Source organism: Manis javanica, chromosome 7 (assembly GCF_040802235.1).
Source record: "Manis javanica isolate MJ-LG chromosome 7, MJ_LKY, whole genome shotgun sequence".
Taxonomy (NCBI): Eukaryota; Metazoa; Chordata; class Mammalia; order Pholidota; family Manidae; genus Manis; species Manis javanica.
This window is the reverse complement of record NC_133162.1, coordinates 104871335-105302369: the sequence shown is the minus strand read 5'-3', so window position 1 is coordinate 105302369 and position 431035 is coordinate 104871335. Positions and strand designations below refer to the sequence as shown.

Sequence of the window (431035 nt, the reverse complement as noted above, 5' to 3'; positions counted from 1 at the left end):
ACTCTTCAAAAATTGTTTTGAAATATAATCACTTAGAACCCTAATATAGATTCACATTAGTTTTCACATCTCAATTTCATGATGTCTAAGAAATAATAGAAAATGAATTAACACAAACAAATGTCAAAGTTGCTTTTTAACTGACATTATTATTTCTATCTGGCCAAGGTTACTAGGCCACTAAATCCAATGACAGAGTTTTTTTTTTTAAGTTCCATCAAAACCAAAACATTTCAATGTAATTTTTTTCATTTTTAACTTTTACTCTGATTACATGGTAGACACAAGATGGCAGCACTCACTAAGCAGCCAAATTCTGTATTTTTGTAAAGCAACTTTGAGTTAATCATGAATCCTTTCAATTTTCAATTCTAAAAAAGCAAGGCTGCAATACATTTAAGTAATGAATAAGGCAATAACTGCAAGAGGTAATGAGGAAGAGGCACAATGTGAAGAGGTGAATACTCAGAATTCTAAGAGGATCAGAGGATCCTCTAATAAACCAGGCCCTAAGGAACCTCAGAGACCACTTAGTCCAATCTTAAAATTTACCATTCAAGTTATTAGTGCCCAGAGGTCAAATGACTCGTCCAACGTCACACAACCAATTTGTGTGACTAATACTTACTAATACACCACACCACTTGACAACAATTAAATACATAAATGACTATGAACCAAAATAAACCAATTATTGCCTGGGAAGGAGGCAATGGTATAATAAACAAATTAAGAGCACCAGAATTAGACCTGAGTTTAAGTCCCAGTTCTGTCAGTTATGACTTTGGTAAATTACTTAATCACTCTGAGCTACAATTTTCTGACCTACAAAGTGGGAGTAAGAATATTTAGCTCATAAATTTGTTGGACTTAATGGTTTAAATGTAAAGCACCCACCACAGCCCTCTCACATTTTTCCATGGTGAGAATCATTCTAGGCCAGCAGCAGTTGACTGAGGCTGTTGGCTGTCTTGGCTGCATCCCACAAGGTAAGTAGACTGACAAGAGGCCCACCACGTGGTCAAATGGTGGCTCTGCATACTTCAATTTTTCTTATGCATATACCCTACAAAGGTAAATAGAGGAGAATGAACACCAGAGTTCCTGTAGATGTATGTGTAGGGAAGTGAGTGCTTGCCTGGCAGCACAGTCTCAAGGGGGTCTCAATTTGAGACATGTGATTAAACATGAAATGCACACAAACTTCGCATTCTTCTCCAAGATATTAATTCATTTGTTTTAAATAGAAGTGTTTTTCCTCTTCAAATCTATCTATCTTCAGGTTAAAGAGATAATCCAGCTTTTTGGTCCTCACTAAAACAAAAACCCTTTTATCTTGGCACAAAGGCTACACTTCTGGAGTTACCTAAAGATGTGTGGACATGTGATCGTCACATATAGGAAGCCACAAGATAGACAAGGTACATCGTGTCACTGCCTCAACATGTAGGAGTCAATTAAGCCTACACCCTAATGTAATCAATAGTTACACAGTACATTAAGTGATTAAGGAACTTATATGAATTTGGTAAGTTCCTACAATAGAAAGACTACTTAGAAAAAGAAATGAACAAAATGTTGTCATTTATTAAGTTTATATATCTGAGTACCTACTGTTACAGATGCTTAAAAACTGAGTTTCTCAGAATCTTTTTCAACCTAAAAGAAATGGACATATGTGCTCAAAACTCATATTCAATTTTGCAAAAACATGCTTCCAATCACTAACATTATTTATCAGGAAAGTCAGAGATTTGATTACATACAATTTTTGTGCTACCAGACTGCCAACAAAAGAAAAATGCCACCCACATGTGTGTATATATAATAAAATAGTCATAAAACAGTTGGCACCCATCTGGCACCAACAGCAAAAGAGAATTAAAGGTAAAATTAAAGATCATGCCCTAAAAACAGTAAAACTATAAAAGTACTAGTTAATATAGGAGATATTTTTATAATTATGGGGTAGAACAGTCCTTTGCAAGCATGACATAACAATCCAGAAGCTATCAAGAGGAAAATGTTAACAAAACTTAAAATGTTTTAGTATTTCTGTACAACAAAACATAACAAAGATTAAAAGGCAAATAGTATAATAAAAGTATTTCCAACATGAAGGGGTCAAACTCTTTAAAGAGCCTCTTATAAATCAAGGGAAAATTGAGAAATGGAGGATAGGCAATACACAAAATAAATACAAATAATCATCAGTAAAAACTACTACTACTAACATATAGCTTAACATGTATCAGGTACTGTTTTTCGTAATTAATTAATTTAAAGCTCACAACAATTCTAAAAAGTAGGTCCTACTATTATTCCTGTTTTCCAGATCAGGAAATTAAGGCATGGAGAAATTAAATGATTTGTCCAAGTCACGGAGCCATCAAGTGTGGTAACCAGGTTATGAACCAGGCCTAAGAGGTGCTCGACTCCAGGCCTTACCCGTAATGTTTTATCATCATTCATTTGTACGGAGAAGAAGGACAATTTAGGTGTACAGAACACCTTTACTTCAAGAGTACTTATAACATGTGGTAACTCCTTAACATTGTGTTCAATACAGAAAGTAAACTTCTCCTTTACATGTAGAAAGGAGCCACGTGCTCTTCTTTGTACACAGGAAGATAGCACTATTAACTTAGTAAGGCTGTTACTGAATTATCAGTATTAATGGTCAGTAGGGCTAATTGTTACTGAATTATCAAAACTTGCAGGTAAGCAACTAGTTTCTCTTAATCTCTCTCCTCTTGTGAGCCTAAGTAACAAACTACGTAAACCTGGCTGGTAATAAGGATTCAGTTTGTGGCTATGAACAAAGAATTAGGACTAACGTTTGGAAAGGCACACTATTATATGTCGTCTATGACTGAGAATTTTCTCAAGTAAAAATTGCAGAAGGAACTTTCATCAACAAAAATGCTATTCTGATACTGCTAATTCAAAGGATCATTTTATTATGCCTAGGGCTTAATTTTTGGCTCTCTGGCACAAAATAAGTAAAAAGTTAGGTGAATAAAAAAAGAGAAAAACCCTGTAATTTCACACAATGAAAATCAGTTTACTCCAGGTTAACAAAATATCAAAAATCCATTTAATTTTTTTGTGGGAAAGTAATCTGGCTCCTACAGGTAAAAACAAACTACTCTTCACGTGAATATAAAGAGGAAAACAGAGTTACATTATTTAAGCTATCTGAATACAATTTGGCAAAGCACAATGCACTGTTCTTTCCTTATGACTACCTGTTTATCCAGTCATTTAATCAGATGGATATTATGCTGTAGTTCTTCCATTAGAGTAAAAAATCTAATCAGGCAGGCACATTTATAAGATAAACCAATGCAGAAAAACACAGTTTCTCCTAAGGTTATAAATTGACATAAACCATTGGTGAGCATTTCATAATATATATAATCATTGAATCATTATGTTATACATCTGAAACCAATATAATATTGCATCTCACCCATACTTCAATTAAAAAAAAATAGCAAAGAATGGGAAAAAAAAGTCTATCAACGGGGAAACGACTAAAAAAAAAACAACTCTGGTATACTCATTTTGCACAATATGGTTAAAAGTTAAAATGAATGAACTAAAGCTGGACCAACATAAGTCACCAAAAGAATGTTAGAATATTTAGTGAAAAAGCAGAATGATCTCTACAATACAATGCAACTTATGTAAAGATTTTTTTAAAAACCACACAAGCATGGATGGGAAGGGTACACACCTATTTCAGGTTAGTAATTCTCTATAGAGAAAGATAAGAAAAGGGTTTCAGATGAGACAGAAAAGGGGCATCAATCATGTCTTTACCAGTTTACTTCTTGAAAAAAAAATCTGTAACAAATACAACAAAAGGTTAGATTTTGCTAATTCCAAATAGTAAGTATTGAACGTTATAATGTTGCTTTTTTGGCATTGACATTTTCCATTAAAAATGCTCTAAAAACAAACAGGAGACTAGCATCAAAGGGTGGATATTTTTTAAGTTAAGTTTAACCTTTATCTCATGAGGGCAGATAAGCTGAATGACAGAGGAGCATATTTTAAGAGATGCCATGGAGAATTATTTTAGTTACAATATACACAGACTCTGTCCGAGGAGGTGAAATGTTATGGAGAATTGTAATGGAAAGTGACTACAAATTAGACAAAGATTAAGAGGTGAAGGTTGAAGAGATTTTAGTCATGTGTTCTAATCTTGATTGGATACTATGTGCTAAGTACTTTTCTAAGTACAGAGAATATAGCAGTACCCAGTACCCAAGGTGCTTTGCTTACATTCTACCCCAGAGACAATACAAACATGGTAATCACTGGTTGTGATATGTGTTTTAAAACCAATATTAACAGCAAACTTTCAAATACCTACTTATTATTCACAAACTACTATTCCCAAGGCTTTAACTGTACAGATTCATTTAATCCTCAAAACAATCATCAGGTAAGTGATCTTATTATCCCCATTTTACAATGAAAAAACAAAACAAAACCGAGGCACAGAAAGATTAAGCAGCTTGCCCAAGGTTGCAAGAGTAGTAAGAAGCAGAGTTAGGATTTCAATTCAGATAGTCTGACTCCAGAGCCCTTACTATTAGCCACTATCTGTATATACTGCCTCTAGAAATGAAAAGATTAATGTAACAGAAATTAACTAATTGGGAGGAGCAAACTAGACTTCCCTAGCGGTGGTGAGGGAAACGGGGTCAGGGCTATGGCAGTTGGAAAAGCTACAACAGGATACAATGAAGGTACAGGTAGGTGGTGCTTGCTACCTACTAGCAGAGGAAACATACGAGAGGGAAAAAGGGGATTAGTACAGAACAATGAACTCGATTTTGCACACAGGAAGCTTAAAGTCCCTTCAGGACATTCAGGTTGAGAAACCAAACAGGGAGCTGGCTGACCTGAGGCTACAGAGAGAAGGCAGGGCTGATGCTATTTATGTGGGTATAATCCCTGTATAGATAGAAGCTTTATATTATCAACATAGATGAAGTTTCCCAGGAGCCATTGAGTAAGAAAATAAGTGTGTTTGGGTAAAAAGAAAAGAAATGCTGCCATTTGCAACAACATGGATGGATGGATCTAGTGGGTATTATGCTCAGTGAAATAAGCCAGGTAGAGAAAGACAGACACCACTTATTTGTGGAATATAAAAACAAAGCAAAACAGAATGAACAAAACAGCAGTATACTCAGACACTGAGAAGTGACTAATGGTTGCCATGTGGGAGGGGTTGGGGTAGGTAGGGAGGGAGGGTGAGGGGGATAAAGGGGCACAAAAATTCTCAATCATAATATAGGTTGGTCATGGGGATAGTTGTACAGCATGGAGAATATAGCCAATGATTCTGTAACATCTTTCTATGTTGACAGAAAGTAACCACACTAGGGGAGGTAAGAATTTAATAACACGATAACGAATTGTTAAATCACTGTGTCCTATATCTGAAACCAATATAAGACTGTATATCAACAATACTTCAACTAGTGGTATCTTACTATACTGATGGACAGTGACTGCAATAGGGTATGGGGGGGACTCAATAATATGGGTGAATGTAGTAACCACATTGTTTTTCATGTGAAACTTTCATAAGAGTGTGTATCAATGATACCTTAATAAAAAACAAAACACAAAAAACAATACTTCAATTAAAAGGAAAAAAAAAAGAAGTGGGCTTGGACATTTAAATCCCTAAGGAACATCAAACCCTTTAGAGATGAGGAGGGAGATGGAGGGCCAAAAAACAGCTAGTGGATTGGGCAATAAGGTTAGCAGGAGATGCAAAGTTAGGGACAGTCTGTCAGGATGGAAAATGTATAGGCCAAAGACAAGAAACAAGGAGAGAATGGAGGGAGAGAGGCTAGAGGTTTATGAGGAAAAATGGATGAGAGAGGGGTAAAATCGGAAGTGACAAGAAATGAGGAAAAGCAGTCAGAAGCACCAATTGAGGAATGAGCCTCAAAAGTATTCACTGTGCTTGGTAACTGAGGGAATTCACATCTTAAAACTCTTTTTCTATTTACCTAGAACGTTATTTGCTAGAAGTGAGGAAGCTGGGATGGTTCTGTGGGGTTTGGGGAGAACAGTGGGGAGAATACTGGAGTGAGCTTCTAAGGGGAGGCTCAGTAGGTTTGCATCAATATTCCAGTCTGTTCTGGCATAGTCCTTCTGAAGAGAGGTCTGCAGACTACAAAACTGAAGGTTTCTGCAATTCTTTAACAGAGGTCAGTGCAATGGGAGGAATTTAAATGAGACAGCTCAGGTGCTACTTGGCTATGGAACAGGTTAAATTAAAGCATCCTTTCACAGCCATTTCGAAATCTGACTTCACATCATTGTGTGGTGAGGTGCTTAAGAAGCCTAATAATACCGAATCAAAATGTAGTTAAGGTGGAAATTAGGAATGCTTGAGTACTAAATGAACTCTACATATATCTTCATGTAGCAGGGGTCCTAGTCTGAGTCAAGGCAGAAACTAAAGGAAGTGTTTTCATCAGACAACCAAAGAAGTGGCAGGTTCCTAGTACCCAAATGACCAAGCCCAGCACAGAAGATTCCAGTGAATAGGTATGAAGAAGACTAATGATGCTGGGATCTCTAAGACATAGCACCTTCGGCAGGGATGTGAGCAAATACATGGCAAGCACTTAGCAAAAGCAGCAGCAGGCCAGAGAAGGACAAAATTGGAGGAGCATGAAAAGGCTGTTCATGAGCTCACAGGAGATACCTTGGAGAATCTTGGAACAACCTGGTGAGATTCTCAAGGTGTACTGGCAGATAAAGGTTAAGAAGCACTGCAATAAAGTTAGGGCCATTAACGTAATTCTCTACCAGAAAGCTTTATTAATTACCTCCTAATATAGTGTTAGTGTAAAATGTGTTTTGCCTTAATTCTAAACCTACCACAGACCAGGATTATTCGGGGAGCTCTGTACTAATGTACTAAATGCAGAATGAAATAAATAAATCAGGCTGTAATACAATCTTTAGGCACATATAATAAAATATTTTAAAGACTATATGGAGAAAAAAACACTGGTCTTAACCATCTGATCATACTTTGGGAAATAAAGAGCATCCAAAGTTTTAGATTCCTAGAAACTGAGCACAGAGAATAAGGATGTGAGAGGAGAACTTAAGATAACGAGCATGTAAGAAGAGAGAATATAGATTTTTGTTCCATATTGAGTTTGAACTGATTATAATTCATTTTTTAAATAAATAGTGTATTATCTTCTTACAGATGCTTTTAAGCTATGAACTTACTAGAGGGAGAAGTATCTATGTATTCAGTCTTGACCTCAGAATTAACTCTTAAACATAATGAGAACCAGAAAAGTAAATTATTTCCCTAATACAGCACACCAAAGACATTATCAGTAGTTAGAGAATAGGATATTGTGCAATGAAGAATTTTACTTTGTCCCTTTTTCCAGGGAGGTTGCTTTTAAATCCTTGGAGTTTCTGGAGTGATGGGAGTGTCTTTGCCATTGATGGTAGGCCCCTACATAGTTTATGCTAATGATGACTCAGGATGGGGACTCACCACACCAGGAAGATTAACCATGATTAGAAAGTTGGGCTTTGAGCCATTTGATATCAGCCTGACTTCCTGATATGAAAGGTAATGGGGGTGGGAGATGGAGTTTAACTGTATAGCCAATGATCCAATCATACTTATGTAATGAAACTCCACTAAATTCTAACCACTGAAGTTTGGGTGAACTTTATTGGACAGCAGTATTATGCATATTGGCATGGTCACTGCACTGGGAAAGTAATGTATCCTACCTTCATGGGGAGAGCAAAAGGAAAGCTCTACATTTGAGACCCTCCCTGACCCTGACCTATGTGTTGCTTCTTTCAGCTGGTCCTGATTTACATCCTTTATTATAAAATTGTAGTTGTAAGTGCAGCACTTTCCTTAGTTCTAGTGAAATACCCAACTGAGGGTTGTGGAAAAAAAAAAAAATTGTAGCCAGCTGGTCGTAAAGGAGGTGGGCTGGTGTCTGAAGTGAGGGCAGACTTGTGGAGGACACTGACCTTAACCTGTGAAGTTTTGTCTAACTCTGGGTTACTTAAGTGTCAGAAGTTGTATTAACCTTTTGCATAATCTAGTCTCATTCATTACATCTTTATGGTAGGTTCCTAATATAATAGCTGCAGTTTACAGTTCATGAATAAAAGTGAACATCATGATGAACATCATCCCAGAGTCTTTATTCAGTCATTCCTAATGTCATAAACAAGAAGAAGGCATATGCTTTACACAGACTGTAGCAAGTGCTAGGCTATCCTGTAAGAAACCTTCAGTTTTTACAGTATCTTAGCTAGACTCAGATGTGGTATTCCCATTATTCCTTCAAAGTTCTATTTCATTTGATATTTTTTCTCTGTACTACTAATATAACTAAATGAATTTATCTTCTTGTACTTTTTAACTCATAACTAGCATTTCATTCTTATCACAGGATCACAATGAAAATTCTTTGAGGGCTTTAAAAACATTAAGCTCTGTTATCAAAAAGTTTTAGCAATACTTATACTGGGTGGGATCCTGGCACATTTAGCCAAACCACCCCATGGTTCTTTGATGGCTTAATGTATTTCATCAACATGTGAAACTTCATATTCTCTAGCATTTGAATCAGTAGATCTAACAGGACCCATTTCCTTCTTATGATAAAAATCTGTTTCCTTTGTAGGATTCTAATTTAGGTTACAATTTGCAGACATTCTGTTTTAAAACTACTAATGTACCACCCTTCTCTTGAACTGCCAACTACATTTTTTCTAACAAAGGATCACAACCCTCTTTCAAGAAAGCACCTAGGGATTATGTTCAGGGAAAAAGGCTCAAAAATGTTTTATTTCTTCTTTCAATCAAAGAGCATTTCATCATCAGTAAAAATAGCTTAAAAAAAGCTTGAGGTAGAACAAGTATAGTTCACTTGCCATCTTCTACCAGCATACTATATAAAAGAATGTGGGCAACAAAGTGCAAACACTTTTACACCATGAAGATGTTGCTACTAAATGTAAGTGAACACCACTGAGAACCTCATGGTCTCTGGAAATCCACACTATACACTGTGCCTGTAGAGTGAGCAGATAGATGTAACATCTCCTTAAAGTATCTAAAGTTTTGTCCAATTTAACTAGTTCAATTTCCTGTGGCTTTGCACAATATGAATAAACACAGAGTTCAATACATTTCAGATTTGATTTTTTAACAGTGTTCAAAATTTCCTAGCTATGTCCACATCAAATTGTTTTAGTAGTTATTAATAAATTTCTTGTGCTTTTTTTACAATTGTCTCAGAGCTCAATGGGGGCATACAGTCTTCAATTTTGGTTATCATTCATCTCCTACCTGTAAAAAGAAGTTGTGGTTTCACTAGCACTTTGAAAGTACTGAGAAAATAAAATATTCTGCTCTCTCTCTGGTGATTCTATATTATAGACTGACATCAGATGTGCCTGGTAATTAGTCACTGCATAAGTTTAAACTACTTGAAAAAGAATGCATGTGATTTTTGTGGAAGTGCCTGCTATTCAAAGAGGAAATCATATACTTTTCTAAGAATTTGAAAATAAAGGAAAAGATAGAAAATGTCAAATCAACATAGCAGATTGAATAATGATTTTGATACTATAAGGAAATAATTCTTAATTATTTTTAGATCATGAAAGGATACCCCTTGAGAGTATGATTAAATCCATGATTCTCTCTGCAGAAACACAGCACTCATGTATGTGTGTATACTCAATGACATTTTTTATACGTAGTTTTAGGCATTTCTTGGTTCTGCAGAAGTCTAGACATGAATCCTAGTCAGCAACTCCTGTTATATGCTTTAAATACATGTTATAAATATTTTAAAAACTCATGTTATTAGACATATACTACATATATGCATGTTATCTATAAAATATAAAACAAGGGTTATTAACTAGGATTCATGTATAGGCTCTGGAAAACCAAGAATTCTATATATGCATGTATTTATATATAAATGTATATATATTTATACACACACCTTTTTTCAATACAAACTTGCTCTGGTCAAGTGAGAACGTATGGCTGGGCTGAGAGATTAACTGGGCTTTAGGCTTTTCTCTAGTTATTAAAGTACATCTGTGGAACTCCAGGGCTGAAAGGAACTTTGTTTGAAAAAACAAGTCATTGTACTAACTCTATTAAAGATGCCATATAGTAATCAGAATGGATGTTGGACTGCTATGGAGGTGTCACAAGAGGGTCTACCAAGACAATGATTTTTTTGGTCCTACTTCACCTCCACCTCATGCCCCACATGACCAGTAATCTGATTATACAGCAGAGAACTACACCAAACAGTAGAGGCAGCAAAAGAATGTAGGAATGAGAAGTGACAATTTCAAAGAGAGAGTTATAAATGAAAATGACATACAACTCAGCTCTGAAAATATTTTCATCTCACACAATTTTCTTTGCTTCTTAAACATGTATAACTAGTTAACTGTAATCTAATTTTCTTCTGATAACTGTTAGCCATTACAAGACCAGGTGCTATTAAGATATACAACCCCTTTATCAAATTGTTGTCTTAATCTGTTTTACAAAGCAAAAAAAAACAGCCAATGAGCCAGTTGTGAGGTCTGTAGTTATATAAACATGTAAATGCTAAATGTTTTGTTTTTATGACTATTGTAAATACTGAGATACAAGATACAAAATCTTCATTTATAAAATCTAAAAAATCTTTAAAAAAAACCATATGGGATCTCTCTGTACTATTTTTGCTACTTCCTGTGAATCTGTAATTATTTCAAAATTAAAAATTAAAAAAAACCCCAACATACACCCAGTGTACCACATTTGGAAAATACTGTATGGTATAAAAAAAAGCCACAATTTAAGATGATGACTTGAAATGTTAAAAAATGCAAGTTAACCCATAACATGGAACCTAATTATAAAGTGGAATAATGTCATAAATATCTTGAAAAGTAAAAATTTAAAAACTGTTTTCTAAAAAAACCTGAAAAATTCAAAGAACAATCATGAGAGAAAAAAGAATTCCCTTTAACACTTTGAAACATGTACTCTTGGAAGACAAAACATTTTAAATGACAATTTTGGTATATGAAATTTCAATCCTCTTTTAAGGCCTGAAGCATAGGTTTCTAGAAATTAAAAAAATGGAACAAAGGGTAAAATCTGTTTATTTAAAATGTATCTAATTATTTACCTAATAGTTCCTTCTACAAAGAACAAGATTTAACATAAACTGAAATGCAATCAGTAACTGCTATTAATTAACCAAAAAATTTAAAGTCAAGTGCAGACCTGGTTCCAGTGAAAACTGAAAGCCTGTATTACAATGAAAATTTGGAGAGTGTATGTGTGTGAGTGAAGCCTGGACAGGAAAGAGACCTGTGGGGAGGGTAGCAAAGGGAGCAAAATGCAAGAGAGGGAAGATGAAGGCAGAAAGAGAAATAACAGTCAGGGAGACTGCTAGGGACAACTAGGGACAGAGATGAAGGGCGAGAGAGAGGCTTGGAGGAGTAAAAGGAGGGTGAGAAAGGAAGAAGGAAGGGGTAGAGGTGGTGCCAGACAGAGAGAAGAGGCCCATCAAGAACCAGACACAAAGGAAAGATGGACAGAGCCTAACAGAAAGTGGGAGAAAGAGGAAAGACAGTGAGGTACAGAGAGAGCCAGACAGGGAGAGACACAGAGAGGGAGATACTAGCGAGAGGGAGAGAGTCAAGTGAGCAGGAAAAAGAAAGAGAGAGAGAGAGAAAGAGAGAGAGAGAGAGAGAGAGAGAGAGAGAGAGAGAGAGAGATAGAGAGAGAGAGAGAGATCCTGAGATACCCAGTAGAGATGGACAGAAGGGGAGGGAGACTGAGACAGAGGGATAAAAGCAATTGTAGGCAAGAATTAAGAGTATATGCTGTCTAATTTTTTTCTTCTGTAGTTCTCTACATAAGACTTAAAACCTGAAGCTTAAAGAAGAAATGATGATGAAATTCTCCTGGAACTAGGTTGAAATACTATATCTGATAAAAGGCCCTATTTAATAATGACTATTAACATTCTCATGATCCTAATTACTTACAGTTGGGAATGAGAAACAAAAGAGGAGTAATGATGACATTAAGCATTGATAAAATGCCATTTAGTGATTTTCCTCCTACCTTCTTTAAAAACGAAAGGACTTATCTCTCAAGATCAAAATTGTTTTATATGGTGGGGTGGTGGTGGTGTGTTCGAATATTAGCTATTCCAACTACTGCTAAAATTTTGGCTAATTCCAGATAAAAAGCAAGCAAAACTCTCAAAGGCCTTTCAAACAAGTCAGTTTCACACTAATGGACATATTTTACTTATTCAGTGTCACCTATATGGGAAAGATTTCAGTTTTGAAGAATTATAAAAATGTCATGAAGTGTTCAGACAGTGCAATTAGAATCAGATAGTTTTCAAAAATTACAGTTTGATTAGCATTTGTTCTCTTTTGCAATGTGGTATTTGGTTATGCTAGTGATAGCAATGACAGATGGAGGTTTGCTCTATTATAAGCACTTTGAATATAAATTATTCTACTCTTCCCCAAAAAGGGTATAAAAATTTACCAGTTTTGAAAGTTAAGGTTCTTAGTTTCTTAATTTCCAAAAAAAGTCTTATCCATACTGTATTTGTTTCACAATGAAATTTTTTAGATCAAAATAGCCACAAAACTTGTCTATTTTAAGAGGAACCTGAAAGAAAAATCATTTTTCCAACTTATAATTTGTTGTTATACACAATGCCAATGAACACACAGGTAAACGATTTGATCAATAAGGTAACAGGAGTATCAAAAATTTTGGAGGCAGGGGAAAGAAACTTGTACTATAGTTGAGAAGTAAATGACTCCTACTCTTCATTCTATCCACCTACACAAATATATCTTTGCAAATAAACAAAAACCATTTAAAAACATGGTCTCATTTTTGACATGGTAAGGATTTTAGCACACGTGCCTCTAGCAAAAATTATAGTACTAAGTGAACATGAATAACTCTTCATATATTTGATTATCTTTTGTACACATTTAGCAAATGAATGAAGTCACATACCTTCATTGTATTGGTATTTGCTTCATCATACAGAGTGAATGAAGATGTACTTTCCACAGGATCTGTAAACTGATGCTCTGCATTGCTCTTCTACGGAGCTCACTGCACACACACAGCCAGCAGCTGATTAGTCAGGCATTGGGAGAGTGCTGCTAGAGCAGCCTACAGCACTTGCCGAGGACTCAGAGACAATAGAAAGTCAACAGCTGTATGTAGTGATGTCAGTAACACTCTAGCCAGTCACCACCCAGAATATCTGAAATGCATCATAAGCTATATTGAGCTCTTCATTAGCAATTCAGAAGCAATGATGCAAAAGCCCATGAAACTGTGAATGTGCAAAGACTGTCAGGATTTCTGAGATTTCTCGCTATTAAAAATTTTGTTGCACACTGATGCCTGACCTCACACTTACGAACATAGCTGAGATAATTATATTTCTCTCTAATTCCCTAATGAACAAAACGTATGGAACCTAGGCATGGTTAATATATCGGATTTTTAATAACTCTTTGACACTTTTAATATCACTAACAAAAAGCCTAAAAAAAAAACAAACCCAAAGATAATCTGTCCAAAAAGCTGACATCCCCTGATAAGTTTTCCTTCTTCAAACTAACTTTGTCACAAATAAAATGCGTTAAGAGCATAATTCCTTATTTCTTAATTTGCTTTTCCTAAAATTAAAATGAGCTTGCTTATTCTGGCAAGAGCATTTCTTCTTCATACCAACAGATGGAGATAGCAATAGAACTGTGATCAGAGGACAATTCTGCCTCGTGTCAGATGCTTGTTGTCTATATTAGCTCATATGGTGGACTTAGAAGAAAAGGAATTAACTACACCAAATTTTAAAAACTCAGTGCTCAGTAACTATGAGAAGACAAACAAAATAAAATGAAGAAAATAGAAAACTAATTGTGTCTATTAGGCAAAATGTTGAATAAGCAGACAAGTGTGCTTTAAAAATTCTAACCATTGTTTCTACAATAGCTGGGTAAAGCACATACCTCTCTCCTGTTCCCCATTTTGTGAAACAGATCATACTTTTGGTATGCATACAGGAATTCTGTTAAGGATCCTATCAGATAATTACCTGTACTATTGCTTTTCTCTGCCACTAGAAAGTCTCACAGAGTATATATAACCCAACAATACAGCCTAACAGATCAAGAGAGCTCTGTACACCAGGTTAAGCAAAAAGCAAAGTAAAAGACACTGACTTTTTAACTTGGAAATAGGTTATTGCTTTTTCAAAAATAGGCTATATTTAGTCCTATAAAAAATTTAAGTTAATGACAGAAATAAATCCACAAAACTACCTATCTCAACAACAAAAGTGATAAGGCAGCTAACATCAGTGATTCTTGTCTGAGAGGTTTCATGTTAATTTATTTAATTTTCCCCGAATACCTATTTCCCCAGTGTAGAATCCTTTACTGTGCCCTGTACTTTTTGGTGCCCAGATAAGTGTAAGAGGTGAAAATCAAGTACCAGCCGGACTACCCTCAAAACAAATATCCAAGTCCCTGAATTTCCCATAAATGGCTACTGCTTCTATCAAAGAGTACAAATGATGTTTTCTCGGATAAAATATTTTGTTACTATGAGAAATAAAAACTCAAGGCAGTATTCCTTAAAAACTATGATAAAAGCTCTTATTTTGAAGCAGATGGGCAAACTAAAACACAGCATAATGAAGGAACCTACTTTCACTGTAGCAAAAATGAAAATGAGTATGTCTACTAGTCTGAAAGGTCAAGGTAAATCCACTTGTATATGTAGATGATACTATTTCAAGTGATTCTGTTTCTCTTTGAGCTTTGGAAACTGTCAGGCTTTATTGAAGGGCCCCCACCAGTAAGATGGCAACCTTCCGGCTTCTCTTCGGGGTCCTCGGTTCCCGCCGGCGCCACCTGAAGCCCAATCACCTCTCGCTCCCCTCCCAATCCCAGCACCTAGCCAAAAGCCACCAGCCCCGTAGAAGTGACACCTCAATCAATTCATACTCCTTCCTATATAACCCAGCACCTTTCCCTAATAAAGCGGAACTCTCCGGTGAATTGCTGCAATGTGTCGCTCCTTTCCTTTCATTGGTGCCAAAACCGGGGAGACGGGACGGGGGTACCAGCAGCAGCTTGCCCTCGTCCTCTTTTTCCAGCGCTGGCTCATCACACTCACCACTCCTCTCTGGCCTTTAGGTAAGTTTTCCCCCTGGAGTGGGCCGCTCTTCCCTGAGCTATCGCAGTGGCATTGACCGTGATCGTCCGGCAAGGCCCTGATGCTCGGGGATGAGGAGGGAACTCACCCTGCCTCAGGCCTTCACGGCTGCGGCGGACCCTCAGGCCCCTCCTCCGACAGCCATAAATCCCCGCCTCAGGCCTTCATGGCTGCGGCAGACCCTCAGGCCCCTCCTCTGACAGCCATAAATCCCCGCCTCAGGCCTTCACGGCTGTGGCAGACCCTCAGGCCCCCACCTCCAACAGCCATAAAAGAGGTGACTCCTTTGCGGATGAGAACGCTCCCTTTCCCCGCTCCCTCCTCCTTCTGTTCCGTCCGCCGAAATCTGTTCTGTCTGCCGAAAACGCCTAGCGATAGGTACCTCGTGACTCCGGCACTCTGCCTTCTTAGGGAAGTCTGGGTGACAACCCACACTTCCTAAGAAATTCCGACTCGTATACAAGTTTCCACAGACCACCAAGGATCATCGGGGACGCCCTTTGTCTCCTTGCAGTCTGCTTCCAGTCTGAGGATCTCTGTTCGTCTTACCCTGTTTGTCTCCTTCTCTGTCCTTTAGCCATGGGAGCCTCCTCATCCCTCCTTGAAAGTTCACCTCTTGAATGCTTGCTTAAGCATCTGGCTACCCTCTTCCTGATGCCTGATATAAAACCAAAACTTCTCCGTAAATATTGCTCCCAAGATTGGCCGACATACCCCCTGGACAATAACAACCAATGGCCCGCAGGGGGAACTCTTGATCCTAACATCACTCGCGATCTTTTTAACTACTGCCAGCGCCTGAAAAAATGGAAGGAGATTCCCTATATCAAAGCTTTCCGCCTCCTCCTCCCCACGCCCCCTCCCAAGTTCTCCTAGCCTGCAAGCCACTGCCCCCGCAGAAGCCTCCCCTTCACTCCCTTCCCCATCTTCTCCTACAACAGCCCTTCTCCCTTCCTTCCCCACCATCTCCTCCCCCATCTCACCTCCTCTGACTTCGTCCCCTGCAGATTAAGCCTGAGCCTTTCAGCCCCCCCTTTAACTAGGTCCCAAGAGCCTCCTCCATCTTTGCCCTTATCACCTGTTTCTCCCGTTAGGGACCGCCTTTGTCTTCTCACATGTTTGTACAGAGAATGGGAAAGCACCTTCCCCCATTTCTGAACGCAGCATGGGAAAGCACAAGCTAAAGAACAACCGGTGCAGTCCTTAGAAGTTATCTGTCCACAAAAACATGTGCAGTCCTTAGAAGTTATCTGTCCACAAAAACATATCTTGCCAAGACTCCTCACTCTGAAAATAGGGAGACCTTGAAGATGTGTAGAAACACCGCCCCTGCTTCTAGCTATGCCCTTCCCCCACTTGCCATGTGGCAGGAATGGAGAACAAAGAACATTCTGTTTACGCATTCCATAAGCAATTAACTGGAGCCCTGCCGTAGCTCAGTTAGTAGAGCATGGGACTCTTAACCTCAGAGTCATGAGTTCAAGCCCAACTAGAGCGCAACAGGCAAGCAGCTGGGCTGCTAGTTGGCGACACGTGGGTCCGATTCTATCTTTCTTTATTTTCTTTGCCCCCCTTCCGCACTTGAGGACCTGCTCAACTAGGCGCGACTAGACCGCGTCACTCTCCCACAGACTCAGCCAGAACCCTTCAGTCCTCCTCAGACTCAGTCCCAAGAGCCTCCCAAAATTATCGCCCCATCTGGGAGGTAGCAGGATCCGAAGGCATCGTGCGTGTTCATGTCCCTTTCTCCTTAGGAGATTTAGCCCAACTAGAGAAACGCCTAGGTTCCTTTTCCACTGATCCCACGACATACATCAGGGAGTTTCAATGGACCCTCCAGTCTTACAGCCTCACACATCATGACATTTTCATGCTCCTGGCCAATACTCTCCTCCCTGAAGAGGGAAGACGAGTTTGGGACTTCGCCCAAACGCACGCTACCGAAACCCACAGGACTGACCCCACCTATCACCCTGGCCCCACTGCTGTCCCCGAACAAGACCCACACTGAGATTATAACACCGCCATGGGTCTCTGCTCTCGAGATATTTTTGCCTCCTGCTTAATAGCAGGTCTGAAAAAGGCAGCTTGATAAGTAGTCAATTTTCAAAAGCTCCAAGACATAATTCAAAAGAGAGACAAAATCCCCTCCGAGTTCTTAGACAGACTCACTCAAGCCCTATTACAGTATAGCAGCCTAGACCCAGAAACACCTGAAAGAAAACATGTCCTTATGACATACTTCCTAGCTCAAAGCTACCCTGACATTAAAGCTAAACTCAAAAAGTTAGAAAAGGGCCCCACTACCCCACAGACTGAGATCCTAACAGTGGCCTTTAAAGTCTTCCATAACCGAGAAGAGGAGAAAGACCGCCGTAAACAAAAGGCTGATCAGGCCAATTTCCAGATGTTGGCCCAGCTGATAAAACCACAACCTGGGCGCCCCTCTACAAACAAGCCCCCCCAAGAGCTTGTTTCAAGTACAGAAAAGAGGGACATTGGTCAAGGGCGTGCCCCTCCCCCAGATCTCCTACCACCCCATGCCCCAGATGCCACACAAAGGGCCACTGGGGGTCTCATTGCCCAACCACCCGAAGGGGACGCTGGACGAACAACCCCCATCCTAAGCCTGCTGTAGTGGGGCTGGCAGAAGAAGATTGATGGGGCCCGGGGGCTTCTCGCCCGACCATTTCCATCAACAGGAGCCCAGGGTTACTTTAACAGTAGACAGTCACCCCATCTCCTTCCTCCTAGACACAGGAGCCACCTTCTCAGTCTTGCGAGAATACCAGGGCCCTACCATGCCTGCCATTACTCCTATAGTCAGGGTAAGAGGTAAACAGATTTTCCCATTTAACCCCCCCGCCTTTTTATGCACAATCCAAGACAATCCCATACGTTTCTCCAACTCCTTCCTGGTTATGCCCCAGTGTCTCATCCCTTTACTAAGATGGGACATCCTTTCCTCCTCCACGTTTCCATAACTATATCCACTCCCACAGCCCCCAGTACTCCCTTTCTGATGGCCCTCATAGCCGACGACCCCCCTCTACCCAATGAAAGCTCCAGTTCCACCCTCATACCCCCTGTAAATCCCAAAGTTTGGGACATTACAAACTCCTCCGTGGCTCTATATACTCCTGCCTCTATCAAATTATGTGACCCCTCTAAGTATATCTGTCAGGCCCAATACCCCCTAACCACTTCAGCCCTCATAGGCCTCCAACCCATCATTCAAGATCTCTTAAACATAAATTACCTCAGACCCACTCACTCACCATTTAATACCCCCATATTAGCTGTTAAAAAAACCAACGGATCTTTCCGCCTTGTCCAAGCCTCATCAACATAGCCGTTGTCCCTATCCATCCCTTAGTTCCAAATCCGTACAGCCTTTTATTGCAAATCCCTGCCTCAGCATCCCACTTCTCAGTCCTAGATCTCAAGGACCCATTTTTCTCTCCCTCTAGACCCCTGCTCCCAAGACTTTTTCATCTTCACCTGGACGGACCCATACACAAGGCATTCTGAACAACTCACTTGGACAGTTTTGCCACAAAGCTTCCGAGATAGTCCCCATATTTTTAGACAGGTCCTAGCTCAGGACCTCAAACAGTTTCATCATGATCACTCCAAGTCCACCTTATTACAATACATAGACAATCTTCTACTCTGCAGTCCCTCGTGAGAACAGTCTCAACTTGACACTGCCTCCCTACTTAACCTTCTAGCTTCCAGAAGTTACCGAGTATCCCCCGTCAAAGCTCAAATCTTTTCCCCTTCTGTCACTTACCTCAGATTCCTTCTATCTCAACAAAGAAAGTCCATTACCTTAGATAGAAAATAGCTCCTCTCTGACCTGCCCATTCCCAAAACCAAGACAGAAATCCTTTCCTTTCTAGGCCTGGCTAGATATTTTAGAGCGTAGATCCCTAACTTCTCCCTGCTGGCAAGACCCCTATATGACCTCAGCAAGAGCCCCCCCTAAAAAACCATTATCCTCCTCACCCGGACACTCCTTCATTAAGCTCTGTCAAGCTCTTGTGGAAGCCCCAGCTCTCCATCTTCCTGATTTGTCGAAGCCCTTCTCATTATACATTCATGAGAGGTCCAGTCAAGCTCTAGGAGTCCTAGGCCAATATTATGGCCCATCCTTTGCCCCAGTAGCTTATCTCTCCAAGCAATTAGACCCCACAGTTCGGGGATGGGCCCCCTGCCTACGGGCATTAGCCGCTGGACAGCTCTTGCAGAAGGCAGCTCATACATAAATTGACATTCAGGGCGCCCCTTACCATTCTGTCCCCACATCACCTAAAAGATCTCTTAACCTACAAAAGTTTACAGACTCTCCCTTCCTCCAGACTCCTGACCTTACTGTCCTCTTTCCTCCAAAATCCCGTTCACCCCCTTTGCCATCCATACCCGAATCATGACTTTTTCCTCCTTTACTGCGCTCTTGCTTTTTTTCCCCTCATTCCTATTGTCTCCCCCACCACCCCAGCCTCCTTTGTATGGCGATTCAAAGTCAGACAGACTTACACACAGCATCAAACAAAAGTTACTGCCCTCATTGCCACACCAGACTGCCCTCTGAAAAGCTGCTCTGAGCCTTTATACCTCCACTTTCCTCCCTCCACTGAAGTGTTCACTAGCAGCTACCCTTATTCTCCCTACCTCTGCTTCCTCTATGACCAAAAACAAGCCTATTGCAGGCGATGGCCAGACACCTACAGGAGATGTCCCTACTGGTCTTGTGCCATTCACTACATGGGTAACTTCCAGTACCCACAGTATTACTCCTCCAACCGTTTCATGAAATATCCCAATGGCTCATTCTCCTTATCAATCCCAGATCCCTGGGACTCTCGATGGGCCGCTGGAGTCACAGCCTCAGTTTACTACGGGGAGTCCTTGACCCCCCACAGTACCGTTCATATCTCTCGAAAGTATGTTCCCTCTCATTCCCAGATCTCTCAAGTTGCATCAGATATCAGACATTCCGAAAAAGTCATTATCCAAACTCTTGACGGCGCCTCTTCATCTTCTTATCCCCGCCCCTCTTCTCATTTCTCCTACTCTTCCTTACAGCTCATTCAGGACACCACCATGTTTCTCAACCACACCCTTAACACTGCCAATTGTTTCTTCTGTGCATCACTACAGCGCCCACTGCTGGCCGCCGTGCCCCTTAATATTTCCAACTACTTCTTCCATACAGAAAGACAACCCCTCTGCCCCCTGGCAGACATACCCCTATGGGAACCAGGAATACACAGATAATCTCACCATCCACCACTGTGTAAGCCCAACTCCATCCCCCTCCAGCACACTTCACTGCCTCTCTATCTACACCCGTACCTCCGGCTCTAAGACTTTTACGCAACCGGGACACTTCTTTTAGTGTAATGGCAGTCTTTTCAACTCAGTGCCTCTCAACTCCGATACACCCTGCATTCTCGTCACCCTAATCCCACAGTTTACACTTTACAGCATGGCAGAATTTCTTGAGCTCCAACCTCCCTTGCCCTCGTGCACAAAAAGAGCTGCTTTCCTTCCCATCATGGTCAGTAGCTCTTTAATCACCTCAGCCATTGGGGCAGGATTTTCAGGAGAAGCCTTGGGTCACTCTCTATAGGCAGTTAGAGATCTCAACGCCAAACTTGAGGGAGCCCTGACATCCACTGCCGATTCCCTAGCCTCTCTCCAAAGACAGGTCACTTCGCTAGCTAAAGTCACCCTTCAAAACCGGCGGGCCTTAGATCTGCTTACAGCTGAGAAGGGCGGCACCTGCGTCTTCCCCCAAGAAGAGTGCTGCTATTACATCAACGAATCTGGCATTGTAGAAACTGACATTACCAAACTCACTGACCTTGCCTCCAGTCTCCACTCTGCTTCCAATTCCAACCCATTCTCGTCAATACTAACAAACCCCCTCCTCACCTGGCTCTGGCCTATCGCAGGCCCCATAATAATCATTCTTCTCGCCTGTCTCTTCTTACCCTGTATAATAAAGTTCATCAAATCCCAAGTCGGAAAAATCTCTAATCAAGCTTTCAACCAGTTTTTACTCAGGAACTACCAGCTTCTGGCCACAGAAGATCCACCCTCACGTGACCTCCTCGCCACACACTGAGATGGACCCCTCTCTCCGCTGGAAACTGTTCCTGGAAACAATGGCTGCAGACGCCTGGCTCCTGACACCCATATCCTCTTGGCACCATTAGAATCAACAGGTCCTCGACCTATAGTTACAGGGAACCTTCATTGATTTCCAAACCTGAAGAAGTCCACATCTACTCATCCTTACTGTGGGGTGTCCTATCAACCCTTTCCTCCCAATCCTCAAGCCCTCACTCCCTTCTCTGCCCCTATTCAGCAGGAAGCAGCCAGAGAGAAAGCAACGTCCACAACCCCATAGAGGAGAAAGGGGGGAATGAAGGGCCCCCACCAGTAAGATGGCAAACTTCCGGCTTCTCTTCGGGGTCCTCGGTTCCCGCCGGCGCCACCTGAAGCCCAATCACCTCTCGCTCCCCTCCCAATCCCAGCACCTAGCCAACAGCCAACAGCCCGGTAGAAGTGACACCTCAATCAATTCATACCCCTTCCTATATAACCCAGCACCTTTCCCTAATAAAGCGGAACTCTCCGGTGAATTGCTGCTATGTGTCGCTCCTTTCCTTTCATTTATAAATTCAAGTAATTTTGCAGTGAAATTCATAATTTAAAATGTTTTAAGATGCAGTTTTTTGTTTTTTACTACAAAAAGAGAGGCCATCCTCTAATTCTGAAGGGAAAGGACTTGGCTGTTATAGTGAATTCCACTGATAATTTAGGGACAACCTACAACTAGCTAATGAGACACAGAAGCTTCCTTATTCTTTTTGGATACTACACCATTAATTACATGTCTGTACCTTCTAAGTGTTCAATACAAATAATGCAACAGATTTAGAAAGAATTCTTATGTCTTATAATTGTGCTTAGAATGAGCTATCAAGGTCAGAAAATAAAGGAGACAATCAAAGAGTAAATCTTCAATTAAAGAAATATGATTTAATGAGATTTAATTTTTTTGCTTGCATTTCAAGTTTTGTACTGTATTTCTTAGAACACTCAGCAGTGTACTCTGCAAAAACAGAAGCACACTGACTATGAACACAGTGCTTAACTAGTTACATGGCAAAAGCATAATTGCCGACTGAATTATAGAGACTGGGTCAACTATGGGGCTAATATCAGAAATTCAGTTGTCTAAATCTAATTACTGACATTGCTAATTAAACTTTCTTAATTTTTGGTGCCTTAGCTCATATATCATTTTTAATGCTAAAAAAGGTAAAAATAATATTTGAACCTAATTCTCACAATCTCCTCAATCTCCTTCCTAAGACATTCTTGATAAAAAATAGCAAATGATTACTAAAACCAGGAGCCATATTATGGGAAGTAATTTATTTTTAGAAATTTGACATTTTCTCAGAAGTAGAATATCAGTATTTTGTAACCACTAAGTAAAAACATTTTGGCAAAGATCATGGCAAAGATGACAAAAACCTACTGGATGAAAGACTGTTACTGAACAAGATATTCTTTGATTACTGGTAACTTATAATTTCACAGAGAAAAAGGTATGTTTATAACAAGCAGACTCTAACTTAACTAAGTGACCTAATTTAACACATCATTAGTAATAAGACAAACATTATATGCCTCCTGATCTAATGAAACGGGACAAAAAAAATTACCTATGCAATATTCCACTAAAAATATTTAATCTGATTCTAACAATCAAATTTAGACTGTGGACCATTCTACAAGACAGCTAGCTTGATCCCTTCAAATATCAATATATATATTATGAAAGAAAGAAACAGGCAAAATTCTAAAAGATTATAGAGACAGGACAACAAATACAAAGTGTTATGCTTGATTTGGTTCTGGATTTTTCAAAAAGTTATGAAGGATATTTACAAACAACTGGGGGAGTACGGTCAAAATATTAGATGATAATATTTTATCAATGTTAAATTTTGGGGGTAGATAAAAACACATGAGAAAAAGACACACACACACAGACACACAAATGTGGGAAAATGTTAAGAACTGGTAAAGCCAGATGTATTTGCATGTTCATTATACTTTCAACTTTTCTGTACAACTTTTTCCAGCAGTCCTCTTTTTCTTTTTGAGTTAAAGTCTTAGATTTACTGTAGCATTTTTTTATTTGTCAGGAATTTAAAACACCTTTTAAACTGTGATAGTACTTTTAACAAGACTATTTTTTTTAACAGTGTTATAAAAGGTATGTGTGTGGGTAACTATATGACAATACCTGTCAGCATATATACTATATTCTCCTTTTCAAAATTTTGTAATGAGGTAAACTCTGAAGTAAAAATACCTTATATGAAGTGTAAAACAATAGGATGCAGCAGGACATTATTCTGTTAAAGGAGAGTTCTTTCCACTACTCCATGCCAAACAATGTGGGTTTCTGCACCACCATCCAACATGCTCATGCTGACTAAACCAGTCTCCCCAAGTGATATTCTGTACCAGAGACACATGGCAACAGCCCAGTGGACACAAGATGATCTTGGCATTTGAACCTCCACAGAAAATTACAGAAATTAAGCATTAGGACAGTTATGGAGAACCTGAAATGTTCTGTAGGCAGGAAATGGAATTGGAGTTGTGATTATAAGGATTCATGAGTTCCCTGCAGTGAACATAATGGCAAACAGGACAAACCTTGTCCTCAAGGGTGTTACAACCCACTTTCTAAATAACTCTGGATTCCATCCCCACTGCCAATATCCTAACATAGGCAACCATGATATCCTGCTGCATTTTCTTAAGAGGCTTCTTACTGGTCTCTTGCCTTTCACAAATGGTCTGATCCCCTTCCATTTTATTTGTTAAACCAGAGATGGTCTAGTGAAAGATACAAACATAATAATAATAGTGTGGTAAGTGCTAGGGTAGAGGAATTAAAGAATGCTAGGGAAGCATCGGAGGGGGCACTGAAGGCTAGTCTTGGAGGGTCAAGAAATGCTTTGTGGAAGAAGTAATATTAAGCTATCATTTGAAGAAATATGCCAGGTGAACAAGAGAAAAGAAGGACTTGGAGGAGAAGGAACAATACGAACAAGAGTCAAAGGCATAGGATGAGTGGATTTAGTGAACTGAGCATAGCTTAGCAAGGCAAGAACTCCAAGGAAGGGTTTAAAAATTAAAAATGAGGCTGAAAATATAAGTAGGAGCAAAATAGGCAAGATCTTATGAGTAGCTGATGAACTGAACTTTTCCTAAAATTAATTAGGAAGACAATGAAGACAATCAGGCTAGTGACACAAGCAGATTTTTCACTACAGGCCGACAGCTGATGCCAAATTAATGGAGAGCCCTCTAAGGGACAGTACATAGAGATAACAAGCAAGGAGTTGAAGACTGACTCCTGGGGAATGAAATACATTCTATTTCGATGAACTTTTAGTACTACTGCAACAAAAATATCTATAATAAATTAATCAATACACTTATCTTGTAAATCTATTCAGCCTGGTTCTAATAGCAAAGGTTACTGTGCTATCAAAATCCATCTGGTTTCTGAGTTCAGGTAATGAGAGTTCAGGTAGCAAGAGATACCTATATCTCAAGCCCTTACCTGTTTAAAAAGCTTTTTTTTTTGGAAATAATTTTAGAGATGGAGAAGTTATTAAAAAAAATAGCAGAGAGGAGTTATACTTCATTCAACTTCCCCTCATAACATGTTACATAATTAAACTACTGACATCAGAAAGTTAATATGATAGAAGAATAGTATTAACTAATCTGCAAACCTTATTTAAACTCCTTAAGCAAATGAACTCTACAGTCTCCCATCAATATCTTTTTTCCTGATCCAGGATTCAAATCAGGATATCACACTGCATTTTAGTCATCATGTCTGCTTACTCTCCTTCAATCTGTGACAGCTCCTCACACTGTCTTTCAGGACCTTTATAGTTTTGAAGACTACTGGTCAGTTATTTCGTGGAATGACTGTCAATTTAAGTTTGTCACATGTTTTCTCGTGAAGATTGAGTTTATGTAGTTTTGGCAAGAAGTCCATAAAAGGGAAACTGTACCTTTCTCCGTGTATCCTATCAGAGTATACATGATGTTGGTATGTCTTACAGCTGGTGATTTTTACTTTACTTGGTTTAAGGTGGTGTCTGCCATGTTTTGCCTATACAGTCACTACTTTCCCCTTTATAAAGTCTTGTGGGGAGGCATTTTGTGACTTTAAAAATACCTTATCATCAAAGCTTTGCTACTTTTTGTATCCATTGATGGTTCTTGCATGCAATTAACTATTACAGTTTTGTTTGCTTAATGGTGATTTTAATTTCCTTCATTTCTTTTATATTAACTGCAATTTCATTGTAAGAAAGTGTTATCCCATCTTTCCATTTATTTATTTATATGCAATTTCATTGTAAGAAAGTGTTATCCCATCTTTCCATTTATTTATTTATATGTATGAATGTCTTAACATGTATTTTATTCTGTATGTTATAATCTAATATTCTTGTTTTTAAAATTACTTTCTGGTAGCACGTAATATTCCAGGCTCATCTTGTATCTTTCCTGCCTCAGGCTCAACCATTTCTACAAGGATCCATGGTTCCTTTTTCTGTAGAATGGTATTTAGAGAAGATCTGAGAACTCATGTGCTTACTCTATTTAGGGTCTCACTGCAGTTTGTCCCTCTCAGACAGAACTAAGACACACACATCTATACATATTTACTTTTTGTACTTCTGCATATGGATATATATTAAAAATCATGGGTTCATATGGATACTTCCAACTCCAGTAAAGAAAACAGGGTTCATTCTCACCTATTCCTATATCTATAACTGCTTTATCCAACAGTGAGAAATCATACCTTCATTATCAACAATATATTTACTTATTTGTTCAATCTCACAATACATAACAGTTTCAGAATTCCTACCCAATACCTCTGTGAGAAATACATTTACCACAGAGTACAATATTCGTGATTTTTTGCCTTTTAGCATTAGAGTACACAATAAAAAAATACTGCTTTCCAAAGTTACTTTGTTCCTTTCTTCCTTACTCAAGTCAGTATGGTGGTTATTCATTTGTAGTATAATTAGGTTCATTTGCTAGTGTTTGTACTTGATTTTGTAATCAAGTCCTTTCCCTACCAGAAACATACACATTCAGGTTGATTTGTATTTATTTCTGGAAGGCATGTGAAAAATTACCAGAGTGCTAAGAGTCACAGTTACACAAAAAAGCGTAGTCAGTGAGGTACTGCTCACCTCTCATCCTTATTATCTCATTTCCATTATCTTCCAACTTGCTTCCCCATTCCCACCCATTCCCTGGGGGAAATCAATTCCATTGGTTTCTTATTTATCATATCTGTATTTTTTTTGCACAAACAGGCAGAGATAAATATGTATACATCTCCATTCTTACATGAAGAGAAGCGTACTATAGATACTCTGTACTTTACTGTTTTCACTAATTGGACTCTATGAAAGAATGAGGAAGCTCAGAGATCTTCCTCATTCTTTCTTAAAGCTGCACAGTACAGTGTTGTGTGGCTGTACCAAAATTTACTCAACATTGTCATGTCTGGGCATTCCATAATTTGCAGGTACAAGCACTACTGAAATGAATACATTTGTGCATATGGAAGGGTGTGTTTAGAGAAGATTCCTAGAAATGGGATTGCTGTGTCAAAAGTAGCATATGTAGATTTATTGGATATTGCTGTTTGCCCTCCAGAAGATGGGCATTTCCACCAGCAGCCTATAAAAAGGGTGACAATTCACCCATCTACAGTATCTAATGCAATCATTTGGGGTATGTTCAGAGTTGTACAACCGCTCATCACAACCAACTTTAGAACACCTCACCACCCCAAGAGAAACTGTACCTTTTAGCAGGCACTCCTCTTTCCCCTAAACCTCTGTACACCAAGCAAACACTAGTATGCTTTATGTTGCTATACTTTAACTGTTATGGACATTTCATATAAATAGAATAACACAAGTGGTCTTTTGTGACTTTTTTCACTTAGCATAATGTTTTCTAAGTTTCATCCATGTTGTGGTATGCATCAGTATATTTTATTGTCAGGTAATATTTTATTGTATAGATATACCACATTTTGTTTATCCATTTATCAGTTGATAATATGAGCTATTTCCACTTTTTGGCTACTAGGAATAATGCTATGAACATCTGTGTACACATTTTTGAGTTTACTCTTGTGAAACATAAGGATCTAATTGGATCTCTTACCAAATGGTTATATAGATGTCCTAGCACTGCTTATTAACATGTTCATACCTACACTTCAGTGATTTGAAATATGACCTTTATTGTTTCTACTTGTACCTTGGTTTGTTTCTGGACTTTCTACTTCACTGCTTTCCTTGTTTACTCATGTGTCAGTAGAACACTTTTGACTGTGTAAGTTTTACAGTACATGTTTTAACACCTGGTGTGTGTGGGGTCCCCCCTGGCAGTTTTTCTTTTTTCAGTCTCTCTGTGACTATTCTTCCATTTTTGTTTTTTCAAATAATTTAGTTTAAATGTGTCTAAGTACATTAAAAAAAATGTTTTCTGGTACTTTCAGTGGGATTGCGTTAGTTTTAGAAATTAAGAACCAACATCTTTTAGAATGTTGAGTCATCCTGTTCAAATTTACCTTGGACTTTCAAAAATGTTAAAAAATTATCCTCATATAGGTTTGTATAATTCTTTTTATTCCTAAGTATTTAATCTTCTGTGTTACTATTGCAAATGGGGTTTTCACTACCATTTATCTGCCAACTGGTAATTGTGTGTATGTATGAGGCTACTGGTTTTTCTAATTTTATATCCTGCTACCTTACTCAATACTTTTCTATTATTTGAGTTAGTTCTATCAGTGATCTTCTAGAGTCTTCTAGCTAAATTACCATACCATCAGCAAAAAGAGTTTGACTTTACCCATTCTCATGCCTCTGATTTCGAATCCAACTGTACTGGTTAATACTCTATTACAATGTTGAATACTAGTGGAGATAGTGGACACTTAACCTTGTTTCTATATATTGTGGAAATAGCTCCAGTATTTCCCATTATATAAGCTTTGTGACGTTAAGACTAAGGTACAGATTTTTAAAATTATTTTTAAAAAGTATCCTGAAATTTCTGTTTTCTTGAGTATGTATGTGTATGTGTTTTTTATTTTTATCATAAGTTTTTAGAAGGCTCTTTCAGTACTTACAGATAAATGATTTTTATTCCCAAATCTATTAATAGGGAATATGATATAATGAATATCCTAATACTGAAACATCTCTGCATTCCTGGAATAAATCTTACATGGTCACAGCATATTACTTAATAATAACAATTACATTATTTAGAATTTTTGTATCAATATTCATAAGGGGTATTGGTTTACAGTTTTTCTTTCATTTTGTACTGTTCTTATTAGGTTTAAGTATCAATACTATATTTGCATCATAAAAGCAATTAGGAAGCTTTCTATCATTTAGAATGCTCTAGAACAATTTATAGAGCACTGGACCAGACATCTGGTCTTTGACAGTTTGACATAATTCCTCTGTGAAACCATCTGGTTTTTAGCTGATGCTTTTTAGTGGGGTAATTTCCTTAATAACATTCTTTATTTCTTCTGTGGAAATTGGTCTGTTTTCTAACTCAATTTTGGTAATCTATATTTCCTTAGGAAATTATTCACCCAGGTTTTCAAATAAATAGCTGTGAGGTCTATTAAACAGTCTCTTGTGATTCCTAAAATTAAAAAAAAATTTTTCAGTGGTTATTTTCACCCTTGTTTCCTTATTTTGCATATCTGTGCTTTACTCCTCTGCATGATCAAGTTAGCTAGCAATGTGTTGGGAGAATTTAAAAAACTCGTAATATAGGTTAATTAGGCCTGTTTTTCTACTCTCTACCTCATTAATTTCTTTTATCTTTATTATTCCCTTCCTTGTGCTCTCTTTAGATTTACTTTGTTGGGTTTCTAGATTTTGTTTTGAGCTGGAAATTTAATCCATTAACTTCCATTTTTATAGATTTTTTAAATTTTTTACAGTAAACCCATTTTAAAATGACTTTACTGCTATGAACTTTCACTAATTACTGTTATGAACACTAATTTATTGGGACGTTTTTTACACATTCCTATTTTAACAGTGCCCTCTCCTGTCAACATTGCAAAGTCCAGATATTTCAGCTGTCTGTTTTATTCTAGGGGAAGATGTTGGTTATAATTCCTGGAGCTTTGTGATTCATTTTGTCTTGCTAGATTCTCAATTTCCTCCCTGTGCTTTTAGTCTCCCTTCATCACCCAACTGCCAAAGGATGTTTCTCCCTTATGTGCCTTTTTGTCTTCCCTAGAAGTGATGCATTTTGAAGGCTGCCTCTTCAAATTGTATGTCACTTTAAGTCCCTTCCCTATGGTTCTTATTCCGATTTGGATCCTTTTTTCTTCTTTTACAACTTTCTAGGTGGAGTCTTTTTGGCTAAGTATTTATTTAGATCAAGCTTAGCTTCCCCCTTTGTTTTGCCCCCTCCTTATTTTGCCTTTGCTTGCCACAAAGTCTTGTGGCAGGCAGGAGTGGAATGAGAGTGTGAGATCACATGCTGGATTTGGTTTTTCTTTTTACTTATAGTTATTTTGAAGTTTTAAATTCTCTCAAAGTTTGCTATGTGTTCAGATTTTTTTCCTTATTCTATATTTTTTTGAGGGAAAACTGGGAGGCAGTACCTGGATAGCCACCACTAGCTGAAAGTCCTTTCTGATATTTATTTTTAGAAACAGTTCTCAAATTCACGTCTCATATAATTTGCTTATTTAAAGTGCACAATTCAATACTTTTTAGTATTTTCAGAGTTGGGTAACCATCACCACAATCAATTTTAGAACATTTTCATCAATCTGTAAAGAAACCTTGAACCCTTCAGCTATCATCCCCTAATCCCTATATGCCCACACTGAGCCCCAGATTATCACTGATCTGCTGTCTCTATAAATTCCTCTATTCTGGAAATTTCACATAAATTGTTTCATTTATTAGTTGATGGACATTCAGTAATTTCCCATCTTTTGGCTGAATATGTTACTATGAATATTTCTATTGGCTATATACCTGGAGTCACTGTCAGTCAAATAGCAACTCTGTATTTTATCAAGTGGCTGAATATTTTACATTTCCACCAGCAGTGTAGGAGCATTCCAAATTCTCTACATCCTTGCTAACGTTATCTGTCTTTTTCAGTACAATCATCCTAGTGGTAGTATCTCACTGTGGTTCTGATCTGCATTTTCCTTCACGGCTAACAATGTTGAGAATCTGTTTGTGTGCTTATAGGCCATATGTATATCTTCTTTGGAGAAATGTCTATTCAGATCACTTGCCCATTTTAAATTAGGTCATGTATCTTCACTATTGAGTTGTAAGCCTTCGTTCTGTATTCACGTAAGTCCCTTATCATATAAATAATTGCAAGTATTTTTTTCCCTTTTTATTCATTATCTTTCATTTTAATGGTGTCCTTTGATACATAAAACCTTTTAATTTGACAAAGTCCAATATTTTTATATCTGACATATTCAAAAAAAATTTCCAACAAACATTTTATACTCTTCATTAACTAAAATACATAGGGACTCTAGGAATCCTGGTAAGATGGACATGTGTTGAAGAACAATGTATAGTCATCTGTGGACTCAAAAGAAATGAGCCAAAAAATGCTAACTGACTTTTCTGAGGAGTAGCAAGGCAATTTTGCATAAAGTTGTTACCTAAATGAATCTTCCTGAAGAAAATGTGGCCACAAAGGACACAGATACAATACTGCTCAAAATGAGATGACAAAGCCAAATGAAAGACCAAAGGACCTAGAAAAATGAAATTTACATCTGATGTCATATAAGATCAGCAAGGCTTCTGACAATACTGGTGAGAAGCTTTATTACACATATTTCTACAACAGTGTCTGAGAATTACTTGATTTCTTTCTTATCATGCTCATTTCTACAACTTAGGAAGAATCAAACAGCTGTAATGGGAAACTGATTCTTATTCATGCACTAGGTGTGGGACGCATAATGTAATCAATACATTTCTTTGGCAAAAAAGTTTTCTGTCCATTTGTAAATACAAACCAGTTTTCTCAGTGTTGATCATACACTTCTTAGCTGATAATTAATCATACAAAATAGATTTCTGAGAGGCTGAAGGCAGCCAATTATGATGAAGTCATCTACTGACTAACCACAAATAAAAGATGATATTTTTGCCAAGTTTATGGGCCAGGGCAGTATTTGCTTATGCATTCTTAAATATGGAGACATCGTTACATGTGCAAAATAAATTTTAAAAAATGCTTTACAATCAAACATGACATCAACACCCAGATCACTTAACTTGTATAGCAAATAACAAAGTCAGAATTAATCCAGAATCAATTGGTGGAGCTTAAGCTTAAGTGGCAGAGAATAAGGAGGATTTCGTTGCTTAAATCTTAAAATGGTTCATCTCAAATACCCCACTAAATAAACATGCTGTTGATAGTCAGTAGTTAGATTCAATTTTCTCAGCTGACTGACAGATTCTTCTAATTCCTGAACAAAAGCAACAAAAAGTACCATGAGCTAAACATTCCTTATGCAGTAAGTAGTTTAAGTTACCTAATTTTAGAGTAGAGAAAACTGAGACACAGAGTTAGGTAGGTAGATAAAGTTGAAGGGTCCCCACCAGTAAGATGGCAAACTTCCGGCTTCTCTTCGGGGTCCTCAGTTCCCGCCGGCGCCACCTGAAGCCCAATTACCTCTCGCCCCCCTCCCAATCTCAGCACCTAGCCAACAGCCACCAGCCCCGTAGAAGTGACACCTCAATCAATTCATGCCCCCTCCTATATAACCCAGCACCTTTCCTTAATAAAGCGGACCTCTCCGGTGAATTGCTGCTATGTGTCGCTCCTTTCCTTTCATTGGTGCCGAAACCCGGGAGACGGGACACCCCAACTGGGCCCCGTATTCCCCCGACACCAGCAGTAGCTTGCCCTCGTCCTCTTTTTCCGGCGCTGGCTCATCACACTCACCACTCCTCTCTGGCCCTTAGGTAAGTTTTCCCCCCGGAGTAGGCCACTCTTCCCCGAGCTATCGCAGTGCCATTGACCGTAGATCGTCCGGCAAGGCCCTGACGCTCGGGGATGAGGAGGGAACGCTCCCCGCCTCAGGCCTTCACGGCTGCAGCGGACCCTCAGGCCCCTCCTCCAAAAGCCATAAATCCCCGCCTCAAGCCATTATGGCTGCAGCGGACGCTCAGGCCCCTCCTCCGACAGTCAAACGCATTCACCATCCCTTCCATCAGTGCTGAAAGTTTTTAAGCAAAATTTCTCCGGGGTGGGCCACTCTTCCCCGAGCTATCGCAGTGCCATTGACTGTGATCGTCCTGCAAGGCCCTGACGCTCCGGGATGAGGAGGGAACTCTCCCCGCCTCAAGCCTTCACGGCTGCGGCGGACCCTCAGGCCCCTCCCCAAACAGCCATAAATCCCCACCTCAAGCCTTTACGGCTGCGGCAGATGCTTAGGCCCCTTCTCCGACAGTCATAAATCCCCGCCTCAGGCCTTCACGGCTGCGGTTGACTCTCAGGCACCCCCCTTCAACAGCTATATATATATAAACGAGGTGACTCCTTTGTAGATGAGAACGCTCCCTTTCCCCCCTCCTCCTTCTGCTCCGTCCGCCGAAAACGCCTAGCGCTAGGTACCTCGTGACTCCGGCACTCTGCCTTCTTAGGGAAGTCTGGGTGACGACCCACACTTCCCAAGAAATTCCGACTTGTATACGAGTTTCCGCAGACCACCAAGGATCATCGGAAACGCCCTTTCTCTCCTTGTGGTCTGCTTCCAGTCCAAAGATCTCTGTTTGTCTTCCCCTGTTTGTCTCCTTCTCTGTCCTTTAGCCATGGGAGCCTCCTCATCCCTCCCTGAAAGTTCACCTCTTGAATGCCTGCTTAAGCATCTGGCTACCCTCTCCCTGATGCCTGATATAAAACCAAAACTTCTCCATAAATATTCCTCCCAAGATTGGCCGACATACCCCCTAGACAATAAAAACCAATGGCCTGCAGGGGGAACTCTTGATCCTAACATCACTCGTGATCTTTTTAACTACTGCCAGCGCCTGAAAAAATGGAAGGAGATTCCCTATATCAAAGCTTTCGCCTCCTCCTCTCCCCGCCCCTCCCAAGTTCTCCTAGCCTGCAAGCCGCCGCCCCCGCAGAAGCCTCCCGTTCACTCCCTTCCCCTTCTTCTCCTACAACAGCCCTTCTCCCTTCCTCCCCAACCATCTCCTCCCCCATCTCACCAACTCCACCTTCATTCCCTGCAGATTAAGCCTGAGCCTTTCAGCCCCCCTTTAACTAAGTCCCAGGGGCCTCCTCCGTCTTTGCCCTCATCACCTGTTTCTCCCCTGTTAGGGACCGCCTTTGTCTTCTCACATGTTTGTAGAGAGAATGGGAAAGCACCTCCCCCCATGTCTGAACGCAGCATAGGAAAGCACAAGCTAGAGAACAACCGGTGCAGTCCTTAGAAGTTATCTGTCCACAAAAACATATCTTGCCAAGACTCCTCATTCTGAAAATAGGGAGACCTTCAAGATGTGTAGAAACACTGCCCCTGCTTCTAGCTATGCCCTTCCCCCACTTGCCGATGTGGCAGGAATAGAAAACAACGCATTCCATAAGCAATTAACTGGAGCCCTGCTGTAGCTCAGTAGAGCATGGGACTCTTAACCTCAGAGTCATGAGTTCAAGCCCAACTAAAGCAGCAGAGGCAAGCAGCTGGGCTGCTAGCTGGCGACATGTGGGTCCGATTCTATCTTTCATTATTTTCTTTGCCCCCCTTCTGCACTTCAGGACCTGCTCGACTAGGCACAGCTAGACTGCGTCACTCCCCCACAGACTGAGCCAGAACCCTTCAGTCCCCCTCAGACTCAGTCCCGAGAGCCTCCCAAAATTATCGCCCCCCTCCGGGAAGTAGCAGGATCCAAAGGCATCGTGCGCGTTCACGTCCCTTTCTCCTTAAGAGATTTAGCCTAACTAGAGAAATGCCTAAGTTCCTTTTCCAATGATCCCATGACATACATCAGGGAGTTTCAATAGACCCTCCAGTCTTACAGCCTCACACATCATGACATTTTCATGCTCCTGGCCAATACTCTCCTACCTGTAGAGCGTAGACGAGTTTGGGACTTCGCCCAAACGCACGCTACTGAAACCCACAGGACTGACCCCACCTATCCCCCTGGCCCCACTGCTGTCCCCGAACAAAACCCACACTGAAATTATAACACCGCCATGAGTCTCCGCTCTAGAGATATTTTTGCCTCCTGCTTAATAGCAGGTCTGAAAAAGGGCAGCTTGTAAAGTAGTCAATTTTCAAAAGCTCCAAGATATTCAAAAGAGAGATGAAATCCCCTCCGAGTTCTTAGACAGACTCACTCAAGCCCTATTACAGTATACCAGCCTGGACCCAGAAACACATGAAGGAAGACATGTCCTTATAACATACTTCCTAGCTCAAGGCTACCCCGACATTAAAGCTAAACTCAAAAAGTTAGAACAGGGCCCCGCTACCCCACAGACTGACATCCTAACAGTGGCCTTTAAAGTCTTCCATAAGTGGGAAGAGGAGAAAGAACGCCGTAAACAAAAGGCTGATCAGGCCAATTTCCAAATGTTGGCCCAGCTTATAAAACCACAACCTGGGCGCCCCTCTACAAACAAGATCCCCCAGGAGCTTGTTTCAAGTGTAGAAAAGAGGGACATTGGTCAAGGGCGTGCCCCTCCCCCAGATCTCCTACCACCCCATGCCCCAAAAGCCACAAAAGGGCCACAGAGGGTCTGATTGCCCAACCACCCAAAGGGGAGGCCGGACGAACAACCCCCATCCTAAGCCCGCTGTAGTGGGGCTGGCAGAAGAAGATTGATGGGGCCCGGGGGCTTCTCGCCAGACCATTTCCATCAACAGGAGCCCAGGGTTACTTTAACAGTAGACGGTCACCCCATCTCCTTCCTCCTAGACACAGGAGCCACCTTCTCAGTCTTGCGAGAATACCGGGGCCTTACCATACCTGCCATTACTCCTATAGTCAGGGTAAGAGGTAAACAGATTTTCCCATTAAACCCCCCCCTCCGCCTTTATGCACAATCCAAGACAATCCCATACCTTTCTCCCACTCCTTCCTGGTTATGCCCCAGTGTCCCATCCCTTTACTAAGATGGGACATCCTTTCCCTCCTCCACGTTTCCATAACTATATCCACTCCCACAGCCCCCAGTACTCCCTTTCTGATGGCCCTCATAGCCAACAACCCCCCTCTACCAAACGAAAGCTCCGGTTCTGCCCTCATACACCCTGTAAATCCCCAAGTTTAGGACATTACAAGCCCCTCCGTGGCCCTATGTCCCCCTGCCTCTATTAAATTACGTGACCCCTCTCAGTATATCTGTCAGGCCCAATACCCCCTAACCACTTCAGCCCTCATAAGCCTCCAACCCATCATTCAAGATCTCTTAAACAAAAATTACCTCAGACCCACTCACTCCCCATTTAATACCCCCATATTAGCTGTTAAAAAAACCAACAGATCTTTCCGTCTTGTCCAAGACCTTTGCCTCATCAACATAGCCATCAACATAGCCGTTGTCCCTATCCATCCCTTAGTTCCAAATCCATACAGTCTTTTATTGCAGATCCCTGCCTCAGCATCCCACTTCTCAGTCCTAGATCTCAAGGACCCATTTTTCTCTCCCTCTAAAACCCTGCACCTGGACGGACCCATACAAAAGACATTCTGAACAACTCACTTGGACAGTTTTGCCACAAAGCTTCTGAGATAGTCCCCATATTTTTAGACAGGTCCTAGCTCAGGACCTCAAACAGTTTCATCATGATCACTCCAAGTCCACCTTATTATAATACATGGACAATCTTCTACTCTGCAGTCTCTCGTGAGAACAGTCTCAACTTGACACTGCCTCCCTACTTAACCTTCTAGCTTCCAGAAGTTACCGAGTATCCCCCATCAAAGATCAAATCTCTTCCCCTCCTGTCACTCACCTCAGATTCCTTCTATCTCAACAAAGAAAGTCCATTATCTTAGACAGAAAATGGCTCCTCTCTAACCTGCCCATTCCCAAAACCAAGACAGAAATCCTTTCCTTTCTAGGCCTGGCTAGATATTTTAGAGCGTAGATCCCTAACTTCTCCCTGCTGGCAAGACCCCTATATGACCTCAGCAAGAGCCCCCCCTAAAAAACCATTATCCTCCTCACCCGGACACTCCTTCATTAAGCTCTGTCAAGCTCTTGTGGAAGCCCCAGCTCTCCATCTTCCTGATTTGTCGAAGCCCTTCTCATTATACATTCATGAGAGGTCCAGTCAAGCTCTAGGAGTCCTAGGCCAATATTATGGCCCATCCTTTGCCCCAGTAGCTTATCTCTCCAAGCAATTAGACCCCACAGTTCGGGGATGGGCCCCCTGCCTACGGGCATTAGCCGCTGGACAGCTCTTGCAGAAGGCAGCTCATACATAAATTGACATTCAGGGCGCCCCTTACCATTCTGTCCCCACATCACCTAAAAGATCTCTTAACCTACAAAAGTTTACAGACTCTCCCTTCCTCCAGACTCCTGACCTTACTGTCCTCTTTCCTCCAAAATCCCGTTCACCCCCTTTGCCATCCATACCCGAATCATGACTTTTTCCTCCTTTACTGCGCTCTTGCTTTTTTTCCCCTCATTCCTATTGTCTCCCCCACCACCCCAGCCTCCTTTGTATGGCGATTCAAAGTCAGACAGACTTACACACAGCATCAAACAAAAGTTACTGCCCTCATTGCCACACCAGACTGCCCTCTGAAAAGCTGCTCTGAGCCTTTATACCTCCACTTTCCTCCCTCCACTGAAGTGTTCACTAGCAGCTACCCTTATTCTCCCTACCTCTGCTTCCTCTATGACCAAAAACAAGCCTATTGCAGGCGATGGCCAGACACCTACAGGGGATGTCCCTACTGGTCTTGCACCATTCACTACATGGGTAACTTCCAGTACCCACAGTATTACTCCTCCAACCGTTTCATGAAATATCCCAACGGCTCATTCTCCTTATCAATCCCAGATCCCTGGGACTCTCGATGAGCTGCCAGAGTCACAGCCTCAGTTTACTATGGGGGGGTCCTCGACCCCCACAGTACCCTTCATATCTCTCAAAAGTATGTTCCCTCTCATTCCCAGACCTCTCAAATTGCATTAGATATCAGACATTCCGAAAAAGTCATTATCCAAACTCTTGACGGCGCCTCTTCATCTTCTTATCCCCGCCCATCTTCCCATTTCTCCTAGTCTTCATTACAGCTCATTCCGGACACCACCATCTTTCTCAACCACACCCTTAACATAGCCAATAGTTTCTTGTGCGCATCACTACAGCGCCCACTGCTGGCCGCCGTGCCCCTTAATATTTCCAACTACTCCTTCCATGCAGAAGGACAACCCCTCTGCCCCCTGGCAGACATACCCCTATGGGAACCAGAATACACAGATAATCTCACCATTCACCACTGTGTAGGCCCAACTCCACCCCACTCCAGTGCACTTCACTGCCTCTCTATCTACACCCCTACCTCCAGCTCTAAGACTTTTATGCAACCAGGACACTTCTTTTGGTGTAATGGCAGCCTTTTCAACTCAGTGCCTCTCAACTCCGATACACCCTGCATTCTCGTCACCCTAATCCCACAGTTAACACTTTACAGCATGGCAGAATTCCTTGAGCTCCAACCTCCCTTGCCCTTGCGCACAAAAAGAGCTGCTTTCCTTCCCATCATGGTCAGTAGCTCTTTGATCACCTCAGCCATTGGGGCAGGGTTTTCGGGAGAAGCCTTGGGTCACTCTCTATAGGCAGTTAGAGATCTCAACACCAAACTTGAGGGAGCCCTGACATCCACTGCCGATTCCCTAGCCTCTCTCCAAAGACAGGTCACTTCGCTAGCTAAAGTCACCCTTCAAAACCGGCGGGCCTTAGATCTGCTTACAGCCGAGAAGGGCGGCACCTGCGTCTTCCTCCAAGAAGAGTGCTGCTATTACATCAACGAATCTGGCATTGTAGAAACTGACATTACCAAACTCACTGACCTTGCCTCCAGTCTCCACTCTGCTTCCAATTCCAACCCATTCTCGTCAATACTAACAAACCCCCTCCTCACCTGGCTCTGGCCTATCGCAGGCCCCATAATAATCATTCTTCTCGCCTGTCTCTTCTTACCCTGTATAATAAAGTTCATCAAATCCCAAGTCGGAAAAATCTCTAATCAAGCTTTCAACCAGCTTTTACTCAGGAACTACCAGCTTCTGGTCACAGAAGATCCCTCAGCCTCATGTGACCTCCTCACCACACGCTGAGATGGACCCCTCTCTCCACTGGAAACTGTTCCTGGAAACAATAGCCACAGACGCCTGTCTCCTGACACCCATATCCTCTTGGCCAACCTATGGTTACAGGGAACCTTCATTGATTTCCAAACCTGAAGAAGTCCACATCTACTTGTCCTTACTGCGGGGAGTCCTATCAACCCTTTCCTCCCAATCCTCAAGCCCTCACTCCCTTCTCTGCCCCTGTTCAGCAGGAAGCAGCCAGAGAGAAAGCAACGTCCACAAACCCAGAGGAGAAAGGGGGGAATGAAGGGTCCCCACCAGTAAGATGGCAAACTTCCGGCTTCTCTTCGGGGTCCTCAGTTCCCGCCGGCACCACCTGAAGCCCAATCACCTCTCGCCCCCCTCCCAATCCCAGCACCTAGCCAACAGCCAACAGCCCCGTAGAAGTGACACCTCAATCAATTCATGCCCCCTCCTATATAACCCAGCACCATTCCCTAATAAAGCGGAACTCTCCGGTGAATTGCTGCTATGTGTCGCTCCTTTCCTTTCAAAAGTAACCTGCTCTAGGCCACACAACTAGTGAGTGGTAAAGGAAAGATTTGAAGTGAGTAGTCTGACCTTTTGACATTAAGAAGAAATTCTTTCACACTTGAAAAAGTTGAAAACCTGACCTTGAAGTCAAGTACTAGAGCCAACAGTACCACTCCCAACAAGGGAAAAACCATCTTATCCAGTTCTATAGATTTGACTGTTTTCTTCCCTAGAACAGGTATATTCCTACCAGACTATCCAACCAACCAACTCACTTTAATTTGAACCCCTTCTCACTAAACAGCCTGCTAATTATCATTTAGCTAGCCCATACAGATTGACCTGGAAAGAATGTACTGGCAATGATGATAGAGCAGAACTCAACTCTCTCAGTAAATTAATAATCTGACACCCTTATTTATTTACTCTCTTTAAATTTCAAGAGTATAAACAACCTGGGCATTCACCTTTTACTTTACGTGTGTCTACTAAAACAAAACTTCTGAGTATTTAAAGCTCAGCTCCAAACACTAGAGTTGTGTAAATTCATCAACATCAATGATTATCTTGAGAGACCTCTCAGCAGAAACACTCTTATCCCTAACTCATCATCTAACAGAGGGAACATGTAAAGTAATATCAAGAGTCTTACACATATACTAGAACAGTATTCCAAAGCAACTGCCAAGTTTACAAAGAAAGAAAAAATGTAGTGTTGCATTTAATTAAATAGCATGTCTAGCTCAGGGAGAGTAATTGTTTCTTTGAACAGAGAATTTTTCTTTCTTTAAGATAAAATACAAGGCAAGGGTAATATTTGAATCATACATTGTTTAAGAAAGTTTGCAATCTTACTATATGTCCATCTGCATTTAAGTTTCAAACACACCTTTTTATTGCACAAGGCAGTAATTTATTCTTGTTGAAACTGCAAAGAATCTTCAGTTAGTTCTGTGCAGTAATTTTGAGTAATGAAAATTTAATGATTATTAAAGGATTTTACAAATAAGGAAGAAAAAGATGAGGCAAGCACCTAGTTATGTATATAATTATCAAGTTACTATATTGTATGTCTGAAATCAATATAATATTGTATATCAACTTTATTCCAATAGAAAAGGATGAACATACCTGTGAAAAAACAACCAAATAAATAAATAGGTATTTCACAGAAAATAAAGGTTTCTAAAGAGGAGCAAATTTAAAACAGCATTTTTTTTCCACTGGTAAGGAAAAGATGAGAACTCTGCCAGAGCATGGAGGATCCAGGAAAATGGGCATTCTTGTATACTATTGGTGAGAGTGAAAACTGATCAAATATCTTTGGAGGTCAGTTTTACCTGTACGTATCAAAAGCCTTATACTGAACACAGCCTTGAATCTAGGAAAACCACTTACAGGGATTTTACCGTGAAGAAAAAAGTATAACTTACAGCACTCTTTGAAGGACTTACCCTGAAGAAAAAAGTCTAACATCATAGCACTCTTTAAAAGACTAAAAAACTACTATAGGACTGGCTGATTGAATGGAAATACACCCAATAAATGTACTCAGAAAAACATTTGCTGGCAGCCAAGATGATGATGACATTTTAGGTGAAAGAAAAAGCAAACAGACCACAAAATAGTAGGTACAATATGATCTGGGTTTTTTTGCAAAAAAAAAAAGAAATAACTAACTTAGTGATAACTATTTGGCCAGGGAATGTGGAAAACACATATTTTAAGTCTGGAATGATATATGCCAAATGTTAACACTAGTTTTCTCTGGGTGGTAATAAATTATTATTGGCTGGTTTCCATATTTTTGTTTATATTTCATTTGTCTTCTATGGATGTATAGTATAATAGAAATATCAACAAAAATCTGTGTGCTAGGACTGATACTTGTAGGAAATGTGACTCTTCCAGATCTTACTCTGCTCTCTTATTTTCCTAAGCACAATACCTTGCATGTAGCAAGGAAGCAACTACTCATAACTAACTTACTGCCTAGATGAACATACAAAATACAGGGTAAAAACTCAAAATGGATCAAAGACCTGAATGTAAGTCATGGAACCATAAAACTCTTAGAAAAAAATATTGGCAAAAATCTCTTGGACATAAACATGAGCAACTTCTTCATGAACATATCTCCCTGGGCAAGGGAAACAAAAGCAAAAATGAACAAGTCGGATTATATCAAACTAAAAAGCTTCTGTACAGCAAAGAACACCATCAGTAGAACAAAAAGACATCCTACAGTATGGGAGAATATATTCATAAATGACATATCCGATAAGGGGTTGACATCCAAATTATATAAAGAGCTTACGCATCTCAACAAACAAAAAGCAAATAATCCAATTAAAAAATGGGCAGAGGATTTGAATACACTTCTCCAAAGAAGAAATTCAGACGGCCAACAGGCACATGAAAAGATGCTCCACATCACTAATCATGAGAAAAATGCAAATTAAAACCACAATGAGATATGACCTCACACCAGTTAGGATGGACAACACCCAAAAGACAAACAACAACAAATGTTGGCGTGGATGTGGAGAAAGAGGAACCCTCCTACACTGCTGGTGGGAATGTAAACTAGTTCAACCATGTGGAAAGCAGTACAGAGGTTCCTCAAAAAACTCAAAATAGAAATACCGTTTGACCTGGGAATTCCTCTCCTAGGAATTTACCCTAAGAATGCAGCAGCCCAATTTGAAAAAGACATATGCACCCCTATGTTTATCACAGCACTATTTACAACAGCCAAGAAATGGAAGCAACCTAAGCGTCCATCAGTAGATGAATGGATAGAGAAGATGTGGTAAATATACACAATGGAATATTATTCAGCCATAAGAAGAAAACAGATCCTACCATTTGCAACAACATGGATGGAGCTAGAGAGTATTATGCTCAGTGAAATAAGACAGGCGGAGAAAGACAAGTACCAAATGATTTCACTCCTCGGAGCATAAGAACAAAGCAAAAACTGAAGGAACAAAACAGCAGCAGACTCACAGAACCCAAGAATGGACTAACAGTTACCAAAGGGAAAGGGACTGGGGAGGATGGGTGGGAAGGGAGGGATAAGAGAGAAAAAGGGGTATTACGATTAGCAGACATAATGTATGGGGGGGACACGGGAAAGGCAGTATATACAGAGAAGACAAGTAATGATTCTATAGCATCTTACTACGCTGATGGACAGTGACTGTAATGGGGAATGTGGGGTTGACCTGATAAAAGGGGGAGTCTAGTAAATATGTCACTCAAGTAATTGTACATTAACGATACCAAAAAAAAAGCAACAATACACCCTGTTAACCATCATCCTTCTACCTCTCCCATTCCTGAGCAACTACTAATTTACCGTGTATCTTTATAGTTTGCCTATTCTCAATATTTCATATTCATAGAAACACAATATGTGTTCTTTTGTGACTGTCTCCTTTTACTTAGAGTATTTGCAAGGTTCATTCATTTTGTAACATGAATCAGCACTTCACTCTTTTTTGTTTTCATATAATACTCCACTGTATGGATATACCACATTTTGTTAGTCCACTAATCATTTGACAGACATTTTGGTTACTATATCTTAACTATTGTGAATAAGGTTGCTATAAACAGACATATACAAGTTTTATGTGGACTTACATTTTCTTTTCTTTTGGTTATATACCTAAGATTGGAATTCTGGGATCATATGGTAACTCATGTTTAATCATTTAAATGTTTCACCATTTGAGGATCTGGCAGTTTTTCCAAAGCAGGTATGCCATTTTATATTACTATGGGTAAAATATGATGATTCCAATTTCTCTACATCCTCTACAACACTTGTTATTATCTGACTTTTTGCCTACAGACATCATAGAGGGTTTGAAGTAGTATCTGTCTCTGGTTTTGATTTGCAATTCCTTGATGGCTGATGATGCCTGTTTGCTTTTTAGCTGATTTTTTTTCTAAATGCAACAGCAGAATTATGTCATCAGCACAAAGAAAGCTGCTTGCTGATTTGCTAGTATAGGATGGAGATGGACCACTTCATGTGTATTAATTTGCTAGGGCTCCTGTAGCAAAATACTAAGACTGAGTGGCTTAAGCAACAGAAATTTACTGTCTCACAGTTCTGGAGGCTAAAAGTCTAAAATCAAGATGTTGGCAGGTTTGGTTACTTATGAGGGGTCTGTTCCAGGCTTCTCTCCTTGGCTTGTAGATGGAAGTCTTCATGTTTATGTTGTATTTTCCCAATATTAAGTATCTGTTTACAAATTTATCCTTTTTATAAGGATACCAGTTGCATTGAATTAGAGGCTCACACAACTCCAGAATGACATCATCTTAACTAATTTAATCTGCCATGATCCTACTTTCAGTAAGGTCACGTTTTGAGGTGACTTCAACATAAGTTTTGGCAGGGGGAACAACAGAATTCAGTCCATACAGTATTTCTTAAGTTTCTGATTTTAAAAAAGTGATGATGGAGGAAAGGACCTAGCTCTGTCTTAGATTTCCCTTCAAATTAGATCTTGCTCTGTCAGAATTCCTTTTCCATGGAATATAATTCCAAATGTTACTGTTATAAAACTTTGTCAGCAATAACAAACCTGAAATCTTTACAGTGATCATACAGCTTGACTCATAAACTATTCCTGTCCATGCAATCAAAATAATATAAGTGGAAATATTAGTCACACACACACATAAAAAAAAACTCATTTCAGAAGTTTTTGGCAATTCACTGGCTTTCAACTTTTTCATATACTGCCTTACTTTTCATTTTACCTTAGTGAATGTCACTTTACCCCCAAATAGCCCCTTATATAGCACTGTTGTAGATAGTTTTGGAAATGAGAAATGAAAATAAATAGGGTTTTAAAGAAATACTGAACTTACCCCAGATGTAGACTAAATACCCATTCTCTCATGAGTATCTGAATTTTAGTATCAGCGTTTCTTAGATGTTTGATAAATTTAATTTTAATGACTGAGCTGTAAACTTAGAATATTCAAGTTATAAGAAATTTATAACATTTCTTAAAAACTTCATCTAAGAATTCTAATTTAGACCAAAAAAAGTGTCATTATTGTATAGTCTTAAGTTGCTTTACCAAAAATTAACTGAAAACTAAAGTTAATCTCCTGAAAATCAAATTTAATGAGTACTTGTGCATTTCTAACTTAGTCCTCTGAGAAGAGTTTCAAGCTATGCAGTATCTAATTATATTGTGATGAATAACTTCAATTGTTGCTAGGGAAAAAGATATCAACACTCTTCATTATATTATTACTTGATGAAGTATCTAGTATTTAGCCTTCTAGTTACATGTACAGCACATTATAATACATTTTAAGTGTCATTAAATAATAATGGAGTCTTATTTTTCAAAAAATATTGCTTAGAACTGAAGGTCAACAAAGCTATGATGAAAACAAAAACACCTACAAGTTAACAGCAAAAAAATTCAAACAACTCATTAAAAAATGGGCAAGGAACTTCAACAGAAATTTCTCCAAAGATATACAAATGGCCACACAAGCTCATGAAAATATGCTCACCATCATTAGAGAAATGCAAATAAAAACAAGGAAATACCACCTCACACTTATTAGGATACTTGCTGTTGAAAGAGCAAAAAAATAGTAAGTGTTGGTGTGAATGCAGAGAAACTAGAAAATTTGTGCATTGTTGGTGGGAATATAAATGGTGCAGGCACCATGGTGAATAGTATGGAGATACCACAAAAACTTAAAAGATTATTATGATATAATAATTGCAATTCTGAGTGTATACCTAATACAAGTGAAATAACTCAGAGATAACTGAACACCCATGCTCATGGCAGCATTATTAAAAAAAAGCCAAAAGCTGGAAACAACCCAAATACCCATCAACAGACAAACAGAATATGATATATACCAACAATGGAATATTACTTAGCCTTTAAAAAGTATGGAATTCTGTTATATGCTACAACAGGATAAACCTCTAGGACATTATGCTTAGTGAAAAAAGCCAGTCACAGAAAGTTAAATACTGTATCTATCAATAGTCAAATTAATAGATATAGAAAGAATCCTGGTTGCTAGGAGCTGGGGAAAAGGGGAATATGGAGTTGTTTAATGGGTACCCAGTTTCAGTTTTGCAAGATGAAGAGAGTTCTGGAGATTGGTTGCACAACAATGTGAATGTACTTACTAGTACTGAACTGTACACTTAAAAATGGTTAAGATGGTAAATGGCATGTCATATGTATTTTACAAAAAAAACAAAACCAAAAACCTTCCAACTGCCCACAGTATTACGGTATTTTTTTACCCTACATTTAAGGTTGTGGACAAACTGATAAAAATAAACAAGGGCACATATTAATGCTGTATTAGTATCACATTCTAATAATGTATTGGTATATAGATAATTACAAAATGGAACTACATATATACACATAATTTCATATATACAGTTGATATATTTCATATATGAAATAAGGAATTACTGGATTTAAACTTACTGAATGGTTGTGATTCATAAAATAGATATGGGAATCCTTACAACAGCAGAAATCTCCAGCCTTTTTTAGATAGATATACTCCCTTCAGAAATCTCAAATGGTAAGAAAGAGAAGGCATAATTTTAAAGAGGCTATCTCCTCTTACCTCTCTGAGGGAAAGCGATCTTTCTCTTGACTGAACAAATGACAAGGATAAGAACAAATAATGCAAGCAGCAGGAAATGGGACCACAAACACGGGTTAGTAAGCTTCTTCTGGGCAAGTAAGAATTATACTCATTACTGTGACTCCTAGAAATCCTATTACAGTCTCAGGCACATAGTTAGGGGTCCACACATTCTAAAGAAAGTTAGAAATAGCTTTGAAGAAGAGGGATATCCTTCAGGGGAGACTGACAGAAGAAAAATGGGCATGGGTGCTGAGACAGACTTTTAAAGCACTCATGCCTAAATCAGTGACCCCCATATTATATTAGCCTCAGTATCTTCAGTAAGATAGGAAGAAATTCATTTATGAAAATAAGGGTAGGAGGTGGCAAGGGGGCTTAAAGAGAGGGAGGAAAGACAACTGTTAAATGGAAGTCATGGAAATACAGTCATGGAAAAAAGTTAATTATTCCAAGTCAAAGCAGACACTGACTTAAAAAAAAAAAAAGGTTAAATCTGTTTAGTTCTCTTCTATTACCACTGCCCACATATCAAAAAAAGCATAGAAAGGAGACCATGTGGGTGATCTAGAAATGAAGGCCAGAACACTTGCCTCAGTGAACTAAGAGAGCAATGAGTTTATTATGAAACAAAATGGGTGAGCAGATGGCTAGCCATCTATCTAAAAAGGTTCTTAGGTGATATTAGTATATCTAAACAGAACAAAAGCATACTATAAAATATTCTTTTCATAGTATTCTTTATCATTAGTAATTACATTAGTAATTATATTACCAGTTCCTACTATGACAGAATTCAAGAGGACAATGTTAATTTTTGTAGTTTTGAAAACAAATTCTAACTAGGCAGAAACACAAGTCCCTCAGAGTCCTAAAGACATGCCTCCGTCCAGAGGGGAAAAAAATGAGAGTATCAGGAAGGGTAAGGACAGTTCAGTGTCCATAGCCAAACTGACCTAATCCTAAGTGTTGTGACTGGGATATGACATTGACTAGACTACAGACATAAGCCTAATAGGATGTGAGTCATCAGTTCATTTAATAAAGGCTATCAGCCAAGCATCAGGTTGTAGTAATTTCTTATTGGGGTCACAATTAAACCAAGAGAATTTTATTGAGGTTAAAATTTTGACAGCATTTTAACTTGAAGTAGAGTATGTCTGAATTTATGAAAACAAAGTTTCTTTTTCTTAATCTTTTATTAAATAGAGTATTCTAGGGCTATTGAGTTTGAGCTCTACTATTCTGTCAAATCAATACAAGGTATTTTATTATAGCAAATCTACAAGCATTTATTAAATACAGTGGTATACAAGGAATTATTATCAAGCTGACAAAGTCCTTGACCTTAAGTGGTTTGTAAATGGAGTAGTGCCTTTTTGGGTGTATAGGGAAGGAGGCAGAAGTGGAGATAGGGGGTTATACACATGATGAACTACACACAATACAAGGTACAGAGTAATAAAAGTTATGATGAACATATACATAGTACCACAGGAGAACATATGGGCAAGAGCACGTGTAGGGTATGCTTCAAAAACAAATTGGCATTTAAGAACAAGTCATGGAAACATGTGACATACATATTGGGGGAGGGAAGGATTGGTAAATGTTTATTTCAGTTAGAAGAAATATTATAAGCAAAGACTTGAAATCGAGAAAATCTTGAGGGTTTTAGGTAATTCACAGTTGTTTGATTTAAGTAGAGTTAACCCTATGGGTTAAGAAAGGGTGAGGTAGAATTAAGTCCAGGATGGTGTTCCCACTGCACCCTGTATATATCTCACCATATTTTTTTAAAAAAACCAAACTTATCAAGTGGATTTGTAATGACTTTAAGATTGCCTTTCCTATTATGTTGAATTCCTCTAGGGAAAGAGTTTAAACCATTGATTTTTGTATTCTCAAAGCCACGGCTTGGCATGTGGCAGGTATTGGCTAAGTATTTTTTTCAAGGAATGGCTGAATGAGCAAATGAATGAATGGTGTAGTAGAATCAGATTACAGAACCTTAAATGTTTATTATTTTCTTTTGTAGGAAATTAAATGAAAATAATTTATACAATGTCACATTTAAGGGGCAGTTCATTCCTAGGAAATAAAAAAGTAAAATCATAGCAGAAAATGGGAGAGAAAATTAATCTAAAAGCCTAAAAATGTTAAAAGGACACATAATCCAACACTGGCTGAAATGACTTATCATTCTGAAGGAAACTGTATTATTAGATTCTCACAAACCTTTCAAAGTAGATTATTTCCATCACTTAGTGTTATGAATTTGGCTTTAAGGTAAGTAGTTGAACTGCTTGTATTTTTCATATTTTAAACATGGTTTTTATTTATATATCTGAGTTAAGAAATTAATAAACAATGAGATGAGAAGAAAAAAACACTCTTGGGACCTTCTCATTTCCCCCTCAACTTAACATTTATAATCTCTAGGGATCTTTAGAAACATTAAAAAAAAAGGGTAATATTCTTAAGCTGAATTTGCTTTGCTTCTTTAAATATTTTAAGTAAATAACAATATAGTAATGACAACAAGAAAGTAATGACAATATAACCTTGGAACATCATATATAAGGAAGGCCCAATACTTTGAACCTTTCAAGATGCCATATGCTGCCCAGGAATCATATTACTTGAAAATTCCCAATATTTTATCAATTAAGTCATACTCTAATTCTATTAATAGTAATGATAATCTTTCTCCCCTTCTCTCTTCCAGATCTGATTGTATTACTTTACTGTAAATTAAGAAATTTGATATTACTAACAAAAACTAGAGGTGACAGGTTGACTATAAAAGACAATTTTAAAATCAGTTTCCTATAACTACAACTGAAGTATGAAAGGAAAAAGGTTCACAGCATAAGGAGGCAGAGGTGGTGTCATAAATGCTTCAAGAAAAATAAGCCCTAGTAATAATAAAGCAGCAAAATCTGTTATCAACACTACCTTGTTCAAAAAAACACTCAGAAGTTCCCTTAGACTCAAAGGACACAATTCACACCTTCAGTTTGGCATTTAAGATCTACAATTTTGCCCAAACTTAACTTTCCCTTGTTACGTCCACTTATGCTTCCTGGACTTTAGCCAAGCTAGACCACTCACATTTCACCACCTGTACTCACTGCTGCTCCTGTCTTTATCTAGAATGCTCTTCCACCCATTTTCTGCCTGGTGAATCACATCTATTTTCTAAGCTCTAGTTCAATCTCCAGCATACTATTTCTTCTCCTTGTTGTCTTCATCTGTTTCATGATCTACTTTCTTTCTCACAACTTTCCCTAGCCTCTCCAGTCCCACCACTACTTATTCTTTGAACTTTTCAAGCATTCATTAACTCTAAGCCCTTTATTTGGAATGTAATTATTTGCTCTCATTCTCTCAGTTAAATATATACAAATGAAAAGTCACTAGTTTCAGAGAGAATTCTGGAGAGACAAGTGTTTCATAAATATGAACAAATCTTAATAATAATCCACTGTAAATAATCTTACTGTGAATAATTCACAACAGTTTATTCAAGTTAAATTAGCAGGCCATTTCATTTTTCTACCCTGTTACTGTATACTTAGAAGACAAATTATAATGGTAGACTTGCCATACCATCAATTAAAAAATCAGCATCTCTTCAAAATACACACTTTGAATTGAAGTTTACTGTACTTCAATTATACCTCAATGAAGTCTAAAAAAAGTTCTCCCCTCTATCCAGAGTTTTTGGATGGAATATTATGGTGTGGGTAATTATATTTAAGACAGTGTTGCTTGGTATTGTAGCCTATAGAGGAGGTGGGTGGAGTTTCTGGCTATGGAGATATCATTCAATAATACTAATCTGGGATATGGATAAATTCCTACCTTTCCAGCCATTTCTTATGTGCCACTGGTGCTAAAAGAAATAAATCAAACGAAGTGGGAAAGCCCAGTACAAGACCCTCCACAAATAAAAAGTACATAATCTTTACACTGAGTCAAATGTGTTAGTTCTGATCTTAAAATGAAGTTTTACAATTAGCAAAAAAAATCTATTTAAAACTGGATGGGCATCTCTGTTATCTGTATAAAATTATAGGTATTTTACCTGTGCTTGACTTAAAAATGACTCAGATAGTATCAAAACTCACTGATCCCTAATTAATAAAAACCAAAGGCACCACATTCTATCTTTTAACATAGCCTCTGAATGCAGTTCTTCCCCCACACTCCTCCCAACTAATCCTTGCTCCTAGTTCTCAGGTATGAAAAACATCTTTACAAACCTCTCCTCTACTCTCACTAGATTCAAAAGAAAATATTACTGAGAAGCTCAGCTTTGCCCATTGCCTTTTACTAGAGACCTGTCCTGAGACTACCCTACTTTCAGAAAATTTTCACTTTTCTTTTCCCATACTTTCCTGCCCCTATGAGCTTGCCCAACACACGTGTTAATACTCCTCTTCTATCATCACTTAAGGAGATGGATGGTGCTGGCCTGTCAGTTGAGATTATTTCTCTCCAATTTTAACTTGGAACTCACTGTCCCAATAAAAAAAAATGATAATGGATTTTAGGTCATTAGAGCAACACCAGCATTCTGCTAAAGCAATAATATAACACATGTGCTTGATCTTGAAATGGCTAAAAACGTATTTCCAGACCATTTTCTTGGAGATTCTGATTTAGTAGGTAGCACGTGTGTATTCAAATAAACACTCTGAGTTAATTGTCAGTAGGATGGCCACACAGTACATTGTCCAAATCATAGCATACTTCAGAAAGAAAGAGGGTGCTTTTACAATTATGCCAGGCCAAGAGGCACAAACTGGGACTGTCCTAGGAAAACTGGTGCCCACCCTATTTATCAGGTAAGTTTGGAAAACACTGATGAATCAGCATCTCTCAAATTCTCCAGCATGACTTAGAGTGAAGACTTTAATGTGTCCATATACATAATGGTATTTCATATGGAATATAGAACCCAAAAACTGAATAATCACAGAGTACATGGGAGTGACACAAACAACATCTAGGTATCAAAGTCTGTATAAAATCAACATAGGGAAAAGCAGCTTGAAGCACAATAAGCTACCACTACACACTTATGAAGATGGCTATAATAAAAAGACAGACAATAATAGGCACTGGAGAGTATGTGGAGAGACTGAAACCCATTTATATCACTCCTGGGAATGCAAAATGGTGCAGCTACATTGGAAAGCAGTTTTCCAGTTTCTCAAATGGTTATAGAGTTACCATATGACCCACTCCTAGGCATATACCTAAAAGAAATGAAAACATACATCCACAGAAACACTTGTACAAGAATGTTTATAGCAGTGTTATTCATAATCACCAAGAAGTGGGCACAACTCAAATGTCCCTTAACAGAGGAATTGAAAAAAAATGTGGCACATTCACACAGTGGCATATTATTCAGCCACAGACGAGAATAAGTACTGATTTTGCTATAACATGGATAAACCTTAAAAACTTAATGCTGAAGTACAAGGCAGTTACAAAGATTAACATATATTATGATTTCATGTATATGAATTGTCCAGAAAAGGCAAATCTACATAGATGGAGAGTAGATTAATGGGGGGCTACAGAATGAGAGAAGAACATGCAGAATGACTGTTAATAGATTTGGGTTTCTTTCTGAAGAGGTGATAATGTTGTAAAATTAGATTATGGTGATGGTTGCAAAACTTCGTGAATATACTAAAATACAATGATCTGTAAACTTTACATGAGCAAACTTGATGTTATGTGAAGTACATCTCAATAAAGCTGTTTAAAAATATCTGCTGAAAGACATATTAAAGATGGTAGAAAAGGAAGTTAAGGCAGAAACCTCTTCCTAAAAACACATAAAGGAGGAAAATACAGCAAAAGCAACTAGACATGAACATGACCTGAAAACTGCAGAACAGACCACCTACTACACCTGGGGAAGAAGAGAAGATCACATAGAAAAGGGCCAGAAAGCATAGCAGAGACATCTAATACAATGGAAGAAATACAGCAACCCAGACAAAATGAGTAGGGAGAGGAACATAATCCAAACAAAACTATAAGACCCCAGAAAGAGGACTAAATCAAACAGAAATTACCCATCTTCTTGATAAAGATTTCAAAATAAAAGTCATAAACATGCTCACAGATTTACAGAAAAGTATTCAAGATATCAGGGACTTCAACAAAGGGAAAAAAAATCTGAAAGAAGAGCACTGAAAGCTGAAGAATACAGTATCTGAAATGAAACATACAATGGAGGAATTTAAAACTAAATAAGAACATGCGGAGGAGATGGTAAATGAAATGGAAATTAGAGAACAGGAAAACAGGCTGAGGAACAGAGAGAAAAAAGGATCTCTAGGAATGAAAGAACATTAAGAGAGCTATATGGCCAATCCAAACAAAACAATATTTGCAAAATAAGGATACCAGAAGGAGAAGAGAAAGACAAAGGAACAGAAAGTCTCTTTGATGAAATAACTGTTGAAAACATCCCCAATCTGAGGAAGAAAATAGACACTCAGGTCATGGAAGCATAGAAATCCCCTAACAAAAGGAACACCAGCAAGACAACACCAAAAATATAATAATTAAAATGGCAAAGATAAGGGTAAGGAGAGAGTGTTGGAAATCCCATCAAGCTATAAGCAGACTTCTCAGCAGAAAACTACAGGCCAGAAGGAGTGACATGATACATTTAATGTACTGAAACAGAAGGACCTCCAACCAAAAATCCTTTTCCTGGCAAGATTTATCATTCATGTATTAAACAATTTTCAGATAAACAGAAGTTGAAGTAATTCACCATCACAAAGTCAGAATTACAGAATATGTTAAAGGGACTACTGGAGATTGAAATGACCCTAAAACTAAACAGCTTTCACGAATGAAAATAAACCCACATTAACGTAGTAGACCAATTAACTACCAAGCAAGTATGAAATTAAAACAAAACAAAAATCAACTATTCACAGTATCAGTCAAGGGATACACAAAAAGTGCAGATTATAACATCTAATTTAAAAAAGTATAGGAGTAAGAAGGGGAAAAAAGTACATTTAGATTGCGTTTGCTATAGAGTAATCAGCAATTTTAGACTATTATATAGTAAGGAAACTGTCCTTAAACTTTTGATAACCACAAAACTAAAGGCTACAATAAATACACACAAAATAAATGAATGAATGAATAAATAAATAAATGGAGAACTACAATTATAACACTATAGAAAACCATCAAATACAAGAGAAGAATGTAACAAAGGGAGAAAGGAAGAGAGGAAGGAGCTATAAAAAAACAACCAGAAAACAATGAAATGGCAATAAGTATATATCTATCAATAATCACCTTAAATGTAAATGAATTGAATGCCAATCAAAAGACACAGAGTAGCAGAATGGATAAAGAAACAAGACCCATTTATATGCTGCATACAAGACTTATTTCAGACCCAAAGGCATACACAGACTAAAAGTGAAGGGATGAAGAGATATTCCATGCAAATAATAGGGAGAAAAAAGTAGGAGAAGCAGTTCTTACACCAGACAAAATTGATTTCAAGACAAAGACAGTAGCAAGAGACAAAGGACATTACATTACGATAAAGAGATCAGTCCAATAAGAGGATATAATCATCATAAATATCCATTCACCTAACATAGAAGCACCTGAATATGCAAAACAAATACTAACAGAATTAAAGGGGGAAACAGATTGCAACACATTCATTTTACGAGACTTTAACACCTCACTCACACCAATAGATCAACCAGTCAGAATATAAACAAGGAAACAGGAACTGAGCAATCCATTAGATCAAATGGACAGAACACTCCAGCCCAAAGCCAGAGGATACACATTTTCTTCAAGTGTACAAGGATTGTTCTCCAGAACAGATCACATACTAGGCCACAAGAAGAGCCTCAATAAATTCAGAAAGATTGAATTGTATTAAGCAGCTTCTCAGACCACAATGCGACGAAACTAGAAATTACACAAAGAAAAGAAAAAGACCTACAAACACATGGAGGCTAAACAACATGCTTCTAAATAATCAATGGATCAACGAACAAACTAAAATAGAAATCAAGTAATGCATGGAGACAAATGAAAACAAAAACAACAGTTCAAAAATCTGTGGGAGGTGGCGAAGGCAGTTTTAAGAGCAAAGTACATAGCAATACAGGCTTACCACAAGAAACACAACAATCCCAAATTAAGTCCAAAATTACAAAGAAACTGTAAAAAGAAGCACAAATGAAGCCCAAAGTTACTAGGAAGGACAATAAAGATCAGAGCAGAAATAAATAAAATAGAGAAGAATGAAACAACAAAGAAAAACCAATGAACCCAGGAGGTGGTTCTTTGAGAAAATAGATAAACCTCTACCCAGACTTAAAAGAGAATGTACACATAAACAGAATCAGAAACAAAGAAGTAGTAATCACGATGGATACCACAGAAATACAAAGAATTATTAGAGAATACTATGAAAAATTATGTGCCAATAAACTGGACAACCAAGATAAAATGGACAACAACTTTCTAGAACAATATAACACTTGAATACTGACAGAGGAATGAACAGAAAATCTGAACAGACCAATTAACAGTAATGAAATCAAAGTGGTAATCAAAAAATTCCCCAAAAACAAAAGGCCATGTCCAAATGGCTTCACAGCCAAATTCTACCAAACATTTAAAGAAGAGCTAATAACCATCCTTAAGGTATTCCAATAAGCAGAAGATGACAGATTACTTCCAAACTCATCCTCTGAGGCCAGCATCACTCTAATAACAAAACCAGACCAAGACACCACAAAAAATTATCCCTGATCAAACAAAGATGCAAATATCCTCAACAAAATATTAGCAAACCAAATCCAAAAATACATCAAAAAGATCATCCATCATGACAAAGGATTTATTCCAGGGATGCAATGATGGTACAATATTTGTAAATTCATCAACATCACATACAACATTAACACAAAGGATAAGAATTACATTATCATCATAGAGAGAGGGAGGAGCCAAGATGGCGGCATGAGTAGAGCAGCAGCAATCTCCTCCCAAAAACATATGTATTTTTGAAAATACAACAAATACAACTATTCCGAAAAGAGAGACCAGAAGATACAGGACAACAGCCAGACTACAGCTACACCTGCGCCACATGAAGACGGTAAGACACAAGCCACGGCCTGGCGGGACACAAGTGCCCCTCACCCCAGCTCCCAGCGGGAGGAGAGGAGTCAGAGGAGGGAGGGAGAGGGAGTCCAGGACTGCTAATTACCCAGCCCCAGCCATCCGCACATTAGCGCAGACACAGTGCATGGGGTGCTGGATACTAGGGAAATGGGACACTAAAATCTGTGAACAGATTCCCACAGCTGGTGTCCCGGGAACAAAGAAAACAGAGTGCTTTTTGAAAGCCTTAAAGGGACAGGGACCCCAGAGCTGGACGGAGGCGTACCAGGGAATACCAGGGACCCTAACCACCTGGGCGGCAGAGCAGCTCCGAGTCCCCTCACGGCAATAAACAGCCTCCCGCCTGTCCCCACTCTGGTGTGGTCCCGCCATAGCAGAGCAGCAGCTCGAGAGTGGCCACGCCCACAGCAACTGCGCGGAGTTTCCTTCACAGCGGCCGAGCAAGAATCAGAAACCCATCTGCGTGCAACTGCCCAACACAAGCCGCTAGAGGTCACTGTTCTCGCCACAAACTAGCAAGAAGAGAGACAGGCCAACTACCCACGACTAACTCTATAGTCATGAAAAGGCAGAAGAATTTGATACAGACCAGATTAACCCAGACAGTCTCCCCTGAAAAGGAATCTGGGGAAACAGACCTAACCAATGTCTCTGAAAAATAATTAAGGTGATAACCATGCTGATGGACTTGCAGAGAAATATGCAAGAGTTAAGGAGGGAGAAAACAGAAATAAAACAATCTCTGGAAGGATTTAAAAGCAGAATGGATGAGATGCAAGAGAACACTGATGGATTAGAAACCAGAGACCAGCAACGCATAGAAGCTGACGCAGAGAGAGATAAAAGGATCTCCAGGAATGAAACAATATTAAGAGAACTGTGTGACCAATCCAAAAGTAACAATATCCGCATTATAGGGGTATGAGAAGAAGAAGAAGAGAGAGAAAAATGGTTGGAAAGTGTATTTGAAGAAATAATTGCTGAAAACTTCCCCAAACTGGGGGAGGAGTCGCTCAGACCACAGAAGTACACAGAACTACCAAAAGAAGGGACCCAAAGAGGACAACACCAAGACACATAATAATTAAAATGGCAAAGCTCAAGAACAAGCACAGAATTGTAAAGGTAGATAGACAGAGGAAAAAGCTCACCTACAGAGGAAAACCCATCAGGCTATCATCAGACTTCTCAACAGAAACCTTACAGGCCAGAAGAGAATAGCATGATACATTTAACGCAATGAAACAGAAGGGCCTTGAACCAAGAATAGTATATCCAGAATGACCATTGAAAAATGAAGGAGGGATTAAACAATTCTCAGACAATCAAAAATTGAGGGAATTTGCCTCCCACAAACCACCTCTACAGGGTATTTTAGAGGGTTTCAGAGGGACGGCTCTAGATGGGAGTACTCCTAACGTTAAATAGATGTCACCAGAGAAAATAAAATCACAGCAAAGAAAGCAGACCAACCAAATACTAACTAAAGGCAAAAAATAAAATCAACTACCCACAAAAGCAGTCAAAGGAAACACAAAAGAGCACAGAATAAAACACCCAACATATAAAGAATGCAGGAGGAGGAATAAGAAGGGAGAGAAATAAAGAATATTCAGACAGTGTTTATAATAGCTCAGTAAGTGAGTTAAGTTAAGACAGAAAGATACTAAAGAAGCTAACCTTGAATCTTTGGTAACCATGAACCTAAAGCCTGCAATGGCAATAAGTACATATCTTTCAATAATCACCCTAAATTGAATGCTCCAATCAAGACACGGAGTACTAGAATGGATAAAAAAGCAAGACCCATCTATATGTTGCTTACAAGAGACTCACCTCAAACCCAAAGACATACACAGACTAAAGGTCAAGGGATGGAAAAAGATATTTCATGCAAACAACATAAGAGAAAAAAGCAGGTGTTGCAGTACTAGTATCGGACAAAATAGGCCTCAAAACAAAGACAGTAACAGAGATAAAGAAGGACATTACATAATGATAAAGGGGTCAGTCCAACAAGAGGATATAACCATTATAAATATATCTTCACCCAACACAGTAGCACCAGCATATGTGAAACAAATACTAACAGAACTAAAGGAGGAAATAGAATGCAATGCACTCATTTTAGGAGACTTCAACACACCACTCACTCCAAAGGATAGATCCACAAAACAGAAAACAAGTAAGGACACAGAGGCACTGAACAACACATCAGAACAGATGGACCTAATAGACATCTATAGAACTCTACATCCAAAAGCAACAGGATACACATTCTTCTCAAGTGCACATGGAACATTCTCCAGAATAGACCACATACTAGGCCACAAAAAGAGCCTCAGTAAATTCAAAAAGACTGAAGTTCTACCAACCAACTTTTCAGACCACAAACATATAAAACTAGAAATAAATTGTACAAAGAAAACAAAAAGGCCCACAAACACATGGAGACTTAACAACACGCTTCTAAATAATCAAAGGATGAACAACCAAATTAAAATAGAGATCAAGCAACATATGGAAACAAATGAGAACAACAAAACAAAGCCCCAACTTCTGTGGGACGCTGTGAAAGCAGTTCTAAGAGGAAAGTATACAGCAATCCAGAAGTTTTTAAAGAAGGAAAACAATCCTAAACGAATAGCCTAATGCTACAATTATCGAAATTGGAAACAAATTTCCAATTTGAAGAAATTGGAAGAACAAATGAGGTCTAAAGTCAGCAGAAGGAGGGACATAATAAAGATCAGAGAAGAAATAAACAAAATTGAGAAGAATACAACAATAGAAAAAAAAAATCGATGAAACCAAGAGCTGGTTCTTTGAGAAAATAGACAAAAAAGATAAGCCTCTAGCCAGACTTAATTAAGAGAAAAAGAGAATCAACGCACGTCAACAGAATCAGAAATGACAAAGGAAAAATCACGACAGACCGCACAGAAATAGAATTATTAGAGAATACTATGAAAACCTATATGCTAACAAGCTGGAACACCTAGAAGAAATGGACAATTTCCAAGAAAAATACAACCTTCCAAGACTGACCAAGGAAGAAACAGAAAATCTAAACAAACCAATTACCAGCAAGGAAATTGAAGTAGTAATCAAAAAACTACTAAAGAACAAACCCCCCGGGCCAGATGGATCTACCTTGGAATTTTATCAGACATACAGAGAAGACATAATACCGATTCTCTTTAAAGTTTTCCAAAAAATACAAGAGGAGGGAATACTCCCAAACTCATTCTATGAAGCCAACATCACCCTAATACCAAAACCAGGCAAAGACCCCACCAAAAAAGAAAATTACAGACCAATATCCCTGATGAATGCAGATGCAAAAATACTCAACAAAATATTTGTAAACCGAATTCAAAAATACATCAAAAGGATCATAAACCATGAACAAGTGGGATTCATCCCAGGGATGCAAGGACGGATGGTACAACATTTGAAAATCCATCAACACCATCCACCACATAAATAAAAAGGACAAAAACCTCATGATCATCTTCATAGATGCTGAAAAAGCATTCGACAGAATTCAACATCCATTCATGATAAAAACTCTCAACAAAATGGGCATAGAGGGCAAGTACCTCAACATAATAAAGGCCATATATGATAAACCCACAGCCAACATCATACTGAACAGCGAGAAACTGAAAGCTTTTCCTCTGAGATCGGGAACAAGACAGGGATGCCCACTATCCCCACTGTTATTCAACATAGTACTGGAGGCCCTAGCCATGGCAAATAGACAAAACAAAAAAATAAAAGGAATCCAGATTGGTAAAGAAGAGGTCAACCTGTCACTATTTGCAGATGACATGATATTGTACATAAAAAACCTTAAAAACTCCACTCCAAAACCTCCTAGAACGCATATTGGAATTCAGCAAAGTTGCAGGATACAAAATTAACACACAGAAATCTGTGGCTTTCCTATACACTAACAATGAACTAATAGAAAGAGAAATCAGGAAAACAATCCCATTCACAATTTCATCAAAAAGAATAAAATACCTAGGAATAAACCTATCTAAGGAAGTGAAAGACCTATACCCTGAAAACTCTAATACACTCTTAAAGAGAAATTAAAGAGGACACTAGCAAATGGAAACTCATCCCATGCTCTTGGCTTGGAAGAATTAATATCGTCAAAAATGGCAATTTACAGAGTTGATGCAATCCCTATCAAATTATCAACAGCATTCCTCAACAAACTGGAATAAATAGTTCAAAAATTCGTATGGAAACACCAAAGACCCCACATAGCCAAAGCCATCCTGAGAAGGAAGAATAAAGTGGGCGGGAATCTCGCTCCCCAATTTCAAGCTCTACTACAAAGCCACAGTAATCAAGATAATTTGGTACTCGCACAAGAACAGAGCCACAGACCAATGGAACAGAATAGACTCTAGACATTAACCCAAACATATATGGCCAATTAATATACGATAAAGGAGCCATGGACATACAATGGGGAAATGACAGTCTCTTCAACAGATGGTGCTGGCAAAACTGGACAGCTACATGTAAGAGAATGAAAGTGGATCCCTGTCTAACCCCATACACAAAAGTAAATTCGAAATGAATGAAAGACCTGAATGCAAGTCATGAAACCATAAAACTCCTAGGAAAAAACATAGGCAAAAATCTCTTGGACATAAACATGAGTGACTTCTTCATGAACATACCCCGGGCAAGGGAAAAAAAATCAAAAATGAACAAGCTGGACTATATCACGCTAAAAAGCTTCTGTACAGCAAAGGACACCATCAATAGAACAAAAAGGTACCTTACAGTGTGTGAGAATATATTCATAAATGACAGATCCAATAAAGGGTTGACATTCAAAATGCATAAAGAGCTCATGCACCTCAACAAACAAAAAGGAAATAATTCAATTAAAAAATGGAAAGAGGAGCTGAACAGGCACTTCTCCAAAGAAGAAATTCAGATGGCCAACAGACATATGAAAAGATGCTCCACATTGCTGGTCATCAGAGAAATGCAAATTAAAACCACTATGAAATATCACCTCACACCAGTAAGGATGGACAACACCCAAAAGACAAACAACAAATGTTGGCGCGGATGTGGAGAAAGAGGAACCCTCCTACACTGCTGGGGGGAATGTAAATTAGTTCAATCATTGTGGAAAGCAGTATGGAGGTTCCTCAAAGAGCTCAAAATAGAAATACCGTTTGACCCAGGAATTCCACTTCTAGGAATTTACCCTAATAATACAGCAGCCCAGTTTGAAAAAGACAGATGTACCCCTATGTTTATCGCAGCACTATTTACAATAGCCAAGAAATGGAAGCAACCTAAGTGTCCATCAGTAGATGAATGGATAAAGAAGAGGTGGTACATATACACAATGGAATATTACTCAGCCATAAGAAGAAAACAAATCCTACCATTTGCAACAACATGGAAGGAGCTAGAGGGTATTATGCTCAGTGAAATAAGCCAGGGGGAGAAAGACAAATACCAAATGATTTCACTCATCTGTGGAGTATAAGAGCAAAGAAAAACCGAAGGAACAAAACAGCAGCAGAGTCACAGAACCCAAGAATGGACTAACAGTTACCAAAGGGAAAGGGACTGGGAGGGTGGGTGGGTAGGGAAGGATAAGGGTAGGGAAAAAGAAAGGAGGCATTACGATTAGTATGTATAATGTGGGGGGATATGGGGAGGTCTCTACAACACAGAGAAGACAAGTAGTTATTCTACAGCATCTCACTATGGTGATGGACAGTGACTGTAATGGTGATTGTTGAGGGGACTTGGTGAAGGGGGGAGCCTAGTAATCATAATGTTCTGCATGTAAGTGTCGATTAATGATTAAAAAATTACATTATCATCTCAATAGATGCTGAAAAAGCACTTGACAAATTTCAAAATCATTCATGATAAAAACTATCAACATATGGGTACATAAGGTAAGTAACTCAACAAAATAATGGCCATATATGACAAACCCACAGACAACATCATACTAAACAGAAAGCTGAAAGCTTTTCCTCTGAGATCAGGAACAAGAAAAGGATCTCCCGTCTCACAACTTTTATTCAACATAGTACTGTAGGTACTTGCCACAGCCATCAGTAATAAAGGCATACAAAAGAAATAAAAGGCACCCTATTAGTAAGGAAGAAATTAAACTGTCACTGTTTGCAGATGACATGATATTATACATAGAAAACCCTAAGGAATCCATAAAAAAATAATCTGAACTAGTCACTGAATTCAGCAAAGTTGCAGGATTAACTACAAAGTTGCAAAATTAATACACTGAAATCTGTTGCATTCCTCCATACAAAAAATGAATTAGTAGAAAGAGAAATCAGGAAAGCTCCATTTACAACTGCACCAAAAATAAATAAAATACATAGGAATTAACCTAACCAAGAAGGTGAAAGACGTACATACTTTGAACTACAAAGAGAAATTAAAGAAGACACCAATAAATGGAAATCTATCCTGTGCTCATGGATAGCAAGAATATTGTGAAAATGGCCATCTTGTCCAAAGCAGTTTACAGATTCAAAACAATCCCTATCAAAATATTGACAGCATTCTTCAGTGAACTAGAAGAAATAGTCATAAAATTCATATGGAACCACAAAAGACCCCGAATAGCCAAAGCAATCCTGAGAAAGAAGGATAAAGCTGGGGGGATTATGCTCCCTGACTTCACACTCTACAAAGCGACAGTATTCACAATAATTTGGTACTGGCACAAAAATAGACCAATAGATCAATGGAACAGAATAGAGACCCCAGATATAAACCCATGTATGTATGTTCAATTAATGTATGTTAAAGGAGCCATGGATATACAATGGGGAAATGACAGCCTCTTCAACAGCTGGTGTTGGCAAAACTGGATAACTACATGTAAGAGAATAAAGCTGGATTATTGTCTAACTCCATACACAAAAGTAAACTTGAAATAGATCAAAGACCTGAATGTAAGTCATGAAACCATAAAACAGAAGAAAACACAGGCAAAAATCTCTTGTATATAAGCATGAGTAGCTTTTTTCCTGGATATATCGCCTCAGACAAGGGAAGCAAAATAAAAAAATAAACAAGTGGAACTACATCAAACTGAAAAGCAGCAAAGGACACCATCAGCAGAACAAAAAAGCATCCTATAGTATGGGAGAATATATTCGTAAAGAGTCATCTGATAAGGGATTAACATCTAAAATATATAAAGAACTCATACATCTCAATACCCAAAAAACAAATAACCTGATCAAAAAATGGGGCAGAGGACCTGAACAGACACTTCTCCAAAGAAGAAATACAAATGGCCAAGAAGCACATGAAAAGATCTGCACATTGCTAATCATCAGGGAAATGCAAATTAAAACCACAATGAGATATCACATCACACCAGTTAGAATGGCTATTACCCAAAAGATAAGAAACAACAAATGCTGGTGATGGTGTGGATAAATAGGAACCCTCCTACACTATTGGAGAGACTGCAAATTGGTACAGTTGCTGTGGGAAGCAGTATGGAGGTTCCTCAAAAAACTAAAAATAGAAATACCATTTGACCCAGTAATTCCACTCCTAGTTTACCTGAAGAAACAAAATCCATGATTCATAAGATACATACACCCCTATGTTTATCGCAACACTATTCGGAATAGCCAAGATACGGAAGCAACCTAAGTGTACATCAATAGATGAAGAATAAAGAAGAGGTGGTACATATACACAATGGAATATTATTCAACCATAAAAAGAAAAGAAATCCTGCCATTTGTAACAATATGGATGGAGCTGGAGGATATTATGCTCAGTGAAATAAGCCAGGTGGAGAAAGAAAAATATCAAAAGCTTTCACTTGTTTGTGGAATATAATAACAAAGCAAAACAGAAGGAAGAAAACAGCAGTAAACTCATAGACATTGAGAAGTGACTAGTGGTTACCAAGGGGAAGGGGCTGGGTAATAAAAGGTCACAATAATTTGATCACGGGGACTGCTGAACCACTGATATACGTTTAAAACCAACACAAGATTGTATATTAATGATACTTTAATATTTAAAAAATCTGAAAAAAGTCAACATTGGCCAATAAATTTCAACATGATTTATGTCAAGGGCATCTGAGTGACTCATATTCAAATACTTGCACATGAAAGCCAAGGAGTACCTCATTACCTTTGGAATTACAATACACTTGAAGAGCCATATTCCAATACTCCTAAATCCCCAACTTCTGCATCTGCTGCATATGTCAAATCCTGTCTTCTGCTTTCATGGTGTTTATTTGTAAACATTAATGCTAACCTAGATCTACTGAATATTTATGCAAACCACTGCTGTGTTGCCTTTGCCATAACAAACTTACTGTGATCCTAAAAAAGCCAAGTCTTAACTTTACAAAAAAATGGAACCAAGTATGATGTTTCATTTCAGTGTGAAATGTACTTTTCTCCAGTTTGACTAACCTTTAGTTGAGAAAGACTACTTAATATATAAAGTAAAACAATCTAAAAATATCAAAAAGATCATCCACCATGACCAAGTGGGATTCATCCCAGGGATGCAAGGATGGTACAATATTAGAAAATCCATCAACATCACCCACTACATCAACAAAAAGGACAAAAACTACATGATCATCTCCAGAGATGCTGAAAAAGCATTTGACAAAATTCAACATCCATTCATGATAAAAACTCTCAAGGAAATGGGTAGTGAGAGCAAGTTACCTCAACATAACAAAGGTCATATATAACAAATCCACAGCCAACATCATACATAACAGTGAGATGCAGAAAGCCTTTCCTTTAAGATCGGGAACAAAACAAGGATGTCCACTTCCTCCATTTTTATTCAACATAGTTCTGGAGGTCCTCACCATGGCAATCAGACAACACAAAAAAATAAAAGGCATCCAGATTGGTAAGGAAGATGTCAAACTATCAGGATTTGCAGATGACATGATATTGTATATAAAAAACCCTAAAGAATCCACTCCAAAACTACAAGATCAAATATCTGAATTCAGCAAAGTTGCAGGATACAAAATTAATACGCAGAAATCTGTGGCATTCCTATACACTAACGATGAGCTAGCAGAAAGAGAAATCAGGAAAACAATTCCACTCACAATTGCATCAAAAAGAATAAAATACCTAGGAATAAACCTAACTAAGGAAGTGAAAGACCTATACCCTGAAAAACTACAAGACACTCAAGAGACAAATTAAAGAAGATACCAGTAAATAGAAACACATCCTGTGCTCATGGATAGGAAGAATTAATATTGTCAAAATGGCCATCCTGCCTAAAGCAATCTACAGATTCAATGCAATTCCTATGAAAGTATCAACAGCATTCTTAAATGAACTAGAGAAAATCATTCTAAAATTCATATGGAACCACAAAAGACCCTAAATAGCCAAAGCAATCCTGAGAAGGAAGAATAAAAGCTGGGGGGATTATGCCCCCCAATTTCAAGCTCTACCACAAAGCCACAGTAATCAAGACAATTTGGTACTGGCATAAGAACAGAACAACAGACCAATGGAACAGACTAGAGAGCTCAGATATAAAACCAACCATATATGGTCAATTAATATATGATAAAGGAGCCATGGACAAACAATGGGGAAATGACAGCCTCTTCAACAACTGGTGTTGGCAAAACTGGACAGCTACATGCAAGAGAATGAAATTGGATTGTTGTTTAACCCTATACACAAAAGTAAACTCAAAATGGATCAAAGACCTGAATGTAAGTCACGAAAGCATAAAACTCTTAGAAGACAACATAGGCAAAAATCTCCTGAATATAAACATGAGCAACTTCTTCATGAACGCATCTCTTCGAGCAAGGGAAACGAGAGCAAAAATGAACACATGGGACTACATCAAACTAAAAAGCTTCTGTACGGCAAAGGACACCATCAACAGAAAAAGACATCCTACGGTCTGCAAGAATATATTTGTAAATGACATATCTGACAAGGGGTTAACATCCAAAATATATAAAGAACTTACATGCCTCAACACCCAAAAAGCAAATAACCCAATTAAAAAATGGGCGGAGGATAGATATGAAGAGATGGACAATAATCCAAAGAAGAAATTCAGATGGCCAACAGGGACATGAAAAGATCCTCCACATCACTAATTATCAGGGAAATGCAAATAAAAAAACCACAGTGAGATATCACTTCACACCAGTTAGGATGGCCAGCATTGAAAAGACTAAGAACAACAAATGCTGGTGAGGATGTGGAGAAAGGGGTACCCTCCTACACTGCTGGTGGGAATGTATAAGCTGATTCAACCATTGTAGAAAGCCATTTGGAGGTTCCTCAAAAAACAAACAGAAATACCATTTGACCTGGGAATTCCACTCCTAGGAATTTACCCAAAGAATACAAGTTCTTAGATTCAAAAAGACTTACGCATTCGTATGTTTATCGCAGTACTATTTACAATAGCCAAGATATGGAAGCGACCTAAGTGTCCATCAGCAGATGAATGGATAAAGAAGATGTTGCACATATACACAGTGGAAAACTATTCAGTCATAAGAAAGAAACATATCCTATCATTTGCAGAAACATGGATGGAGATGGAGGATATTATGCTCAGTGAAATAAGCCAGGCAGAGAAAGACAAGGCCAAATAATTTCCCTCATTTGTGGAGTGTACAACGAAGCAAAACTGAATGAACAAAGCAGCAGCAGTCTCACAGACTCCAAAAGGGACTAGTGATTACCAAAGGGGAGGGGTGTGGGAGGAAGGGTGGGTGGGGAGGGAGAAGGGGATTGAGGGGTATTATGTTTAGTACATGTGGTTGTGGGGGTCATGGGGATGACAGTGTAGCACAGAGAAGGCAAGTAGTGAATCTGTGGCATCTTACTACACTGATGGACAGTGACTGCAATGGGGTATGGGTGGAGACTTGATAATTTGGGTAAATGTAGTAACCACACTGTTTTTTCATGTGAAACCTTCATAAGAGTGTATGTCAATAATACCTTTATAAAAAATAAAATAAATTAAAAAATAATAATAAATAATCAAAATAACCTGAACAAACTATTCATGGAATGGATGTTAAGCAATGATAACAACAAACTAGCTATTAAAATGTTCTACTTCACAAAGCTTACTTCATTTAAAAAAATATATCCTGTTCTACAAAGCACTACTTTTATTTTTTTATGTTTCAACCTCCTTAAAAGCCACTTAACTAATACACAACCTAAATAAACACAGTGCTTTGCCATTTATAAAAACAGGTAGCACCAGGGACCATGTTGTCATTCTCAAGTCACTCATATATGTAAATTCTGGGACTACAAGTGGTTAAGTTGCCTATAGTGTGAAGAATTTAAAATTTGGATTAGATCAAGTCATCACATTAATGGATAGGTAGGTTTGCTTTTATACTTACAGTATATAATTCCTTACCAGTAAGTCTCAAAATTCTGAAAGAGCTCTTGCATAGTAGACACAAAAGAAACTAGTGAATAAACTGAAATAATTTTTCAAATATTCCATGGACAACTCATGGTAAATTTTCTACTTCATAATCAGTATACTCTGAGTAGCTCAGGTTGACTTACAATATAGTCATAAATACTAACATTTAAGTCAAGAGGCAAGGTCTTCTAAGTACATAATTAGTTTTAAGAAAGTGGCAATTCTAAGAGTAACATTATTAATTCTATAAGAACAAAGTATGCAGTCTGACTGTAATAAGTCTGACCAGCTACCTGTGTTGAAATATTCCCCAATAAACTTGCCTCCATTAAGTTCCAGGGCTTAAAAAAAGCACATTAACTGATGTGATTAATTCATTTATTGGTAGTACAGTATAAAGGTGGATTTGGAGTTTGGAGACCCATGTTAAAGTCCTGGCTGGGGTGTTAACTGGTTATATTAAGCAACCAGTTGATTATTTAGGTAAATAACTTATTATCTTTGAAACACATAATGCCAAGTAAAGAATTGTGAGAGAAATGAGGGTAAGATGAAAAGTCAAATTTTATGATAAGATATGTAAAAGCAATTCAATTAATGGTTACCTGACAACTAATTTTCACTTGGTTCTCTACTGTGCATTTAAAAGTAAGGCATAATCCCATGTAATCTTTGAACATCACATATTTAATAAAAAGATAACCTATTGAGACTCTTGCTTCTCCTTTTTCATAGCATCATTCCTGCCCTATCTTTAGGCAAAACTGACCAAAGACAGGGGAAAGAAGAGGAAGAAGAGAGGAGAAGAAAAAAAAAGGAAATGGAATCTACAGTTATTAATAATATGGAAACTTTGCCTCAATGGATCCCCAATAAGTCTTGAGATTCTTGAAGGCAGAGGTATGTCTTTAAAGACAGAAGCAATCTAATTAGTAACCATTTCTGTGATTTACTGTAATTTTCACAAACAAAAACATCATTTATCCCTTATCACAGTACCAGCATTTTTGTTAAGCATTTTCACAAATGCACATAAACCAAGAGAAAAAGTAATGAGAAAAGATGATTAAGTCCTTTCTAAAATTAAAGTATAGGTGTTAGATGCCAATTACACATTAGCTGTACTTAACATTTAAGTCAATCCTCTTAAACTGTCACCTATTTTATCACTGGGTTTCCATTTCAGTAGTAAGGTAAATGGAACCAAAAAGTTGTATGGGAGAGGTATGCAGTTTTCAGAAAAGCCAGAATGCAATTTTCATATGCCACAAATACAGCCTGAATACTAGACAAAAAAAAAAAACTTTAGTTTTTCTGACTTAAATTTCAAGACCATCATTCATTAAAAAGAAAATCAACACTCACAAAAAGCTGTGGAGTGTGTACACCAGACACTGTACCAGGATAAAATCTTTGGTGTAATCTAATACAGCAGTCAGAAAACTTAATTCTTAATTTATCATAAGAATTTAAATTTTTTAATTTAAAACTTTAGAGCTGGAAAAGATCCTCCAGATCATAAATATATGACTTTAAACTTGTGTCTTTTAAACTGCCATTACAAAACTGTAACAGAAGTGATAATCTTTCTTTTTTAAAAAAGCAAAATATGTTGGTAACTGAAGAAGTTATGACCCTCTGGCTCAAGGGTAATTCATATAAAAGTTAATCCCAAATTCTTTATAAACTTCCACCTCTAAAATTCAATGACTATATAGGTTGAAATGCTAACTTTCTAGGAAAGACACACTCTTAATAACACCTAATTTAATATAAACACCTAATGACCTAAAGTCAGTCAATGGATTCAGAAAAACAGGGTAATTCTAGAGTTTCAATAAGAATGTTCAAAACTTTTTTTAAAAAAGGGGCAGGGGGCTGATTTTATATCTCCTTCCTAGATGCTCTTCATATTACTAATAGCAAGAAAAAATAAAAAGTGTGATAGTATTCTCAGTTAAGTAATGCCTTAATTTTGTATTAACAAAAATTCAAGAAGTAGGAAAAGAATGGACTAAGAAATGAGCAAACTGGGTTTTGTGCAGTATATTGCATGTTAGCAGGTATTTCTAATTTAAAGATTTAAAACTTATTCTCAAGTATTCTTGTGAGTCACATACCTTTATCTATAATGACTAAAAACCAGAAACAGCACACAGATGGCCATCAACAAAACAGAAAAATGAACTGTACATTTATACAATAAAATACTGTTCTGTAATAAAAAAGAACGATTCATACATACAACAACATGATAAATCTGAAAAACATGTTTGGAGAAGATGTCTTATATAAGAGAGTACATCCTGTATGATTCCATTTATGTAAGTCCTAGGAAAAGACAATAAAATATATAGTGGAAAAGAACTGTAACATTCGGCTGTTGTTTCTTGGGGTGATAGAAATGTTCTATATAGATAGACATACAGGGAGGTATACAATTTGTCAAAACTCACTGAATGGTTTATTTGTGATTTTCTATATGCACAGCTACTTATAAAAAATCAAATATTGAACTCTCGGTAATTATATGCATGCCAAAGTGTTCAGAGTGAAATATACTGATCCTTGCAATTTATTCTGAAATGTAATTTATCTTTAAAAAAAAAGAGGGATTGACAGACATAGAGCAAAGCAAATAGAGCAAAATGTTAATGATTATAAATTAAGTAATCATCAAATTTTGTGTATTCTTGGAAAAATTTCAGTAGCAGATCTCTCAAAAGCAACCCAGCTGCTAGAAGACACTGGCAATATGCCTACATACAAGTAGAAAACAATTTTGAACTTAGCATTCTATATTATCAATCAGGCAATATATTATCATGATGGCAAAATAAAAGACTTCTCGCATATAAGGTCTCAACAGGCTTACTTCATAAGCAAACTTTCTCAGGAATATACCTCAGGTGATTTATCTATTAAAAAGAGTGTAAAAATCAAGAAAAGGAAGGATCCACAGGATTCAGCAACCAGTTGACTCAGCCTAACAGGGCAGTGAAGAAAAGTCCCAGAATGAAAGCAGAACACATGTATCCAAGAGAAAATCTCTGAAAGAGGCCTCCATGAAACAGAGACTGAGTAACTTTGAGGATATGTTAATGGTACAGTATTGTTTGTCAATCAGAAGAAAAGGCAAGTAGAAACTCCAAGAAAAGTGAAAAAAAAATTACAAGAAATTCATGCATCTAACATGTAACAGAACAATGTGACATGATTTTAATAAACTGATGGAAGCATAAAAAATTTAGTGCTAGAACATTCTAAGCTCTCAATTATCAGACTTAAGAATCCTGATAATAAAGCAATAAATAAAGGATCCACTATACTGATTTTTATGTGTATGCATTCTTTTAGTTTTAAAAAAGCTTTAAAAAAATACAAACTTTCCAAGAATGCAGCAGTCCAGTTTGAAAAAGACATATGCACCCCTATGTTTATCGCAGCACTATTCACAATAGCCAAGAAATGGAAGCAACCTAAGTGTCCATCAGTAGATGAATGGATAAAGATGTGGTACATATACACAATGGAATTATTCAGCCATGAGTAAACAAATCCTACCACTTGCAACAATATGGATGGAGCTAGAGGATATTATGCTCAGTGAAATAAGACAGGCGGAGAAAGACAAGTATCAAATGATTTCGCTCATCTGTGGAGTATAAGAACAAAGAGAAAACTGAAGGAGCAAAACAGCAGCAGAATCACAGAACCCAAGCATGGACTAACAGTTACGAAAGGGAAAGGGGCTGGGGAGGAGGGGTGAGGAGGGAGGGATAAGGGGGGAGAAAAAAAGAAAGGGGGGATTATGATTAGCATGTATAATGTGTGTAGGGGCACAGGGGGGTGCTGTACAACACAGAGAAGACAAGTAGTGATTCTATAATATCTTACTACGCTGATGGACAGTGACTGTAAGGGGGTATGTGGGGGGAACTTGGTGATGGGGGGAGTCTAGTAAACATGATGTTTCTCATGTAATTGTAGATTAATGATACCAAAAAAAAAAATACAAACTTGCCAAAAGTTAATTTTATAAATGTAGAAAGTTTTATATTGGCTAAATTTTCTATTCCAGTCAAAAAGCAAAACAAAATACAAAAAAATTTTACAAACTGTTGAGCATGCTGAGTAATAAACAAGATGTTTTTTATTTCAAAAGACAGAGAAGTCGTCAAAGTTACCCAAGTAAAGACACTTAAATCTGAACATCAGTTTTCTCAAATCAACTTGATTGTTGTCAAAATGATTTAAAAATCAGTTTTGAAACTCTCTCTCAGAACATTTGTTTCCTGTGGTTGTACCACCTTAAGACAAAACCTAAAATCACAAAGATACCACTGCAGTCTAGCTGCCTGTTCTGCGATAAAGTCTAACATGCTTTGAAGACTACATTTAATTTCTCAGCCAGCAACAAAATGAATACACCCTCAAATCTCAGGAGTGCACTGAACAGGGAATACAAAGGGGAGATAAGTACTTTTATTCAGGACATCTATAGGGTTACTCCTTCACCCTACCCTTTTTTAGGATAACTGGGCCATGTAGGAGGGCCTTGGGTCTGGGCAGGTAAAGTCTCCCATCCCTACCCACACCTTAGTTTTCTACTGTCTGGAGCTACAAGGGGAGGGGGAGAAGAGACAAGTGACACTGAAACTGATGCACCTTTAGGATAACATTTCAATTTTGTTTGTAACCAGTTAGTTCTCCTTCCCTATATTAAAACAAAACAAACTGTTAATCTGAAAGACTCTGAAACAAAGTATTATAATGTAGAGACAAGAGGTCCCTCAAGAATGCACTTCTCACTAGAATAATTCAAGCAAAGGTTAAATGATTGCCTAATTTGTGTCATGTCGGAATCCCACAAGACCTTGCTCAAAAGGCAGGAAGAGGCCCTGGAAGAAGAAAGGAAAGGAAAAAGCTGCCCACCACAGATAATTGCCACCACTTACCCATCAGAACCACTAAGACTGGACCAAATGATTTCTCACATTCCAACACAAAGATTTATCTGCATAAATGTACGTATTTTAAAGTACTACTGCATCTTTTGGTTTAGCACTGAAAAGACAAGAAACCCTTTATAGATGGAGATTAAAATTTGGGTGTAGACTTTGCAAATGTCCCTTGAAGTCCAGTACATTTGGGATTTACAGGCTCTCCAGTGGAAACAACCCGTTTAGCTAATCAATATGCACAGCTGACTGTCGCAGAGCCACACCAACGTACTCTTAATGTACAGTTCATTCTTGACAACACAGGTTTGCAATGCACGAGTTTACTCATATGCAGATTTTTTTCAATACTTGGAGATTTGTGACCATTAAAAAAAATATTTTATTTTTTCTAAGACTTTAAGAATAAAGCACATAATACATATACAAAATGTGTTAACTAACTGTTTACAATATTGGCAAGGCTTCTGGTCAACGGTAGACTATTAGTAGTTATGTTTTTGGGGAGTCAGAAATTATAGGTGGATTTTTGATTGCATGGAAGGGGGTTGGCACCCCAATCCGCTGTTGTTCAAAAGTCAACTGTACTTGTTTCTTTAAATCCTGTCGTTGGGAAAACACTGAATATCAGTAAACAAGGGTAATTCCATTTCCACCCAAGTGTGTCCCCATTTCAAGGCCTTTGTACTTTTGTTTCTTTCCACCCAGAATGTTCTTCCCTCACAGAACTCGTGGTTTGTTCCCTCACTTCATTCAGGCATTTGCTCATATTTCAGGAGGTCTTTCCTGACCCTCTAGTAAAACAAACCCTACACCTCCATTCTGTCCCTTTTTAACCTCTCATCCTGCTTTTATTCATTGCAGTTATTTCCATCAGACTTTGTATCTTATATATATTTGAATTCTTTGTCTCACTCACTAGAAAATGAGGGCAAAAGTTTTTTTATAACCAATACAGGGTACAAATAAGTTTTCAATAAATGTTTGCTGAATGAATGCTCAATGTTCATACACTTCAATCACATCACTTTAGATTTGAAGATAAACTCAAAGTTAGTACTATAATGATGTAGAGTTTTAGTGGTGAGTTTTATATTTTGTAGTTTCCTAATTTTTAACAGTTAATAGCAGAATTGGAGTAAGGTGACATCATTTTTACTCCTTCCTTTTTTTGATCCTTCTTTTTACTTATTATCATGATTTGTTAAAAGGACTGATAATAGAAAACTTATGAATAAAGTTCAGCTCTTAAGTAAATACCACTACAATGAACCAAATTTACATACAGTTTACCATGCTGTGATATATAGGCTGTTAATGGAAAAAAATGAGGTAATCAAATATAATAGGTTGACAAGTACAAATGAAAGAAGGCAAGCAAACATTTTTTGGTGGTTTCTTTATACCCCAAACTTAACAGGTGTGATGTCCTCCTTACAAAAACCCTAACAGGTAGTGTCATTACTCTCATTTATAGAAACACATTAAGATACTAAGCAACTTTCTCAAAATCACATCAGCTGTTAAGAGGCAGATTTGTGATTTTCAACCAAGTTTTTGAATTTTCAAATGTACACTTTTTTTGGACAAGTCAATCTGTAAGTGTACTTTTCCTCTACATATCTGTGTGCTGCCAAACTGTCTTACAGTTCCATCAAAACCGCATGTCATATCGGAGCAAATGCAAAAGTAGATATGAGAACTTAGCAATACACTGATTAGCCAGACAATTAAGATTTGCAAAAATGTAAACAATGCCATTCTTCTTGCTTAAGGTTATTTGTCCTGAAATATGGGATGTTGACATACAGTAAATTTATTCTTTTTAAATACCTCAATTAAAAAACTCTTAATATCGTTAAAATGGCAATATTCATCAAATTGCCAATTTAACCTGATACAATCTCTATCAAAATCCAAGCTGGCTTCTCTGTAGAAACTGGCAAGCTAAACTTAAACTACATAGAGAAATAAAAGGGACCAAGAATAACCAAAACAATCTTGAAAGAGGAGAGCAAAGTTGGAGGACTCATATGTTCCAATTTTAAAACTTGTTACTAAGTTACATAACCAATGTGGTACTACTGGCATAATGATGGACATATTAATCAATGCAACACAATTTACAGTTGAGAAATAACCTATGTTTATGGTCAGCAAAGATCCCAAGACAACTTAATGGGCAAAGAACAGTCTTTTCAACAAATGGTGCTGGGACAAAAACTGGATATCCACATATAAAAGAATGTATTAGGATCTCTACCTCACACTACATACAAAAATCAACTCAAGATGGATTAACATCACCCATATCACAGAAAGCCTATCTTCCCCAAATTCGTGGTTTATACCTTTACTTCTGACTTACACACATTTCTCCTTGTTTGCTTTAAACAATGTATTACTTTTGTACTAAAAGGTATAGTCATACAGTAACCATAGTGTAACTTAACAAGCCCTTAAATCACCTTTTTCCCTTAGTTGTCATTTGCTGGTTTTATATGTCTTATGTCTTTACAAGAGGATACAATCTTTTATTTCACTTTACATCTCATAAGTTTAAAATGTAAATATCTGGTTAAATAATGAATGCACACTCTTGACAAAACCCTTTCGTAACAACTGGAAAATGAACGATATAGATCGCTGATATCAGATCCTTTCTAGATTGTATGAAGAAGGGCTGGAAAGCAGATGAGCAGCAAGTCTAATAAAAGGAGAATGAGAAAAGACAGAGCATTTAGGGAAAAGAAGGCATATAAAATGAAAATGCAAACTGCATCTTGGGTATGTTTGATATAGGAGTATTTCTATTTCTAGTGTGCTCAGGTGCATGTGAACGTGGCTTAGTAAAAATAACGAATAAATAATACAAAATGTATGAAGGTATTTTGCAGAGGATATTTGTTTTATAACTGGTATTTTTTTCAACACTAGACAGGAACATATATGCAAGTAAGTAGCTGTTTTTGGTACTTGACCTTCCAATTTTTAAATAATTATGGATTCACAGCAAGTTACAAGAAATAGTACAAGCTACCATGTACTCTTCTACATCTGTTTTTCTCCAATGAAAATATGAGTATAGTTCAATATCAAACCAAGGATTGACATTAATATAACCCCCAACTTTCTCCAGATTTCACCAGTTTTACATGCCCTTATTTGTGTTTCTATGCAATTTTATCACATGTATAGATGTATGTAATGACAACCCCTATCAAGATCATCTATCCAGAGCTGTTCCATTACCACAAAGATACCTTGTACTACTTCTTTAGAGCCACAACCATTCTGCTTCGCCCATCCCACTTTATGCCTGGCAACCACTAATGTGTTCTCTATTTCTATAATTTTGACATTTTGAGAATGCTACATAAGTGGAACCACATGGTTGTCCCATTTTAAGATATTTTTCACTTGGCATAATGCCTTTGAGATCCATCCAAGGTGCTGCATATTTCAATGGTTCATTCCTTTTTATTGTGGCATAGTATTCCATGGTATGGATATAGCAGTTTGTTTAACCATTCACTGATTGGAGGGCATTTGGGTTGTTTCCAGTAAGAATATACTTATTTATAAACGGTTCTGCAATAAGCATGCTTCTTTCCCAAGAGCACTTGTAAAATGAGGGCCTTGTGCTCATTTAAGCCATTTTGCATACATGTTCAGATTTTTTTCCCCCACAACACTAAAAATTTTTTTTTACTTAAATCCCATGGTTTCTCTCCTCAGTGTGGGCCAAGGTAGCAAGATAAATACGTAGTTAAACCTCTAGTTCAAATGGTGATATTTTATACAAGTTATGGAATTTCTTTTAATGCAGAAAACAGGTAGGTTAGGGAGCTTATTGCACAGATAGCCCACAAAAGTAATTTGTATTTGTCATCAAACTAAAGTTGGGAGAAGTCAAATTATGGTACTTTAAACTCTTAGACAAGGCAATCTCAAATTACTTCCTTCAGGAAGAAAGGTGGAGAACAAAAACAAATGTTTATTTTCCACACTTAATTTCTTTTGGAGTGGAAGTAGTTTTAGAGAGTGTAGATGAAAATATTAGTCAAGCAGGCTATGAGAACAATCATTTAAACATGCTATGTGGTCTAGTATTTATGAAATAAGGCTCAAAAAACCTTACAACTTGCTCAAAGAAGTGAGCTTACAGGTAGAAATTTAGAAACAGTTACAATCTACAATTCAGAAGGTAAAGACAGAACAAAGACCGTAAAGTGTGGGCTTTCAAAACTCACAGGTAAAAATTTAAGTTAACAGGCATATGTGGAGGCTAGGTATGAAGCATTAAAGGATAAAATCTGGGAATAAAAAACCAAATTGCTGTAAAATAAGGTAGAGAACTTGCTTTGAGCTAGGATGAAATAACCCATCCCTTATTTCAACCATCAGCCAATGACTATCTTAATTAAATTCTGGAAAAGTTACACATGTTGATGTCTTATCAGGTATAAGCAAAATTGTTTGATTTGCAATTTAATTGATTGATATGTAACATGTCCTTATTTTGGAAGCAAAACTAATAAAATTTTGTTTGATTACATGATTTGATTCTTTGCACATGCCTGAATCATTAAAAAAAACATTACTGAATTCACAGGGATTAAGTGGAAGGTTATTTTCTTTTTTTAGAAAAAAATTACTAAGTGTTAATAGTGAAATTTTCTAATTCAAATATCAACAATATATTACAAATTCTTCTTTATTACTGCAACATTTTAAGAATGGAAAAAAAAACTTAACTCTAAGTGCTCCTTTATTTCTGAGGATTAAAACATAACTAATATAAATGGGTATAATTAGATATTCTAAAGTGCTAGTACAATCTTTTATTACTCGGCAAGGGATGGAAATGCATGTTTTCTGTATAGTATTTAAAAAAGCTTATTTCAGTTTCATAAAATGTTTTGCTGCTGCCATGGAAGGCCCTTGAAGGAGCAGCCAGCTGTACTAATTTCAACATCTTGGGAGACCCACCATAATGTGTATCTCAGCTCACCATTCAGCATAAGATGCAGTGGCCTTGTACCCTGGCCAGGCATTACTGTCAGAAGAACTTCATTAATAGAACTGTTTTCACGCTAACTTTAAATGTGTCTTACTGAACACTGATATGTGTAAAGACTCAGTACATTTTCAACAGTGTCTGGGATGAGGAACAGTGTGTCTGGCATGTTGTTTCACACAAAAGAAACAATCAAGTATTGATAAATAATGAGAATTAAAAACAGCAATAAAACCAAAGTAGCCTATGGCCATAATAAATTCAAATGACTTGCTTAATCTTAACTGTGTATTAGAGTCCAACTGTTGCTTGCCAGTAGCCTGAGAGCCCACAAAAGTAATTTGTATTTGTCATCAATGAATATAGAAAGCAACTATATACACTAGATCTTGAAACACATTAGCTAAATAAAATTTCAGATATTACAATAACTTACCAGTACAATAATTTACCACATATTTAATTCCACATAATCCACTTGAAACATATACCAGAGGCTCTTGAATTTTAATGCAAAAACAAGAAAAAAAATTCCATAAAATAAACAACTCTTCTCTATTTGATGACCAATTTCTCACATTCCTTTCACTTTGAAAATGGCCAGCTGCAAACTGCACTTAAGTTACTTTATAAATAAAAACCGTCAAAATCAGAACATGATCTGAGGCTGCAACACCCTGTTCATGTAACTTGCTCTCTTAATATGTATGAAAATAACAGTATTTAATCATCTATACTGTGTGTTAGGCCCAATGCTAGGGGCTTTACATCACCTCTAATCTTCACAACTCCATGAGTTAAGCGTTATCATCCCCATTTTATAAATGAGGAAACAGAAATGAGGCTCATAGAGGGGTCCCACAGCTAATAAGAGAATGTACACGTTTCCTGTATTTTTATCAGCCCTTTCAGAGGACATGACACCTGAAAACATCAATTATAAATTCATCAATTAACAAGTTTTAAAAAGTGCTATGCTGAGCGATGTATGTGCTACGAGTATTTTGTAGGGAACTGAGGGGACTTACCTTCCAGGGTTATGTGTCTCATTTTTAAAATTTTAAGGCATATCCAAATTTCTTCCAGGTCCTGAACCTATGGATCTATGCCAATTCTGTATTAGTTATGGAACTAGGTGTATTAGTTACAGAACACGGAAGATTACTATGGCAGTATAGACTTCTCAGACCCTGAAGAAATGGTCTAACATCTAGTCAAAACTGAGATATTTCTTCCCAACCCAAATTATTCTGGTAACAAGTAAACCTCAAAAGTAGGCCTAGTATTTCATTTCTAATTATGGACATGTCTACAACAAATTACAGAATCCATTACTTAAGACATATACACCCAGGCAAAAAAGGAGTGAAAAGATGAGCACTTAAATCGATATATGAGGACGAAGCATTTGCACTCAAATTTTGCCTAAGATTTCAAATGTTGTTAAATTGAAGTGTGTCTAATTAATCTAGTCACTAATACTGGTATCCTACTATATTAAATATTACATAGATCTTATTGATTCAAATATTATAAACAGGTTTCCAGTTTGATTTTAACCTTTCATTACTCAAAAGTTCTTGCAATCAATGACATTTAAGCTTCAAGTAAATGGTTTCTTCAGTTACAGAAAGGCAAACTATAACCTTGGAGATATATATATATATACATATATGTATTCGTTTCCCCTGGAAAATCATATTAGAAAAATCATCTTCTATTTACTAAGGGTTACTATTTGAGAAAGCACCTCCTCACTTTTTTACTAAGTTGACTTGCTGTCCCTGGACAATTATACACAGGGCATGATAGCCCGAACAATTTAAGTTTCTACATAAAAGAAACTCAAAGAACAGAGGCACTCTCCTCTGCACCTCTTAACAAAAAACGAGAACGACAAAACCTTGAAACACACCAGGATTTTGGAGGGCAGTCTAATGCTCAACCATAATGTGTGTAAATCTGACCCTGGGGTCCGTGGCACTGACAGTCATTCAACTTTCTTTTTAGTAATTCCATTGTGCTTTTATTGGTACCACAGGCAAGATGCACCTACATTTCACCAACTGATCGGAATGCCTTATTTCCTTTCTAAATTTCTAAAAATTTCTCCCGGGGCAGGGCCGGGGCTGCGGTCGTGGTGTGGGCTGGGGGGTCCGGGGCACTGGCGCCAGCAAACCGAGAGCGCAGAACCCGCACGGCACCCACTCCCGGCGGGCCTTCTGTGGCCGGTTCCCGAGTCCCTGGGGCTGCGAGGGCAGCAGCAAGCAGCCATGGGAGGGACTCGGGAACCTTTCCTCTGCCTCCTACGCTAGGCCTCGAGGGGTTTGCTTTTTCACATGGCCCCCGGGTGGGGGCGGTGGGCACAAGGTAGTGGATGCAGCTGCAGCCGCAGCGGCGGGCCAGGCGAGCCGGCCTCCCTTAGAACCCGACCTCCCGGCGGGCTGGACGCTGCAGCAGGTCGGCGGGCCTGGCTGGAGCCCCGACGGCTCGGCTGAGGCGGCCACCTTCTCACATCTCTCTCTCTCTCTCTCTCTCTCTCTCTCTCTCTCTCTCTCTCTCTCTCTTTGCCTGCCTCCTTCTCCGTTAGCGCTACCGGTTGGCGGACGGGGGAGGGGAGCGAGGCGCGTTATTCCCGGGAGCTGGAGGGGGGAGGGGAGGGCATCTCTTACCCGTGTTACTGAGGAGGAGGAGGCGGCTGGAGCGCGGCGCGGCGGGGCGACGGCGGGGCTGGGTGGGTGCAAGTGAGAGTCTTACGAAAGGGAATTAACCCCATCACCAGCCCGGACACCGGCTCCAGCGGCAGCCGCGGCTGGCAAAATCCCGCCCCTTCCCACCACTAACCCCCGCCTCTTCATCGCATTGAGGGGTAATCGACAAATCATAGGTTGTACATTCTCGGAGTGACACGAGGACCACCCAATCACGCTGGAACAAACGGCCTTCTCTCCACCCCTTTATCTCCTGGGCCGCGGGAGAGCCTTGCCAAGTCTCTCTCCACCCTCAAGGGTAAAAGAACCAATCAGTGGTAAGTAACCGCCCTTGAAGGACGCAAAGGGCAACCAATGGTAAAACTAAGAGGACAGCCATTTTGCCCACTTATAAAAGAGCCACCTTTTCCCACGAGTTAGAGGCTTGAGGTGGGGGAGTTCTGGGAGTTTTTACTGACCTGGAGATAATGGAAATACAACCATATTCCTACAAGGAATATTTACAATGCTTTATAGAAGTAAGGAAAATTTTCATCCTCCATGTGGGAGTAAGTGAGGAACGCTGCCTAAGGGCTGGGCTCCTCTTAGCGGTAACGGGTTCTAAGCCGAACACCTGGTTTCTTCAGCCTCTGTGAGGGAAGGCGGGGCGAGTGCCCTTTCGTCCTGGAGCCGACTACAGTCCCCAGTGTACTTTGCTTCTGCCCATATTCTTTCTCCCTTCTACTTCCCGCGATACCTGACGGGAATTGTAGTTCTCAGGCCTCTGCTGCCTCGTTGGTCAATGAGAAGGAACAAACTTTTGAATAATTTGGCGTTTGGGGTGGGGATCTAGTAGCAAGGCTGTAGTGATTGAATCCTTTTCGCCACCCTACCAGGAAAGAGAGGAATAGAAGAACAGGTACTCGAAAAGTTTTCTCAGAATACCGGAGAGGTTTTAGGTTCCCAGTATTTGCACTCTCTTACTTTCAGTTTGTGCCTTTGAAGTCACTTCCGCTTTGGGCGGACACATGCCAAACGTATGGCGGGAGTGGAGACCAGCGAATACACCAGGTGTGGCCGTCTCAGGGTGGCGCGGCGGGCCAGTGGGAAGTTGAACGGAATTGAATTGCATTTTAGGAAAGAGTGGGTGAAGTGGGATGGGGTTAGTTCCCAAGTCCATGATGCCATTCCACTCCTAGTCTTAAATTCTAGAGTCCCATTTTTCTGATCTGACTTGCTCACCATTAGATTCCACCCATACATTTGTGGAAGGTGCCTCTAAATGCCTTTAGCCGCTATCCGTGAGTAAAGCATGGCTTCTTAACACTTTGACTAAAAAGAACGGGCTCGGAAGTTCTGATCTAACTCCTCCCACTTTCACAGACTTCTAAAAGCTGGTTCGAAGGAGAAAAGCTACAAAAGGGCTCCGGATTGATAATAGTGGTTTCATTACCATTCTTTTTTTTTTTTTTTTTTTTGAGTATGCTTGACTCACTTGTCACACAAGTGGTGACAGGGTGCTAGCCGTAATATACTGCTGAATGAAGATATTACTATAAAGATTTCGGAGCCCATAGTCTAGTAAGCTTAGCACATTAGGGTCTGGCTTATGCCCCCTTTGGGATGCAAAGTTGAGTGTATTTTGGCAGTTGGACTTTCCCTTTGAGATGCCTCGAGATACAGAAGGGGTTAACAGAAAAGGCCTTATTTCCCCAGGCCTGATGGCTTTCGTTCTTAAACGCTTTCCCTCATCATTTTGACTAAAACTTTCTTAGATAAATTCTAATTCAGTTTTCCCTAGGATTTCACTGAGATTTACTCCTATTAATCATCTTGCAAGTATTTATTGAACACTTACTGTACTAGGCACTATACCAGAATTTGGGGGTAGAAGAATGCCAAAAAAGACAGGCTTTTTGTCCAGGGGTAGTGAGGAACTCAAAGAAAATTATCGGTAGTGTTACTCTTTCTATTAATCTCTCTAAATTAAGTAAAGCCTTAATGAGTCATGTTTTGTGCTGTTTATTCTGTTAACCTTTTCCCGTTCTACCTGTGAATTAAAATAATCATATTTCCTTTTTTCTTTTTACTGAAGCACTAGTAAGTCTGTGTCTAATATTCATGAGTGGCGTTTATGTATCAACTGGGTGATAATTTTAAGATGTAATCCTTCCAGATATAGGAATGTAACCACACCTTTCAGCCAGTGTTGTGGGGTCCACCAGACAAAGCATTATCTCTTTCTTTTTCATGCAGTTGCGATTTTCTGTGTATTTTAGTGGTATGGTCTCCTGTTGATTTTTAGGTTTTGTTTTTTGTTGTTGTTGTGAGCTCTTCCTTGGTAAATCAAGTTAATAAATAGTAAAAGATGGCCATTATTTTAATGTTTCCTTTGAGCCAGGAATGATGTTAAGTACTTTAAGTACATTTTTGCTGCAACAATGTCCAAGTATTGTTATGTTATGTTTGCAGTTGAAGAAATTGGGGTTCAGTGAAATTCAGTAAGACTGTAAAGCCTTGTCTAGTAGATTTGGAGCTGAGATTCATATTCAGGTCTGTCTCATTCCTGAGCTCTTAACCTATTCTGCCTCTCAAATATTTATTAATTCCCCAATATGTTCTAAACACATAGAATTGTAAAATTCCAGCTGAGCATTCTGGCACAAAATGCAGCTTCCTTTTTGAGCTATCCTTTGCTGTGCACATAATACTTAAACTCGTAGTTAAAAACATGTAAATATAAAAAAGAAAGTAAAGGTTATTTGTAATCCTATTACTCGGAGATACCACAATTAAATTTGTGAGTAGCCTTACAAGTATCTCTCTTTTACAGGTTCAGACATATGTGTGAATGATATCATACTACTTTGCTCTTTTGTAAACTTTTTTAGAACTCAATAATGTACAGTGAATATGACTGAATATATAGCAGTATTATCAATTTTAATGGCTCTCTGGTATTTCATTGTTTGTCTCTAACATAACCAATTCCTAGCTGATGGATATCTACATTATTTTTAATTAACTTTTCTTTTTGACTGTGATAAAAAACATAAAATTTATGATTTTAACCATTTAAAAATGTACAGTCCTATACAGTAAGTATATGTACTGTGTCATGTAACAGACGTTTAGAACTTTTCATATTGCAAAACTGAAATTGTACTCAAAGAACAACTTTACATTTTTCCCCTCCCACAATCCCTAGCAACCACCATTCTACTTTCTGTTGTGAGAATTCAACTACTTAGGTACCTCATAAAGTGGAATTGTGCAGTATTGTCCTTCAGTGACTGGCTTATTTAGTATCATGTCCTCAAAGATTCATCCATGTTATAGCATATGACAGGATTTTCTTCTTTTTTAAGGCTGAATAACATTCCACTGTATGTATATGACACATTTATTTATCCCTTCATCTGTGATTGGACATTTAGATTGCTTCTACCTCTTAACCGTTGTGAATTATGCTGCATTGAACAAGAGTACGCAAATATCTCTTCAAGATCCTGTTTTCAGTTCTTTTGTATATATAATATATATCCAGAATTGGAATCACTGGATCAATTATTAACTTTTAAAAGCAGTTCTGATGTGAACATCATCTTCATATGCTTGCCTGATTATCCCTTAAATATTACTTTTTGGAGGTAAGCTTTTTAGCCAGAAGTACAAATTCCTCCTTAGAAATGTGCCCATTTTGTTTCCTGTTAACAGTGTTTGAGAAGACCCACTCCCATCTTTTGTTATCCACTCTGATTGTAAAAGGTGGCCTCATTAATTTAATTTGTATCTAATTCAATTCTGTTGATGTTGAGCATCATTTATATGGAGATTGTCCTTTTTGGTTTAATCTCTTTTTGAGTAGTCTGTTATCTATCATAGTCTCGTAATAAATAAATTACTTACTGGGTTTTTAACTTTTAGTCACATATTTAGCACGTCTTTACTCCCATTTTGAAATCTGTCTTTTAAACCTTTTAATGGTGTTTTTCTGTTGCACAGTTATTTTAGTGTTGAAATCTCTTTCATAGTTTCTAGTTTATTTGTGATGCTTTGAAAAGCTTTTGTAATGCTTAGAAATTAGTTAATAAAAACAGTATGTACATGTAATTTTTATTTGTTTTTACATTTAATTTATAATTTATACATAATTATGTTAGCCTCTGTTTTATTTGTTCTGTCTTTTCTTCAACTGGTACCATATACATGATCATAATTTTTGTAATGTTATAATATTTTGATGTCTAGTAGGTAAGTCTTTTCTTTTTTTAGACATTTTCTTATCATTCTCACACTTTCTTGTATTTTATTAGATGGATTTTGGTTTCATTTTGTCAAAATAATCTGTGGTATTTTATATTTTAAGAAAATAAAAGTTTGACAATTACGTAGATACTGAGTATTACTTAAAGAAAGGCAATTACTTAATTTCTTATTAGCCATACAAAATATTTTGAAGGCACAGTCAAGCCTTAATGGGGCATTCTGTGCTTTGTTAAGACATGTTTTTATTACAGAGTTGGATCTAAATGTTTGTAGTTTAAGAGTACATCTGATTGCTCAAATTATATAATCACTTTTTATATTGAGGCTTGCATTTTATAGTTGGCTTTCAGTAGAACCTGATGACTTCTGATTGCTTATCTCTAATTTATAACTATTCCACTATACCTCACAGCCTTCTCTTAAGTACTTCAAATTCAACACATCCCCTAATCAATTCTTCTATTTATTTTCTTTGTTCTCTTTCTCATTCGTTTATTTGGTCAAGAAATATTTTATTGAGCATCCACTAAAAGAGGTACAAGACAGTTTATGGTCCTTGACTTTATGAAGGCATTCTAATAGGAGGGAGAGATAAAATTCAAGTACACAGGTAAAAATATTGCCAATTGTAATAATTAAATTCTTTAAGGAAATCAACTAATATTAAGGAAAATGTGAGCGAGTCCAGTTGGGCTCTATTGCAGTATTCTAGTAAGGGCTTGGGATAGATGATGACAGTGGAATTGGAAAGAAACTGATGTGTTTGAGATATATTTGGGAAATAATAACAAGTGGATTTAATTTGGTTTCAGTAACTTGCATGGTTAGATGATTACTGAGAGATTGGGCAGGGAGTACATAAGTTTGATGGAAAAATAGACTTTAGTTTTGGACATTTATTTATGTATTATTTATCGAAGTGTCATTGATAAATAATCTTATATTGGTTTCAAGTGTACAACATGGTAGTTCAACAGTTACCCATGTTATTAAATCCTCACCCCCACTAGTGTGGTAACTATCTGTCAACATAGGAATTATATATGATATTCTTAAATATACTTCTTTCATAGCACTTACCACATTATGTTGCAGTTGTTTGTTTGTAACTCTTATTTCTGCCCTAGATTGTACTGGGAAGTGAGGCTTCAGTGGCACAAATTCACCTTTTTATACCATGTACCTTCTGCAATGAGTGATTTTAAGAAACAATGTGGCCTAATGGCAAAAAATTGGACTTATAAATTAGGCTAACCTGCATTCCTGGCTTAATATCACCAGTTGCTAACTTGTAATAAATTCCTAAGATCTCTGAACCTCAATTTTCTTGTCCTTAATGTGAGGATAATAATACTTCGTGAGTTGTTTTGAGAATTAGAGGAGTTTTTAAAAGTTTCCTAGTGCAGTGTGCCTCACAGAAAGAAGTCACTTCATAAGTGGGAGTTATTTTATAATTATTCTGAAAGCAATTGACTTTAGAATGAAAGATTCTACGGTCCTTACTTTTAAAGTAATTAGATATGGCAGTTTTTAAAGCCCCATAAGTGATTTTTCAAATATGTAATTGTATAATTTACCGAAAATGATCTTTTATCATTTTAGGGTATTCAGTTTTACTGACAAATGTGATTACAGTTTATAAAATTTAGGTAATAGATTTATAATAGCTACATCAGATATAAACGTGTAAGTAGAATGTACACTGTTATGTAAGCAATGAGTATGTTAAAATATGAAATAGGGTATATATTCCCAAGTCCTGATCAAATCTGAAGAGTTTCTATGATTGAATATGTGACTTTGTGTATAATCACTTTGAAAATATTTGAGTAGACAAGTTGACATCTGAAAAGAAAGGAGCGACACATAGCAGCAATTCACCGGAGAGTTCCGCTTTATTAGGGAAAGGTGCTGGGTTATATAGGAGGGGGCATGAATTGATTGAGCTGTCACTTCTACGGGGCTGGTGGCTTTTGGCTAGGTGCTGGGATTGGGAGGGGGGCGAGAGGTGATTGGGCTTCAGGTGGCGCCGGCGGGAACTGAGGACCCCGAAGAGAAGCCGGAAGTTTGCCATCTTACTGGTGGGGACCCTTCATTCCCCCCTTTCTCCTCTATGGGTTTGTGGACGTTGCTTTCTCTCTGGCTGCTTCCTGCTGAACAGGGGCAGAGAAGGGAGTGAGGGCTTGAGGATTGGGAGGAAAGGGTTGATAGGACTCCCCGCAGTAAGGACGAGTAGATGTGGACTTCTTCAGGTTTGGAAATCAATGAAGGTTCCCTGTACCCATAGGTTGGCTAAGAGGATATGGGTGTCAGGAGCCAGGCGTCTGCGGCTCCTGTTTCCAGGAACAGTTTCCAGTGGAGAGAGGGGTCCATCTCAGCGTGTGGTGAGGAGGTCACGTGAGGGTGAGGGATCTTCTATGGCCAGAAGCTGGTAGTTCCTGAGTAAAAGCTGGTTGAAAGCTTGATTAGAGATTTTTCCGACTTGGGATTTGATGAACTTTATTATACAGGGTAAGAAGAGACAGGCGAGAAGAATGATTATTATGGGGCCTGCAATGGGCCAGAGCCAGGTGAGGAGGGGGTTTGTTAGTATTGACGAGAATGGGTTGGAATTGGAAGCAGAGTGGAGACTGGAGGCAAGGTCGGTGAGTTTGGTAATGTCAGTTTCTACAATGCCAGATTCGTTGATGTAATAGCAGCACTCTTCACAGAGGAAGACGCAGGTGCCGCCCTTCTCGGCTATAAGCAGATCTAGGGCCCGCCGGTTTTGAAGGGTGACTTTAGCTAGCGAAGTGACCTGTCTTTGGAGAGAGGCTAGAGAATCGGCAGTGGATGTCAGGGCTCCCTCAAGTTTGGCGTTGAGATTTCTAACTGCCTATAGAGAGTGACCCAAGGCTTCTCCCGAAAACCCTGCCCCAATGGCTGAGGTGATCAAAGAGCTACTGACTATGATGGGAAGGAACACAGCTCTTTTTGTGCGCGAGGGCAAGGGAGGTTGGAGCTCAAGGAATTCTGCCATGCTGTAAAGTGTTAACTGTGGGATTAGGGTGACGAGAATGCAGGGTGTATCGGAGTTGAGAGGCAGTGAGTTGAAAAGACTGCTATTACACTAAAAGAAGTGTCCCGGTTGCGTCAAAGTCTTAGAGCCGGAGGTAGGGGTGTAGATAGAGAGGCAGTGAAGTGCGCTGGAGGGGGGTGGAGTTGGGATTACACAGTGGTGGATGGTGAGATTATCTGCGTATTCTGGTTCCCATAGGGGTATGTCTGCCAGGGGGCAGAGGAGTTGTCTTTCTGCATGGAAGGAGTAGTTGGAAATATTAAGGGGCACGGCGGCCAGCAGTGGGCGCTGTAGTGATGCGCACAAGAAACAATTGGCTGTGTTAAGGGTGTGGTTGAGAATGATGGTGGTGTCCTGAATGAGCTGTAATGAAGAGTAGGAGAAATGGGAAGAGGGGTGGGGATAAGAAGATGAAGAGGCGCCATCAAGAGTTTGGATAATGACTTTTTCGGAATGTCTGCTATCTGATGCAACTTGAGAGATCTGGGAATGAGAGGGAACATACTTTCGAGAGATATGAAGGGTACTGTGGAGGGTCGAGGACCCCCCGTAGTAAACTGAGGCTGTGACTCTGGCAGCCCATCGAGAGTCCCAGGGATCTGGGATTGATAAGGAGAATGAGCCGTTGGGATATTTCATGAAATGGTTAGAGGAGTAATACTGTGGGTACTGGAAGTTACCCATGTAGTGAATGGTGCAAGACCAGTAGGGACATCCCCTGTAGGTGTCTGGACATCGCCTGCAATAGGCTTGTTTTTGGTCATAGAGGAAGCAGAGGTAGGGAGAATAAGGGTAGCTGCTAGTGAACACTTCAGTGGAGGGAGGAAAGTGGAGGTATAAAGGCTCAGAGCAGCTTTTCAGAGGGCAGTCTGGTGTGGCAATGAGGGCAGTAACTTGTTTGATGCTGTGTGTAAGTCTGTCTGACTTTGAATCGCCATACAAAGGAGGCTGGGGTGGTGGGGAAGACAATAGGAATGAGGAAAAAAAGCGAGAGAGCAGTAAAGGAGGAAAAAGTCATGATTCGGGTATGGATGGCAAAGGGGGTGAACGGGATTTTGGAGGAAAGAGGACAGTAAGGTGAGGAGTCTGGAGGGAGGGAGAGTCTGTAAACTTTTGTAGGTTCAGAGATCTTTTAGGTGATGTGGGGACAGAATGGTAAGGGACGCTCTGAATGTCAGTTTATGAGCTTCTTTCTGCAAGAGCTGTCTAGCGGCTAATGCTCGTAGGCAGGGGGCCCATCCCTGAACTGTGGGGTCTAATTGCTTGGAGATATAAGCTACTGGGGCAAAGCATATTGGCCTAGGACTCCTAGAGCTTGACTGGACCTCTCATGAATGTATAATGAGAAGGGCTTCGACAAATCAGGAAGATGGAGAGCTGGGGCTTCTACAAGGGCTTGACGGAGCTTAATGTAGGAGTGTCGGGGTGAGGAGGATAATGGTTTTTTAGGGGGGCTCTTGCTGAGGTTGTATAGGGGTCTTGCCAACAGGGTGCAGGGAGAAGTTAGGGATCTACGTTCTAAAATATCTAGCTAGGCTTAGAAAGGGCCTAGAAAGGAAAGGATTTTTGTCTTGGTTTTGGGAATGGGCAGGTCAGAGAGGAGCCATTTTCTGTCTAAGATAATGGACTTTCTTTCTTGAGATAGAAGGAATCTAAGGTAAGTGATAGGAGAGGAAGAGATTTGAGCTTTGACGGGGGATACTCGGTAACTTCTGGAAGCTAGAAGGTTAAGTAGGGAGGCAGTGTCAAGTTGAGACTGTTCCCACGAGAGACTGCAGAGTAGAAGATTGTCTATGTATTATAAGGTGGACTTGGAGTGATCATGATGAAACTGTTTGAGGTCCTGAGCTAGGACCTGTCTAAAAATATGGGGACTATCTCGGAAGCTTTGTGGCAAAACTGACCAAGTCAGTTGTTTAGAATGTCTTCTGTATGGGTCCATCCAGGTGAACATGAAAAAATCTTGGGAGCAGGGGTCTAGAGGGATAGAAAAATGGGTCTTTGAGATCTAGGACTGAGAAGTGGGATGCTGAGGCTGTATGGATTTGGAACTAAGGGATGGATAGGGACAATGGCTATGTTGATGAGGCGAAGGTCTTGGACAAGGCGGCAAGATCCGTTGGTTTTTTTAACAGCTAATATGGGGGTATTAAATGGGGAGTGAGTGGGTCTGCTTGAATGATGGGTTGGAGGCCTATGAGGGCTGAAATGGTTAGGGGGTATTGGGCCTGACAGATATACTGAGAGGGGTCACATAATTTGATAGAGGCAGGGGGACATAGGGCCACGGAGGGGCTTGTAATGTCCCAAACTTTGGGATTTACAGGGTGTATGAGGGCGGAACCGGAGCTTTCATTGGGTAGAGGGGGGTCGTCGGCTAGGAGGGCCATCAGAAAGGGAGTACTGGGGGCTGTGGGAGTGGATATAGTTATGGAAACGTGGAGGAGGGAAAGGATGTCTCGTCCTAGTAAAGGGATGGGACACTGGGGCATAACCAGGAAGGAGTGGGAGAAAGGTATGGGATTGTCTTGGATTGTGCATAAAAGGGTGGGTGGGGGGTTTAATGGGAAAATCTGTTTACCTCCTACTCTGACTATAGGAGTAATGGCTGGCGTGGTAGGGCCCCGGTACTCTCACAAGACTGAGAAGGTGGCTCCTGTATCTAGGAGGAAGGAGATGGGGTGACCGTCTACTGTTAAAGTAACCCTGGGCTCCTGTTTGGTGATGGAAATGTTCGGGCGAGAAGCCCCCGGGCCCCATCAATCTTCTTCTGCCAGCCCCACTACGGCGGGCTTAGGATGGGGGTTGTTCGTCCAGCGTCCCCTTCGGGTGGTTGGGCAATGAGACCCCCAGTGGCCCTTTGTGTGGCATCTGGGGCATGGGGTGGTAGGAGATCTGGGGGAGGGGCACGCCCTTGACCAATGTCCCTCTTTTCTGCACTTGAAACAAGCTCTTGGGGGGGCTTGTTTGTAGAGGGGCGCCCAGGTTGTGGTTTTATCAGCTGGGCCAACATCTGGAAATTGGCCTTATAAGCCTTTTGTTTACGGCATTCTTTCTCCTCCTCCCGCTTATGGAAGACTTTAAAGGCCACTGTTAGGATCTCAGTCTGTGGGGTAGCGGGGCCCTGTTCTAACTTTTTGAGTTTAGCTTTAATGTTGGGGTAGCCTTGAGCTAGGAAGTATGTCATAAGGACATGTCTTCCTTCAGGTGTTTCTGGGTCCAGGCTGCTATACTGTAATAGGGCTTGAGTGAGTCTGTCTAAGAACTCGGAGGGGATTTCATCTCTCTTTTGAATTATGTCTTGGAGCTTTTGAAAATTGACTACTTTACAAGCTGCCCTTTTTAAGACCTGCTATTAAGCAGGAGGCAAAAATATCTCGAGAGCGGAGACTCATGGCGGTGTTATAATTTCAGTGTGGGTCTTGTTCGGGGACAGCAGTGGGGCCAGGGGGCTAGGTGGGGTCAGTCCTGTCGGTTTCAGTAGCCTGCATTTGGGCAAAGTCCCAAACTCGTCTACGCTCTTCAGGGAGGAGAGTATTGGCCAGGAGCATGAAAATGTCATGATGTGTGAGGGTGTAAGACTGGAGGGTCTATTGAAACTCCCTGATGTATGTCATGGGATCAGTGGAAAAGGAACTTAGGCGTTTCTTTAGTTAGGCTAAATCTCTTAAGGAGAAAGGGACGTGAACACGCACGATGCGTTTGGATTCTGCTACCTCACGGAGGGGGACGATAATTTTGGGAGGCTCTCGGGACTGAGTCTGAGGGGCACTGAAGGGTTCTGGCTCAGTCTGTGGGGGAGTGACGCGGTCTAGCCGTGTCTAGTCGAGCAGGTCCTGAAGTGCAGAAGGGGGGCAAAGAAAATAAAGAAAGATAAAATCGGACCCACATGTCGCCAGCTAGCAGCCCAGCTCCTTGCCTCTGCTACTTTAGTTGGGCTTGAACTCGTGACTCTGAGGTTAAGAGTCCCATGCTCTACTGAGCTACAGCAGGGCTCCAGTTAATTGCTTATGGAGTGCGTTGTTTTCTATTCCTGCCACATCGGCAAGTGGGGGAAGGGCATAGCTAGAAGCAGGGGCGGTGTTTCTACACATCTTCAAGGTCTCCCTATTTTCTGAGTGAGGAGTCTTGGCAAGATATGTTTTTGTGGACAGATAACTTCTAGGGACTGCACCGATTGTTCTCTAGCTTGTGCTTTCCCATGCTGCGTTCAGACATGGGGGGAGGTGCTTTCCCATTCTCTCTACAAACATGTGAGAAGACAAAGGCGGTCCCTAACAGGGGAGAAACAGGTGATGAGGGCAAAGACGGAGGAGGCTCCTGGGACCTAGTTAAAGGGGGGCTGAAAGGCTCAGGCTTAATCTGCAGGGAATGAAGGTGGAGGAGGTGAGATGGGGGAGGAGATGGTTGGGGAGGAAGGGAGAAAGGCTGTTGTAGGAGAAGAAGGGGAAGGGAGTGAAAGGGAGGCTTCTGCGGGGGCGGCGGCTTGCAGGCTAGGAGAACTTGGGAGGGGGCGGGGAGAGGAGGAGGCGGAAAGCTTCGATATAGGGAATCTCCTTCCATTTTTTCAGGCGCTGGCAGTAGTTAAAAAGATCGCGAGTGATGTTAGGATCAAGATTTCCCCCTGCAGGCCATTGGTTTTTATTGTCTAGGGGGTATGTCGGCCAATCTTGGGAGGAATATTTACGGAGAAGTTTTGGTTTTATATCAGGCATCAGGGAGAGGGTAGCCAGATGCTTAAGCAGGCATTCAAGAGGTGAACTTTCAAGGAGGGATGAGGAGGCTCCCATGGTAAAGGACAGAGAAGGAGACAAACAGGGGAAAACGAACGGAGATTCTCGGACTGGAAGCAGACCACAAGGAGACAAAGGGCGTCCCCGATGATCCTTGGTGGTCTGTGGAAACTCGTATACAAGTTGGAATTTCTTGGGAAGTGTGGGTCGTCACCCAGACTTCCCTAAGAGGGCAGAGTGACGGAGTCATGAGGTACCTAGCGCTATGCGTTTTCGGCGGACGGAGCAGAAGGAGGAGGGGGGTAAAAGGGAGCGTTCTCATCCACAAAGGAGTCACCTCGTTTATGGCTGTTGGAGGGGGGTGCCTGAGAGTCGGCCGCAGCGTGAAGGCCTGAGGCGGGGATTTATGGCTGTTTGGGGAGGGGCCTGAGGGTCCGCCGCAGCCGTGAAGGCCTGAGGCAGGGAGCGTTCCCTCCTCATCCCCAAGCGTCAGGGCCTTGCCGGATGATCACGGTGAATGGCACTGCGATAGCTCAGGGAAGAGTGGCCCACTCTGGGGGAAAACTTACCTAAAGGCCAGAGAGGAGTGGTGAGTATGATGAGCCAGCGCCGGAAAAAGAGGACGAGGGCAAGCTGCTGCTGGTGTCGGAGGAAGACGGGTCCCAGTTGTGGTGTCCCGTCTCCCGGGTTTCGGCACCAATGAAAGGAAAGGAGCGACACATAGCAGCAATTCACCGGAGAGTTCCGCTTTATTAGGGAAAGGTGCTGGGTTATATAGGAGGGGGCATGAATTGATTGAGCTGTCACTTCTACGAGGCTGGTGGCTGTTGGCTAGGTGCTGGGATTGGGAGGGGGGCGAGAGGTGATTGTGCTTCAGGTGGCGCCGGCGGGAACTGAGGACCCCGAAGAGAAGCCGGAAGTTTGCCATCTTACTGGTGGGGACCCTTCAACATCTTTATTGACTACCTTTTCAAACTTATAATCATAACCTTTTTGTGTGTGTGTGAGTCTGGTTTCTGGAATCCATGTACTTTTTAAAGCAGAAGTGTCCAATAGACCATGTTCAACACTTGTAGAAACTGGCAATTTATTCAAGCCAAATTTAGAGTCAGTTTGCCCTATCTACCTGCCTCCTCTTTTCCCTGGGATGGGAGGAAATATGGACTGAGTAATCAAATCTTTTATCATAGGTTGTCCAAGGTTTTATAAGGTATTTCATTTTCACAACATATACTTGTTGGTTTGTGTAGCCAGATTGCTATTGTAATTAGGACCATTTCCACTGACAATTATTTTTGAGTAGGATGAGTTTATAAAATTTAGCTATTTGGATTAACTCAGTTTGTTTTTAAAATTAACAGAAAATTTTCTTCCGATGTATTCGGAATAATTTTCCATATGTATGCCTTTTTAGAACTTTCCGGGGTATCCTAACACCCTAATATCTTAATTTGGAACTCTGTTCTGTATTTAATCTTAATCACTCTGCAAACTGTGCCCCTAATTTCCTTGCTATAACTTGAACTTGGGTTATTGTCTTTCTCTCTACCTAGAGTGACTTTTACATTTGAATGTACAGCTCAGCTAACACAGCATGTTAGTTTCTTAGTTCCTGGATTGCCATGTCTCCTGTTAACTTTATTTCCACACTAATTCAGCTATGCACTCCTATGATCTCACTTCATACTTTATCATCTCTAGAACTATTCTACGTCTAGTGTCATCATGGTCCTGCAGTCCTTTGACCCCTTAATATAACAAGTGATACTGAGTGTTTAGTGTCAGGTACTGCTCTAGATGCGTAGAATACACCAGGAAATAAAACTGAGAAAAATCTCTGCCCTTATGGAGTTTATACCCCAGTGGGGTGAAACAGACAGTAAACAAACACCATAATAAGCAAGGAAACTAATAGTGTTTTACAAGGTGATAAATGCTGTTAAGGAAGAAAAAAGTAGGGCAGGGAAAAGATAATAGGGAGTTGTAGTTTTTTTGCTTTTTTGCTCTTTAAAATTCTAACTTTTATTCTAAAATAATTTCAGTTACAAAAAGTGACAAGAATAGTACAAAGAACTCCCATATGACCCAGAATTATCTGGGAGAAAACTGATGCAGGCCGATTCATCAGCTAGTGAAGAGTCCAAAACAGGAATTCGTAAGGACATCAGTGTGACAGAGAGGGAAAAAACGAGGTGGAGAAGTAATAGGAGGGGGAGGCAGGTTATAGGACTCACAAACCATTAATAGAACTTTTATCAGAGTTAAATCAGGAGCCACTGAGGAGTTTTGAGAAGTGATATATATATCACTGAGGAGTTTGAGAAGTGATCATATATATATATATATGATCAGATTTCCTTTTTCAAGGTATCTCACTGACTGCTGTATTGAGAGGAAAATGTAGGGAACAAAGTGGAAGCTGGGATATCAGATTCTTGTAATAATTCAGACTGGTGGTGATGGTGACTCAGATAATGTGAGTAGATATGGAGGTGGTAGGAAATGGTGGAATTCTGGACATCTTTTGAATGTAGAGCCAACAGGAGTTACTTATGGATTGGATGTGCAGTATCTAATGAAAGAAAGAGAGCAGATGAAGAATTGGTATGAGCAACTGGGAGGATGAGAAGACCATGGATGGAATTAGGGAGATCTAGAGTTCGGTTGTGGTACTGTTAAGTTAGATGCCCAAGAGGTCTGGTTAGACATACAAATCTGAAGTTCAGGAGAAATCTGATCTCCATGTATAATTGTAAGAATTGTTAACCAAAAAATGGAATTGTCAATTATTTTCTGGCAAAAATGGATTTATTTGGGAACAGCAGAGAATTGCAATTTGGGGTAAGCATGCTGTGTGTGGCAAAACTACAAGCATGTCCAGAGAACAAAGGAGAGCAATGTTCTATTAGAAAAGGGCTGAGATGGAAGGGCAGTTCTAAGCAAAAAGTCCTTTGGAATAAACTGGGAGTTTCCACATATTGTGGCTTCTCATTGACTGAGTTCTGGCAGTCTCTCATTGGCTGGGTTGTTGCTAGGGTACCAGAAACTCTTCCTTCTTCTTACTAGGTGGTAAAGTAGCCAAGATAGTGTAAGTTGTAAGGTGTCTGTCTCTTCCTTCTGGTGGGGTATGCAGTTGACTAGGAGTGGTGGGCATGATAGCTTATTCCTTCACCCCACCATCCTCATCCTCCCCCACCCTGCTGCTGACCTCTTGACTCTGTGTCACTGAGGTTTCCCTTTATTAATTCTCACACACTGGTACAGACTACTTAAAGTCATGAGGCTAATGAGATCTTAAAGGATACAGCAAAGGATACTAAGAACTGAGCTGTGGTACACTCCAACCTTAAGAGGACAGGAAAATGAGGAAGAACCAGCCAAAGTTTAGACTTGAAAAGGAATGATCAGTGATATAGGATGAAAACCATGAGTATGTGTTGTTCTAGAATCTAAGTGAAAAAAGTGATTTAATAAGGAGGGAATGATTTACTAATAGGTGCAGTAAGATGAAGACAGAAAACCTTCCTGCTCTCTTCTTTTACTTCCAGTTTAGGGCCTTTATATATACTTCTCAGGTTATTGTCTATTTAGGTTTCAGCTTTGATGTCTCTGTCTCTGGGAAGCCTTCCAAACCCCCAAATCTGATAAAAGAGTCCCTCTTATATGCACCCTCAATACTTTTCCCTATAGTAGTTCTTCAAAATTTCATCTGTATATTTTTATATATCTAGAGCCTAGTACAATGTTTGTGCCATATAAACACCCAAATATATTTTTGTTGAATACATGAAAGAATGAAATTCATTAGATGATTATTTTCTAACTGTAATTCCTTACATGAGAAGTACTTTGACTGTTTAAAATAGGTATTTTCATTAGGATTTAGCTCTGAAGCAAAGGTGGAGTATTCCTGTATTCAGAAGTGAACAGACCCAGATATATAATCATAGTGTTTTATCTTTTTCAACCTTATTATCCCAGACTTTCAGATTCATTGATATGTGTTAAGCCAGAGTGCTTTTTTCCTTTTTTTAAATTAAACTTTATATTTTGAGATCATTGTAAATTCACATTCTGTTGTGAGATACAATGCAGAGATCCTACATTCCTTTTACCCAGTTTACACCAAACATGTAAAAGTAGTACAATATCTCAACCAATATCCAATATCTTGGATATTGATACAACCAAGATAGAGAACATTTCCCCACAGGGATCCTTCATGTTGCATTTTTATAGCCACAATCCCTTCTATTCCATAACCCCTAGTGACTGTTAATCTGTTATCCGTTTTCAAGAATGTTATTTAAGTAGAATCAAACAATATGCAGTTTTTTTGAGATTGGTTTTTTTCACGCATCGTGTTTCTCTGAAGATTTATTCAGATTGTTGTATCTATCGACTGTGCCATTTTATTGCTGAGTAGTGTTCCATGATATGAATGTAACAGTTTGTTTAACCATTTATCCTTTGGAGGATATCTGGATTGTTTCCATTTGGGGCTATTATGAATAAAACTACTGTAAACGTTCATGTATAGGTTTTTCTGTAGACCTAAGTTTTGATTTCCTTAGGATAAATGGCTAGCAGTACAATTGATGGACCATGTGGTAGTTGCATGTTATTTAATAATTGTCAAAACATTTTCCAAGTGACTGTATGTATACTCCACCTTCCTAGAAGCATACATCAACCCAGGGTTTGTTTCTTTGTTTGTTTTTTGCTTGTGTTTTAAATATTTGGATGAAACTTTACTTCTTTTTAGGCTTTGTCATTATACAAACTTGCACTTGAATCCTGGCTTTTCACTTACTGTGTTATAGTTTCCTCATTAGTGAACAAGAATACAGTACTTGTTTAATAGTTTGTAGGAGGATTCAGTGAGATAGCATATGTTCAAGTTCTTGGCATGTATTAAACACTGTTATATGATAGGCATTCCAAAAATGTTCATTCTTCCCCCACCTTCAGAACTAATAACTATACCTGTTTTTGCTGGTGTTCGTGTTCAGTGGCATGTGTAATTATAATTGGTTCTGCTCTATTAACACGGTTACTACCTCTTTGTTTTAGATCTTTAATTTTTCTCAAAAATCTTTTATGCTGTTCTCTATGTAGGCCTTGCACATCTTTTTTATTAAATTTATTTCTGTTATTTGAATTTTTTTGATGCTCTTGAGAATGGTAACAACTTAAAAATTTTTTATTTTCTGATTTTTGCCTATATAAAGGAACATGATTGTGTACATTGGATCAAGTATCCATCCAACTTAATAAACCTGATGATAAATCTGCTAGTTATTTGTAGATTATTTTTATTCTATGTACATGATCCTGTTATGTCATCTGTTAATTAAAATTTTAGTTTTTTCTTTGCTTCTTTCCCTTTCCCTTACTCAACTAATCTAATTCCACTATTACAAAAAATTGGACGTGGTAGGCATTTTTGTGTCATTTTTGATCTTGCAGGGTAAGCTTGCAACATTTTACCCTTAAGTATTATGTTCGCTAAAGGTTTTTGATAAAAACCTTTCATCTGATGAAGGAAGTTCTCTCCTGTATTTCCTATATCAGAGATCGTTCACTCTGAGGGATTTTGAATTTTATCAACTGCTTTTTCCTCCTACTTTTGAGATGACCTTATAAATTTTATTCTTTACTTTGTTATTGTTGAGAATTACATTGATTTTTTTCACAATACATTTTTTGATACATTGAGATTTAATTCATATGCCATAATCATTTAGAAAGAAGATTAAGCCTGAGTTTCCTGATGTTAATGTAATGTTGGCTGCAACTGACCTTTTGTAGTAGGTAGCTTATATGGCTGACCTATGTGAGTCATTTTTTATAACTTTCTAACTGTTAGGGTTTAGAAAGATAGTGTAAATGGGTAAGGGCTTTTAAAAAATTACTTTGTTTTGAGTATTAACAAAAACATTCATGTTCTGTTCATTAGATTGTACGGCTACGTATTTTTAAGTTCTTTATGTATCCAAATACCTATTTGAATCATCAGTGAGCCAGTCATACCATAATTTTAGCTCAGCTGTAAATTTTTCTAAACATTAGCATACTATTTTAGACTACTTTTATCTTTGTATTTAAATACTTATATTTTCTTTTACTCATGACACTATTTAAGTTTTTATTAAGATGACTTTAGTTTCATTGTTTATTTTTATACAGTGCCTAATTCAATCTTCATAAAATAAATCATCTAAGTTGCAAATGTGACCTCAACTTAGGAGTTTTTTTTCTTGTAGTGTTTGTTAAAATTTTTACAATGTAAAAAAAAAAGGTAATAAGCAGTAAAATGTTTTTGTATATTTTTCTTAGCCTCTTGCTAAAACATGGTACCCCTTATACCATAGTCCCTGCAAGGTGCTTCTGAACCCCTATTACTTCTGGAAAATAGACATGGCTCTTTCTGCTGCGGCTACCCTTGACACAGTGTGTTTCACTTAATCCCTGCTTCTTTGAGTTTTGACTTTCTAGATAAAAGTCCAGAATGGGTATATTTGATTAGCAAATGCAGTAGCGGTAAGGCAGGCTGGGAAAAGCAGGTATCTAATATTTCCAGCCTTTCTTTAGAAGATGATATCTGCCTCCCATCTGAATTGTAATGAAGGACATTCCTAGATATAGCAGGGGTCTCAGATGTTGGGTGGCCTCAAAGAATAATATAGTTCACTATCCTATGTTGACTCCCAAATACATGTATCCAGCCTCATTCTCTCTTCAGAGTACCAGATTCATGTATTTCCAAGGCTATTTGACATTTCCACTTCATATCTTATACCCATCTCAAACTTTATATATTCCTGAGTTATTGTTTTTTTCTCTCCAACCCACTTCTTCCTTAGTCTTTACTGTCTCAGTAAATTGTATCAGTTCCATTGCTTTAAATGCACATCTTGTCTTCACATTTCCCTCATTCTCCACATGTACTCCACCAGCAAGTCTTATTTGCTTTATCCCTACTACATTTCCTGAGTCTCTCCAGTTCCATTGCCAAAGGTGATTCTTGCCTCACCTACTGCAGCCTGATAACAGGTTTTTTTCATAGACATTTACCTATTTTGAACCATTCTCTGTTAACTCAGAGTTTTATTGATGTTGAAAAGGGGCAAGGGATGCCTGCTCATTGGTGTTTATGAGAACCTTATCAGACAGATCTGAGTCAGAAATCATCTCTAAGTCCAGTTGCCTGCTGAAACAGTGGAGGCTTTGTGAACTAGCAAAGTCCTATAGGACTTTAGTGATATTTATCTCCTGCCTTCCTATTGATAGCTTGGTCCTACACTGGTAGCTTTTGAAATATAGGTCAGATTGTGTCACTTCCTTACTTAAAATTCTCAAGTAAGTGCTGTTTAATACAACTTTCAGTGAAGATGGTAATGTTATATATCTGCCTGTTCAATATATTAGCTATTAGCCATATGTGACCATTGAGCACTTGAAATGTGGTTCATGCAACTGAGAAACTGAATTTTTAATTTTAATTAAATTTAAATAGCTAAATCTGGCTAATAATGTATTGGACAGCCCAGCTCCACTGGCTTCTATTCATTCTTAAAAATGAATCCAAACATAGTTCTGGAGGTACTAGCCAAAGCAATCAGACAACACAAAGAAATAAAAGGCATCCAGATTGGCAAGGAAGAAGTCAAACTGTACCTGTTTGCAGATGACATGATATTGTACATAAAAAACCCTAAAGAATCCACTCCAAAACTACTAGATCTAATATCTGAATTCAGCAAACTTGCGAGGTACAAAATTAATACCCAGAAACGTGTTGCATTGCCACACACTAATGATGAACTAGCAGAAAGAGACATCAGGAAAACAAATCCATTCACAATTGCATAAAAAAGAATAAAATACCTAGGAATAAACCTAACCAAGGAAGTGAAAGACCTATACCTTGAAAACTACAAGACACTCTGAGAAATTAAAAGTGTACACTGGTAAATGGAAATTCATCCCATCCTCTTGGCTAGGAAGAATTAATATTGTCAAAATGGCCATCCTGCCTAAAGCAATCTACAGATTCAATGCAATTCCTATCAAAATACCTACAGCATTCTTTAATGAACTAGAGCAAATTGTTCTAAAATTCGTATGGAACCACAAAAGACCCTGTACAGCCAAACCAATCCTGAGAAGGAAGAATAAAGCAAGGGGAATTATGCTCCCTGACTTCAAGCTTTGCTACAAAGCCACAGTAATCAAGACAATTTGGTACTAGCACAAGAACAGACCCATAGACCAGTGGAACAGAATAGAGAGCCTAGATATAAACTCAAGCATATATGGTCAATTAATATACAATAAAGGAGGCATGGACATACAGTGGGGAAATGACAACCTCTTCAACAGCTGGTGCTGGCAAAACTGGACAGCTGCATGTAAGAGAATGACACTGGATTATTGTCTAACCCCGTATACAAAAGTAAACTCAAAATGGATCAAAGACCCGAATGTAAGTCATGAAACCAACCATAAAACTCTTAGAAAAAAATACAGGCAAAAATCTCTTGGACATAAACATGAGCAACTTCTCCATGAACATATCTCCCTGGGCAAGGAAACAAAAGCAAAAATGAACAAGTGGGACTACATCAAACTAAAAAGCTTCTGTACAGCAAAGGACACCATCAATAGAACAAAAAGACATCCTACAGTATGGGAGAATATATTCATAAATGACATATCCGATAAGGGGTTGACATCCTAATTATATGAAGAGCTCACCCACCTGAACAAACAAAAAGCAAATAAGCCAATTAAAAATGGGCATAGGAACTGAACAGACACTTTTCCAAAGAAGAAATTCAGATGGCCAACAGGCACATGAAATGATGCTCCACATCGCTATTCATCAGAGAAAAGCAAATTAAAGCCATAATGAGATATCACCTCACACCAGTTAGGATGGCCAACATCCAAAAGACAAACAATAACAAATGTTGGAGATGATTTGGAGAAAGGAGAACCCTCCTACACTGCTAGTGGGAATGTAGTTCAACCATTGTGGAAAGCAGTATGGAGGTTCCTCAAAAAACTCAAAATAGAAATACCATTTGACCCGGGAATTCCAGTCCTAGGAATTTACCCTAAGAATGCAGGAGCCCAATTTGAAAAGATACATGCACCTTTATGTTTATCACAGCACTATTTACAATAGCCAAGAAATGGAAGCAACCTAAGTGTCCATCAATAGATGAATGGATAAAGAAGATGTGGTACATATGCACAATGGAATATTATTCAGCCATAAGAAGAAAACAAATCCTACCATTTGCGACAACATGGATGGAGCTAGAGGGTATTATGCTCAGTGCATTAAGCTAGTCAGAGAAAGACAAGTATCAAATGATTTCACTCATCTGTGGAGTATAAGAACAAAACAAAAACTGAAGGAACAAAACAGCAGCAGACTCACAGAACCCAAGAATGGACTAACAGTTACCAAAGGGAAAGGGGCTGGGTAGCATGGGTGGGAAGGGAGGGATAAGGGGGAAAAAGGGGCATTGCAATTAGCACACATAGTATATTGGGGGGGGGGCACATGGGAAAGGTAGTATATACAAAGAAGACAAGTAATGATTCTATAGCATCTTAGTACAGTGATGGACAGTGACTGTAATGGGGCATGTGGGGGGGACTTGATAATAGCGGGAGTCTAGTAACCATAATGTTGTTCAAGTAATTGTATATTAACGATTCTAAAATTTAAAAAAAATCCAAAGTCCCCATCAAGGCCATCTATGATTTGACCCTTGCTTATTTCAATAGATTGATCTCATAAAATTCTTATCCTTGATTCAGCCACATTAGCCTCCATTCTGTTTCTAGAAAACACCAAGCCCTTTCTCAACTCAGGGCTTTTGCACTGATGCTGTCTGCCTGGAGTGTTCTTCTCTCCATGTTTAACCTGGCTGACCCTTTCATATTCTTTGGCTAGAAAACAAGTATTACCTAAAGACAGGCCTCCCTGGGCAGACTACTTAAAGTGGCCATTACCCTCTTGAGTTCCTTCATGATATTTTTACTGCAGTTGACCTTGAGCAACCAGAGGTTAGGGATGCCAACCTCCTCTGTGTAGTGGAAAACCCATGTATAACTTTTGACTCCCCCAAAAGTTAAGTACCATTGACCAGAAGCCTTATCAATAACATAGTCTATTAACACATATTTTGTATGTTATGTGTTTTGTATACTATATGCTTAATCTATAGAAAATATGTTTTTTCAAGGTATTGCAAATTTTCAAATGATTTTCCATTGTATTTACTGAAAAATGTTTGTGTATAAGGGGGCCCACACAATTCAAACCCATGTTGTTCAGGGGTCAACCATATACTGTAATTAATCATCTTGTTTATTTATTTGTTTATTTTTAGTTTCCTCAAGAATGTAAGTCCTGTGAGGTGTAGTCCTTGCTTCTCCAATTTGTGGCATGAAATGCCTATTTGTTATTAATAAATGTTGAATTCTTGAGATTCTTTGACATTGGACACAGTTTAATTACCTTTTGTGGGGAGAGAGGTTAACATTTTATAAGTCTGCAAGTAATTGAGAAAAGAGCAAATTTATTTTAAAGATGGAATGAGATATATAAACAGATGAGTAAGTGATCTAGATGCAAAGTTTTACTAGAGTAGCCTTAAGTTTAGTGATTTAATAGGACTTTCTCTTTAAGAGTGCTAAGAATCTACAGATAAATGAAACTGTCATATGGTAGAAAATTAAAATTAAATCTGTGGAAAAGTAGTGGTGAGAAAGGTGCTAATCACATAGTTTATAGTGTGAATTCAACTGATTTAGAAGAACTTATTTTAATATTTAAAATCAATCTCATTTAATGTTGAGTTAATGTAATTATTATAAATTTATTTAGTGTCTTTGTATTATATAATTTTAAGAGTACAGTTGTATACTCTTAGAAAATATGATATGATATGAAAATATACATCTATAAAGGATTAATTATAAGAGGACCCATCTTTCCTTAGCAAATTCATCCCTTATTTTAAAAATAATTCTTTATTGGTTTATAACTTTTCAGTAATACATTTATTGCTTACAACAGGAGTTTGGCTATATTATGGCTCAGTTAGAAATACAAATGAAATAGAGGATGCTGAGTTTCTAATGGTGCATTAAGTAATTGCTTTTAGACTCAGTGCTCTGAATTTTCCTAATAGCTTTTTCTGGGAACATGATTTAACCATTTTAAATCTATGTAGATAGTATATCAAGGCCACAGATAAGTACTTTAATATTATTTATGTTTAATTCTCTAATATACTTAGTAATATTTATTTCCCCCATCCCTCCCCTTTTGTGATTTCTTTGTTTTTAGGATCATCATGCCTAGAGTTAATAATATCAAAAAATCTCTTATGTCTGAGACTTCTTGTTTGACAAGCAAATCTTATACACAGCTGGATTTTTTGCCTGACAAGCTAAGAGCAAAGCTGCTCCCTTTCCAGAAAGATGGCATCACTTTTGCCCTCAGAAGAAATGGCAGGTGAAGTATTTTATTCAAGACATGATCAAAATGTTAAATGATTTAAGCTGTTAAATCCTTGGCAAGTATAAAAATTAAAGCTGTGTGCAAATCATTCTTTTTTTGTATACATAGTCTTCCCATTTTTTTTAAACTGGATCATGAAATAATTTCAGTATCTATTTTGTCTTCATTCTTGAAGGACGTTTGGTAATACAGCTCTTTAATAACTATGTTTTTCTTAGCATTTTGAAAGTTGTATTCTACTGTCTTCTGGCTTCTACAGTTGTCATTAGAAAATGTGTTCTTGAATCTCAAAGTATTACCCTACAGGTGACTTATTACACTATGGGTGACTTATAAATTACAAAGAGGAAACTTTTAAACTGGTCAAGTTTGGTGTCGCGAACGGCGGGACAGGTACAGACATAACCTGGAACACGGGAAGTACACACCGTTCCAAAGTAGTATTCTTCCTGAAAATACGTGATCATGAGGAAACAGTTTAGAATGTGGTACATTTTTTCAGGATAACTGACCTGTGCTCTTGAAATGATTCAGTGTCATGAAAAACCAAGAGAATTGTGACGATGTTCTAAATTAAGAGAGACCTGCGGGCAGGAACATCTGAATGTAATGCATAAACCTTGACTAGATAACTGGATATGTGAAAAGCAAAGCTTTAGAGAACATTTTTGGAATGGTTGGGAAAATTTCACCTGGGCTCTATTGTAAGAGTGATGTTATTGAATCACTGTTGATTATTTTAGATGAGGTAATAGAGCTACAGTTGGATTGAACAATGTTCTTGTTTCTGGGAAATGCATGATAAAAAATTTTGATATGAAGAATCTGACTCTGCTGCTTACTTTCTACATTTCCCTAAAGGGGAAAGACATGTATATGTTTAGAGAAACTTTGAGTGGGTCAGACAAAATGTTAACTCTGTGAATCTGGTGAGTGGTGTGTGTTCATTGTATTGGTCTTCCTGGATTTTTGTCAGTTTGAAAATTGAAAAGAAAAGAAGAAATCAACCTAATTTTCATTTCTTTCTGGATCATGTGTCTTTTATCTGTATCTGATTTTAAGAGTTTCTCTTTGTCTTTGGAGTTCTGCAGTATCACTATAATTTATTCTGTGTGGTTTTCTTTTTATTTATTCTGGTTTTTATTTATTCCATTTTGAATTTTAATCTGGGATTTGTTGATTCTGGAAAATTCTCAACTATTTACCTCTTCAAATATTGATTCTCACCCATTCTTTTTAGTATATTCTCCTGCAATTCTAATTAGACTTGACCTTTTTACTCTTCCATTAATGTCTCATATTTTCTGTGTCTATCTGTGTTACATTGTGACTGCTTTTAAAGATCTCTCTCATAGCACATGATTGTGTTGTTCTAATCTCCTGTTTAACTCAAATATTAGTTTTAAAGAACTTTTTAAAATTATGTATAATACACATCAGAAAAAGTGTGCAGATCATAAGTGTACAATTTCTAGAATTTTCACGGTATAGCCATCACCAAAATAAAAAATGGAACATTGCCAGCATCCCAGAACCCTTCCTCTTGTCCTCCCAATCACTGCTGCACCCCTTCACTCCAAAGGTAACCGCTATCCTGACTTCTCACACCATAAGTTACTTTTACATGCTTAATTGTATTATTGTAATCACCCATATAGGCTCTTTTAATTTGTGACTTCTTTCAGTCAACATCATTGTGAGAACGTTTCATATTTTTGCCTGTAGTTGTCAGTTCATTCTCATTGCCATATAAAATTCCATGTATAAATATGCCATTATTTATTCATTCCACTATTGATGAGTATTTGGGTTGTTTCTAGTTTGGGGCTCTTACAAATAACAATGCTATGAACATTCTTAAACAAATGTTTTGGTAAACATATATATATAAATTTCTGTTATAAATATACCAAGAAAAGAAATTGCTGGGCCATACAATGTATATATATATATATTCTACTAAGGAGATATTATATTCATTTTCCAGGACTGTCATACAAAATACCAAAACTTGGTGGCTTAAACAACAGAAATTTACTGTCTCACAGTTCTGGAGGCTCTAAGTCCAAAATCAAAGTTTTGGCAGGACTGATTCCTTCTCAGGGCTGTGCAGGAAGGATCTGTTCCAGTTCTCTCTCCTTAGCCTGTAGATGTCTCATCTTCTTCCAATGTCTTTTCACATCATCTTCCCTGTGTCAAAATTTTCCGTTTTTATAAGGACAATTTTCATATTACATTAAGGCCCACCGTAATGACCTAATTGTAACTAATTACATCTGTAATTACTCTAATTCTATATCAGGTCACATTCTGAGACACTGGCTGTTAGGACTTCAACGTACGGATTTTGGGGTGACACAATTCAACCCATTAACTTGGGCAAACATTTTTCAAAGTGGTTTTATGAATTGATACTTGTATTAAGAGTGTATAAGAGTTCCAGTTTTGTCTCATCCTCACCAACATTTCAAATTGCCTATCCTTTATTTCGTTTTCTAAATACTGGTAGGTATATAGTGATATTCATTGAAGTTTTCATTTACATTTTTCTGGTAACAAATGCAGTTTAACATTTTCATATGCTTATTAGCCATTTGGACATCTCCTTTTGTTAAGTGCCTGTATGTGTCTTATACATTTTTCTGGGTTGTCTGCCTTTTTATTGTTTTGTAGTAGTCTTTTGTCAGATTTATATTCTGAATATGAGTCTTTTGTTAGGTATATGTGTTGCACATAATTTTTCTCTGGGTATGGTTTGCCTTTTTCCTCTCTCTTAGTAATGTCTTTGATAATCAGTAGATCTCAATTTTAATGTCATCTTAAATGCTCTTTACCTGTATTGACTTTTTAACTGGCACTTCTTGCATCCTGTTGTAGATATCTTTGTCTACTGTGAGGTTGTGAAAATAATTTCCTGTGTTCTCTTCTAAAAATTTTATTGTTTTATTTTTTACATTTAGATCTTTAATCCACTTGGAATTGATTTTTACTTGTGGAATGAAGTAGGGGGTCTGGGATGATTTATTGATTATTTGTTTATCTTTACTTTTGTATATGGATGTTCAGTTGATCCATCACAATTTTTCAAAAAGACCAACATTTCCCCACTCCATCAGAGTGTCACCCTTGTCATAAATCAAATAATTTAATGTATGCCTTTCTAAATAAATGCTGTTTAATGAAACCTTCTACCATGATGGAAATGTTTGTGTATGTACTGTTCATATTCAAACAAAAAGTTATTGGCCATATGTACCTACTGAATTCTTGAAACTAATGCAACTAAGAACTGAATTTTTAATTTTAACTAAATTTTAGTAGCCACATGTGTCTAGTTGCTACCATACGGGACAGGGCAGGTGTAGATTCTTTGTTCTTTTTCTGATCACCGTTCTTTGTGTCAGTAACATACTTCTTAATTACTGTAACTTTATAATAGATATTTTGATGTAAGGTAGCTTTTTTTTAATCAAAATTGCCTCAACTATTGGCTCTTTGCATTGCCTATAAATTATAGAATTCATTTTTGAATTTTCACCAAAAAAAGTTGCTGGGATTGTTTTCCATCTGTAGATCAGTTTGGGGAAAATTGGTATCTTTACAATATAGAGTATTTTAACCCATGACTGTGAATTATGGTTCCATTTATTTAATTGGTCTCCATTTATTTTCATCTCAATTATTCCTCCCCTTATTTGTTTTCAATAAGGTTTTGTAGTTTTCAAGGAATAATTATTTCACATGTATCATTAAATGTATTCCTAGGTATTTAATATTTCTGATGTTATAAATGGTCTTCCTGCCACCCAACCCATCCACACCTGGCTGTTTTAAAGTTTTTCTCTTTGTTGGCTTTATACAAGTTTTAGTATAATGAACATAGGTATGGTTTTCTTTGCAGTTATACTTATTAATCTGGGTTAATATCATTCATTAGTTCTGGGAAATTTTCAGTTCAAATATTATTTTTGCCTATTCTTTCTCCTCCTTGGTCTTCAGTTATACCTATGTTAGACGTTTCTCAGTGCCACACATATCTCCTTTTCTGTATTTTAAAACAATTTCCGTACTTCAGTTGGCTGTTTTTCCATACTTCAGTTTTTTGTTTACCCATATTTTTATTTATTAATCCTGTCTTTTGATGTTAATCTATTACTGAATTCTCTTAAGGAACAGACCATCACTCAAAATACCTGAAACCGAAGTCCATATCTGAAACAAAGAAACTGAATTTAATACTTGCTAAGCAAGGGAGGACTGTGCTTGTTAGACATAGTTCTCTAAAGAAAACAGAGTTGGTGTTGTATCAGACTTGGGGTTAGTCTGGAACCTTTAAAAAGCCAGGAGTGTTTAAAGATTTGCTGAATTTCAGAGTAAAGTTTAGGGATAAGCTGACTAATGTCAAAGAACAGTCAGCCCTTTCCTCTCTTGAAATTGGAGAATAGAAATGTCTTATTTTTCTGTTCTTGATGTCATGTAGTGTATTTTTAAGTTCTAAAATATCCATTCCTGTCTGCAGGAATTGGATACATATCAACTTATGTTGGTAGTATCTTGTTTTTTGCCATGTAGTAATTACATTGCTTATTTCTGCAAATATTTAAAACTTTACATATCTGAAGTCCTTTGGAGGCTAATTTTGCTTTTATTGTCATTCATGATGGTTTACATCCCAATATATTTGCTAATTTTTAATAATTTTGTTTTAATAATTAGGTAATCTTATTCTCTGGAAATCTTAAAAGACTTAAATAGTGGGTAAATTGTTTTAGGGAGGATTTGCAAAATTAAATTCTGGGTTTAGGTTTCCTCAGATGACACAGGCAGTATAAATTTAAAACCTCAAATTCATTTTCAGGAAGGCTTATGATTATGAATTTTGATCATTAATTTTCACCATGTTTATCTCATGCCAAACCAAGTTTCCTTACTACCTTAAAATTTTTTTGAATATAATTAAATTTAATAAAATGCACAGATATTAGGTTTTCACTGGATTCTGATATATGTATAACCCTTTGCATACAAACACCCCTGTCAAGATATAGACTACTTCCATCACTTAGAATAGGCCTCTTTCTAATCAATCCCACCCCTTCTCCCTGAATTAGGCAACTGCTGACCTGACTTCTATCACCAGAATGCAAGTGGTTACTTGATGCTCTTTTTATTTTAACTTTGAATTTTGAAATAATTTCAAATTATAGAAAAGTTATTAAGAAAAGTGTAGAGATAACTTTCATATACCTTTTACCTAGATTAATTAATTTTTAACATTTTGACACTTTTCCTTTATTATTTTACTATTCTCATGCTTCCTGTGTGTGTGTTTCTACACACACACACACACACACACACACACACACACTTATTATTTTCTAAACCATGAGTGTAGGTTGCATATGTCATGCTTCTTTAACCTACAATATTTGGGTATAGTATGTATTTTTTTAAGAACAGAGATAATTCTCCAACGTAGTCATAGGACATTGATCAAATTTGGGATACTTCAATCTACATATATGTTGTCAGTTGTACTAATAATATCCTTTATAGCATTTTTTTCTTCTTTTAAGTACAAGATCCAGTCCAGGACCACTATTACATTTAGTGATATCTCTTTCCTTCCTTTAATGTAGGACAGTTGTTTAGCCTTCTCTGGCACTGGCATATTTTGGGAAGAATATAGGCCAATTTATTTCATGGAATGTTTCTAGGTTTTTTTTTAATATATTTTTTTCATGATGGGATTTAGATTATGCAGTCCTTCCTGGATTAGTGTGTAAGTGAGATCGAGGTCCTGTCTTCTCAGGATATTGCTTTTGAAGGCATGGTGTATTAGTCAGCCCCTTACTGGTAGTATTAATTTTTATTTCTAGTCAAGTGTTGTAATTTTTCTACCATATAGTTATTATTTTTCCATCCTACAATTGTCATCTATTTAGAAAACAACTAACATGAGATGTTGAGACCACGCAAATACTGCTTCTACTTGTCCAGTTTTTCCCTCTTGAATTTAGCATCCAAAGATGATTCTTGTTCAAAATGATTTTTTCCATGATACTTATAAAATGATAATTTATTAATTGGCATTATGCTGTGTGTAAGAGCGCTCCCTTCTGCCCCAGCAACTTCCTCTCTGTCTCTCTCTTATTTCTCTGCCTCTGCCCATCTATCCATCCATCCTCAGGATGGACTCATGGATTCCTACTATATTCAGTGGGTTACAATTCATTACTGTACCATAGTTTCCTTTTGTCTCTTTTGTAACTTGTTCCAAACAGAATCATGCAGTTTGTATGTACCTGGCTTCTCTTTCTTAACATGTTTTTGAGATTCAGATTTGTTGTCTTGATTTTTGAATAAGAACAGTTATTTTGTTCATTCACTTGTTGATGGACATTTGGGTTTGTTCTAGTCTAAGGGGTCTTATGAAAGATGGTATTAACATTCTTGGATGAGTTTTTTGTGAACATATTTTCAATTATCTTTCTAGGTTTTAGGATATCTGTCTCTTTTTTTTCTTTTTAATTTTTTATTAAGGTATTATTGATGTACACTCTTCTGAAGGTTTCACATGAAAAACAATGTGGTTACTACATTTACTCAAATATTATCAAGTCTGTACCCATACCCCATTGCAGTCACTATCCATCAGTGTAGTAAGATGCCACAAATTCACTGTTCACCTTCTCTGTGCTACACTGTCTTCCCCATGATCCATCCCACACCATGTGTACTAAGCACAATATCCCTCAAACCCCTTCTCCCTCCCGAACCACCCTCCCCCTCACACCCCTCCCCTTTGGCAACCACTTGTCCCTTCTTGGAGTCTGTGAGACTGCTGGTGTTTTGATCATTCAGTTTTGCTTCGTTGTTATACCCCACAAATGAGGGAAATCATTTGGCACTTGTCTTTCTCCACCTGGCTTATTTCACTGAGCATAATATCCTCCATCTCCATCCATATTGCTGCAAATGGTAGGATATGTTTCTTTCTTATGACTGAATAGTTTTCCACTGTGTATATGTGCAACATCTTCTTTATCCATTCATCTGCTGATGGACACTTAGGTCGCTTCCATATCTTGGCTATTGTAAATACTACTGTGATAAACATAGGGGTGCATATGTCTTTTTGAACCTGAGAAGTTGTATTCTTTGGGTAAATTCCTAGGAGTGGAATTCCCAGGTCAAATGGTATTTCTATTCTTAGTGTTTTTAGGAACTTCCATATTGCTTTCCACAATGATTGAAATAGATTACATTCCCACCAGCAGTGTAGGAGGGTTCTGCTTTCTCTACATCCTCACCAGCATTTGTTGTTCTTAGTCTTTTTGATGCTAGCCATCCTAACTGATGTGAGGTGATATCTCATTGTGGTTTTTATTTGCATTTCCCTGATAATTAGTGATGTGGAGGATCTTTTAATGTCCCTCTTGGCTATCTGAATTTCTTCTTTGGAGAAGTGTCTGTTCATATCCTCCACCCATTTTTTAATGGGGTTATTTGCTTTTTGGGTGTTGAGGCATGTGAGTTCTTTATATATTTTGGATGTTAACCCCTTGTCGGATATGTCGTTTAGAAATATATTCTCCCATACTGTAGGATGCCTTTTTGTTCTGTTGATAGTGTACTTTGCCATACAAAAGTGTTTTAGTCTGACGTAGTCCCATGTGTTCATTTTTGCTTTTGTTTCCCTTGCTCAAAGAGATGCATTCAGGAAGAAGCTGCTCATGTTTATGTTCAAGACATTTTTGCCTATGTTATCTTCTAAGAGTTTTATGGTTTTATGACTTACATTCAGGTCTTCGATCCATTTCAAGTTTCCTTTTGTGTATGGGATTAAACAATAATCCAGTTTCATTCTCTTACATGTAGCTGTCCAATTTTGCCAACAGCAGTAATTGAAGAGGCTGTCATTTCCCCATTGCTTATCCATAGCTCCTTTACCATATATTAATTGCCCATACATGATTGGGTTTATATCTGGGCTCGCTAGCCTGTTGCATTGGTCTATTGTTCTCTTCTTGTGCCAGTAGCAAATTGTCTTGATTACTGTGGCTTTGTAGTAGAGCTTGACGTTGGGGCATAATCCCCCAGCTTTATTCTTCCTTCTCAGGATTGCTTTGGATATTCAGGGTCTTTTGTGGTTCCATATGAGTTTTAGAACTATTTGCTCTAGTTCATTGAAGAATGCTGTTGATATTTTGATAGGAACTGTGTTGAATCAATAGATTGGTTTAGGCAGGATGGCCATTTTGACAATATTGATTCTTCCTATCTGTGAGCATGGGATATGTTTCCATTTATTAGTGTCTTTAATTGCTCTCACGAGTGTCTTGTAGTTTTCAGAGTATGGATCTTTCACTTCCTTGGTAAGGTTTATTCCTTGGTATTTTATTCTTTCTGTTGCAATTGTGAATGGAATTGTGTTCCTGTATTCTCTTTCTCCTAGTTCATTGTTAGTGTATAGGAATGCCACAGATTTCTGTGTATTAATTTTGTATCCTGCAACTTTGCTGAATTCAGATATTAGATCTAGTAGATTTGGAGTGGATTCTTAATAGAGTTTTTTATATATACTATGTCACTGCAAACATGGACAGTTTGACTTCTTCCTTAACAATTTGGATGCCTTTTATTTCTTTGTGTTACATGATTGCCATGGCTAGGACCTCCAGTACTATGTTGAATACAAATGGGAAGAGTAGACATCCTTGTCTTGTTCCCAATCTTAAAGGAAAAACTTTCTGCTTTTCGCTGTTAAGTAGGATGTTGGCTATGGATTTGTCGTGTATGGCCTTTATTATTTTGAGATACTTGCCCTCGATACCCATTTTGTTGAGAGTTTTTATTGTGAATGAATGTTGAATTTTGTCAAATGATTTTTCAGCATCTATAGAGATGATAATTTGGTTTTTGTCCTTTTTGTTGTGGTGGTGGATGATGTTGATGGATGTTATAATAAAGTACCATCCTTGTATCCCTGGAATAAATCCTACTTGATCATGGTGGATAATATTTTTGATATATTTTTGAATTCGGTTTGCTAATATTTTTTTGAGAATTTTTGCATCTATGTTTATCAGGGATATTGGTCTGTAATTTTCTTTTTTTGTGGTGTCTTTGTCAGGTTTTGGTATTAGAGTGATGCTGGCCTCATACAATGAGTTTGAAAGTAATACCTCCTCTTCTGCTTTTTGGAAAACTTTCAGTAGGATGGGTATTAGGTCTTCACTAAATGTTTGATAAAATTCAGCAGTGAAGCAATCTGCTCCAGGGTTTTCTTCTTAGGTAGTTTTTTGATTACCAGTTCAATTTCACTGATGATCTGTTCAGATTTTCTGTTTTCTTTCATGGCCAGCCTTGGAAAGTTGTATTTTTCTAGAAAGTGGTCCATTTCTTCTAGGTTATCCAGTTTGTTAGCATATAATTTTTCATACTATTCTCTAATAATTCTTTGTATTTCTGTGATGTCCATAGCTATTTTTCCTTTCTTATTTCTGATTCTGTTTATGTGTATAGACTCTTTTTTCTTGAGAAGTCTGGCTAGGGGTTTATCTATTTCATTTATTTTCTCAAAGAACCAGCTCTTGCTTTCATTGATTCTTTCTATTGTTTTATTGCTCTCGGTTTTATTTATTTCTGCTTTTATCTTTATTATGTCCCTCCTTTTACTGACTTTGGGCCTCATTTGTTCTTCTTTTTTGTAAATTGTGAGTTCAGACTGTTCATATGGGATTGTTCTTCTTTCCTGAGGTAGGCCTGTATTGCAATATACTTTTCTCTCAGCATGGCCTTTGCTGCATCCCACAGATTTTGCAGTGTTGAACTATTGTTGTCATTTGTCTCCATATATTGCTTGATCTCTCTTTTTATTTGGTCATTGATCCATTGATTATTTAGGAGCATGTCGTGAAGCTTCCATGTGTTTGTGGGATTTTGCATTTTCTTTGCATAATTCATTTCTAGTTTCATACCTTTGTGGTCTGAGAAACTGATTCATGCAATTTCAATCTTCTTGCATTTACTGAGGCTCTTTTTGTGCCCTAGTATATGATCTATTCTTGAAAATGTTCCATGTGCACTTGGGAAGAATGTGTGTTCTCGTCCTTTTGGGTGTAGAGTTCTGTAGATATCTGTTAGGTCCATCTGTTCTAATGCGTTGTTTAGTGCCTTTCTGTCCTTACTTATTTTCTGTCTGGTTGATCTGTCCATTGGAGTGAATGGAGTGTTGAAGTTTCCTAGAATGAATGCATTGAATTCTATTTCCCCCTTTATTTATTTATTTATTGGCATTTTTTCCATTTTGGGAGCATTAATATACAATTACACGAGGAACAATGTGGTTACTAAATTCCCATTATCATGTCCCCACCACATACCTCATTACAGTCAGTGTCCATCACTGCCGTAAGATGCTATAGATTCACTACTTGTCTTCTCTGTGTTATACTTCCTACCCCTATGCCTCCCCTACATTATATGTGCTAATTGTAATACCCCTTTTTAGCATTATCTCTCCCTTCCCACCCATCCTCCCCAGTCCCTTTACCTTTGGTAACTGTTAATCTACTTCTGGGTTCTATGCAGCTGCTGCTGTTTTGTTCTTTCAGTTCTTGCTTTGTTGTTACACTCCACAGGTGAGTGAAATCATTTGATACTTATCTTTCTCCACCTGGCTTATTTCACAGAACATAATACCCTCTAACTCTATCCATGTTGTTGCGAATGGTAGGATTTGTTTTCTCTTTATGGCTGAGTAATACTCCATTGTGTATATGTACCACATCTTCTTTATCCATTCATCTACTGATGGACACTTAGGTTGCTTCCATTTCTTCACTATAGTAAACAGTGCTGTGATGAACATAAGGGTGGCATGTGTCTTTTTGAAACTGGCCTGCTGCATTCTTAGGGTGAATTCCTAGGAGTGAAATTCCTGGGTCAAATGGTATTTCTATTTTCAATTTTTTGAGGGACCTCCATACTACTTTCCACAATGGTTGAACTAATTTACATTCCCACCAGCAGTGTAGGAGGGTTCCCGTTTCCCCACATCCTCGTCAACATTTGTGGTTGTCTGTCTTTTGGATGGTGGTGATCCTTACTGGTGTGAGGTGATATCTCATTGTGGTTTTAATTTGCATTTCTCTGATGACTAGCGATGTGGAGCATCTTTTCATGTGCCTGTTGGCCATCCAAATTTCTTCTTTGGAGAAGTGTCTGTTCAGATCCTCTGCCCATTTTTTAATTTAGTTATTTGATTTTGGTTTGTTGAGGTGCATGAGTGCTTTGAATATTTTGGATGTTAACCCCTTATCAGATATATCATTTATGAATATATTCTCCCATAGTGTATGATTTCTTTTTGTTCTACTGATGGTATCCTTTGCTTTTTAGTTTGATAGAGTCCTAGTTGTTCATTTTTTGCTTTTGTTTCCCTTGCCTGTGGAGATATGTTCATGAAGAAGTTGCTCATGTGTATATTCAAGAGTGTTTTGTGTATATTTTCTTCTCAGAGTTTTACGGTTTCATGACTTGCATTTAGGTCTTTGATCTATTTTGAGTTTACTTTTGTGTATGGAGTTACAGAGTAATCCAGGTTTATTCTCTTACATGTAGCAGTCCAGTTTTGCCAACACCAGCTGTTGAAGAGGCTGTCATTTCCCCATTGTATATACATGCCTCCTTTATTGTATATTAATTGAATATATATGCTGGGTTAATATCTTGACCCTTTTTTCTGTTCCACTGGTCCATGGGTGTGATCTTGTGCCAGTACCAAATGGTCTTGATTACTGTGGCTTTCTATTAGAGCTTGAAGTTGGGAAGCGACATCCCCCCAGCTTTATTTTTCCTTCTCAGGATTTCTTTGGCCATTCGGGGTCTTTTGTGGTTCCATATGAATTTTAGAACTATTTGATCCACTACGTTGAAGAATGCTGTGACTATTGATAGGGATTGCATTGAATCTGTAAATTGCTTTAGTCAGGATGCCCATTTTAACAGTATTAATTCTTCCTACCCAAGAGCATGAGATGAATCTCCATTTAATAGTATTCTCTTTAATTTCGCTCATGAGTGTCTTGTAGTTTACAGGGTATAAGTCTTTCACTTCCTTGCTTAGGTTTATTCTTAGGTATTTTATTCTTTTTGATGCCATTGTGAATGGAATCGTTTTCCTGATGTCTCTTTCTGCTAGTTCATCGTTAGTATATAGGAATGCAACAGATTTCTGTGTATTAATTTTTATCCTGCAACTTTGCTGAAGTCAGATATTAATTCTACTAGTTTTGGAGTGGATTCTTCAGGGATTTTATGTACAATATCACATCATCTACAAACAGTCACAGTTTGACTTCTTCCTTACCAATCTAGATGCGTTTTATTTCTGTGTATTGTCTTATTGCCATGGCTAGGACCTTCAGTACTATGTTGAATAAAAGCCAGGTGAGTGGACATCCTTGTTTTCTTCCTGACCTTAGAGGAAAAGCTTTCAGCATCTCCCTGTTAAATATGATGTTGGCTGTGGGTTTGTTATCTATGGCCTTCATTACATTGAGGTACTTACTCTCTACATCCATTTTGTTGCGAGTTTTTATCATAAATGGACATTGAATTCTGTCAAATGCTTTTTCAGCAACTATGGAAAGGATCCTTTCCTTCCTTTGTCCTTCCTTTTTTGATGTGGTAGATGATGTTGATAGATTTTTGAATGTTGTACCATCCTTGCATCCCTGGGATGAATCCCACTTGATCATGGTGTATGATCTTCTTGATGTATTTTTGAATTTGGTTGCTAAAATTTTGTTGATTGTTTTTGCATCTACATTCATTAATTATATTGGTCTGTAGTTTTCCGTTTTTTTGGTGTCTTTCCCTGGTTTTGGAATTAGAGTGATGCTGGCTTCATAGAATGAGTTTGAAGTATTCTCTCCTCTTCAATTTTTTAGGAAACTTTAAGGAGAATGGGTATCATGTCTTCTGTAAATGTCTGATAAAATTCAGTGGTGATTCCATCTGGTATGGTGGTTTTGTTCTTGGGTAGTTTTTTGACTACCGATTCTATTTCATTGCTGGTAATTGGTCTCTAAATTTTCTGTTTCTTCCTTGGTCAGTCTTGGAAGGTTGTATTTTTCTAGAAAGTTTTCCATTTCTTCTAGTTTATCTGGTTTATTAGCATATAGATTTTCATAGTCTTCTCTAATAATTCTTTGTATTTCTGTGATGTCTCTTGTGATTTTTCATTTCTCGTTTCTGATTCTGTTTATGTGTGTAGATCTCCTTTTTTCTTATTAAGTCTGGTTATGTGTTTATCTATTTCATTTATTTTCTCAAAGAACCAGCTCTTGGTTTCATTAATTTTTTTTTGGTATCATTAATGTACAATTACATGAGGAACATTGTGTTTACGAGGCTCCCCCCTTCACCAAGTCCCCCCAACCAGCCCCATTACAGTCACTGTCCATCAGCGTTGTAAGATGCTGTAGAGTCACTACTTGTCTTCTCTGTGTTGCACAGCCCTCCCCGTGCCTCCCCCCACATTACAAATGCTAATTGTAACGCCCCCTTTCTTTTTTCCTGACCTTATCCCTCCCTTCCCACCCATCCTCCCCAGTCCCTTTCCCTTTGCTAACAGTTAGTCCATTCTTGGGTTCTGTGAGTCTGCTGCTGTTTTGTTCCTTCAGTTTTTGCTTTGTTCTTATACTCCACATATCAGTGAAATCATTTGTTACTTGTCTTTCTCCACCTGGCTTATTTCACTGAGCATAATCCCTCTAGCTCCATCCATGTTGTTACAAATGGTAGGATTTGTTTTCTTCTTATGGCTGAATAATATTCCATTGTGTATATATACCACATCTTCTTTATCCATTCATCTACTGATGGACACTTAGGTTGCATCCGTTTCTTGGCTATACTAAACAGTGCTGCAATAAACATAGGGGTGCATCTGTCTTTTTCAAACTGGGCTGCTGGATTATTAGGGTAAATTCCTAGAACTGGAATTCGTGGGTCAAATGGTATTCTATTTTGAGCTTTTTGAGGAACCTCCATACTCCTTTCCACAGTGGTTGAACTAATTTACATTCCCACAAGCAGTGTATGAGGGTTCCCCTTTCTCCACAACCTTGCCAACATTTGTTGTTGTTTGTCTTTTGGATTGGTGATCCTTACTGGTGTGAGGTGATATTTCATTGTGGTTTTAATTTGCATTTCTCTGATGACTAGTGATGTGGAGCATCTTTTCATGTGTCTGTTGGCCATCCGAATTTCTTCTTCGAAGAAGTGTCTGTTCAGCTCCTCTTCCCATTTTTTAATTGCATTATTTGCTTTTTGTTTGTTCAGGTGCATAAGCTCTTGGTATATTTTCAATGTCAACCCTTTATCGGATCTGTCATTTATGAATATATTCTCCCATACTGTAGGATACCTTTTTGTTCTGTAGATGGTGTCCTTTGCTGTACAGAGGATTTTCAGCTTGATAAAGTCCCACTTGTTCATATTTACTTTTGTTTCCCTTGCCTGGGGAGATATGTTCTTGAAGAAGTTACTCATGTTTATGTCCAAGAGATTTTTGCCTATGTTTTTTTCTAAGAGTTTTATGGTTTCATGACTTACATTCAAGTCTTTGATCCATTTTGAGTTTACTTTTGTGTATGGGGTTAGACAGTGATCCAGTTTCATTCTCTTACATGTTGCTGTCCAGTTTTGCCAACACCAACTGTTGAAGAGGCTATCATTTCCCATTTGTATGTCCATGACTCCTTTATCATATATTAATTGACGATATATGTTTGGGTTAATGTCTGGAGTCTCTATTCTGTTCTACTGGTCTGTGGGTCTGTTCTTCTGCTTTACTAAATTGTCTTGATTACTGTGACTTTGTAATAGAGCTTGAAGTTGGGGAGCGAGATCCCCCCTTTATCATTAATTTTTTTCTATTCTTTTCCTCTCAATTTTATTTATTTCTTCTCTTATCTTTATTATGTCCCTCCTTCTGCTGACTTAAGCCTCATTGTTTCTTCTTTTTCCCATTTCAGTAATTGTGAATTTAGACTATTTATTTGGGATTGTTCTTCCTTCTTTGAACAGGCCTGGAATGCTGTATACTTTCCTCTTCAAACTGCCTTTGCTGCGTCCCATAGCAGTTGGGCCATTGTGCTATTATTTTCATTTGTCTCCATATATTGCTCAATCTGTGTTTTAATTTGGCATTGATCCATTGATTATTTAGGAGCATGTTGTTAAGCCTCCATGTATTTCTGAGCCTTTTTGTTTTCTTTGTATAATTTGTTTCTAATTTTATACCTTTGGGATCTGAGAAGTTTGTTGGTAGAATTTCAGTCTTTGTGAATTTACTGTGGCTCTTTTTGTGGCTAGTACATAGTCTATTCTGGAAAATGTTCAATGTGCACTTAAGAATTTGTATCCTGCTGTTTTTGGGTGTAGAGTTTTGTAGATGTCTGTTAGGTCCATCTTTTCTAATGTGTTGTTCAGTGCCTTTCTGTCGTTACTTATTTTCTGTCTGGTTTATCTGTCCTTTGGATTGAGTGGTGTTCTGAAGTTTCCTAAAATGAATGCATTGCATTCTATTTCATCCTTTAATTATATTAATATTTGTTTCACATATGTTGGTGCTCCTGTGTTGGGTGCATAGATATTTATAATGGTTATATCCTCTTGATGGACTCACCCCTTATGATTATATAATATTCTTCTTTGTCTCTTGTTATTTTCTTTGTTTTTAAGTCTATTTTGTCTGAAAGATGTACTGCAGTTACTGCTTTTTTCTCTCTATTGTTGGCATGAAATATCTTTTTCCATCCCTTCACTTTTAGTCTGTGTATGTCTTTTGGTTTGAAGTGAGTCTCTTTTAGCTAGCATATAGATAGATCTTTTTTTTTTTTTATCCATTCCTTTACTCTGTGTCTTTTTTGATTGGTCAATTCGGACCACCTACATTTATGGTTATTATCAATAGATACGTACCTTTTGCCATTGCAGGCTTTGGATTCCTGTTTACCAAAAGTTCAAGGGTACCTTCTTTACTATCTAACCATCTAACTTATCTCACTTTTTGTGCTATTATACACAGTCTCATGATTCTTTATTTCTCTCTCTTCTTTTTCTTCCTCCTCCACTCCTTATATGTGAGTTCTTTTATTTTGTCCTCTTTCTTTTTCCCCTTGAGTGATTTTCTGGAAAACTGATTTTATTTTGCGTTTAGTTAGTGTTTGGTTGGTCTACTTTCTTTGCTGTGGTTTTTTTTTCTCTGGTGATAGCTATTTAGCCTTAGGCGTACTTCCATCTAGAGTAGTCCCTTTAAAATCCATTGTAGACATGGTTTGTGGAAGGGAAATATCCTGAGCTTTTGCTTATATGGGAATCATTTAATCTCTCCTTTAGATTTAAATGATAATATTGCTGGGTACAGTATTCTTGGTTCTAGGCCCTTCTGTTTCATTGCATTGTCTATGTGATGCCATTACCATCTGGCCTCTAAGGTTTCTGCTGAGAAGTCTGATGATAGCCTGATGGGTTTTCTTTTGTAGGTGATCTTTTTTGTCTCTGTGGCTGCTTTTAATAATCTGTCATTGTCATTGATCTTTGCCATTTTAAGTTTTGTATGTTTTGCTGTTGTCCTCCTTCAGTCCCTTGTGTTGGGAGATCTGTGGACTTCCATGGTCTGAGAGATTAGTTCTTTCCCCAGATTGGAGACATATTCAGCAATTATTTCTTCAAAGACACTTTCTACCCCTTTTTCTCTCTTCTTCTTCTGGTACCCCCATAATGTGAATGTTCTTCCATTTGAATTGGTCACACAGTTCTCTTATATTCTTTCATTCCTAGAGATCCTTTTATCTCTTTCTGCCTTAGCTCCTCTGTATCTGTCTCCTGGTTTCTATTCCATTAGCAGTCTCTTTCACCTCATCCAGTCTGCTCTTAAATCCTCCCATTGGTTTTTTCATTTCTCTTATATCTCCCTCCCGAATTCATCCCTTAGCTCTTGAATATTTCTCTGTAGCCCCATTAGCATGTTTATGACTTTTATGTTGAATTCTTTTTCAGGAAAATTGGTGATTTCAGTCTCACTAAGCCCTCTCTCTGGTCTTTAGGGATTTTGGATTGAACAAGTTTCTTCATGGCAATGGGAGTGGTCACTGGCGAGTGGCTTGTGTTTCAACTAGGAGAACAAAGTCCTTTCCTGCTTGCCAGTCACCTTTTCTGTCTGCTCTGTCTCTGCCAGTTAACCTCACACAGGGAGCAGCCTCACAGTTAATCCCCAATGCTGCCATGGGCACAGTGGCCTTCAAGATGGCCTAGGGCAATGGTTGGGATCGCAGGCCATTAGTCCGTGTTCTATTGCCAAGAGCAAAGCCCCTTTGTGCCTTCCTGTCTCCTTCCTCTTCTCCGCTGTCTGTGCTGATTAACCACGCACAGGGAGAAGCCTCTGGGTTAATTGCCTGAGCTGTCGTGTGTGGGGCAGCTGTCCTGGAAGGCCTAGAGTACTGTTGGGGGTCGCAGATGTGTGGTGTGTATTCTATCGTGAGAACAGAGATGCTTCGTGCTTCATGCAATCTGCGCCCGTGTGTGCTGTCTGTGCCGATCAATCGTACACAGGGAGCAGCCTCTGGGTTCATCCCCTATGCTGCCATGTATGGGACGGCCCTCAGAATGGCCTAGGGCACTGGTAGGTGTTGCAGCCATGAGGCACATGTTCTGCCACGAGAACAGAGCTCCTTCCTGCCTTCTGGATTCTGTGCCTGTCTCCACTGTCTGTGCCAGTCAACCGCATGCAGGTAGCAGCCTCTAGGTTAATCCCCTGATGTGCCATTTGCAGGGTGGCCCTCGCTATGTCCTAGGGCACTTGTGGGGATTGCAGGCCAGCAGCGCATGTTCAGCTGCATAAACAAAGCCACTTTGTGCCTCCCAGATTCTGTGCCTGTCTTCATTGTCTGTTTTGGTCAACCACACACAGGGAGTAGCCTCAATCTGGGCTGGTTAGCCACGTGCAGGGAGAAGCCTCTTTGTTAAGCTGTGTGCTTTCTGTAGGCAGGGCTGCTCCGGGCTGTTCCACAGAAATGGAGGGTCATCCAGTTTGCCTGCAGTGTCGACGGTGGGTAATGAATGGCAGGCTGCTTATTGCTGCAATGGGGTTCCTAGCTGCATTATCACCCAGGGAGTTAGGGTGTCTGAAGTTCCTTAAAGTTCCCAGCCTGCTGGGCTGAGTGTGCCAGGACGATTTTGTCCAACTGTTAAACCCTTGTCCCTTTAAGACTTTTAATGTGCCTGCTTTTCTTTTGTCCTGGGGCACCTGGCTTTGGAAACCTGTTCACTGTCTCAATCTTGGACCTACCTTTTCCACTCCTCCAATATCCAGTGCACCTTGCAATGTGTGTCTGTGCTTCTGGGGCAGACCACCAGGGCTGGTTATTTAGCACTCCGGTGCCTCCACTCCCTCCCCACTCTGATTCCGTTTCTCCCATTGGTGAGGTGAGGTGGGGGCAGTGCTCGGGTCTGCTGGCTCACAGCTTTGTATCCTACCCTTTTCCATGAGATGTTGGGCTCTCGCAGATGTAGCCTGGCTTGTGTACTATATGTTCTGGTCACTTTTTTAAGAATAATTATATTCGCTCTATTTTCAATATATATATGGTTTTGGGAGATTTCCGCCACCCTACTCATGCCACCATCTTGAGAATGTCTATTTCCCCTTTTAATTCTGTTAGCATTCATTTCACATATGTAGGTGCTCCTGTGTTGGGTGCATAGAGATTGTTAATGGTTATATCTTCTTGTTGGATTGACCCCTTTATCATTATATAATGTCCTTCTTTGTCTCTTGTGACTTTCTTTGTTTTGAAGTCTATTTTGTCTATTTGCATGAAATGTCTTTTTCCATCCCTTCACTTTTAGTCTGTGTATGCCTTTGGGATTAAAGTGAGTCTCTTGTAGACATCATATAGATGGGTCTTGTTTTTTTATCCATTCAGTGACTCTATGTCTTTTGCTTGGTGCATTCAGACCATTTACATTTAGGGTGATTATCGATACGTATGTACTTTTGGTATTCCAGGCTTTAGATTCATGGTTACCAAAGTTCAGTTAACTTCCTTAGTATCTAAGAGTCTAACTTAACTCACTTAATGTGCTATTACAAACACAATCTAAAGGTTCTTTTTCTCTCCTTTTTCTTCTTCCTCCATTCTTTATATATTAGGTATCATATTTTGTACTCTTTGTCTATCCCTTGATAGACTTTGGGGATAGTTAATTTAATTTTGCATTTGCTTAGTAATTAGCTGTTCTACTTTCTATATTGTGGTTTTATTACCTCTGATTACAGCTATTAAACCTTAGGAACACTTCCATCTATAGCAGTCCCTCCAAAATACATGGTAGAGATGGTTTGTGGGAGGTATATTATCTGAGCTTTTGCTTATCTGGAAATTGTTTAATCCCTCCTTCAAATTTTAATTATAATCTTGCCAGTTAAAGTAATCATGTTTTGAGGCCTTTCTGCTTCATTGCATTAAATACATCCTGCCACTCCCTTCTGTTCTGTAAGGTTTCTGCTGAGAAGTCTGATGATAGGTTGATGGGCTTTCCTTTGTATGTGATCTTATTTGTCTCTTTGGCTTCTTTTTTTTTTTTTTTTTTTTTTTTTGAGAGGGCATCTCTCATATTTATTGATCAAATGGTTGTTAACAACAATAAAATTCTGTATAGGGGGGTCAATGCTCAATGCACAATCATTAATCCATTTCAAGTCTCTGGCTTCTTTTAATAGTCTTTCCTTATCCTTGATCTTTGCCATTTTAATTATTATATGTCTTGGTATTGTCTTCCTTGTGTTGGGATATCTGTGCACCTCCATGGCCTGAGAGACCCTCTCTTTCCCCAGATTGGGGAATTTTTCAACTATTACCTCCTCAAAACACTTTCTATCCCTTTTTCTCTCTTTTCTTCTTCTGATACCCCTATAACAGGAATATTGTTCTGTTTGGATTGGTCACACAGTTCTCCCAATATTCTTTCATTCTTAGAGATCCTTTTTTCTCTGTGCCTCAGCTTCTTGGTATTTCTCTTTTCTTTTCTCTATTTCATTTATCGTCTCCTCCACCAAATCTAATCTGCTTTTAAAACCTTCCATTGTATGTTTCATTTTTGGTACTGTGTTCAGTAATGATTGGATCTCTGACTGAAATTCATTCCTGAGTTCTTGAATATTTTTCTGTACCACCATGAGCATGTTTATGATTTTTATTTTGAAATCTTTCAGGAAGATTCATGAGGTTGGTTTCATTTGACTCTCTGGTGTATATATGAGTTTGCTTTGAACCAGGTTCCTTTGACATTTCATATTTGTATGTGGCACCCTCTAGTGCCCAGAAGCTCTACTGTCTGGAGCTGCTCCACCCCTGGAGCAATGTCGGGGGTCGCAGGGAGCAATTTTGGTGCCCGGGGGAGGGAAAGGGCTGTTTCCTGCTTCCTGGCTGCTATGCCTGTCTCCACTGCCAGAACCAATGGGCCGATCACACAAGTATAAGCCTCTATGCATTGTGTTTGTAGCTGCTGTAGGCGGGGCTTCCCTCTGTCTGGCCTAATTCCCAGATAGGGTTTGCCAGTTTGCAAGCCAGGTGTGGGCTATCCCTGAGGTAGGTGCCACAGTGTGCGTATCACAGTGGTGTTCCTTGGAGCTGGGTAGGCTGCCATGGGGCTGGAGCGCCTGAAGATCATGAAAGTTCCCAACCTGCTGGGCAGAGTGCACCCAGACAATTTTGTCTACCTGTCCTTTCTCCTGAACAGTAAGCTCTCTACAATGCTTGCCCCTTTGGCTACCCTCTTTTTGACAGGAATTCTCTCAGACTGCCCGCCTTTCTTTTGTCCCATATCAGCTGGTTATGGATCCCTGTTTTCTACACATGGCTGGAATTTCAGTCTCTCCAGGTATTCTGCTTGACTTAGCTTTCCCACCTCACCCTAATCAACAGAGTGTGATGTAATGTAGATTTGTGCTCATAGAGCAGATCTCCAGAGCTAGCTGTTGAGCAGTCCCAGGCCTCCACTCCCTCTCCAGTCTGTTTCTCTTCCTCCCGCCAGTGACCTGTGGTGGGGAATTGCCTTGGGTCCTTCTGGGACACAGCTTTGGTACGTTACCCTGTTCCATGAGGTTTATTCTTTTCTCCAGGCATATGCAGTGTGATGCAGCCCTCTTTCCTGTTGTTCTTTCAGGATTACTTTTATGTATTACATTTTCATATTATGTGCAGTTTTAGGAGGAAGCCTCTCTCTCACCTCTCACACCGCCATCTTTAATCTACGGGTATCTGTCTCTTTAACTTTGTAGGGAAACTGCCCAACTTTTTTACACTATCAGGAATATATGAGAATTCTAAATGCCCCACATTTGCTAATGTTTGATATTGTCAGCCTTTTTCATTTTAGCCATTCAAAATGAATGGATCTTTAATTTTAATTTTTGTATTTTAATTTTTATTTCTCTAATGACCAATGATGTTGACACCTTTCCCTGTCCTTATTGGCTATCTATATATCTTTATCTGTCTATCTAGTATATATTTGCATATGTTATATATACTTATACATATAACATTAATATTTTGCCTTTGTTTTAATTGGTGTCTTTTTATTAGTGATTTGATTTTTTTTGTCTCTTTATATCCTGCCTTCAATGTCTTTGCCAGATATATGTATGGTTTATATTTTCTCACAGTCTATAGCTTGCCATTTAATTTTTTTAGGTCATCCTTTGATGATCAGAAATTTTTAATTTTAGTAAGTTAACAAAGTTTTTTTATATGGTTATTGCTGTTTATGTTATCACCAAGATGTCTCTTCCTATTTCCTTATCATAAATGTGGTCTTCTTTGTTTTGTTCTGGGCCTTTATAGTTTTAGGTTTTATGTTTTGATATATGATTCATCTCAAATTAATTTTGCACATAGGGTAATATAACAGTTTTAGGTTCAGTTTTCTTTTATACTTATATCCAGTTATTCCAATATTATTTGTAGAAAGTGTATTCTTTCCTATAAATTACCTTGACACCCTTGTGAAAAAGCAGTTGGCCATATACTTTGTGGGAATCTATTTTTCATTGATATCCTTTTCCATATATGTCTTTTTGTATTGTTATCCATTTCCATTTTCACTTAGATTTTAGCTTTCTTATGCTCAAGTTTTGTTTAGGAGTCTCATTTCCACTGTCCACTTTGTGTGCTTGGCTACTGTTCTGCTTGGCTGTTAAGTCTCAAGGTTTCTTGTGAGTGGTGTCTGCAGTGGCATGTGTCTTTATCATTCTCCTGTCACTGTTGGTTTGACTTTCTCTTTTTGTTCATGCTATTGTAAATTTTTCTTGATTTTCTTCATGCCAACTCTGCATTTTAAAAGATAGTATTTTGTCTAATTTAGCATTTCTAGGCATGTTCAAAGGGAAGGGTTTTTAGACTATCTAAATCACCGTAGTAGAGGGAGCAGAAACCATACTTTTAAATCGGCATTCATTTGGGATATTCTTTATAATTATTAAATAACCTTATTGTAAAATTCCATTTTTCCATTTATATTCTGAATTTAATCTCATACAGCTAATATCCCAAGAATTGTTTCTTTCTGAACATATTTTCCTAGTATGGCTTTAGTTATCTTTTTATTTTCAACATTTTTGAGATATTTTCTTTTGATGGGTTTTTAAAACCCAAAAGTTAGATATCATTGTGTGATTCATTTTGTCTTTCCTCTTAACTAATATTAAGTTCACTTTCATTCATTGACATTAGAGCTATATTTGGTCTTAATTCTGTCTTCATACTGTTGGACATCACAGTAATGTTATGGTTTCTGTTCCTAAAAACACTACTATATTATCACCAAATGATCCATTAAATACATTACTGTACTAAACAAGTTTTCCTTGCATTTAGTATGCACATTTAGTAATTCTTTTATTTTGGTTTTCATCTTTGATGACACCAGGTATGCTTATGTGTTTGTTGATTGGTCTTGGCCTCTTATCTGTATCATTTTATTTTCTGTCTTTTTCTTTAATTTATTTTTTCTCTAAAACTCTCTTGGTCTTTCTTTATTCCCTTTGAAAGTTTAATTTCACGACTTTCCTAAGTACACTTCCCTACACTTTCAGCGGTGCCTATTCTCTCCTGCTTCCATTTGATCTTCTTTTCTGTATTTTGCTTACTTCTCTGACCTTTCAGTTCACATTTTATTTCTTCTTGTTTCTTACCAGAGCTTCCCTGAGTTCTTGTGTGTTATAGAGGTGATTGCTTCTTTAAGTTTAAATTTGTAAACTGCTTATAAACAGCCAAATGTTTGACTGTGATTTTCATCTGCTTCATGGATACTTTTTTCTTATGTTTTTTTCACTTGATTTCCTTTTTCTTTACTCTTTTATATATATATACATACATATACTCTAAAAGATTCAAGCAGTGTCTATATGATACTTGTGGAAACAAAATGAAGATGAAACAGTAGATCTCATGTAGAAGAATTTCACATAAGAATAATGAGCATGCAAAAGGTCAGAGGAAGATTGTACAACATGAAGGAACAAAAAATAAAAGGATCAAGTATAAGAATTAAGTTTGAAAACATAAAAGTTTCTTTTAAAAAATGAAATATTTGGGACAAATAACATAAATTAATTAGTAACTTTTAAGATCAATCCAAGTGTGTTTCAGCATTATTCATTTTCCAAGACATGGAAATAACTTGTGTCCATTGATGGCTTAATGGATGAAGAAAACACGCTGTACACACAGACACACACATACACACACACAATATTCTTCAGGTATAAAAAAGAAGGAAATTCTATCATTTGCGACAACATGGATGAACTTTGATGTCATTATGTTAAATGATGTAAGTCAGACAGAGAAGAATAAACACTGTAGGATCTCACGCAGAATCTGGAAACACTGAACTCATAGAAACAGAGTAGGTGAGTGGTTGTTAGGCTGGGGTGTGGGAGAAATGAGATAATGGTCAAAGGATACAAACATTTTGTTATAGGATAAATAACTTACAGGGATCAAATGTACAACATAGTGACTAGTTAACAGTACTGTACTGTATACTTGAAGGTTGCTAAGAGAATAGATCGTAAATATTCTACTACACACAGAAAAATGGTAACTATATATGGTAATGGATATGCTACTAACCTTGTGGTAATCATTTCAAAATGCTTATGCATATCAAATCATCACATCATACACCTTAAATTTACATAACATGTCAGTTGTAGCTAAAAGCTGGAAAAAAATAGGTATGCATTTTAATAGATGAGCTTAACTCCTTTCATTTTAGAACTAACCTATTTAATCAGACTTTTTATCTGGAAGTACTCTGTGATTTGAATAATAAAGTTAAGTATGCATTGATTGACATGTATACTAATTTCTGTAAGAGATGTATGTAAGAGTGAAATTGCAATACAGCTACACACCCACCAGAATGGAGAATGGCCTAATTAGAAAAAGAAAAAAAACAAAACAAAACCCAAACCAGTATCAGCAAGGATGTGAGACATGTCTAAGGAAAAGAAAATTGGCACAACTGCTTGGCAACATCTACTATAGATGAACATATGCATATTCTGAGACCTAGTAATCCTATCCCTAGGTGTATATGTTCACTAAAAGAATGATCATATAGCAGTATTCATATTAGCTAAAACCAAATTGCCTATCAGCAGTAGAGTGGGAAATAATTGTGGTGTATCCACTTAGTAGAAAACTTACAGTAAGAATGAGCAAATGAAGTTACTATAAAAGCTGAAAGAATCTTACAGCATTCAGTGAAAGAAGCCAGACATAAAAGAGTACATACATTAATTATATATGTCCATCAACAAAATATATAGATGATACTAATTTATAATCATTTATGTAAATATATATATAACATAGTAATCTGTGGTTTAGGACTCAGGCAGTGGCCACCCTTCAGTGGGGGAGCATTGTTAAAGAAGTGGGTCACAAGAGAGGCTTCTGGTGTGGTGATAATATTCTGTTTCTTGATCTTGGTGCTCTTATATGGGTATGTTTATTTTGTGAAAATTCATCGACCTATATACACTTAAGATTTGTGTAATTTTCTGTATTTTTATATACTTAAATAACAAATTTACCAAAAATACTAAATGTGCTTTGTTTTTAAGTATATATAATATATACATATGTACATGTGCATGGTTGTATATGTGTGTGTCTATTTTTTAAGCATAGACCAGTATTGAATAGTTGTATTCCACTGTTTTATCAAAAAGAATGCATATTCCTTTTTTTTTTCTGTACATGAGTATTCATGGCAGCTTGATTTATAATAGGTAAACAGTGGAACAACCTAATGTTCATTAATTGAGTAGATAAATTATGACACACTAAAAGATACTGAACTACTGATACATGAGTCAACAAGGATTAATCTTGAAATAATTTTACTGGTGAGGAAAGCCAACCCCCACTCCTCCAAATAGTATGTACTGTATGATTCCATTTGTATTTAAATTCAATGCAAATTAATCTCTAGAGACGAAAGCAGGTAAGTTCTTGTTTTGTGGCCTAGTACATTTTTGTAAGTGCTCTTTGAGTTTTTAAGATAATATGTGTCCTCTAAATGTTGTATATATAATTCATTTATTTTCATTTGTAAAATTATAAAATCTTTTAATTTTGTTATTCCATAGCCTCTTGAATTTTCTTCTCTTAATACACCTATTACAGAGAGACATTTGTTCAAATGCCCTATGTTTGTCAGTTTGTTAACTTTTCCCTGTAATTCTGTTGATTATTGCTGTACATATTTTGAAGTCATGTTATTAATTGCAAACAAGTTTATAATTGCTGCATCTTCCTAGAGAATTTTCTTTCCTCTTTTCATTCGATCCCTAATAATGTTTTCTGACTCAAAGTCTATTTTGTTTAATTATTTATATAGCTATACCAGCTTTCTTTCTGTTAACTTCCAGCTATACCTTTTCCCATTCTTTTACTCTTAACCTCTTTATAGCCTTTGGTATAAGTTTATATCCTTGAGTTTCACTGAATTTTTAAAAATACTTGTTAATAATTCTTAACAAATTCTTAATAATGAGTGAAGTGGGTATATATATATATATGTGTATTATATATATATATATAACCTGAATTTGTTAATATTCTGTCTTTTTATACTACTTCATTAGTCAGTTCTGGCTTAATAGAATTTTACTTATAAGGTTCAATTTAAGATTTCATAAGGTTCATTAAGACTTTAATGAATGACTCTTAGGAAGCATGGGTAAGGTTAAGAGAGCCAGCCATTAGTTTGAAACACCAAGAAACCAGCAATAAATAATAACCAGTCATAACCACTCCCAGATTTTGGGGAATAGTTAAAAAATTGTGAAGAATTTTACATTGATCAATAGTTAAGTGTTTCTGGCAGCATCAGACTGGTCACTGGGAGAGTGGAATGGTTGATTCCATCATTAGAAAGGGAGGAAACCAATAAATGAAGTGCAACACAGCTCTTTGCGTAGAAGAAAAATGCCTCCCAGACAAAATGGGAGAAAATGGTGTTATGGGAGCCTGTTGAGAATGGGATCTAAGAAGGAGGGCCATAGGCAGGGCTTACCATTCTGGAGGGAGCCAGCCACTACCAGACCTTCCTCCTTCCACTCCATAATCTCTTCCAACTCCGTGATCTCCGTCTGATACCTTCATTGATCAAATTCTGTTTGAAGCTACCTGGCAAGGGAATGATCTATAAGTGGGAGCAAATAGAGAATAATCAGTGCAACTGCTTGGACTTTGGAAAAGTCCTCCCAGAAAATTCAAATGGAATATGATGTTCTGCCTTTAATTACCTTTTGCCTGCAAAATTCCATTTTGGGTAATTTTCATTTACATAACCATCCATCCATCTCTTTCTTTCTTTCTTTCTTTCTTTACATATGCACACACTTATATGTATATATATAAATACATATACACACATACTTCACAGCTAAAATTAAAATTTACACTAAATGTAAAATCACCACTAATTAAAAACAGTGATAATTTATAAACAGATATGATGGTAAGAGTTTAGAATAGTAAAAGAAATTTAAGTCATTAGAAATAGGGAGAGCCAAATATTTCTTAGATTATCAGGTTATCTCTCAACTGAGTTTACCAACTCTCAACAGTTATCCAAATTTTTATAAGAGAAAGAAAGTTGCAAAGTACTGTACTGTCCTTTATTTTAACCAAACATTTCATTATGGAAATTTACAGATGTATTCAAAACATAGATAATAGTCTATCAGAAATACAGGTTTAAGTAATGTCTGCAGTTATGATCTAGCTTTCATAATTATGAACATTCTGCTCGTTAATGGTTGTTCTGTTCTGTGCCACCTATTGTCAAACATACATTTCTTTCCATGGGGTATTTTTAATTCAACAAAGTATATTTATACTTTACCCATAAACCCCTCAGTTTTAATCTCTAACAAATAAGGACTTTTAAAAATAATCACAATGTCATTATCACAGCTAAGAAATTAAAAGTAATTAAGTCTTCATTATATCTACTCTTTGGCCCATATTAAAATTTCCCCACTTGTCTCAAAGTGTCTTTTTGTGCTGTTGGTTTTCTTGAATCAGATCCAAACAGGCCATATGTTACATTTCTTCAGCTCTTTAACTTTTAGATCAGAAAATTTGTAGGAATATTATATTTTTATTTGCAAATTTGCTTTGTTTATAACCTTTAATTTTTTCCTTGGTTGAGCTTCAATTGATGTTTAATATAAGGGGACATTGTATGATGAAGTTAAATATCCACTAGCACTTTGTATTTGTTTATGTATGCTCAAAATAACCTAATGGAATAAACTAATACTTTAATGCCTGGACTTCCCAGAAATACCTATGTAGGACCTATATGGTGCTTTGCACTTAGTAACACTGGTGTGGAGCAAAAGGAGCCATGTGCTTTGGCCATTTCTGATGTCGTATTCTGTCTTTTCCACCCATTCTACCATTGCGATCTTGTGCATATTCTTAAAACTCTCTGTCAAACTGGGGATGATAACATGATGCTCAGTTCAAAAGAGAAACTAGAAAGTGTCAGGTTTAATTATTGTGAATTAGTTATTTAAATATTTATGAGTAGGTGAATTATCTCTGAAAATCTCAGGCTTTCAGAATAACTGAGAGAGAGAAGTAGATGGAAGGCAGGAAGAGCATACTTGCTAGCAGTGAAGACAAAGTAACTGAGACCCCAAAGTTAAGCGAATACTTGATGTGTAAATACAGACTTGAAGGTTAGACCTGATCAGACTCTTGTATTTGGAGGAAGAGCAGATTTTACCAGTAACAAGTCTTTTTTACTGAGAAACTAGATTTTGGGGTATAGTGAAAAAATTGTGAAGAATTTTACATTGATCAATAGTGAAGTGTTTCTGGCAGCGTCAAATTGGTCACTGGGAGAGTGGAATGGTTGATTGCATCATTAGAAAGGGAAGAAACCAATAAATGAAGTGCAAAGTACACAGCTCTTTGGGTAGAAGAAAAATGCCTCTGTTCTTACCTGCTCCTGAAAGCAGACACAGGTGTTCAATATCCTACTCTAAGTCCCAGTGTGCAAATGGAGTGTGTAGGTTGAATGTGTTGGGACCAGGGGTTACACACTTTGAGTTGCATCTCGGTTGTGTCTCTGACTCTTCACTGGCATATATGTATATCACCCAACCCTTCGCCCCACCTTTTTTTAAAAAGATTTCTACCTTAGAATAAATAACTTCTGGCACTTAAATATTTAACCTTTAGCTTCTCATGGTAACTGAACCACAGATATTGTTGAAAATATTTCAGTATCCATTCTTTTGTAAGAGGAGATTCAGGGCTAGAGGTGGGGCAAGTCAAATGTGGAAGAATCCAGTGAATTCACATCTTTACTCAAACTGTAATAAATCTGATTGTTCTTAACTTTAGTGCCATTAATTATTTTCTGTATTTGTCAGTCAGGCAAGGTAAGGTTCCTTAGTAAAAGGGGAATGTTTTTGTTTGGGGAGCTGTGGAATGAAAAAGGGATGTCTACTGATCTGAGCCACACTGCCATCTGGGGGCAAACAAAAAAGACTGTCATAGTGTTGTCCTTAGAAATCTTTGACATTAACCTTGGTTTTATTAAGAAAAATACCAAGATACCATTATATATAACTACCAAAGTAATGTTGGCTTACCTACTGGTGTGGTATGATTCGATAACATAAAAACACGTAAAATTTAATGTGATACTACCATGTTACCACTTTTGCTGTCTTTTACTTTCCCCTATATTTTAGAATATTCCCATCTTGAGAAAGTTAATGTACATTTCTTGTGCCCTTTTATATGGATACTGCCACTTAGTACTTATAAAGACTAGTAATTGCTTCCGATTTTCATCCTAAAATTGATTAGTGAATGTTTTTTTCCTAGCCCCAAAGTTTTGAACATATATGAACATTTTTTTTTCTATCACTTACTGTCTGGGGTCTTGCCTGAGTCCAAAATTGCACCAAGTAGGCCAAGTACTCCTCTGTGGCAGCCGCAAGCCTTCACTGCAGGCTTCAGGAAAGGCCCATCTTACCCAGAGCTTGGTAAGGTGGGGGAACCTGGGCCCTGCATGTTGAAGGGAGCCCATTGCAGCAGCAGCGACTGGTTCACCGTGCTTCAACTACTATCAGGAATAGGGATAAATGCCTTCTGTACCTTCTCTTGTTTAATTCTCGCAATACCTGTACAGTGTAGGTATTATTACTCTCATCTTTCCTATCAACTTTTTAAAAGTAGAGGCCAAGCTACCTTTGTGCTTCTTTTATATTTTTCATTTTTTACTTTTTATTTTTTTTATTTTGTTATCATTAATCTACAATTACATGAAGAACATTAAGTTTACTAGGGTCCCCCCTTCACCAAGTCCCCCCGACAAACCCCATTACAGTCACATCAGCGTAGTAAGATGCTTTAGAATCACTACTTGTCTTCTCTGTGTTGTACAGCCCTCCCCATGCTCCCCCCACACATTATACATGCTAATCGTAATGCCCCCTTTCTTTTACCCTGCCCTTATCCCTCGCCACCCATCCTCCTCAGTCCCTTTCTCTTTGGTGACTGTTAGTGCATTCTTGGGTTCTGTGAGTCTGCTGCTGTTTTGCTCCTTCCATTTTATCTTTGTTCTTATACTCCACAGATGAGTGAAATCATTTCACACTTGTCTTTCTCCGCCTGGCTTATTTCACTAAGCATAATACCCTCTAGCTCCATCCATGTTGTTGCAAATGGTAGGATTTGTTTTCTTCTTAAGGCTGAATAATATTCCATTGTGTATATGTACCACATCTTCTTTATCCATTCATCTACTGATGGACACATAGGTTGCTTCTATTTCTTGGCAATTGTAAATAGTGCTGCAATAAACATGGGGGTGCATCTGTCTTTTTCAAACTGGGCTGCTGCATTCTTAGGGTAAATGACTAGAAGTGGAATTCCTGGATCAAATAGTCTTTTTATTTTGAGCTTTTTGAGGAACCTCCATACTACTTTCCACAATGGTTGAACTAATTTATATTCCCGCCAGCAGTGTAGGAGGGTTCCCCTTTCTCCACAAGCTCGCCAACATTTGTTGTTTGTCTTTTGGATGGTGGCCATCCTTACTGGTGTGAGGTGATATCACACTGTGGTTTTAATTTGCATTTCTCTGATGACTAGCGTTGTGGAGCATCTTTTCATGTGTCTGTTGGCCATCTGAATTTCTTCTTTGGAGAACTGTCTGTTCAGCTCCTCTGCCCATTTTTTAATTTAGTTATTTGCTTTTTGTGTGTTGAGGTGCATGAGCTCTTTATATATTTTGGATGTCAAGCCTTTATCAGATCTGTCATTTATGAATATATTCTCCCAAATAGTACCTTTTTGTTCTATTGATCCCCAAAAGGGTACCTTTTTGTTCTATTGATGGTGTCCTTTGCTGTACAGAAGCTTTTCAGCTTGATGTAGTCCTACTTGTTCATTTTTGCTTTTGTTTCCCTTGCCTGGGGAGATATGTTCATGAAGAAGTCACTCATGTTTATGTCCAAGAGATTTTTGCCTGTATTTTTTTCTAAGAGTTTTACGGTATCATGACTTACATTCAGGTCTTTTATCCATTTTGAATTTACTTTTGTGTGTGGGGTTAGACAGTGTTATCCAGTTTCATTCTCTTACATGTACCTGTCGAGTTTTGCCAGAACTATCTGTTGAAGAGACTGTCATTTCCCCATTGTATGTCCATGGCTCCTTTATCGTATATTAATTGACCATATATATATGTTTGGGTTAATGTCTGGAGTCTCTATTCTGTTCCACTGTTCTGTGGCTCTGTTCTTGTGCCAGTAACAAATTGTCTTGATTACTGTGGCTTTGTAGTGGAGCTTGAAGTTAGGGAGCGAAATCCCCCCCCCCTCACTTTATTCTTCCTTCTCAGGATTGCTTTGGTTATTTAGAGTCTTTGGTGGTTCCATATGAACTTTTGAACTATTCCAGTTCGTTGAAGAATATTATTGGTAATTTGATAGGGATTGCATCAAATTTGTATATTGCTTTGGGCAGGATGGCCATTTTGACGATATTAATTCTTTCTGGCCAAGAGCATGGGATGAGTTTCCATTTGCTAGAGTCCTCTTTAGTTTCTCTTAAGAGCCTTATAGTTTTCAGGGTATAGGTCTTTCACTTCCTTGGTTAGGTTTATTCCTAGGTATTTAATTCTTTTTGATGCAATTGTGAATGGAATTGATTTCCTGTTTTTTCTTTCTATTAGTTCATTTTTAGTGTATAGGAAAGGCACAGATTTCTGTGTATTAATTTTGTATCCTCCAACTTTGCTGAATTCCAATATTAGTTCTAGTAGTTTTGCAGTGGAGTCTTTAGGGTTTTTTATGTACAATATCATGTCATCTGCAAATAGTGACAGTTTGACTTCTTCTTTACCAATCTGGATTCCTTGTATTTTTTTGTTTTGTCTAATTGCCATGGCTAGAACCTCCAGTACTATGTTGAATAACAGTGGGGATAGTGGGCATCCCTGTCTTGTACCCGATCTCAGAGGAAAAGCTTTCAGCTTCTTGCTGTTCAGTATGATGTTGGCTGTGGGTTTATCATATATGGCCTTAATTATGTTGAGGTACTTACTCTCTATGCCCATTTTGTTGAGAGTTTTTGTCATGAATGGATGTTGAATTTTGTTGAATGCTTTTTCAGCATCTATGGAGATGATCATGTGGTTTTTGTCTTTCTTTTTATTGATGTGGTGGATGATGTTGATGGATTTTTGAATGTTGTACCATCCTTGCATCCCTGGGATGAATCCCACTTGGTCATGGTGTATGATCCTTTTGATGTGTTTTTTAATTCGGTTTGCTAATATTTTGTTGAGTATTTTTGCATCTATGTTCATCAGGGATATTGGTCTGTAATCTTTTTTGGTGGCATTGTTGCCTGGTTTTGGTAGTAGTGTGATGTTGGCTTCATCGAATGAGTTTGGGAGTATTCCCTCCTCTTCTATTTTTTTGAAAACTTTAAGGAGAATGGGTATTATATCTTCTCTGTATGTCTGATAAAATTCTGAGGTAAATCCATCTGGCCCAGGGGTTTGTTTTTGGGTAGTTTTTTTATTACTGCTTCAATTTCTTTGCTGGTAATTGGTTTGTTTAGGTTTTTTGTTTCTTCCTTGGTCAGTCTTGGAAGGTTGTATTTTTCTAGGAAGTTGTCCATTTCTTCTAGGTTTTCCAGCTTGTTAGCATATAGGTTTTCATAGTATTCTCTAATAATTCTTTGTATTTCTGTGGGGTCCTCATGATTTTTCCTTTCTCGATTCTGAATCTGTTGATTTGTGTTGATTCTCCTTTTCTCTTAATAAGTCTGGCTAGAAGCTTGTCTATTTTGTTTATTTTCTCAAAGAACCAGCTCTTGGTTTCATTGATTTTTTCTATTGTTTTATTCTTCTCAATTTTATTTATTTCTTCTCTGGTCTTTATTATGTCCCTTGTTCTGCTGACTTTAGGCCTCATTTGTTTTTCTTTTTCTAATTTTGATAATTGTGACATTTGACTATTCATTTGGGATTGTTCTTCCTTCTTTAAATTTGCCTGAATTGCTATATACTTTCCTCTTAAGACTGCTTTCGCTGGGTCCCACAGAAGTTGGGACTTTGTGTTGTTGTTGTCATTTATTTCCATATATTGCTTGATCTCTATTTTAATTTGGTTGTTGATTCACTGATTATTTAGGAGCATGTTGTTAAGCCTCCATATGTTTGTGAGCCTTTTTAGTTTCTTTGTACAATTAATTTCTAGTTTTATACTTTTGTGGTATGAAAAGTTGGTTGGTAGAATTTCAATCTTTTTGAATTTACTGACACTCTTTTTTTGGCCCAATGTGTGGTCTATTCTGGAGAATGTTCCATGTGCACTTGAGAAGAATGTGTATTCTGTTGCTTTTGGGTATAGAGTTCTATAGATGTCTGTTAGGTCCATCTGTTCTAGTGTGTTGTTCAGTGCCTCTGTGTCCTTACTTATTTTCTGTCTGGTGGACAGAAAATACCTTTCGAGTGAGTGGTATGTTGAAGTTTCTTAAAATGAGTGCATTGCATTCTATTTCCTCCTTTAATTCTCCTAGTATTTGTTTCACATATGCTGGTGCTCCTGTGTTGGGTGCATATATCTTTATAATGGTTATATCCTCCTGTTGTACTGACTGACCCCTTTATCATTATGTAATGTTCTTTTTTATCTCTTGTTACTTTTTTTGTTTTGAAGTCCATTTTTTCTGATACTAGTATTCAAACACCTGCTTTTTTCTCCTTGTTTTTTCCATGAAATATCTTTTTCCATCCCTTGTCTTTTAGTCTGTGCATGTCTTTGGGTTTGAGGTGAGTCTCTTGTAAGCAGCATATAGATGCATCTTGCTTTTTTATCCATTCTATTACTCTGTATCTTTTGATTGGTGCATTCAGTCCATTTACATTTAGGTTGATTATTGAAAGATATGTACTTATTGCCTTTGCAGGCTTTAGATTCGTGGTTACCAAAGGTTCAAGGTTAGCTTCTTTAGTATCTTACTTTCTAACTTAACTTGCTTATTGAACTATTATAAACACTGTCTGATGATTCTTTATTTCTTTCCCTTTTTATTTCTCCTCCTCCATTCTTTATATGTTGGGTGTTTTATTCTGTGCTCTTTTGTGTTTCCTTTGACTGCTTTGTGGGTAGTTGATTTTATTTTTTGCCTTTAGTTAGTATTCGGATGGTCTGCTTTGTTTGCTGTGATTTTATTTTCTCTGGTGACATCTATTTAGCATTAGGAGTGCTCCCATCTTGAGCAGTCCCTCAAAAATACCCTGTAGGGGTGGTTTGTAGCAGGCAAATTCTCTCAACTTTTGCTTGTCTGGGAATTGTTTAATCCCTCCTTCATATTTAAATGATAATCGTGCTGGAAATAAGTAACTTGGGTCAAGGCCCTTCTGTTTTATTGCATTAAATATATCATGCCATTCTCTTCTGGCCTGTAAGGTTTCTGTTGAGAATTCTGATGATAGCCTGATGGGTTTTCCTTTGTAGGTGAGCTTTTTCCTCTCTGTAGCTGCCTTTAATACTCTGTCCTTGTCCTTGATCATTGCCATTTTAGTTATTATGTGTCTTGGTGTTGTCCTCCTTGTGTCCCTTCTATTAGAAGTTCTGTGTACTTCTGTGGTCCGAGCAACTATTTCCTCCCTCAGTTTGGGGAAGTTTTCAGCAATTTTTTCTTCAAAGACACTTTCTATCCCTTTTTCTCTCCTTCTTCTGGTACCCCTGTAATGCGGATATTGTTCCTTTTGCATTGGTCGCACAGTTCTCTTAATATTGTTTCATTCCTGGAGATTCTTTATCTCTCTCTGCATCAGCTTCTATGCGTTCCTGTTCTCTGATTTCTATTCCATTAACAGCCTCTTGCATCTTGTTTATTCTGCTTTTAAGTCCTTATAGAGATTGTTTTATTTCTGTTGTCTCCCTCTCTACTTTGTCTGTTAGTTCTTGCATTTTTCTCTGTAGCTCCATCAGCATGGTTATTACCTTTATTTTGAATTATTTTTCAGGGAGATTGATTAGGTCTATCTCTCCAACCTGCTTCTCAGGGGTTTTCTCTGTGATTTCTGTCTAGATCAAATTCTCTGCCTTTTCATGGCGATAGAGGTAGTTGTGGGCAGCTGGCGCATGTGTCGGCTCGTAGAATGTCCCTTCTTGCTAGTTTGTGGCCTTCCTCTCCTGGGAGAATGGCAACCCCTAGCGGCTTGTGCTGGGCAGCTGCTCACAGACATGGTCTCTGATTCTTGCCCGGCCAATGTGGAGCAAGCTCTGCGGTTGTTGTCAGCATAGCCGCTATCAGGCTGCTGAGCAGAGCAGCGTTGGAGGGGGAATGGGCAGGAGGCTGTTTATCGCCGGGAGGGGCCTCAGAGCTGCACTGTCACCCAGGGGGTTAGGTTGCCCGGAGTTCCCCGGGATTCCCAGCTTCTGGGCTGAGTGTCCCAGGTTGCTTCTGTCCAGCTGTGAGGTCCCTGTTCCTTTAAGACTTTCAAAAAGCACTCGCTTTTCTTTGTCCCGGGGTGCCAGCTGCGAGGACCTGCTCGCAGATTTTATTGTCCCGTTTCCCTAGTATTCAGCACACCATGCCCTGTGTGTCTGCGCTCCCGGTGCAGATGGCTAGGGCTGGGTATTTAGCAGTCCTGGGCTCCCTCTCCCTCCCCGCTCTGACTCCTCTCCTCCCGCCAGGAGCTGGGGTGAGGGGTGCTCTGGTCCCGCCAGGCTGCGGCTTGTATCTTGCCCCCTTCACGAGGCATGAGGCACGAGGCAGGTGTGGATGTAGGCTGGGTGTTGTGCTGTATCTTCTGGTCTCTCTTTTAGGGATAGTTGTATTTGTTGTATTTTTAAAAATACATATGTTTTTGGGAGGAGATTAAGCTGCTCTCCTCACGCCACTATCTTGGCTCCTCCTCTAAACATTTTTATACTGTTGATACATATGCATTTTATTAATTTTAGCTTTAAAATTAAAGGTTATTTCTGTTGTAAGTATAATGCCTTGAAATTATTTGACACTTTAAAAATGTGTTACTGAAAAACAAAAATTATATGATTCCACTTATATAGAGTTATCTAGAAAGGTCTAATTCATAGAGAGAGAAAGTAGAATAGTAATTACAGGTGCTTGGGAGAGGAGGGAGGTAACAGAGAGTTATTGTTTAATGGGTACAGTTTCAGTTTCGTATAATGAATAGTTGGGGAGTTAGTGGTATTAGTTGCATGATAGTATGAATGTACTTAATGCTACTGAGTTGTATACTTAAAAGTAGTTAAAATGGTAAATTTTAGTTTATGTAGATTTTACCACAAAAAAAATATTACTGTATTAGTGGTTATTGATTGGTACACTTTCTTAGGTCATAGGAATGAGTAGCAATGTTAATTTAATTTTAAAAAGCAGATATTATGTTCTATAAGCTTTATATATGTAAGGGTACAACCCTATTAAGTCTGTATTTATTACTGTCTTTGTTTTATTTATTAAGAAACTAATTCTCAAAGAGATTAGTTTATAGCTAATTTATCACCAGTAAGCTTACTATTTGCTCAGCTCTCACATAGTTTGTCTCAAGTATAAGACTTGTAAGCTCATAAAGACACAGCTGAGATTTGGACCAATACCTGCTTGACTCTGAGATTGGGGCTCTTCCTATTCTACCACCCTGACTTCCATGAGAATATTGCAGCTTCATGTTATAGTGTAATGCTGACATGTCATTCTGTTATGCTGTAGATACTAACATGTTATGGTTCAAGGTGGAAAACAAGTCATATAGCAGCTATGTGAGCACCCTCAGATAACCCCAAGCTGTGTGTAACATCTGTGGGCTTTAAATAGCTCATATCTAATTTGAATAGATTGTTTAAGTTGGGAAGGAGTCATGTACTACCTTTTTATTTTAAATTAGTTTCCTATCAGACACAAAGTTGGTGCTTCTTTTCATCATACCAGGCATCTGTCTCCAAAAGAAGGGATTCATTCTTGTGTCTATTTGCTATTTTAAATTGCATCCTTCATTTCTATTTGCTTTTCTTGGTTCCTTTCATAGACTCCTTCCTTCCAATGAAACAAAACAAGTTAAGTCACCTTAATAAATAACTTAATAGAAAATGTCTCAATATAATAGTAGTTTTCAAACTCTAGTCATGGAACCATTGTTTTCCAGAAATGCTATAAGCAAAACAATTTTAGGATAAACAACAAAAAGTCTGGGCATTCCCTTTATATTTATGGTAATCCGATTTACATTTACACCCTTCAATTACCCTTGAGAAATGGACTATTTGATATACTATAGAGAAAACTGAATCAGTCCTCCTTTTCCTGAACCCTAATAGAGGCATACCTTGTTTTTTTACTGTGCTTTGCTGTGTTGTGCTTCGCAGGTACTGCGTTTTTTTTACAGATTGAAAGTTTGTCGCAACCCTGTGATGAGCAAGTCTCTTAGTGCTGTTTTCCCAGCAGCATTTGCTCACTTCCTGTTTCTGTGTTACATTTTGGTAATTTTCCCAATCGTTCAGATTTTTTCATTATTTTATTTGTTATGGTGGTCTGTGATCAGTGATCTTTGATATTATCATTGTACTTGTTTTGGGGCACCAAGAATCACATGTGTTACACTGCAGTTAATCAGTAAATGTGTGCATTCTGATGACTTCATTGACTAGCTGTTCCTGCATCTCTTTCCTGCTCTTTGGGTCTCCCTAACTTCAAGACAAAAGGATTGAATGTGGTCACTTAAGTGTTCAAATGAAAGGAAGAGTCCTATGGCTCTTACTTTAAATCAAAAGCTAGAAATGATTAATCTTACTGAGGAAGGCATGTCAAAAGCCAGATAGACCAAAAGCTAGGCCAAGCTATGAAGGCAAAGAAGTTCTTGGAGGAAATTTAAAGTGCTACTTCAGTGAACACACAAATAAGAGAGCAAAACAGCTTTATTGCTGTAATGGATAAGGTTTTAGTAGTCTGATAGAAGACCAAACTGGCCACAACATCCCCTTTAAGTCAAAGCCTAACTCTGGGCAAGGCCCTAACTCTCTTCAATTCTGTAAAGGCCGAGAAAAGTGAGGTAGCTGCAGAAGCAAGGTTGGAAGCTACCAGAGGTTGGTTTTTGAGGTTTAAGGAAAGAATCATTTCCGTAACACAGAAGTACAGTGTAAAACAGCAAGTGCTGATAAAAAGGCTGCAGCAAGTTATTCAGAAGATCTAGCTAAGATCCTTACTGAAGGTGGCTACACTAAAGAACAGATTTTCAATGTAGGTGAAGCTGCCTTCTGTTGGAAGATGACATCTAGGACTTTCAAAGCTAGAGGGGAGAAATCATTGCCTGGCGTCAGAGCTTCAAAGGACAGGCTGACTCTCTTGTTAGGGGCTAACACAGCTGGTAATTTTATAAAGTAAAGCCTATGCTCGTTAACTGTTCTGAAATCCTAAGGCCCATAAGAATTATGCTAAATCTACTCTACCTGTGCTCTAGAAGTGGAACAACAAAGCCTTACAGCACATCTGTTTGCAACATAGTATACTGACTATATTAAGCTCACCGTTGGGACCAACTGTTCAGAAAAAAAGATTCCTTTCAAAATAGTACTGCTCATTGACAGTGCACCTGGAAATCCAAGAGGTCTGATGGAGATGTACAAGGAAATGAATGCTGTTTTCATGCCTGCTAACACGACATCCATTCTGTAGCCCATGGATCAAGGAGCCATTTTGACTTTCAAGCCTTATTACTAAAGAAATACATTTCATAAGCCTATAGCTACCACAGGTAGTGATTCCTCTGATGAATCTGGACAAAGTAAATTAAAAACCTTCGGGAAAGAATTCACCATTTTAGGTGCCTTTTAAAAATATCCATGATTCATAGGAAGAGGTCAAAAGATCAACATTCACAGGTGTTTAGAAGAAGTTGATTCCAACCCTCATGGATGACTTTAAGGGGTTCAAGACTTAAATGGAGGAAGTAATTGCAGATGTAGTAGATGTTGCAAGAGAACTAGAATTAGAAATGGACCCTGAAGATGTGAATGGCTACAATCTCATGGTAAAACTTGAATGGATGAGGAGTTGCTTCTTATGGTTGAGCAAAGTGGTTTCTTGATATGGAATCTACTGGTGAAGATGCTGTAAAAATTGTTGAAATGACAACAAAGGACTTCTAATATAGTGATAAAGTAGTAGCAGGGTTTGAGAGGATTGAGTCCAATTTTAAATGAAATTCTGTGCTAGTAAAATACTATCAACACCATTGCATGCTACAGAGAAATTATTTATGAAAGGAAGAATCAGATGAGTGGCAAGCTTCACTATTGTCCTATTTTAAGAAATTGCCACAGCCACTCCATTCTTCAGCAACCACTGCTCAGATCAGTCAGCAGTCACCCACATCAAGGCAAGACCCTCTCCTAGCAAAAAGATTATGACTTGCTGAAAGCTCAGATGATGGTTAGTATTTTTCAGAAATAAAGCATTTTTTAATTAAGGTATATACATTGTTTTTTTAGACATAATGCTACTATACACTTAATAGACTACAGTATAGTATAAACATAATTTTTGCATGCACTCGGAAACCAAAAATTTCATTTGACTTGCTTATTGTGATATTTGCTTTATTGTGGTGGTCTGAAACTGAACCATATTATCTGTGAAGTATGCCTGTAGTTAAGTATCTTTAGTAGCCATGGAAATAAGTTCCCCAGTAGAAATGTAATTGCCAAATCATTACCTAATTACTTGGTGTTCTGTATGTACATAAATGACTAATGTTTGGTAAAACACCTAGATTTTTGAATAAAGTTAGGAAATTTGATTACAGTGAAACAATTTACATATTTTGTTGACATGTTCCCCAAACTATTAACAGTCCTCAAATCCACTGGAATTCTATGGAAGCCAAGTAGATTGTTGCTGACATAGTAATGACTTGGTTGTTTGCACATTTTATAAAATATTAAAATGTTCTGAGTTACCATATTCTTTAAATAACTCATGGTGGGATGTTTTCTCTAAAGTGTTGCGTTGTGAGAACGAGGGAAATTATATGTTACAGTGTTATATAAAACTGACTCATATGAGTGGGTGTAAAATCCAAGAATACCAGGACACCCACATTTGAAAAAGCCAGTATGTGCCATTTCTCTTTACCCAGCAGCCTGCTTAATGGAGCTGTATTCATTAAAGAAATCTCTATATAATTTCTTTCATTGCCTTGGTGAATATCTTCCTGTTAAAAAAAGTGAAGTAACACTTAATCATTTAAAAAATCTTTGTTCATGGGACAAAAAGTCTGATTCAGTATTTTAAGTTATTTATTTCTCTATGCTTCAGTTTTTTTAAATTAGTTCAAACCAAGAGAATAAAACACAAAACTAATTTTGGAATATTTTAGAATATTTGTTAAACCTATATAAATACAATTAAACTATCTTCTAGCAAGTAGTATTTCAGTTTGATAAACAGCTCATGCTGTTTTACTGGTACAAACAGTATATTGTATGGGAATTTTATCATCTCAGATTCAGTCCATTAGATAAATTTTAATCAAGGTAATTTTTTGCATAGTAACATTAAATATTCTTAATTGAACATTTATTATAAAAATTTGTTATATTACCCAACATATCATTTTGATTGTATTTCACAAATTAGATATTTTTTATAGGGGGAGTTTTTTTGTTTGATTTTTAAAAAGTGCTTCCTAGGTTCTTTCACCACATGCTAACTAAGCCTTATGGTTTTATTGGAATTCGTTTCTTCTTTTAACCAGCATTCCTTGTCCAAACTGAGAATCTTAACTAATACTTTTTAAAAAATTCCTATTTTGTGGAGAAGAACATAAACTTCATTTGAAAACATCAAAAGAGCAGTGCTTGCTGTGAAGCAGGCTCTCTGAAAAACACTTTTATTTATGTTATTTATTATAAGATCTCTATGATGGTGGTGGTGTTATTATCCCACTGTTTTTCAAGAGAGAGCTGCAGCTTTGCAAGGTAAAGTAATTTGCCCACTTAATGACAGAGTTGGGGTTTAAACTAGACAGTACCTCTGTTCTTCAATTTTTATTGTGCTATAACCATAATATATGCATTTGTACTTAAATCTTTTTTTGAGGGGCATTTTGTTGCTGTTTACAGTTCGATTTCTCTTAGATTGCATGCCTTTCAGACTCTGCAAAAAAAAAAAAATCTAATGATTTGTCTCCTTCATCTTCTCAAAGTGATATTCTGTTCAAAATGCTTTCTTATCATGATTATTATGGTTATATTTTAAGAAGTGAGTTTTAAATTATTAATCTTGTTCTTGATCTGAAAATGATTAAAATACCTCTTCTTTTGACCAGATAATTATTTATCTTAGAATTTTCATGCCACAGCATGTAACTTTTGCTGTCAGATAACCAGTATTATTTTTGTGAGCTGCTTATTTGCATTAGTAAAGAGATAAAATGAAAGCATTTCAAGTAAATCCTAAATTCTGTGATATATATATATATATATATATATATATATATATATATATAGAGAGAGAGAGAGAGAGAGAGAGAGAGAGAGAGAGAGAGAGAGAGAGAGAGAGAGAGAGAGAGTATATGCTTCTCTTTGTGTGTATCAGGTAAAATTTTAATTAGACTGTGTTGCACATGTAGAAAAATATTGATTTGCCATTCTTACTGAGCCTTTCCTTAGTCAATGAAAAGTTAATTTGATCAGCAGGGACCTCAGGTTTAATTTTAAATTATAATCAGTCATGCTTGTATCTATGGTAAGCATTGCTTGGTGTTTTGTAGCATCTTTATTTTTCATCATTTACAATTAATTTCTGTGATCTCCTCTTAGATGTTACTTCTGCTGTATACAAATTGATAGTTTGAGGTGAATAATTCTTGATGAGTTTCTCAGTGTTGCATAGCATCAGATAGAAGTAGAATTTAGGCTGTTATGACAACTGATCCTTAGTTCTTTATACTAAATCATTGTTTGCAAATACATTTATCAGATTCTTTATTTTATCATTATGACAAAAAGTAAGCTCTATAGGTAAAAACTAATTTACAGTTTTAATTCCCAATTTGAATGACATTTTCATAGAATTGGACTTTGTTTCTTAAATCGGTATTCCTCCCATGAGGGTCCAAATACCTTGTTTGTTTTCTGAGATCATTTCAAATATGTATCCATTGAATACTGAATGGCTATTTCCTGGGCACAGAGAGAGGCCCCTGGAATGCAGAAATGAGTAAGACATTGTCTTATCTTCAAGAAATAGGTGGGACACTTCTCAAGAGGGAAGGAGATAGGCATGTTACTGATACAGGTGAGTTAAGGTTGGTATTGGAAGTTGGAGATGATTAATATATCAAGTATATCACCTATTGGGCTGCTTCACTTGTGCACATTAACTGATCTCTGTGATAACCTAAAAGAGCAACCATATGCAGTTTAGAAGTGCTCATGGTATTTCACCTGGGCATATAACAGCTGAAGAGAATGGGAAAGGATGCTTGGTATTTGTGACTCTTAAGGGAGAAAGCTGTGACTGTATAGTACAAGGGAAAAATGAACTAATATTCTGCTCAGTTGTTTAAATGGAAGCAGAGAATGAAAGCCACTTACCATAGTCTCATGCCTGGAGCTAGGAGGTGTAGCAAAAAATACAAACTAAGCCATAGGAAGAGGAACTGGACTGAGACATACTACCTCCTACTACTCATCTACCTTAAAGGAAATGAAAACCTGCTATCTACAATGATACTCATATCCTCATACTTTAAGGAATCTAAACTTTTTCTTAGAGCTTTTATATTCAGTAACTTTTCAGATCACTGAATTGTGGGATTCTAAAGATGAAGGATCCTTATGTACTATTATTGTACACTTAATAGAAAAGAGAATTGAGACCCATAGAGGTTAAGCGATTCATCCAAGATCTGAAGCACAGCTTGTAGTGACAAGGACCAAACTTGAAATTCAGGTTCATAACTCATAGTTACTGTTCTTTTCAGCACATCAGGCCAGCTTCCCATTTTAGAAAATTATTAAAACTGTTTTTGCAAGGTCCTTGTATATATTCGAAGACTGCCATCAATGCATGACCCTCGCCTCTCCAAACATTTTTTCTCTTACAATAATTTATTCATTCATTCTTCCCATGTTGTGTTTTTTAGATTCTGCACTATCTCTAGTGATTATCTTCTGAAGCATTAGCATTTAATTGATATTTCTCTGCAAGTGTCTAATGTAGATTGTCAGCTATTTGGTCTACAAAATATCTGTTAGATGAAACCATCAACTTTATTCTGCTACTCAATAAATTCTTACATGGAAGATTAAATATTCTCGGTGAATGTACTACTTCCTTATTAACTTACATTTTAATTACCCTATTTAAAAATTATGTCAGGGCATCCTTTTTAAATTTCAATTTGACTTTAATTTTTTCTGCCCTCTAACCAGCAGTTACCTAATCTTTTCATGAATTTTTTCATGAAATCTTTTCAAGTCTAAAAATTTAGGTCAAGTGACAGGTCATTATAATTCTCTTGATGTAATCACACTGGCTATTTCAGAGAGAATTTCATGAACAATTGCGGTAGTGACATTTCATATTTTTCTGAATTCCTGCTTTTTCTTTTGGTGGATTGAATCAATATACAGACCATGAAAATGAATATGTATGTGAAGGTGAAAACAAATGTTTAATAACTCCTGGATATAGATTTCATTAAATTCTCATAGAAACAGATGGGTAGGATAATGACAGAATTAGGTAATTGCCAGTTAAGGGGGAAATGTTTATATGTACTTTAAAACACAACAAGAACTGAGGATTTCCAAAATCTAACTTATTTTGTATGGGCATTCTTTGATAAGTCTACTTACGATTCATTTTCTTCATCAAAGAATGGAGAGGCTTTTCCATGCATGCAAGAATCACTTATATCATACCTACTATGCACCAGGAACTTGGGGATACCAATCCAGTTCTAACCTCCTTCATTCTGGTCTCTCCTGTGGACTGAAATACCTTATCACACCCCATTTTTAGTTTCCCTTGGTGCTAGTGTGCACTGAAGGCTGAGGCTGCTTCTCAGTTCATCCTGCCTGCTCAAACTACAAAAGCTTCTAAGTAAATGGTATTGGAGTAGTTTATATAGTAGTCTTTTTTGTTTGTTTGTTTGTTTGTTTGTTTGAAGCAGAGCCAGTGTCTTAATACATCTGAACAGACTCTTATTTGGCAATTCTTGTCAGCTATTAAAATATTAAGTGATAGACAGGTCCTTATACCACAGAAGTTAGATGACTGGCATATCCAAGCTGTGAAATTTACTCATTAATTTTCTGTAGATCCTCCCCAGAACCATCCCTTAAACTTCTCTTGAAACCAACTTGCGGGGGTCATGCAAATAACACCATATCAATATGGCAAGTTGATTGCAAAGTAGTACATGCCTCTTATCTCAGGGGACAGCTGCTACTCCAGTCTAGCCGATTATTGTCATGCCAGAGGACCCATCCGACATTGCCAGATTCTCAGTTTTTCAAAAATTTTAGGAAAATACTCTGAAGCAATATGAATTTCCAGAGCATTCTGGGACAAAAGCATGTGCTCCTGTAAGCCAGACTGCCACTTTGCAACCTCTTCTTTAAGGAGAACAGTGTGGCATGGATCCCTGGACCTCCACATTGCCCCACTTGTCACCACTGCTGTTTTATCCTGGCTCTGAAGACACTGGAGGGCTCTGGGCTGTTGAGGAGAAAGAACAAAAAGAGGTGGGAACTTAACTGGATGAGTTGTGTTACCTCAGTTCTTACACTTTTTGAAGGAGAAAAGTGTTAATTAAACAAAAGCTATTTTCTCCTGAGAAACACTTTGGGGTGGGTTTATGTCAAGATTACTAATAGGTCAATTTGGTTTCAAGAATTGACTTTCCTTGTCTGTTGAAATTGACTGTAGCACTGAGATATTATAATTCAGTCTTTTTTTCTTTTCCTTTTTGCTTCCTAAAATTATGAGTTATAGATAGTTGCATCTTCCACAGATGCAGCAAACTTGAATATATAGAAACTTGAGGTTTTATGGATAGATGGATTTGGAACTTTCCCTCTGAAGTTAAAGTACATGATTTTCTTTGAATTCAACTTAGTTCCCAAGCATATTACTCTAAAGTCAGTTTCTGTTTGCACTGTTTATGTCAGTCAAGAGAAACTCTCTGATACATTTTTTGTGGAAAAATAGAAGGAAAAGCAAGTGTAACTGGCAATTGTAAGCAAGACCTATGCATGTTCTGCAAAAACAAGAATATTATTTGACCCACTAAATTTCTAGTTACTTATGCCATCCCCCTATACAAAATTGTTCTAAATGTTTAATGTAGATCTTTTCACACACACACACACACACACACACACACACACACACACACACACACAGACATACAGACACATGATTATATATATATTTATTTTTATATATAAACTAATTTTTTCAATTATATAAATATATATATATATATATATCCTCACTGGATTTTTTTTTAAACAAATCACTGGCTTTTAAGTACTATGTGTGCTTATATGTGTGTACTTGCCTTATATGAAATTGTAGCCATAGAGTATTTCTATAACTGGATGCAGCCTTTGGGCACAAGTATTTAAAGTGACCCTTGGGATCTCATTTACAGGGAAGTAGGAGCCTTGTAGTACTTGTAATCAACTGAAGTTAAGACTCCTATGCTGATAGATTTGTTAGAGTATCTATCATTGCCTTTATGTTTTTACCTAGTCCTTAAAGTGTTTTTAGTGGCACAGCAATTTATTCATATGTATATACAAGTAACTACTTTGAGTTACATTTGCATTCATTTGAATTCATATCCAATTCAGTCTTTTCCAGGGTAGGAATGTTTATTGAATTCTTACTTGCCTAGAGACTGCTAAATGATTTACATGTTTTAAATTATTTAATCCTTATAACAATGTTTTGATGCATATACTATTGTCTAGGTTTTGCTAGTGAATAAACTGAAAACTCAATGAATTTGTTTCTCAACCAGAAAGGTGGCAAAACCCCTATTTGAATAGTGTGTCTGAGTACAGAAGTAAAGTCTTACCCCAATGCCCAAGAGCCTATTCAGAGCTGCCTGGTCAGTGGGAGTAAAGTATTCTCAGTTTAAAACTCACAGTTTTAGACCCATTCTTTTAGTACTGAACTTTAATACCATAATAAACTATAATATTAATATTGATTATATTTATCTATAGCAAAAAACCTACTTTCTGAACTTGTCCCAAACCTAATTTATAGATATTTTGTTTACCACTTACTTGCTTAGGTCAAACTATTATACTATTCATAGTGAAATTTGCGAGTAATATATACATCAACTATCAAGGAATGATGAATGTAATCATATAAATTTTCACACTCATCCTTAATGGAATTGTCAGTCTTAATGATCATTTTCAAGCCTATTCTCTCTTACTGTGTAATAGAACTTCCTGTGGCTGTCCAATATAGCACCTGCTTGCTACTATGGCTGTTGAGAACTTAAAATGTACCTAGTGTGACTGAAGGACTGAATTTTTAGTTTTATTTAATTTTTATTAATGTAGATTTAAATCAGCTAGCGGCTGCTGTAATAGATAGCCCAGGTCTGTGTTATTATAGTTTGTATTAGATATTATTTATATGTATTATAAAATATGTTTAAGGCAAAAATAGAGTACTTAATTGAATTTGGACCTGAGAAAGCTTATGAAGCAAGGAGCATAATTTATTAAATTCAGCAAAATACTCTAGAAGGAAATGAGAAATTGCCTTACTTAGATACCAGAAATCTTGTGGAACTAAACTTACTTTGATTTTTTTTATTCAAAAAATTACTAAGCAGGCAGTTAGAAATACTACTTAGTTGATAATAGTGTTACTGAATGGGTGAAAATTTTTAAATTCAAAAGTTGTTAGCCACTTGGTCAATTTGTTATATAAGTAGTAGGCAGGAAAATAAAAATTATCTTGGAGTAAGGGCTTCTCGTGGCTACATTCATAAAACATTTTGGAATAGCAAATCTTAGCCAGGTCAGGAAGAGAATTAAAGTCTTACATACCTTGCCTGTCTCATCTCATATTGATCACCTTCCACCACTGAATAATCTGAATATTCCATCTCCTACTTTCTCTTTCAGGTGACTTTGTACAGTGAGAAATGTTACTGACAGTGGTGGTGGGCCTCTGAGAATGATGAAGACAAAGAAAAACAAAATAAAACTTGAGAACCAGAATTTTAAACTTTAATGTTTGGGATGAATCAATCAATTACTTGAAAAAATTTTTGATTAAAATTTCAGTTGCTACTGTCAAATTAGTGTAAATAAATCAGCTAACAGATTCCTTTTTCCAAGTTGTTTTCTGATTTGGTACTCCAGAAATTATACTGCTCTCTGAAAAGATCTTGCTAAAGGTGACTACATTGTTAAAAAGTTTTCTTCAAAAGGAGAATTTCTGGATATGTTATGCCCCTGGAACTCGAAAAATTTTTTCTTTGTTCAGGTCTTACTTTTTTTTTTTTTCTTTTTTAATTTTTATTTTGGTATCATTAATCTACAATTACATGAAGCACATTATGTTTACTAGGCTCTCCCTTCACCAAGTCCCCCACACATCCCCATTCACACTCACTGTCCATCAACATAGTAAGATGCTGTAAAATCACTACTTGTCTTCTCTGTGTTGCACAGCCCTCCCCATGCCCCCCTTACACTATACATGCTAATCGTAATGCCCCCTTTCTCTTTTTCCTGCCCTTATCCCTCCCTTCCCACCCATCCTCCCCAGTCCCTTTCCCTTTGGTAACTATTAGTCCATTCTTGGGTTCTGTGCTTCTGCTACTGTTTTGTTCCTTCAGTTTTCTTTTGTTCTTATACTCCACATATGAGTGAAATCATTTGGTACTTGTCTTTCTCCGCCTGGCTTATTTCACTGAGCATAATACCCTCTAGCTCCATCCATGTTGTTGCGAATGGTAGGATCTGTTTTTATCTTATGGCTGCGTATTATTCCATTGTGTGTATGTACCATATCTTCTTTATCCATTCATCTACTGATGGACATTTAGGTTGCTTCCATATTTTGGCTATTGTAAATAGTGCAGTGATAAAAATAGGGGTGCATCTGTCTTTTTCAAACTGGAGTGCTGCATTCTTGGGGTAAATTCCTAGAAGTGGAATTCCTGGGTCAAATGGTATTTCTATTTTGAGCATTTTGAGGAACCTCCATACTGCTTTCCACAATGGTTGAACTGATTTACATTCCCACCTGCAGTGTAGGAGGGTTCCTCTTTCCCCACAACCTCACCAACATTTATTGTTGTTTGTCTTTGGATGGTAACCATCCTTACTGGTGTGACGTGATATCTCATTGTGGTTTTAATTTGCATTTCTCTTATTGCTAGTGATGTGGAGCATCTTTTCATGTGTCTGTTGGACATCTGAATTTCTTCTTTGGAGAAATGTCTATTCAGCTCCTCTGCCCATTTTTTAATTGGATTTTTTGCTTTTTGTTTGTTGAGGTGTGTGGCTCTTTATATATTTTGGATGTCAACCCTTTATTGGATCTGTCATTTACGAATATATTCTCCCATACTGTAGGATACCTTTTTGTTCTATTGATGGTGTCCTTTGCTGTACAGAAGCTTTTCAGCTTGATATTATCCCATTTGTTCATTTTTGCATTTGTCTCCCTTGCCCGGGGAGATATGTTCAAAAAGAGGTCACTCATGTTTATGTCTAAGAGATTTTTGCCTATGTTTTTTTCTAAGAGTTTTATGGTTTCGTGACTTACATTCAGGTCTTTGATCCATTTCGAATTTACTTTTGTATATGGGGTTAGACAGTGATCCAGTTTCATTCTCTTACATGTAGCTGTCCAGTTTTACCAGCACCATCTGTTGAAGAGACTGTCATTTCCCCATTGTATGTCGATGGCCCCTTTATCGAATATTAGTTGACCGCATATGTTTGGGTTAATGTTTGGAGTCTCTATAATGTTCCATTGGTCTGTGGCTCTGTTCTTGTGCCAGTACCAAATTGTCTTGATTACTGTGGCTTTGTAGTAGAGCTGGAAGTTGGGGAGTGAGATCCCCCCCACTTTATTCTTCCTTCTCAGGCTTGCTTTAGCTATTCATGGTCTTTGATGTTTCCATATGAATTTTTGAACTATTTGTTCCAGTACATTGAAGAATGCTGTTGGTAGTTTAATAAGGACTGCATTGAATCTGTATATTGCTTTGGGCAGGATGGCCATTTTGATGATATAAATTCTTCCGAGCCAGGAGCATGGGATGAGTTTCCATTTGTTAGTGACCTCTTTAATTTCTCTTAAGTGTGTCTTATAGTTTTCAGAGTATAGGTCTTTCACTTCCTTGGTTAGGTTTATTCCTAGGTATTTTATTCTTTTTGATGCTATTGTGAATGGAATTGTCTTCCTGATTTCTCTTTCTATTAGTTTATTGTTAGTGTATAGGAAAGCCACAGATTTCTGTGTGTTAATTTTGTATCCTGCAACTTTGCTGAATTCCGATATTAGCTCTAGTAGTTTCGGAGTGGAATCTTTAGGGTTTTTTATGTACAATATCATGTCATCTGCAAATAGTGACAGGTTGACCTCTTCTTTACCAATCTGGATTCCTTTTATTTCTTGGTTTTGTCTAATTGCCGTGGCTAGGGCCTCCAGTACTATGTTGAATAACAGTGGGGATAGTGGGCATCCCTGTCTTGTTCCCAATCGCAGAGGAAAAGCTTTCACCTTCTCGCTGTTCAGTATGATGTTGGCTGTGGGTTTATCATATATGGCCTTTATTATGTTGAGGTACTTGCCCTCTATACACATTTTGTTGAGAGTTTTTATCATGAATGGATGTTGAATTTTATCGAATGCTTTTTCAGCATCTATGGAGATGATTATGTGGTTTTTGTCTGTCTTTTTGTTGATGTGATGGATGATGTTGATGGATTTTTAAATGTTGTACCATCCTTGCATCCCTGGGATGAATCCCACTTGGTCATGGTGTACGATCCTTTTGACGTCTTTTTGAATTTGGCTTGCTAATATTTTGTTGAGTATTTTTGCATCTACATTCATCAGGGATATTGGTCTGTAGCTTTCTTTTTTGGTGGGGTCTTTGCCTGGTTTTGGTATTAGGGTGATGTTGGCTTCATAGAATGAGTTTGGGAGTATTCCCTCCTCTTCTATTTTTTGGAAGACTTTAAGGAGAATGGATATTATGTCTTCTCTGTGTGTCTGATAAAATTCCGAGGTAAACCCATCCGGCCTGGGGGTTTTGTTCTTTGGTAGTTTTTTGATTACCGCTTCAATTTTTTTGCTGGTAACTGGTCTGTTTAGATTTTCTGTTTCTTTCTGGGTCAGTCTTGGAAGGTTGTATTTTTCTAGGAAGTTGTCCATTTCTCCTAGGTTTCCCAGCTTGTTAGCATATAGGTTTTCATAGTACTCTCTAATAATTCTTTGTATTTCTGTGGTGTCCACGCGTGATTTTTCCTTTCTCGTTTCTGGTTCTGTTGATTTGTGTTGACTCTCTTTTCCTCTTAATAAGTCTGGCTAGAGGCTAATCTATTTTGTTTATTTTCTCGAAGAACCAGCTCTTGGTTTCATTGATTTTTTCTATTGTTTTATTTTTCTCAATTTTATTTATTTCTTCTCTGATCTTTATTATGTCCCTCCTGCTGACCTTAGGCCTCATTTGTTCTTCTTTTTCCAATTTCGATAATTGTGACATTAGACCATTCATTTGGGATTGTTCTTCCTTCTTTAAATATGCCTGGATAGCTATATACTTTCCTCTTAAGACTGCTTTTGCTGTATCCCACAGTAGTTGGGGCTTTGTGTTGTTGTTGTCGTTTGTTTCCATATATTGCTGGATCTCCATTTTGATTTGGTCATTGATCCATTAATTATTTAAGAGCATGTTGTTAAGCCTCCATGTGTTTGTGAGCCTTTTTGCTTTCTTTGTACAGTTTATTTCTAGTTTTATTCCTTTGTGGTCTGAAAAGTTGGTTGGTAGGATTTCAATCTTTTGGAGTTTACTGAGGCTCTTTTTGTGGGCTAGTATGTGGTCTATTCTGGAGAATGTTCCATGTGTACTTGAGAAGAATGTATATCCTATTGCTTTTGGATGTAGAGTTCTGTAGATGTCTATTGGGTCCATCTGTTCTAGTGTGTTGTTCAGTCCCTCTGTGTCCTTACTTATTTTCTGTCTGGTGGATCTGTCCTTTGGAGTGTGTGTTGTGTTGCAGTCTCCCAGAATGAGTGCATTGCATTCTATTTCCTCCTTTAATTCTGTTAGTATTTGTTTCACATATGTTGGTGCTCCTGTATTGGGTGCATATATATTTATAATGGTTATATCCTCTTGTTGGACTGAGCCCTTTATCATTATGTAATGTCCTCCTTTATCTTTTGTTACTTTCTTTATTTTGAAGTCTGTTTTGTCTGATACTAGTATTGCAACACCTGCTTTTTTCTCTATGTTGTTTGCATGAAATATCTTTTTCCATCCCTTGACTTTAAGTCTGTGCATGTCTGGGTTTAAAGTGAGTCTCTTGTAAGCAGCATATGAATGGGTCTTGCTTTTTTATCCATTCTATTACTCTGTGTCTTTTGATCGGTGCATTCAGTCCATTTACATTTAGGGTGATTATTAGTAGATATGTACTTACTGCCATTGCAGGCTTTAGGTTTGTGGTTACCAAAGGTTCAGGGTTCGCTTCTTTACTATCTTACTGTCTACCTTAACTCACTTATTGAGCTATTATAAACATGGTCTGATGATTCTTTATTTCTCTCCCTTCTTATTCCTCCTTCTCCCTTCTTCATATGTTGGGTGTTTTGTTCTGTGCTCTTTTTAGGAGTGCTCCCATCTAGAGCAGTCCCTGTAAGATGCCCTGTAGAGGTGGTTTGTGGGAGGCAAATTCCCTCAACTTTTACTTGTCTGGGAATTGTTTGATCCCTCCTTCATATTTAAATGATAATCATGCTGGATACAGTAGTCTTGGTTCGAGGCCCTTCTGTTTCATTGTATTAAGTATATCATGCCATTCTCTTCTGGCCTGTAGGGTTTCTGTTGAGAAGTCTGATGATAGCCTGATGGGTTTTCCTTTGCAGGTGACGTTTTTTTTTCTCTCTGGCTGCCTTTAATACTTTGTCACTTGTCTTTGATCTTTGCTATTTTAATTATTATGTGTCTTGGTGTTGCCCTCCTTGGATCCCTTGTCATGGGAGTTCTGTGTACCTCTGTGGTCTGAGAGGCCATTTCCTCCCCTAGTTTTGGGAAGTTTTCAGCAATTATTTCTTCAAAGACACTTTCTATCCGTTTTCTCTCTTTTCTTCTTCTGGTACCCCTATAATGTGGTTATTGTTCTGTTTCAATTGGTCACTCAGTTCTGTTAAAATTCTTTCATTCCTGGAGATCCTTTTATCTCTGTCTGCATCAGCTTCTCTGTATTCCTGTTCTCTCTTTTCTAGTCCATTAATGGTCTCTTGCATCTTGTCAATTCTGTTTTGATGTCCTTCCAGAGCTTGTTTTATTTCTGTATTCTCCCTCTTTAGTTCTTGCGTGTTTCTCTGCAAGTCCATCAGCATAGTTATGACTTCTGTTTTGAATTCTTTTTCCGGAAGACTGGTTAAATCTATCTCCTCGGGTTCCTTTTCAGGGGAAGATGTAGAAGATGTCGAAGCTGTCTGGGTTAGTCTTGTCTGGATCAAATTTTTTTGCCTTTTCATTTTGATAGGTGCAATGGTGAGCTATTGACTTTCTGTCAGCTGGCTCTCCACTTGCTCATGGCCTTTTTTACTTGGAGAACTGCTACCCATAGTGGCTCGTGTTGGACAATTGTGTGTAGACTGGGTCTCTGTATATTGCTGGGCGGGTATGAAGGAAGCTCCCTTGCTGTGGGTGTGGCCAGCCTCAGGTTGCTGCTCTGCTATAGCGGGGCCCTGGAGGGGTAATGGACAGGGGGCTGTTTGGCTGTTTACCTCTGTGAGGGGTTTCAGAGCTGTTGCCCAGTGGCTTAGTGCACCCGGAGTTCCTGGAATTTCCAGCTACTCGACTGTGACCCGGGATGCTTCCTTCCAGCTGTGGCGTCCCTGTCCCTTTAAGACTTTCAAAAAGCACTCGCTTTTCTTTGTCACAAGGGTGCTGTCTTCAGGACCTGCTCAAAGATCTTGCTGCCCTGTTTCCCTAGTTTCCAGCACCCCATGCATGCACTGTGTCTGCGCTCTGGTGCAGATGGCTGGGGCTGGGTGATTAGCAGTCCTGGGCTCCCTCTCCCTCCCCGCTCCAACTCCTCTCCTCCCACCAGGAGCTGGGGTGAGGGGCCTCGGGTCCCGCCGTGCCGGGGCTTGTATCTTACCCCTTCCACCAGGCGCTGGTTTCTCACAGGTGTGGGTGTAGTCTGGCTGTTGTCCTATTTCTTCTGGTCTCTCTTTTAGGATTAGTTGTATTTGTTGTATTTTCAGAAATATATATGTTTTTGGGAGGAGATTCCCACTGTCCTACTCACGCCACCATCTTGGCTCCGCCTCGTTCAGGTCTTACTTTTTCAGATTGTTATTTTTTTTTCACATTGTAAAAGGCCAAAATATAAAATTACTTTTTTTTTTTTTTAATCAAAGAAATAAACAATTCCTCAGCAGAGCAAAGGATCTTGGTTTCTTCTCTCAGGGTCTCTCTTCAATAAAATAATAATAGGATTTTTGTAATAGGAATTTAGAGTAATTCCTATATAGTCATTCTTTTGGCCAGGGTATGCTTCTTTCCTTTTCCTTTGATTTGAACTTCCAACTTTGCTCAAGATAGATTGGGGCACTAACACTGTCAGAATAAGTTGAAAATGTATTAAAAAATGAGATGAAGAGATGAGTTTTATTAGCATATTGATGGCACTGTAGCCTAAAATATCTCATGTATATGAGAATAGTCTTGTGTTTTAACAGAGAGAGGCAAGCTGGAGACCCATGAGTACCAATGAGGTATGAGTTAACAGAATGATCATGTTTCTTACATAATTACCAATTCCATTATTACAGTATGACCCTCTGAATTGTGAGAATCTGGCAATCTGTCATATATATAAGAAATGTCATGATCATTTTATTTTATTTTTTCCTCAAGGTATGATTGTAAGAAGTAAGTAACATGATTGGAAAAAAGGTTCAATAAACCTGTATTAGAATTCCCCAGCCACCGTGTCTGTTGGACTAGGGTTGTAATGTTAGTTCCAATGTTAAATTAGGTGTCTGATCTTGAGTAAGTGATTCACCCTTTCTTGATTAGTATTTTACTTTTCTCTTCAAATCTGTATTAGTCAGGTTTCTGTAGAGAAACAGAACCAACAGGATATATACAAAAAGAGAAAAAGAGATTTATTTTAAGGAATTGGCTTACATGATTCTGAAGGCTGAGGATTCCTGAGGTCTGAATTTGGCAAGCTGGAGACCCATGAGTACCAATGGTATAGTTCCAGTCTGAGTTTGAAGGCTAAAAGCCAGGGGAGTCAAAGGTGTAAGGTCTAATATAACAACCATTGGCTTGAGACCCAAGAATAGCCAGTGTTTAGTTCAAGTCCAAAGACAGGGAAGAACCATTGTCCTAGCTTGAAGGCACTAGGGCAATAGGAGTCCCCTTTTACCTACAGGAGGTTAAGTCTTTTTGGTTTATTCAGACCTTCAGCTGATTGGATAGTACCCACCCAGATTAGAGAGGACAATATGTCACTGATTCAAATGTTAATCTAATTCAGAAATAACATCACAGACATACTCAGAATGATGATTGACCAAATGTGTGGACACCATGGCACAGTCAAGATGACATATAAAGTTAACCATCATACTGTTCCCTTTTCCTCCCATTTTAAGATTTGGGAACATTTTAGTAAGTTCAAAATAATATATTTAAGCTAAATATATTAAGAAAACAAAATAATAATTAGCATTGTCAACCTAAAACTCAACTTTAAAGATAGAACATTAGTGATACTTGTGAGTTTAATACAGGGTGAATTTTGTTTGTTTTGTTTTAATGTTAAGAAATTAGAATAGATTTCTATTTATTCATTATAAATTTTTCTGATTCCAAATAATTTTTATTGTTCTTTGAACCACGTTCTTATGAAATAGAGCTCAGTTCTCTGATGTACAAATCTTGTGAGTGGGCAATTAACTAAGTATATAATTAAAGTGTTTTTTGAACTCTAGCCTTCTAAATATTTCTATTTGCATGTCTAATAGACACTTTGAAACAAATATATCTAAAACCAGTCTATATTACAAACTCAGTGCAATCACTATCAAGGTTCCAGCTGCATTTTTGTTTTTTCAGAACTGACAAACTGACCCTGACCCTGGAAATACAAGGGGTCCAGAATAGCCAAAGCTGTTTGGAATAGAAGTCTTATATTTCCCTATTGCAAAGATACTACAAATAAAATCAGAAATGAAAGATGCCACAGAAGTATAAAGAATCATAAGCAACTACTATGAACAATTATATGCAAACACATTTGACAATCTAGAAGAAATGGATAAATTCTGAAACCGTACAACTTATCAAGGCTGAATTGTGAGGAAATAGAAATTCTGAACAGACCAAATACTAGTAAAGACTGAATCAGTATTCAAAAATTTCCCACTGTAAACAAAAGACCAGGACCAGATGGCTCACTGGTAAATGCTACCAAATATTCAACAAAGGATTAATACCAACCCTTCTCAAACTCTTCAAAGAAATAGAAGTGGAGGGAACACTTCTAAACTCATTTTACCAGGCCATCATTACCCTGATACCAAAACCAGGTAAGAATTCCACAAGGAAAGAAAACTACAGGCCAATATCCCTGATGAACCCAGATGCAGAAATCCTTGAGAAAATGTTAGAAAGCCAAATCCAACAATACATTTAAAAGATCATACACCATGATCAAGTGGGATTTATTCCAGGGCTGTAAGGATGGTTCAACATCCACAAATTAATTTGAGGCAACACATTAATGAAATGAAAGATAAAAATAATATGATTTACCTCAGTAGATGCTGGAAGTATATTTGACAAAATTCAACATCCATTCATGATTAAAACTCTCAACAAAGAGGGTATAGAAGGAGCATACTACAACATAATAAAGGCCATATATGACAAGCACACAGCTGTCATTCCTGTTCAGTGGTGAAAAACTGAAAGCTTTTCCTCTAAGATCAGGAATATGATAAGGACGCCCATTCTTGCCACTTTTATTCAATGTAGTATTGTAAGTCCAAACCATAGCAATCAGACAAGGAAAAGAAATAAAAGGCATCCAAACTAGGAAATAATTAGTAAAACTCACTATTTGCAAATGACATAATACATATATAGAAAACCCTAAAGACTCTACCAAAAATTGTTAGAACTAATCAACAAGTTCAATAAAGTTACAGGATAAAATTAATATACAAAAATTTGTTGCATTTCTATATATTAGTAACAAATGGTTAGAAAGAGAAATTAAGATAACAGTCTCATATGCAATTGTATCCAAAAGAATAAAATACTTAGGAATAAATTTAACCAAGGAAGCAAAAGACCTGTACACTGAAAACAATAAGACACTGATGAGGGAAATTGAAGAAGGCACAAATAAGTGGATATTCCATACTCATGGATTGAAAGAATTAATATTGTTAAAATGCCTGTTACCCAAAGCAATCTACAAACTCAGTGCAATCTCTATGACATTTTTCACAGAAATAGAACAAAGAACCCTAAAATTTGTACAGAACTACAAAAGGCCCCAGGATAGTAAAAGCCATCTTGAAAAGGAATAAATTTGTAGATATCATGCTCCCTGATTTTGATCAATAGTACAAAGGTATAATCATCAACACAGTATGGTGCTGGCACAAAAATAGACACATAGTTCAATGGAAGAGGATAGAGAGCCCAAAAAATAAAACCATGAGTGTGTCTGATCCATTAATTTACAACAAAATAATCAAGAATATAAAATGGAGGAAGGATAGTCTCTTCAATAAATGGTATTGAGAAAACTGGACCACTATCTTTCACCATACACAAAATTTAACTCAAGTAGATTAATGACTTAAATGTAGGACCTGAAACCATAAAACTCCTAAAAAAAAACATAGGCAATAATCTTGTAGATGTCAGTCTTGGTGATGACTTTTTGGATCTGACACCAAAAGCTTAGGCAACAAAAGCAAAAATAAACAAGCAGGACCATGTCAAATAAAGCTTCTGTACCACAAAGGAAGTCTTAATTGAAGTGAAAAGGAGAAAATATTTGCAAATCATATGTCTGATAAAGGGTTAATATTCAAAATACGTAAGGGACTCATATAACTCAATAGCAAAACCCCAAGAAATATGATTTAAAAATAGGCAGAAGATCTGAGCAGACATTTTACCAAAGAAGACATATAGTTAACCAACAGGTACATGAAAAGATGTTCAATATCACTGATCAGGGAAATGCTAATCAAAACCACAATGAGATATCAGCTCCCACTTGTTAGAATGGCTATTATAAAACAACAAAATAACTAGTCTTACTGAAGATGTGTAGTAAAGGGAACCTTGGGCACTGTTGTGATACGGCCACTATGGAAAACATTATAGAGGTTCCTCAAAAAATTAAAATAGAACTACCATATGATGCACCAATTCCATTTCTGGATATTTATCTAAAACAAAAACACTATCTTGAAAAATACATGCATATGCATGTTCATTGCAGCATTGCTTACCATAGCCAAGATATGGTGACAACTGAAGTGTCCATCAGTGGAAAAATAGATAAGGAAAATGTGGTATTCATATATATATATATATATATATATATATATATATATATATATATAGGCATTATGCTAACTGAAATAAGTTAGAGAAAGACAAATACTGTCTGATTTCACTTACATGTGGGATCTAAACAAAAACAAATCCCAAGCTCCTCAATACAGAGAACGTATTGGTGATTGCCAGAGGGAGAAGGTGAGGGAGTGGGCTAAGTGGGTGACAGGAGTCATTATTCCATTTATGAAATAAGTCATGGGGATCTAACATACAGCATGGTGACTAGTTAGTTAGTAATACTTCACTGCGTATTGAAAGTTGCTAAAAGAGTGGGTCTTAAAGTTCTTATCACAACAAAAAATAGTTTTGTAACTATGTATGGTGATAGATATTACCTGGACTGATGGTGGTGATCATTTTGCAATATATACAAATATCAAGTTATTATGTTGTACACTTGAAACTAATGTGTTATATGTCAGTTATACCTCAATTAAGACAAGAAACAAAAAACTGCAGACTGCATTGATGAAGACTGGGGCAGTGGCATAAAGCGAGATATATGTATCAGTGGAGTACAGTTGAGAGTCTAGCAACAAATGCATACATCTATGGTCAGAAGATTTTTGACAAGGGTGCTGAGACAATTCAATGGAATAGTCTTTTAAGCAAATAATACAGCAATGATTGTTAATCTATATGCAAAAGAATGAAGTTGGACCCCTATTTTACAGTATTGCAAAAAATAACTTCAAATTATAAGAGATTTAAAAACAAGAGTTAGAGCTGTAAACCTTTTAAAAAAGGTATAAATCTATGTGACCGGGAAGTAGGCAATGGTTTCTTAGAGATGACAACTAAACTGTGCAACCAAACAAAAAAAAATAGACTGACTTTCATTAAGATTAAAACTTACATGAGGAAATGCAAAGATAGCCTACAGAAGTGGAAAAAATATGTATACATCATGTCTGATAAGTTATTTGTATTGCAAATATAATTAATAAAACTCTTATGCCTCAACAATTAAAAGAGAACCCAACTTACAAATGGGCAAAGGATTTGAATAGAAATTTCTCCAAAGAAGATTAAAAAAAATAGCCAACAAGACTGTGAAAAGATGTTCAACATCTTAAGTCTCGCCAGCTAGGTTGACTGTAATTAAAACAAGAGATAGTAATAATTATTGGCAAAGATGTGGATCAGTTGAAAACTTCACACATTGCTGATTGGAATGTAAAATGGTGCAGCCACTTTGGAAGTTGGGCAGTTCATCAAAACAGTATACATAGAATTACCATATGATCTAGCACTTTCATTTCTAGGTAGGTACCCAAGGGAATTAAAAACATGTACCCAAATATTTGTGTATGGCTGTTCATAGAAGCATTATTTAAGATATCCAGGAAGTGGGAACAAGTCAAATGTCCATCACCTGATGAATTCATAAACAAAAATGGTACTACCATACAATGGAATATTATTCATCTACAAGATGGAATGAAGTGCTAATCCACTCTGCAGCATGGATGAACCTTGAAGACATACATAACTAAGTTAAGCCAGACGCAAGGCCACATATTGTATGATTACATTTATGTAAAATTTCCTGAAACTAAATAGTCGTGATAGTTGCACAACCTTGTGAGTATGTAAAAACCACTAAATTGTATAGTTTAAGAGACTGAGTTTTATGTATGTGAATTATTTCTCAGTTAAAAAAATGAATTTACTAACTTCCTCCCCAAACTTGCCCATTCTGGTCTCTTGTTTCATAAGTTAGGGGCCATTTGAAGGGTTTTCTAATGTTAGAAGTGGCAGATTATGGAATCAGGAGACCCAGAGGCAATCAATACACAGTTTGAGGTTCTCTAGAAATGGACTGTTTACTTCAGTCCTGTACTTGCATTTCATCCAAAACAATCTTGGACCAGGTATCAAATAATGCAGTGATCTAACTTCAGATGAATGTGGCTTTGCAGATCTGTTGGAAAAAATAAGCAAGGTTTTTGGGGGTCAGCACCCAGGATGAATGAGAACTCCCTCACCCACAATATTAACTATTGACACAGTCTGCCCCAAAGCACCTCCCTTCTCACCTCTAAAAATAGGTTATCACACATAGAACTTTAACAGAATGGCTGCAATGAGATTGTTAGTTGCTCATTCAAAATTAATTTCTTCCTCTTGGGTATACAGCTAGACTGTATTTCCCCACTGCTTTATAAGTAGAAGTAAGGCCATGTTGACTGAGTTCTAGTCAATGAAAATTAGCAGAAGACACTTCCCACATGGGATCCTTCACTTTCCCCTTCTGCCAGCTAGATGAAAAGCCTAGGGAATGACAGATCCTCAAGGAGGCTGGGTCCCTGTTACCGCAGGGAGGAGAACTGCTTGCCAACTGGGACTAGCCCTCCCTTACTACTTTGTGATTAGGAAATATATTCCTTTTTCGTTGAATTTTTAGACATTTTTGGGGGTCTGTTTGCTGCTACAGCCAAGCCCATCCTAATTAACATATGGGTTGACTGCTGTTTTAACAAAAAGTAATGATGAAACAAAAATCACCAAAATGAGTATTGTGACAGAGACATTTTGTTCTTGCTGGATATTTTTATATGCCTGTAAATATTGTTGAGCTTTGTTCTAGGATATAGTTAATTTACTTGGAAATGCTTTTCTTTAGTCTTTTTTAAAAGTTTGTCAGGTATAGCCAAAGTAGTGTTTAGTCTAGGGCTAACTTTGCCTTACTATGAAGCAAAACCTTTCTGAGTATCTAATAACTCATGAATTATGAGCAAGAACTGTTCCTGGTCTGGAGATTATTCCCTCCATTCTTTCAAAAGACACTTTCCCTGGACTCAGGCAGTTGCTCAGAGGCATGTCCTGGTCAGTACTTGGCTAGCGAGATGATCCATAGCTCTCTTGAGTTCCCTCTCTGGGGCAGCTTTTTCCTCTTCAGGACTCTGCCCTGTAAAATATAATATAAAAATATCCAGAATCACCAAAAAGCCTCTCACTGTCACAATACTCACTTTGGTGGTTTTTCTTTGTTGTGTCATTCTTCTTTATCTCCCCCAGACTCCCAGCACCATCTCCTCAACTCAAGGAGACTGTAGACTACCAGGCTTTGCCTGGGTCCTTGGAAGCTCTCTTCAGGCAGTAAACTTTGGCACATGCAGGGCTCTGTCTTTCAGGGATTATTGCCCTTTGTTGGCTCTCATATCCACTGTCTTAAAAACCATCGTTTAATTTATTTTGCACATTTTTTTGGTTGTTTTGGGTAAGAGGATAAATCTAGAATCTATTACTCTATCTTGGTTGGAACTCATTCCATAATTTTAGTAATAACATAAAAGCAATATGAGAAGGCTTTGAAATTTTATTACCTCAGCTTAAATGGTGGCTCTTTCACTTGCTAGCTATTTGAGCAATCACTTAGCTCTCTTTACCTCAACATCCTAATCTATAAAAGGGAAGTATTAATTTACCTCTATCATAGGGCATTTATGAAGATTAAAAGACTTAATACATGTGAAGTGCTTCAAAAAGTAATTACATGTAAGCTCTCAATTAATGAGTTACTGTTATTATTATTATAAAATTTCTAATGCAAAAAAACCCAACTTCAGAGTAAGAGATCTTTGTTTCAGTATCAGTTCTACCACTTATTGTGGGCTTATTTAGCCTCTGTTCATCTCATTTTGCTCATTACTAAAAGTGGATTCTAATCCTATCTACTCATTAAATAATTGTGTGAATAAAATAAAATGATAATTGTAAAGCACTTGGCACAGTGTCTGGTACAGTTAGGTGCTCAGTGATTATTGTTGTTCTGATTATCTGTCATTGCATAATAAATGGCCAGAAAACTTGGTGGCGTAAAATAAAAAGAAAACAAATCCTACCATTTGCAACAGCATAGATGGAGCTAGAGGATATTATGCTCATGAAATAAACCAGGCAGAGAAAGTCAAGTACCAAATTATTTCACTCATTTGTGGAGTGTAACAACAAAGCAAAACTGAAGGAATAAAACAGCAGCAGACTCACAGACTCCAAGAAGGGGACTAGTGGTTACCAAAGGGGAGGGATGTGGAAAGGCAGGTGGGGAGGGAGGGAGAAGAGGATTGAGGGGCATTATAATTAGCACTCACAGTATTAGGTGGGTCATGGATAAAGCAGTATAGCATGGAGAAGACAAGTAATGACTCTATAGCATCTTACTATGCTAATGGGCATTGATTGCAATGGGATGTGGGGAGGGGCTTGATAATATGGGTGAATGTTGAAACCACAATGTTGCTCATGTGAAACCTTCATAAGATTGTATATCAATGATACTATAATTAAAAAAAAACAATTTGGTGGCTTAAAACAGCAGTTATTGTTTTATTATCTCTAATGGTTCAGAACTCAGGTGGGGCTCAGCTAAGCAGGTCTCAGGGTCTCTCGTGTGGTGGCAGGGCTCAGTCTCAAAGGGTTCTTTAGTCACATGTCTGTGTGTCTTTATGATTCAAGCTCTTGGCTGGGATCTCTCCACCTCCTCATAGCATGGTGAAAGAATTCTAAGAACAAGCATCCCAGAAGGATTAGGCCGAAGGTGTATAGGCTTTTTTATGACAGCTTTAAAAGTCGCCTAGTGTTACTTTTGGCTCTAGGCATAGACCCACCTGATTTCAAGAGGTGAGTCAACTTTACCTGGTGAGAAGATCATGTCTGTATTGGCAGATATTGCTGCAGTCATTTTCAGACAATACAGTCTGCCACATTTAGCTTTTATTCATGTACAAGTTTATATGCAGTTTACATTAAATGTTGGTTCCCACCCCCCAATAACATACACACTTTAAATAGTTTTCCATGTTCTTTTTATGAGCTCTTTTATCCATATGTGAAGTACCTTGTGGCTAGCAGGTAATATTGGCTTTCTTCTAGCTTCCAATTGAGATCTATGAATCATTCATGTGTTGCTATTGTTTTATATATATATATATATATATATATATATATATATATATATATATATATATATATATATATATATATATAATATTATGATGATGCTAATGACAATAGTTCTTTCTCATTACTATCATTTATAAACCCTTTGGTCACTCTGTTTATGCAAGGTGTGTGTGTGACAGGGAGGTCTTGAAGAGCTAACTTAGAATTCTGCCTGTCCCAAAAGTCTCAAAGAATTTTTTACTTGAGTATTGTACTTTTCAATTCTAGAATTTCCACTTAGTTATTTTTAATGATTTCTAAATTTTTTGTTAAAGAGTTTCTAATTGAATAAAGTCACCATATTTGAATTCTTTGAATATATTTATAATGGCTGCACTATAGAACCTACTTGCCCTCACTCATCTCACTTTGCTCCTTCAGATCTCCTGACGTGCGTCTCTCTCAAAACATTTTTACATATTTTGCCTTTGCCTGGAATGACCTCCTCCAACCACAGTTATCCTCATACTTTAGCTTCTTTACTTAAGGTCTTTATCTAAAATTTACTTTATGTGTGAGGCCTTCCAAATTTCTGCTGCTCTATCCAAATTTCCTTGCATTCTTCCCCAATATTTCATATTCCACTTTCTTGCTTTATTTTTGAGCCTTAGCACTTAGCAGTATCTAATATACTATATGTTTAACTTACTTTGTTTACTCTCACTAAAATTTTAGCCCCTTAAGTGTAGCATTTTTGTTCTTTTTGTACATTACTACCATCTTAGAACCTAAACAAGCCTCCGGTAAATATAGAATGTTTATAGTGAAAGGTGAAGAAAGGCATGAATTTCCAGATTGAAAGGTCTGCGTGTGCACCATATAAAGGAAGCACAATCTTGTGAGATTTCAAAGTACTGAGGTTATAAAGACAATCCCCAAAAGCTTCTAGAGAAAAGAAACACAAGTCTACAAATTAGCAAGTATAGATGCTGTAAGGCAGTGGAGTATGTAAACTACAAGGCAATCAGAGGGAGATCTAATATAATTTCGAAGAAAAATGAATTATAACTTAGAATTCTGTACCCAAGCAAAGTATCCAAAATGAGAGGTCAAAATAAAGTCATTCATGTGACAATAAATGAAGAGTTAAGTGACATTTATCTGAGAGTGGATTTAGGATTTTATTTATCAAAAGAAGGATGGAAACCAAGAGAGGATACAACAACCCATGAAACTGACCCAAAAGTCCAGTGAATACAAGCTCCAGATGATATTTGTGCAGCTGGCAAAAGCATCATTCAGACTATATTAAAGTAGGATTCAGTTGTGACCAAGAGGACTGGAATTAAAACTGATAAAATAGAATTAATACCAGGCAGGGTATTATTATATAACATGTCAGTTAAATGTATATAAATATAAATAGCTATATGTGAAATAGCATATTTCTTATCTCAATAAAGAGAAGAAAAATGGTCAGAGAAAGTTCAGGAAAAATAAAACAACTAGGTAAGAAAGTTAGTGTCCAGGTATTAAATAAACTCAGAGTAATATGATTTTGAAAAATTAGTGGAGTATAAGAACAGATTTCTTCTGACCTTAAAGTAGCATTGTAGAGAAAGAAATGTAACCAGCACACTTCTTGTTTCTCCTCTGAACAGAATTCACATAAACTCTGATAGTGTACATGCCACATATTGATTTTCATTTTAAAAAGAAGATGTAGCTTTATCTCCAAAATATGAAAGTCTTAATTATGGTTATAGAATGCAACCTAAATTTTATCGATCTAAAAAATGTCTTAAAAACAAAGATGTGGCAAGTTGGGAAGGACAGACATGACTGCTGGTGCTAATATCTTCATTCTGTATAGCAGTTCTCAAACTTTGTTGCATGTTAAAATCACTACAAAGCTTTCAAAATCTTGATGTCCAAACAGCATCAAACTGTATCATACCCATTAGATCAAGATCTTTGAGGATGGGACCGAGGTTCCTAGTTTGCTTACTTGTTCTTTTAAGTTTGCCAGCTGATTCCAGTGTATAATCAAATTTGAGAACTTGTGGTCAAAAGCTCATGTAAGTAGAACTAGAAGCTGAAATGTATTCCCTAAAATTATAAATGTGATAATGAGTAGAATCATTCTTCTTATAACTATCATCATTGGTAAAAAGGGGTGAGTGAGGTAGGAGGATGCTGGAAGTAAGCCAAACTTTCCTTAGTGTGAAGCCAAATCTCTCAAGTGGGATATGATGACAAATCAAGATTATGCATTTTATTTCAAAGTTAGTTGGTTAGTCACTCTATTTTACTTGTGAAGAGGAAGTGCCCCCTTTAGTCGTATTCCTAATGTTATGAGAATCAGCACCATCTTTTTTGTATAGGTAGAGTAATTAGAGCTTAGATCAATGATGTCATTATGAATAAATTATCTGGATGTTAAAATCAGCTTCCTATGGCTAACATATTTACATTTTTTAGTGAATAGGTACAGTTTCCTATAAAAGGCCTGTTAAATCTAATTTACTCTCTCAAACATTTTAGACATGAGGTTATGTTAATAGAATATCAAAACAAAACTTTCGGTGTTTTCTGTCTTGGCAAACAACCTGGGCAAAAACTCAACTTTTTGAATGCAAGGTACAAAACAATCATGGTGTTATAAATTTTACAGTAATAGGAATGACAGTATTTTCCAGCTTTTTCCATCTTTAATTATCTCAGTATTTATCATCCTTGGCTATACATTAGAATCCCCTGAGGAACTTTAAAAAAATCAGTCTCCTTGTTAACAAGTCACTCATTAACGACTGTCAGCTGGAGCCTAGTGTTCAAACCTCAGAGATACTTTCTAGTCAAGCTAGAAATTAAAGAACAGGAGTTTATGTTTTTGTTTCCACAGAAGTCAATAGATAGTATCTGGAGTTGGTGAATAATGAAATTGTAAAATAAGTATATTACTTAAGATTATCTATCAAGGTCGCTTTCCAGGAGTGATACTCGGACTTGAGTTGAGGATTAGTAAAGGTGGGGACAATTGCTCATTATGGTAAGCTCTTCTATACTATGTAAATTTAAAACATAAAAACTATGCTTATGAACTACACTGATTTAAAATTAATATAATTTTATTAATTTAAAAATTAATATATTGTTTCCTTACATTTTGAAATAATGAAATGTTCTTTATGAGAATCAATTTATAAAATCAGTGAATTAGGATGCAGTTATTTTGTATTAAAAATAATTCTAAACTTAAAAATAAATCCTTGTAGGAAGTTTCTTACTGGTTTTTAAGGTAATTACTAAAATATATCATATGTACCTAGAAAGTGTCTTCATCAGAAGAGAACAGCTGTCTTCGCAAAGAGAACACTCCTATATAACCAGCATTCAGGTCCAGAATAAAGTATTGTCTTAACCCAAGAAGTCCAGAGTGTGCTGTCTCCAGTCACTGTCCCCTGTTCCTCCAACCACAATCATGACTTCAAACACCATTGGATAGTTTTTAATTCTACTTTATTTCTGAACATTATGTAAGAGGAATCATACATTATGCACTCGTCTTTGACTTCCTTCACTGAACATTATGTTGGTGAAATTTATCCTGTCATAATATGTAGTTGTAGTTTGTTCATTCTCAGTGCTGTGTAAAATTTTGTTTTAAGAATATGCTGCAATTTATTTCTATTCTACTACTGTTTAGATAGACATGTTGTTTCCAGTTTTGGTTTATTATGAAGAGTAGTGCTATGAACATTCTTGTGCATAGCTTTTCTGTTGGTAGATTTGTCTAGAACTTAAGTTTAGGAGCTATTGGGCAGGGAAACTGCAATCAGATATTAAATGATTATGCAAATAAGCCTGAAATTAGCTTTTTGTCTATAGAAGACCTGTGTGTGGTTTTAAGAATGCCTGTGGTTTAACATGCACCTCTATTGTTCAGCTTCTTTAGGGTAGTGAGTGAGTCTTGGACTAATTTGTATTCTATCTTTTGAAGAAATAGTTTCAGCTGTGAAGTACACTTGATAATGAAAAGGCAAAACAGGATTGGTGGTAGCTCTGAAGATGTATAAATTAACCTATATCTCAGATTTCTGAATAGCCTGGGGGATAATAATCAAAGAGTAAGGAGTAACCGACCATGACTCTGCTATACCTGATTTGTAAGGCAAACTCTGTCCCTTTAAGTATTCACTTCTAGCCCTGTGTTTCAAGATGTGCCGTTGCACCATTTTATCTGATGGACTCTGTTCCTATGGTTAGCTCCTAAACTATTCCTCCATTTGCCCACAAGCCAATATTTCAGGACATGCTGTCTAATTCTGGCTTTACTCTAATTCTCGTTCTGTTCTAATTTACTTTTTTAGCCTTTGCACCATTCAGTGTTCTCTTTGTTTATTCATAACCTTCCTATTTCAGTTTTTCGGCAGCTATTGCAAATGTTCCTCTTGCCAAAGTATTTCCACAGATAAATTAATAGACAGGGGACTCACATCCACTTGTCAATGTTTAGGGTATCTAACATAGCTTCTTCATAGTCAATCCTGACTAAGGTTGCCCTGGATCAGTTTTCTGCCCCAAATTGTCTGTGCTTGCCAAATTCATCTGGTATTTTTAATTAGAGTCTGAGAATTTTAAACTTCCAATACAGGTGAGCCTGACTGGGGAGCTCCCTGAGAAGAAAGTCTGTTTGTCCCATTTTTGAGCATTTAACTCTGGCTTATGTTAAGGTCTCCTATCGTATGGGATTCATACGTCCTCATCCACATAGAATACACTGTGATCTGCCTCAATTTACCTTGACCTGCCAGAGTTCCAGCCCGTGGTACACAGCTTAGACCACTGACCCTGGCACTTGATATGGTCTCACCAGTTCTAAATTATGCAAAGTCTACTTTATCACCCAAGGATTTCTCTTTGGCATGGAAAATAAGCACTTGAATATAGCTTGGCCTTATTTTCCAGAGGCACAAACTCCAAATGCCAAATAGCTATGGCAGTTTGGCGTCAGGGAGCATTTTCCCCTGGTAACACTTGAAACAATGACATAGAACATCCTTGTCAGCATCTGGAATAGGAAATTGCCCTCCTATTGATGGCATAGGACTTCAACTCCACTCCCCACTTTTTCATCTGCTCCTTTCTGGGCTTATTTAAGGCATTTCAGGTAAAACTTTGCTACTTGCTGATGTACCTCTTCGGTTGACGGAAGCCTGCAGGTGGGAAAGGCATAGAAGAATAGAGGCTTAAAGGTAATGTTCTCTCTCAGTGCCTAGTGTTAATACCTATGAAAATACCTTGTCATCCATATATCAGCTGTAATTATCAGTCTAGCTTGTCAGCTGCTTTTTCCTCAAAACAACAAAGTTTACGTAATTTTAGATCCATGCTTCTTTAGTATTTTCAGAAAATCTTTCTTACACAATCTCTTCTTACTCTAGCTTTTAGATTTAGGTTTTGTGTTGATTGTTTATCTTGACTTAAAATTTTAAAGCAAAGAAAGCAGTATCATTTTTACAATTTGAGAGCACTAAAAACCCCCATTTTAGTATAATGTTTTGTATATTTAAGTGAATGTTTATTTTAAAAATTTCTTTTAGAAATACATGAATTCTGTTTTTTTTCATGGCCTGTTTGGGATTGACAGTTTTAAAAAATCTGAACTGCATAATGAGAGGTGCTCCCATATGTTATTTTTGTATCCTTGATTTCCTGATAGCTTCATTTTTCTTCATTCTAACATCCTCTTGTTAATTTTTAATTCTTCAGGCAGGCAAGAATTAAATTCTGCCATGTCTTAAGAATTACTTAAGTACATAGAACATGTTGAATTTCATTAGCTTTATAAGTAATCTCAATAATTTGAATTACACTGTTATCTCTAGTACAGTAACAGTTTATTAAAATACTTTTTAAAATAGGTTTATTGAAGTATAATTTACATATAGTAAAATTACTCTCTCAAAGTATACAGTTCTTGGTGTTTGTAGAAATTCATACAATTCTGTAACCACCACCAAAATCAAGATGGAGAAGACTTCAGTCACCCTCGGATGTTCCTAATACCCCTTTGTAATCAGTCCCCTTCCTCAGTCTCTAACTATTTGCAACAACTGATCTAATTTCTGTACTTATCATTTTCTTTTTTTCTAGACTGCTGTCTAAATGGAGTCATGCAGTATGTGCGTTTTGTGTCTGGCTTGTTTCAATATAACACTTTTGAGATTGACTCATTTGTTGAATGTGTCATTCCTTTTTATGGATGAGGAATAGTCCATTATATGGGTATACCAAAATTTGTCTAGCCATTCACCTGTTGATGGACATTTGGGATTATTTACAGTTTTCCATGAATAAAACTACTATAAACATTCTTTTGAATTTATTGCGGCTCTTCTTGAGGCCTACTATGTTGTCTATTCTCAAGAACATTCCATGTACACTTGAGAAAAATGTGTATCCTGCTGCTTTTGGATGGAGTGGTCTGTAGATATCTGTAAGTCCTTTTGATCTAATGTATTGTTAGTGCCTCTCTTTGCTTGTTTATTTTCTGTTGATGTGAGTGGTGTATTAAGTCTCCTAAAATGAATGTGTTGCAATCTATATCCTCCTTTAGTTCTTTTAGTATATTTTACATATTTAGGTGCTCCTATGTTGGGTGCATAGATATTTAAAATGGTTGTATCTTCTTGTTGGACTGATCCCTTTATCATCATGTAATGTCCTTCTTTGTCTTGTTGCATTTTGTTTGAAATCAATTTTGTCTGGTGTAAGTACTGCTAATTCTGCTTTTTTCTCCCTATTACATGTAATATCTTTTACTTCCCTTTATTTTTATCTGTGTATGTTTTTGGGTTTGAAGTGTCTCTTGTAGGCAGCATATGGATGGGTCTTTTTTCCATATCTATTCTGCCTCTCTGTGTCTTTCGATTGGTGCATTCAGTCCATTTATGTTTAAGGTGATTATTGGTAGATATGTATGTATTACCATTTCGTTAGTTCTCTGTTTTTTTGTATCTCCTCTTTTCCTTTCTTCCTCTCTTATATTCTTCTCTTGTTATTGATGGTTTTCTTTAGTGTTGTAATTGGATTTCTCTTTTTAAAATTTATTTTTGTGTGTATTGTAGTGTTTAGTTTTGGGTTACTGAGGTGAAGTTCAAGGATAGCTTCTTTACTGTTGATGGACATTTGGGATTATTTACAGTTTTCAATGAATAAAACTACTATAAACATTCTTTTGAATTTATTGAGGCTCTTCTTGAGGCCTACTGTGTTGTCTATTCTCAAGAACATTCCATGTACGCTTGAGAAAAATGTGTATCCATTCACTTTCAAGTTGTTGTGTGGGCATGTTTTTATTTCTCTGGTATAAATACTTAGGAGTAGGATTGCATGTATGTTTAACTTTGTAAGAGACTACTGTGCTGGTTTTTAAAGTCGGTGTATATTTTTTATCCCACCAGCAAATATATGAGGGTTGTAGTCACTTTGCATCCATGCCAACATTTTTAATTTTAGCCATTCTGGTAGATGTGTTGTGGAATGTTATTGTGATTTTAATTTGTAGTTCTCAGATGATTAATGAGGTAGAGCACATTTTGTATGCTAACAGGCCATCTGTGCATTTTTGTATTCAAATCTTTGCCCATTTAAAAATTGGATTATCTTATTATTATTTAATTGTAAGAGTTATTTATATATTCTGAACACAAGTCTTTTCTCAGCTCTTACATGTTCTGTGGCCTGACATAGTAGTTTTTTGAGGAACAGTTGTTGATTTAGATGAAGTCCAACTTAACAATTTTTTTATAGTTTGTGCTTTTCATGTCTTATCTAAGAAAAAGCCTAATCCAAGGTCAGAAGATTTTTTCCTATGTTTTTTTCCAAAAATCCAGAAGTTTTTTTCTTATGTATATTTCTATAAATGATTTCAAGTTAATTTTTGTATGTAGTGTGAGTTATAGGTTGACAGTTGGACATATGCATGCCCAAATATTCTAGCACCATTTGTTTAACTGCCCTTTCCCCATTATATTACCTTGGTGTCTTTGTTAAAAATTAATTGGCCCTGTATGTATGGGTTTATTTCTCAACTCTATTCTTTTTTATTGATCCATCTATCCTTATGCAAATACCAATATTGAAGTTCCTCAAAAAACAAGAATAGAACTACCATATGATCCAGCAAACCGACTTCTGGGTATATATCCAAAGGAAATTAAATCATTATCTGGATGAGATATTTGTACTCCCATCCTCATTGCAGCATTAGTCGCAGTAGCTAAGATAATATAGGCATCTAACAAAATTCACAGATTTCAAAAATATGTACCAGAGTATGGGAAATTAGACCACAGACTCAGTTTAGAATAGCAGTTATTTACAAACCTGCACCCAGGAAGGAATGAGAATAAGGACATAAAAGCTGTAAACTGGTTGTCATACCTCAATTCCTACACTGGCTTTTGTTTTTTAATCTTGATTTGAAATCCATAAGATTTCTTTTTTTATTATTATTCATTTTCTTATCATTAATTTATAATTACATGAAGAACATTATGTTTACTAGACTCCCCCCTTTACCAAGTCCCCCCCACAAACCCCATTACAGTCACTGTCCATCACCATAGTAAGATGCTGTAGAATCACTACCTGTCTTCTCTGTGTTGTAGAGCCCTCCCCATGCCCCACTCCCACATTATATATGCTAATAGTAAGGACCTCTTTCTTTTTCCCCACCCTTATTCCTCCCTTCCCACCCATCCTCCCCAGTCCCTTTCCCATTGGTAACTGTTAGTCCATTCTTGGGTTCTGTGGTTCTGCTGCTGTTTTGTTCCTTCAGTTTTACTTTGTTTTTATACTCCACAGATGAGTGAAATCATTTGGTACTTGTCTTTCTCCGCCTGGCTTATTTCACTGAGCATAATACCCTCTAGCTCCATTCATGCTGTTGCAAATGGTAGGATTTGTTTTCTTACCACTGAATAATATTCCATTGTGTATATGTACCACATCTTCTTTATCCATTGATCTGCTGATGGACACTTAGGTTAGCTATTGTAAATAGTGCTGCGATAAACATAGGGGTGCATCTGTCTTTTTCAAACTGCGCTGCTGCATTCTTAGGATAAATTCCTAGAAGTGGAATTCCTGGGTCAAATGGTATTTTTATTTGAGCTTTTTGAGGAACCTCCATACTGCTTTCCACAGTGGTTGAACTAATTTACATTCCCATCAGCTGTGTAGGAGGGTTCCCTTTTCTCTGCAACCTGGCCAACATTTGTTGTTGTTTGTCTTTCGATGGTAGCGATCCTTACTGGTGTGAGGTGATATCTCATTGTGGTTTTAATTTGCATTTCTCTGATGACTAGCAATGTGGAGCATATTTTCATGTGTCTGTTGGCCATGTGAATTTCTTCTTTGGAGAACTGTCTGTTCAGCTGCTCTGCCCACTTTTTAATTGGATTATTTGCTTTTTGTTTGTTGAGGTGCGTGAGCTCTTTATATATTTTGGATGTCAAGCCTTTATCAGATCTGTCATTTATGAATATATTCTCCCATACTGTAGGGCACCTTTTTGTTCTATTGATGGTGTCCTTTGCTGTACAGAAGCTTTTCAGCTTGATATAGTCCCAATTGTTCATTTTTGCTTTTGTTTCCCTTGCCCAGGGAGATATGTTCATGAAGAAGTCACTCATGTTTATGTCCAAGAGATTTTTGCCTATGTTTTTTTCTTAGAGTTTTATGGTTTCATGACTTACATTCAGGTCTTTGATCCATTTCAAATTTACTTTTGTGTGTGGGGTTAGACAGTGTTATTCAGTTTCATTCTCTTACATTAGCTGTCCAGTTTTGCCAGCACCATCTGTTGAAGAAAATGTCTTTTCCCCATTGTATGTCCATGGCTCCTTTATTGTATACTAATTGACCATATATGTTTAGGTGAATGTCTGGAGTCTCTATTATGTTCCACTGGTCTGTGGCTCTCTTCTTGTGCCAGTACCAAACTGTCTTGATTATGGTGGCTTTCTAGTGGAGCTTGAAGCTGGGGAGCTAGATACCCCCCACTTTATTCTTCCTTCTCAGGATGGCTTTGGCAATTTGGAGTCTTTGGTGTGTCCATATGAATTGTGGAACTATTTGTTCCAGTTCGTTGAAGAATGTTGTTGGTAATTTGATGGGGATTGCATCAAATCTGTATATTACTTTGGGCAGGATGGCCATTTTGATGATATTAATTCTTTCTAGCCAAGAGCATGGGATGAGTTTCCATTTGTTAGTGTCCTCTTTAATTTCTCTTAAGAGTGCCTTATAGTTTTCAGGGTGTAGGTCTTTCACTTCCTTGGTTAGGTTTATTCCTAAGCATTTTATTCTTTTTGATGCAATTGTGAATGGAATTGTTTTCCTGGGTTCTCTTTCTATCAGTTCATTGTTAGTGTATAGAAAAGCCACAGATTTCTGTGTGTTAATTTTGTATCCTGCAACTTTGCTGCATTCCGATACCATTCTAGTACTTCTGGAGTGGAGTCTTTAGGTTTTCTTCTGTACAATATCATGTCATCTGCAGATAGTGACAGTTTAACTTCTTCTTTACCAATCTGGATTCCTTGTATTTCTTTGTTTTGTCTAATTGCCATGGCTAGCAACTCTGTTACTATGTTCAATAACAGTGGGGAGAGTGGGCATCCCTATCTTCTTCCCAATCTCAGTGGAAAAGCTTTCAGCTTCTCACTGTTCAGTATGATCTTGGCTATGGGTTTATCATATATGGCCTTTATTATGTTGAGATACTTGTCCTCTATACCCATTTTTTTTAGAGTTTTCATCATTAATGGATATTGAATTTTGTTGAATGCTTTTTCAGCATCTACGGAGATGATCATGTGGTTTTTGTCCTTTTTGTTGATGTGGTGGATGATGTTGATGGATTTTCGAATGTTGTACTATCCTTGCATCCCTGGGACGAATCCGACTTGGTTATGATATATGATCCTTTTGATGTATTCAGTTTGCTAATATTTTGTTGAGTATTTTTGCTTCTATGCTCATCAGGGATATTGGTCTGTAATTTTCTTTTTTGGTGGGGTTGTTGCCTAGTTTTGGTATTAGGTGATATTGGCTTCATAGAATGAGTTTGGGAGTATTCCCTCCTCTTCTATTTTTTGGAAAACTTTAAGGAAAATGGGTATTATGTCTTCTCTGTATGTCTGATAAAACTGCAAGGTAAACCCATCTGGCCCGGGGGTTTTGTTCTTGGGTAGTTTTTTGATTACTGCTTCAATTTCTTTGCTGGTTATTGGTGTGTTTAGATTTTGTGTTTCTTCCTTGGTCAGTCTTGGAAGGTTGTATTTTTCTAGGAAGTTGTCCATTTCTTCTAGGTTTTCCAGCTTGTTAGCATATATGTTTTCATAGTATTCTCTAATAATTCTTTGTATTTCTGTGGGGTCCGTCGTGATTTTTCCTTTCTGGTTTCTAATTCTGTTGATGTGTGTTGATTTTCTTTTTCTCTTTATAAGTCTGGCTAGAGGCTTATCTATTTTGTTTATTTTCTCAAAGAACCAGCTCTTGGTTTCATTGATTTTTTTTCTATTGTTTTATTCTTCTCAATTTTATTTATTTCTTCTCTGATCTTTATTATGTCCCTCCTTCTGCTGACTTTAGGCCTCATTTGTTCTTCTTTTTCCAATTTTGATAATTGTGACGTTAGACTGTTCATTTGGGATTGTTCTTCCTTCTTTAAATTTGCCTGAATTGCTATATACTATCATCTTAAGACTGCTTTTGCTGTGTCCCACAGAAGTTGGGGCTTTGTGTTGTTGTTATTTGTTTCCATATATTGCTTGATCTCTATTTTAATTTGGTCATTGATCCATTGATTATTTAGGAGCATGTTGTTAAGCCTCCATGTGTTTGTGGGCCTTTTTGCTTTCTTTGTACAATTTTTTAATATACCTTTGTGGTCTGAAAAGTTGGTTGGTAGAATTTCAATCTTTTTGAATTCACTGAGGCTCTTTTTGTGGCCTAGTATGTGGTCTATTCTGGAGAATGTTCCATGTGCACTTGAGAAGAATGTGTATCCTGTTGCTTTTGGATGTAGAGTTCTATAGATGTCTATTAGGTCCATCTGTTCTAGTGTGTTGTTCAGTGCCTCTGTGTCCTTACTTATTTTCTGCCTAATGGATCTATCCTTTGGAGTGAATGGTGTGTTGAAGTCTCCTAAAATGAATGAATTGCAGTCTATTTCCCCCTTTAGTTCTGTTAGTATTTGTTTCACATATGCTGGTGCTCCTGTGTTGGGTGCATATATATTTATAATGGTTATATCCTCTTGTTGGACTGAGCCCTGTATCATTATGTAATGTCCTTCTTTATCTCCTGTTACTTTCTTTGTTTTGAAGTCTATTTTGTCTGAAACTAGTACTGCAGCTCCTGCTTTTTTCTCCCTGTTGTTTGCATGAAATATCTTTTTCCATCCCTTGACTTTTAGTCTGTGCATGTCTTTGTTTTTGAGGTGAGTCTTTTAAGCAGCATATAGATGTGTCTTGTTTTTTTAATCCATTCAGTGACTCTATGTCTTTTGATTGGTGCATTCAGTCCATTTATATTTAGGGTGATTATCAATAGGTATGTACTTATTGCCATTGCAGGCTTTAGATTCATGGTTTCCAAAGGTTCAAGGTTAATGTCCTTACTCTGTAAGAGTCTAACTTAACTCACTTAGTATGCTGTTACAAACACAATCTAAAGGTTCTTTTCTGTTTCTCCTCCTTTTTCTTCCTCTTCCATTCTTCATATATTGTACTTCATATTCTGTACTTTTTGTCTATCCCTTGATTGAATTTGGGGATAGTGAATTTCATTTTGCATTTGCTTAGTAATTAGGTGTTCTACTTTCTTTTCTGTGGTTTTATTACCTCTGTTGACAGCTATTCAACCTTAGGAACACTTCCATCTATAGCATTCCCTCCAAAATAGACTGTAGAGATGGTTTGTGGGAGGTAAATTCTCTCAGCTTTTGCTTCTCTGGAAATTGTTTAATCCCTCCTTCAAATTTAAATCATAATCTTGCTGGATAAAGTAATCTTGTTTCCAGGCCCTTCTGCTTCATGGCATTAAATGCATCATGCCTCTCCCTCCTGGCCTGTAAGGTTTCTGCTGAGAAGTCTGATGTTATCCTGATGGGCTTTCCTTTGTATGTGATCTTATTTCTGTCTCTGGCTGCTTTTAACAGTCTGTCCTTATCCTTGATCTTTTCCATTTTAATTACTGTGTTTCTTGGTGTTATCTTCCGTGGGTCCCTTGTGTTGGGAGATCTTTGGATCTCCATGGCCTGAGAGATTATCTCCTTACCCAGACTGGGGAAGTTTTCAACAACTACCTCCTCAAAGGCACTTTCTATCCCTTTCTCTCTCTCTTCTTCTTCTGGTATCCCTATAATGCGAATATTGTTCCATTTGGATTGCTCACACAGTTCTCTTAATATTCTTTTATTCTTAGAGATCCTTTTTTCTCTCTGTGCCTCAGCTTCTTTGTATTCCTCTTCTCTAGTTTCTATTTCATTTAGCGTCTCCTCCACCGTATCCATCCTGCTTTTAATACCCCCCATTGTGCTCTTCAATGATTGGATCTCCGACCTGAATTCATTCCTGAGTTCTTGGATGTCTTTCCCTACCTCCATTAGCATGTTGATGATTTTTATTTTGAACTCCCTTTCATAAAAAGTCATGAGGTCCTTATCATTTAAATCTTTCTTAGGAGTTGTATTAATAATTTTACTCTTGACCATGTTTCTTTGGCATTTCATATTTGTATATGGCGCTCTCTAGTTTCCAGAAACTCTATTCTGGAGCTGCTCAGCCCCTGAAGCAATGCCAGGGGTCGCAGGGGAGCAGTATTGGTGCCTTGGGGGAGGAAGAGCTATTCTCCGCTTCCTGGCTGCTATGCATGTCTCCACTGCCTGAACCAGTGGGCCGAGCACACAGGTATAAGTTTTTGTCCCAGAGCAGCCAGATATGGATCCCAGCTTTCCACAAGTGGCTGGAATCCCAGTCTCCCCAGGAAGTCCGCCTGTCCCAGCTTTCCAACCCCATAATCAGAAGAGTATGATGAAAGCACCATGAAATGTAGGTTTGTGCTCTCAGCGCAGATCTCCGGAGCTAGGTGTTCAGCAGTCCCAGGCCTTCCGTTCCCTCCCTGCTTAGTTTCCCTTCCTCCTGCTGGTGAGCTGGGGTGGGGGAGGGGCTCGGGTCCCGCCGAGCCACAGCTCTGCTACGTTACCCCATTCGGTAAGGTGTGTTCTTTTCTCCAGGTGTGTGCAGTCTGGTGCTGTCCTGTTTCCTGTTGCTCTCTCGGGATTAGTTGCGCCAGCTATGTTTTCTAATTGTATCCAGTTTTAGGAGGAAGTCTCTGTCTCTCCTCTCACACTGCCATCTTTTCTTTTTGTAGACAATTATTTTTTATTGCAGGTAGTTGACATACAGTATTACATTAGTTTCAGGTATACAACACAATGACTCAACATTTATATACATGATAATTCTAGCTACCAGCTATCACCATACAAAGTTGTTACAATATTTTGACTATATTCCTTATGCTGTACATTACATCCAGGTTACTTATTTATTTTACAATTGGAAGTCTGTCCTTTCTTTTTTTTTTTTTTGAGAGGGCATCTCTCATATTTATTGATCAAATGGTTGTTAACAACAATAAAATTCTGTATAGGGGAGTCAATGCTCAATGAACAATCATTAATCCACCCCAAGCCTAATTTTCGTCAGTCTCCAATCTTCTGAAGCATAACGAACAAGTTCCTACATGGAGAACAAACTCTTAGATAGTGAATAAGTTACATGGTGAACAGTACAAGGGCAGTCATCACAGAAACTTTCGGTTTTGATCACGCATTATGAATCACAATCAGTTCAAATATGAATATTTGTTTGATTTTTATACTTGATTTATATGTGAATACCACATTTCTCTCTTTATTATTATTATTTTTAATAAAATGCTGAAGTGATATGTAGATGCAAGATAAAGGTAGAAAACATAGTTTAGTGTTGTAAAAGAGCAAATGTAGATGATCAGGTGTGTGCCTGTAGACTATGTGTTAATCCAAGCTAGACAAGGGCAATAAAATATCCACAGATGCAGATTTCTCTCAGAACAGGGGGGGTGAGGTTCTAAGCTTCACCTCTGTTGATCCCCAATTTCTCACCTGATGGCCCCCCTGCAACTGTGCCTGTCTTAGGTTGTTCCTCCCTTGAGGGATCTTACCCGTCTCTGGCTAACCAGTCATCTTCCGGGGCCATACAGGGAAATGTAAAATTGGTAAGTGAGAGAGAAGCCATATTGTTTGAAAAGGTTAGCTTTTTACTTCTTTGCATATTTATGCCCTGTGGCTTCAATGCCCAGTATTTGTCTTGAGGTATCTTTACCACTTGGAGGAATTATGATACTCAGTAAATTCGATATGGGGCACGAATTCTATTTAAGGGTTGTAATTAGGAAGGAAGAAGAAGATCTATAGACGTAGCAGGCGGAAGAAGACATGGGAAGTTTGTTTATTTCTTTGACATATCTTCTTGTAGAGTAACTTCAGCATGTATAGGTTTTAAACTACTAATTAAATTGTGCACACACATTAACATAATAGGAGTACAGTTACATAACCAAAGCAGACCTATAATTACTAGCCATCTCCAGTGAAACCAAGAAAACCAGTTAGGCACCTTAGGCATTTGTCACACCGCCATCTTTAATCCTTTTTTCTAAGATTTCTTTTTAGTAGCAGTCAGGTCTAAGCAATCATTCATGAACAGAATCAGCGCAGTCCAAAATGCAGTTATAAAGGCAAGCCTGTTAACAAGGCACGGTGTCATTGTAAGCAAAGGAAATGTAAACTATTGTCCAATTTAGTTGTCCACAAATTCTGTTGCCTCATTACCACTTTTCTTTTCTCTGCCTAGTTACTCAGTCACACTGATGAGGTAGGCCTCCTTTTCCTCACCCTGTTCATATGCCCTGTCCATTTATATGGGTACATTGATGATGTGGGGCTGCTCCTCTGTGCCCTGTTCACCTCCCTTGCTCACACACACCAGTATACTTTTGTTTTGGAGATGTTCCTTTCTTTCATGTATTACTTCATCTGCCCAGCTATTTCACTGTTCTGATGTTGCCATATTCACTGCCCAGCTATTTCACTGTTCTGATGTTGTCATTTGTCCTATAATGTTTCCTGTCCATTTACATAACTGGACTGATGGTGTGGGGTCCTTCTCTTTTCCTGTTCACATCCCTTGCCTAGGAATGTTGGTTCACTGGTATCGCAGAGTTTCTCCTCTTTATACTGGTCAGTGCTTCCCAGTCACACCCCAAGGCTCTAGTCTTCACCTTATTCACATCCCATGACCAGATTCTGCATGGATGGTGTAGGATGACTACCTTCTTGCTTTCTTCTGTTCACTCACTCCACTGTACAGGCATTTTGTTGCTGCTCTTCTTTATCCTGTTCACATTTCCTGTACCCTTACCTCTTCCATGATTAAGTATGGCTCATTCTGTAATCTGTGATCACATTCTCTGGCCAGTTACATCACTGCATGAATGTGCGAGCTTCCTCTTTTCCCTGTTTGCCTGCCCTGTCCAGTTAAATCACCATACTGGTGGAGCAGGACTTCTCCCCTTTACTCCCTTCATGTCCCCTGCTGAATTATACCATTGTACCTTGTGGGTATGAAGCTCTTCTTCCTTACTCTGTTCTATTGCTTATGGTTATAATGTATGAACATAGGAGTATTTTTTCTTTTGTGACTGGCTTCTCTAATTCAATGTGCTTTCAAGGTTCATCTATATTGTGGCACCTGTCAAAACTTCATTTCTTTTTATCTTCAAATAACATTCCATTACATAGCTATACCACATTTTATTTATCCCTACATCAGTTGATGGATATTTGTTTCCACTTTTTGGCTATAAATGAGTAATGCCATTATGAACATTTATATGCAATATTTTGTGAGGACAGCTGTTTTCCTTTCCCTAAGGTATGTACCGAAGAGTGGAACTTCTGGATCATATGGTAACTCTGTTTAGAATTTTTTAAAACCCCCTCGAAGTAGCTGTTTTCCAAAGCAGCTTCCCTGTTTTCCATTCTCCCCAGTATGTACAAGAGTACCCTTTTCTCTACATCCTTGTCAATACTTGTTATTGTTTGTCTTTTCAATTATGGCCATCCTCAACTCAGTGAAATGGTATCTCATTGTGGTTTTGATTTGCACACCCTACTTACTAAGGATGTTGAGAATATTTTATGTGCTTATTGGCGATATGTATATCTTTGGAGAAATGTCTGTTTAATCCTTTGCCTATTTTTGAAAATGTGGGTAGTGTTTTTATTATTGAGTTATGAAAATTCTTTATGTATTCTCGATATGTCATCTACAGATAGATGATTTGTAAATTTTTCCCATTTAATGGGCTTTTCATTTTTCATTCATTATTTATTATTTATTCATTATCTATTATTGAGTTATGAAATTTATATATGTATTCTAGATATAAGTCACTTAACAGATACATGAGTTGTAAATTTTTCCTGTTTAATGGGCTTTTCATTTTCAAACAGTATCATTTGACTCACAAATGTTTTTAATTTTGATGTAGCCAGTTTATTTTTTCTCACTTGTACTTTTGGTGTCCTACCTAAGAAACTATTGCCTTAGTCAAGTTCACAAGGATATATTTTGTTTTCTTCTAAGAGTTTTATAGTTTTCAGTCTTAGCATTTAGGTCAATGATAGGTTTTAAGTTAATTTTTATGTATGATATGGGGTAGGAGTTCAACTTCATCTTTTGCATGTGGATTTCTAGTTGTCCCAGCATTAATTCTTGACAAGACTGTTCTCTCCTCATTTAATTATCTTGGTCGCTCTTAGCTTTTAATTACAAGTTTTAATCATGATCAGTTTTTCACTTTTCCCCCCAGAGCTCAATTGAGCTTAGTAGAGTCTTTTTTATAAATATTCAGCTCATGTTCTTAAATGCCTATAAGGTTAGACAGCAAATTTTATTTAGCACATTAAGTCATATGATAATGATGTCAAAAGTTATAAAATCTATAAGATTTTATTTCTTAATATTTTGTGTTGTGCACTTATAGTTGAGTTATAGTTTGAGTGCTATTTGTAAAGAACGCTGATAATATACTTTTGAAAGAGAAAGATCTGTGTTTAGTGATGGGGAGTGAAACACAAGAATCTGTCAATTTGAGACTTTTTCTCTAGTTGACTATCTGTGACCTTGTGAGCTCTTTCTATATATGGGATCAGATTTCTTTTTCAACTGTTATTTTGCATTTCCTCAATTCTGAATTTATAACAATTCTGTCTTTATACTCAAGCATCATACTTTGAACTTATTCCTACAAAACTGCATCTTTTGTTGTGGGCTTTATGTGTTCACTCTTCTGATAATTTCACATTTTGTTTCTTAACCCAGTCTTGATAGGAAGGTTTTATTGACCAAGCCAAACCCATAACCCTCTGGTACAGTATCAGAAACTTCCTTCAGGTCACTTATTATTAATAGATGATTTATGGATATATTCTAAGACGAGATTGGCAAACTTTTTCTGTTAAGGGCCACATAGTAGATATTTCAGACTTTGCATGCCATATAATCTCTGTCACTACTACTCAACTCTGTTTTTGTCACACCAAAGTAGCCACTACCAATATGTAAATGAATGAGCAGGACTGTGTTCCAATAAAACTTCATTTACAAAAGTAATTAATAGTCTGGATTTGGCTCATGGACAGTAGTTTGCAAACTCTTAAGGAAGTCAGAATTCGCTTTGTTAATTCTCAAGTGCTGAGTTTTCATTAAAATTATAATAAAAAAAGTAGTGTAAAAATTCCTTGATAATCTGAAAAATTACTTTAAAATCAGGTAAGTGTATCTTTGTTGCTTTCTTCTGCTTTTAGGATTGTATAAAGCACCTTTCTTCTCCCATACCAAAAGCTTCTTATTGTGGAATGATGAATAAATAAAGGTTTTTATAATAGTTGGAATAGAGAAAAGTGGAATAATTGAGATAACACATGGCACATAGAGGTGCATGCACACAGAACATCGCATTCATGAAGGAACTGGATTTTTTTTAACTTCCAGACCTTAAAGTTTCATTATCAGTAACTATGCTAGTCAATATGAAATGAAGAATTTTTTCCCTTTGTATTTATAACCATAGTTACATGCCTATTTGATACAGATTTCAGTAAAACTGCAGAGCTGAGTTGATGTTTATGTAATAGAGATACCTACAATGCTTCCAAATCACTCCTCCTTAAAATTGGGCTTGGAATTTGTGGCAGAGCCTGATGTTGCTTTCTCCAAATCCCTTCTTCCCTTTTCCTTCACTACCATACCCTTGGGGATGGGCTCTATATAACCAGTTAAAATCCTTCTTTACAAGCTCCAGTGTGATTTGGAGTGGTTATATGACACAGTGTGGCCAATGAGACATTGATAGAAGTCAGTGGGTGGTGATCCTGGGAAAACTTGTTAAAATAGGGCCAACTCAGTTGGCAAGTGCCCTTTTGTCCTCTTCCTTTCTTCCTGCGTCAACCACTGAAGCCAAACCTGGAACTATAACAGCTGTGCTTTCACTTACCAGGAAGGAAAGGACAAGAAGGTTGTAGAGGTGTGGCTCTGATACCCTGGCTGCAGCTTCAGCATGAACTAACTAAGTCCAAATTCCCTGTTAAGGAAGGGTTGGGGATGTGATGGTGGTGAGGGGGAAAGTAATCCTATCTATTTTATCCATTACACTTTGGCTTTTTATTATGTGTAGATGGACTCACTTCTCTGTCATTTAAACTGTGGACACATGTTTTGTATATATTGATCACATATGGCTATTTCTTTTCTCTATAAAAACCCAACAGCATCAACTTAGTTCCTGCAAAGTAACATCATTTATCATATCAAATTGATATTGTTAAATTTAATTTTTATTTTGTGGTTTATTCTTAATTTTCTAAATGTGTTCTCATTTAAGAATATTTTCTAAAATCTGTAAGTGTAAGGAATTTGTGTCTGGTTTTTGGCTTCTAGTATTTAACATAAAAAATTTGAAATAAGTAATAGAGCTTTTGTAGGATTTTTCCTTTGAAATGCATTTGATGATTACTCAAAAATGAAGACCTGCTTAAGGGTGAGGCATTCATTGCAGAGGGATTCATTTTGATTACAGCCAATATTTTAATGTCTCACTGTGTCTTTCTCAGATTAACATTGATTGCACATTTGGATAGAAGTGACTACTACTGTCTTCTGTCTTACAGTCTTTATCCTGTATGTTTGTCTTTTGCTCAGACTAAGATGCTATGCCTGGTGTTCAAAGATATAGTTCTGAATGACTAAATGTGTGCAGTCAAACCTTGGAGATACTGAGAGTTCATTTACAGACCACTGCAGTAAAATGAATATTGCAGAGAGTGGGGAAACGATGGCAGAGTAGAAAGGCAAGGCAGAAACCTCCTCCTAAAAAAAGTATAAAAGAAGAAAACACAGCAAATAACAACTAAACCTGAAAATGACCTGAAGACTGCAGAAAAGACCACCTACCCCTAAGGAAGAAGAGAAGATCACACAGAAAAGGGTAAAGTGGCAAAGCCACAATCAAGTGGGACCCACAGGCAGGAGGAAAAGGAATGGAGCAGGGAAGGAATAAGCACTCAGAAGCTCTGCACACTTAGCCCTGGAGATGTGCTCTGGGAACATGAGTCCACATTGCATTGCGGTCAGGTGGTTAGCAGGGCTGGATTCAAGGGAGAGCTGGAGCACTCCAAGTCAGCTGAAGAATATAATATCTGAAATGAACTATACAGGGGAGGGATTTAATGGCAGACTTTCACAGGTTGAAAAAGTTAAGTTGTAAATGATTTGGAAATTAGGGAGCCAGAAAACAATGAAGCCAAACAACAGAGAGATAAAAGGATCTTTAGGAATGAAAGAATGGTAAGAGAGCTATGTGATCAATATAAACAAAAAAATATTCCCATAATAGGGGTACCAGAAGAAGAAGAGAAAGACAAAGGCATAGAAAGTCTCGTTAAGAAAATAATTGTTGAAAACTTCTGCAGTCTGGAGGAGGAAACAGACACTGAAGTCATGAAAGTACAGAGATCCCCTAACAAAAAGAGCCACAGCAAGACAACACCAAGAAATATAGTAATTAAAATGGCAAAGATCAAGTATAAGGAGAGAGGGTTGAAAGCAGCCAGAGAGAAAAAAGATTACTTGCAAAGAAAATCCCATCAACCTAACATCAGACATTTCAGAAGAAACTATATGCCAGAAGGGAGTGGCATGATATATTTAGTGTAATGAAAAGAAGGACCTCCAACCAAGAATCCTCTACCTGGCAAGACTGTTACTTAAATGTGAAGCAGGTATTAAACAATTTCCAGAAAAGCAAAAGTTGAAGGAATTTGCCACCACTAAGCCAGCCTTACAGGGTATGTTAAAGGGACTGCTCTGTGGAGAATGTCCCTAAGGTTAAACAGCTTTCAGCAGTGAAAATAAACCCACAGTGAAGGTAGTAGACCAACTAATTACCAAGCAAGTACAAAATTAAAACAAGATAAAAGAAGCAATACCAGCTATACACAAAATCAGTCAAGGGATACACAAAAAGTGCAGGTTATGACATCTAATATGAAATAAGTGGAGGAGTAAGAAGAAGAAGGAGGAGAAAGCACATTTGCCTTGCATTTGAAATAGAGTAATCAGCAATTTAAGATAGACTATTATGTAGTAAGGAAGCTCTCCTTGAACCCTTGGTAACTATAAAACTAAAGCCTACCATAAATAGACACAAAAATAAATAAATAAAAATAGAAATAGAACTACAACACTAAAGAAAACCATCAATAATGAGAGAGTATAACAAAGAAAGGAACAGAGAGAAACAACCAGAAAACAGTTAATAAAATGGTAATAATACATATCTATCAATAATCACCTTAAATGTAAATGGACCAAATGCACCAATCAAAAGACAGAGAGTAGCAGAAAGGATAAAGAAAAAAGACCCATCTATATGCTGCATATGGGAGACTCATTTCATACCCAAAAATATCCACAGACTAAAAGTGAAGGGATGAACAAAGATATTCCATGCTAAATAGGGAGAAAAATATAGGAGAAGCAGTATTTATATCAGACAAAATTGGTTTCAAAACAAAGATAAAAGCAAGAGATAAAGAAGGACATTACATAATGATAAAGAGATCAATCCAATAAGAGGATATAATCATTATAAATATCTATGCACTCAACATAGAAGCACCTGAATATGTAAAACAAACACTAACAGAATTAAAGGGGGAAACAGATTGCAACACATTAATTTTAGATTTTAACACACCACTCACATCCATAGATCAGACAGACTCAATATAAACAAGGAAACAGAGGCACTGACCAATCCATTAAATCAAATGGACAGAACACTCCACTCAAAAGCAGCAGGATACACATTTTTCTCAAGTGTACATGGAACATTCTCCAGAACAGATCACATAATAGGCTACAACAGCCTCAATAAATTAAAGAAGATTGAAATTCTATCAAGCAGCTTCTCAGACCACAGTGGTATGAAAATAGAAATAAATTACACAAAGAAAACAAAAAGACCTAAAAACACATGGAGGCTAAACAACATGCTTCTAAATAAAAAAATCAATCAATAAACAAATTAAAACAGAAATCAAGCAGTACATGGAGACAAATGAAAACAAAAACACAACAGCCCAAAATCTGTGTGAGGCGGTAAAGGCAGTTCTAAGAGGATAGTACACAGTATTACAGACTTACATCGGGAAAAAAAAGAACAATCCCAAATCAACAATCCCAAATTCACAAAGAAATTAGAAAAAGAAGAACAAATGACACACAAAGTCAGTAAAAGGAGGGACATAATTAAGATCAGAGCAGAAATAAATAAAATAGAGAAGAATAAAACAACAGAAAAGAAAAGTGAAACCAGGAGCTGGTTCTTTGAGAAAATAAACAAAATAGATAAATCCCTAGCCAGAATTACCAAGAAAAAAAGATAATGTACACATATAAATCAAATGAGAAACAAAGAAGGAATAATCACAGTGGATACCACAGAAATACAAAGAATCATTAGAGAATACTATGAAAAGTTATATGCCAATAAATTGGATAACCAAGAAGAAATGGACAGTTTTCTAGAACAATACAGCCTTCCATGACTGATCCAGGAAGCAGCAGAAAATCTGATCAGATCAATCACCAGCAATGAAATCCAAGTGGTAATCAAAAAACTCCCAAAATACGAAAGGCCAGGTCCATATGGCTTCACTGCTGAAATTTTATTAAACGTTTAGAGAAGAGCTAATATCCATCCTCCTTAAAGTTTTCTGAAAAGTAGAAGAGGGAATACTTCCAAACTCATTCTGTGAGGCCAGTGTCACTCTAATACAAAAACCAGACAAAGAGACCGCAAAAAAAGAAAATTAAGGACACAATATCCCTGATGAAAATAGATGCAAAAATCCTCAACAAAATACTAGCAAACTGAATCCACAAATACTTCAAAAAGATCATCCATCATGACCAAGTGAGATTTATTCCAGGGATGCCAGGACTGGACAATATTTCAAAAATCAATATCATACTGCACATTAACAAAAAGAAGGATAAAAACCATATGATTATCTCAGTAGATGCTGAAAAGCATTTGATAAAATTCAACGTACACTCATGGTAAAAACTCTAAACAAAATGGGCAGAGAGGGTATGTACCTCAACATAAAAAAGGCCATTTATATGACAAACCTGTAGCCAACATCATACTTAATAGCAAAAATCTGAAAGCTTTTTCTCTAATATTGGGAACAAGAAAAAGATGCTCACCCTCACCACTGTTACTCAGCATAGTCTCTACTATTGGGAACACGACAAGGATGCTCACTCTCACACTGGTATTCAACTGCAGGTTTTAGCCACGGCAATCAGACAACACAAAGAGATAAAAGGCATCCAAATTGGTAAGGAAGAAATTAAACTGTCACTACTTGCAAATGACATAATATTATACATAGAAAACTCCAAAGAATCTACCACAAAAATCTCAAACTAATAACTAATAACTAAAAATAACTGCAGGATGCAAAATTAATACACAGAAATCTGTTGCATTCCTATATACTAACAACAAATTAGCAGAAAGAGAAATCAGGAAAACAGCTCCATTTACAATTGCATCTAAAAGATTAAAATAACTTGGAATAAACCTAACCAAGGAGGTGAAAGACCTATATTCTGAAAACTACAAGGCACTCATGAAAAAAATTAGAGAAGACACAATTAAATAAATATCTATCCTGTGCTCATGGATAGAAAGAATTAATATTGTCAAAATGGCCATCCTGCCAAAAGCAATTTATAGATTCAGTGCAATACCTATCAAAATACCAAGCAGCATTCTTCACTGAATTAGAACAAATAGTTCTAAAATTCATATGGAACCACAAAAGACTCCGAATAGCCAAAGCAATCCTGAGAAAGAAAAACAAAGCTGGGGGATCACACTCCCCAACTTTGAGCTCTACTACAAAGCCACAGTAAGCAAAACAATTTGATACTGGCACATGAACAGACCCATAGATCAATGGAACAGAATAGAGAACCCAGATATAAACCCACACATCAATGGTCAGTTAATATATGATAAAGGAGTCATGAATATATAATGTGGGCAAAAGACAGCCTCTTCAACATCTGGTGTTAGCAAAACTGTACAGCTACTTGTCAGAGAATGAAACTGAATTATTGTCTAACTCCATACCTAAAAGTAAACTTGAAATGGATCAAAGAACTGAATGTAAGTCATGAAACCATAAGACTCTTAGAAGAAAACATGGCAAAAATCTCTTGAATATAAGCATGAGTAGTCCTGGATACATCTCCTTGGGCAAGAGAACCAAATAAAAAATGAGCAAGTGGAACTACATCAAACTAAAAAGCTTCTATATAGCAAAGGACACTATCAGCCAAAAAAAAAAGGCACCCTACAGTATGGGAGAATATATTCATAAATGACATTTCTGACAAAGGGTTAACATCCCAAATATATAAAGAACTCATATACCTTAACACCAAGAGAATAAATAACCTGATTAAAAAATGGGTGGAGGATCAGCACAGACACTTCTCAAATGAAGAAATGCAAATGGCAAACAGGCACTGGAAACATGCTCTATGTTACTAATCATCAGGGAAATGTAAATTAAAACCACAATGAAATATCACCTCACATGGTTAGAGTGGCCACTATCCAAAAGATAAGAAACAACAAATTCTAGTGAGGATGTGGAGAAATAGGAACCTTTCTACACTGTTGGTGGGAATGTAATTTGGTACAACTGCTTTGGAAAGCAGTTTGGAGGTTCCTCAACAAGCTAAAAGAAATACCATTTGATCCAGTCATTCCATTCCTGGAATTTACCCAAAGAAAACAAAATCCCTGATTCGAAAAGATATATGCACCCCTGTGTTTATCACTGAACTATTTGCAATAGTGAAGATATGGAATCAGTGTTAAGTGTCCATCAGTAGATGAATGGATAAAGAAGAGGTGGTACAAATATACAATGCAATTCTATTCAGCCATAAAAATAAAATAACTCTTGCCATTTGCAACAACATGGATGGATCTACAGGGTATTGTTCTAAGTTGAAATAAGCCAGGAGAAGAAAGACAAATATGATATGATTCCACTTATTTGTGGAATACATAAACAAAGCAAAACAGAAGGAACAAAACAGCAGTAGACTCACAGGCACTGAAAAGTGACTAGTGATTACCAAGGTGGAGGGGTTGGGATGAGTGTGGTGGCGAGGGGATAAAGAGCAAATAATTCGTAGTCACAATGTATGTTGATTATAGGGATGGTTGAACCATGTGATGTACATTTGAAACCAATAAAAGACTGTATATTACTGACAGTTTAAGTTTAAAAAAATGAATATTACAGTAGGAGTCAAATGCAATTTTTTGTTTTCCAGTGCATATACAAATTATTTTTGCACTATAGTGTAGTCTCTTAAGTGTGTTATAGAATTATGCCTAAAGAAACAATGCACATAACTTTATTTTAAAAATACTTTATTCTAAAAAATGCTAGCCTCTTGAGCTTTCAGCAAATCATAATCTTTTTGCTAAGAGAGGGTCTTGCCTCAAATTGGATAACTGCTGACTGATCAGAGCTGTGGTTGCTCAAGGCTGGCATGACTGGCAATTTCTTTAAATAAGACAACAGTGATGTTCACTGCTCATCTGACTCTTCCTTTCATAAATGGTTTCTCTGTAACATGTGATGCTGCTTGATAGCATTTTATCCACAAAACTTCTTTCAGAATTGGACCCAATACTCTCAAACCCTACTGCTACTTTATAAATATGTTAGGAATCCTTTGTTGTCATTTCAACAGTTTTCACAGCATCTTTACCAGGAGTAGATTCCCATCTCAAGAAGCCACTTTCTTTGCTCATCCATAACAAGCAACTCCACATCCCCTGAGGTTTTATCAAGAGATCACAAGTTATTCAGTCACATCTTCAGGATCCACTTCAAATTCTAGTTCTTTTTGCTATTTCTACCACATCTGCAGTGACTTTCTCCACTGAAGTTTTGGATCCCTTAAAGTCATCCAGGGGGGTAGTAAGGTTTTGGTTCTTTCAAACACCTATTCATGTTGATATCTGACCTCTTCTCATGAAATCACAAATGTTCTTAATGACATGTAGAATGGTGAATCACTTCCAGGAGGTTTATAATTTATTTTGCACAGATTCATTAGAGGAATCACTATTCATGGCAGCTACAGACTTATGAAATGTATTTATTCAATAATAAAGCTTGAAAGTTGAAAATGCTCCTTGATCCATGGGCTACAAAATGATGTTGTATTAGCAGGCATGAAAACAGCATTCATTTCATTGTCCATCTCCATCCTGACCTCTTGGGTGACCAGGTACACTGTCAATGAGCAGTACTATTTTGAAAGGAATCTTTTTTTCTGAACAGTAGGTTCTCAACAGCCAGCTTAAAATATTCAATAAAAATTGTGTTGTAAACAGATGTGCTATTATTAAGGCTGTGTTGTTCCATTTATAGAGCACAGGCAGAGTAGATTTAGCATAATTCTTAAGGACTGTAGGATTTACAAATGGTCAATGAGCATTGCCTTCAGCCTAAAGTGCATTAACTCCTAAAAAGAGAGTCAGCCTGTCCTTTGAAGCTTTGAACCCAAGCACTGGCTTCTTTCTAATTGTGCAAATTCTTGATGACATCTTCTTCCAAGAGAAGACTGTTTTGTCTACATTAAAAGTCTGTTTTTAGTGTAGCCACTTTAATTAATTATCCTAGATAGATCTTATGGATAACTTGCATTCACAACTTGGCTAACTAATGTAAGAGGTCTAGCTTTCAACCTTAATTGCTTTTGACATGCCCTTCTCACTAAGCTTATACCTAGCTTTTGATTTAAAGTGAGAGACACGCATCTCTTCCTTTCACTTAAAGGCCATTGTAAGGTTATTAGTTGCCTTAATTTCTATAATATTGTGCCTCAGCGGATAGGGAGTCTTGAGGAAAGATCAGACACAGGGCAGTAGGTGGTCAGTGGAGCAGTCAGGGCACATACTTTTATCTGTTAAGTTCACCATCTTATGTTGGTGAATTTTGTGGCTCCCCAAAACAACACAAATATCAAAGATCACTGGTCACAGATCATCATAACAGATACAGCTGACCCTTGAACAATTTGGAAGTTAGGGGTGCTGACCTCAGTCCCCCTAACCTTGGCAGTTGAATAACTTCTGACTCCCCCATAACTTAACTACTCATAGCCTGTTGTTGACTGGAAGACTTATCAGTGACATAAACAGCTGATTAACACCTAGTTTGTATATGATATGTATTATGTACTATATTCTTATAATAGACTAAGTAAGAGGAAAGGAAATGTTTTTTTCAGTTTGTCTCAAATCTTCTAAAATTTTCCTGTATATTTTTTGGAAAAAGCCACAATAAGTGGACCCCTTCAGTTCAAACCCATGTAGTACAAGGGTCAACTGTATAAAATTGGCAGAAGAGTTTGAAATATTGTGAGAATTACCCAGATATGACATAGAGATCCAAAGTGAACAAATATTGGAAAATTGGTGCCAGTGGACTTGCGTGAGTCTGGTTGCTACAAAACTTCAATTTGTGAAGAACACAGTATCTGTGGAGTAAAGCAAAGTGCAATAAAATGAGGTATTCCTGTACTTGGTGGTTCTTGAAATTGAAAGACTTTTTTCATACATACGTTCCCTTACCCCCACATCTCTAGATGGTAAAATAGAGATTTTAATAGAGATCTCAGGTTTTATTAACATACAATTCAGTAAATCCAAAAACCAGGCAAGAAAGTTTAGTGTCCTATATTCTGAGAAAGGTTCTTAGTAAAAAAGATTAGTGTCCTGTATTCTGAGAAAGACTCTCAGTTTTTAAAAAAGCTATTTAACTTATTATTTCATCTACCTATCAACATTTAAGTATCATGATGCACATATCTTTTTTTTTTTATTAGGGTATCATTGATACTCAATCCAAAGCTCAGGTTTCACATGAGCAACATTGTGGTTACTACATTCCCCCCTATTATCAAGTCCCCACCACATACTCCATTACAGTCACTGTCCATCAGCAGAGTAAGATGCTATAGAGTCACTACTTGTCTTCTCTGTGCTATACTTCCTTCCCTGTGCCCCCCCATATTATGGTGATGCACATATCTTTATTAACAAAGCAATTTTAATACTGTAAATCATTTTTACTACTTGCAAAGTCACATTAGACTAGATCAAGCAGACTTGACTTACTTCTCAGTTGCTTTTTATATAAACTATATTTTTCTTTTTAACTCCAAAATATTCTAATGAGTGTTATTATCTAATTAGGCCCTAAAAATTCTCCACTAATTGCTGCTGGCATAATCAATGTTTTGACCTGCAGTTTTATGAACAAGAATAAGTAATTGTGTAAAAACTACTATGTGATATAATGGCCCAGTGGGAATTATTATACATCCTGAAAATAACAATAATTCTCTCAAAACAGCTAATACACACCTTTTAAAAAAATTTAAACCAACTAGGAGGATGCAGAAACTTTTCTGTTTTGCTCTTCATTAGTAAAAGTTATAGGGCAATTTTGTGCTAATGAAGTCAGACTAATGAGGCATAATATTTCCAAGATACTTTCAAGCATTAAGGACTAGTTTAAATTTTTTTAAAGCTTAAACAGAAAAAACAATTCTTTTTAAAAATTCATTTGGTTTTTGGCATACACAAAGGATTTGTTTAAATTGACCCACATCTCATATGTACCTGAATTTATTACAGGCTTTTATGTCCTTCTGGTATGTGACTGGTGTTTTATAAAGGGTAAAAAATGAAAGAAAACAAGCATTAAATGTTGTTTCAACTTGTTTTTCAAAGTTATGCCATGTGTAGCAGTTGTGGTTTCCTTGACCTAAAGCCTTTCTTTTTTTCCTTGCCTACTAACTGACTCGAATTCTTTGGCTATACCTTGCTTGTGCTTCTGAAGATTGGTGAGGAAGGATATGTTGTCAGACACTATTTAGCAGAATAGAGTAGAAAGATGACATGAGTAGGCTACTGAATTAAAAAGCCCAGAACCACCCTGAATAGCCAAAGCAATCCTGAGAAGGAAGAATAAAGTGGGGGGAATCTCACTCCCCAACTTCAAGCTCTACTACAAAGCCACAGTAATCAAAACAATTTGGTACTGGCACAAGAACAGAATAGAGACTCCAAACATTAAACCAAACATATATGGTCAATTAATATTAAATAAAGGAGCCATGGACATACAATGGGGAAATGACAGTCTCTTCAACAGATGGTGCTGGCAAAACTGGACAGCTACATGCAAGAGAATGAAACTGGATCACTGTCTAACCCCATACACAAAAGTAAATTCAGTATGGATCAAAGACCTGAATATAAGTCATGAAACCATAAAACTCTTAGATAAAAACATAGGCAAAAATCTCTTAGACATAAACATGAGCGACTTCTTCATGAACATATCTCCCTGGGCAAGGGAAACAAAAGCAAAAATGAACAAGTGGGACTACATCAAGCTGAAAAGCTTCTGTACAGCAAAGAGCACCATCAATAGAACAAAAAGGTATTCTACAGTATGGGAGAATATATTCATAAGTCACAGATCCAATAAAGGGCTGACATTCAAAATATATAAAGAGCTCATGCACCTCAACAAACAGAAAAAGCAAATAATCCAATTAAGAAAATGGGCAGAGGAACTGAAATAGACAGTTCTCCAAAGAAGAAATACAGGTGGCCAACAGACACATGAAAAGATGCTCCACATCACTAGTCATCAGAGAAATGCAAATTAAAACCACAATGAGATATCACGTCACATCAGTAAGGATTGCCACCATCCAAAAGACAAACAACAAATGTTGGTGAGGTTGTGGAGAAAGAGGAACCCTCCTACACTGCTGGTGGGAATGTAAACTAGTTCAACCATTGTGGAAAGCAGTGTGGAGATTCCTCAAAATGCTCAAAATAGAAATACCATTTGACCCAGGAATTCCACTCCTAAGAATGCAGCAGCCCTATTTGAAAAAGACAGATGCACGCCTATGTTTATCACAGCACTATTTACAATAGCCAAGAAATGGAAGCAACCTAAGTGTCCATCAGTAGATGATGGATAAAGAAGATGTGGTACATATACACAATGGAATATTATTCAGCCATAAGAAGAAGACAAATCCTACCATTTGCAACAACATGGATGGAGCTAGAGGGTATTATGCTCAGTGAAATAAGCCAAGCAGAGAAAGACAAGTACCAAATGATTTCACTCATATGTGGAGTATAAGAACAAAGAAAGACTGAAGGAACAAAGCAGAATCACAGAACCCAAGAATGGACTAACAGTTACCGAAGGGAAAGGGGACTGAGGATAATGGGTGAGAGAGGAGGGATAAGGGCGGGGAAAAAGAAAGGGGGCATTACGATTAGCATGTGTAGTGGGGGGGGGCATATGGAGGCTGTACAACGCAGAGAAGACAAGTAGGGACTCTGCAGCATCTTACTACGCTGATGGACAGTGACTGTAATGGGGTTTGTGGGGGGAACTTGGTGAAGGGGGGAGCCTAGTAAACATAATGTTCTTCGTGTAATTGTAGACTAATAATACCAAAAAAAAAAAAGGAAAAGCCCAGACCATCCTACTCCTGGATTTCTTGTTATGTATTATGTGAAAACGTTATTTTTCTTTAGGGTTCAAGTTATTTTGTGTTGAGTTTCTGTTCTTGCACTGCATTCTAATGTAAAGAGTGTTTATAAAGCCAGTTTTTAAAGTCAATTGCATCTCCTTCTGTGAACTGCTAAATTTGAAGCTTCTGTCCTCTTCAACTTCCCTATATCCATTGCCAGTATTTAGTTACTGACAATGAACAGATATTTGTTTTATGGAACATAAATCATGAACACCAGCATAACAGCAGTGATGTTTTTATGGTATTTTTCCAATTTACAAAGTACATCTTATCTCATTTGATCACAGCTCAGCCTACTTGGCTTAGTCATTTCATAGAATGGATGAGACTAAGAAGATGGATGTAGAGGTCTAGGGTATATGTAATTATATGCTTGTAAATAAGGTCAATATGTGAAACTTTCACAGAAATGCAACTGACTGATTTGATGTGCAACCAAAATAAATACTGTTATTTTGTAATTTCTTAAATTTAAACAACAATTTTTGACTCGGGTAAGAATCACAGACATAAGTGATTTAAATAATTCCTTTAGAGTTTTTTGTTTTTAATCTAGGGCTTAATTAGCTTTATTTCAATATCAACATGCATTGTGTGTCATAACAACTTCAGGATATTCAGGAAAAACATGTCCAAAAAGAGATTTTAAATGTAGATCTGGAGCATATGCTAAAATCCTTAGGTGCAGATTTAGGATTTGTATATGGGTGGTACTTAAAACTCTGAGAATGGATGATAGCCTAGGAATTTAGGTGGAAAACAAGGAGAAAATGACTAAAGACTGAACACTGAAGAGAGTGGGCTGAGGAGGAGGAGGACCCAGGGTAAGAGGAAGAAATGAGAACTATGAGAATCAGGAGCAGCAGAGAGGCCTAGGAAAGCTTTTCCAAGAAGTGGTCATTCTAACCCAGGTACTAGGAAGAGGCCTCATTTAATAAGAGCAGAAGTGGATTTCCTGACTACATATACTTGCCATATGCCAAAGCAATGGAAAACAAGGATTTCACTTTCTGATTTTCAATCTTAAATTTTTCTTTGTTGTTGTGTTACAATACTATATTGTGCACTTTGGCGATTTTACACAAGATCAGAAAAGGTATAAGTCTTTATATTTTTATTTTTATTTATTTTATTTTGGTATCATTAATTTACAATCACCTGAGCAACATTATGGTTACTAGGTTCCCCCCATTATCAAGTCCCCACCATATACCCCATTACAGTCACTGTCTATCAGCGTAGTAAGATGCTATAGAGACACTACTTGTCTTCTCTGTGCTATACTGTCTTCCCCTTTCCCCCTGCTACATTATGTGTGCTGATCGTAATGCCCCTTATTCCCTGTATCCCTCCCTTTCCATCCCCCTCCCCAGTCCCTTTCCCTTTGGTAACTGTTAGTCCATTCTTGGGTTTTGTGAGTCTGCTGCTGTTTTGTTCCTTCAGTTTTTGCTTAGTTGTTATACTCCACAGATAAATGGAATCGTTTAGTACTTGTCTTTCTCCGCCTGGCTTATTTCACTGAGCATAATACCCTCTAGCTCCATCCATATTGTTGCAAATGGTAGGATTTGTTTTCTTCTTATGGTTGAATAATATTCCATTGTGTATATGTAGCCACATCTTCTTTATCCATTCATCTACTGATGGACACTTAGGTTGCTTCCATTTCTTGGTTATTGTAAACAGTGCTGCCATAAACGTAGGGGTGCATATGTCTTTTTGAATCCGGGGTATTGTTTTCTTAGGGCAAATTCCAAGGAGTGGATTTCCTGGGTCAAATGGTATTTCTATTTTGAGTTTTTTGAGGAACCTCCATATTGCTTTCCATAATGGTTGAACTAATTTACATTCCCACCAACAGTGTAGAAAGTTCCCCTTTCTCCACATGCTCACCAGCATTCACTGTTGTTTGTCTTTGGATATTGGCTATCCTAACTGGTGTGAGGTGATATCTCATTGTGGTTTTAATTTGCATTCCCTGATAATAATTTGGAGCTTCTTTACATGTGCCTGTTGCCATCTGAATTTCTTCTTTGGAGTAGTGTCTGTTCAGATCCTCTGCTCATTTTTTAATAGGGTTATTTGCTTTTTAGGTGTTGAGTTATGTGAGCTCTTTATATATTTTAGATGTTAACCCCTTATCAGATATATCATTTACAAATGTATTCTTCCATATTGTAGGATACCTTTTTGTTCTATTGATGATGTCCTTTGCTGTGCAGAAGATTTTTAGATTGATGTGGTCCCATGTGTTCATTTTTGCTTTTGTTTCCCTTGCCCCAGGAGATGTGTTCAGAAAAAAATTGCTCATGTTTGTATTTAAGAGATTTTTGCCTATGTTTTCCTCTAAGAGTTTTATGGTTTCATGACTTGCATTCAGGTCTATGATCCATTTCGAGTTTACTTTTGTGTATGGGATTAGACAATAATCCAATTTCATTCTCTTACATGTAGCTGTCCAGTTTTGCCAACACCAGTTGTTGAAGAGGCTGTCAGTTCCCCATTTCATATCCATGGCTCTCTTATCGTATATTAATTTGCCTTCTATGTGTGTATTTATATCAGGGCTCTCAATTCTGTTACATTGATCTCTGAGACAGTTCTTGTGCCTATACTAATATACTATTCTATCTTTTAAAAAATCTTCTCTGGACCCTAGTTTTCCTGTAGGTACTACCATGTTTCTTTGCTGCCCTTACAGGATCATTCCTTGAGACAGTAATCTCTGCCTATTCTTATTCCCTTCCTCTCCTCCCATTTTTCTATTGAACACACTAAAGTGAGGCTTCTATCTCCTACCTTTCTATTAAAGTTGCTCTTGTCAGAGCAATGAATGTCTGTTGCCAAATCAACTGGTCAGTTCTCAGACCTCATTTACTAGATTTTCCAGGAGCATTTGTTAAGAGTTGTACATTCCCCCCTTCTTGAAGCATTTCTGTACTTGGCTTCTAGGGTACTACATTTTTCTAGTGTCTTTTTGCATTACTGCACACTCCTTCCCGTCTCCTTTGCTGGATCTGTCTCTGTGACCTCTAATTGTGGGGGTGCTCCAAGGCTCTCTTGATAGTGTCTTCTCTTCTCTCTCTGCTCTTATTCCAGAGGTGATCTCATTTAGTCTCCTGACTTTAAATACCATCTATTTGGTATTTTGTTTTAGAATACTTTTAGCACTCCTGTTTTGTTATGTCCCTTCAGACTTTCATATTGTGTCCCTCTGTTTCTAGAGTTCTCATTTAGAATACACATCAATTAGTTCATACGTATCAGAGCTATATTGCTTACCAGATTTCCTTTTCATTTTTTTCTTCTCCTTAAGCTATGTTAAGTTGTCTTTTATTGTTTGGTTATTTTCTGAAGTATTTTTCCTCAGATGGTTGGCTTGAGTTGTGTAATCCTGGAGATCATGGTTAGCCTCAACTATCTTATTGCTATCCCTTAAAAATAATTGGTATCTTTGCTAGATATGTTTCACGAGTTTTCCTGCTTTTAAGTAGTGTAGATCTTCCATTGTTTTTTAGTGTATGATATTGATGGTAAGTCCAATGGCAGTCCTGTGTTTTTCACTATATAGGTAATTTTTCTTTCTGTCTTAACACTTAAAAGATTTTCTCTTTCTTCTTTAGTGAATTTTATAAGGATATGAGTAGATACGTCTTTTCTCTTCAATCCAACCTGACCTGGTTACCCTTTTCAGTTAATCACCAGAGGTGTTTCTTCAGCCCAGAGAAATTTTGTTCTATTATTTGCTTAATTTTTGCCTCTCTTTCTTATGGTGTCTTTTCTCCTTTTGAACACACATTTTCACATATTAGTTTTCTGGATCTAACTTTCAAGTCTTTTTTCTTTTCCTTCACATTTCTATTAATCTAACTTTTTGCTCTGTGCTTTGAGGTAATTCTTGCACATCATCTTTCATCTGTTTATTTTGGTGTCAATAATGATCATCTTTTTTATTTTTAAGTTCAGTACTCATTTAGTTTGAAAATCATGGTTTTGAGCTTTAGGAAGTGTGTATGTGTGTGTGTGTGTGTGTGTGTGTGTGTGTGTGTGTGTGTGTGTTGCACTAGAAGATACTTAAATGTTCTAACAAGTTTTGTGTAGGTGTTTGTCTTTCTTTTGTAGCACTTCTCTTTCACTATGTATATGTGTTCTATTTATTCACACTTCTTCTGCTCTTTCAAATATTAGGGCCTCTCACAGTTTTTTTTCTATGATTGCTCTTTGGAAATCAGGTCTAATTTCTGTACTATTCTTAATAGCAGGAATACCAGAGGTAGGAATAGGTATAGTCCCTACAGTTTAGGACAGTCAGCCCTACTAGAGATACCTGAAGGAAATTTAGTGGTGCTTTCTGATCTACCTGAACTGTCCTAATTTCCAAAGTAGGGAAGACTCACCTATCTCATGTTAGGAAAATCCAGCATATTCAGAGGGATCGAAGGTAATCTTACCACTGAGGGTTTCATATCCCTGAAAGCTGAGCTATTGCAGCTCTCATTTTTTGTCTAGGGTTCTGATACTGCTTTTCAGTCAGTTACCTACCCACAGGGCAATTTAGCTTCATACCAGTTTGCTCTGATGTTACCCAACTAGAACATTAAACCATATCCAGTAGTCTGTGAGTCTCAACATCTGCTTAACTTCAGAAAGTTAAGGAACTTGGAGTTGAGCATGGAGGAGAACAATCCACAAGTTGTCATGTTTCAGAATATCCTGGATTGCCAATCATTCCAATACCATTTATATTCTGATGACTCTCAAATGTATTATTTCTCCCACCACTACCATTCTCTTCACTCACATATTAGTCAACAATTCAACTTGGATATGTAATGGTTATCACTAGGGTTGCAAGTCCAAACTGAACTTTTAATTGTCTTTCCCAAACCTACTCTTCTCCCAGCCTTTCCTAGCTCAGTGATTGGCATCACCACCATTTTTCAGTTAATTGCTTAAGCCAATATCCTAAGTTGCATTCTTGACTTTGCTGTCTTAATTTACATCCACGTCCTAGTCAATCAGCAAATCCTATTGATCATACTTCCAAGATATACCTAACCTGACCACCTCCACATCTACCACAAATCCACGCATTGTTGTTTGTTGTTTTAATGCAGGTGTCTCCTGACTGCTCTCTAATCTTCTGCTCTTGGCCTGTACAATTTATTTTTTATAAGCCAGAGCAATCTTTTTTTTTTTTTGCCACAGTAATCTTTTTAAGAGGTAAAATTTTGCTCCCCTCCAAAGAATTCTAAGAAAACCTAAACTCCATGCCATTGCTTATATGGCTCTTCATGGTTAAGGCCAACGGTGCCTACCAACTTCATTTTCTATGACTCACTGTATTTCTGTCACATTAGCTTCCTTGCTCTTCCTTAACTACATTATAACCATCTTATCTCAGGCCCCTTATACTTGCTGATCGCTTTGCTGAGAGTACTATTTCTCTAGATTTTCTCATAGTTACCTTCCTCATTGAATTTGTGTCTTGCTCAAATCTGTTCAAATTGCCTTATACAGATTGTTCCTGGTCATTCCATTAAATAGGTTCTCCTCTACATTGCCTATTCCACCTTACCCTATTTTAAGTCTTTTAATAACACTTATTACCATTAGAATCATGTGTGTTTATTTACTGTTTTCTCCTTTCAGTCATCCTCTATGAGGGAAGAATTTTTTATTCTATATACCTCTATGAGGGAAGAATTCACTGCTATATTGCTAGCACTTGAAACAAGGAGTAGACACATTCAATAAATAATATACACTTCAAGTGGCATCTTTACTAAATTTGAGTTGGATGACAAAATGAAAAAGGAGGTATATACATGACTCTTCCTGGAAATAGCTGTTTTTCAAAGTAGTTTTTTATAGTTTTCTACTTTGTATAGGCTTATCTGCAAAAAAATGTAATAAATGTTTTACTTCCACATGTTTTGAATTTCAGTTAATATACTTGTATTTTATTTTTCCATAAAATAGTGATCATGCAATCTTTTTTCTTTTTAAGAATGAAATGCCATTGTACCTGTAACTTATTCCTTAATAACATATTTATTACCAACTTCTTAGTTTATGTTTTATGTTAAAAGAAACCTTGTAAAATTGTACAATGTGAAGACCATTGGAAGTAAAGGAAGGAAAAATAGAAGTTGAGATTTTATTGCTTTCTGATTATAATATTCCAGTATTTTTTTAGGTTGCCTGGATATCCCCTCAATTAAGATAATGGTTTTTCCCCTTATGATGTACTCACTCTGTCTAAGGAACCACTCACGATTCTGCCCATAATTGCTATTTCTTTTCACTCTTTGCTTTTTCTTTTATGTGGAACCTCAGTTTATGCCCCCTCTTCTCAATTTTCAGTGGATAGAATTTTCTTCTCTAGGTTAATAAGAAAGAAAGGAAAAGAGAAAATTTAGCGAAACAATTGTAGAAACCAAAATTCTGCTTGAAAATAGTCTTAGCATTTATAATTATATGTATACCATGTTAATATGTGGTTGACACTTATTTTCTTGTACTTGAGTACAGCATTTTTCTAATCTCTAAGGAAGACCAATTTTAAAGGTTTATTAGGGAGGAGGGAAGTCTTTGGTACAATCACATGCCATTTCACTCACAATTTTGAAGGGTCATTTTAGTTATCTTCATGGGTGGGTAGTGAAACAACATTAAAGCTCCAATTCTCCTACATAAGCATATGCTGTTGGCAGCTGGAGAGCTTTATAAAAGCAGCACTGGCCCATGTTCCACTGTACACTTATAAACACCTCTGTCTAGCAAAAAACTGATATTTGTAAATTATTTTGTGGCAAGGTAGTTAATCATACATTTTTAAATGATTGACTTTGATAATTAAGAAATTAACTTCTTTTTATTTGTATTTTTTCCAGGTGTATGGTGGCTGATGAAGTAAGTTTTTCATGATTTTTGTGTCTTATCAAATTCCACAACCCCTTCTTAGTGTCTACTATATACTTATGTATTCATATGATTACTTGTCTATATGTGGAGAGAAGAAGGGGAGAGAGAGGTAGGTGTGCAGGGTGCAGAAAGAACACGAGAATGATCAAGTGTGTGCACGTGCAAGCAAGGCATGTGTGCGAGGTGTGTACTTGCAACATGTTAGTATTAAAATTAGTGATCCATATTTATATATTTTTGACCTAGGAATCATGAATGCCTAGAAATACAGCCCTAAATGAAACTGAATTCATTTTTTACATGTCATCATACTGCTTGCTTAAATGCTAAACTTTTAAGATTTTGCTCTACAGGTTATTGTTTTACAATGTTAAAACAGTATTTTATTGTCAGTAAACAATTTGATACATATAAGTGGCATGCACTTGTATATTTCATATTCATGTTTTCTCACTCTAATGGAAGTTCTTGTTATGTAAACTGTGATACTCTTTATATAGATTCACAGAGTAATGTAAATCAGTAAAGTTCTAATTTTTAATATGTTTGAGACATGTATTGCCATTTTCATGACATCTTTAAGAATAACAGCAAAACATATATTTAAAAGTATATTAGAGGATTAAAGATGGTGGCACGAGAGGTGAGACAGAGGCTTCTTTCTAAAACCGCATATAATACGAAAATATAATTAATACAACTAATCCTGAAAGAGCAACAGGAAAGAGAACTGCGCCAGACTCCATAAACCTGGAAAAAAGACCAGACCTCAGGTAACAGGGTAACGTATCAAAGCTGTGGCCTAGCGGGAACCAAGACCTTCCCCCACCCCACCTCACCAATGGGAGGAAGAGAAATGGAGCAGGAAGGGAGTGGAGACCTGGGACTGCTGAATACCTAACACTGGAGATCTGCTCTGGGACCACAAACTACATTTCATGGTGCTTGCATGGAACTCTTGTGATTAGGAGCTTGGAAAGCTAACACAGGCAGAATTCCTGAGGAGACAGATTCCAGCTGGTTGTTGAAGGCAGGGATCCATATTTGGCTGCCCTGGGACAAAAGAAAGGTGGTCAGTCTGAGAGACTCCCTAACAAGGAAGCCCTTAGCAAGAGGGCTGCTAAAGGGTTAAGGATTGCACAGAGCTTACTGCTCCAGAGAAAGGACAGGTAGACAAAATTGTCTGGCTGCACTGTGCCCAGCAGGATGGGAGCTTCCATGATCTTCAGCTGCTCCAGCTCCCTAACTGGCTACACATCTCCAAGGATCCCCTCCATGATACGCAGACTACTGCGCCTTTATCCCTGCCAGCCCCACCTGACTCCCAAACCGGCAAACCCTGCTCTGACATTAGGCCAGCCAGAGGGAACATCTGTCTACAGCAACTACAAATGCAAAGCATAGAGGCTTATATCTGTGTGCTTGGCCCACTGGTTCAGAAAGTTGAGACAGACATAGTAGACGGGAAGGAGAAAACACCTCTTTCATCCCCCCAGGCAACAGTAGCACTCCCCTGCAACACCCAACATTGCTTCCGGGTCCTAGCAACCCCAGAGAATAGAGCTTCTGGGCACTAGAGGGTGCCATATACAAATATGAAACTCCAAAGGAACCTGGTTCAAAGCAAAAGTATTAATAAAACTCCTGAAGAGATTTAAATGACATTGACCTCACGAATCTTCCTGAAAGAGACTTCAAAATAAAAATCATTTACATGCTTATGTAGGTACACAAAGATATTAAATAACTCAGGAATGAATTCCAGATGGAGATCCAATTGTTGAAGAGCAAAATGGAGGGTATTAAAAGGTTGGATATGGTGGAGGAGACGATAAATGAAATCGAAACTAGGGAAGAGGAATGCAAAGAAGCTGAAGCACAGAGAGAAAAAAGGATCTCTAAGACTGAAAGAATATTGAGAGAACTGTGTGACCAATCCAAATGAAACAATATTCGCATTATTGGGATACCAGAAGAAGAGGGGGAGAAAGGGATAGAAAGTGTCTTTGAGGAGGTAATTGCTGAAAACTTCCCCAATATGGGGAAGGAGATAGTCTCTCAGGCTATGGAAATGCACGGGTCTCCCAACACAATGGTCTCTAGGAAGACAACACCAAGACATATAATAATTAAAATGGCAAAAACATCAACGATAAGGATAGACTACTAAAAGCAGGCAGACAGGGAAATAAGATCACATACAGAGGAACGCCATTAGGCTATCATCTGACTTCTTAGCAGAAACTGCACAGGACAGAAGGGAGTGGCATGATGTATTTAATTCAATGAAGCAGAAGGGCATTGAACCAAGAATACTTTATCCAGGAAGGTTATCATTTAAATTTAAAGGAGGGATTAAACAATTTCCACATAAGCAAAAGCTGAGAGAATTTACCACAAACCATCTCTACAGTGTATTTTGGAGGGACTGCTATAGATGGAAGTGTTCCTAAGGTTGAATAGCAGGCACCAGAGGTAATAAAACCACAGTAAAGAAAGTAGAACAGCTAATTACTAAGCAAATGGAAAATTAAATTATCCTGAAAGTGAATCAAGGATAGAGAAAGAATATAGAATATGATACCTAATATATAAAGAATGGAGGAGGAAGAAAAAGGTGGAGAAGATTAAAATGACCTTTAGATTGTGTTTGTAATAGCATATTAAGTGAGGTAAGTTAGACTCTTAGATAGTAAGGAAGTTAACCTTGAGCCTTTGGTAAGCATAAATCTAAAGCATGCAATGGCGATAAGTACATACCTATCAAGAATCATTGTAAATGTAAATGGACTGAATGCACCAATCAAAAGACATAAAGTCACTGAAAGGATAAAAAAGTAAGACCCATCTACATGCTGCATACAAAAGACTCACTTTAAACCCAAAGACACGCACAGACTAAAAGTGAAAGGATGGAAAGATATTTCATGCACCTAATAGGGAGAAAAAAGCAGGAGTTGCAGTACTTGTATCAGACAAAATAGACTTCAAAACAACGTCACAAGAAACAAAGAAGGACATTATATAATGATAAAGGGGTCAATCCAACAAGAAGATATAACTTATAAATATCTATGCCCCCAACACAGGAGCACCTACATATGTGAAAGAAATACTAACAGAATTAAAAGGGGAAATAAAATGCAGTGCATTCATTCTACAACGCAACATGTCACTCATTCCAAAGAATAGATCAACCAGACAGAAAATAAATAAGGAGACAGTGGCACTGAACAACACATTAAAACAGATGGACCTAACAGACATCTACAGAACTCTACACCCAAAAACAGCAGAAACAGAACAGAAAATGTTCAAGTGCACATGGAACATTTTCAAGAGAGATCATATACTAACTAGGCCACAAAAAGAGCCTCAGTAAATTGAAAATACTGAAATTGTACCAACCAGCTTCTCTGACCACAAACGTATGAAACTGGAAATAAATTATACAAAGAAAATGAAAAATCACACAAATAGGCTTCACAACATGCTCCTAAATAGCCAATGGACCAATAACCAAAGAAAAACTGGTATCAAGCAATGTATGGACACAAATGACAAAATAATTCAACATTGCAAAGTCTGTGGGATGCAGTGAAGGCCCTGGTAAGAGAGAAGTATATTGCAATACAGGCCTACCCTAGGAAAGAAGAAAAATCCCAAATGAATAGTCTAAAGTCACAATTATTGAAAATGGGAAAAAAAGGAGAACAAATGAGGCCCAATGACAGTAGGAGGGACATAATAAAGACTAGAACAGAAATAAATAAAATCAAGAAGAATAAAAAAATAGAAACAATGAAAGCAAGGGCTGGTTCTTTGAGAAAATAAAGAAAATAGATAAACCCCTAGCCAGACTTATCAAGAAAAACAGTCTATTCACATAAACAGAATCAGTAATGAGAAAGGAAAAATCACAACAGATCCCACAGAAATACAAAGAATTATTAGAGAATACTATGAGAGTCTTTATGCTGACAAGCTGGAAAACCTAGAAGAAATGGACAACTTCCCATAAAAATACAACTTCTAAGACTGACCAAGGAAGGAACAAAATCTGAACAAACCAATTACCACCAAAGAAATTGAATCAGTAATCAAAAAACTTACCAAGAACAAAACTCCTGGACCAGATGGATTCACTGCTGAATTTTATCAGACATGCAGAGAAGATATAATGCCCATTCTCCTTAAAGTTTTTCAAAAAATAGAACAGGAGGGAATACTTCCAAACTCATTCTATGAAGCCAACATCACTCTAATACCAAAACCAGGCAAAGACTCCACCAAAAAAGAAAATTATACACCACTATCCCTGATGAACATAGATGCAAAAATACTCAATAAAATATTAGCAAACTGAATTCAAAAGTACATCGAGGATCATACAACATAGTCAAGTGGGATTCATCTCAGGGAAGCAAGGATGGTACAACATTAGAAAATCCATCAACATCATCCACCACATCAGCAAAAAGAAGGACAAAATCCACGATCATCTCCATAGACACTGAAAAAGCATTTGACAAAATTCACCATCCATTTATGCTAAGAAACCCTCAACAAAATAGGTATAGAGGGGAAGTACCTCAACATTGTAAAGGCCATATATGACAAACCCAGAGCAAACATCATCCTTAACAGCGAGAAGCTGAAAGCCTTTCTTCAAAGATTGGGAACCTGACAAGGATGCCCACTCTCCCCACTTCTATTCAACTAGAACTGGAGGTCCTAGCCACAGCAATCAGACGACACAAAGAAATAAAAGGCATCCAGATTGGCAAGGAAGCAGTCAGACTGTCCCTGTTTGCCAATTACATTATACTGTACATAAAAAACCCTAAAGAAACAACTCCAAAACTACTAGATCTAATATCTGAATTCAGCAAATTTCCAGGATACAAAATTAATATGCAGAAATCTGTGCCATTCCTATACAGTAACAATGAACTAGAAGAGAGAGAAATGAGGATAACAATTCCATTCACAGTAGCATTAAAAAGAATAAAATACTTAGGAATAAACCTAACCAAGGAAGTGAAAGACCTATACTCTGAAAACTACAGGACACTCATGAGAGAAATTAAAGAAGATACCAATAAATGGAAACACATCCCGTGCTCATGGATAGGAAGAATTAATATTGTCAAAATGGCCATCCTGCCTAAAGCAATCTACAGATTCAATGCAATTCCTATCAAAATACCAACAGCATTCTTCAACGAACTAGAGCAAATCGTTCTAAAATTCATATGGAACAACAAAAGACCCCGAATAGCCAAAGCAGTCCTGAGAAGGAACAATAAAGCTAGGAGGATTATGCTCCCTAACATCAAGCTCTACTACAAAGCCACAGTAATCAAGACAATTTGGCACTGGCACAAGAAGAGACCTATAGACCAATGGAGCAGACTAGAGAGCCCTGATAGAAACCCAACCAGGTAGGGTCAATTAGTGTATGATAAAGGAGCCATGGACATACAGTGGGGAAATGACAGCCTCTTCAACAGCTGGGGTTGACAAAAGTGGACAGCTACATGCAAGAGAATGAAACTGGATCATTGTTTAACCCCATACACAAAAGTAAACTCGAAATGGATCAAAGACCTAAATGTAAGTCATGAATACAAAAACTCTTAGAAGACAACATAGGCAAAAATCTCTTAGACATAAAGATGAGCAACTTCTTCTTGAACATATCTCTTCAGGCAAGGGAAACAAAAGCCAAAATGAACAAGTGGGACTATATCAAGCTGAAAAGCTTCTGTGTAGCAAAGGACACCACCAATAGAACAAAAAGGCATTCTACAGTATGGGAGAATATTTTCATAAATGTCAGATCTGAAAATGGGTTGACATCGAAAATATACAAAGAGCTCACACACCTGAACAAAAAAAAGCAAGTAATCCAATTAAAAAATGGGCAGAGGAGCTGAACAGACACTTCTCCGAAGAAGAAATTCAGATGGGCAACAGACACATGAAAAGATGCTCCACATCACTAGTCATCAGAGAAATGCAAATTAAAACCATGAGATATCACCTCACACCAATAAGGATCACCACCATCCAAAAGACGAACAACAACAAATGTTGGTGAGGTTGTGGAGAAAGGGGAACCCTCCTACGCTGCTGGTGGGAATATAAATTGGTTCAACCATTGTGGAAAGCATTACGGAGGTTCCTCAACATACTCAAAATAGAAATACCATTTGACCCAGGAATTCCACTTCGAGGAATTTAAGAATGCAACAGCCCAGTTTGAAAAAGACAAATGCACCCCTATGTTTATTGCAGCACTATTTACAATAGCCAAGAAATAGAAGCAACCTAAGTGTCCATCAGTAGATGAATGGATAAAGAAGATGTGGTACATATACACAATGGAATATTATTCAGCCATAAGAAGAAAACAAATCTTACCATTTGCAACAACATGGATGGAGCTAGAGGATATTATGCTCAGTGAAATAAGCCAGGTGGAGAAAGACAAGTATCAAATGATTTCACTCATCTGTGGAGTACAAGAACAAAGAAAAAATTGAAGGAGCAAAACAGCAGCAGACTCACAGAACCCAATGATAGACTAACAGTTACCAAAGGGAAAGGAACTGGGAAGGATGGGTGGGAAGGGAGGGATAATTTGGTGGGGGGAGGAAAAGGGGGCATTTTGATTATCATGTGTAATTGGGGGGTGGTCATGGGGAGGGCTGTACAACACAGAGAAGACAAGTAGTGGTTCTACAACACCTTACTATGCTGATGGACAGTGACTGCAATGGGATATGTGGGGGGAACTTGGTGATGGGATGAGTCTAGTAAACATAATGTTCCTCATGTAATTGTAGATTAGTGATACAAAATTTTTTTAAATGTGCATCCTACAGTATGGAAGAATATATTTGTAAATTAAAAATCCAACAAAGGATTAACATCCAAAATATGTGAAGAACTTACACATCTCAACACCCAAAAAGTAAATAACCTGTTTAAAAAATGGGCAGCAGATATGAAGAGACAATTGTCCAAAGAAAAAATTCAGATGGCCAATAGTTACATGAAAAGATGGTCCACATCACTATTCATCAGGGAAATGCAAATTAAAACCACATTGAGACATCACCTCACACCAGTAACTATGGCCAGCATTGTAAAGACTAAGAACAACAAATACTGGTGTGGATACAGGGAAGGGGGAATCCTCCTACACTGCTGGTGGGAATGTAAGCTAAACTAAAAATAGAAATATCATTTGACCCCGGAATCCCACTCCTTGTAATTTACCCAGAGAATACTTCTCAGATTAGAGAAGACATATGCACTGCTTTATTTATTGCAGCACTTTTTACAATAGCCAAGATATGATAGCAACCTAAGTGTCCATGAGTAAATGAATGGATAAAAAGATGTTACATATACCCAATGAAATAATATTCAGCCATACGAAAGAAATAAATCCTACCATTTGCGACAACATGGATGGAACTGGAAGGTACTATGCTCAGTGAAATAACCAGGCAGAGAAAGACAAGTGCCAAATGATTTTCTTCATTTGTGGAGTTTAACAATGAAGCAATACTGAAGGAACAATGTAGCAGCCCGCTCAGAAACTCCAAGAAGGAACTAATGGTTACCAAAGGGGAGGGGTGTGGGAGGGCATGTGGGGAGGGAGGGAGAAGGGGATTGAGGGGTATTATGTTAAGTACACATGCTGTGGGGGATCACAAGGAAAACAGTGTAGCACAGAAAAGGAAACAGTGACTCTGTAGCATCTTAGTATACTGATGGACAGTGACTGCATTGGGGTATGGGTGTGGACTTGATAATATGAGTAAATGTAGTACCTACATTGTTTTTCATTTGAAACCTTCATAAGAGTGTATATCAATAATACCTTAATAAAAAATAAAATAAAATAAAATAAAGAAGATGTATGCTGAAGTATTGTAATATCTTAATGTCTTCACATCAAAGGTTCAGCAATATGTGTGTCTGGATTAAATAAGATTGTACCAATAAAGTGTTCAGAATAGTACCTGAACATTCAATAAATGTGGCTACTGCTATTTTTTTAAAAAGTATATTAGAAATGAAGATAACAGATACTGAATTTTTAAAAAATATAAAAGGAACTATAAAATATTCTCCCAGTTGGCTATCTTTTAATTTTAGTTACATATAAACTCACCTATGCCTTATCTCCAGTTTCTCCTTTAGGAAAAAAAGGAATAACGGTGTAACATGAATGTGAATGCTATACAGTAGGTTTCTTGGTTCATGCTGATTTATAATGACCAATATTTTTAGTTTGAACTCTTCATTGTTAGACATTTGTTTATACCATATGTTACAGTTAGAAACATAGTCATCTTCTGTGATAAACGTCAATAGTATAATTGAAGAGACAGACATAGATATTTGGGAAACAATAACAGAAAGTACTGTTTTAAAACAGGATGAATTCCAAAAGGCTCTTCATAAATTAATAAATTTTAGAGTCCAAAATGACTGAAAGAGGCTTATGTCTTTAAGTCCCTAAATATGTTTTCACCAAATAGGAAAGTAGACTCATTCTTCAAAACCTTAAAAGTTGGCATAACCATTTTATATAGTATGTATATAAAATATATGTGATATATATATGTAACTATTTTTTAAAAGACCAGTTTTATATCCACAGAATATATATTGTTAAAAATAGCACCATCTTTATAATCTCTACAAGCAATTCATAGGGAAAGTCTTAGCAGCTCTGCTGAGCCATTACTGCTTTTTCTCTCACTTTGATGAAGTTGAGATTTGAATAGACTTGAATCTTTGGAATCATTCATGGATTGAAATTAATTTGAGTCAGGACCATAACCCTTCTTCACTTTTATATTCTCTAACAAACTCCTATCTTTTCAGTTAATATTAGTCTAAGGATTATGCGAAGTCCATGACAAACCCATACCCAGCAAGATTTTTTTCTTTACAGAAATTGTTTTTCCAAAAATTGTCAGATGTTGAGTGATTTGTGAATTTCAAAATCAGTCTTATTTTTTGATTCAATAGATTTGAAAGAACCATTTAATATTTCCTCACTACTAAAAAAAACCCTTCCACCTTTGTGTACATCATAATTACTTGTATCTTTCTGTCAGAATTTTGAAGACTCATGTTTTTTTTTTGGTATCATTCATCTACAATTACATGAGGAACATTATGTTTACTCAGCTCCCCCCTTCACCAGGTCCCCCTGACAAACCCCATTACAGTCCTTGTCTATCAGTGTAACAGGATACTGTAGAGACACTACTTGTCTTCTCTGTTGCACCACACTCCCCGTGCCTTCCCCCAGAATATACATGCTAATCGTAAGGCCCCCTTTCTTCTTCCCCGCCCTTATCCCTTCTTACCCTCCCATTCTCCCCAGTCCCTTCCCCTTTGGTAACTGTTAGTCCATTCTTGGGTTCTGTGATTCTGCTGCTGTTTTGTTCCTTCAGTTTTTCCTTTGTTCTTATACTCCACAGATGAGTGAAATCATTTGGTATTTGTCTTTCTCCACCTGGCTTATTTCACTGAGCATAATATCCTCTAGCTCCATCCGTGTTCTTGCAAATGGTAGGATTTGTTTTCTTCTTATGGCTGAATAATATTCCATTGTGTATATGTACCACATCTTCTTTATCCATTCATCTACTGATGGACACTTAGGTTGCTTCCATGTCTTGGCTATTGTAAATAGTGCTGCGGTAAACATGGTGCATCTGTCTTTCTCAAACTGGAGTGCTGCATTCTTAGGGTAAATTCCTAGGAGTGGAATTCCTGGGTCAAGTGGTAAGTCTATTTTGAGTATTTTGAGGAACCTCCATACTGCTTTCCACAATGGTTGAACTAATTTACATTCCCACCAGCAGTATAGGAGGTTTCCCCGTTCTCCACAACCTTGCCAACATTTGTTGTTGTTTGTCTTTTGGATGGTGGCAATCCTTAGTGGTGTGAGGTGATATCTCATTGTGGTTTTAATTTGCATTTCTCTGATAAATAGCGATGTGGAGCATCTTTTCATGTGTCTGTTGGTCATCTGAATTTCTTCTTTGGAAAACTTTTCATTTCCTCTGCCGTTTTTTAATTGGATTATTTGATTTTTGTTTGTTGAGGTGTGTGAGCTCTTTATATATTTTGGATGTCAAACCTTTATCGGATCTGTCATTTACGAATATATTCTCCCATACTTTTTTGTTCTATTGATGGTGTCCTTTGCTGTACAGAAGCTTTTCAGCTTCATATAGTCCACTTGTTCATTTTTGCTTTTGTTTTCCTTGCCCGGGGAGATATGTTCATGAATAAGTCACTAATGTTTATGTCCAAGAGATTTTTGCCTATGATTTTATCTAAGAGTTTTATGGTTTCATGACTTACATTCCGGTCTTTGATCCATATTGAATTTACTTTTGTGTATGGGGTTAGACAGTGATTCAGTTTCATTCTCTTACATGTAGCTGTCCAGTTTTGCCAACACCAACTGCTGAAGAGGCTGTCATTTCCCCATTGTATGTCCATGGCTCCTTTATTGTATATGAATTGAACATATATGTTTGGGTAAATGTCTGGAGTCTCTATTCTGTTCCACTGGTCTGTGGCTCTGTTCTTGTGCCAGTACCAAATTGCCTTGATTACTGTGGTTTTGTAGTATAGCTTGAAGTTGGGTAGTGAGATCACCCCCACTTTATTCTTCCTTCTCAGGACTGCTTTGGCTATTTGGGTTCTTTGGTGTTTCCATATGAATTTTTGAACTATTTGTTCCAGTTCATTGAAGAATACTGTTGGTAATTTGATAGGGATTGCATTGAATCTGTAGATTGCTTTGGGCAGGTTGGCCATTTTGACAATATTAATTCTTCCTAGCCAAGAGCATAAGATGAGTTTCCATTAGTTTGTACTCTTTGATTTCTCTTAAAGGTGTCTTATAGTTTTCAGGGTATAGGTTTTTCATTTCCTTTGTTAGGTTTATTCCTGAGTAGTTTTTTTCTTTTTGAGGCAATTGTAAATGGAATTGTTTTCCAGATGTCTCTTTCTTTTAGTTCATTGTTAGCGTATAGGAAAGCCGCAGATTTGTGTGTTTTAATTTTGTATCCACAACTTTGCTGAAATCCGACATTAGTTCTAGTAATTTTGGAGTGGAGTCTTTAGGGTTTTTATGTACAATATCATGTCATCTGCAAATAGTGACAGTTTCACTTCTTCTTTACCAGTCTGGATTCCTTGTGTTTCTTTGTTTTATCTAATTGCCATGGCTAGGACCTCCAGTAGTATGTTCAATAACAGTGGGGATATTGGGCACACTGTCTTGTAACCGATCTTAGAGGAAAAGCATTCAGCTTCTCGCTGTTCAGTATGATGTTGGCTGTGGTTTTCCCATAGACAGTCTTTATTATGTTGAGGTACTTGTCCTCTATACCCATTTTGTTGAGAGTTTTTATCATGAATGGATGTTGAATTTTGTCAAATGCTTTTTCATTGTCTATGGAGATGATCGTGTGATTTTTGTCCTTTTTGTTGGTGTAGTGGATGGTGTGATGGATTTTCGAATGTTGTACCATCCTTTTATCCCTGAGATGAGTCCCATGTGATCATGGTGTATGATCTCCTTGATATATCTTTTAATTTGGTTTGCTGATATTTTGTTGAGTATTCATCAGGGATATTGGTCAGTAATTTTCTTTTTTGGTGGGGTCTTTGCCTGGTTTTGGTATTATGATGATGCTGGCTTCATAGAATGAGTTTGGGTGTATTCCTTCTTCTTCTATTTTTTGGAAAACTTTAAGGAGAATGGGTATTATGTCTTCTCTGTATATGTCTGATAAAACTCCACGGTAAATCCATCTGGCCCAGTGGTTTTGCTCTTGCATAGTTTTTTTATTACTGTTTCAATTTCATTGCTGGTAATTGGTCTGTTTAGATTGTCTGTTTCTTCCTTGGTCAGTCTTGGTAGGTTGTATTTTTCTAGGAAGTTGTCCATTTCTTCTAGGTTTTTCAGCTTGTCAGCATATAGGTTTTCATAGTATTCTCTAATAATACTTTGTATTTCTGTGGGGTCTGTCATGATTTTTCCTTTCTCATTTCTGATTCTTTTGATGTGTGTTGATTCTCTTTTTCTCTTAATAAGTCTGGCTAGAGGCTTATCTATTTTGTTTATTTTCTAAAAAACCTGCTCTTGGTTTCATTGATTTTTTCCTATTGTTTTATTCTTCTCTATTTTACTTATTTCTTCTCTGATTTTTATTATGTCCCTCCTTCTGCTGACTTTAGGTCTCATTTGTTCTTTCTTCAATTTTGATAATTGTGATGTTAGACTGTTCATTTGGAATTGTTCTTCCTTCTTCAAGTATGCCTGGATTGCTATATACTTTCCTCTTAAAACTGTTTTCGCTGCATCCCACAGAAGCTGGGGCTTTGTGTTGTTGTTGTTGTCATTTGTTTCCATATATTCCTTGATCTCTATTTTAATTTGGTCTTGGTCTATTGATTATTTAGGAGCATGTTGTTAAGCCTCCATGTATTTGTGAGCCTTTTTGCTTTCTTTGTACCTTGCTTTGTACTTTTTGTTTTCTAGTTTTATACCTTGGTGGTCTGAGAAGTTGGTTGCTACAATTTCAGTCTTCTTGAATTTACTGAGGCTCTTTATGTGGTCTAATATGTGGTCTATTCTGGAGAATGTTCCATGTGCACTTGTGAAGAATGTATATCCTATTGCTCTTGGATATAGAGTTCTATAGATGCCTATAAGGTCCATCTGTTCTAGTGTGTTGTTCAGTGCCTGTGTGTACTTACTTATTTTCTGTCTGGTGGATCTGTCCTTTGGAGTCAGTGGTGTGTTGAAGTCTCCTAAAATGAATGCATTGCATTCTATTTCCTCCTTTAATTCTGTTAGTATTTGTTTCACATATGTTCTTGCTCCTGTATTGGTGCATATATATTTATAATGGTTATATCCTCTTGTTGGACTGAGCCGTTTATCATTATGTAATGTCATTCTTTATCTCTTGTTACTTTCTTTGTTTTGAGGTCTATTTTGTCTGATACTATTACTGCAACATCTTCTTTTTTCTCCCTGTTGTTTGCATGAAATATCTTTTTCTATCCCTTGACTTTTAGTCTGTGCATGTCTTTGGGTTTGAGGTGAGTCTCTTGTAAGCAGCATATAGATTGATCTTGGTTTTTTTGTCCATTCCATTACTGTGTTTTTTGATTGGTGGTTTCAGTCCAATGACATTTAGGGTGATTATTGAAATATATGTACTTATTGCCATTGCAGGCTTTAGATTCTTGGTTACCAAAGGTTCAAGGTTAGCTTCTTTAGTATTTTACTGTTGAACTTAACTCGCTTATTGAGGTATTATAAACACAGTCTGATGATTCTTTATTTCTCTCCCTTCTTATTCCTCCTCCTCCATTCTCTATATGTTAGTTGTCTTATTTTGTGCTCTTTTGTGTTTCCTTTGACTACTTTTGTGAGTAGTTGATTTTATTTTTTGCCTTAGTTAGTATTTGGTTGGTCTGCTTTCTTTGCTGTGATTTTATTTTCGCAGGTGACATGTTTTTGACTTATGAGTGCTTCCATCTAGAGTAGTCCCTCTAGATAACCTGTAGACGTGGTTTGTGGGAGACAGATTCCTTCAACTTTTGCTTGTCTGGGGATTGTTTAATTCCTAGTTCATATTTAAATGATAATCATGCTGGATACAGTATTCTTGGTTCAAGGCCCTTCTCCCTTTTGTTTCATTGCATTAAATATATCATGACATTCTTTTCTGGTCTGTAAGGTTTCTGTTGAGAAGTCTGATGATAGCCTGATGGGTTTTCCTTCATAGGTGACTTTTTTTCTCTCTCTGGCTGCCTTTAATTCTCTGTCCTTCTCCTTGATCTTTGCTGTTTTAATTATGTGTCTTGGTGTTGTCCTCCTTTCATCCCTTGTGTTGGGATTTCTGTGTGCTTCTGTGGTGTCGATGACTATATCCTCCCCCAGTTTGGGGAAGTTTTCAGCAATTATTTCTTTGAAGATACTTTCTATCCCTTTTTCTCTCTCTTCTTCTTCTGGTACCCCTATAATGTGGATATTGTTCCTTTTGGATTGGTCACACAGTTCTCTTAATCTTCTTTCATTCCTGGAGATCCTTTTATCCCTCTCTGTTTCAGCTTCTCTGTGTTCCTGTTCTCTGATTTCTATTCCATTAACAGCCTCTTGCACCTCATCTATACTGCTCTTAAGTCCTTCTAGAGATTGTTTTATTTCGGTATTCTCCCTCCCAATTTTATCCATTAGCTCTTGCATTTTTTTTCTGCAGCCCCATCAGCATGGTTATGACCTTTATTTTGAATTCTTTTTGAGGAAGATTGGTTTAATCTATCTCACTACATTCCCTCACAGGGGATGTCTGGGTTATTCTTGTCCTTATCAAATTCTTGTGTCTTTTCATGGTGATAGAGGTATTCATAGGCCGTTGGTGCATGTGTCCGCTTGGAGAACAAAGTCACTTCTTGCTTGCCTGTTGCCTTTCCTTCCTGTGAGAATGGCGAACCCTAGTGGCTTGTGCTGGCCAGCTGTGCCCCAACAGGGCCTCTTAGTCTGGCCAGCGCAGCTATGGAGGTGGCTCCATGCAGCTGCTGTGGGCATGGCCTCTCTCATGCTGGGGCTCTGCTATGGCGGGGCCCAGCAGAGGGGGAATGGGTGGTAGGCTATTTATTACTGTGAGGGGCCTCAGAGCTGCACTGCCGCCGAGGCGGTTAGGTCGCCCAGAGTTCTCCGGGATTCCCAGCTCCTGGGCTGAGTGTGCCAGGATGCCTCCGTCAAGCTGTGAGGCTCCTGTCCCTTTAAGACTTTCAAAAAGCACTTGCTTTTCCTTTGTCACAGGGCGTCAGCTGCTGGGACCTGCTCGCAGGTTTTACTGTTCCGTTTCCCTAGTATCCAGAACACCATGCACTGTGTGTCTGTGCTCCCAGTGTAGATGTCCAAGGCTTGGTGTTTAGCAGTCCTAGGCTCCCTCTCCCTCCCCACCCTGACTCCTCTCCTTCCACCAGGGAGCTGGGGTGTGTGGCGCTCTTGGGTCCCTCCTGGCTGCTGCTTGTATCTTACCCCTTTGTGATTCACTGGGTTCTGGCAGGTGTAGATGTAGCCTGGCTGTTGTGCTGTATCTTCCGGTCTCTCTTTTAGGAATAGTCTAATTTGTTGTATTTTCAAAAATATTTATTGTTTTGGGAGATTTCCACTGCCCTACTCACACTGCCATCTTGACTCCTCCTCTGAGGGCTCACTTTTTTACATCTGTTCAATTTCACTGGATTTATTTCTTAAATCCTATCAATAATGTTAATTTTAAAGATGCTCAACTTTACACCTGTACAGAAACAGGCTACCGAAATAAACAGTATGATGTACCAATCTATAATCACAGCTTACAACGACCAATATCCTCTGTTAGTGATAGAGTTGAAATGCCATTTTTATGGGATCTTACTAGATAGTGTCGATGAAAGTTAGTAAATTGGAAGTATTGAAGTAGAAAGAACTTTTATGTATATAAATTATATGACCTCTGGTTTGACCTTCATTCTATTTGCTAGTACTGTTCTCTTGCTCTTATCACAAAATGACAGTGAGGTCAGAGAAGAAAGTGCAGTTTATAATTTGGAGGTAAACCACTTTTCGATTTTTAAATTAAAAAATGTATTTTAATATATTGAATATTTGACTCATGAAATAGCTAAAAGCCACAGGAGAGCAGTTTCACATCTCTGCTATTGAACCTACTTTTTTTAGACACTTGAATACCCACTTGGAATATTGTATAATTTAGCTGTCTGCTGTGATCTTTCCTCCCTAGCTTTAGAAACAAATGACTTCCTTTGCTGGTATTGCTCTCCCTTCTAGTATTTTTCCACTATTACCTTTTTCTAATGTTTTCAATCTTTGTGGAATTATATAACCTATCTACTGTATGTAAGGTAATCATGTAAGGTTTCTACTTCAGAAGATGGAATTAATTTTCTGGGTTTTTAAAAAATGGTATATTAACATGAATAGGCTAATACCGTCTCATGCTGGACAAAATTTTGTCATTACATGGATCCAGTCTTCTATGTACTGTTATCAGAGTCAGAAAATTCCCACTTCCCTCTTATGTAACATTTTTGTTTGTCCTCTGCCTTAGGCTCCCCCACCTCAAATACATACACATGCACACAATTTTCTTAAAGTTTCCTTCCTGTTACTTGGGAAAACATTTTTGAGAGAGTAGGCACAGCATACTAAATAAAGTATTGCTTTTCTTCCTTGTTCAAAAGGAAAGGAAACCACTTGTCAAGGCTGAGCTAGTTGGCCTTCCTTATTACATTGTGGCTATTTTGAGACATTTTAATAGATTAATATTTGAAACAGACTCCCTATAGTCTTCATTATGGATGCTTTCCTTTTGTTCAAGGTGCTTCTCTGGAAGGGGATTTTGGAGAGGAGAGGCTGTAGTGGGACCCCTTCCATACTGAATTATTTCTGTAGGCTGAAGTCAAGTTTGAAAAGCCTTGTCAGTTTCTCTGCAGGCAGAAATGTGTAGGTGTCTGGAAACACTCAAGAACCCTTTCGGAAGGTTATTTCTGCTCTGATGACCTTACAATTGATATTGTGGTATAGAATCTGCGAACATTACCTTTATAGGTTTGAGGACTAAGGAATTAAACCAGAATGAAAAATTTCAATTTTCTTTTTATATAACCCTGCCCTAGTTTGACATAGTGAGCTGAAGTTGCAATTTTTGTTCCATTTCTTACTATACATCCTAGCTTTCCTTACCAGCCCAAGTTGAATTTAAGGCTTTCTCTTTTGAGCTCACTATTTTGGATTCATTGGTCGTTGGCCCATTTTTGTTGAATGAAATGTTGAATGTCCCATTTTGTTGAATTGATTAAACAGTTAATGGTTAACATATATGTGCCAGGTTCTGTTCTAATGCTTTACATGTATAATTTATTTCATCTTCACAAGAACCGTATGGGGTGGTATTATTATTATTATTGTTAGTATTTTCATTTTATAGATGAGAAAGCTGATGTGCAGAGAGATTAAGAAAATTCTTCAATAATGTGCAGCTAGAACATGCTAAGAGCTGATATTTAACCTGAAATAATCTGACTCCCTAGTCTCTATTTCAATTACTATTCTATATAAAGTCTCCAGGTACGAGACTTTCTAAATTTTGAAGCAGGATTCTAGAGGACAGAAGAATCTGCAAGGTACAGTGCTTAAATGAATGAAGCTGAATATCAGAATGAGGGTGATGGCATTAAAATCTTGTGCTGGTGAGACTATCTTTACTCTTTTAAATCAGTTTCCTTTCCTTATTTTTAGCCCAGCTTTATTATTTTTTCAGTGTCCTTTTTAAAAAATTAATGTCTTATTTTAGAGCAGTTTTAGATTTATGGAATCACTGTGAAGATAGTACAGAGAGTTCTCTTATGCCCCATATCCAGTCCCCTATTAGTAACAGATTAGTATGATATACATGTTTCAGTTAATGAACCAGCATTCACATATTATTGTTAACAAAAGACCATACCCTTAGTTTTCCTCAGTTTTTCCCTAATGGCCTTTTTCTGTTCCAGGATCTCATCCAGGATACTCATTGCATTTCATAGTCATGTCAAAAAGGTTTCTCTGAGTTGTGGCAGTTTCTCAGACTTTCCTTGTTTTTTAAAGACCTTTACAGTTTTGAGAATTGTATTGTAGTACATGTAGAGTGTTCCTTAATTGGGATTTGTCTGAAGTTTTCTTCGTTATGAGACTGGGGTAATGTATTTTTAGAAGGAAGACCACAGAGGTAAAATGCTATTGCATCATGTATATCAAGGGTGCATATATCAATATGACTTATCATTGTTGATGTTAACCTTGATCACCTTGCTTGATGTATTGTTTGTCAGGTTTCTCCATTATAAAGTTACTGGTTTTTTCACTCCCTTTCCATACTGTATGTTTTTAAGGAAATAACTATGTGCAGCCCATACTTAGGGAATGGGCAGTTATGCTCCTCTTTCTTAAAGGCAGAATAAATATATAAATTATTATTTGTAATTCATTCATTTATTTGCTTTATCATGTATTTATATCAGTTTGGACTCATGGATATTCATTTTATATTTTGGATTATTAGCCAGTACTACTTTATTTAAATGTTGCTTACATTGTTCCAACTCTTTCAGTTTACTCCTGTGTCCCTTTGACAACCCCCTTCATTCTGGCCTGTTTTGTTTGGGGTTTTTTGCTTTTTAAGGATTTTCATACTTTCTGGCACTGCAAGATGCTTGAGGCTCATCCTGTATATTTCCTGCCTCAATTCGAGAATTAGCCACTTCTGCAAGAAACCCTGGCTCCTTTTATTGAAGAATATTAGAGCCAGGATCAGGTGCTAGGTGTACTCATTTCTACTGGGGTATCATTTCTTCTAGATCCTCTCAGCTGACAGAGCAAGGAGATAAATGTGTGTTCACTAATGTGTATATACACACATATTTGTAAGTATTTGTGTAACCACCTGTATCTATAAGCTAAACATGAGTCTATACTGATGTCTCCAACTCTAACTGGTTATCACATGGCTCATTCTAGCCTCCTCCCCTTGCTTATCTGTAACCTCCCACTCTAGCAGTGAAAATTGTGGTTCCCCCCCATCTGGCATCCATTTACTGAATTGTTCATTTCCAGTATACATGTATGTATTTCAGTATTGTTAACCTATACCCCTGTGGGAAAGAAAGCTATCAACTAGATTACAGTGCTTATGTACAATTCCTTCTGCATTTATTCTTACGGATTCCACTCAATTCCCAAACTACTTAGGTCAGCACCTTACTCCTCTACTCCCTTATGCATGTGTACTACATTTAAGTCTTTATCACACTTTACATTCCATCATGGAATCCCCTGTTCTCCTAAATTACTTTTTAAGTATTTGTATGCATTAAAGTTTATTATTTGTAGTGTAAAACTCTATGGGTTTTCACAATGCTTAATGTCTTGTATTCACCATTACAGTATCATACAGAGTAGTTTTACTGCCCTAAACAATGCCTTGTACTTCACCTATTTAATTCCCCCAAGCCAAAACCCCCATATATTTAATGACTATCATTTTGTCTTTTCAGATTGTCATATAATTGGAATAGCCATGTGCATTTAAGGTTCATCCATGTATTTTTTGTAGCTTGATAGTTTTTTATCATTGAATAATGTTCCATTATATGGACGTACCACAATTTATTTTTCCATTCAGCAAGGTGAGGGGACATCTTAGTGCTTCTAGCCTTTGACAGTTATACGTAAAGCTGCCATAAACATTCACATGTAGGTTTTTGTGTAAATATATTTTTGAATCACTCAGGAAGTTCCTGGAAGTGCAGATGCTGGATTTTATGGTGTGTTAGTTTCCTAGGGCTGCCATAAAGAACCACAAACTCCGTGGCTTAAGACAACAAAAATCTATCCTCTCATAGTTCTGGAGGCTAGAAGTCTGCAGTCAAGGTATCAGCAGGTTTGGTTCCTTCTGACGGCTCTGAGCAAGAACCTCTTCGATTCCTCTCTCTTAGCTTCAGGTGATGGCTGGCAGTGTTTGGTGTTCTTGAGATTCATTTCTTCAGTCCCTGCCTCTGTCTTCACATGTCATTCTCCCAGTATGTCTCTCTCTCTTCTCTTACAAGGACACATCTTCCTCAGTATTGGATTTGCCCAGTCCATTTGGATTAAGGGTTTACCCTACTCCAATATGACATCATCTCAACTATTTACATCTGCAGTGACCCTATATCCAGATATGATCACATTCTGAGGTATTGGGGGTTTAATACTTCAGTATATCTTTTATAGGGGACACCATACAACCTATAATATATGGAAAGACTAAGTTCACTTTTGTGAGAAACTGTCAAACTGTCTTTGAACGTGGCTATACCATTTTGCAATTTATTTTGCAATTTACCAATTGCAATTATAGGAATGAATGCTCTTGTCCTGCATCCTCACCAGCAGTTGGTATTGTCAGTTTAAAAAAATTTTTTTTTTAATTTCAGCATTTCTGCTGGTATGTATCTGGTTGTTTTGATCTGAAATTCTCTAATGACATATGATGTTGAGCATCCTTTCAGGTGTTTATTTGCCATCTGTATATCATCTCTGTTGAGGTCTCTTGTTCAGTTATTTAATCCATTTAAAAAATTAGATTGTTTCTTTTTGTTTTTGTTCGGTTTTAAGAGTTGTATATTTTAGGTACAAGTCCTTTATCAGATGTGTTTGCAAATATTTTCTTACAGTCTGTGGCCTGTCTTTTCATTCTTTTAAAAGTGTCTTTTACAGAGCAGCAGTTTTTAATTTTAGTAAAGCCCAACCTATCAATATTTTCTTTTATAGATTGTCTTTCTGGTCTAATACCTTAAGACCCAAGGTTATGTAGATTTTCTTGTATGTTATCTCCTAACATTTTTCTAGTTGTGCATCACACATAGGTCAGTGATCAACTTTGAATCAATACTTGGGAAAGGTGTAAGGTCTGTCTGTTTTCTTTCTTTTTTTTCTTTTTTTTTTTTTTGCATTGGGTATCCAGTTGTTCTAGCACCATTTATTGAAAATACTATCCTTCCTTTCTCCACTGGATTACTTTTGCTTCTTTGTCAGAGGTCAGTTGACTTTGTATGGATCTAGTTCTGCTCTCCCTTGCCTTCTATTGATCAGTGTCTATTCTTTCAACAGTACCACTTTTGATCACTTGAAATTGGACAGTGTGAATCCCCCAACTCTATTGATCTTCTTCAATACTGAGTTGACTATTTTAAGTCCTTTGCTTTTCCATATAAATTTTAGAATCATTTTCTCAATCTCTACAAAATAATTTACTGGAATTTTTTATTGGGATTGCATTAAGTTTATAGATCAAGTTGGGAAGAATCTATATATCTGTAGATCAAGATCAAGTTGTGAAGAAACCTTAACAATGTCGAGTCTTTAGTCTGTGAACAAAGAATATCTCTTCATTTATTTAGAATGATTTTTTTCACAGTAATTTTCATTTTTGTAAAATAGAGGTATAATTGACATAACATTTTATTAGTTTTGGGTATAAAACATAATGATTCAATATGATTTATATTGTGAAATGATCAACTCCAGCAAGTGTACTTAACATCATGATAGTTACAAAAATTTTTTTTCTTGTGATGTGAACTTTTAAGATCTACCCTCAGCAACTTTCAAACATGCAATCCAGTATTTTTAAATATACTCACCATCTATACATTTTATTCCTATGACTTATTTGTTTTATAACTGGAAGTTTTTACGTTTTGACCCTTTTCACCCTTATTTCCACACTACTCCTCCACCTCTGACAACCAGCAGTTATTCTAGGCATGGGAGTAATGGAGAAATGATTCCTTAAGTGGGTTTTGGGGTTTGGAGATATTTTTCAAAACTTTCTTAAAGTGTTTAGCATAGAGTCTTCCTGCTTTCCTTCAGATCATCCTTCAGTCTAAAATTGTTTATCTTGAACAGTAGCAAAGTACAAATGCATATTCAGTTTTAAAGAAGTTTATCCTGATTTCTTTGGAAGCTGACATAATTTTGTTCAGGGCTCTTGCTATTTTACACAGATGGGTTATTATACTGTTCTCTTAATAGTTTTGGACGAAATTCAAAATGAAAATCAGATATGATAGCAATGTTGAGTTAAACCCTACCCCCTACCCAGAGAGAATCAGACACAAAGCATCTTCCTGGAATATAATGTTTACAATTCACATAAGCATTTGAAAGGCACAAAGCACTAATGCCATTATCTCTCCCTAAGGCCCTGTTATTATACATCAACACTTCCAAGTATGTTATAAGGAGGATGTTGCAAACATCCCTGATTCAGCAGTTTATATTAATTGGAATGTTCTGAATGAATAGAAATTATTTAAAATCAGGAGATGTGGTTAACATTAAATATCACCCCATAATCTACTTTTCCTTTTTAAGTAATGGGCTTAAGTTTCCACAGGATTTAAAAGTCCAAAGAGGCCAGAGCTACACTGAGAATCACACACAGTTCTGAATATACATAAAGGCCCCAGACTTTTTATACAGAGCGGGTAGGGATTGTTATTAATCCAGGCCTTGTTTCTTTACACTAGAACATCTTACAGTTATTTTTTCCTTTAGCCATTGATATTTTACTATATAGTCAACAAATAAATAATGAAGGTCTCCTATTTGATAAGTTCTTAGGAGCATAGATAAGTAACATACCCATTTTCTGAGAAGCATTCAATCAAGAAAGGAAAGTTGACAAATGTAAATTCTGTCTTGTTTGCTGAAGGAATCATAATTACACCTTGATTTTTTTTGAAAGGCTTTGTGGAGGAAGTCGATTTGAGGTTAGCTCGTTCATAAAAGTTAAGTAGAAAATTAGCACTGATAAAAGAAAAATTGAGGAATATATTGACTGAGTAACTTTTCATGGTTTGCAAGAGGTGTTTCACAAGACTGAGTTTGAGACTGAGATTATGTGGCTGTAAGATCCTTACTTTACTTTTGCCATAGCTGTTTCACCTTTTCTTTTCAAATGTTGACTTTCTCTGTAAAGGTTTATTTGAAAAAGGCTTACATTGCTTTTTAAGAGTTCAAGAATTGCTTTTCTAGATTTTTAGTGTCTTCCTTTTATGTATTATAGTGATATGAAGTATGCATATTTCTTAACCTCTATCTGATTTTACTCATAAGTAATTCAAAAGTTTTCAGTAGAAAGATTCAGTCTTTGGCATTTTCTGCAAGTTCTAATTTCATTCCTCTCTCAAAGTCTAACATTAATTTAGAAACTTGAACTAGAATATATAGTTTTAATGATAATAATATTTTCATATTGTTTTGAAATTTTATGTATTTACGCTTATAGCAAATGAGGTGTTTTCTAGAGTCAAAGTTTTTAGGACAGCCATGCATCCAAATTCTTTTACCATAACACTTTGTAGAGGAACATCTTTTTCAAATGCTTTCTTAAAGTAGTCCTGCTTCCTTAATCATTGTATACTAAGCATAATATAACCTTTTTCAGCTATTTAAGGTTATAAATTACTGAGACAAGTTAGGCCCTTTACTTGAATCTCTTAGACTATTACAGGTTATGTGTTTGCTTCCTGTTTTTCATTTTGGTTCCTCCAAGCCCTTCTTCTCTCCTCTCCTGAGATTTCACATAAAACAAATGACTTTTTATCTCTTCTTATGAATATTAGTACTAGGGCTATTAATGGTATATAACATTAGAAAGCATAAAAAAATATTATTGGCTGAATATTCTTCTCACCTTTCAATACATTTTTACTTAAAATCCATATTTTAAGTTATTTCATACTTTATCATTAATTCATCTATTGAGTTGTTACATGTTAAATTTTAACATTAATTCCCAACAATTATGAATTTCTTATTCAAAGATTTTCATATTTTTTGTTACTTTCTTTAACTCACAAATTTATGACAAGTTAACTATAAATTTAATGAACTGTTTTTTTTCTACTCAGTATCACTGATATTTCACTAAAGTAAAATCAAGCGCATGTTAGATCTTAACATAGTCATCTTTCTCATAGAAATTAATTATGTTTATTATAGTCATTATAGTTTTTAGTTGATTATTTATTGTTATAGTCATTAATACTTGGAAAGTAACATTTATTTTGATTCTCAACCCAATTGAATTAATCTATTAGGGAGATTTCCTTAGAAAGCAGTTTAATTAAATTTTCTGAAGTTCAGATACAATACATTTTCTCAATAATACATTTTCTCTAATAGACTGGTTCCATAAAACCAGGGTCAATTTTTTATTTTGACATGGATAATATTTAATAAATGAGGACTATGACCAGCATATGATGCCATTATCATAATTTTTACATATCTCATTTCTTTTTATAGATTGAAATAGAATTCCTTAAGTAATAATTGACAGGCTATGCACTTATGAGCCTTATCTGTACATAGATTCATTTAAGAAATATGGAGCCATTATTAGTTCTAGTAGAAGACAAAGAAAGAGAAAAACAAAGAAGTTATACAATAATATGTATATTGGGAAAGCATAGAGCATTACTACCCAATAAAAATGTCAAAAAACAAATATATTTCACCTTGCTGTCATACTTCCCTGGGATTCATGTGATATTGCATTGCAGGAGAAATAATCTGTAACTATGTCCAATACAGAAGCAACCTATACAAATTCTGTTCCAGAGAAGAAAAGTGTATAGTGTGGACCCAGTAAAATCTACCTTGATATGGGTTGGCTGCCGTTTTGACAAAAAAATCATCTCTGTAAATGTTCTCTAAGTCTATAAAAATTAATTTTTAAGTAATAAGTACTTTTAAAAATATTCATGATCTTCTCTTCCTTATTCATAGTTGCCCTTGCTTTTTCTTTACAGCCTAAGCAAATTTAAATGGCATTTTCAGTTTTTGGTAACATTCTGTGTCTCTTTCTTAGAATGACAAATAGATTTTGTAGCCTTATTGGAGTGACATTCCTGTTTCCATTTCAGCAGTAATACTACAGCCTAATCTCAGGCTTCGGTGGCCATCCTTTACTTTTTTGTTTGTTTGTTTGTTATCATTAATCTACAATTACATGAAGAACGTTATGTTTACTAGGGTCCTCCCTTCACCAAGTCCCCCAACAAACCCCATTACAGTCGATGTCCATCAACATAGTAAGATGTAGAATCACTACTTGTCTTCTCTGTGTTGCACAGCCCGCGCTATGCCCACCCCCCACATTATACATGCTAATCGTAAGGCCCTCTTTCTTTTTCCCCCACCCTTATCCCTCCGTTCCCACCCATCCTCCCCAGTCCCTGTCCTTTAGTAACTGTTAGTCCATTCTTGGGTTCTGTGATTCTGCTGCTGTTTTGTTCCTTCAGTTTTTCTTTGTTATTATACTCCACATATGAGTGAAATCATTTGGTACTTGTCTTTCTCCACCTGTCTTATTTCACTGAGCATAATGCCCTCTAGCTCCATCCATGTTGTTGCAAATGGTAGGATTTGTTTTCTTCTTATGGCTGAATAATATTCCATTGTGTATATGTACCACATCTTCTTTATCCATTCATCTACTTATGGACACTTAGGTTCCTTCCATTTCTTAACTATTGTGAATAGTACTGCAATAAACATACGGGTACATCTGTCTTTTTCAAACTGCGCTGCTGCATTCTTAGGGTAAATTCCTAGAAGTGGAATTCCTGGGTCAAATGGTATTTCTATTTTGAGCTTTTTGAGGAACCTCCATACTGCTTTCCACAGTGTTTGAACTAATTTACATTCCCACCAGCAGTGTAGGAGGGTTCCCTTTTCTCCACAACCTCGCCAACATTTGTTGTTGTTTGTCTTTTGGATGGTGGCGATCCTTACTGGTGTGAGGTGATATCTCATTGTGTTTTTAATTTGCATTTCTCTGATGACTAGCAATGTGGAGTATCTTTTCATGTGTCTGTTGGCCATCTGAATTTCTTCTTTGGAGAACTGTCTTTTCAGCTCCTCTGCCCATTTTTTAATTGGGTTATTTGCTTTTTGTTTGTTGAGGTGCGTGAGCTCTTTATGTATTTTGGATGTCAACCCTTTATCGGATCTGTCATTTATGAATACATTCTCCCATACTGTAGGGTACCTTTTTGTTCTATTGATGGTGTTCTTTGCTGTACAGAAACTTTTCAACTTGATGTAGTCCCACTTGTTCATTTTTGCTTTTGTTTCCCTTGCCTGGGGAGATATGTTCATGAAAAAGTCACTCATGTTTATGTCCAAGAGATTTTTGCCTATGTTTTTTTCTAAGAGTTTTATGGTTTCATGACTTACATTCAGGTCTTTGATCCATTTCAAATTTACTTTTGTGTATGGGGTTAGACAGTGATCCAGTTTCCTTCTCTTACATTTAGCTGTCCAGTTTTGCCAGCATCAATTGTTGAAGAGGCTGTCATTTCCTCATTTTATGTCCATGGCTCCTTTATCGTATATTAATAGACCATATATGTTTGGGTTAATGTCTATAGTTTCTATTCTGTTCCACTGGTCTGTGGCTCTGTTCTTGTGTCAGTACCAAATTGTCTTGATTACTGTGGGTTTGTAGTAGAACATGAAGTTGGGGAGTGAGATTCCCCCTTTATTCTTCCTTCTCAGGATTGCTTTGGGAATTTGGGGTCTTTGGTGGTTCCATATGAATTTTTGAACTATTTGTTCCAGTTCATTGAAGAATGCTGTTGGTAATTTGATAAGGATTGCATCAAATCTGTATATTACTTTGGGCAGGATGGCCATTTTGACGATGTTAATTCTTCCTAGCCAAGAGCATGGGATGAGTTTCCATTTGTTAGTGTCCTCTTTAATTTCTCTTAAGAGTGTCTTATAGTTTTCAGAGTATAGGTCTTTCACTTCTTTGGTTAGATTTATTCCTAGGTCTTTTATTCTTTTTGATGCAATTTTGAATGTAATTGTTTTCCTGATTTCTCTTTCTATTAGTTCATTGTTATTGTATAGGAAAGCCACAGATTTCTGTGTGTTAATTTTGTATCCTGCAACTTTGCTGTATTCCGATATCAGTTCTAGTAGTTTTGGAGTGGAGTCTTTAGGGTTTTTTATGTACAATATCCTGTCATCTGCAAATAGTGACAGTTTAACTTCTTCTTTACCAATCTGGATTCTTGTATTTCTTTGTTTTGTCTGATTGCTGTGGCTAGGACCTCCAGTACTATGTTCAATAACAGTAGGGAGAGTGGGCATCCCTGTCTTATTTCCAATCTCAGAGGAAAAGCTTTCAGCTTCTCACTGTTCAGTATGATGTTGGCTGTGGGTTTATCATATATGGCCTTTATTATGTTGAGGTACTTGCCCTCTATACCCATTTTGTTGAGAGTTTTTATCATGAATGGATGTTGAATTTTGTCAAATGCTTTTTCAGCATCTATGGAGATGATCATGTGGTTTTTGTCCTTTTTTGTTGATGGATTTTTGAATGTCGTTCCATCCTTGCATCCCTGGGTGAATCCCACTTGGTCATGGTGTATGATCCTTTTGTTATATTTTTGAATTCGGTTTGCTAATTTTTTTTTGAGTATTTTGCATCTACATTCATCAGTGATATGGGTCTGCGATTTTCTTTTTTTATGGGTTCTTTGCCTGGTTTCGGTATTAGGGTGATGTTGGCTTCATGGAATGAGTTTGGGAGTATTCCCTCCTCTTCTATTTTTTAGAAAACTTTAAGGAGAATGGGTATTATGTCTTCTCTGTGTGTCTGATAAAATTCCGAGGTAAATCCATCTGGCTTTACCTTTTGTTCTTGGTTAGTTTTTTGATTACTGCTTCAATTTCTTTGCTCATAATTGGTTTGTTTAAATTTTGTGTTTCTTCCTGGTCAGTCTTGGAAGTTTGTATTTTTCTAAGAAGTTGTTCATTTCTTCTAGGTTTTCCAGCTTGTTAGCATATAGGTTTTCATAGTAGTCTCTAATAATTCTTCGTATTTCTGTGGGGTATGTTGTGATTTTTCCTTTCTCGTTTCTGATTCTATTGATGTGTGATGATTCTCTTTTTCTCTTAATAAGTTTGGCTAGAGGCTTATCTATTTTGTTTATTTTCTCAAAGAACCAGCTCTTGGTTTCATTGATTTTTTCTATTATTTTATTCTTCTCAATTTTATTTATTTCTTCTCTGATCTTTATTATGTCCCTCCTTCTGCTGATTTTAGGCCTCATTTGTTCTTCTTTTTCCAATTTTGATAAATGTGACATTAGAGTACTCATTTGGGATTGTTCTTCCTTCCTTAAGTATGCCTGGATTGCTGTGTACTTTCCTCTTAAAACCGCTTTCACTGCGTCCCACAGAAGTTGGGGCTTGGTATTGTCATTTGTTTCCATATATTCCTTGACCTTTATTTTAATTTGGTCATTGATCCATTGATTATTTAGGAGCATGTTGTTAAGCCTCCATGTGTTTGTGAGCCTTTTTGTTTTCTTTGTACAATTAATTTCTAGTTTTATACCTTTGTGGTCTGAAAAGTTGGTTAGTAGAATTTCAGTGTTTTTGAATTTACTAAGGCTCTTTTTGTGGCCTAGTATGTGTTCTATTCTGGAAAATGTTCCATGTGCACTTGAGAAGAATGTATATCCTGTTGCTTTTGGATGTAGAGTTCTATAGATGTCTGTTAGGTCCATCTGTTCTAGTGTGTTTTTCAGTGCCTCTGTGTCCTTACTTGTTTTCTGTTTTGTGGATCTATCCTTTGGAGTGAGTGGTGTGTTGAAGTCTCCTAAAATGAGTGCATTGCATTCTATTTCCTCCTTTAGTTCTGTTAGTATTTGTTTCACATATGCTGGTGCTCCTGTGTTGGGTGCATATATATTTGTAATGGTTATATCCTCTTGTTGGACTGACCTTTTTATCATTACATAATGTCCTTCTTTATCTCTTGTTACTTTCTTTGTTTTGAAGTCTATTTTGTCTGATACTAGTACTGCAACACCTGCTTTTTTCTCCCTGTTGTTTGCATGAAATATCTTTTTCCTTCCCTTGACTTTTAGTTTGTTCATGTCATTGGGTTTGAGGTCAGTCTCTTGTAAGCAGCATATAGATGAGTCTTGCTTTTTTATCCATTCTATTACTCTGTGTCTTTTGATTGGTGCATTCAATCCATTTACATTTAGAGTGATCACTGAAAGATATGTGCTCAGTGCCATTGCAGGCTTTAGATTCATGGTTTCCAAAGGTTCAAGGTTAGCTTCTTTAATATCTTACTGTCTAACTGAACTCTCTTATTGAGCTATTATAAACACTGTCTGGTGGTTCTTTATCTCTCCTTTCTTATTCCTCCTCTTCCATTCTTTATATGTTGGTTTTGTTTTTTTTTCTGTGCTCTTCTGTGTTTCCTTTGACTGCTTTTGTGGGTAGCTGATTTTATTTTTTGCCTTTAATTAGTATTTTGTTGGTCTGCTTTGTTTGCTGTGATTTTATTTTCTCTTGTGACATCTATTTAGCATTAGGAGTGCTCCCATCTCGAGCAGTTCCTCTAAAATACCTTGTAGGGGTGGTTTGTGTTGAGGCAAATTCCCTCAACTTTTGCTTGTCTGGGAATTGTTTAATCCCTCCTTCATATTTAAATGATAATCATGCTGGTTACAGTATTGTTGGTTCAAGGCCCTTCTGTTTCATTGCACTAAATATATCATACCATTCTCTTCTGGCCTGTAAGGTTTCTGTTGAGAAGTCTGATGATAGCCTGATGGGTTTTCCTTTGTAGGTGACCTTTTAACCTCTCTCTAGCTGCCTTTAAAACTCTATTCTTGTCCTTTATCTTTGCCATTTTAATTATTATGTGTCTTGGTGTTATCTTCCTTGTGTCCCTTCTATTCCGAGTTCTGTGTACTTCCATGGTCTGATCGATTATTTCCTCCCCCAGTTTGGGGAACTTTTCAGCAATTATTTCTTCAAATACACTTTCTATCCCCTTTTCTCTCTCTTCTTCTTCTGGTACCCCTGTAATGTGGATATTGTTCCTTTTGCATTGGTCACACAGTTCTCTTAATATTGTTTCTTTCCTGGAGATTCTTTTATCTCTCTCTGCATCAGCTTCTATACGTTCCTCTTCTCTGATTTCTATTCCATGAACGGCCTCTTGCACCTCATCTAGTCTGCTCTTAAGTCCTTCCAGAGATTGTTGCATTTCTGTAATCTCCCTCCAGACTTTATCCCTTAGCTCTTGCATATTTCTCTGAAGATCCATCAGCATGGTTATGATCTTTATTTTGAATTCTTTTTCAGGGAGATTGGTTAGATCTATCTCCCCAGATTCCTTCTCAGGGGAGGATGCCTAGGTTAGTCTGATTTGTATCAAATTCTTCTGCCTTTTCATGGCGACAGGTAGTTGTGGGGAGCTGGCGTATGTGTTGGCTGGGCGAATGTTCCTTCTTGCTGGTTGGTGGCCTTCCTCTCCGGGGAGAACAGTGACCTCTAGAGGCTTGTGCCGGGCAGCTGCATGCAATGGGGTCTGTGATTCTTGCCTGGCCACTGTGGAGTGGTTGCTGTGGTTGTGGCCAGCCTCAGGCTGCTGCTCCAATATGGTGGAGCCACGTCAGAGGGGAAATGGGCAGGAGGTGTTTATCCTCCTGAGGGGCCTCTGAGCTGCTCTGCTGCCCAGGGGTTTAGGGCGCCCATAGTTCCCCTGTATTCCCAGCACCTGGGCTAAGTTTCCTGGGATACTTCCATCCAGCTGTGTGGTCCCTGTCCCTTTAAGACTTTCAAAAAACACTCGCTTTTCTTTGTCCCAGGGGCGCCAGCTGCAGGGACCCACTTGCAGGTTTTACTGTGCTGTTTCCCTAGTATCCAGCACACCACACACTGTGTGTCAGCTCTCTGGTGCGGATGGCTAGGGCTGGGTGTTTAGCAGTCCTGGGCTCCCTCTCCCTCCCCACTCCGACTCCTCTCCTCTGGCCAGGAGCTGGGGTGAGGGGTCCACGGTTCCCGCCGGGCCTCATTTTGTATCTTTCCCCCTTCACGAGGCACTGGGTTCTCGCAGGTGTGGATGTAGTCTGGCTGTTGTCCTGTATCTTCTGGTCTCTCTTTAGGAATAGTTGTATTTGTTGTATTTTCAAAAATATACATAATGGTTTTGGGAGGAGATTTCCACTGCTCTACTCATGCCGCCATCTTGGCTCTGCCCTCCCATCCTTTACTTTTTAACCTTAGAAAGCTATCTGTCCAATTCATTAGGGCTCCATTTATAGTCAATAATGGCATTGAAGCAACTGGTAGAAGTGATTAGCATTTTGTTTCTTCTAGCTTGTTTCCTTTTCATTCTATACATCCATTTAAGTCAGTTAATTTTTTTCTTTTAAAAAATCTTTTCTTATGATGGCTTCCTTTGTACTTGCTTAATAATATGTATATATATATACATGTATATGTATATGTATGTGTATATGTATGTGTATATGTATATGTGTGTGTGTGTGTGTCTGTATAAAATACCCATCTTGAAAAAGTCTCAGTTCTGCATGTGAGTAGTGAATCTCTGACAGTGCTTAATTTACATTTTCAAAAATTCCTGGATTGAAATTTCAGGTTCTTTCTAACAGTTGTAAAGTGACTGCTATATGTCAACACATGATTTGACAGATTAATAAAGTACTGTTTACCTGAAAGCATTCTAATAATCTTATAAAAAATTTTTGAAGCTGTTCACTTGCTTTCGACTGATTTTCATTTTATTCCTTGTATTGAAAGCAGAAGTAATTTTTCATTTGTCACAAATAAGTGGTGATGTTATTTATTTGCTTCACTTGTACTGTAATTTTTATGTGTGATATAGCCAAAGAAGTATTATTTTAATACATTGAATTTCTAAACAAGATTTTTATTCTTAATTCTTATATTGTCTTCAAATTAATTATAGTGTTGCCACACAGTAAAAGATAAAAAAAGCACCATACTCTAATTACTTACAATGCCAAGCAAGGGATTTATTCATTCTATCTTTTATAAAATCTCAAGCTGAATTGATTTGTGACCAGTGATATTAATAATCAGGCTTGCCAAGCTAAAATGTTCCCTGTCGGCCCTTTTTTTCTTAGTCTCTGTGTGGGTAAAGTTGCAGTATTTACAGAATCTCTTGCCTGGCCCTTGTGCATTGCCATTTTAATAGGTGTTTCCAAGAGTGAAGAGAAGTAGTTCATCTCCCTGTCAATAGGTGATTACAAGAGTAGGGGGATCAAGGGTATAGCTAGACAGAAGTTTGGTGGGATCCCTTTTTGGAGCCGGGTGGTGAGAGACACAGGTAAGCAGAAATGGATGACCACTTGTACACAATAAATGGATTTCTCCCAGTTTATTTCTCCCTTTGACTGATTTCGGTTTTAAAGGCAACTTGCCCCAGGCTGGGAGAAAGATTTTCCTCCCAGAGTTACACCTTGTTTTTGTATACTTTTGAGAGAATCATTTGTTTTCATTTCTGAATAGCATATTTGCAATGTTATACAACATGGATAATTTTGTATTTTGCATACATTTCTCTTTCCTTTATGAATGCATTATATTTGATTTCTCTGTTTATTATAACCAGAAACTTTAGTGATGTATGTTATTTATTTGTTCATCCAGTTATTAAACAGCTAAACTTGATGATAACTGCTGAAATGTAGCACTTTACCTGACTACCTGAAATAATAGATTATCAAAGCAATGTACAAATTAGATTCCTGTTCAGAGCCTTTATTAAACTTGTAGAATTAGTCTTTTTCTATAAATTGTCAGTTCATCTAAACAGATTGTGAAGTTAGAAGCCAAATTCTGTTGTATTAAAATTATTCTATATCCTGTGTAGCCAATAAAGTTAAAAAACAAAATTCATCCAAGTAAACTTGAAGATCTAGTTGGCTTTATTAAGCAATTCATGAATTAGGCAGCGTCCCCTCTAGCAAGTAGAGAGATGCTCAGAAGGGCAACAGAAAGGAAGAGAGGTTTTTAAAGGTTGAACAAGGATATCATAAACAGAAAAAAGGTTTGTTTTAAGGTGAGGTCACCCTCATTTGCAAGCAAAAGGATCTTATTAGGTGGATTCCTTTGGGGAATGGAGAGGACACATGTGACATTATCTAATTGATACTGACTGCAAAATTCTTGACTGACTAAATTTCTAGGGGATGTTGAAACTGCAATTAAGTTGGGTATAAAGCCTCAGTTTGGTGACTTGGTCTAGCAGAAATGACTCCATGTTAGGGTTATCTTTCTTTTTTCACAGCAGAAAGCAGTGTGTTTATACTGCCTTGGAATTGTAATTGAAGATCAGTTAAGGAACAGAATTCCCCAGAAATTAGTAAGTTCAAGAATAAAATCATTAAATTGTTAATTCTGGTTCCATCTTTTTTTTTTTCTCCTGAGGAGTTAATGGCCAAAAATTAGGCAAAGTTCTCTCAGACACCCTCTACCCCAAAGATTTATCTTCAGAATAATTATTCTCAAAATGCTGTCTGAGTACCATCCACATGAAAATCACTGTAGGGCTTCTTATTGTAAAAGTACAGTTCTTTTAAATCATAATTTGGGAGTTGGTACCCCAAAGTCTGAATTTTTAACTGGCACCCAAAGGATTCATAACTAAATAGACTTTAAGAACCTAGAACATAACCTAAAGATTGAGCCACTTTTCTCTTTTTTCCTTTCCTTTTCCCCTGAGCATTTATAATTGTGTTCTTTATGTTGTTTTGGGCTCTTATTATCAAATCACCCAGGCACTAACCCTATTATACATATGGAGAAAATGGATAGAATATTATTAGTTTGTTCACCCAATTTTAATTTTCCAAAACATATTTTTTAAAAGATATGAAAAAGATATGGAAAATCTACTTCCACACCATTGAGCCTTACCAATTTATATTATTTTGTCATGATCTTTTTATTTTTTCATGATCAGATTTTACCTAGGAGTGGTACTGTTTGAATAATACATATACATCTGAGCATTTCACATTATAGTTAAGTAGCTCATGTCTAGTGTATCTTTAAGATTAAATGTGAATGTAAAGAAGGAAAAATAATTTTCCCTCTACCTTTCTGAGCTCTTGACTGAGACTCCTGTAATGTAAGACAGATTAACAAGGGAAAACAGTTTATTGACATGCATATACTTCATTTATACAGGAAAGATACCTAGGAAAAATGAGTAAACTGGAGATGGCCCAAGCTACCACCTTAAATAACATTTTCAGCTAGAGGCTAAAGAAAGATGAAGGTGGGGGATTTATGGGAGGTCCCAGGAAAAGCTGGGTAAACAAGGGTAAGACATTATGCAAATTGAAGTCATTGCCTCATTTTGGTTGATAAGAATTGTTTTGTGACTTTGAGTGCCCCCCCCAACTTCCACATACAGAGAGGGAGACATACTTACAAATAGGGATTTCCTTTGTAAATGTAAATCTTCCTTACAAAAGGGTAACTTTTACTCCAGCTTTAGAGTTTTTACTGTGTCTGCTATTTCTCAAAAATAATAACTGAATGTAATCCTTGCTTCAAAGAGGCATATTTTGGGGTGGTATATTCTGCTACTCTTCAATGAACACCGCTAAAGAGTTTGAATAAGGTAAGACCAGGTTGCTGCTCACATTAGAGATATATAACTTGAAATTCTTCTAAAATACCATAGTCTATGTTCATTTTTCTTCTTCCTCTGTTTTGTAATTCAAACTATTGGGATTGTTCTTTCATTGAGTGGAATTGTTTTGCCCTCAGGAAACATAAATTATTCCCTTCCTCTTCTCACTTATTTCCTTGAAATGAGTAACATAATACAGAGTCTCCAGTTACAGAATGAAAACCCAAGCATATTAAGGAAAAGTGTCTTACTCTTGACTCTTGACCTAATCATCAACAGAAGTAGAATAAAATATCAATTAACCTTATGATGCCAGGGTTCTTGTTCACGAAGCCAAAAAATGAGCTTCACAAACACTCAAGGTAGGAGAGCAAGGTACAAGCTTTTATTTAGAAATAACGTGAGAGAATAGAGCTCCTGGCGGGAACAAGAGAGCCCATAGTGGTACGTTGTCTAGGGGGTTTTTATAGGCAGTTGAGGATTTTTCAAGAACATGAAAAAAACTTAGGGGTGTGGACTTGCATCACCTGCCCTGTCCTCAAGGTGGACTGGGTCATAGTCTGATTGTTAGGGCTTACAGCTGAGTTATGGGTTATGCTGATACACTTGCATTCAAACATTCTAGGCCAAGTTGCTCCTGGTCTTTTGACCTTTAACTGATCTCACTGAAGATGTCTATATTCTTAGGTACCTTTCCGTAGAGAATTAGTGTGACCTTGACTTTGCATTATGCTTAACAGAGTTTCAGTGGGGACTTCTTTGCTCATTGTTACATTGCTCTGACTGTAACTATTTCATCCTGCTTTTCCCGGAGGCCCTCACCTTACTCTGACTACCCCCACTGCCCCTGTCTCACTTAGGCTTCTTGATTTTAACTAGGCTTCTTCATTTTAACTAAAGCATGAGTTTGACAGTATTTTTTTTAGAATTCTCTTCTTTCATAATAAACTTAAATACATGTGTATTTAATTTATGTCTGTTCCTCTCCTCATGCCTCTCTACTTAACCCCTCTGCCTCTTCCAAACCCCCTCATCCCAAATTGAACTTCAGAGTACACCAGTAGACTGACTTCATAATAAGGTCACAGTTGATGCCGCTACAAGTCAGTAAGAGTTCTTATTTTTTGTGAGTTTGTTGGGGGAGAGGCATTGTGTATTTTCCTTGGTTCTTGTCCCCGCCACAACAAAGAATTGAAGGGCAGAAATACAGTAGTGAAGCTGAGTAAACGTTTTCAATTAAAGATTACTTAGAGAGAAAGTGCAGGAGACCTCATAGAAAGAGGCGCCCTGAAAGGTTGGAGAGATAAAGAGTTTAAGATTAAAAGTTTACACACTTAGAAAGTGCGGGCGACAGAGAAAGGAGCACCCTGAAAGGTTGAGGGTTCCCCCTTTTAAGGAGTTTTCAGGAATGTGACTGTCAGTAAGGGGAAAGGAAATCCCGGGGCAAAATACCCCTAAAAACTAAAATCAGCCAAAGGGAGAAATAAAGTTTAAAACCCATTTATTTCTCACAAACCGCAGTCCTAGGCCGTCTTTCTTCTCTGCTCCAGCAGCTACCACACCAGCCCTCCCCCTCACCTCTCAGGTACAGATAAGCCCTCTGTTGCCCAGGTAATTACCCACGGGTATGGAGATGAACTTCTCCACCCCTGAGGAAAGATGCAAATGCACTAAAGCCATACTTCTTTCTACCTCTGAATGCCTATTGATATGCAGATATACTAAAGCCAGCAAGATATTCTGGAAATGCTACAATTTTACCCACAGTGACAAAGGGCTAGGGTTGTGGATTTGTTAAGTGGTCTCAAGTACCTTTGATGAGATGTTACGTTTCTTATCAGTCTTCTAGGTAATTCTGCAAAATTAGCTTATCAATCAAAACTGTCTGCCCTTCCTCCAAGGAAGGCAGAGTTATTTGTGGTTTGCTAAAGAGTATATTAAGAATCTTTCTTCTTGGGTTTTTTTTTTTTTCAAAATGCAATTTTGGCTTTAAGATGGAATCTCCCTGTCTTTATTATGCTGTTTATAGGTGGGCCTTTCAGCAGGCTAGAGTAAATCTTACAGTGATCTAATTGACACAATGAAGACATGGGCTGTATTCAGATACTACTCTTTATCTGGGGAATATTCAAACATTCAAGGCCAAGTTGCTCTTGACCTTTTGAGCTTTAACTGATTAACTCATTAACTCTGAGTCTTTTCTGGATTTCTAGTTTTAACTGGTTAACTGAGTCCTTTGTAGGGGACTTTACTGACCTTGTGCTCTTTCCACCCCACTCATATCCATTTTCCTGCCTAACAGCTTTATGAATAATGGAAAGCAAGTGTCTTTTTCTAGGACAAGGAAATGAATATTAAAAGCGGAAGTTTTTGTCATTACCTGTAGAGGTGAGTGTAAGTTTGCGTAGGTGCAGTTTGAAAACATGTTTCCACATTCACTGTTATGCCTAACTTTGAGTTGCTCCTGCCCCCGGCCAGGGATTTTACTTTGAGGATGAGGCAGAGGTAACATTCAAACACTTCCTTGTCTGCGCAGGCAGCCCTCCTGTGGTGTGGACCAGAGTGCTTTAGAACAGTTAGCAATTGTACCTCTACCTGGAACTTAACAGAAAATGGTATCAGGTGCTTTTGGAATCTTCGAATAAAAATGGGTCAAAACAGAAACTTTTGCTGCTCAGGGCCTTAGCTGGTGACAATATCCAGATTTTAGCATAAATTCTAATTTAGTACTCAGAAATTTGCTACTTCCCAGTCTTTTGGGCATTTTCTAAAGGTTTTATCTATCTTTACTGCTACCCTCCAAATTATATTTATTCAGAGGGGATATGTACACAGCATTGAAGACTTAATATAAGCCCACAAGCTATATCAGGCTGTATTTTCCTTCCCTTCCTACCACTGCAGTCACACCCTGTGGTGGTAATCCTGTTAACAGTTCCTTTCTCCTGTCTTCCTTTCCTTCTTTCTTTTCTTCTCCTCTCTCTTCTTTTATTTGTTTCTTTTTCCCCTCTCAAAACTAACCGATCATATTTATCATACTATTTTTCTTTTCAGTGTACTATTTTGAAGCTGGTGACTTACCAGTCATTCCATATCAGTTAACAAATCAAAAACTCAAGAGACTGAAAGATCTCTGAAATAAAAGGATGTATTGAGCCTTTACAGATACTAGCCAGAAAAAAGATTATTCCTGGGACAGGAATTTTCTGCTTCACCAGCAGCAAGGAGAGTTAACAGAAACACCTTGCCAGACTCAAGTAACTAGGGACATTTAAAGGGAGAGATGTTCTTTAAATTTACATTGTCTATAGATAAAGAATGTGTTAATGCAAAGCAGGCTGGGGTAAAATTGTAGTATTTCCAGAATATCTCTCCTGGCCTTAGTGCATATGCATCCTCAAGGGTAGAGAGAAGTATGGCTTTAGTGCATTTGCATATCAATAGGCATTCCTCAGAGTGGAGAAATGTTCATCTCCAAATCAGTGGGTAATTACCTGGGCAAAGGAGGGCTTATCTGAACCTGAGAGGTAGGGGGTGTCCTGGTTGACTTCTGCTGGAGCAGGAGAGAGAAATGGCCCCCGACTGCATTTCGTAAGAAATAAGTGGGTTTTAAACTTTATTTCTCCCTTTGACTGATTTTGATTTTTGAGGTATTTTGCCCCAGGATTTCCTCTCCCTGGAATTACACAGCGAAAGTCTGGGGCTAGGTAGTTACTTTATAGAGAAGGCTTGTGGGTTGGTTGGTGATGATGGTCAGACACTGTTCATTCACAAGAGTGATGCAGTAGCACTGGGGACCTTCTAGATAATTGCCAAGATGACTTTATCCAGAAACGAGTTTCTGGCTAGCTACAGACCATGGCTGTTGACTGCTTGATTACCTTCCCTTGTCTCCCTCATTCTTTGGGCCTTATTTCACTTAATTTTAGGACATCTCAGAATTTTTCCTTATCACAAATATATCACAATTTTTAAAAGTAACACATAATATCTCATTATATTGATATACCATAATTTATCTAACTGGTCTGTTCATAGATTTAGTGTACCGTTGTTACCAGACCCCCAAATCCAGATTTGCAGCCCTGGTGCACAGTTAGCCAATCTCTGAGTCACTGAGTTTGAAGCAGAGAAAGTTTTATTATCAGAAGGGTAGCCCAATGAGAAAGGAGGGACCATTCCTAAATCTGCCTTCCCCAGGCAGCTGAGAGACTTGGTTATATGCCATTGGTAAAGGAATGTGGGGTTAGGGAAGACTGGAAGACCCTTGAAACTTCTCAGAATTATCCACCAATCCCGAGGTAGAGCAGGGACTGGAATAAGTATCATGACTAATTTTTCCTGCCTATAATAAAAATGCCAAGGTATAAGTAATATAGTCAGAACAGGAGGGAATCCATCTTAAGGCTAAGATTCCATTTTAAAAATGAGGGAGTTAGGAGGTAATATTCCTAGCATACTTTATGGTAATTAGCCAACAACTGACCCTATCTTAAAGCAGGATAATCAGTCCTAAATGATATGTTTGCAGTGCTTGAGGGTAACCACTATCTTGGAGAAGAACAGGATCAGTAAATCCCTTGTATTAAGTTTATTTTACAGAATATCTAGAGGACTATGGATGATGATATAATGTCTCTCACTGGACATAGACATCATGAGACCACATGGCCCTTTGCCCTATTTTTGAAATCCTTAAAAGACAGAATCCTAAGCCTTTAAGCAAGTGTCCTTTCTGAGGCTGCCTGTGCTCTCCTTTCTTCAAGTGTGTACTCTGCCTTAATAAAGACTTCTTGCTGCTCAACTTACTGTGTTTTGTCTCTGTACTCTTCCAAGCCTCTCAGGGGATTAATAAGAAACCTCTTTTCCCAGTGGTGTCTTTGTCACTTTGTTACTTCACTCAATTTTCTAGACTTAAACACTATTCTTGTCTCTCGGTGCCCTACTTCAGACAAGTAGGGAAGGGCTACTGATATCTCTGATTTGAGCTTGCAATGCAAATTCCTTTCACCTCAGTGACCAAGGCAGGATTGTAGCTATATGATCATGCTCTTTAGTAGCCTGCCTGAAAATATCTTTGCTTTAGGAAGTTCTCAGAACATAATCTCACTCCAGCCAGTGCTCTGTGGCTCCCCCAAATCCTGGGGTGGTAGGGGTTTAGTTCCCATGCCATGTAGACTCAAGTGGACACTGGATACCAGATGACTCTGGCTTCAGGAGTTGGCAAGGGATCCGCCCTATGCCAAGCAGAAGTTCAGTGAACTTTGCTTTCTTGCCCCTGTTCTCCCTTCCTCTCTACTGCCTGCATGGCTGCTGCCATTCACTACTACTCTCACTTTAATGAGTTCCTTCCTTACCTACACTCATCTGACTTGTTGGAGAATTCTTTCTCAGTCAGAGTCAGGAGCCCTCCCCCTGTCCAGGTTGAGGTTTCACCTGTACACAGGAAGAGACCTCCCCACACACAACTGCCTGACCACAATCCCATCTTCCAGGCATCACCTAGGAATCTTGGTGTAGTTATGGTGACTCCACATCTGGTATCAGCTCTGCAGCATAAATGTTATCAACCAACATCTCCCCTAGTCTTTTAACCAGCTTCAGGGAAGAGAACAAAGGACACGACAAGGTTAATGATCCTTGAAGGTCATGTAGCATGTCCTCTGGTTACAGTGGAGGGAGAGCCTAATGAAGGAATAAGCGAGTAAAGAAATATATGTCTGGGTTCACTATGCAAGTATATCAGTGAGTGAATTCAAATTGTTGGACTAGCTCTATAGTCAAATCTGTACTTATTCCTGTAATAGTGTATAAGTGCCTATTTCCTCAAACCTCCCTCAATGGTATCAAATCTTTAGTTTTACTCTTATTCTATAGGTGAAAAGTGTTTCTCATAGTGGTGGGAGCCATGCTGCTCAAGCTGTGTAGCGAAGCTCAGGCTGGAGGAAGACCCCTACAAAGCAAGGGCCTTCGCAGCTGGCTCCCCCCATTATCCACCTTGATTTTGTTATTCTCCATTATACTATTGGCTTTGCTTTTGCTTGCATTTTTGCTAAAGACTAAGCTAACCTTTGATAGCAACATGGAAAGGAGAACATAAATTTCCCAGAAGCTTTCAAGACAGTGCTCCTGAAGAATGGAACATGCAGGGGCCAGATGATGATCTTGGCATGAAATACCAAAACCGACTGTTAGATAGTCAAACATTGACTACCCGATCTCCACCGAAGTGGGAATGCCCCCCTTTTTTACAGTGCTAGTGAAATTAGTGATGAAGAGTTTTATAGGAAAATTAGAGAGATAGAGTTATAGGGGAATACTGAATAGAATAACCCTGTCTGATACTTAATCAATCTTCTCATGTTTTCTTCTGTTTGCTACTTCTATAGCTTCACTTCTTCATTCCCAATTACAGCCCTTTACTAGAATTCGTGCCTCATACGTGAAATTACCAAGTACCATAATTCTTCCAAGTGGTAAAGATACCTCAAGACAAGTGCTGGGCATAGAAGCCACAGGGCATAAATCTGCAAAGAAGTGAAAAACTAACCTTTTCAAAGAATATTGCTTCTCTCTCACTTATCAGCTTTACTTCTCTCTGTATGGCCCCGGAAGATGGCTGGTTAGCCAGAGATGGGTAAGATTCCTCACAGGAGGAACAACCTAAGACAGGCACAGTTGCAGGGAGGCCATCAGGTGAGAAAATTGGGGCCAACAGAGTTGAGGCTTAGAATCTCACCCCCCCAGTTTTTAGAGAAATCTTCTATACCTGTGGATGTTTTGTTGCCCTTGTCTAGCTTGGATTAATACCTAGTCTATAGGCACAAACCTGATCATCTACACTTGCCTTCTTGCAGCACTAAATCATGCTTTCTATCTTTATCTTACATCTGCCTATGATAGAATAAATATTATGAGGGGATAAAATGTACCCATTGCATTAAAAATATAGGTGATGATACCTGCCTAGCTAACTGTGGCAGTGGGTGACCTGTATTTCACCCTGAGCTGATAGACTCCATAGTCACTGCTACATTCTGCATGCTTCTGCGGTCACATGCATTACTTAGAAACCACTTTGCATAGAAATGGGAGACACAATAGAGTACATGTTGCTAAGAAAAGTTTAGGGCAAGGAACAGAAAAAAGATCACCGAACACTTGGCTAACCATGTATAGATTATAAAGAAACAAAGAAAAAAGCTTGCCTATGCTTGTTAATCAAAAGAACAAATAAAAAATAATCATATCCTTGTGCAAAATGGTATAAATAAAGATGTCATTGGCACTTTGTCGAGAGACCTCCTCCAACTGACTCCGCGTCCTGTCTCTCCGTGCACCAACTCCGTCTCATCCTTTTGGGCAGCACCCACCCCCGCAGGAGCTAGACTCAGGCAAGTGGCATCCAACGTGGGGCCTGAAGGTAAGCCCCCTCGATACGGGATAACTAGAATTTCACACTAGGGTGCTGCAGACTCCCCTGTAGAGATAGACAGGGTGAGAGACAGTGTGTAGGTCAGAACTATAGGTTGAGCTGTGTCCTCATTCAAAAGTCACCAATGCCGTCCATCTTTCAGGGACTCCTGGATTCGCTGGAGCTGTACTCTGGCATCATAGTTTTGATTTGTTCCTCTATAATCGAGTAACTTGAACGTCTTTTGATGTTGAATGTCCTTATTTCTTCATTAATTGCTTATTCATTTCTTTTTCCATTTTTCTATTGGATTGTTCATCCTTTTGTTTATCCTTTTTGGTTGGGGCTTTCTTTATAAATAGAGAAAATCAGCCTTTTGTCATTTGTATTGCTTTCTTTTTTGTTTGTATTTGTTTTCTTCTCTTTGTGGTATATGAATCTAAATTTTTATTTACTTTTTCTGTATTTTTTCTTCTGCTTTCTGGATTTGATATGAATAAAAATGTCTACTCTGAATTTTTATTTTTATTTCTACACATCTTTTTTTCTATTACTTTATGTGTTCCTTTTTTAACATGTAAATATTTGATCTTTCTGGAAAATGTCTTATAGTGAGTGGTGAGACAAAGACCCAGTTTTATATTTTTCCAGATGGTTAATGTAAGAAAGGAGTTTTCTTCAACCCTTTTAAGGCCTTTGGCTGGAACTGAGAATGAAACTGACAAAGACAGACTAATTGAAGAAAAGCATGCAAACTTTATTGAATTATTACATGTACATGGGAGCCTTCACAAGAGAATGAAGACCCCGAGAAGTGATCAGAGCAGGAAGCATTTATACCTTGTAGACAAAGAAATAATGAATTTCTGAAGAACTGGCAGAGGGGTTTGGGCTAGGGATACTAAGTGGTGAAAAATTAACTTAGGAAGGTAAGGGTTAGTTTTACAAGGCTTCTTTGTGGATTACTCTCATGCTTCTTGGGATGATAAGAGTCTGTTTCCAATAAAAGGAGAATTTATCTCCTGCGTTCAGTCAGGAAAGAGGGCACTTTTTCTGTTTTTACTGTTTCTTCATTGCCTATAGCTTAAAATTTTTATGTCAAAGAGGCATATTTTGGGATGGCATAGGTCTGGTTTCCTTTATTAGCCAGTTTCCATAACAGCATTAACAAATATACCATTTTTTTCCATTGGCTGAAAAGGCCACCTTTATCATTTACTTAATTCCCTTGTATATTTGACTAATTCCTATATTCTCTAGTTTCATGTTCTGTTTTGATTATTCCTTCCAAAGTACCACACTTTTTTCATCATAATTTGGAACTAGCCACTTACCTAAATTCTTTAGGTAATACCTCGGTATTACTACCAATAATAGTAATAATTTTTTCTATAGATTTTTTTGGTTTCTAACTATTTGGTCATAATATCTGCAACTAATACACTTTTTAACCTGTGTGTCCTAATATTTTTATCTCTTTACTTCCTTCTATTTCTGATACTAATTGGAATGTGTTTATCCATTAGGCATGATGCAGCCTTTTTGGTTGAAATACATACATTTTCTCTTGTGAAGAGAAGAGCAACTTTGAATAATAGTTAATAAAGAGATTTTATCGAGAATGAAAGTTGAAATTTTTTAGTTGCTTTTCTAGCATCTAAAAATTATCATTTTTCTGGACACATCTCTTTGGCCAAGGGAAACAAAATAAAAAATGAACAAGTGGGACTACATCAAACTAAAAACTTCTGTACAGCAAAGGACACCATCAATAGAACAAAAAGGCAACCTACACTATGGGAGAATATATTTGTAAACAACATTTTCCAAAAAAGGGTTACATCCAAAATATATAAAACCTCATATGCGTCAACACACACACACACACAACCCAATTAAAAATTGGGTGGATGACCTGAACAGACATTTTCCCAAAGAAGAAATACAGGTGGCCAACAGGCATATGAAAAGATGCTCCACATCGTTAATCATCAGGGAAATACAAATCAAAACCACATGAGATATCACCTCACACTATTTAGAGTGACCACTATCCAAAAGACAAGAAATAACAAGTGTTGGCAGGGATGTGGAGAAAAGGGAACCTCCTACACATTGGTGGGAATGTAAGTTAGTGCAGCCACTGTGGAAAATGGTATGGAGGTTCCTCAAAAAACTAAAACTAGAAATGCCATACAACCCAGTAATTCCACTTCTAGGAATTTACCCAGAGAAAACAAAATCCCTGGTTCAAAAGAATATATGCACCCCTATCTTTATTGGTGCATTATTTACAATAGCCAAGATATGGCAGCAACCAAAGTGTCCGTCAATAGATGTATGGGTAAAGAAAATGTGCATAGCAGCAACTGCAATGGGGTGTGGTGGTGGGGGGACTCGATAATATGGGTGAATGTAGTAAGCACATTGTTTTTCATGTGAAACCTTCATAAGAGTGTATATCAATAATACCTTAATTTAAAGATTTTTTTAATAAAAAAAAGATGTACATAAACACAATGGAATATTATTCAGCTATAAAAAAGAAAGAAATCCTGCTATTTGTGACAACATGGATGGACCTAGAGGGTAGTATGCCAGGCAAAGAAAGACAAATACCATATAATTTCACTTATTTGTGGAATATAAAAACAAAACAACACAAAATGTACAAAATTGTAGTAGACTCATAGACCTGAGAAGTGACTGGTGGTTCAGATCTGGGAGAGGCTGGAGTGAGTGAGTGGGGAGGGGAGGGGGATAAACAGGCACAGAAATTCTCAATCATAATATAAGTTGGTCACAGAGATAGTAGTACAGCATGGAGAACATAGCCAGTGATTTTATAACATCTTCCTATATTGACAGGTAATAACTGTACTAGTTGGGATAAGGATTTAATAATGTGTGTACTGTTGAACTACTGTGTTGTGTCACTGAAACCAATGTAAGATTGTATATTAACTATACTTCAATTTAAAAAATAGATTATCATATGAAATTTTCCCCTTTGATGTGTTATAATTGATAGTAACAGACTTTCTAATTTTGAACTTTTTATTCCTGTCTTTTATTCCAAGTCTTTTATTCCTGGACTTGAACTCCCCTTGATCATATGTTATTCTTTCATTGGTCTACTGAATTCTAATAGTCTACTTAAAAATGTTTGCACCAGTATTCATATGAGATCAATTTCCGATTATCCTTTGTGCGGCCTTGCATGTTTTAGTATTAGTGTTATGTTGACCTTTAAAATAATTTTAAGGAATTTAGAAGTTTTTCTTCTTTCTACACTGTCTGAAATAGTTTTACATCATTTTCTCTTGGTCACTTCTTTTGAAATATAGGCCAGCCCTCTTGTCTTCATAGCACAACTGATTCTTGGTCGTACAGCTGTAACTTCTTTTCCTCCAGCTTTGTATTTGGAAGTAATTTCACAGAAGAGTTACATGAATATGATTAGTACAAAGAACATTTATATATCCTTTACTCAGATTTACCCGTTGATATTTTATCCCATTTGTAAAGCTGTAACTTTCAATAAAACTTTCCTAGAGACTTGGCAAGGATAAAGCTACAATATTAAAATAGTATTAACATTTAACCGCTAATACTAGAAATGGCTATTCTTAAAGTACATTTGCTCAGATCCACACCCTCTGTCCACTGCAGAGCCTTCTCACTGCTTCACTTTTGCTTTTCCTCGTGAACATCAGTGATTGTGCCTTGAAGTACAGGCCTCCTTGCATTCCGTCTCAACTCAATGTCTTGTCTTTGAAGAGAGAAGTTTTCATCCTGTCCGGTTACCCTCTCAGATACACCTCCCTTCTAGCCTTCCATGATTCCAGTGTTTTCCTTCAGGAGAAAGCCTGTTCCTGCCCATAAGGAAGAGCCAGACCATCAGAGAAGTGTGATGGCACATTTCCCAAAAGGTGGCCTTTTCATTCTTGAGTAAAGTGAAGATCAGGCCTGTATGTATATATCTCTATGGTCTGTTTCCTGCTCCTAGTCCTCTGTTACACAAGAACACACACATACACATGTTTGAGAATAAACGGTTTTCAGACATACCATCTAAACCTCCCCATAGAAAAGAAAATTATGACTTAATCTACAAGAATAAGGAAATAGTTCTGTTAAAACATAGATCCTCTTAACAATAATAATTGAACATAGGATTTCAGTCTGACATCTTCTTTGGTTGATTTCTTTACTTAATTTAGTTCTTCATTAAGATTTAAAACCTGCATACCTAAAAGGGTCCTTTAAAGTAGTCTTTCTAGAACAAATAGGCCACCTATTCTAAACATAAACCCACATATCTACCCTAACAGGTACAAGCTGCTTATATCTTTAAAACTTAAATTTTTCCAGTTTCAAAAATTTTCAATCAGAAAGTATCTTATGTATATATAATTGCTTTATAAAAACAATAGCAATATAAAAAATCGAAACTGAAGTTCTATGTGTTAGGATCATTGTTATTTAATTGTTTAATAATTTTATGGAATAAGATATTCGGAAACCTTAAATTACTGTCTTGAGTAAAGTAGTGATTCATTATTTTGAAAACATTGATATAGTGTACCTTCAAAGATAACATATTCTTTTAAATTTTTCTTATGGTAGTACATAGACAGTTGTACTGTTACTGAGCCAAGGATTTGGTTCTTAATCAGTAAATTAGCCTTACTCATGATGAAACACTGGATAGTTTCACCTTAAAATTTCTTTTGCAGTGAGTGCCAAAGGCTTTGAGCGACCTATTGAGTGTAGTAATTTCTGTATAATTAAATTACTTAAGTGTTATTGCTTAAAAACAATAACTGAATGTTAAGCTATTCAAAATTCTTTAAAATACTGAAATCTAAGTGCATGTTTTAAAAATTTATTTCTAGGGGAAAACAGTCCCAGACAATCATTTTTCTACTTAATAATTTTATCTAGAACTGAGCTATCCTATGTTATGTATCATCTCTTTCCTTAATGAGAGCATGAAATTACAATAATATACTTTTGGTTTTTGGTTTGAATCATGTTTTGTTCGAATTTATCTTGTACTGGATGGTGCCCATAAAAGGAACAACAAATAGCAAATAGCTAAGCAAATACCTAAGTTAGCAACTGTCTGCTTTACTTTGTGTTGATAAATATTTTCCTAAAGAAATCACCTTTAGTCATTTAACCACATGTTCTTTAACTAAAGAAATGTTGAATAGAAGATTTGGGGTTATAACCAGGAAAAGTAACTGGATAAAAACTGATTAGATTTCGTTTCAGGTGAATTCTCTAATGACATAGAGTCTTATCTTTAAGTATGCAAATTCAGAAATTCATTCTTTTTGGTGATTCCAAGTTTTCAGATTCTGATACTTTTCACTCAAGCTAACAAAGCTCAAGGAAGACTTTTCATATAAATTGCAATGCTGATTTATTAACATATATTGAGAAATGACTTCCCCTGTGTCGTGTCATCCTTAAAGAGGTAGACTCTTCACCAAAATTTGGTTCAGATGTTAAGAATGATGGTGCCATCACACAGAAGTCAACAGGGTATGAAAAAGTTTATTACATAAAAAAGCTTTCTGGGGAGAACAGGACAAGATTCTAAGCAGGTATGAAAATGACTTGAGAGAATAGGGAAGGAGACTGACTTGTTTTTTTATTGGGTTTATGAAGTGGCATTATGATGAGAGTTCTCAATATATGGGCTGGGCTTGTGTGGTTTGAATTTGTCTCTGGTGCCAGAGGAAGTAATACCCACATTTGCCCAGGTTTGGGGCAGAAGGGCACAAGGGACTGACAGGACTTAAAAGCTCTCAACATTCAAACATTAAAAATGGAGTCAGGTTCTTTGTTACACCCTTTTCTTTGCCTCCATTGTTTATTCTTGTCTTCAACACATTATCTTGTTAGCTAAATTAATCTTTCCATTAGTTATACTTATGACTTTTTGGCTTGGGAACCATTCTTTCTTTTTCAGATGGCTCCATATTTCTTAATTGATACGTATATTTTAAGTTTAATAATTTAGTTCTTAAAAAGCAGCCATAATTTTTTAAGTTATTGGGAAAGCATGTGATAAGATAGCTGGGAATAGTAACGAAAAGTTTAGAATTGCTCATACCTAAAAAAATAATACATTCATAGCTCCGGAAACTGGCTTTTCATTCTTCTTCAGCTGAGTAAATCTGTCACTGAATGTTCAGTTGTTTCTCTTCTTAAAGCCATTAGCCACAAAGTTGAAACAGGCTGCTTACACATGTTCCTGTCAGAGACTGCTCTGTCTAGCTCCCAACTATGCATTGTGCCATAGGGACAATGGTGCTGAGAAAAATCCCAAAGTGGAGGTAACTTGAGAGAAAGACCCCAAAAATCTGCAAAAGTATTACCTTCAAGTCATTGGCTGTCTCCTAAATGTCACATGCAAAGGATGAGGCTCCAAGAAATTCACCAGAAATTTGGAGCTGGGAGGATAAAGAACTAAACAGAGATGTCAGCACTTTTGTGCTCAGGAGACCAAGATCATAGTTAAGCCTTGCTGAGGTAGAAGAGTCTTGGTAAAAATACTCTGCCTGGGCTTATAGTGACTCCCTAAGGAATGTCCCTTAATATTAAAGACCATACCCTAGGAATAAGGGCAAAATTGAAGTAAATCTGCTAACCTGCTCTTAAAAAACCCAAAACCAATTCTTAAAAGGAATGAGGTATCTGCTGCTGGTATCCCATCTGTTTGCCAAAAGAAAGCCTAACCTAATTTGGAGGAAGAGAGCATCATCCAAAGTTTCTATAATTTTTTTCATCCGTGATGTCTGGAATCAAATCAGAAAATACAAGGGATGCTGGAAAAACAGGATCAAAGACTGAATATCAAGAGAAAAAATACCAGTAGAAAGAGCCCATAGGTGATGAGATATTGGTGTTTTCAGAGAGGGACTTTAAAATTACTATGTTATTTTATGCAAGAGAGTCAAGGAAAAGGTGGACCAAACAGATGAAAATATGAAAAATTTCAGTAGAGAATTTGATCTATTAAAAATAATCTAAAAATATTTTAAGAGATTCTGATAAACATTTTAGAACTGAAAAATACCATGCCTGGAATTAAGAACTCATTCATTTGGTTTACTATGATAGCAAATAAAGAAAAAGATAGAATTAGGGAACTATAAAATAATACCCAAACTTCTAATCAGATTAACTTCGTAGCACAGCAGGATTATTCTGAATTCTTGCCTCTACTTACACTAGTTCCCTGTCTTGTTCTGTCCCCATCCAGCGCTTCTCTTTTCCTAATAGTCTTTTTTTCCACCTATTATTTCAAGTCCTATTTCTATGTATCCTTATTGAAGACCTATATCCCTGATCTCAGTAGCATACAATATAGGGAATTTTGATTAGTCGTTCATTTATAGGTGCTTGGCAGGCCAACATAAGACACTGTTAATCACAGAACATGAAGAGCACGGAAGTCTAGATAGACAGCTTATTGACACCAAGTAAATTTAGCAATAAGCAGAAAGTAAAGATCCAGTGATAGACTCTTAGTTATAAGCAGAAAGTAAAGATCCAGTAATAGACAGAATATTAGGGTAGCAAACAGACCCCTATTCAGGGAAATCGAAATTAAGAAAACGAGTTAGGAAACCACAGCAGGAACCAAACCACAGACCCACAACTATGACAGGATCCCTGGTGTGGTACACACACACACACAAAGGAGGCCAGGCTCAGTTCTGGAACTGTGCTCCTTTGTCAGTCTTACCAGAGGGAGGCAGCAACAGTAATTCACACAAACCAGATAAAGATCTGTAATTGTTAAATTTCTGCTGCCTAAGACCCAAGCTGGTCCCAGAATCTGGTGATGTTTAAGTGGGTTTACAACATAAGAGGGCTTTGAGGACAGGGAAACTTAACCAGTTATCATACCTATATCAGTGCATAATTGCTCTTTGTTTGGGATAAAAAACTAAGTTAGGTAAAAGTTGATTTTCTCTTAGGGCTATGTCTACTACTATTAGGTAAATCATAAATTTAGCTATGTAGGCCTAAAATTGGGTTGTATGCATTCCTTAGGAAGAGATATGGAATATTAAGATGTTAAATGGTCAAATTTTATAATAAATCATGTAAGATTTGTGTGTCTGCATTCCTAAATTACTTTAACCTATTACCACTCCCTGCCTAACTTAGCCTCAATTTTATTCTTAAGAATGTAGGTAGAAAATTTTTATCTTTAGCTGTATCTTGTTTCAATATTAAAAGCTTTTATTTATTGTATTTTAAAAATTCAGCTTTTTAAATTTATTAGTTTTTCTATTATAGTTGATATTCAGTATTATATTGATTTCCAGTATACAGCATTGAATAATGTAGATAACTGAGGTCAAAAGAGAAAAGGCCTCCATTTATTTTGACATGATGTAGATAACTGTCAATGACAGTTATCTACATTATTAAGTGCTCAGCTCAACTAGTGTACTTACTGTCTGTCAACACAGATATTATTTTTTAAACATTCAGCTTTATTGAGTTATAAGTGAAAAACAAAATTATAAGACATTTGAAGTGTACATCATGGTGACCCAGCATGTGTATGCATTGTGAAAGGATCCTCTGTCTAGTTAGTTAACATATCAGTCACCTCACATAACTATACCTTCTTTTTTTTTGTATTAAGTTATCATTGATATACAATCTTATGAAAGTTTCACATGAGCAACATTGTGGTTACTACATTCCTCCCTATTGTCAATCCCCACCACATACCCCATTACAGTCACTGTCCATCAGCAATAACTATACCTTCTTCTCCTTTTTCTCCTCCTCCTCCTCCTCCTCCTCCTCTTCTTCTTCCTCCCCCTTCTGCTCTCCCTCTTCTTTCTTTTCTTTGGTGAGAACACATGAGTTCCACCATCCTAACAAACCTCAACTCTACAATACAGTGCTGTCAGCTGTAGTCACCATGCTCTACCTTGGATCCTCAGACCTCATTTATCTTACAGCTGAAAGTTTGTACCCTTTTACTAATCTCTCCCTATTTCCTCCATTCCCTAGCCCTTGACAATCACTTTTCAACTCCCTGTTTCCATGAGTTTGGCTTTTTTCTTTTTTTTTTTTAAAGATTCCACATAAAAATAATGTCACATAGTATTTGTTGTGTGGCTTATTTCACTTAGCATAATAACCTCAGGGTCCATCTCTGTTGTTTAAAATAGCAGGACTTCCTTTCTTCTCAAGGCTTAATGATATTTCATTGTTCTGTATCTGTTCACAACCTCTTCATCTGTTCAACTGTTGATGGACATGTAGGTTGTTTTGTGTATTAACAACTTTTAGATTTAGCTTGGGCTAAACTAAAAATGGAATCATATAGTAAGTAGCTTTTGAGTCTGGTTTCTTTCTTAGCAAAATACATTTGGGTTTCATTCAGTTTGTGTATAGCAATAGTTTGCTCCTTTTCTATTGCTGAATAGTATTCCATTGTATGGATATGTCAGTTTTTATCCATTCACCAGTTGAAGCACATTTGAGTTGTCTCCATTTTCTGGCTCTTCTGAACAAAAATGCAAAAAACTTTCATTTAGGAACCAATTTTTAAGGTGGTACCTCTTAGAAATGAGGCAGTATGATACAAGTGTGCAAACAGTCAAGTGGGAAGACATCAGAGATCTGGGCTTTTGTATTAGTTTTGCATCCAGTGAACTGTTCAGTTGAAGAAATAATTTAACCTCTCTGTGCTTATTTCTTTTGTAAATGTGCATATTAAGGGCTTATTCTAGCTGTAAAAACACAATATTGTGCTGTATAGGTAAGATATTTACTCGTGTGTTCTCTAAGAGGAGAAATTACAAATGGTCACATTCATCTTTATAAAATGAATTCAGTATAACTAATATTTAAAAGTAGGGGTCATTTTGTCTCCATGTCTAGTTACAAATGGCTTGAAAATAATATAATTTGCTTAATAAATTTTAAAGGTTATCATAATATTGAACTTTTTATTAACTATATAATCCTATTGATTATACATTGGAAAATTATTTTGATAAAAATACTCATACGTAAATGATATTTTCCATCAAAATATTTTAGCTTTAATTTTTATTTACTTTTTATTTAGATGGGTCTAGGAAAGACAATCCAGGCAATTGCCATCGTTTATTTCTATAAGGAGGAATGGCCTCTTTTAATAGTGGTCCCTTCATCACTGAGGTACCCTTGGACAGAAGAAATAGAGAAATGGATCCCAGAGCTAGACCCAGAAGAAATCAATGTTATTCAGAATAAAACTGATGTCAGGTAAGAACAACTTTCTAATCTTTAAGGAAAAAAGAGCCTTCCTGTATTACTTAGTAAATACTGATGTTGGGAATGAAATATCACCTGTAGGTCATAACTTAGAATTAAGAGAATAGTGTGGAGAATTTTACTCCACATTTTTAATTATGAATTACTTCCCTAATATACAACAGTATATTTAATGTTGTAAGTTCCCATTGGTATAGTTTAGTAGTAAATCTAAAATATGTATATTTTTAAAGATGCAATATACCTATGTTATATATACCTTAATATATACTATTTCTAGTTGAAAAATAAATCTCACAAGTTTTCAATGATTAATATGAAGTTTGTGAGCTTTTATTATTAGCAACCATGATAGATTTTTGTTTTTTAAATTATTAGTTAATATGCAAATTTATATGTAACTCAATATTAGCCAACTTTATTTTTGTTATATAAATTTTGTTGTAGTTTGTTTATAATTTTTCTACACTGAAAATATTTGCTTTGTAATTATTTGAAGTCCTTACTCAAAAAAAAATCATCATTTAGTTCCTGTTTTTTCTCCATTTGTTGTCTAGCCATTGGAATAAGCCAGTCAATTTGAATATTGATAATTTATTATATTGAGTTTCTAGGTGAATCATGCAAATTAGCAAGTTTCTAGAAGTTCAGAATTAGCAATTTCTGAGCCTCAAATAGAAAAACAGTACATCTCCTTGAAATAAATGTTTGTTACTACTTGGTTACTGTTTTTTTTATTATGGTATTGTTGTAGTATTGTATTCTCAACGATTGTAACATAAAGAGTATTTGTAGATACAAAGTTGGCCTTTGTGAATGTGGAAGAAGGAACCAGACAAAATAAATGGAGGCCTTTTCTCTTTTGACCTCAGAGCTCTGAATCATTGAAATATGTCTTTATGAGCTCAAGGAAATTTGGACACTACTTACATGGTCAAAATAAAATGTAGGCAATAATTATAAATAAATTTCTTTTCTTCCAATAAAAGTGTATAAATGTTTTAAGGACTAGAGAATATAGAATTTATTAAGGCCTCTATACCCCTTTTCTGTTAGCTATGCCTTATTTACAATTTTACATTTAACTTAAAAATTTTTGTCCTTTGTTATCTTTTATAGCATTTAAGTGATTTAGTTTTCATCTTTATTTTGTAAGTCCACTTTTGCAATTAAGTAGTGGCATCTATTTTTATTTGAATAACGTTTGGGGTATATTAAATAGTTCTACATCCCCACAGTTGAACTTTCCTGGAAGATAACAGCTCAGGACAGAAAAACTTAACCAGTGTCTTCCAGGTACTTAAACAGCTTTAGGTATATACTAATATGTGGCAACATATATTAACCACAAATACATACACCTCCTTTTGGCATATTCCAGTTATGCCTGACTGTTCTCTAGTCAAGATATAGCAGGGTAGAAGCTGCAGTAGTGATTGCAGCCCTTGTCTTCTGTATATTGCTCTCACTACACCTGCGTTAGTAACTAATATTAAATCTATACTTTCCTTTTGCAGGCTTTTCTGATATTAACTACAGTCATAAAATCACAAGTCTCTATATTAAATTGATTTATTCATTAAAATGCAGATGACATTTAGAAAAAACCACTTTATTGTGTGCTTTTGGCTCTTTTTGGAGTTTTCAGTAAAGGGTGGAGAACTGTAGAAGATTGACTCCGCCCTGCAATTTTCAGTGATGATAAGGAAAATGCACAAGTGATTATTTTTTATTTTTGCATATTTGTCTAAGTATTTCATTCTACAAACTCATTAGGAACATAGTATACTGTACATGCAAAGATGAATAAGACATTCCTTGCCCTTACCAATCTTTTGATACACTATGGGAGATAAGAATGTTCCGTGGACCCTTGAACAGAACAGATTTGAACTATGAATTTTTTTTCAATAAGTATGTTAGAAAATATTTTGGAAATTTGTGACAATTTGAAAAATAATTTTCTTTTCTCTGGCTTACTTTACTTTAAAAATATATAATACATATACAGAATATGTGTTAATCAACTATGTTAGTGGTGAAACTTCCAGTCAACAGTGGGAATTAGTAGTTAAGTTTTGAGGGAGCAAAAATTATATGCAGATTTTAATTACAAGATTTTCAGTGACCCTAACCCCCATATTGTTCAAGGGTTAACTGTAAATGAATAATTTCATTACAGCATGGCAAAGAATATTGTAGGTATATGAGTTATAGTGATAGTTCAAAATATCAGGAGTCATTTCAGCCCAATGTTTCTCTGCTTGAGGTGGTACCCCATCTTCATTTCCCCACATTTCATCACCCCAGGTCTGGGATATTTTTGTTTTCATGGTGACAGGAACTCTACTGGCCTCTAATGGGAAAGTCCAGGAATGTGAAATTCCCTTTGGTACATTGAACAGCTGTGCAATATTAAGCATTGTCCTCAAAATCCTAATAGCACCTGGGTTGAAAAACACTGCTGTCCTGTTTGTGGGAAGGCTTCACTGAATAGTCAACTAATAATTGAGTATCTACATTATGCGTGACCCCAGATGCATGGAACCAATTTTCTCAGAAAGTAGTGTTCTTATTCTACTAAAATATGGCTTGCTAGACACCAAAAATCTTTCAAAGACCATTTGGTTTTTGGTTTTGGCTAACCAAAATTTAAATTTTGGATTCTGGTTTATTGAAAATAAAAATCTAAAGAGAAATAGGATTGCAACAGTAGTACCACCTCCTCTTAATTTTTCCTCTTTTCTTTTTTCCTGTCTTCTGAATTACTTTTCAAACACTTGCATTGTTTATGATAAATTGGTTACTGAAATATTTTTAAAGTACATGGATTTTCTCTTCTAGGAGAATATCGACCAGCAGAGTGACAGTCCTAGGTTATGGTCTTTTAACCACAGATGCAGAGACTTTGATAGATACTCTGAATAATCAGAACTTCAGAGTAGTTATAGTGGATGAATCACACTACATGAAGTCCAGAAATGCAAACCGCAGCAAGATTTTATTGCCACTAGTACAGAAAGCCAAACGAGCCATTCTTCTTACAGGAACTCCAGCTCTGGGAAGGCCTGAAGAGGTATTAGAATTCTTATGTATTGTGCTTGAAAAAAAGAAAAATGAATCACCTGTTTTGCATTTTTTAATTTAAATTAGTTGCCTCAAAGGTCAGAAGAAAACAGGAAATTCCTAGACAGCTATTAATAATTAAATATATCTTTTACTATGTCTGTTTTTATCTGTTACATGTGAACATTAGCCATGCTTATACATGTATATAAAAAGCGATTTTTACTTTTATTATAATGCTTTAATATTTAGCACTTATTCATAATATTCTTCATCTTTATGCTCTTGTGGTCCTTCTATGGTGTTAATCTTCATTTAGCCAGTCTACTTTATAGTATCCTTAGGAGTTGAGTTTACTATATATCTTTCATACTGCATTATATAACTTAACTCTGTTCCTTCACTTCAAGATCCAGATAGGGTACCTACTTAGAACGGAGCAATAAGGCATTTTTGGTATCCCATTAGATCTTAACCGCTTTAAAAGGTAGGTGGGGTATGGCATGATTAAAGAGTTGAGAAGAAATGGTGGATGAAACTTTTATGAGTTTCTGTAATAACAGTCAGTGTAATCTAGGGAAACCTTGTCTATCTATTAATGAAACATGGGGTCATTGTCTTACAGGGTTGTTGTGAGAATTAAAGAAAATATTTCTTTGAAAGTATCTTACCCTATACCTTGGCATATATTAATCACTCAACACAGGGTAGCCATTGCTATTATTGATTATTAAGCCAAGCCTGGGAGACAGCTGTTGCATTTCATCTCTGCTAGTGTTACCAAGGCTCTGCTTTTGAACTCCACATTGGAAATCTTCTGAGATTCACATAACAATACATAGATAGTAATGATAAAATGCTCAATTTTACTTTCATAAATTTTTTTCTTCTAAGTGGAAGAGTAGACTCCAATAATTTATCTTCCAAAATTATGTCACTGAATAATTGCATTGATTATATCTTTACTTAAAAAATTATGAAATGTATCATTTAAGAAAGAGAGTATATAAAAGATATGTATATTTTAAATGACAATGTAAAATAAATACTCACCTTTTGATTACCTTACCATAAGAAAGAGAACACTGACAATACAATAGTGGCTCCTGTATCCTACTGTGATTACATGCCAATACTTTAACTCCTCTTTCAAGGTAGCCATTATTCAAAGCAAGGGTCAATCCTGGTTTTGTGGATACTTTTGGTTATACAGTTTGAGGATGTTTGGGACCTTTTAGGAAAAAAATTAAAAATTAAAAATTCTAGGGAGTTTTGAAACAAGGAAGTGTGAGTCCTCCAACTTTGTTTTTCCTTTTCAAAATTGTTTTAGGTATTCTGGGTTCCTTGAATTTCCATATGAATTTTTGTAGAGCTTAGCAATTTTTGTGAAGAATCTGGAATTGGCATAGGTATTATGTTGGATCTGTAGATCACTTTGGAATGTCTAATGTCTTGCCATTTTAACAATATTAAATCTTCAAATCCATGAATATGGGATATCTTTCAATTTATTTAGGTTTTTAATTATTTTCTAATAATGTTTTAGTTTTCACAATATAAATCTTATGCTCCTTTTGTTAAATATTTTATTCTCTTTGATGCTTTGTCAATGGACTTACTTTCTTAATTCATTTGCATAATGTTTGTTGCAAATGTATAGAATTGATTTTTGTATATTGATCTTGCTTTGCTAAACTCATTTACTTGTTCTAATAGTTTTTCGGTGGATTCCTTATATACAAGATCATGTCATCTGCGAACAGAGGTAGTTTAACTTCTTCCTTCCCACTCTGAATGCCTTTTACTTCATTTTCTTGCTTAATTGCCCTAGCTAGAACTTCCAGTAGAATTTTGAATGTACGTAGCAAGAATGGGCATCTTTGTTTTATTCTTGATCTTAGGGGGAAAGCATTCAGCCTTTTACTTTTATGTATGTCACCTATGAATTTTTTTGTAGATTTATTCTTTCTTTCTCTTGTTTTTTGACTATTTAATCATGAAAGGATATTGAATTTTGTCAAATGCTTTTTGTGCATCCATTAAGATAATCATGTTTTTTGTCCTTTATTCTGTTAATATGGTGTATTGTATTAATTGATTTTCAGATGTTAAACCAACTTTGCGTTCTGGGATAAATTTCACTTGGTAATGGTATATAATCCTTTTATATGTTGCTGGATTCAGTTTGCTAAAGTTTTATGATATTTTTACGTTTATATTCATAAGAGATGCTGGTCTGCATAATATATCTTGATTGGCTTTGGTTTCAAAGTAATACTAGATTCCTAGAATGAGTTGACCCTCTTCTATTTTTTAGAAGAGTTCATGAAGCATAGGTATTACTTCTTTTTTAAACATTCAATAAAATTCAGTCGTGAGGCCATCTGGGTCTAAGCTTTCCTTTGTGTGTTCTTTTTAGGTTAATGAATTTAATGTCTTTACCAAATATATGTGTATTCAGATTCTCTACTTCTTGAGTCAGTTTTGGTATTTTGTGTCTTTCTAGGAATTTGTCCATTTCATCTAAGCTATATTATTGGCATACAATTATTCATAGTATTCTTTTATAATCCTTTGTGTTTCTGTGAAGTTGATGGTAATGTGGTCTCCTTTATTACTGATTTTAGTAATTTAAGTCTTCTCTCTTTTTTCTTGGACTTGCTAAAATTTTGTCAGTTTTGTTGACTTTTCCAAGAACCAACTTTTGGTTTCACTGATTATTCTCTATTTTGTTTATTTTCAATTTAATTTTTATTATATTATTATTTCTGTTTGTTTTGGGGCTAGTTTGCTCTTCCTTTCCCAGTGTCTTTAGTTGGAATGTTAGGTTATTGATTTGAGATCTTCATCTTTAAAATAGACATATACAGTAAATTTCCCCCTAAGCACTGCTTTCACTGCATCTCATGTTTTGGTATGTTGTTTTTTTCAGTTTCATTTATCTCAAGTCTTTTCTAATTTCTGATTTCCCTTGTGGTTTCTTTTTGACCCATTGGTTATTTAGGAGCATGTTGTTATATAAAAAGGATGTAAACAACAAATCCACTTTGGAAAATGCTTTGGCAGTTCCTTAAAAAGGTAAAAATAGAGTTACATAAGATCAAACAATTCCTTTCCTTGTCAAATACCCAAGAGAACTGAAAATATATTCACAAAACCTGTATACAGATGTTCATAGTGGCATTATTCATGATATCCAAAAAGTGGAAAAAGCCAGTGTCCTTAAGTGATGAATGGATAAACAAAATGGATCCACAGAAAGGAATGAAGAACTGACACATTCAGTAACTTGGACGATCCTTGAAAATATTAGGCTAAAGTGAAAGAAACTGACACAAAAGCTACATATTATGTGATTCTGTGTATACAAATGTCCAGAACAGGCAATTTAATGGAGATAGGAAGTAGATTAGTGGTTGCCAGGATTGAGGGAGAGGAGGAATGGGAAATGACTGGTAATGTGGTTGGGATTTCTTTTTGAAATAATAAAAATGTCCCAGAATAAGGTAATGGTAATCAAGGTATAACTGTGAATATATCAAAAGGCACTGAATTTTATACTCTTTAAAGTGTGAACAATACAAGTGGTATGTGAATTATACATCAATAAAGTTGCTATATTCAAAAGGCATGTAAGATAAACAGTGAGACACTACTGTGTGTGTGTATAGCCACAAAAGTTATAAAAATGAAAAGATGTCATGATATTGATGGGCATGTAAACTGGAACTGTCTTTTTACAACTAGTAATATCCATCAAACTTCAAAAAGTATATACCTTAACCTCAACTCTTCATTTCTAAAAATAAACCCTATAAAACATCTAATAGAAATGCAGATGGGTCACTAGATAGATGGATGGGTAGATAAATGATTGATAGATGTAGATGTAGACACATATGACTATACCTGTATATATTTATAAATATGAATACATACACACATACACTTATGTGAAATTAACTTTTGTAACTGCAAAAAAGCTAGAAATAGCCTATATGTCCATCATTATGAGACTGTTTAAACATTTCACAGTACATATACATAATAATGGGTTGCTATGCAGTCTTTAAGCAGTGTATTTTTATTGTAATACATTGCTTGTTATTTTTTAAAATAAGTAAAAATATGTGTATAACAATGATATTTATACTTTTCTGTGACAGAATTCTAGTTGTATAATATCCTATTCTTGTGAATAAAAGAGAATATGTGCATATGCTTATATAGGTCTACAATATATATCGATGTATATTAAAGAAAAAGATAGCTACCTGTGAAGAATAGGATGGAAAGGATGAGTGGGTTGAGGGGAAGGAGGAGCTTTAAGGAAGAAGAGGTAGATTTTCTTTTTTACTATTTTATTAATGGGATTTATCATAGTAATGATAACTTACTTGAAAATATTACAACATATTAAGAACACTTATATTGTTGCAGCTTTTCATGCAGATTGAAGCTCTCTTTCCACAAAAATTTGGAACGTGGACTGACTATGCTAAAAGATACTGTAATGCACGTATCAGGTATGACAAACTATTTTCTATAAGTTGTAATCCTCATATATTTACCATGTACATTAAGCTTTATTAGTCATTTTTTATTTCAGTGTTTTTCAAACTTGTGGTAGCTATGTAATAATTTCTTAAAATAAAATCTTATGTGGATGGCCTATATATAAAATAAATAAAAGGAGTAGATAATGACAGTTTTTCTTTATTTTTGTTTATTACCTTCCACTTATTTTATTTTGTATTTTCTTTTTATTTTATCAAATATACATCATGGTGGTTCAACAGTCCCCCTCTAGCTCCCCCTACCCCCACTCACACCCCTCTCCTTGGTAACCACTAGTCAATTTTCAGTGTCTATGAGTCTACTACTGTTTTGTTCCTTCTGTTTTACTTTGTTTTTATAATCCACAAATAAGTGAAATCATATGGATTTTTCTTTCTCCACCTGGCTTATTTCACTGAGTATAATACTCTGTAGATCCATCCACGTTGTTGCAAATAGCAGGAGTTCTTTTCTTTTTATGGTTGAATAATATTTTGTTGTTATATGTATGTCATTTTCTTTATCCATTCATTGATTGATGGACACTTAGGTTGCTTCCATATCTTAGCTATTGCAAACTGTGCAGCAATAAACATAGAGGTGCCTATATCTTTTCAAATCAGGAATTTCATTTTCTTCAGGTAAATTCCTAGGTGTGGGATTAGTGGGTCAAATCATATTTCTATGTTCAGTTTTTGAGGACCCTCCATACCACAGTGGTTGCACCAATTTGCAGTCCTACCAACAGTGTAGGAGGTTTCCTATTTCTCTGCACCCTTGCCAGCATTTGTTATTTTTTGTCTTTTGGATAGTGGCCATTCTAACAGGTGTGAGGTGATATCTCATTGTGACTTTAATTTGCGTTTCCCTGATGATTAGTGATGTGGAGCATCTTTTCACGTGCCTGTTGGCTATTCATATTTCTTCTTTGGAGAAGTGTCTGTTTAGGTCCTCTGCCCATTTTTTGATCAGGGTATTTGTGTTTTGGGTATTGAGATGTATGAGTTCTTTATATATTTTTGTTGTTAGCCCCTTATCAGATGAGTTTTTAACAAATATATTCTCCCATACTGTAGGGTGCCTTTCTGTTCTACTGTACAGAAGTTTGTTTTTGTTTTGTTTTTTTCCCAATAAAGCAAATTTATCAAAAAGGAGAAAAGGAGGTAGAGAATCAGGGCAAACAAAATTAATACACCAGACTGACTGCTTGTCTGTCAAATATCAACATGGCAGTTTTGTCAAGAAGTATTTTCATAAAAATAAAATTATAAACATTGGTCATTGTTCCTGTTTTCTTTAAGTTCAGAGAATACAGTATTTCAAGGAGTAAACAAAATTAGGATAAAAAGGTTTCCATTCCATTTGTAGAAAATAACCTAGTGAACATGTCTAATTATTTAAACAATTTAAATGTATACACTAGAACTATACTGTCCAAATAAAAGCCAAAAGTACATGTGGATAATTAACACTTGAAATCTAGCTAGTGTGACATAAGAATGCAATTCTTAATTTTATTTATTTAAAATTAAATTTAAATGTTTAAATTCAAATTTAAAATTACTACTCAATTCAGTTACTGTAAAACATTTTAGTATGCTTGGAACAAACTGAGTATGTGAATTTACTTCATTAACTTTTAACTTTCTGAATGTATTTATATGTACAAAAGTTTTTTTAGTTTGATGTAGTCCCACTTGTTCATTTATGATTTTGTTTCCCTTGCTTGAGGAGATATATTCAGGAAAAACTTACTCATACTTATGTTCAAGAGATTTTTGCCTATGTTTCCTTCTAAGAGTTTTATGCTTTCATGACTTACATTCAGGTCTTTGATCCATTTCAAGTGTACTTTTGTTTTGGAGTTAGACAGTTTCATTTTCTTGCATGTAGCTGTCCAGTTTTGCCAACACCAGTTGTTGAAGAGGCTGTCATTTTCCCATTGTATATCAACGGCTCCTTTATCATACATTAATTGACCATAGATGTGTGGGTTTATATCTGCACTCTCTATTCTGTTCCATTGATCTATGATTCTGTTCTTCTGCCAGTACCAAATTGTTTTGATTACTGTGGTTTTGTAGTAAAGCTTGAAGTCAGGGAGTGTAATAGCCCCCAGCTTTGTTCTTCTTTCTCAGGATTGCTTTGGCTATTTAAGATCTTTTGTGGTTCCATATGAATTATAGAATGATTTGTTCTAGCTCATTTAAGAATGCTGTTGGTATTTTGATAGGTATTGAATAATTGAACCTGTAAATTGCTTTTGGCAGAATGGCCATTTTGACAATATTAATCTTCCTATCCATGAGCACAGGATAAATTTCCGTTTTTTGGTGTCTTCTTTAATTTCTCTCATGAGTATCTTATAGTTTTCAGAGTATAGGTCTTTCACCTCCTTGTTTAGGTTTATTCCTAGGTATGCTTTTTGATGCAATTGTAAATGGAGTTGTTTTCCTGATTTCTCTTTCTGCTAGTTCATTGTTAGTATGTAGGAATGTGACAGATTTCTGTGTCTTAATTTTGTATCCTGCAACTTTGCTGAATTCAGTTACTAGTTCTGGTAGTTTTTTGGTGAATTCTTTAGGGTTTTCTTTGTATAATATATCATCTGCAAATAGTGAGAGTTTAACTTCTTCCTTACCAGTTTGGATGCCTTTTATCTCTGTGTTGTCTGATTGCTGTGGCCAGTTTATTTTATTTTTAAAATTATTCATTGGTATTGCTGAAATAACTGTGTATATTGTACAAAAGTGAAAAGTAAGTGCCTGTTCCACCCATTTCTCTCAGCCAACCATTTCCCTTCACAGGTATCCAGTGTTGGCAGTGTCTTCTATACCCTTCTGGAGATAATCTATGCATGAAAAAAAACCACATATGATTATATACATATAATATTATTTCATTTTATTTCTATAATGTGTACATTGTTCTGCAGTTTGCTGTTTTCACCTAATATATATTGGAGATCCTTCCATATTGTTACTAAAAGAGCTTTGGCATTCTTTTTAAATTCTACATGTATTCCACTCTTTGCAGTATAATTTATTCAGTGTACTATTAATAGACATGTGTTTGTGGTATATAGCTCTTGCATACAAGCAGCAATGACTATTCACACATGTATTGAGAGGTTGTGTGTTATATTGACAAAAGGCATTCAAAATTAGAGCTAGACCACCAGTGTACCTTCACATCCAGTACTTACCATATTTCATTTTGGGAAAATAACCTTAATTTCTTCAGCTCTAAGAACAGAATGATTATTCCTTCCCTGACAGTTATTGTGAAACTTACTTTATCAGCTCGTAATATATTAACTAGTATTTAAAAAGGGCTTGAACAGTGACTGGTGAGCATGGTAAGTACTCAGTAATTATTAGCTATTTTTTAACATTTTATGTCATATATGGAATAAATCTATAACATAAATTTATAGAAGTAGAATTACTGGTAAAAAGGGCATTTTTACATTTTATATATTTTTGCAAATTATGCTCTACCTAAGTTTGACCAATTTGTAGTCCCACCAGCAATAAGATTTTCTCTTTATGCATATCTTGCCAATATGTTTAGATATAAATTATTTTATCTTGCCAATGTGTTCTGATGGTATTTTAATATACATTTCTCCTTATGCTTTTACATGCAGTTGAGCATTTTTTCATACATATAAGGATCACTTGTCCTTTATGTTCTGTCTGTTGTCTATTTATGTTCTTTGCCCTTCATTCTACTAAACTTATTGGCCTTTTTCCTTTCTGATATACTAGAAATCTTTATATATTACAGAAATCGTCTCTGTGATATGAGTCCTTCAGGTTTTTCTCCAATGTATGTGTGTTTTTTTCTTTTTTACTTTCTATAGTTCCCTTAAGTAACCGTATGTGGTCATGGTGTTCTGATGCTTTTTAAAGGACTCCAGAGCACAGAAATAGAAAGAGTCCTTCCAGATTATTTGTATGAATATAGTTTAACCAAAATCAGACAATATCACACACAGAAAGAAAACAAGGTCCTTAAGATTATAAATGCAGAAATCCTCAATATTAATATAAATCAGAAGCTCCTTAAAAGGCCTAATATTAGCCACATGTAAATGGAATTCGTATTAGGAATGCAAGCATAGTTAAGTATTAGGAAATGTATTGACATAATTAGCCATGTTAATAATGAAAGGAAAAATTTATTTTCATCATCTCCATATATGCCGAGATATAATTTGCTAAAATTCAGCATCCATCCTTGATTACAGTTTTTAATAATTTTAAGGTATACACACACATACATACTTTATACACACTTACAAAAGTAAGCTTAAGTATGTGTGTTTGTTTTTAAACTCAAAGCCACCATCACAGGAAAAACTAAAACCAAGGCAAGGATATTCACTGCCTAGGATAAAGGATGTACCTTTATTCTAGAGTTACCAATCAATTTAATTACTCAAAAGAATAATAAGAGGTAAAAGGGGGAAGAAAAAGACAAAATTATGGTTATTTTCAGCTGACATCATTTATTTGGAAGACCTAAGAAGATCAGTTGCAATCTGTTAAAAAGAGAATTCATTAAGTTGTCTGAGTACAAAGTTACTATTAAAATGTCAGTTGTCTTTGTTTACATGAATAGTAATAAACAGTTTTAAGATATAATGCCAAGTAGGCATGATGCTACAAATTATTAGGAAGCCCTTAGTCACAGTTCTTGTAAACTGTAAGTGGCAAAAGTTTGTCTACATAGAACAAACATATTAACTGGATTTACCTATGAGGACTAGGAAAACCTAGGTCATCAGAAAGCATTTCTTTTTTTGGTTTTCTGATTAGGACTTGTTATATGACAACTAAAGATTATACCTGTCCCTTTCTTGCTTTATTAACACAAATGCTGTTTCAAAGAGAAGTTTGTGTAATGCTTTATGATTGGGGAGATTATGTTCTATTTCCTGCTTACTAGAGAAAGTCATTTCAAAATTATTATCAGGCTTCTCAAAAGACATTTTCTTCTAGATTCTTTCTAAAAAATTTTATGTTATTGCTTCACTCCTTTACCTTGGAAGCACTATGGTTCCATAGGCCCTGGTTCAGATCAAGGCAATTCCTGGCATTTTAAATTAGTCTGTGGAATGTTAATTTTATCCCATAATGTTTCAATTCAATGAAGGTGTCATTTTCACACCATAATTATGGTTAGTTATTCAGTTCTAGACCCATATTTTATATTTGAAATGTCATGACTATATTCAAAATAATGTTGGGTGAAATTTGAGCAAAATTAAATACTAAGTGATTGCAAACAGAAGTATACTAATGTGAATGTGGTTCAGAGATGAGAAGTCTAGGCATATAGGTAACTACCTATCTGGTTTGATTTGAGAGGCACTAAAAAAGTATTCCTCAATGAGAATATCCCAAATCCAAAATCCCTACATCATTTGCTCTACTGGGTTATATTTAGAGGAAGCTATAAATACAAATATGGTTTGGAAAAGGCAGCACATTCAGTTGTCAACCATTAGCACATTAGAGCAAAAAAAACTTTATACACCCAGTTCCCCTCTGTCATTTAATAGGCACCTTGTGAGGTTAAGTGGCTTGCCCTGCATCTGACTTTATCTTACATTTTTTTCACTTTTCCTTGCAGGAAGATGGACTTAGGGAACAGCAACTTTAATAAATATTTTCTTACATTTATTAAGATGAAAAAGAAGACAAATAATTCCACCAAGCATTCTATTATCAGCAGCCACCTTCAAAAGGCACACTGATGTCATGCTTAATGGTTAAGATTATCCAATATCTTAATTGTAATTTATCACATTTTCCAAATTTTCTTTACCACTGATATTTTGTGCCAATTCCACACCTCTTATGGAATGGCACTGTGCTTTTCAGCACTGTCGCATCTAATGTTCTCATCCATGGGCTCAATGGAGATCAGTTCTATTCCATTTGCAAATGGCTCAAATATGAGAGAAAGAGTTAATACATTAGATGGCACAGATAAATTAAAAAGTAATTAGATATAAATTAAAAGGATAAATTCTGCACTTATACCTAGAAAGCCTGCCTTGTATAGAAGGGATTTGAGAAGTCCTCACTCATTAGCAGTAATGCAGTTGAGAAAGACTTCTGGTCTTGAATAATGCCAGGCTAAATTGGAGTCAACTATCTGTTATAACTGATAAAAATAAATTAAAGTAATATTAGCACACATTAATCAAAGTAATATCCCAAGTAAGGGATGGTTTCTCCTACACTCATCAGACTACATCTGAAGTATGGCTTAGTTTTAAATTAATCTATGCATTCAAAAAATATTTTTAGGGTATCTATTATATGCCATGTCATGTGCCAAAGAACAATACCCACATGATCCCCCCTTCACTGAATTTTCAAGTCATCACTAACCAGATAATTACGGTTGTGATGAGTGTCATTAAAGGGAAGTAAAATATGTTATGGCAGAGTCTAGCACAGTGAACTGATCAAGTCACAAAGTTCAGAAGGGGCAGCCTGTGAGTAAATGATAGTTATTTGTATCCCAAGAAAAGGAATTTTATGTACTCAGGCTCAGAGAAAGAGAGACTGCTATGCCTTTGAGAAACTAAAAGAAGTTTGGTTTGACTGAATATTCTTAAGCTAATGGAAAAAAGTCTCAAGACAAGGCATCTTACTTAGGCAGAGGTCATATTATACAGGATCTTGTTCACCATAATAGTAAGAAAGTATTGGAGGGTTTGGTTTTAGAGCCAATATTAAGGAAGGTTTTCTATTATAGTAAAATATACATTTAAAAATTTACCATTATAACCAATTGTGTGTTTACAGTTCAACAACATTAAGTGCATTCATGTTGTTGAGCAATCATCACCACCATCCATCACCAGAACGTTTGGTCATCACAGAATGAAGCGCTCTGCCCATTAAACATGTCACCATTCTTGCCTCCCTCAGGCACTTATATTCTGGGTTCTGGGTTTTTCTTTTTTTGGTATCATTAATCTACAATTACATGAGGAACATTAAGTTTACTAGACTCCCCCCTTAACCAAGTCCCTGCCACATACCACATTACAGTCACTGTCCATCAGCATAGTGAGATGCTGTAGAATCACTACTTGTCTTCTGTGTGTTGTACAGCCCTCCCTGTGCCCCCACTACATTATACATGCTAATGATAATGCCCACTTTCATCCCCCGCTCCATCCCTTCCTGCCCACCCTTCCTCCCCAGTCCTTTTCCCTTCTGTAACTGTTAGTCCATTCTTGGGTTCTGTGAGTCTGCTGCTGTTTTGCTCCTTCAGGTTTTTCTTTGTTCTTGTACTTCACAGATGAGTGAAATCATTTGGTACTTGTCTTTCTCCCCCTGGCTTATTTCACTGAGCATAATACCCTCTAGCTCCATCCATGTTGTTGCAAATGGTAGGATTTGTTTTCTTCTTATGGCGGAATAATATTCCATTGTGTATATGTACCACATCTTCTTTATCCATTCATCTACTGATGGACACTTAGGTTCTTCCATTTCTTGGCTATTGTAAACAGTATGGTGAAAAATATAGGGGTGCATATGTCTTTTTCAAACTGGGCTGCTGCATTCCTAGGGTAAATTCCTAGGAGTGGAATTCCTGGGTCAAATTTTGAGGAACCTCCATACTGCTTTCCACAGTGTTTGAACTAATTTACATTACTACCAGCAGTGTAGGAGGGTTCCCTTTTCTCCACAACCTCACTAACATTTGTTGTTGTATGTCTTTTGGATGGTGGTGATCCTTACAGGTGTGAGGTGATATTTGATTGTGTTTTTAATTTGCATTTCTCTGATGACTAGCAATGTGGAGCATCTTTTCATGTGTCTGTTGGCCATCTGAATTTCTTCTTTGGAGAACTGTCTGTTCAGCTCCTCTTCCCATTTTTTAATCGGATTATTTGCTTTTTGTTTGTTGAGGTGCGTGAGCTCTTTATATATTTTGGATGTCAACCCTTTATCAGATCTTTCATTGTTGAATATTTTCTCCCATACTGTAGGATGCCTTTTGTTCTCTTGGTGGTGTCCTTTGCTGTACAGAAGCTTCTCAGCTTGATATAGTCCCACTTGTTCATTTTTGTTTTTGTTTCCCTTGCCCAGGGAGATATGTTCAGGAAGAACTCGCTCATGTTTATGTTCAAGAGATTTTTTGCCTATTTTTTTTTTCTATGAGTTTTATGGTATCATGACTTACATTCAGGTCTTTGATCCATTTCGAATTTACTTTTGTGTATGGGGTTAGACAATGATCGTTTCATTCTCTTACATGTAGCTGACCAGTTTTGCCAACACCAACTATTGACGAGGCTGTCATTTCCCCCATTGTATGTCCATGGCTCCTTTATCATATATTCATTGACCATATATGTTTGGGTTAATGTCTGGAGATTCTATTCTGTTCCACTGGTCTGTGGCTCTGTTCTTGTGCCAGTAACAAATTGCCTTAATTACTGTGCTTTTGTAGTAGAGCTTGAAGTTGGGGAGTGAGATCCCCTCTGCTTTATTCTTCCTTCTCAGGAATACTTTGGCTATTCAGGGTCTTTTGTGGTTCCATATGAATTTTAAAACTATTTCTTTCAGTTCATTGAAGAATGCTTTTGGTATTTTGATAGGGATTGCATTGAATCTAGATTGCTTTAGGCAAGATAGCCATTTTGACAATATTAATTCTACCTAGCCAAGAGGATGGGATGAGTTTCCATTTCTTAGTGTCCTCTTTAATTTCTCTTAAGAGTGTCTTGTAGTTTTCAGGGTATAGGTCTTTCACTTCTTTGGTTAGGTTTATTCCTAGGTATTTTATTCTTTTTGATGCAATTGTGAATAGAATTGTTTTCCTGATTTCTCTTTATGCTAGTTCATTGTTAGTGTAAAGGAATGCAACAGATTTCTGTGTATTAATTTTGTATCCTGCAACTTTGCTGTATTCTGATAATAGTTCTAGTAGTTTTGGAGTAGAGTCTTTAGGGTTTTTTATGTACAATATCTTGTCATCTGCAAATAGTTACAGTCTGACTTCTTCTTTACCAACCTGGATGCCTTCTATTTCTTTGTTTTGTCTGATTGCTGTGGCTAAGACCTCTAGTACTATGTTGAATAACAGTGGGGCGAGTGGGCATCCCTGTCTTGTTCCTGATCTTAGAGGAAAAGCTTTCAGCTTCTCGCTGTTAAGTATGATGTTGGCTGTGGGGTTGTCATATATGGCCTTTATTATGTTGAGGTACTTGCCCTCTATACCCATTTTGTTGAGAGTTTTATCATGAGTGAATGTTGAATTTTGTCGAATGCTTTTTCAGTGTCTATGGAGATGATCATGTGGTTTTTGTCCTTCTTTTTGTTGATATGGTGGATGATGTTGATGGATTTTCAAATGTTTTACCATCCTTGCATCCCTGGGATGAATCCCACTTGATTATGGTGTGTGATCCTCTTGACGTATTTTTTTATTTGGTTTGCTAATATTTTGTTGAGTATTTTTGCATCTATATTCATCAAGGATGTTGGTCTGTAATTTTCTCTTTTTGTGGGGTCTTTGCCTGGTTTGGGTATTAGAGTGATGCTGGCTTCATAGAATGAGTTTGGGAGTATTCCCTCCTTTTCTATTTTTTGTAAAACTTTTAGGAAAATAGGTATTATGTCTTCTCTATGTGTCTGATAAAATTCAGTGGTGAATCCATCTGATCCGGGAGTTTTGTTCTTGGGTAGTTTTTTGATTACCAGTTCAATTTGTCTGCTGGTAATTGGTCTGTTTAGATTTTCTGTTTCTTCTTTGGTCAGTCTTGGAAGGTTTAGAAAGTTGTCCATTTCTTTTAGGTTTTCCAGCTTGTTAGCATATAGATTCTTATAGGATTGTCTAATAATTCTTTGTATTTCTGTGGGGTCCTTCAGGATTTTTCCTTTCCCATTTCTGATTCTGTTGATATGTGTAGATTTTCTTTTTCTCTTAATAAGTCTGGGTAGGGGTTTATCTATTTGTTTATTTTCTCAAAGAACCAGCTCTTAGTTTATTAATTTTTTCTATTGTTTTATTCTTTTCAAGTTTATTTATTTCTTCCCTGATCTTTATTATGTCCCTCCTTCTGCTGACTTTAGGCCTCATTTATTCTTCTTTTTCCAGTTTCAATAATTGTGACTTTAGACTTCCTTTGGTATTGTTCTTTGTTCTTTAAGTAGGCCTGGATTGCTATATACTTTCTTCGTAGAACTGCCTTCGCTGCGTCCCACACAAGTTGGGACTTTGTGCTGTTGTTGTCCTTTGTCTCCATATATTGCTTGATCTCTATTTTGATTTGGTCATTGATCCATTGATTATTTAGGAGCATGTTGTTAAGCCTCTGTGTGTTTGTGAGCTTTTTTGTTTTCTTTGTACAATTTATTTCTAATTTTATACCTTTGTGATCTGAGAAGTTGGTTGGTAGAATTTCAATCTTTTTAATTTACTGAGGATCTTTTGGTGGCCTAGTATGTGGTCTATTCTGGAAAATGTTCCATATGCACTTGAGAAGAATGTGTATCCTGCTGCTTTCGGGTGTTCAGTTCTGTAGATGTCTGTTAGGTCCATCTGTTCTACTGTGTTGTTCAGTGCCTCTGTGTCCTTACTTATTTTCTGTCAGGTGGATCTGTCCTTTGGAGTGAGTGGAGTGTTGAAGTCTCCTAAAATAAATGCATTGCATTCTATTTCCTCCTTTAGTTCTGTTAGTATTTGTTTCACATATGCTGGTGCTCCTGTGTTGGGTGCATATATATTTATAATGGTTATATCCTCTTGTTGGACTGAGCCCTTTATCATTATGCAATGTCCTTCTTTATCTCTTGTTACTTTCTTTGTTTTGAAGTCTATTTTGTCTGATACTAGTACTGCAATACCTGCTTTTTTCTCCCTATTGTTTGCATGAAATATGTTTTTCCATCCCTTGACTTTTAGTCTGTGCATGTCTTTGGGTTTGAGGTGAGTCTCTTGTAAGCAGCATATAGATGTGTCTTGTTTTTTTAATCCATTCAGTGACTCTGTGTCTTTTGATTGGTATGTTCAGTCCATTTACATTTAGGGTGATTATTGAAAGATACGTACTTATTGCTATTGCAGGCTTTAGATTCGTGGTTACCATAGGTTCAAGGGTAGCTTCTTTACTATCTAACCATCTAACTTAACTTGCTTATTAAGCTATTATAAACACAGTGTGAGGATTCCTTATTTCTCTCCCTTCTTATTCTTCCTCCTCCATTCTTTATATGTTAGGTGTTTTATTCTGTACTCTTTTGTGTGTCCTTTGACTGCTTTTGTGAATAGTTGATTATGTTTTTTGCCTTTAGTTAGTATTTGGTTGGTCTGCTCTCTTTGGTGTGATTTTATTTTCTCTGATGACGTCTATTTAGCTTTAGGAGTGCTTCCATCTAGAGAAGTCCCTTTAAAATATCCTGTAGAGGTGGTTTGTGGGAAGCAAATCCCTCCACTTTTGCTTATCTTGGAATGTTTAATTCCTCCTCCTAATTAAAATGATAATCATGCTGGATACAATATCATTGTTTCAAGGCCCTTCTGATTCATTGCATTAAATATATCATGCCCTTCTCTTCTGGCCAGTAAGGTTTCTGTTGAGAAGTCTGATGATAGCCTGATGGGTTTTCCTTTGTAGGTGACCTTTTTTCTCTCTCTGGCTGCCTTCAATACTCTGTCCTTGTCTTTGATCTTTGCCATTTTAATTATTATGTGTCTTGGTGCTGTCCTCCTTGGCTCCCTTGTGTTGTTAGATCTGTGGGTTTCCATGGTCTGATAGACTATTTCCTCCCCCAGTTTGGGGAAGTGTTCAGCAATTATTTCTTCAAAGACACTTTCTATCCCTTTTTCTCTCTCTTCTTCTTCTGGTACCCCTATAATGCGAATATTCTTCCGTTTGTATTTGTCACACATTTCTCTTAATATTCTTTCATTCCTGGAGATCCTTCTATCTCTCTACCTCACCTTCTCTGTATTCCTGTTCTCTGATTTCTGTTCCATTAATAGTCTCCTGTATGTCATCCAGTCTGCTCTTAAGTCCTTTCAGAGATTGTTTCATTTCTGTAATCTCCCTCCTGACTTCATCCCTTAGCTCTTATGTATTTCTGTGCAGGTCCATCAGCATGGTTATAACCTTTATTTTGACTTCTTTTTCAGTAGAATTGGTTATATTGATCTCCCCAGGCCTTCTCTCGGGTGTTGTCTGGGTGATTCTTGACTGAACCAAATTCTTTTACCTTTTCATGGCAATAGAGGTGTTCGTAGGTAGGTGGCGCATGTGTCAGCTGGGAGAACAAAGTCCCTTCCTGCTTACTGGTCACCTTGCCTATCTCTGCTGCCTGTGTTGTTTACCTGCACACTGGGATCCACCTCCAGGTTAATCCTCTGAGCTGCCATGGGTGAGGCAGCCCTCAGGGTAGCCCACATTGAAGGGGACAGCCCTTGTTTTCCCCCATGTCTGAACGCAGCATGGGGAAGTACCAGCTTGAAAACAACCGGTGCAGTAATTGGAAGTTATCTGCCCACAAGAGCATATCTTGTTCTCGCAAATGAGCCAAGATGCCTTACACTGCAAACAGCGAGGCCTTGGGGATGTGTGCACACACCACCACTGCTTACTGGGCAGATTTTTAGAAATCAGCAAGATGTTCTGGCCTGTTTCCCCAGAGTCAGGAAAGATAAATATAGCATTAGGCAGTGTAAAAATTAAAGAGCTTTGCCATATTGGGGCTGCAGCCATTGTCTGTCTGACTTTGTTTTCTGTGTTTTTTGTTCATTCCCGTTTCACAGAGTGAGTGGCTCGCTACACAGAGCCCTGTGGGGAGTGGCAGGCATGCTGGGTGTGTTCTCCTGCCAGAACAGTGTCCCTTCACACCTTGCCCTGGCTTCCTCTGTCTGTGCCAGGCAGCTGCACCCTGGTTGCAGCCTCTGGGTCTGGTCCAGGTAGCTGCATGCCAGGAGGAGACTCTGGGAAGTTGCTGTGGGCGAGGCTGCTCTCTGGCTGCTCGGCCGCTGTGGTTGGCAGCACCAGCTGAGGGGAATAAATGGCAGGCTGCTTATCACTGTGAGGGCCTTCAAAGCTGTGTTGCCACCCAGGTGGTTAGGGCGCCTGGATTTTCTCAGGATCCCAGCCTGCTGTGCTGAGTGTGCCAGGACAATTCCATCTAGCTGTTAGGCCCCTGTCCCTTTAAAACTTTCAAAAAGCACTCGCTTTTCTTTTATCCTAGGAGAGCCAGCTGTGGGGTCCCACTTGCAGATTTTACTTTTCCATTTCTCTCATATCCAGTACACCATGCAATGTATGTGTCTGTTCCTGGTGCAGATTACTAGGGCTGGTTATTTAACAGTATTGTGCTTCCACTCCCTCCCCACTCCAACTCCTCTCCTCCTGCCAGTGAGCTGGGGTGGGGGGAGTGCTCGGGTCCTGCCAGGTTGTGGCTTTGTATCTTACCCCCTTCATGAGATGCTGCATTCTTGCAGATGTAGATGTAGCCTCACTGTTGTACTGTAATTTCTGGTCTCTCTGTTAAGCATAGTTTTATTTGTTGTATTTTCAAAAATATAGATGGTTTTGGGAGATTTCCGCTGCCCTACTCACACCGCCATCTTGGCTCCTCCTCACCAAGACTGGTTTGTAAACCAGTTCATGATACAGATAACTGGTGTGAGACAAGGGAATTTATGCTGTGTTGAAAAGAATAAAACTAATGTATGGACTCAAATCAGAATTGGATGGAAGGATGTGAAGACAAGCATGATGTTGTGAATATGATAGAAGTAGAGCATTCAGTTGACTGAAAGGTCCTGATGTGTAAACATAGAGTGTAAACAAACAATTGGATTACAAGGATGCAGTAGTAGAGAGTCAAATGTCTGAATTTACCAGGTGGAGTTACAGCTATGGAAGTGGAATGGTTGGAGCAGATTTTAGAAGGTCATTGGAGATAAGGAATAAAAGGAACTAAGAGGGAACTGAAAGTCCTATTTTAAGAAGCATGTTAACAAATGAAAACGTATCTGGGAAAGGGTGACCAGAATAATGAAGGGATTCCATATTCAGCTCTACAAATAAATGCGTAGTATTACTGATTGCATACTATATTTATCACATTATTTCAGAGCTGCTGGCAATACAAAGATGAATAAGAATAGTGCTTGATCTTTTGAAGCCTATAGGAATTTGAAAAAGAGAAGACCTAGAGCAAATAAATCTTTAAATATTTAACAATCTGTCGTGTGTTAAAGGAATTAGACTTTTGTCTTTGTGGCCTCTTTGGGTAAAACTATTATCAAGGAATGAAACTAAATAGGAATGTAGATTTTGGCTTAATATGAGTAAGAACTTAAAAACTGCACATACTTACATATGTATATATGACAGTAAAAATATCTAACAGTATACAATAAAGATGAAAAGGAAAAATCATAATCTAATAACTAAATTGTTTTCATTTTTCTTTACTTCTACCCTTGTCCAAATATCTAATCATTTTTACATAGTTTTAACATAGCCCACTGTCATCTGCATATTTTAACATGTACTACCGTCATTTGCATATTTCAGTGAGCATCACCAGGTACCATTCTTTGACATTGTCTTTGTGAGTTGATATTTTCCTTATTTTTACCAATTTAAAGATAGCTTATTGCTTCTGGAGAAGTGATTCATGATTATTTTAACAAATTGAAAAAGAGAAAAAAAACCTTTTAAATAAATTTAAAAAACAACTGGTGTCTAGAGATAACCATTAGTTCTGTGCTTGAATACATGAGGATGGATGGCTGCATGGGTAGTGGATGGTTGGATAGACAGATAGACAGGCAGTTTTACATAATTAGGGCCATATTATACTTATTCTTCTGTAATATTCTGTTTCATTTAACAGCACTTTTAGGATATCTTTCTATATTAATAACTAAAATGCATAATTTTTATTAGATATATATTATATTTTATATATAAGATACTATATTATATATTAAATACTATGTATGTTAGATGTGTTATCTTTAATCCATTCAACAATCCTACAAGGTTGATGATATCTTGTCTATTTTATAGAGGAGTAAACAGATTTGGAAAAGAAAACAATGTGGAAAAGCAGTAATTTAAACATACCTTGCCACCACTTTTCTTCCATTCTCTTTCCAGTGTTTGAAATATTTGGTAATTCATTATCTGTTTATATAGTTGACAATATATAGAATAAATGGACTAAATAAATTAGTATTCTCAAAAAAATCAAGAAGCTGACTATTCTTTTCTTGGTCAACTTTTTTTTAATTTGAAATATAGTTTATATACAATATTATATTGGTTTCACATGTAAAACATAGTGATTCAACAATTATAGATATAACTAAGTGCTCACCACAATAAGTGTACTTACATCTGTCAACATACAAAGATGCTACAGTATTGACTATATTTCCTATGCTGTAATTTCATCCCTGTAACTAATTTATTTTATAATTGGTTGCTTGTGTTTCTTTATTCCCTTCACCTATTTCACCTGTTCTCCCCCTCCCAAATCCCCTAGAGCAACCTGCAGTTTGTTCTCTGTGTTCATGAGTTTGTTGCTGTTTTGGTCTTTAGATTCCACATATAAATGAAATCATATGGTATTTGTGTTTCTCTGTCTGACTTATTGAACGTAATACCCTGTAGGTCCATTCATGTTGTCACAAATGGCAAGATTTTGTTCCTTTTTATGACTGAGTAATATTCCACTGTATATGTGTACCATATCTTCCTTAACCATTCATGTATTGATGGATATTTAAGTTGCTTCCATATCTTGGCTACTGTAAATAATTCTGTGATAAACACTGAAGTGCATTTTTCTTTTCAAATTACTGGTTTTTTTCTCCAGGTAAATTCCCAGAAGTGGAATTACTAGTTGCATGGTATGTTTATTTTTAGTTGAGAAACTTCCATTCTGCTTTCTGTAGTGGCTACACTCTTGGTCAACTTTTTATCTTTTAATTAATTATTTCCTCTTTTTTTTCCTACACAACCATCACTATTTTTTACTCTAAGATTCCAACAGATCAGTCAGCTTCCAATAGGTTGTACAAGCACATAAAATCTTTCCCCCCCATTTCCTGGAGGCCTCCCTCCCACAGCCTTCTGTTCTGCTGCAATCTGGACTGGTTTTTCTTTGAACATGGTACAAAGCTGTCATCCTGAATTTTGTTTTGTCATTCTGCCATACTGGATCCTTAAATTCCTAAAGTCCATAACTTTTGTTTCTTAGTTTATTTTCTGGTCTTCTTTTTAATATCTAAGAAGGAAAAAATTCAACACAGACAAAGATAAACAGAATCGTATAATGAACCACTCCCGCCCCCATGTATATATAAGCTTTAACACAGTCACTCTTCTTTTACCTATACTTTCATCTACCTCTACTACCCCATTTTATTTTGAAGCAAAGCCTAGACATCCCATTTATCCATAAAATATTTTAGTATATGTATTTCTGAAGAGTAAGAACTCTTTTTAAAGAAATAATTCATTATAACACCATTATCATACCTAAAACATTAGAATTAACAATAATTCCTTAGTACTATTTTTAAAATCCAGTATATGTTAAAATTTCCAGTTATCTTGTTAAAATCATAATTTTTCAGTTTTATTTCTTTAAAGCTTTTCACCATAGTTTGGATCAGTACCCAAATAAGGCTCGCATATTACAAATGAGAGGTATCTATCCTAATCTCTCTAATGAAGTCTCTCTTAATCTCCAGGTTTCTCTTCCATATTCTTGCTTTATTAATTTTTAATTTGTTAAGGAAACTTGATTGTTTCTGTAAACTGGATTTTGCATGGAGCTTGCACCTCCATGGTATTGTTTAACATGTTCCTCTGTCCTCTATATTTTTATACTGGTGTCTAGATGTAGGGACATCAATTTTTCTTTGGCAATTCTACTTTTATAGGAATGTTGTGTTCTTCCATCAGAAGGTCCATGATATCTAAAGCCTCTCTTTTTGTGATGTTAGTGGTTGTCAGTGTTCAGTATGTGATCTTTTTTTTTTCTATTTGTTTTAATTAAGGTATCATTGATATACAATCTTATGCTCAGGTCTCACATGAGCAACATTGTGGTTACTAGATTCCCCTCTATTATCAAGTCCCCACCACATATCCCATTACAGTCACTTCCTGTCAGCATAGTAAGATGCTATAGAGTCACTCCTTGTTTTCTCTGTGCTACAGTCTATGATCTGTTTTAGGCATTGCACTGTGGTGATATTCTAATTCTCTTCATTTGTTAGTTGACATACCTCTGAAAAGGAAAACCTCCCTTCCACTACTATTTGGACACTCAGTGATTGTGTTAGTTTGGAAAAGGCAGGCAAAATGCTTATTTTTCTCTTTATTTATGAGTTTTCAAAATAAAAAGTTGTTTTGCTAGCATTCTCTAATGGTGTCCAGTGAGGTTTTTCATTATGAAATTGATTAAATATAAGTCCTCCAACATTTTTCTTTTTCAAGATTGTTTTGGCTGTTCTCTGTCTTGTATTTTCACCTAAATTTTAGGATTAGCTTGTCAAATTTTGCAAAGATGTCAACTGGGAATTTGATAGAGATTGTGTTGAATCTATAGATCAGTTGGAGGAGATTTGCTATTTTAATAATATTAAGTTTTTCCAATCATGAGCAGAATTGGCTTTCCATTTATTTAATTTTCTACAGTGTCATGTAGTTTGCAGTGTACAATACTTTCATTTTTTATAGATGTTATTTATTAGCTTGAGAAAGGTGACTTCTAATCCTAGTTTGTTGAGTGTTTGAGAGTTTTATTTTTAACACACTTTGTTATCTTTATTGATGTTGTCTTCATTACCTTTGACAAATAGGACCATCTTCAATATGGTCTTTTTGACACAATGCCAAGTAGCCTTCAATTGCTTCCTTGCTGTCTGATATGACAAGATGTTCCAGGATCACCTTGTACATGTTTTCTGTGGTTCCTTTTAGCATATTTCCTGGAATTCTGGATACATATTTCTCAATAACTTCCTAAGAATAGTTCATAGAATAATTGTTTTAATACTTATATGACTGCATGTCAATAATCTCTCAATCGATAAAGAGGCTGGATGTAGATTTTTGTTTGAAATCATTTTTCCTGAGCATCTTGAAGTTATTTCTCCATTGTCTCTAATAAAAGAATTACAGTTTCAATCTGATTTTTTATTGTTTGCATTCTTCATGTATATTTGTCTTTCTTCCTATTCTGGAATGTTGTGAAATTGCCCTTTATCACTTACTCTCTAATTTCATAAAAATGTGCCTGGGTTTGGGTCTGTTTTATTCAAATGGTGGGTACTAACTATACTCTTTCAGTCTGGAAATGTGGGTGCTTATATCTGCAAATTACTCATGTTCACCTTTTTCCTCCTTTCCTTCAATCTTTCTTTCTGGAACTTCTATTATTTATGTATTGGTCCTTTAGTGTTCTCATTTTATTTTTTGTTTTCCTTTGTGGAAGATTTCTTCCTTTATTACCCAGATCTTCTGTTTAATTTTTGTTTGACTAAAGAAAATGGCTAAGTTATTATAAATTCTTAACCATTTCTTCTTGCTGTTTATACCTTTATTCTCTGTACTCTCGTATCTTCCTATTTTGGGATGCTTGTTGCTGAAGTTTTTGGTATTATTTTGTTTTATTTTTTGTTCTTACCTTTTCTTCTATTTTTTGCCTTATATGTCTACTCTGAATTTTTTTTCCTGTTGTTTTGGTCTTTGTTGTACATATTGGAGACTTAACTCCATGTCAGTTGATTCTTGAATGTCCAGTCATATTTAAGACTGAAACTGTAAAAAGCTGATTAGGAGAGCGTTTTGACTAGAAAATGATGTGCTTTTCACTGAGGCATACTCAAATGTCATTATGTGGAGGTCATCTTTCTGTGGCCTTTAAAATTTGAAAGGGAAAAAGAATCCTCTATTGTTCTGCTCTATGTGGACGTTTATACCTGGCTATCATCTTTTTGGCATTAACAAATGAATAAGAGAAGCAGAATAATGTTCTTAATGCTTGCTATGTGGACTTTACCTCTGTCTCTGGTTTCCACATAGCACCTCCCCATGACCTCCAGTATTCTTGGTTTCCCGACATTTGAACTCTGGTTCAGTTTATCTATGGAATAAAACCATGGACTTGTTGGGGAGGGAGGGTATCATGATGGCATGATAATGGGAAGAGAATCGGGGCGTTCATCTATTCCTTGTATAGACTTTCAACTAGTGTCCCTGTTTTTAGCTACTGTGTCATACTTACCCTCACCTCAGCTACCTGATACTTCTAATTCCTAAGACATTCTAGGATTTTGTTGATACCTCTCTTTAGGCCCATAATATTCAGCTTGCTTGATTTGGTTAACTTCATTTTTTTCTTCTACAGGTATGTCCACATTTTTGCTGTTGTTTCCTTTCATTCTCTTTGTCCTGGTGGGCTAATGCATTCTTTATTTCTTTGTACTATTGATTATCAATAAATGTTTGTGTTTTTTTTACCATGTTTTAACTAGGACATTTCCTCCACTTCTTTTCCATTTTCCAAAAATTGGTTTACTGTAATTTCTGTTTTCATTTCTCTCATACTCTTTGTTTTTATTTAATAGTTTTGAAATTCCTTTCCTTTCATGTTAGGGTTTTCATAGAACAGTGATAAATATTAATTTGTTATAGTTAACCAGATGTCCCATTCCAAAAGTTGTTGCTTTTGTTTTTTCTAGCACAAGAATTTCTATTTTCAAGAACTGTGGGGTATATGCATTAGTTAGTTTGTCCATTTATTCATTAACTCATAAGCTATTATTATATCTTAGGCATCGTGCAATATTTACTTCATGCATAATTATTTCATGAAGTAATATATTTTCATAGATCCAGATAGATTTTTAACTTGCTCCCAAATTTATCTAAATAACTAGAAGAATAGTTTTTGGATTCATGTGTTTTGTTTTGGTGAGTAGTTTGCCTCGGTTTATTCAGCTCCTTTTAGTCCTGACAATAATGAGATGAAGCTAAATCACGTACATGGGGCAGAAGGCTTCTCATGGGTGCACTCAGCCTTCTGTTGTTAGTAAAGTTCTTTGAGCTCTGTAAAACAGCCGATTCTCAAGCACCAGGAGCCAATTCAGAGAAATGAAGTTCAAAAGTGCAGAAGAAATTCACATATAGATGGAAATAGTGTTTTATGCTTCTTTAGCAAGGCAAATCTAAAGATGTATTTGAATTATCAAACTAATTGTTTACTTTCTTTTGCCAAGTCAGCTACCACTTGTCGATCTGCATTGACTTCTAAACGTTTGTTGAAATTTCTTATTCTCTGATGTTTTCTCTCCCATTCTATCCTTTCTGTTTTTTACTTCCTTTGTTCTTTTATTTTTTAATTCCATTGCTGTCATTCCAGTGGTTTCAAAGGAAGAAATCATGTGATCAATCCACTCTTAACAGCTGAATGGGAGTTAGCTGTTCATTCTAGCCTGGCACCTAACTCAGTATAAACAGTATGTGTATGTGCTAACATTTTCTGTTGCTGAGAGTAATGTATAATCTTATTCATTATTATTTCTCAAGGTGAGCCTTTGAAAACTAATTTGGAAACTAATAACAGTAAAAACAGTGCTGGGTTCCTTATCATTAAAAAGAACACACTCAACAAATTGTTTTCTTATTCTACCATTCAGCTTTGCTACATGTGTTTCTTCATGTTAACAGATATTTTGGTAAAAGGTGTCAGTGGGATTGTAGAGGGGCATCAAATCTTAATGAACTTCATCAGCTATTAAGTGATATAATGATTAGAAGATTAAAGACTGACGTTTTAACCCAACTGCCCCCTAAAATCAGACAACGTATTCCATTTGATCTCCCATCAGCAGCAGCCAAGGTGAGAACCATTGTTTGAAAGTTTTAAGTTACACTATTAAAGATTGTACATATTTTATATTTCACAGAAGGGGAAGTCCACTTTCTTAAGACAGTTTCAATTAATAGAGCATATGGCTTTGTATTTCAAAAAAAAGAAGAAAAATTTAACTTTAGTCATCAAATAATGTGAAAAGGTTCGGTATCCTAGTGGTTTAAAAGATCTATTTCTGCTGACTATAGAAAAAAAGCACTTCAATTACAGATTTATTATTAAGAATTCTAAGTATCTGTAGGGCATGAAACCCAAAAATTAGCAGGGGAAGTTGTTTTTATTGCTCAAGGATTTTTTTTGTAAGTATGAATGGCTGTCTTCTAGAATAACTTGTTCTTGAAATCTGAGAATTGTTCTTGAAATCCGAAAACTGTGATCACATAAATGTGCAGTTTAGTATGTTACAAATCAGAAATGTATTTTACCCAATACTTATTTGCACTTACTTTTGTGGCGTGCAGTGCTTATATATTTTCTGAAATTTCTTCAAATCTGGAATTTGTTGACAAAGACTATTTATTGCATTGCTTTCCCTTAAAAGCTAAAGAATTCTGTAAGCATTGAGCAATATGTTACTCGTAAATAAGAATGATCTGGTTTTCTTTATTCACTATTTTATCATTAGAAAGAAAAATAAGAGAGTCAATGTGATTATATTACATTTTCATTTAACGAATATTCACCAAGTCCTTATGCTTATTTAAATAAAATCATGATTTTATAAACATACTTTGCTAACATACACATTTTCACTACCCTACTTTCCTATGTATTTAAGTTTTTACTTTACTTTGCAAAATGTTCTCCTAAAGAGGAAGCTGTAGTTTTTTGACTTACAGTGTTTGTAAAAAGCTTGGTTTTCATCCATAGTTTGTCACTGGTTTCTGTCAATGCCATGAGCATGTGACTGACTTACCTCAGTTGATGTTTTAAATGAACACACTGGCATCTTTGGGAATTTTCTTTCCTTTTTATATGTTTCTATATAAAAAAGAAAAAAGGACATGATTCATTATTGCATTAATTATTCTGTTCTTTATGCTGTATTTCTAAACATTGTTTTCTTCCACATAGGAATTAAATGCAAGCTTTGAAGAGTGGGAAAAATTAATGAGAGTCCCAGATTCAGGTGCCACAGAGAGTGTCGTGGGGCTGATTACTCGCATGTTCAAACAAACTGCTGTTGCCAAGGTACTCATTGCTGGGCCATCATGTATTTGTCTTGATACAAATTATTTAATGTACTTTAATATTTTTACTTAAGCAGCTTATTTGCATACTGTAATATGTCTTTGCCATTTAATTTTTTAACTCCTTGTTATAGAAAAATTTAGATGTATTCAAAGTGCAAACAACAGTATAATAAACACTCTTACACCTGCCCATATATTGATCCTTTTCAATATATGGGTATACTGGGGTGAAGGTGTATAATATACTTTACACTTTTTCTTTTAAGGGACATACATATATATTCATCTTAGTGTGTTGATGAAGATTAATCATCAACTTCTCTTCTAATTAATATTAATTCTAATTAATATTAAGCTCTTCTAATTAATATTAATATGAGCTGATTGGAAACTAATAACAGTTTTATTAGTGTTTTTTCAGTGTTTTCACTACATAATTGCTTTTTCAGTGTGTTCACTGCATAATTGCTACAATTAATATTTTTTTAATCTAAGTCAGTCATTTTTAATTGGTATTATGTTCTTGGCTCCCTACAGAGATAGATGTACTCATACTCTGTCTGGAAGTGTAAATTAGAGGGTGTTAAGAGTTTTTAAATCTCAGTGGGATTACCTCAGGTAAACTCATCACTGTGTTTGTTGTGGTATTTACCAGCATGGTAGAAGTTATACATACTAATGAGTGTCATTCCTCTCCAATTCTGAGATTTTTTTGTAACATAATTTTTTAAACTGAGGTATATTGAGGTATAATTTATATACAGTAAAATTTACCCTTTTAAAATGTATGCTTCGATGAGGCTTGACAAATATATATACAGTCAGGTAACCACCACTACAATAAAGATAAAGTATAGTTCTGTTACCCCCAAGACTTCCATCATCCACCCTGGCAGTCATTTCCCTCACACGTATCCTCTAGACCTTCACAGACAAAGAAAATTCCTCACACCTACCCTCTAGAACTTGGCATTTTCCAGAATGTCACAAAAATGGAATCATACAGTGTGTGCCTTCAGTCTGACTTCTTTCATTTAACATAAAGCTTTGAAGAGTGATCCCCATTTTTGCATATCATTAGTTTCTTCATTTATATTGCTGAATAATATTCCAATGTATGGCTATATAACAATTTTTTTATTCCTTCACTAATTAGTGACTGGGGTATTCTCAGTTCAGGCCATTATGAATAAAACTATTATCATTCATGTAAAAATCTTTGCATGGACATGTTTTCATTTCACTTAATTTCTCTGTAAATAACTGGGAATTGGACTGCTGATCATATGGAAAGCATAGGTTTAGGTTTATAAAGAGCTTCCAACTTCTTTTTCAAAATGCTATATCATTCTGCATTCCTACTGCCAACAGATTTGAGTTCCAATTGTTCCATATCTTTGTCAGTACTTGGTATCACCAATCTTTTTAATTTTAGCTATTGTAGGAATGTAGTGGTACCTCAATGTTATTTTTTTTTTATTTTGCTATCATTAATGTACAATTACATGAACAACATTATGGTTACTAAACTCCCCCTATTATCAAGTCCCCACCACATGCCCCATTACAGTCATTGTCTGTCAGTGTAGTAAGATGCTATAGAATCACTACTTATCTTCTCTGTGTTATACAGCCTTCCTCGTGTCCACCCCCCCCACATTAGTGCTAAACATAGTGTCCCTTTTCCACCTTATCCCCTCCCTTCCCACCCATCCTCCCCAGTCTCTTTCCCTTTGGTAACTTTTAGTCCATTCTTGTGTTCTGTGAGTGTGCTGCTGTCTTGTTCCTTCCGTTTTTTTCTTTGTTCTTATACTCCACAGATGAGTGACATCATTTGATACTTGTCTTTCTCCACCTGGCTTCCTCAATGTTATTTTAATTTGCCTTTTCCTAAAGTCTAGTGATACTCACTTTATTTTCATCTGTTCTATAGCCATTCCTTTTCTTTTATAAAGTGTCTGTTGTTATAAAGCTCATATTAATATTAATTAGAAGAGCTTTTTATATATTTTAGAAACAAGTCTGCTAACATAAGTCATTTCCAAGTATTTCTTCCAAATCTGTGGATTCCATTTTTGTTTTCTTGACATTGTTGTTATCTATTTTCTTGTTTTATTGAAATAAGTATATTGAAGTATATGTGATATACAGTATTATATTGATTTCAGTGTACAACACAGTGATTCAACAGTTACCCACATTATTAAATCCTCACCCCAATTACTGCAGTTACTATGTGTCAACACAGAAAGATGTTACACAACTCTTGATTATATTCTCCATGCTGCACTTCCATCCCCATGACCAGCTTATATTATTATTGAGAATTTTTATGCCCCTTTTTCCCCTTCACCTTCCTCACCTACCCACCTCAGTCCCTCCCCCAGCCTAACCACCAATCACTTCACAGTGTCTGTGAGACTACTGCTATTCTGTACATTTTGTTTTGTTTTGTTTTTAGACTCCACAGAAAAGTGAAAGTATGTGGTATTTGTCTTTCTTCACCTGGCTTATTTCACTGACCATCATACCTCTAGGCACATCCATGGTATCTCAAATAGCAGGATTTCTTTCTTTTTTACAGCTAAATAATGTTCTATTATACCACATCTTCTTTATCCATTTATCAGTTGAACACTTTTGTTGCACCCATATCTTGGCTATTGTAAATAATGTGGCAGTAAACATAGGGGTAAATATATCTTTTTGAATCACAGATGTTATTTTCTTTGGGAAATTCCTATAAGAGCAGTTACTAGGTCATATGGTATTTCTATTTTTAGTTTTATGAGTACCTTGCATACTGCTTTCCACAGTGGGTTCGTCAATTTACATCCCTACCAACAGTGTAGGAGAGTTCCTTTTGCTCCATATCCTCACCAACAGTTATTTCTTGTCCTTTGAGTAATAGTCATTCTAAATACAGTGAGGTGATATCTCATTGTGGTTTTAATTTGCATTTCCATGATGATTAGTGATGTGGAGCGTCTTTTCATGTGCCTCTTGGCCATCTGTATTTATTCTTTGGAGAAATGTCTGTTCCGGTCCTCTGCCCATTTTTTAATTGAGTCATTTGTTCTTTGGATGTTGAGGTATATGAGCTCTTTATATATTTTGGATGTTAACTCCTTATCAGATAAATTATTTATGAATATATTCTCATACTGTAGGCTGCCTTTTTGTTCTGTTAATTGTGTCCTTTGCTCTACAGAAAATTTTTAGTTTGATATAGTCCTGCTTGTTCATTTTTGCTTTTCTTTCCCTTGCTTAGGGAGATATATCCATAAAAATTGTTCATGCTTATGTTCAAGAGATTTTTGCCTATGGTTTCTTCTAAGAATGTTATGGTTTCATGTCTTGCATTCAGGTCTTTGATCCATTTCAAGTTTATTTTTGTATGGAGTTAGACAGTAATCCAGTTTCATTCTCTTGCATGTAGCTGTTCAGTTTTTTCAACATGACTAATAGAAGAGGCTGTCTTAGCCCCATTTACAGCTCCTTTGTCATATATTAATTGACCAACATATGTGTGGGTTTATATCTGGGTGATCTATTCTGTTCCTTTGATCTGTGAGTCTGTTCTTTTGCCAGTACCATGCTGTTTTGATTACCTTAGCTTTGTAGTGTACCTTGTACTCAGGGAGTGTGATTCCCCCAGCTTTCTTCTTCTTTCTCAGAATTGCATTAGCTATTTGGGGTCTTTAGCAGTTACATGTGAATTTTAGGATTATTTGCTCTAGCTCATTGACAAATGCCATTGTTATTTTAATAGGGATGGCATTGAATCTATAAACTACTTTCAGCAGGATAGGCATTTTGACAGTATTAATTCTTCTAATCCATGAGCACTGACATTGTATTTAAAAGAACAGAAGTTTTAAATTTTGAAACAGTCCAGTTTAACATTATTTTCTTTTAGTTCTGTGCCTTTTGCACCCTAATTTTTGCTTAATCCAAGTTCACAAATATTTTTTCCTAACATTTCTTCTAAAAGTGCCTTATTTTTATGTAATTATTTTGGCTATTTTTATGTAATTATTTTATGTACTAGCAAGAAAGGGTGGAGGTTCAGTTTGGTTTTTTTTTTTTATTTTTTTATTTTATATATCCATGGTTTTGGCACATGGATTCCTAATTGTTCCAGTACTCTTTGTTGGAAGACTCTTTTTCTCTCTCTTTGAATTACCTTGCAACATAGATTAAAAAATCAGTTATATATGTCTGGGTCTGTTTCTGAACTCTATTCTTTTTCATTGATCCATATGTCTAATCTTACAAATACTACAGTGTTTTGATTACTGTACCTTCATAATAAATCTTGACATCACAGCATTAATCACCCCTAATTTTATTCTTTTTCAAATTCATTGTTTATAGTAAGTCCTTTGCCTTTTCTTATGAATTTTAAAATTAGCTTGTTCAGTACATACAATTTTGATTGAAATTGTTTTGAATCAATAGATTAATTCAGCAGAATTGCCATGTCTTTTTTTATTAAGGTCATTGATATACAATCTTATGAAGGTTTCACATGAGAAACATTATGGTTATTACATTCACCCATATTACCAAGTTCCCAACACACACCCCATTGCAGTCACTGTCCATCAGCATAGTAAGATGCTAGACAGTCACTACTTCTCTCCTCTGAGCCATATGGCCTTTCCTGTGACACCCCTACATTATGTGAACCAATCCCCTTCTCCCTCCCTCCCCAGGCTATCTCCCCACCCACTTCCTTTTGGTAGCTGCTAATCTCTTCTTGGAGTCTGAGTCCACTGTTGTTTTTTTTCTTCAGTTTTGCTTTATTCTTATACTCCACAAATGAGTGATATCATTTGGAACTTGTCTTTCTCTGCATGGCTGATTTCACTGAGCATTATACCCTCTAGAACCATCCATGTTATTGGAAATGGTAGGATTTGTTTTCTTCTTATGGTTGAATAATATTCCATAGTGGATATGTACCACATCTTCTTTATCCATTCATCTACTGATGGACACTTAGGTTGCTTCCGTATCTTAGCTATTATAAATAGTGCTGCAATAAACATAGAGGTGCATGTGTCTTTTGGAATCAGGGGTCTACTTTTCTTCAGGTAAATTCCTAGGAGTGGAATTCCTGGGTCAAATGGTATTTCTATTTTCAGTTTTTTGAGGAATCTCCGTATTTCTTTACACAATGGTTGAGCTACTTTACATTCCCACCAACAGTGTAGGAGGGTTCCCCTTTCTCCACATTGTCGCCAGCATTTGTTGTTCCTAGTCTTTCCAATGGTGGCCATCCTAACTGGTGTGAGGTGATATCTCATTGTGGTTTTAATTTGTGTTTCCCTAATAATTAGCGATGTGGAGCATCTTTTAATGTGCCTTTGGCCATCTGAATTTCTTCTTTGAAGAAGTGTCTGTTCATATCCACCACCCATTTTTTAATTGGGTCATTTGCTTTTTGAATGTTGATACATGTGAGTTAATTATATGTTTTTGATGTTGACCCCTTATCGGATATGTCATTTATGAACATATTCTCCCATACTGTAGGATGCCTTTTTGCTCTATTGATGATGCCCTTTGCTGTACAGAAGCTTTTTAGCTTGATGTAGTCCCATTTGTTCATTTCTGCTTTTGTTTCCTGCTTTCCGGAGAAGATGTATTCAGGAAAAAATTGCTCATGTTTATATTCGAGTTTTGCCTATGTTTTCTTCTAAGAGTTTTATGATTTCATGACTTACATTCAGGTCTTTGACCCATTTCAAGTTTACTTTCTGAATGGAGTTAGACAATAATCCAGTTTCCTTCTCTTACATGTAGCTGTCCAGTTTTGCCAACACCAGTTGCTGAAGAGACTGTCATTTCTCCATTGTATATCCATGTCTCCTTTATCATACATTAATTGGCCATATATGTTGTAGTTTATTATCAGGACTCTCTATTCTGTTCCACTGATCTATGGGTCTGTTCTTGTACCAGTACCAAATTGTCTTGATTACTATGGCTTTGTATTAGAGCTTGAAGATGGGGAGCATAATCTCCCCCACTTTATTCTTCCTTCTCAGGATTGCTTTGGCTGTTGAGGTTGTTTGTGATTCCATGTGAATTTTAAAACTATTCCTTCTACTTCTTTGAAGAATGCCTTTAGTATTTTGATAGAGATTGCATTGAATCTGTAGATTGCTTTAGGCAGGATGGCCATTTTGACAATATTAATTATTTCTGTTCATGAACATGTGATGTATTTCCATTTAGTGGTGTCTTCTTTAATTTCTTCCAAATGTCTTGTAGTTTTCAGGGTATAGGTCTTTCACCTGCGTGGTTACATTTATTCTTAGGTATTTCACTCCTTTTGATGCAATTGTGAATGGAATTGTTTTCCTGATTTCTCTTTCTGCTAGTTCATCATTAGTATATGGGAATGCAAAAGATTTCTGTGTATTAATTTTGTATCCTGCAACATTACTGAATTTAGTTATTAGTTCTAGTAGTTTAGTTTTGGGATGGATTCTTTAGGGTTTTTTATGTGCAATATCATGTCATATGCAAACAGTGATAGTTTAACTTCTTCCTTACCAATCTGGATACCTTTTATTTATTTGTGCTGTCTGATTTCCATGGCTAGAACCTCCAGTACTATGTTGAATAAAAGTGTAGAGAGTGGGCAGCTTTGTCTTGTCCCAATCTAAAGGAAAAGATTCCAGCTTTTTGCTGTTAAGTATGATGTTGGCTGTGGGTTTGTCATATATGGCCTTTATTATGTTGACGTACTTGTCCTCTATACCTATTTTGTTGAGCATTTTTATCATGAATGGATGTTGAATTTTCTCAAATGCTTTTTCATCACCTATGGAGATGATCTTGTGATTTTTGTCCTCCTTTTTGTTGGTGTATGATGTTGATGGATTTTCTAATATTGTACCATCCTTGCATCCTGGGAATACATCCCACTTGATCATGATGGATGACCTTTTTGATGTACTTTTGAATTTGGTTTGCTAATATTTTGTTGAGTATTTTTGCATTTGTATTCATCAGTGATATTGGTCTGTAATTTTCTTTTCTGTGTGTGGTTTCTTTGCCTGGTTTTGGTATTAGAGCAATGCTGGCCTCATTGAATGAGTTTGAAAGTATTCCCTCCTTTTCTACTTTTTGGAAAACTTTAAGGAGGATTAATATTAGGTCTTCTCTAAATGTTTGTTAAAATTATGCAGTGAAGCCATCTAACCCAGGAGTTTAGCTCTTAGGTAGTGTTTTAATTACCAGTTCAACTTCATTGCTGGTAATTGGTCTGTTCAGATTTTCTGTTTCTTTGTTGGTCAGCCTTGGAAGGTTGTATTTTTCTAGAAAGGTGTCTGTCCATTTCTTCTAGGTTATCCAGTTTGTTAGCTTATAATTTTTCATAGTATTCTCTAGTAATTTTTTGTATTTCTGTGGAATCTGTAGTGATATTTCCTTTCTGATTTCTGATTCTGTTTATGTGTATAGACTCTTTTTTTTTCTTGATAAGTCTGGCTAGGGGATTGTCTATTTTACTTATTTTCTTGAAGAACCAGCTCCTACATTCATTGATTCTTTCTGGTATTGTTTTATTCTTCTCAGTTTTACTTATTTCTTATCTTCTCTTTATGTCCCTCTTTCTACTGACTTTGGGCCTCATTTGTTCTTCTTTTCCTAGTTTCATTAATTGTGAGTTTGGACTGTTCATATGGGATTGTTCTTCTTTCCTGTGTTAAGCCTGTATTGCAATATACTTCCCTCTTAGCATGGCCTTCACTGCGTCCCACAGTTTTTGTGGTGTTGAGTTATTGTTGTCATTTGTCTCCATATATTGCTTATTTGTTGTTTTAATTTGTTCATTGATCCATTGATTATTTTGGAGCATGTTGTTAAGCTGCCTTGTGTTTGTGGGGTTTTTTGTTTTCTTTGCATAATTTATTTCTAGTTTCATACCTTTGTGGTCTGAGAAGGTGGTTGGTACAATTTCAGTCTTTTTGCATTTACAAAGGCACTTTTTTTGCTCTAGTATATGATCTGTTCTTGAAAATGTTCAATGTGCACTTACGAAGAATGTGTATCCTGCTGCTTTTCAGTGGAGTGTTCTGTAAATATTTGTTAGGTCCATCTGTTCTAATGTGTTGTTCAGTACCTCTGTGTCCTTACTTATTTTCTGTCTGGTTGATCTGTCCATTGGAGTGAGTGGAATGTTGAAGTCTCCTTAAATGAATGTATTTCATTCTGTTTCCTCCTTTAATTCTGTTAGCATTTGTTTCACATATGTAGGTGCTCCAATGTTGAGTGAATAGATATTTATAATGATTATATCCTCTTGTTGGACTGACCCTTTTATCATTATGTAATGTCCTTCTTTGACTCTTGTTACTTTCTTTGTTTTGAAGTCTATTTTGTTTGATAGTAGAAGTGTAACTCCTGCTTTTTTCTCTCTATTGCTTGCATGAAATCTTTTCCCCTCCCTTCACTTTTAGTCTGTATATGTCTTTGGATTTGAAGTGAGTCTCTTGATGCATCTTGTTTATTTATCCATCCAGTCACTCTATATCTTTTTTTTGGTGCACTCAGTCCATTTACATTTAGGGTGATTATCGATAGATATGTACTTATTGTCATTTCAGGCTTTAGATTCATGGTTACATCTAAAGGGTTTTCTTCTCTCCCTTCTTTTTCTTCCTCCTCCGCTCTTTATATATTAGTGTCATATTCTGTACTCTTTGTGTATCCCTTCACTGACTTTGTGGGCAGTTGATTTACTTTCACATTTGCTTAGCAATTAATTGGACTATGTCCTTTACTGTGGTTTATTTTCTCTGGTGACACCTGTTTAGCCTTAGGAACACTTCCATCTATAACAGTCCCTGTAAAATACACTGTAGAGACAGTTTCTGGGAGGTAAATTCCCTCAACTTTTCATTATCTGGAAATTGTTTAATCCCTCCTTCAAATATAAATGATAATCTTGCCTGGTAGAGTATTCTTGGTTGCAACCCTTCTGTTTCATTTCATTTAATATATCATCCCACTCTCTTTTGGCCTGTAAGGTCTCTGCTGAGAAATCTGATAGCCTGATGGGTTTTCCTTGTAGGTAATTTTTTCTCTCTGGCTGCTCTTAGTACTCTGTTCTTATCCTTGATCTTTGCCATTTTATTTATTATATGTCTTGGTGTTGTCTTTCTTGGGTCCCTTGTGTTGGGAGATCTGTGTACTTCTATGGCCTGAGAAACTATTTCCTTCCCCACATTGGGGAAGTTCTCAGCAATTACCTTCTCAAAGACACTTTCTATTGCTTTTTCTCTCTTTTTCTTCTGGTACCCTGTAATGCGAATGTTGTTCTGTTTGGATTGGTCATCACATAGTTCTCTTAATAATCTTTCGTTCCTAGAGATCCTTTTTTCTCTCTGTGCCTCAGCTTTTCTTGTATTCCTGTTCTCTAATTTCTGTTTCATTTACTGTCTTCTCCAGCTCATTTAATCTGTTTTTAAATCCATCCATTGTATGTTTCACTTCAGATACTATATAAATATATATATATTTTTTTAGAGTACATCTCATATTTCTTGATCAAATGGTTGTTAACAACAATAAAATTCTGTATAGGGGGGACAATGCTCAATGCACAATCATTAATCCATCTCAAGCCTAATTCTCATCAGTCTCCAATCTTCTGAAGCATAACGAACAAGTTCTTACATGGTGAACGAATTCTTACATAGTGAATAAGTTCTTACATGGTGAACAGTACAAGGGCATTCATCACAGAAACTTTTGGTTTTGATCACGCATTATGAATTATAAACAATCAGGTCAAATATGAATATTCATTTGATTTTTATACTTGATTTATATGTGGATCCCACATTTCTCCCTTTATTATTATTATTATTTTTATTTTTAATAAAATGCTGAAGTGGTAGGTAGATGCAAGATAAAGGTAGAAAACATACTTTAGTGTTGTAAGAGAGCAATTGTAGATGTGTGCCTGTAGACTATGTGTTAATCCAAGCTAGACAAGGGCCTTAAAACATCCACGGATGCAGAATATTTCTCTCAAAACAGGGGGGTGAGGTTCTAAGCCTCACCACTGTTGATCCCCAATATCTCACCTGATGGCCCCCCTGCGACTGTGCCTGTCTTAGGTTGTTCCTCCCTTGAGGAATCTTACCCGTCTCTGGCTAACCAGTCATCTCACAGGGCCATACAGGGAGATGTAAAGTTTATAAGTGAGAGAGAAGCCATAGTGTTTGAAAAGGTTAGCTTTTTACTTCTTTGCAGATTTATGCCCTGTGGCTTCTATGCCCAGCACTTGTCTCAAGGTATCTTTACCACCTGCAGGAATTCTGATGCTTGGTAAATTCTATATGAGGCACCAATTCTATTTAAGGGTTGTTGAAGAGACTGTCATTTTGCCATTGTATGTCCATGGCTCCTTTATGAAATATTAATTGACCATATATGTTTGGGTTAATTTCTGGAGTCTCTAATCTGTTCCACTGGTCTGTGGCTCTGTTCTTGTGCCAGTACCAAATTGTGTTGATTACTATGGCTTTGTAGTAGAGCCTGAAGTTGGGGAGTGAGATCCCCCCTACTTTATTCTTCTTTTTCAGGATTGCTTTGGCTATTGGGGGTCTTTGGTGTTTCCATATGAATTTTTGAATTATTTGTTCCAATTCATTGAAGAATGTTGCTGGTAATTTGAGAGGGATTGCATCAAATCTGTATATTGCTTTGGGCAGGATGGCCATTTTGACGATATTAATTCTTCCTAGCCATGAGCATGGGATGAGTTTCCATCTGTTAGTGTCCTCTTTAATTTCTCTTAAGAGTGACTTGTTGTTTTCAGGGTATAGGTCTTTCACTTCTTTGGTTAGGTTTATTCCTAGGTATTTTATTCTTTTTGATGCAATGGTGAATGGAATTGTTTTCCTGATTTCTCTTTCTATTGATTCATTGTTAGTGTATAGGAAAGCTACAGATTTCTGTGTGTTAATTTTGTATCCTGTGACTTTGCTGTATTCCGATATCAGTTCTAGTAGTTTTGGAGTGGAGTCTTCAGGGTTTTTTATGTACAGTATCATATCATCTGCAAATAGTGACAGTTTAACTTCTTCTTTACCAATCTGGATTCCTTGTATTTCTTTGTTTTGTCTGATTGCCGTGGCTAGGACCTCCAGTACTATGTTAAATAACAGTGGGGAGAGTGGGCATCCCTGTCTGGTTCCCGATCTCAGAGGAAATGCTTTCAGATTCTCGCTATTCAGTATAATGTTGGCTGTGGGTTTATCATATATGGCCTTTATTATGTTGAGGTACTTGCCCTCTATTCCCATTTTGCTGAGAGTTTTTATCATGAATGGATGTTGAATTTTGTCAAATGCTTTTTCAGCATCTATGGAGATGATCATGTGGTTTTTGTCTTTCTTTCTTTTTGTTGATGTGGTGGATGATGTTGATGGATTTTCAAATGTACCATCCTTCATCCCTGGGATGAATCCCACTTGGTCATAGTGTATGATCCTTTTGATATACTGTTGAATTCTGTTTGCTAATATTCTATTGAGTATTTTTGCATCTACATTCATCAGGGATATTGGTGTGTAATTTTCTTTTTTGGTGGGGTCTTTGCCTGGTTTTGGTATTAGGGTAATGTTGGCTTCATAGAATGAGTTTGGGAGTATTCCCGCCTCTTCTATTTTTTGAAACACTTTAAGGAGAATGGGTATTATGTCTTCTCTGTGTGTCTGATAAAATTCCAAGGTAAATCCGTCTGGCCCCGGGGTTTTGTTCTTGGGTAGTTTTTTGATTACCGTTTCAATTTCTTTGCTCGTAACTGGTTTGTTTAACTTTTATGTTTCTTCCTTGGTCAGTCTTGGGAGGTGTATTTTTCTAGGAAGTTGTCCATTTCTTCTAGGTTTTCCAGCTTATTGGCATATAGGTTTTCATAGTAGTCTTTAATAATTCTTTGTATATCCATGGAGTCTGTCATGATTATTCCGTTCTCATTTCTGATGCTGTTGATTTGTGTTGATTCTCTTTTTCTCTTAAAAAGTTTGGCTAGAGGCTTATCTATTTTGTTTATTTTCTCAAAGAACCAGCTCTTGGTTTCGTTGATTTTTGCTATTGTTTTATTCTTCTCAATTTTGTTTATTTCTTCTCTGATCTTTATTATGTCCCTCCTTCTGCTGACTTTAGGCCTCATTTGTTCTTCTTTTTCCAGTTTCGATAATTGTGATGTTAGACTATTCATTTGGGATTGTTCTTCCTTCTTCAAGTGTGCCTGGATCGCTATATACTTTCCTCTTAAGACTGCTTTCACTGCATCCCACAGAAGTTGGGGCTTTGTGTTGTTGTTGTCATTTGTTTCTATATATTCCTTGATCTCTATTTTGATTTGTTAATTGATCCATTGATTATTTAGAAGCATGTTGTTAAGCCTCCATGTGTTTGTGAGCCTTTTTGTTTTCTTTGTAGAATTTATTTCTAGTTTTATACCTTTGTGGTCTGAAAAATTGGTTGGTAGAATTTCAATATTTTGGAATTTACTGAGGCTCTTTTTGTGAGCTAGTATGTGGTCTATTCTGGAGAATGTTCCATGTGCACTTGAGAAGAATGTATATCCTGTTGCTTTTGGATGTAGAGTTCTATAGATGTCTATTAGGTCCATCTGTTCTAGTGTGTTGTTCAGTGCCTGTGTGTCCTTACTTATTTTCTGCCCGGTGGGTCTATCCTTTGGGGTGAGTGGCGTGTTGAAGTCTCCTAAAATGAATGCATTGCAGTCTATTTCCCTTTTTAGTTCTCTTAGTATTTGTTTCACAAATGCTGGTGCTCCTGTGTTGGGTGCATATATATTTAGAATGGTTATATCCTCTTGTTGGACTGAGCCCTTTATCATTATGTAGTGTCGTTTATCTCTTTTTACTTTCTTTGTTTTGAAGTCTATTTTGTCTGATATTAGTACTGCAACCCCTGCTTTCTTTTCACTGTTATTTGCTTGAAATATCCCTTGACTTTTAGTCTGTGCCTGTCTTTGGGCTTGAGGTGAGTTTCTTGTAAGTAACATATAGATGGGTCTTCCTTTTTTATCCATTCTATTACTCTGTGTCTTTTGATTGGTGCATTAAGTCCATTTATATTTAGGGTGACTATTGAGAGATATGTACTTATTGCCATTGCAGGCTTTAGATTCATGGTTACCAAAGGTTCAAGGTTAGCTTCTTTAGTATTTTACTGCCTAACTTAGCTCGCTTATTGCGCTGTTATATACACTGTCTGGAGATTCTTTTCTTCTCTCCCTTGTTATTCCTCCTCTTCCATTCTTCATATGTTGTGTTTTTTTTTCTGTGCTCTTTTTAGGGGTGCTCTCATCTAGAGCAGTCTCTGTAAGATGCCCTGTAGAGGTGGTTTGTGGGAAGCAAATTCCCTCAGCTTTTGCTTGTCTGGGAATTGTTTAATCCCGCCATCATATTTAAATGATATGCGTGCTGGATACAGTATCCTTGGTTCAAGGCCCTTCTGTTTCATTGCATTAAATATATCATGCCATTCTCTTCTGGCCTGTAGGGTTTCTGTTGAGAAGTCTGATGTTAGCCTGATGTTTTCCTTTATAGGTGACCTTTTTCTCTATAGCTGCCTTTAAAACTCTTTCCTTGTCCTTGATCCTTGCCATTTTAATTATTATGTGTCTTGGTGTTGTCCTCCTTGAATCCTTTCTGTTGGGGGTTCTGTGTATTTCCGTGGTCTGTTTGATTATTTCCTCCCCCAGTTTGGGGAAGTTTTCAACAATTATTTCTTCAAAGAGACTTTCTATCCCTTTTCCTCTTTCTTCTTCTTCTTCTGATACCCCTATAATACGAATATTATTCCTTTTGGATTGGTCACATAATTCTCTTAGTGTTGTTTCGTTCCTGGAGATCCTTTTATCTCTCTCTATTGTCAGCTTCTATACGTTCCTGTTCTCTGGTTTCTATTCCTTCAATGGCCTCTTGCATCTTATCCATTCTGCTTATAAATCCTTCCAGCGTTTGTTTCACTTCTGTGATCTCCTTCCTGACATCTGTGATTTCCCTCCAGACTTCATCCCATTGCTCTTGTATTTTTCTCTGCATCTCATCCCATTGCTCTTGCATTTTTCTCTGCATCTCTGTCAGCATGTTCATGATTTTTATTTTGAATTCTTTTTCAGGAAGACTGGTTAGGGCTGTCTCCCTCTCAGGTGTTGTCTCTGTGATCTTTGTCTGCCTGTAGTTTTGCCTTTTCATGGTGATAGAGATAGTTTGCAGAGCTGGTACGAATGACAGCTGGGAGAGCTTTCCTTCTTGTTGGTTTGTGGCCTTCCTCTCCTGGGAGAATAGCGACCTCTAGTGGTTTGTGCTGGGTAGCTGTGCACAGAGTGGGCTTCAGCTACCTGCCCGGTTGGTTTGGAGTTTATCTCTGCTGTTGCTGTGGGCGTGGCCTGGCTGGGGCTGTTTCTCCAAAATGGTGGAGCCCTGTTGGAGGGGGAGTGACTGGGTGGCTATTTATCTCCGTAAGGGGCCTCTGTGCTCCCTGTTGCCCAGGGGGTTAGAGTGCCCAGAGATCGCCAGATTCCCTGCCTCTGGGCTAAGTGTCCTGCCCTGCCCCTTTAAGCCTTCCAAAAAGCACTCTCCAAACCAAAACAACAACAGCAATAACGAAAGAGAGGGGGAAGAAAAGGGAGAAATGCACGATTTTCTTTGTCCTCAGGCGCCAGTCTCAGGCACCCGCTCGCCGGTCTTGGTGCCCTGTTTCCCTAGTATTGGGGTCCCTGTCCCTTTAAGGCTTCCAAAAAGCACTCACCAAAAATAACTCCACTCCCGTTTCTTTGTTCTCCGGCGTCAGCCTCAGGCACCCGCTCACCAGTCATGACACCCTGTTTCCCTAGTATCCAGGACCCCACGCATTCACTGTGTCTGCGCTCTGGTCTGGAATCCTGGGGCTGGGTGTTCAGCAGTCCTGGGCTCTCTCTCCCTCCCTGCTGACTCCTCTCCACCCGCCAGGGGCCGGGAGGACGGGTGCTTGGTTCCCGCCAGGCTGGGGCTTGTATCTTACCCCCTTCGCGAGGTGCTGGGTTCTCGCAGGTGTGGATGTGGTCTGGATGTTGTCCTGTGTCCTCTGGTCTCTATTTTAGGAAGAGTTGTCTTTATTATATTTTCATGGATATATGTGGTTTTGGGATGAGATTTCCGCTGCTCTACTCACGCCGCCATCCTGGCTCCTCCTCCTCCAGATACTATATTTTCAAAGTTTCTATCTCTTTCTGGAATTCCTCCCTGAGATCTTGAATATTTTTCTGTAACTCCATGAGCATCTTTATGATTTTTATTTTGAAATCTTTATGAGAAAAGGGGTACTTTGAAAGACTTTGAAAGATTTCAGTCTCACTTAGCCCTCTTTCTGGTGTTTGAGGGATTTGGAGTTGTACCAGGTTTTGCTGTTTCATATTCCTACTGATTACTGTTGAATAGTAAGTTTGTGTCAGTGTCGCCCTCTAGTACCCAGAAGTTCTATTCTCTGGAGATGCTCATGCTCTGAAGCGATGGCAGGGTTCTCAGGCACACAGAGCCAGTGACTGCTGGGAGGAAATACCTCTTTCCTGCTTCTTAGCCACAATACCTTGCTCCACTGCCATGGCCAGTGGTCCGAGTGCACAGGGAGGAGCCTCTGGGCGATGTCCTGATTGCCCCCATAGAGAGGGTCACCCTCCCACTGGTGTGACACCATGTTGGGTGCATCAGGCCTGCAAAATTATTTGTGGCCAAGAGGAAGGAATGGCAGGCTGCATATAGCAGTAGGGGGCCTTGGCGCCAGCTTTCCATTTAGCAGAATGGAGTGCATGAAGCTCCTGAAAGTTCCCATCCTTCTGGGCTGAGTGTTTCAGAATGATTTTGTCCACCTATCCTTTCTCCTGAGCAGCAAGCTTTGTGTAATCTTTGCCCTTTTAGCAGCCCTCACACTGTTGGGAAGTCTTTCTAAGTACCCGCCTTTCTTTTGTCCCAGAGCAGCTGGCTGTGGGTACCTGTTCTCCCCAAGTAGCTGGAATCTCAGTCTCTCTGAGCATTCCACCTGTCTTTGCTTTCCAACCCCTCTGTCCTCCAGTGCACCATGTAATGTGGGTTCATACTCCCAGAGTAGATCTACAGGAGTGGATATTTAGAAGTCCTAGGCTTCTACTCCCTCCCACTCCATTGCTCTGCCTCCCATCCATGATCTCGGGTTCCCCTGGGTTGAGGTTTTGCTACCTTATCCTTTTCCATGAAGTCGTCTCTCTTCCTCATATGTAGACCGTCTGTTGCAGTGTTCTTTCCCATAGCTCTTTTAGGATTACTTGTATTTGCTTTTATTGTGTGTCATGTGTGGTTTTTGGGAGGAGGTTTCTGCCTCAGTTCTCTCACCACCATCTTGTTTCAGCCCTAGAATTGCCTTCTTAGTGGTATTAAATCTCGTAATTCATTAAAAGAGTAGCTCTCACCTTTAATTAGGTCTTCTTTAATTTCTCCCTCCAATGTTTGCTACTTTACATGAATACAAGTTGTTTAACCATAAGTCTTTTTATGCTCTTTTAAATAGTACGTTTTTTAGTTTAAATTTCCACTTGTTCATTGATAAATATAGAATTGATTTTTGTATATTGACCTTTTATCCTGCAGTCTTGCTGAACTCCCTTATTAGTTCATTTCTTTTGTAAATTCTTTAGGATGTTCCACACAGAGCATAAAATCTTGTCTACACATAAAATTCTCCCCTTTTATTTCTTCCATATAATTTGTACACCTTTTATTTATTTTTCTTGCTTAGCGTATTGAAGGAACACAAGTGCAAACAAATCATCAACAAAGTATAAAAAGACAGCCTTTGGAATGGCAAAAAAATTTGCAAACTGAATATCTGATAAGGTTTTAATATCAAAAACATATAAAGAAGTCATACAACTCAATAACAAAAAACAAAATATATGATTTAAAACATGGGCAAAGACCCAAATAGAAATTTTTCTGAAGAAGACGAACAGATGGCCAATGGGTACATAAAGAAAATGCTCAACATTATAGTCATTAAGTAAATGCAAATTAAAACCACAATGAGACATCATCTTAAGGCCATCATCAAAAAGACAAGCTAACATGGTGGCACACGTGTAGAAAAGAGACCCTTTGTACACTGTTGGTGGGCTTGTAAGTTTGTACAGTCATTATGGAAGACAGTGTGGTGGCTCCTCAAAAAATTAAAAAGAACTACAATATGATCCAGCAACCCCATTTCTGGGAATATATCTGAAGGAAACAAAGACATTAACTCAAAATGATATCCCTCATGTTCATCACAGCATCATTTACAATAGTTAAGACATGGAAACAACCTAAATGAACATTGTGTGATGGATGGATAAAGAAATGTGGTATGTAAATATACAATAGAATACTATTTGGCTATGAAAAATGAGGAAATCTTAACCATTTACAAAAACATAGATGAAACTTGAAGACATTATGTTAGTGAATTCCGACAGAGAGAGACAAATACTATTATGATCTCGCTGTCACATATACAAAAAAAGAAAAATGTAACTCATAGAAAAAGATCAGACATGTGGTTATTAGAGGCAGAGGATGGTGGGGGTGGTGGGAACTGGAGAAAAGTAGTCAAAAGGTGCATATTTCTAGTTATAATATAAATAAGTACTAGGGATGTAATGTACAACATAATGACTATAGCTGACACTTGTTATATGTAAAAAAGTTGTCATTAGAGTAAATCCTAAGATTTCTCATTACAAGTAGAAAATTTTCATCTTTCTTTTCTTATCTATATGAAATGATGGATTTTAGCTGAACCTATTGCAATAATCATTTCACAATTATATTTAAATCAAACTGTCATGCTGTATGCCTTAAACTTAATGCAGTGATGCATGTCAGTTACTTCACAATTAGTCTTATAAAAACCAAGCTTAAACAAGGAGCAGACTTACCTTATAAAGTGGTCAATTCACCAGTTACATGTAATAGTTCTAAATATGTGTATATCTGATAAGTAAAACTAATAACTAAAATTTTTTAGAAAACAGAAGAGAAACAAACACCTGCCATATACATTTATGAAGCCAGGATTACTGTGATACCAAGAGAAGTCTGACACATGAGAAATTACAGGTCAATATCCTTCATGGATATGAAAAACCTTAATAAAATATTAACAAATCAAATCCATCAGTATTTAGAAAAGTATTTTTACCAATAATACAGGATTGTTTAATATTGGATCAAGCATTATAGCTTACAACATAAAAATAGAAAACCAGATAATTATTCCAATGAAAGCATTTGACAGAACTTTATACCCATTTATGATAAAACTTCTCATCAAACTAGGAATAGAAGGGGACTTCCTCATTGCAAAAAAAAAGGCATTCATGGAGAACTGAGTTACATACTTAATGCTTGAACACTGAATGCTATTCCCCTAAGATCAAGAACAAGACAAGAGAGTCTGCTCTCACCACTTTTGTTCAACACTATTTGGTTTAACACTGTTCTTATAACTGTGCAGTATGGCTTGAAAAAAAAATAAAAGGTATGCAGACTGAAAAAGATTAAGTGAAATCATATATATTTACAGACAACATGATTGTCTACATAGAAAATCCAAGAACACTTCAAGCCACTCAAATTGAGTGAATTTATCAAGGTCCCAGGATTCATGTTCAATATACAAAAATCATTTGTAATTCTATATACTAGCAATAAAAAATTGGTATTTTAAATTTTCAAAATACAATTTACCGTATCGATAAACATGGACTACTTTGGGATAAATTCAAGAAAGTATATGCATCTTGAAACTACAAAATATTGTTTAGAGAATGTAAAGCAAACTTAAATAAATGCCAAGATAGATCATGTTCATGATTCAGATGAATCAGTATTGTTAAGATGCCAGTTCTTTGTAATATAATTTCTATATTCAATGCAATGCTAATCAAAATCCCTATAGTCTTTTTTGTAGAAATTGACAAGCTGAGTGTAAAATTTCTGAGGCTACACAAAGGGCTTATTCTAACCAAAACAATTCTGAAGGAAGTTGGAATCCTCACACTGCAGGATATAAATACTATAAAGTTACTGTAATCAAGACTTTGTGGTATTAGCAGTAAGGATAGACATTTAGATGAGTAAACCAGAAGATAGTCTGGAAATAGACCTTCATATAGATTGTCAATTTGTCTTAGGAAAGGTGACAAGATAACTCAATGGGGACATGATAGTCTTTTCAACAAATGGCCCTAGGACAATTTGATATCCATAATGAAAAAATATGAGTTGACCGTTGTTTTACACCATAAAAATAACTTGGTGTCATCAACTTAAATATGAAATTTGACTTATAAAACTTTAAGTAGATACATACATAAATATTTCCAACCTTTAGGTAGGGATATATTTTTTAGATAGGATACAAAAAACACATACTTTAAAGGAAAAAAAATGGAACTCAAAACATTAAGACTTAACAGTGTTTAAAAAAAGTGTTGTATACAAAAGGCATGTATGAAAATGCAAAATGCAGATTGGGAGAAGACATTTGCAATACATTCCTCCTCCATTTTCGTATGTAATTTTTGGTTTGATCAGTGTTCATTGTTTATAGCATAATGACACAAACATTTCACAGTTGAGCTATAATTACATTTCTTTGACAACTGTTGTTTTTTCTAGAGTTAATAGCTCTTTTTTGTTTGCTTGCTTGTTTAGCTTTCTTTATACTTAACACTGAGTATGAATGCTTCCTTAAACAAAAGAATATATGTGAGACTCTTTTAGATAATTTCCTGTCTATGGCAAGAAATCTAGTTGGAAGTCAGAAATGTTGATAGTCAATAGGAAGCTGGCACCTAATTCCTAGGATCCTTGACAGAAAAGAAAGGAGATGAAAAGTCAGTTGTCCACAGACTGGAACATGTTCCCAAAGATTAATGGCAACAGAAGAACAATCCTTGCCACTCTAAATCCCTGGTTTTTAGTCATATTTCATTCCTCCCTATTAGAACCACTGTCCTCAGCCATCTACATAAATTGAAGCTATGTATTTCTATTCCTTGGCTGCAGCCAGAAATAATTAGTTCATTGTATTAATGAATTGGAATTCTTAATATATTTCCTGGAAACATTATGGATGTCTAGTAGTTAGAATTTGTAACTGTAAGTAATACAGTTTTATCTACATTATAGATGGAAATTAACTTTGGGTTAGGTGGGTAGTTACGGACTACATTTTATATTGTTTCTGTGAGAATATGTGTTTCAGATTTCTCTCAAACCAATATATAAGTGAACTTTTGAAATACCACGGATTATAAATTGCCTATGTTATATGCATACTAGTGTTGAAACTTCCTTTCTTTGGCTAAGTGTTTTCTTGAGCAGTTCAACTAATGTTTATTGATTGCTTACCATGTGGCAAGGATCATTCTTGGTGCTGAGGAGGCATAGTGAAAAAAGACTGTGTCTATCAAGAAATTTGCAGTCTGTTGGGGAAGTCACTAAAGTAGATGTTCAACTACAGTAGAGTATATTTAGTGCTTAAAAACAGTACATTGTGGGAGCACATGGGAGAAGACACCTGGCCATGTCTTGGGAGTTCAGCAAAGATGGCCTATGGAATAAACAATAAGATTTGCCAACCAACATGGAGAGGAGTGAAATGCGAAGCAGACAGGGCTGATGGAGTGTATTTCAGACAGATGAATAGTTTGTGCAAGCTCATAAAGAGTAACCAGAAATGGCATATTTAGGGAGCCAAAAGTAGATCATCACAGCTGAAGAGTATTAGGAAAGAATTCTGAGACAGAATAGTGTAGAGATCAGAGAGAGCAGTAATCCTATCTTGAAGGTCACAGTTATAGTTTGTACTTTTCCTAAGGGTTCTGAGCGATCAGGTATAGTAGAGTAGAGCAAAATGATCAGATTTGTGCTTTAGGAAAAAACCTGTAGCTCTATGGAGAATACACTGGAAGGAACAAGCCTGTGGGCAGGCAGTCCAGTTAGGATGCCACACTGGTGATTCAAACTAACAGTGGATCATCTGAACCAGGCAGTGGCTATACCATATCTTAACTGGAAAGAAATGAATATTTCAAAAGATTTTAAGATGGTAAATCAATAGACAGTGGTAACTGCATATGGAGAGGAGGGGAAAAGTAGAATTTAGATTTCTTGCTGGTCAATTGGGTTGATCTTTGTGCCATTTGTTGAGACTGGAAAAAACAGGAGATATGTTTTGGGCATTGTCCCTCATTAAGTATGGTATGTGTCAAACTCAGCAAGGCGCAAGCGGTTAGATAATAGGTATTTCTTTGTATTCGGCAGCGTCATTTTGGAAATACTTCTCTTTTTATTGAATCATTTGAACAACTCAGTTGAGGAATTTAAAGATTATTAAAACTATGTAATGATAACTTATCTAAATTTTGAAAATCCCAATAATCTTGATAAGAAAAATTTAAAGAAAATGAGTTTTCAAGTATATATGTTTGTGTGATTATACAATTATTGATAGGCTACAAGGGGCAAGTACTTAATTATTGCCTAAAGTAATATGAGCTGTTCATTAGTTGTAGTATTTAATTTTTAAAAGGCTGTCACTCCATAATAAATAAGTTATTGTGTAGGGTGTAATATCTTGTTCCTGACAGATCTCAGAAAGTGAATGCTTCCCATATCCATTTGTATGACTCTTTTAACACTGTTCATTAATAGAGATTAGAGAGCAATGGGCTAGAAAGGGTCTCTGGGGATCATCTATCCTCTTCCTTTGCTGTAGTCAGGGTTATGAATAAAGCCTTCCAGACAACTGAGGCTCCATCTGTCCTGGTATAGATCTCCAGGATGGGTTTCTTTCTCCCCTCAATCTTTTCTCTCCTTTCTCTCATATATTCCACTGTCTTTGGCAGACAGGAATACAGTATCAGTGCTTCGAATTAGGCCATGTCAGTGGCTTAAGTATCATATCAAAATATATCTTCTTGATAGAGTAATTTTTAATATATACAGTGTGATAAAATATATAATTATGATATTGACATATGCCATTCATATGCTCTATGAACATTATGCCAGTCTACCTTTTGAGATTAAGTATTTGTACTTCTTAGGAGAGTAGAGGCTGTGTAACTTTTAAGTATTTTTTTTCCTTAGTTTTGTTATTATATTGAGATCTTTTTTTCAGTTACTTATTAATGATAAGATATTTAGTACAGCAGTGCCCCCCTTATCCTTGGTTTTGCTTTGCATGGTTACAGTTACCTGTGGTCAACTGCAGTTGGGAAGCAGGTGATCTTCCTTCTCACATACTGTCAGGTCACTAGTAGCCGGGTGCTCTGTCACCATGCCTACGTAATTCACCTTACCTCATCTCATCAAGTAGGCATTTTATCCTCTCTCATCATTACAATAAGAAGGGTGAATGCAGTACAATAAGATATTTTCAGTTATTCACATAACTTTCATTACAGATAAAATGTATTTAGTAAATAAGTAAAAATAGATATTATATTCATACTTTAATTACATTATTTTTTACAATTGTTCTATTTTATTATTAGTTATTATTGATCTCTTATTGTGCCTAACTTATAAAATTTTATCATAGGTATGTATGTATAGGAAAAAACAGTACATATAGTACTCAGTTCTACCAAGGTTTCAGGCATCCACAAGGTGTCTTGGAACACAGCTCCTGCAGATGAGGGGGAACTATTGTAATGATAATGATAAATACTAAACAAAGCAAATAAGCATAAAATAATGTTACTAGTGAGTCAATTAATGATGGATGTCAGGTGATTAGAATTACTTTTCTTCTTTCATATCAAGACTGTTATTGGTTTGTAATATTTGTTAAGAATAGAATGGATGAAAATGAGCAGACTGTTTAGATTTAGGATCAGCATAATACTCTCCTAGGAAGACAAACGGGTAGAAGTGGTATGGTGAGCCAGCTCTCAGTTATTTTCTGGTACATTGCAGCAGCATCTCATTTTAGAGAAAACCGTTTTAAGAGGAATGAAGGAATTTTCCTACAAAATGATTAAACCAACCCATAATTTAAAATTTTCTGTCACCTTGGGAATGGCAGCATTCCTTAATGTGTTAAACTTTCCAGAAGGCAAATTGCTCTAAACACATTTCCATTGTGCCCAAAATGCATTTCCTCTTTGCTGTGTTCCCTCAGCAGCTTACTACTGGTAGAATCTATTTACAATATTCAGGGACTATAATGAGGCCACTGCCATGTTCCCTGCCACTGGGGGACTGAGATGTGGTGAGACAGAGTCCCTCTTCCTGTGCCAGTTCTTTTGTTTAGGAAAGGGTCTCTAGCTCTGAAGCAGGCACAGTCTGCCTCCTGTTCCTTAGAAAGTAGAGGGTCAGTAATAATCAAGTGCAAAGAAAACAATAATGTTACCATTTTAAAGAAGGAAAGAGTTTGTTAGTTATGAGGGTCAGGTGGAATGGAAGAAGGCTTTATTAAAGGTGGAGACATACCCACTCACTTGAGAAGGAAGAGTCTGAGTCTGCTGCTGTTCTGTTCCTTCAGTTTTACTTTGTTGTTACACTCCCCAAATGAGTGAAATCGTTCCGTACTTGTCTTTCTCTGCCTGGCTTATGTCACTAAGCATAATACCCTCTAGCTCCATCCATGTTGTTGCAAATGGTAGGATTTGTTTTCTTTCGAGGTGGCAGGAATGGTTAAGTTTGGAATCACAGGCAGAGGATTTGCCTCCGAGAAGAGAAAAAATATCTGCCTTGTAACAAAAGAAAAGGAAGTGAGGATAAGTGAAAGTAACAAAAGGTAATGGAATTCTCAGATGATGAATTCTGTATTCTCCTGGCAGTGGAAAGTTTGAGAGCCAAGAGGCTTATGTTCTGATTTCAAAGAAAGTGGTACAAGGTTAAAGTTGTGTTTGTAATTTACTGGAGAAATGTACTAATAGTAAGAACTAACACTTTTACAATGTTTACCATGTGCCAAGGTGTGCTCCAAGCATGTTTTACGCACTCACTCATTTAATTCTCACCACCACTCTATGGAGAGCTGGTACATTTTATCCCCTGAAAAGAGAGTGTTTAAGTGACTTGTTCAAGGACTCTCAGAACGTAAATGATGGAGGCAGAATTTGACCCAGACAGTGTAACTCTAGAGTACATGCACTTAGCCATCATTCCACTAGGATAGCTGAATAAATTTGTTACTTGTTAATAACCATGGTTTAAAGTGTTGCCTGTTTCCCAATCAGTGATTTTTAAGCATCCCTCTGCAGGCATGGAGAAGATACAGAATTTAAACATATGTACAGTCTGTGTGTTATAATTTTTAACACCCACATAAGGTTTATTCATGCTTATACTTCAGTAGTACAAACTTGATTACCTTACTGGCATGACCAGTGAATGGAGTTTAGAAAGAAATTGAAAATGGTTTTGAAAATTGAATTCAGTTTTTAAAAAATTAAATTAGTTGTTTTGATTAATGACTTTTTATGATCAGACTTCCATGAAACCAACTTTCATGAAAACAATTTTTTAAAATTAAGGTATCATTGATATATAATCTTATAAAGATTTCACATGAATAACATTATAGTTTGAACATTCACCCATATTATCAAGTCCCCACCACCCCACTGCAGTAACTGTCCATCAGCATAGTAAGATGCTATAGAGTAATTACTTGTCTTCTCTGTGCTTTACTGCCTTCCCCGTGACCTACCTATATTGTGATTGCTAATTATAATGCCCCTTAATCCTCTTCTCCCACCCTCCCCACCTGACCTCCCCTTCCCCTCCCTTTGGTAACTGCTAGTCTCTTCTTAGAGTCTGAGTCTGCTGCTGTTCTGTTCCTTCAGTTTTACTTTGTTGTTACACTCCCCAAATGAGTGAAATCGTTCCGTACTTGTCTTTCTCTGCCTGGCTTATGTCACTAAGCATAATACCCTCTAGCTCCATCCATGTTGTTGCAAATGGTGGGATTTGTTTTCTTTTTATAGCTGAATTATATTCCATTGTGTATATGTACCACCTCTTCTTTATCCATTCATCTACTGACGGACACTTAGGTTGTTTCCATATCTTGGCTATTGTATATAGCTCTATGATAAACATAGGAGTGCATATGTCTTTTTGAATCAGGGATCTTGTTTCATGAAAACAATTTTTTAAAATTCCATAATATTACTGGCTTTGCTTTCTAACTTTATCTAAATTTGGGTAAATCCAGTGGAGTATGTAATTCATGGAAATGTTCTCTCTCACCCAGCTTTACGAGCTAGCTAGCTAGCTGGACAGACAGAAAAGTAGAAAGATAGAAAGATTGGATAGAATGATAGCATTATTATATCTTACTCCAAAAAAGATTGATAGGAAGAGTTAGGATCCCAGGTGCTTTTGTAAAGTTGTACTGGTTAAGGTATTAAATTGCGGTTGCTCTCTTCTCATGGTATTGTAGCCCATCTGCTTCTTGGTGCCAAATGGGCCGCTTGTGGACCTGAGTTAGTGCCAAAAAGTTAGATGTATAATTACATGTATTAATGTTAGATTTCTATTTACAGATATGTTCATAAAGGAATAAAACATGCCTAGAGATAAGAAAATAACACTTCTAATAGTTCACCCAAACCATCTCTGGAAGTGAAACTATTGCTTTCTATGGGAAAATTTTGCATAGGCCTCTGAAAATGTCCTAAACACTGAAAATAGAGTATAGAACTAATTCTTCCCCCAAAGGCTGTCTTCCATCAGATTGAAAATACTTAACTATCAGAATCGAAGTATTTTTTTTCAGGTTGATGAAATGGTTTCTAAGTTAAAACCTATGGGCAGCAGGGAAAGGATAGCAGAAGACAACTTCCTAGCTCTCTTTTGTGGGGGTCAATGGGGTTAGGTGTGTTGGTGGTGAATAAGCAATGCATATTCTCTTTTACTTTGATACTTTCCTCATTTATGGTAATTTTAAAGGATAAAAGGTAAATCAACTGTCACAAATAAATTAATACAAAACAATATAATGTGAACTACAGAAACAAATAAAAACAAGAGAAGCAAGGATGGTATCAACTGATGAATGGACATGTACAATGTGATATAGCCATACAGTGGAATGTTATCTGACAAGAAAAAAGAAATTAACTAATGATACATGCTTCAACATGAATTGAAAACATTATACTAATAAAGAAAATAGTCACTAAAGACCACATGTGTATTAATCCACTTACATGAAATATCCAAAATAGTCCAGTCCATAGAGACAGAAAGTAGATTAGCATTTATCTAGAGCTGCAGGTGATAAAGGGACTGGAGGGAGGGTGGTGGCTAGCAGGTGACAGGTTTATTTGTATTTTTTAATTTTTTTTAATGTTTTATTAAGGTATTATTGATACACACTCTTACGAAGGTTTCATGTGAAAAAACAATGTGGTTACTACATTTACCCATATTATCAAGCCCCCACCCATACCCCAATGCATTCACTGTCCATCAGTGCAGCAAGATGCCACAGATTCACTATGAGCCTTCTCTGTGCTACACTGTTCTCCCCGTGATCCCCCACACCATGTGTACTAAACATAATACCCCTCAATCCACTTCTTCCTCCCTCCCTACCCACCCTCCCACAACCCCTCCCTTTGGTAACCGCTTGTTAATTCTTGGAGTCTGAGTCTGCTGCTATTTTGTTCCTTCAGTTTTGCTTCGTTGTTATACTCCACAAATGAGGGAAATCATTTGGCACTTGTCTTTCTCCACCTGGCTTATTTCACTGAGCATAATGTCCTCCAGCTCCATCCATGTTGTTGCAAATGGTAGGATTTCTTTCTTTCTTATGACTGAATAGTATTCCATTGTCTATATGTAATACATCTTCTTTATCCATTCATCTACTGATGGACACTTAGGTTGCTTCCATATCTTGGCTATTGTGAAAAGTGCTGCAATAAACATAGGGGTGCATATGTCTTTTTGAATCTGAGAAGTTGTATTCTTTGGGTAAATTCCAAGAAGTGGGATTCCCAGGACAAATTGTATTTCTATTTTTAGTTTTCTGAGGAACCTCCATATTGCTTTCCACAATGGTTAAACTAGCTTACATTCCTACCAGCAGTGTAGGAGGGTTCCCCTTTCTCTGCATCCTCACAAGCATGTGTTGTTCTTAGGCTTTTTGATGCTGGCCATCCTTACTAGTGTGAAATGATATCTCATTGTGCTTTTAATTTACATTTCCCTGATGATTAGTGGTGTGGAGCATCTTTTCATGTGTCTGTTGACAATCTGAATTTCTTTGGAGAACTGTCTCTTCATATCGACTGCCCATTTTTTCATCGGGTTATTTGCTTTTTGGGTAGGTGTGTAAGTTCTTTATGTATTTTGGATGTTAACCCTTTGTTGGATATGTCATTTACGAATATATTCTCCCATACTGTAGGATGCCTTTTTGTTCTGTTGATGGTGTCCTTTGCCATACAGAAACTTTTTAGTTTGATGTAGTCCCATGAGTTCATTTTTGCTTTTGTTTCCCTTGCTCAAGGAGATGTGTTCAGGAAAAAGTTGCTCATACTTATATTCAGGAGATTTTTGCCTATGTTGTCTTCTAAGAGTTTTATGGTTCATGACTTTCATTCAGGTCTTTGATCCATTTTGAGTTTACTTTTGTATATGAGGTTAAACAATAATCCAGTTTCATTCTCTTGCATGTAGCTGTCCAGTTTTGCCATCACCAGCTGTTGAAACGGCTGTCAATTGTTTGTCCATGGCTCCTTTATCATATATTAATTGACTGTATATGGTTGGGTTTATATCAGGGCTCCTTAGTCTTTTCCATTTGGTCTATGGATCTCTTCTTATGACAGTACCAAACTGTCTTGATTACTATAGCTTTGTAGTAGAGCTTGAAGTTGGGGAGCATAATCCCCCCAGCTTTATTCTTCTTTCTTAGGATTGCTTCAGCTATTTGGGGTCTTTTGTGGTTCCATATGAATTTTTTTTTCTTTGGTATCATTAATCTACAATTATATGAGAAACATTATGTTTATTAGACTCCCCCATTACCAAGTCCCCCCACATACCCCATTATAGTCACTGTCCATCAGCATTGTAAGATGCTGTAGAATCACTACTTGTCTACTCTGTGTTGTAAAACCCTCCCCATAACCCACCCCTACATTATGTCTGCTAATAGTAATGCCCCCCCCTTTTTTTCCCCCTTTCTCCCTTCCTTTCCACCCATCCTCCCCTGTCCCTTTCTCTTTGGTAACTGTTAGTCCATTCTTGGGTTCTGTGAGTCTGCTGCTGTTTTGTTCCTTCACTTTTTTCCTTTGTTCTTATTCTTCACAGATGAGTGAAATCATTTGATAGTTGTCTTTTTCCACTTGGCTTATTTCACTAAGCATAATACCCTCTAGCTCCATCCATGTTGTTGCAAATGGTAGGATTTGTTTTCTTCTTATGGCTGAATAATATTCCATTGTGTATATGTACCACATCTTCTTTATCTATTCATCTACTGATGGACACAGGTTACTTCCATTTCTTGGCTATTGTAAATAGTGCTGCGATAAACATAGGGGTGCATGAGTCTTTTTCAAACTGGGCTGCTGCATTCTTAGGGTAAATTCCTAGAAGTGAAATTCCTGGGTCAAATGGTATTTCTATTTTTAGTTTTTTGAGGAACCTCCATACTGCTTTCCACAATGGTTGAACTAGTTTACATTTCCACCAGCAGTGTAGGAGAGTTCCCCTTTCTCCACATCCTTGCCAACATTTGTTGTTGTTTGTCTTTTGTATGTTGGCCATCCTAACTGGTGTGAGGTCATATCTCAATGTGATTTTAATTTGCATTTCTCTGATGATTAGTGATGTGGAGCATCTTTTCATGTGCCTGCTGGCCATCTGAATTTCGAAGTGTCTGTTCAGCTCCTCTGCCCATTTTTTATTAGATTATTTGCTTTTTGTTTGTTGAGGTGCATGAGCTCTTTATATAATTTGGATGTCAACCCCTTATCAGATATGTCATTTATGAATATATCTGTAGGATGTCTTTTTGTTCTACTGATGGTATCCTTTGCTGTACAGAAGCTTTTTAGTTGGATATAGTGCCACTTGTTCATTTTTGCTTTTGTTTCCCTCGCCCGGGGAGCTATGTTCATAAAGAAGTTGCTCATGTTTATGTCCAACAGATTTTTGCCTATATTATTTTCTAAGAGTGTTATGCTTTCATGACTTACATTCAGGTCTTTGATGCATTTTGAGTTTAGTTTTGTATACAGGGTTAGACAATAGTCCAGTTTCATTATCTTGCATGTAGCTGTCCAGTTTTGCCAACACCAGTTGTTGAAGAAGCTGTCTTTTCCCCATTGTATGTCCATGGCTCCTTTTTCATATATTAATTGAACATACATGCTTGAGTTTTTATCTGGACTCTCTCTTTTTTTCCACTGGTCTATGGGTCTGTTCTTGTGCCAGTGCCAAATTGTCTTGATTACTGTGGCTTTGTAGTAGAGCGTGAAGTCAGGGAACGTAATTCCACCTGCTTTATTCTTCCTGCTCAGGATTGCTTTGACTATTCGGGGACTTTTGTCATTCCATATGAATTTTAGAACTATTTGCTCTAGTTTATTGAAGAATGCTATAGGTATTTTGATAGGGATTGCATTGAATCTGCAGATTGATTTAGGCAGGATGGCCATTTTGACAATATTAATTCTTCCTAACCAAGAGCATGGGATGTATTTCCATTTATTCATGTCCTCTTTAATTTCTCTTAAGAGTGTCCCATAGTTTTCAGGGTATAGGTCTTTCTCTTCCTTGGTCAAGTTTATTCCTAAGTATTTTATTCTTTTTGATGCAATTGTGAATGGAATTGTTTTCCTGATTTCTCTTTCTACTAGTTCATCATTAGTGTATAGGAATGCAACAGATTTCTGTATATTAATTTTGTATCCCACAACTTTGCTGCATTCAGATATTAGATCTTGTAGTTTTGGAGTGGATTCTTTAGGGTTTTTTATGAACAATATCATGTCATCTGCAAACAGGGCATTTGACTTCTTCCCTACCAATCTGGATACCTTTTATTTCTTTGTGCTGTCTGATTGCTGTGGCTAGGACCTCCAGAACTATGTTGAATAAAAATGGGGAGAGTGGGCATCCTTGTCTTGTTCCTGATCTTAAAGGAATAGCTTTCAGCTTCTCACTGTTAAGTATAATTAATGTTGGCTGTGCGTTTGTCATATATGGCCTGTATCATATTGAGATGCTTGCCCCCTATACCCATTTTGTTGAGAGTTTTTATCATGAATGGATGTTGAATTTTGTCAAATGATTTTTCAGCATCTATGGAGATGATCTTGTGGTTTTTGTCCTTTTTGTTGATGTAGTAGATGATGTTGATGGATTTTCGAATGTTGTACCATCCTTGCATCTCTGGAATGAATCCCACTTGATTATGATGGATGATCTTTTTGATGTATTTTTTAATTCGGTTGCTAATATTTTGTTGAGTATTTTTGCATCTATGTTCATGAGGGATATTGGTCTGTAATTTTCTTTCTGGTGGTGTCCTTGCCTGGTTTTGGTATTAGAGTGATGTTGGCCTCGTAGAATGATTTTGGGAGTATTCTCTCCTCTTCTACATCTTGGAAAACTCTAAGGAGGATGGGTATTAGGTCTTCACTAAATGTTTGATAAAATTCAGCAGTGAAACCATCTGGTCAGAGATTTTGTTCTTACGTGATTTTTGATTACCAATTCAATTTCTTTGCTGGTAATTGTTGTATTCAGATTTTATGTTTCTTTCTGGGTCAGCCTTGGAAGGTTGTATTTTTCTAGAAAGTTGTCCATTTCTTCTAGTTTCTTATCCAGTTTGTTAGCATATAATTTTTCATAGTATTCTCTCATAATTATTTGTATTTCTGTGGTGTCTGTAGTGATTTTTCTTTTCTCATTTCTGATTCTGTTTATGTGTGTAGACTCTCTTGTGTTCTTGTTATGTCTGGCTAGGGGTTTATCTATTTTGTGTATTTTCTCACAGAACCAGCTTCTGCTTTCATTGATTCTTTCTATTGTTTTATTCTTCTTAATTTTATTTACTTCTGCTCTAATGTTTATTATGTCCCTCCTTTTACTGACTTTGGGCCTCATTTTTTTCTTCTTTTTCTAGTTTTGTTCATTGTGAGTTTACACTGCTCACATGTGATTGTTCTTCTTTCCTGAGGTAGGCCTGTATTGCAATATACTTTCCTCTTAGTACAGCCTTCACTGTGTCCCACAGATTTTTGTGGTATTGAATTATTGTTGTCATTTGTCTCCATATATTTTTTGATCTCTGTTAGGTCCATCTGTTCTAATGTGTTGTTCAGTGCCTTTGTCTCCTTACTTATTTTCTGTCTGGTTAATCTGTCCTTTGGAGTGAGTGGAATGTTGAAGTCTCCTAGAATGAATGCATTGCCTATTTCCCCTTTGAATTATGTTGGTATTTGTTTCACATACGTAGGTGCTCCTGTGTTGGGTGCATAGATATTTATAATGGTTATATCTTCTTGACCCTTTTATCTGATTGACCCTTTTATCATTATGTAATGTCCTTCTTTTTCTTTTGTGACTTTCTTTGTTTTGAAGTATATTTTGTCTGAATACAAGTACCAGAACTCCTGTTTTTTTTCTCCCAAATAGTTGCTTGAAATATCTTTTTTCATCCCTTCACTTTTAGTCTGTGTATGTCTTTGGGTTTAAAGTGAGTCTGTTGTAGGCAGCAAATAGATGGACCTTGTTTTTTTATGCATTCATTGACTCTTTGTCTTTTGATTGGTGCATTCAGTCCATTTACACTTGGGGTGATGATCAATAGGTATGTACTTATTGCCATAGCAGGCTGTAGATTCATGGTTACCAAACTTTCAAGGTTAAATTGCTTACTATCTCAGAGTCTTAACATCTAAAGGTTCTTTTTTTTCTCCTCCTTTTTCTTCCTCCTCAATTCTTTGCATATTAGGTATCATATTCTATACTCTTTCTCTATCCCTTGACTGACTTTCAAGATAGTTAATTTAATTAATTTTGCATTTCCTTAGTGATTAGCTGTTTCACTTTCTTTGCTGTGGTTTTATTACCTCTAGTGACAGCTATTAAACTTTAAGAACACTTCCATCTATAGCAGTCCCTCCAAAATAGACTGCAGAGATGGTTTGTTTTGTGGGAGGTTAACTCTCTCAACTTTTGCTTATCTGGAAATTGTTTAATCCCTCCTTCAAATTGAAATGATAATCTCACTGGATAAAGTAATCTTGGTTCCAGGCCCTTCTGCTTCATGGCATTAAATACATCAGCCACTCCCTTCTGGCCTGTAAGGTTTCTGCTGTAAAGTCTGATGTTAGCCTGATGGGTTTTCCTTTGTATGTGATCTTATTTCTCTCTCTGGCTGCTTTTAATAGTCTTTCCTTATCCTTGATATTTGCCATTTTAATTACTATGTGTCTTGGTGGTGTCTTCCTTGGGTCCCTTGTTTTGGGAGATCTGTGCATCTCCATGGCATGAGAAACTATCTCCTTCCCCAGATTGGGAAAGTTTTCAGCAACTACCTCCTCAAAGACACTTTCTATCCCTTTCTCTCTCTCTTCTTCTTCTGGTATCCCTATAATGCGAATATTGTTCCGCTTTTATTGGTCACACAGTTCTCTCAATATTCTTTCATTTTTAGAGATCCTTTTTTCTCTCTGCGCCTCAGCATCTTTGTATTCCTCTTCTCTAGTTTCTATTTCATTTATTGTCTCCTCCACCATATCCAACCTGCTTTTCATACCCTCCATCGTATTCCTCAACGATTGGATCTCTTACCTGAATTCATTCCTGAGTTCTTGGATGTCTTTCCGTACCTACATTAAAATGTTGATTATTTTTATTTTGAACTCCCTTTCAGGAATAGTCATGAGGTCCATATCATTTAAATCTTTCTGGGAGTTGTATTAACAATTTTACTCTGGACAAGGTTCCTTTGGCATTTCATGTTTGTATATGGCACCCTCTAGTGTCCAGAAGCTCTATTCTGTAGCTGCTCCACCCCTGAAGCAATGTCAGGGGTTGCAGGGGAGCGGTACAGTGCCTGGAGGGAGGAAAGAGCAGTTCCCAGCCTCCTGGCTCCTGTGCCTGTCTCCACTGCCTGAGCCAGTGGGCCGGTCACACAGGTATGTTTTTGTGCCAAAGCAGCCAGATATGGATCCTTGCTTTCCGCAAGCAGCTGGAATCCCAGTCTCCCCAGGAACTCTGACTGTATTAACTTTCCAACCTGGTAGTCATGCAAGTCTCATGAAAGCACCATGGAGTGTAGGTTTGTGCTCCCAGAGCAGATCTCTGGAGCTAGGTATTCAGCAGTTCCAAGCCTTCACTCCCTCCCTGCTCCGTTTCTCTTCCTCATGCCAGTGAGCTGGGGTGGGGGAGGGGCTCGGGTCCCGTAAAGCCATAGCTCTGGTATGTTACCCCGTTCGCTGAGGTCTGCTCTTTTCTCCAGGTGTGTGCAGTCTGACACCATCCTCTTTCCTGTTGCTCTCTCAGGGTTAGTTGCACCAATTAAATTTTCTAATTGTATCCAGTTTTAGGAGGAAGCCTCTGTCTCTCCTCTCATGCTGCCATCTTTTAATCCATTCCTCTCTTAATCCCTCCACCATATCTAATCTGCTTTTAACACCCTCCATCGTGCTCTTCAATGATTGGATCTCCAACTGGAATTCATTCCTGTGTTTGTTGAATATCTTTCTGTACCTCCATGAGCATGTTAATGATTTTTATTTTGAACTCCCTTTCTGGAAGATTCATGAGGTTGATGTCATTTAAATCTTTCTCAGGAGTTGTATTAATAATTTTACTTTGAACCAGGTTCCTTTGGCATTTCATATTTATATATGGTGCCCTCTAGTGTCCAGAAGCTCTTCTCTCTGTAGCTGCTCAGCCCCTGAACAATGTCGGGGGTCACAGGGGAATGGTATTGCTGTGTGGTGGGAGGAAAGAGCTGTTTCCTGCTTCCTGGCTGCTATGCCTGTCTCCACTGTCTGAACCAGTGGGCCAAGCACACAGATATAAGCCTCTATCCTTTGCATTTGTAATTGCTGTAGACAGATCTTCCCTCTGGCTGGCCTAACACCAGGGTAGGGTTTGCCGGTTTGCTGCCCAGGTGGGTCTGGTGGGCTAAAGGCGCAGTAGGCTGTGTATCACGGAAAGGGAACTTGGAGATGTGTAGCCAGCCAGGGAGCTGGAGCACCTGAAGATCGTGATAGCACCCAACCTGCTGGGCAGAGTGCACCCGGACAATTTTGTCTACCTGTCCTTTCTCCTGAGCAGTAAGCTCTGTGCCGTCCTTGCCCCTTTAGCAGCCTTCTTGCTAAGGGCTTCCTCGTTAGGAATCTGTCAGGCTGCCTGCTTTTCTTTTGTCCCAAAGCAGCCGGATATGGATCCCTGTTTTCCACAACAGCTAGAATCTCAGTCTCTCTGGGAATTCTGCCTGTCTTAACTTTACAACCCTGTAATCACGAGAGTACCATGCAAGCACCATGAAATGTAGGTTTGTACTCCTAGAGCAGATTTCTGGAGTTAGGTATTCAGCAGTCCCAAGCCTCCACTCCCTCCCTGCTCCATTTCTCTTCCTCCCGCTGGTGAGCTGGGGTGGGGGAGGGGCTTGGTCCCGCCAGACCACAGCTTTGTATGTTACCCTGTTCCGTGAGGTCTCCTCTTTTCTCCAGGTGTATGCAGTCTGGCGCAGTCCTCTTTTCTGTTAGTCTTTCAGGATTAGTTGTATTAATTATATTTTCGTATTATATGCAGTTTTAGGAGGAAGCCTCTGTCTCACCACTCACACCACCATCTTTAATCCCTGCCAACACTCTGTGAAGGGTTTTTTTTTGGAGTAATGAAAATACTCTAAAACTGTGGTGATGGATGCCCAACTCTGTGAATATACAAAATACTACTAGTTGTACAGTTTAAGTGGGTGAATATTATCGTATGTGAATTGTATCTCAATTAAGTTGTTAAAATAGAGAAAGAACTCAGGTCCTTCTGTCTTTCTACTTTGTCTGCCGTAGTTAACTGCTTATCCTTAGTGGCCTCCATGGTAGCCCCAACATGACTGCTGCAATTTTTTATACTAAGTGCAGGCCCTTGTGTCCAATGAAAGGAAGAGCCTTCCTGGAGGCCCTTTGTCTGTGAGAATGTATTTTTTTAAGTCCCCAACAGGCTTCCCATATTTCTTATTAGTAAAAATCACTTATAAGAGGAATGGAAGTGGCAAACTTGCTTTGACCAATCATGATGCATCACTTGTTGATTAAGAGCTTGAAGAGCTTTCCTTAAAACAGTTGGCCACCAGATAGCTAAACCACACTGAATTTGATCTGAGGCTTGAGGACCTAAGACCTTAAGAAGAAGCTTCTTTTGTGCTCACACTCCCTTAGCTAGAAGTTATATATAGCTACTAAGGAAAAAGTCACTCTGATACTTGTTAAAATGGTTACGGAAGACTTTATTCAAGTTCATTGCAGTAGGATTCAACTCTTTTCCAATTGAAAGAGATTGCTCAACTCTGAATAGGATGGGTCAGGATTTATAGCCAATGTGGAGGATGAGGGTGTTGGTGAATAGAAAACTCCTAAACGTAGGGGCATTCTTCTAACCTGACCTAACAGGATTCTTGCTAAAGGAAAGGCAAGGAGTTAGGTATTAAAAGTGAGGGGTTATGGGGGGAACTTGACAATATGGGTGAATGTAGTAACTACAGTGTTGCTCATGTGAAACCTTCATAAGATTGTACACCAATAATACCTTAATAAAAAAAATGAGGGGTGATTAACTTGATTAGATATAAGGGTTAGTCAGGTATCAAGAGTGGGGACTTTCTCAATAAACTGACTTAGCAAGAATCTTGCTAAGACTGAACTGTGCAGGCCTGGTAAGGGCAGGTTAGGCTCTAAATGTGAAGGTCGAGCCCTAGTCAGGAAGCAGGCTTAGAGAAGCCTGCTAAAGTTTGATTAGGAAGAGAGTCAGTGTCATGGCTCAGGTTTGATCTTTTCATCATTCTTATTTTCTCCCTCTTACCATTTGATTAAAAGCTGAAAATTTTAAATCAAGTAACCTTCAGGTGGTCTTTAATGTAGTTTGGGTTTTTCTTTAACTCCTTTTACTTCAAAAAGTATATGTACCTATTCACTGAAAAAAAAATTTAAGAAATAAATATTGCCACACATTCTCTTCACTTCTGCATTTCTTTAAATGAGATGTAGTGTGTACTTTTCATTGTTTAAATCAGACCTTGGACTAACAGATGCATTAGACCAGTTTCAGTAAAGTTTGTGAACACAGGCATTTTTTTCAACTTCCCCAAAACCTTTAGTAGCATAACCAAAATGCTGATCAGGACTTGCCTTTCCACATAATACCTACTTAAGATACTTTGAAAGCAAATTTCTGCTTAGATAAGTTAAAATATGACAATGCAGTGGCATTTAATTAGAATATAATCATAATAGTTAACATGCATGTTCAGTAAGTACTTTTAAAAATGCAAACCTATGCAGTATCAACCTAAGAATCCAAGGGAATCCTAAAATTCATTGGTTACATAGATATTTTGGTTTTGCAAACACATTTTCTTCCAGGAAGCAGTATCACATTAATAGTTAAGTTACTAGGTTAGTCCCAAGAGACTGTTTAGCCCATTATATAATTGAACTATAGTAACTCCAAGTCTTTCTGAACCAGTTACTGGAAGGAGCTGGGAGCAGGAGGCTTGAGCTTTGGCTTCAGCTGTTTCTGGTTTTAATGAGGAGGGAGTCACACTGGCGGAGGGAGTCTGGCAGAAAACGCTTGCTCTTCAGGGAGGGAAGGCATCCGAGATTGGGAATGCAGTGATTATATATTTTGTAAGTCTATAATGGATGGTAAATGAATGTGTCTTAAAAATACTCCGGTTTTACATGTACTTTTTTGAAATACTTATCACAGTAAATACAGCTCTTTATGCAAACATGCAGTTTATTAAAGTGGTTTGGTTACCATGGCAACATAGCTGGAATTTATAGCGCCTTATTTTGAGAGGGCTTCATTTCTACTTTCTGATGCACTGAAATCCAAGGCAAACATTTTTAACAGCCTCCACTCTCATTGTATGATGAAGTCCTATTGTTTAGAAAATTTAAACCTACAAAATGTAGCTTACAGAATCAGTCTTATGACTTTGTAGTCATATCCGTGAATTTTAAATAGGTGTTTTTCAATTTTGAAATGCCCCTGTTTAAAATTTATTATTACCAAAGCTACATAAGATCATAGTTTAGTGAGGAGATACAGCCACTTCAAAAAATAACAGTTTCCTAAACTTATTCCTCAGAGGCAATCACTTTCTGTTCTTTTAGCAGATTTTTAAAACATGTATTTCAAAGCCCTCAACAATGTGTTTATATTGCTTCTTAGTTTGCATTACTGCTTTCGTTGTAATTTTAATTGTCCTCTGAAAAGAAAGGAGCGACACACAGCAGCAATTCACCGGAGAATTCCGCTTTATTAGGGAATGGTGCTGGGTTATATAGGAAGGGGCATGGGGTAATTGTGGTGTTACTTCTACGGGGCTGGTGGCTGTTGGCTAGGTGCTGGGATTGGGAGGGGGGCGAGAGGTGATTGGGCTACAGGTGGCGCCGGCGGGAACCGAGGACCCTGAAGAGAAGCCGGAAGTTTGCCATCTTACTGGTGGGGGCCCTTCATTCCCCCCTTTCTCCTCTATGGGGTTGTGGATATTGCTTTCTCTCTAGCTACTTCCTACTGAACAGGGGCAGAGAAGGGAGTGAGGGCTTGAGGATTCGGAGGAAAGGGTTGATAGGACTCCTCACAGTAAGGATGAGTAGATGTGGACTTCTTCAGGTTTGGAAATCAATGAAGGTTCCCTGTAACCATAGGTCGAGGACCTGTTGATTCCAATGGTGCCAAGAGGATATGGGTGTCAGGAGCCAGGCGTCTGCGGCCATTGTTTCCAGAACAGTTTCCAGTGGAGAGAGGGGTCCATCTCAGCATGTGGTGAGGAGGTCACGTGAGGGTGAGGGATCTTCTGTGGCCAGAAGCTGGTAGTTCCTGAGTAAAAGCTGGTTGAAAGCTTGATTAGAGATTTTTCCGACTTGGGATTTGATGAACTTTATTATACAGGGTAATAAGAGACAAGTGAGAAGAATGATTATTAAGGGGCCTGCAATGGGCCAGAGCCAGGTGAGGAGGGGGTTTGTTAGTATTGAAGAGAATGGGTTGGAATTGGAAGCAGAGTGAAGGCTGGAGACAAGGTCAGTGAGTTTGGTGATGTCAGTTTCTACAATGCCGGATTCATTGATGTAATAGCAGCACTCTTCCCGGAGGAAGATGCAGGTGCTGCTCTTCTCGGCTGTAAGCAGATCTAGGGCCCGCCGGTGTTGAAGGGTGACCTTAGCTAACGAACTGACCTGTCTTTGGAGAGAGGCTAGGGAATCGGCAGTAGATGTCGGGGCTCCCTCAAGTTTGGCGTTGAGATCTCTAACTGCCCATAGAGAGTGACTCAAGGCTCCTCCCAAAAACCCTGCCCCAATGGCTGAGGTGGTCAAAGAGATACCGACCATGATGGGAAGGAAAGCAGCCCTTTTTGTGCATGAGGGCAAGGGAAGTTGGAGCTCAAGGAATTCTGCCATGCTGTAAAGTGTAAGCTGTGGGATTAGGGTGACAAGAATGCAGGGTGTGCTGGAGTTGGGAGGCAGTGAAGTGCACTAGAGGGGGGTGGAGTTGGGCCTACACAGTGGTGGATGGTGAGATTATCTGCGTATTCTGGTTCCCATAGGGTTATGTCTGCCATGGGGCAGAGGGTTTGTCTTTCTGCATGGAAGGAGTAGTTGGAAATAGTAAGGGGCACGGCGGCCAGCAGTGGGCGCTGTAGTGATGCACACAAGAAACAATTGGCGGTGTTAAGGGTGTGGTTGAGAAAGATGGTGGTGTCCTGAATGAGCTATAACGAAGAGTAGAAGAAATGGGAAGAGGGGCGGGGATAAGAAGATGAAGAGGCGCTGTCAAGAGTTTGGATAATGACTTTTTTGGAATGTCTGGTATCTGATGCAACTTGAGAGATCTGGGAATGAGAGGGAACATACTTTCGAGAGATATGAAGGGTACCGTGGGGGATCGAGGACCCCCCGTAGTAAACTGAGGCTGTGACTCCGGCAGCCCATCGAGATTCCCAGGGATCTGGGATTGATAAGGAGAATGAGCCGTTGGGATATTTCATGAAATGGTTGGAGGAGTAATACTGTGGGTACTGGAAGTTACCCATGTAGTGAATGGCACAAGACTAGCAGGGACATCCCCCGTAGGTGTCTGGCCATCGCCTGCAATAGACTTGTTTTTGGTCATAGAGGAAGCAGAGGTAGGGAGAATAAGGGTAGCTGCTAGTGAACACTTCGGTGGAGGGAGGAAAGTGGAGGTATAAAGGCTCAGAGCAGCTTTTCAGAGGGCAGTCTGGTGTGGCAATGAGGGCAGTAACTTTTGTTTGATGCTGTGTGTAAGTCTGTCTGACTTTGAATCGCCATACAAAGGAAGCTGGGGTGGCGGGGAAGACAATAGGAATGAGGGAAAAAAGCGAGAGAGCAGTAAAGGAGGAAAAAGTCATCATTCGGGTATGGATGGCAAAGGGGGTGAACGGGATTTTGGAGGAAAGAGGACAGTAAGGTGAGGAGTCTGGAGGGAGGGAGAGTCTGTAAACTTTTGTAGGTTAAGAGATCTTTTAGGTGATGTGGGGACAGAATGGTAAGGGGCGCCCTGAATGTCAGTTTATGAGCTTCTTTCTGCAAGAGCTGTCTAGTGGCTAATGCTTGTAGGCAGGGGGCTCATCTCTGAACTGTGAGGTCTAATTGCTTGGAGAGATAAGCTACTGGGGCAAAGGATGGGCCATAATATTGGCCTAGGACTCCTAGAGCTTGACTGGACCTCTCATGAATGTATAATGAGAAGGGTTTCGACAAATCAGGGAGATGGAGAGCTGGAGCTTCCACAAGGGCTTGACGGAGCTTAATGAAGGACTGTCGGGGTGAGGATGATAATGGTTCTTCAGGGGGGCCCTTGCTGAGGTCATATAGGGGTCTTGCCAACAGGGAGAAGTTAAGGATCCACGCTACAAAATACCCAGCCAGGCCTAGAAAGGAAAGGATTTCTGTCTTGGTTTTGGGAACGGACAGGTCAGAGAGGAGTCATTTTCTGTCTAAGGTAATGGACTTTCTTTGTTGAGACAGAAGGAATCTGAGGTAAGTGACAGAAGGGGAAGAGATTTGAGCTTTGATGGGGGATACCTGGTAACTTCTGGAAGCTAGAAGGTTAAGTAGAGAGGCAGTGTCAAGTTGAGACTGTTCCCACGAGGGACTGCAGAGTAGAAGATTGTCCATGTATTGTAATAAGGTGGACTCGGAGTGATCATGATGAAACTATTTGAGGTCCTGAGCTAGGACTTGCCCAAAAATATGGGGACTGTCTCGGAAGCCTTGTGGCAAAACTGTCCAAGTGAGTTGTTCAGAATGTCTCGTGCATGGGTCCATCCAGGTGAAGGCGAAAAAATCTTAGGAGGATGGGTCCAGAGGGATAGAAAAAAATGCGTCCTTGAGATCTAGGACTGAGAAGTGGGAGGCCGAGGCAGGAATCTGCAATAAAAGGCTGTATGGATTTGGAACTAAGGGATGGATAGGGACAATGGCCATGTTTATAAGGTGAAGGTCTTGGACAAGGCAGAAAGATCCGTTGGTTTTTTAACAGCTAATATGGGGGTATTAAATGGGGAGTGAGTGGGTCTGAGGTAATTTTTGTTCAAGAGATCTTGAATGATGGGTTGGAGGCCTATGAGGGCTGAAGTGGTTAGGGGGTATTGGGCCTGACAGATATACTGAGAGGGGTCACGTAATTTGATAGAGGCAGGAGGACATAGGACCACGGAGGGGCTTGTAATGTCCCAAACTTTGGGATTTACAGGGTGTATGAGGGCAGAACCAGAGCTTTCATTGGGTAGAGGGGGGTCATCAGCTATGAGGGCCATCAGAAAGGGAGTACTGGGGGCTGTGGGAGTGGATATAGTTATGGAAACGTGGAGGAGGGAAAGGATGTCTTGTCCTAGTAAAGGGATGGGACACTGGGACATAACCAGGAAGGAGTGGGAGAAAGGTATGGGATTGTCTTGGATTGTGCATAAAAGAGGGGGGGGTTTAATGGGAAAATCTGTTTACCTCCTACCCTGACTATAGGAGTAATGGCTGGCGTGGTAGGGCCCTGGTATTCTTGCAAGACTGAGAAGGTGGCTCCTGTATCTAGGAGGAAGGAGATGGGGTGACCGTCTACTGTTAAAGTAACCCTGGGCTCCTGTTTGGTGATGGAAATGGTCGGGCGAGAAGCCCCCAGGTCCCGTCAATCTTCTTCTGCCATCCTCACTACGGCGGGCTTAGGATGGGGGTTGTTCGTCCAGCCTCCCCTTCGGGTGGTTGGGCAATCAGACCCCCAGTGGCCCTTTTTGTGGCATCTGGGGCATGGGGTGGTAGGAGATCTTGAGGAGGGGCACGCCCTTGACCAATGTCCCTCTTTTCTGCACTTGAAACAAGGTCCTGGGGGGGCTTGTTTGTAGAGGGGCGCCCAGGCTGTGGTTTTATCAGCTGGGCCAACATTTGGAAATTGGCCTGATCAGCCTTTTGTTTACGGCATTCTTTCTCCTCCTCCCGGTTATGCAAGACTTTAAAGGCCACTGTTAGGATCTCAGTCTGTGGGGTAGCGGGGCCCTGTTCTAACTTTTTGAGTTTAGCTTTAATGTCGGGGTAGCTTTGAGCTAGGAAGTATGTCATAAGGACATGTCTTCCTTCAGGTGTATCTGGGTCCAGGCTGGTATACTGTAATAGGGCTTGAGTGAGTCTGTCTAAGAACTCGGAGGGGGTTTCGTCTCTCTTTTGAATTATGTCTTGGAGCTTTTGAAAATTGACTACTTTACAAGCTGCCTTTTTCAGACCTGCTATTAAGCAGGAGGCAAAAATATCTCAAGAGCGGAGACCCATGGCGGTGTTATAATCTCAGTGTGGGTCTTGTTCAGGGACAGCAATGGGGCCAGGGGGATAGGTGGGGTCAGTCCTGTGGGTTTCGGTAGCATGCTTTTGGGCGAAGTCCCAAACTCGTCTATGCTCTTCAGGGAGGAGAGTATTGGCCAGGAGCATGAAAATGTCATGATGTGTGAGGCTGTAAGACTGGAGGGTCCATTGAAACTCCCTGATGTATGTCGTGGGATCAGTGCAAAGGAAACCTAGGCGTTTCTCTACTTGGGCTAAATCTTCTAAGGAGAAAGGGATGTGAACGCGCACGATGCTTTTGGATCCTGCTACCTCCCGGGGGGGGTGCGATAATTTTGGGAGGCCCTCGGGACCGAGTCTGAGGGGGACTGAAGGGTTCTTCTGGCTCAGTCGGTGGTGGAGTGATGCAGTCTAGCCGCACCTAGTCGAGCAGGTCCTGAAGTGCAGAATGGGGTCAAAGAAAATAAAGAAAGATGGAATCAGAATCGGACCCACATGTCACCAGCTAGCAGCCCAGCTGCTTGCCTCTGCCGCTCTAGTTGGGCTTGAAGTCATGACTCTGAGGTTAAGAGTCCCATGCTCTACTAACTGAGCTACAGCAGGGCTCCAGTTAATTGCTTATGGAATGCGTAAACAGAATGTTCTTTGTTCTATATTCCTGCCATATCGGCAAGTGGGGGAAGGGCAAAGCTAGAAGCAGGGGCGGTGTTTCTACACATCTTCAAGGTCTCCCTATTTTCAGAGTGAGGACTCTTGGCTCATCTTCGAGGACAAGATCTGTTTTTGTGGACAGATAACTTCTAAGGACTGCACCAGTTGTTCTCTAGCTTGTGCTTTCCCATGCCTCGTTCAGACATGGGGGAAGGTGCTTTCCCATTCTCCCTACAAACATGTGAGAAGACAAAGGCGGTCCCTAATAGGGGAGAAACAGGTGATGAGGGCAAAGATGGAGGAGGCCCCTGGGATCTAGTTAAAGGGGGTGCTGAAAGGCTCAGGCTTAATCTGCGGGGGATGAATGTGGAGGGGGTGAGATGGGGGAGGAGATGGTGCGGGAGGAAGGGCGAAGGGCTGTTGTAGGAGAAGAAGGGGAAGGGAGTGAACGGGAGGCCTCTGCGGGGGCGGTGGCTTGCAGGCTAGGAAAGCTTGGGAGGGGGTGGGAGGAGGAGGCGAAAGCTTCGATATAGGGAATCTCCTTCCATTTTTTCAGGTGCTGGCAGTAGTTAAAAAGATTGTGAGTGATGTTAGGATCAAGAGTTCCCCCTGCGGGCCATTGGTTGTTATTGTCTAGGGTGTATGTTGGCCAATCTTGGGAGCAATATTTACAGAGAAGTTTTGGTTTTATATCAGGCGTCAGGGAGAGGGTATCCAGATGCTTAAGCAGGCATTCAAGAGGTGAACTTTGAGGGAGGGATGAGGAGGCTTCCATGGCTAAAGGACAGAGAAGGAGACAAACAGGGGAAGATGAACGGAGATCCTCGGACTGGAAGCAGACCGCAAGGAGACAAAGGGCGTCCCCAATGATCCTTGGTGGTCTGCGGAAACTCGTATATGAGTCGGAATTTCTTAGGAAGTGTGGGTCGTCACCCAGACTTCCCTAAGAAGGCAGTTTGCCGGAGTCACGAGGTACCTAGCACTAGGAATTTTCGGCAGACAGAACAGATTTCGGCGGCTGGAACAGAAGGAGGAGGGGGGGGAAGGGAGCATTCTCATCTGCAAAGGAGTCACCTCGTTTATGCCTGTTGGAGGGGGGCCTGAGGGTCTGCCGCAGCCGTGAAGGCCTGAGTCGGGGATTTATGGCTGTTGGGGGAGGGACCTGAGGGTCCGCCGCAGCCGTGAAAGCCTGAGGCGGGGAGAGTTCCCTCCTCATCCCCGAGCGTCAGGGCCTTGCCGGACGATCACGGTCAATGGCACTGCGATAGCTCGGGGGAGAGTGGCCCACTCCGGTGGGAAAACTTACCTAAAGGCCAGAGAGGAGTGGTGAGTGTGATGCGCCAGCGCTGGAAAAAGAGGACGAGGGCAAGCTGCTGCTGGTGTCGGGGGGAAGACGGGTCCCAGTTGGTGTGTCCCGTCTCCCGGGTTTCGGCACCAATGAAAGGAAAGGGGCGACACACAGCAGCAATTCACCGGAGAATTCGCTTTATTAGGGAATGGTGCTGGGTTATATAGGAAGGGGCATGGGATAATTGTGGTGTTACTTCTACGGGGCTGGTGGCTGTTGGCTAGGTGCTGGGATTTAGAGGGGGGCGAGAGGTGATTGGGCTTTAGGTGGCGCCTGCGGGACCTGAAGAGAAGCCGGAAGTTTGCCATCATCCTCAATCATTTGACTCTCTGAATATTTGAAACTGTCTTCATTTTACCTTTATTCCTGATATTTAATTTAGCTGGTATAAATTATTAGTTAGAAATTATTTTCCCTCAGAATTTCTAGTATTGATGTTGAGAAAACCAATGCACTTCAAAATCTTAATTATTCTATTTTAATTCTTTATTTACCCTCTCTGGAAGCTTATAGAAACATTTTTTTGTTCCCAGTACTCTAAAATTTCATGATGTGGACCTTGCTCTAGGTCCGTTTTCATCCATTCTGAAGATTCCTCAGTGGGCCTTCTCCATTTTCCATTTTGGAAATTCCTGTCCTTAAGTGCTCTAAGACATTCTCTATTTCTCTGATTATTTCCTTTCCTCAATGTTCTAGAACTGTTATTATTCATACAATGCCCTCATGACCTGGTCCTCTGATTTTCTTATATTTTTATATTTATTATTTTCCATCTACTTTCTCAAAGATTTCATCAGTTTAACTAACAATAGTGAATTTTTATTTTCTGCTATTTTACTTTTAATTTCCAATAGTAACCTCCCAACTATTCCTTTTTTATATCACCCTGTTCTTTTTTTTATAAATGTAATCTTTCATAGTTTTCTTCTCTGCACTGTTTATCTGTTCATATAGGTCCCTTTCTATAAAAACCTGGTGATCTTTGGCTGTTTGCTCATATTTACAAGTAAGACAGTAAACATTGACTGGAAACTCTGTAAATGGATATGGCTTATAGATTATGGCCTTCAAAAAAGGGTAATCTAACTAGGGTGTCTGGTGTAGGAACTCCCATTATCAGCATTTTAGTCTTTTATCTTTGGCTTGTCAGATTCCCCGAAAATGAATCATTTTATTTGATTCTGCTTTCCAGCAGAGAGGGCATAAACCTGTTTTTTCTTTTTGTGGAAGCTGTGGAGGTAAGAAGGCCTTAGGGAGAAGGGCAGATCTCAGCATTTATTATGTGACTTTCATTTAATCCCCATGAATTTTGTAGGATAGCCTGTCATCAATGTGCGATTCCTCTGTTTTACCTTCTTTAGAAAATAAATCTCTAGTTTTCTGCCAGAATGATTTTGAGAAAGTCACTTTTTGTGTGAAATAGGTAGTGAGAGAATAAGGATCAGTGTGGCATACAATCAACTATTTATACTTTCAACCAATCTTTCTGTTTTAGCCTCACCCCCACCCTAAATTCTAGATGTATCATTTCCTAGCTTTTTTAGATCACCATATTGTAAATCAGGAGCTTCTGAACTTTACATACTTCCACCTTAACAACTGTCATGTAGGCTAATCAAGAAACCTGTCTACTTTATAGCTTGCAAAGTTTGGTTACTATTGAGCCCTCCCCAGTTCTCCTTGTCCTATATACCTTGTGATCATTTACATACAGCATTGAGAGTGAGAGGAGGTTAAATGTGTTAAACTACTATCTTTTCCTAAGATTTCTAAGTAACTAGTTCTTAACAGTTAAGAGTCTCTATTCATCTTTTAGATTTAATTCATCCCATCCTCTTTAAATTTAATTCCTATTTAATTCATCTTATTGAATTGTCACTCTTAATAGGTAACTTTGTCTCAAGCTAAGAAAAGGCTATTTAAGCCAAACTTTCTTGATATTCTCCATTCTACCTTATAATTTATCTGCATCTCCACCTATGCACACAGCCCCCTCCTGTGCTCTTAATCCCATCATTCCAGCCTCTTCATGACCTTCTACATCTTGGAGACAAGCTTAATCCCCTTTTCCATTTCTCTTAACCTATCTACACCTTAAATGACCAGTTTATAAACCTACATTGGTTTCTTAGTTAAAAATCAACTTTCCTTAACCCTTAAGCTTCAGTCCCAGTTTTCTTATTCTTATTTGGTCTTCCTTAAAAAAAAAATCTATTCATGTGGTTTTTTACCTTCCATTTTCTCCTTAACTCTATTCCACTTAGTCTTCTATGAAGCTTTTTAGAAAATTACCTTATAAACAAAATCACCATTAAGAAACAAAACAAGCAAAAATAGACTCATAGATACAGAAAATCTGGTGGTTGTTACAGGTCGGGGGGTGGGAGGATGGGGAAAATAGGGGAAGGGAGCAAAATTAGTGAGACTCATATGTTGATCTAGGTGAGCATTATGCATGTTAAAATTCATGGAGCTGTACATTAAGATTTGTGCATCTCACTGTATGCACCTCAAAAATTTGTAATAATAAGATAAACAAACCACCAAGCCCCTTCTTGGCCATAGCCTATTTGACTACCTATTTTCCATTGAAACTTTTTCTTCTGATTCTGTTGTTCTTGCTTTACTTCTCAGTTTTTTTCCCCCTCTTGTCCCTCTTCTTTCCTAGATTCCTTACATGTGGGTTCTACTTCATTAGTCTATCTAGGAAAAAAGTGGTTAAAAATTCACAGAAGCATACTGATTTTTGAGAAGTTTTCCTTGTTTTACTAAAAGAAAATGACATGATTTTCTAATAAATGTTTTTATGACACTAATAAGGTTTCACTTTTAATATTTAGGCAGGTGCTGTAAAGGACTATATTAAGATGATACTTCAGAACGATTCACTTAAATTTCTGGTTTTTGCTCACCATTTAAGCATGCTCCAAGCTTGTACAGAAGCAGTCATAGAAAACAAGGTATGTTACCATGTTCTTCCATAAAATACTTTTTTAAAATGAAGATTTTAATATGCTAAACATTAATTATCATCTTTTAATTGAGTGATCTTTTTGCCTTCTTTACATGATGGTGTATCAGTTATTACTAGGTATTTTTCTTGCAAATTATAAATATTTATTACTATTGTGTTGATGATACACTGTTAAATTTTTCTCTTTCATACCAGTCTTAACAATTTTCCACTTATCTTATTATTTGGGTTGATTAAAATGTGCCACCTTGGTAAGCTATGTGAGAATTCCTCTTCTGTTACTGGGTATGCCATTTCAGATTAGTATAGGAAGTTAAAAATTAAAACTTTTATTTACCCGTGAGGCAGGCTTTGATTGTGGTTGATGTCAAGGGGAAAGGAATAATGAATTCAGCCAATGTTAGTATCCAGCTGCAGTCATACCTTTTAAGCTTCCAGGCAGCATATTCTATAGAATGTGATTAATAAGATTTACTGGGGGTGAATGTGAGACATACAGTATAGGTACTCTGTCAGGTAAACTCCACCAAATCTGCTGGCCTTGCCACATTTTCTTAGTTCTGCCTTGTTCCCCAACAGTCTGATCAGTGAGAGCATCTGCCATTTTTTCTTTCAAAGCTTAAACTTGTCACTCTCTTTGTGTGTGGAGGGCTTTCAGAGATGCTCAGAGGCAGCCAGAAGACATTTCCTGGCAAATTGTGTGAGTTTAACGTATGTGTAGTAGCAAAACCACTTGCCTGTTTAGGTAGATTTTTAAATGGAAGAATAAAGCCATGTTTTTTAAAACTTCGCATGCGTTTTTCAAGCATTAACTAATATGTTCATTAACATTACCAAAGAAATAATTCTGGTGTTTCTGTCATAGAAAGATTTATGATAATATAATACAGTAAAGTGGTGTATATTAAAAGGTGCTTTCTTATTGATTATCACATAGTATCTGTAAAACATCTTCTGAGGAAGTTAATTAACCTTAGAAATATTTTTTAAATGATTGGGCAGTAAAATTAGATTCATAATATTTTCTTATTCTGATTCCATTATACCTTAAAACTACTGGAATCTATTCCAAGTATAAGTAATCTGTGTCTTGTTCCCACTTCTGCTTAGCTGGTATGTTTAGGATCCCATTTAGCATCACTAAGAGTTAAAAATGTCATGGCGTTGGAGGTGAATTTCTCCCAAACTCTCCCTAGTCTAACAGTGTGTTTTCTTTAGAAAGACCCTCAGAAGATTTTTAAGTCTCCCTTATTGAACATTAAATGGATCACTGATCGAATTAGGTCTGTTTTGTGAACTCATAGAAAGTTAATAAGGGACATTCTATTTAATGATTAACTTGACTATTATAAAAGTGAATATTCATGTCTCAACTCTTGAAAGTTATGTGTTTTTCATAAAAGTGCATATATAAATGAAACTATTTGAAATTCAGGGCTTATGCTTATTTTTACAAAGTTAAGTAAAGTTCTTTTTAGCTATCCTAACATTCCAATCACTCCCTTTTCTCACAGCTCAATCATTCTTAAAAGAGAGCACTGTTCAGTTTAGCACTTAATGCTTTCCTACTTTTTAAAAATATGTATGGGTCATTTGACCCAGGAATTCCACCCCTAGGAATTTACCCAAAGAAAAAACTTCTCAGATTCCAAAAGACATATGCACCCCTATGTTTATCACAGCACTTTTTACAATAGCCAAGATATGGAAGCAACCTAAGTGTCCATCAGTAGATGAATGGATAAAGAAGAGGTGGTACATATACACAATGGAATACTATTCTGTCATAAGAAAGAAAGAAATCCTACCATTTGCAACAACATGGATGGAGCTAGAGGGAATTATGCTCAGTGAAATAAGTCAGGCAGAGAAAGACAAATACCAAATGATTTCCCTCATTTGTGGAGTATAACAACAAAGCAAAACTGAAGGAACAAAATATTAGCAGACTCAGAGACTCCAAGAAGGGACTAGTGGTTACCAAAGGGGAGGGGTGTGGGAGGGCGGGTAGTGAGGGAGGGAGAAGGGGATTGTGGGGTTATCATGATTGGTGCACATGGTATGTGTGGGGTCATGGGGAAGACAGTGTAGCTCAGAGAAGACAAATAGGGACTCTGGCATCTTACTACACTGATGGACAGTGACTGCAATGAGGTATGGGAGGGGACTCGATAATAAGGGTGGATGTAATAACCACATTGTTTTTCTTGTGAAACCTTCATAAGAGTGTATATCAATGATACCTTAATTTTAAAAATAATAAGATAAAAAATAAAGTGGTGAGACTAGATATCCTTGGCACATCTTTAGAAGAAAAAAATAAAAAAATAAAAAATAAAAACATGTATGGTTGTCCTGGTTCCCAACCTCAATGGGAATGACCATATCACATATTTAAGTTTAAGAATGTGAAGAAAGAGCTGAAATGGTACCTTAGAAGAGATATTTCCCAGTTGATTTGGTATGTTTCAGAAATAAATTTACTACTCTTCATGAATACTTAATAAGTGGCAGAATCCTCTTTCTCCTCTCTCCCATGTCTGACTTTATTTTTATTTTAGAATTAATGATTCTGTAACTTTAAAGTCGGTCTGATCCATCATTTTAAGTTTGCATATGAATTTACATAAACTTACTGAAGACAACATTTAGCTTAATTCCTTTATGATTTATGGAGTTCCTGTTATGTACAAGGCATTACACTTGGCATTGATGATAGGAAGATGAATCAGACATAGATCCTACCCTCAAGTTGATTAAAAGATTAAAAAATATGAAATCATTAAGAAGCTACTGAGAAATATGGTTAAGATTCTTCTTGTATAACATATGCCAACCCATCATATGTTTTGTTTTGTGAACATTTCTGTCTTGTTCTGTGATCATAAAAAAAAAAGCTATAAAATATATAAAATGAGATAGGTGCAAAGGGGCTTGACCTGATTTTGCCATTTCCCTTGTTGATATTAGACTCGTTACATTAGAATAGATGGAAGTGTTCCATCTGCAGAAAGAATACGTCTGGTTAATCAATTTCAAAAGGATCCTGATACTCGTGTGGCCATCCTGAGCATTCAGGCTGCTGGTCAGGTAAGAAATTTCAGGTCTAAATTTGGTAATAAAATGTCATTGAGATAATAAAAAGGCCATCAACCATAATTATAACTTTATACCCAAATAAAGGTATAATAAATATTCATTCTACTTTGAAGAGTGCCACAAAGTACAGTAGAAAGAGACCTCAAACCTCAATACCTCTAACTCAAATCTTCCTATATTTTCAGGAAACAGTTTCCTGGAAGAGTATAGTTAATTTGGTTATGATACTTCTCCATGGCCTTTTTTCTTTACTTTGAATTTACACAGAATTTCTGCATTCCTTTCTTATAGTACTTATCTTATTTGGCTGTTTTCTTCAGAGTCTGTGAGAAAAGGTGGCTGCAGGAAAAAGAATATTTCTGTCTGAGAACTTTTTATGGAGTGTCCTGATTTGTCCCTTAGAATTAGGTTTGACTGCAAGTAAATGACACCCAAATTAAGAATGACTGAAATACACAAAGATTTATTCTCTCATGTAGACAGGCCAGGGCTAACATGGTGGTTCCACAAAGTCCTTAGGACTGAGACCCCATCTGGCTTTCTGCTTCACCACTCCTAGCAGGTCTACCTTATCTAAGAGGGCTCCTAGAGCTCCATCATCATATCCATCAGATAGTCAATGCTATATTATATACTGTATTACAAAGGGATAAGAAAAGGACAGATAATCGAGGAGGCAATAACCACCTTTGCTGCATTGTGTAAAAGGGAATCTTTCTGGACTTTTTTTCTGCTAACATTCTAAAATATTGTGATGTAAATGTCTAAGCTAGGATATTTAACTTAGGGAAAAGTAACTGAGTGTATTACTGTGTGTCCAACTTGGTATATGTGGCATCTGGAATCTGAAACAGGAGCAAAGATCTGCTTTTACACAGCTAAAATATGTATATAAAATTGTATCTAGACATATGCCTTAACAGCCAAAAAGCAAATAACCTAATTAAAAAATGGGTGGAGGATATGAACAGGTAATTCTCCAAAGAAGAAATTCAGATGGTCAACAGGCACATGAAAAGATGATCCACATCGCTAATTATCAGGGAAATGCAAATTAAAACCACAATAAGATATCACCTCACACCAGTTAGGATGGCCAACATCCAAAAGACAAACAACAACAAATGTTGGCGAGGATGCGGAGAAAGGGGAGCCCTCCGACACTGCTGGTGGGAATGTAAACTAGTTCAACCATTGTGGAAAACAGAATGGAGGTTCCTCAAAAAACTCAAAATAGAAATACCATTTGACCCAGGAATTCCACTCTTAGGAATTTACCCTAAGAATGCAGCAGCCCAGTTTGAAAAAGACATATGCACCCCTATGTTTATTACAGCACTATTTATAGTAGCCAAGAAATGGAAGCAACCCAAGTGTCCATCAGTAGATGAATGGATAAAGAAGATGTGATACATATACACTGTGGAGTATTATTCGGCCATAAGAAGAAAACAAATCCTGCCATTTGCAACAACATGGATGGAGCTTGAGGGTATTATGCTCAGTGAAATAAGCCAATCGGAGAAAGATACCTACCAAATGATTTCACTCATCTGTGGAGCATAAGAACAAAGCAAAAACTGAAGGAACAAAACAGCAGCAGACTCACAGAACCCAAGAATGTACTAACAGTTGCCAAAGGGAAAGGGACTGGCGGTGGTGGTGGTGAGAAGGGAGGGATAAGTGGAAAATGAGGCATTACAATTGGCACACATAATGTAGTGGGAGGGGCACGGGGAAGGCAGTATAGCACAGAGAAGACAAGTAGTGACTCTATAGCATCTTACTATGCTATGCTGATGTACAGTGACTGTAATGGGGTATGTGGTGTGGATTTGATGATGGGGGTAATCTAGTAATCACAGTGTTGCTCATGTAATTGTATATTAATGATACCAAAAAAAATAAAATAAAATAAATTGTATATAGACAGAAACTCCGTAAAGATGAAGCTCTAGCACTCACTGGGAGTTCTAACCAAAGGTGGCTTGTCTCAACAGTTCCCTTATGTTGGATTAAACTTCCAGTAATCTGAGTTTTATATTTGTTAGAATATTCTGGCCATAGAGAATATCATCAAAAAGAGCTTAAAATTAGAAATAGAGTACTCACAGCAAGGGAAAGAAAAGTAAGTGGAAGCTAGGCAGGAGAATCTGGGAGTGGCTTGATAAAAGACTTCTTGAAATTAAGATTTTTACAAGGCACTCACATTTTATTCAAGGCTATATTCCTGAAGACCTTCTATAATTCAAAACGCATATAGTTGAACACTCCATAGGAATAAAGGAAAGTAGAAAGGGCTTTTTCTCAGGACATGTCCATCTTCCACTGTAGTTTAGTAATATTTTAGAGTGACCCTGACATTGCCAGGAAATCTTCCTTTTATTCTTGTCACATGATATTTTTTTCACACTTTTAGGTGATTCTCCTTAAATACTACTTCCTACTTTTCAGCATTTTCTCTAATATTTTGTGGTGTTTCCTGTCCTAAATAGCAGCACAGTTCAGCCTGGTGGTTGTTTAGCTCTCTGAATGCTTTCATCCCTTCTAATTTCTGTTCCAAAGTGATTGATGAATGAATTTTTCAGCTTGAGAGCTAGTGCCACCAATTAATAAATGCTAGTATGACATCGTTACGTGATACAAAAATATTTTAATTTAAAATAACAGCACAGTGGTCACAAAAGTCATTCACTCACAGAAATTGCAGTGCGTGTGAACAAGAGCATGGATTAGATGATAGTCCCAAAGGATGGTAGGTGTTTGTTTCTGTTGACCACCTAACATCATTTACTATTATGGGGCAATCGCATAAGCATGGTTCACATTTCACTTAGCCTACTAACTTTAAAATCATACGTTTTTGGATATGTTTTAATTTGAGGAGATTTGCATTGTTTCATATACTGATTATAAAATGAGTTATGATTTTTAATGTCTCTCACTAGTTCAAACTGATATAAAATGCAAATTGCACAGAAAATGCAATTGTGTTGCATATATTGAGATACAAGCCAGTAAACTTCAAAGTCTTTGGGATGTAACGGGAAATTTCTTAAGAGAACAATATGACTGGAGACATGATTTTCTTGCATTACAGAACAGCAGCATGAAATAAATGAAAAGAGGATGTCGTCGTTGCTTTCTGCCTAGTTGCTATGGATACCATGTGTTAGAAATTATATTCTCATTTATAATGTATTTTATTGGACTTTCCAATGGTAGTGTGAATCCAGTCTTCATCAGAGGATAAAGTGATTTTGCTTATATATGTATTCATCAAACTGACTTTTGAAATATTGAAATACCTTTTAAATATATTTTGTGTAGTCACCTGGCCATCTTGTAATAAGCCATCTTCATGTGCCTTTCATGAGTTAAAGTTTCTTAATTTGGCTTACAATGAAAGACTAATTTGTTTTAAAGTCCTGCAGCATTCTGTTGTTCATTTAACATGTTCAGAAAGACTTTATTATATGTGGCTCTATGTTACATTCTCAGTTTATTTGCATCTCAATTTCTTCACTTTATTTTGCTTAGGGTTTGACATTTACTGCTGCAACCCATGTCGTATTTGCTGAGTTGTATTGGGATCCTGGACATATAAAACAAGCAGAAGACCGTGCTCACCGAATTGGACAGTGCAATTCTGTGAATATTCACTACCTCATTGCAAATGGGACTCTAGACACTCTTATGTGGGGGATGTTGAATCGAAAGGTAAAGCTTGAAGTCAAACTCAATTACCAACTTACTCATTATTATTCATAGCCTGCGTAGTTAAGAGGCCGCGTTTTAGTGTTTTCAGGCCAAAGATATCTAACTATAGTAACATATCCCTGTTAATAGGACCAACTCCAGAAAAGGCTTCAAGTAATTCCCTTCCTGCTCTGCTCTGTAGTAAGAGACATGAATTCACATGTATTGCTGTTGCCTTCCAAGCCCTTCCACCATTTTAGAGGCTGGAGGGACAGGATGAGCTAGCAAGGAACCATAATGCTTTCAAACCTCAAGTCCTTTCTGTAAGCTCAGAATAAACCCTATTTCAGAAAGATTCTTGAGCTCCCAGCTAGTTTTGGACAGAGGACAGCCTGTATCCAGACTCTAGAAAAGAGAGGAAGGACATTGCTTGCTCTGTTCACTCAGCTGTCTCTTCTCCCAAACCTTGAGGGATGTTTATAGAAGGACTTGATTAGGTAATTAGAAGAATGTGTTTCAGGTGCTGAGTATAGATAGTCAAATGGCCAATCATATGTAGGTATAATTTCAAAGTTTATAAATATTAGAATAAGTTTTAATGAAAAAAACAAATAGTATAACTTCTCCAGTTAGACCTTTTCCTCATTAAACATAGGAATCATTGACTTGGTAATTTGGTTATAATTTTAAATAATTGTATTGCTAAAGCCCATGATATGTTGAAACAAGATTTTCTTTAGTGGATGGCATGTGATTTAAATGATAAATGAAGTTCCTGCTTATTAAGGGTCAGCTGTGAGATGAACTTTTACAAAATTCACGTTTTCCTGTCTTACAGGCTCAGATTACTGGGAGCACACTGAATGGTAGGAAGGAACAACTTAAGGCTGAGGAAGGTGATAAAGAAAAATGGGATTTTCTGCAGTTTGCTGAAGCTTGGACTCCAAATGAAAGTTCTGAAGAGCTCAGGAATGAAATTTTGTTCACTCATGTAAGGTTTATGAAGTATTCTTTTCTATTTTTTAATATCCTGAAACTATAACTTTATTAGATATTGTTATAAATATCAATTTTCAATTATTCATCCTATTGAAAGGACTCTCCACATTAAGCTGGAAAACCTTCTTGAACCAAAAGATGACATTGATAGGAGGCTGCAGTGGTGGCTTTTATCTTCCAACAGTTATATACCAGTGCTCACTGTTGAGCAATTAGAAAAACCAGCTAAATAGAATTCAGCCTTCAGAAGTAAATACAGTACGTTATCTTTATGAACCTGAGTGTAGGGAAAAAATGTATTAAGTTTGCCACACATGTAACGTAAATAGTCACAAACTTAGTAAAGATATTTGCATTACAATGTCCGAAGTATATACACAATTCAATTAGTAATACACAAACAGAATGACAGGTGAAGAATGTGAGCATCAGAGGAGAACTGAATAGCTAATAAACATGAAAAGAAGCCCTGTCTCACCAACATAAGGCAAACTGTAAAGTGTCTTGCCAGTGGGTTTCAGCCCCCAGCAAGTTCACTATGAATTCAGTGTAACCAAAGAAATAACAGTAGAACGTTTCTTTGGGGTGAAAGGATTTATTACCTGGCTTGTTCTCCTGGCGGTAGGTCGAGCACCAGCGTCTCTGCCTCCACCCAGAGTACTGGGCTGAGCTCTCTGTATAGTGCAATAATAGCTTATTGCCTAAAGGTGTGGAAACAGTAGCCAAGCAACAGGCCAGTTGCATTATCAGGTGGTTTAAATTCAATGAGGATCCTGGTCATAGGAACCCCACCTTACCCACATAAAGGTACCATTTTCCCTTTACAATTAGTAAGTAATCTGGGTGATACTTTGAGATCATATGACTGTTCTGTTTGTAAAATCTTTCATCCAGTGCTTTTAATGTTCATTGGTGATCTTTGTCTGAATCAGTTTTGAAATAGTGGTTTTTCTAATTCCATCATTACTTCTGTATTTATTAGTTAGAATTTCTCTGTAAAAAGAACTTAGTTCTCCTCATTAAAAAAAATATATCACTATGAACTTGGGGATTCTATTAGTATTAGTTAATATATTACAATCCTTTACTTGTTTTTGTTCTTTTTTTAAGTATGGGCCTATAATTCTCTGAGTGCTTGCTTGCTTTCTGACAAACGTATGTTCCAGACTGACTTTGTATATTCTTTGCTGCATATCTGGAACTGGACATTTCAGTAAGGTGCCCTGATTCACTGTACTGGGGAATGATGTTTAGAAATCAGAATTTTTTATTGTTCTGGGATGTCATTGCTTCTGGGCTATTTTCAACATACAGAACTATTTATACACACATACATACATTTTTTGCAATGAATATATATAGATATTTGTATGTATGTATATATGCATTTTTAAGTCATAAGTTCATATGTAACTCATCTCCAGTTCAAACTAGTAACAACAAGTTCTTCTTCACCTCCATATATCTTTATAAATATTAAGTATTTATATTTCCCTTATCCAACAGTAAGAACTCTGATTCCTAATATCATCAACATACTTAATGCATTTGCTCAATCCTTCCATACATGCAAAATACTTATAAAATAATTTCACTAATACCACACTTTAGGTCTTTTGAGTTGGCAACAATGAAAATATTTGACCACCACAAATGTTAGAAGGATTTAATATACTGAAGTTTCATATACTGTTTGTTGGGAGTATAAATTGTTGTAAATCCTTAGGTGAGCAATTAGACAATATCTGGTAAAGCTGTAAATAAGTGCCCTCCAACCAAATCTTAGACAATTATCCTTAGAACTTATTTTAGAAATTATCTAAGTATAATTTTTCATATTAACCCCTTATCAGATATATGATTTACAAATATTTTCTCCCACTCAGTAGGTTGACTTTTCATTTTTTTGATGGTTTCCTTTGCTCTGCAGAGCCTTTTAATTTGATGTAGTCCCACTTGTTTGTTTTTGCTGTTGTTGCCTTTGCTTTTCATGTCAGGTCCAGAAAAATCACTACAAAGACCAATGTCAAGAAGGTTATCACATAGTTTTCCTTTTAGGAAATTTATGGTTTCAGGTCTTACACATTCAAATATTTAATCCATTTTGAGCTAATTTTTTTATATGGTGTTAAGACATTGATCAACTTTAATTCTTTTGCATGTGGCTGTCCAGTTTTCTCATTACCATTTATTGAAGAGACTCTTCTTTCCCCCAGTATATCCTTGGCTCTTTTGTCATCAACTAATTGACCGTATATTCATGGGTTTATTTCTGGGCTCTCTATTCTGTTATTCTGTTCTATTGATCTGTGTATCTGTTTTTATGCCAATACTATATTGTTTTGATTATTATAGCTTTGTTTTGCAGTTTGAAATCAGGGTGCATGTTCTTCCTTTTCAGCATTGTTTAGGCTATGTGGGGTTTGTGGTTCCATACAACTTACAGAATTATTCTAGTTCTGTGAAAAATCCCTTTGGTATTTTGATAGGGATTACATTGAATCTGTAGATTTCTTTGGGTAGTATGGGCATTTTAACAGTATTAATCTTTAATCAATGAGCACAGAATATTTTTCCAGTTATTTGTATGTTCTTCAGTTTCTTTCATCATTATCTTGTAGTTTTCAATTTACAGGTCTTTCGTCTTCTTGGTTATAGATGTATTCCTATGTATTTTATTCTTTTTATCTAATTGTAAATGGGATTGTTTTCTTAATTTCTCTTTCTGGTAATTCATTATTAGTGTATAATATAGAAGTATTATAGAAGTATATAGAATATATATATATCAGTGTTACTGAATATATACTTTACTGAATTCATTTATCAGTTCTAATAGTTTTTTAGTAGAGTCTTTCAGTTTTCTATATACAGTAACATGTCATCTGCACAAGGTGACAGTTTTACTACTTACTTTCCAGTTTGGATATCTTTTATTTCTTTTCTTAGCTAATTGCTGTGGCTAGGACTTCCAAAATTATGTTTAATGAAAGTGGTGAGAGAAGGCATCCTTCTCTTGTTCCTAACCTTAGAGGAAAAACTTTCAGTTTCTCACTGGCTTTAGGTCAGTCATATATGGCTTTATTATGTTGAGGTACTTCCCTTCTATTCTCACTTTGTTGAGTGGATGATTGGATTTTGTTAAATGCTTTTCTTGCATCTATTGAGATGATTTTTATCCTTGATTTTGTTAACATGGTGTTTCACAATGATTGATTCATCAATGTTGCACCATCCTTGCATCCATGGAGTAATTCCCATTTGATCATAGTATATGATCCTTTTAATGTATTGTTGAATTTGTTTTGTTAATAACCTGTTGAGGATTTTTACATCTAGGTTCATCAGGGATGTTGGCCTTTAATTTTCTTTTTTTGTGATGTCCTTATCTAGTTTTGCTGTTAGGGTGATGCTGGCCTCCTGAAATGAGTTTGGAAATGTTCCCTCCTGTTCAATTTTTTTAAAGAGTTTGAGAAAAATAGGTATAAAATCTTTGAACATTAGGTAGAATCCACCAGTAAAACTGTCTGGTTCTGGACTTTCGTTTGTTGAGAGGTTTTGATTACTGATTCAGTTTCCTTACTAGTGATCAGTCTATTCAGATTTTCTGTTTCTTCATGATTCAGTCTTGGAAGATTGAATGTTATTAGGAATTTATCCATTTCTTCTAGGTTGTCCATTTGTTGGCATGTAATTGTTCATAGTAGTCTCTTATGATCCTTTATATTTCTTTGGTAGCAGTTGTAACTTCTCTTTCATTTCAGACTTATTTGCACCTTCTTTTTCTTAGTGAGTCTACCTAGAGGTGTGTAAATTTTGTTTATCTTTTCAAAGAACCATCCCCTAGATTCTTTTCTGTGTTTTTTAAAGTCTCAATTTTATTTATCTCCACTCTGATCTTTATTATTTTCTTTCTTCACTAACTTTAGACTTTGTTCTTCCTTTTCTAGTTCCTTTCGGTGTAAAGTTACTGTTTATTTTAGAATTTTTTTGTGTTTTGAGATAGGGCTGTATTGTTATGAACTTCTGTCTTAGACTCAATTTTGGTGCACCCCATAGATTTTGGTATGTTGTGTTTTTGTTTTCATGTGTCTAGAGGTAATTTTTTTATTTCCCCTTTGCTTTCTTTTCTGACCCATTTGTTGTTCAGTAGCATGTTGTTTCAAATCCATGTGTTTGTGATTTTTCCATTTTCTATATTAATAGAATCAATTTCTAGTTTCATACCATTTTGGTTAGAGAAGATTTCTGATATGATTTCAGTCTTCTTCAATTTATGAGACTATTTTGTGACCTAACATATAAGCTGTCCTGGAGAATGTTCTTTGTGCACTTGAGAAGAATGTGTATACTGCTGCTTTTGGAGAGAATGTTCTGTATTCTGGTCTAATGTGTTGTTTAAGGTCAATGTTTCCTTACTGACTTTCTGTCTGGATGATATATCCATTGGTATAGGTGGAGTGTTAAAGTTCCCTATTGTTATATTGCTGTTAATTTCTCACTTTTTCTCTGTTGATATTTGCTTTATATTTAGGTGCTCCTATGTTGGGTGCATAAATATTCACCAATGTTATAACCTATTGTTGGATTGACTCCTTTATCATTAGGTAATGTCCTTCTTTGTCTTTTGTTACAGCCTTGGTTTGAAAGTCTGTCTTGACTCATATAAGTACAGCTACACCAGCATTCTTTTAATTTCTATTTGCATAGAATGTACTTTCCTATCCTTTCACTTTCAGTCTGTGTGTGTCCTTAGATCTCAAGTGAGTATCTGTAGTGAGTATCATACAGATAAGCCTTTTTTATTCATTCTGCTACTCTATTTTCATTAGAGAATTTAGGCCATTTACATTTAAGGTAATTATTGATAGTTATATACTCATTTCCTTCTTGTTGTTTTCTAGCTGTTTTTATAGTTTCTCTCTTCTTTTCCCTCATGGTTGATGACTTTCTTTTGTGTGAAATTTAGATTTCTCTCTCATTATCTTTTATGTATCTAGTATAGATTTTGCTCTTGTTTACCATGAGGTTCACATAAAACAGCCTATTTTAAGCTGATAGCTACTTAAGTTTGAATGGATTCTAAAAACTACGTGTTTATCTCCCCTCCACCACATTTTGTTTTTGATGCCATATTTTACGTCTTTTTATTTTGTGTGTCTCTGTACTCATTATTGTTTTTATAGTAATTTTACTACTTTTGTCTTTTAATCTTCATACTAGTTTTGTAAGTGTTTAATCCACTGTCTTTCTTGTAAGTTTGCCCTTCCAGAGAGATTTTTACTTTCATACATTTTGTTGTCACTAGTTAGTGCCTTTTCTTTTAAGCTTAAAAAAAGTCTCTAACATTTCTTGTAAGGCCCATGTAGTAGCTATGAGCTCCCTTAGCTTTTGCTTTTCTGGGAAACTCTTCATCTCTTCTTTAATTCTGAATGATAGCTTTGCTGAGTATTCTTAGTTGGAATTGTTTTCTTTTCAGCACTTGGAATATATCATGCTACTCCCTCTGGCCTGCAAAATTTCTGCTGAAAAATTACCTGATCTTCTGAAGGGGTTTCCTTTTTAAGTAAAATGTTGCTATTTTCTTGCTGCTTTGAGAATTCTGTCTTTAATTTTTTACCTTTAATTATAATATGTTGGACATTCTGGGTTCATTTGGAGCTCTGTGTGCTTCCTGGACCTGAAAGTCTTTCCCAGGTTGTAGAAGTTTTCAGCTGTTATTTCTTGAAGTAAGTTTTCTGCCCCTTTCTCTCACTCTTCTTCTGGGAATCCTGTAATGAGAATGTCATTCCACTTTGTTGTCCTATAGGTCCCTTTACTATCTTGACTTTTTAAAATTCTTTTTGCTGCTCTGTTTGTGTGAGTTCTACTGCCTTATCTTCCAAGTCACTGGTCCATTCTTTTGCTTTATCTAGTCTGCTGTTAAACACCTGTGGAGTATTTTTCAGTTCAGTTATATATTCTTCAGTTATGATATGTCTGTTACCTTCTTGTACTTTTTACTCTTTGTTGAAGTGCTTACTGTGTTCATCCATTTGTTTTTTGAGCTTGATGAGCATCTTTATGACCATTGCTTTGAATTCTTCATCAGGTAATTACTTTTTTCTCTTTCATTAAGTTTTTCTCCTGAGGTTTTATCTTTTTCTTTCATTTGGAGCATATTCTTGTTTCTTCATTTTGGTTTTCTCTATGTATTATGTCAAACTTTGAACTCCCCCAGTCTAAAAGGAGTGACCTTGTCTAGATGACAGATTTATTGTTCAGCCTTCCACCAGTTCATGGTTATCTCTCAAACCTTTCTTGTAGTCCAAGAAGCCTCAGTTATTCTTGGTAGGTCCCACTTACAGTTGTTCCAAGCAGTCCGTGTTCCAAAAGGAGGGATCTCAGCACCTAGTTTTAGGCTGGTTTGAAGCTTGATCCTCATGTACCAACTTTTAAAGCAGGCAAATACATAGTGTCTTGTGGGGCTGCAGCATGACCCTGCTGGCCTCCATGCCAGGCAATTTGTATGTGCCCTCTTGGCCACAGTGGCAAGAATCTGAGTTCCAGATGAGTGTATAAGCTCCTTTCTAGGAGGTACCAGCAAGCTGTAGTGAAGCCTAGGCAGGCTGTAAATCTGACATTCCCCAGCCAACATTGCTAGTTCACCTGTAGAGCCTAGTTATGTGGTAAACCTCAAGACCATCCTCGGGCTGTAGCTCCAGGTCACGTAAATAGGCCTTTTTCACAGGAATACTGGGGATGTTTTTCAGTTGCGATCTTTGCCATGCCTTGGGGTTTCTAGCCTGCCAAGAACTCTCTCTCTGATTGTTTCACTCCCATGGGACCCAGTAACATAGGCTCCCCGGGCCACCAGAGCCAGGCTTTCAGGGAGTCTCCACTATGTGGATTGCATGTTCCTGTTGGGACCAGTGAGGCTGAGTGGGAGTCAGGGCTGGGGCAGTCTGCAGGGTTAATGGGGCTGCCAGGGAGCCTGTGGCCATGGTGGGCACACCAGCTGCAGCAGTGTCATGGGAGAGCATGTGGGCACAGTGAGGCACCTGGCTGCAATGTGGTCCTGAGAAAGTGTGGGGCAGGGCAGGCCCGCCACAGTTAGTAAGGCAGCAGGGGTACAGACACGGCACCAAGCAGCACCTCCTTCCCCTGAGAAAGTTCTACCAGACCTTCCATCTCCTGAAGATGCTTGAAGATCAGCTCATGAATCCCCTTTGCATACATTTTAGGTACTTTTCAAACTGCTCCTTTTGCCCTTGGTCCCAGGGTGAGTGAGTCTGCACATTTCTGAGTGAGCTTTAAGAGCAGCTTTTCATTACCCATGGCTTCTTTTGGGTCTCTTGGACATTAGCCCTTTTGGTTTTCAGAGCCAGATTTTTTTGGGGGTTGTATCCCTGGTAGGTTCCATGGGTTGAGGCACCAAATGTGGGATAGGAAGCCCTCACTCCTTAGAGAAAATCTCTGTATTTGTGAGATTCCTCCTGATTGTGAGTTGCTTCACTGGAGTGTGGTTTTTGTGGAGACCGCATTTCTGCTTCTCTTACCCTACTCAGTGTGGCCCTTTTATCCCTTATTGTGGAGGACTCCTCAGCTAGTTTTCAGATCTCTTTTGGGGGGTCTTGATCTATATGTAGCTATAGATTTGTTGTGTCTGTGGGAGTAGGTGTCTTCCCCCTCCACTATCTTGAACCTCTCTCACTTCAATGCATGTACATATATGGTTTTAAATAAGTTGGAATCTTACAATGTGGAGACCATTTGTTTTGATTTTTTTTTTTTTGCTTGTTTGTGTTTGTTTTCTTATTTCTTTCCTGGTCAGGTTATGAAAGGTACTTTGGTAGACTAGGTGGGCATGCTACTTTCACTTTAGCTTTATGCCTTCCAGCCTCATGCATTTTAGGAAATGTTTGATTTGTTGAAAAGTCCCAAGGAAATTTAGTCTGCTAATTAACATACTTCTCTCCTGAATGTTGCCAAAATTTCAGCATTTCCCATGGGAATTTTTATATTTATACTAATCTTTTTCTTAAAAAAAAAGCTTTTAAAAAATATTTTCCTACATTTAGCATGTTTAGGATATTTCCAATTTTGCCGATTAAACTTTTGCCAAATTAACCAAATTTGCAGTGTCATCAAAAACTTGTTTAACTGAAAGGTTTATAACAGTTCTAATTGGTTTTTAACAACTTGTAAATATTTCTGGACCGTCAGCACTTTAAAGAATGTTTATTTTCTGTCTGTCCCAGCATCTCACTACCATAGCTGGAGGTTAGTTCTGGGGTAGAGGAGAGGGGCCTTCCACTGCCCAAAAAAGAGACTGTGTATGTTAGTCAGCACCCAGCTCAGCCCAGCCCGTCAGTCCTAGAGAAGGGGAGACACGCTCAGGGGAGGAGACCACGGAGCAGAGAGGGAGCCTGAAAAGCAAAGTGAAAATAACTGACTGCAGGAAGAGTCAGGAGGCTCCAACTTCCTGGATCCCTAGCTCCCCATGGTCTTCTTAACCCTGCCAACCCATCACATTCAAAATGCTATGAATTCTTTAAATGACTTAGAAAATGAAGAAATTTGGCAAACTTGGTTTAAGGTGAATTGACTTAGCATGTGGGCTTTTGGCAAATTGGCATTTCATGAATTGACCTAGAGCTTAATATTAGTATGATATGGGTCTTGATTACAGGGAGGCTTGTGGTTATGAAGAAGAGAGAAAAACGACAGAAAAATTTCCTGGACAAAATTTTTATATTTGTTTTGGTATATTTTGCCTTCTTCCTTCCCTGGTGTTTATTGCCCTCCCAAATGGCATTATCTTTATATCCTCTTTTAATCAGAATTCTGTTTCTGTCACTTAATTCAACTAATTGAGCTAAAAAGAAAATACATCTTATATTGGTTATATGGGCTGGTACCCTACCAGTTTGTGCAGGTATAAGTGTACTGGTTGTTAAAATATTCAGTGTTTTGGTAATGTTTGATAATAGCCACTTGTTCAGTCCCCTCACTGTACTCCTTCACTCCTCCTCAGGGCCTTCCGGATACCCTTCCCCCCACTGCATGATCCACACTGCATGGGGCTTCTAAGACTCTGCTTCAGCCCAACACTGGTTAATACTTATGCTATAGCTGTTGTTAAATATTTGAATAATAGCCCTGCATAGGATTAGTCCACACCGATATATGAGTCACAATCTTTACACATCCTAGGTTATTACATGTTTTAAAGAAATTACTTATTAATCCAAATGACACTCAAATTGAAGTCCTACTGAATGAAGAAAAACCGTTCTGTCACCATGAGGAAAGGTGCCTTTGCACAGCCCCATTGGCTGTCCCTTAAGTAACCAGTCCTGCCCGGGAGTCCATTGCAGGGTCACTGCCACAGATGTAATCTAATTCTCAAGCTTCTTCCTTTTTTCTACCTCTGTATATATGTGACATCTAAGTACTCTTGGTTTTGAGGTATTTTGATTTTCCTGTGGTGGCTTCCATTGAGTGATAAAGTAGGTCATCTCCAGATGGAAGGAGAGAAAGATATGGACTATATTAGTCTATTTTGTCATTTGCAAGTGATTAAAGATTGTTTCTGAATAAAATAGACTGAGGGGAGTATTCCAGTAGGCAGGCTCTGATTTTCATTTTTGCTGCTATCATATGAGAAGCTGTGGGAAACTGGGCCCTTTGTTTAACCACTTCAGGGTCCTTTCTCATCCTCTTCTGGCACCTGCTAGATAATCAGCAGCATATTTATCCAGCCATTTGAGTCTCTGGATTATTAGATAGCTTCTGAGGCCCCTTTCATCCATTATATATATATGGATATAGATATAGCTATATACATACAGATATAGGTATAGGTATATATAATAATAAGTATATTATGTATGTGTATGTGTGTGTGTGTGTGTGTGTGTGTATATATATATATATATATATGTATGTATGTATGTATGTATATGTATAATAAATATCCAAAAAGAAACTTGGTGTCTAAGGGATTCATAGGTAAGTAAAAGGAAGGACTCTAATTTCGTGTGGGTAACTAATCCAGCTCCTTCTCAGGACAAGCCTTCTATTTGGTTCCTCTTCTTCAAATCTCAGAAAACCAGAGCATCATCCATTTTGTTATTTTAGACTGTCGTTAGTTCTCTTTATATTTTGTAAGAGCTCTCTGGATAGTTCTCAAATTCAGCCTCTGAATTCGTGGTCTCTGGTGTCCCTTACCAGCTGTTTTCATTCTCTGGGCTCCCAGTTCAATGTCTACAGTTTTCCTTTCTCCTCACTAGGCTTTCCCAGGTTGGCTGACCTTCCTCACCCTGCCTGAGAACTTGCATCCTTGACGTGGCACACACTGCTGCCTTGTCTCTGTCATAACCAAGTCCCCTGGTCTCCTGTTCTCAAGGCCTTCCCACAAAGTAAATTTACATTTCAAATACCCACATTTGCATTAAAAGTATACAGATTGGTTGCTGGTCTGCTGCAAAATACTGTATGTAGTTGGGAAGAAAAGGAAAAGCTCTTTAGCACAAATTTTTAAATATATGCCTTCAAAATTCAAAAGCAAACTTTGCATTTTTTATTAAATGTCAATATCATATGAAATGTTTGTTTTGTTGTGGGCTAAGGAGTGCAAATAAGAAATTGTCTCATACATAATGAAAAATAACCTTGTTTTCCACATATTGTCTAGTTGAAAAAATGGTAGCTGCAAAAAAAAGAGGAAGGTGACCAGAGGAGCTGTGACATATGTGAGGTCTGAGTCTTTCTTACCCCAAATCTCTCGTTTCTCAATATGCTCAAGCACTATTTTCTTGAAGCTATGACATGTTCAGTTATATTTTTAAATCTATATTTTAGAATTGAAATTACTCTGTAAACATTATATCATTAGTCTACATAATAGCCTAATAAGGAGAAGAGAGTAACCTCACTGTTATGGGCAGAGACATTCAAATCTCTCTGTCATAGTTTGTATCACATAGTGTTATTATTAGGCATTTGTTGTGTTTGCCTTGCTAACATCAGTTCACTCAGTAGTAATAATTCACTCAGTAGTAATAATTAATATATATTAAGTGATTATTCTGTGCAGCAACTGTGCTAAGCCCTTAGTACTCATGATCTTATTTAGCCTTCACAGCTATACCATGAGGTAGATACTGTTACCATGCCCCACTAAAGCTCAGAAAGGTTAAAGAATCTGTCTTAAGTTCATATAGCCAGTAAGTAGCAGAGCTGGGATTTGAATTTAGGCCTTTCTGTTTCACAGTCTACCTTCATAACCTTGCCAAACTATGTTAGCACGTTATGGGCCTTCAGTAATTTGTGGAATGAATAGATCATTGAAGCATATCAGTTTGATTTGGCCAATGTTTATGTTTGGGGTACTGTGTTCAGGGCACTCAAAAATCATTTGTTTTATAAACATTTATTAAGATTGTATCTGTGGTACATATACATATTAGAACATTATTCAGCCATAAAAAAAGAAAAGAAAGCCTGCTTTGCAACAACATGGATGGATCTAGAGGGTAGTATGCTCAGTGAAATAAGCCAGGCAGAGAAAGACAAATAACTTATTATTTCACTTATTTGTGCAATATTAAAACAAAGCAAAACAAAAGGAACAAAACAGCAACAGACCCATAGACACCGAGAAGTGACTGGTGGTTACCAAGGGGGAGGGGTTGGGGTGGATGAGGGGAAGGTGAGGGAGATAAAGGGGCACAATAATTCACAATCACAATATAACTTGGTCATGGAGATGGTAGTACAGTGTGGAGAATATAGTCAGTGATTCTGTAACATCTTTCTACATTGATATATAGTAACCACACTAGAGGCAGTGAGGATTTAATAATATGGGTAACTGTGAAACACTGTGTTGTATATTTGAAACCAATATAAGATTGTATATAAATGGTACTTAAAAGAAAAGATTAGATGTAATGCAAATCAAAACCATATGAGATACTACTTCACATCCACTGGAATGACTACAATCAAAAAGACAGACAACGTATGTTGGCAAAGATGTAGGGAAATTGGAACATTCGTACATTGCTGGTAGGAATGTGAAGTGGTGCAGCCATTTTGAAAAACAATCTGCTATTTCCTTAAAATGTGAAACATAAAGTTACCATATGACCCAGCAACTTTACTTCCAAGGGAATTGAAAACAGCCACACAAAAACTTGTACATGGGTCATAGTAGCATAATTTGCAATAGCCAACAAGTTAGAACAGTCCAAATGTCCATCATTTTGTGAATGAATAACCAAAAGGTGGTATATCCACACAGTGGAATATTACCTTGCCATATAAAGGAATGAAGTTCTGATATATACTATGACATAGATAAATCCTGAAAACATTATGCTAAGTGAAAGAAGCCAGACTTAAGGCTACAGAATGTCTGGTTCCATTTATATGAATTGGCTAAAATAGGCAAATCCATAGTGACATAAAGTAGTTTAGTGTTTGCCAGGGGTATATGAGAGGGAGCAATAGGGAATGACTGCTTAATTGGTACAGGTTTCTTTTTGAGGTTAATGAAGCTGTTCTATGATTAAACAGTGATGATGGTTGCATAATTCTGCATGTACTAAAACTCGCTGAATTGGACACTTTAAAAGAATGAATTTTATGGTATATAAATAGATTACATCTCAATAAAGCTGTTATTTAAAAAAGAATATGCTAGGTGCCAAGATAAGGAAAACAGCTAACCTTTCTTTGGAACTTCCTCTTTAACTGGGAGAGGTAAATGTCATCAAATCATTTCAGTGCAATATGATGAATATGAAAATAGAGATGTGTGAACCAGATTCTGAGAACACAGGAGAAAACAAATAACTACAGGGACATGTGGGGAAGTTTCCCTTAGGAAACATCTGAGCTGGATTATGAAGAATGAGTTCAAAGAGAGCAGGTCCTCATTCAGGCAGAGGGAACACCAGAAGCATGCCCAAAAGCACACTGATATGAACAACTGTTCTGGGAATGAGGGTTCCATGCGAATATATGAGGATAGGGCACACAAGAAGTGAGTCAAAGGAGAACCCTAAAACTTTAACACCAGTCACAGAGGAGCCCACAAACACTACACTGAGAAGTTGGACTTTATCCTGGAAGTAGTGTGGTATCATCAGAGGCTTTTAAGCAGATGAATTACATGGTCAGATTTGTTTTCAAAAGATAGTCCTAGTGGCAGTGTGGGAAGTGAATGGGAGGGAGAAGGGACCGAGGTTCTCTGAGACAGTGGTATTTTGGCCTGGGTTATTTCTGCCCTCCCTCCCTTCCAGTTTTAGTATATGAGAAAGGGGTTTTCTGTCTCCATGTCCTTTCAGGGCTTTCTCTACCTCTCCCTGGAGGAGGAGTTACTAATCTGATTTTCAGAGCCTGAGAATTTTATTTGGTTGGGCCACAGTGCAGGGCTAGTAAGTGACTGTGTACCCAGAGGCATACCTGTCCTGCACTTGTGTCTCCACCATAAGCAGAGTGAAAGCGCCTACCCTGGCAGGCCCTCTAATCATCTCAGCTGCTGGATTTGGGGTGAGAAGTAGGAGTCCTGTTATGGCCTTGAGTGTTAGATGGTTTCCTTAATACACCTTTTACTAAAAATTTTACTGTGGTGCTATTGGGCATGTACAGACCTCTTAACAAAGCCAGTCTTTTCTATTCATAACATTCTTACTATATTGAAAACTCCTTTGTTGAGGATTCCCAGACAGGATTTGGGACACCAGACTATACCCTGAACTCCTAACAGCGGTAATGCTAGTAGAGAAGAAAAGAAAAATGCCAGACATGTCAGATGTAGAATCAACATAGTAAGGCCTGGGAGGACCCTGTCTCAGCAGCACATGCAGGAGGATAGAGGGATTGAAGCAGGCAGTAAGGGAGATGTCACAACCAGAAGCATACAAGGTGGTAATGTTCCAGTCATATTCTAGTGATCTGTGTATCAGATTGTATAATATTTTGCTGTAAATTCTAATTGTCCTTGTTGGAAGAAACAGCCATTCTCAGAGACATTTGCCTGCCCTGCTTTTGAAGTCATCTTTAAAAAGAAGTATTAACATTTTCTTTGTTACCTGTGCTTTATTTTTAACCATCATTGCTTCATTTTGTCTGCTTTGTTTTCTCGGTGCCCACAGAGAAAACCGTGTTGTGCCCAAGAGTGGATCACTGTCAAAATTTCATTTAACTACATGGAAATGGATGTTTTGGAAAATCTGAAAATGTCATGCAGTTATTTCTTTTCTAGGAGAATTTAAATTCATTTTTTAGTTAGATGATTAAAACCTGACTTTTGTCATTCTATCCTCTGGCTTGTTTACAAATGATTAGTGAAGGCTTCTTAGTTACAGTGTCAATTATCAGTCCTCTGCTGTTAAGGACCCATCACCCATTTCTAACACTGCAGTTTTGTTAATTCTTTTCGGAACAGGAGATGAATGCCCTGAGGCAGTAATGACTCCGACCAGAGCTGCCCTTTGATCAAGTCTAATAAGCCTGACATCAGTGCCTTTGTCTGTCTTACGTGTGGCGCTGCAATAGCACCAGGCTTTGAAGTGCTTTATTGTTTTTTATGAGTTTTACTAGATTTCCTTTTCCTCTCCTTCAGTTCTAATAACTGACTTTTTAAATCCTATCACTGTGGCTTGGGAATTTGTCTCTAAAGAGCAGTAGTTTACCATGGTGTAAAACAGAGCAAATATATTAGGTTCCTGAACCTTTCACATAAAAACACGCATTTTGCCACCTTAAGCATTTTGCAGTTTTTATTCCCAGCACTTCTCACCAAAAGCAATATTTTTTCTTTTGTTTTTCAAAAACAATATTGAACAAAAGACAGGAACATAATAACTGAGTGTCAGCTATATGACCAAAGAGAGGAATATGTTCTTGTGTTTGACACATTTCTTAGGACATGAGAATGTTGACCTAACTACATTTTCCCCAAAGCCTTCTGATTTACTGTAAGCTTAGATTGTTCTTCCGATTTTAAAACACCTGGATTTAAGTCCCTTACTTATCACACATTAACAGGGTTGCTTAACATAGTTATTTCTTTACAAGGACTGTCATGAATTAAGACATTTGTCAATATGTTACTATAATGTCTCTTTTAAATGCAAGAATGTAGTTGCAAAAGACAGAAGACTTTTAGCTTACTCTTGCTGTTAAACAGCAAAACTTCTCTAGGCTATAAAAATATTTTGCCTTTCTGTGTTCCCACTTATCTTTACCACTGAGAAATGTTGAAAACATTAATAAAGTCGGTAATGTTTCAAATGTAGTCCTGCAGTATGGGCTCTGAGTATTTAACTCTCAGTATGGCTGTTGTAATTTGAGGATTCTGGTCTGTTTTGGTGAGACTGATAAAGCTTGTTCCTGCAGGGAGTCGTGGTATTGGTAAATCTACTATTTTTAGAAAATGGTTTTTATGGGGTGAAAGGAAAGGAGCGATACATAGCAGCAATTCACCGGAGAGTTCCGCTTTATTAGGGAAAGGTGCTGCGTTATATAGGAAGGGGCATGAATTGATTGAGGTGTCACTTCTACAGGCCTGGTGGCTGTTGGCTAGGTGCTGGGATTGGGAGGGGAGCGAGAGGTGATTGAGTTTCAGGTGGCGCCGGCAGGAACCGAGGACCCCGAAGAGAAGCCGGAAGTTTGCCATCTTACTGGTGGGGGCCCTTCATTCCCCCCTTTCTCCTCTATGGGGTTGTGGACATTGCTTTCTCTCTGGCTGCTTCCTGCTGAACAGGGGCGGAGAAGGGAGTGAGGGCTTGAGGATTGGGAGGAAAGGGTTGATAGGACTCCCCACAGTAAGGATGAGTAGATGTGGACTTCTTCAGGTTTGGAAATCAATGAAGGTTCCCTGTAACCATAGGTTGGCCAAGACGATATGGGTGTCAGGAGCCAGGCGTCTGCGGCTATTGTTTCTAGGAACAGTTTCCAGTGGAGAGAGGGGTCCATCTCAGCATGTGGTGAGGAGGTCACGTGAGGGTGAGGGATCTTCTGTGGCCAGAAGCTGGTAGTTCCTGAGTAAAAGCTGGTTGAAAGCTTGATTAGAGATTTTTCCGACTTGGGATTTGATGAACTTTATTATACAGGCTAAGAAGAGACAGGAGAGAAGAATGATTATTATGGGGCTTGCAATGGGCCAGAGCCAGGTGAGGAGGGGGGTTGTTAGTATTGAAGAGAATGGGTTGGAATTGGAAGCAGAGTGGAGGCTGGAGGCAAGGTCAGTGAGTTTGGTGATGTCAGTTTCTATAATGCCGGATTCGTTGATGTAATAGCAGCACTCTTCCCAGAGGAAGACGCAGGTGCCGCCCTTCTCGGCTGTAAGCAGATCTAAGGCCCACCGGGTTTGAAGGGTGACTTTAGCTAGCGAAGTGACTTGTCTTTGGAGAGAGGCTAGGGAATCGGCAGTGGATGTCAGGGCTCTCTCAAGTTTGGCGTTGAGATCTCTAACTGCCTATAGAAAGTGACCCAAGGCTTCTCCCGAAAACCCTGCCCAATGGCTGAGGTGATCAAAGAGCTATTGACCATGATGGGAAGGAAAGCAGCTCTTTTTGTGCACGAGGGCAAAGGAGGTTGGAGCTCAAGAAATTCTGCCATGCTGTAAACTGTGGGATTAGGGTGATGAGAATGCAGGGTGTATCGGAGTTGAGAGGCAGTGAGTTGAAAAGACTGCCATTACACCAAAAGAAGTGTCTCGGTTGCATAAAAGTCTTAGAGCCAGAGGTATGGGTGTAGATAGAGGCAGTGAAGTGCGCTGGAGGGGGGTGGAGTTGGGCCTACACAGTAGTGGATGGTGAGATTATCTGCGTATTCTGGTTCCCATAGGGGTATGTCTGCCAGGGGGCAGAGGGGTTGTCTTTCTGCATGGAAGGAGTAGTTGGAAATATTAAGTGGGATGGCGGCCAGCAGTGGGCGCTGTAGTGATGCGCACAAGAAACAATTGGCTGTGTTAAGGGTGTGGTTGAGAAAGATGGTGGTGTCCTGAATGAGCTGTAATGAAGAGTAGGAGAAATGGGAAGAGGGGCGGGGATAAGAAGATGAAGAGGCGCCGTCAAGAGTTTGGATAATGACTCTTTTGGAATATCTGCTATCTGATGCAACTTGAGAGATTTGGAAATGAGAGGGAACATACTTTTGAGAGATATGAAGGGTACCGTGGAGGGTCGAGGACCTCCCCCATAGTAAACTGAGGCTGTGACTCTGGCAGCTCGAGAGTCCCAGGGATCTGGGATTGATAAGGAGAATGAGCCGTTGGGATATTTCATGAAATGGTTGGAGGAGTAATACTGTGGGTACTGAAAGTTACTCATGTAGTGAATGGCACAAGACCAGTAGGGACATCTCCTGTAGGTGTCTGGCCATCACCTGCAATAGGCTTGTTTTTGGTCATAGAGGAAGCAGAGGTAGGGAGAATAAGGGTAGCTGCTAGTGAACACTTCGGTGGAGGGAGGAAAGTGGAGGTATAAAGGCTCAGAGCAGCTTTTCAGAGGGCAGTCTGGTGTGGCAATGAGGGCAGTAACTTTTGTTTGCTGCTGTGTGTAAGTCTCTCTGACTTTGAATCGCCATACAAAGGAGGCTGGGGTGGTGGGGAAGACAATAGGAATGAGGAAAAAAAGTGAGAGAGCAGTAAAGGAGGAAAAAGTCATGATTTGGGTATGGATGGCAAAGGGGGTGAATGGGATTTTGGAGGAAAGAGGACAGTAAGGTGAGGAGTCTGGAGGGAGGGAGAGTCTGTAAACTTTTGTAGGTTAAGAGATCTTTTAGGTGATGTGGGGACAGAATGGTAAGGGGCGCCCTGAATGTCAGTTTATGAGCTTCTTTCTGCAAGAGCTGTCTAGCGGCTAATGCTTGTAGGCAGGGGGCTCATCTCCGAACTGTGGGGTCTAATTGCTTGGAGAGATAAGCTTCTGGGGCAAAGGATGGGCCTAATATTGGCTTAGGACTCCTAGAGCTTGACTGGACTTCTCATGAATGTATAATGAGAAGGGCTTCGACAAATCAGGAAGATGGAGAGCTGGGGCTTCTACAAGGGCTTGACGGAGCTTAATAAAGGAGTGCCGGGGTGAGGAGGATAATGGTTTTTTAGGGGGGCTCTTGCTGAGGTCGTATAGGGGTCTTGCCAACAGGGAGCAGGGAGAAGTTAGGGATCTATGCTCTAAAATATCTAGCTAGGCTTAGAAAGGAAAGGATTTCTGTCTTGGTTTTGGGAATGGGCAGCTCAGAGAGGAGCTATTTTCTGTCTAAGGTAATGGACTTTCTTTGTTGAGATAGAAGGAATCTGAGGTAAGTGACAGGAGGGGAAGAGATTTGAGCTTTGACGGGGGATACTCGGTAACTTCTGGAAGCTAGAAGGTTAAGTAGGGAGGAAGTGTCAAGTTGAGACTGTTCCCACGAGAGACTGCAGAGTAGAAGATTGTCTATGTATTATAAGGTGGACTTGGAGTGATCATGATGAAACTGTTTGAGGTCCTGAGCTAGGACCTGTCTAAAAATATGGGGACTATCTCGGAAGCTTTGTGGCAAAACTGTCCAAGTGAGTTGTTCAGAATATCTTGTGTATGGGTCCGTCCAGGTGAAGATCAAAAAATCTTGGGAGCAGGGGTCTAGAGGGATAGAAAAATGGGTCTTTGAGATCTGGGACTGAGAAGTGGGATGCCGAGGCAGGGATCTGTGATAAAAGGCTGTATGGATTTGGAACTAAGGAATGGATAGGGACAACGGCTATGTTGATGAGGTGAAGGTCTTGGACAAGGCGGATAGATCCGTTGGTTTTTTTAACAGCTAATATGGGGTATTAAATGGGGAGTGAGTGGGTCTGAGGTAATTTTTGTTTAAGAGAACTTGAATGATGGGTTGGAGGCCTATGAGGGCTGAAGTGGTTAGGGGGTATTGGGCCTGACAGATATACTGAGAGGGGTCACGTAATTTGATAGAGGCAGGGGGACATAGGGCCACGGAGGGGCTTGTAATGTCCCAAACTTTGGGATTTACAGGGTGTATGAGGGCAGAACCGGAGCTTTCATTGGGTAGAGGGGGGTCGTCGGCTATGAGGGCCATCAGAAAGGGAGTACTGGGGGCTGTGGGAGTGGATATAGTTATGGAAACGTGGAGGAGGGGAAGGATGTCTCGTCCTAGTAAAGGGATGGGACACTGGGGCATAACCAGGAAGGAGTGGGAGAAAGGTATGGGATTGTCTTGGATTGTGCATAAAAAAGGGGGGGGTTTGAATGGGAGAATCTGTTTACCTCCTACCCCGACTATAGGAGTAATGGCTGGCGTGGTAGGGCCCCGGTATTCTCACAAGACTGAGAAGGTGGCTCCTGTATCTAGGAGGAAGGAGATGGGGTGACCGTCTACTGTTAAAGTAACCCTGGGCTCCTGTTTGGTGATGGAAATGGTCGGACGAGAAGCCCCCGGGCCCTCCCCAGTCTTCTTCTGCCAGCCCCACTACGGCGGGCTTAGGATGGGGGTTGTTCGTCCAGCCTCCCCTTCGGGTGGTTGGGCAATCAGACCCCCAGTGGCCCTTTTTGTGGCATCTGGGGCATGGGGTGGTAGGAGATCTGGGGGAGGCGCATGCCCTGGACCAATGTCCCTCTTTTCCGCACTTGAAACAAGCTCCTGGGGGGACTTGTTTGTAGAGGGGCACCCAGGTTGTGGTTTTATCAGCTGGGCCAACATCTGAAAATAGGCCTGATCAGCCTTTTGTTTACGGCATTCTTTCTCTTCCTCCCAGTTATGGAAGACTTTAAAGGCCACTGTTAGGATCTCAGTCTGTGGGGTAGTGGGGCCCTGTTCTAACTTTTTGAGTTTAGTTTTAATGTCGGGGTAGCTTTGAGCTAGGAAGTATGTCATAAGGACATGTCTTCCTTCAGGTGTTTCTGGGTCCAGGCTGGTATACTGTAATAGGGCTTGAGTGAGTCTGTCTAAGAACTCAGAGGGGGTTTCGTCTCTCTTTTGAATTATGTCTTGGAGTTTTTGAAAATTGACTTTACCAGCTGCCTTTTTCAGACCTGCTATTAAGCAGGAGGCAAAATTTCTCGCGAGCGGAGACCTACGGCGGTGTTATAATTCCAGTGTGGGTCTTGTTCGGGGACAGCAGTGGGGCCAGGGGGATAGGTGGGGTCAGTCCTATGGGTTTCGGTAGCGTGCGTTTGGGCGAAGTCTCAAACTCTCTACGCTCTTCAGGGAGGAGAGTATTGACCAGGAGCATGAAAATGTCATGATGCGTGAGGCTGTAAGACTGGAGGGTCCATTGAAACTCCCTGATGTATGTCGTGGGATCAGTGGAAAAGGAACTTAGGCATTCCTCTAGTTGGGCTAAATCTCCTAAATGCCTTTGGATCCTGCTACCTCCAGGAGGGGGGGCGATAATTTTGGCAGGCTCTCGGGACCAAGTCTGAGGGGAACTGAAGGGTTCTGGCTCAGTCTGTGGGGGAGTGACGTGGTCTAGCTGCACCTATTCAAGCAGGTCCTGAAGTGCGGAAGGGGGGCAAAGAAAATAAAGAAAGATAGAATCAGACCCACGTGTTGCCAGCCTGCAGCCCAGCTGCTTGCCTCTGCTGCTTTAGTTAGGCTTGAACTCATGACTGAGGTTAAGAGTCCCATGCTCTACTAACTGAGCTACAGCAGGGCTCTAGTTAATTGCTTATGAAATGCGTAAACAGAATGTTCTTTGTTCTCCATTCCTGCCACATCGGCAAGTGGAGGAAGGGCATAGCTAGAAGCAGGGGCGGTGTTTCTACACATCTTCAAGGTCTCCCTATTTTCAGAGTGAAGAGTCTTGGCTCATCTTCGAGGACAAGATATGTTTTTGTGGACAGATAACTTCCAAGGACTGCACTGGTTGTTCTCTAGCTTGTGCTTTTCCATGCTGCGTTCAGACATGGGGGAAGGTGCTTTCCCATTCTCCCTACAAACATGTGAGAAGACAAAGGCGGTCCCTAACAGGGGAGAAATAGGTGATGAGGGCAAAGATGGAGGAGGCCCCCGGACCTAGTTAAAGGGGGGGGGTGAAAGGCTCAGGCTTAATCTGCAGGGGACGAAGGCGGAGGAGGTGAGATGGGGGAGGAGATGGTGGGGAAGGAAGGGAGAAGGGCTGTTGTAGGAGAAGAAGGGGAAGGGAGTGAACGGGAGGCTTCTGCGGGGGCAGCGGCTTGCAGGCTAGGAGAACTTGGGAGGGGGCAGGGGGGAGGAGGAGGAGGAAAGCTTCGATATAGGGAATCTCCTTCCATTTTTTCAGGCGCTGGCAGTAGTTAAAGAGATTGCGAGTGATCTTAGGATCAAGAGTTCCCCCTGTGGGCCATTGGTTGTTATTGTCTAGGGGGTATGTCGGCCAATCTTAGGAGCAATATTTACGGAGAAGTTTTGGTTTTATATCAGGCGTCAGGGAGAGGGTAGCCAGATACTTAAGCAGGCATTTAAGAGGTGAACTTTCAGGGAGGGATGAGGAGGCTCCCATGGCTGAAGGACAGAGAAGGAGATAAACAGGGGAAGATGAACGGAGATCCTCGGACTGGAAGCAGACCGCAAGGAGACAAAGGGCGTCCCCAGTGATCCTTGGTGGTCTGCGGAAACTCGTATACGAGTCGGAATTTCTTAGGAAGTGTGGGTCGTCACCCAGACTTCCCTAAGAATGCAGAGTGCCGGAGTCACAAGGTACCTAGCGCTAGGCGTTTTCGGCAGAGAGAACAAATTTCGGCAGACTGAACAGAAGGAGGAGGGGGCGGGAAAAGGGAGCGTTCTCATCCGCAAAGTAGTCACCTCGTTTATGGCTGTTGGAGGGGGGTGCCTGAGAGTCTGCCGCAGCCGTAAAGGCTTGAGGCGGGGATTTATGGCTGTCGGAGGAGGGGCCTGAGGGTCCGCTGCAGCCATGAACGCCTGAGGCGGGGATTTATGGCTGTTGAAGGAGGGGCCTGAGGGTCCGCTGCAGCCGTGAAGGCCTGAGGCGGGGAGAGTTCCCTCCTTATCCCCGAGCGTCAGGGCCTTGCCGGACGATCACGGTCAATGGCACTGCGATAGCTCAGGGAAGAGTGGCCCACTCGGGGGGGAAAAACTTACCTAAAGGCCAGAGAGGAGTGGTGAGTGTGATGAGCCAGCGCCGGAAAAAGAGGACGAGGGCAAGCTGCTGCTGGTGTTGGGGGGAAGACGGGGCCCAGTTGGGGTGTCCGGTCTCCCGGGTTTCAGCACGAATGAAATGAAAGGAGCGACACATAGCAGCAATTCACCGGAGAGTTCCACTTTATTAGGGAAAGGTGCTGGGTTATATAGGAAGGGGCATGAATTGATTGAGGTGTCACTTCTACGGGGCTGGTGGCTGTTGGCTAGGTGCTGGGATTGGGAGGGGGGCGAGAGGTGATTGGGCTTCAGGTGGCGCCGGCGGGAACTGAGGACCTTGAAGAGAAACCGGAAGTTTGCCATCTTACTGGTGGGGGCCCTTCATGGGAGAAGCATTTTAATTACAATTATTTCTTACCACCTGTTTCACAGAAGCTTAAGTTGGTGCCCATATTCACTTCATAAAAATTTATTTGATAAAAAAAAAGGACAAAAGAAAAGTAATCAGAAGCATTTTACAAATACAGGAATTTTACATTCATGTTTAGTATCTGTTAAGTTATCTACAGATTTTGTTAAAGATCACTTCCTTCTTTAATTAACCAGACATGTCCCAAATACCTGCTGGAATCTCCATGAGGAGCTAATGGTCAGAGTATGTCTCTGTCTCAAAACATCAAGGATATTGTGTTCTGCTTTAAGCTAACCTGTGTGACGTTATACCTTTGAGTACTTCCAGTGCAGTAACGTCTCCTGTATCCCCTTGCCATCACAGTCCATGTGCTTCCTCCTGCTTACCTCCTCAGTGGTTTCCCTCTTTCTGACTGTGTAAGCACTCCCATGTCATTTGCTCCCATAGGAGAAGCTGTTTAGAGTCTCATTTACAGTGACAGAAAAATTAGCTAAGTGAAATGTTACATCCCTGCACAGAAGTTACTCTGTTTTGATACTCAGTTTTGAAAACTTTATTTGAGAAAAGGTAGAGGGATTCTCATCAAGTACTTAAAAGAGAATTTATTTACTTCTCCTTAAAAAGAGTTAGTTCACCACCCATATGTACATTCACATATGAACCTTCACAGAAAATGAAAGAAAGAACTGAACTACTCAAAATATATGTGCATTTTCAGATACTCAGTTGTTTTAGTAGCTCTTAAACTTTGTTAGGTCCTAAATCCTTTAGAAACTATGGAGAGAGTAAAGAACTGCTCTCCAAAAAGGCACTTATAATACAGACATTTGGTAGACAATTTCAGGTTTATCTCAGGCTGATTCCCATCCAAGGTCTTGTGAAAGGCCCATGGGTCCAGGTTATTCAGTTAACTAAACTGTTATTCAGTGAATATATATCTCTTATCCGTTCCCACCCAAAACATGAAATTATTGTTTGGATGTATCAAAGAGATTTGCTTGCCTGTTTTTCTGTCAGTCATAGCTGCAAATTGTCAGCGAAATCCCATCTACCAACTTCCTGTCTGATTGCTCAGGGGCTACAATCAGAAACATAACTGAGAATATGGATCAGGTTTCTAACTGATTATCTCAGAGGAAGTCTTCATTCCTGCTATGCCTTACAGCTTCTGGCAGCCCCATGTGCAGGTTACTAACCTGTAAGGTTCGCTACCTGTAACTGCGTACATCATTGTCCAGTTGAGCCATCATAACACTGGCAAGAGTCATTGCTACTGATTAATTTTGCCCTCTCCTTAATCTGAAATTACACTCTCTAAGTGTATCCTTTGGTTCCTGAAATTATATAAAATGATTCCCTTCTACCCACCCACTCCTTTTCTGGATTTTATGTGCTCGAGTCTTTTTATTATTACCCAGGCAGCCATGGTTTCAAAAGAGCCCCTATACTGATTGCTACAATGCACTGTAAGTCAACCCTCCAACTGGCAGAGGTATACATCAAGTTCTGACTACTGTCAGTCATTGCTAACCTTTATCTCAGCCTCCTCTGGCACATAATAAGCATTTCTCAAATGCTAATTTTCAAAATTAATCATTGCTTAACTAGTAAAAGAAGTTCTTTTAAAAATAGCTTAAATAACTTAATTAAAGAGATCAAGTGTAAAAGCTGGTATTTTAAGGTGCTGAGAATTCTTCTTTGAAAGATTTCATAGGGTTTTGCACTGTTGGGAGGAATTGCTTTTTTATAAACATCTGAAATAATTTTGTCTTACTTTTTGGTATGGAGTGGAGAGATTAAAATGTTTTTAAAGAAATTCTTTAAAATGTAGAATGGGACAAAAATTCTGATAATTTGATCCTGATTTGATACTTTGATATTAAGATTCTTTCTGAGTACCTTAAATAATGTATTGGTGACAATGGCCTATTCTTAAATATTTTATTTATTTTTTATATTTTATACTTCTGTATTTTATTTATTTGGCTATTTTATCTTCTGCTCTTAAAAATGTCTTCAAAAATTTATCTAGGAAGAGAGCCAGTTGCAAGGGGGCCAGTAAGGCAGTAAATTGAAAATGAGCATGTAAGTGAAAGACTCCTTGATCAATGGTGAAATCCTTAATAATCTTCTCCTGATCAACAGTCAGGTCACTAATAGCCAGTATTCTATACTTGAGGCAGGAGATTGGAGGACTCCCTGCTGGGCCCTGAAAGCACTCTGGAAACTGAAAGGGCTCCCCTGATAAACAGTCACTGATCACCTTCAGTGAAGTCCCCCACATGGAATTTCCCATACCGCTGTAGCATATTATTATTAAATATGAATGGACAGTGAAGGCCACCAGTCATGGAGAAAAACCTCTCACATACAAAGCAGAGACCAAAACAACATGTAAGCCAAGAAAAGGATTTAAAGAAGTAGAGACAATATAATGAGCAAAAGAAATTTTTTAAAAAACAACAACAAAACTACCATTAATAAACAGAGAGAAGCAAAAGAAAATATACCCAGGAAACAAGAACAAGGAAAGGGAGAAATTAGAGAACAATAAAAGCTCTTAAATACTGAACCTGTAAGTTTAGAAAATAATTCAGCAAGGATGGAAAGGAAGGTAATGAGGAAATCATATAGAAAATAGAACAGAGATGGAAAAATGTCATAGAAAATTAAATGATTGGTTCAGAAGTATACTGCCAAATAGGAGTTCCAGAAAAAGAAGACAGAGAAAATGGAAGAAGGAAAAATAATGTAAGACAAATTTCCAGAACTGAAGGACCTGAGTTTTTCTGATTCAGAGTGCCCACTGAGCACTTAGTATGATGAATGGAAGAGCAAAACACACACACACACACATACCCTCTAAAGTCACTTCTCCTGACTTTCTACCTTAGTGTTCCTTTTGTGTTTCATTCCGCAGTATTTCTTCCTTATTCCACCCTTAATGTTGTTCCTTTGCTTTCTGTCCTTGACCTCCTTCTCTCTCCATGTATCTTGACATCCAGCCCTATGACTTTAACCACTTCTGTATGTCAGTGGTCCCAGATGTGTAAATGCAGTTGTCTCTCTCTTGGACTCCAGGCCTGCTTTCTGGCACTCTCTACCTTGGTACCTACCAGTCTGACACATGTCTAAAAGTGGACTTATTTTCTTATCTCTTCTTTTTTTGCCTTCTAATGAGTCCATTTATCTTCCTGTATTACAGTAACTACAGATATCATCCCTATAATGTTACAAGTCAGAAATTCAGGAATCTAGAGATCACTCTGGGCTGCTCTATCTTCCTTATCCTTCACATTCAATCAGTATGTCCTATCAGATCTTCTTGGTGATAAGCTCCATGTGTCCTGATTCCCAGGCAACCCTCTTATTCATTCATTCTTGTATGTGAAGGGGTAACCAAGGTCATTGGATGCTTGAGGAGGAAATCTATAGCATGAAAAAGGTGAACAAAACAAGCTAATAAAATTGATCCTAAAGATAACTTTTTAAAGTCTCAAATTAGCCTCAGATTTGAGATGATATTAGAAATACAACTAAAATCAAAATACTATGAAAAAGGAACAGGGAACAAGAAGGAACTTTTAGATGCTAAAAATTTGGCTGCCAAAATAAAGGGTTTTCTATAGAAGGGTTGAAAGATGAAACAGAGGAAAACTCCAAGAGTACAGATGGTAAAAAGACAAAAAGAAGATGTGAGATAAAGTGAAATTTTGGGATTCCCCACAGTGGTCCCATAGGCAAAGAAAGCTGTGCAAGTTGTAGAGGCCCCAAGTCAGCCAGGTCAGCTCATGCTCTGCTATGAAGATGCCCTCTAGCCACTCATGTCTGTGTCACAAGACCGTCAATAACCTCTCACCCTTCACAAATGACCAGAGAAAGCCAGCCTGGAATGCTCCAAAGAAGATAAACAGGTCTGGTTCTTGTATCCTTCCTTGGTAAAACCCTTTAGGAGAATGATTAACAATTCTTATCCTTGCTTCACTTAGGACATAGATAGCATCAGAATAGTCATTGTTCTTTTAAGGCAATGCCGTGTCTTAAGACTGTCCCCCTCACCTCCCTACACATACCCTGCTGTAAAGAAGTATTTAAGATGTCCCCAAATGAAGGGATTTGGAGCAGTCTATCAGAACATGCTAATAAACTGACTTCCAAGCCATGGTCCTCAGTAAGACACTGAATAAACTCTTCTTAAACACAGCAGCAGTTTGATTTTAGTCAATAAAGGAAAATACAAGAATAAAACTATAAGACATAAATGTCTAGCTCAATATTCTGCTAACAGGAATTCCAAGGAAAGAGAAAATGAAGAGGAGATAACTATCAAAGAATAATAGGGATTTCCATGAGCTAAAGATAATCAGTACTATTCAAAATCAAGTATCCTGCTTGCTGAGCAGAGTCATATAAATATAGATGATACAGATAGAGATCATATATAAATATAGATCGTGAAATTTTAAAACACCAAGGATAAAAAGAAAGTCCTAAAATCCTCTAAAACAGAAAAGGTTTGCAACCTATGATGGAGCATCATCATCCTCATCTGATGTTAGAGGAAATAGAGCGATGTCTTTAAAGATTTGAGAGATTTCTCTCTATTGTAAAATCATCATGGTTTATTTAGCTAGAAAGTGCTGAATTTGTTCATGTTTGCTGATCATTTGCTAGTCTTTTCAGAATACTGTAAGCCCTCTTTGCAGTCCTTTTGTATGGAATAGAATATTTTATTTAAATGTTTAACTATCTTCTTTCTTTGTTATATTTTTTTTAACACCAAACTCAATTAGTCTGCTAATCTTGGCTTTTCTCCACCCTTTCATTAGAATTTCCCTCATGCACTGTATTAAAAATCTTATCTTAATGGTTAATGATTGTCTTGTCTTATGGTTAATGGTTTCATTGTTTATATTTTTATCTAAATTCTGTAACTTCCACAACTAATTAAATAAACTTTTTATAATATGTGAGAACATAAAATAACAGCCATACAATATAAAAATTGCACATTATTGGGGGGGGGCAGGGGTGCTTTTTTCCTATAATAGATGTTTTAATTTTCCATTATGGGAACAGCCTAAATCTCCCTCTCTCCTCTCTCCCTCCTTTCCTTCCTCCCCTCTCCCTTTTTTTTGCAGGGAGGATTAAAAAATTTTATGATCTTACACACACACACATATAGATATATATATATATCTGTGTAAGATTTAAAAATTTGCTATTCTAACCCCTTTTAAGTATATAATTAAGTGGTAATGCCGCTTAATATTACATTCACAATGTTGTGTAACCATCACCACTATTTTCAAAACTTTATCCCAAACAGATTATGTAACCATTTAACAGTAACTACCCATTTCCCATTCCCTCTGCCCCCAGTAACCACTAATCCTTCTGTGTCAGTAAATTTGTTAAATCTTTCTTATGCAGCACTACTAGGTGCAGATAGGACTTATTATGTGAAATATCTCTTTTCAGTGTATGGTATTTTGCTATCATTATCTGTCAATCTCTGTCTTTGTTATCTATTGCTGCATAACAAATTACCCCAAACTTAATGCCTTCAAACAACCCTAGTCATGTATTTTTTCTTACTGGTTTCTGTGAGTGAGGAATCCAACCACAGTATAATGGAGATGATGTATGTCTGTTCCACGAGGACTGGGGTCTTTGCTGGAAGACCCCCAAGGCTGGATCTGGAAACATCTGTAGGCTTATTCACTCACATGTTTGGCAATTGATACTGGCTAGAACTTAGGGGCCTATCTGGAGTTGTCAACTTGAACATCCACGTATGGTTTCTCCATGTGGCCTGGTTTCCCCACAACATGGTAGCTAGGCTCCAAAGGCAAGTCTCCCAAGATCTGAAGAGAGAGAGAAAGAGACAGACAAGAGCACCAACAGCCAAGTGGAAGCCATGTTACCTTCGATGACCAAGCCTCAGAAGTCACACAGCATCACTTTCCCTGCATTCTTTTGAGTCAGACAGTTACAAAGGTCCACCCAGTTTCAAGGGAGAGGAACACAGACCCTTCCTCTAAATGTAGGTGTGTCAATGTCACATTGTGAGAAGAGCATGTGAAATGAGGTAAGATTGGGACCATCTTTGCAGATGTAGTCTGCCGTGGTGTGTGTCCATGGTGGTACCAGTTCAGGCCCTAGCAGGACTTCTCTAGAATTAACTCCTTTCATTTACCTTAACTGCCAGTGAATTAGTTGGGAGACAGGTACCCTACTTTAACTAGGAGGTTAAGATTTACACATTGGAAAGAAGATGAAAAACATGAGATAATGATGTAGCTTTTCTTAGAAAAGCGAAATATATTTCTTGGAAACAAGATAATTATTTAAATGTATCTGTTAAGCTGTTCTAATTAATATCTTTAATGCTGTTTGAAAAATACTTCCTGTTCAAGAAAACATTGTAATATGAAAAACATTATGTTTATAGTTTGGTCATGAAAACATTTTTCTAGGTTCTTGATTAACTTGAAATATTTAAAAACACAGTCACCTCCTTTCCCTGACATACATCTAGAGCAGATAGTTTATGAAGAATTTTTTATGATATAACTTCTGTAGCCAAATTACCTATCTCTCTAAAGCTTTCAGGTCCTCATCTTAAATATGGGAAGCATAACAGTGCCTGCCTCTCAGAGCTGGTTGAAGATTAAATGAGTTAATATATGTAAGGTGCTTGGCACAGTGTAAGTGCTAAAGTTAGACACAAGAAGTACATGGATGTGTTTGTGGTGTTCTGCATGTACATATATATGAAGAATCAGCATAATTGAATTCATTTCCAACAAGGCATTCAAAAGATAAAGGAATATGATTAATGAAAATAGTTTGTTAGGCTGTTTCACTTAGAAATAACATAATAGATTGCTACTTAACTTGATAACTGTTTTTTTTTTCTAGTTTGAAAAGGAAAAACAGCATGATATTCGATCATTCTTTTTACCAAAACCTAAGAAAAGACAGTTGGTGACCTCCTGTGATGAATCCAGAATATTCCAGGAGAAAAATACTGTAGCACCAGTAGACCCTGAAAGAGTAGCCACAAGAGATATCATTGATTATGAAAGCAATTTTGAACCTGAAGCTAAAAGATTGAAGTCAGTCACCACCGGTGACCACTGCAGTCCCCTGGAGGAGAAACCCTCCTGGCCCAGGAAGACCCGAGCTCTAGCCCAGACAGCCACCTCACCCCTTACTGGAAAGGGCTGGCAGTGTGGTTTCTGCACCTATATCAATAACTCAGTGTTACCTTACTGTGAGATGTGTGAGAATCCTCAAGGCAGTGCTGGTGAGTACCCAGAGGGTGACCATGGAGGGGGCTGGCAGTGTTGTCTTCAGCTACCCTGTGCTTCTAGAGACGACTGATATTCTCAGAGGTTAGCATGACTCAGTGCTGACTTTCATTTTTAATCTGGAGTAAGAACTTCACATACTGAAGACTGTGAATCTGTCCCCCTGTGGAATGTGAAAAGCTCCTGGTTCTGTCAAGAATGTATATCCCCAAGCGTCTGTGACATGGCATTAATTTGGCACAAATGGACATTTCTCATTAATGCCAGCAGGATGTGAATTCAGTGGGCAGGAATAGAAGCTCTGTTGCTATGACAGCAAATATGTCTTATAGTCATAGACCTGCTGTTTTCTTCCCTCTGTAGATAATACTTGTTTTTAAAGAAGTTAAAGATTATTTTCGTTTAAATAGCAAAAGAATCCAGTTTTGCTTATTGCCTAGTAAAATATACATTGTGCCATGTTTCTTATATGACAAATCATAAAAAATTCCTCTATAGAGCCCTTAAGAACCAATTTGGTATGTTTTATGAGTCTTTTCTTTTCCAAGCATGTTGTTTTGAAAGAAGTCATAAACCCATTGCAGAGTATGTTTTTATAACCTGATATACCATTTTCTGATGTTTTATTTCTGAAATGATTATTAATATTTGTGGTATCTTGAGAAGAACACCAACAGTATTCCTTTTGTTCCCATTTTTAGAGACCATTTTTAAGGTAACTCAAAATGCCAAGCTGACAGTTTTGAAAACTGGAAGAAATCATTCTGTTTTATCAGTTTTGATAGTTGTACACATTTACTTTTCCATCATTCGTGAAGTGTTCAGAGTATTGATATTAATAAAGATTCAACTAAGATAAATACTTTGATACTACAATACCTTCCTGCCTTTCTTTGCTTGGCTCTTGGTTTTGATCTGAGAGAAAATGTAATCAATAGCTTAGTCTTTCCTCTTTCACTTCTGGGTGTTCCTACCAAAACTTACAAGTCTGCCATCTGGGTGGTTATATTTGTAATGTGGACACCTGTTGTCTATGAACTAAATTGGAACCACAAGCTTATTCTATATAACATCTCTCACAATTTGCATTACCTCATTTAATTTCCAACTGCTACCAGCAATAAAAATAAAGTATCTCGTGACTACACAATAATGTCAGTTCACATTAAGTATCTAAGTTGAGTGATTTAGCAACAGAAATCATAATTTAATAGGGCTCTATAGTTCTGATTTTTCTTTGTGATACTAAGAGCGACAGTGAAAGTTTCTAGACCTTTGATCTAATAAGCAAACTCTCAAGCAACCTAAAAAGAAACATATTCTAAGTAACAGGGATACTACTGTATATTAAAGTTAAGATCATTAGAATAAGACTGCAGTTTGGCATAATGATTTCCAACCTTGACTTGGATGCATTCCAAAAGTATTAGAATTTAATTCTAATTCATCTAAATTTGTTAACCAGTGCCTCCCATATAACACTTTGAGGAATCCAAAAAACTCAATGAACAATATTAGAATATTAAAATTCTATTAAGTTTGTTAATGCAGTCTCTAGTATATTAGAATTTCATACACCATATATTGAATACTGCTAATACTTGTCAGTAAGTAACATTTCTCTTATGCTTTGTTCTTAACATTCATAGTTTATACTTAATATCTTATGGCTCATATATATGCCCAGACTTCTATCTCACTTGAATTGAAGATTGGATATATCCAGTGGCCTATGAAACAACCCCATCTGGATGTCTCATGGGTACCTCAAGCTTACCATGTCCAAAATGGAATTCTTAAGTCACCATCACCACAATGAACACCCAAATCCTGTCTTCCTTGCTTCGTGCTAAAAACCTAGGCAGCATCCTTGATTCCTGTGTCTTCTCTCACATTTGGTCCATCATGGAGTTCTGCTCATGTAACTTCCAAAATATATCTTGATTCTAGCCAGTTTATCTTTATTGCTACCATCCTACTGGAGGCCACCATTATCTTTCTCCCAGACCTCAGTCACCTCTCTATTAGATGGTCTCGTGGTCCCTCTCAGCACAGCAGCCAGAGTGATCCTAAAAACTCAGGTCATTATATTCCTTTGCTAAAATCATCTAACGGATTCCAGACTCATTTAGAATCAAATTCAAGAATATACCCCACGCTCCAGGCTTCCTATATTCATGACCAGCTCTCAGCTTAAATGGAACTCCTTTGAGAGCTTGGCCCTGCCAAATTTTTCAACCCCTGCCTGCTCTGCTTACTCACAAAAATCCTGTTTTATTCTCTTTCTCTGAAAAGACCCAATTTACTTGTTTATCTATTTATTGCATATCTCTACCACTTAGAATATAATCTCCAGAAAGCAGGGACTTACCTTTCTCATTCCTTGCTGCCTCTCCAGCACCTAGAGTAGTACTTTGCCTTTAGTGATTCCTATAAATGTTTCCAAAGAATAAACAAACATAGTTGACTTTGTTTCTTTTTATATGACCGAGCTGTGACGTTTTTTAAACTGGGCTTAGAGTAAATAATTACTTCATCTAAATTTGTTTGATTTTCATAATTCTACACATAGATAACCTCAACTGCACCCAGACTAAAGACAAAAATGAGAAAGATGATTTTCAGAAAGAAACCTCCAAAAAAGTTTGTACCAGTTCTGACTCTGTTAAGCAAGTTCTTGCACAATCAGAACCTGAACAATTGGCTGAGAACAAGGAAGAAATATCAGAAATCGAGAGGGAACACAGATTCACAATCCAGCGAGGGAATGGTAAGTTTCTTTCCATTTCTAGCCCTCCAAATAGTAACCATGTACTTAGACACATAATACTATTAGAGAGTTGCTGCCTTGTTCCAGGTTCCTTGTATTCCCATTTATATTAAAAGTATTTGTAACCACATATTAAGCACTAGTTGGTTGGAAGAGCAGAGCTGTTGGCATTCAGACATTATGTGAAGAGCAGAACCCATACATAGCTGCACCATGTTGCCCCCATGCCTGGTGCCCAGCCTCAACCAAGCCTGGCCCATTCATACAGGGAATGGGTGGTTTTGATATTTGGGAGGTTCTTCTGGGCAAAATAGTAAGATTAACAGGTTATTAACAACCACGGCTTAAGATAATTAAGATAGTTAATCCCTTACACATGAATTTCTTTTAAATGGCTTTAATAAATTGGCTTATTTTAAAATTAGGGTTTTGTTTTTGTTTTTAAGAAAATGGTTTTAAAGAACATAATTTCAAGACTGAATGAATCATGAGCACTTGGAGTCAACCATGTAATGTTTCAGATTTATTTACTTTTTGGTTAATTCCATTCATTACTTATAGCTGTGATAGTTGGCAAATACCAGCCTGTATGTCACTAACTTTATGCGGCGGCTGGCAAGAGATGATGAGTACTTTTGGGTTATTTTCTTTGTTACTCAGTTAGTGACTATAGAACCCCATATACTGACAATTCTCATTGTAACAACCCCCAAATTGGTGGGATTGACTGTTGAAGTTTTTCATTTTAAATCAGTTGCTATTAAACACAGATATAATTCAGAGTTGAATCCATAGCTGAAATGTTCATTTGGGAATTTCTAAGCTCAGAGCATCCTCCTGTCTTCTTCCCTCAGCCTTCCTTCCATCTAATTCCTCGATCTTCCTAAAGAATATCTTGAAACGGATCCTGTTCCAGATCTATTGATCTTAACGGGCTTTAAATAGACAATGTAGACTCAGGTGGGCATATACCTTTCGTATCTCTAGTTTACTTACTGCTGACAGTCCCTCTGTGCTGAAGAGGCTCTTGGATTAAACATCAGACTTGGAATAAACAACTGGCAGTTGTCATCAATGGGGCCGTGAGTCTCTTCATGGAGAGAATACTGGCTTGTTAGTTATAAATTGGTTCCTTGATGAAGACATATGTTAGCTTTACTTACACATACTTTTTAAAAATCACTAGACTTAGAAATTCTATTCTGTTAGTGAAGTTTGCATTGGCTGCAACCCCTCCAGACAATGCCAGTGTTTCTCCCTATATTCGTTCCCTCTTCTATTTTTAACTTCTTACAGCACTAGACTAAGAACTCCATGTGCTTTACATTTCCCCACTAACATTGACTTCCATGAAAAACAAACTGAAGGAAGACAGAGAAGGCACACTGTATTAAAATGTTTATTCTCCCCACATATGCTCTTTTACAACAAAAGTGATATGTACTTTGCTGGACCTGTGGGTTCTGTTCTAACTGGAATTCTAGGGGTCTGGAAGGATGGCTATATCTTCAAAATATGCATCATCTGTAGTCTCAAACCATTAAATTATACTTCATGGAAACAATGAAAAAAGATGTTTTTCCCCAATGTAGCTGCACCTACCAAGATTATCAACTTTGTCATTGTTCCCATAGTGCTTTTTAATCAAAGAATGACTTAATGATCTTTAAGCATTAATGCAATAAGCATAGTTATTCAAAAAAACCCGAAAGAGACCGTCATTATGCAATGCACTTACTTTACGTATATTAAAAAAGAAAAACTCTAACAATTAAACTGTGATGCAATACCTTAGTGAGAGCCCAGACCAAGTCATGCCACCCTCTGTTGCTTTGCTATTTCTTTCATTTGTTCAAAGGGATTTGGCAGTTTCTCCAGCCTTCAGTTGCTTTGGTTGGCATGGAACAGGGAGCCCTTTTGCACATCTCAGTGTCAAAATGTAGAAAGTGTCCTCTGTTTGCAGGGATCTCCTTTGCTTAGGCCCCAGGAAGCACTTGTTATGCCTTTGCAAGAATATAAAAAATTCTGGGTTTTCCTTCAGTGATACCTATTTGCTTCTTTATTATCATAGATATGCTCACCTGCTCTTATCCACATTTTGAGGGGCATACATGATAACTTTTCTTTTCCATACCAAGTCATAGTGTAACATTTTGAAAACATTTGGAAGATAATTAAACTCAACACATATAGTTATAATAACACACATACTTCAAGTTGAAGGACAACAGTACTGTAGTTATGACTCAGCTCATGCATGCTCAGGCAGTGACAGCCACTTCACAACTACCAACAAGGATTCTGAAGTGCCGTTGCTATTGACCATAAGATATGTCAATTTCAGAGGTGTTAAAGTATGGAAAACATGTACATTTTTGGATTTATGAAATGTGGGTATAACCCACAAACCAAATTTGTCAAGTGACCAATGGTTTGATTAGAAAAAATAAAATATGATGACATTGCCAAGTAGAATGGCAAACAAATCATAGACATCTAGACCTGGGAAACACTTTAAAAGGTCCCTGGGACAGTGGCAGAGGGTGAGATCATAGGCTCTAGGGCCAGAACATTGGGGCTAAGACCTCTTCCTAGAGAAGTGACATTGGCGAGTTAATGTGCCTCAGTTTCCTCCTCTGTGAAATGTACTACTTACTTCTGAGAGGTGTTAATATATGAACTTAGAATAGTGCCCCTGGCATGTTGTAAGATCTTGTTAAGTGTTAACTATAATTATTATTTAGATCTACTTTGATAAACCCTCTCTCCTGCAGAATATGTTGGTCAGCAGAACTAAAAAAATAATAAATGAAAATATTATCAGAAAAGAAGTTTGTCCACTCATCTCCTTTTGTGAATGTAAGGCACCAGGTCATAAGGACTCAGGCACAAAGCTTTTTTGCTGCTCATAATCAAAATGGGGCTCATTGTCTCAACTTAGCCACTCTAGCAAAAACTCGGATTCTTGACTCCTTCAAGACTCCTGACAACTCTTGGTGGCAGGAAATTTTCCCTTATGCCCAACTTGTATCTTTTCAGCTAATTCTGAATTTGTTTCTTTCTTGTTGGGTCATTAGCATAAGTGCACAGAAACTGGTTCTCTTATAAGTCAATACACTCTCAGGTGGCCTACCATGGGAGTTTTATTTCAAGCTCAGACACATGTTCCTCATCTCCTTGTCAAACATGTTGGTATATTTGATCAAGTTATTTTATCATTCTAACCTGCAGAAGATTAAAATAAGCTATTTTGGATAGAGAGTGGGTAAGCCTTCAGGTTCTTTTTTATGTTCTTTCTTAGAACAGTTGAGTTCAGACAGTTTGCCGGTTTATGACACACTGATGTTTCGTGCAAGTAAGAATACCGACCGGATTCACCTCTATACTAAGGTAAGCATCATACAAATTCTGTAGCTTAAAACATACAAAAGGCTTCCTTTTCTCAAGTTTCATTGGAGATACTTAATTTATTAACAGTGTGGTAGGTATTTAGTTCTTTCCCTCCTTAAAGCTAATTCTAAAATTCTTATGTTAAATCTAAGGACAGTGAGAGGCAGAACAACATGGTAGTTAATAACATACACCTCAGGGCCAGACTGCCTGGGTTCCAGTCTGTTATGAACTGGAATCTGGACACGTTGCTCTGTGCCTCAGTTTCCTCAACTGTAAAATGTGGAGAGGAGTTGTTGCAAGGATAAAATGAGTTAATTCCTGTAAATCACTTAGCACAGTGCCTTGCCTTAAGGAATTCAATAAAAGTTAGTTCCTGCCCTCATCATCCCTAGCAGCAGCAGCTTTCTTGAGCCTGAGCCTGAGCCTGCACCCCATGCTGAGTGAACTCTAGGGTGCCTGGATGATTGCTCACATTTCTCCCATAGCCCTGGTTAGCAGTCCAAAGTTTTTAGTGTCAGGACCTCTTTGCACTTCTAAAATGTGTTGAGAGCTCCAAAGACCTTTTGTTTATGTGGGTTATAGCTATTGATATTTACTGTCCTTGAAATTAAAATGGAAACACTTTAAAATATTCACTTATTAAGAGTAGCAATGATAAGCCTATTAAATATTTATACCAATAGCATATTTTCACGCAAAAATAATTATGTTTTCCAAAGCCAAAATAATGTTTTAGTGCAAAGAGTGGAATTGCTTTACATTCTTAGCAATTTCTCTGAAGTCTCTATAGAAGATGGGATTCTCATATCTGCCTGTCTTTGGGAAATGTCACTGTGCATTTGTGAGAGAAAGAGAGTGAAAAAGGCAAATAATATTTTACTATCATTATGAAAACACTTTCGACTTGTGGATCCCCTGAAATGGTTTCAGGAACCACATGAGAGTCTTTGGCTTAGGTAAACTGGCATGAGTATTTGAGGGAAAATTTGCTGAGAATATGAATACTTTTGTTTGGTATACCTATAGTGTCAAGTTTCTAATCTTTATAATAAAATAATATTTTTAACTTCGTAAACTCATGGGCCATTCTATTGAACAAATGCCCTTTTATTTTTTTAAGTGCATTTTTTAAAATTGAGGTATAGTTTAGATACAATCTTATATTGGTTTCAAGTATACAATACAGTGGTTCAACAGTTACACACATTATTACCCCAACTAGGGCAGTTACTATCTGTCTACATAGAAAAAAGTTACAGAACCACTGGCTATATTCTCCATGCTGCACTATCATCCCCATGACCAACTTATATTATGACTGAGATTTTAGTGCCTCTTTTATCCCTCACCCACCCCAACCCCTCCTGGATCCTAACCACCAGATATTTTTCAGCGTCTATGAGTTTACTTCTATTTTGTTCATTTTATTTTGTTCTGGTTTGTTTTTAAATTCCACATATGAGTGAAATCATTTGGTATTTGTCTTTCTCCTGGCTTCTCTCACTTAGTATAGTAACCTCTAGGTCCATCCCTGTTATCACAAATGGGAGGATTTCTTTCTTTTTATGGCTGAATAATATTCCATTGTGTATATGTACCACATCTTCTTTATCCATTTGTCTATTGATAGACACTTTGGTTGGTTCCACATTTTGGCTATATTGTAAATATTTATTTACATTAAACATAGGGGTGAATTATATTCACAGTAAACATAGGGGTGAATACATCTTTTCGAATCAGAGATTTTGTTTTTTCGGGTAAATTCCTAGAAGTGTAGTTACTAGATCATATGGTATTTCTATTTTTAGTTTTGAGGAGTCTCCATACTGTTTCCCACAGTGGTTGCACCAATTTACATTCCCAGCAGCAAGGTAGGAGGGTTCCCTTTTCTCAACATCCTTGCCAACACTTGTTATTTCTTGTCTTTTGAGTAGTGGCCAGTCTAACTGGTTTGAAGAAGAATGCCTTTTTAAAGACGACTTAGGTTGGAGCTGCCCAAAATCAGTTACAGGTTTCCTACCAAACCAAATATAGACATAGATAGCTGGTATTCATGTAATAATATTCAGTTCTAACTAATGATTAGAAGAGCTTGCTAGAAGATGAGATGGCTAGGATCATGAATACCAAAAGCCCCAAGCAGCCTCCATCATGAGACTACAGCCAAGAGAGGCACCAAGAACGAAGGCAGGCAGTAAACAGCATTCTCCTCAAAAGTCTGGACCACAGCCCTCCACGTGGACCCTTCAGACGTGAGCGGGCACCAAGGACTCTTCTCAGCTAGAGGCAAGTCGCCCGCATCCCCCTGTGGGGAGAGCTTCAGGTTGTGCTCTCAGACCATCACATGAGAGTGGCAAACAACGGGTCCCCAGAGGGGCTTGAAGGGCAATAAGCTGAAAGATGGACAGCAGGCAGAGCACAACGTAGGAATGCAGAGGCCCTTGAGCTCGGTACTGTTCACTCTGTGCAGTCAGAGCTCTGCAGCCCGGATTGTCTGCGTAGCGATTTTCCCTTTTGGGTGGAGACAGGAGAGAAACTGCAAACTCTTGGTGAAGGTTGGGTGCACCTGCTGCCAAGCTGAATGTGGTGACGGCCTTGCAGACCCATCTTCTGACTCCGGCACACAGCCTGTGTAGCATGAGCCACCTCACCTGCTTGACATTTCTTTTAATAGCCTCAAGTTCATTTTTATGACGATTCTAAACACTTACATGTCCCTCTACCATTAAGTGTTATTCAGTTAATTTTCTAAAGATGAGACATAAAGCAAATGAAGTGTTAACAGGTCTTTTCAGAGCTAGAATAGAGTCAAGATGCAAGCAAGCTTTCCTTTCTAGCTTAGAAGAGCTGAAGTGAAATCTCAAAGTGGAAATTTATGTAAAAGCCCTAGTTCACTGCCTGAAAGAACACTCCTTAAAAGGAAGGTCAGTAACAGATATTAGCATCCTAGATTGTATTAACAGCATACCTCCAAAGAGCTGTTCATTTTGGTTAGAATCCCACATCCCATTCCAAGTTTAGAATAACAATTACATACCTAAACTTTTAATCAATATGTAAGCACTCTTTGTGTGCTTTTTCCAAAGTGATTGTGAGAGCTGTAATATTTCTTTTTGGCTGAAAGAACTAGGTTCAACTATTGCTGATATAATATATCTTCATATGCAGAGGTTCTTCCCCTTTATAAAAGAAATACTTCATATTTACACCTCATGTTTAACTGACTACACCCATTTTGTGGTATTGAGAGTGGAGGCAGTGGAGGGCCTAGCCCCCTCTTCCACTCAGCTTTCTTTGAGGGGAGCTGTGTGGGTGGAGCCTTGTCTAGAATGTGCCACCTCAGTTTACCTTTTAGGAGACTGGGCATATTGTGCCATAATAGAATTCTTTACCTTTAAAATAATTACTAGTGCCTACAGATAAAATGGATTAATAGTGCCTTCCTCATCTATAATCAGGATGGAAACCAGATGAACTGTAATTTCATTCCTTTGGATATAAAATTAGACCTTTGGGAAGATTTACCAGCAAGTTTTCAGCTGAAACAAAATCGCTCGCTGGTAAGAACAGCCTTGCATTTTTGTGTTAAATTAAAATTTGTTGAGTAATTTTAATGACCATTTTTAGTTTAATAAAAGCAGAGTACTTTGTGCCATGTTGCAAAGTCAAATCACTGGTTGCATTTTAATAACTCGAGACATTGCCTATGAATTACCTCGGCGCTAAGAATAAATGTGAAATCTGTTTCCTTGGTGAATGATCACACCTAGGGTTGCTGTTTCTGTGGATAGAATCATCCTCACATCATTTAATTTCTCATTCACAGGATTAGCAACTGTGATATTTGTATCTGACAGAATCGCATTTTACCTTTGAAGGTTAAAGTCTAACAATGATGAATTCTGAGAACATAATGCCATGTTGGGTGAACTCTCCATTCCCTGCCAGAAGCACCAGGCCAAGTAGCTGTGGGGAAAACCTAATTTCTGATCTGTGGCCAGGTCTAATTTCTGATCTGTGGCCAGGTCACCTTTACCGCTAAGAAAAGTAAACATACCCAGTATGCAGTGTAACTCATTTTACAACAAAATAGCAATTTCATTTTTGCCGCTGAGTAGAAATCATCCATGGGTGGTCTGCACCTGTCTTAAAGGAAAAAGTAGCAGTGAGTTATTTTCTTTAGCTTCATATCATCTGGATTCTCAGGTTCCCAGAAAATAGTCAGTTATATATAACTGACCAATAAATTAGTGATAACCCTAAGAAAAATATCCCTGATTTATTGATGGCTGTTTTCCCACGATAACTTAATCAGCTACAAAGTGAATCTCAGCTGTTGCACTGTCAGTCTGTCACTGCAAGTGCAGCTGCCCTCAAGGGCAGTTTTGCCATGGCTGCTGCTGGGGTGTATGCTTCCAGTAGCCAAGCTGCTTTTGGTCTCAATGAGCACGTGATCGCCATTGGTCCCTGCGTGCATTAAGGACATACGCTGGGTGTCCTTGAAACATGGCTTCAGAGAGTCTTCGGCATGAAGAGACCTCTATAGAACCGGCTATAGATATTCACAGTAAAGATACAAAAACTGCATCAAACTGAAGAAAGCCTTAAATTATGAGACTCAACAGCCTATTTGGGGAATATAATAAAACATCGGTTTTCTGATGTTATGAGTAGCCTCGCTTTCAAAGGAAGCTGCCCAGTGAGCTGGTAAGTCCTCTCATCGTCTCATTTGCTGCCAGATTTTGAGGTTTGTCCGTGAATGGAGTGGTCTCACCGCCATGAAGCAAAGGGTCGTCAGGAGAAGCGGGCAGCTGTTCCACAGCCCGCTTCTTGCTTTGGAAGAGAGCACAAAACAGCAGCGCAAACAAAGCAGTACCAAAAGGTATGCGCGTCGCTCTTTTTTATTTTGTTTATTGCTTGTCATTATTATTTCTACAGGGGGTTCTGATATATTTTATGTCACCACTAATGAAATCCTGATGAGTTAAAGAAAATAATGCATAAAATGACAAATAGCAACAAAGTTAGTTATTTTATGAATTTGATCATGTCTGATGGAAAAGGTCAGGTTGCTCACCATGAGTGCCACCCCTCAGGAGAGAGGCCAGAGTCACCAGTCAATGCACCTTGTGACCTGCCAAGCCTGCAACACTATTTAACAGCAGGAAGACATTTCCCTGGTGGAACAGCAGAGTGAGCCTCCAGCCCCATCAGCCCTGGGCTCCCGTGGCATGGATCGGGTTGCCGTGCAGCAGCGGAGCTGGGTATCTCCGATGCACCCCAACCACGTGGTCCAACTATGTTTCCCATGATTGGAAACAAAATGAAAAGAAAGGTTAAGTGTCTCCTGTTTGTAACCGTTTCACCTGATCATTACTAGTCCCTTCCTGACTTCCGTGCACTTACTGTCCTTTCTGGGCATCATAATCATCTTTGTTTCAGGTGTCCCCTTGGGAGCTCACATCCTCATTCTCTGTCGACTGTCTCCTCAGTCATCTGTTCTCTTACCCAACTCTTGCTTTGGAAGAGATGCAAAGCACCAAACCAGACAGCTGCACTGGCAGGAAAAGCCCCAGTTGCTCCTGCCGTCTCCATACACCTGTAATTTCTCTTCATCCTCACATCCCATCATTTTATTAGCCCTACGCCACAGGTGAAAAAGATCCACAAATGGTACTGTGAGGGGATGTGGTTAATCGAATAAATTATATCTCTATACAGTGAAAAATCTCTTCAGCTTTTTCAAAATATGGCATAAGGCATATTCATATGTGAGAACTATGATACTTGTGATAAAAGGTAAAATAAGTATAACAAAAAAAATGGAGACACGAATATATGTAATTGCTATTACTGACAGAAAATGTCTGGAAGGATACCTTAGAAACTCTTACCAAAGATTTCTCCAGGGCTGTGTTTTAGCTGGGGGCAATTTTACCCCCAAGAGTGGCAATGTTAGGAGACATTTTAGTTTGTCACTAAAAATCCTACAATGAACAGGACTGCACTCCTAATCAAAGAATTAACTGTTTCAAAACTTCAGTTGTGCCACTGTTGAGAACTCTTGCTGTAGACGGTAAGATAAGAGGATCTGTGGAGATGGCAGGGGGACTGTATACTTTATTATAGGATCACAAATTCATAAGACTAAAAACTAAAGCAAGAATCATAAGTGAACAAATAAGATCAGGTATAAAACTAGAAAGGGTGGAGTAGGGGGTAGAACTGTGGCAAATTGGAATGTGCATAACTCATCTAAAGTTATTCAAATTCAGATTTAAAAATAAAATATGTGAAAGTCTGCAAAACCCTTTGACTCATTGGATTTATCCATGAGCAGCCAGTTTGGGGCTCTTGCCTAAATTCTTTTGTACTGCTTGAATTTTTCTCATGAGCATGAATTATGTTATATAAAAAACACATTTAAGATGGATGCGTATATTTACACATACACACACACACACACACACACACATAACAAAAAGCATGATGCCCATTACATTTTTCCCAGTTCTTCTTTTAGTCCTCCATTTTCTCATTTTTATAATCACAGCCCTAGTTGAAGTATTGATCTTCTCTTTGTGTGATCATAATTCCCTTCTTAACCTAATTTACAGCTCACTCCAACCATTTCTAGACATACCCCATTGTTTCTTCCCCATTAGACATGGATGGCTACTTCAAGAACCACCTAAGGAAGACAGTTCATCAGATGGCTAAAGTCATAAAATCGATACAAACCAAAGTTAGACACACAGTATTGTTTAGAAAATTGTATGTAGATAACATATTAAAGATGAAGCTTTTGTTAACAAGCAGCACAGTAAATATTGGATTTGTATCTTCACAAGTTCACTCTGGCAGCCGTCAGAACATTAGATTGAAAGGGCAAGATTCAAAGTGGGGTCGGCTGGAGGCCACACTTGCCTTCTTTCTAGTTCTAGCACATGAGTCTCTACATCTCAGGGCCAGCAGTGGTATGTCAAATCCTTCTCATGCTTATTATTACCCCCTGTCTTAAGGTCAGCTGATTAGTAATTTTAATTACATCTGCAAAGTCCCATTACATTACCAAATAAGTGAGTGACTGAATATCAGGGGACAGGAATCCTAGAGAAATATCTTTAAAATTCTGCCCACCACACATAGTAGACTGGAAAAAAAAAACGAGGACTTATATTATATCATTAGCAATAGGAATGGAGAAAAGAGAATGAACACAGGTGTCACAGAGGTAGATCTAGACACCATGGTCACTGATTAGAGAAAGGGAGGGCTCCAGGAAAACTGACTTAGCAGAGCCACAAAAATGAGACCTGTGTAGCTGCAGAGGAGAGTACTTTGAGAAAGCATGCTGATTCTTGCTACAGAACACCACTTCCTCTCAGTGAATTGGACAAACTGTATCTCTGAAAGCAGGTGTGCAAGATGGGGCTGCACAAAAGCATTGACTGGAAATCTGGATGAGGAGCAGCCAGACACCGGATGCCTTCTCTCCCACTGCACTACCTGTTTACTTTCTAGAGACATTGAACCAGAGAGGCAGCAGTCTCGGAAACAGCAGGCTCAGTAGAAATAAAGAGAGAAGCAATTCATTGGAAACTGACATTCCCCAGACCCTTTTCTTCTCTCAACTTCTAAAACACCAACAGCTGGTGTTTTACTTCCTGGGCAAGAGATTAAAGAATTCATCTCTGAAAAAAATGGGTGTTCTCAGGATAAAGACACATAGACACTGATCTTTAGGAATTCCCTCAAATGCAATGGCTAGATCTCCAACCAGATTATCCTACAAGGACATCCGCCAGTTTGCAGGGCCCATGGAAACTCGGAGCCTGCTGTCAGCTTTGGAATAGCTCACTTTTAAAGGTGAATGGAAGCCAAGGTGACAGCCATTGTTTCAATTCCTAAGGAAATTCCCACTTGTCAGAGGCAGGCCTGATACGCTTGGAACTCTCCGGGTTTAGAATACCAACTATTTATACTTTAGCCACAGCTGATTTCCAAAGCAGGTCAGCAACCCAGAGCCCAGCACTGTTTTCACTGGTGTGAGCCACTTTCCAGCACACACTCTGGTCTTAACAAAACTGCCACACTCTGCTCCCAACCCCATCCAGGAATTACTTTATTAGATAGTTTTGTCCCTTCCCTAATTGTCAAAATTGGGACTTGCCCATAATCCTTTTGAAAGTTGATATACTTACATGAACTTTCTAGCAAACCTCAATGGAAAATTAAATACCGGTATCTCACAACTACATCTGAAAAATTGCCAACCTGCTTTGGAGTTGATTGATCTGTTTCTTGTGGTTTCCAAAAATTTTGTGCTTAAACCTCTTGTAGGAAAGGTTATTTTTAGTTCTTAAGTCTCTGAGTAGATTTCTCAGCCTCTTTTAGAGTTACTGAATTAGGTTCTAAGCTTTCAAATGTTGAATAATACCTGAGGCAAGGCTTAATATTCCTTTGCCCCTCAAAGCTAGGAAGCTTCTGAATTCATTTAGAATCCACTGAAATACTTAAGCAAACTGCTTTTGTCAAGGGAATAAAATCATTGAAGAAATGGGGGGTTGGATCAGGGAAGTTTAGGAACTAAAGGACAAGTTAGAGAATTCTGAAAATTCACTGTGATTCTTTTTTGCTTTAAGAACGACACAAAAGTAGAAATACAAATACATGAAAAGAGACTCATCCTTACTCTTAATAAGAAAAATATAAATTTAAAACTATAATGAGGTACCTCTCACTATTATCAGAGAGGCTTTTAACTGATGTACTTTGTGGCTAGTGAAAGTGTGAGTGAACAGGTACTCTCATTGCTCGTGGCCCTGCCTGTTGCTACTCAAACCCAAAAGAAAGCAATTTGTCAAAATCTATCCAAATTTAAAGCTCCCAAGACCTTTGACTCAGTAGTTCTACTTCTTGAAATTTATTATACATATACTTCATGTGTAAAAAGTACCATGTACAAGGATATTTATTGCAACATTGTTTGTGATCTCAGAGACTAGAACAACAAAAATGCCCTTTAAGCGGAGACTGGTTAGATGTATTTTATATGGTTTATCTAAGTAGCAGGATAATATGCAACCATTTAAAAAATAGGATGACACTATGTCTACTTATGGGAAGATCGCTCAAATGCATATTTAGGTAAAAAGGCAAGGTGAAGATTCATGTGTGTATTCTACCATTTCTTTTCTTTTGTTTTTATTAAGGTATAATTGATATACACTCTTATGAAGGTTTCACATGAAAAATATTGTGGTTACTACATTCACCCATATTATCAAGTCCCACCCATACCCCATTGAAGTCACTGTCCATCAGTGTAGTAAGATGCCACAGAGTCCCCACTTGTATTCTCTGGGCTACACAGTCTTCCCCGTGTCCCCACCCACACCATGTGTACCAATCATAATACCGCTCAATCCCCTTCTCCCTCTCTCCACACCAAGTCTCCCTCACCTCTTCCCTTTGGTAACTGCTAGTTCCTTCTTGGAGTCTGTGAGTCTGCTGCTATCCTTCAGTTTTGCTTCGTTGTTATACTCCACAAATGAGGGAAATCATCTGGCACTTGCCTTTCTCCGCCTGGCTTATTTCACTAAACATAATACCCTCTAGCTCCATACAAGTTGTTGCAAATTGTAGGATTTGTTTTCCTCTCATGGCTGAGTGGTTTTCCATTGTGTATGTGTACCACATCTTCTTTATCCATTCATCTACTGATGGACACTTAGGTTGCTTCCATATCTTCACTACTGTAAGTAGTGCTGTAATAAACATAGGGGTGCATATGCCTTTTTAAATCTGAGATCTTGCTTTCTTTGAGTAAATTCCTAGGAGTAGAATTCCTGGGTCAAATGGTATTTGTATTTTTAGTTTTTTGAGGAACCTCCTTACTGCTTTCCACAATGGTTGAACTAATTTACATTCCCACCAGCAGTGTAGGAGGGTTCCCCATTCTCCTCATCCTTGCCAGCATTTGTTGTTGCTTGTCTTTTGGATGCATCCTAACTGGCATGAGGTGATATCACATTGTGGTTTTAATTTGTATTTCTCTAATGATTAGCGATGTGGAATATCTTCTCATGTGCCTGTTGGCCATCTGAATTTCTTCTTTGGAGAACTGTCAGTTCAGATCCTCTGCCCATTTTTTTTTTTTTGAGAGGGCATCTCTCATATTTATTGATCAAATGGTTGTTAACAACAATAAAATTCTGTATAGAGGACTCAATGCACAATCATTAATCAACCCCAAGCCTAATTCTCAACAGTCTCCAATCTTCTGAAGCATAACAAACAAGTTCTTACATGGTGAACAGTGCAAGGGCAGTCATATCACAGAAACTTTCGGTTTTGATCATGCATCATGAACTATAAACAATCAAATCAGATATGATTATTCATTTGATTTTTATACTTGATTTACATATGAATCCCACATTTCTCCCTTTTTTTTTTTAATAAAATGCTGAAGTGGTAGGTAGATGCAAGATAAAGGTAGAAAACATAGTTTAGTGCTGTAAGAGGGCAAATGTAGATGATCAGGTCTCTGCCTATAGACTAAGTATTAATCCAAGCTAGACAAGGGCAACAAAACATCCACAGATGCAGAAGAGTTCTCTCAAAACCGGGGGGGTGAGGTTCTAAGCCTCACCTCTGTTGATCCCCAATTTCTCACCTGATGGCCCCCCTGCAACTGTGCCTGTCTTAGGTTGTTCCTCCCTTGAGGAATCTTACCCGTCTCTGGCTAACAAGCTGTCTTATGGGGCCATACAGGGAAATGTAAAGTTGGTAAGTGAGAGAGAAGCAATATTCTTTGAAAAGATTAGCTTTTTACTTCTTTGCAGATTTATGCCCTGTGGCTTCTATGCCCAGAATTTGTCTTGAGGTATCTTTACCACTTGGAAGAATTATGATACTCGGTAATTTTCGATATGAGGCACGAATTCTACTAAAGGGCTGTAATTAGGAAGGAAGAAGAAAAGCTATAGAAGTAGCAGACAGAAGAAAACATGGGAAGATTGATTATTTCTTTGACATAATTTCTTGTAGAGTAACATAAGCATGTATAGCTTTTAACAAACTACTAATTAAATTGCATACACATATTAACAGAATAGGAATACAGATACATAACAAAAGCAAACCTACAATTACCAGCCATATCCAGTGAAACCAAGAAAACCAGTTAGGTACCCTAGGCATTTGTGAAAACTTATCAATAACATGATGGATATTGTCTAACTGAATTTGAATAGTTTGAGAAAAATCAGACAAATTAAAACAACACATTCCTGGGAACTGTTCACATCCCATATGTTTTTTTAACAGTAGATAGTCTATAGTCGCATGATTTTGGAGCACTGCAACTTGCACTTCTCCTAATTCTTGGTTGAGTTCCGACAATATAGATCCAGTCAAATTTGTTGTTTTACTGTATGCACAGGCCAGCTTAGATATCTCCTTCTTCATTCCAACGGCAAGTCCAGGAACCAGCGGGATGAATGCAGCTACAACTGCAATAGCGCCAGGATCTTTGTTGAGGTTTTCTGATGATCATCTTCTGGAATGACTCTTCCAGAGGATGTTGATGTTGGAGGTTCTTCTTCGTATCATATCTTAATTTGTTTTCTGGGTAGCCAAATTAGGCTTTGATCCTCTGTATAAACACAAACAAACCCTTTGCCCACACTTTGATATGACCTTTATACCATTGTGAAGAACCTATTGGAGACCACCACACAGGAACTGCTTTTTTTTTAAGAGAAAGAAATATTATCAGAAAAATGTACTTCCATAGCTGATCATCCGACACCCTTTAAAAGATCAAAATTAAGGATAAGTAAAGCATGCCTTAATCGTTGATTTGCAGTTAATTTTATCCTATCAGGGAGTAATCCCCCTTTTTTTGTTATCATTAATCTACAATTACATGAAGAATATTATGTTTACTAGGCTCTCCCCTACACCAAGTCCCCCCCACAAACCCCATTACAGTCATTGTCCATCAGCATAGCAAAATGTTGTAGAATCACTACTTGTCTTCTCTGTGTTGCACAGCCCTTCCTTTTCACCCACCCCCAACATTATGCATGCTAATCATAATACCCCCTTTCTTCTTCCCCACCCTTATCCCTCCCTATCCTCCCATTCTCCCCAGTCTCTTTTCCTTTGGTAACTGTTAGTCCATTCTTGGGTTCTGTGATTCTGCTGCTGTTATGTTCATTTGGTTTTTCCTTTGTTCTTATACTCCACAGATGAGTGAAATCATTTGTTATTTGTCTTCTCTGCTTGGCTTATTTCACTGAGCATAATACCCTCTAGCTCCATCCATGTTGTTGCAAATGGTAGGATTTGTTTTCTTCTTATGGCGGAATAATATTCCATTGTGTATATGTACCACATCTTCTTTATCCATTCATCTACTGATGGACACTTAGGTTGCTTCCATTTCTTGGCTATTATAAATAGTGCTGCCATAAACATAGGGGTGCATCTGTCTTTTTCAAACTGGAGTGCTGCATTCTTAGGGTAAATTCCTAGAAGTAGAATTCCTGGGTCCAATGGTAAGTCTATTTTGAGCATTTTGAGGAACCTCCATACTGCTTTCCACATGGTTGAACTAATTTACATTCCCACCAGCAGTGTAGGAGGGTTCCCCTTTCTCCACAACCTCGTCAACATCTGTTGTTTGTCTTTTGAATGGTAGCTATCCTTACTGGTGTGAGGTGATGCCTCATTGTGGTTTTAATTTGCATTTCTCTGATAACTAGTGATGTGGAACATCTTCACGTGTGCCTGTTGGCCATCTCAATTTCTTCTTTGGAGAATTGTCTGTTCAGATCCTATGCCCATTTTTTAATCAGGATATTTGCTTTTTGGGTGTTGAGGCATGTGAGCTCTTTATATATTTTGGATGTTAACCCCTTGTCAGATATGTCATTTACAAATATATTCTCCCATACCGTAGTGTGCCTTTTTGTTCTGCTGATGATGTCCTTTGCTGTACAGAAACTTTTTAGTTTGATGTAGTCCCACTTGTTCATTTTCGCTTTTGTTTCCCTTGCCTGAGGAGATATGTTCATGAAAAAGTTGCTTATGTTTATATTCAAGAAAGTTTTGCCAATGTTTTCTTCTAAGAGTTTTATGGTTTCCTGACTTACATTCAAGTTTTTGATCCATTTTGACTTTACTTTTGTGTATGGAGTTAGACAGTAATCCAGTTTCATTCTCTGACATGTAGCTGCTGTTTAATTACATATGGGCTGCCATTTCCCCATTGTATGTCCATGGCTCCTTTTCCATATATTAATTGGCCCTGTATGTGGGTTTATATCTGGGCTCTCTGTTCTGTTCCATTGATATGTGGGTCTGTTCTTGTGACACTACCAAATTGTCTTGATTACTGTGGCTTTGTAATAGAGCTTGAAGTTTGGGAGTATAATACCCCCCACTTTATTCTTCCATCTCAGGATTGTTTTGGCTATTTGGGGTCTTTTGTGGTTCAATATGAATTTTAGAACTATTTCTTCCAGTTCATTGAAGAATGCTGTCAGTATTTTGATAGTGATTGCATTGAATCTGTTGACTGCTTTGGGCAGGATGGCCATTTTGACAATGTTAATTCTTCCTACCCAAGAGCATGGGATATATTTCCATTTATTAGTGTCCTCTTTAATTTCTCTCAAGAGTGTCTTGTAGTTTTCAGGGTATAAGTCTTTGACTTTCTTGGTTAGGTTTATTCCTAAGTATTTTATTCTTTTAGATGCAATTGTGAATGCAGTTGTTTCCTGATTTCTCTTTCTGCTGGTTCATCATTAGTATACAGAAATGCAACAGATTTCTGTGTATTAATTTTGTATCCTACAACTTTGATGAATTTAGGTACTCTAGTACTTTTTGGAGTGGATTCTTTAGGGTTTTTTTTATGTACAATATCATGTCATCTACAAACAGAGAGAGTTTAACTTCTTCCTCACCAATCTGGATGCCTTTTATTTCTTTGTGTTGTCTGATTGCCATGGTTAGGACCTTCAGTACAATGTTGAATAAAAGTGGAGAGAGTGGACATCCTTGTCTTGTTCCCTATCTTAAAAGAAATGCTTTCTGCTTTTTGATGTTAAGTATGATGTTGGCCGTGGGTTTGTCGTATATGGCCTTTATTATGTTGAGGTACTTGTCCTCTATACTCATTTTGTTGAGAGTTTTTATCATGAGTGGATGCTGAATTTTGTTGAATGCTTTTCCAGCTTCTATGGAGATGTTCGTGTGTTTTTTATCCTTCTCTTTGTTGATGGATTTTCGAATATTGTACCATCCTTGCATCCCTGGAATAAATCCTACTTGATCATGATGATAGATGATCTTTTTGATGTATTTTTGAATTCGGTTTGCTAATATTTTGTTGATTATTTTTGCATCTATGTTCATCAGGGATATTGGTTTGTAATTCTCTTTTTTTGTGGTGTATTTGCCTGGTTTTGGTATTAGCGTGATACTGGCCTCGTACAATGAGTTTGGAAGTACCTCTCTTCTTCTACTCTTTGGGAAACTTTAAGGAGGGAGGGTATTAGGTCTTCACTAAATGTTTGATAAAATTCATCACTGATGCCATCTGGTCCAGGGATTTTTGTTCTTAGGAAGGTTTTTAATTACCAGTTCAATTTCGTTACTGGTAATTGGTCTGTTCAGATTTTCTGTTTCTTCCTGGGTCAGTCTTGGAAGGTTGTATTTTTCTAGAAACTTGTCCATTTCTTCTAGGTTATTCAGTTTGTTAGCATACAATTTTTCATAGTATTCTCTAATAATTCTTTGTATTTCTGTGGTGTCTGTAGTGATTTTTCCTTTCTCATTTCTGATTCTATTTATGTGTGTAGACTCTTTTTCTCTTGATAAGTCTGGCTAGGGGTTTATCCATTTTGTTTATTTTCTCGATGAACCAGCTCTTGCTTTCATTGATTCTTTCTATTGTTTTATTCTTTGTGATTTCATTTATTTCTGCCCTAATCTTTATTATGTCGCCCCTTCTACTTACTTTGGGCCTCATTGGTTCTTCTTTCTCTATTTTTGTTAATTGTGAGTTTAGACTGCTCATATCAGATTGTTCTTCTTTCCTGAGGTAGGCCTGTATTGCAATATACTTTCCTCTTAGCACAGCCTTTGCTGCGTCCCACAGATTTTGCAGTGTTGAATTATTGTTGTCATTTGTCTCCATATATTGCCTGATCTCTGTTTTTATTTGGTCATTGATCCATTGGTTATTTAGGAGCATGTTGTGAAGCCTCCATGTGTTTGTGGGGTTTTTCATTTTCTTTGCGCATTTTATTTCTAGTTTCATACCTTTGTGGTCTGAGAAGCTGGTTGGTACAATTTCAATCTTTTTGAATTTACCAAGGCTCTTTTCGTGGCCTAGTATATGATGTATTCTAGAAAATGTTCCATATGCTCTTGAGAAGAATGTGTGTCCTTCTGCTTTTGGGTGGAGTGTTTTGTAGATGTCTGTTAGGTCCATCTATTCTAATGTGTTGTTCAGTGCCTCTGTCTCCTTATCCATTTTCTGTATGGTTGATCTGTTCTTCAGAGTGAGGAGAGTGTTGAAATCTCCTAGAATGAATGCATTGCATTCTATTTCCACTTTTAATTCTGTTGGTATTTCACATATGTCAGTGCTCCTGTGTAGGGTGCATAGATATTTATAATGGTTATATCTTCTTGTTGGATTGACCCTTTTATCATTATGTAATGTCCTTCTTTGTCTCTTGTTACTTTCTTTGTTTTGAAGTCTATTTGCCTGATAGAAGTACTGCAACTCCTGCTTTTTTCTCTCTGTTAGTTGCATGAAATATCTTTTTCCATCCCTTCACTTTTAGTTGCTGTGTATGTCTTTGGCTTTAAAGTGGGTCTCATGTAGGCAGTGTATAGATGGCTCTTGTTTTTGTATCCATTCAGTGACTCTGTGTCTTTTGATTGTTCCATTTAGTTCATTTACATTTAGGGTGATTATCAATAGTTATGTACTTATTGCCATTACAGGCTTTAGATTCGTGGTTACCAAAAAAGGTTCAAGGTTCACTTTCTTACTATCTAAGAGTCTAACTTAACTCACTAAGTATGTATTATGAACACAATCTAAAGATTCTTTTTTTTCTCCTCCATTTTTTCCTCCTCCATTCTTTATGTATTAGGTCTGTACTCTTTGTCTATCCCTTGATTGACTTTGGGGATAGTTTATTTAATTTTGCTTTTGCTTTGTAATTAACTGTTCTACTCCTTTACTGTGGTTTTATTACCTCTGATGACAGCTATTCAACCTTAGGAACACTTCCATCTATAGCAGTCCCTCAAAAATAACACTGTAGAGATGATTTATGAGAAGTGAATTCTCTCAGCTTTTGCTTACCTGGAAATTGTTTAATCCTTCCTTCAAATTTAAATGGTAATCTTGCCAGATAAGGTAATCTTGGTTGAGGCCCTTCTGCTTCATTGCATTAAATACATCATGCCACTCCCTTCTGGCCTGTAAGGTTTTTGCAGAGAAGTCTGATGATAGATAGCCTGATGGGCTCTGCTTTGTATGTGATCTAATTTCTCTCTCTGGCTACTTTTAATAGTCTGTCCTTATCTTTGATCTTTTCCATTTTAATTACTATGTGTCTTGGCGTTGTGTTCCTTGAGACCCTTGTGTTGGGAGATCTGTGCATCACCATGGCCTGAGAGACTCTCTCCTTCCCCAGATTGGGGAATTTTTCAGCAGTTACCTCCCCAAAGACATTTTCTATCCCTTTTTCTCTCTCTTGTTCTTTTGGTACCCCTATAATGCAAGTATTGTTCCGTTTGGATTGGTCACACAGTTCTCTCAATATTGTCTCATTCTTAGAGATCCTTTTTTCTCTCTGTGCCTCAGCTTCTTTGTATTCCTCTTCTCTAGTTTCTATTTCATTATCATCTCCTCCACCATATCTAATCTGCTTTTAATACCCTCCATTGTGCTCTTCAACAATGGGATCTCTGACCAGAATTCACTCCTGAGTTCTTGAATATCTTTCCCTACCTCCATGAGCATGTTAATGATTTTTATTTTGAATTCCCTTTCAGGAAGATTCATGAGGTAGATGTCATTTAAATCTTTCTCAGGAGTTGTATTATTCATTGTACTTTGAACCAGGCTCTTCTGGCATTACATATTTGTATATGGCGCCCTCTATTGCCTAGAAGCTCTACTCTCTGGAGCTGCTCAGCTCCTGAAGCAATGTCGGCAGTCGCTGGGGAGTGTTATTGGTGCCTGGAGGGAGGAAAGAGCTGTTTCCTGCTTCCCTCTGCTATGCTTGTCTCCACTGCGTGAACCAGTGGGCCAAGCATACAGGTATAAGCCTCTATGCTTTGTATTTGTAGTTGCTGTAGACAGATCTTCCCTCTGTCTGGCCTAACACCAGAGTAGGGTTTGCCGATTTGCGAGCCAGGTGGGGCTGGCTGGGAGAAAGGCGCAGTAGGCTGTGTATCATGGAGGGGGTTTTGGAGCTGTGTACCCAGCCAGGGAGCTGGAGTACCTGAAGATCATGAAAGCTCCCAACCTGCTGTGTAGAGTGCAGCCGGACACTTTTGTCTTCCTGTCCTCTCCCCTGAGCAGTAAGCTCTGTGCAATCCTTGCCCCTTTAGGAGCCCTCTTGCTAACGGCCTCCTTGTTAGGAAGTCCCTCAGACTGCCCACCTTTCTTTTGTCCCAGAGCAGCTGGATATAGATCCCTGCTTTCCACAAGTGGCTGGAATCTCAGTCTCTCCAGGAATTCTGCCTGTCTTAACTTTCCAACTCCCTAACCTCTAGAGTACCATGCAAGTACAATGAAATGTAGGTTTGTGCTCCCAGAGCAGATCTCCAAATTTAGGTATTCAGCAGTCCCAGGCCTCCAGTCCCTTCCCGCTCCATTTCTCTTCCTCCTGCTGGTGAGCTGGGTTGGGGGAAGTGCTTGGGTCCCACCAGGCCACAGTTTTGGTATGTCATCCTGTTCTGTGAGGTCTGCTCTTTTCTCCAGGTGTATGCCATCTGGCGCAGTCCTCTTTACTGTTGCTCTTTCAAGAGTAGTTGTATTAATTATATTTTCATATTATATGTGGTTTTAGGAGGAAGCCTCTGTTTCACCTCTCATGCTGCCATCTTTAATCTTCTCAAAGAGACTCTCTATATCTTTTTCTCTCTTTTTCTTCTGGTACCCCTATAATGTAAATATTGTTCCATTTGGATTGGTCACACAGTTCTCAAAATTCTTTCTTTCCTAGAGATCCTTTTTTCTCTCTGTGCCTCAACTTCTTTGTATTCCTGTTCTCTAATTTCTAGTTCATTTACCATTTTCTCTACTACATCTAATCCACTTTTAAATCCCTCCATTATATGTTTCATTTCAGATACTGTATTCTTCAATGTTTGTATCTCATTCTTGAATTCCTCCCTGAGTTCTTGCATATTTTCCTGTAGCTCAGTGAGCATGTTTATGATTTTTATTTTGAAATCTTGTTCAGGAAGATTTATGAATTTAGTTTCACTTGGCCCTCTTTCTGTTGTTTGTGGGATTTGGGTTGGATCCACATTTCTTTGGTGTTTAATATTTGTAGGTGGTATCCTCTAGTGCCCAGAAGCTCTACTGTCTGGAGCTGCTCAGCCCCTGGAGTGATGGCAGGGGTTGCAGGTGAGCAGCACTGGTGCTTGTCAGGAGGAAAGCGCTCTTTCCTGCTTCCTGGCTGCAGTGCCTGTCTCCACTGCTAGGACCAGTGGGCTGAGCACACAGGGTGAAGCCTCTATGCTTGGACTTGTAGCTGCCATAGGCAGGGAAGCCCTCTGGCTGGCCTGGAGCAATGGTGGGGACAGGCTATTTGCAAACTGATACTGGCTGGGAGGAAGGAGCAGTAGGCTGTGTATTGTTGTGGTGGGCCTTGTGGCTGCATAGTCAGCCAGGGTGATGGAGTGCCTAAAGATCCTGATAGTTCCCAACCTGCTGGGCAGAGTGCACCGGGACAATTTTGTCCACTTGTCCTTTCCCCTGAGCAGCAAGCTCTGTGCTGTCCTTTCCTCTTTAGCAGCTCTGTCACTGTTAGGAAGTCTCTCAGACTGCCCACCTTTCTTTTGTCCCAGAGCGACCGGTTGTGGATACATGTTTTCCACAAGCAGCTGATCTCAGTCTCTCCAAGTATTCCACCTGTCTTAGCTTTCCAACCCCACTATTCTCCAGAGCACCATGTAATGCAGGTTCATGCTCCCAGAACAGATCTCCAGGGCTGGAGTGTTCAGCAGTCCTAGGCCTACACCCACTCTGTTTTTCTTCCTCTCTCCAGTGAGTTGGGGTGGCAGAAGGGCTTGGGTCCTGCCAGATCATGGCTTTGATACTTTACCTTTTCCTTGAGGTCTGCTTTTTTCCCCAGGTGTAGGTAATCTGCTGCAGCCTTCTTTCCTTTTGCTCTTTGAGAATTAGATGTATTTGCTATATTTTAATATTATATGTGGTTTTGGGAGGCGATTTCTGTCTCGCCTCTCATGCCGCCGCCTTTAATCTCTGCTACCATTTGTTTTTAAAAATAAAAAGTGTAATGGGAATGACTAATGAGTCCAGGTTTCTTTTTGGGGCGATGAAAATGTTCTGGAAGTAGATAGTGGTGATGGTTGTACAACCTTGTGAAAATACCAAAATGCCACAGATTAACTTTTTTTAAGTTTAGTTTTAAACTGAAAAATGTAAATCTTATGATACATGAGTTATATGTCAATAAAGATACAGATATAAGTAAATAAAAGGTGGAAACTATACACAGAAAAAGTTAACTATTTTTAAAATGATATATTAAAAACCGGCAACAGGGGATGCTTTGGGGGAGGTGGGAAAGAAGGATGTGGGTGGAAGAAACTTACTGTTTATCATATATACCACTACATGCCTTTTCAATTTTGAAACCTGTGCACTTATCACCTAATAAAATTAGTGAAATGGCTTATAATAAGAAGGAAATGTGTTAATTATTAAATCTACTTTAACAACATCAAAGCAGATTTCTAAAATTTTTCCAGAATTGCACAATTCCAATAGTGATTTAACTTCAGTGTTACTGTCAAGCTACCAAATGAAGAAGTGGTAGGAAATATGAAGAAATTCATGTTTAAACTGATTTTTCTTAAAACTACAATAGGTGCAAATTACCAGAAAAACTGGGCCATGCTAATTAGAAGGAATGAATTGGATAATTGCATTTCACCTACTTAAATTCCCCCATCACCTTTACACCTTTAATTGGAATAACTTTCATCTTTACTCCAGTCCCTAAACCTCTGTGTGGTATTGATAGTATTTTGTGTAATAAGGTTCTGAATCCCACATCAAGAATTGCTTTATTTCAGTGGAAGATTCCATAAACCCTGTATGGGCTGTTAATAATGGAAACAACCTTGAGATTATAGAAGATATTATTGAGCCTGGTTAACTGAAAAGAGTATCACTTAGCCCGAATGCGCTGATACACTATTATAACTGATTAAGGTGATTTAAGAAACCTTGAAGAAAAGGCCAAGAGGGAAGTAAAAATGCAGTTAGAGATTTTCTACCCAGTTGGGCAAGCTGTTAACTTAATGTTGTCAGCTGTGTGTATATTTGATCATTTCTTATTCCTACACCCACTCCTTTTTTCCCCTAAGTAAAAATTGGTCCAAACTCTTGAATTTCTTAGAAAAATAAATCAAGAAAATTAATTTGGAAATAAAAGATGTGTTACCCATACATGGACTTCAATGTAAAGGGAGAAAATTCCATTCCCCAACTTTAGTATCAGCACAATAAATACGCTTGTATCTTGCTTTTTCTCCTATTGCTTTTGCGAGGAAGAATGTGAACATGAAATAGAGAAACTCTCATAGGACAGAGAGGAAGTCTGTTTAACATATAATTGTTTTAGATACATAACCAAAGAAGATGTTGCTGGGGCCTCAATGGAGAAGCTGAAGAATGACGGGGGCCATGTCCGTCTGATCACAAAGGAGCCCAGGCCAAGGGACCTTTCCACAAAGTAAGGCTTATTTATTAGTAGGACAGATTAGTACTAAGGCTACTCTTTACATTCATGTATTCATATTTGTAATATGTGTGACCCCTTTATGGGTTATGAGAGCTCTCACACTACAGTAGCTCTCAATACTCCTAGCAGTCATGTGAGACACATGATGTCTTCCCATTAAAAATTAGCAATGAGGAAGGACCCTGAGACAGGTGGGCCAAGTGACCTGCACCAGGCCACAAGATGCTAGAGACCTGAAGCCAAATCTTGAGTTCTTAATGCCATACAGAGTTCTACTTTTAGCACTTCTAACAAACAGCTGCAGAAAATAGGCAAAGCAGTTGTAATTCCCATGTAGGACTTTACAACATAATTGAGTAATATACCTTTTCCTTTTATTTTAACAAGTTGAGTGCATGTCCTGTCATGTTTCATTTATAATTTAAATCCAGTCAACTCAGAGTTGACCTCTAGGGGCATATATTCAGCAAGTCTTCTACTTCCTATCAACCCTGTTACCTACTTGGCTCTGTGACTTTCTGGATGTGACTCCGTTTCCTGTAGGCCTGGAGAGACTGGAAGAGAGTGTTATGAAAGCCTTAGGAATGGCCTCTCTCTTCTAATGTGGTATGAGAACAGCACGTTTAGAGCATGGTAGCCACTAAGTTTAGATGGGATTTTACATTAGCCTGCCTTTTCCCAGCTTGAAGAAGCATTGCTAACTTCTCATTTTCTAAGTTCTCCAGATATTTCAAAGTCTGATTGTTTAACTTGAAGATACCTAAATTCCCAAAAGGCATAGCATATTTGTATTCAAATTGTTTTTTAAAATGCACCATTCTTTCCTTTATTTGGTATAGAGTGCTTGACTACATCTATGTCATTTCCTCACTAAATCACAGCATATTTGGGTCCTGTGTTTACTGTTTATTGGGATAGAAATTTTGAAAACCTTTATATGCAGTAATAACTATTTAGACTAGTGTAAGTGTCCATTAGTTACCTAGTAAATGTTTTGTTCAATTCTAGAAAGTTTCTTGAGGATGGAGCCTGTGTCCCATCTCTAAATCCCTGCATAGCCCAAGCTGATCTCAGAGTGAAGCCTTCTACATCCAAAGGCTATTTGCAAGCTGTGGATAATGAAGGAAATCCACTTTGCCTTCGCTGTCAGCAACCCACTTACCAAACTAAGCAAGAGTGTAAAGTGAGCACTTGGGATTCACGGTTTTGCTCTCTGAAATGTCAGGAGGAATTTTGGATTCGATCTAATAATGGTTACCTGCGAGCCAAAGTATTTGAAATTGAACATGGTGTGTGCCAGCTATGTAATCTGAATGCACAAGAACTCTTTTTATGTATGAGAGATGCCCCTAAAACTCAGAGGAAGAATCTTCTGGATATATTCTGGACTTCAAAGCTCCCATTAGAACAGGTAAGTTAGAGTCGTGTGACAGAGAGAAGGCAGCATTGTACTGAGTGATGAATATTTGCTTGTTTTTAAACTTTTTAATATGGGACTTTTCAAATATATACACAAAAATAGAGAGAATAATGCATCCATATATACATCGTCCAACTTCAACAGTCATTAACATTTTGCCTTCATTTTCATCTGTCCCTTGCTGAAGTTCTTTTTTTCTTCTAGAGTTATTTTAAAGCAAATTCCAGAGATTTCATTTCATCTTTAAATACTTTCATTATGCATCTCTCACAAAGACTTCCTCCCTCGTTCCCCCTCTTAATTTCTGACTGCATGTTTTTTAAATATAATTCCACATCCCAATACCAATGATCACACTCAACACAGTTGTAACTCCTAACATAGTAAGTCCATGTTTGGTTTCCCAGACTGTCTCAAAAATGTCTTTTTATAGTTACTTTGTTCAAATTAGGATCAGAATTTGACCCAGACATTGCATTTGGTCATGATGCCTCTTATTCTCCCATTAATCTATATCACCCATCCTTTTTCTTACTCCATTGATTGTTGATGAAACTGGATCATTTGTCTGTAGGATTTCGTGCATACTGGATTTGTCTCCCTATATCCCCATGGTATTATGTGACATGTTTCTCTATCCACCTGATTTCCAGAATAATGGTATGAGACATAGAGGCTTAATTAGATTCTGATTATGTTACTTTGGGGAGAGATCTTAACAGGAAGTACATTATAGCAAGAAGCTTCTCTTGTCTGAATGTTCTGCTTTTCACAGTGTCAGTACTGAATGACAAGGGGCAAACCAATAACTCCAAAATATAGTTCATTATAGTGAGAAGGAAACATATATGTTCATCTCATACAATGTAATTTTAGCAGAGCAATTTATGACAACATATTATTCTTAGGACACTATCATCAATATTTGCTTTGGTCTCCAAAACTCAATTGGATTTCTAATGTTGTGATATAATCAGTTCTAAATTTCAAACAAGAGCTTAATGTGTAGTGTGCTTAATTTTTAAAAAATCACTCCTGAGCCACTCTCTGCTCACTAAAATATTAAATTCCTGCCAGTTAGTCAAATCATATATTTTTATTTACCTAGTATTGCTGAATTATGAAAGGACTAATTAATAAGCATTTCTGCAAAGACAAATTAGCATGACTTTGAAAGCTAGGTGCTTTGAGGAAACACTATTTCCTTTATGATATCCAGAGGTCCTAAAATATCCTCTGGCCTGCTTTGGAGAGACATATTACATCCATCCCAGGGTGTCAGCCAGACTCCACTTACTGCCTTAGTATGGAGGCTTCCAGAAGACCCACAATGAAAGGACTCAAGAACATCTTGAGAGCAGCCTGCTCAGGAATGCAGATGTCACCTAGTAAACATCTAAAACACAAGTGCTCAGGGTAAGGAGGACCACAGGACTCAGATCAGGGAGGGAGTTATTCTTTCAGGAGGTAAATTTGGGATCTTGAAGACTGGCCCCAAGTGATTTGCCAGGGATTACTGGGAAGAATAAAGAAGCATCTTCTGGATCATAGCATCAGTCAGAGTAGAGACTACTCAGAGCAAAGGAATTGTTTACAAAAGACAGAACCAAAATAGATTTGTTTTTACTAAAAATTGTTCTCATTGCATGATGCTCAAGATTGTCATTTGTGGTTGCTTCTAACAATGCCAGCCTCAGCTGGAGAAAGTTTACTGCTCCACCTTGCTGCCTCTTGGGGCTCCTCTTGGGCCCGATACTGTTGATCAGGACACACAGCCTCTTGCGGGTTAGACAAGCTTCTTTAAATGTGCTTCAGAATGTGGTGGAGGTTCCCATGGCCAGCAGCCATGAAGAGGATTGTAATTTATTGTCTAAAACGAAGGAAAGGAAAATAACCTTCACACTCACTTTTGTGATATTTATACAATTGCACTACTGTGCTGTGAACTGCTTTTACTACTTCAGGTAAAATGTTAAAATAGATCCCATGGTAATGTAGGTCATAGTTGCTTAAATATGAAGTGTACATATGTGGACTGGCCTAAATAAGTACCTGCTTTAAGTGGACTTCTTTGTTCATTCCATATGGGCAAGTTGTAGAGGTTTGTTCTAGAAATCTCATTCCAGTCCATGTAACTTGGAAGGTTGCTATGTGAATAGAATAAAAGTTCCGGGTGATAGCAATTAATTATTTTATTTTATTTTTTTATAACGATATTATTGATATACACTCTTATGAAGGTTTCACATGAAAAAAGCAATGTGGTTACCACATCTATCCATATTATCAAGTCCCCACCCATACCCCAATGCAGTCACTGTCCATCACTGTAGTAAGATGCCACAGATTCACTATTGGCTTCTCTGTGCTACACTGTTTTCCCCATGATCCCCCACACCATGTGTACTAAACATAATACCCTTTCATCCCCTTCTCCCTCCCTCCCCAACCACCCTTGCACACCCCTCCCTCCCTCCCCTTTGGCAACCACTTAGACCCTTCTTGGAGTCTCTGAGTCTGCTGCTATTTTGTTCCTTCAGTTTTGCTTTGTTGTTATACTCCACAAATGAGGAAAATCATTTGGCACTTGTCTTCTCCGCCTGGCTTATTTCACTGAGCATAATGTGCTCCAGCTCCATCCATGTTGTTGCAAATGGTAGGATTTGTTTCTTTCTTATGGCTGAATAGTATTCCATTGTGTATATGTAACACATCTTCTTTATCCATTCATCTAGTGATGGAGACTTAGGTTGTTTCCATATCTTGGTGATTGTAAATAGTGCTGCAGTAAACATAGGGGTGCATATGTCTTTTTGAATCTGAGAACTTGTATTCTTTGGGTAAATTCCAAGGAGTGGGATTCCCAGGTCAAACGGTATTTCTATTTTTAGTCCTTTGAGGAACCTCCATATTGCTTTCCACAATGGTTGAACTAGCTTACATTCCCACCAGCAGTGTAGGAGGGTTCCCCTTTCTCTGCATCCTCACCAGCATTTGTTGTTCTTAGTCTTTTCGATGCTGGCCATCCTTTCTGGTGTGAGGTGATATCTCATTGTGGTTTTAATTTGCATTTCCTTGATGATTAGTGATGTGGAGCACCTTTTCATGTGTCTGTTGGCCATCTGAATTTCTTCTTTGGAGAACTGTCTCTTCATATCCTCTGCCCATTTTTTCATCAGGTTATTTGCTTTTTGGGTGTTGAGCCGTGTAAGTTCATTATGTATTTTGGATGTTCACCCCTTGTTGGATATGTCCCTTACAAATATATTCTCCCATACTTGTAGGATGCCTTTTTGTTCTGTTGATGGTGTCCTTTGCCATACAGAAACTTTTTAGTTTGATGTAATCCCATGAGTTCATTTTTGCTTTTGTTTCCCTTGCTTGAGGAGATGCATTCAGGAAGAAGTTGCTCATGGTTATATTCAGGAGATTTTTGTGTATGTTGTCTTCTAAGAATTTTATGCTTTCATGACTTACATTCAGGTCTTTGATCCATTTCGAGTTTACTTTTGTGTATGGGGTTAAACAATAATCCAGTTTCATTCTCGTGCATGTAACTGTCCAGTTTTGCCAACACCAGCTGTTGAAGAGGCTGTCAATTCCCCATTGTATGTCCATGGCTCCTTTATCATATATTAATCGACTATATATGGCTGGGTTTATATCAGGGTTCCCGAGTCTGTTCCATTGGTCTATGGGTCTGTTCTTATGCTAGTACCAAATTGTCTTGATTACTGTGGCTTTGTAGTAGAGCTTGAAGTTGGAGAGCATAATCTCCCACCCAGCTTTATTCTTCCTTCTCAGGATTGCTTTGGCTATGCGGGGTCTTTTGTGGTTCCATATGTATTTTAGAATGATTTTCTCTAGTTCATTGAAGAACGCTGTTGGTATTTTGATAGGAATTGCATTGAATCTGTAGATTGCTTTAGGCAGGATGGCCATTTTGACAATATTAATTCTTCCCATCCATGAGCATGGGATGTGTTTCCATTTATTGGTATCTTCTTTAATTTTTCTCATGAGTGTCTTGTAGTTTTCAGAGTATAGGTCTTTCACTTCCTTGGTTAGGTTTATTCCTAGGTATTTTATTCTTTTTGATGCAACTGTAAATGGAATTGTTTTCCTGATTTCTCTCTCTGCTAGTTCATTGTTAGTGTATAGGAATGCAACAGATTTCTGCATATTAATTTTGTATCCTGCAACTTTGCTGAATTCAGATATTAGATCTAGTAGTTTTGGAGTGGATTCTTTAGGGTTTTTTATGTACAATATCATGTCATCAGCAAACAGAGAGAGTTTAACTTCTTCCTTGCCAATCTGGATGCCTTTTATTTCTTTGTCTTTTCTAATTGCCATGTCTAGGACCTCCAGTACTATGTTGAATAGAAATGGGGAGAGTGGGCATCCTTGTCTTGTTCCCAATCTTAAAGGAAAAACTTTCAGTTTCTCGTTTGTCTGCATTTGTCATATATGGCCTTTATTATGTCAAGGTACTTGCCCTCTATACCCTTTTTGTTGAGAGTTTTTATCATGAATGGATGGTTGAATTTTGTCAAATGCTTTTTCAGCATCTATGGAGATGATCATGTGTTTTTTGTCCTTCTTTTCGCTGATGTGGTGGATGATGTTGATAGATTTTCGAATGTTGTACCATCCTTACATCCCTGGAATAAATCCTACTAGATCATGATGGATGATCTTTTTGATGTATTTTTAAATTCAGTTTGCTAATATTTTTTTGAGCATTTTTGCATCTGTTCATCAGGGATATTGGTCTGTAATTTTCTTTTTCTGTGGTGTCTTTGCCTGGTTTTGGTATTAGGGTGATGCTGGCCTCATACAATAAGTTTGGAAGTATTCCCTCTTATTCCATAGAAAACTTTAAGGAGAGCGGGTATTATAGGTCTTCACTAAATGTTTGATAAAATTCATCACTGAAGCCATCGGTCACAGAGTTTTTGGTCTTAGGTCATTTTTTGATTATCAGTTCAATTTCATTGCTGGTAGTTAGTCAGATTTTCTGTTTCTTCCTGGGTCAGTCTTGGAAGGTTGTATTTTTCTAGAAAGTTGTCCATTTCTTTTAGGTTATCCAGTTAGCATACAACTTTTCATAGTATTCTCTAATAATTGTTTGTATTTCTGTGGTGTCTGTAGTAATTTTTCCTTTCTCACTTCTGATTCTGTTTATGTGAGTAGACTCTCTTTTTCTCTTGATAAGTCTGGCTAGGGGTTTATCCATTTTGTTTATTTTCTTGACAAACCAGCCCTTGCTTTCATTGATTCTTTCTATTGTTTTATTCTTTGTGATTTCATTTATTTCTGCCCTAATCTTTATTATGTCCCCCCTTCTACTGACTTTGGGCCTCATTTGTTCTTCTTTTTCTAGTTTCGTTAATTGTGAGTTTAGACTGCTCATATCGGATTGTTCTTTCCTGAGGTAGGCCTGTATTGCAATATACTTTCCTCTTAGCACAGCCTTTGCTGCGTCCCACAGATTTTGCAGTATTGAATTATTGTTGTCATTTGTCTCCATATATTGCCTGATCTCTGTTTTTATTTGGTCATTGATCCATTGGTTATTTAGGAGCATGTTGTGAAGCCTCCGTGTGTTTGTGGGGTTTTTCATTTTCTTTGCGCATTTTATTTCTAGTTTCATACCTTTGTGGTCTGAGAAGCTGGTTGGTACAATTTCAATCTTTTTGAATTTACCAAGGCTCTTTTCGTGGCCTAGTATATGATGTATTCTAGAAAATGTTCCGTATGCTCTTGAGAAGAATGTGTGTCCTGCTTTTGGGTGGAGTGTTTTGTAGATGTCTGTTAGGTCCATCTGTTCTAATGTGTTGTTCAGTGCCTCTGTCTCCTTATCCATTTTCTGTATGGTTGATCTGTTCTTCAGAGTGAGGAGAGTGTTGAAGTCTCCTAGAATGAATGCACTGCATTCTATTTCTCCTTTTAATTCTGTTGGTATTTGTTTCACATATGTAGGTGCTCCTGTGTTGGGTGCATAGATATTTATAATAGTTATATCTTCTTCTTGGATTGTCCCCTTTATCATTATGTAATGTCCTTCTTTGTCTCTTGCTACTTTCTGTGTTTTGAAGTCTATTTTGTCTGATACAAGTACTGCAACTCCTGTTTTTTTCTCCCTATTAGTTGCATGAAATGTCTTTTTCATCCCTTCACTTTTAGTCTGTGTATGTCTTTGGCTTTAAAGTGAGTCTCTTGTAGGCTGCATATATGTACTTACTGCCATTGAAGGCTTTAGATTTGTAGTTACCAAAGGTTCAGGGTTAACGTCCTTACTATCTAAGAGTCTAACTTAACTCACTTAATATACTATTACAAACATATTCTAAAGGTTCTTTTCTTTTTCTCCTCCTTTTTCCTCCTCCTCCATTCTTCATGTATTAAGTATCTTATTATGTACTCTTTTTTTATCCCTTGATTGACTTTGAGAATAGTTAATTTAATGTTGCATTTGCTTAGTAATTAGCTGTTCTACTTTCTTTACTGTGGTTTTATTACCTCTGGTGACAGGTATTAAACCTTAGGAACACTTCCATCTATAGCATCCCTCCAAAATACAGTGTAGAGACAGTTTGTGGGAGGTAAATTCTCTCAGCTTTTGCTGTCTAGAAATTGTTTATCCCTCCTTCAAATTTAAATGATAATCTTGCCAGATAATGTAATCTTGGTTCAAGGCCCTTCTGCTTCATTGCATTAAATACTTCCTGCCACTCCCTCTGGCCTGTACGGTTTCTTCAGAGAAGTCTGATGATAGCCTGATGGGCTTTGATTTGCATGTGATCTTATTTCTCTCTATGGCTGCTTTTAAAAGTCTGTCCTTTTCCTTGATCTTTGCCATTTTAATTAGTACATGTCTTGATGTTCTCTTCCTTGGGTCCCTTGTGTTGGGAGATCTGTGCATCTCCCTGGCTTGAGAGACTCTCCCCTTCCCCAGATTGGGGAATTTTTCAGCAATTACCTCCTCAAAGACACTTTCTATCCCTTTTTCTCTCTCTTGTTCTTCTGGTACCTCTATAATGTGAATATTGTTCCATTTGGATTGGTCACACAATTCTCTCAATTTTCTTTCCTTGTTAGTGTTCCTTTTTTCTCTCTGTACCTCAGCTTCTTTATATTCCTCTTCTCTAGTTCCCGTTTCATTTATCATCTCCTCCACCTCATCTAATCTGCTTTTATTACCCTCCACTATGCTCTTCAGTGATTGGATCTCTGACCAGAATTCATTCCTGAGTTTTTGAATATTTTTCCATACCTCTTTGAGCATGTTAATGATTTTTATTTTGAATTCCCTTTCAGGAGGATTCATGAGGTCGATGTCATTTAAATCTTTCTCAGGAGTTGAATAATAATTTTCCTTTGAACCAGGTTCCTTTGGCATTTTATATTTGTATATGGTGCCCTCTAGTGCCCAGAAGGTCTATTCTCTGGAGCTGCTCAGCTCCTGAAGCAATGTCAGGGTCACAGGGGAGCAGTATTCGTGCCTGGGGGGAGGAATGAGCTGTTTCCTGCTTCCTGGCTGCTATGCGCCTGTCTCCACTGCCTGAAACAGGGAGCTGAGCACAGAGGTATAAGCCTCTATGCTTTGCATTTTTAGTTGCTGTAGACAGATCTTCCCTCTGTCTGGCCTAACACCAGAGGAGGGTTTGCCGGTTTGCGAGCCAGGTGGGGCTGGCCAGGAAGAAAGGTGCAGTAGGCTATGTATCACAGAGGGGGTCCTTGGAAATGTGTAGCCAGCCAGGGAGCTGGAGCACCTGAAGATCATGTAAGGTCCCAACCTGCTGGGCAAAGTGCAGCCAGACAATTTTGTCTACCTGTCCTTTCTTCTGAGCTCTGTGCAGTCCTTGCCCCTTCAGCAGCCCTCTTGCTAAGGGCCTCCTTGTTAAGAAGTCTGTCAGACTGCCCAGCTGGATATGGATCCCTGCTTTCCACAAGTGGCTGGAATCTCAGTCTGTGGCAGGAATTCTGCCTGTCTTAACTTTCCAACCCTCTAATCACGAGAGTACCATGCAAGCCCAATGAAATGTAGGTTTGTGCTCCCAGAGCAGATCTCCGGAGTTAGGTATTCAGCAGTCCCAGGCCTCCACTCCCTCCCCGCTCCATTTTTCTTCCTCCCGCCAATTAGCTGGGTTGGGAGAAGGGCTTGGGTCCCACCAGGCTACAGCTTCGGTACATTACCCTGTTCCATGAGGTTTGTTCTTTTCTCCAGGTGTATGTAGTTTGGCGCACTCCTCTTTCTATTGGTGTTCAGGATTAGTTGTATTAATTATATTTTCGTGTTATATGTGGTTTTAGGAGGAAGACTCTGTTTCACCTCTCACACCACCATCTTTAATCCTCTCAATAGTAATTAATATTAAACTGTCATTGGTATAGTAATAAATGTATTTAGGTCAATAGTTAAAAACTGTTCAGGTCAGTAATATTCACAATTTTTAATTTCTGATCTGTTCTTATTTTCTCAGTTTTGTCGTAGAGACTATATAAGCTAGTCAAAGATGCACGAGCAACTTATTTTTCCCAAACTGTCAGGAGTATTGCTATTTTATACTTTCTTATAATTTTCTCAAAATGGGTTAGGTAAGGGAAAAGTAACTTTTTCAGAAACATATTTTACTGCTTTCAAATTGCTAACTTTTTCTCTTCACAATAAAATCTCTGAAAAGCCATCCTAATGTATTTTTCCTGTGATTTTGCTATATAAACATGATTGCACAATGCAGAATGAACCATTGCCACAGTGTATGTTGAAAAGTGCTGATCTTGTTTTCTTATTGCAGCTTAATGAAATGATAAGAAACCCGAGGGAAGGGCATTTCTGGCAGGTGGATCACATCAGGCCAGTGTCCAGTGGAGGAGGACAGTGCTCCTTGGACAACCTGCAGACACTCTGCACCATCTGTCACAGAGAGGTCAGTGGCACTCGAAGACACATTTGACTCCATCCTGGGAATCAAATGGAAAATTGTGCATAAAGGTGTGGGAGATGATGTGGATGGACCCGTATCCCTGGCCTGGAATCTGAGATGCATTTTATTACTTGTATCAACTCACACTTGAGTTTCCTCTTGAGGCCAATGTAAGTTCTCAGTCACAGATGGGAGAGAAGCTGCTTGTTTTTTCATTCATTCTGAGCCACGAACTTTTCACCACCACCTACAAGAAAATGAATACAACTTAGATATTGTACAATCTTGAAGAGAGCCACACCATCAAACTAAGTTTGTTGAACTGGGGCAGTGACAAATGTTCACATTTGCAGTGAAGGATTTCCTGAAATATCTGAGAACATTAATATATTAGAAAAAATTTCATTCAACATGCAACACTGCACTCCTGGCAAAGTATGAAACCTATGAAATTTGTTACTTGTTTGAGTTTAATTATCTGTTGCTTGAAACAAGAAGGAAAAAATGACAGTATTGTTTATCCACTCAGATGAATTTTCAATAGTCTAGCAAAAGGTGGTAGGATCTACCTGTTGAAGTAATCTTAGAAAGAAGCATATATACATATATATATTATATATATATTCAATATGCAACTTTGTATCCAATTTTTTTTACAATAGGATTTTCCCATGATAAGATATAAGCATTTTCCCATGATAAAAATTCATAGTGTTTATCATCTTAAATGGCTGCACATTATTCGAATCAGTAGCTCTTTACCATACTTTATTTAGCCATTCCCATACTGATGAACATTGAAGTTGTTTATTATATTACATTTTCTCATTCTTATAAATAATGCTGCCAAGTATTTTTTTGTATACAAACGGTTTTTTACAGTTGGATGTCATTCTCTAGGATAGATTCTCAGATTTGGAAATCACTGAGCCAGTTATTTGGATATTATGGGGACCGTAGGAATTTATCTCCAACCTGTTTCCAAAGGACTCCACTTGGTTGTGTTCCCCCCACCTGTCAGGCAACAAGAGTGCACATTTAACCACGCCAGTCGGTGCTGAATTGGTGGGAGAGGGATGGCCTTCCATTATTTTGTTTACTAAATACCCTGGTGTTTTTAAAAATGCTAATCAATTATATTTCCACTTTTGAAAACTATTCAGATCCTTTGCCAAAGTTCATCTTGTATGAGCATTTTTTTGCCTTCTTTTAATATTTTGGATTCCTCAATTTCTTCACAGACATAATTCTTATATAAGTGGGATCATGTCATATAGACAGGGTTTTCTGTTTTTAGTTTTAACCCTCTCTTCTCTCCCCATCCCTTCTGCCTGGATCATTTCACATATACATGGACTTCCGTTGGGAAAAGTCATCTGATATCTTAGCTGTGCAAAGTATTACCACATTTAAGACCTTATAAAAGATTTACAATATAGCAAAGGAAATTGCTGTCCCTTCTGTAATCACTTTTTCAGATTCTCATGGAAATTTTACTTCTGGGAGCAGTAGAAGAATCTGGTTCTGACCTCATACTGCTTTTCTGCGTTGGCTCAGCTGTTGGGCTGGGAGTGGCTTCTGAGCCAGAGAATAGGAAGCGTGGGCCCTGCATGCTCTGCACCAGGGGAAGTCCCAGGATGCCTTACAAGCTCCCACTTGGATGATGTAAATCGTGGCCTTTCCCCATTCCCAAATAACTTGCTGCTCCCTGGACAGCAAGACATGCCCCAAAGCAGTGTGTTTTCTCCCCAGCATCTGGTCTTGACTGAACCTAGCATCTCAGGACACTTTTACCAGAGCTACTAGGGTCTTCTGGTGGCCTGGTAGCCCCTCAATGGCTAAACAGGGGTAAGTGGGTGTGGTGATAATGTAGATTTCCCAGACTAACAGAACCCAAATCATTTTTGAATTTCTGTAGCCAGTACTTTTTTCCTAATGTGTGTGCATGCTTTTTTTTTTAACTTTTAGAGAACTGCCAGACAAGCCAAAGAAAGAAGCCAAGTGAGAAGAGACTCTCTAGCATCAAAGTATGGATCAGATATCACACGATTTTTAGTAAAGAAATGAAGTATGAAGAATTTTGAGTGGATGGCAAATGACTTGCATGTGGAAGAATTTAACACACATTTTTTTTCATGTTTGTCTAATATTTTAAAAGTGAAAATTTTCAGAACAAAAATCAAGGATTCAGTTGCCCTTTTCATAGTAGATACTTTTAGTGTTCAATACCTGTTGAAAGTACCTAATTGAGATTCAGCATTAAATATTTCCATGATCTTGATTTCATACAAAAATTGTGTTGCAGTTTGGTTTTGTTAAGCTTTCATTTCCACCTACTATGGTGTTAATTTTGATATTATGCATAGACTGTATTTGAAAAATACTACTCTCAATCACATAAAAAAATGCTGCTGGATTAGTATTGGTTCTGGACTGTTGTGATATAAATGCAACATTGGAAAACAATAAAAGACATTTCAGAGACAAATCATCATCATTCAAGAATTCCGGGCCAAGGAATTCTGTGATCAGCTTTCTTAGTATGCTAGAGAGACTCTTATTCACTGAACGCCTCCAAAATGGACTTGGGGTTCACATTTTGAGTGTTGCCTCTTTGTTTTCCTTCTTGGCCAGTTGTCTTTATTCAAACAATCTTTTTGAAAATAAGCTAACGAGACCTATGGTATTTGTAAACAATTCAGGGGTTCTGGGTAAAATAATTTTTAAAAATATTTGAAACAGAAAACATAAAATGTAAAATGCCACAAACTTCATTTTTTAGTTTCTTTGTTTTAATGCATGAAACTGTGCTTACTGAAAACCTTTTGTTTCCTGGTTATCATTTTCTGTTTTTAAAATCCTATTCTATTAAAGGTGTATTCCTGGAACCTTTTTAAAAAGGAGTGGTAGTGAAAAAGCATTTTATAATAAAGCATGATCAAGTAGAATTATGCACTTTAAAAACAATACAATGATAATATTAAAATGTAATTGATATCCAGAAGTAAAAGAATGAGAATAGAACAAAACCAGGGCATGATCCTGCAATATTGCCAGTCATGGAAGTGATGAGTTAGAAGTACACAAAATACAGGTCCAAGGAAGAATCACATTCTCAAAAGCCTGTTTGTAAATACTATTTGGATGTAAATCTCATTAATTTGCACATTTTCCTATTTTAATAGTAGCTGGTCTTCTACAATGTAGAGGACTTGTTTCTAGAAAGATTATCTAATCATAAATTTTCCTTTCAGAGCTTTTATTAAACTTATAACTATTTCATTATAGGAGATAAACTAGTGTTTATAAATTAGGTTGGGCTTTCTTTGGCCTCCTTTCTGTTGTGCTGGTCAGGCTCTGTACAGTTTTCTGCCTCATTGCCAGGGTAACCTAGGATTCCTGGTGGTTAAAAGCCAAGAAGCTGGCATGCTGCTCTTCCTTCAGCATGGGGTGTCTGCAAGTGAGACTCTGGTCTAAGTAGGTTAGATCTGAGTGGTGCCTGCCCCTTAGATCAAACTAGGCTGGTGGTTCCAAGGAGAAAGTTCTCAGATATGGGAACTGTATGACGGTTTGAAATGAAATGACCCATGAAGATGGTCTCTCTCTTTGCCAGATTTCAAAATTTCAATTAAAAATGCTATAAAAGCATCAAAAAGAATAAAATATTTAAGAATAAATTTAACCAAAGAAGTAAAATACTTGTGCTATAAAAACTTAAATTGAAGATGTTGATGAAAGAAATTGAAGAAGGTACAGATTGAAGGATATTCTGTTCATGTATTGGAAGAATTAATATTGTAAAAACATCCATACTACCTGAAGAAACCTACAAATTCAATGCAATCCCTATCAAAATTCCAATGGCATTTTTCATAGAAATAGAAAAGAACCCTGAAATTTTTATGGAATCACAAAAGGCCCCAAACTAAACTTGGGAAAGAATAACAAATTTGGAGACATAATATTTCCTGATTTCAAACTATACCACAAAGCTATAGTAATTTAAATGTGATGGTATTGGCATAAAAATAGATATGTAGATCAATAGAAGAGAATAGAGAGCCCAGAAATAAACCCATGCATATAATTCAACAAAGGAGCCAAGAATATGCAATGGGGAAAGGATAGTCTCTTTGTACATGCTGTAGGGAAAACTGGATAGCTACCTTCAAAAGAATGAAACTGGACTGCTATCTTATACCATACACAAAAATTAACTCAGACTAGATTAAAGACTTGAATGTAAGACCTGAAACCATAAAGCTGTTAGGATTAAGCTCCTTGACATCAGTCTTAGCTGTAATTTTTTTGGATTTGGCAACAAAAGCAAAAACAAGCAGAGCTATATCAAACTAACAATTCTCTCCATAAAAGACCTGAAGACATACAACACTCTTCATAACACCAGACAGGAATATCATAAACACACAGCTCCTCTTGGAGGAGCGAGGGGACTGAGTGCCACAGCGGGTACCCCAGTCCATGGGACCTGCACTGGAAAGGTGAGACCCCAAAATGAGCAGCTGTGAAAGCCACATTACCAGGGCTGATGTCCAGGAGAGCCAGGGGGTTGTAGGAAACCAACGCTCTGCTCTTAAAGGATTCACATACAGGCTCACTTGCTGAAGGTCCTGATGCAGAAGTAGTGGTGTCTGAAGCACCTAGGCCACATATGAAAAAGATTCATTGAGTGGTCTGAGGGAAGTTACAGAGGGGCAGGGGCCTGCTGAAGATCTCTTCAGGGGTAGAGGCCCTGGCAGGTACCATTTTTGGTTCTCTCAGTTTTCCTTACCAGTGCCACTTGACACACCCCTGGGTTCCTCTAGGGCCTTTCCCCACCAGACCCAGCCTGGCACCCATCCACTGTGGTCTGTGCCTCACCAGCCCTGACAGGTGAGCTCACCCTATCCCAGCACAACCTACTTGCAGACGCAGCAGCCCAGCTTGCCACAGCTGAAAGTTTGTCGTCCAGAATACCCACTCCACTAAATACAGTGGGTGGGCTTGCCCTGGCTCACAGCTTATCCACTGCAGCTCCCACCCTACCAGAACAAGTTGGGTCATCCACCAAGGCCCCATCATGCCAAATCCATAAAATACATGCTCCCCACACAGGGGACACCCCTTGAATGCCTGTTGCTACTGGTTAGGGGAGCTTATGTTTCTGGACCACATGGGATTAAAACAACTGCAGAAATGGAGCTTGTCAGGCTACCACCCCAGGGTACGCACAGACAACAAACAGCCCCAGCCTTCCAGTGACCACCATTTGAAGACTGGGAGAGACAGCTGCTTTGCCTAATACATAGTGAAAACCACAGGAGGGTCAGGAAATAGGAAGGGACAGATATAAGAACAAGAAAAACCACAGAAAAGAAATTGATGAAGTGGAGATATCTACCAGGTAAATAAAAATAAAAACAAATCTACCTGGTAAAGAGTTCAAAGTAATGGTCATAAAGATGCTCACTGAACTCAGAAAATGGATGAACACAGTGAGATCTTCAAAAAAGAAAAAATATAAGAAAGTTCCAAACAGCAATTACAGGCTGAGAAACACAATAACTGAACTGAAATATACACTAGAGGGGTTCAGGAGCAGACTGGATGAAGCAGAAGAATGGGTCAGTGAACTGGAAGAGAAAGCAGTGGAAATCACCCAGACAGTGCAGCAAGAAGAGCAAAGAAAAAGTGAAGATTTCTTAAGAGACCTATGGGACAACATCAAGCAGAATAACATTAATATACAGATCCCAGAAGGAAAAGAGAAAGGGCCAGAAAACTTTTTTGAAGAAATAATAGCTGAAAACTATTCTAATCTGGGGAAAGAAATAAGACATTTGGTTCCAGGAAGCCCAGAGAGTCCTAAGTAAAATGAACCCAAAGAGATCCACAGCAACTCACACTATAAATTAAAATAGTGAAAGTTAAAGAATCTTAAAAGCAGCAAGAGAAAACAACTTACTCATACAAACCCTATAACATACTCATATGAGACAAAATAGAGTTTAAAACATGAACCATAATGATAGACATAGAAGGGCATTACATAATGAAAGGGGTCAATCCAGCAAGAAAATATAACATTGATATATGCACCCATGTGAGCACTGAAATATGAGAGAAATACCTATGGGGAGAAATCAGCAATGTAATAGTAGGGAGCTTTAACACATTTAACTTATATCAGTGGGTAGACCACCACACAGAAATCAGTAAGAAAGCATTGACCTTAAATGACACATTAGCACAGAGGGTCTTAATAGATACATACAGAACATTCCACCCAAAAGCAGCAGAATACACATTCTTCTCAAGTGCACATGAACATTTGCTAGTGTAGATAAAATATTGTTACATCAGAAAACAAGTCTCATAAATTTAAGATGTGAAATCACATTGAGCATCTTCTCTGAACACAATGATATGAAGCTGGAAATCAATTACAAAAAGAAAACTAGAAAAAAAAACAAAAACATGGATATTAAGCAAAATACTACTCAACTAACATGTCAGCAAAGAATTCAAAGAAGAAATTTAAAAGTAAATACAAATGAAAACAGAAATACGACATACCAAACTCTTTGGGAAGCAGCAAAATTTATTCTAAGAGGAAAGTTCATAGCAATACTGGCCTAACTAAGAAATGAGAAATCTCAAAGAAAAGTTTAACTTTCACACCTAAATGAACTAGGAAAAGACACCAAAGCCCAAAGCTAGAAGGAAGGAAAAAATAAGGATCAGAGTGGAAACAAATGGAGAACAAAAGAACAGTAGAAAGCATCAGTGAAACTCATAGCTAGTTCTTTGAAAAGACAACAAAATTGACCTCTAGCCAGACTAACCAAGAAGAAAAGAAAGAAGGCTCAAAGCCAGAAATGAAAGAGGAAAAGTTACAACTGATACCTCAGAAATACAAAGAATCATAAAAGACTACTACAAAAAATTATATGGCAACATATTGGACAACCTAGAAGAAATGGACAAATTCCTAAAAACATAATCTTCCAGACAGAACATCAAGAAAACTTAAAATCTGAATAAACCAATTACTGGAAAGGATATTGAATTGGTCATCAAAAACCTTCCAACAAACAAAAGTCCAGGACCAGATACCTTCACTGAATTCTAGCAAACATTCAAACATGACTTAATACTTATCTTCAAACTCTTTCAAAAAAATTAAAGAAGACAACTCCCCAATTCATTTTCTGAGGGCTGCATTACCCTGATAACAAAACCAGACAAGGACACCAAAAACAAAAAAACATGCCAATATCCTAAATGAACATAGATGCATAAATTCTCAACAAAATATTCACAGACCAAAGTCAACAATAAAGTATCACACATCATGGTCAAGTGGGATTTATTCCAGGGACACAAGGATGGTTCAACGTCTGCAAATCAATTAACATAATACACAAGGTGAACAAAAGGGAGGATGAAAGCCTATGGTCATCTCAGTAGGTGCTGAAAATTCAACATGCATTCATGATAAAAACTCTCAACAAAAATGGGCATAAAGGGAACATACCTCAACATAATAAAAGCCACATAGGACAAACCCACAGTTAACATACTCAGTGTTGAAAAGCTAAAAGTATTCTTCCATTATCAGGAACAAGACAAGGATGCCCACTCTCAGTGCTTTTACTTAACATAATATTGGATGTCCTAGTCACAGCAGTTAGGCAAGAAAAAGAAAGAAAATGCATCTAAATCAAAAAGGAAAAAGAAAACTCATTATTTGCAGATGACATGTTACTTTATATAGAGAACACTAAAAACTCTACCAAAAAAACTGTTAGAACTAATAAATGAATTCAGTAAATTTTTAGGACACAAAATCAACATACAAACATCAGTGGTGTTTCCATACACTAACTACAAACTTTCAGAAAGAGAAATTAAGTAAGTGATCCCATTATATCAAAATGAATAAAGCATGTAGGAATAAATACAACCAAGGAAGTGAAAGACCTGTTCACAGAAAGCCACAAGACACTAATGAAGGAAACTGAAGACATAAATAAGTGTAAAGATATTCTGTGCTCATGGATGACAAGATTAATATTGTTAAAATGTCCATACTACCCAAAGCATTCTACAGATTCAAAGCAATCCCTATCAAAATTCCAGTGGCTTTTTTCACAAAATTAGAACAAATAATTTTAAAATTTGTATGGAACCATAAAAGACCCAGAATAGCCAAAGCAATCTTTAGAAAGAGGAAAAAAGCTGGATGTATCATGCTCCCTGACTTCAAAATATACTGCAAAGCTATAGTAATCAAAACAGTATGGTATTGGCATTAAAAAAGAGACATAGCTCAATGTAACAGCTCAGAAATAAATTTGTGCATATATAGTCAATAATTTATGACTAATGAGGCAAGAATATACAGTAGGGAAAGGACAGTCTCTTCAGTCAATGGTGTTAGGAAAACTGGACAACTACATGCAAAAGAGTGAAACTGATCACTGTACTATACAAAAATTAATTCAAAATGGATTAAAGATGACTGGAAGACCTAATGCCATAAAATTCCTAGAAGAAAACATAGACAGTAAGCTCCTTAACACTGTTTTTAGCAGTGGTTTTGTGATCTGACTCCAAAGGCAAGGGAAACAATAGCAAAAATAAATAGAACTATATCAAACCAAAAGGCTTTGAATTCAGTGAAGGTATCTGGTCCTGGACTTTTGTTTGTTGGAAGGTTTTTGATGACCAATACAATGACGGGAACCATCATCAAAATTAAAATGCAGCCTAATGAATGGGAGAAGATTTTTGCCAGTCACGTATCTGACAAAGTGTTAATATCCAAAATATATAAAGTACTTATACAACTTAACAACAAAAAACAAACAACCTTTTTAAAAACAGGCAGAGGATCTGAGTAAGTTTTCCAAAGAAGACATACCTGTATGATGGCCAACAGGCATAGGAAAAGATGTTCAATATCACTAATTATTAGGGAAGTGCAAATCAAAACCACAGAGATATCCCCTTACACCAGTTAGATTGGTTATCATCAAAATGACAAGAACTAACAAGTGATGGAGATGATGTGGAGAAAAGGGAACCCTTGTAAACTGTTGAAAGGAATGTAAATTTGGCACAGCCATTATGGAAGATAATGTACAGATTCCTCAAAAAGTTAAGACTAGAACTACTATATGATCTAGATATTTACACTAATATAAAGACACTAATTTGAAAAGATACATGCACCCCAATGTTTACAGCAGCATTATTTATGATAGCCAAGATATGGAAACAACCTACGTGTAACTGATGGATGAATGGGTAAGAAGGTATTATACAGTGGAATATTACCCAGCCACAGAAAAAGAATGTAATGCTGCCATTTGTGACAACCTGGATGGAGTATGAGGGAATTACATTAAGTGAATTAAGTCAGAGGCAGAAAGACAAAACAGTATGATTTCACTCTTGCATGGAATCTTAAAAGAAAAACCCATCAAACAAACAACAATAAAAACACACACATAGACAAAAAGAACAGATTGGTGGTTACCAGAAAGGAAGTGATTTGGGGATTTGGGGAAAATGGTCAAAAGGGGTCAAATGTATAGTGAAGGATGCTAATTAGTATTTTGGAGGTGATCACTTTGTAATGAATACAGATTCAAATTATAACATATACTTGAAACCTGTATATAAATGTATATAATGTTATTTACAAATTTTACCTAAAAAAAGAAAAGGAAATCCTGCCATTTGGGACAATGAACTTGGAGGGCAGTATGTTAAGTGAAGTAAGCCAGACAAAGACAAATACTGCATGACATCACTTGTATGCGGGATCTTAAAAAAGGAAAGAAAAAAAGTCAAGTTTATATAAACAGAGGGTAGAAAAGTGGTTACTAAGGTCTAGTAGGTAGGTGAAATAGAGGAAATAGAGTTAGATCAGTTAGATTAAATGGTACAAACTTTCATTTAAAAGATATAAATAAGGCCTGAGGCTCTAATCTGTACCATGGTGACTACAGTTGACAGCATTGTATTGTATAATTGAAATTTGCTAAGCGAATAGAACTTAAAATATTCTCACCAAGAAAAAGTTTTAAAAAATTGGTGTGTCAGTTAACTTGATGGTGGTCATCCTTGTACAGTATATGTATATGAAATCACACTGTACATTTTAAATATCTAGCAGTTTTATTTGTCAGTTATGCCTCAATAGAGCTGAAAAAAGTGCTATAAGGAACAGTGAGCATTTGCCACACAGGACACTGGCCAGTCCCCAGCTTGTCCTGCTGCATGTCAGAACTGTGTCCTGCTTTCCCCTAACTTGATCTACTTTCCCTGTGGGGCCCGTTGAGATGAAGCCTTCTCGAACTGACCGTAAAGGTAGAGATGGATCAGACAGCAAAGACCTCAAAGACCTTCGAAGGTAAATACTGCAGGGGCACTTCAAGGAGGTCCTTCTTCGTTCCTCACAGTCTGAAAGACCAGCTAACCTCTGTGGGTTTCGAGGTTCCAGCGGGGGGTGCGTCAGGGGAAGCCGTGGCCTCGCGTGCAGCAGCAGGGCGGAGCGCCCCAGCAGAGAACGGCTGCTAGCCCACACGAGATGGAAATCCGGTGAAACAAGAAAAGAGCCATGTGGGTGTGGAGGAGGGGGGTGCCGCACGGAGAAGGCTGCCAAGTTGCAAGACTCAGTTTAGGCTTAGGAGAGAAAAGGCTCTGGACCCAGGGAACAGGACTGGAAATTGACAGCTGGGGAATGAACCCGTTTACAGCACGGGGGAGCATATGCCTGCACAGGGGAATGCAGTTGTGCTGGTCAGTGAGGCCGAGCCCTTCCCCTGCCCCGGAGCCTGGCCCACTGAAGCACGGGGCCGAGGGGGCGGCGAGGGCTTCCTGAGCTCGGTGGCTCGTGCACCCAACTTGTCCACCGCCACCGAGTGACATCAACTTCCAGACACTCTGATGACTGATAAAGCTGCTTTTGTAGCCCCAGAGTCATGAAGAAAGATCTCAAAAGGAATTTCTGAAGAAACTTATTCTCATCATTAATCACAGCCTCATGTACATCTCTTGGGAGAGGTTTTCTTGTGACAAATGAGTACCTTTCTATAGTTTCCTAACTGTGAATTGGAAAAGGATTCTCTGCCCACATGTCTTACTAATAAATCTTCAAATCCTTGAGTGAAACATTTAAAATACAGTTTCTTTGGAAATAAAAGTATGAAGCACTTTAAGTTATATGTCTTAGAAGTCAGCATTCTGAGCCCTTCAGAGTAAAATGGGGAAAACGTGTTTACTTAAAGGATACAGAATCATGGAGCTCAAACATCGAAAATAGGTGATGGAAATAATATCTCATTTTCTGTTGTGTATTATTAACCTGCCTCTCATTCCACCTTTTTAATTCTTTTAAACTGGCAAATTGTGAGCTCCTAGTCATTGCACAAAACTGTTTGAATATCCAACCACCAGAAAAACATCCCATCTCCTCTCTCAGGTTTGTCGGTTGCTTTATATTGGGCAGGTGTTTTGCCACCCTATTGTGTCTGTATTTACAACTGAGAAATGTCAGGGGTATTAAAATGTGCTGTGGGTCTGAGTATTTGCTGCCTCTTGGCTTCTCCAGCTTCTCTCCTAGTTCTCTGCAATTACTGACTAGCTGTCTCAGTAGTAGATTCTTGCTTTTTTTTTCTAGAAACTGACATATGAAACACCTTAGACATACTGTTAATTATTTTGCATTTCCTAATGTTCATATTTTAGTGTCTCTTCTCTTCTACACCTGCCTTCCTACAGAGTTCAGCATTACATTACAGAAACCCCCGCATCCGTATCTATGCAACAGCTAAGGTCTGTTTAAAAAGATCTCAGCAGTTTTGACTTAACCTACAAAATGAGCTTTAAAAGAAACGCTATCACAGTACGTGACCCTAGCCTGTCCCCAGCACATACAGTTTACCCAGATGCCCCACACAGCCCAGTCTTGGTTATAAGGCCAGATTGCTACACTTCAGAATCACCTGTACAATTCTGAAAAATGATTTACCTGCTTTCCACAGAGTATTGCCTTACGAAAGTGTATCTACCTTATGCCTCAGGCTTCATCAAATGGGCATTCTAAAAGGCAGATGTGAGGCATTACTGTGCTGTTTGGAAAACCACCATTAGGAGATTACTAACACCTCTCACCACATCAAATTGGGAACCAGCTGACAGATGAGATGCAGGGGTCACACAGATGGAACTCAAAATATCAGTTTTGAGGTTAATGAAGTAGCTTCGGAGATCATGGCATGGATCTGTTTCACAGTCAAGCTAATACTTGCGGCCCTAAGTCCAGTCGGACCTTGGGGAAGTCCCCACTGCAGAAAAATAGAGGAGTCTTAATTTACCCTGGAGAGCAAGTCCCTTAACCTGAAGTCCCACCCCACAGCCACTTGGCTTCAGCTTGGGGATGAGAGAAGGACCCCAGGCCTATCTTTAGGGCCTGTGTCCTTGGCACATAAAAGTTTTCAGAGCAGAAGGCCCCAGTCCTGTATTCAAGCTGATGAGAGAGAGGAAAAGGGCAAGCAGTTTATCCTCTGTGCCTTTTCCTAAATCCTCCAACGGCGTAAGTCACTCGGCCTTCTTCAGGGAGGCCGAATGAGGAGGCAAAGAGAAGCCAAACATTTCCCCTTTTAGCAAAACTTAGGTGTGAGGCATGGATGTTTCCCTTCAGCACTGTATGCCATCTTTCTTACGTATCACAATGACAAAATTAGTTCCTCGTGAATGTTAGCTGTCCCTGAACCCTAGAAATAGAGTCACTAGTTGCTAACTGCCCTTGGGCATTGGAAGCCATCTGCCTCCCTGAAAGCAATTCCTGCCCTCTGTCCAGCTTAATGTGCATCTCTGAGACCCATTTCATCCCCCCATGCCTAGAGTAGCTTGCAGGTAAGAATGACTCACTTCAAGTAGTAGACATTTTAACCATATTAAGACTTCCAACTCATGAACACAGAATGTCCTTCCATTTGTTTATGTCTTTTTAAAGTTCTTTTAGCAATGTTTGCAGTTTTTAGTTTACAAGTCTTTTCTTTCCTTGGTTAATTCCTATGTATTTTATTCTTTTTGATGCTATCACAAATGAGATTGTTTTAATTTCCTTTTTAGATCATTTACTGTTGGTGTGTAGAAATGTAACTGATTTTTGCATGTTGATTTTGTACCCTGCAACTTTGCTGTATTATTAATTAGTTCTAATAGGATTGTTTTTTGGTTGTGTGTGTGTGTGAGGAGCCAGGGTTTTTTACATATAAGATCGTATTATCCACAAATAGAGATAATTTTACTTTTCCATTTCTAATATAGATGCCTTTTATTTATTTTTCTTGTGTTTTTGCTCTGGATAGAATTTCCACAGTATAACTTTTTGAACAGAAGTAGTGGAACTGAGCATGTCTTGTTCCATATCTTAGAAGAAAAGCTTTCAGTCGTACTGAAACATAGATACTGTGTTAGCTGTGGGCTGTTCATATATACGTTTATTATATTGAGATAATTTCATCTTATGCCTAGTTTACATATTCTTATTATGAAACGGTGTTGAGGTTTGTCAAATGCTTTTTTTGCATCAATTGAGATGATCATGTAATTTTCCTCCTTCATTCTGCCTTTTGGTGTATTACATTGATTTTCATAGGTTAAACCTTCCTTCCATTCATAATGAATCTCACTTGGTCATGGTGTATAATCCTTTTAAAATGCTGAATTCAGTTGGCTAATACTTTGTTGAGAATTTTTGCACTGATGCTCATAATGCATATTGGTGTGTCTTCTTGTAGTGTCTGGTTTTGGTATCAGGGAAATATTTATAGGATGAGTTAGGAAGTGTTCCTTACTCTTCAATTTTTTTGAAATTGTTTGAGAACTGGTGTCAGTTCTTCATTAAATATTTAGTAGAATTCATCAGTGAAACCATCAGGTTCAGGGAATTTCTCTGCAGTTGTTCATTATTAATTCAATCTCCTTCCTAGTTATACAGGTCTACACAGATTTTCTTTCTTCTTGATTTAGTCTTGGTAGATTGTCTCTAGGAATTTGTCTATTTCATCTAGTCTATTCAGTTTGTCAGTGTTTAATTATTCATTTTACTCCCTTACAACTTTTTTATTATTGCAGAATCAGTAGTAATAAACCCACTTTCATTTCTGGTTTTACTAATTTGAATCTTCTCTTTTTTCTTCATTCATCTAGCTAAAACATAATCAGTTCTGTTGATTTTTTCTAATAACCAACTCCTGGTTTTATTAATTTTCTCTATTAGTTTTCTATTCTGTCTATTTCTGCTCTAATATTTATTATTTCCTTTCTGCTACTAGCTTTGGGTTTAGTTTGCTCTTCCTTCTAGTTCCTGAAGGTGTTACGTTAGTCTGTTGATTTGATAAATTCCTCCCTTTTTTATATAAGCATTTACAGCTGTAAGTTTCCCTCTTAACCTGCTATGCTGCTGCGTCCTGTAAGGTGTGGTTTGCTGTGTTTTTATTATTATTCTTAAGTATCTTTTAATTTCCCTTGTGATTCTTCTTTGACTATGTGGCTGTGTCATTTAATTTCCACAAATTCTGTTAATATTCCAGTCTTCCTTCCATTGATAATTTCTAACTTCATCCCACTGTGATAAGAGAAAATACTTTGTAGAATATCTATCTTTTAAAACCTATGAAGATTTTATATGTAGCCTAATGATACAACCTGTGTTGAGATTGTTTCATGTGTACCTGAGAAGAATGTGTGTTCTGTTATTGTGTAGAATGCCCTGTATGTTTCTGTTAGATCCACTTGGTTTGTTGTATTATCTTCTTTCTTTTGGCAAAGAAAACAAGTCCTCTATTTCTGTAGTTATCTTCTGTTTAGCTGTATTATCCACTGTGAAGAATGAGATATTAAAGTCTTCAACTCTTACTTTAAAATTGTCTATTTTCTTCTTTCAATTCTGTCAACTTTTGCTTCATATGTTTTGATGAACTGTTATTAGGTACATAAATGTTTCCAGTTATAGCTCCTTATTTTATTGAAGCTTTTATTAATAAATATATAATGTCCTTCTTTGTCTCTTGTAACCTTTTTTGATTTAAATAATACTATTTTGTCTGATACTGGTATAGCCACACTTGCTGTCTTTTGATTACTGTTGCATGGAATATCCTTTTCTATCCTTCCACTTTCAACCCATTTCTGTCTTTGGATCTAAAGTGAGTCTTGTAGACAGTATATAGTTGGATCATGTTTTTTATCCTGTCTTCTAAACTCTGTCTTTTGATTGAAGCATTTGATCCACTTATACTTACTGTAATTACTGATGAGGAAGGACTGCTGACATTTTCCTACTTGTTTTCTATGCACCTTATACCTTTTTGCCCCTCATTTCTTGCATTACTGTCTTCTTCTGTGTTTAGTTGATTTCTTGTAATGAGACATTTTAGTTCCTTTCCTTTTTCCAAGGTTTCTAATGAGAAATCTGCTGATAATCTCATTGAAGCTCCCTTGTATATGATGAGTCACTTCTCTCTTGATGCTTTCAAGAGTCTCTCTTGTCTTTTGACAGTTTGAATGTGTCTCAATGTGGGTCTCTCAAGTTATTCTAGTTGGAGTTTATCAAGCTTCTTGGATGTTAATATTCATGCCTAATGGAGCTTTCGACCATTCTTTCTTCAGATACTTTTCTTGTCTCTCCCTCTGTTCTCCTTTCTCACGCTCCTTATGAGTGCCCTTGCTGGTCTGCTTTATGGTATCCCCACAGGTCTGTAGGCTCTATTTATTTTTCTTCAATCTTTTTTCTTCCAATTCCTCAACTTGATCATTTCAATCATCTTTTCTTCAAGGTTGTTGAATCTTTCTTCTGCCTGCTCAAATCTGCTTTTAAATCCCTCTAGTGAATTTTTTATTTCTGTTCTTTTATTTTTCAGCTCCAGAATTTTAGTTCCTTTTTGTTTTCCATCCCTTTATTGATATTTCCATATTGTTCATACAACATTTTCTTGACTTTGTCCCCATCTTCCTATAGCTCTTTGAGCATCTTTAAGACAGTTGTTCTCAAGTCTTTGACTACCCACCATCTGTTCTTTCTCAGGGTGGTTTCTATTGGTTTGATTTCTTTCTTCCAAATTGGCCATACTTTCCTTTTTCTTCCTATGTCTTGTGATTTTTTTTGTTGTTGTTGAAAGTGGGACATTTGAAACTTATACTATGGTAACTCAGGAAATCAGATTCTCCCCCTAACCCCAGATTTGCTGATTTTGTTATTGTTGTATGGTGTCTCTCCTGGGATCAGAGAGAAGTTCAAGATGTGAACTTAAGGTCTTCTCAGGTCTTTTCTAAGCCTGTGCCTTTCCCTGGTTGTACTTAGTGACTTTCTAACTTCTCTGTGTATGCAATTGCTTTTGAATGTTCTAGTCCTTAAATGTCTAGCTCCCAAAGGGGAGAAAGGGAAAATGATAGGGAAATAAATAAATTCTGGGTCTTTAAATCTCCTGGAAACCATTTCAGATAGTGGGCTTGGAACGATGGCTGCCCACATCTGTGTCTACCTCTCTGCAATCAGAAGCAGCAGCCAGAGCACAGATCCCTAATATTTGCAGGGCAAGGCCCTCATTGCTCACCCTGGTTCCCACAAACTGCACAAGCTGAGCCAGATACAACTGCATGGCTGCCTGCGGTGGGGCTGGGGGATAAGTTGCTATTAATGCACTGAGAGGGGAAATCGCCCAAAATTAACCACAATTTACTTACCAAGACTTGCCCTGGGAGTTTCAAGTCTTTGAATAAACTGCAGAACTCTAAAGTAATTACATCAGACAAATTCTGCCAGGACAATTGTCTAGGTAGGGAGAGGATCTTGGTACTTCTTACTCCACACTTTTCCTTGACAGCAAGCCACATAAATAATTTTTAATTTTCTAGTAGCCACTTAAGAAAACAAAAAGAAACAGTTGAAAACTTCAGCAATATATTTAACCCAGTGTATCAAGAATATGATTATTTAACATGTAGTCAATATACAAATTTTTATACTGTCTTCAAAACATGTATTTTATACTTGAGAACATGTCGGTTCAAATGGCCAATTTTCAGTGGTTCAAGTGAAATGCAGTACTACCAAAAAAATAATGTTTAACAGAAAAATACTTTACAAGTTGTTTTACAATTTAAATTTAACAAAATATAGTATTCAGTTCCTCACTTGCATATTTCAGTGACAGCTGTTTCTGTATTAGTAGCACAGCTCTGGACCCCCATCTCCAGAAAATGAGATTTAAGAGGTGAAATTTGGTTTGGTTTTACCTTCTATTCTTTACTGAAGGGCTTTCTGTCCCTTCCTTTTTCAGAATGCCTACTGGCTTAGGTTGAAACCTCTCCAGTCAGGCAAGCGCGTCATCTGTAGAAGGCTGGCAAGTTGCCGTTGAGCCGAGGCCTCTACAGAGAATCCCCGTAGCCCTCTTAGAGACGACCACACAGCATGTGAACGAGCTCTTTCTCTTCTGGGCATAAGGCTTCAGAGGGGGTGGGAGTATGCACGAGTCATTTGGTACTCTTCTTCCATTCTAGGAGCAGGAACACTTTCACACTTAATCCAGCAAGGAGCCTGCCACTTCTGAATAGTCAGTGCTGGCAGCAGCTTCAGCTGCATTTGACAGGAAGTTACGCTCTGTTTGTGGGGATCATGCTGTGAACATTCATGTGGTGGAATGCCAGCTGCTTCTGTTTTTAATATTGAATGAGCAAGACAGAGAACTCCTGCATTGTTTAGGTTTTTTTTTTAAGATAACTAACACAAGATGGTAAACCCAACAAATGCAAATTAAAACCATAGTAAGATACCAATTTACATGCCTCAAGTTGGTAAAAACATGTATCTTTGTCAATACCAAAAACAGGCAAGGATAAGGAGTGAAAGGAACTCTCATCCAGAACCAGTGGGAACGTAAATTAGCTCAACCACTGGGAAACACACGACATTATCCAATAAAGTTGAAGTGCAGCTCCCTCACTGAGTACATATAGTAGCCCCCACCTTATCCACAGGGGTTACATTCCAAGCCCCCCCAGGGGAAGCCTGAAACTGTGGATAGTAGGAAACCCTACATATAGTATGTTTTTCCCTATACACACATACCTATGATAAAGTTTAATTTATGAATTAGGCACAGTAAGAGATTAACAACAATAATAAAATAGAACACAACAATACACTGTAATAAAAGTTACGTGAATGTCATCTCTCTCAAAATATCACACTGTACTTGCCCTTCTTATGATGATGTGAGGTGATAAAATGCCTACGTGATGGGATGAAGTGAGGTCAGTGATGAAGGCATTGTGACGTAGCGTTAGGTACGACTGACCGTCTGGCAGTATGTCAGAAGGAGGTTCATTGACTTCCAGACCACTGTTGACTTCAGGTAACTATAACTGCAGAGTGTAATCGCAGATAAGGGCGGACAACTGTAATAGTACATGTACTTTTTTATCAACTCTTCTTCTACTTGTTCACTTCATAGTCATCTATGGTGCAAGGGTTTGATGGCTTAAAGAAAGTAATTAATGGTCATTGCCCTTCAAGATTGAGTCACCTAACAGATCCCAAGAGCTGCATGTCTACTGCATAATGTATCCGGGCAATCCCAGCTGAGGAGTGGGCCTGACCAGTTGGTAAACTGGGTGACTAGTTTGGAGAGGAGGGTGGGATTCCCTAATAGCAGGATTTCAAAAATGTGCTTTAGCCATCACATACTTTTGCTGAAAATCAGCCCTGATTCTTAGGAATTCTATGGCAAATGAAAGGCAGAGAGCATCTCATTTTACCACTGGAAGGACTGACATCCTCCTGCTTGCCCTGTTCAGAAATACTTGGTGGTCTGGAAGTATCCTGAAGGAGCGTTGGTGTGAGTTTCCACTTGATTGTGCTGTCTTCAGGTGTCCTGGTGTTTAAAGAGCAGAGCATGCTAATCCTTGGGAAATGCAGGTCTTCCTCATTTTGGAGCTGAGCCCATTATTTTATTGGTAAATTTTTCATCCAGCATCCTATTCCCTACCTCTCCAAAACTGTCACTGATTCTGAGCAGCTCTGGGCCTGGTCCTTGTACCTAATAGATACATCTCAGTCGTATACTGCTGAGCATGTGGATCTTATAAGGCAGCTGATCAGAATTAACTGAAGAACCAAATACCCACTCCAATGCTCAGCAAATACAATTTACAAAATTCCCACAAAGGCATCTGCTATATGGACTGTTCCATCAATCTGAATTAACAGCAACCAAGTGAGTCATCACAGCTAATTGACATAATTTCTGTCTGCCCTTGCTATTTGTATGAATGTTTTAATTGGAGAGGAGCCTACACTCTTTCTAGTAAACTAAAGGTGGATGGCAGGTGCTGACAATGACTCAAGATTTTTTCCCAGAGAGTCTTCAATTTTTCCTGAAAGATGAGAGAGCATTTCATTCCTCTCCATTCTCTCCCTTTCCAGGATAAGCCACAAGAACCACAGCATAGGTATACATTTCTTTCAGCCGGCTAAATGGTGCCCTGTCAAAAGGAAACTTGTTTGGTGTAATTTCTTGGATGACATTTTCCATTCTTTTAGAGGAGAGTAACAAAGGAACCTTCCTGCTGCAGTGTCTGAGTGTCCTGTGCTGTGTGCACCTCTGTGACTGAGCCTGCCAATACCTCCTGGTTGGAAGTTGGCCTTTTTTCAGCAGCACACTTCAAGTGGTCCAGCCCGGGCAGGATGGATCATGAGACACAGTGTAACCTTCAGCTCGAGGCTGACGATGTAAGGATCTATTCCCATCCCCTGCCCAAATCACTGAAAGTTTCAAAGCTAGATTTTAGGGTGATGTGAACAAGCAAGCCCTCGGTTGCCCAGAACATTCCTGAAGGCAGGAGCTGGGAGCCGAGGCAGAGGGGAACCCGGGCTGCAGCATGAGGTCCCTTTCACTCTGCTGGGAACCCTGCTTCTCAGCCTAACTCCAAGCCCAGGTCTGTGCTCACAAAGCTAACATACCGTTCCTACTGTCCGTCAGGCCCCTTCTGTGGAAGAAGGGCTGGCTGGTGTCCCGGGAAGCCTGCTCCTCCAGGAGGAGCCTCCTACCGGCCGCTTCCTGGCTTGTTTCTCAGACCTGAGATCTGCTAGCAGCCCCCTTACAGCTCTGACCTCTCAACAGTGAAAAAGGCTGCTAGGCAAGCCCTAGCTGAGCGCGCTTGGTAAGTCCTTCAGGTCGCACCCCCACTCCTGCGCGAATACTTCCCTTGGATGTTGTCCCTGGAGGACGGACATACGCTGAGAGGAGGGCAACCCTTCCTGAGCGGTGGGAGACGTCCAGCTCTTCCATGTTCTCTAAGCAGCTTTAACCTAAACTACAGCGATCTAATATTCTCCATGAGAAACAAGTCAGGAACCCTAGGTTTTTTTTGTGCACTTACTTACCTTTGACTCTCGGAGCCTGGCAGCACCCATGCGCCTGGAGAGCGACAGCCCCCAGGATGTCCTCCCCAGAGCCACACCTTCAGCCCGGCCCTCCTTTAACCCACCTCCACGGGGCCACCTGAGCCGTCATTATAAAGCATTATAAAGCACCAGTGTCATCAGTTCCCTTCTTTTCCCTTTTTAAGCATCTTAGGCACCCAGAGCAGCCACATCACAAAAGTCCAGTGTTCAAAGCTTAGCAAAGTCAGGTGTGCTGCTCGCTCTAGGAGAGCCTGCAGGGAGTCCGGCAACCCTCCTCCACTTCCACCTGCACTCACTGGAATGTGGTTCTCCCGGGCTGTCACACAGGGAAAGGGACAGCGCCAAGTCTGCGGCCCTGGACCACCTCCTCACTTTCCTTACTTCCCTCACTTCCACTCACAGGCCTAGACACCCTGATCTCCAGCGGGCGTTCGGGTGAGCTCCAACTCCCTGCCTCCTTACAGAGTGTTTCCAAACTTCCCTACTCAAGTCCAGTACCCCCAGTGGCAAAGAAGACAGCTTACTCCCAGAGCCTGAGAGGTTCCCAAGCAGTGCACACTTTGTTTAAAGTGTCAAAAAAATATTCTTGCAGATTTGCACCTTGCTCCTTGTCCATTTCCATATGAAAGCCTTTTCTGACTATTGGGAAAACTCTGGAAACCCACTGGAAACCCACTGGAAGACTCTGACATTGGTCATCAGTTTCAGCACTTGCGGCTGAGTTGTGGAAGGCTGCAGACAGGATGCAGCAGGCCCCACATAGCCGTTCCCCTTCTTTTCTGGGTGTCATCCTGTATTTTGAGAACCCAAACCCAAGTAAGTAGGTGGCTACAAATAGCAACTTTCTCTATTTAGCAAGCTATTCCAGAATAATTCCTGAGAAAGACTCCAAATTCGTTAAAAAGATGGCAGTATTGTATTTTCAGGTTCCTTCTGGAAGACATTCCTATAAGTGGGTCTTACTGCTAGGAAGTTAAATCTCCTCTGCCATGTGACTGAATGACTTATTGACCACCTCTCATTGTTTTAGGAGAATGTATATTAGTAGGGTTTTTTGATAGATAGATGATGCTTCTAAATGTCTCACGTAAATGATACATGTCCATGTAAATGAATCAGAGTGTTAAAAAATAGTGTTCACAACTATAAACATCCCTTATTGTACAGGATGAGTACAAAGGTATATACAAGACAGCTGCACATGGCTTTAGCCACGGCTCTCCCACAGAGTGGGAGGAGACACGAGTGGAGGGCGAGGTCAGGTGGCAAAGTGGGAAACAGCCCTATTCACAAAGGTATCTTATTTCCCTAATCCTTTCTACCTAATCCCTTTGAAGTCTCACCCAGTCATAAGATCCAAAATTATCCCCATACATCTTAGATGAGCCTCCAAATGTTGGCACAAACTGCCTCAAGGGCCAGACATTTGGGATCTCACAGCCAGACACCCAGAACCTCTGGCTGACAAGCTTAGCAGGCCCGCTCCAGTCACTCCACTCAAACCCCTTGTCTCATGGGATGGAAACTTGCAGTTCCCACTACATATGTATTTGTTTAAGTAGTAAAATGACTAGGGATATACTCACCACCTAGCTTAAAAACCAGGATATCCCAGTACTTTTAATGCCTGTATGGGGCTCCAGTTACATCCTCTTCCTTCCTCACAGACAGAACTGAATTGTGTGTAATCATTCCCATGCTCTGCTTTATAGGAATACTACATATGTACATATTCCTAACAGTTTATCATTCAGAGTTGCCTGCTTTTGACCTTCAAATAAATGAAATTATATTGCATATATGCCTTTGTGAATGCTTCCTCCACTCAATTTTATGTTATCCATGCTAATTGCAATAGCGGGGCATGTATTTTAACTGCTCTACTCTACAGATATACCATAGTATAATTATCTTCTCTATTGCTAAAGAACAGGACTTCCAGGTTGTGGACTTTATAAAGTGCTGCTATGAATGTTCCTGCTCTATCTCCCGGTGCACCCATGTGCAAACATTTCTTGAGAGCTGTGATTTGCAAGCTTGAATGCATCAGAATCACAGGGAAGGCTCCCTTTAGCACAGATTGCTGGCTGCAGCCCCAGAGTTTCTAGCTCAGCAGGTCTGGGTGGTTGGATTATGTGCATCTCTAACAGGTCCCAGGAGATGCTGTTAGCTGCTAATCTAGGGACCACACTTGAGAATTCACCACTCCCTTA

At 37.7% G+C, this 431035-nt stretch overlaps 1 protein-coding gene across 7 annotated transcripts; it reads left to right on the top strand.

The window, feature by feature from the left end:
- Positions 1-80200: 80200 nt before the first annotated feature.
- ZRANB3 (zinc finger RANBP2-type containing 3) lies at positions 80201-411295 on the top strand. 7 transcript variants are annotated; one of them, XM_073241365.1, is made up of 22 exons: positions 80201-80335; positions 102851-103018; positions 204330-204348; positions 237198-237272; positions 256088-256266; positions 259120-259351; positions 263782-263867; positions 284660-284831; positions 285939-286055; positions 333033-333152; positions 336137-336256; positions 339806-339985; positions 340803-340955; positions 370374-370761; positions 373338-373535; positions 376837-376925; positions 380390-380491; positions 381671-381813; positions 397862-397972; positions 398990-399392; positions 408206-408337; positions 410303-411295. In XM_073241365.1, exons 2-22 carry the CDS (start codon positions 102858-102860, stop codon positions 410399-410401), a joined length of 3279 nt encoding a protein of 1092 aa, XP_073097466.1. In that variant the 5' UTR covers positions 80201-80335; positions 102851-102857; the 3' UTR covers positions 410402-411295. The 7 variants fall into 7 exon arrangements, with proteins under 7 accessions (XP_073097466.1, XP_073097465.1, XP_036876685.2 ...); XM_073241364.1 differs by having other exon boundaries at positions 80319-80487; positions 410303-411291; XM_037020790.2 differs by lacking the exon at positions 237198-237272 and having other exon boundaries at positions 80319-80487; positions 410303-411272.
- The last annotated feature ends 19740 nt before the right edge of the window (positions 411296-431035 follow it).

Bases quoted from the DNA above. Each gene is read 5' to 3' on its own strand.
- ZRANB3 (XM_073241364.1), top strand. From the start codon at position 80,456: ATGGCGGGAGTGGAGACCAGCGAATACACCAG. The intron at 263,868-284,659 runs GTATGACAAACT...TCATGTTAACAG, and splicing joins TACTGTAATGCACGTATCAG to ATATTTTGGTAAAAGGTGTC. The intron at 336,257-339,805 runs GTAAGAAATTTC...TATTTTGCTTAG, and splicing joins GCATTCAGGCTGCTGGTCAG to GGTTTGACATTTACTGCTGC.